Source organism: Falco peregrinus, chromosome 3 (genome assembly GCF_023634155.1).
Source record: "Falco peregrinus isolate bFalPer1 chromosome 3, bFalPer1.pri, whole genome shotgun sequence".
Lineage (NCBI taxonomy): Eukaryota > Metazoa > Chordata > Aves > Falconiformes > Falconidae > Falco > Falco peregrinus.
This window is the reverse complement of record NC_073723.1, coordinates 59,308,863-59,877,576: the sequence shown is the minus strand read 5'-3', so window position 1 is coordinate 59,877,576 and position 568,714 is coordinate 59,308,863. Positions and strand designations below refer to the sequence as shown.

Sequence of the window (568,714 nt, the reverse complement as noted above, 5' to 3'; positions counted from 1 at the left end):
CAGAAACCTCATGTAAAACATGTCAGATCTTTAATTCCTTCCATCGTATTTCCTGGAATTATAGATACTTTTGTGCAGCCACTTTGTTATACTGAGCACTAGACTTTATAAATCTATAGGCAGGGAGTCTTGTCATCTTCTGTTCAGATTGCTGAAACCTGCAGGGAGCAACAGAAGCTGTGCTTTTTGGGAAAACGACCCTCTCAGTATTGAGCTGCTTTTGTAGCATTTCTCTTGACCTTATATGTTTATTTTCATGTATTCCCTTCCAGACAGCAGTCAAGTTAAGAGATTCACAAACTCGGTATCTGAGATACCAGAGGTGCAAGGCCCCAGTGGGTCCTTGCATCATCATCAAGTTTAAAGAAATCGGCCTCGTGCCGTGCTTCCCTCTGGTAACGGGGTGAAAGAACATGAGGCTGCAAACTTCTGTATTTCCTCAGCACTTGAGATGCTGGGATGCCACCAAGTTTCAGCTCAGGAAATGCACAGACTCTTCCTTCTGTTTGCTAAAGCTAGCTTCAACGATCGGTGCCTTAGTCAGGTGACAGCTTGCTCATCACTGTGCTCCGAGGAGCTGGAGGAAGAAGCATGTTGAAATTAGGCCAACCTCCAAGGAATAAGGTTTTGCAGAACGCACTGACCAGGAACATTCCTCCACCAGGTGCAGCAGCTAAACAAGTCCCTTCTTGTGTGGGGTTTTGTTTTGTTGGTGTTCTGATTTTGTTTTAATTTAATAAAAAACCAAAAACCACAACATCCCCCCCAAAAAACCCAAACTCAAAACCACAAAAAGCCCTTGAGTGCTCCATGTTCACTACCAGGCAGGAAAGCAAACACAGTACTCTAGGAAACAAGTTTGGAATTCAAGACCACTCTTCAGGGCACCTGACCACAGAGAAAACATTTTCTTCAAGGCAAAATTGGCACATCTACCTCTAACTTGACTTGTGCCTTCAGCCTTTTCTCCTTTTCCTTATAATGCAAGGAAACCCTGAAGTATGCAAGATAAATTTAACCTCCGCTGCTTGGTTTGCAGTTTTTTGCCTGCTTATTTTTACTCCAATTAACCTGTACTGTTGTCTCCCAAGGTCACTTTTTTCCTTGCTCTGGAAAAAAAAATGTTTGAGAAAAAAAAATCAAACAGTCCTGCAGTCCCTGTTTTAATCTCTCTGCTCCAGCATATCTGATGCAACATGTTTTTCCTTGATTTAGGTAAAACTCCTAGTCATTGTTGCATCTTTCATTCTTTAAATAGTTTTCTCTGTATCTGCATTGTGTGTAGAACTAGAATTGTAGAAACTACTGCCATGTTATGGTTCTGAAGCTGCATATCATAGATACTAAATCCTCACTTCCCTGAAAAATCCCTTACTCTTAGAAATCAGATTACATAACTCCATCTGCCCTCATAAGAATTAGGTTAACATCTATTTTGCCTGCTGGCAGCCTAGAAAGCTTTATTCCCCACCCCCACCCCCCTTTCAAATATCTACATCTTAGGCTATTGGCTTGATTTTTTGGAAAGTTAAACATGCAACTAGGGAGCGCAGTAGAGGCAGAATGAGAATTCCGGATAAGGTAAGGGGACCACATACAAAGCTGACGTATAACTCCAGGATCTGCGTGACCTCTGATTTGGAGGTACAATAATAAACAGTCCTGAACAGATTATGATGTCCAGATACTAGTGGTTTTCAGTGTGCAGATGGTGATGCTGTCAGGAAATGTCAGCCTTCAGTCTCTAAACGTCTGTCACATTTCATTAGGGAGCACAGATGACTGTGTTTCCTCACCACTGAGGCCTGACAGCAGATAACAAATGAGTTCTGCTGGTAATTGCCCTGTTCCTTATTATTTTGTGATTCGTTCGTTTCACACAAGTGCCCATATCGCAAAAAAAAAAAAAAAATAATACTTCCATGTAGGAATTTCCACATTGTTGGTGACAACAAATGTGTCATCACTTAGGGAGATGCCAAATGCTCTGCAGAAGGACAAAGAAACCCAATTTCTTTTCAGTATGCCTTTCTAGAGGAACAACGCATCAGCCTAAGGGTTCAGTGTATATTTGTAGACACCTATAGGAGACAGACAGCCCTTTGCTTTGTGATTTTCCATTTGGGTATTACACTGTACTATGTCTCTCCTGCTGTCATTTACTCCACCTTGGACTGAGACTCCAACAGTTTCTTCAGGCTCAAGGAGAACAACAGATGATATAAAGGGACATGATCAAGCCATGGTTTTGCCCTAGCAGTACAAGAGCATAGCTAAAAATCCTACTCCCTCCCCAGTCTTTGGAAGCAACAGCTGAAGCAACAATGCCTGGTGACCCTAACCTCTAGTGTTACATGACCTTCCTGATCCAAGTAAAGGAGGACCTCACCAGCCCACCCACACCGAAACGAACAGGAAAAAAGGCCTTAAGTGGGCACTGAAGACCCTTGAAAACATCAGCCCCAACTCTGAGATGATGCTAGAGCTACAGGGCTGCTCTGAGAAGCTATTTTCCTACCAATTTTTCCTGTAGATCTTTATCTCACGTAACATAAATCACTTATAACATGTTTTTGCAGAAGACATTCTTTTGGGTGAAATGAAGCAGCAGTCTCTTTTGGGGAAATAAATTACTTACCAACAGAAACTTGCCTAAGCCAGAGCAGATGCTCACTGCTCGGTCTTTCTCGCCTGCTTTATGTGTGCTTTATGCATCAAAACCCCCAAACCCAAACAGCACAGTAATTCTGGGGTGAACACCATGACAGATGAAACCTAGTGCCTGTGCATGGTAGCACAAAGCCTGTGATATTAGGTGACATGAAGTCCACAACAGAACATACATGTCAGATTGTCAGCAGTATTTTCATAGCCCAGGAAAACTCCATACATAAGTCTTACACACTACTCCTTGTTTCTGGGTGATGATTAGGCTTTTGCCTGTATGTGTGTGAGAGAGAGAGGCTGATACTATGCTTTGTCTTTTCAAAAAGTCTTTCCTTTGCTGTTAATGGAAAAGCGTTAACTTACCTGGAAACAAAGAAAACTTGTTCTGGCTGCAGCTGAAAGAAATCAAGTGATGAGGGAGCAGCTGCACTTTTGTGTTTACGTTTGGTACATTGATAGCTTCAGAAATCATTAGCAACTTCAGAAAACAAAGATTTCCAAGGGTGTTTTCTGCAGCCTGTTAGAGCAGGAGTAGCTAATAAATATTCAATAGGCTTACTTTCAACAGGCAGCTTTCCTGTGTACTTATAAATGAACTTCTTATGATCTTACTCTCTATCATCCACAGTGGTCCTAAAATCTCATGTGAGCAGCTTCTGGTTTTATATATATTGTCAAATGCACCTTCTAGAGATAATGATGGACAGGCATTATTTTCTAGCAAGTGGGGTAAGGGATTCTTCTAAGTCATCTCTTTTCATAGACTAGCTCTACCTGTCCTCCTGCGAACAGCCTGCCAAGTCAGCCAATATGCATCACTCTATACCCATCACAGCAAATCAAGAAAAAAAGCCACAGGCCCCAGCTGAGGTTTAGAAATTGTACGTGCTTGTGTTTTAATTGTGTTAAAAGCACATGATGCTTCTGTAAGAACAGCACCTGGAGGAGCACTGGCTCTAGCTCATTCCCGGTTTGAAATCTGTGGTATATCTAATTTTAAAGCTGTTATTATTTTGAAAGAATTATGTAAATCAATCAATAATTTGAATAAGGTATATATGATTTTTTTCCTAGGAGCCAAGAAGATCTTAGTTACGTTTGCCTTTATTCCTGAACCTGGTTGCAGTTAATGAGTTTGAGCTCCTAAAAGTTCCTGGCAGGATTCTCTTCATCTTGAATGGAGACTGAATTTCATTGAATTACACTTCCAAAACTGGCTTCAAAGCTGCTGCTGCTTACACATTATACAAGTCGTGGTTCATATCTTGGCAACAAACCATACGCAGCAACGCACAACGAGCTCAGCTGAACCCGAGTTACCTGTTTATGTGAATATCTGAGGTCAGTGGTGAAGTTTTCTTTGCCTGACTTTCCAAGAAATCAAGGTTTACATGCTGAAATTAGCTGTCTGTGTTTGTGCCTCCTAACAGCTTTTGTATCTGTTGGCCCATAGAACAAAACCTGACAGAAGGGTCTCAGAATGCAACACCCCTTCCTGCATGGAGGTGGAGCATCAGGGGGAAAATAGTGGGGAAGGCTTGATTTTGAGGTGTGCTCTAAGGAAAAGACATTTCCCCTGAGCACGTCTGAGCTACACAAGCTTTTAGTCTCATATATAACTCCATTATTCTAGGTTTTATTATTTATTATGTAAAATACATCTTTTTAAGATATTTCAGTACAGCTGGGCTTTTGGAGTTGTGGGTGTTTTTTAAAAAAAGATTTAAAATTCTTTACATAAATTACCGGAGCACTCTTTATTTGAGCCCTATACAGCAATATATGACAGTTTATGCTAAGCCAAAGAAAATACTCTCTCCATGGATGCATTTGGCAAAGGACTGGAAATAACAAGATTTACACATTTTAAAAAAGGAGAGAACAAAGAGTTCCTAAAACATGGGGATTCATTCACTTCACACAATATTCTTCCTATAAACATGGTGAACTCCACTTTTGTCAAGCTTCATACCTTCACTTATGCTTAAAACTGTAAGACACATACACACAAAAATATCAGAAAAAGTAGCTGGAATCATACTCTGAATACAGGTACTTTAGTACTAAAACCCACAAACAAACTACATTTCCTTCCTTTTTTTACTCCTTTGCCATTATGCTCTTTAAGTAAAAGATGCATTTACAACCAAAGAACTTGTCATTTCTCCTTTGTCGCAGCTTACTCTTGAAGGAGTGCATTACCATTATAAGCTGCAGCAAACACAAGATCCGATTGCTCTTAACATTTAAGCCATATGATAAGAAACTCCACATATTCTAAATGAAATATTAGTATTATGTATTTATTCACTGGAGGGTTCTCTCAGTCCTTAAAACGTATAACATACAAGTTGCAGCTATGTAGTCTTCACTTGGAGCATAGACAAAAATCCCAGAACACAGAAAATTTAGAATCATAGAACAGTTTGGGTTGGAAGGGACTTTCAAAGATCACCTAGTCACACCCCCCTGCCATGGGCAGGGACCTTCCACTAGACCAGGTTGCCCAAAGCCCCATCCAGCCTGGCCTTGAACACTTCCAGGGATGGGGCATCCACAGCTTCTTTGGGCAACCTGGTCCAGTGCCTCACCACCCTCAGGGTAAAAAATTTTTTCCTAATATCTGATCTAAATCTACCCTCTTTCCATTTAATGCCATTAGCCTGTCCTATTGCTACATGTCCATGTAAAACGTCCTTCTTCAGCTTTCCTGTAGGTACCTCTTAGGCACTGGAAGGCTGCAATAAGTACTCTCTGGAGTCTTCTCTTCTCCAGACTGAACAACCCCAACTCTCTCAGCCTGTCTTCATAGGAGAGATGCTCCAGCCCTCTGATCATTTTCATGGCCCTCCTCTGGACCCACTCCAACAGGTCCATATGTTGGGGGCTCCAGAGCTGGATGTGGGGTCTCACAAGAGTGGAATAGAGGGGGAGAATCACATCCCTTGACCTGCTGGTCACGCTTGTTTTGATGCAGCCCAATATTCAGTTGGCTTTCTGGACTGCAAGCACAAATTGTTGAGCTTTTTCATCCACCAGCACCCCGAAGTCCTTCTCCTCAGGCCTGCTCCCAATCCCTTCACCCCCCAGCCTATATGGATAACTGGGGGTTGTCCTGACACAGGTACAGGACCTTGCACTTGGCCTTGTTAAGGTTCATGAAGTTCGCTTGGGCCCATGTTAAAATCCTTTCTGTTGCTTCTGTCACAGCACTCTCCAAACTAGCTTCATGCCAGTCCCTCTGCTGCCTTCTCCTTGTCCCTCCTCACCCAGGGTGGGTGTTCTCTCACCTCTTGCTTCTTCCTGGGCTGCTCTCTCTTCATTGGCTCTCAACCACTTCACTTCGGCCAACCCGCTGCCCCTGAAGCCAACCCACAGTTGTATATTATCAATGCTAATTAACCTGGCTTCATTCCTCTACACCTTTCAACTGCAAATACAAAATTAACAATTTATTGAAGATATGTTTTAACATTTCTGAACATTTTCATGAATATATCTTGCAATCTGAAACACTTGAAAAATGATCGATGATTCAAACGATGACAACATATCTTCCCATGATAATGCTTTCCTGCATTATTAGCCACCAATGTGACATTTACCAAAGTTATATCACTGTAGTCAATCTCCAGATTTTTAAATATTCCAATTCCCCTTCCCTGTGGTCTAAAAACATTCAGGTGAAGGAGAATTCTCCTATCCTGCTAATGAGCTGTAACTCTTAGGAATATCTGAATAGCTCCTAGGAGTATTTGATATTTCTGTGAATTGTGGCATCAGAGGAAAAACATGTCTTCTAAAGAAGTCTTTGATTCCTTTCTGCATAGACATGCCAGTAATACAGAAAGTTCTATTTTACCATGATATATAGCTTTGATTGTGTGTGGATGCTAGAAAACAAGGCTATTTCATTAATGTTTGCAGTCAAGCAGTCCAAAAAAGGTCAGTACCTCAGAGGGTTTTTTTTTGCAAAAGTTTTATATTTAGTTCTCCTTTTAAACATTGCTTTAACCTCAGAAAGCAGCACCTTTCCCTTTCCATCACAAAGCCCAGCAGCTCCTCAGCCACACAGGCAGCACCGCATTCCACCATGCTGTGCCATGCTGTGCTGCACCGCAGAACCCCCCCCCGAGCTGCCTTGTGCATCTTTGCATGGCTGGTAACTCTGCATGGGACCTTCAGGGAGCTCTGGTGGTGGTGTCCCCCTAGAAACAGGTAGGCTTCTCCAGAGGGTCTTTACTTCACTGAACATTTGCAGTAAAGCATACATACTGAACTCAGTGTATAGCAAAGGCTTGCTGTTTTCAAAATCAGCTTTCAAGTTATTTACTTCTTTTTGTATTTTTTGCCAGGTTTATAACTGCTAAAATGGTGCCTGGGAAGTATAACACAACAGGCAACTTCTTATAGGATTGTGTTAATGATTTTTCTTTGAGTATTTCTAATTTGATCAATGCAAACTGAGATTTTTTAACTTTATCATAGGTTTTCTTAGAGGATTTAATTGTCAGGCTTGCTTTCTACACTGAATTTAAGGCTTAATCAACAGTTACCTCAAATACAGTAAAAGGCTTTTGCAAGAGAAAGAGGAAGACCAATTACTTCTAAGAGAAAAAGCAATGGATGGACTAAAAATGCGGGGTGGGTGCGGGGTGAGGGTGGGAAGAGAGTAGAGAAACTGCAAGTTTACAAGTTATGGTGGAAGAGGCTGCTGGGAGGCGTTGTGGAGTCTCCATTCCTGGAGAACAGATGAAAGAAATGCCTGTCAAAAAGACCTGGGTGTAACTGCTCCAGTTCTAAAATGGGTTAGAAACTTTCCCAGCAACCTTTCAGACATTCCTGGTTTTTTGTTATGATTCTGTCATTGTTTAGTGTCATTGTATACATTATAATGTGAGGGTGACCAAGCACTGGCACAAGTTGTCCCGGGAGGCTGTGGGGTCTCATCTCCATCCTTGAAGATATTCAAAAGCCATCTGGACACAGTCCTGGGCAACTGGTTCTGGGTGTCCCTGCCTGAGCAGGGCACTGGCCCAGATGACCCCGGAGGTCCCTTCCAACTTCAGCCATTCTGTGATCCTGTGAAATTCGATTGTGCCAGTCTCTCCTCATTCATATGAGATGTGAATAAAATAAGGAATTAAAGAAATAAGGGACAGTCCTTGGAACAAGGGATACATTACAACAGGCAGAAGACTGTTAAAAGAGACCTTTGTGATAATGTTGCTGCATGAGAGGCCTCCGTGTGAGCTCAGCTCTTACTGCAGACTAAAATTTTCCTTGGGCTGCAGGTTTAAAGATAAAATGGATTTTAGGGGGGAAACTATCATGGAGAAGGTTTACTAAATACAAAAATACTTTGAGACCTATGAAACTGGAGCTGAAAAAATAAAACCTGGGAGAATATTCAAAAGCTCAGCTTTGCTTGTTTGTTTTCTACTCTTCCCTTGGTGTCTGCATGAAGGCAGGACCTCAAGGCGAGGGTGGGTTCTCTCCACAGCCTCTCCCCCCATGCATGGGCTAGGGGAAGGCCAGCCACCTCCTCTCCACACCCAGGGAAAGCAAAGCCCAGCTCATGGTCCAGAGAGGACCTTGGCTGCCACAATGGGTGCCCCCACCAGAGAGTCAGGAGACCTGTCATGGCTTGTGGTAGCAGGTAAGCATAAGCGCAGCCCCTGAGACCCCCTTAATTGTATATAAAGCACCCATAAGCAAGGAATCAATCAGACATAGCTAGTGGTTCTTTACTCTGCAATTTAGATTGTAAGTCACTGTTTAAGTCTTTTTTAAGCAGATGATGTGACAGGTCAGTTATCACAGTTGTTAACGTTTAGTGCTCTTATTTCAAAATCCAGTTGTCTGCTGCCACAGGTCTGTATTGTTTATCTTTGCTGATGTAGAGCAGAACATTTTCAAATCAATTAATTATAAGAAGAATATTTTCCTGTGCTCGGTACTAAGGAAATGTATTCTAACTCGATGCAAATGGCATAACATTATTAAAAAGAGATTTCCTGTTCCAGCCAAGGCTCTTGGGTTTCACTCAGTCTTACACTACAGTATTTTAAGCTGAAATACAGACTTTGTTTCAGGAAGCTAATATATTCACAATCACAGAAGCCAGAGGTTGAACTGAACAAGGAATAGCGCAGAATTCATTTTGCTGTGTGTTTTACTTGGCTGTACCAACTAAACACCTTCATTTGGTAAAGATGTGTCTGTGGTGCTTGAGTGCAGGGTGACTGGCAGCTTCCAGGTAAAGCACAGCACTGCATGATGTACTTGGAAATGTCTGATGCGGCACTGTCGTGTGATGCTCAGTGCTCATCCATAGCAAAAAATGGTGCTCCCAGCGAGACACCCATCCTGAGGGTACAAGTGGTCCATGGGGATTGCGGAGGTGAGAAGATGAGAGCAGAAGTGCAGGACTCAAACAAAACTGGAGTCACAACACAGAGCTGTCCTTCCCAGGTCACTGCCTCCACAACACAGAATGAAACCAGTCTTGTAGATGTGCACCACCGATGCCCCAAAGAGACAGGGCAGCCTTTCCCTCCGTGTCCAGCACTCCGCCTCTGACAAGGGATAGACACGAATGAGAGGGGTGCTACAGAGTGCTGGTGTTGAAAAGCTTCTGTCACAAGGCCTGAAATAAAGTTTCTGATTTTACATTCCTGCTAGGTAGGAAGAACTGAATGTTATTCAGTGCAATTTTTATCAAAATGCAGGAAAAATATTACTGAAATCCACAATTTATGCTAAATGTATTTAATAAAACCAGAGACTCAGCTTTCTGGAGGAGAAATCATTGATATTCCCTGCAGGAAAAAAAAATGACAAACCACCAAAAAACCAAAAAAACCTCAGCAGTTATAAGACATATCTAAAGCTCTGTGAAGTGTGGTTATCTTTCTTAATACTGTTTTGTTTCTGACCACTGTGAGCCATGTGTGAAGCCTTAGTAAGTATTTGCTTAGCATGACTATTAAAAGACGGTAGAGGATGGGAGTCTTTGCACAGAGTAAAAAATATTTTTTTCAAACTTACCACAAGATAGCACTAGAAGTAAAAACTCTGAGATTATTGGAGTTACACAGTTAGTAAAGGCATTTCTGAGATAGTAGTTAGTGAAAATGTAAAAATCAAAACATAGTAAATTTTTTGATTGAGAGGTTATGCTAACAAAGAAGAAAAATCACTCTTAATATGCGGGCTGAAAATAAACAAGAACTAAACCTAAGAAAGTCTAGCAAGTACAGATGCATTTACATGAATCACAGTGTGTTTAATTGCACAGTAGCATGGGCTTTGATGTAAACGATATCGTTTGTGTTAATGAAACTCATTTTAACACTAATGTTGAAGTAAGTTATCTGTGTGATAATATAACCTATTTGTCCTGCTGGTTAAAATTTTCCCTGTATTGGTCCCTCCCCCACCATGGGATAATTTATCTCAATTTACTGTCAACCTCTTAATGAAGTTAGCCATGATCCTCCAATATTAAATTACAGAGAGCACACAGGCTGATGGTTTGGAGCTCTAAGCTCTTTAGACGGGCAGTTCCTTCTTGGGGCAAACCTCTTTATCAAAGATTTGTTTCATCTGCCCTTTGAAACCAGTGAATTACTGTCAATTTGAAAGTTTTGCTAAGGTTATTCGCTGGCAAAGGAGGGGTAGTGGAATCAATCTCTGCTATTGCAGCGCTGTTTCTTGTGATACCTGTAACAGGCAACCTTTAAAGAAATTGGATTGTAGTCAGGTTTCAGACACAGCCAAATTATCTATTTTTTTTCAACATGACTGCAGTCTGGTTTATTTTAGAGCTGTTTAAAATGGGATAATTAGTGCACCAATTAAATAGATGGTGAAAGGCTGCTGCTGCCTGCTGCAGAGGACACTGCACTCTGATCTGCCCCAGAAGGAGCAGGGGGTGCAGGATGGATGCTCCCAAGAAGCGGGGAACAGCAGTGCCTGGTACAGTTGGCACACTTGATGGAAACAGATCTAACGGAGCTCCTGCTCTTCAGCCACCTTGGGATCCCTGAAGCTCTCTGCTCTAGCTTTGGCTGCCCACACAGCCTTGGCATTTTCTGAACCATTTCCCGGGATGAAAACAGTGCTATGAACAAGGGTGCAAGATCACTGCTGCTACCCCAAGCACCTTCTTGACCTGACAACTTGTTCATCACAGGTGGCTGATGTGTCATTTTCAGCGGCCCTCCCTTCAGTATTGTTCAGCTCAAATAGTAAAAATTAACTGTTTTCACAACATTTCAATGATTCTTCAGGCCGTATGAGGCAACAGTTGAAGTTTTGAAAGGGGTATAGCTTCCTTGAGCACAACACCCATATTAACTGATCCTTAATTAGATCGCTAAAATTAAAGTGTTGTGAACACCTTCTAACAGCTGTCAAAGGCTGGGTTTCCTGGGGACCCTGAAGCTTTTCCTTCCTCAGGCATTTTTCATCTGACTCATCAGAGAAAAGAAAGTTGATGGAGCAGTAGGGTAGGGTGGCAAAAGCACAGTGCTGCAGTTAGATCCACTCATGTGGCCATGCCTACATCTTGAGGAACTCCCAACAGAGGCAAGATAAGGAATGGGATAGCCTTTGGGACAAGGGTGTATGCAATCAGACATGAATACTGCTTCACTGCTCTCTGAGAAGCTTTCCTAAGAGAGCAAAACAACGATGCTCTTGGTCCGTGGTTAAACAGAGTTTTCCACCTTGCTCCAATAGTGCTAAAAAGCCCATTTCTTGTGGTCCCAGCCAAATGCTAATGAAAATTCCACCATTTAGCCCTCTTAAAAAAGGGAAGAACAATGCAAGTGTGGACTTCTTAAAGATGAGATAATGTGATTTTAGAAGAACATGCCAAAAGGTTTGAATGATATGCCCCAATTTCATTGTTAGAAAGAGCATGAGACAGCTGGGTTTCCACTACTTAATCATCATTTAGTTTAGCTTCTCCTCAGTTTACATGGGAATTTGATTAAAAATCTGACTGTCTAACAAGGAGATGTCCTGCAAGTCTTTCAGTACCTTTCCTACCTTCCTTTCCAAGGCTATTTTTTTTTTCCCCCAGAGCATTTCAGCCACCCCCCCAGATGAAGGTATTTATAACAGCAATTGTCTCTGATTCCTGCAAAGAGAATTTAACTGGTCCAGAAGGGAGAGGAGTGGTATGGTTGTCTCCTGCCCCTCTGACAGCTGCAGTCCAGCCTCCCACATATCTCCATCCCATCTTTGCCAGCCTGTTCCAACAGCCCCAAGGTGTTCCCCATGCCCTTGGCTGCGTTTCTGGGACCTGTAATTATCTCTTAAGGAAACCTTAGCATGGGCTGCAAAGCTAGAAGCCAGGTAGTAAAGGGCTTTTAACAGAAACCAGCAAGTTAGCGATCCTAACCACCAGCCAAAGGTTCATTTATTTTACACAGGAAAAAAAGAGATAAACTAACAGCAACAGAATAAGATGGTGTGTGCCCTTCATCCCTGCAGGAGTATCCCTCACTTTTGTCCTTCATCTGGTGTTATCTTAGAACAGAAACAAGTTGGAGCCTTGCTAGCATAGAAAGCCAGTGGGCAAAACACAGATTTTTTCAGTCATGTTTGGTGCACCTTTTCATCACTGTTAAAACAGAATTGCTGCATCACTTGACAAATAGAGAAGATACTTGCAAGTTCTCTCAATATAAAATGAAATCATTTTGAGGTTCGGGAACTACGTTCTATTGTCTTTTAGGGTAATGGAGGTGAAAAAATGAATTTGACATTTAGGGATACTGGTGACAATTACGTGCTCAGTTACTGAGACTGAGAAGCCACTTGCCTTTTTTACAGAAGAACTAATAGCTTAATTAATATTCATTTCAAGTCAGAGGTAGGTATCCTGGTGGAGGGTAGATCAGTAGTGCTTATCATAATTTATAATGATAAATTGTTGATCATACATGCCACTCCCTGATGTAGAACTGAGGATTTATAGCACAGAGAATACATGAGAATATTAAAGTCTTGCACAGTGAGCTGAGGAGGGGGCAGACCGAGGATACTTACTCAAATGTTAATTAAGAATTTTCCACATCAGCACACCTTTTCCACTTCTTGCCCATTGCATATTGAAATATCATAGGATACTTCAAATAATTATTTTTCTTTTGCATATTAATCACAATTCTGGATATTTATTTTTAATGTCTTCTGTAGATAAAAGATCATAAATCTTCCAGCTGAAAATGTTTTCCAAACAGAACATTAAATATTTAGATAATTTTGACACCATCAGGCTAACTCTTCTAAATGATCTTCTTTTCTAATCCTGACCTATGACTCACACTGAGGATGAGGGAGGGAGAAGTTTTGTGTTTTTTTCTTCTTCTTGAAAACCCAAGAAGCTAGGTTGGTAAAAGCACGTGGGAAGAGGGGAGAGGGCCTTCAGTGATAAAGATGAAGGAGACTGCCCTGCAGTTAGTGAGAGTTATGTGCCCAAGTGAGTGGTAAATACCAAGATAGAAAAGAATTGTCCTCAGGCAAAAAGTTGGCAGTAATGTAGTCAATAAACAGATCAATGTACTTGCACTACTTCTAGTAGAAGCTGAGTCCCTCCAGAAATGGCAAGAGAGACATTTGAGCAGTCATTTCATCTATGTAGCACATTTTGAAGGGTTCGAACCTGCATTTCTATGACTTTCACAAGGTGCCAGTGAAGTTGCTACACCATCCTGAGCAGTGAAATAACATCCTCCTAAACACAGGCGAGCAGAAGGACTTCTCAGAAGTTATCTAAGGGCTTATTGTTGGAGGGAAAAATTCTGGAGCCATGAGGTAGTGTAAACCAGAAAGTAAAATTTGTTCTGAAAGTGCAGTGCTAATGGGAACTGGCTTGAGAGTTTCAGTCTTACTGATGATGTATCAAAAAAACAGTATTTTCCTTGAATGATGGCATCTGGAAAAATCTCCCTCTTAAGGGGGTTCTCCAGTGTCCAGTAATATATGAGCTGCCACTGCAGACTCTCCCTGAACGGACTATGCAGTCAGCTACTTTCACAGATTTTGCAAGCGCTTAATTACTCTGAGATTGCTGGACTGTTGTCAAACCTGTATGAAAATGGACAAGAGACTCAGCAGACTCCATCTTCCCATTTCTGTTGATCTGAAAGCTCTCTAGCCATGCATTTAGAAAAGCCTTAATCTGAACATTTCTTTTAATGCAACCTCCTAATGTTTTCTGGTAATAGAATTTCTTCATCTCATGTTGGGCTCTGCTAGTAATGCCATTTACCAATGGGCATTTGAGAACCTGTATTTTGTCTAATTCACGACCTTTTAATGTTGTCTGAAAGGCACAAGGTTTTGGTCAGGCATCCTCTGAAAAATCAGGGCCTTGAGGGAAATCAAACAGTCACCATATTTGAAATCTCGGTTTATGCTCATATTACATTTTTTTTTAAAAGGGAGGAAAATGGTAAGGCTTGTCAAGCAGGAAAAACACGTGTAAGAGTGGCAGGATGTAGACTGTAGTAGTTGCATCAGGTACAACCCATATGTAGACTTTCTTTTTTTTTTTTCTTTGGCTGTACAGCACAGTCTAAGCATGGACAGGCTCCAGATGAGGTTTTTCTGGAGGCAATGACTGACTACAGCATTTCTGAGAAACAGGTCTGTTTCTAGGTGCTTGAATATCCAGACAGTGTCTACTACACACTTCTAATTTTAAAACATTAAGCTGTATCACATGGTAGGGTCTGAGAAGACTTCTGGTTCCAGCTCAGTTGTTCAAACACAAATATACATGATGGTTTCCAAGTCCTGATTGTCTCAGGCATCTCACACCCTCACATAGTATGGGTAAATATTACTCACGGGGGAAAAAAAATAATACTAAGATACAGTTAAATATTAACAACCATCTGTGCTCTACTGCTTTCAGGTCAAAGCAACAAGATTACCGTTTTACTCCTTGGCTTCAAGATGGACAGTGACTGCTGAAACACTGCATACGTGCTTTAAGTGTACATAAATCCACACCCAGCCCACAGACAAACATTTATCTGCAGAAATGATGCACCACATCCCTCTGGTGATAAATACGAGAGACCCAACCCAAGGGGGAAGGAGAGAAGACAAAGAGCCTAATAAAGTACTCATCCTGAATAATTTATTGATTAAAAATTAAAGGCAATATATGTATTTAATAAATTGAATTTATATTAATTATATCAAGGGAAATGAACAGGTCTTGCTAGGTCTCCTTGAGACTGCTGTGTTATTGCCAGAGTGATGCCAGGGCAATGCCAGGTGGTGGTGGGGTGATGCTGGACAATGCTGGGACAATGTTGGCCTGGTGCTGGGTCAGTGCCGTAGTGATGCTGGGTGGCACCGGGTTGGTGCCAGGCAATGCCAGCCAACACTGGGTGGAGCCAGGGTGATGCCAGGTTGGTGCCAGACAATGCTGGGGTGATGGCAAGGCAATGCTGGGCAGTGCAGGGAGATGCCAGACAGTGTTGGAGTGATGCTGGCGTGATGCCACATGGGTGCTGGGTGATGACATACAGTGCCAGGGTGATGCTGGGCTGTTGCTGGGCAATGCTGGGTGATGCCGTAGGCACCAGGGCGATGCTGGGCTGGTGCTGGGGTTATGTCAGGCAATGCCAGGTGGTGATGGGGCAGTGCCAGGCAATGCCAGGTGGTTCTGGGGTGATGCTGGGACAAGCCAGGCAGCGCTGGGGCAATGTCGATGTGATGCCAGGTGGTGCTGGGTCAGTATCGGCCAATGCCAGATGATGCTAGGTGGTTCTGGGGCGATACAGGGTCAGTACTGGGCAATGTCAGGAGATGCCAGGCTGATGTCAGGGTGATGCTGTATGTTGCTGGGGTGATGCCAGGTGGTACCAGGGCGGTGCCAGGTGATGCCAGACAACGACGGGGTGATGCCAGGGCAATGCCAGGACGATACCGTGGTGATGCCAGGTTGGGGGCGAGTGTTGTCGGGCAGATGCCATATGCTGCCAGGGCGATGCTGGGCGATGCCGGGCAGTGGCGGGGCGGCCGGCGGGGAGATAGCGCCACCTGGTGTCGCACTACCGCCACTGCAGCCGGACTGGCTCCGCGCACCTCCGCGCACGCGGCCGCGCCGTCCCGCAGAGCTGAGCCCCGCCCCTCCGCAGCTGCGGTGCGGCGGGCGGCGGCAGCGCGCTTTTGATGAGCGGAGTTTAGCGGCTGAGGCTGCGCACGGCATTGTCAGCTGCAGCTGTAAAAAACGAGGTTAAAGCACGAAGGGAGCCAAAGCGAACCCCGCAGCTCACTCAGAGCCAATGAAATTGCAATTATTTATTTACAGTGGTAAAATAACAATTTAACAAAACCATACAACTCATGAAGAAAAGATAATTTGGTTTCAAGCTTTGTTATTATTCTGTTTCTTTGAAGATCTAACCTTTACTTTCCTAAATACTCAATTCCCCCTGCCCAAGCTGCTGTCCTTGTTAGTGGTGTTATTGTTTGATGTAAGCAAACCAGCCACCCAGTGGGAAAAGGCTGTTTGTTTTGTACAGTTTGTTTGGTCTGGGTTTTGGTTTTGAGGGGGGTTTTTTTAGCGCTATGGAATTAATTTCTGTCCAGAAGTCAGATGTGCAGCTGTGGGGACACTGTACCACTGCAGTGGGGTTGTATCCCCTCCAGAGCTGAGGATGCTCCAGAGCTGCTGGCCTCTGGATACCCCTTTGTTTTGGGAAGATAATTAAAATGATTCAGCAGCCCTGTGGATGCTCGCTGCAGCATCTGCATTTTTCGAAAGAGCAAATGCAGTTTATGGCACATCTTTGATATACCCTGTTAAGTTCATCACCTTTGTTCCTTTGGAATTTATACTCAATATATGCCCAGGCTGTTTAAAATTACTCTCTCTGTTTTCCTTTTTCTGAATTTGTAAACCCATTTTACTTTCCAGTCTGTTATTTCCCATAGCAGCCTATTGCGGGTCATCTTTTTTTTCAGACCATGTGAACTACAGATGTGGGGGCTTCTCCTCCATGCAGAATGCCCATTATCCATCATCATCCTCCTGTCTTGGCTGTCGTTGGCCTCTGGATTTAAGGACCACCCCTTCCACATAGTCACCTTTGCTGATGCTTCTCCACATTACTAGAGGAATCATACATTTTGAGACAGGGTTGTATTTCACAGAGCAAGGATTAAGCCAAACATATAATTCACCCTTCCACATCTGCAGAAGGCCTCCTGGGCAGCTGCAGGTGCCAGCAGGGAAAACCGTAAACTCGCAAGGTTTCTGTCTTTCCCTCTGGTGGATCTGGTTACTATAATTGTTGTGGGTGCTGTGAAGTGCTCAAAAGGAGAAGATGGGGAGGGAGGGAGTATTCAGAGACAAGAAGTAAGAGCAGATCACCTCATGGAAAGAACAAAAAGTGGAGAACCCTTTTCAACAGTAACATATATCCACAGAGACCAAAAAACCCAAGCCAAGTGCATCCCCTCCAAGCTCATTCCCATCAGCTCCAGGTGAGAGACAGAAGAGCAGCAGACAAAAGCAAAAGATGGTCATTTCCAGATGAAGCCTGTGGCGGGGCAGAACTGCAAGCAGGGCATAGCAGCATGGGCAGACCCCTAGCAATAAAGAGTAAGGACAAAAGAAGGAGAGAATGGTGTGTCAGGCAATGTTCATAGTGAAGACCACCTGTTCCCTGATGGAGACGGTGCCACTGTGGGAGTTAAGGATCTCCCATTCACATAGGTCCTGCCAGAAACTACATTGTCCTCAGAAAGCTGCCTGTTCCGTAAATAAAACCAGCTGACAGGCAGGCCCAGGAAGCCCAGGTTCACCAGGGAAGTGCTCAATATTGTCATGTATTCACAGCTCTGCTGTGAATTTGCCCAGGACCCTGAAGGTGTCAGACCAGCTGATTTCTAGGGATGGATGAGCCATTTACAGTTTGGGGCAGGAGCACAGTAGTAATGTTCACCCGGTGCTTATGGGGCACTGTCACCTCATGCTGTGTCCATCCATCTCCCCTTCTCAGCATTGATACCTGACAGAAAACTTTCCCATGAACCTGGGGAATACCATGGTGCAGAAAGTCTTGTCCCTGAGTGCCCTCTAATGTCCCCAGTGACCCCTATCACTGTCTCTGAGCCCATCCCCAACTAATCTCTCCTAACACCTTTTCTAATCTAAACTAAATAGCTGCTGGCACACCCACTAATTCTGCTTGATAATTATCCAGCTGCTCTGCTCACACTGGCTGCTAACACATAGCTGTCCCCTTTCCACCTGTGAAAGAGCCTTACTGCCAGGGCAGAAGTCACACATCCCCAGGGCATGGTGATAATTAGTGGACTTCCAGATAACAGAGGTGGGACTTAGAGGCGTGATACGGAAGAAGTGCATCAGTCTGGTGCCTGACAAAAGGGAGATGTTAAGCTGTTGAGCCAAAGCCTGCACATGCGTGAAAGAAGACCACATGCATCCAAATCCAGATTTGTAGCATGTTTTAAACATTCAGTGCCCCTGCAAAGTTTGAGGGATTGGGTAGGGAACAAGATTTAGCCACCAGTCTCACCTAGGAGACTAAGTCAGGGAAATGAAGCACAACACAAATGTCATATTCCCACCTCCTCACCTACACGCCCCCCCTCCCTCCCCCCAATTTAGACATGTTTCAGTATTTCTTCTGTGACTGTTTCATATACCATTAATATTCCCAAATTATCCCAGAGATTAGAATGATTCAGATCTGAAGCACAGAGCCCACCAGAGTGAGCACAGCACCTCCTGCTGTATGTAGAAGTGATGAAATCTGGTTTTCTGCACTTTTTTTCCCTATATGGTTTCTTTCATGGACTCTTTCAGTGAGCCTGTTAACAAGATTTCTCTTCTGTCAGGCATCTTGCTCTATGTTTCAGAGCATCGGCCATACGCCTCTGCTAGCTCCCTCCCTGAAGCTGTCCAGCAATATTCAAAGGCTGTGGAAGAAGAAGGGAAGTACAACAGATACGTATGTGCCTTGATAGTACAAATCTAGTTTCATTTAAGAAAAAAGTTGTTTTTATTTTGATCCCTCATGAAATTTATAAAAAGGTGTAAGAGTAATGATTTATATTCCAACCAGGAGAATTTTTCTGTTCACATTATTCTTTTAAGTTTTTTACTTTTTTACCAATGGATTATTGGGATAAAAATGCCAGAATGCTAAATGTGTTTGGTTCATTTGAAAATAGCTTTTATATCTAAATATATGTGCATATTCCTCATCCTAAAAAACAATGTTGGTATTGTTTTGGTATAGAATTTTTAGGTATTTTAGATATGGTTGAGAAGTGGGTCCTTTTTTCCACCCCAAAACCCCCAAAGAACAAACCTTTTCATTATTGAAACTGCATGTCTGGTAACAGGCTTTAAGTCACTTCAATGTAAACCTGCTTCAGATTTGCAAGTGTTGAAAATAGCAACAGCAACAACAAATGTCAGATATTCCCTTTGCATGACTGGGTCAATTACATGCAAAAAATCTCATTAACACACAAGGTCTTCCATCTCACGCCCGCTCCTGTCTTAGGTCTTTTAATTGCCTGTGAAAAAGTAACTACACTGAGCAGCTGCAGTGTGGAAGGGAGAAATCAGAAATGACACAAATTCAGTGCTCCATGGCTACCGAGGTAAACAGGAGGCCAAGTCACCATGCGACGCTAATGAGTGCAATTATCGATAGAGACACAACTGCCTCACAACGCCCCTTTTTGCAGTTTGCAGGGCAGTGGGATCGTATAAGTCAGCTCAGTCTTGGAGGGAAAGACCTTCCCCCACTCCCAGCCGGATGCATCCAACGGTCCCTGCACGGCTGCATTCATTGCCAATTAGGATGACATTTGGCAAAGCAAACCCTTCCGGCAATGATCTATTTCCCATTTACCATACTGCAAGAGTTCTTAATAAAACTTACCCAAACAGATTAACATTAATCTTAGGCTGCCGTGGAAAACTTGTTGAATCATAAAATTAACATGTTAATGTGGATTGGCCAAGTGATTTTGTATAACAAATAATTCCATCCTTTGAAACGGATGTGTGGGGTCTTTCTCATTCTCTCTTTTTATATGAAAAAATATACCTCTTTCTCCACTCTAAGATAAAAATGTATCTTAAAAGGGAAAAAACAACTGGGTAGAAGCTTTCATCTTGAACAGGGCTGTTAAAACATGCTACAGATAATTTCAGAGGAGAGTGAGGATCACATAAAGGGAGGCAGCAAAGCTCCCCTTGGCACTGAAGTACACTGAGCTTTCTGCTGTTCGCAGCCTTCCCAAGGTCTGCGGGAGCAAAGAGCAACCTCAGCACCACTGAGAGAGAGATTTTGCTCTGTAGCTATGGGACAGGAATGTACTTGACAGTAGATGAGAGCAGGGGCCCGGGAAGCAGCTTGTGACATGAGGCACACAGCCCTGACACTGGCTGTGCACCCACATTTGCTTAGTGCCCGAGAAAAGCAGCTGCATTTTGGTCCCAAAATGAGCACATGTGAAATGGAGAAAGGGCAGTCTGAATGCCACACACATTTTTTTTGATTGTCTGCAGCCTGGTGTGGTCCTGCAGTAAACCCGATTTGAATTAAGTTCTTCAAGCTCACCAAGACTGGAGGCAATTCCCTTCCTGAGAACTTCTTTCCTTTGCACTTACACCCTGTCTTGGGAGGATTATAGCCCCAGCCCCATAGGCAACCTGGTCTGGAGCCAGTTTCAAGGACCAGACCAGTCTGGTAGATGTTCAGGCAAACAGTTGAACCTTCCAGTTCTCATTTTGACTGTCAACATAAAACTGTGTGGATCCATCTAACCACTAGAATGAACTGTGTAAATTAAGAAAGGTAATCTTCCATGAGGGTAAATGTTTTCAAATACCTCTTGCACAATCTGCCAATAAGGAGAAAACAGATGCTATAAATATTTGACAGCAGATGTGTAAGGACATTTACTTACACTTTTGTATGCACTTTCAGTTAATTTCAGGAGTGTCCTGAACATTTTGGGGGCTGGATTGGCCCACTGGCAGCAGTCTTCATGAGGGCCATTCCCTGGGAACCACTTCCAGATCCAGTTTTCTGGATCAGAAAATGCACAGCTATGAACACGCAACTACCGTGATACATTCAGCCCAGGGTGAATCATTTTTCACAGCAAGAAACCACTAAGGTTTGAGAAGATTATGGATCACAGAAAAAGGCCATTTTTATAATTAATTAGATTAGAACTAACAAATGTGAAACTTGTATTGAAAAATGTGGCGGTTTATGAGATGTGATCTGTGGTTGCTGCTAAAAGAAATGTTCAGAGACAGATTTCAAGAGCAATATGCACTTTTCAACCTCTTTCTGCCACGAGAAAAAGCCTAGGTTGTGGGTAAGAGCAGAAGTCACTCTGAATTATGTAAATAGGCACCGCAGAGACACAGTGTCAAAATGGGCTTTATGCAGAGAACCCCTAGAAAAAAATAGCCAGGGAAACTAATTTATCAGGTGACACCTAATGTCTTCTTTTATACTTACTGATGGCCAGACTGGGCCAGAATGCCCATGCCATGGAGTGCTGCACAGCAGCCCTGCCAGCCCTTTGGCTCCTCACTGCAGCACTGCTGAAACCCAGGCTGGCCGGGATGCTCCTCCGTCTGGGGAGAGCAGTGCCACGGAGGGAGCCGAGAGGTTTCCCAGCCTCAAGGCTGACCACCTGCCTCAGCTGCATCCCACTGGGGTGTCAGGATACAGCACCCCTGCCTCGCTGCATGGCACATGGGCAAGCAGGGCACTATGGTCTGGGTTAAGCACACCAGCTGTATAGCACAGGCATAGCCGAGCTGGCTCCAGATTCAGAACATCAGGACCACCACACAAATGGGTGAAATTTAAGGACAAGCCCATCCATGCTAACAGAATGTGCCCATAAATCCAGCAAGCAGAGGATGCTTCTTTGGTCAGGGTTTGCATGGTGTTCAGGGCCAGGTACTTAGCTGGTTTAAATCAGCACAACTGCTCTGGCATTCACAGCGTCATGTAGATTTACAACAACCAAACATACAGCCCATTATCTGCAAGTAACCGCATTCTGAGGTTGTATTTTCAGCTGAAGAAAAGCCCTAGTGGTTTATGTGACAATTAGAGGTTCCTTTAGGAGAGTGATAGCCACATGAAGCCTCATTTCCTTCTCACATAATGTACATTTTACATTGCACCTGCCTCTCAGACCCATAGCCCTGCCCAAGCTGTGACTACTGCCAACTTGTGCATTTTTTCCTCCCAGTTCTGACTCTGATATTCCCTCTTCTGCTATTGCTTTTCCCAGTTGTGGCCACGGTGCTGTGCAGTACTGTCCAACCCACTTTCCATCGCAGACTCACCCCAATGCTTTGGGAGAGACATCACGAGGTCCAAAAGGAGCATGCAGAGCTATACCTTGGGTACCAGCTGAAGTCACAGGGGCAGGCACACCACACAAGCATGGGCCCTGGATACTGAGATGACCTGAAGACTTCATGCTACTTTACAGGCTGGAAGTACCCAACATGAAAGATCTTAGCTCTACCTTACCTGTAAGCTAAACAGCTAGGCATGCTGCAGGCCACAGATTTGTTACACAACCTCTTTTTTATTAGAGCAGCAAATCTCACTGAATTACTTTCTGCTCCTAGCTGGAAAGTGAGAGAATCACACTTCAGAGCTCGGGGCTTGCATTCATTTTCCCCACAGTGTTTTCAGCATCACAATCTAGATATTGCATTTACTGTGCTATCCATCTCCTGACACACATACACACCTACCATGGTTTGCCCCTTTTGCACCACCTAGTAACCCCTGATATACTCCACCAGTTTATCAACCAAGAAAGCAAAAAAGAAAAAGATAAGGAGCATCACAAGAGTGTTTGATGTGTTTATACTAATTAAGCATAGCTTAATCTCTTGACTTTATTGTTGCAACATTTCTGTAATAAGTCAACACTGAATTATTCAAGATATTTTCCTTAAAAAGCAAGACAAGCTCTATACCCACCTGTGAAGGGTGGGAAAGCACTTGTGCAGACTTTCATTACCTTTGGTGAGGCAATGAGCTCCAGCTGGGACCACTCATCTCCCTACCACCCCCAGCTACAAAAAAGCAGGGTGCAGCCTTGCTAAAAGGCTTGGCAGTCCTTGTTTTTATCTCCGTTGTGTTGGTTTTCACAGCTTGGAGACTGCAAAGCAGAAGTTGCCAGAAAAAGGTACCGTTGTTGCTGGTAGTGGGCTTGGAGTGTCTGTGGTTGCAGGGGCTGTTCTGCCCTGTGGGGTTGGGTGGCTTTCTGAGGGGCACTTTTCCCTGTGACCTGGGTTGACTCCCCTTTTCTTCTAGTTATTCTCCTTACTTTCCTGCTGCTTTGTTAGGCTTTCCCCATTCTTTAGAGGCTGCTTTTCTAAGTAAACCCCGGAGCTAAGTTTAAAAAGAAAAAAAAATCCCAATTGATCTGATATTTGAGCGCCGTTGCTCTGGTTGTTTTTCTTCTGTCCAATGTCTTTTTACCTTCCTCTGTTGGTCTCATGCATTCCAAGCCTAACAGCCCTTTGAGAATGAGGGCTAAGTTGTTTGTGTGTTGCCAAACCAGTGACTTTCTATTAGATGTTTGCACTCAGGCGCTGTTCTAACATCTACAAATGATTATGATGTTATTTTATGTACTTTGTACATATGTATTTATGTACTTTGTGACTTATATACGTTATATATTTATATATAAATACATAAATTATGTGTATTAAAATATATAAATACAAATATACATTATGTATTTATGTACTTTGTGACTTACTACCTTTATTCCTTCAGTAACTAATAACTACTTGACCTGTGGTTAATTTAAGTAACATACAAAGTTGTTCCTTCTTGTTGCGGTTGTAAAACATCAGAAATATGGGCTGATCTGCATTACTCCAAACGCTAGACTGCAGAAATGAGACTTGTATCAGGCTTAAGCAAGGAGGAAATCTTCAGACTGAATTACAATGAATCAATCAAACAAGGAAAAATCACAGAAGGAAGCTGTCATGTAAATAACTGCTGCTTGTTCTGGAAATGTGTAATTAGGGTCTACTACAGTGAAGGGGTTTATTGTGTCACATACCATAAGGTTTCAAAAGCACACAGGAAACTCTTGTTACATACTAGAGAGCTGATTTTTTTATTATTGTTTTAGTGTTTCTGTGTTACTGGTGATTATAGAAACAAATGCTAAAATTCCAAAAAGCACAACTCTTTTTCAAGAAAACATTTATTTGAGATATCACTAGTCACGTATTAAAATGGAGGATTAGAAAGTAACGGGTTGCATTGCGGTTTTGGTTTGGTGTCTGGTGTTTATTTTTTTGTGTGGCTTTTTTTTTTTAGTGCTGAAAAGGACTTAAATAGCATCAAAACTGAGAACTAACATTTTCTCTGAGTTTTTCCTCTCAGTGCCTTGGTAAATACTTAATATTTGCTCTTTGGAAAGCAAAACTCAGCAGCTGTGAAGGGTTTGGGTTTTAGGGAGCTGTAGCGCTTTGTCACCTGTTTGCCTTTCAAGGTGTCTGTGTAATGACTTGAGGTAATACTGGTGGTGTACCAGACCTACTGGGGCAGCTTCAGCCCCTTCATCTCACATTAGTTGAGTGAGGAGAAATGACAGACCTGAGTGATGAGTGGGAAAGTAAGAGCGCAACCTGCTGCAGCCTGCTGTAGCTGCAGTAAAAGGTAGTGCCTTGCTAAACCTGCTAGATGTGTATTTAGGATGAAAGTTCTTCATACTGCAAGTTGTAAAGGTCCAGGCATCCTTTTCATAAAGCACATACTGAATTTGGGTAGGACTTTCTACCAAATGTCTTGATAAACTCTAGTGCAAACCTTTCTCTTTGCCTTCTGCCTTTTGTTACTCCAATCAATTCTTGCTGATATCTCTGGTCCCGAACAAATATTGTATGTTCCTGCTGCCTGTTTCTTGAAGTTTTAATCCACTTTGATTGTAATGCTTTCTGCACCAGAAATAAGAGTTGCTGACATTAAACAGAAGCAGAGGAAGCCCTGGAAGTGAAACACTTTCTTCCCCATGTACTGAAATGTTCTAGCAGGCTGGGAGAGGAAAAACTTGCAGTGGTAAAGAATGGCTCCAACCAAAATAACACTTGCTTGTGATTGTTTTTCAGTGTCTTCTCCTCTCAACTCAGGAGAAAGGCCTGTTTCAAAAACCAAATGGAACAATACGGCTTTTGAAGCTCTTGGTGGCAGTGAAGTGTCACAAATACTTCAGTGCAGAAATTGTGATTGGATTCTGCATGCCAAGTTGAGAGCAGAGTCTGAGGACAAGTAACTTGAATCTCACCCCATGCTGGCCTGAGGCTCCATCTGTTATTCTTATGCATTATTTACAGGGACTGCCTTTAAATATCACGCTGGGGATTTGTCTGTGGATTGTCTGTTGAGTTTGTGTTCAGATAAGGGGTTCAATAACTAAGGTAACCAAAAGCAGAGTATATGTTACACTGAAATCTCTTCAGCTTCTTTGTATGCAGTTGTAGCAACTCGCTGTAAACATTTCTGGATTAGTGTTCAAGCTGTTGAAATGTACTTGATAATTCACAGCTTGACCCTTTTGAGAGGTGGAACACTACCTTCCCTGCACCCCCAGCTTATCACTAGAGATGTGACTGAATACCTCTGTTTTAGAAAGAAAAAATAATGTCATATAATTCAGAGTACAGGCATGCTGTGACCAACTTTATGCTTCTTAAGGAAATGCCGAGGTGCTCATCATATGCCTCAAACTGCCTAGAGAGGGGAGGGGGGAAAGGTGTGGGAACTTTGCCTGCAAACTGGCCAGCAAGCAGTTACCTACCCTGCATTGCTGGCTGCAGCTCGGTGAACATCCACATTCCAGTTTTCCTTGTCCTGATAGCTCCTGTCAGCAACTACATGTAGGGAGCTGCTTAGTGTCTGGTGTGACGCTGGCTGCAAGTCTTTGCAGAAAATGGAGCTGAAGGAAGTGAAGGCTTCACCTGGTGTAAACAGAAGGGAAGAGCTTTTATAAAGATAGATGAATTAAAAAACCCCCGTGTTTACAGGAAGCTTGTAGAATGCTGTTTTCAAGGATAGCATTTTGATCTGACTACAATGAAGATTTCCAATTTGTCTTTACTAGAGAAGGAGGCTTCCTCCTCCTCTTCCCTCCCCAAAAGGGAATTTTCCTAGTGCTGCTGAACAAGGTCAGTCATTTGTGATTTATGCTTTGCATTTATCACTTGGCAGACTTGGCTCAAAATGCAGTTATTACTTAAATTACCCTGCCCAAAACTGGACAAGTCATTGCTTTTATTGAATGGTACTGTGGGACTTTTTAAATGGGTTTCTGAGTTGCTTTAGGTGTTGTTACACTTGTTTTATTTGTTACCCATAACTGGAGTTATGGGTGATGTGGTTCACAGCCTATGGCACTACGGTGGGCTTTCCTTCTGCACATTACAGTACTGCTGAACATACCTTATGGACGTTTCCAGCTCTCTTGGAGGTTAGCACAGGGAAATATATGATGTGGGCTCAGTCATGATTCTTTACTTATGTGGGAAAACAAACTATTTTGTGGATGTTGCCACAGCAGTAAACGGGACTGTGATCTAAACATTGTAGTGGTCAAGGTTGTGACCCTGGATCTCAGTGCCTTTGTGGGTATGCCCAAGGTGTCTGTTCATGGGCTCGTTTGGGCTTGTTCATGTGTTATTCTAACAGCAGGTTCCTGCTGTTCACTTCCAAGGGAACATAGCCTGGACGTGCAGGCTCTTCCCTGCATTCAGGTACGTTGCTGCTTCTGCTGCCATCAGATCAGAACAGTTGTAAGCCTCAACGTACTGAATAGGCAGGAGTGATGGGCTTTAAGGTCCAGGTAGCTTTCAACTGGCAAGACCACAGTTAATCTTTAGTTGTCTTTTTTGACTTACCCTTCCCCTTGTCTTTGCTGTTTCCTGTCCAGAGGGAAAGCAGCACTTTGTTTCCATGTTCAGGTGAATGCTTTCTTCGCTTATTACTTCAGAGAAGCTTTAAAAGCTTCAGGTTGCCAGCAGAGCTTACCCTCTTGGGACAGCTGAAGTGCTTGTTTCTTAGGCACATGTGGGCAGCCAAGCACAGCTGAATCTTGCCCAGTAGTGGGTGTCATTGGGCAGCACAGCAGAAACTCACACCATCACAAGGGTTGCTGGCTTAATCAGGCCTCTGTTAAACTGAGCTACTCTGTTGAAAATACCTTGCGTTTTCCCTGGAAAAGTCTTATTGAAAGAAAAGCTGTGTGGCAACCAGGATCTGGTCATCCCACATCCCTTTTGCCCTCAGCAGAATGCACAGCCTGATCTGCCCAGTCACGTACTCCTCTCAGGAAATCTGCTGCAGGAGAAAATAGGGTAAGGCAGCTGTCAGAGGGCTGGTGCAAGCACGGGGGTGACAAAGATGCAAAAATACCTTCCCCCTCAACACACTCTGGGGGGACAGAAAGCCAAGAGGTCTTTGCAGGAGCTGGGCAGCATGGCCCTGTGTGCAGCAAGCTGTGCTGACGGCGGGCACGTGGTATTGGGGTCAGCAGGGACAGGGGGCTCTGCTGATGTGCACCTCCTGCAGGAGTGGGAGCAGCTGCCTGGCTTGCAGAGAAGAGGCTGTCCTCACTGTCAGTATAGTGCCCTTAAGAAGGGAAACAACTTTTTATATGTGGACAGCAACAAACTGGGAAGAAGACAGTGCTTGTCTGGCAGTGCCCCAGGCAGCTGGCTGTGTCAGTGTCTGCCCTAGAGATGACACTGGGGGGGGCCATGCTAATCTGTGACCCCAGAGGAAATAGCCCGGCAGGCTGAGCCCAGAAAGTGAGTGCTGTCAAGTGTGGGTTTGCTTTGAGTACAGCTTTAATATAACAGGAGAAGGATCCATTCCCTGGTGACTCTCCTCCACAACTAAGAAGTAAAAAGGGAAGGGCTTGGTGTTGCAGGCCTTTAGAGAACGAGGCTTTCTGCAAAGTAATATTGCGTCTTCAAAGAATTGCAGTGATTTAAAAAGACAGCTTGGTGCATAAAGGTATTAAATGCCACATTTAATTCTGAAAATGATGTGATTTGGCTGAATATTTGTTGCTTCTCTGGTGTCATTGGGACTGGATTTCTTCCTGAGTGGTAGGAGCAGAACCACTAGAGCTGAGGCATGATGGTAGATATTTGGGTGTTCTCTTATAATGGGCATCTGGTGTATTGACAACACTTCAATGATGTTCTGCTTGGGGCTGTTTTGAGGGATCAAATCCATAGCAAATCACACTAACAGATATTGCTGAGCATGCCAGGATTATAGCTTGTCTTAAGGTAACTCTTAGACCTGTATGTGGAGTCTAGAAATAGCATGGCATGGCAAAAAAGAATATTTGAGCCAAACTACTATGTTCTAACAACCAGGGAGAATAGCATTTCTCATCTGCTTCTCCCCTGCTCAGTAACTGTGTCCCTTGTAGTTATTGCTCCATTCTGTTCTAATTGTGGACTGTGACAATGTCAGCTGAAAAGGGAGCTATAGGATAAAGCATGGTTTTGAACACCTGTAATAAAGCAGAATTAAATAGCTGGACCAGAAAGCGATACCCTTGCTCACAATTACTAGCATCTTTTTCTGTTAGCCTCATTAGAGAGAAAGGGACTACAGAGACCTGAGTTCTGTTTAATATGAATGAATCTATCAACACTGGTCTGGATTAAAAGCAGAATTAAGTTTTAATGGTGCATAAACACTTTAAGGATTTTCCATTTGTTTAAATTTCTTTCTTGAAGAAAAGGAGCTAAGTGCTTAATGAAAGTGTGGGGCTTGGTAACCCACAATGTGAAGGGAAGATAATTTAGGTGAGCCAATGGATTTTCAAATAGAAGAAACAGAGATGGATGACAAGAGAAATGAAACAAATAGCATGTAATTAATTCTCACAATTTTACCTAATGCTCTGTGATGTGGCTGTCACTAACACTGTCAGAAGCTATATGTGAAATGGGATTGAACAAATTTCCAGGCAGCAGTAATATCAGTGTGTTGGAAGAATGTTTTTTCTGAGATGGATGTCCCTGATTATATGCAGCTCAAGTATACATGAAAGAGGAGCTTAAAAATCTTAAGTTGCTGTATATTGACTTTCATCTTAGACTGCTGCTTTCACTCCAGTTAGCAATATATAACCCATATGACATACAAAGATGTATCTACTTCTATGTGACTGGCCTCCAGGGTGCTGTCTGTGATTATAAAAAAGGCCACAAACACATTTGATTATGCAGTTTTATGGTTTCATTTATTTATTTCATTGTTTTTTTCCCCTATTTAAAAGCACTCGTTTTCCCTGTTAACGCACCTGAGACTGATGTAGGCAATTGTGCTCTCTGGTAGGAGAATAAATCCTGCCATCTGGTTCACAAGAGTGGCAGGAGAAAGCCATAGGGATGTTCACTTCCTATTTTAAAGGACCTCCCCAGCAGGATACATACTAAAAATGAATAATAAGAATTAAAGTTGTGTTAACCTTTCCTTTGTTATACTATATCATTTGGGTTTAGCTAAAGTCTTTGAGGCAATGCTAAGTGGAATTATACTCAGACACTGCACTTGCAGTGAGGGCTACATAATGCTTTCTGTTTGAAGGTATTGTTCTCAGTTACCATTTTCCTAGTTCTTAATTATCCAAGTTAAGATCTTCCCTCCTAGATGTCCTACTCCCACAATGACTGTGGTTAATTTAAGAAATGGTAGAACCATGTTAGCTGAAGACAAAGCTAGGGGAAAGATGTGTAGGGTTTGTCTGTGTTATGCATTTTTGTTTGTGGTGGGGTTTTTTTTTTGGTTTTTTTAATAGAGGGACTCTCAGTTTCTTTAAGATGATTCTGTGCTTCTGGCTTGATACAGGGATTTGAAAGCTAACAGAAGTCAGCCCTTGCAAGAGGGCCAAGGGGGGTTTGCTTTTGCCTGGATTTGTTAAACACCTGAGGAAAAAGTCATGTTATGTCCTACGGTATGTGTTCATTTATGAACACATTCTGATTTTTCAGAATATTCTGTCTGCAGGCAGCAATAGTCTGTCTCTCCCCTTCCAGGCTTGCACACTCCTGACTGCATCCATCTTTAGGGTGCAGGGACAACCCTGTGGTTGAAGAGCTGCTGTGACAGTGTCTACAGAGTGGAGATTCGTTCGGTGTTTTTGGATTTTTCCCCTGCACTATATTTAACTAATGCTCAGCTGTGATGATGTTGCCAAAATCCAGCAGGTTGCAGAGGTGGTGTGAGCAGTAGGGAACAGAGCTGAAGTTCAGTAACAGTAGAATATAGCAGGCAGCAGAAAGAAAGAGGATCAGGGGTTGGCAGAAGGCAAGAGAGAAGGGGAGAAAACTGGGGCTTGAGTTGTTTCACAATGGAGTGGTTAAGGAGCTTGAGAGGGAATAGACTGGTGATGCACCTCTCCCATCTTGGCTTTAAGCAGTGAGTAGATGAGGTGAGGAGCAGGGAGTGTGGAGAAGAGGGAACTGTGCAGGGACTGGAGGCTGTGCACCCAAAGAAAGACTGAGGCACTGAAGGTAGCGTTGCAGATCGAACAGCAGGCAGATAGAAGATCTTGCCAATGGAAACAATGTATATGAAAATCCAGTCAGAAAACCAGTTCAGGTTATGGCATTACAGGTTTTTCCAGCTGGACCTTCACCAAGGGTTAACTAGTCCCTGTGACTGCAAACATAGTTGGACACTTGCATGTTGGCATGGAGAATTTCTTTGTTAATGTCTCAAGCAATATTGTGCTGTTATCAACCCCAGCTGTTGAGTCCCCAGCTGGCTCAGGTGGCTGTGTCCTGTTACTGGTTTATGGGTGAAATATTTGTGTAGAGAAGGTATGGCTCCTTTGGCATAAGCTAAAAGAATAAAAAAGTTAGACTCTGGGCCCAGACCTGCTTGAATGTCTGAATCTCTTAAGTATTTGTCTGGTAAGTAAAGAATATCCAGCCCCTAATCATGCAATATTCTGGGCTGTTTAGTAGATGTGTTTTAGAAAGTAGTGTAAGAATTTGATATGGAAGTAAATATAAATTGTTAGCCTAGGTTTTAATTACCCTACTTTGTTTATAGAAGCCAGTAAGTAGAACACAAATTGTGGAATCTGAATTTTGAAGTAAAACATGAAATTTCTAGAGAAAGGTTTTGTGTATTCTTCATCAGCTGATACTAATTACAAGATGGAGCAAACTACAAGACCTGTGTCTGCAAGTGGTGTTAACTGACTTCATGTGCTAAGTGAGAATATGTACCAGCAGACAACCTGGATTTGTAATAAGAAAATATTGTGGCCAGATCCAGACCTACTGATGGCTCAAGCACTTGAATCTAGACATTTATGAGAGAAGGCAGTGTTTTCTGGACACAGCTTACATGGAACTACCCAGAGCGAGTTATTGTGATTTAGCCTCATGGAAAATATCTGCTCAAGGTGGTTTTCTTCTTCACTTTACTAATTCAGATCACTATAGAAAAATCTTTCATTACAAATCTTAATTACTCTTTCTTATGTTATAGCTTGAATGACTTGTACAAGAGGTCTCCAATTCACTTGCTTTAATCCTTGTTTATGGAAGGTTGTCAGAAATTCTCACAAACTATTGCAAAACAGAAGTCTTCATCCAACAGACACTGGTATCTGAGAGAGACAGCATAGTTAGAGGCGAAGTATTCTGGCTGATGTGTTACTTGCAGGACTTTCAGCATCTCCCTTTAACAGATAAATATTCAGTAAACTGCAAATGTTAGCAGGCATGTCTGACTAGGAGATTTCTGGTCATCCAGAGAAGAAAGTGTAAAAAATGAGCACTTGTGTGATAGGAGTGTCACCTCTTGAGTTTTTTCACTGCAAAGTGGCAGGGAGATATGGCTGTCACAGTGACTCTGATAGTCTGACAAGGGAAGTTTGTAATTTTCAAGGCCAGCAGCAGGGTTTGAAATCTCTGTTCTAATCTTTGACCTAATACTTCCAATTTACCAAGCTCACAATAAGCTGCAGAGTTGTAAAAGGGGTTACTCTGAAGACACTGCATGGTGGTGCCAAATCCCCAGTGACTGCAGGGGTTGTGGGGGGCGGGGGAGGGGGAAGCAGAATTAAAACCCCTGACCAGGTCAAGACCACTCAGGGAACCAGGCTGTGGCCATTCAAAAACTACTAAAGGAATAATGAAAGGACTTGATCCATAGCCAGCAAGTGGGACAATTCTCAGTAGGAGCCCTTTGAGGATGAAAGAAAGATGCACCAAATGAAACCATACTGTGATGAGACACTAAAATCACATTACTGGTTACAGCAGTAAAAAAGATTAAACTGAAACTTTATCTAGATTCTGGGCCAGTTTCTGAGGTGATAAAAAGCAACTGAGCAAATAGCTAAATTGGAAGCCAAAGAGAACTTTTAACTCGCACCAAATCTTCAATAACCATAATCATTAAATGGAAATTCCTCCTGTTTTAGGAAGGTGGGAAACTTTTTATTGCATGAAAACTAAAGACAGGCAAGAACTGTTTGATAGTCCACATTTTTCAGTGACAGATCAATCCTGAGAGTTGCAAAGCGGCTGGAAATATTTCTTGGGGAAGCTACAGAAGTGCACAACTTGTAGCCACTGTGAGTTAGAAGGAAGATCTATCCAAATCGTTGGCAACCCTATTCTCAGTTCTTGTATTCTTGGTCAAAACTGGTTTGCAACTGTCTCCTGGGTATCACTTACCTAAAAACTGAAATTATGCTGTAGGAGGATAATGATGACTAAAACTTCCCCATATTCTCCCCACCACTGAGGGACATGCAGGGGCTGAACAACAGCTGGGGTGGAGGTAGGCATCATGTGAGATGGTGGGTCCTAATCTCCTGAAACTGCCTCACTCTGCTGTGTGGCTGGCAGCAATGCATGACTTGCTGGTGCAGTAGAGCATATTATTAACATCTGCCAGGTGGCTTCTTCCCTCCCCACAAGTAAGAGCTTAAAGGGAATTTTGTGGGCAACCATGGTGCTTGTTGCTACTGAAGGGAAGACAAATGGAGTTTTGCTTCTGTGGGGCTGAGATGTAAGTGTGTGGACTTGGGGACAAATTGACAACAGTGGTGCCAACTACATGATTTTTTTTTTTAAGTTTGTGGAGAGCACTGAGCTTGACAAATGGAGGCTTTGGAAAAAGGTGTCAAGCAAAAGCATATTGCAGTTGTACTGTGAAGAGTTAGCCAGTCCTTGGAGGGTGGGAGCGCAGGTTTACCCATGCCTGGCTAAGGGCCTGAATGGGAAGGCAGAGGCTTCCCAGAGGAGCAGGTCTGCCTAGCATGGCAAACAGTATTCCTCTTCCCCGCTCCTCATCTGTGGTCACCCTTGTCAGGGGTTACCCTTGGGGGCCTCTTGACAAGGACAGCATCCCAAGAGCTGTGTCATGAGGCTGCTGAGGTGCCACGAGCTGTGCTGGGCTTCATCTTGCTGTGGAAACACTGGCCAGTGCTCCAGCAGCAGTATAGTCTAGAGGAGCTGTAAAAATTGAGGGAGATGTAAGCCTGAATCTTGAGTCAACAAGGTGTTCCAGTGTCAAAGACAGTTAAAATGTAAGTATCCTTATAACACCTAGAACTGGTGCAAGGTAACTAGCTTCTGTGTTAAAGAGCTTTCTACTACCATTGACACAAAAATGTTTTGCTGTATCTAGTCAGCCCTTGCTGAAATGAAGGGTGAGTGTCAGTTGTGTCACTTGATAGCCACACGAGGCTTCCCAAACCCTGCCCTTGCCTGGGGATGCTCGGGGGGATAGAGCTTGAAAAGAAAATGGAGCTCTGGCTTGGCTGCTGCCTGCATCTGTGGTGAATACAAAACCTGGCCCTGACAATGGCCCTTCTCCAAAGCAGTAAGAAAAAACCCCACAACTCTGAAGGGATAAAAATATCTTTAGGTTCCCAGTAGTTCCAGGAGAACAGTTGCTTCACAGCATGTTACTCTTTCACATACTCATTTTCCTGAGAGTCTTGAATAGTTTTTAACTGTTTTGAAGAACAGTGTGAGGCAGGTAAATTGTCATGGGCTTTCCATAATGTTATGTAAATGTATGTGATGGGAAGACTTGTATGAAATATTATTTATATACTTGGAGACTGTTTGATAAGACGCTATTGTCATTTGCTCTGTGATTCTAGACACTCAAAAGGCCTTAATGTCATATGTTGAACACAAATAGAGATGCAGCAAAACAGGAGAATGATTCATAAGAATAGCGCTGTGCTTTCATTCTGCTGCTCTGCTCATGATTTGTAGGAAAGCTATAGCGAAAAGCAAACCTGCAGCTTATAAAGGCTTTTCAGGTCTTAAATTACAAAAACTTATGAATTGGCTCACCTGACTGCTGCTGAGCTTTAAGCTACCCAGTTTCTCTTAGATGGTCTAATCTGTGCCCAGTGGTACTTTATTTATCCCACTACAGTTTGGTCCCTGGAAAACAAACTTGCAGGCAGAGAGCAGTATGACTGTTCCAATGCTCAGGACTCCCAAAATGGAGGGACAGTTGGTGAAATGGCATATGCAGATGGTGTAAGAAGGGGAATTATGATAGAGTCTGTGTTTAAAAAAAAAAACCAAACCACACAAAACAAACAACAAAAAACCCCAAAACTACCAACAAAACAAAAAAAACCCCACACAAACAAAACCAATAAAAAAAACTCAACCCTTACAAAACCAACGTCCCCTTCACTTAAAGTGCCCAATCCAGCCTTCTGCCAGCTGGTTGTCTTGGCAGAAGAAGGTGCTGCATGAAAGCTCTGGAGTATACCTGTCTAGTGACATGGACTGGGTGTCTGTTCTGCTCCATGCACATGGGTGCATGAAGCAAGGGTAGATCTATCTGCAGGGTTACAGAGGCTCCTCCTGAGCTTTGGATCATGCTTTCAGAAAAAGGAAAGGCTCTTTTTCCTGCTACCTTACAGGTGTCTAAAACAGTCCCCTGTGTGGCTAGTGAAGAAGGGAATATGTAGGGATATCTTTATGTTCACAGATTCTGTGGTCAGAAGAGACTATTCTGGTTATCTAGCTGTTTGGGTTTTTTTACCCCCATATCATGGACTTTAGGTTCCCCCCCCCACCCCACTGGATTGAGTGACCTCTTAGATATTCAGTCTTAAAAGATTCCAGTCTCTGCTGAGTCTACACCTACCAGATAAGCTCTTTCGATGTCTAATTATCCTCACAGCTAGGAAAAGACACCTTATTTCAAGGCTGAATTTGTAAAGCTGTTTTTTCTGGGTTTTGTTTTCATTATACCCTTGTCTTTCAGCTGATTTTATTCTATAAATTTTTGCTGCTGGATTTAAATGACATGAAAAAGTCTGAAGCTTATAGGTACACTTTAAACTTTTGTCCAATTTTCAAAACTGTTGTGTATTACAATAACTTATTAAAAAAACAAAAGCTGAAAGGTAATACTTAAGAAGTCTAAGTAGTAAATCTGCTCTTACTGATTGAATCCCAAACTTCTAGATTAACGAATCTCCACTGTTTGCTTACAGCCTTCTTCTGTTGTTCTTAGTTGCTTCTTGTACATGTCTATCCACAATGTCTTTATCATTTCTTGAGTAGGTCTTCTAACTCCTTGTCTTTCACAGCCTGTGTTGTATTTTCACTCAAATTTTTCAACAGTCTCTTCTTGGAATGAACGGCTTAGCTGCAAGCCCTTTAAATGTGTCATGAACATTTGCCCTCAGAGGGTGCAGAACAGCTGTACTGGGTCAGACCAGAGGTTCATCTAGCCCAACAGTCTCTTTCCATGAGGGTCCAAAACAGTTGTTTTGGGGAAGATGACTGAAAAAATAAAAATCTCTCCTCCTTGGCTATTAGCCAAGCCAGCAGTGCAAGCTGGCATAGATGCCAAAGCAAGCAGGCCTTTAGGCAAACAAAACTTGAAAGTTATTTTTGCTGCTAGGTCCGGTGTGAGGTTATTTCATGGGTGGGCACATCCGGAACCACACAGTACTATGTAGTCTGGACTAAAGCTGCATGGTGATCAGTTTAGGCCTTGTGAACCTGCAATGTGTAAATTGAACAAGCTAAGTAACAAATTACATGAAAATGTTTTGGGTTTTTTAATAATTTTATTTAATTTTTTATTTAAATATTTTAAATGTAAATATTTCTTTAAATTTTTTAAAAAAGTTAAAGCTAAGCTAAGCACATAAATGAGTTCTTTTTTCACTTTAAAAGAAAAAATGCAAGGGGAAAATAGCATAGTTAGTAATGGCAAAATGGGAGAGAACAGGAAAACAAAAATGAGGTTTTCTAGAACTCCTGTACACTTGCATTTTTTGTGACTTCATTTGATTTCTAAATAGAGGAAGATGATGATGCAAGCAGGCAAAGCAATGTTTTCTGGCTACTGCTGTATTTGTACTTGTAGCTGCAGATTTTTTAGAGGTTTCAGCCATTTTGTCTTGAGTTTACTGGTATTAAAAATAAGTGATTACTCCAGCACATCTCTGTGCAATCCCTTTCTTACATTTAGGATAAGCAAGCTTTTCTCTAAGATAAACTGGACTTGCCACTCTACTGCATGGAGCAGTTGAAAAAGGGATGTGATTTTGTGGGAGAAAAACCCACTTTTTTTTTTTTATAAGCCTCCTGCCACCACTGAAGAGCTGTGCATAAAAACTTATTCATGCTTAGTATCCAAGGGCAACTGGATTTCAAATGGGCCTGTCGCACACATGCAGGTGGCAGGACTATTGAAATGAGTGCAAAGTGAAAATTCAGAAAGGGCAGGTGGGGGGGGGGGGTAAAATGCAAATCGCCTGCACCGTCTAAATTATGTGCTAGAGAACTCCGAGCGAATCCAGCCAGAAATGTGGAATGAATGATGATTAAACACAAAATGATTTTGAGCACCCCAAATATAGCCTGGAATCATCAGACTTCTTAAATCATTTCTGTATCATTGCCGATTAGATAGGTCTGAGCTACAAAACCAGGCTCTCCTCTTTCAAGGCAAACTGGACTTGAGGGTATTTGTTTTCCTGTGTTCTAGAGACAGAGGGCAAAAAAGTCATGTAGCTAAGAGCCAGATGCCAACACTAGCAGGGGTCTGAAATAAGAATGGGAACAGCTTTTGCTGAGCAGAAGCCATAATGCCATACTGCAGCACAGCACAACATAGTTTAGTACTTCAGCAAACTCATATTTATAGAAAGCATCAGCACACAGCTATGGTCACATGTCTGAAGGTTGCCTTTCACCCCCTTGTAAATATTTTTCAAACAAGACAGAGGGGTGGGAGATGGCAGAAAGCTCAGATGTTTAAATTTCTGCAGCACTGGAATTTCAGTACCTGCTACAGAGCATCTAGTCTTTACCTCCTAAACTGAAATACCAAAACTCATTCCTCTGAAGCTCTTGCCAGTTTTCACGCCCCGCTCCCACCCCCACAGCCTCACCACTACCATCAGCATTTGCTATGCCATTTTGCTTCATTGCTCACTTGCTAAATATAAGTATGAGACTTTTCTTTCTTCTGAAGGTCTGCTGTGCCATAAGCACTGAATTCTGACAACTCTGAAATCCACTGAAAGCTATGGATTACCTTCAAAGGGTCCATCTTAGGTGAAATGTTAGCTTCTGTGGCCAAGAAATCTCTGCAGACTTCCCATGCACAGTGTCATCTGGCAGTGGTGACCCTGCAAGTCCAACAGAGCCTTCCTTTCAGGTGCTGAGGCAAGCTTGTACTCCAGGCTTGGGTATTCTTGTTGTTCACTAATAGCCTGGATTGCTTTTGAGGCAGACCTAAAGTCCACTTAATGTCTCAGCTTTGCTGGAGACACAGGTAGTTTTATGTTCAGCTCATACCTAACACTATAGCAGTCAGTGGTGGTGTTACTTTTTCTGTCCACCTCTTGTCTGGGAAGTGGGAAACCTGGACCTGAGCCCCTTCTGTTCCTGGATCCATGGTTCTGAGCTGCAAAAAGATCATCCAGTTACAAGGCCAGAGACCTTCTTGTGCACCCAGAAGGAAGATGAGCTACACCAGCTTGAGCAGACCTCAACTGAATGAGCAGTGGGGCTACTACATGGAGGTGAAGGTGTTTTGCTTGGGAGAAAGAGGAACTGGAATTCTGTTGACTTTCAAGATCAGTTCATGCTTTATGGACATATAAATAAAAAGCCTGCATTGAGAGCAGGGACTGCAGGCAAAGTGGACTGTAGGATGGAAAGCTGAGCCTGAGAAGGGACCTCAGGATGTCTTTGGTTCAGTGTTCTGCTCTAAGCAAGGTCAGCTGTGTGATCAGATCAGGTTGCACTCAGTTTTCTGGTCTTGAAAACCTCCAGGCACAGCCTTCCTGATCAGCCCATTTCAGTGTACAGCTGCCCTCAGAGTGAAAAAGTTTCTCCTTGCATACAGTCTGTGCTTCTCACTTCTCTTTATGCTGTCTTCCCACTGTGCACTACTGTGATGAGCATGGCTCTAGTTACAGGGTAACCTCATAGGTACTGAGGGACCGCTGTTAGATGCCCTGGAGCTGTCTTACCTTCAGGTTGAACCAGCTTTGGTCCCTCAACCTCTTTTCACAGGGCAAGTGCTTTAGCCCTGACCATCCTGGTAGCCCTCTGAACTCGTTCCAGTTTACTGATGCCTTTCCTTTATAGGGTTCCCCGAACTGTGCACAATATTTTAAACACAACCTAGCTCCTTAGCAAAGAGGGCTAATTCCTTCTTTTGATCTGCTGACTGTGCTTCTAATTATGCAGCCCAGGACTGCTATATAACCTTCTGTGCTGCCAGGGCATGCTGCTGGCTCATGTTCAGCTTGCTATTCTCAATCACCTCCGGGGCCTTTCAGAAGATGTGCTCCACAGGTGGTGACTTGCCAACAGACCCCGAGGTACTCTTCAGAAACCCTTATGTCTTCGTTGCCCGAATGAAAAATTTACTTCCCCTAGGTGCTCTAAAGGAAGCTTTATAAATCTGACCATGTTTACCCTGTTGGTCCTTGTTCAAGACTAGTACTGGGACACCTGAAGATGTTAATTTTGTGAAGTATGTGCTGCCTGGATATTTGTTAACTATGCAGATCCCTGTTAGCATTTTCAGAAGTACCTGAAGACTTAATGGGAAAGAAAACTGTTAACCCCAATTCTATTCCTGTTATTGCATCAATATAATTTATGCAAGTATTCCAGCATAAACAGATGTGAGGGAATACATCAGGCCATACATGCACTCGCACAAAAATTTGCTTGGTTACTACTGCTGCTGATAGCAGTTGCTAGTATGGTGTCAGACTGTTTGTGCACAGGAAGGGACATAACCACATACCTTTCTGCTTTCACCCCAGACCATGCTTTGTACCCATCAGTAACTGGATGTAGCAGCACTACTACTCTTGTATCTGATGGCACCTCATGTTCTCTTTCTTTTGTTCTCCCTCACCTTTCAATGTCAGCTCCTTTCGTTTTCTTATTTCTCTGCCCCTTTCTTAGCTGTTCCTAGATGTGCCGCCTTCTTAAGATGAGCTGCCTCTGTGAGATAAATATACCATACTCCCATACTGCAGAGACAGATCACTTTCTCAATCTCTGCTTGCAGTTCTGAAATGCTGAGATTACAGGTTATTGCCAAATTGTCAGGACAGATCGGCAGTGAGGGCTTATCCAAAGGTCACCATTGGAAACAGGGTATTTCAGGACAGTGGATTTAGTGTACTCTGCAAAACAGTGGTTTGCTTTCTTGTTTGCTGTCAAATGCAAGGGCCTGATCCTGTAGCTCTGAGAATGACTTTACTGGCCTCGGTGGGACTGTTGTGTAACGGAGATTGCAGGATCAGATTCTCCAGGATGTTTGATAAATGATGCATGTCCATGGGGAAATTGGCTTCTTTAGCCTTTCATGAATGTATGCATTTTGAACAAGCAAAATTTTGCTTACAGTTTCCAAAGTAAAAAAGCAAATTTCCTGGCTACTTCTAAAAATATATCTCTTAATGTCATGATGCCAATCTGAAACAACTCATATAATAGCTTCTAATTTACAGTGAGGGATAGTTATTTTCTAGCTGCATCACAGTTAGCTGCAAATAATGAAGTAAAGCTGTATGGCACTTCAACAGAGGGAAATGTTCACATTAATACAAAAAGTAAATTGGCAAGACCATATTCGCAGTTAGTGGTCTGTCTGTTTTCCCTTTGCCTCTTCCCCCACCTTTAATTTCAAGGATGAAGCAGTACAGGCTACAGTGTGAAGGAAAACATAGGTTTGTCTTCATTCTTAGCTCAACTTCGAGGTGCAGGAGAAAAGTCCGTATCAGGTCTTTGGTAACCAAGCATCACAGTACTGGGATGGGAGGTTGCTGCATTTTGTAGCCAGCAAAAGATGTGTGAAACACCAAAGGGTGGACTAACTTGCTGGCATTGATGCATACAGAAGTCTTAAGAACAGTGCTGGAAGGCTGAGTGGCTTCCTCTTGCAAGCCTCCGAAAACAAGGTAAAAAGCTGTAAAAGCTGGATTTCAGTTACTTGTAGTGTAAGTGGCACTCAGCTAATGCAGAGGGGGTTTGCCTTCAGGCGTGGAGAAGCTATCCATCTTGCCAGCTTTTTTTTCTCCAGGTAGAGGAAAAACCTGTACCAAAGCCAAGGGTTCAGGACCAGCGAAGTGAGTGCTGCTGCAGTTGTGTGTTGTGTGGGACAGAGCTGGAGGCAGCTGGTCCGAAGTGTGGGTGTGGGCGGCCTGCCTTTCCCTGCGCCTTCCCGAATCTGGCCTGAGCACTGCCCTTTCCTTAGGGTACAGGCTGCTTCTGCCTGTGAAAACAAACTGTGGCACTAATAGAAGTATATTTTGGAGGGCTGAAGATCAGGAGTCAAATAATACTGAAAACACATTCTGAGTGTAATACTAGGTCCTTCAAAAGAAGGCTTCGTATTGCTGTTCTCTTGTATCTCAAAGTACTTTACATGTGGGAGGAGCTAAATCTGGTTTCAACTTCTAGGTCAACTTCTTGAAGGTTAGAAGTAGTAAAATGGAAGTTTAAGTGTCTGAGATAGTGTTCCCAGCAAGTCTATGCTATGTTCAGGCAGGCATGCTGAAAGTCTCTGGGTAGTTTGTGGGCTGTAGTCTGTGCCTTGAATTCATCTTCAGTGTGAGAGATCAGATGCCTTACTAAGCAGTCATCTACTAGATAGTCTAAAAAAACACTTTAGTTTTCTTGTTCAGCGTAGGAAACTGGAGCACAGAGCTGAAGGAAACTTCTGGGGCAGAGTATCCAAACATCTGCATGTAAAAAATGGCCACAAAAAGTTGCCTAGTCCAAAAGATCTACAAAACTCTTCAGGTGCTTCACCATAGGTGTCTTATACCCATGTCTAATCTGCCACAGGAACAAAGTAGGAGAGGGATCAAGATTGTGCCAAAGTCCTAATCCCCACAAGTGCAGACCATTTGCAGTGTGTGGGGAAACATACTTAGAGTCGGAGCAAGCACGATGTGCCTGAAGCTATCCTGAAGCCATGAACACTGTCCATGTATACTATTTTCCAGTTAGACCTTGGCTTGGTCCATGGCTAGACCTTCAGGAGGACAAACCCCCCTGCCCTGTTTGAGAAGCCTAACACACATCAAAGGATTAAATACACCCTTCTGGTCCCCAAAGGTGAGCCACACTCACACAACACAGGCACGTAAAGGGGTCGGGTGAGGTCTCCCTCCTTCTCTAGGCTATCCCAAATGGAAGACAGTCTTAAGGGTTTTCAAGAGTGAAGACTAATTGCCTTGGAAGTAAATTTCTCAATGTTCTTTGGAAATTTTAGTCTCTTTGCTTATTGAATTTCTCCCAAAACATGAACGGAGATGCTAGGGTTTATTAACATAGCTTATGAGAGATGTTGCACTAATTACTTCCACATTGTGTGTTAGGAGACATGGGATTAATAAACGTGGTTTATTATTAAAAAATAAAAAATTGTTGAGGAGGTAAGATAAGCACTGCAATATGCTTGCTTATCAAGCCTTTCGTCTTGCAGTCTTTTAAGTGCATCAGCATTTCTGGGTGCATAAGCTGTTTCTGTGATGTTAGTTTTCCCTGTGCCCTGCTTGAGCTGGATGACAGAAAATACCATTGTCAGATACTTAAATTTCTCAAAGTTTAAAAAAACCCCGTACAAATATTAATTAAAAAAAACCCCAAACAAATCCAGACATTCAAGCACATACACAACTCGTTATGTTAATCTCACATAAGTAGTTTTTCATAGCATGTCATCTCATGGTGGCAAGATGTCTCCCAAATAAATTGGACTGGATTGTATACTCCCTACTGTACAGAGAGACGCAGAGTTCTTAAAATCTTCTTTCCAGAAAGGCTTTGGTCAGAGCATTTAGGTACTGCTGGGTAATTTGGGTTGATGGGTTTGGGTGGGTTTTGGTAGTGGTTGTGCTTTTGTGTATGGTTCGGATTTTTGCTGATTATTTTAATTCTTTGCAGGGTGTGGTGGTGTTAATCTTGAAGTAACAAAAAATCCCGAGGTTTATAAAGGACTTGCAATAGAAGTAATGAGACAGTCTTAGCTCAAAGCAGGTGTCTTGTAAATTCTGTGTAATGAAAGGTTAGTGCTTTTTAAACTGATTTTGAAGATGGATGTGTTAGACTTTCTCTATGTACACCTGTGATATGTGCTCTTCTGGTAGATGGGGGTATATATTTGGACAGTTTTCTGCCATTTATTTTTAATTGGATACTTGTCAACAATGTGAATTGGCATTGCTATTGTTCAGCAACCCTGTGATTGCTCTGTCTACCCTAATTAATGAACAGCTTCCTTATAAGTAGATTAATAGAGGTAGTCCCATTAGCTAAAGTTATTTCTGTCACTGCGTTATAGTGCACCTAATTAAAGAATTGTAAAATGAAGCAGCATTTCAATTAGATATTACACAATATCTGATTCTTTTTTTCTCAGCTATTCTTTTAAATGGGTTTTTGAGAAGGCCCTGACCTCTCCCTGGCGTTCTTGAACACAGCACAGCTTTCTGTGAAATGTCACTGCACCTAACAGCAACAGCAAACATAACCAACTACTCACTGTATTGCTAGAGAAAACTGTGATGGAAAATTCTGTCTTTTGCTTAATGCAAAGAGAGAGGGTTCTCTTAAAAAAAAAAAAACACAAACAAACAAAAAACAAAAAAAAAGTGGACAGATACTGTGAGTTGCATGGTGTCAGTTAGAACTTGTTATAGTTATTTAGCCCAAATGCTAAGTGACTATGCAAAATGATAACATCATAAGGTAAAGTAGAAAACTGCCAGTAGCTTTCACGTAGGCAAGTGAGAAACAATAGCAGAAGAGATGGTTACATTTGCATATGTTGGCCTAGTACTGCGAAACCACTCACATGAAGCTAGTAGTGCTTTGTCCAGTTCTGGTCTCCACAGTATGGGAGACACAGAGACATACTGGAGAGAGTTCAGTGAGGGGATTGGAGGAAAGGCTGAGAGGGCTGGGGCTGCTCTGCCTGCAGAAGAGAAGGTTCAGGAAGATCTCATCAATTTCTGTGAATACCTGAAGGGAGAATGCAAAGAGGATGATGCCCAACTCTTTACAGTGATGCTCAGTGACAGGACCAGAAGTAATGGGCACAACCTGAAACACAGCATGTTCCCTTGGAACATCAGGAATGCTTTTCTGCTGTGAGGGTGACCAAACACGGGCAGAGGTTGCCCAGGGAGGTTGTGGAAATCACCTCCTTGGAGGTACTCAGAAGCCATTTGGATGTGGTCCTGGGCAACAGACTCCAGGAGTCCCTGCTTGAGCAGGTGGGGTTGGAGCAGGTGACCTCCAAAGATCCTTTCCAATCTCCCTGGGGTTATGTAGGAAACAATGCAAACCACACAAGAGTAGAGTGGACCTGTCCCTCTACTGAATATAAGGATCAGCCTATCTTTAAACACCAGTTTTTGCTTTTTTTTTAAAGAGCTCTTACTGATATTAGTTCTGTGAAATAGTTTAATGTGAATTACCTTCTAGATTTTTTTAATTTGAACTTCAGCATGCTAAAATGGCTGGATTTGTTATCATATTATCAAACTTGCCCATGAATGACATGGAGTGCCTTTCCTGTGATCATAAGGCAAGCATCCACCTTCATAAAGTATGCGTTCTTGCTCTGTATGACAAGGTTAGCATGTGCTCAAGCTTCCTTCAGTGTTGGCAGTTTGGGTTGAATTATACAAGACGGGGTGAAGCTACTGACACCATTGCCATCTTGAGTTCTTTGTTGTAGCTACAGACTTCTCAAGACTTTAGAGAGCACCTCCACAGGTGGAGGAGAGGCAGGGAGAAAAACTTACCTATTGTTTTCTGGTGGTGAAGACTTATGGGTTCACTCTGGAAAAATTCAGTCTAGGGTCTGAGCCAGCTGGCTCTGCACAAGGAGCATAGTTGGTTGGTACCCACCATCTCATTTCCCTCCCTCTTCTGAGTGAGGTATCAAATCACTTTGATGTGGGACTAGTGGAGATGTTTAAAAAAAGGACACATCTAGATGGCAGTGGGCATTGGACCCTCAAAACACTGTATTGGTTGAGTTTTAAGTTTCTGATCTGTTCCATCTGGAAATCTTGGGGTAGGTGTGTCCTGAATTTGAGCCACATCAGTTCCTTGAAACATCAACACAGAGAGGTAATGATGATCTTGAGCTTTGCTGTTCTCCATCTCTGGGTGGAAACCCTGATTCATAGACAAAAAGCTGCGTCTATTACAGAACCAACAAAAAGAAACCTCAAACACTAAGAAGCAAACATGTTTCTGGTGGTATAGAGATATTTTTCTAAAACCAGAACCTTATATCTTACAGTTTAGAGAAGTGCATGTTATAAGCCTGTTGTAGCTGTACTTCACAGACTCAGAGCATCATTGATTAACTATATTCTTTTGAACTCAAAAGGCCCTGCAGAGAGTTCTGCTCTACAGTGAACTCTAGCAGTTGTGGAAACTTCTCAGCTGTGATTATAGATGATATTTCAAGTAAAGTCAAAGATGATAATAAGAATTATTGTCGTTCTATGCTATGATTATGCTTTTTCAGTAGGAAGATATCAAGGAAGAATAAAAAGCATAAAATACTAATATATGGCATATAAGTTTTTACTTTTTAAAATTTATCTTTGCTATAGTAATTAAGTTGTTAACAGTAGCCATGCAGTAAGGGAACACATAGGTTCACAGTGTTGTTCCTAGAAACTAGAAGCTAAAACTAGAGCACAAAATTAGCATAACACTGCTCCATGATGCCAAATACCATGGCATAAGATTCAAAGATAAAGGTGTTCATTTACAATGCTGATGGTGTATAGAGCAGTGCAGAAAACTTAGTGTGATATGGGACTTGACCCAAGGCATGAAAACCTAATTGAATGGGAAACTGCTGCACTGAAATACCTGAACCAGTGTGTCTTAGGTAATTTTTTTCCTCCCTCAAGGCTGTTACTTGAATTGTGTGGTTGGATGAATACAGCATGAATATCAATCAAAGGGAAGTACTGGTCAAATTTTGAACACAAACTATCTTTCTAGTAGTATGCGATCCACCTGTATTTCTAGTAGTCTAGGAATATTTTTTCTATTTGAGTCAACATATACAACTACTATAATTCTGAGGATTAAGCACCAGAAGGCCAAAACATCAGCTTATCAATTTTAATCTCTCATTTTTAGTTACAACCCTGCTTATAATAAATCTTCTTATAATTTGAGCAAGCTGAATCAACCTGAGGTATTCAGACTTAGAGCAGACCTTGTTTTGAATGTCTATTTCCAGTTTGGAAAGTATAATTAAGGTAGTCATGCTTACATGAGAATTGAAACTCAACGCTTCCTATGCAGAGATCAAAGATACAGGAGGGGAAGTATAGATAGAGCAGAGACTGAAGATGGAGCTGGATCATTGCTACTGGGTGAAATGGGAGACATCTGAGAGGTGGCAGCTATACTAGGAGTCAGTCCTTCAGGTGCCATACAACCTGACCCCTCTCACACTGGTAGCAGTAGGAATGAGCAGCTTGGTATCTTATTTACTCTATTTTTCTGTCTCCAAGTATAGTGCACAAAACTGGAGACTCAGTCTTACTTTCACCGGTGTAGAGTAGAACAGACTAGAACCCCTTGCCTGTCATAAATGGAGCACACATACACAATTTCATCTGCAGTAGATGCTGGGTTTGATGAGAAGGACTCCTATTTATTTCTGGTGCAGTTGAAACTCTAGTCCTTGGAGGCTGTGGTCCTTGTTTTGCAGCTGGGTATTAGAAGATTTAACAATGGGAAATCAATCACTTTGTTCTTGATTGTCTTTCATCTTCTTGCATCGCTTGTCCAATTTATCATAGTCATACTAACTTTGTCCTTCAGCGTATTTTGCTACTTCTTCATCTTCGTGTCATTTATGTACCTCCTTTTTTCATAGTTCTTATGTGAACGCTATATCTCTTCTTTCCTCAAAGTCATCAGGGAAGATGCTGAAAAGAGACTAACTAGGGACAAACAGCTACTTTGCACTGGAAGTGCTTTTCCAAGTCTGGCAAAAATCATCGCTAATATGTTTTGTTGCAACTAGTTGTGTATTTCACTCATGCTTGTGCATATAGCCCCTCAAACTGGTGTTTTCACTTTGGTCAAGGTCAAACAATACAATGCCTCCTGCTTCCCCTCTACCTTGGTTCCTGTATAATAGTAATGGAGTCAGTCTCTCAAGCCAGAGCACTCAACCCAAAGTCCCTTGCACTTGCCCGTTCAACGATATGTCTAAATATCTTTCAAAGCTATTTAAACTATCAAAAGCAAAGAGTGTCTGTTAAATGTACCAGTATGAACAAGATCAGGTACAACCTGACTGGTAACTGAAGTTTAATATCTTGCAAGCCATTTACACCAGTATGAGGTTTGTCTTTGAACTCAAAGTAGGTTCCAGTAATTTCAAATGGTACTAATGGAATACATAGGCAGATTTTTTTTCTCTTGGTTGAATAATACCTCTTAGTCTTCCATTATTCTGTAAAGGACTAAAATGGCAAGTGGCTTTTAATATTAACGTCAAAAGTTACAGAAGTAGAATATGGTTAATTGTTTTACAGTTGCTGATTCCTTTGCTTAGTCTCTGCTTAATGTGCAGTGCCATTAGCTTTACAATTTCAAAAAGCTTACTTGGTAATTATTACAATCATTGCAAGGTCCTGTTATCTCCTTTCTGAATACATTTAAAAATTTATCTAAAATTTTTAAGCAAGTGATGTGCTATTTTTGTGGATGTCTAGGAATCTTATTTCTCTTGCATTTCTTTCCAGCCTTATCACGCTGTGCCAGGGGGGAACAGCAACCGCCTCTGATGCACTGTTTACCCAGAAGCAGCGATGCCTGTCATGGCTTTAGCATATGTTAACAAACTATCAATAACCAATAAACTGCAAGCTATGTAGCCAAGGATTTTAGAAATAGGCAACAACTTGGTGTTTCACATCTGTTGCTCAATTTAACAGACCTTAAATAGGTATCTGATCTTGGATAACAATAGTCTGTCTACAATGTCTCCTATGTCATCTGAAGCTGAACGCCAAGGTGTCCGTTGCTCCCCCAATCTTATCTATGCTGGAGCAATCATGCTATTTGAAGTATGACAATAAATTTGTGGCATGTCTACATTACAGCTTTACACTATAAAACAGTAAATGGGCCAAAGCTCTGCTGTTTGCAAGAAGGATGAACTATCCCATAAGACTAGATTTTTACACTCAGTAAAATAACAGAATAAAGTATTCTGTTTTGAAATCATTAAGCAGGAAAATTAAACTATAAAAAAGTGTGGTTATGGAAAATTAATCTTGGAAGTGGAGCTGAATAGTTAAACTGGTGGCATTAGGGGAGGGGAGAGGGATACTTCAGTCACAGCTGAAGAGTTAAGAGCTTTGGAGTTCATGAAACCTTCCTTTTTCAGCTGATTTTTGGAATCATATCCTCTGTGAGAGGACCTACTATTGGGGTATCAACAATATGAGTTTTAGAAACATTACTTCCTTCCAGTGTTGATGCCAAAAGGAGAAAACAGCATAAGCATCTCCAGGACTGCAATGGAGGCCATTAGATTTAACGTTTCATTTGTTGAGTAGATCAGACTGTATAGAACAAAGTTTACATTGGCTTTTCTTGATGGGACAACAGAAATTAGATTCCATTAGGACCCTAGTAAATCTTGGGTTCTATGATATCCCTGTAGTAATAACACTTCTGCCTTGCCTCTTGCTCATTTCTTCCTTGCTTCTGAAAATATAGAGAAAGTGTTGCCTAAGGAGAAAGTCTCTATACTTCTAGACCCTAGAAGCTTAGGACAGCTTAGGTCTGGATCTTGAGGATAGTACTTGATTTCTGGTAGTTAAGGATTTATGTTGCCTGTTAGGTTTGACTGTGATGTTGCCTAGTGATTTAATGTTTCACGCAATGTGCCGATAGCTCACTGATGCTGTAATCAGCATGGTACTGCAGTTTGTCAATATCTCACATAGGCACAAGCTACTCGGAACGGAATAAATCCCATTTTGCTCCAAATTTCAGTAAAAGAAAACTAAAACAGATGGGAAAGAAATCTTCATTATGCATAAAAGTTAGTGCATTGCAAACTCTTCCTAAACCTCTAACATCTTGCTTTTAAACACATAGGGGCATTGAAGCAGTACCTGAAAGGGTAGTTTTTTTAGAAGTGATTTGACCTCGGGTGGACCTCTGTACAGGCTCTTTACTGACATAAAGATAGTTTCACCTAGATCTAACCTAGTGGAAAGATAAAACTCACCTGTACCACACTAGAATGATTACTGTCTTCCAGTCTACAGTCCACTCTGAAAAGGCCTAAGTGTATATTGTTTGCTTGGTGACTATGTCTCCAGGAATTTACTGGTGAGCTGAAAGAATAGCAAAGAAAGAAAGACAGACCAGGCAGAAAAAATGGCCTCTAAGAAAGGACTTACTCTTCTCTATCTTCTCTCTAATCAAGATGAGATTGAGAGTGTTCTCCTCCCTGCAAGTGTTCAGTATACAAAGGGCTGTTTCAAAGAGGAGGAAAGTGCCATCCACATTGCTGGTGGGCAGGATGGGAGGAAACGGGCTGTAATTTCACTAAGAAAGTTGGATGTTAGAAATCCTCTCCACTGGTGAGAACAGTGATGTGCAGTAAGCAGCTGCTAGTGAACTTGTGAAGATTTTACCATCAAAGCTCTTCAGGTATGTATTGGACTGCAGTAGACTGGGCATAGTCTGTCACCTGGCCATGAGATCAGAATCTTTAAGTGAGCTTTTGAATTCTGCTTTTCTGTGATTCTGTGATTTCTGGGTCTCTGCTTACTGCAGGGGGTGTCCCTAGTAATGAGGCAGAAACCTATCCTTAAAATAGCACCCTGAAATTGCAATGTGCTGTGCTCTCCATGTCATGGGTAGAGAAGAAACTGGGTCCATCACAAGGCCAGATGCCAGCTTTTCCTGTGGCTCCTTTTCTCTGCCCTGCTCCCAGATACTTTCACTTTCATGGGAGAAGCAGCTGGGCGTATGTAAGAAACTGTATCCCAGTGCAGCTTGGTAAGGACAACTGGGAGGTTAGGAACTGGAGGGTACCTCGTTGCTCGGAGTAGTTTTCCATGCAGCCCCTGTGGTCCACAAGTGGTATGAAATTTGTGGTAAGGTTGTGGTAACCAATATCTCTGTTACAGGTTACATCAGCAAAAAATGTGAGTTTCTCCAGCTATATCAGTAGACAGCTTGTATTAAATTACATACTAGCCTAGTTCATGCTTGAGTGCAAACACCTTTTTCAGACTATAAATGTTATAGAAAAGTATCTCCATTTAGCTCTTTCAAGCTGTTAGTCCATGTTTTCCTGAACAAGACACAACCTGAAATAATTGTCTTCCAGAAATGGAATTTTCAGGTCTGTCTATTGAAGAGTGTAGTGGAAAAGCAGCGGCACGATTGTTCCAGGCTTCCTAAGTCACCATTCAGGGGGAGCTGTGCTCCATGGAGGAAAAAACACAAGATTTGTTATTAATTTTCTTGCTTTCTACAGACAATTTATTCCAGTGTTAAAGTGACTGAAAAGAATATATTTCATGCCTGTATGCCACTGAAATAGCTACCTCAGTACACTGGTGGGGATAATTATAGGAATGATGTCAGCTGGATATGAAGGGCTGAACAGCAGAACCCATAGCTGGCAGTATATTGAAATACTCTGAGATCCTGCAGGAAGTTGTTTTGCTGGTGATGCTTTCAGTCATCATTTTGACAAGGCCATATAAATGTTTTCAAACAGTACAAAACAAACTGTTTTAAGATGAGACCTGAGCAAGTGTTACCACCACTACTTAATGTGCTAGATATGTTGATGTACAGTATGTTTTAGTAAAATGGATTTTGTTATGGCCGTTGAAATTTTCTTCCTCAAGTTTTGTTAATGGGAGGTAGACTTTGAAAAGAATGAGACCTATTGTATCTGTAGTTGCCATACTCTTCTCCCTTTGCAGTTAATAAATCAGGCAGAGCTGTGAGGTAGCAGGCTTCCTGTTGGAGCGCATCATGTTGTCCTCCTATTCGTAAATTAGTTTTTCTCCTACATTGTCAAAGTGCATGGTAAAATTGAGTTACGATGTTATGACTGAAATAAAGCACTCTGAGACTGAAGTGGAGCTCTAGCTCTGTGCAGAGGTTTCCAGTGTGTGCCATTGCATGCCTCTGAGGATGCAGCCTGTTGAATGCGAGGTGTTACCGTTGAGCCTTGGCAGGACCTGTTTCTTTATCAGCTGTATAATATTTTCTGATCAGCTTTCTTTTTTCAGATGCTGGCAATGACTTCTTGTCTTCATGTTTCGAACTGATATTTTCCTGTAGTTTGACCTTCCCTATTGGAGCCAGTTTGTTTTTCATATGTTTGAATAACAAAATCTCAACCCCTTCTGTTAGAGAAGAATGAACAGACACTATTCCTTTGCTGTAAAAATAGATTTTTATTTGAAAATGGAAGCCTGGCAAGGAAATAATTTTAGAACTATGCATGACCTCATTTTGAAAGGCATTGACTTTGATTTCTCAGTTCAAAAATGCACATTAAAAAAAAGGTACAGAAGGATTGGTGGGGGTTGTTGTTGAATGAAGAGAGAAGCACTATATTCATGCTAGAAGACCTTTGCGGCTTGTGACCTTATAGCTACATTAAAATGGCATGCCATTCTATGGGAAGCTGTTGCTGTTGAATTCAGCAGAGAAAACTGAGAAGTAGAGAAGGTTTCTTGAGAGAGGACCTTCTGAACTATCTAGTGCTCACATAGTATATTGAGATTCTACCTTTGTAAATGTCTGTACAAGACTAACAATGCAGTGCTCTTATAGGAGCACAATCAAGGATGCTTTAAGTTCTCTAAGGCATTGTGTTGAGGGAAGTGGCTGACAGTCTCCAAAAGGATGGCAGAAAAGTACTTTTCTTGAGGATTAAGGTTTAGAAAGGGAAGGTCTTGTTCTTGCAGACCTTTATACTAGTTTCATACTGTACTACTTAAGAATTTGTTATATGACAAATTAAAACGGTGTATGAAATATGATTTGGTTAAGTGTGTGACGCTGGTCTGAGTGCTACTGGATAGGAGTTGAGCCCTGTGATGGGCATCATCAACTCTTTTGCTTCCATGATCAGCTTTTATAATGTGCCTTTGAGAATCAGTCCCAAGTAAAAGCTGGGACTAGGCCATAAAGTTCAAAGCATTCAAAACCTCTCTTGAAGCAATTGAAGCAGGCTGTGAGTTGGAGCTGGCTGTACTTTAGGCTTTCAGAGACACATTGGCATAGGGCCTCAGATTTGGAGGAAACCTGATTTTAATTTTTTTTTTGCTAGTCTCCTGGTACAAAGGCCTTTTTTTAGGCAGTGTGACAGGTGTTGCAGATACTCCTATGCTTGCTTCCAATGTAGCTCCACAGCTTAAGAACATCTAACCTATGGTCAACAGAATCAGTCTGATTGCTACACTTAGTCATTATTAATCAGTTTATGACAAAAGTAGTGATTCCATGTGATTTTTTTTGAGGGGGAAAAAACTAAGTATTTAAATGCAGTCAACCCATGTCTGTCATACCTAAAGACACAAAAAGGACAGTTTTGCATTAGAAGTCATTCTGTTTTGCAGTGCTGTTTCTCAGTTCATCTGTCTTCAGGAGCTACCTTTTATATCCCACCTAAAATATTCTTTCCTATGCATCCTGAGTCTAGTTAAACTACCTCTCGAGCTCAGTAAGATGCCAGATGCTCAATGTTGTTCCTGAATTATTCGTAAGTAGTTATATAGAAACTTCAGATATGTCACAAGCTGCAAAGGGAGGACAAGATAATACTAAAATGAGGGCTGGAGGAAGGTGAGATGGCAAGGAACACAATAGCTGCTGGTGGACTTTTCCTTCTACCCACCAGTCTTTTCCTATTCCTTCTCTATTTTGTTTCCTCCTTTTGTCTCTCTTATACTTCTGTTTGCAACAACATTGACCTGTTGTACAGGTCACCAAATAAAAGGCAGAGCTGGATGGCTTCATATCTGACATGGGCTGAACACAGAAATTGCTCTGCCTTTATTGCGTCTAACAGGGGTTGGAAACAAGTGCGGGGAAAGAATAATCTCAGTTCAGTTGCACAGTTCTCACTTCAATAATCCTTCAACCCCAAGTATTCCGGAGTGTTAATGACTGGGCTGCAGGAACTACAGAATGAAATACCATTAAAACCACTTATATTAACAATCTCCTTAAGTGAGGTGGGAGTGTGCATCACACATCAGCTCTATTGATCTAAGCCAGTCCCAAGCACTCTTTTGATTTGAGGTATTGACAATTTTAGTCTAACAGGGGTGGACTATATTACTGCTGGAAGTCAGCAGGGTACTGGTGATAATGCAGCCATAGAAGGAGTCTGATATTCACTGATGGGTCCACTATTGATTCAAAATCAAGTTAATAAGTACTGTGTTTTTCAGGCTTTGACAGAGCTTGAAGGCATACTGTAGTATATGAACCACTAGTGAAAAAGGGGAAGGGATAGGTCCTTCCCACTATAGAAGCAGGGTGCTTTGTTACAGCAGCAGCGTTAGGAATGGTTTGGATGTTTGGGATAGCATAGACAGAAATCATTAATTCTACAAATGTGTTATGGCAACAGTCAGAGTACCTGCTGAGGTTTGGGTTTTTTTTGTTTCCTTTTTGGACAACACTCTTGCTTCTTACCTTTTCCTCTTCTACTGACAGGCAAGTTCATTACAACAAAATAACCTCTGCCTTATTAACAGCAGAAGGTTTTTCTCACTGGTATTTTTGTGCAATTACTTTATGGCAATAACACTTGAGATAATAAGCTAGATTACCTCCTGATGAAAGCAAATGTGGTTACATTGGAAGTAAACATAGTTATGCATTCAAGAGATGAATAAGACAGTCACAGCTTTGCAAGAGACCCAAATAACCTTACAATACAGTTTAACTCTCTGCTGTTAAAATCAATAAGTAGAGCATAATAGTAATAATGTTTAATTGAAATAGAGCACTATTGCTGTTTTGCATGTTTAGAGTTGTGGCCTTTTGATGGGATGAACAATGGGAGAGCTAGGAGGATTTATGCGGAGTTTGGTTTGGGGATTTTTTTTGCAAACCTGCACAGTCTTACCTACTTAACATATCTGGCTACTTTGCAGTAGTTGAGGTCATAAAAAGATTCTACCTAGAAAACAAAAAGAACACTAATCGGATATAGGGGGAATAATATAAATGCCTGGGGGGAGTGTACCATGTGAAATGAAGATAATGAGAACCTCCTCCCAATAGTGGATAAGGAGTGATCATCTCTTACACATGCAGGAGATCCTTGCAGGTATTCATTAAAGGACAGTCAGTGGAGCTGCACCATCTTTCCTGAATGGAATATTGCCCCCTGAGCTGCTGTCTTACCAATGGATTCTTACCCTTTTGGAAAGATAGGCTATACTCTGCCTGTGAAAAAATCCACAACACTTTTTTTCAGTATTAGATTAACTGAGATGTTAATTTGGAGAAATACTTAAGTTTAGGAAAATAACAATAAAATAAAGCAGTAATCTCACCAACATCTAGGCAGCAAGCCTCTGCCTGCTAACCCATCTTGTTTTCACTGCCCTGTGCCAGTGTTACTCCCTCCTCATTTTTGTTGGCTGAGCTGTGCAAGTGAGCAATCCTTCCAAGTCAGACAGAACAATCTGGGTTGATTCAAGCTGTGAAGACTGGTCTTTGTGTGTTTTGATGGAAAGGGGTTTGAGGGAGGCAGAAATGCCCAGCACCGGGTGCTAGTGAGCAGCTGGGGTGGGCTGGCAGGAAGGAGATGCCACCTTCCCCTGGCACAGCTGGCAGTGGGAATGCATGTTTATCTCCTTCCTGCGTATCGGCTAGTGACAGATTCAGTTGCTTTCTTCTCTTCCTTCAAAATGAGGAAATTGTAATAACATTGGTTCAAATTTGTCTCCTCTCTCTGAATATCAATCAGAGAATAAATTACGCCTTTAATGCTCATGCATAAGTGTATAGATGCTGCATGAACCATGGTAGTACTTCAACCTCGGGTGCTAGCGTTCTACCAAACCCTCAGTTTCAGTTCTGGTTCTGCAAGCATCTTAACCTCTGACAGTTGTTTTGGTCACAAATCGCCTTTCTGATGGTGGCAGACGACTATGTATGTAAAGTCTCACTCTTTACTATAACACATCTATTTGTTTCAGAAGGTATCTTCTAAATTAACACCTAATATATTTCTGTAGATTAACACAGGGCATGCTTGGCTTTTCTGCCACATTTTTCCCCCTAAGAAAAATATAAATGGCTGTGGGCTGTGTTTTGTTGTACTTTGGGTTTTCTTAAGGACAAAAGCAGTGTGGTGTTGGTTTGCCTTTTTTCTTCCTTTTGACTTAATGCTGCTTAATACCAAGGAGCATTACACAGATCTGTTTTCATGTCCCATGACAGCATGGATCAGCTTTCTATTTTGAAGATCCTGATGACAGTAAGCTAAAAATCTACACATCTCAAGCTCAGTGTTGAAAACTGCATTTTACATATGAGCCTCCAATATATTGTCATGCTTACAGGTCTAGCAAGCCACACTGAACTGGTCTTCAGCAGCAGCTAGCTTTGAGGTTTTTTGTGATAATTCATCCATTAATAAATATATAGCATTCTTGGACACATACAGGAGTACTCCATATGTAAATCAATCAATCCATAAGCTTCTGGGCTGCAAGCAGATCCAACACACCAAAAAGAAAGCTCAAAGGAGAGGTTGCAATGATGGTTCTGTCATGTGGGATGCAAAGTGCTTTTAGGGGTTTCTTCATGCTGAACTAAGTCACTTATATTTGAACCTGATCCCAGTTTGCTCTAGGTCCCACATCTGACCTCTTCAGGTCAAGCATCAGGATTTATTGTGCTGTAGGGGATTCTTTAATTGATAAGAGATTGTACTGATACACTTAACAAAGTACCTACTAATAATAAAGAAATGAAAAAGCTTCCTAGCAGAACAGTAATATGCTAACGTGTGGGGTTTTTTTCCTGTAAACTTGTGAAAGAGAACTGTTTGCATATCAAAACAAATGAGACAGCTCAGCTGAAATTCGTTAGGAATGATGCATTCATAAGCTTGAGAAAAACTGAAACAGAGAAGTCAAAGGATGGAAAATTTTAGTCGTATTGGTGGCTGCTGCTATTCACAACTGTACGAAAATATCAGGGAACTTGGTCTACTTGCTTCATTCTCCTCTTTCTCATTCCCTGCAGGCATGTCTTGAGTACTTAGAGAGGTGGTGGTTGAGAATTCATGGAAGGAAAATAAATGTTTATGCAAAGTGAGGGATGCATACTTGTGCAGCCTTTACCTATGTGCAAGGGATGGGTGTGACAGTGTATAACTGTTTTATCTGCCAACAAATCTTTAAAAAGGTGTGGTTACCACAGCAACTGCCACATAGTTATGATTTACAGTATGGCGTTTCTTGCATGCTCCACAGCACAGAGTCTCTCTCCCTCTGGTTGGAATCTTTTGGGTTAACTGGTGCCTGTTTGGTGCTGCCCCCACTGCAGCTCTCACCTCTCCCTGCAAGGTAACCCACTGTTTTGGCTCACCGAGTGGAAGAGGTGGTACAGACTGATGGCTGCTTTCATACCTTGCTGCACCTTGGTTTGGCCAAAGTGTTGATGACCTTGGGGTTCAAGGGTTCCATCCATGGTGACCCCTGTGATGAATGCAGTGTAAAACAGCAGCCATGGGAGGTTTGACTTTTGATGTAAGAAGAAAGAGAAGCAAGTGCAGAAATCAAAAGAAAGATTAATTACTTACTATTGACTTAAAGCATCCTGTCGTCTTTGTGGCTTTTTCACCTTTTGGCTTTTCTTATTTGCAAGGATAATTTGTGCCTGTGCTGTTAAATGACATAAATATGAAGCTTCTTTGGTAAGGGTGGTGCAAAGGTGTGCTCTGATCTGTGTCATGCATATGCCTGTTGGGTAGCTGAAGTTTTGGCAGTATGTTACATAAGGGAGCTATTCTGTTGGATAACTAATTCATGAGACCCAGTGAAAGGCCGCTGCTGTAGCAAATAACTGCTATCCGTACTTCTACAGACAGATAAAAATCATGCACAAAAGAGGTCCTGAGGCACTTTCACTTCCTTGGTTTTCATAATGAATTTGAGCCACAGCTTTTGGTTTGGAGTCTTCCTTTCTGTTTTGTCCAAAAGCATTTTTGTCTTGCTAAGGAGAAAAGTAATCTTGATAATTGAGTTTTCAGAAAGGTGCATTTTAATGAAATCATGGAAATACTTTGAGGTAGTGAGATAGCAGGCTGGCTTCTTTATTGTTGTAGCTCAGTAAAACATGAACATTTGAAGGGAAAGATGAGGGCAAGCCTTCTGGAAGACAGGTCTACCTTGCCCAAAGCATAGAGGGGCACCCTTAAATAACTTTGGCTTACCTTGGTAAACAACTGGATTAAGTTACCTCAGACTTCGCTATAGCACTGAAAATGAATAATATTTTCTTTAAAAAAGACCTCGTATCTATTCTAAAATAGGCAAAACCTAAGCATAAAAGAATAAGAACCTCCCCCAAGAACAGAACTATGGGCAAAGAGTAGACAACTGCCTTATGTTGGATTCAGAAAGATATAAAAGCTCTTACAAATCTCTTATGCCAGTTAGTCCCTTCAGAGACTAAAAGTACAAAATGGTAATTATCACAGTTTTCTCTTGGCTTTCTACTTTAGCTTTTCGCATGAGCAAACAGAAGGGATATGTGCATTAATAAAGCTACATCAAAGGAAAACAACCCAGCTGGAAAATAAAGGACTTTCACAATGCCATGTGAAGGAACGTAGGGAAGTCAGCTTAACAGCACAGATCCTGTTTGACATAGAATTAGCCATCGCTGTTGTAACAGCTAGGGAATATTTGAATGCAGCATCAATGTAATATTGTTAACTACAGCATACATCTCCTGGACCTCCTTGTCTCATTACTGGTTTAAATTTCACATATAGCCCTAATAATTTGACAAGCAGCATGGTAGCAAGAGACTACTAATTTAGTTCATGTCTGTGAGGACATAAGAAGCTGGGGAGAAATGACACTAATTTTGTGGGGTTTGAAGTTAAAGGAATTCTGCCAGTTTTTGTCAAATCTGCTTGGAAAATGTTTAAGCTTTAAAGAGTATAGTTAGGAAACTGCTGGAGAAAACTCCCACTAAGTTAAAGGGGAGGAAAGCAATTGGCTTTTTACGCATTTTCCACTCCATAAATATACACTTTCATGTTCAAATACTACAAGATATTTATATAACACAATATTATTCATGCCTTATGCAACAGTTATTTTTCATTAACTGCAGGAAGAGAATACAAGGTGAAGGCAACTTTTCAGTACTTTTGGAAGAAAATAAATCTGATTAGGTGTTGTTTGCCTTATGTGAAATCAGTAGCTCCTCTTTCTGCATTTGTTCAACACAGCAAAGCAGTCTGTGAATATGCAGCACAAAAAGGAGTCACGAGCCCAAGTAAGAGGTGATGGTTAAGAACAGAATTAAACCAGTGTTTTCTGTTGACTGTTGTAGCTTGTGCAGCTGAGATGTGAACTGGTATGCAGATCATTTGACCTCAAGCATTGTCAGTGGAGTCCAACTAGATTTATGCTGGCAATAGTGGAATTAGTCTTGTTGACTGGTGTCATAGGCACATCCTTTTCCACAGGAATAGGTGATTTACATAAATTGATTGAGTCTTAGACAGTACCTCTTTAAAACAACCAACTAACTCCCCCCCCCCGGCCCCAAACTGGCAACTTGACTTGTGCTTTGTAGTTGGACTTTACAAAACATAATGGAGGGGTGAGGATTTAAAATCTAAAGTAAATAGGAATTTCTTCAGGACTAGGGGGGAAGAAAAGCTCATTAAAATAGCCTGTGGATTTTTGTAATGTTAACAGGCCACATACAATTTTTTTTTTGTACTAGTACACAGATAAAATGTAGTGAACCAGTTAGTGTACACTCCTGTGGCCATTTGGAAGAGGACCTGAACACTAATTGTATAAAGAAAATACCTCAACTTTTGTGTAAATTAGATGGCTTGTAAAGCTTGTCTTCATCTGCAAAGGGGAGATATAGGAAAATTTCAGATACACTGAAGCCTAGAGCTGCAAATCTTAAGGGCCACTAGACCTTGTTGTCACAAGGGAGGCTAACAATTTCTAACAGCCACATAACAAAACTCATCTCTGTGTCTTTAAAACAAACAAATAACCACACCAAAACCCAAACACCCATGCAAAAACAACCTACCCCAAATTTTTCAGCCTGGTTTTATTTTTCTTTGATATGTATCATGTCCATGGAGACTATGACTGTTTTTTCTCCAAAAGATTATCCTGACAATGCACACTACATTCATTTCAGTGGAAACACTTCTCCAAATAAATAGACAACCGGGGTAGTATTTCTTGTTTTGATTAGTGGCTTAATTTGTCCTTGAAATACTGATCACAGTGACTGAGAAAGAACATCTTGTATTGGCAGGAATTATTATATGTAGAAACCACACCTTTCTGAAGCATTATATTTTGATGTAAGTCTCACCCATTTGGTTTCTGTGAAAACTGAAACTGTTAACTTTGATTAATGCTGCATAATTTCTTGCTCAAGTCACCTGAGCTGGATGTAGAGGATACAATGCCAAACCCTTTTCCTGCACACCTTTGCTCTACAATAGCAGTATAGAGCAAAGAGCAATAGAAAGATGAACCTGGATTAATTTTGGAAATCACGTGTTTATAGTCAAGACCCTCTGAATGAAACTGATTTGTTGTATCACCTAGGTGCATTCATCCTGTCAAACTCCTGTTGGATGACTTGTACACTTATACACTTTTCCCATATTTAGGTAACATTGAATTTGGCCCTCTGAAGCAACAAAAATGCTGACACGCAATGCTAGAAAGTCTGGAAGATTTTTTCCGTATTCTGAAAGCTAGACATTTTTGTATTTTTCTTTTAAATTTCAACTCTAAATATTTTGGTTGGAAATCATGTTTCTGAGGAAACATTTCAGGATATACAGTATGGGGCCAATTTTTAATCTTACAGATATTAATTAGGTGCTGGGATCTAAATTTCACCAGGACTAAATCTCTGTTGGTTTGTCTCATTTCTACTGAACAATCTCATTGCTTTGGTCTGACCCTCAGCCGTTGCCTGTAGGCATAACTACAGAAGTCACCAGAGCTCTGACTTGCCTTGAGAAGCTGAGGTAGTTTGCGCATTTCAAAATCTGACAGCTGCTTGATGCAAAGTCAGTGTGTGGCAAGTCAGTTAATCATTCTGTGCCTCAATTCATCCCTCCATAAAATGCCATGCTTATCTCCCAGGGTATTAGGAAGCTCAGCAGATGTTTATTAAGCATTCCGAGAATCTCTTAACAAAGGAATGTAGCTTTTATGCAACATGGTGCACCTTTGCCTCATACTTGAGATCTTCATGGTACTTAAGAAATATGGAGAAAGACTTTTTACCAAGGCCTGTAGTGACAGTACAAGGGGCAATGATTTTAAAATGAAAGAGGGTAGATTTAGCTTGACAAAAGGAAGAACTTCTTTATGATGGTGGTGAGACCCTGGAACAGGTTCCCTACAGAAGCTGTGGATGCCCCGTCCCTGGAAGTGTTCAAGGCCAGGCTGCATGGGGCTTTGAGCAACCTGATCTAGTGAAGATGTTCGTGCCCATGGCAGGGGGCTTGGTCTTAGATGATCTTTGAAGTTCCCTTCCAACCCGAACTGTTCTGTGATTTAGTTTCAGGCCCCACTCTCCAAAACCATTCATACTACAGCAACTGAATTATGGACTGCCACCACTGGTTAGACATGCAGCCTACTGACATGGATTTCTCTTCTGGGTGCTACTGCATTTTAATCACAAGGCTTGTGATGAGGACAGAGGCACACTCAGCTCAGTTATAAGGAGGAGGCAGAGACTAGTGCAGCTCTGTCCTGCCTGTTTGCTCCTGCTGTAAGGATGTTATTCTGAACAATAACTAGAGTTTTCTAGAGAACTTTGCCTTGCTTTTCCAAGGCAACTCCTTATAATACAACTGCTTGTATAAAATGCTTTGTACCTGTATTGATTCAGCAGTCTTTTTGCTCAGTTTAGAGCTTTTCCCCAGCTGTACCTTGCAGATCTGTTTCACAGCCTGAAATTGTCTTGGTATTACTCCAGTGACTTCATTTGATGTGACGTTTTTTGTGCTCAGAGGACCTGAGACAGCTACGCATAGCTCTGAAAGACAGGAAGCAAGAAAGTGATATAATAGGCTGCTTGTTGTTAATATCAGTTGTCAAATGAGTTGGAGATGACATATCTGGCAGTCCTGGATTAATTTTTTTTCTTGCACATTTAGCTTGGAGGCAAAGAAGGATTCCTGTGTAATTGGAATTACAAGGTTTTGTAGCTCAGTTTTGATGTGGCATGTACTTGTACTTTCTTGTATTTGACAAATATGTGTTACAGAGAACCTGAGCCAGGTTCATATTCTTTGAAATCAGGTTAAATCAGGAGTAAATCAGTCCTGGCTTTCCTTTCTCCTAGAATACTTAATCTGCCATTTTGTACTGGGAGTTGGTAAATTTTTTTCCATCTCTGGGATGTCTTGCTGAAACATTTGCCTGTATCTAGCTATTTCAGTCCCAAACCCTATGCCTCCTTCTCAGAATCAGAATGTGTTGCTTTAGTATATACTTGATTTGTCAATTATTTCCTTCACAGCTGCTAGCAAAATATCTGCCAGGTCACCAAACATAAGTACTGAGTAACTGTGTTCCTTACCTTCTGCTGAAGTGTTAGTGCAGCTGTGGATTTCAGATGTGTAATCAGAGCCTGCAAGTTTGTGAGCACAGTTGTTAAGGGGAGAAATGTTGTTTGGGTGGGAACCTGCTTTAATAAAAATACTTCCCTATTTTTTCCTAATTAATACCAATATTTTGAATAAACAAAAACCATAAATTAATGCTGTTGTCTGTGTTTAGACAGCAAAATAATTAAATGGATTTCATTAAAAGGTGTATATTAAGTGTTTTCTATAGCTGGCTTTAGATGCTCAGTTTTCCTATGTGAGGGAAAGGACTATATTCTGTCACATTTCTATGAAGGAAAACCAGAACAAATTGTTTCATTAAGGAGATGTTCTTTTTAAAAGTATTATTAGAAATGCTGAATAAAATTTGAGTGATAAGAAATCTGTATAAATAAATAACTTCAAGAACACTTAACTTTTTTGGAGTATCCTATAAGGCTATTGCCTCTTGTGAAAATATGTGAACTGTTCCATTCATTTGATCAGTCTATGCTATATAGCATAAGATACTCTCGTAAGACTGGGTGGCCACCTTCAGAAATTATCTTCAGTTTGGGTGTAAGTTCATCACCCAACTCCAGGTGCTGGACTGTCTGCTCTGTGTGGGCTTGCTAGCTGGGACCTCTCCCTGCCTGAGCAGCATTAACTGTCTGTTCCTTACAGAAGTCACTAAAGAAGGATCATCTCTCTTACTGAGCAATCTGGTAGATCAGGATGCAATCCCAGGGCACACAAATCTCTGGCTCAGGTCTGTCTTTTGCCCAGATAAATTTCTTTCTACAATTTGCCTACTTAGTATCTCCTACCCAGTGTTTGCCCTTTCTGCATGTGTGCTTAAGTGTCTTTGTAATGGCAGATGGATCACTAGTGATCAATTGAGATATTAAAACATGCTTCCTCTTGTTCAATAAATATCCAAATGTGTTCATGTGAGGAACACTTCAATGAAAAACTGTGAGACCCTGTGAAGAAATAATTTGAAAGTCATCTGAATCAAACAGATATTTTTTTTTTTAAGCTCAGCACTGCCACACAGCCCACCTTGGTCTAGCCTCCCTTTGTCTCTTCCTTTCCTTTGCAGCACCAGTTGCTATCACCTCATCTTCACACAGCAGCTCCCAGGCTTTGCCTTCCTTACAACTGCAAAACTGTGAGCCTCTGTCATGTGGTCCCCCCTCTGCACGATACCAGACATCCACTTCTCAAACCTTTTTCGCTACAGTTTGGCTGTCTCAAATGCTTAAAAAAATTGCTGCTGTCTAGCTCTAGCCCTGCATGATCTGTCACCTGCTATTACTTGTTCAGCACAGAAGTATTATGTGGACTTAAACTTTTCCCTGTGCATATGCGGCATTGTTGTGTAGTAGGGCACAGCATATGTAGGGGGTGCAGGACACACCTGTATTAGCCTCAGGGAGTGACTAAGTTGGCAGGGATCTCTGGAAATAACCTCCTGCCCCTGCAGCCAGTGTTGCACCAGTCTGCCTTGGGGCAGTGCTGATGTTCTGAAAAGCCAGAGGTGCAAACTTTCGTTTCCTCAAGAAAAATATGACTCTTGTGCCTGGGACTTTGACTGCTTCACTTCAACTACTTGTCCACTGAATCAAAAAGGGCGTTATCTTTTCCTGCTTCAGCTGCGCTTTTTTTCACGGCTTGCTTTGGTTGTGTGCTTAGGGTGTGTGTATTACAACTGACCGTTCTAGATGTGGCCATAGGAGAAAAAACTGATTAATGGGTTCCAGAGGCAAAGGCTCAAAGTAGAGACCCATGTGGTCAGCATGTCTAAGATTTGGGCAGTTCTGAGTAAAATGTTCAAAGCAATAATAAGGTACTCCAAACTAGGCATTTACTGAGAAGTATTGCTAAGTACCTAAAGGCAATTTTTGGGTACCTAGGCCCACAGTGGGCTACTTTGATAAAAGCTGGGAAAGTTCTACCTTCTGGAATACCCAGAGGTGAATGGATTTCTTCAAGCTGTAACCTAAACTAAACCTGAATTTGGGACCGCTCTTACGTTATTTGAGATAAACTTAATCCATTTTCAGGCTTTGTATGGCCTTGACTTAAGGGCTCCTCACAGCAGTGATTAGTGCGTGAGCTGGAGCAGAATGGGAAACAGGCTCCTGGATCTTTGCTAATAAAATAAAACATCGGATCTGTTCCTCTGCGTGAATTACTTGTCCCTAATCTCTCCAACAAACTGTCTTTAAGTTTTTTTTCTGTCATTCACACTTCTTTTGAGTCACAGTGTTACAGGCAAGTTATCCAAAAATTAAAAACCACCACCATGTTGTGGAATGTAATGTGAATCTTTGAAATTTGGTTGGGCGTTTCAATTTTGAGATTAAACCTAGCAATCAAGCAGATGAGAGACTATCATAAGTGACATAAAAAGCACCATTTCTGTGTGTTTCTGAAACCTGAGAATGCATTTATCCTGTGGGAACTTTCATGTATTAGCTCTTGACTTCTGGTAAAGATGTAGAGGGTAGAAATATTTATCTCGGCTATCCGTCAATGCCTACTTAAGGTATTCAGAAGGATGGTTATAAATAACACCTTATCTCCTTGTTATGTATGTATCAAAGGTTTCTAAAAAGAGGATCTGTTCCAGGTGGTACATTCCCTTTAAGTGATTTTTTTTTTAAAGGAAGCTGAGTGTTGCTGATAGGTTGAGCTAAGGAAAGGGATCCTTCCTATAATTGTAAAAAAGCACTTTGCAAAGCTGCACTGAAATGACAAAAATTGCATAGGTGCTTACCTGCACAAGGTGGCCCTGTTGGGGCCAGTAGGAGCACCTTCCCTCTGGAGAAATTGGGCTAAGCTGGAGCAAGGCATATAGTAGTATAATGCCCCTGCATTTGTAAAATCCTCACACCGTCCTCTGGAAAGTGTGCATGGCTCATTTTAAAGACTGTGTTGTGAAAGTTTTGATATTTTTTTTTTCCCACTGTTCTTCCAGGAGCTGCCTTCTGGCCTAAAGGACTATTTGTGACATTTCATTTCTTGCTTCCAAGCTTTGTTTTCATTTTCCAAGAAAACTGCTACAGAAAATGAAGGGCTAGAACCAATGAAGGTGAAGTCTGGGGTGCTGAAGCAGGAACAAGATCAGCACCAAGTGTAGCTGAACTCGGGTGCTCAAACTTATAAGCAGAGATGATGAGATGAGTGAGGTTCTGAGAGCATACTGAAGAGTTATGCAAGGTCAATACACCACCTTACCATGGTTACAAATTTGTAGAGATTTGAAGTGGGTCTGAATCATACTCCAAGACACATCTGTGCTGATGTGAAGCACCTGCCTGAAAAGGCCTCCTAATGGCTTGCAGCTCATTCCTCTTTTGCATCCCCTCCAAAATGTTAGTGGAAAAAGTCCTTTCTCAGAATCTACTCAGAAGTTAGTGGTATTAACCATCCTTGGGTAGAAAACAGTAACTTGATTCAATCGTACAGTAAATAACTGTGGAATAAGCTGGAGAAACAAAACAAAACAAAAAACCAAAAGGCAGAATCTGGTCTTCTGCAAATTCAAAAGAAAGCTTCAGCCATGGGTCCACACTGGTATACTTATTTCTGTCCTCTCCATATCACTAAATAAATTATTTTTCTGTATGTTTCCTTAAGTTCATAGGCTCAGAGCAGCTTGGTAGGTTTAGGATGGGTAGTTCTAAACTGTTTGGGAGCAGGCGAACAGAATTCAAACTGTTTTCCTAGGGGTGGGGCTGGAAATTGAATCTGAAGCTTTTATTTCTTGAATGAGCATACAGAATTCTGTGCTATTTTATTAACGTGGCTGTGACAATCATAATTTGTTAAGCATTTTTTGGAATGTGGTTGATGGCAAGAAAAACTGATCCTGTTAGTATACAGTAGTACCAATCTGAGTATGTTTTATTGGATTAAATTGTCAGAGAGATGGCACAGAAATGTTGAGCCTTAATTAGATTTAGGTATGGCTGAGCACGGAGCTGCTTCAGTATTGTGGTTACCCTTTTGCATCTGTGCAGACATAAAACTTCAAAGCGTCTAAGAAAATTTACCTCCAACACCAACTGAGCAGGTGTCTTCAGAACTGCAGGGTTGGAGGCAGTGCCTGAAGCCACTTTGTTGGTTTTTTAGACCAAATCAAAAGCAATTTCTCCAAACTCTTTTCTCCTCTGTAGATAAAAAAAATATTCTTTTTTTCTGCTTGAATTAGTAAGATGTGTGGATGCTCTGCATGCATAAATGTTGGGCAGTTTTGTTAAATTTAAATGTTTCAATGCTGTTGCACATTATTTTAAAATTTCTGTTGCAATGTCTTCTCTGAACAGGTAGTCTGGAGAAGTCATGATTTAACATAAAAAAAATTGAGAGATAAGAAAACACACAGTTGTTATTAAGAAATTCCTTGGTTTGCAGTTATTTCAAGCTTGCCATTCCCATATCTTTGGGAAAAACAAGCTCCCAGTGTACAGAACACATTCTATTAATGCTTCTTCTGAAATGGGCTTGCTTTTGTACCAGCTACTACTGGGGCTTCACTGGTTCTGAGCTGGTCTTTGAAGAAAAAAAAATGTTGAATGAGGACGTGGGCCCAAGAACAGCAAAATAAAAGGTGAACTAAGGGCATGCAAAAGGAAAGGGATGGAAAACTGTTGGCTCAATTTTGGTGAAGAATTTTTGGAAGTTGCCCGTAATTGCTCGCTGCCTCCTTCAAGCGCTCACAGCAGTGCTTAGGTTAGGTGTTTGCTTCCCGGCTGTCCCATCTCTGTTCCTGTGCTTCAACATGCACAGCTTATTTCTTTCCAAAACAATTTGGAAATCTTGGCAGTTTTGGTTTTCCTTTACATATAATTGCTCTTTCAAGCTGGGTTAACCAAAAAGAACTCAAATCAACGATGATACAATTTAAGGGGCTTTGTCTAATATTGTGAGCTGGTGACAAGGTTCCTGGCCCTAAGTTTTTGGACAATTATTGTCCAAAGACATACTGTGGCCTCTCAGACATGTTTATCCCATCTAGCAGTGCCAGTCCATGAAACATGAGCTTTCATGGTCTTCCCTCAATTACACACTTTAAAATCTAGCACCTTCAGAGGGCTTGTGAGTAAATAACTGAAGTGCATTAACCTTTGTAAATCTGTTTTGGAAATTAAGTGAAACTACTGAAATGTTTCTGACACCTTCTAGAGCTCATCAGTTTGGTGACAATGTTGCTACAGTACTTATCAAGTCAAGTTTTTCATGTCATTAGTGTCTTAGTCTTTTAAAACTCACCTTATTCCACAATAGAGGCCAGGATCCTGAATGGGCTTTTGGGTAGTACCTGAGACACTGGCAAAATTCCTAAGCATTTCTGAGCATACAAAATGCAGTAATATCCATAGATGGCATTAGCTCCATTCTGTTGTGACACCAGGCAGTATCTGGTGTCTTATTTAAGTACACTGGAGGAAAAAGATCATTACTTCCATTTGCTTCCATCTGTTCATTGTAAACTCCAAATGGAAGATCTTTTCATGCACAAAATCTCTTCTGCCAGGCATCAGTCAGTGAGGATTTAGTACAAATAAATAAATGCTAATAATGCTAACACATTCTGCAATGGTCTTGGATTTGCTTTGCAGATTTGTAGCTGACAATCTTTTGTAGATCTTGAAATATTGTTTTTTTTACATTAAAATGTCTTACTATTTTTCTACCTGTGAGTGCTTTGTTTCCTTTACTGTTGACTTAACTACACGTTTTCAGAATAAGAATAAAAGTGGAATTGAAATAATGTTCTCGGGCATGCCACCACTGCAAACCATACATCTAAGCAAGATCTTCTCTTTTGGTTAAATGTGAGTTTTCTGTGCTGCCCCATTGGTGGGAAAAGCGTTCTTCAAATAAAAACATACACAGCTCTGTTATCGCAACAATTTAATTTGGCAGCTGGCTGTCAGGGCTAGCTTAATTTTCAGCTGCTACATAAGATAGACTTTTTTAGCATTTCTTAAGGATGCATTAAAAACTCAGTAAGCTTTTTAAGCAGGGAAAACATTCTTAAACAGTATCTTGAGTTGAATCCAATGTCCTTGGCTGGAAAGAGAGGAAGAGAGATCTCTCAAGTTGTCACTAAAATGAGAGCTTGTCTGTTTTTGATGAATGAACAGCAAGGATGAGAAGGAAGCGCAGAAAGCTGAAAGGAACCCCTGAGGTTACTGAGACATTGCAGACTCAGTACAAGGCTTGTATTGGCTCAGACTTTACTCCCTGGCACCAAAGATCATCCATTCCAGTAGCACTTTGTTTCTCACAGCAGGATGAGGAAGTGGACCAACTTTTTCTGCAGTGCATGCATGGGTCAAGGCCACCAGTAAACCTGGGGCCTGCTTTCACAGGGCAACACAGGGGTGGATTGGGCTAAAAAGGAAGGCAAGTACATGACTGAAGCTCTTGGGTTTCAGTGTCTGTCTCTGCATGTGTAACAACCCTACATCTTGATAACATCTGCATCTGTGGTCTTGCTCAAATCCAGGTTTGTCTTAAAAACTACCACAAGGTTGTGCACACAGACTGCTACTATTTCACTCAGCCTGCGAGGCAGAGGCTCTCTACAGCTGCACATCGACTCTGCACATGTGTTCTCTGTACTTCTGCTATGGAGTTTCTTAAGATTGTTTGGTGAAATGGGACACACAGGGCTGTGTTTTAAGACAAACCCATTAATAATCTACCAACCGGTTTATTAAAGCCTAAACAAAACACTGGGTGCCATTTAGACTTAGAGTAGTGTGGGTTGGAAGTGACCTTTAAAGGTCAGCTGGTCCAACCCCACCCTTAATGAGCAGGGACATCTTCAATTAGATCAGGTTGCTCAGAGCCCTGTCCAACCTGACCTTTAATGTTTTCAGGGATGGGGAATCTACCACATCTTTGGGCAACCTGTTCCAGTGCTTCATAACCATCATCGTAAAGACTTTCTTCCTTACATCATGTGGTCTGAATTTACCCTTTTTTAGTTTAAAACAATTATCCCTTGCTCCTGTCACAACAGACCTCACTAAAAAAGTATGTCCCCATCTTTCTTATAAGCCCTCTTTTAAGTATTGAAAGGCTGTGATATGGTGTTCCCAGAGCCCTCTCTTCTTCGGGCTGAACAACCACAACTCCCTCAGCCTGTCTTCATAGGAGAGGTGCTCCAGCCCTCTGGTCATTTTAGTGACACTTCTCCAGACCTGCGTCAACAAATCTGTGCCTTTCCTGTGGTGAGATTTCTCTGATCCCATGTTAACTATGCACATTTTTCATTGTTTTCATGGTTAATTTAGACATATGGGACTAAAGTGACCTCCTATCTACTATAATCAAATTTGTTTCAAACTCCCATACAGACACTTAATACTGGTCTTATTTGGAAAGTGGAACTTGCCTTTAGTGATTGTAAAATGTTGCCTGTTTTAGTGATGTTGAACACTGAGCATATCACTGAGGGGTGGGAAAATAATTCCACTGTGGCTAAACTTCTGTGTTTCTGAAAATGGAATTCTACTTATCTGAAGACAACTAGAAAAGGGAAACCTGTAGTTGGGGGGCGGAGAGAGGCAGGAAGGCAGAAAACCAGCTGCTTGGGTAGCTGATGTGTTAAAAATAGCCTCAGCTAAGACAGGTTAGGGTATAAGGATACAGCCATGTATCATGAAAGGCAGAGGAAGTGTCATAAGGTGTCATATGTGTTCACAGTTTATTAGCTGATTTATTCTTGGTGCTTATTGGGGATTTCCTCAAGAAAAGGCTTTGTTTCAAGGTGTGATCATGTAGCAGTAACCAGTACAATAATAAGCCCATTGAGCAATCATAAATTATGTGTGTGAAGGGAAGGGAGCTTCTCTAAGAGGCGATTTCTTAAACAAAATACCAAAATAAGAGACAACTGATTGAATTTAGCTGACTTATGTCACCATAGCAACCACACATGATGGATCCACACTGGAAATATGTTTTTTTCAGGTATTAAAATTCTGTTTCTTTAGGGAGAAAAAAACATGGCAGATCCAGTAGAACCTTGCATTTGAAGGAAGAACTAGGTTTTTTTTAAATGTTGTGATGGGGAGAAAAATGTGGATGCTTTGTGCACTGCATTGGCAGAATTTCCTATGTGGCTGTATGTTATTTTTAGCAGGAGTGTAGGGAAAGCAAAACAATTGCACACTGTCTAACCAGAAAAAAAACAAAAGGTCTTGAAAGTTATTGCTATTTTATTTATTTATTTTTAACCTTTTACACTTAAGGTTCATGGACATAAAACAGGGATCAATTAGGTTGAATTATTTCTGCTGACTTACTGTCTTTTCTTCTGTTGAGCCAAAAAGCTACAGCTAAGCTGTTCTTTTTATGATGTGATAAATAAATGAAATAAAAATTTTGCTGATATTTAAAAGGTGCTAACTGCTATAGTGAACTGTGGAAGTATCAACAGTCAGAAAATGATTGTCTACTAATCAAGTGAAAGTGTTTTACCCAATTTGACATCTTCAGCTGAGGAAACTGCCCCCAAAATCAGGTAATAATACGCTGTGTCCTGAGATCAGTATGAGACTTTCACATGCCCGTTTATTGTCTATTTTTGTATGAAAAATGCAGTCTCCCTGCTGGCAGCAAACTGTGGCTTCTTACAGTATTTTAGTAAGTTTGGTCAAGACTAGGAAAAAATATTTTAATACACAGTAATAACCACTCTTAATCAGCTGTATTTGTCTTCTAGAGAGCAAGCCTTTAACAATTGCTTTTGGAAAGAAGAATTAATCCTTTATAGCTAGAAGATATATTTGTATGTATGTTGTACTATAGTCAGAGAGGAAAAATGTTCTTTTTTTCTTTTCTAAGCTGGTTGTCACTAAGCTTTCTGAGCAGCATTTATGAAGAACAAAGTGAGAGAATAGCTGTATAGCGAAGGCAGGGAAAAAGCTGTTCAGAAGACCAGAGTGGAGCTTGCAGGTGTGCTGCAGGCTCCCTTGGGGATGCACAAACTTATTGCTAGCACTGAGGAAGACAGAGCGGTGCTGCGGGCAGGGGGAAAGCATGACTCTGCTACTGTAACACTAAACCTTTCACTAACAAGCTTTGCCTCACAGCAATGTCATGCTGATGTTCTCCTTCAGCAGTAAGTTTGGTGATCCTGGAGGTGCAGGGGGAAGCTCTGCTTTATGGCACACAGTGCAGCCAATGTCTGTGTGACCGTGGGCATGGTGTTAAGCAGATCAGCCAAGACAGCTGCTGATTCTCATTTGGAATTAGAAGTGCTCTGCCCTTTTGGGAAATGGACCATCATAGAGACAGCTAGGGGTCAAGTCCAGGCATGTCTGAAAATGCTGTCTATTTCCTTTAGCATCTTCATTAATAAAACATTAATACTAGTAAGAGGCTTCGTCAGTGGGTCAGAGAGAAAAGGCAATCCCTGAAGCTTTGTATCTTCTTTCAAAATGCTGCCTCCGAGTGATGGATTAGCTGCTGAACAGCTCTGTCAGTGCTACCTAGCAGTGAGCTGATGATACTACTTTCCCACAATTAACTGAAGTGTTGCAGCAAGGCTGACCTGGCTAATTAACATGAAATAGCATTCAAATTACCTAAAGTATATTAGCGCTCTATTGGTTTTAATTTGCTGACAGAAGAATCACTGAAAACACAGATCTTGGTCTTAAAGATAGTTTAAAGAACATGATTATTCTGGAGTTGTGAGTTGCAGCTACCTTTGGCCAGCTGCAGCTCTGGTAGCCATACTGAGTTGAAGCTGGCCTATTTTTGCTTCCCTGAAGGTGTGACGTCAAGTGTTATTAATAGCCAAATTGTCTGACATCTTATAAAAGCTGTGTATTTCCTTGGATTTCTTTCTCTTGTACCGGTTTTCTACAGAGGAGGCTATGGGATAGTTCTTGGGGGTGCAAATGTGGAGAAAACAGCAGATGGGAGGGGAGGAGAAAGTGATGTATCAATATAGCCCCTAACACTTGTGACTTTAAGCTTTTCACTGTTCCTGGAATAGTGTAACAGGCTTTTTTTGGTTGTTGTTGAGGTTTGAGGACTGCAGTGACTATGCTGTGTGCTAGATATGATGGCTCGCATTATTTTCGATAACTGGAGATACGCGTGGGGAGGAATATTCCTTTCCCTCATCTAATTGCTACATGCATGTACCTCTAACTACATAGTGCTAATCACCAGGATGTTTCTTCCATGCAAAACATGGTATCAAGAAGATTATTTTGTGCTAATTGCTTAAATGATGTTAGTCATTGTTGATAGTACACTGGCACCTATGACACGACGTGAGAGACTCCCTGTGAGCAAATCCTCATGTGCAATTTCTCACTCTCATCCATTTGTGTGGATTCTGCTGTGAATTTCTGACAACTTGTGTTTTCACTCACAAAACAAAAAACACAGGGGACATTATCATTTAATAAATGCATTACATAAGATGTGTGAATCAAAAAGAAATTTTAGCAAGAGTGATGTTGCTAAATGGGAAGAGGTAGCTGTTTTGCAAGAGAAGATGGGGAGGGGGATTACTTTGGACTGTAGCTTTTCCATTGCATCCTTAAAGTCTTCTAGCTACTTTCCAAACTGCTGCACCAAAATGATCAATCCAGTTAATTGCTAACTGCCTATAAATCCCTAATGTTTAACTGGATCGATACTTTCCCATTTACTATCTGTTTTCACATTGTACCGAACACTATGATACCAATCTGTAAAGAACCTCTAAAAAGAGCAAATGCCAGTAGGAGAAAACAACATTGTAATATGTGAGTGCTCTGTGACACAGCTTTGCTAATTGCTGTACGTCATTCTTGGAAAAAACCAGAAGCTATTGGTCTCTTTGGGCTTTCCAGTGGTCCCTCAGCCATCCCCTATTCATTCTTAATCTACAGTAGCAGAGATTTTGCCCACTGACTCTTTTCCCGTGTCTGTAAAAACCACAAACATTTTTTTTCTCTTGTCTTGCTTGCTTCCTTGCTTTTCAGTAATGGCCTTTACCCCAGATATAAAAACATAAGTGGACATGGGAGAATTACTTTTTTCTACAAGTATCTTCAATAATATCTTAGGTCAATATTAATATATTACAGGGTGATACTGCATTAATATTGAATTTTGTAATATACCTTAACACTGGTTCCAGTGAATCTCATCTTTAATTTCCAGGAGACTTGAGTCATGTTGCTAAGAAATACTTATTTTTAAGTAGCAGAGCTGATACTTTTTTGCAGTATTTCTTTCTAATCATCAATTGGGCAAATAATTTTAAATCTTTAAAACCCCCCAAAAACAACAAAACAACAAACCCATAACATTATCTCATGCATAAATGAAGCTGGCCTAGAAGGCTTCAAAAATATTTTTCATTAGTGAAATAATTTTCATGTGTCCACACAATTGATTTGATGCCTTTCCTTCTTCAAGGGAAATAGTTTAATCTGCTGTCTATTTCTCATTTGGTGTTGGGGTTATGGCTTTTTTTGCTTTTGTTCTTTTATAAAATTCATCATGCAGAGTAATAAAGATGCCCAGAAGAAAAGCTTTTGTCTCTGCTTTTTCTTCCTTATTTTGGCTGGACTAATCACTGCATGTATAAGGGTGATATATGTTTGCTGTCAGGCTTTGAATAATGAAATAATCTAGAAAAGAGTGTTTTCTTAAAATATAGCTTTTGTAACAGCAACAGAAAGGTCTATCCTGAACAGTAAACAGCACTTAGGTCGTTAGCACAATGATAGTGACCATGGCAATGTATAATCAACACATTTGAGCTCCAAAGTTGGATTTTTCAAAGTTGGCTGCTGATCACTTACCTTTGAAATGTCCCCTTGAGATGCCCAGATGTCCTAGCTGGGTGGCTGTGAGTGTGAGGAGTGTGCAGGAGCCTCGCAGGCACAGGGGTTTCTCTTCTCTGCCTTACAGCAAACACTGAAAAGGCTTTGACTGCTATGTGATTTTACTCCCCACCCCTCACCCCCAACCTTTTGGCTTCATGACCTTACACCTACCTTGTAGAAAATCAGAATGGAAGGACAGATTATGCAGTGGCAGTGTATGAATGTTGTTTTATTTGTACCTGTTGCAGCTATTGCTTAACACCTACAAAGCATGTTGCTGTTAGGGAAGCAAGAACCACAACTCTCTGGATGTTCTTTTGAACATTCCTCATCGGGGATTCTGGACACAAGGTTTTTTTCCAAGCACTGCTGCACTATAACTGATGCAAGATATCTCGTATTGTGGTGCTCACTATGGTGCTCAACACCATGCATTTATAAGACTCACAAAAGGCTGGTTAGCAAACACATAGCAAAGCTTTCCTGCTCGTTGCAAGGGCTGCCTGCCCTCTGCCTGCTCTGTGTGTGCATTAGGCTGCAAAGCTTTGCTGGGCAGCACCCCAGGCCCTCCTTGTGGCTCCATCTAAAGGAGCGCTGGATTCAGGAGGCCAGGGATGGCACAGAGCCCTGGTAGCTGCCATCAGTTCTGTGGTGGGAAGGTCCTGCTAGCCTGCAACACATCTGTCCAGCACAAGCGAAGCATGTAATCTTAACTCTTGTCTCAAGAGCCTCAAAATGGTACTCAGCATCCCTGCTACACTCTCCATTTTGTGACAGGCTTCTTTTACTAGTCTGCAAGTGCACCGCAGCCAATTTTAGCCAGGCTTTATGATGGGTGGTGAGAAGCCACCATCTGTGATGGTTCCTGCTTGGTTCAGGTGGGCCCAAGGTGGGCTGCTCTTTGTGCCTTCATCAGAGGGCTCTGCATGTAGATGCTCTTAGCAGTGCAGCTGTGAGACCAGGCAGCAACTGCCCAGCTTAAGCAGTTACCTCTGCAGATGTCTTTTTCTTGGCTACAGCAAGTTGCTTGAAAGGAGCAAAGGCCATGAACTTTGTTGCCAAAACAAGAGACAAAAAAAAGAAAATCTGCCATTTTTTTTGCTCTCCAATGCTATGGTTAGAGTGATTGGATAGAAATTATTTTGGAAACCTCACTGCAGTGCAGTTTAGCTGCATCAGTGGAAAGGCACTGGTTCTCCATGAAGGAGTAAGCATCTGTGGAAACAACCCCTGGAAAGGTGGCTGCTTCCTGCCACCACAGGACCTCACACCAGCTGCACCAGGCTGCAAATAACCCACTGAGTTGGTTAAAGGGAGGTGTGCACCTTGCATCTCCCCTCCTTAAGCAATACTAACAGTACCTAAAATGTAGTTTCCACATTCCCAGGGATTAGGCAGTAAAATGAGAGCTGCTTTTGGGTAGTGACACAGCATTTCTGACCTCTTCAAGAATGTTTTTTGTGAAATGTTAAATTTCCAAGTCTCTTTCTCTGCATGTCATATTTCTCCACCCACTCTCCCTTGCTTAGAGGTGTTTAAAAATACTTGGAATGGAAACATATATGAAAAATATTTAATCACAGAAAAAGCCCTGTGTGGAGTGTTCTCTTTAGCAAAAAGTCTATATAATCTGCATGTGAGCAACTCATCCAAAAATGTTTTATAACCCTAAGAACAACATTGACAGCCTTCTGTGGACCAACACAGCATAATCTTTGCCACTTACACAATCTCTTGGAGTACAGAGACAGACATCACTGTGCCTGATGCTAAGTTCTGGTAGATGTAGGTTTTAATGGCAATCAGCATGCAGCTGTTTTCACAATTGTTTAAAAATCATATTCAGTATCTAAAAAAACTGGAGCTGGAATTGGTGTGATGCAATTTAGAATTCATAGCAACAGTGGTATACTAATTATAATTTTGCCACAAGCAATTGTCAGAGTCATAAAACTGCCAGCCTCTTTGGTGGTGGGCAGCTTTCTATTTCACAGACATCTGGCAGAATCAGCAGAGGACGATTAGCTTGCCAGACTACCGGCTGTGTGCAAGAACAAAAAAAAAAAAAATAAAATCCCAGTGTTGAGGTGGGCTGGAGAAACCAGTGAATTCTGCAACAGAGATGGTGGGCTTAAGCATTGCAAAATGGAATATCATTTGGCATTTAATATATGACTGAAAATGTGTCATGTTGTTCTTACAAAGCTTACTGTTGCTCTCAAGCTATTCTGTATGCTTCAGAACACAGAGTTCTCATATTTTTATACCTAAAAAATACCTGAGGTGCTTTTGTAGCAGGGAGGTAAGCTAGTTTTGCCTTGAGTTTCACTTATCGGAGGGCATGCTGTTGAACTGTTTTAGGACAAGACTGAAGGCCAATACATAACTTCCAATTTCATGCATCCCAGAGATGGAGGGATATCTCTGATAAGTCATACTTACCTGAAGTCAGTTGAACGTTTTCCAATGACACATTGCCACTGTGAAATGCCATTTTGAAACAGGCATAATGTGAGACCATTGTTCTTTCATTGCAGAGCTTGCCAGCCCGATTTCAGTATGTCATTTCAATAACATGGCAAATTTTAGTTCAACTTTATATAAAATCACAAAATGGTTTGGGTTAGAAGGGACCTTAAAGATCACCTAGTTCCAACCCCCAGCCATGGGCAGGGACACCTTCCACTAGACCAGGTTGCTCCAAGCCCCATCCAGCCTGGCCTTGAACACTTCCAGGGATGGGGCATCTACAGCTTCTCTGGGCAACCTGGTCCAGTGCCTCACCATCCTCACAGTAAAGAATTTCTTCCTAACATCTGATCTAAATCCCATCCTCTTTCAGTTTAAAGCCATTACACCTCTAAGGTAGATAAATCTCAGCTATATTTGCAGTGGCTAATTACCACATGCTTAATATTAAGTACCGTAACAAAATAGCAACTACATTCAATTACCAGTTAAAAAATAATTGTCGCACATGGATAATTAGTCTAAATAAAAAGTTTTATTTCTTCTATAGTTACAGAAATGAAAATAATTGGATATTTTAATGACACTAATGGCTATAGATAACCCAGATAATATATGCTAAGTCTGTGAACATTGCAACAAACATTGTGTGTGCCAGAAGAAAAGTTGGGGCACTCTTCCATCTCTCCTTCCCTTCCCCCACTCCATCTTTTGTGTTCATTCCTAGATAAAAAGTAAAGAAGGAATGAGGCTTTCTGTGTTGGCATTGTGAATTGCAGCACAGCTACAAAAAAACTCTTGTCCTTTAGACGACTGCTCCAAGTAGCAGGCGGAAGTAGCGTTTGCTTTGAGCTAGGAATGGGCAGCGAGAGCAGAAAATAATGACAGAGGGCACAGATACTCTGCTGAAGGCAGTGCTTGTCCTGCCCATATGCCCTCTAACAGTCAACAAATTATTTGGTGTGGAAAAAACTGGCTACTCTTTCTGCATCATTTTCTCTGTATAAGAGAAGATGTAAAGAATAACGTAGTGTGGGGGAAGGGAGGAAAGATCTTTGCAAAGCAGTTTCCAGCATTCTGTCATTGAGGAGGGAAAGGGAAAATGTTTTGGGAAAGCACTACTGTAGCTGAATAGGTACATTCAGAAGGACTGGAGCCTCTCTGTAAGATATGCCTCTTTTCCTTCCAGCCTTGCTCATCTTTAGTGTATGTTGGCTTCTAGCAAGTCATCTTCTATGGTGCGTGAATATAATCGCAAGGTCTTTCTGCCCCTTGTGAAAAGACTGATCCAAAGTTTGTGACCAAGAAGCATACTGAAAAAGGAAGGATTTGCAGGGGGCGGCAGTACTTTTTCCTTAGACTCACTGATAGAGCTGGAGCAGAGGAAATAGGAGAGATTTTGTATCAGAATAACTTTATCAGGTTCTTAAGGAATGGTGTTTGCAAGCTTGCCTTGTTTTTTCCAGCTACTGTTACCTGCTTTTCCCTGAAAACCTTGATTCTCTGTTATTCTTAGGCCATCAAGCTGCAGATCTACTGCTACATTTAAAACTATCACATCATCTAGAGGAAAAAACCCACTCGCATTTGCTTTTGAATTTCAATTAATGCTTGACCATCATCTGTTTCTCTTTCATGTCTCTTGCCTTTTGTGGAGCAAGTTTTGAAGAGTCATTGCTGCTGCAGAGATTAAACCCAGCTAGGCAGAATGTCAGCAGTGCATTAGGTCCTTACCATGCTTCTGGGCCAAATGTCTTACTATGTCACCTTGTGTCTTTAACCAGCCATGTCTTCTGAGATGGTTTTTAATCACGTGTGAAGAGATATATTATTGCATGCTTGTCTTAGGTAAGTTAATAACATTAATCATTAAAATACTGTATTAAATAATTTTTAAAAGGTTATCTGTAAAATTTCCTCCACAGGTTCTTTGCTAGGAATGGCAAGAGAGATTTCAGTTTGAATAGGATGTCAAAACCTTAATCATTACATGACTTCAGATACGTCTTTATCTCCAAAGATGGCAAGGCACTTGCCCTTCAGGAGCAGGGAGAAAGGCAATTCCCTGACATTTCCTTTTATTTCGTAAATACTATTGAAGGAGGCAAATGATGGCCTCTTTCAGCTGTGAAGTCCTTAGCCTTGGCCTTTGCATTAGAAATGTTGGAAGCACTGGCATGGCTTTATTTACATACATGAACAACAAAGCATCTAAAATATATGCTTGCTGTTTTCGTAGTGAAATTATTGATGTTAACTGACAGGAGACCACAGGAATTTTAGAAGGGCACTGCCAAGGTGGGAGGCTGAGTGAGCTAGGTAGACTGATCTAGGGAAAATATATTTGGGACCACTCAGGACTTCCTGAGAGGTTTGATTGTAACCATTCAGAAAAATAACTAGACACAATCAGAGAAAAATTGAAGATACTGCCATGCACAAGACCCATTAATAACAATGTTGAAGATATTATATAAAAACATATAACTCTTTCTTATTTGAAGTGCATTTCTGTAACTGTTATGAAGGGAAGTGCCATCTTTGAGTTAATGACTTCCTGGGGAAATGAGTAGCTTCTCTGTGAAACTTAGAGCCATGAGTAGCTGGATTCAATCAAGAAGTAAAAGCATACAATTTGGCCCTTTATAGATAGCTGTCGTGACACCTTATGTAACTTAGTTGTTATCTAGAAATTTGAAGTAAGTTTCATAAAGAGGGCAGGGAAGTAATGGAAGCCATGCAAAGCTTATAGCCTTTCTCCTAGTGGCAAAACTTTCATGTATACACCAAAAATTTGAGATTAAACAACCCCTGACTCCTGTGGAAAAATTTTCTGGTCCTCTGTTTCTGCTCTACAGGGGCACAATGAGGTGCTTTTGGGGAGGTTCATGGTGTTTCACTTCAATCCTGCCTACCCATTTCTGCAGTTTTCATGGTTTACTGCCCCACTGTCTGCATGGATTGAGTCATTTGTGTGAGTTAAAAGTTTTATAGAGGATATATTTTTGTGAGACTGTTTCCTGGTTTTCGCTGGTTTGAGGACACAAGGGAAGTAATCCTAACTTTGGGTCAATGAATGTGGGGGTAGGTGTTTAATTATGGACTTAAATGCCATGAGGCACCGGGACAAAGAATCTACTTTCTTTCAATGAAGAAATACTGTGTAAAATTTGGACCTCTGTAGAGAACTACAGTGACATCTGCAGAAGAGTGCTCAATCCAAGGACAGATATCTACAAAATACTTAGCTTTGTCTTTCTACAGATTCTTTTTTTAAAAAAATGCAGATGCACTGTAAAAATGATCCGTTTTTTTGGGGTTTTTTTATATTCATACTTTGTATAGAATATTTAAGTGCATAAGCAAGTCCTTCCTTGGTGTTATGGTATTATGTTGCCCTGTTTCAGCATGGATGTGTTACAGATGAAAATGAACACGGCAAATGATTTCTCTAGCATATTTGTTTTTCAAAGTTGAGAAGAAACTCCTAACCTGGAAAGAGTCTATTTCCAGTAAAATTTTCCCAGAACTAGGGGAACTGATTAAACTGACTTATGAGTAATGGACCTTGCCCACTGCTGGACATCACAATTCATGCTAGTGATAAAGAAAATAATTTTTTGACCATTCATTTTTCTTGAGAATATAATTTAAAATATTTTTTCCATCTTTTGTTGTTGGTGTCTTAAATCAGTCATTTTTCAACATACATTCTCATGAAAACCTTGAAAAATCCAGGGGTTCTGGGGAGAGAGTCAGGTTTGTAACTCAGCAATTTTCCTTCACTGATTTTTTTTTTTATAACTCTTTCACTTCATGTTCTTTTAAACTAAACCCCTGGAAAATGTCTTAGAACTAGACTTTTTGCAGGTTGCTTACTTTCTTTAGCTTTTTTTTTATTTAATTCACTTCATGTAAAGAAAAATTGTATTCAAGAGAACATTAATGTTAATAAAGTTTTAGAGCTGAAATGTAAGTATATATGCAAGGTGGGGAACAATTTTCGGAGTTCTGTACTGCCAAAACAATATTTTAATTCCATTTCTCTCTGAAACATGAAGGCTGCAGTTTCAGTGCAAGTTGTATGCCTGTCTCCCAGCGCTTCCTAGCTGTGCAACGGATGTTTCCTTGTCCTGCAAGCACTGCCTTTCTCAAACATCTCCTGCCTGGAGACTTTTAGATTCCTTCTCCTCTACTTGATAATGCCCACTCTTGTCTGGAAAAGGCACAAGTCTTGGAAGACATTATGTAGGTCTTTGGCATCCTTGTGAACTTTGCTTTCTTCAGCTGGCCTACAAATGCAGGGAGCAAATGATTTGCAGTGCTACTTAATGGAGCTGTGTAAACTTTCAAAATTGTGCAAGTTAGTAAGAAAAGTGAGGGGGGTTTTCTGTAAATGAAATAAAAGTATTCTTTTTTTGCTTATTTTATAATCATGTGATCAAATTTGAAAACATTTTAATACAGTCAAGCGCTTGTTACTTATGTTGTTTTCAGCTACTAACTTGTTCATTAAACAAGAATTTCAGATATCTAAAATATTTGGAATGGGAGATAAGCATATGTTTAAGCTCACTATCTGAGCTCTTACGGTAGGAGCTTTACTTAGTTTTTTCCAATGGTGGTTGTAAACAAAAATTATTAACTCTAAAACAGATTTTCAATTAATTCTGAAAGACCATAAATACTACTAAGGATATCTGCCACCATTGTCTTGAAAGGATGTTACGGCATCGAGAATTGTAAAAAACACTTAATTAAAGATGTTACCATATATTTGTATTTTTTTTGCATGTGCTCATTGTGAACAGACACTTTTTTTTGGTATTGTGGCAGAAGCAAAGAATAGTGGCAGCAACTAAACCATGCAGCGAAGGAAATGCTGCCCAAAGTGCTGTCTGTAAACTTGCATCCATTATGTGTCCAGTCCTACTGCACATGGGATTACCCAGCCTGGCTAAGTTTAAAGTACAGTAATCCTCTTTCGTGCAGTAACACGTGTAGATTCTTTATAACAGCTTAGATGGTAATTAGCGGAGGATATCGGATGCATTGACTGGACACAAATATAGCACAGAGGAGGGAAAGGCCTAGGCAGCAGTTCTTAAACTAGGGGTCACTAATGCAATAAGAGTTGTAACAATTATGGGGGTGGGGATGAGCCAGCATATTTTCAAGGAGGGGTGAGTGTTACTAGCATTTGGGATTGCACACATAGCAGTGGAGCCTTAATGTGAAACAGGTAAAGACTGTCTTGGCTGTGAGAAGTTTGTTTAGATATGTGTTTTCTCCAGCATTTTGTAAATGTAGATGTAAATCCTTTGGGGCTGATGCTGCAGCTGTCTGTGTCAGCGTTTATTGTTCTACTTTTGAAGTACTAGGAGAATCGTAGCTATTGAATCAGCCTTATTAACTTCGTGTGTTTTGATATGCCTTATGAGATTGAGCCTGGGGTATGAAGTGAGTTGAGCTAACGCCATCTGACCTTGTTTTACATGCAGAGACATTACCACTGCAGTTAACTGAAAGAAAATGAAAGATTATACAAATTTTAATATTCCACAGATTGATGTAGTCACCAAATGAATCTTAGTGCAAATACATTGATTCTTTCTGCTTACAAGTTTTCTGCATTTTAGCTATAATGATAAATATAATAATGTAATATTTATATATATGGTAATAAATAAATAAATATATATAAAATGTATTAAAAATAAAAAAGGGTAATAATGAAATATCACTTCATACTTCTGGTCTCACTGCCAGCTAGCAAAACTAAGTAAACACAGAAGAATTTGCAGGTTTAGTTTAAGGGAGTAATGAATATCTTTTAAACTTTCTTACTTGGGAGACACACTATTTTTGTAAGAACAAGAGTCATATAAGATCCTAGAAGTATAAGCAGAATTCACATCCTTATGTGACTTAGAACCTATGAGTTCAGTTACTAGTTTATGTATCAGCTGTTGCATGCTCACTTTCGTGTCAGAAGAGCAAGGAGCTGGAGTACATAGCCCTTGGTGAGAGCTGGTTTTGAACAGTGGCTTGGATTAAAAAAAAATACTGCTCAAAATTTTTCTGATTTGGCATTTTTTATTTTTATTAAGCAACAATAAGGGCTTTATTTTGTCTTTTTTGACTGGTGGTGATCTTAAAGGTTTGTTTACAAGAATGGGCTTTCACAACTGTTGGTTTTTTTTAATTAAATGCTTTAATAAATTATTTATTAAATGTACAAAAAAATTTCTATTCCTTCTCTGCCTTGCCCACAAGATACTAACCAAGCAACAAAAAATATTTTTATAGTCTGTATATTGAATATTTTACAATTTAAAAGTCAACCTGGTTTTCATCAACACTTTACAATGAATTTTGCACATCTTTATTTTGTTCAGTCCTTCAGTTAGTTTCTCCCTTCCTTTCAAAGCACTGAATAAACAATCCTTCTGCTTGAAGGCTGCTCATTGATGAACTTTGAAGTCTCATGTATTTTATGTTTTTATGACATTATCTTCCCTTGTGGTGTTAGTGGTTTCCCTTGCTTTCGGCCCTGGAAAAGCACACCAAGAAATATTTCAACAAATTTAAAACTGAAAGCAAATGGAGATGACTAAATCCATGCAAATGCTTGCTTTCTGGTTCAGCTACCAAGACTAAAATGTTATGTGTAGTCAGAAAAGCACACATTGAAACTTTTATGTCAAAATGGCAAGTCATGTGCTGCCAGCAAAGGCTGATGGCAGCGAGTCTGTGACTGGGCACTCCCTCAGATGGGGAAGTGCCAGACTTCCACTTGTCCTTTCCCACAGGAGATTTGATTGTCAGTGCTGTGCAAGCTGGGTTTTTGGGTTGGGGCATGGGCCACAGTGGCAGGGCAGCAGCTTCCCCTTGTAGGTGCTGAGCTGACTTTCAGCCCCAGTGGTGCAGGCTGACCTGCTTTCAGGTAGATGTGAAGGTGTCTCCAGCTCCCAGATATTGGCTGCAGGAGGCTTGTGAGCAGCTGTTTCTTGTGTAAAGCAAATGTAAACACTATGCAAGCCACCCACACAATAGTGCAGAATAGCATCTTGGGCTGGACTTTTTTCCTGTTAAAGCTATCTTGCACAATAAATGTGCAATATTACTTCATTTTGCAAGGAAAGACAAAAAACCTGTAGCTCTTGTCAAAAGATGCATCCAAGCCTGGATCTACTTCTATTTTTTTTTTTTTTTTTTGGTTTTCAATCTGCCCCAAATTATTCTGTGTTTTTAAGACCCAGTTCCACAGATGGTTTCAAAACATCTGAAGTGGCAATTTTAGGTCATGAACTAGTTGTGGAATATTTTGACCTACTTCTGTAGATGAACCCAAAAAATGGAAAAGAAAACAAATGTTGTGTTCAATAAATCTTATCTATTTTGGAAGACATCATTTCTGTTTAAAATCTATCTGTGAACTTTGTCAAATCTGTACTGAATACTAACGGGGAGAAAAGCACAGAAAAACTTGCTTTTTCTTAAACATTCCAGCACAAAATATTTGAATGCAAGGTGTAACTATTATGCTGATATCTCCTCTATGTTATGTTACTACTTTGCATTTGTATCTGTGCCACTACTCGCCCTGTACATAGTGCCTGTAACTTCCTTGGGATTTATTCTATGGACCAGAAGGCACAATAGTCTGTTGCAATGACAAAACATACTAGTATTATCTCATCCCTAATTAAATTCATAACACCCTTAATATTACTTCTTGATGCTCAAGAAACTTAATAGGTCAACAAAAATGTTCACTTCCATCGCAACTGCCACGGTTCTCCTGAGTTTGCTTCTTCACTTGCTTTAATCAATCAGACATTCTATTTTCTCTCACTACCTTGTTTTAAATTGATTTTCTTAATTAATGCATTCAAGCTAGTAAGCAAATAGAGGGGAATAGGGCAAACTTTGGGGTAGTAATTTCTTTTGTTGCTGTGTTATTCTATTGTTTTCTGTTCCATGTTAACTCTGGTTCATATAATCTTTTTTCTTACTCCATATGACTCACAGGCTAAACAGAGCAGATGGGGGAGTGATTTCAGACAGTGACCTCATTTCTACACATACTACTTCTCAGAAAGAGATGGCAATCAACCTGTGTCTTACTAAAAGCAAAAAAAATTGGGATTTTTTTTCTCCTTTTACTGCATTATAGACATGAATAATTTTGAAAAGGTAAAATGTTAAAGGGGAGAAGTATGAGCTTCCAACACCACCAGTGTGTTCCATTCTGAACTGGTGTAAAAAGCACTGTCAAAACTTTGGTCCAGCTACCTTGAAATCTCCCCTCACGGTACACTTTTAGTTCTTCGCTGTGTGTAGTATCCGAAAGACTATTGGTGAAATCATTTTAAATTTAAGGACAATAAATTTCTGTACAAAAGAGTTTCTATTCATCTGTGTGTCTGAAGTTAATCAGATACTGGATTGGTTGAAATGTTTGGGTCTTAGCTGCAGATACTATTGCTTCAGATAGACATATTAATGATTTCAAATCACTATCAAAAAGTATGACTTTTTGATAAATAATAAATGATTAAAAAAATAATCAGTGTCTGCAATGAATAACTGTGTATTTTTTTCCTGTAGCCATTATAGTGATGACTAGTCCAGGAGAAAACACAGCTGGATGAAACCTGTATAAAGATAAAAATTTCCATAACGCTGGGAACATCTGACGCTTTTTGTTTTCTGTAAATGCTGCCCAACATGTACATACAGACCAATGATCAGTCTTGAAATCAAAATGTGAAATATCAAACTGTGAGAAAGACAAGAATATAATTTCTGTAGCACTTTGGATTTGATATTTACCTTTGCTCCAGTAGTATTTGTATCATTAAGCAGACAGCACTCCAATCTTATTTTGATGATAAACTGACTGTCAGGAGTATGTCCTTAAAGCTTAAACACTTTTGTATTTTCTTCAAATCTCTGACCCAGTGAGTCAATTTCTTATAGAATAACCTTCCTTTTCAAAAGAGGAATATTAATATATTCAGAGGAAATCTTCAGTGTTTAGAGTGAGGATATCCTGAAGCTCAAGGAAGTGAATAAGTTTCTATGTAACTAAGCATCTCTAAAATATTAATACATATGTAACACTAGTCTTTTGAGTTTTGGAAAAGGTATGATGACATAAATTTGAAGTGTTGTCAATATAAATAAGCTGTAACAGAAAGGAGCTAATTACTTTAATTTATTTAAAGTTCATTTCTCTCTGTACAGTTACTTAAGGATACAAAGATTGGTGAATATTATAGTTAATTAGCTTAAAGGCAGGTGGCATGGTAAAACCAGTGATTTGCTGCATTGTAATCACAAATATTTATACAAACATTTTTCAAATCACATTGACTTATTTTTTAGATAAAATTATGCAAGTTTTATAACTACAGAAAGGATGACATCAGCAATAGTAAATTACCTTGTGTGAATCTGTAAGGTATAATTATCAGAAGGAATAATTACTGTGAGATGCTGACAGAAGAGTGGAGAGTTCTGGATTTCTGGTGAAATATCTGCCTAATTCAGTGACACAAACACATGCTATGTCTTGTCAGTTGACATTGCCTCTTTTAAGGGTAACTTACGTCAGTATTGGAGCTTTGTTATTACAGGTGATCTCTGTCAGACTTCAATCATAAGAGGGGGGGATATCTGAGGAGGTAGATATTTCTGAGGCTGCTCTGTTTGTTTTAATAAAAACTGACTTGCTAATTTTAGTGAGAAATTAGCATTCTTTTGGTTTTTCCTTTTACTGTTAAAGGTATTTCAGTACATTTAATACCCTTGTATTGTTCTCTGTAGGAAGAATTTGTAGGCAGATGGTAAGACTGACCTGGCAAACAGATGTGTTTATGGACTGACAAACTGTGCTCCACTTCTAACCAGTGCTGGGGGAAATCATGGCCAAACTGAAGCCGAGAATCAAATCCACTTGTTGAATTTATTTTCTTGTACTTGACCCCAAATAGCAGAGAAGACTGGTGATTTGTGGCTTTTTATTCTGTCCTGCCCTTCAAAGGCTGCAAGCAGCCTACAAACCAGTGCCCCAGATCAGGGGAGTGTGATGCTAAGCCCTGCCCGGGTTGACCAGTGTTGACTGAAGCTGTGTGGCCAGGGGCTCTCTGAACTTGCCAGTCATCCTCAGCACATGTTTTTCCTAATACCTGCTGAGGTTTGACTTGTACTGGACATTGAATTTCTTATTTCCTTTGTGAGGCTTTCATGTTCTTGCCCGTAATTCGAGAAAATGAGAGGAAAAATTAAGGTGACTATTATTTCAACATTATACAAGAAAGGAAAAAGGTGGTGATACATGATTTTATATACTTCTTAGAATACATGTGATATGTTGGGTTTTGTGAGCAGCAAGAAATATTTTCTTTTGCAAGAGATGAACTTCTGTTCAAGGGGTACTGGAAAATTGATGAGTGACAAGCACTGTAGCTGTATACATAGTTTGGCAAGTAACTTTGCAAACATACATCAGGCAAACAGATTTTTCCATTACTTGAGAATTGTTTGAACTCCTTTAAATGGTTGAAAGCTATTTGTTGCAGTGGGGGAGGGTGAAAAGCACTTTTATAAGGTAGTTAGGAAAAAAAGTCCCATTAAATGTGTTATGTAAATACTGTGAAATCAAATTAGAGCAAAGAATACTGAAGAACAGGGGGTGAGAGGAATATTAAGAATTTCCTTTTCTTACAATGCAGGTAAAATGCTTCATCAAGGATCTTTTCACCCAGCAAAACTCACCCTGATTAGTTTAATTATGCAAAGATTAGTCTTTACTTCATTTCTCTAAATCACAATAATGATGGTACTGTCAGATTACAGAAGAGGTAACAAGCATCTTATAGGGAGTCCTTTCTAAACCTTTGCTGTGAGCTCAGAATAGAAATCTATTATTCAGTGTAACATTTTCCTCAGAAATTAATGTTTCAATAAATTAAATGGAGATACCACTCACCTTCTAACATACAGATACTTCTCCCATGGATCAATATGCTGTTTGATGTTAAAAATGATATACATTTTGTAAACAGAAAAGACTATTTTATGAACGCCATAGAGTCAAAACCAGCTCTTGTGCAAGCACTGACTGGCTGATGTACTTCATGCTTTGCCTGACATGAAGGTTGTGCACGTGACTGTGTCTATTGGCATAAGCGTGGGGCAGAGTAGACAGTTCAGGTCAATGTTTGTATAGAGTCACATAACAGATTACTAGCGACTGATTACAGAAGGGTTTATTCACCAGTGCAGATTCATATATTGAAACACCTGCAATCTTTCACCATGAAGCCCAAGGAGTAAGCTGGCTGAATGTGGAAGATGCTGAGGCTGACCACCGGGAAATGCAAAACTGTGTGCCTGAGCCTCGTGCTGCGATGTGCTGGGGCTGGCAGGTGTGGATATCATCAAAAGGTGGGGAACTGTTGCCTGGACTGCCTCTCTTACTCCTCTGGTCAGCTTCAGCTCCTGCAGAAATGTAATCTCATCTCTGATGCCTTTCCACTGATTTTCTCTACTGCAGTATGGTTCTCAATGGCTCTTTATGCTAAATGGCTGTTATGGGCATCAAGGGCTTTCAGACACATTTGCTGCTTACCGATGAGATGGGTCTGAGGTGGGGCATCTCCCCTCACTCACTGCCTCTTTACAAGTTAAAAAAAGATACTCATAAGGGAACCAAGTGTTTGCTGGCTAATGGAAGGCTGAGTGGAGCTCCTGGTTGTTTTCTCCTCCTGGGTCTGATTACGAGGCCTTGCCTAGGGACACACGGCAGGGGAGGTGGCCATTATGTGTGTGTGCCACCTAATCGCACACCTGCCTCCATTCAAGCACTTGTACTTATTCAACATTTGTACTATTTACTGTTTGTACTATTTAGCAAGTTTTTGTACTTGCTTATGCCAACAATGGAAGGTCAAATCCTCCCTTTGGAAAGCTCTGGGGGCAATGGGGCAGCCTGCTCCCCACCTGCTCTGCACTCGCCTTACGGGCCCGGTTTTCCCGGTTTTGTAAAACCACTTTCTGATCTACTGGTTAGACTTGTATAAATATATGTACATGCATACTGGTAATGACCAGATATTCCTTAAGGTTAAGCATTAAAAATAATCCTACAAGACAAAAGAAAGCCCTGTGATGGATAAAAATGACACTAGAGAAAAATTCCATTTTATAGTTCCCAGGGCTTAAAATATGAGGGTTGTCTGAAATATTGAGTGTAATGAAGGGAATAATTTTTTTTCTGAGTACTGAAATGTTTTCACAATTTCCAGCTACAAGGCATGGACTCACAGCACTTTTGACTAGAAAAATAGCCTTTTGTATCACAGTGTCCCTCCTTTGGGCGTAAGGGATTAATAAGCTTTTTGTGAGTAATAAGTCTCTTTCATGCAGTAACGTGTGGATTCATAACCAGTTATGTTATAATTAGAGTCATTTAGATTCATTGACTGTATACAATTACGGTTTTTCCCTTGTCTGATTTCACCGACCTGTGCTTTAGATTGTACCTTACGATTCACCTCCTACATTAAGCATCATTATAATTCCCACTGACTACTGATGTATTTTCCATGGTATTTAAGAGATTTCTCAGGGGAATACTGCAAATCCTGTAAGTAAAAAAAAAAAAAAAAAAAAATACCACAGTGCAATAAATAGCCATTTTTAATGGTATCCATTATTTCCGTAAGATGTAATGTCTCAGGAGGCCTGAGTCCAGCAGAAGCTCTGATTAGCCCTAAGTCCTTTATAAATCTGCCTCCACTTGTTGCGTGTCACTCCTCCCCTTGCAGGCATTTGAGATTGTTCCTCACTTCGCACAGCAGCTTCACGCAAAGGCTTTTTCCATTTGGTTTTATCCTGAAGTCCTGGGAGAGTTTCCTGATTGATGGCAGCATGTCCAGCCGGTGGACATTAGTAGGTTGAGTTATTGACACTAGTGCATTAGCTTTCAGAAAAGATTAGGTTAACACTTATCTTTGGTTGTGATTATATTTATTTTTATTGCAGTAGGTTCTTCTAACCTTGTGTTATTTGTACTGTTAATCTCAGATTCGATAGAATCTACTTTTGTGTCCTGTTACTGCTTGAGCACGCCAAGTAGGAGCTATGACAAATATTGCTCTAGAAAACTCCTAAGTAGTACCTAACTCTTGTTAGCCTAGTTAGGGGGAATAAACACTCAAATTGCATGGGGATTGTCATAAGTCATTTATGAGAGGATAGTGTTTGAAAGTGCTCAATGCTAGAGAACATTGAGGCAATAAAGATACAAAATTCAACTCCAGTTTTTGGTACCATGTAAAGAACACCGTACTAGTATTATATCTAAGTTTTATGTCACAAATGTATTGGTGGATACAGAATAACAGGAGAGCTCCAGTCAGAACTAGAGAAAACGACAGAACTGAGGATGTTAACTCATCATTCAGTGGTGTTCTATGACTCATTTTCCACTCCATGACACTTAATCACAATGAAATGCCATCAAGGTGTACACTGAAAAAAAGTGAGATGATAGCTGAATTTCAGCAGATTTTCAGGTAGCTTTTAGTGGAAGCAAAATTTAAATATCAAATGAAAATTAAAAGAAAAATCTGAGTTTCTTTAGAGAGACTGCTAAAGCTGTACATCAAATCAAACAATGCTTTTAGACTTCAAAGTTTGTCTCCTACAAAATACTTCTGCACAGCTGATAAATTTCTTGACTGTCAAGTGCAAACTCTGTCTTGTTTCTGGATTCCTTCTCAAAACATCACTCGGTGTTCACAGTGGATCTTCAGAATGGGGGATCTACAGTGCACAGAAGTGATGTGAATGTTTAATCTCCCTGTAATCATCAGCCAACACACAGTCAAATTTATTCATAAAAGGCAGAAGCTTATTACTGCACACTGATGTATAACTCCCGTAGACTGTACGGCCAAAAAAAAAAAGAGTGCAAGAGGAAAATGCTGATGAGATGAGGATGGTATGACAAAGGAGAAGAACACTTTTCCTGTTCCTTGGAGAAAAAATAAATTCTGATTACAAAGGAGTTTTCTTGGCACACAAGACAAAGTTCCTGCAATTTCATAGACAGGAAGATAATTCACATATTTATCATTGCTTGCATAACCACTACTAGAAATTATCACAGAATTAGCCCAGACACATAACTTATTTCATTTCTAAAGCAACTGCTAATGGATTGGATAGCAAGTGTATCAGTAGTGCTTCTAAAGCTATTTGGAAGAGTGGAGAAGAGGGAATCTCCTTTCTGCTTCCTTGAGAAATAATAGCAAATGAAAGGTGTCAGGGGAACAATTTAAGCTTTTTAAGAACTGTATTAGTATTGCAATGGTATTTCTATGCTTCAAGGAGTTTTGATCTTATTGACTTGCACTGCACTTCCAGGATTCTTTCTTTCATATGTTTAATCCTTTAGGTAGATGTGTAACTTGGCAAATAAGAAGGGACAGTTTAAATTAATATTCTGACAGGTGCACTTGTATTAAATAAAATACTTGGTAGCTAACGTAGGTGCCAGAGGATAAACTGGAAAGGGATAGTAAAGAATCCAGGTAGAAGTCTTACAAATGTTTAAGATCATGCTTGTTTCCACACATGAGCAATGTCACTGCTGATAGTAGGAAGATTTTTCAGTGACTAAGGCAGTATGTGTTTGCAAAACTGGGACCATAACTACTTTCAGTGGTGTCAGGTAAAGGTAAAGGAAACAAATTTCCCTTCAGAAAACTTGAAAAGGAAGCATGTTATGAGAAGAAATCTGAAAACAAATCCATGTAGATTAATTTTATTTATTGTTTAGTGTTAGAAACCACCATGTTGCTTATAAAATGCTAAGTCCCTTGATTGCTTAAAAAAATAAAGCAAGCTAAATGAGTAAGTTTACAGAACTCCGAACTTTGAATTATTTACTATACACAGATAGAAAATCCCCAGGAGGGACTGGAACAGTTGTTGTCTAAAGATTCAGTTCACTCAGCTAATAAAAGCTTCTGGTGATTTGGTAGATATTTGGAGGAAAACAGATCTGGTGACAAGCTTGAAGACACTTCTCTAGCTTCAGGCTGCAAGAAATGTGACACATATATTTATAAAGGAGGGAGGGAAAGAGAGACTGTTTAAACCATAGTCCCCCATTCCCCACTCTCAAAAAAAAAAAAAAGTAGAAAAACTAATGCTTCATTTTCAGCATCTCTCAACTTGAAATATAGTGAAACACATAATGTCCCTGTCACTACAGCAGGCTTTCTCATAAATACTGGTGACATGCTGAATCCTTTAAGAAAAGGAATGGAAGTCATTAGAGTTCTCATTAATGGCATAGCTTTTGGGTAAGAGTCCTAATGACTGCTGAAGCATGAAAAGACACCCTGGCAACTGCTGATCTGCCAAAAGATTTCTTCCTCCCCTGCTATTTCCATTGGGTCTTTTCTTTACAAACAGAGAGGAGCTTGAAATGTAAGTTGTGAACATGATGTGAAAGATGTAAGACCTAAGTGTGTATATTAAGCAAAGGCCTCATGAAAGCAGAAGCTTCTTTGCTGATACCTTTCCATTCTTATTCAGTAACATGATGCTTTTTGTCTTAATTATATGTGTGGGCCTACAGAAACTGTGAAGCATGAAAACCAGGATGCTTTAAAAATGGGGTTTACGATCTTTGATTTAAGTAAATTTTTTTAATGTCTGTGACAGATGGTGAAAACTGAGATAACATTGTAACTGTGTGAGGCAGAAGTAAATGTAGATCTGAAATGACTGAAAGTGCTTTCAAAGATTAATTACAGTAGAGGGATATGCATGCCATAGCTGGCACAGTCTCTCTATATCATACGTAAGTATATTTTATTATATAAGTTCAAAAATAGCTTTTGTGCAGTGACTCAGATGTCTTTTTATTTTTGATATGCATTAACTTTCATGAATTCCTTTGATGTAAACCAAACTCCCCATTCTCTGCGTCATCAGTATGACTTCTTTGTATATTTTGTTGTAAAATGTAACAAAAAGAATATGCTGCCCCAGCCACACTTTGTCAAACTGGATCATTCTTTATGTGCTTGTTTATAAACAATATCCATGCCACAGCAGGATGAAACACTAGTACATTTTAACGAGAAACAGGGACACCATTCTCCCACCTTCTGCATCAGAAAAGCAGGTAGGTTGCCTGGGAGAAGACTGTGGATACAAAATATTCTATGTTAATGAAGGGTATGAATTTGTAATAAATCAGATGTTCCAGGTTTACTATTTAGTCATGTTCTGTCTCCTGTGTGTAATGTAACTTACTCTTTAAGAAGGAGGGACTGACAGATAATTTTGCATTTATAATAAGGTAATAGCATGGACATCAGAAGTAATTTTAGAATAGACTCAGGGAAAGCAAAAGAGGTATCGTTGGTTACCAACTAATAGCTCCCTCTTTGGAATAAAACATTTTGAAGATACCAGGTATGGAAACACAAAGAACAGTTTGAAGCAGTAAGAGGGCATAAAGTCTTTGGGACTAGCCAGAATGCTAAGTTTGGAAAGTAAATCCCTTCCTCATGGTTTCTGTATTTTCTTTTGCCCCTCCATGGTTAGCTTTTTGTTTCCCTCGCCTCTAAAAACGGGCAGAAGGTGGCATTATCTAAATTAAAGTGAGAGTACCTTGTAGAGATGAAGATGAACTGCTGCTTCTTGGCCAGGGCTCCTTTGCCTTGTCAACAGCATTAGTCAGCTGGAGAATAAGTCTGACATTTCTGGGCCTCTGCTCTTGAATGAGGAAGGGGAAAAGGAGATTGTTCTACTCTATCAGTTGTAGGTCTCATGCATGAGAGAAAATGGGTCCATTCTTCGTACAAGTACAACTTGGTGCATGAATACAAGTGGCCTAGTTGTACAGTTTTTAAGACATGTAAACATCTTCTGTTGCCTCAGATTCTGCTCAGTCAGACTGTTCTGATTGGGATTCAGAGAAGGTAAGGTCAGCGCCCTTACAAAGGGAAGCCAGAACATGAGAAAGCTGCACCTTTTTTTTAAATTCTGCTATTGTTGCTAAAATGCAAGACACAGTCAGTGATACTTTTGGAGCAGGATGAGGAAAAATAGAAGAATTACAGAGGTTGTAGAAAGACTTTCCCTGTCACTTTTCAGCGTAGCACTCGAATGCTTGCGTGGAAAATGTCTTCTGGTTTTTTTATGTATGATACTTCTCAAGTTACTTTGCTTCCTAAAAGAGAAAAAACTATTTGTACCTTGATGCATCAGGAATTAGCACGATCTCCTCTTCTTCCATTTGGGAAATTACTGATTTTGATGAACATATGATTGAAGTTGCTAGTAAAATTATTGCACTGAATTGATCTGTTTCGTGCAAAATTCCATTACATGTTTTACTGCTAATCGGTTTTATTTACCTCAAAGTTGAAGAATGCATGCAATTGCCTGCACTCTTTTTTTTCTCTTCATCTTTTCTTTGCTTGCTGTTTCAGTGCAGAAAGAATCAAATGTTTCCTGCTTTTGCAGACTGATGATTAAAGACCTTTACCTTGGCTATTTAGGCATGCAGTTATTTTACCGTAAACATGGTTGCCAAATGAGCATACAGGCAGCACATTAACTATACCTATTTTGTTGTTCAATCAAAAGTGTTGTTCTTAGAATTTAGTATTCCTCTAACATGTTGTACAGTATACGTCCTAAGGATGGATTGTTACCCAGTGCAAGTTAACTCCTACCAGAATCACAGGATATTTGAGACTGAAAGGCACCTTCAAAGGACATCTAGTCTGACAGCCCTGCTCAAAGTGACCTAGAGCAGGTTGCTCAGGACCATGTCCACTTGAATTTTGCTTATCTCCAGAGACAGAGAGCCTTTGACAGTGGCTACAAAAATGGCAGGTCTTCTGGTCTGGAAGACTGCTAGATGTAACGTTGAAAGATTGGTCTGAAAAACAATGGGGGAAAACTTGAAATGTTGCCTTAAATCATTGCTCATCAGGAGTCAAACTTAAGAAAAATAAATAGAACGGGCTGGACTAGACAGAACAGACAATTCTGATATTTCAGAATCATTTTACTGAACAGCAATGATGGAAGTGAGTCATTTTTCTCACTATGACTCAAAGACACTTCATATAAAATCAAGGTCTGTAATCTCTCTGCCTAGTGTAAATTATATTTGAATGGTAATAGGAAGACAAATGCTATTTATAAAGATGAGTGAAATCAGTTAGTATGCTGATTGGATAGTAAAAAAAATTCGAAGATGGAGATAAATCTCTGCAAATTTACACAGCTTAGAAGAAATATCTTTCAGTTTAGTGTTTTGAAATACTGTGTACCTATAGTACAAGCTACAGATACTGTAGGCCTCTTTACCATCTGCCTTGTACCTCCAAGAGAATTGCACATCTGGAAGATGCATGCTAGCCTGTTACTAAACTAGAAAAATAGTTTTTACTTATTTTCTGTTGGGTGAGTTAATTCAGCTAAACTCCTTGCACATAGGTGTGCCCGTTGATTTACATTGCAGGAATTTTGAAGCAGACAAAAATATCATGCAGTGGAATTGTCTTTTCCCAGTAAAGTGAAAAATTTAAAATACTGCATAGACCTACAGTAGTACCTTCATTTCTTCTTACTGCTGTGCTGGTAGTAACACATGCCATTACTCTGAGGTCATTTCTAAGACTGCGACTGGATTCTTGCACTTTGATTTTGATGTTGCATTTAGACCTTTTCAGTATGAGTTTAAAGGATTTGTGACTGGGTTCAGTGTCTCATTTGCTCATTACTGTCACTGCTGTTTTGTCCCAAAGTAAAGGGGTAAGAAGGACAGGCATATTTATTATGAATTGAGGGAACATGGTGAGCAGAGAGGACTATCTGCCTATTGCTCTAAGCCTTTGGTTGGGTTTTTGCTACAACACTCTCCTCCCAGATGCTTCAGGTTTTCCCAAAACACTCATGGCTTTAGCTGTCTGAAGCTTTCCATCTTAGCAAGCTCTTTAAGAAGAGAATTTTTTCTCTAATCCCTTGCTTTGTTCCCTGCCTTTTCTTTCCTTTTGTTTGAAAGGATCTTTTTTTTCTTCAGAGTACAGGAACCCAGTGATGAGATCCAAAATGTAGCAAGCTCGTCCCAGATTCTGCTTCCTTACTAGAATGAATGGGAAGAAAACTTCCAGGAAGAAAATATGGTGCAATTTTCTTGGTCTTATTTTTCCCACACTGAGGTGACCCATGGGGGATGGTATGACCACGTCCAAATCACCTTTTATGTATGAGTAACACCATCCATGTTCATCAGTTTGGGATATTGTCCAGAGCAGGTGAATTGGTATTAATCTTCAAATGTTGTATATTAAATTTGAAAATTTACAACCTTAAGGTAGTTAACAAAGTATCAAAATCTGTTCTTGAACATCTATATATGAAATGATGAAAAAATACAAATGAAATCCAGTTGTGCTCATCACTTCTTCCTTACCCCTTTGGCATAAAAGCTCTACCAGATCTGAAGATTTTGCCCCTAGCTGTGAACATCTGGGGATCAGGGGGAAACAATTGTGTTACTTTCACGAAGCACTCCTCCTCTCCAGTAATATCTTTCAGGAACTTTTTTCTTCTCCTATATGTGAATAATCATATTCACCTACATAAATGCTGAAACAATGCTTTGTCCTTTTGCTGTACTTCATTACAGGGTGAAAAAGACTGTGCATGATTCAGTTTCTAAGGGTTATCAACTTAAATATTGAGGGGTAGGAGTCAGGATTCCACTTTACAAGCCAATATGATCATTACTTTCAGAAAAAATGTGATGCAAGAGCTAAACCTTTAAAAGTCAATTATTTAAGTCTGGTTTTATCTATTTTTTTTGTCATTGCTAGTCATTCATCCATACTATCTCATGTTTTGGAAGGTTGGTAGGATTTTTTTTTGAGTATTTTTGGGTGTTTTTTTTTTTTGTTTGGGATTTTTCTTTAGCTTTTCTGCACAGATTTGATAGAGGCGCTGTTACAGTGCAGTCTTAAAATACACCAGGTCTTGACGCTTCTCATAAAGAGGATTCTGTAGTCCCTGTATAGTTGTTCCTAAAGGACTGCTTGTAGCTGAATTCTATTGCTCTCTAGCTTAAGGTGGGACTAAATCTGTAATAAAGTGTAAATTTTGCCAGTGAAGATTTATACAAATGTTTTTTTAATTTAGAATGAATTGATTTACACGCTTGTACTCTGGCAATAACCATTCCATTTCAGATGATACAATTCAATTAAAGGTCATTGGATGTTACATTTTAAAAAGCTGTGAGTTTTTAAATCATGTATATGCTATACCAATTTTTGATAAAATCCAATGATAGGTATACCTTAATTTGATGCAGAGAAGAACTTGGTCAAAGTTGTGAAAGAAAATTAGGTTTGGCATTTAAAATGCTTCTTTTTTTATTTAAGTCTGTGCTTTTCTGGAGACTGAATATTATGCAGTATGATAATTTTTAACAAAGAGAAATTTTTTTTCTCCTGTAATATCCAGAATGACTTGCTATGTTAGACTCAGGAGTGGAAAATTATACTGCTTTTACTATATGGAATAATTTACCACTAGAATCACCATATATTGCAAAAAGGTCTGCTCTGCCAAGATGGCATCAGTAAACTCCTGTTCAAATTCCTGGAAAATCTCACAGGAGCCTAGGAAGCTTGCAAGGATGCCTAGCACATAGTCATAAAATACAGCAACAGTGAAGTGAGAATGCAATGTCCAAACTGCAGAGGTACCATATTCTGTTTGACCCTACAATTTTGGTCCAGTTCCTGTTGTTCCAAGTACTTTGTGTCTATGTGATTACTTCATTTCCCAGTTCTTATCAGCAAGGATTAAATAACTGCCATCTAAGTACTGTTAGTACTGAGTCTGTGGTGAGCATTAATAGAGAAGTGTATCAGATTGATGGGCAAGTGCTCCCAACCGAACTGCAGCTAATCTGTTGATTTTCCCCAGCAGGGAGAAATAGAACTTGCCGAGCCTGTAGCATCACCATGCTACGAAGTCATGACTCTGCAAGGGCAGGTCCAGTCCTTCTACCATCCCTTTTACAGTGTCGCTGCATTGACAAAATGGACAGCACCCTGGTTCCCTGGGCTACAGAAACAGGTCAGATGTGGGGTGCAGTCAGAATGGCGGGTTCCCTGACCTGCGCCAGCCTGAGCTGTGTTGATCAGAGCAGAAGAGCCCTGACTGCATTGTTTATTTTTCCTAATAATCCCTTTTTCCCTTTTCACATGTAATCAACCCAAGCTCATTTTCCTCATTTTCCTCGTTCCTCCACTAGCTCTGTGTTTGCTGATTTTATGCCCTTATTTGTCAATTCCGGCTTAGTGAGAACCCCTGCTAAGCCAGCACCCCTTTTCTCTGTATTTTAATGTTATTCACCCAAGGAGAGTTTCTGGTACTTCCCTTTCACTTTGGTAGTTTATCCTATTATTTGCTATTGTCTAAATAGTTTTAGAGCACTTTAGGTTTTGTCAACAACTTATCTTCTTCGATTTTGTACAGTGTCCAGCAGACTCTCACATTTTTTTCCTTGGTAGTTTAAATTCAGGCCAGAGCTCCCCATCTGCCTGTATACCTAAACTGAGTGATCACATTTTGCTTACAGATAATTACTTGCATACAATCCCATAATTAGGGTTAAACATAACAAGACCTCGTCTTATCGTCTGCCTGTTTGCCCATGCTTGTATATTGTACCCTATTGGGGATACTGTGATAGTGACCGCAGACTGCCAGCCCAGGCAGGTGAAGAAAATATTGATCCCAGAACTGAAGAAGGGTTCTTGCAGGTGTTCTGTCACTGGAAGACAGTAATATTTCTCCTTTGGCCTGATCTGGAAATGACATATACATGAGATACCTTCCAGTATATGGCCCATGGTTGTGTTCATTGCCATCTTCGCCCTCTCTTCATACACACACTTGCAGAGCAAATGTACACACTTGACTGCTAAAGATTACAGAACTATAAATCAGAGTAATTAGTAACAGAGGGAACTAGTTAACTGCTGCAATGGCAGAGAGGTCTGTTGCATTTCATGAATCTTATAAACCTAGGATAGTGCGAGATTATCTTCCTTTCAGCTCTTTGTGCATCATGTAGGAATGTTGGAATTACAGCAGTGAATCAAACCAAGGACCCACCCAGTTCACCACTTTGTGTAGCTAACAGTTTCAAACAAAGAAACGTGCTGAATGGGATGAATATGTCAAGTGTCTTAAGATCTCCTTAAGCCTTATACTCAAAGATCTGTTTTCAGCCTATGGATGACCTCTTCTGCATGCTGCCGTCTGCTAGACTCCTTTCTGCTTCTTCACATCCTTCAGGAATGGAGATCACTAGAGATGAAAGCAGTATCCTGGAAACCAGTTAGTGCATTACCAGACCATTTTCTTCCTTTCTCTCAGCTTGCATCTATGAACAGCACTTGGTGGTTTGGAATGTCAGTCAGTCTTTCCATGGTACATGTGGCAGACCTTTAACTAAGATTTCTTCTAAATAACGTCTTCAAAATTTGTCATAATCTTCATGTTTATCTTTGGACTTGTACTTAGTTTATCTGTGTCCTGAAGTTGTTTTGGTATCTATTTTTCAGAACAGTTTTATCATGGATGTATGTGTTAACTGATCCACAGAAAAAGTTTTTCCCCTCTACAAGCTGGAAGACCTAGGAGATAAAATTAAACCTGACTGGAAAAACTGATGCATTATTGTTTGGATGCCTTTGAGAAGCTGTGAAGTCAAAAAATTTTCCCCTGCTGTGGCCTGTCCTATTTCTAGTCATTATTCTTCAATGCTCTAAGCACTGATTATCACTACTTTGTCTCTACAAAATGGATGCATTTGAGAGAGGCGAGGTGAGGATATCTTCACAGTGCACTGGCAGAGTGTTTTGCTGCTGCCTGCCGTGGCAGAAGTAAGTGCAGTGGCACCATCTAACCCACTGCTTTGGTTCTCACTGGAGTCATGCTTTTCACATGTGCCAGGTGATCAGCAATGGATCCTTAGGACAGGAAGACAGCACTTTCTATGAAATAAGATGTTCTCCAGGGCTACAGCAATAGGCAAAGGCTTTTGTTCCTGGGGACTTGGTTTGTAAAAAAAACACTTTTGTGCAACTCCTGAGAATTTAAAGAAAAAAGAAGTTGCAACAAAACCCTATCTTTCATTAGCACAGTGAAGAGTTGTTTGTACAAACATTTGATCTTAGCACTAGCATTGACAAAGAGGATTAAAAAGTAAACCAAGCTGCTTCAGCAGGTATCTCCATATGTGACAGGCAAAGAAGTTGATATCCTTATTAGAAGAGCAGTAAGCACCCCAAAGGATACAATGAGTGAAAAGGCAAACTGGACTCATTTGTTAAAAAAAAAAAAACCACCAAAAAACCACCAAAAAAACAACAAAAAAAAACTTTCTGAAGGGAACAGTTTTTCTCTTTACGTAAATTCCCTGTGTGACTAGGAAGCTGGCAGACTAACTTTTCATTATATATAAAGAAAGTAATACTCCTGCATTGACAAGGTTTAGACATTGTGCTATGACCAGATGTGGAATTTCATGTTGGGATAGCCACAAACAGCCTGACACTAGCACAGCTTTAGCTTATAAAAATAAAAAATTAAAAAAATGCATGGACTGAAGGGTAATTAATCCTAAAAGAGAGCTAATTAATTTAAGACTTAATTAAAAATTAACATGCTTTAAGACCTACTGAGAAAATTACTGTAAACCGTGATTCAGCTTAATATGGGCATAGCTATAATCACAGTCTCACTCGATACAAACAGATTTCAGATTGAAGTAGGTGGAAGTCTTTCCCCTGGGGTGGTAGTGAATTAATGTTTTAGCAGACTTTTACCTCACATCCTAAACCTGTAGTTTTCCTTCACCTAAGTACCACTAATATAACTGGGTATTCATTCTCTCTCAGTAGTCATATATTTACCCTCATCCTGTGCATCACCCAAATTGTCAGTCTCATTAATATTTCAAACACAGGGAGAGACAGACTGATTCTCTTTAGCTTACTAATTAGAGCGTCACTTTGGGGTGTGGGAGAATTCAGGGGCAGGCATGACTCTTGACAGCTTTTTTGTAATGTTGAACAGATCCAGCGGAGTGTACTGAGAAAAGACAGGGCTCTCTCCCACATGTGTAACCTAACCACTGAACTGCTCTAGAATGGAGTTTCTTCCTCTGTCTATTTTTATAGTTAAAAATAACAAAAAAAAATGCCCCTGAAATGTTTTGATGGTGCCTTAATAGGAGAGGGATTTAAAAAAACCCTCCTAATCTTTGAGAATTCCGGGAAGATCTCTCTAACTAAAGTTGTCTGTATTTTCTTGCACATTTTATCAGGAACAGGAACTTGGCTCTTCTCTAAAGAGAAAGAATGACAAAGCAGTTTAATTCTTCAGGATCTACAGAGATCTCTACATATCTCAAGGAATTTAATTTAAAAAAATAACATTTAGAGATTATTGGGGAAATTAAGTCTAAAGCCACACCAATGCAACAAACAATCATTACACAGGCAGTCTTGTGCTTTTCAATAGCAGCTAGCTTTGAGTCGTTGCTTTTTTTCCTTAGCAAATAGTAAATTCACAATTACATGCAGTTCCAAAGAAATTGTGTGGGCAATACCTTCTGCCAATGTAGAAAAGAGAGTATTCAAAAATGTTAAAATGTTCTAATATCTGAACACTTGAGATACTTCTGACATTTTTTAAAAGAAGTAGTTCATCTCATGTTGAAATAGCCTTTTCTTTTTCAAATAAGTAACTGAAAAAGAGTGGGAGTTAAGAAAAAAGGTTAAGTAACCTTGAGACAAAACCAAACACTTGTCTTCCAACTCTAAACTTTACCTTGACCTGAATTATTATTTCTTCCTTGTATGGTTTTTATTTTCCCTGAAACCTCTTCTTCTCCTCTTCTCTGACCCCTCTCCCAATTCAACTGAACAAGAAAAGTCTCTTGGCAATCAAGCAGATTGCTTTACTATGGATACAAAATGAAGAAATCAGATGAATAACTCCAGGAGCATTTTCCAAGTTCAGTCAGTTGTGAGTTCTGTTCATGGGGGAAATGAATGATTTGGAGGGTGTAGGACTGGAGCAGAAAAAAATATCTTATTCCAGCTTTAAACTCCCTTCACGCAAAGTTTGTCTTAAGACTGCTTAAAATAACTCCTTTTCCCTTCGCTTTTCCTTATCTGACTCTGAAAGTCTGTGCCACACCAAACCCTGAAGGGAAAGTAGGGAAGGTGTTCCTTCATATGACTCCTCAGGGTGTCCTCTGCCTGTTGCCGGAATACACTAATGGCTTCTGAAAATGTTATTCTAGTTGAATGCTCCAGCACTAATTTAAAATTATGTTAAATTGAACCTGAAATATGCTTCCAGTTCTGCTATCCCCTCTCCTCGCTCTCCTTCTCCTTGGCTTCAGCATTTCTCTGCACTTTATGTTCCTTCTGTGTGTTGGATTGTGCCCGAGACCTAGCAAGTGGATACAAAGGTCTTCCAAAATGTTTCAGTGCTGGAACATATCATTGGCTTCCAAACCATTTTCTTTATAGTTCCCATAATTCTTCACAAAGTGAACTTTAAAGGAATAATAAGGAACATACTAAATAAATGGTGCTAATATGTTTGTTGTATGATTGATTTTTTTCATGAATGTATAGTGAGTTATTATAGTTATTTAGATATTGTGTCATATTTTAAAAATTAATTTGCTTGCTTTCATAGGTCTTGCTTTTATGCCATGTGAGTTGTATATTAATACCATTATATGTACAGGCAGTACATATATGATTATATATCTTTCTGTCTAAGTATTTACTGAGTGGATTAAATTTGTGTCCTAAGCATTTACATATTTATGCAGTCAGTAAATTAAACTACAGGAAAATAAATAACTAATCTGAGCTATCCCACAAGTCTGATAGATAATTAATGCAAAGAACAACTTGAATTCAGTCTTTTTGATCAAAGAATGAAACACTGCCACCAAGCAATTTATCACATGGTGACGCATAAAGAAGGAATTACAGGAAATAACAATCTATTGCCAATAGAATACCATAAACAGAAAGCAACTTAACTTTATTGATTCTTCCCTCATTGCCGCTGGAATTTTATTAGTAATACATGACTTTGGTGTTTGGAGATATACAGATATATATATGTGTGTGTGTGCGCCTTGTCAGCTGAGTTACTGAAGCGCTGGCATCTGTATCTACTATCTGTTTAGCTAACAAGGAAAATTAATTAGCAAAGAAAACGTAGCAGCAGTACCTTCATCTCTAATTAGCAGTCAGAATAAGTACCTGGTGTTTCTGGCAGGTTTCTGACTGACCTGCACCACAGCCTGATGGGTCTGTTCACTGTCAGGAGCTAGATTAAGGACAACATAGGTATGAGCGTCTGTGTTCCATACACTATGACTGCATTGCACAACCAGGGAGAATTGGTTTGGCGATAAATCTTGCAACACCTATAAAACCATTTAAAATTAGTTGGATTATCTTACAAATGTATTCCATAAAGATGAAATACCAGATTTTAAAGCCTTTGTGATCTGTCTAGAAGAACCACTTCCAAGGTATGATTATCATAAAAACATGGGGGGTAGAACTCAGCCTACAGCACAGAGAAAGTATGGTTTGTAAGATAATACAGCAAGATAACTGTTGTCATGTGAGTTGGGCCTGATGAACTTTATCCTAGAAGACCCCAAAGCACTTTCAGAACCATTAAGGTGAAAAGTAGACATGGTACAGAAGATTAAATATGTACGTATACACATGAGAAACTTTGCCTCTTTATTCTTTTTTTTTTTTTTTTTGAGTAGGGAATCTAGTAAATTATTGGTCAGGCATCTAAATTCAGTCCCGTGAAAAAACAACTAGAATGGATAACAGTATCAAATACTTGTAAGAATCTAGAAGACAAGAAAAAGATGAGTAGCAGCCAACTGGATTCATTTGGGCAAGTCAGATCAAACCAATATGAGTTTCTTTGATAACAGGCACTTTTCTGTTCTGTATCTTAGCTCTAGCAAGACTCCTAACAAAATCTCCTATGATATTCTCTTAGGGAAGGTAAAGAAATACAATTTGCAGTGAAGAACCGATTGGATAACAGCACCCGAGGAATAGATACCAGTGGGTTCACTGTCAAACTGAAAGGAAGTATCTAGCTGAATTCAGTAGGCACATCACAAGTGAGGTCTTTTATGTTCAGTGCTTTTACTAACAATGTGAAGAATAAAAAGAAAAGCATTTAATTTACCAACATCCTAAATCTGGGAAGTTAGAGCACATTTTATAATTCAAAATCGTATTTGTAAATTGAACAATAATCGTTGACTTTAAAAAGAAAACCCTCAATGAAAGAGGTAGGGGTAATCAGGTTCACAAGAACAGATGTCAAATGACTGGATAGGTAGTTGCTTTGAGGAGAGGCTCTGGGAATTACTGTGGATCACAAGCAAACGAACCTTGTAATACCATGCAGGTACACAGGAGGTCATTGTATTGGAATACTTTGCTAGACCAGTGGAATAATTCTTTAGTAATATTTCTCACTAGGGAGACCTCACCCTGTCTGATGTTTCAAGAATCAACTCAAGAAGATGTAGACTGATTGGAGTGCACTATGAAAAGTAACAATTGTTTGTCTAGAGATCTAGAAGGCATTATTTATGAGAAAAGAGAAAGAGCTGCAGCTGTTTTAGCAAAAGGAAGAACAATCTGAAGGGAATGTAACAGCAGGCTTCCAACATAAAACAGCTGTTGCAAAGAAAAAGGAATAATCTATTACACATGTCCAAAATTGGTAGACTGGATGTAATAGGCTTACATTGCAAGAAAGATCCATGTTAAATGTGAGGAAAACTTTTTACTTGCTAAAAGAGGCAGTAAAAGACTGTCCAGTAAGCCTGCAGGGTCTCCATCACCAAAGGTTTGTCAAAGCAAGTAATGAGGGAATTAGGGTTGGCTGACCCTTTCTCAGGGACTGAGGATGAACTAAATGGCCTCTCAAAGGCTCTTCCATCTTTATAAAGTCCATGTATTTCTTTTTTTTATAACCCTTTGAGGATTCTTAATTTTGTTTTTTCAAAGCAAGGAGCACATTCATCGTGTAAATTAACATTTCCAGTTTAGAGTTTTGTTTTAGGGATGGAGATTTTAGCTGAGGTTCTGACAGTGTCTGGTATCTGTTGTTATAACAAGTTTATGATGATTTGACATCTTCTCTTCTTTTCATATCAACTATAGGAGGTATTGGAGCATTAATTATGGCACTTGCACTGATGAGTGGGACCTTAGAATTGTCTGCAGACCTAGACATCTAAATTTCATTAGTAATCTATGAATGACATATTCTCCATGGGAGACTTGAATATTTTTTTAAATATTTGATTAAATAGAGTTCTGTGCTAAATTATTAATAAAAAATATTTGTCTTCCAGAAAATTTTATATGTATCTAGATCCATATTTAGAATTAAAACTACAGAAGATGTAGCATGTCTTGGTTCTCTCATTGTTTTTTGCAAAAGCAGTCCTATATCGCAGCCCCAGCAACACAAGATGGTAAGAGCACGTCTGCATTTTAGGTATGCTCAGTGTCAGTCAAGCCAAGGGGGTCTATTTGTAGCTGTATTAAAATTAGTCTCCTGTAACCGAAATAGCCCCTGAATAAAGATCACTGTTGGAAAAAATTTAATAAATATGAATTAATCATTACTTATAAGCTGATGTAAAACCAATCAGACTTGAGACCAAGGTTCAGCTGTTCATATATTGTTGTACTCTAAATTAGGCTCTCTTTCTTTTAAAAATCTTGCTGCTCCATTTATTTATTTTTGTGATTCTTTTGTGGCTTTCATATAACAGATGATACCTGGAGAAAATTTTCAGGCTGTATACAAGAAGATCCTGATTTAGTGTTCTTAGGGTGCAGCAGCTAGTACGGACTTTCTTATGTAATTAAACAGAAGCAGAAGGGTAATTACTTGACTTTATCTTATTAAAATAAAGTTCTTCAGAATATTACAGCTGGCAATAAGTGTCCACTTCTTATTGTTTAGTGTTTATGTACCATTGAAGATAATGTCCTAAAGACTGCAATCAAGATTCCTGATTATTTTGGGGTCTATCTGCCAGAAAAGGAAGAAAGGGGGGTGGGAGAGAGAGGGGAAGAACTATTATATCTCAGAGGTAGTCATAAAAACATCTCACCCAGCAATTTCAAGTAGTAGATACAATTTTGCTTTTCTATTATAGCATAAAGTGTTCTAGCTATACAAAAGCAGCTTTCAGGTGCTCTTGTGCAATGACAGATAATTACTGCTATTGGATCACAGGGCCAAGTTGATATCCAAGGATTCTGAGAGTGCTTGAATTTACAGCTACCAGTGCTGTCTGACTCATGGAAAATGGTTAAAGGGAGATAAATATATACTCAGAGCATTTTGACTGGCAGGTGCTTCTTGTACAATCCTCTCTGTGCTCCCTGTATTTTCTTCAGCCAGTTTGATTGCCACTTGGCTTCCTTTCTCCCAAATCCCTGGCTAATCACTTCTATATAGGCCTTTTGCCACTTTTATCACCATAACATCCAAGCAGCTGCCAGTAGCGCATTAGGCTATGTAGTAAGATGTCACATATGTCTTATGGTTTCTTTCATCCATTTTCCAGGGGAAAAAAGAACCTGTGTGGACAACAGGGTGTTGCAGTAGGGGATTATCTGTTTTTCCTTTTAATATGTATCCTATAATCTTTGGGAAATCTTGGTAGAAAAGAACATGCCTTGCATTTGAGGTGGAAGTGGGAATGATCACATACGCTGATGAATTGGTAAAGTTCTGTAAGTAAAGTAAAGAAGTTTCATAAGGACTGATGGCCTCTCTTCCTCCCCAGAAGTGGCAAAGATTATTAAGGCTGAAATATTGTCCACCAGAATGAAACAGAATGTCTTTCCAGACAAGGATGACTGGAGTTTTCCTTTCTGGCTTTCTGTGAATCAGAGTAAATCCATTAACCTTTTGTGAGAAACCTGGACGGTTGGTGAGAACAGCTATCATTCCATGAAAATGTTACAAGTAATTATGCACCCCAATGTATTTCCCTGGGCGCCTTGGAGCTCTTGAGTGAGCAAAGCAGGATTCCTACCACTGGCTGCAGTTCCAGACCACATCCTGTAGCTCATGACTGCCTTCTACATTTGGAGATTTCCCACCTGTGCAAAAGAGCCCTCTCATGGCTTTCTTCATTTATCTGAGTCTGTGACTACTTTCAGGAATGATGAGATTTAACTGGTGGAAGAGGATGTGGATCTATCCACTACTATCACCTAAGGAGAGAGAGCACAGAAGACTTGCAGCAGTCCAAGGACTGAAGGTAGTAGCTTACTTGTGATTAATGCCCTGCAAAGTTTCCACAGTGATCACTAGCTGACAACCTACTACTTGAAATAAAAAACAATAAAAATAGATACCTTTTATCGCTGTGGATTAGCACCTGTCATAATTAAGCTTATAGCCTAACACCATAGCAGACACTGAAATTGCTTTCATTACACTTATTTCTGTCATCCATAGTGAGTCAAGCTTACATGTTAGGTATGGTAACCTTCTCTCATAGCTTTGTGGAATTTAATTTTAATTTTAGACACAAGGAAATTTGCCTAATGAAGAATAATACCAAAGTCTGTTTTTTAAAGGCTATCACGTCTTGTTTAAAAGGGAAGAGCTACCACTTGAGCCATCATTCATAAGTGATAAAGCTACACAGTCACTGATATGCTGTTATTTCATTTTTTAAATAGGAAATGACACTTCTGCAGTGCAGGTAAAGCTTCAACAATATTTGGTAGCTTTAACAGACTTCTGAGAAGAGTAATCGCATAATTTCCCTTTTCCATACATCATTCCAACTAAGCAAATGTGAGAGTCTTTTCTACCTGTGACTCTTTTAGGGACTTATTTTACCCATGAGGATTTCTGGGAGAAACCTTCTCATCAGTGAAAAACAGTTATGAGTTATTAACATAGCCTAATTCACTTTCAACTAGTTTTGCATTCATCTTTAGGATTACTGTTAATGACTGGAAATAGGGAATAGCAAAGTGTGAAATGTACTAGGTGGCGATACAAAGCTGCTGTTTCTACAAACAGCTTAGCTGAATATGAAGTGTTTCTCTGCCATTTAATATCTCACATAAATATATGTAGTCTTTAATAGAAGAGGCTCTCAAGACACAGCAGCCAACAAAGATTTAAGTTTGTCCTTATCTACAAGAGCTGATTAAAGCTGCCACATTTAATTCATAATTCCTAACAAAGATGGTTGACCTACAGTTCACATGTATTAAACTTGTTTTCCATCTGTTTCAGTTTCTCAAGTTAATATGATCAAATGTGTGGTAGATCCTAGTTTCTTGTAATAGAAAGTTTAAGACACCCTGATGAAAACAGAGTATTGTGACAGATTTGGGTCATGCAAACATAAAAGGGGTAATATATGTCACAGGGCTGACTTCTCCAAAAGATCAAATACGTTATTTTGCTATCTAAGACTAAAGTAACTACACACACACACACAAATAAAAGAGGATTCAAGACACCGGGAGAGAAAATACTCTTCTTCAAAAACTAAGTGCAACAGCAACAAGGTTACTCTGCAGAAATCCTAACCCCAGAAAGATAGCAAGAATGCTGAAACAAAACTCATTTAGAAGAAAAGTACAGGTGAAAAACTAATGATGATGCTTGAACAAATCAGGGAAACAGTAATTCTCTATCAAAAAGTATTTCTTCATGTCCAGAAGTAAGGTATTTGTAATACCCTTTTTAAAAATTATTGTTGTTAAAAAATGCTTAAAACAAACGCGAGCCTAAGTGAGGGTGCTTTTATGTCTGGCAAGGTACAGAATGATATTTTGTACTTTTGTCTAGATTTTATTTCACATTGCATTAAATCTTGGTCTGTGTCAACATCTAATAGCAGATATTTTCAACTTTTTCATGCACATGCTAGCTTCATTGTGTCAATCGAGTTTTCTTGGTTTGCCAAAAATTGGAAGTTTCAATATTGTAGTTGTCTCATGTTTTCAGTGCAGGTTTGCACCATAAAATTAGAGGCTGCTTTAAGTCTTTGGGTTTGGACCTTTTTAATATTGTTGAGCACAATTGCTCTTCTGTGGTCATTCATGGTGAACTGAAAATAGGCTATATCAGTGGTCATCATAGGTAATTCTATTCTTACATGTGCAATACCTTAGGGAGGGTTTTGTTTAAAATAGCAGTGCCATTTCTCGGCTTCACTAAGGTAGCTAACACATTTACACAGTGATTTTTACACTTACAGGATGCAAATACTGTTCCACAATTCAATGTAACTAGATAAAATTCAATATACAACAACATTAACTTGGGAGGTAGAGGGTTTTTTTTACAAAAAACTAAAGAAATCAAACTATTTCCTTATGCACATTACTAAAAGAAACAGGTTTTTTGAAGTAGCAATGTTTTTTGAGAAATTAATCTTCAGTTTCCTTTTTCACATCTCAGTTATAATGACACAGAAATAAATCTGATGAAATTAACTCATTAAGCGTGTTAACACCTTTGCTTCCATATGTCAAATTGAAGGTCTTCTTGCCCTTGCCTTTATTAGTCAGGAGGTTCTTTATTATACTTCGCAACTACGAAATGTTGTTCTTATTTTTATTTCTTCAAAGCTTTGTAGATGTTGTCAGTTATCCACATGTATTTAACAAAACATAGATTGATTTTTTGTCTTGTTTTCAAAAAAAATTCTCTTTGTTAGTCAGCGAGTCAATATTTTGTGTTGGCAAAGACTACTTCTGCATTTCCCACTCATCTATTGTTGGCAAGTTTTTAGGTGTTCAAGGATACAAGAAAGACTTGATCAGCTGGGCTTGTATTTCTAACTTACCAATCTGCACCTACCCCTTGTATTCAGCTAAATGTTACCAAAACCCATATACACTTAAACCAACTTTATGTTTTCCCTGGGTTATCCAGTCAGGTGTCAGACTTTTCCAAATATTTAAGAGCTTTAAAAGAAGGACATGTAAAATACTTGGGTGATACAGTTTGTCGAGTCAAAGTGTAAAACACTGTCATATTGGAGGTCTTAACCCAGAGGCTTTCATTGAATAGAGCTTCAGTGTTTATGGCATAGCATCCTCTTATAAGAACAGTTTAAGCAGAAAAGGTAATACTGAGAAAATGTTTATTTCCAAGCCTTTAATTTTCCTGTTTGTGCTTTTAGCCCAGTCTCTTGTTGGCTGTGAACCTTTGCTTCTGCCTTCACTCTTCCTCTTGTTGCCTTTTGAACTCTTCCCATCAGCCTAGATTATATAATTTAATCCGCGTACCCTTTTCTTAAACCTACTGCTGTTTCCACCTATTGACACATGGCCTTAAATTCCAAGAGGTTATTGACAGTCGTTACTTCAAATGCCTCTCTCCTAAACCCACTCTGGATACCTTTACCTTTTGCACCTTTCCTTCACATCTCTGGAATTTCTTTCCTTCTATGCAGAAGAATGCACAAATCATCAGTTCTGTCATCCTCTTCGGCCTGCCTCTCATCTGCTGCTCATGTAAGTGAGTATTGTAATGAAATTCTATCATTTTCTGGACTTTTCAGCCTCCACTACACATGGGATTCTCTTCTGAAGTTCTTGTTATAAAGTGCCAGGAAGATGTATGCTGTCATCTTTACACAAAACTTTGTCACAAGCTGCCCTTATCTAGGGAAACCACACGGCTTGAAGATTCTGGCAGTTGATGGGGTTATGCAAAGATTTGCACGGCTTTCAGTTTATAAAGGTTTTCCAGAAGTACCACCTAGTCAGGGCTTTCCAAAATTGGGGTAAAAGAGAGGGTTTCTTTTGTAAAATGTTTTGCCTGAGATGCAGTGAAAAACCAGAAGTCTGTGTGAAAATTGATGGAAGCAATAGAGCTTCAAGTGGTAGTTTTTCTGGCTTTGCCCTAGCTTCCCAGCTTTTTTCCTGATTAGAAAATACACTGCATGAGTCACTAGAAACGTTAATGGCTGCAGGATTTACCCTACAGGGAAGATACTCTTAGTCTTTTATAGTGCTATGACTTGGACTCTACAGAGAGGACATTTTTGTTGCATTCAATATAATTGCTATAATATCACATCTTTAAAATGTCTTTTTATTTTGAATTTTTAATATTTTACCAATATTTAAAATCTGCTAACAAAGTTACCTTTGTTAAATCAGCTGTTTAAGCTTAGTAGAGTGAATTTTTAATATTTCTTTGAATTACTCTTCCTAGAATATACCTCCCAAGAAAAACTGTGTTCAGTTCACGGGTTTCCATTTTTCATATTTGTTTTCCCTAACTTTTTTACCTTTTAATACATCACTTTACTTTGAACTCATGAGGTTTCAGTTCTCATGTATTGGTTCTCAGATTAATTTCCCCTCAAAATACAACATGACTTAACTTTGAACAGTGAGAGTCTCCACTAAACCGCTTAGTCATTCAGAGCATCTAATCTTGGCCAGAACTCTGCAATATCACATTTAAAAAGAAGAATGAATGATGTGGCTCGTAAATGGCATGTTTTACTAAGAATAAGGAAGAGGAATAGATCCCTGCAAAGATTAAGGAATGGCCATTCCAAGCCTCAAAGCTATTTTATAGGTGAACTCTAATTCTGTTCCTGACCCTAAAATTTGTCAGAAGTGTCTTGGATAATATGAAGAAAATTGCAGATGAATTTAAGCACTTTTCCTTTGCTGGAAAATAGAAAGAATGCATGTTGCTAGGTATGTCTTTCATCTCTAACAAAAGGCTAAGATACTACTCAGCTTTTCTGTAGATATTTTGCTTTAGAAAATTCAATAATGTCTCTAACTTCACTTTTGAGAAAAAGCTCATATTATAGCTAATTTTACCATTAGAAAAGTGTTCAAACTAGAAAAGAAATTATAGCCCAACAAACAATGCTTACTATTTACAGTGTTCAGGAGATGTGCTTTAAGATAACAGCTATAGCAATTTGGATAAGGAACTTCAATGGAATTTGAGTCAGCTCCATGGTTTGATATTTAAGTAATACCTGACAGTGTTGGCATACAAAAGAGAAGAAAATACTAAGTCTACCCATGTAATCTGAAGGAATTTGTGATTGTGTCTAGTCAGGTATAAAAAAATAAGGTTGTTGTCCAATAGTAGTTAGAAAACCTGTGCAGCTCCTATTTACTTTCATGGGATTCTCAGCACTGGTGTCCAAAGGTTTTCTCCCCACAGAAGAAATCCCAACTGTGATTCTAGATACCAGGTTCCTTTTGAAAAATACTGAAACAGTTTAGGAGAAATCCTAGCAGCTTGTGCTTAGATCTTGTAAATTAGTCTGGCATGAATGGACACAAATGTTTGCAATCGTAAGTACTGTGATGTTTTCATAATCTAGCTTAAAATTGCAATGGGCAGAACAAAATTCCTGGCTGCAAAACTCGTAACCTTAAGCATCACGGATCCAAACTATATTGAGATTGATTGTATATATGGAATTGAAAATAACAAGGGAAATGTCACTGAATTTGAAGAACCATTGACAGTAGGATTCTCTGTGATACTCAAAGGAAATCCATGGGAACTTGCTCATAACTATAACTCACCTGCCACATTCCAGAGGTAAAACTGATTTAAGTTAGCTGCTGGTTTTAAGTCAAGACATTTTAGGACAGGGGTCCTCAAACTTTTTAACCAGGGGGACGGCACACGGATGAAGTGGCAGGCAGTCATCTGCGGCTGCTTGGTTTCCCCCCACAACCCCTGGTGGGGGGGAGTGGGGGTGTTCTGTACATACCGGGGGCCGGATTGAGGACCCTGGGGTCTGTACCCGGCCCGCGGGCCATAGTTTGAGGACCCCTGTTTTAGGAAATGCATTGAGCAACATACTTTCCACAGAAATTGGATACTAGCTGAAACGTGGCTTTTAGCCACATTTATGTGGGTTCTCATCAGAAAACATCTCAAAATTTTATCTGGAGAACGTATTAATTAGGCTATTTCTAATTAGTTCCCTCTACTTTTCACTGTTTTGCCTGTTGCCAGATTTTAGAAACAGTTCTCTATGAAAAGACACGTGCAAACAATTTGGGTATACAAGACAAATAGTAATGACAAAAATTAAGCGTGTAAGTCAAGGTCCATATCTAAGGCAGGCAGCCTTGCCCCTGTTGCTGCAGCTGCTCCTGCTGCTGCCTTCATCAGAGCCAGCAGCACCAACTGCTGTCAGAGGTGGCAGGAGTCAGTGAAAGAGGATCTGCCGTTCTGAGAACTGATATCCAAAGAGTATGTGACTTTCTGCAGGGCATTTTTTTTCAAATCTGGGCATCTCTCACAGCTGCCAGACAGTGCTTTGTGTGAATAAGGTTCTTATGGTACCTTTAGAGATACAGAAACAGGCAGAACTATGTGACAGTTTAAAACAGAAACCACTGAGTAATTAAGTACGTAATTAGTTTTAAATACACATATAGCTTTGATTATTTTTTTTAAACTGAGTAATGTAATCACATGTGTGTTTGCAATAATGTGATGCTTTAAAATAGAAAGAGATTATGTATGACTGCTGCTTTTGAACATTGGCATGGTATTTGTATTTGCCTCTTAAAATTGAAAGTCTCTAAGATTTAACAGGTGTTAGTGGTCAAACATATAATTAAACTTAGTGATGTATGGAACAATACCATCAAGCAGGAGAAGAAACTTTAAACCAGGGACAAATTATACAATATACACTGGACCAATTCAAGTCTAATTTTACCTGTTTACAAACTGAGTAACCATGATAGAAAAGGTGAGAAGGTTTTGTACTTCTCAATAAGTAGTTTGCTTGCAACTAAGCATTTAAAAACAAATTGAAAAAAATGAACTTTCTGAACCAGTTATGACAGTACCTCACTAAATCAACTTTTGAACTATGCCATTTAATGTTTGTGTTAATGACATGAAAGAAAACACAAAAAGTCATTAGTAAAGGAGGGGGAAATCATGATAAGGACAGATCACTAATACAAAGCATTACAAGTAACTTGATTCATAGGTACAGTAAACCACTGTGTGCTTCAATAGGGGACAGATGGTTTTACACTTAAAGCCAAGGTGAAGACAATCAGATATGACAGGAGACTCTACCCCTGGGAGCAATGAGTTTAAATAAGGTATTATGATCATGCTGATAGCTAATGGTAATTCCAAAGAGAAACTTGGAGTAATGTTGTCCTTCAGGACATAACTATTATGCTACTGATGGGAACACTACTGAAATATATGCTTTGTAATTTAGGTGTCCATATTTCAAGAAGGATCTTGAGCAACTAAGTTTCAAAAAGAGCACAGGAATCGTTAAGACATGGAAACTATGCCTTACAGGCAGAGATTCAATGCTCTCAATCAATTTAGCTTATCAAACAGAAGATTAAGGAGTAATATTATCAATCTGTAAGTGCTGCAAATCAGATAATGGATAATTCTGTCTAGAACATGAAGATACCAAATATCTGGAAGTGAACTTGAACATAACGATGTAGAAATTTGTGCCATAACACTAACATCAAACTAATGTGCCAATTTGCATGGGATAGGTGATATTTACTGGGACTTCTAACTGAACAGTAGTTCTAAAATCAACATGAGGAGATTTTTCTGGAAGCTGTGCCTTAAGTTCAGCTCCAAGCATTAATTAATGAACACAAACAAAGGAACTTCTGTGAATCAGGAATTTGGAGAAGATGAAAGACGTTCTCTTACCTGGCCTTACAATCAGTGAAAACTATCTTCATTGTTAGTGAGTTGAATCACCTAAACAAAATAATAAAATAGAGGGTGAGCTGGAAAAAAAGGTGAAATGTGAATTGAAAAAATGCCTTCTTAAAAGAAAATTAAATTTCCTTTCTGATAAATATAGCACAGTAGTTGAATTCTGATTCTTCAGAGGAATGATTCATCAGTGTACTTCAATTTCTGTGGGGGGTTTTGATAAAATTTTACCAAGAAGTGTTTCATGTCTTTCTATTTGGATAGAAAAATAGACAGAACTTCTGGATAGAAATTCTTCCTTGTTTTAGTGAAAATTGGTTACTGAAAGTTAAATGAAATTACCAAATCACTCTATATGTTTGAAATAAAATTTCTCTCCCCTACTTATAAATCATTAGAGAAAAAAATCAGTTAGACTGTCTTTCACTGTTGTTTTGTGAAAGCCTATTTGTTTAGATTAATTTTATTTGCAATCGAGCTGCCTTCTTTAAACTAGTGTATTTTAGAATGGAAGTATTCTTAATATAGATATAAACCAGTATGTCATAAACTATTTTAGACATATGGAATTTAACTCTTGATTTCTTCTGTTCTCTGCTATTCCTTCTCTATTTATAAAACTCCTTCTCAATTTATAAAATGGTAAGTGAAGTTATGCAGATGGGTTGACCTTTAAAATGGAAATTCTGTAGCAATTAGTTTCATGCTTGTGTGCATTACTATGCTGTTTGATTTAGTTTCAGCTAACTGCCAACAATTAAAAAATACTTGTTGAAAACCCCCTCTTTTTATGTACATTATTATAAAAAGTCCCAAGAAATAGTTTTCTCACTAATTCTGGAAAGCAAAATCAGTTCTGTGTCCATATAGTCAAAAGATTCCTCTATGGGAATTCCTAGATATTGATCGTGTAGTGGTACAGGAAAAAGGTTTAAAATATAGAATTTGTCTCCCTGATACGTGAAAGACCGTATATGCCCACAGGAGCAGTTCTGTGTTGAAAATATCTGGAAATCTAAGAATTAAAATAGGTATTATTGAGCTCAGAAACATCCTGGGCCTTCATTTTCAATATTTGCGATGGACTTCCTAGCAAAGAACTGACAGAGGAAATAAAAACTTTCAGAGAGGATCTGAGATTAGATTTTTAAAACTGCATGTGTAATTTAAGTGTCTGGAAATCTCTTGTCCATAGAGATTAACTGCAGGGACTTCAAACACTAATTCTTTAGCCTTCTGCCTTATTCAGAAAGTTGTAACAAGGTATTTCCTAATTTAACCCCTCTCAGAAGAGCAGGGGAATACTCCAACTGGCCTAATTAACTTGTATTGTAAAGGTCAGCTCCTGGAAAATCCCATGGCACTGAAGTAGAATTAATACTAAATTTCTAATCTATAGAAGCATACTCAAGAATTTCAAATACTGTTTATAAATTAATATTAATGAATAAATTATTTCATTTAAAAATCTATTTGTAGCTAGAAGCAGGCCAAAATATGTGCAAATAGGACACAAATTTTGTATTTTGCTATCAGCCTATGGTAGGACAAGTCTTAGCTTCTACTGAAGCAAAACGGAAACAACAGCCTGAACTTCTGTGAGAGCATTCCAGGCTAACTCGTCCATAACAGATCTCATATGAAGTAGTTTATATAACAAAGCAACAAAGAAAGACATTACTGAGTAAAACAAATAGAAGAAGAAATAGGTAGCTCTCAGCTAATAATATAAAGTTAATACCCATGAGATCAGTGTTGAGTAAGAACTGATTTCTTCATTTTACTTTTCTTCACATAATGACCAACAGCATTTTGCTGTTGGTCATAATAATGTTCATTATATAGGATACGATCCAATATAGCTACTGCCATTACACTCTTATAAATTTCTAGTCGAAGGTAGCTTTAATCCTACATCTGAATATGAGGATCTAGAAGCTCTGTAGAAAACTAAATATATTCATTAGTGACATAACTAGTATAAGGTTATCTCTAAAGCTTGCATTGCACTTAAGTGCGTAATTTGAATTTGCCCCAAGTATTTTGATTTACTTAATTCCTATATGAAGACCTAGAAAGCAGATTTAGCATATAAATGTTACAGCAGAAGGTGAAGGCAATTCCTTTTGCCACTGCCACCTGAAGACTTTACAGCTGACATATCACAGCCATTTCACCTATGAGCTTACTGGCATATGTCCTCTTCCATACGTGTCTATATTTTTATTGTCTCAAGTACCCTCTTTTGCATGGATGCAGAAGAAGTCAGCTTTTTATTTATCTGCAGAGAATAATTTTTTTTCAGAGCACGCTCTGTCTGTGCTCTCTCCCAGAACACAGTGGTGGTGTTCACTTCTCCAGGAATAAGGCTAGCTCAGTATGAAACTAGCCCTGTCGTACTTTACTTACATCATGAAATGATGCCCTATAAGGATACTGATTAAAATTTGGATAAACTGAAGAAAAAAGTATTATTATTTATTGCAAAGACCCCTAACCTAGCAAACTTTGTTGATTTAAATGTTTGTTTGTTTGTACTCATATCACAGAGTTTTAGATGTTAATGGATGTTGAAATCAGAAAATGGTGAAGGTTGTCTTTTTTGAGCTTTCTTACCACCTGAAAAAAATAAAGAGTAAAAATTCAGGAATTTTCAATCCAGGTGAGATACAAGGGAATGCTGTAGGAATAGGAAAGGAAATGTATTTTAAGGAATAATCTATAATTGGGTTTTCAACATTTTTACTAAAAGTACAGCTGTTTCAAAAGCCAACATTGTGTCAAAGTATATTTAAAATAACTTCAGTGTGCCAGGAAACTTCAGCTTTTTATTCCTTGCTATGAAGTATGTCTGCTCCAATCTTTTTCTTCAGTGTTCTCTAACTAGGTAAAGACCACCTGGAAAACTTGTTTTGGTTCACTAAGCAAGCCATCCAGGTCCCAGATAGATTGATGGATTCATTGAACTCACAGTCAGATATTATAAAAACTGCTTTCTTCTTAGAATACTTTACCCTAAACATATTTTTTTTTCAGTAACCCATGTCCCATCTAGACTCATATTTCATGCTATAGTTAATGCTATCCATATTGAAAATACATAAGCTCATAACCCGTACACTGGGGAAATCTGCACTTACAAAATTACCTGTTGGTGGCAAAATCAACTCCTCTTGTAGGCAGAAAGGTCGTACACAGAATACCATGATGTTGTGTATGTCAGAGAAATAAGGTGAAGGAATTGTACACTCTGAAAAATAAGGATAGCATGAAAAGAGGTAAATCTAGATTTGTTTCTAATTTTTTTTTTTTTTGGTGCAGATAACATTCCTAATTATAAGCAGATGAAGTGAGTGAATATGCATGTATGCTGGCATTTTATTAACTTCATTGTGCCAGAAAATTCCACCTCTCCATCTCTTGCCATAAAGCATGTCAGCTCCTGGCACTTATCACATGCTGATGCTGCTGCAGTGGTGGGTAGACAAGGGGTGTATATAAACTAAAGCATCTGAATAACAAAATTTGGGGGTTTTTAGAGCCAGGAACCTTTTTCTACCCATCTACTATGGCATGCCTGTATTCCTTTTATGTTAGACATTCTTTCTAAGTAGTTCTTCCATTATTCCTATATTTATTAGGTAGCAATTCCTCTTTTACCTACATTCTTTCAAATCTACTCCTGTTGTTCAAATCCCCAAATAGTCTATAAAAAGCTAAACATAAATTAAAATACGTTCTGCTACCAGCTTGAGATATATTAGTAAGACATTTTGATCCAGTAAGTTTACAAGCTAATACATGTTTGGTATGATTGTTCCCATTTATTGCATATTTATTTTCCAGTTCCGTTTTTAGTACCACGTAAATTTTAATTTTGTTTATTAACTATTAGCAACCTTCCCGGGCAATGAATATTTTGGACTATATCCTCGTATGTTTTGCACCAATTCATGATTTTTCAATGTGAAAAAGCACTTCTAAAATGTGTGTGTATGCAGACATACGAACAGAAATAGTTGATGTGTACTGGGCAGTTATATCACTAGGGATCAGTTTTGTAGCTTCCCCGTGTTCTTTCATTGCTAGCTATCTTTATTTCTGGTTTTAATGTGCTTTTTGTAACTAGTGTGCAGTTAAACTTTTATTTTCTTTCATTACACAGTTCATTTTTCCCATCTAGTCACTTCTGAATATTCTAATAGTAAAACTGAGAACGGTAACCACATTTGATTGTTGTGGAAATGCAGTGCACAGAGGCAATTGTACATTTTGGCTTTCCCCTACAGAACAGCAAGGTTCTAATTTACTCTGCCATTTGGTTGTGGGTTGTTTGGTTGTTTTTGTTGTGGGGTTTTTTTTGGTTTTCAAATTTAGCAAGAATGTTAATGATGCTTTGCAATGGTATTTTTGTATTTAATTGACAAAGTTAGAAGAATCTTCCCTATGAGATACCATTAGCCTAAACATTTCTGCAAAGTCATAAAACTTACTTTCTGTGCTTGATTAAAAAAAAAAAAAAAAAAGAAAAGAAAAAAGAAAAAGAAATACACCAAAACCACAGAGGAAATAACATGCCTTTTTGTAGCTATTTACAGAATCAGAGAACACTGTTAGCTTCTGAATGATTTAAACTGTTGGGTTTAACCTTCTGGTTTTGCCTATACCTGGTGAGTAAGTTTCACCCACCTATCTTGAATAGAGAGGTCCCAATAAACTACGTAAATGAGCTTTGATGACTCTTCTAAATTATCCCTGATTGCCCTTGCTTCTATTTGCATGGATCTACTACATTTGCTTTCAGACACAGTATACTAGGGTATATACTACTGGCTAAATGGCAAAACTGTTCCACGGAAAATGCTTTTTTGATGTTAGCAGTGTGAATTTCTCAAAATATAAGCTAATCATAAGTCTATGTCTTTGCTACATAAACACAAAGGCACTTTTAACATACACTATTCCTCTGTGTTTATTGAATATAATGTAAATGAATTATTGAATAATTTTTTCCTGTTTAGTTTCACACTTTACAGAGACCATTATAATTAGCACTCTCTGTTCAGTAGGACAAGGAATTGCAGAAATATCACACAGGATAAATTGTTAAAAAATTTTATAATAGGACTCCCACTTTTATTCTCCATGTCCCTGTTAATTATAAAAGAATGATGTGCAAGGTCACTGGTGTAAGGAACCATGTCTTTCACAGGAGTGAAAAAATAAATGTCTGCGAGGAATCATATTCATTACATTGTTTATTGTTTCTCTTTCTCCCTGTATCTCCCTTTCTTAATTTCAGTTGTGGCTCTTTTTTTTTTTTTTTTTCTGAAAGGAATACTTTTGACATGCACAAATTCAAGCATTATTATCTGCATTCTGATCATGCACAACTATTCTCTGTCTTTGCTGCTCCAGCATATGCAGTGGAATGAAGGACCCAGGGTTTGACAGAGACTGAGATTTGGGTGAGAGCTAGCTGGGAGAACTGAAAATGAAAAAGATTAGAACATAGCCTGAAGTAGAAGGCGGGCACTGGAAGAATTGGTGTGAGTTATAGCATTACCTTTTCTGAGGACACAAATTCTTTATAAAACAGCTAAATAGGTCAAGAGTTTTAAACTTAATATCAAAGTGCTCTGTTTCAGAGAAAGGTATGGGCTTTGGTGAGGAACTTCATGTGTCTGTATAGAATTTTAGGGCTTTACATGCTTTAGTACTGAGGGTTTACAAAGTCATCTGCAGTCTAAGAGAACAGAGTATGAGATATTTTGCAAGATTTCAAAGCAGAAACCATATTTTTCTCCTCTTTTGGTACCACCTTACTGTTAGAAAGGCCAGTTTAAGGCTTTCTTTGGCCCTGACAGTGTTCATATGTGTATGGAGGAGCAGACCTTGCAGTCTTGACATGGCAGTAGATCAGTTTTTGCCTGTAAAAAGAACAGCAATTCTTCCTTTCTGGTCAATTCAGCACCTTCTGATAGCTCCCTGGAGCAAACAGACTCATGTCGGGTCAAACTGGCATCTTGGTGCCATGGAGGTGGCAGCTCCAGTCACCTTCTGAATTCTTCTGGAGTGAGATGTTCTGCACTGCAGCTGAATCCAGCCCTGGCCATAGACATGAGGCTGCAGAGGCTGAAAAGTACAAATTTATGGATGAGTTGCTTAGGTGAGGAGAGGAAGTAAATTTAATGTTAAGTTAGCCATGAAACCAGTGAGCTAGGACTCTGGAGTATTGGACATTGTCTAAAGCTGTGGTGAAAAGACTGCGCTATGACACAGCCTCTTGATACAAGGATACATATTCTTGTCTAAAAGAAAATAGAGCTAAGAAAGCATCAATAAAACTGGCTAGGGAATGGCAAGTTGATGAACTGCATTTTGAACAGTGGTACAAGGAGCTTCTCAGAGGGCAATATTTAAAACTGCAAGTACTAAATTGAGATTGTACGCTCCAGGACTGAGGTCAAACCCCTCATTCTATAAATGTTTATGTGCATGTTCTACCTTATCCTTACGAGTAACCTTGCTGGTTGTCACTGCACTGAGAACCTACATCTGGAACATGCTGAGCACCAGGTGCTCAGAGCTTTAAACTCTCAGAGAAGTAATGGGATCTCATGGGTTGTATTCCTCCTGTACCAACCTAGGGGTGAGACTTGTACTTGCTTCCATGTATTAAGAAAACATTCCTTTATCACACAGGACAATACTTCTACCATTTTACTAAGGGTGTGGAGAAAGCACATCAGCTTAAGACAGCATGGTTACTTTTAAAATCTTACACAACTTTTCTCCTTGCCCTACTACCTCCTGCCTAACAGTCCTGCTCTTGAGCACACCACCATGTACAGTTATCACCTTCACCATCACGCATATTACACATTACTGAAATATTTGAAGATGTAAAAAGCTCCCTTCCAAAATATGTGAACCCCTGTGGGAAAACCTTTCTAGAGAACGATAAATTTGGTCATATATATTACTTTCTGTTTGCTTTACACTTAATTAATGTGATGCCTGTAAGAACGTATACAAGCATTAATTCTGATTAACTTCTATTGCACTTCTAGCATGTCCTTAACTTTTAAAATGAATTGGCCTTGTTCTTGTGTTTAGATCAGGTTTATAAAGTGTAGCTGTCCACGACTCTTGCTGCAACCTTTTCAGACACATGGATGATGTAAAATTTTCAGAGGAATCAGCTGGTTGAACTTTTACCCAGTTGCTTACTCAGATCAAACTCCTGTTCAATATAGAGAAAATTCTGAGATGCAAAAGGTTTTGACACCTTTCCATACAATGCATTTTGTAAATGCATTTTCTAAGTGAATTCTGGATGTTTTTACCTATATTTAGAAGCTGGAATGGATGCCTTGAACCCAGTTAACAAATTATTGACGATAATATTCACAACACATCTGATAAGAAAAGGTTCTTCTATTACCTGAAGGAATGAGTTGGCCTTAAGCCCGCAGTCCTTCCACTTTGGTATACAGCTAGTTGCAGAGCTAGGTTTTTGTCACCTCAGCTAGCTTCAACCTCATTCTTTCCTTGCGCTCTCCTACTTGTTTGTGTGCATCTTCTGCCTGTTGTAGTTTTGTTCTCACTTTATTAGCTCTCTGAAAGATACTCCTTTGTTCTGTATTTGCAAAGCACTTGGCACACCAGAACTGATCATCCTACCCATGGTTCCTAGCCATTAAAACAATGTGAATGTTAAACAGTCTCTTTTCTTGAAAGCCAGCTACTATATTGAGGTGCACTTTCTATGTGCAGAGAGCTGCTTTGATTACATGGGATGCAGAGGGACAAAATATCCAATGTATAGTCTATATTATGCTCACAGAAATGTTAGAAAATAAGCAGGCACAGCACCACAAGCAATTGAGAATGTATTTCACAGGATTTATGCTACCTATAAGTGACACTTGTTATCTTATCTTATGGTGTGTAATTCCAGGAGGATGAGAATGTATGTCCTTTTACTGTCTGCTGACAACAGGAGATAATTCATCATCCAGTAAAGCTCTTTCCATCCTAGGTCTTGGCCTAACTCCAGATTGTCCTAAGTCCAGAATACACTGGCTTTAGCTAGATCAGCTTGTAATTGGCCTTTGGCTAACACCTCTATGAGCCCAGTCTGATACTGAATTGTAACTATTCAAAGCTGTTCTATTTGATGCTGGTTAGGTTAGTTTGTTTTCATGGAAAAGGAGGAGAACCATTCATTTTCTGAGCATGCTTCAGGCCAGGATGACTTTTTTTAAAAAGCAAATCAAATTATTAAGCCTTTTAAAGGGGAAAAAATGGTGATAAATAGGAGACCACCTTACCAGCTCCTTTGACCTTAAATTGTATGAATTTCATCCGTGACAGAAACTCTGTCTACTTGAAATACGCACCACTTGCTTCTGCCAGTGAAGGTGAGTATATGGTTGCTGGTATTGGGTTCAAAGTCTCCATGAGATTTCGAACAGCTCATCTGTGATGAACAGTTTAAAGATGGCCTGCTGTTGGTTCCTATAGTCTGCTGCTTTCTATTAAAGAATACTGGATGCTAACCAGACTGTAGGGAGAAAAAAAAATACATTATTAGGAAGGAGTAACACCATGCCCACCTGTCACAAAGGTATTGATAATAGCATTTAACCATCTCTAGAATTTACTCCTTACTTTATTTTAAGGTTGCAGATTTGTCCATTTAAATATGCAGGAAAATAAATAAATAAATAAATCTTTATGTTTGCATAGGCCTGTTTAGCTTCTTTGGCAGAACAAGAGTATAATCTCAAGTGCCTTCTCCAAAAGAGTATTTAAAGATGAAGAAATAGGACTTTCACAGTTTCCCTTGAGAATTTGTTCCAGAGATTAATAGAAACCCAGTACAGATGAAGTAACAGGTCAGACTGGAAACTGTAAGGCATTTTATTTCACTTCTTTTCACATAAACCTTCCTTTCTTCCTTTCCCAGGCCTGTTTTCCATGGTATTTATGTAGAATATGAAATATGATACAATTAAAACAATAGCACTTTTTAACGTAAGAATTCCTTCTCCAAAGCTATAACTATTATTAGTTTTAAAGACAAAAGCATGTATTACCACTTGTTATTCCTGTTAACCCTGTAGAAACAATGTATCAGTAACAGATAGACCCAGTTTATAGTCGCTTAAAGAGCAACATTATTAAGTACTGTCAAATGCATACTCTTGAGACTTTCTGTTCTTCAGTGATGCAGAAAGAACAAAACCTGGTTGTCAACCCCAGCTTCAGTTTTCAAGGATGGCAGTTTAAAAACCTCTTTGAATAAATAAATGAAGTGTTGAGAAGAAATTAACACAGTACCCTACCATGCTATTGGTGGTAATATCTTTTGACTTTTTACTTGCGCTTAAAATATTCTCTCCTCTTTTGATGCCTGGTCATCCTTCTGGATCCTGAATCCATATGGCTTCTGGATCCTCTTGATTACAGCAGTACATTTAATTATACAGGATGTGATTCCTTTATGAACAAGTTCAAAATGGCACTTTTTCTTGCCTTCAGCTTCCCTGTGTGGCAGTCAATTATACCCGCTTTATGGCCTCTCTGTGTCGCTGAAGCAGCACAGAGAAGCAATATAGTAGAAGGTCTTCTCCAGGGTATAACTGATCTGCTGACTAAGCTGTACTGTGACACTTTTCCTAAGTCGAGGAATCTGACTGCTTGCCATTGGCCCAACTCTTTTCCCTACACCATGGTATTGGACACCATGCAATTTGCTAGTCTTGCTTTTGCCAAGGGTTTCTGCCTTCAGCGACACTGCATTGTGCATGCATGGTGATTTATTCACAGTAGTTTGCTGTCCTTTACTGAATGACATTTTAATGTTAAAATAAAATTTAATGGATATTAAAAAAGGAGCAAATTGGAGGGGTGTGGGGGGGTGGGTGTATTTTTATTTACAAGCTTATAGGAATGAAATGTTACCAGGTCGGATCAAAGTTTTTGGTGTTGGAGCTCTGTTGTGCAGGAATGATTTATATATGAGTGCTGTCAGATATACTTTATTGTGGCCTCCAAACAACTTTATAAAATATGCTGAACTGCACAGCACTTTACAGGCACTTGCAGATTTCCAAGACACTGCTAGCTCAGCTGATGACTAATTACAGATTAATTTGCTGATTATTAGAAATCAAAAATTTCTGGATAGCAGGTAGCTAGAATGATGGAATGGAAGAAGCTCATAAAGATTTCCTCTTATAGGAGTTATAAACCTTGTATGTTCCCACACATATAAAAAGTCGGGGGGGTTTTGTGAGTTCTGAAAGCTGCTTCAGCTGTTTGGAAGGAAGTGCGCAATAGCCGAAGTACACTAACTGAACTGACATTTGATGGCTGCTAGGAATGGGAAAGGATGCTGTCAATACTGTTCATGGGGACGAGGGCAGTGCCATTCAACAACTTCTGTCTTTCTGATGAGGACAAAACTGTCTCTGAGGAGAATTTATTCAAGCACATTGAATAAACTGTCCTCCCTGCTTTTGAGGGGTGAACACCACCACTCCAAATACCTGGCACAAACTGCCATAGAGAATGCAGAAGAGAGTCACGTTGTCAATACACGCTTTTTTGCACACCCATTAACAGACAACTCTTGAAAGAGGTGTGCATGATTTTTTCATAACTCCTGTAACAACAGGAACAATATAAGCATACTTTCACAAGAAAGGATTCTCTGGAATAGTGCAGCTATAATTTAGTTGATGAAAAGCAAGTCTGGGGATTTCAAGAGACCTGAGAAGCCCTCACTTCTTAAATTACTAATATAACCCAGAACTTTTAGCATGGACTTTCATAGCAGGACCCTGTTGTGTGAACAACTGTAGAATTGTACCACTATCTGGGAACTTTTTTCTACTTGCAACAGAAGCATGTTGGAATATCTTTTCGTACATTTTTTAAAATATCATTAAGTAGTTTCTTCCTGTGTTTTCTTTCATTTGTCTTTATTTTAATTACAGACCCTTGATGAAAGATGATGCTTAAGTTATAGTTTCACTGTACTGCTATACCTATGTCACTTTTGGGTACTTTACAGATCATGGATGGAAAATAGGAAATTATATTTTCTACAATCTGATGAGATATTTAGTTGTCCTGCTCTGCTGCTACCTTCATTGTAAAACTCCTGTTGACTTCCAAGGCAGTAGAAACAAGCCTGAAATATCCATTTATGCTACCTTCATTGATGTTATCAGGTCTTCATTGTGACTTAAAAGAATTCCTTTCCCATACCTGACTGACACCTTTATTGGTGTAAGTCTTAATTATTGGTCTTTCTGGAGTCTGGCTGTTAGAAGTTCCCTTTAAAAGCTCTCCTCAGAAACACCCAAACTGTGAGATATCAGTATATCTTCCAGGCACAAAGTGGAAAATAATTGAGCATGTTGTAAAAATGTGGGTTTAAGCTTGAAAATTAGGACTTTTTGACAGTTGTGTAGCGCTTACTACTTGATTTATTGGCATTCACATGAAAAGAAGGTGAAAAGATGGTGAAAAATGATTAACAAACCAAATTGTTGCCTTCTTTCAGCATAACATAAAAAAAAAAAACCAAAACAAAACAAAACTCAGAAAAATGAACAATTCCATCTCTAAAGTTTTTGATGTCTTTCTTCTTGCTATCTACACACACACACACCCCCACACACACACACCACCACCCCCTAGCCCCCCCCATCCCCACCCCCCACCCCCATATAAATGGCAAGATTATTGCACAGGATTAAATCTGGACAAATGTAGCTGTCACTCTTTTATATCCAGCCATTTAAGCAGAGGGAGGGAGTTGAGCTGTCACATCAGAAAGCCCCGTTGAACATTCCTAGGATTTCTCTCCAGGACACTGGTGCTTTGCAGGAAAGCCTTAACTTTAAAAATCATTTGGTAGCTGAAACAGACCAAGCTAGGTGCAAACGATAACCCTACTGTTAAAATGTAAAACCTCTGAGAATATAGGAGTCCAGCTCCTGTTTCTGCTTCTATTTATACTGAACTTTTCACCTGCAAAATGGAAGGAATAAGTTTGCTTTTTCCCATCAGGCTTCATGCTGTATATGATTAAATTATTAATTATTTATGAAGAAGGTTGTTTTCAACAGTCTTTTCTCTTCAACAATGTTTGAATTGATAGCATTACTAGGAAAATGAAGCCATGGCCACAGTTTGGATCTCAGTTGACTATTGTAGGGGTTTTGATGTGCAGTTGATATGAGTAGAAAAGAAGTATCTTCTGCTGTTATCTGTTGTAAGAAAGGAATAATCCTAGCTCACATGGTAGAGAATGGTGATTTCTGTACAAACTAGTCATGGTAGTTTTCAGCTGGCTCTGATTGCTTTGTGCTTTTTGTGCTGCCTGTTCAGGAATTAATGTAGATAAAAAAATATCATTTTTATCTAAAAATACATTGTTTAAAATCCTAAATGAAAGACATTTTTTTACATGATTACCAGTCTTCTCATTCATATAAGGTTCTTATAAAGCTTTCCCCGTTTCCCTACTTTTTTGTTAAAAAGAGCAAAAGTACTGCAATGGTTCTATTGCACTCCACTTTAGACTTATATGTTCATACTTAAAAAACATGATATCTTAAGTTACTATACTCCTTCTTAATTAAGAAATTGAATGTACCTCCTTGACACAGACGTTGACAAACTGATTTGCACTTTGCCATTCTCTGAGGGCTTTGCTGTGTCTCAGTATCTGTAAAGATATTCTCATTCTACTGAGGGAATTTCATGGGTTTACTCCTTGGTCTTTATGCTTATGCAGAACACTGTTGTTGATACCACCGAAATACATCCTGATACCTGACAACCACAGCGACTTGCTTGTTTCTAATACCAAAGAAAGATTTGGGGGGTGGGAGGTAAGATGTTATTCTCAAATCTTCTACTTTACATCTTCCAAAACAGACACCCCGCTGAAAAGCCTCTCAAGACAACTTCTGACTTTGTTCCCGATAGTGGTTGAAAGTCACAGGTTTTGTGGAATTATGTGTTTGATAGCCTAAGGGTCACATGAATGATACCTTTAACAGAGTATTTGTTTTACTTCTAATTCATAAAAGAATACGTATCAATTTTAAACCCATGCTAATCTTGAAGATATCTTTTCTCTGTATTAAGTAGTTGTGCTGAACTGATACTGTATTTGGATTACTTGCTACTTTCTTCCAGCTTTTCTGGATGAGTAACCAGTGGCTCACCAGGTCTTCTTACCATTCATTTTCAACTGACCAGTCGATAGTCAATGTGGTTGCACGAGGTGAGATGATGCCTGCTTACCTTTTCCTTGGAGGGCATCTCTCATTTAGGAGTCACTCATTGCAAACAACTGCTCTTCTCCATGCCCTATTAACTCCTCCATATTATCCATTAGGCCAGGTAAAGGAATTTGCTGCAGTGTTTTTTATAGCAAATAATTAGGTAGCATAAAACGAGGCAACCCACACAATTCATCCACCTAGGACATTACTGCCTTCTGTGCAATGCAATAAAATACAACAAACAGACCTACAATGGGCGTGGTGGATACTAACCCTTCTCAGCAGAAGACATTTATAGTATTATTAAAGTAAAAATATCTTAAAATTTTCTGGGTGGTTATCTGCTTCAGGATACTCAGACAGGGAGGAGAAAGCAGATTTTTAGGTTAAATGGCTCTGCCATTAAGAAAATTAGGGGTAGAAGCCACCAAAGCTATTATTTTGCCCATGTTGAAGATACCCTTAACAGCCACCCTCAAAATGCCTTCTTGCCTTGAAGCAATAGCTGATGCCACAAGAGAATGAGAAGAGCACAACATGTGATCTTCACCTTTGTAAATCTGACCTAGATGTGGCAAAGTTAAAAATAAACTGGGAAATTGCTAGCATCTCCTGTGTAGAAGACACATTTTGAGTTTGTTAGTGAAACTTTACTGTACATCCTGAGCAGGCCTCATCCTTCCCAGCTTTCGGTGTGCCTTGGTAATGCGTGTGCCCACCCAGTTGGAAAACTCAGTGCATTCCAACAGAAACTGCTCTTTATGTGTGTGAGTTGTTGTGACAGTAGGTGGAGGAAATGAGACGGGGGAACTGGGAGGATATCATTGCTGTGCTCTCCATGTTTCAGTTGTTCTGCTAATGCCCAGTCTATAGAGGAAAATGAAAATAAAACTTAACAAAAATGTGGTACTCTGACAGTATTGATATAGACAGTGAAAAGTAAGTATAGAGGCATGAAAGGTCACAGTAGGAAAACGGATGGAGAGCAATAGGTTTGTAACACAATGCAGAGTTCACCAAAGGATTTAGATATGAAAGGTGATGAGGTGATCTACAAAGTTTCAGGCAAATACTATCAAAGCAGCACTGCTCCAGATTTTCAGCATCTCTGTGATGAATTTAGATGCCTCTTCCCCAGAAGTTAATGGAAGACATGTATCTTAAAAGCTCAACCATTGCTTAGTCTTTTGCCTGTGTCAACAAAGCACAGACAGAAAATTGTATGATCAATTAATTGAACTCCCAGGGAAAAAGAAATCATGGTACGTACGCTGGCCATCCAGATCTTCACACCTGTAAGCCTTGGTCGTGGAAAGGTGATTCACCAACACGCGAGGACCACCAGCTGCTCTGGAGGCTCTAAGGCTTCGTAGCAAGACCTGACGGAGCGGTTCTGACCTTCTCCCCAGTAGAGGGCAGTGACACACAAAAACTAACCGTATTGGAAACTTGCAAATTCGTAACGTGGTTAATATCAGCACGTGGAAGAAGTTCATGTAAGCATGCATATAGTTTAATTACGGAGTAATGACAGTCGATATGATGACCTCTTTCACCATCAACCAAAGCAAAGAGAACTTCCTCCAAGAAGAAAAAGATCAGACTACGAGTATAAATCATAGTAAGGACATTTGTATTTGGGGTAATTTGGTAAACTCCAGATGGCTGAAGATATTAATACTGAACTATCTCACCTCCCTAGGCCATTGAAAATTTTTCCTTTCTGTTTTGACTTTTCTGACCTGAAATCTATTTTGGAACATTTTTCTTCCACTTCCAGGCTTTGCTTTCTTTGTTTCTTGTTCACCTACATTTGTTCACTGTCCTTACTGAAGCCCTCTGGTTCACAGCCTCTTCTCAGTTTTGTTCACGCATGCCATCTCTCTCACAGCCCGGGGAAGAATCTTTGCTCCCATCTTGGAAATCTCCCCTCCAAGCTGCACGTCTTCTGAAACCCTGTGAGTACTAGGACTACCAGTACAGACAAGTGTTATGCCTAAAATCAAAATAATTAGTGGCCCAAGAAGACCATCGACATCATCGTGTAAAGCAGCATGAATTTCTTACTACTCCAAGATGCAGATTCCTCTAGATCAGTTTAGGAGAGACTTTATAACAAGATTTCCCTTTCCTACCTCTTGGCCCAGTCAGACTAAAGTTAGGCAAACAAGGAGCATCCAGAAAACTGATTACATGTTTTAGATTCACAACAGGGAGTATGAGTAAAAGGAAGAAAATCTCCATGCTGGCTTTTTTGAGGTCAGATAATTTTATGCAAACATGTGTCCCCTTTCCTTCTTACTCTTCCGTCTTTAAATGAAATTGGGTCTACTTCATTTTCTGGAAGTTTGTATGAAGCCTAAAAGTATGTTATCTGTTTTCGTTACTATCTAGTTCTACTAAATAATGTAATCTACCCATTTGGTATGAACATTTTCCTAGAACTATCACACATAACAGGACTAAATCTGCCTTATAACTTCACAGGCCTATGGAGTGCAGTTTAAATCTTCACATAATTACATATGGAAGATTACATAAATTCTACTATGAGGTCTTCACAGACCATCGTATTTTACACAATAGATCATGCCAGGTTGAAACTAGCTTGAAAATACAGTTCATGTTGACAAGTAAAAAAAAAAAAATCTTGCTAACATATAAACTAATATACTGCGTAGGATAGCATTGTACATATAAACACCAAAAAAACCCCAATGAACCCTGTACTGCTACGATTATTTGCCTGAGTTAGCTCAGATTCAACATTTGTGTTTCAGTTAAAGATCAAAAAAGATATGTGTACCTTTATTTTATATATAAAAAACCCAAACAAATTATGTGGCTTTGGGGTGCAATTTTTTTTTTAATGATGTCGTACCTACTTGATTTATACAACTTAGTAACAACAAATTTGGTCTTTTTGATTTTATTGCAGGGCTTCTGGGAAGTCTCAAAGTATTTTATTGTGAATTATTTTTAAAATAGATTTATCAATTTTTCCCCAGTCAATTAGTTGATTGCTTGCTAATTAACATAATTATCAATCATCAGAATTTCCTAGCCTACCTAGCCTGTAGATGTGACCTACATTTATAATTAAAACTGTCAATAACTCTTCTTCCTGTCCCCCTTGTTTTACATTGTCCACTAGAAAGAAACAAAAAATAAGTAGAAACAGTATACCTGACATCCTCACCAAAACATTTTTCATCCTTGCCATTAAATAGACCTTTTTCTACTACTAAGATTAACTTTTAGTCCGTATGTATTACTTTGTTCGTATGAAGAATAAAGTACCAGGGACATTTCTCACAAACTTTTTCTGGTTTGCGACACGAAAATACATCTTGGGCCACGACCCACTAGTAAATTTAGGACTATAAGAACAATATGCTCATTCTATTTTAGCTGTTTCATCAATTGTATGTCAAATTCTCATTTACATGCATATATGTGGCTATACAGCCAAAAGATTGATGTAATATTTACAGTGCAGCACATAATTGATTTGAACGTTATTACCGCTGTTCAAATACCTTTTGGTAAGTCATACCAACCGTGGTTGGAATTTGAGCATACCTGGCTGGACACGGGAGGATGGGGGTGCGGGCACAGTGGCCTGGGGCACTGTAGCCATTCACCGCGCTGTCGCTGTCAGTGGTCGCGAACATATGTGGCTGCCGCCGTACCTACAGCTCCTGCCACCGCCCAACCCGCACCCCGCCCGGCCACCCCCGCACCCCCGTCCGCCGCCGGCACCCCCCGCGCACGGATCCGCATGCCCTTCCCGCGGCGGCCGTGGCCGGTGCCGGTGGGCACGGCTTGGCCTGCCCGCCCCCCCCGGGGAGGCGCCGCAGCCCCGTCCCCCGCCGGGCAACCCCGCGGCCCGGGGGCGCTCCCCGGGGCGGCACGCTTTGGGCAGAAACCCGGGGCTGGGGCGGCGGTGGGGGTTTCAGCTGCTTCCCGCAAGGCTGGGGCAGCGCGGGGTGCAGCAGGGTCCCCGGGGCCAGAGGCCCTGGAGGGGGGGGGTCTTTCCCGAAGGCCCGTCCTTGGGAGCGGGAGGAGAAGGGCGGGCGTGCGGGGCTGGCGCGGAGGGGCAGCACGCCGGCGGCTTGCGGTGCCCGGCCCCCGTAGTAGCGAGCGGCTCCTCCGGTGGTTGGGCTGGGGAGCGTTGGGCTCCTCCTCCTCTGCCCCCCCCCCCCCCCCCCCCCCCATCCATGCACAGCCAGGCGTGTGACTGACGAGTCTCCCCCGTCTCTCTTTTTTTTTTTTTTTTTTCTTTCTCCATGGGTACACACACCGAGATACGCACATGACAGTACTTCGGTGCATGAGCCTGTGCATCGCCAGAAGGGCTGTGCTTCCACTCCGGGCACGCACACGCACACACGCATGCTGCTGCTGCTGCTGCTGCTGCTGGAAGTCTTTCTACACAGGGATTAGCAGTCGCCTGTCTCTCTCTATTTCTGTCTCTTTCTTCTCCTTTCCTTTCCCCTTCTCTCCCTCAAATGCTTGACTGACGGACGGCGGGCATAAAAAGGTAAATGCTTGTGTGCTGTTTGCTGACAATACCGGTGGGTGATGGTGTTTTGGCAGCGTGCTGCGCCGTACGCCCTCCGCTTGCCAGGCAGCCAGCCTGCCCTCCTGCCGCGCCGGCGGCTGCCGCTGCTGCCGCTCCCCGTGGCTTCCCGGGACTCCTCGTCTTGGGGATCGGGATTTGCCGCGAGAGGTTTGGCTTCCCCAGCCCCCCCGCCCCGGGTCTGCGAGACAGAGATGTTCCCGCTATTGTGCTCCTCGCAGTTGCCACCGCGGGTTGCGAGCGTGTGGGAGTGCTTAGCGAAGGTTTCGCGGGATGAAGGTTGCTATTAATTGCTGTGTGCTCGGAAGAGAGAGCTCTTGGCTTCGGCAGGGAGCCTGCCTTATAATCAGGGCTGGAGCGCGGCAACGGGAGGGCTAACACCCCCCACCTGCACCCCTCCCCGTCGTTTGCTGCATCATTCAAATGAGTAATTTCTAGCTGGCCTTGCGTTGCGGGGCTGCGATCCCCGCTCCGCGGGTGTCTCGGCAGCCGCCGAGGATTGCGATCCTCCGCCGCCGCCCCCGGGGGGGGGGCCCTGCCGCGGGCACCGAGCGAGCGGGGCGGGGGCAGCCGCCGCCCCGGGCCCGGCCCCGCACCCGCCGGCTGCCCGCACCGACCCGCGTCCCGCCGACGCCCTCCGCGGGCTCCACAACTAGTTGTCGCCCGTTGTTCGAGCCGAGTTTGTCCCGTGTCCCTCCTCGCAGGACAAGAGGCGCGGGGTGAATATTGCCCTCCCCCGCGCACGACGCCCTGTGGTGCGGAGCGCTGTGCAGCCGAAGGGAGGTCCCGCCGAGCGGCCTGCGTCCCGCGGGACTCGCCCGGACCCCGATCCCGACTGTCCTTCCCCGGAGGCGCGGCTGCGGGGGGAGGCGTTTCAGGCCGGCAGGGGAAGGGAGGAAGGCGGCGGTGTGGAGCCTGTGCTGCCCGGCCGCTCGGCAACGAAGCTCCCCCGCCGCCGCCGGAGGGGGGGGATCGGGGGGGCGGCGGGCCCCGGCCAGGCGCAGCCCCCCCCTCCTCGGGGCGGCCCCGGGCCCGGCGCGACACGGGTGCGGGCGCTTAGCGGCGAAGAGCTGCGGGGCAGCCCCCGGAGCGGAGAGGAGCGGGGGTTACGGCGTATCCCGGGAGGCGCAGGCCTCCCCGCGCCGCGCCGCTGCGCCTCGCTTTCCGAGCGGGGGCCTGCGGGCGGCGGGAGCGGCGCGGAGCCGGGAGCGGCGCGGAGCCGGGAGCGGGGCGGCCTGTGCCGCTGTCCACCCGCCGCCGCCGGGGAACCGAGGCGTTCGGAGGGGTCCGTTATGTAATTAGGGCTTGTCCTCCGTCTTGTCGCCGCCGTTACTAAACCCGGCTGAGGATGCCAGCGAGGGGACTGGCGCACTGTGCTTGCTTCTGGCGGAGGTCGACGGTTTTATTTGATCCTGGAGGAAAATTATCGAGTAATTAATATTCAACAGGGAGCTCTCCGTTTTTGCGCATGATTGATTTTGGATGGTCTTACTTCATTCACGTTGTTTTCTGCAGCTGCCAGGGATACGTAAATACGCTGTTAAAGATGGGAAGACAGAAAAGGAGGAAATAGTAAGAGAAGCAAAACCAGTGGGAAACGTAGTGGACAGCACATGAAGTTAGTTATTTAAAAAGAAAAAAAAAAAGTCGTTGTTTAACTTGTAACCTACTTATAAATATAAGGGGTAGGTGTGCTTGTAGGCATGGTGTACGCTCAGGCGGTTGCCTTGGGTTGTGTTTCAATGTTAATTCACCTTTAAAGAGGCAACACTAAATTCTGCTGGTGTGTGGGTCCAGTGTACGCACTTACGGTATTTCCGCCTCACTTGGAAGGTGTTGCAAATTTGATGGGTGTCTGCTGATCCAAAGGATCATAAAGTCTTAATGATATATATTTATAGATAAATTTACTGCTGATAGTAACCATTACAGGAAAATTAGGAATTGTTAATGGCAATAACACAGTTCCTTCTGTACAGCTTCTCTGTCTGATACTGTGTATTGCAGAACTATTACAATTAGCATAAATTAATGAAAGCGTATGGGAGCAAAATATGCTGTTTATTGGAAAAGTAATCAAGTAGTTTCAAAATAAAGGGTACAATAGTGTTCCATTATATATATCTACTCTCAAAATAAAGTATTATTTTTATTTTTTCTTTCCTTCACTAGAACTGTGTAGTTAAATATACATGTTTAATTCAAGGCTCATTCTGTTCTGTCTCTTGTGGATTTAACTTGCAAGCATATCAATATAATCTGTTTGTGTTAGGCTTTGCAATGTTGTCCTTCCTGTAAAGGTGGTGCATCTCAGTGCAGCCCTGGCTAGTGATATTGCCACCTGGAAATAGAAAAAGAACTGCATGAATAATTAATGAAATAGTATAACAAATAAAAGCAATCCTGCACCAAGGAACAGTAGTAAGCAGCCTCCATGCAATTTTTTGTTGTTGTTGTTGTAATTTTCACTCTGGTCTCAGGCCATCCAGTAACTCAAATTTTCACCCAGATTGTAATAGACAGGTGCGATACCCTCAGACTGGTATTGCCATTTTAAGAAGACAGAGCTCAAGGCACTTTAACATGAGACAGTTTATTCAGCCCTTAATCTCTGTAACCAAACTTATTTTTTACAGCCGCTGTTGTATTATCTCTCAAGATTTAAGAAGGCTATTTTTGTTAGGGGCGCATAATTAATACTTGTCCTCCTCTTATGCCAAATTTTGCACTTGTGCATAAATCTCATCCAAAGAAACTTGAAAAGGGGATCTCCATGGTAACGAGAGAGAAAGGATTTTCTCCCTCACCATAGGTCAAGACAAGACGCCTACCCATTCCTTAACTTGTAGCAGCATTCCTTGGCACCTTCCTCTTTGTGGTTATTTTGTCTACTGGAGTGTGCTTTTACTGTTGTCTCATGCTTCCAGAGAGCTGCTCTTGAGAGTGATGCTACACTAGCTGAGCACAGACTCTGTGTTTCTTCCCGCTCTCATTCTCCCTTCCACTCACATATTTCAGTGTTTCTATACCTACATGATTTCAATATGGGGTTTCAGGAAATAAGTTGTTTTCCCCATCAGGTTTTTGATTTGAAGACCTGTCTTGTTTCTAAGTGTGTAAGACCTGACAGAGCCCTACTCCTTAGTCTGTTTCAGGCAGAAGGGTGGTCATCTCCTTTCTCTCTTTCTCTCTTTCACTTTTATTTGTCTATACTCTTTTTGGACTGAGTTTTCCCATGATGTCCTAGAGATTTTGTAGCAGTAAAAACAGGCTACCTTGTCTCATGAGGGAGCAGCGGTTAATTTTATTTTTTGAGTCACTATGTAATATGTGATAGTAGGATTGCAGTTTGGAGATGTTCAAGATAAAAAGAGTTTATGCCCTGACTCTGTCATCACAGAGCAGTAATATAGAGCACTGCTTATTGTGGTAATTCTAGGGGCTGTTTTTGGTTTTTTTCCCTCTCTTCTGTGAAGGACTATCTGCCTAGACTGTGTCTCTGACCAAGCTAAGATGAGGTGAATGTGTTTTATTCCAGATGATCCTGTAATCAGATACTTGAAACTTCCACAGAGGAATATAGCGGATTTTCTGTTCTCCTTTTCCTTTCTGTATTCAGTTTTTGTAGCTAGGATCTCATGAGAGGATATCAAATGGCTTTTTAAATCGCTCCCTTAGGCTGCTGGTGCACCAGGTCTCTCTGGGCATATTTCCAGTTCTTTTGCCTTTCCCTGTGACATAACTTGGGATAATTTAAAAACATCTGCTAGAGCAACCATTTTAATATAAGACAGCAGTCATCATTTGTCACTGAGCAATATGTCATTTGTGACGCTGTAATTGGAAGACAGATGCTAATGCTGACTTTGGCCTTCTTAACTTGTCTTGTTGGCAGATTGTCTATAGAAACACTTTGCGGTGCTTTGAAATCACACAGTGCATTTCTACCTTTCTGTATCTCTATGTTTCTGAAAGAATTGCCTGTGTCATTTGAAAATCTGCTCAGGAAACAATAATGATAGCAGAGAGTACATTCATAATCTGGCTTGCCAAGTAAGCTTGACTTTATGTGTATCTTCAGCATCTGCTGGATGAGAATTATTTTTGAATAGCTGCCTCTGAAACTTTTCCTTTAACCTTCGTATATGAGAGGCTTGATCTTTTTCCACATGATGCCCTGTCCTTGTATTGGTAACATTTCAGTGAGCATCCCTCATCCCAGTTCTTTCCCTCCATTTGAAAATTTTACCGTCACCTTTAATTAGCTGAAGAAATTCTTCATCTTCTGATTTCTCATACTAAGGAAACTATGGATTTCAGAAATGGGCGTTTTACTGTGTGAAGGAAGCGTACACTTCTAGATACCTAGATTCAGGTCTCAAACCTCAGTTGTTGTGGTTCAGATGACAGAAGTGTGCGGCATCAACTTATAACCAAAGATCTCATATCTAGAGGGTGCTTTTTTAAGCTTTGTGGGCGAATTTTGAATGTAGGTTGCAGTAGCTTGAATTGACTTGCAGCAGCTTACAGGTTTCAGCTGCTTAATAGCCTGATGTGCTGATGTAGTGCCTGTGCTGAATCCAGTCAAAGATTCCTTGAGTTTTTCTTTCTTTTGGGGAAAGGGAAGATAAGGGGATGAGTATCGCCCAAAATTCTAAGAATTATGCTTGAAAGTCCCTTTCATGTTCTGGGCATAAATCTTTGCTGAAGGTACTTCAAGGGGCATGCTGATAGGACGGTAGCCAAGTTACTTTTTCAAATGAAAAGAGAGCTTTTTTTTTTTTCCCAGCCAGCTTCCTGAGTGACTTCTGTTGCTAATTCTGTGCTTGTACACACTTTCTTCCCATGTGTCTCTTAGTTTTGCAGATGGAGCAGGATAACGTATCTGCCTGATCTGAGGTCAGTAACAGTGAGAGACAGTGATTAGAGTCTCATCTTCAGCATGGTAACTTCAGTTTTAGCAGTGTGCATCGGACATTGAAAGTCAATATTGAGAATTAGTGTCTCACTACTGTCCTGTGTTTTGCTTTTGTCTTGTCATCAGAAAAAAGGAAAAAAGAAGAAAAAATTTAAAGGGAAATGGAGATGAAATCCAGGTTTCTGGGATTTTGGTAGTGGTCTCAACAGTATCTACTCATGAATAACTGAACAGGCGTTGTGCAGTTGCTTTTGTCTAGCAGAAGTATTTAGCATCAGCGTGTTTCATGGACACATGGTGTCTCACAGATATCAGAAGTACACAAGAATCTTCATCCTCTTTCCGTCCTGCAGAATTTTTGGGTCCTTACAGTATAACATTCACATAGGACAAGCTTCATTTTGTTGGTTGTAGGAGAATGCAGCTTCTGGGTTTGTGGTGCTGGAACTGCATTGGTGCAAATGTTTCACAAGGATAATAAAGGAGATTCCCTGTTCCCTTCAGTCTGTGTCTTCCGTCTGTCTGCTCATTGGACATAACGCTCAGGCGTGGTTTGGTCCTTTAAAGTTGTCAACAGCTCTGCATCTGGTTTCCATCCATAATGTTGTGGAGTTTTGTTTTTCTTTTTTTCTTTTTTCTTTTTTTTGTGACCATCTTTTAGAATGTCACTAAATTCGTTATCAGACCCCATTTTGTAAAAATATATCATAGGAGATTATAGACCTAGCTGTTCCTTCTGACAGACTTCTTTGCTGAGAGCTGCTTATTGTCAAGCTTATATACATTTTTAAAAATAATATTTATGAATATCCATATGTAGCTTTTTAGTGGCAAGGGGGTGGCAAAGTAGGATAAATAGGGGGAAGATCACCACAGCAAGGAATTAAAGAGGTAGAATTAGGAGAATTTGTTATTTTGTACAAGAGAAGTATTGCAAGCATCGTCGTGTCAAAACAATTTAGATTGAAAATCGATATTGATTCTGTAATTCTGTTTATGGAAGAACTTTGCAACCATAAAATGTAATATTTGGGAAGATTATTCAAAGGATTTTCTGAAGAAAATCATCCCAAATGCCTAGATGGTGTGTGTCATTTAATAGCAACAGGGAAAGAGTTGTAGCAATTACTAGATTAGTGGTACTTTGAAAAGTATGCTACTTATATCACTGTATTAAATGAAAGGGCCTAGAAGAAGAGATACAATATCTATTTGAGAAGCACTGTGATATTTAGTGAAAAAGATGGATTTCTTAAAAAAAAATAATACGGATGTCTACGTGATAAAGTAAACTCAAGAAGAATTACAAAGAATTACTGAAGACAAAACCTTTTTCTCACACATTTGGATCTTACTTTTCCTTGGAAGAAAAGCCAATGCAGGATGTTTTCTTAAAAAAAAAAAAAAAAGCTACTGATACTGCATTCAGGAGAGGCTCCTGAATGATATTCAAACCAGTTGGCTGTCCTCTTAGCTCAGAAAAAAATATTTACATTTTTAATTCCTGAAAGATTACAAACTTACTCATATGAAAACCATGGTTACCTCTTCCACTTTCTTTTTGGTTTGGGTCGTTTGGGGTTTTTTTATTAGTTCATAAAAATTACTTCAAAGATGATATTCTTTGTAGAGCTGTTTCAATACCCGTGTAATGTCATTTACAGAATCAAAGTGGCATGGTAGTTGAAGAGTATTCATTTCACTTCGAGTAGAAGTGTGAGTTGATTTTTGTATGGAAAAATTATCTTTTTTTTTTCCCCCAACATGCACATCTATGTGGTGTTTCTTATCATACTGTGATGGTGTGTGATCTGACTGCTAGAATACTTGTATGTTTTTCCCCTCTATAGCATGATATAAATTTACCTGCTGGGAATCTTCATGCTGTATTTTGCAGAGAGTGTTGTATAGCAGAATTCTATATGAGCAAAGGTATTTATGCATGAAAAGGATCATTTGTTTGACGTGTCATATGCTAATAATTTCTCAGTCAAGGGGCAAACCAACAGCGTGAAGCCTGTGAGACCACTTGCACATCACAAATATTCTAATGAGTTCAATAAAAAGGACATTTACTATTCTATACATATGGTTACCTTCTTGCACACTGTTTGTCTTCAAATAAAATGTATTTTCTGAAAATGGGATAACTTTAGAAATCAGGATCAGACAGACAGAAAAAAAAGGAATAATAATTTGCACATTTCTAAAACCAGATTTTAGTAATTATCAGTGGTAGATTTAGACAAAAGATGAGGAAATGCCATTCCCATTTTTACAAATTCATGTGAAAAATGCCTTGCACAGTTAGCAACGTTAGCAGTATTCAAGTACTTTGGTCATTTACAAAGCAGATGTTATGCAGGGTACTTCTAAAATCAGTGCAGCGTGCTGCAAAACAATTAATCTTTTATGTTAAATTACTTTCCAGAGGACATTGCTGACAGAACCAAGTCAAAATATGAGAGTATACTAAAGTTCTTGACCTGATCCTTTGCTCTTTATGCTGACTGGCATTTTGGATGTGAACTGCTGGAGCAGGTTGCCTGGCCTGTAAAAAGCCTTAAGAGGTTTTTAATGTTGAGCACCAATTGGTCAGGGCCATATGAGAGGTTTTTCTCATAAGAAGAATTGCTGAAATGCAGTAGCAATATTTTCATGTGTTACACTTGTAGAGTCTTTCTGAAGACAAAAAATACTTGCAAAGAGACTACTCGAGGATCACAGCATTTCTACAGGACCTGGGAGAAATTAATTACATCACATTTCTTTATTCTAAATTTCTGGTGCCTCCATGACAACACAGAGTAGAGCATGGTGAGAGAAAGATGGAGGTTCACCTTGGTCCCCATTTCAGTTTCTTTTGGAGCTAAAAGGAAAATTTTACATAGAATGAGAAGAAAATTGAAGACTTCCATTCTGTGTGTCCAATAATCAATTTTCTGGCAGACTTCGCACATCTATAGACACTGTAACCTGCTTTTTGCTATTCAGCTTATCTGTAACTTGCTTCCTGAACTGCTATAGGACCAAAAATAATTAGACCATTTTCCCAAGGACTTACAGTCTCTAAGAACAGAGAAACTAATATGTAGGAAAGCCCACAAATGGACATTGGATCTCTTAAAAGCTTTAGTATTATTAATCTGTAGTGATGTCAAACTAAAGTTCATTTTCATGTTTAATACAGTACATCATTTAGAACAAATCCCACCAATGTTCTGTGTGCAGCTCCCAGTTATCTCTGTGTGACATACGTCCTTGATGCAAGAAACAATGCTTGAACCTGAGATTATTACAAAAAAGCCCAGTATTTTATTTTACTTTATTTATTTACAATTTACAACTCAATTTACAATTGAGTTTACCAATTAATAAATTGGATCTGGAATTTTACTTTGTTCGACTGTGATTCTTCTTTGTTTTTATACAAAACTGGGATCATTAATTAATTATTTGTGGTATAATTAATTAATTATTTGATGGGTCTGCCAGAACTAGTTTAGCCTTTCTGGCTTCCTTCACCCTACAGGGGCTCAGCATACAGTGCCCTTGCAGCTGATTTAGACGTCGGTTTAAACAACTGCTGAACAAAGCACTATCCTGGTTTTGAGCATTTGGGTTTAGTTTGATTTGGGGTTTCTACTGCTTTGTATCAAAAAATGAACGTACTGTTGACTCCAATACTGTGTGTACATAACAGCCTTGTGTTATTGTAGAATATAAATTATTTCAGATGTATCTGTTGATTTTCTCTCAACATTTGGTCTAACCAAAACCTGCTGCTGTACTCGTCTTTCCTTCCATATCTAGTTCATGGCAGCTGCTGGTGATGTTAGCAATTTGCTTGATAAACATGGAGTACCTCTTCAGGCTTAGATGTGCTTTGAATTTAGGTTTAAGTCAGGACTGATCTTCTGATGGGGGATTTTTTTTTCCTCAAAAACAGGGAGAATAAAAGTCAGAGAGTGAGTCCCCTTTAAACTGCCTTATTCTTGATGTTCATCTCTCCCTACTCTTCTGTGTTGTAGAGGAGGCCTGAGAGAAGCTGAGATTAGCTGTTCAGGCACATGCATGCTTTAAAGAGGTTTTCTTGTTTTTCTGGTGGAAGCAATGAGGACCTTGAGGAGGAACCATGAATTCCCTTTCTGGAAGGTTTTGAAGGCAGCAAACACACACTTCACTTGCACCTCACGGCTCAGTGTCACTTTAGTTATTGCCATCAGGTGACCTTGAGAACATGAATTTATAGACCAGCTAGGTCAAATGGGTAACAAACTTTACAAACCCGATGTCAGACCTATGGCGCACACTTGCTTAGCTGCATACATGTGGTAGACCCAGTTAGTCACAAGTCCACTTCTCAAGAATAAGTCACTCAGTGGGTGTAATATTAGACAGTTTTTCTACATAGTCACGGTGACTGTACCAAATTTTTGGATACCAGCAGCACGGTTACCCTGCACTCATATTTTTTATTATAGTAAACACCCCTTACTTATGGTAAAGGAAAAAGTATTTTAACAGTTTGATCTAGGCAGATGTGTGCCCTCCACAGATTGTAAAGAGCCAATATGTTATTTAGTATACCATGATGTATGGCTGAATAAATAAATAAAAGATGACTATAATAGAGATGTACCATAAAATCTAATTTGATAAAGCTTCTTCCACCACTAGCAGAACTCAGCAATTTATTACTGCAGTTTGGTATCATGGATATGATTCATTCTATTTTAGTGGATGCAAATAAATTGCTTTACATTTGTGTAGTAAGTTATTACTCAAAGGTGAATACATACTTCGTATGATACTGAGACACTTGAAATTTTACAGAATAAGATGTATTCAGAATAAGATGTATTTATTTATATGTATTTTTTCTTGGGAAAAAAGTAAATCAGCACACACTATTTAAACAATCATCAGATAGCATTCCTCAGATTCACAGAATTATCAGGGTTGGAAGGAACCTCTAGAGATCATCTAGCCTAACCCTCTGCTAAAGCAGGGTCACCTACAGCAGGTTGCACAGGATCGTGTCCAGGCAGGTTTTGAATGTCTCCAGAGAAGGAGACTCCACAGCCTCTCTGGGCAGCCTGTGCCACTGCTCTGTCACCCTCAGGGTAAAGAAGTCCTTCCTCATATTCAGATGGAGCTGCCTGTGCTGCAGTTTGTGCCCGTTGCCCCTTGTCCTGTCGCTGGGCACCACTGTAAAGAGCCTGGCCCCATCCTCTTGACACTTAACCCTGAGCTATTTGTGTGCATTGATAAGATCCCCTCTCGGTCTTCCCTCCTCCAGGCGGAACAGGCCCAGCTCTCCCAGCCTGTCCTCACAAGGGAGAAGCTCCAGTCCCCTCATCATCCCCTTGGCAGCCCTCCGCTGGGCGCTCCCCAGCGGTTCCCTGTCTCTCCTGAACTGGGGAGCCCAGCACTGGACACAGCGCTCCAGGTGCGGCCTCAGCAGGGCAGAGCAGAGGGGCAGGATCACCTCCCTCCACCTGCCGGCCACGTTCCTCCCGATGCCCCCCAGGCCCCCATGGCACCCCCTTTGCTGAACTGCATTCGGTCCCCCCCGCCCAGCTCTCCAGCCTGCCCAGGCCTCGCTGAACGGCAGCGCAGCCGCTGGGGTACCAGCCGCTCCTGCCAGGGCTGTGTCACCGCCAGCCTTGCTGAGGGCTCTGCCCCTTCACCCAGGGCGCTGGGGAGCCCGTTGGACAGGGCTGGGCCCAGCGCTGAGCCCTGGGGAACCCGCCAGCTACAGGCCTCCAGCTGGGCTCTGCGCTGCTGGTCACAGCCCCTGAGCTCTGCCATCAGCCAGCTCTCGATCCGCCTCACTGTCCCCTCATCCAGCCCGCACGGCCTGAGCTGACCTCCGGGGCTGTTATGGGAGACAGTGTCAGAAGCCTTGCTGCGGTCAAGGTGGGCAACGTCCACCGCTCTGCCCTCATCTACCCAGCCAGTCGTTCCATCATGGAAAGCCATCAGGTTGGTCAGGCATGATTTCCCCTTGGTGAATCCATGTCGACTACTCCTGATGACTTTCTTTACCTCCACATGTTTCCAGATGACCTCCAGTTCAACAGCTAAGAGAACAGTTCTTGATCCAATTGAATTTCAATGGCAAATCATCCTGTAGCATAAACAGGGCCCTTCTGACAGTAGATACTGAAACTTGTGTGCTTAGTCACTTTCCAGTTTGTTTATCTCTAATATGAATTTGTCTAAGGTAAGCTGCCTGCTGTGTCTGTGGGAGAAAAAGTTAAGCCATAGTATTAGAAAGAAAATGTTTAAATATGTTGATCAGTGTCTCCGCTGCACATCTTATCTGTTTAAAATAGATAAATAAAGAAAAAAATTAATTTTGCTTCCCCCTTTGAATTTGCGGATTAGTCATGGATTGTTGCCCACAATTTTATGGAACCTAATAATGTAGTCCTTTCTTAATAGATTTCATTATTATCTTTACAATACGCTGGCTAAAGTAAGTAAATTAATTATTTGGAGTCTCTCTGGATCTATTTGTGTATGTGCTGGAAAATTAAGTGTGGCAAAGGTAATATTAACAGTTATTTTGTTAAGCATTTTTTTAGAGTTTACATGGAGATATTTTAAGAAGTAGGATGAATTTTGTTGTATTTATTGCTAGGTCAAATGCTTTTTGAAAGTAGGGTGAAATTAGTCATGCATTACTGAGTAACTGTTATAAGTAATTCTGCTTGTGCCTAATAAATAAATGTGAAATTAAAGCAAAGACATACTGAAGAAAATACTCTATTAAAAAATACTTAAACCCATATATTTTATCAAAATAGACCAGATTTCGTGCCCTTCTGTGCACTGACTGGATAGCATTAACAGGAAGCAGAAATGTATTTGCAGTAGAGTTTATCTCAGTAGATGCAAAATGCAGAAGACTGGTTTTGTGGCTGGTGAGTTTACAGGGAGGTAAGTGGGATGAAAGCAGGAATGGATCTGACTTAATGCTGGCTTCAAGTATGTATAAATGTAAATACGTATATCCAAATGAAAACCTGGTTTTGTTATGAAATCACCATTTTTCATCTTTAATATTTAGAGATTTTTAAATTTTACCTCACCTCAGACTTTTTTTGAAGACAAGAGTGGTACAAGTTTATCATTTGGATAGTGGAATATAAAACTGGAGGGGAAAACTCAAAAAAAGCCCCAACAAACCAACAAAAAATCTGATGTCACCAGTTACAACATTTTCCATAGCCAATTAGGGAATGAATTTAAATTTTAGGACTTAAGGGTTAATACATATGATGTTAAGCCTCAGAGTAGTCTGTGGGTAAAGCAAGAGCATAATGTGTGGAAGAAATGTCTTTGCGCAATAAATATCAGAACTGGCAAATCATTTGTGTAGTACTGGCCACGGTAATAGATGAGATGTGTTCATTGTCTCTTCCTCATTGGCTATTACAATATTGCCACCCCTGATGTGGTAAAAACATGGTCACTTTATTTGCTAGGATGTTGTCAAGGTAATGAATGTGAGAGGATTCTGTGTTTAGCAAGAGGAAATGATTTCATACAAAAAATACTGTTTTGAACAACAGAAAATCACATCAACCTGGAGTACTACAGATAATTTCAGAGTTTTCTTTGCCACCTTAGTTACAAGTGAACATAGTTTGAATGATTTTTATCATAAAATAATGAAGATGTATAACCAAGGACAAAGATTAAACAATTTAAAGTTATGATTTTGGAGTTTAAAATATTTAGACTTCTATTTATGGTATCAGTTCCAAATTAATTTCCTATTTCAGAGGTGATAAATAGACCTTTCCTACACTTTCAGACCATATCTGATAATATAAGTGAAAGTAATGCAGTAATTTGGAACAGTAACATAAAAAAATTACAGTGCTAAACAAATCATAACACTCTTCATAATCCCTAAGTAATTATCTGGCAGATGAATTCAAAACAGATTAAACTATGCTCATCATTCTAAAATTACAATTAATTATCCATTCTATTTTGTCAACAGTCTGAATTTCAATTGATTTATATAAACTTTTCCAAGTATCCTGTAAGGTCAAACAGTATTATAAGTTTGTTAGTGGTAGGGTGGTATCTTTTGTGCCTGTCAGAGTTCAAGGAGCATCTGGACGATGCTCTTACTCATATGATTTAGTTTTAGGTAGTCCTGCAAGGATCAGGGAGTTGGACTCTATGATCCTTATGGGTCCTGTCCAGCTTGAGATATTCAATGATCCAATGATTTTACATCAGATAAAATCAGAACACCCTTTGAAATAAATAGCAGAAGTCTTTTGTGACATAAATGGGTCCAGATTTCAGTATCTTCAGCAAGGTGTATAAAAAGAAACATGTCCATAAGCCAGCATAGCCTGCTGGAGCCTCTTAACACATGCACAATTTTTTGTAGTTGCTAAAAAGAATGTCTTATGGTTTAGCACAGCTAGGATAATCCATAGGAGCCTGATCTGTTACTCACTGAAACCTGTGGCTCATGCTGTCTATCACTGCCTTAAGCAGACATTGGATTGTGTCAATACACAAGCAGAAAGATTGAACCTCTTTTTTTTTTTTTTTTTTTTTAATGAGACCTGCTGGGTTATTGGCACTTCAAAATATTATCACCTAAAAGGCAGACTTTATACTGCTACCTGGTCTCCTTTGTATTTGGTTAATATTTGTGGGTTTTTTAACACTGTATGTGCACAAAAAAGATACTTTTGAAGCAACAAAAACAGTTAACATAGGTTCAAAAGTGTGTGTGTGCCCATGAATAACTGAAATCCCACTTCAGGCTTAACTTTGTACATTACAGACAGATATTCCAGGTTTCTTTCAAAGAAAAACTTAATCTCCACTCAGTAAACCTGCACACAGCATATGTATTATCTTTGTCTCATGTTAGATATGTTTAGTGCTTATCAGAGGTTGTAGTGCGTAAGACCATCTAAGCTGACTTGAATTTTACCCATAGAGAGTGGAAACTGGCTGTTAACCTAAATGCTGCAAGATTAAGATACTGTTTCTCCCACTAAGGATTTATACTCATTAAGACTGTCAAATTCATTTGTGTGTCAATTACAGTTCCAGAGGTGAAAATTTGGACTGCCTTTCAAGACAAGTTTTTATAATTAGAGTAATTAATGTTTGATTAGTATTCCATTAGTAATATATGATAATTGTACACTGACGGGCTGTCACTTTCACCACATCACAGATGCATTTTTATGTTGTTAAACCTTTGTCAGCTTTGGTTCCCATCAACAGTCAGATTTATGCAGATGCATGCAGTAATATTTCAGAAATACATTTTGTCCATAAGCCTGTTAAATGGTGCTACACATCTGCTTTGTGGGTCAATGCCTGTCTCTTCCTTTGTTTAACATTTCAGCATCAACTTTGACATTCACTAGGTTGCACTTGCAGGGAGTAACTTTATTATTTATGAAATACAATGCGTGGGAAAAATTCTGATTTACTAATGGTGAATAAATACAAACCAGGAAAAACAGTAACTTCAGAGAACTATGATGGAAAACGTACATCTGTCATGGTTTAACCCCAGCCAGCGACTAAGCACCACGCAGCGACTCTCTGACTCCCCCCACAGTGGACTGGGGGAGAGGATCTGAAGAGTAAAAGCAAGAAAACTCGTGGGTTGAGATAAATACAGTTTAATAGGTAAAGCAAAAGCTGCACACGCAAGCGAGGAAGAACAAGGAATTCATTCATCACTTCCAGTCGGCAGCCAGGTGTTCAGCCATGTCCAGAAAAGCAGGCTCCATCTCATGCGATGGTTACTTGGGAAGACAAAAACCATGATGCTGAATGTCCCCCCTTTCCTTCTTCTTCCCTCAGCTTATAATACTCAGCATGATGTCCCATGGTTTGGAATACCTCTTTGGCTAGTTCAGGTCAGTTGTCCTGGCTGTGTTCCCACCCAGTTTCCAGTGCTCCTCCAGCCCTCTCACTGGCAGGGCCTGAGAAACTGCGAAGTCCTTGATTTACTATAAACATTACCCAGCAACAACTAAAAACATCAGTGTCCTACCAACATTACTCTCACACCAAATCCAAAGCCCAGCACTGCACTAGCTACTAAGAAGAAAATTAACTCTGTCCCAGTTGAAACTAGGACAACATCTTTGACTTCTGGAGGTTAAAAACATTTCCTTAGAATAACAGGTGTTGTAGAGATGTGTGCAATTAATACTCAGAATCCCTGAGCTAATATGTGGGACTGCCTGGATGCACATCTGACCAAGCTCTCCTTCCCCCAGCCCCCCTTTGCATTGTTTTCTATTCACAGTAGCTCAGAAGACTGTTTTCTGTGTATTGTAACCTTTACATATGGCTGAAACCATGTCTCACAGAACACGAATGAAGTTTTCTTTCACAGTTGAAGAAAGGGAACTTAATTAATGCTGGCATACATGTTTATGTGGGCCATGTGTTAATTACCCATGTCTGCAAAGGAAAAAAGATGTGTGCCAGTTGTGTGTGTGCATGCTATAGTGTATACAGGAACAATACCAGTATTTGAATGTTTAATTTATTCTTCACTGAATTAAGTTATTTTTCCAATATATTTAATCTTGAAATTTTTTTATGGTATTAAATATTGTGGTTTTAAACAAAACGCGATTCCTTTTCTGTTTAATAGTATCATATAGGTATCCCAAGAAGTGAAGAACTGTAGTGCAAAGCAGTCTTCCTGTTGGAATGGTTGTAGAGGACTGTTACCCCTTCTGTGTCCAGCTGCATATCTGAGAGATGAGCTTTGCAATTAGCTTTTGTAAAAATTAGCTGACAGCAGAGGAGGGTTTTGAGGCTTCAGTTTTCTGGGCTCCATGCCAAGTTCTAGAATAAAACATACTTCAGTGACTGCATCTCGCCCTGCCCCTGTCTCATCTGTCTCCCCTAGCCTGACTACTTTGTCTCCTTGTCTTGACTCATGTTCCTTCTGTGTGCACCACACTTTCTCCCCTTTTTCTGCATTATGGTGAATGCTACCTCTGCCTTCTCCTCCACACTTTCTGTAAAGCATAGATGGAGGATAGAAGGTACCAGAAACAGAGTGTATTCTTATCTCATTTTTAGCATTTATGCCATTGTGCCCCACTGAACAGCAGTAAGCAATGACGAAAGTCTCTTGCTCACTTGCAGATTGCGATGCGTTTGGTGGTTGATGCTGGGGGAGCATGCTCTGCGGGACTGGGGCACAAAGAGGAATTTTCTTACAGCTTCTAACATAATCCTCTTGGATGAGATGAAATGGCAATTTTCTAAGGCTGCCTTCTGATGATTTTCATAGCTTTCAAGCCAGAATAACCTATTTTTGAGAATAGGAGCTGTAGCTTTTCAGTGGGATATTTTTAAGAATTTAACTTAAGCAAAACTTTTTTTAAAACTCGTATGTTCAGAAAGTATTTCAGCTGCTCTTCTCACAAAGTTTAAGAGCTGTGAACAACTCGGGCATTTTCACAGTTGGTAATTCAGATTATTTCACATTTTTTATTTGAACAAGATTAATTGAATGTTTAAATCAGATCCAAGATCTAGGCTGTCTGTGGCAGTAGCTGGGACTGAAAAGATGTGGGTAATCACCATTTAAGGTGGATTTGCTGTTGATAGGAGACATTGTTTTACCGGGAACCCCTTGGTAGGGTATCAAGGATGATGGCATGACTCAGTGGTGTGCAGGGTGTTTCTGCCACTTATGTGGAGCTGGTTTCGGGGACATTCTACAGAGTCCATCATTCAGGAGTGAATGGTGCTAACTACTCATAGGAAACTTGAATCCAGAGATACTGCTGAAAAAGTGCTTTGACATATATGGCAGGAGGAGGAACATGGCCAGGGAGAGCAAATGGTTTTGGATTATTGTTAACAGGACTTACCAGGACTTTTGGTACAAATGCTTTTTATGGTGGTGAACCAAGAGACTGAAACCCTAACACAAAAGCAGTTAATTAGGATTGTTCTGGGAGACGATAAATTAGCTGTTTTGAAAAGGGCTCTTAGTCAGAAAGGTGAAGATGACCTGAGAAATCAACTGATGTGTTCAGTTGCATATCCCGGTACGTATTCCTGACAACAGAGGAGTTGATGCTTTAGACATGACATGTACAAGTTGTACTCCATGAGATACCAGGAGGAAACTATACTAGGTGTTTTCACACCATTAAGAATAAACTGAGCTTGTGACAAGAAGCATTTGTAATTCGAGAGAGGGTTCAGTGGATGGATACTGTTTTTAAAAGAAAGGTGATAAATGTTACTAAATACTGCTGTTTCTTGGTGGAATTGGATTGGAGAGACTGTGATAGTGCCTAAAATGGTCAAGAAGCAACTGAAGTGTTTCCAGGTGCTGTGAGATACGCTGGACTTGAATATGGTGAAAACATTCATCACAGGGTGATATTGCAGCTTCTAGTTTTTAGGTTTTGATGCAGAAAGATAATCTTTTTGTATTAACTCCCACTAGAACTGTAGTGCTTGTAAAACAGTGCTGTCTTAAGGTTGTAGCAGTAACTTCATCTCCTGATATATTTCCACATTTTCCCAGTTTAAAATGTCTTTTATAACATTTAGTTAATTTTCAGTATTTTTGTCCTAATAAATATGTACTTGCAATCTGCTTGAAATGGTCTTAAAGAATTTAAAGTTCTCCTTTTTCTTTAATCATTGTTAGTAGTTGGACAGAAGCATTCATTAACTTGATTTGATCAGATCTTTGCTCCTCAATACAATGAAATCAAATGTAATATAGAACCAGCTTCTTTATATAGGGTGAGTAATGCTATACAAAGATTTTGTTCACCCAAACAGAATGTACATTTACTTTTTTTTATTAACTTCTCTTTTTCCATTGGATTCATTGTTCAAAAATTATGTACGTTGCTCACGTTTTAGAGGCATCTTGATAGAGAGTACAGTTTATTCTGTTGCTAATAATAAACTCGCTTCTCCTTCCCATCTGAAATATAAAAATGTTATTAATCTTCAGTATCACCATATTTCTCAAATCGTGTTCACAATTAAAACACTATTGTCATGGTGACACCTTGACATATACAAAATACAGTCTTTGTATTTTAGTGTCTGGGCTATTAGCGTTATCTATAAGATAATATTTCCTGTGTTCTCAGTTGAATATAGCTCTGGAACCTTGCATGTTGTGTATGGGAAACTGTGCTTATGGGTATTTTGAATACTTATCTCTTTATTTTGCATTAGTACCACATCTTAGAGGTAATAGCTTCAGAAAGAATGCTTCTGCTTAGCTGACAATTTGGGAGGTATTGCTGTCCCTCAGAGAGAAGATTAAATTATGTCTTATTGTTTAGGCTTTACTTGCATTTTTATTTTCTGCAGTGCAGAAGAAGAGATGGGCATTTTGCTCCTGTGACAGACAACCCATTAAACACACCTGATATGATTGAAATGGATGTTCTAAAGAAGAACCAGTTCCTGTCCAGTTAATTACAGCTTCGTAATGTGTCATTTATTTGTGGCTTACTTGTTTTCTACAGAGCTCAGGGGTTACCTCTTAGTTTGTCTGGTTTTATTAACTGTGGGTGTGGCACACTGCAACAGAAGATCAGTATTCTTTGTTTTCCTTGATGTTAAAAATGTTGCATTAATAACCTCATATTTTAAGAGTATTATTTGGCTATGAATTGATTTTGAAGAGATTAAACTACTTTTTTGCTGAGAATAAATGGATTTTAAGCTTCAGCAGTTAATATAAAATTAATGTATTTTGACAGACCCTAACATGGGTTTCAAACAGACCCAAATCAAGTACCTCTGTGATCATTTAGGTGGTTCCTTTGTGCATTGAAACTATTGTTCTTTCATAATGACATCTCGTTAAGGACCATAAACACTGATCATTTTATATAAAAATAAACTTTGAATGTTTAGTAATCCTGTGTCACTTGTGTAGTTACGGTAGACTTCTGCAAAAATATTGGGTGAAAATTCCTGCATATTAAACAACTGCATAGAAATTATGACCTATTTTCAGATCCTTTTTAGACAAGTGATAAGACAGGAAAAAATGCATTTGGAACTAGTGTAGGCAAATGGTTTATTACAGTTTATTATTACAGTAGCTGTATAATGATAAGGCTTGGGGAAAAATTGGTATACAAAAACCTCAGAGATTTGCTGAAATTCAATGGATCCCAACTTGTCACCCAAACTGCCATTTGAAGTGATTATATCTTGCATTTGTTCCTGTAGACCTTTTTACAGGAATGCTTCAAGAAGAATTGCTTGGGGTTTAAATCTGCTGTGTGCAGAATCACAGCAAGAAAATACTTTTTTTTCCTACAACTGTATGTTTTCAAACATGTGACAGTTTCTTTTATAAAGCATTTGACTGTTGCAAATAATTGTGTTGTTGATGTGGTTTGCATCTGATGACTTTTTAGACTTGGTAACATAGATTTATGTTGTCAGCTGTGACCTAGATTAAAGTACACCAGAACAATATCACTTTCATTGCAGGCCACTGTGGCCAGAGGATCTTGCATTGGAAGCATTGTATTTGGTAGCCAGAAGTTCATTAGTTCTCCTTTCTTTCACTCCCAGTGTGAAGATTTTGATGTCTTACTCCTGAGGCATAGTCCCAAAAGGTTTCCTCATCAGAGGTGGCAAGAGGAGCCCAGTTTATCTTGTGAATTAGTGAATGAAAGGTCAGAATGGGAGCTAGTCTCAGGTACACTGCTCATTTGGGAAGGGAGAGCTGGGCTCAGGCTGCATGCAGATACACAAATAGGTAATGATTTTAAAATAAGGACAATAGTATGTGACTCAAAATGCACATGCACTAAGTAACTTGGTGCCTTTTATCTGATTGTAGTGACTCTAAATTCACTCATTATTAGACTATATGAAATTTTATAATGAACAAAATGAAGTATGCAAATTTTGTAACCAGTTTATGTTGCAGATTTGTGTATTTGTACATTAAAAAAAGTTACAAAATCTGCATACAGATAGACACATGCTGTCTCAGTATCTGTAGACCTGTGTTACTTTGGGTTTACAGTGGATCATAAAATAAATTGAGTTTTCATGCAACTGCATATATTTCTGTGGTGGTGCTCAGGGATAACATAGCTAATAAGTCCATCTCCATTTTAAAGTAGGAGGAGACAAAAAAAGAGGCAATATTCTGCTTTCTTTTATACCTTGTAATTCTGTAAGTTTTTTTCTGTTTTTAGTTAATATTCATACCATTGCAGTACCACCTCTGAAGACTGATTGATATTGGTGCCTTCTTGTAGAAAACCATTATTCCTCTTGCCCTTTATTATCACTACCCTGTAAAATTAAAACTGAGTAAAAAAACCAAAATCCAACAAAATATGTGATAAGTATACATGTATATACTTGGACAACAGACAGAGTTGTGCTTTACATAATTATATATTTAATAATCAAGGTACATGATGATTTTTTTTTTATTATTTTCAAACTACACTCCCTGAATGTTATCTTCTTGGCTTATTTAGGGTAGTGTTTAGAATGTATTTTATCTTTCTAAAACCTTGCTAGCCACAATAGAATATGCTGTACAGATGTTTTCACATATGTAATTGACACCTTTCGGGGTGGTCATGGGCTCTCCATGGAGGCTAGCAAGACAACCATCTGAATATTGTCTTTCTCTCTGCTGCTCAGGTGTCCTACAGGTAAGAGATGTAAGGAAAGTTGTGGAGCTCTTTGTTTAGTATAAGACTCAGGTCATCAATGACCTCCATGCAGGCTAGGACTTAGAGGTGTAAGAACAAACTTACTTCCCCATCTCACTTCGACAGGAGCCGGTCTTCTGTTACACAAAACACCACAGATTTTTTGTCTGATTAGGGTTCACAAAGGTTAACTAAGTTCACCTAAGATTCTTCTGTATTTCATGCTATTCTGTCTGTGTTGCTTAGTGAATACTAGGTGGTGTCTTCTAGGGGGACACATTTTCTTGATAAATTTTGTGTATAGCAATAGCCTGCAGCAGTCTTGTAAAGACCCGATTATTAGAAAGTTGGTGAAGTTTGGCTTCCTGCCCCATGTAACTAGCAGAATTTGGCTTAATATGTTTTTGTGCTAAAGAAACTGCTCCCTAAAGGTCTTTATGAGCTGCTGAACCAGAAATCTCCACTCCCTTTTGGATAATAACCACATATGACTTCATGAAGTAACAGAGACATGCATCAAAATGTATGGACATGAGAAGTTTCTGTTGACTGAAGGACCATCTACTTCAATATTTACTTAAAGCAAAGTTAAACCATGTTGCTCAATAAAACAGAGACGAGACAGTGAATGTAAAGCTCCACCACCACCACCACCACTTGTGCCAAAAGCTTCATTTTCTACATCGTCTGGTTCTGAATCTGGACAGTACAAACAAAAAATTTCATAAACCATATTAAAGGCGTAACTCCTTGGGAATGCTAACTTTCTCATAGGCAGATTCTAAATTTGGGGACAGCTATTTTGGTCTGTTGTAGCCATGTTAGAGCTGTCTGAAAGACTGTTATGAACAGTGGTAAATTTTGCCTGGAGTTTGTTAATGAACTCCTGAAATCTTAGTGAACCAACCAGGAACTTAGACTTGAATATGTATGTTTGCTCAGACTGTATATAGCATGGGTTCAAGGAAACCTATTTGTCATGATTTAACCCCGGCTGGTAATTAAGTACCACACAGCCGCTCACTCACTCCCTCCTCACCCCACAGGGACGCGGAGGAGAGTTGGAGTGTAAGACTTGAGGGTTGAGATAAGAAGAATTTAATAATTGAAATAGAATAAAACTGAAAGAACAATGTAACAATGATGACAATAACAGTTAATAATGAAAAAGGGGAAGGAAAGGATAAAATCGAGAGGGAAAGGAAGAAAGAAACCTGTGGAGCACAATGCCACTGCTCACCGCCCGCCGACTGGTGCCCAGCCAGTCCTCGGACAATGATCTGCCCATCCCGGCCACCCCCCCACGTATATGTACACCAGCCATGACGTCCCATGGTACAGAATACCACTTTGGCTAGTTTGGGGCAGCTGTCCTGGCTGTGTCCCCTCCCCACTCCTTGTGCCCCTCCAGCCTTTTTTCTAGCAAGGCCTGAGGAACTGGAAAGTCTCCCATCAAACCCAAAACACAGCACTGCACTAGCTCCTAAGAAGATAATTAACTCCATCCCAGCTGAAACCAGGATGCTATTATTGTCCTCTGAGAAGCTAAACAAGATGAAGTCATGTGCAGATCTGATCTCATTAGTTAACATTGTTCCTGATCTCAATACTGTTGACCTCTGAAGAGGTCTAAAAAAATATAAAATGAATTTTCATGTGAATTTGCAAGCCATGCTTATGCTAGAATTTTACTTTCTTGGTAATACTCCTAGTTATGATTACAAATGGAAAAGAATATTTATTAAAACAGAGCAAACGGCTCAACATTTTATAACATATCAAGCTTTGGTGGCTACAGTTGTAGAGGCAACTACTTCACAACAGTGTAATAGGCTTTTTCTTTTGGTTTTGTTTGGTTTTGAAGAGGGAAATATCTAGAATTGTATTCTAGGTTGTTTTTTTTAAAGTGTGATATTTCATGTTATAATGTTTTATACTCCAGATATATTAAGTAATTTGTGACTGACCATAGTAACTTCACTGAAGGGTTTGATCATGCAGATCTACAAGGGTTTTTTTTAAGTAACTAGTTTAGTAACTGTCTAATTGAATGTATAGGTAAGGGAAGCAAAGTAAGAAAAATACAATTTTCATTACCCCAGTGAAACATGTGCTTTGAGAACTCTACTTACCAATGTATCTTTAAAGAAAAGAAAAATCCAAAGGAACTGTGTCTAAAGCATATCATATTGTAATAGAAGGTCCTAACTTTTATTTCCTGATTCCCTTTTCCTGCTTAGGTTTATTACTTGACCACTCTTATTTATTTTTTCTTTTCTGAATAAATTCAAACTATAAATCAATCTAATGTTTGGTTTTTTAGTGGCTGTCTTTGAGAAGGAAGGTGCAAGTTTTGTTTGCTTGTTTTTTTTGTTTTGTTTGCTTATTTTACAGATCTGTGGTCTTATATTCCCTATATTTTGTGAATATTTTCATAAAGAGTGCTTTGACAAATAGCAATAAATAAATTATATTCATTGTAAAGGAAACAGTACAGCCTTGAAAAGTTGCTTTAGCAATAATTTCTTTTGTAGAGGAGGAAAGAATATGACAATTTATAAGGTGTATGGTCTCCTCTTTGTCCCTATCATTAATTCTAATTAAGAGATGTTTCTTACATGTATCATATGGGACAGTAATAATTAGCATTTTATTCACGTGCCCTTAGAAGTATTAATAGTTTATGGATACGCTGCTGCACTGTATAAAACCACTTCAAGGTCTTGGATCTGTGGGTTTTTTTAAGGTACCAAAGAGATATTGGGGAAACAATTGTAATATGGATAAATGAAGTTGGGAGGTCAAGTATACCCTCCTTATTTAAGGTGAAAAAACATTTTATTGGATGCTGGAGTGCATTTATATTTTTTATTACTATTATTATTATAGAGTTAATCATATCAATAACTATTTTTAATTGCCTGAACCATAGCACCTGCTAATAACAATTTTTTCTAGGTACTACATCTGTAGCCTTTTGCATACCTAAATTTTCTGTTTGCCCATGGCAATAAAATGCAGTATCTTCATTAAATGTACTGACAGCTCCTTAAAGAGAACATGTCTAATTAATCATGCTATACGCTTGCAAGAAGGAGTAGCATAGGTAAAAAGATGCTGTTAGATCAAAATCCTTTGGGGAAGGATGATAAAAGAAACTGTGTTGGTTGCTGAAGAGAGACCTACCTGTATACTCCAGAGACAGTGTGGATAGAGACTCCTGTAGTGTTATGAGCAAAGATAAAACTCACTTGCAGAAATTCAAGGTGGAGATTGGGAAACAAATACTTTTATCAATATTACAGTCTTAAATGCTTTGCTCTATAATTGGTGAGTTGTGATTACTACAGATATTAATTCTATTTTTTTAAAAAAAACTTGTAAAAACCACCTTGAATTGAGTGTTCACAAGCTGATCCATTTGACTTAAATAGAAGCATGAATGAAAGTGTATTAGTAATATGTTTCAGTCTTCAGTTTCAAAATAGCAAATTTGGAAGAACTAGGAAAAGCACACGAGGAAGTTGCTGTACAGAAAAATTCAGCATGCTATGTGGGAGAGGAACATCGTTACTTTTGCCATGGAAAAATTTATCTAAAACTAGTGGCACAAGAAAAAATGTGTTAGAGGTGTTCCTTGATGTAACTGGCTGAGATGATCATCCTCCGGAAATCATTTGGAATTAGGGTGTCTGCTCTATTCCTTCTTGGCTAATCAATAAAGAAAACCATTAAAGGATAGAATGAAAACTGCTAAAAGCAAGGGCTAGTTAGATATCATAGATATTTTAACAAACAGCTCTTCAGCCAAAGGTACAGAAGGAAAAAAGGAGTGAGAAATAGTGAAGGAGGACTAAATAGAAATTTCATTACAGAGGTTTAGGTGTAGACCGAAGGGTTTATTAACATTCTGTTTCTTTTATCAATAAGGATGATACAGCTGGCTATGAGAGCAAAGGTGAGGCATAACAGCGATAAAAATGTTAGTGACTACAAGATGTATGTCAAAGTCTATCAGTTAGAGTGATATCTTACAAGAGTTGTGGAACGGCTGCTGATACTTTTCCCCTTTTTATATATATATGTGTATAGACTTTTTTATACTTCAGTAATATGAGTAACTGCAAGACCTTTATTTTGACTTAACAGTCTGTAACTACTTAGATAAAAATATTGCTGGAGAGAACAATTAAAAATGTGGAGGTAAATAAAAAGTTGCATGGAATTTTATATGGACTTGGCAAAGGCAGATGTTGTCAGATAAACTCTACCTTTAAAAAATAATCAGTAAATAGTGTTTAATGCAAGAAAATATGGCAGATATAATCAATATGAACTTTAATAAAGAGCTTATGGTGCCAAATAAGAAATTACTTATTGTAACATGAATAGTGAGGAACTGTGAGATGGACAAGATATTGGGTGAGGGAGAGACTACTGGCTGTGGTTAAAGGAGGAGTACTGGCTAGGGGGAAATTTGTGTTTGTCAAAGGTAAGTCTTCAGATCTGTTGTGTTACAGTATTGTGTTGTTGACCCTGCCATAAAGTGTAGGCATATGCTAAGGAATGAGTCAATGGTCTGGAGACACCTACAGTTCAGAGGAGGACTGGATTTGCAGAAGCAGGAAGAAGTTTAGCTTTACTAAGTGCAAGAGATCAGTGTCCAAGCATGCAAGTGCCTGGGGACTAATTCAGATGATTTCTATTTACAGTTGGGAATTCATTGTTTGACAGAGAAATCTGTGTTGCTAGCTTAGTACAGAATGAATGCGAAAGCTTATAATCATGGTTCAAATACAGATGAAGACCCCCTGAAACACAGAATGTGCAGGAACAGTGATTTCCTTAGAGGCAGGTCAAGTATGGTGTTTGCCTGAGAAGCCAGCATGCAGAGGTGGTGGGTGCTGTTAGCCTGCACTGAAGGTCGGCCATTACCACAGCCCTGCTTACCCCGTGTGCATCGGAGCTGCCTGACCTGGAGCTGCCTGACCTCAGAGTGCAGCAGCCCAGAAGCGCGAAGGGGTGAGGCTGGGGTCCAGTCTCAGCCTGACATGTAGCTGCTGCTGAAGGGAGGGAGGGCACTTTAGGAGGAAAGTAGGGTTTATCCTCAAGAGGCATGAGGGAGGCAGGGAGGCTCCAGTACCACCTGTGAAGTTTAACCTTCTGCTGCCTCTGTCCCCAAAGGCTTTACTCCATGTGCTCAGTTCTTCTTTCTTCCCAAGGAAATCCTTACATTCCCACTAGTAATGCTTCCCCCAGAGATCACCAAACCCTGCAGCTTTCCTGCAGTCTTGCTCGTAATCTTCATTTCCCTGAAATCCTACAATCCCTTTTACTCTCACCACTTGTGCTGGTGAAATCTCTGTGACCCCAGCCACTTCCTCATGACTGTGAAGCTGAGTTTTACCTACATGGTGAGAATGGTTTGTTTGACATGGAAGGGGGAAAAGCATAAATTCTTTTGCAAAACATTAGGGGTTAGATTTTATCTGAAATACTGCGTAGAACTCTGCCCATTGGAGAAGGAAAGTTCACATGGCAGAAAGGCCACATGAAAATTTGAGGGAGAGAATATTTTGTGTGGCTGAAAAAGTCACACTGTTTTTAAGGCTGGAAGGTGTCAAAATGTCTCTATTTGTGTAAGGGACTGACTGAACACCAGGGAAGGAACAACTATTTGAGTCAAAGGATAGTGTTGGTATACACGCACATGACCCGCCCATGGATAGTTAAGGGCTGGAAACCAGAGAAAATTGTATTACTTCCAGCAACAGTCCAAGAATGGTTTTCAGATGAAATTTGCGAAGTTTATCTAAGGGCTTATGTGATGTGTTATGTGTGATAATGAGGGAGAAATCTTTGTGACCCCGGAGGCCTCCTCCAATCTAATAAAGACTTTTTATAATGCATTCATATAGCAGATATTAATGATTATGCAGAGTTAGTTCTCAGTCTCAGGAGCATCCTTAAGAGTGGAATTTATTTCTTTTTCTGTTTAACAGAGCTTTTTCAGAAATGTCATGTGGTTTCAAAGGTTTTTCTTTACTTTCTGAATTGCCCTTTTGCAGTTTTCCTGAATACACTCATGTACTGTTGTGATTAACTTTAGAAAATTGATCTTCCAGATGTCTGTGAAGTATATCATGAAAAATTAACATGCCTGAATTGTTGTAACAGGGCAGAAATGAAAGAAGATAATGCTGGAGAGGAAGCAGAACTAATTGAATGAGGGAAGAACAACAGAAAGATCAGTGTCACAGAGAAATCTAATGACATAGAAAAAGCACCTGGACTTTCAGTGCTTAGGTGAATGAAGCTTCTGAATATTCTCACCGATGTTATCTGTAGGCTTCATTCTTTGGTGATAAAAGTACACAGGTTTCATGTGTGTCCTACCGTCAATTTTAGGATCAAATATGTTGCAAATTTTTGTCTACTTTGATTTCAGTAGGAGTCTTCCTTTTGTTTTTCAGTGGAATTTGGTTTTGGGACTGTGATGTGAGAAACCATTTTATTCTAAAGCATACACAACAGACTAATTTAAGCCAATTTAGTTCAGTGTCCATAGGTATGATGTTTTAAATCCATATGTAAACTTTTTCACTGCAATATCTGTTTATAAAGCCTGAATTCTGTTACAGCTCTAAATTCACCAACTCGGAAATATTTTATCCAACATTTTATCCCTGAGTACCAAGTTACAGACAGTGAACTGCAGGATCTGCAGTGAAATAGCAACAGTTAAACTAGGTTGTGCCAATAGCTATGACAAGCTTGATTTGGGTTTCCAAGTACTAAACTATGATATTCATACACTAAATGTATCTTTTATAAGTAAATGTATAAATACAGTAGACTTTCAGAAGCATATTAAGTTTAATTAGTTAACCAAAAGAGTACTTTTCTCTTTGGTGTTTGTGTAGATTAATTTCCTATTGAATTCACTTATTCCAAACTGCTGTTATTGAAGTTTTCTATTTCTAAGGGCCAAATGTTGTGGTCTTTAGGGAAAATGCTCATTCACTTCACTGGGAGTTTTGGTTGCGTGAATGCCATGGGGTTTGCCCCTAAAAGCCATTGAATCTATACCTACATCAAGCTTTAACAAATATTTCTGCATTCTATTAAAGAGCTGCCTCTCTACAGTTTGAATTTAGTCTCTCTCCAGACTATGGTGTTTGTCTATCAAAATGTATTTTCATTGTGAACATTCCTTGCTATGTTTTATTTGCTTTATTGTAATTCAGTTTTAATTTAGCATTGTAGAGCAACATATGAATAAATTTCACTTAGTCCCAGTATTTTAGCTCCTGTAGTTGGTCGTGGTGAATACTTATGCTAGCATACAGGAGCAGGTACAGTTTATAGTGATGCTTTCTGCAATATACCTTCAAGCTTCCTGACTCAGGAAAATGTCAGAGGGAAAAGCATCATGAGAACTGATGTTTTTCTTGACAAAAGATTTTCTGTTGTGAATTGTTAAGATTGTTTCAAATTTGTTAATGTCCATGGCACAAAAAATACAAAGGATCAGTTAGTCCTACCTATGAGCTCTTTAACATTTAGATCATGGAGAACAATCCATGCATATATTCTGTGGCCTATCACAATCTCTATGACAGTTTTCCAAACACAAGGTGAAGACAGTTTCACAGGTTTTTTTCAGGAAAATAAAACCAGAAAAGATTACTTTAAAAGCAAGAGCTCAAAACCTCTCCAGGCTGTATTCCATCTTTAAAGAATCTCTTCTGCTTAGGAGCTGCAATATGGTATTGTATCATTGCACCTCTAGCTACATATAGACTTTCTGAGCCATGCACACAGATGCACCTTGATAAATAATACTTCTCTTCTTGGGGAGATATTAGCAAGGGTACCTTAGTTCAGTCCTGCACCTAGAGCTGATAAGCAGTCCCATACCCCTCCAAGGTCATAATCCAGAGGCAGGTTATCACAGAAATGCATTACTGATATTTTTTTTTTCCTTAAGAAGCAATTTTTCACTTGCTTTCTTTAATAAGAAAGAAGGGTATTGCGTGCTGGGGCTTGAGAAGTATGTACAATTTAAGATGCTGGCATTTTGGCAGCTGACTTTTCAGATCAGATCAGTCACCTGAAAAATCTTGGTTGATTCATCTGTGAACCCAAACACCTGACATAAATCTGTTCCTGTGAGCTTTCTTACTTTCTGCTTTTGAGCAGTTTCATTTTTATCACCACCACCACTTGTCTTGTTTGAATGAAGACACTGCTTATCACTCCAAGGGTAAGGGATGGAAAAGTGGGTAATGGTCATCAGCCGTTCAGTCTTTTAGAAGGAGGAGCTGGGATTTTTTTGGAATGGAAATCTGTTCTGAAAAGCTAACATTTCCTTCATTTGACAATCTTAATGTGCTTTCTCTTGGGTCTCCATCTTCCATGCCACATATGTTTCCCTGTGGTTTAAACTGTGTGCTTTAGCCTTAAAGCCTGCACACATCTTGCCTCTATTCCATTGATCTTGATGGGAAAAAATGCTTTACTGTCCTTCAAATCACTGGTCATTACACTTGTCACTAGCATTCCTTGATGAATAGATGGATATGGCTTTAGTTGCATGGGGTGTTACCTGCTTATGTACAGAGTGTAGTCCAGTCCACTGACTGAAGCAGACTTTTTTAAGAGAAGTGTTTGAGTTAGTTGAATGCAATGAAATGAAAAAACATATATGTAAGATGTAGTCCTCTTTTTACTTCTATTTCTTTTTCCAAGCATTTAGAGCATAAACTATGTATTTCCCTCATGACAATATCAGTTTCAGTAACTTTCTGAAAAATACAAATAAAATGGCAGTTCCTTTGGGAGCCCTTAGATTAGTGCAAATTCATGGAGCTGTGGAAATAAGAATGTACTGGTACATGAAATTCATCAAGCCAAAACATATATCCCTCCAAGATTCAAAAGGTATTCCAATGAAGTATATGATTTGAGGGGCAGTAGTATTCTTGATTCATATCTTATACATGTGTTACTAATATTTATGCTGTCATGTTCATACTCATAACTTAACAATTGACTTTTTTGTGTCAAATATAAGAAATCTTTAGTCATTTCATCTGTGTCACGTTAAAAAGGGTGTGGGTGTGGGTGTGTGTCCTCAAACCCTTTATATTTGATCTGTGAGTCAGTCTCCTAAGAAAGACGAGACCCTTATGTCTGACCAGCCTGTCCGCTACCTGCGTTTGACAGCCCACGGTGTCAGGGGGTGACTTGACTGACCCATTCAGGGACCCCAGCTGACAGCGTCACTGAGTCAAACCCCTTATCACAAATACTCTTACTTCCAGAGACTTATACAAAATGAACTTTCAGCCAAAGATTTTTAGTATACAAAATGCAAGTTCATGGCAGAATAAGCTTCAAAGATTGGCATCGATAATACACTGACTGCAAAACAAGCTGAAAACACACCTGGTAACAGCTGGCATGAGTTAGTCATAGAATAAAGTTCATACCCAGTAGGTGTCCCTATGGGGGAGAAAACAGGTTCAGCCCCTCGACTGATCCCAGAAGTTATGATGGAGTCTCCCCTAACTTCTTCCCTCCTTTGCTTACTATTTATATTTATAGCACATTGCATATTCAGTGTCATACACAGGATTGGTTACATGTTTCTGGCTTTTAATGCAAATTAGCACGCATCCTCAGATAGTGCTGCCGAAGTTTTTCACTAAGTACACATGGTCCTCAAGCAGGGTTTTGCTCTCTTTTAGGGGGGGCTATTTGAGTTGGAGTTTGCCATCTCCCACTACCACAATTATCTTTGTCCTGTTTTCAACTATTTTTCTGTTGATGTCAGTGGATTGCAACACCTTGTCAGCATCTCCTCTCATAGCCAGAACCTTCTTCACTTGAAGTGTTCTTTGTGCATAACTTAGATAATGATGTTCTTTTCACCATCCATTCTTTGTTTCTCATCCTTTCCGAGGCTGACTCCCTTGATTAGAAACCCATTCATTTAGTGTTTAACTATATGTTAAACACTAAATCAGAGTTTGCTAATTCTGGAGTTTAGATGAAAATTTCCCCCTCTTGGATTTATGTCAGTCCAAGTCCAGTCCATTTTCTTTACATTTAGGTGGAGCTTGAGTGACTCTAGTCACACATATTTTTGTTACTGATTGGTGTCACATACCCAGTGAGATGCAGTGGTACCTTGGAGGTGGTAACGTTGGGGTGGAGGTGTGTGTTAGTATCGCAACGAGATTATTTCATCTGGGGAGAGTAATTTTGCCACAATTCTTGGCTCAACAGTGAACATCATCTCATGTATTCTTCCTTTGACAACCGCTATGCAGCTTATCAGCTGTGTGGTGCCGCCAAGTTCCCCCTGCGGGGAGCACAGCAGAGCCCGGCCGCGGGGTCCCCACTCCGCTCCCCCCTCCCTTACTCCTGTCAGCAGGTGCCGAGGTGGCAGGGTGCCTTGCTCAGGGAGCCGTGGTAAGGCAGATTCCGTGCATGCCAAACATCCCGAAAGCGATAGCTGCACTTTACCCCAAAAAGCTTTCCATAATGCTATGCTTCTACTAGGTCTCAGTTTTCTCTAATTCCTCCCCAAAGTAATTTTCCCACAGTCTGGTATAGAGCTCACATCTGGCTGTAGTGGAGAGAGACATGTTGTGTGTTGTGTGTTTGACTGACCTTAGGAGTGGTGTTAAACACAAAGACTTCTGAGAAACCGGTCAGAGTCCCTGAGGGGCTGAAACATTCACTCTTTTTGTACATTTCTTAGATACCTTTCCAAACCTTTTCAAACCCGTGCCAAACATGGCTTCTTTCCTTGGAAAAATCTTCCAACACATTTGATGGCACAGGGTTTGGACACCTTGCCAGAAATGTCAGGTTAATAATCTCTCACTTAAAAAGCTCATATCCAGAGTTCCTTTTGTTTTGTGTATGTATTCATGCAGGGATGTTAGCTGTATATGAACATACAAGTGTGCAAGTGTCCTATTAACACAGGATATAAACCTTCAGTTGTTTCTGTGCTGTGAGTTTAGAGGTTAGACAGGTCTAACTTAACAATACCGCTAGGACTTTTTATAAGCAATCCTGAATATATGAATTAAGTCAGATTATATGACTACATTAATCTTCCTATGGTATCATAGCATTTTCAGTTTATCTTGACAATCTATGTTCTTAACTTTCTTATTTCAGAATAGCATGCAGGGGTTTATATTTTAATGTTTGTTTGTTCCAGAAGAATCTAGCCTGTACAGCATGTGCTCGGCAAGTATAATTTATAGATACTTTTCTTGATCCACAGGTAGCAAAATTGTAGAGCTTGCTTATATGCTGTGGACTTGATTATAAAAAATATAACAGATACCTCCTTTTGCTTGAGGTTTTTATGCCCTACTGAAAATTTCACCCACCCCTGGGATTTCAGAATAGACTTTGCTTGCACTGTTAAAGTAATGCCTGCTTTTTCTCTTCTCATATTCATGTCTGTTTTAGTTACCACTGTCATTTTAAGCACTACCACTGAGGTAATTGTTTGACTTATAATTCCTCGTGAACGTGGTAGTCGGTACCGTAACTTTCCATTTTAACAGAAGTTGCTATTGCCCATTGACGAAGCAAAGACACAGACACCGATGCTACCTCTGTCTTTAGTAGCTGTGAGCTCCCTTTCTGCCTCAGGGCTCTTATTTCCTCATTTTTGTCACCTCAGTGAACAGCATAAGTCAGTCAGAATAAGCCTTTTTGGTTAATATGCAACATAAGAAGCCAGCTCATTTGAATTTGGGGGATATTTTGCATTGTGTGTTTAATTTTCTGCTTAAAATAGCTTTCTGCTTAAAAACAACTGGAGGGAATCAGATTAGGAAGTGGGGTGTGTGTATGTGTGTGTGTGTGTGTGTGTGTGTAATAACTCTGAACTGAGACCAAAAGCAGAAAATTTTCTGTTGGAAATGAACATTTTTCCACAGCTGTGAGACAGTGCAGTGAAATAACTGTCCTGACAGAACACAAATTCTATAAGGTTTTGGTGTGTGATGCATCCTTCTGACTCATGTTAGTCCAGTGCACACCACGACTGCTGACGTGATGCAAAAGTGTTTCTCATCTTCTTGTTCTGCCTGCTGAATGTTTTTGGAGAGCAGCTAAGTGCTTTTAACTTGTGTTTTAGAATTGGATTCCTGTCTGAGTGTGCATGTTTGATAAATAATATACTCTGCACATCCTGAAAGCATGTGCTAACTGAAACTCCATAAGGGCTGCAGTCATTTCATATGCAAAGTATGTAGGAAGAGAGTGTGGCCTGGTGAGTTGAGTCCTTTGTAGTCTTAGACATTAAATACCGACACTGAGATGTTTCTGTTTTGCCCATGAAAATTAATAGCAGCTAGATATCCCGATCCCTTATATGACTTTGAAGAACTGTTTTCACCATCTCTTTAAATAAAAAAAGTTTCTTGTCAAGTGAAGCCACAAAGCACAATATTACTTTGGTGTTTCTATTTTGCACTGATTGTGAAATGTAAGCTAATATAAGCAGTAAAGGGTTGCTGGTATACAAAACTTTATTTTTATATGTTCAGTATTTTATTAAAATTTGTATAAAACTTCAAGAGGTAGTTGCAGAGCAATGAAGGATCCCACGGACTTTTTGGTCAGTTTGATTAAATTTGAAATGTCCCATTTATTACAATTTAAAGCATGAAAGGCATTGCAATATACTAAAAATTGTGGTTTCCTCCTTTATAAATATGCATTATATTTTTATGTAGTTGTAAATAAAAATGTTAATCTGACAGAAGATAACTTTTAAACCAGATTGGTATCTGAATATTATCCTCTAAGTAATATTTTCTCCCAGTTAACTTGGGTTTTGGCTACTGAAAGATGATATCTCAGTAAGTCCTGGTGCATCCAGCATTTAAAGTAAGAAGCAACTTAGCTGAAGGATTATTTCCTCTGTGAGATTCTACTATTGTGTTGATTGTGTAGGTTTTCTAAACTGAATATATGACAAATGATAAAGGCAAATAGTAGTTCAGATCATCTTTGAAAAGAGACTGTTCTGGTAGCAGTCTGAAGTATCATGTTTTTGGGAGGCCTGTCCTATACACTGAGAGCTTTTATTTCCTACTGATAGTAGTGAGAACCAAGAATTTTCAAGACCTGCCATGAGATGCCTAGCACAATGTCACATCTCAAATGAACACAGACCTACTCAACCAGTAGATCAGAGACCTTCATAACCAAAAGAGTCTATATTAATCTATAGATGCACTGGGTCAAATTAATTCTTTGCGTATTTGTTTTAAATCAAAGGTCAAATGATTCTGCTCACTGCTTTCACAGACTTGTTTGTTTGTTTTTCAAACAAGGGTGTGTTAATAATAGCCTTAGAAAATTTTAAAATACTTTTGTTAGTCTGAAGAAGTTTTAAAGTAGGTTGTTCACCAACATCTGGAAAAGTTGTTCTGCTAATTTCTCCCTAACGCATACGGTAGCAATAAGATTAATTATAGAACTACGGGTAAGGGGAAAAAAAAAGGCAAGACAGACGATTAAAATGTTTACTTTTCACTCTTACTCTTAGCCTCAAAAATGCATGGATTAAAAAAAAAAAAGTTTGCTCTTTTTCACGTCTCCTGCATGTCACTGCCATGTAATTTTTATTTACCCATTATTAAGGTTAGAGGACAAAGAAGTTAAATCAGGTCTTGATTTCAAGCATGTTTTGATTTGTTGGCCAGTTATTTGGTTTCTAATTGAGTTGAGAATCAGCCAAGGAAAATGTGGGAATCTTAATTTTAAGCAGAAGAGTTTAGAGTTCATTGCTAAAGGCTGATGATAGCCGAGTATCTTCCCTCTGTGGGTAGAGACAGAGGGGAAATGTAACACAAACGGACATATTGGTTACACAGATACTTCAAATAAAAAAAGTCAATGTGAAGATCAGGACCTAGATATAATGTCTTTCTAGGGTATGCTAGACCCTGCAGCAAAACACAGACAAGCTTTGGATTAGTAAGATCTCAGCCTGAGCTCTCTGTACTGTTTGTCTCCCTTTAGCCTGGGCTTTTATCAAATTTTCCATTCATTATGTCAAATGGAACTTGTTAAATCCTATCTTCTGTCTGGCAAAACATACCTTAAGCTGTGTTCAGAATAAAAGAGAAACCACGACAGATAGCGAACAATCTTTGAAAACCGATAAAGTCTTGATACATAGCAAAACTCTACCAAATGCATCTTCCGAGACACCACCTTTTAACAGATGTGCTAATGCTGCACAGTCTTGTATGTCTTCATGTTCAGGCCACAGATTATGAGTAGTATACCTGTCTATGACATGAAGTTAGAGAGACTTTGTTCATGTGCTATGTAAATGTAAAATAATTTGCATGAATAACCGAACATGAATTAAATTCAGAAAACCTTAGGGCTATATTCTCATTTCAATGAAAGGCAGTTTATCCTTAGTGAGAGGCTTATGCATAGCTATCTGCTCAATGAGAGGAGAACACACTCAAAACTTCTTAAACAGGAGAGCTACAAATAATCTGTTTAGAGGGCTTGTAGTCAAAAGAGCTGGAATTAAAAAAGTAAATATTTAGTCCTCATTTGCATAAGAAAATTAACTGAAATGGAAGTCTCAAAGGAAACTTCAAAGGGCTTTGTCACCTCTATTACATGCTATCTGATCAAATTGTACATGAAGGCAAACAACCTGGTTTTTTTTTATTTAAATCTTGCAAAGCATATTTTATAAAATTGATTTTTTTAAAGAATCTTGTTAGTAAAGAAAATTGTTGCAAGTGGCATTTTTTTCTTAGTGAAATCGATCATGATTACATTGTAAACAGATCTTTGCCAAATGTTGATCATTGTTCTTTTAAATGCAAATTGGTATTTGTATCTTATTTTATTTAGACTCTTCCTCTTAGTGAATCTATTTGTTCTCAAATAACAAATTTATTTCACAAGGTTTCATACATAAAACCTAATATATCTGACTTTGAAATTATTTTATTGTCACAGCGCTCTCCAAACTGTCAAACTGCAGCAAGGTCTTTTACCATCTCATACCAGCATACTTTTCATACAGTCCTTCTGCTGCCTTCTCCTCACCTCATCCAGAACATATGTTCTCTGCACTTGCTCTTTCTCTCCTTCTTCCTCGGCTGCTCTCTCTTCATTGGCTCTCAACCACTTCACTTAACCAGCCACAGCTGCACCTTATCTACTTCGGCCAACCCGCTGCCCCTGAAGCCAACCCACAGTTGTATATTATCAATGCCAATTAACCCAGCTTCGTTCCTCTACACTTCCCCCCTTTTTTTCTTTTTTTTTTTTAACATTTCACACCTTATGTTTTTAACAATCATTACAACCTTTTTTCAAATAAATTTTTCATACAGTCCTCTATAACTCCTCTAGAATTCCCCCCCCCCTTTTTTTTTTCTCCTTTTCCTTTTTAACATTTCATACTTTATGTTTTTACCAACCATCATATCCTTTTTACAAATAAACTTTTCATACAGTCTGGACAACTTGTCCCTGAACTCTTTTTTTCTTCATACCTCATGGTTTTACCAACCATCACAAACTTTTTACAAATAAACTTTTCATAAAGTTTGGACAACTTGACCCTGAATTGCTTCTTCACTTTTATCTTGGGCTTTTCAGCTTCTACAGGTTGATCACCTTTCTTCTTATCTGCTTTCTTAGCATCTGGGATTTTGTTTTCTTCAAAGGGGAGGTGTTAAAACTTATAGTGCCTTGTCCTTTCACCTCTTGGATCACACTGGACAGTAACCTGGGTGAGCTTTCAGCAGCAGATCTAGAATACAGCACTAAAGAAAAAAAAAAAGAGGAAAAAAAAGGGGGGGGAGTGTAGAGGAACGAAGCTGGGTTAATTAGCATTGATGATATACAACTGTGGGTTGGCTTCAGGGGCAGCGGGTTGGCCGAAGTAGATAAGGTGCAGCTGTGGCTGGTTAAGTGAAGTGGTTGAGAGCCAATGAAGAGAGAGCAGCCGAGGAAGAAGCAGAGAGAGAAAGAAGCAAGAGTAGAGACAACATATGTCCTGGATGAGGAGAAGACAGCAGAGGGACTGGCATGAAGAGTATGCTGGTATGAGATGGTAAAAGACCTTGTTGCAGCTTGACAGTTTGGAGAGTGCTGCGACAATTGGTGCCCTGTGTGAGGCCCTTCAGATTATGAGACTGAGTGTAATAAGCAATATTTTATTGGTTATGAAAACATCAGGTTGGTAAGAGAGCATGATCCTTTTGACAGATGCATGCTCTAGAAGTTAGGTTGTGGTTTCCCTTGTTCTGGATGGGCTAGGTGTAATGATATTCCTTATCCACAAAAAGTCTTGGTGTGCCACTTATACTGACAAGGCAGGTGTTTGTTGTAACTGGGCAGTTGTGCATCATATGGCAAGGGATGTCAAATCTTACTATGTGTTGAAGGACACTTTATACTAATTAAGTTGGCATGTTTACATTACCTTCTGATGCCTTGCTCTGAAATCAACCTCAAAAAACACACATGGATGAGATCTCACTCAGTTTCAGGTACAGATTTACTGGGGGAATGTTCTGGTTAACTTATATTGAGTTTTGGAATAGACTGTTAATCATAGAGTCATAGATTCCTTTGAGTTGGAAAGGACCTTAAAGGCCATCTAGTTCCAACCCCCCGGCCATGGGCAGGGACACCTTCTGTTGGATCAGGTTGATCGAAGCCCCATCCGGCCTGGCCTTGAACACTTCCAGGGATGGGGTGTCCACAGCTTCTCTGGGCAGCTTGGTCCAGGGTCTCGCGACCTTCACAGTAAAGAATTTCTTCCTAATAGCTAACATAAATCTACCCTCTTGCAGCTTAAAACCATTCCCCTTTGTCCTATCGCTACATGCCCTTGTGAGAAGTCCCTCTGCAGCTTTCTTGCTCCTTTCCCATCAGAATATATAAAGAATCAACAGAGTTGTATGTACTTACTATCAGCATGGTTCCTTCTTTGGTTGAGACTTCATCAAATTATCTCCTATATAGGGCAAATCCAAAGGTGGTCCACACCAAATTTCCCTGTATTTGCATAGCTGTAGCTACAGTCACAGCATGCCTCTTTGATTCTCAGAAAAATACTGGGTTTTGGTTATGTCTGTGTTCATAGTGGAGTTTTAGAACAGGAGGAGGAAGAATGCTAGGTCAAGATAATAGTGGAGGTAGTAGAGGAGAACAGGTTTACAATATAAGAGCATGTGCCAAAAATAACTGCTGGCAGTAGAGGAGAAAATGTATTTTGAAATGTCATGTAGAAGCATCAGTACTTTTAACAGCTGGTTATTGCTTGTGCCCACATGCAGTGTTTAAAATAACTGCAGTGTGTGTGCTGAATTTTTTTACACGTTAGGTTGATCAGGAGAGTGATTTGATGACTTTGGCTGTTTGCAGTTTAAACCAGTCTCTGTAGGTCTCATCCTTTACATATTCAGCTGTGTAAGATGACGTTGCATGAATTTTCCAGTAACAATTAAATACAGTCCACTTATTGTTGCATGAAATGTACAGTGTTAAAGATACAGATTTTAATATTTTCTATTTTTTTACTGTTTATTGATTAGTAATAGTTAAATGGATGTAACTACTTCTATAATTTTACCTGACAAAGGAAATTTATTGTTTTCTATCTCAAGATCATAGGCAAAAAACTTACTTCTTATCAGTTCAGATAGAGCTCATGTTGATTTCAGAAGAAATGGGAAGAACGCTCAAACTTGAGGAAATCCTCCAGGTTCATACAAGGAAAAATACTGCTGCCTTCAGATAATCCTTACTTCAGTTACTCTAAAAGGTTGTTGCTGAGAATAATTATTTTAATAGTCTTATTCCCTTTTGAATCAAATTTAGGATAGTTTGTGAAGTTACACGGGCTTTTTCTGCTTATTTAGGCAGCAGACACTCAATTTAAATATGTATGTAAATGCAGTCATGCGGTTTGAAATACCACATGCCTTTAACAGGAATTTACATATTTCAAACTTTTTAATATTTTTTTTTCAGTTTTGTTTGGAGAGGGAGGTGCTAGTATAAAAATAGCAGCAAAAAATTAAGAAGTGAAGCAAATCACTTCTGGCTATAAAATAGGCTCAAGGATTTTGGGTACTTGTTTGAAAGGTGCAAGCAACAGTCTCTAGAGAGCAAAATCATCCATGCTGAGATTGCCTCTGAGCTGTAGTGGATGCTTCTGCCAGATTAATGTGTGCATGTTGTCATTAGCTCTTGAAGTACAAAGCAGTAAGGCGCATGGCTGCACAGGGTAGAGCTTTGAAGAGCTTCAGCCCCAGGTCTAGACCATCTGCATCAACACTGTAGAAAAGATTCATTTTTAAATGCTGAAATATATTGAAGCCCCGATGGAAACGAGACCATGTGGGGCATCCCACTGACTTCAGTTTTGCTTCTTGGAGAACATTTGCAAGTTTGTAGAAGTGAGCCGAGGTGCCATATCTGAAATGATTCCTGTGCAGCAATGATTTGTTTGTGTCAGTCAAAGCAGAGACTTCCTTGCAAATTGAGACAATCCCCTCTCCTCTTGTGTTTTATACCAACATAAGTTAGTCATAAGGGAGAAAATGTGTTCTTTTAATAGATGTTTTTGTAAGGGCTCTCAAACAAAAAAGTCACTGAAGGCTGATCCCATGCAATTGCAGTAGACCGTAAAGCACCCCTAAAATAATTTCTGGTTCAGTTCTCAGATAGACATGCATGAAACTAGCTGATACCTGTGGCACAGATCAGGAGTGACTGAGTGTCTATTTTGAACTTGTTTTTAAACAGTTCCACAACACCTATTTAGAATTCCCTTTTCCCTTCCTTACAGTTTTAGCTTTTTCACAAATTTCAGTTAGTAATAAAGCTAAGCTTCCAGCTCTACTCTCACTGTAAGCATGACTCTCTGCAGGTTTTCTTGGCTAGGACACAATGAGCTTTACCTTAGTTTGCTGTCTCCAAGTCTTAAGGTAGATGCTTTCTGTATCAGCTGTAGCTGCCAAAATACATTATTACTTTTCTTTGATGCACTCTGTTCTGTCAGGCAGGAACAAACATGCTCAAAATGGAAGACAGCTTTTCTGGAAAAGGTAACTTTTTTTTTTTTTTTTTTTTTTTTAAATCCGCATTGATATAATATGCGGGATATGTCAGGGGACTGAAAAGTAACAGAACTAGTGCAAAATGTGCGTATTCAAACAGTAATTATTTTTGAGATGTTGATAATGCAGATAAAATCATGGGAGGTAACCAGATTTCTCTGCAAAGAGACTTGGACAAATGGGTACCACATTGATTTGCACAGAATATTGGGCAGCAGCAGAGCAGGACTGGCACGTGGTATACATGGCCATGCTGTGAGAAAAACATCATCTCACTGTGTCTTCATTGAACCTCCCAAGGTCATGCTGCTTTCATGTAGGGTCATACCAAAGGCATTATCTGTGCATAGTTGTTGCAGTTCTGAATTTGGCTTAAAACAAGGAATGGAGTCAAAGCTCAAGGTGAGATGACCTGTTAATTTTTATCTGAGGATACAGACCTGCCATGTTGTACATACTTGAAGTACTTTGGGAATGCTCACTGTAGAAATATATATGCCTTTCTACCCAGTAAACCATTTAAAATCCAGAAGATGAATGGCAACTGAAGTCAGAACATGAATAGGAAAGATGGAGGACATAACAAGCTGTAGAGCAAATACTTGTATCGAAGAAGTGGTTTGAAGGAACTGAAAGATAGTAAGTGATAGATTTCTTTAGCCAGCAAAACTGACTCCCGGAGGCACTTGGACTGCATTGATTTTGTCCAGATTCAGAAACAGGTCACACCTGCTTCTACCATCCTGCTCTCGGCCAAGTCAGTGGTCTTAATGTTACACATGCTAATGGGTCACCTGTATTAAAGGGACAAGAGGGCATTTTTCTGAAAAAGGCCAGACTCTTTCAGCACCTGAAAAAAGTTTTTACAGCTTCTCCATTGCTCAATACTTGGGGTCAGAAAGCATAAATGTTTATTTTCATACTGTCTTGTAATTTAAATATGTGGCTTAAGCAGTTGGTGTCTTATCAAGCTTTCTGGTTCAGGGAGGATGGATGATTGCTGTCTAGTGTCTGGAAACAGTGAGATGCCCTGTGGTTAACAGATGGCTTTTTGACATCAGAAAGTAGTGGGATGCAGCTGGGAACTTTGAGCATTTGGGGAAAGACCCCTAGATTCAAGTGGACCAGACCCTTTTTCTCTTTTATTTGCCAAAGTGTGTCTGTGTCAGGTAAAGAGCAGAAGCAATTTGGTTGATACCAGGCTGGTGGCTGAACCACATCACCTATTTCCATGAGAGAGCTGACCTGCTGCAATGTTGCTTTGTGCCAGAGAGCTCTGAGGTTACTGGTTTTGTGCTTCAGTAACACAGTGAATCAGAGAGGAGCTGCCTTGGGCTACTGGCTTGCAAAAAAGAAACTCATATTTGAGTTAACGTGTCACCTAATGGTTCTGTATTTATTTTGTGGCAGTTTTTCCCAGTGCATCTCTAATGCATTTCTTCTGGAGGTATGGTTACAGATCTGTTACACTTGCTCAGTGTTTAAGATTAGTTTTCAGTCAGTGGTTTTGAAGTTAGTCTCTTATAATTTAGGTCAGTGAAGGGAGTGTATATAGATTGAACTAACAGCTTTCTCAGCTTCAGTTGAGACTACAAACAGGATTTTCTAATGTTTGTTTAAATATTTTGGAGGAAGGGAGTGGAAGAAGAGCAGTAAAATATTCAATGTATGTGTTGTCTTAAGTGAAGCAATATAGATGGTATAGTATGTGAGTAATTTTATAATCTTTTGGAACAAAAATGTGTATTTACTGTTTGAATGTTTTGAAGTATTTGCTACTTAAATCACCTGTAGAAGGAAGCTCCTAGTAGAAATATAAAAAGAAAGGCTTCCGTAACATGAAATTACCATGAAACATGTGTTTTTAGTCTTCAGGTTCTTGTTTAATTTTGTAAATCAAGAATATATTTTAAATCATAATCAAATGTCTTTAGTCATAAATGCAAGGAACTTTTCAGGTTTTCCTGTGTAATAAGTGCTTATAGAGACAGTTGATGTTTGTGAGGAACTAAGGTACTGGAAAAGTAAATGTCTTTTTTGTCTAGTGAGATGTATCTGTAACCATATAAGGTCTATAGACTTGATGAATGCTTAAACATCTTAGAAATGGTGAGTCCTCAGTTCTCTTTTAACTGAAATCAGTGATCTGCTACATAGAAATGCCTTTTTAGCTTAAAAAAATGGCATCTACCTTTTGGTACATGTGTGAGGAAAATAAATGGTCTGCTGCTTAACGAAGAAATCATTGCTAGCACCATACCTGACTGTTTCCTTAAAATTAATTTCCTAATTACTGAATTATGTCTCTCTCGGAAACCTGCAAGAAGGGTTTTTTTTGTCAAATACTCAGCAAATTCAAGTTCTATCAGAATTAAGAAATAATAGGTTATTTTCTGAAGTAGATTTTTGGTGAAGGTGCTCATGCTACAGTTGCATCGCACCTAAACCAAGATACTGGCTTCTCGACTGTTTGGGTGGTCTCCATGGTGGAGGCAAATAGTGAGAAACCAGAGTGGAGGGATTAGAAGGGATGGGATAGGTAGTAAAAATGGGACATGAATGAGCACACAAACGCCAGGGTCTCTGGTCAACATAAGTGAATGAGTATATTGTAGGCTATCACATAAAGCTCTATCTTATTTCCACAATTAGTACTGAAAAGAAATCCACTGCAGAAAGGGTAAAATGAGTGAAACTAGTAAAAAAAAAAATAAATCAAGAAATTCTTTGATAAAAAAGTGATAAGAGAGAAAAGTAGCATTTTCCTAAAATTTCCAACCATTATCAAGCACAGATGGCTGTTTCCAAATGGTTTGCCTCTAAAATATTGCCTACTTCTATGCTAGCTGAATTTTTCAAATATTGTCCAAGTTCAGAGCAGATTGCAGTGATCCAAATGGAAGGTAAGAAAAGATGGCTAGCCTCTGTAATGTCTATTTCTAGAAAAAAACTGGCAACATGTCAGCTGTGCATAGATGGAAATAAATGTTACTTATCCTTTACTGACACCTGGTCATGCAGAAGCAATTGAGCAGCTCCAGATCCAATTCTCTAGCTAGTTGAACTGACATAACTCTGCAAGATTAACTTTTTTTTTCCTTCCACAAAATCAGTGTGGGTTTTTTTAACCAGTGTTACTTCAGTCTTATGAAAACTGGTATTGCATAAATTGCACCCAAGAGGTCCTCATCCAACCTTATCTCCATTAGGACTGTAAAAATACTGCATCTGAATCTATGTTTATGTGTGTATTGTACTGATACTCTTGTCATCTGCAACCTAATTTGGAAAACCTCTCTAGGTCTGCTTTGCAAATAGTTAGGTACATATGGTTCTCCTCCCTCATGTCTTAGTCATATGTGCACATGTGCTGTGTGGTGATAATACCAAATGATTAATATCTTTTGTTTTTCAGTTCGAGTGACAGTTGGTTTTTCTTTATTTTCTTTGATGTGCACAGATTAACCAGTTCTGTGACATTAAGGAGTGTGTTAAAGTCTTGGACAAAGCCCAGCAGGGCACTAGGACTTTTAAGCTGAAGCAATAGGGACTGGTGTGAAGAGGTTGGGAATGAAGATCATCAAGAACCTGGGGAACAGGGCACGACAATTATGAAGGGTTTGCTTCTGCAGAGAAGATAGTAGTGGCTGAGGCACCAATTGGCAGGACTAGTAGTGCTCAAGTCATGATTTCTAGCAGAAAAGCCCTGACCTCTAGAAGCTATCTGCACAAGGGAACATGTACCAAATGAGAAAGACACCCAAGGAAGTAAAAGCATGACTGGGGTGGGTGAATGGATTTTCAGAGCTGTATTTCATCTCTGACTCTGCCAAAGTGATGGTGTCATAACAGTGAAGTGAACTTTTAGGTAGCTGGTTGCTTGACTCGAGAATGTGTTGCAGTTTACAGAAGCACCAAGTACTCTCAGCTGCTTTGGAACATAAGGGTGCATGCAGCAGTAATTAGTTTTGGCGTTTCCAAACGTTTGAATGAGTGACTTTGCTGTCTTTGCATTTTAACAAAGGGATATTTGAGTGTATAATACCTATTAAAAAAACCACCATAGCAGTCTATTATAGCTAGTGGATTCAATGTAAGCTGGAGCTTCTTGTACGTGCCATTGCTGTGAAAATCTGTGAGCACTTAATATAGCTTGCACAACCTAAATTGCCAAGTGATACAAAAGAAGATGAGGCCCGTCATGATGATAGGATCCTAGACTGAGGTAGCAGAGTGATAAAAGAAAGATCTTTTTAGACCTACTGAATATAAAAGACCGCAAGGCAATAAATATCAACTCACAAAGACAACTCTCGAACCTGCCAGACAGAGAAATGGACACTTATTTTTCTGGTTGAAATATGTACAAAATGCTGCTGCAGGACTGAAGAGAGATGTTTAGATTACATTTGCAATATGAAAAACAGTTTGCAGGCCGAAACTAGGGATGTGTGTTTTGGGGGCAGGAGTTTATCAGTTAATGGTGAACAGGAGGAGTAGACTGACTGATTAGAAGACAAGAAAGTACATGCCCCAGGGAGAACAAGCATGGCTAACAATTCCATACAGACACTCCTCAGGAAGGGGCTGTGGATGTTTTTTGATTATTTTGTGTGTGTGTGTGTGTAGGAATAGAGGAGGTGGTAATAAGAGGTTGTAATGTTATAAAATAACGAACTTCACATTTCTAAGTCACGGCTGCCCACAGGTAAATTTATTTAGTTAGGTCTTTAAATTTACTTGTTAGTATTTGTAATGCTGCTCTTGTCTTACATTTTATTAAGCCAAATAGCTCTTTTGCATAATATTATGTGATATATTTGCATTTTTTGATATTCTCTGTTTCTTCTATAGCCTTTTCACCACGTATCTTATATGGTCTGTTTTCAATTAAAAGCAGGTTTTCAGAAAAGCATGAGAACACTTAACAAGTGAACTCAGGCACACTGGAGGATGGAAGAATAAAATCTGGCTCTTGAAATTTTGTGAATGTGATATAAGTAAGTAAATGTAATAGGCTGATAGGAAAAATTATGCTGAAAAAGATGTATTGCATTGGTGATTATAAACCTGGCTGCATGTGTGGTTCCCTTGCAGATCCTCAGAGAGCCACTTCTTCTTCTAACCCAGCAATTACTATGTGAACTGAGAAATGTGACTTAGTGTGAGGTGCCTAAATAGCTGTAAGCATAAATACTAAGTATTCATGTTTTATATATAAGTGTAAGCTCTATGTTGTCAGTTGTAAATAGAAAATAATAATTTTTTAAAAAGTCCTCTGAAGCAGTTTTATACCAGGACTAATGAGGGACAGTGAAGACAAATTCAGAGCCAGATTGTAAAATGGGTCTGTTAATTGCCTGAAGCTGTTGCTGTGGCTAACATTGTGCTTCTTAGAGACTTTGGGTGCTCTGACAATATGTCTGCCATTCTCAAGTAAACCAGAAGTACCTGCTCTGTATTGCTGTGGTAAAACATACCATGGAACACGTCATTGTGTCTGAACTGTCTGTGGAGCAGGAGACCTGTGTGTGAGACATGGTCTGCTTTTGCTTTCCTTCTTTGTTATGTAGTCCTACCCATCACAACCTAAATGAGCGGGCAGCTCCCGGTCATTGGGGTTTTTCATGTGGTTTGCTCCGGAGAAAGGACTTTGATAACCGTCTTCAGCAGTTAAAACTCATGTGTCAGGTTATATTCAAATGAAGATATTTAAATAGCTATTACACAGGACACTTCTGTTCCCATTATTTCTTGCAAGACAGGAGGAAGAGAAAATGTCTTCCTTTCCTTCTGTCTCTATGCAGCCACAAGACCTTTTCTCCTTTTCTGAAATCTGAGATTTTAAAGGCCAATGTTTATAGAAAGAGACAAGTACTATTATGGAAATAGTTCTTCCCTGTATTTCTATCACTGTGTGAGATTTCTTTTTTATATTCCTCTGAAGTGATTACACTTGGAGGGAAGGCAAGGGAGGCTGCTTGTGATGGAGCTTCGGAGATTTATGTTTCACTTGGGAAAACTGCTGTGGAGTCCCTATGCTTTGGGTGATGCTGCTGGGTTTTTTCAATTAAAAATATCTAAGAAAATAGTTCCTGAGTTTAGATCACCTCAGAAGTGGCTTTCTGATTAGCTTCTGAGCCAATTACAGTATCCTGAGAAGTACACAGCAGGACTAATCAAACTGTGTGTATAGTCTGCATTCAGGTGTACAAAAAAAAAAAAAAAAGAGAGAGAAAATGCAGTTTAGGTAGCTATTTTAGTAAATCTTTTCTTATAACTTTTGTATTCTTTGTTAAAAAAACAGTCAACACATTGGTAGGAGACATGATTTTGTACCATATATTTGGTTTTTATTTGAGGAAGTAGGATGTACCATGGGGACATTGGAAGGGCACTCAGGCAGAACTGAATACCTGAGCCTGACAGCACCCATGGTTCAGACTGAAATTCAAACAAGGAGGAATGTTCACAGTTCTTATTTTCTTAACAGAAGTCTATTTCCATTGGAAAAGGAAAATTCTCACAGATACCTTTGCAGTATGCCTTCTCCCATTCCCCGTGAAGCTGCTTATGGAATAACAGAAGCTAGCAGTCAATGGCAGTAGCCTGCAACCCATTGCTCAGTAGTCACAATTTCTGTAATCTGCTGTCTCTGTGCCAGTGGCCTGGGATACTGAGTACGTGTTGAACTGCAATTTGTATGTCCTGCTTCAATTAATAATTCAAGTCTATGTTTAGGTAACATTTTAGGTTTCTTTGAGGATTCCTATTATGGTTGCCAGTGTTAAAAACTGTTACATAATGTAATTTCTTTGGGCTGATAAACACACATTGCTCAGTTTACAAAATCATAGAATCATACAATCACCTCAGTTGGAAAAAAACTTTAAGATCATGGAGTACAGCAGTTAACCTAGCACTGCCAAGTCCACTACTAAATCATGTCCCTAAGCATCACATCTACATGTCTTTTCAATGACTCCAGGGGTGGTGACTCAACCACCTCCCTGGGCACCCTGTTGCAGAGAATGGTTAAGTTCCCCCCTGAGCCTCCTTTCCTCCAAGCTAACTAACCTCAGTTCCCTCAGCCGCTTCTCATAAGACTTGTTCTCCAGACCCTTCACTGGCTTTGTTGCCGGTCTCTGGACACTCCTCGGCACTGCTACATCCTTGCAGTGAGGGCCCCAAAACTGAACCCAGTATTCATGGTGTGGCCTCACCAGTGCCCAGTACAGGGGGACAATCACTGCCCTTGTCCTGCTGGCCACACTGCTTCTGATACAAGCCGGGATGCTGTTGGCCTTCTTGGCCAATACAAGCACTTCATACAACTGGCCCCGGCCCATCGTTCCAGATCCCTCTGCAGAACCTGCCTGCCCTCCAGCAGATCAACACTCCCTCCCAGCTTGGTGCCATCTGCAGACTTACTGAGGGTGCACTCAATCCCCTCATCCAGATCATTGATAAAGATATTAAACAGAACTGTCCCCGATAGCAAGCCCTTTGGAACACCACTTGTGACCATCAAAGACTCTCATAGCTCTTAAACTGGTGGCCTCAACAGCAGAGGTACAAAGGGGGGCCTGAAAAAATTGTAGTGTTCCAGTGACACTTTCACTATCATATCTAAGGACATTATCACAGGCCCTGCATCTAACCCTGAATTCTTTGTTGCAAATGAGGTTTAGAATTGGCCAATGGAATATTTGGGAGTTCTACAGAAAGTATCTGCTTCAGAAAGTATAGCTGAAGGCCAAGATGAGCTGCTCTGAGAAGGCCCTTCAGTGTGGGCCAGGAAGCGAGACTCGCAGTGGCTGATGTGAACTGGCCTGTGTCTGTACTGTAAAGATGTTGGAGCATATTATCTTTTCTTCTATGCTCAGGTTCTCTCACCAAGGGAACTGCTTGGAATGCTCATGAGTATGAGTCTGTGTGCAAGTTAAAATGTATGCAATGTTGACACTGAGAGGCTGAGGGCTGTGCAGTGAAACAGAAAGGCAAATAATTTGATGATGTAGATAGGAATTGCCATGTGTGTTGGAGCCAGCAACTCGAAGGCTTTCCCAGGTAGGGTACTCCACAGTATCCCTGGAAACCCTGGCAGGATAGTGCTTGCCATGGCAGAAAGTCCTGGATTCTCCACTTTCAGGACATTCAAACCCAAGGTGCTGGAAAGGCTTGGCTTCTGAGTTATGTGTCCCCAACAGAGTGGATGTAGCATTCTGAAAGCAAGATGTACCAAGCAGAGTACAGTAGACTGCTACTTAAACTTTATAGGAAGTTCATGAAACCTGACAGATTATTTTATACTAAAGTCACCTAAAAATCAGCTATTTCCAATAGAAGGCAGTTACAGCAGAAAATTCTTAGCCAGTTACAATATAAAGACTACTAGTCGTCTTAATTAAGGCTGGATGATATGGAAATTAAGCTTCTCTGAAAATTAAAGATAGAATGTTTAAAGATAGAAATGATGACAATGCTCTGTCCACAGGAATGAAAATGTGTATTTGATCTAAACTCATTTTTTTTTCTATTATGTTATAAAATAATGACACTCAGTCACAGTTCTTTGGAAGTTACAGATGAGATTTTTATGCCATATATATTATGATTTATATAAATTATAGTCAATTACAAGAACCTCCTTCAAATCTGTCAAACTTAATTTTCTGCTCTGTGGAGCACGGTGATTGAGACAGTGAAGCTGAATGATGTTTTATACTGTGCATACTCCCAGCTGCCAAAAGCCTATGGCATTAGCTGAGTCCACACTAAACCCACAGACAACTGGTCAAGAAGACAGGCTATGTAATTCTCTCAACAGTGCTTCCAAGGGAACTTTCAGCATCATTTTATCATTTTGAAATGTGTCCGCAATCGCAAAGCAGTGGAATTCTTGATGAGCAGGTTGACAGAGCCATACCTAGCTATTTCAGATATTGGTTTGGATGCTGCTAAGTGGTTTAAGGGTCATATTTTCTTTGGACCTCTGTTAATATCAGAAATATAATTAGGGTCAATGTGATATCAGCTGTAGTCCAGTTATATCCAAAAGGGAGTATATAGCATACTTTCTTTTAAATTAAATGGTTAGTCAGTATTCAGAGGCTTGTAGGTTGTTCTGTTGGGAAGGAAAAGTGATGAGAGAGCTGCCTATAATATTGGGTGCATCTTTATTTGTTTGCAAAACAACTCTTCATAAAATTATATCTTTCTAAATAAAAAAGAATAGTAATAATAAAGGGAACAGTCACTTGTTCTTTATTCTCAAAATTCTCCTTAGTGCCAAGATTATGCTTCAGATGGACTCTCTGAGCTTTTTTCTATGCTTGTATTACAAGTATTCCTCTGATATTTCATTGTTTTCCATTGTCTTTTCTGGCTACATCTGTGATGCTTTTGTCTTTGTCTCTTTGCCTGTACAGTAGTTCCAGCAATTTCAAACCTGCTTTTTAGCCACTGGGAAAACCCTTTCCTTGCGTCATACAACAGCACCAGAGCAAGATCTGCATGAGTTAGAGTGGTAATTTCTTCTGCTTCTAAGGGATCTTAACTTCATGTTACACTTACAGGGAATTAAGGATTCCCATTATGTCTCCAAAGCCACAGATTTTGTACTCAGTACCTCTGATAAGAAACTACTCATACTGCTTGCTTTTAATGTATGCCAGGCTCTTTTGAAAATCAGGATAAACGTGCCAAAGATATTAATGGTATCAGATCAGACATTATATTAATATGTCCATGGTAATTAATAAAATTCATCTTCTGATTTTGGGTTTTTTTCCTCTCCGAAACTTCCCATTTACGCATAAGATCTAAGACTGTAAGTCTCCTTGGGAGGCTGAATTTGCATATTCTATGAAATTTTTTTTTAATCTTTGAGTATTGATGTAAGGAATATGCAGTTTTTATGCAGGGGCTGTGGGAGGGAGCTAGGCTGTGTAACAGGACTTCTTATATCTTAACTGGAGCAGCGGGACATGAAGCTTTGGAGCTTGTCTTCTAGTTAAGGTGGTATCAGTGTCATGTTTTTTCATGTTGCTGGTACTGAAATGTAAGACTGTTATCACTGCATGATTTTCCCAGTTGGTCATTTACTTCTTTTTTTTCCAGAGCAAAGATACCCTGGTTTTCTTTGAAGATAATTTAGGACCTTGCAAACACTAACATGAAGTATTCAATACCATGCTCTACTTTTTGATGAGACACTGGGTTGTTGTCATCCAAAGCCATTGGCAAGTGGCTATGCCAAAAAGCTAAATTGTTATTGTCCAAAGATAAATTTAACATTTTGTTCTTCATTTCCTTGGATTTTTTTAAAAAAGATCCCCTCATACACCTCTCAAATAATTTTCAGATGACAGCAGAAAGGAAGAGTGGACACAGAGGTGTGGCTTGGTTATGATTTTTTTTTTTTAATTAAAAAAAAACCAAACAAAGCTATTGAAACCTGCAGTGTTCAGGGATGGAAATTTTCAGGTCCACAATATGCTCTTTTCCTTTAACTAACTAAAGTTATCACAAAATAACTGCTTTAACTAAGTATAAAGGACGGTAGGACAGCATACTTCAGCAACCTGGATCTATAGATGTCTATGCAGTTTTGAAAAATACAGGAATCTTTGGCATATATGTAACAAAAAATTCTCTCTATATATGACATGTCTGTTGAAAAGTAGCCATACATGTCATATTTCACACTCACTGCATTTTCTAATCATAATAGAACAGACAGGTAATATATTTCATTTTGTTTTAATGCAATCAGAAAGTAACAATATCTTTCTCATTGCACAGCTAGCAGTGAAAGAATTAAGTTGTATGTAGTTGATGCAACTCCTAGTGACAGAGCTACAAAAGAAATACATGAATAAAACATCATTATAAATATGCTAGCATCAAAGCTACCTTTGTATCATGTAGAGATTTTTCTATTGTAGAGATTTTTCTATTGTAAAATCAACTGTATAAAAATAATCTTTTAAAATCTTTTTCAAAAGCTGAACTTTATTCAAATGACCATTTTTTGTGTTGTATTTTCAAACCCTGTGTACATCTATTCAAGACCAAAACTCAAAATTTTGGATTATGCTTAGAGAAAAATGGTATTTCTTTTTAAAAAAAAAAAATAATACATTGTGTCCGTCCACAATTATTTGTGAATTCTTTTTTAAAGTAGAGTGTATTCCTTGGCTGTATAGGGTGAAGAGACTGGCTCCACAAATTTGTTGAGCAGATATATTTTCCTGTATCTTCAGCAGTGGGTGGAGGTGAGCTTTCCCGGTGTCATCTGAAAGAAAACAATATAGTGTATGTAGGAGTTCAGATCTTATAATCTCATTTCAATTCTGCCCCAGTCTCTGCTGTGTAGCTTTGGACTTGTTGCATAATTTCTCTGTGCTTTTCATTTCCATTTTCACTCGTATGCCTACATTAGATTGTAGTATAGGATTTTAGGTATAGGTGCCTTCACGGAGCATCATTCAGGAGGAGTAATTTCACTAGGTGAATGTGCAGAGACTATTTTACAAGGTACTAGAAACTGGACTAAATAGAATGTAGGACCCATTCTAATGTGATGAAGCCAACCATACTGAGTACACGTCAAACCAAGATCATCTGTGGGTTGTTTTCCTATTGCTATCTATCTTCATTTAAGTTAGATTTGTACTTATGTAAAGTTATATATACTATATATTCCATATTCCCACATGCATATATTGTTTCCTTTACATACATATGTTAATTTCCTTTTATTTTTTGCAGATAATTTATTTCAATACTAACTCTGGATGCAACTGTTTTCCATACCATTCCTTCAAGTTACTTCTACTTCTAAATAAGTTTCTGGATATCTGTTGCTGCAGTTGGGAAATTACAGATTTTGGAGTATGAAAATGGAGATATTCTAATGGAGAACGGTAGCCTAGTTTAGTCAACGCAGTACGTTACTTAGCATGTCTTTACTTTGGATATGCCAGAGTGGTAGAGTGTGCACAGCTAGTCCCCATACCTGTTCTGAGTCAGCTGAAAAAAGTAATTATCCAGTGTTCTCAGGAAAGAATCATAGAATTATAGATTCATTTAGGTTGGAAAAGACCTTTAAGGTCATGGACTCCAACCGTTAACCTAGCACTTCCAAGTCCACTACTAAACCATGTCCTAAGCACTGCATCTGCATGTCTTTTCAATAACTCCAGGGATGGTCACTCAACCAGCTCCCTGGGCAGCCTGTTCCAATGCTTGACAACCCTTTTGGTGAAGAAATTTTTCCTAATATGCCAATCTAAACCTCCCCTGGCACAATTTGAGGCCGTTTTCTCTTGTCCTTTCACTTGTTTCTTGGGAGAAGAGGCTGACACCCACCTTTCTCCAACCTCCTTTCAGGCAGTTGTAGAGAGCGATAATGTCTCCCCTGAGCATCCTTTTCTCCAGGCTAAACAGCCCCAATTCTCTCAGCCGCTCCTCATAAGACTTGTGTTCCAGACCCTTCACCAGCCCTGTTGCCCATCTCTGGACATGCTCGAGCACCTCTACGTGCCTCTTGTAGTGAGGGGCCAAAACTGAACCCAGTCTTTGAGGTGTGGCCTCACCAGTGCCGAGTGCAGGGGGACAATCACTGCCCTAGTCCTGCTGGCCACACTTTTGGATACAAGCCAGGATGCTGTTGCCCTCCTTGCCCCCTGGGCACACTGCTGGCTCATATTCAACTCCCTGTTGACTAACATCCTCGGATGTGACTCCATTCACCACCACCAGCTGGGCTCAGCCAGCCAGCCAGCTTTTAACTCAGCGTAGAATACACCTGCCCAAGCCATGAGCAGCCAGTTTCTCCAGGAGGATGCTGTGGGAGGTGGTGTCAAAGGCTTTGCTAAGGTCCAGGTAGACACATCCACAGCCTTTCCCTCATCCACTAAGTGGGTCAACTTGTCATAGAAGATCAAGCTAGTCAAGCAGGACCTGCCCTTCATAACCCCACGCTGACTGGGCCTGATCCCTCAGTTGTCCTGTATGTGCCACATGATGGCACTCAGGATGACCTGCTCTATAACCTCCCCTGGCAGTGAGGTCAGGCCAACAGCCCTGTAGATCCTCAGATCCTCCTTCCTACCCTTTCTGTAGGTGGGTGTCACAATTTCTGAGTTCCAGAAAACTAGGACCTTCCCAGCTAGCCAGGACTGCTGATAAATGATGGGAGGTGGCTCAGTGAGCACTTCTGCCAGCTCCCTCAGTACCATTGGGTGGGTCCCATCTGGCCCTTTTGACTTGTGTGTGTCTCAGTGGTGTAGCCAGTCACTGAGCATTTCCCCTTCGATTATGGGGGCTTCATTATGCTCCCCATCCCTGTCTTCCAGGTCAGGGGGCTGGGTACCTGGAGAACAACTGGTCTTACTATTAAAGAATGAAGCAAAGAAGGGATTAAGTACCTCAGCCTTTTCCTCAAGCACTATTAAAAGCAAAATATAACACAGACACTCCCACACCCCCAGTGGTAAATGGTTTTATAACAGAATTCAACATGTTCATGTGTTGCTAACTAATTTATTCAGGGTAGGCCCACCACTAAAGGAGACAAGTTTTTATATGGGGGCTGGAGTCTCATTTGCATTACTATTCATTCACATTTCTGTTTGGCAGTAGAGAAATGCAGTGTATAAGTGTGCTGACTTTGGTCATGTGTGAGGAAAGCCCTGTGTAAATGAGGACAGGGTCCTGGTGATTTGGTCTGGTGCAATGTTTGTATCACAGGTATAACCCTGTATCTCCTTTGGGATGATGAGCATGAGCTTGCTGTTGTTTGGTTTAATAGATGCTCTGTGGCAAAGTTGAATTAAGTCTCCATGTTGCCAGAGTTTTAAACAGGTACTTTCTTTTTTTTTCCTGGCATTCAGCTCTGTGACCTGTTTTCTTTTTGTGTGTGCTTTTTTGCGGGTTTGTGACTTGCTACCACACATCCTTCATTATTTATAAATTGTCTCTGTCCCTTGTGAAAAAAAAACCCCAACATACAATGCTTTGAATGAAATCTGAGATAGTGATGAAAATTATGTTACCAAGTTTTATGTCTCTAACTAAAATGATACTAACCTCATTTTAATTAAAAGGAATAATTTCCAAACTGAGAGTTTATGTCAATGTAAATGGTAATGGGTGAGCTGTGAATAGCATATCAAAGACTGTAATGGTTATACTGTCAGGGTCAATGCAGCCTCAGCCAAAGCATTATCATATTAGATTGTTCTAAAATGTCATTAAAGTGCAGTGCAATTTTCTCTTTCCCCATTTTGTCACTGCTGTGGCAGAGATGTGTCTGAGTAGAACCTTTTTTAACAATTTGCTAATCCAGCTTCCTTTATTGTTTCCATAATTCAGTGCTTGAAACATCTTAATCACCTGTGTCTTTAATGGTGGGGTCCATATGCTGCAGGAAACACACTGTTCCAAGGCTGGAGTGGAAAGGCTTGAAGTACACATAACCCAGCAGCCAGGCACTGTTCTCTGGCCATCTGCACAGGTCAAAGGCACTCAGCCTACCTGACTCTCACAGCAGAATGGTGGGCACTTGTCTGAGAGTGACGGCTGCAGCTCCAGCTGGAGAGTCTGCACCATCTACCCCAGCAGTGGCTGATGCCTCCACCCAGATGGAGCTGCTGAAGGCAGAGGCTGCAGTGCAGACCTCAGGCTGTGGGAAGTGCCTAGACCTTTCTCCTGAGGCAGGGACAGGCAGCAGACCTGCCTGCAAACGGTGTGTCCAGTGGAGAACCTCCTGCAGCAGGAGGCTGAGGTGCAGGAGACAGTGAGAAGGCTGTGTAACATCAGGGAGGCTGAGAGAGTGTTAGGTGGTTCCCAGTAAAGTCTGCAGTGGACACAGCCCACAGCCAAACAGCCAGAAACTCACCCACTGGCACACACAGAAGGAAGGGCGGCCAGTAATGCAGAAGAATAGAAGCTCACCATGGCAAGGACCTGCAGGAGGAAAAGACTTTTCCTGAAGCCTGAGGTGCCCTCACAGAACAGCTTCACTGCTCTGCAAGGGGAAAGAGAAATGCTGGAGCCAAGTCAGGCAGCCTGATCTGTTCCCTGTATAACCGCCAGCACAACTAAGAAAAGGTGATAGGTGACAGCAGTAGGTGACTCTCTTCTGAGAGGTACAGAGTCACCCATTTGCAGACCTGATGTTCTCTCTAGGGAGGTGTGCTGCTTACCAGGGGCTTTTATTGGGGATGTCACCAAGAGACTACAAAGCCTCATGCAGTCCACTGACTGTTATCTGCTGCTGCTGTTTCAAGTGGGCACCACTGATACAGGCAGGAGCAGTCTGAGGAGTATCAAGAAGGATTATAGAGCCCTGGGAGTGACAGCGAGGGACTCTGGAGTGCAGGTAGTTTTTTCATTACTCTTCCTGGTCAAAGGAAAAAGGGGTTGAAAGGGCCAGTTGACTGGCAAATCACCAAATGGTTACAGAACTGGTGCCACATTCAGGGGTTTAGCTACTTAGACCATGGAATTCAATTTGAGAAACCTGGTCTGCTTGAGGGTGATGGGGTCCATCTGTCAGAGAGTGGGAAGAGCATCTTGGGTCATAGGCTTGCCAAGCTGGTAAAGAGGATTTTAAACTAAAATTGCCAGGGAAGGGGGAACCTCAATCCATGCCACTCTTACCAGTTTGATGCCAGTGCCAGCAATAGATGCCCAGAGCCTGGAGAAGGATTACAAGTCAGCAGGAAAGCACCTGAAGAGCAGTACAAAGGAATCCCAGCCCCTCCAGCCCCTAAGTCATCTTCATCTGGGTCCCAATTTAAATGCCTTTATGCAAACACACATAGCATGGGTAATAAACAAGCAGAGTTAGAGACATGTGCTTGCCTGCAGGGCTGTGATCTTATTGGCATCATGGAGATGTGGTAGGATGGCTCCTGTGACTGGAGTGTTGGAATAGAAGATACAGGCTGTTTAGAAAGGACAGGCAGGGGAGACAAGGAAGGGGGTATTGCCTTCTATTTCAATGACCAGCTCCTCCTGTGGATGGATGAGGAGCTGACTAAGAGTTATGGTTCAGGACTAAAAGGAGGGCAGGGGCAGGTGACATTATAGTAGGGGTCTGCTACAGGCCACCTGACCAGGAAGACTGAGAGGATGAGGCCCTCTATAGACAGCTAGGAGCAGCCTCACATTTACAAGCCCTGGCTCTCATGGGGGACTTCAACCATGCTGATAGCAGACAACACAGCAGGGCATAAACAATCCAGGTGGTTCCTGAAATGTGTTAATAATAACTTCCTTCTCCAAGTGATAGAGGAGCAAATGAGGAGAGGTGCTATGCTGGACCTTTTTCTCACCAGCAAGGGGGGACTGGTGGGGAATGTGAAGCTCAAGGGCAGCCTTGGCTGCAGTGACCATGAAAGAGTAAAGTTCAAGATCCTTAGGGCAGTGAGGAGGGTGCATAGCAAGCTTGCTACCCTGGACTTCAGGAGAGCAGACTTTGGCGTCTTCATGGATCTGCTTGGTAGAATACCATGGGATAAAGCCCCAGAGGGAAGAGGGTCCCAAGAAAGCTGTTTGATATTCAAGAGTGACCTTCTTCCAGCTCAGAGGCAATGCATCCCAACGAAGAGGAAGTCAGGCAGAAATGCCAGGAGGCTTGCATGGATGAACAAGGATTTCCTGGACAAACTCAAACACAAAAGGAAGCCTACAGAGGGTGGAAGCAAGGATGGGTAACCTGGGAGGAATACAGCGAAACTGACTGAGCAGCCACGGATCAGGTTAGGAAAGCTAAAATCCTGATAAGATTAAATATGGCCAGGTACATCAGGGGCAATTAAAAAGCTTCTATTGGTATGTCAGTGATAAAAGGAAGACTAGGGAAAACATGGGCCTTCTCTGGAAGGAAGCAGGAGATCTGGTTACCCAGGACATGGAAAAGGCTGACTTCTTTGCTTCAGTCTTCACCAGCAAGTGCTCCAGCCACACCGCCCACATCGCAGAAGGCAAAGGCAGGGACTGGGAGAATGAAGAACCGACTACCATAGGACAAGATCAGGTGTGAGACCATCTAAGGAACCTGAAGGTGCAGAATTCCATGGGACCTGATGAGATGCATCTGTAGGTCCCGAGGAAACTCAGGCAGATGAAGTGGCTAAGCCACTATCCATTATATTTGAGAAGTTGTGGCAGTCCAGTGAAGTTCCCACTGACTGGAAAAGGGGAAACATAGCCCCCACTTTTAAGAACGAAAAGAACAGGAAGACCCAGGGGACTATAGGCCAGTCAGTCTCACCTCTGTGCCCAGCAAGATCATGGAGCAGATCCTCCTGGAAAATATGCTAAGGCACACGAAAAATAAGGAAGCGTTTGCTAACAGCCAGCGTGGCTTCCCTAAGGGCAAATTGTGCCTGACAAGTTTTGTGACCTTCTACAACGGGGTTACAGCATTGGTAGATAAGGGAAGAGCAACTGACGTAGTCTACCTGGACTTGTGCAAAGCTTTTGACACTGTCCCATATGACATCCTTGTCTCTAAACTGGAGAGACATGGATTTGATGGATGGATCCATTGGGGGATAAGGAATTGGCTGAATGGTTGCACTCAAAGATTTAGTCAGCCACTCTATGTCCAGGTGGAGACCAGTGGTGAGTGACATTCATCAGGGCTTGGTGCTGGGACCAGCGCTGTTTAACATCTTTGTTGTCAACACAGATGGTGGATTGAGTGCACTCTCAGCAAGTTTGCTGATGACACCAAGTTGTGTGGTACAGTCATGTGGTGATTTGACACTGGCTGGATGCTAGATGCCCACCAAAGCTGCTTCATCACTGTCCTCCTCAAATGGACAGGGGAGAGAAAATATAACAAAAAGCTCATAAGTTGAGATAAGAACAGGGAGGTCACTCACCGGTTGCTGTCATGGGCAAAACAGACTCAACTTGGGGAAATCAGTTTACTTTATTACCAATTAAATCAGAATAAGATAATGAGAAATAAACCCAAAACTTCAAAACACCTTCCCCCCCACCCCTCCCTTCTTCCCAGGCTTAACTTCACTCCTGATTTCTCTACCTCCTCCCCACAGTGGGAATGGGGGTTGTGATCAGTTCATCACCCGTTGTTTCTGCTGCTCCTTCCTCTGCACTGGGAGGACTCCTCACACTCTTCCCCCGCTCTGGCATGTGGTCCTCCAGGGGCTGCAGGTGCATGTCTGCTGCACCACGGGCTGAGGGGCACAGCCTGCCTCACTGTGGGCTTCACCACAGGCTGCAGGGGAATCTCTGCTCTGGCGCCTGGAGCCCCCCTGCCCCTCCTGCACTGACCTGGGGGCTGCGGGGATGTTGCTCTCACTTAGTCTCACTCGTCTCTCCCATGGCAATTTGTTGCACAGCTTCCCCTGCCCCACCGCCCCCCCCCCTTCTTAAATACGTTATCCCAGAGGTGCTACCACTGTTGCTGATGAGCTTGGCCTTGGCCAGCGGCGGGTCTGTCTTGGAGCCGGCTGGCACTGGCTCCATCAGACATGGGGGAAGCTTCTGGCATTTTCTCACAGAAGCCACCACAGTAGCTCCCCACCCTACCAAATCCTTGCCACACAAACCCATTAGAGGTTAACATGCTGGAGGGAAGAGATGCCATCCAGAGGGACCTGGACAGGCTCGAGAGGTGAGCCTATGCAAACCTCATGAAGTTCAACAAGGCCAAGTGTAAGGTCCTGCACCTGGGTTGGGTCAGTTAGCACAAATAAGCACGGCAGAGAATGCATTGAGAGCAGCCCTGAGGAGAAGGACTGTGGATGTTGCTGGACGAGAAGCTCAACATAGGCATATGAGCTTGCAGTCCAGATAGCCAACCATATCCTGGGCTGCATCAAAGCCATAACCAGCAGGTCAAGAGAAGTGATTCTCCCCCTCTACTCTGCTCTTGTAAGACTGCACTTGGAGTACTGCATTCAGGAGCCCCCAGCATAAGAAGGACATGGAGCTGTTGGAGTGAGTCCAGAGAAGGGCCACAAAGATGTTTGGAGGGCTGGAGCGCCTCTTCTATGAAGACAGGCTGAGAGAATTGGGGTTGTTCCAACTGGAGGAGAGAGAGCTCCAGGAAGACCTTATAGCAGCCTCCCTGTACCTAAAGCTGGAAAAGGGACTTCTTACAAGGGCCTGTAGTGACAGAACAAGGGGGTATGGCTTTAAACAGAAAGAGGATAGATTTAGGTTAGATATTAGGAAGAAATTCTTACCGTGAGGGTGGCGAGACACTGGACCAGGTTGCCCAGAGAAGCTGTGGATGCCCCATCCCTGGAAGTGTTCAAGGCCAGGCTGGATGGGGCTTTGAGCAACTTGGTTTCATTAAAAGTAAATTTAAAATGATCAAAGTCTTTGGGGTGGTTGTTTTTTTTATAGGTGGGTTTATTTCAGCATGATGATTGCAGATGAATTGCAAGTAGGAGTTTCTGTGAATAAGATGACATTTGATTTGCCTGGACTTTAAGCAGTACCTTCTTGTCGGCACCTGCTTCATTATGAGTAAAGTTATAACTGTCACAGCTGCTGTAGATTTAGTTCTTGTTTTATTATTAATGCATTCTTAAATGAGGTTTTTTTTTCTAGTGGATTGGTGGCTGTGAGGTGATGATAAATATGTAAGTGAATGTGCTTTTCTGAGGAAAAAGCCTCAAATGCTGCTGTATTTTGACCATGGTCTTGTAGGAAGTTACCAGTGATGAGCTGGTAGTTTGTCCTCCCTGTGGAGTGGCAAGTTAGAGGGTTTTGCCTTTGAAGTTTTGAGGGACAACTTTCAACTGCAGTGTTGACTTCAGTGCTTCTATGCAGCCTCTGTATAGCTGTTTTCAGAGCCTTGGAGAAGGAGGCTACTTTGAGGGAGAAGCAGGACCTTGAGGTCCATGTAATCCTCTGCACTCAGGTGGGGAGAATCATCAGGGACCGGAATAGTAATTTTAAACTAATGTAGTTACTCTTGGCATTATCTACAAGTTTTATTGCAAAATATTTTTCCATCATCTCTCTGACTATTAACGTGTACAGCTAAACATATGACTGTGATGGTTTTGAAAAATTATATCCTAGGTTTCTTTTGCTGACCCCTGTAGTTTGCTTTGCTCTATATATGGATGGAAGCTTAGAAAGAATGTGCAGAACCTATTGGTTAAAAATGAATTGTGAAAAAATGTGTCAGCATAAGAATTTGGAACGCTGTGGTTCTGCTTTTGGTCCCTGATGCCTTTTTTCTTTTCCTTCTTTTCCTGTCTTTTGAGGGACAGGGTGAAATATAATTAACAAGACTGAACAAGTACTTGTAATTAAAAGCTTCAGCTGTGAAACATACTTTACCAGTTCAATTTGTTGTTAGAGTTCAATTCCAGAGTTGAAGTGTCTGGGATTACTCCTGCAAATTAGTATTACAGCCAGCAGTGGAAAAAGCATTTATGATGGATAGTTCTTGTAGTTCTCAGTAAAACTGAGACCAAGTCGGTAATTTATGCCATGTATTTGACATAGAAATCACAATTAATAGAATGCTGATACATATTTTGGTTTTGAGGGTTAGTGGAAATTATGTCTCTCTATTGCTGTTGTCCTGGTATTAATGATTCTGGGTATTGGTATCTCCAGTGGAGCCAGATAAAGAGGCAGCATTTGGCTTGAATGTTCTTGACTCAACCTTGTAATGCAAAGTCAAAATAACAGAGTCTTTGTTATTTGCTTTGATGCTTTTACATAGAAATACTTTGACCTTACCTAGATTTTGCATCTACATTCAACAACATCCATTCATTTTCATAGAGCATTTTAAGTCTGTCGAATCCATATTTTCTTCCAAAGAAAGACTTGGAAAAAATTCAAGCATCATTGTGTAGTTCCCTTGTAGTTAGCAAACTTTTACTAAAGCCATTTTCATTATTTCCCTATTGAATGATCACGCGCTTCCATAATTGTATAATAATCATAATAAGGATAATAAGAAGTGAAGGAAAATGTAAATACCCATAAAATTCAAGCATGCACATGCAAGTAGGCAAATCTGTTTTCCTAAGAAAACCTTTTGGGAATTGTTGACTTCAGGAGGGGATCCAAGTATATGAGTTTTGTACTTCATCTCATTTCAAAAGGCTTTTTTCTTTTTCCAACTCTTCCAGGTATTAATTCCTGAGGAAATGTTTAGGCCTGATACTTTAAAAAAAATAAAAACACTTTTAGTGCAGTTTCTCATTATAGGGAAATACTGGGGTTTTTTTCATCTGTTTACAACTTAATTACATGTCACATATGAACTTAAATATAGGGTTATTTCCTATCCTTAAGTCAGAAGATGTATCTGGAAATAGCTGCAAAAACAGAAGCCTAGGCCTCCTTTTTCTTTGAGCATCCTTGTAGCTAATAATTATGTGATTCTCTCCTTCATTTACTTCAAGAAACTTCTACAGGTTCTGTTCTGAGAAACCTGCTGGCATCAGTGGTGAGAGCTGCCCACTCATACACGTAAGCTCAGTTTCTAGAAGAAAGGACTGTGGGCAAAAAACAGCTTAGAAGTTGCAGCCTGTGAAAAGTAAACCTGAATAATGGACTGATTTGGAAAAAAGTAGCAAGTTGAAAGGCTTAGGTTTGGAAGGTTTTTTCCTAATAAAAAACATTGGGATTTGTGTAGGGGTAGTTTTACCAGGTATTTAGGTACTATTAATCAATTAATTTAATTAAAAAAAAAAAAGCATGCATAACTCCTTGTAAAAATTTGCTACAAGTTGTTTTCTTCTTTAACTAAGTTATTTTGATTCTATAGATAAATACATCTGGGCTGGGATTTTTATTTCATTTCTATAGATTGTATTCCCATATAACTCATTGCACAATTTAAGTCTATGCCAGCAGGTCTAAATGTCATGTAAATACTATTCACCTGTTTGAAAACAATGTCAGGGGTCTTGCACCTACCATCCATCCCCTTTTTCTTGGTTCCATAAAAATAGATCTAAAGTCTTGGACAGTCCTATGCTGTTTCATTCTCTTCAAACAACAAACAAAAACCCCTAGTTATTGATGTACAGATGGCATAGAAATCTCTGATAACAACTTTTAAGAATACATCAAGGACAATTACTTCTAAGCCTTTATGAAAATAAGAGAAAGCAATATTCGCTACCTCGTTTTGCTGGATAATAATTAGAAGATTTAGAGATGCCAGCCAGGTGGTTTTAGCTGTGACATCTGGAAATATAGCTTCTTGCTTAATTTTACTCTCTGCTAATCAAGTGTTTCTGAACCTCTTTGTAAATTGCAGGGTTTTTTTTTCAGAGTAAACCTATGCTGCCACATTTACCCTTCTTTTTGTTCCCATTCTCCTTCAAACAAACAAACAAAGCCCTGGCCATGCAGGAGAAAAAACTTTTGTAGAAGCTGTTTTTTTCTTTATGAAGTTTTACTTTGTGTTTGAAGTGAGCAACATAAGCCTCACCACCTTTTTCTCCAAGCAGGAGAAGGACCTGCCTTCAAAAGAGCAGTAAGAACACAACTAACTTCATTTACCCTTTAAATTAAAACCAGAAATTCCCAAAACTATTACTTTCCAAAGAGAAAATACCTATTCTGAGGCAGATATTAGTCATGACACAGCATACCAATAGGAAGTGTCAATAAACTACGATGTGATGGCAGTATGATGTTCGTTCAATTATATGGATTAAAGTCAGTTTGTGTGAGTTGAATATGGTCATTCACAAAGAGACTGTAATAAAACAGGGAATAGGACTGCATTGCAAAACTCCATACTACAAACATCCCAAGTGAGTTCCAGTCTGAGTCTGCACCAGAACATCACAAACATTCATGCATTCAGCCTTGAGTCACATTTGAATTATATCACATTTTAGTGCTGCTTTGGTTTGTCTGTGAAACATTGATGAGACTGCTGAGGCAGTTCCTTGCTTATAGGCATCTACCAGTTTTTCAGATTGTTTATCAGGATCTCTTTCCAGACCGTGCCTGATTTATGCTGGCACACCTGTAAACCTCCTCCTCTTCATTGCATGTGCAATGACAATTTCCCTCAAAGCCCAGCATGAGAGACACCACCTGCTTTTGCCCTGCACAGTTGTTCCCTTCACAGATAGATCATTCTGGGCATCTGAGGTGCAGCACTCATGCACAAACCAACACTATGCTCCATGTATACCACAGGCACCAGCCACTTCATTGCAGTGCAGCATGATCAAAGAGGTGCGATAGCTGATTACCTTGATACTGAACTACAGCCACCAGAGTCTGTGAGATAAATCAGTTTGAACGAAGCTCGGTAAGAGGAGTCCATCTAAAGACAAGTTTTATCTTGCTGCTGAAACAGGTATTGAGGCTCTTTTGTTTAGCCCAGTGGATTGCCATTTATTGGTTGCACTGGGACACCTTGCTGGAGCAATGCTTTTGACCTTGCCTTGATGTTCACACCACTCACTTCCAGCCATTCCCTGCCAGCCAGGACCACTGCTGACTGCTCCCACTAGCTGCCTTCTCTGCCAGTTATTCTTGCTTGCTCTGTCTGCTGCTTTGCTCCGTCAGCCAGTCTGCCGTATCCCGTTTATCTCCCATCTGTTCATTTCCACTCTTGCTGTTCTCTTCTCCCCAGCCACATTTCTTTGAAAACCCTATAGGGTTTCAGTTCTTTTAGAAAGGATACAGTAATATTGATCAATCCACCTGGAGCCTTCCTTCCCACCCCCCACCCCCCAAGAAGAAAGGGTCAACCCCTTCTCTTTATTCTTTTAGTCCAAACCTTTTTCCACCAAGGGTGTAAGCCACAGAGTTCCTGTAGGGTGACTTATCCAATCTAAGAGTGAACAGGTTAGCTGTTTATGCTTTTCAGATACATTTTTCCCAATTTTACCACTTAGCTATGATATAACAGGTATCTTGCCAAGAGTTGCAAGGATTGCCTAATGGAATTTGATCAGCTGAAGCTTTTGATCAATTCCAGGCAGTTTCCTTTACTGTCCAACTAAGGTCAGCACAACCCCTGCCTCATGGGACTTCCCATGGACGTTTCCAGGAAGAGACTGCTAGGGTGTCTCAAGATATCAGTAGGAGAACATAAAGTTACTTTGTATCATATGTAGAAGCTTGATCATGCATCCCAGCAGGATGACTGATTGGATTTTTGTTATATAAGAGTGTGACAACAGTTGATGTACACTCATTTTGTGACAAATTGTAGCCATCAGGTCCTGTTTTGTGGAATCTCTGGCAGTCAAACCTTTGCTGAATCTCTGTCCTGAATTTGTGCAAATGAGCATGTCTGTTTTACTACAGTGTGTTGTACACATTTGTAAGAGAGCTGCATCTTTTGGACAGTTTCTCTGTTTTCCTGAGTGCCTTTTGAATTGTAATCATGGCCTCTAACATGCTTGTAATCCCTCCAAGTTTAGTGTGATCTCTGAATTTAATAAAACACATTCCCTGTTCCATTATCTAACTCACTAATAAAAAAAAATAAGATAGCACCATAGTGGACATTGGCTCTTGCGAACTTTACCCAAGTGATCCTTGCATTTGCCAGTGATTAGATCTTTTTGTCAACAGCTGTAAGCCTGTTTTAGTGTGGTTTGCTTTAGACCATGTCTTCCCAGTTTGTGAGGATATCATGTAGTAAACTGTGGCTTATTTGTACATGCCATTTTTTAGCCTGTAAAAATCCTTCATTTCAAAGCATGTTGTTTCACTATTTTGGAGTAAAGTCTGTGGTACCGTTTTTTCTGGACTCTGAGGATTTAGCACTGCACTTGTTTCCTTTTACTCCCAAGCTGATATGTGCACTCATTCTGGCTCACAGCTGTAGAAACGAGGGTCTCATATGGCACAATGGAGTGCTTCCACCTGTTTGTGTCTTTGATTTGTTTTTAAAATGTAAATTATTGCTGTGTTTAGGAGAGCTGTTCAGTGCATCTTAGCAATTAAGGTTGACACCACTGTATACAAGTGCCAGAACTGTTCTTTTTAATATACAGTAAATTATCTCAGTGTCAGATATAATGGATAGTTATGGTGTACCTGTCAGTGGCATACTTCTCATTTTGAGTCTAAGTGAGAATGAGAAGTAGTGAGGGAATGGTTGATTAATATATTTTTCTTTCCTTTTGAATAGCGATTTTATTTTAAATTACTTAGCTGATCTTTTTTTTATTCACCTTTTCACCTGAAACTAAAAGTATTTTTAAATTTTTCTGTTAGCCTTTGTGTCTGGTGGGGCTTGGGGTCCAAACATGAGCTGCCTATACAGCCCTTTGTGAGTGCTCCTGCTACTGGGGAAACCCTGGGAAGAAATTTTGCTTAGAAGACACAATGCTTCCAGTCAGTCTGCAGCTCTTACTGCCTCCCCTGAAGTGCAGTAGTGTTTTCCTTCATATTTAGTCAGCTTCAATAGCTAAACACAGATATTGGAGCAGTATTGCTTTTGCTCAGTTAGGATGGTTTATTTGACATGGTAATTTGAAAGGAATATTTCTGCAGTCTGTCAAGTACAGAGGCTTCAGTACTCCATAGCCATCTGTGGAAAACACGGAGGGCAGCCCCTCTCCCAGACACCACAGCACATCAGTGGGGCAGCTGGGAGATACAGTGTGGTTCTTGGCAAAGGAGTTGATATGTGTATCATAACGGCAATGAGATTAAACTTGATTCAAATTTAATGCAAGCATGAAGAGCTGCTCTCAGGAAACATGAGATTCACAAATGCATCATGGGGAATGACTAGCTATGCAGCTGGAATAACAGGGTCTATTTGGACCTCAAGCTGAATGGAAATCTGGCAGTGATGCAGTTTAAAAAAAGGCCAGTGTTACTCTTCTGTGAAATGTGGGGAGGTAATTGGTCTACACAACTAAATAAATGTCACTCAGGTCTCAGATGTACTACTGTGTCTAGCTGGGGATACTGCACTTTAAGCAGTGGTTGAAGTAAGTGTTTTGGATGGTAGGAACATTTGTTAGAGATCTATGAATGTATCTATGGGGAAATGTTTTATTTAAAATTTAATTTTTAAAAAATTAATTAACTGGGGAGGGCAGTCAACATCTGTCATTGCATAAGGTATTGCTAGAAAGAGGGCAGGCTATCTCTGCAATCTTCCTTACTGAAGGTTTTAAAAATCAGATTAGAAAAAACATTTTCAGAGATGGTCTATATATGCGTTCTTCGTCAGAGCAAAAGATTCAGCCAGACGTCTTAATATCCCTTTTCTGATTTTGTTTGTCATCCTTTTGCAGAAAAATGTCTTTAATTTTGTTAGGACTCTATTTTGTAAGGGGTTCCTAAGAAGAAAATATTCCCACCCTGTCCTAAAAGTCCCCCTATTACCTGATAGCATTTAACTTAAACAGTTTTACTAGTTTAAATCTGGTATTTATGCCTTTCTGGAAACAGACTGATGAGCTGCAGATTTAGGGAAAAGACATAACATCCTTAAAACAAACTCTGCTATTTTTCTTCAGCAGAATAAGCAGGACATTAGGTTAGCTAAAAATATGCTGCACTTCAGAGAGCTTCCAAGGCTGTTGGGCATGTGAATGTTGAGGACTCTCAATAACATGGTACTAGAGATGTTTATAATTACCTCTGAATGAGAAGCAAAGCTTCCATTTTATAGCATCTGTTTTAACTATGTTTGGCAGTTGGGAGTAAGGGGAACACTAAACCAGAATGGGTTCAGTAGCCAGAGCTGCTCATTATTCACCATTTCTTCAAGTTGCTTCAAAATAGGAGAAGGGATGACATCTGCATGGAGTCTGAGAGAAGACACAAAAAAGCTAGTTTAAATCTCATACAATATTCCTGTAGAAATTTGGTGTCTATCATAGATAATCAGAACTACTGCATCATTCACTGTGCAAATAGTTGTATTAGAAATACTCTGCATTGCATTGTGGTTTTGACCATTATCTGACATGAGAGGGAAACTGGCTCACAGTCTAGCGCATATTCTCTCAGCTGAAGAATGAGGCTTTTTTTCCAGTGCTGCTTCATAAAGCAAAATACGGTGGTCAGCTATAGAGTCAAAGAGGTAAAAGGAAAAATAATCACATTCTGTACCACACGCAAACATCTTTGATTGCTTTGTGTCTGTCTTATTCAGAGCAATATGTTCCTTTCTCTACAAGACATGGAAGAAATCAAACAAAATACCAGCTCTATCCAGATGATTAAGTTTGGGGATAGAATAGGAGGTGTTCAGTGTTCAGTTTTCTTCTTAGGAATAGCAGAATTCTGTCTGTATAGCACAATAGTATTGGATCCTCCATTTGGTTTGTTTTGTTCTGCTTTGATGGGTCAGAAGGGGGAATAGAGGAGCCCAGGTAGCCAGGTGTATGTGGAGATGTCAGTAATTTATTTGCCAGTACTTTTGACAAAACATGTACAATTGTTTTCCTCCTTCTCTTTGATAAACTCCAAAGTGTTCTGGGCACATGGACTTATTAATAAACCAGACAAAATACATGCAGTTGACAAAACAGAAAAACATTTTCTTACAGGAATCACCATTATGATGCAGTTGATACTAAGATGCACTTTTCTGGAAGAACGTTGATGAAGTCCTTGAAGGGTTCACTGCACACTGTAATGGTTTTGGTGCAAACTGATACCAACACTCACAAAACTTACTCTGTTTTTTTAGTCTAGAGGATCACCATATATAACTTGGAAGTTTTTTAATACATACATGTCATTTGTTGCAATTCAACATAGCTTTTTTTCAGAATACTTCGAACAAAGTATCTTCAGTAAAGCTGAAATAGGAAGGCTTAAAGAATAACTTGTGTTTGCCAATTTACGACAGCTTGGGTGAAACGGTGGTATTAGCTGTAGAGAGGTCTTGCTCTCTGCAGGTTGTCACCTGGATGGTGCAATATCAGTATCATAAAATAATCCTGTTCTTGCTCTCTCTCTTCTTCAGATCACCTACTTGAGGTGAGTAATTTGAAAATTTTAGAACTCTCAAAGAACACATCACTTCCCATCCACTTATTCTCTGAAGAAATGGATTAAGTTGTTTCACTAAACCTTGAGAGAAGTTGGTGATAAAATGGAACTGGACAAAATTACAGGTAGGGGCATGGGTGCACAAATTGGGGAGGTTGAAAAACAAAACAAAACAAAAAAGGTAAAAGTTGTTAAGAACAGGACTGCAGAGTGCCTGTTCAATATCCTTCACTAGACTTGGACTCATTATCCAAGTCAATAATCCATCCTTTCTGACAAGTAGCTGTGAAACCCACAGTCAAGTGCTTGCAAGTTAGGAATGCTGGGCATACAGCTGAACCATATGGGATTAAGTTAGCATCTTTACACATTATGATGCATCTGGTTAATTATATGCTTAAAGAGGCCCTCCTCCCTCCTTACGTCTCAGCGTATGAGATGGATTTGCTTTAGGTCTGTATATAGAGGGGGCAACTCAGTGATTAAAGTAGAGGACTCAAAGAGGACTGTGTTTTTGACATGGCTAATTGGGTTTCAGCTTTGCCTTGTCCCGGAATTCTTCCAAGATGCTGAGAAAATCAGGTAGATATAAAAATTCTCAAGCATAACTCCTCACTCTGTGTTGCTTATTTTCCGAGGGCTTCACATCAGAAAAGGGTTAATTTACTTAAGTTTGTAACAATTATAGCTGTAGCTGGGGCCAGTTTAATAGGAACTGTGGTCTGAAGGTGCAAAGTGCAATAAAACATTAAGTAATCTGAAAGATCAGGAATAGGCTTCTCAAATTTGGTTGCCCAAAAGGAGCTGACACTTTTGATCATTCTTGTCTTAATATTTGTGCTTCTGCTCTCAATGTGTCAGATACATGAAAGAAAATGTGCTCAGGCAGTTTTAAACAATGGAGGTAGACAAAAAGTGTCATTTGGGTATATATATGCTCTTAAAGGTATGTTTACTTGAACTATGTTTACATCGGTTGTATTATAATTAAATTGGTCTTGGGTGGTGACAGAAGAATAAAGTGTTTTTAATGATGGCTTACGGAGAACAGGAATCTTGTTTGGGGGTTTTGGGGGCAGCAGGTCCTTTTTTTTTCCCCTCCAGGAATGTCAGGAAAAAGGGGAAGAATATAATGGTATTGCATAGGCTAGAGATCTCTGGGAAACTGAAGGACACTGTGGGCAGCTGAGGTCTGAGCATTGTTGTTAGACTCCAAAGCCAGGGACAAGGTGCACAGTTGTTCAAAAGACAATGGAAAGGCACAGAATGGGAACACGTCTGATGTAAATTACTGATGCTTTTGGGGAAATTGCATGGCAGTCATGAGCACTAGCCTCTTCGTATTGACGGTTGTGTGGTTTTGTTTGTTAGTGCTTTGCTCCCCATTCTGCCAGCTCACAGAGTGCTTGAAGAGGAAAGAAACTACACAACTAACAAAACATGTTGGTTTGGTGAAATGCCACTTTATATTTTATTTAACTGCCTTGAATAGCTATTTTGTACTAAGAGCAGTAAGTGAAATAGAGCAAAGAAAGTGTGGACAGATCTTGGGTTCTCCCTCTGGTAAAACAAACGGAAATAGGTACTCATCTCTACCTAATTCTTTGAAAGCTCAATATTACACCTCCTGGGCACTGTGTTTGCAAGGATGAGCTGCATGCCAGGATTCCCAGGATAAAGTGCTTTTTGTTGTTGACCAGTAGCAAATGTCTCCAAATAAATAATAGGCTAGTGCATTTATAATCATATATTTGAATTAGCTACATCTTGCTTATTTAAAATATTTATTAATTGCATTTCAAATACTTCTTCTGACTTGCTAACTTGTTTTTAATTAAATCCTTGTTAAGTTGATTGACTTAATTGAAATAAATGCAACACCCTGATGAGAACTGGCTTATTTTGAATCTAGTTAACCTTCAAACGAAGGGTTTTTTTCTGCAGTGTAATTACAATTGAGATTAGCTTATTATGCACATAATGGGTGACCTTTCATCTTGTCCAAGGTAAATAAATATGCAGAGGTATTTGCTGCCTGAGCAGAAATATGCAAGTTTTAACATAAGATACTAACTTACGGTTTGGTGGTGTGTTTTTTTTTCTTTTGGGGTGCTCTCATGTTCAGATGGACATGCTATTTTTAATTGTAAAGTCCTGAAAGACATGAGTCAGGTGAGAGGCCTGTGTGTCAGGTGCTATGCAGAAACTCAAAAAGAATAAATGGATTCAGCTACTAAATCAGGCATCATTTCTGACTGTATCTCGTGTTTCTGAGGCTGCCTCTGGATGTCCTTGTGCTATGTCTTGAATAAAAATGAAGCTTCAAAATTGTAGTTTCTCTCCCTTTGTCCTTCCATCACGCTTATCAATTCTCTTTAAAAAAGAACGATGAAAAGCCCTAGTGATTGCAGAATCATTCCCATCAAGGCTTCTCTTTGTTTTTCAAGGCCCCGTTCATTGGGAATACTTCTGTTAATTGTATTGTTATATATCCTTATACTTATTTAAATGCTGACATGGGATACAGTACCGCTGTGTTTTAGTGAATGTGATAATGACTTGAAGCATAGCATGTATGTAGGGGGCATAATGATGAAAAATACAATTATACTTTAATTGACAGTATCTGTATAATATAAAGCATATAGGTAGCATCACAATCTACCAGACATAGATAGCATCAAAATGTAAAGAATCTTACCTTTATGTCAAGATACCCTTCCTTAGTAAGTCATAAGTTGCATTCCTCTATATGTCACACAATGGTTCTGTGCATTGTTTTCATCAGCTATAATATAGAGAATAGACATTCTTATTTACTGTTGCAAAGTAACTCAATTTAAAACTTCCATGTAAATATCTTGGTACCATTTTTCCTGTCATGATGATAGCATAATAGTAAATACTGAAAGTAGATGCCAAAGGGGTCTCCTTCACTGAGTTTCATTAATACCAGTATCATCAAGAGCTGTTTGTCATCAACATCAGAGGAAAGGACAGGCTGATGCTTTTCATCATTATACTTATATACTCCTTATAATCAAGTCCTTTTGTTCCACTAAAAATCCTGCATTAGTATATTGTGGTCTGCAGAAGAGTACCAGTGTAAATTCTATAATGCCTCTTTCCAGTACACCTGAAAGACCTTCCTCAAAATGCAGAATAATAACCTGCAATATGTGCATTATTTTCTCAAGACTAACAGAACAGTTTAATAGTCAAATCAAGGCCCTTTTAGATGGAATATTTATGTTTTACATTATGTAGCTATACCGAGCCTTTTCTCTGGTAGGTTGGATGTTGTATGAACCACTGTGCTTACTAGATCTTCCTGTTCAGAAGAATACTGTTTGTGCATATTTAAGGTTCAGGATACATTCATTTGTAATGGTAATTGCATACTGATTTAGGCCATATCCTGGGGAAGTGAGTTTTCATTCATTAGATCCAGGTGCAGACTATCAGCAAGGGAAGGGAAATGAAACTGGATTCCATGTAAAACATCTTTGCTTGGGCTTTTCCTCAAATCCAAAAGCAAGAGTTGCAGGAAGTAATATTTTCCTTTTGTATTTAAGAGCGTAGTAGTGGTCCCACACAGACTAGAATTCATTGCTATTGTCACCTGTTTCTGCTAATCAGTTTTTCAGTGTGAGCTGATATTAAATTGTTAAGATGCCATTCGAAGTCAGATGAAAAAGATCTTAGGTGCTGATTAGCTTATGGAATGACTAAGTCCATAAGTGTTAGTTTGTCTACAAGAAGGTTTTAATGATATGAAAGTCAAAACTATGATTTCACAAAGCAAGAAATCATGCATTTTTTGCTTCAGTTGTCTGTGGCAAATATTTTCAATCATCTGATGCTGTTCAATAATCTGACCCTGAGCCTTCCCAATGAATCATTGATGTCTTCCTCTTTTACTTACCTCATTGCCTTACCAAGATTTTTCCAAATAAATTGCAAACAAGCATTTAAAATGGCAAAATAAAGACCTTTCTTTTGTTTAATATGCATCATGATGTTGTTAACCTAACAGTGATACAAGTCAGTAATTATGCGTGTCCAGTAAGATACCACTGCAGAATTCAGAAGAGTAAATAAAAATAAATACAAATCCTTAATAACAGGAGAGAGGGCAGAGGCATCTGAAAAACCAGCTGAGAACAGTGTGCTGTCCCATCTTAAGACAAACAGCTGTCATGAAAAAATGCCAAGTTCTGACTCTGAACTTGCTTATCTTGGAGATTTTTTTGGATTTATTAACTTTGTATTGACTCCAGGTTGTACACATGAAAGATGTTGTATGTAAATATGACAGTTGAGGCACCAGGAACCCAAGCACGTGTGGCACAGTCTGGCTCTGTTGGCTCAGACATGAACACATGTTAGTGAAGTTCCTCATCTTAAATTTAATCCTTTAAGATATAGATGCCCTTTGTTATAGATGCCATTAGATTGATAGATTTATTTATTAACCAAATTCATCCTTTGCTGTTAGCCTTTGCTACAGCCCTTGCTGTTTGAATGGCTGGGAGGAGACAGCTGATAATTGACAGCTGATAATTGAAATCTGTAAACTGCTGCTGGTTTCCTGACCTGATCTTGACGGACAGGCAGATGGCAAAAGTAGGCTTACCACATGGATTGACTACTTATATCTAGCTTATAATGATTTAAACATCCTGTTATTTTTACCTCATGCTTGCCATAGCCACGCCTTTTCTCATCTGAGTTTTTTAATGTTTTCAGGGGGGGGTTATTTAAAGATTTTTGTCTCTTTCAGAAGATGGAAAAGTCTGCAGTTGTTCAGGGCCTCTGAGTTCTACTGCGTAGTGCCCAGCCACCGGTAGTGACTGAAAATTATTGTCACTTGGGAAGTCTACCCTGTGATTTGGTAGGGGATCATCACAGTCAGCGCTAGGTAACACCTGCCCCAACACTTGCAGGAGGCACCTGTGCCACCCCTTGCCAGCACCTTTAGGGGAGGTCAGTACTAAGGGGTATGGCAATGGAAGGTTGCTTCTGGGTTAGGGATGAGATGTGTTTTACAGTTGGTTTGAAAAACCTCCCACTGCTTCTGGCTGGGCAGTAATTTGTTTTGGGGACCTGTACAGGATCTGAGTTTCTGTGGCTGTCAGTCTAATGCTGTAAATTAATATTAAGTACAATTTCAAAAGTCAATGATATAATTTAATAAAATACTTTTTAATATTGTAAGTGTTAAGTGGTAATAAATTATATTGTTAAAAAAAGAGGGGAAAAAAGACTCTTAAAGTCTAAAATGTAAAGTAGAAATGTAAAGGCTGAAACTACTATGAAATTTTGCATATTTTATGTCACTCAGTTCTCAGAGGAATATATATGACTACTGTTGTACCAATACAGATATATTATTATTTTAATTCCCCTGATGTAGGCAATCAATTAAAATATTATGCCTGACAGTTTGCCCTTGGTCTCTCTAAAGAGCTCTTATTTAAGTTTTCTTGCTTCTTAATAACTTCGTTCTACTTGGTTGAAGCTTTGAAGAGATGGAATTTCTTTTCTCTGACAAAGAGTAAGATCAAAGTCACGCTAGCTTGAGGTGTTGATATTTTCTTAATTGAAGCAAGTTTTCTTCTCCTTTTTAGAAGTCCCATGCAGAAATTAAAGTAGAGCTTTTTTTCCTATTCCGTGTTGTTCTTTCTCACCCAGATGATCAAGCCTTATTTGTTTGCAAGGCTTTAGACTCTGTGGTTTTGGAATGCAGTCTCATCTTTTTCTTCTGTAAGATCTTCTATCAGGAGCCTCTGGGGAGCAAGCAGAACCTTCTTTCTTTCGGTCATTCTAGAAGTTGTGCTGTTGTAGTTTTGCTTCAGAAAAGGAAGTTTCTTCTACTTAGGTATATTCAGGTGGAGAATGTTGCTGGAGAATATTATAATGTATTTTTCTGATACATTTATTCTCACAAGAGTTAACCCGCTCATAATTTATGTAGGTTGTAGGTCTAATAGGCTAAAAATTAACCTATGATATTCCTGTTCTGTGAGAATCTTCTCTTTTTTCTTTTCTTTTTTTTCAACTTTAAGTGGCAATATCTGCCGATATTTTTTATATCTAAGGTATAATAAGTGCCAGTTGGTAGCCACAGGCAGAATGTGTATTTGTTCTGAAGTCATGTCAAATTGCAAATGTTATGATTTTGATACACTTCAAGTACTTTGCTTAAAAGACTCTATGCACAATAAGGTTTGTCCATGGCTGTTTCTTTGATGAATGCACTGAAACACAGAGTTGTGATTTACCAAAAGCTGCTGTAGTCAAGCAACGGCCTTTAAAACAAAGGGTAGGTTCTGTCCTAGAGTTTCTGTGTGGCATTGGGCAGGTGAATTAACACTTCTGTGTCTGAAGTCTACTGCTTTAAAAGGGGAACCAGAGTCTTTGTTATTGTCTCATTCGCTGAGAATGTATAATCTTGACTAACACTTATTTTCATGCAGCCTGCAATACAGTTGTCCCCCATCTTCTGAGTATGTAGGCCAATGAAGTTTTTAATTTACAAAGTGCAAATAATACCTATTATGGCCTTGTCAAATGTTGACTGCTCGAAATGCTACCAAATCCTTAATCTCAATGCCTTACAATACCCACAAGATAGGGGAGAGACTATTTATCTTGCCTCCAAGGCAATATACTGTGTGTGCATTTCCAATTATATGGATGCCTAAGTTGCCTTGGGAGGGGAAAATTCCCATTTTATTCACCTGTAGCTTATTTTATTCACTGTGAACTTCATTTCCTACTTGTCTGTTAACACAGTGGCAATAAGGTGTCTATTAAAAAGTTGATGATGCATTTTGTGGGTGCTGACCTGGCTCCCTTTTCTCTGAAAGTACCCAAACGATTATTTTATCATTTTTTTGTGGAGAAAAATTGTAACTATTTGAACTGAATTATTCTGCATTGAACCATTGAACCTGTTTTTCCCATTCAGTTTTATGCTCCTTGGGGGAGAGGTTCTTTATTGCCCAGGTCATTATTGCTAAAACACTGCGTACAGAAATGAGAGGAGCTGCAACAGGTCTATGTGTCCATTATTGAAAACATCCCTATATTTCTGAAGAGCCTGGAATACTTCATTTGGGTGTGACTTACCAGTAATGCCAAAGGCTTAAAACAGTAAAGATCACAACAAATAACTTTGACATTTTATCTAGACTCTATTAAGCATTCTTTTAGGTCAGCTTTTAAGCATATTTCTTTTTAGTTCACCAGATATTCATTAAACATTTAAATATTAGGATGTCTCAAGATCAAGACTGTTACATAAAGCCATAAACAAAAATTTGTCATTGGAGCTATTTGGGTATTTGTGGGAAATAAATAAGCTTTTCCTCTGTCTTTCCAGTGCCTGATTTACTCTTGTTTTCCTTGTGACAACTTTAAGGTCCTTTCTTCTATTAATTTAAAGAACATGTGTATGCAAGTGCCATTAATGTCAAAAGACCTTAGCTATATTTTCCCTTTGTGAATAAGATACAAACACTCTTTGCTGCTGCTGCCTTTGATAGCTTCTGTGAGCCAAAACCGGTTTGCAGTGGTAAAAATCAAACACAATCACAAGAAACTCTAAGGAAAGTTACTATGATAATTCACTTTTAAGTGAATGCTGTTAGGCAGAAGCATTCTGTGCAAGTGTGTTGAGAGAAGGAACTGAAACATCAATGTTTGGTCACGTAAACCTAGTAGGGTATAAGTACAATAAGAATCAATTCAGTATTGGCAGGAAAGTGGATTAGATCGGTTTTGGCTTTGGTTTGGTGAAGAAGTAAAATAATAAATTGTTAATAAAATTTAATAAATGAAAAATAAAATTGATAATAAAGCAGTCAGCAAATGTATGGATTTAAATAATTTTCCCTCAGAATTGCAGATGATAGCCTCAAAAGGCTCTGTTAATGTTGATTTCCATTAAGATGAAAAAAATGAGGACTGAAAGATCTTATTGCTTATACTGATTTTCTTTTTAAAAAATACATCAGTTCAAACATATCTGTGTGAAATTCTGGACCCAGTGAATTGATGACAAAATTCTAATTGATGAAATTCAACCCTTTTCTCATTCTCTTGTTTGCTCTCTAGTGTTCTGAAGTGAACATTTTATTTGCCCAGTGATGTACACAGGTCACTCTTTCAAAGGAGAAACCTATTATTCAGAGAAAAATATCGAATCAAACTGACACTGTCTTCACTGACTTTGAGAAGTATCTATGTGTGCATGCTCCTTATGTGAGGAAAGTGCCAACCATACAGATCAAGGCCTTTTTGTTCAAGCATTTCTGAGCAGCTTAGGTATGTTTTGAAACCTAACTATTGTTTTGAAACGATTGTTTGTTAACTCTGCATGATCTCTGCCTTTCAGTCTACAATTTGATCTCACAGTTGCACTTCTTTCATAATTCTGAATTATAATAAAACAAAATGGGGCCAAATTGTAATTTTTTTCTGTGGGCCACATGACAGTGTCTAGTGCAGTTTAAGTGGGAAGAGAATCAAGAAAACTCTAGGTGGGCAGTTACTATTGGTCCAGGTGTGGGTTCACTGGGGCTTGGGGTCTTTTTTGTTTGTTTCTGCATCATGTGTTTTTAAAGACAATTCAAATAGTTTGAGTTTCCTAAATTTTTCACTAAGAAGTAAGTTTTGCAGAACTCAAATAATTTTTTTACTTCCTTGCTATAGCTCTTCAAGGTTTTTAGCTTTCTTGTTTAGAGCACTGTGGGGCATACTCTCTGGCAGGGGGGTCCCAGGTGTTGCACAGCTGAGGTGCCAAAAGAACTCCATAAGAAAATTCTCTGGTTTTAGTTTAATCTAAATTCAATCATGTAGCGGTATTTCAGGGGTGGTTTTTTTTTTTAATTTATTTTTACAGTGAGACTTTATAGTTAAGCTGTATTTAATTTGTTACACAGTGCTACGGTAGTTGGAGACTGTAGGAAAATATACCCCCTGTTGCATGGGCCTGTTGTTATATGACACACTTCTCTAGCATTGATTTCCTAACATAATATAAAGTAGGTAAGGATGAAAGGAGAAACTATTGGACTTATTCTTAGGACAACTTTCTGGTAGCAGAATTTTAAAATGTAATGTTTTTGGCAGAAAGCCTTATTTCTGGCTTTTTGCTGTGATGATTAGTGAGACTGATGAAAAGTTTTCCAGTTTATCTTCCCCATCACAATAGATTATTTACTCTCACCAGAGTGTGCAAACAGAATCTGGAAAAAATAGCAGAGACTAGGCTACACTTTACTAGCGATGTTGCTCCAGCACATCTGGTTTAATTTGCTTTTAAAACTTCTGGTATCATTTTCTGCAGCTTAACGATGGAGATTGTTTTGGCTTTAAAATCTAGGGGTATTTTGGGCTACATAGGGGAATACCTAAATTCAGTTGCTAGTTATGTAAGTTAATGGTGTGGTTTTGTATTAAGCTGCTTGACTGTATTTGCAAGATAATGCTTGAATGCAGGCATCACCCAGCATTGTAAGACTAATTTCTTAGGTAAAAAACATGGTACTCTGTGTGTATAATATAGCATATATATTATAACATACACATTGCTCTCTGAATTATTAGTCACGCTGGGATTGTGCAGTGGTCATAGTTTCTTACCTTATCTTACATATTCTTTGATTACTTTTGGCTTTCTTTTGTAGCGCAGCAATTTTTTTGTGAATTACCATTGTGCATTGAATTACACAGAACATAGATTACAACTCTGAATACGTTAAGTCAGAACTACTTTCTGTCATTTATCTTCCTTTCTTATGTTTACTAAAAGGCACTGGAAATAGGATTCCTCGGGAATGAGATTTGATGAAACTTGTACTTTCTGAGTTCAAAAGTTGAAAATAAATGCTAAAACATTCAACTACCAGTAAAATAGGAATATCATTTAATTTATTACTATAATTCTTTACTTATTACTTATTTTCATAGTGAGAGATGAGAAGTTGTAGAAAAGTTCAATGTTTCTTTTGATTATACATTAGAAATACATTTTAGTTCACTAATTTTATGACATTGTGTGTCTTTGTGGAGAAATACTAGTGGTTTTCCCAGAACAGAGTGAGCCTGAGATTGTCCCTTAATGCTGGGACAAGTTATTGCACAGCTGGAACAGTGTCAGAAGGTCAGGACTAAGGAGCAACAGCTATCGGGACACATTTATCTAGGTCATTTGCTATCATTCATTTGTCTGTTTGCAGCTATGCACCAGTGAAGTTATAATAGAAATAATGCTCTTTGGAATACTACTTCAATTAGGTTATGTTTATTCAAGCAGATGATTACATTATCAAAATCACATTTAGAAAAGTTTAAAAGTACACAGGAAAATAGAGAGCTGTAGGGACGAGGTATTTAAGTACAATATACATTAAAAATCTGCAATAATTTGACTATTCATGTTAAACCTGATAATTAAATTATTAAATGATACCCAAATAAACATCTTTTTTTATTGTGAAAATCAACTTCTACTATATTTTTCCCTGGGAAAAAGAGAAGATTTTGAGAGATGGAAATTTTGTGCTGCTTTGTTGTGCAGGTTGTACCACTTCAGGGCCACCACACTATCTTTACCTATCTGTTTTCTGATAGCTGTTGGGAGAGAAAGAAATGGCTCAGGATTTCACACTCAGTATGTAGCAGTGATGCAGCAGTAAACGTCAGAGGCAACTAATGCTTCTTTCTGCAATCATACTGCTGTGAAATAACAGTTTGCCAGGTTTCATTTATGTTTCTCAGAACCAATGCTAGCTCTAATGCCTCAGATTGTGGGGCTTTCCCCAGCAGTCCCTTACTCTCCCACAAGCATGAGGTTAAGCTTAGCCCCAAACCACGCTTGTAATGAAGTTTTGAAATTCAAAACTCACATCCCATTTTAAGCTCTTGCTTCAACACGCTCATCTCTTTCCACCAAAGAAAAAAATGCTTTAGCAAATGCTAAGGGCATCCAAAGCCAAATAGTTCTGGGTGTTTGGACAGGAATATCACTATTAGCTGGTGTTACACTATTACTGATAACTTCACTGCATTTCAAATTGGCTTTTGGCTGATAACACCTTTCAGGTGGTTTTGCCTGCAGAGTCTGGTTTGTGTGATTGAGAAATGCTTCCCAATAAGGCAGATTTCTGTGGAGGAGGTAAGTGCAGGGTGTGTGAGAATCTGACTTCACTAAAACATAATTTTCAGCAATGCATGGTCCACGTTAAGACATACATGGAAGAAACTAACTCATTAGAGAAAAAGACCTTTGACTTCTTTTTACATCCCTCTTCTCCCCTCTTTCCTTTGCCCTGGTACTGTGCAAAAATCTATTTGTAGAAATCTATAGGGTTTTACCCAAGCAACCAGAGGAATTGCAGAGTAGATTGCTATTTTTAGTTTGCAGAACAATGAGCAGTTAAGATTACATTTTTTGACCATATACCAGAAGTTCATGACCTTGAAAGACCTGGAAGAACAAACCAAGCAAAGCATGACTGGTGTTTCTATATGCCTGCATCATGAATTTGCCTTTTCAGGAAGACAGGTGTTGCAATTGAGAAGCTCATACACAACAGGTACCATTCTCTTCAGTGCTGTGCTGAACATAAAAGATGCTATACTGGGTGGGACCAGAGGTCCTGCTCATCTTTCTCTTACTGTGACCAGTAGTGAATATTTACAAAAAAGTCTAAGAAATGAGGCACACCAGGAATGACTATTAGTGGTTAAGGAGCTTACTTCTGTATTTAGTAATGATCAGGGAGCTCATTCTCCATGAACTTCTCAGTCTCTTTTTTAATTCTTTATACCTTTGACTTCCTTAATATCTTAAGAGAGTGAGTTCCTTGATTTACATGCACAATCTGTGACAATTTTTTTCCTTTGTTTTATTTTAAACCTTCTGGCTGGTAATTTCATAAGACAGCACCAAATTTTTGAATTACAGGAGGGGATAATGACTCTTAAGCCACCTTTTATGAATTTCTAGTGGTATGTAGAGCTTGAAGCAGTACTCAAAAATAGTTTATGTCTTCTGAATACTATAGGTTTACAAATTGCTTCATGTATGCGTAAAAACAGTATATCCTAGTACTTTTTATCAAAAAAAAAAAAAAAAGCTTGCTATTACAAAGAATACATATTCCATAAGACCATTCCAAAGAAAATTCTTAGAATCTCAAACGTATTTCCACCTTTGCTGGTGATTTCATGTTTTATCTTAGATAAACTATTTTATTTTTCTGTGTCAGTGTTTCTTAGCTCATCCATTGCATATCTTGCCTTTATCAACTTTCAAAAGAAGCATTTTATTATATCTATTGACACAGAGTATATAAAAATAATATTTTCATTCACTCTAAGGTGTTTGCCAACAGAACAGTAAAGACGACTTCCAAGAAAATATGTGAAGCAATTAAACCACTCTTTCTACCAAGCAAAGTTGTTGGGAAGGTTCTGCAATGCTGTATGGCAGCACGTGTGACACCCTTCTCTTACAGTCAGGAGAGAGATATATAGCTTAGAAATTTGTCTTAATTATATCAGACTTCATAATTTGCTGATATCACTTGTAGTTCTTGTCTATTTGCATCTTTCAGGAAAATTTCACCTTGAGTCTGCAAGCTGACAATATGCAAATCCTGCATGTTCTGTATAATCACAGCTCCCTGTTGCCTTCTCAGGTCCCTGTTCTGTTCCTTATTTCACATGTTGAAACAGTTGAATTGGTCATTTTTCAGTCCTGTGATCCACAGGCCTCAAAGGTGTGTCTACTAAGGAGCTTTGATAGGTGACCAGGACATGTATATTCATATATACTATATAGCTCTGTCTGCATGTGACATTTAAAATGATATTCAGACAGTAACTTAAATTTTTTGAAGAGGTCTTCCCAGTAAAAAGCTGTTGAGAACATTTTCAGGTTGTAAAACTCATTATAGAAGAGCATCTCACCTGCCTTTTGGCTGACTGGGGAGAGTAATTTCTCTTCCTTAACTCAGCAGCGATCAGCCCCTGACTGTCACTGTGGGGAAGAGAACCACGACTGTTTACCTGCTATTATCTGCTGTAAGCAACTGGAGGGAGCTGGAGTGAAAGCATGTTGGCTGCACTCCGCTGTGTGTTGGGAGGAGGAGTGACTGAGAGAGCAGATGAATTCTGTGCAGCACTGAAGAAGGGAAATACAGCCAGCTCATCCCAGTTAACCAGAGTGGGCAGGTGGGGAAGAACTGATGCAGATGTAAAAGAGTTCTTGATCAATGCCTCTTTTAGGGAAGCTGCGGGTTGCTTCTTACCTGGAACAGGTTGTGAATTAATTGCTCATATTTGTGTTTATTTAGTGGCTTGTTGGACCTTAGTGGTTACTGAGAGCTTCAAATGCATCCAACCATTTGAGTTGGAGAGTAAAAATGTGTTTGGGAATATGCAGTGTTAGAGGAGGTCTGGAACCAGTTGATACTAGTTTTAGAAGAGAGTAGACACAGTCCATACTAAGCTGGGATCACAGCACTTGCAGGCTTGTTACTATCTTGAGAGACTCCAAAGCAGATCCTTCACATTTTCAGGGCCAAAAAGGGACCATGTCAGAATAAGTGAAAGAAAAACATAGTGTGTGAAAGAAAGAAAGAAGAAATGAAAGAAAAAGAATATTCTCCAGAATGCATATTTCATTTTAAAATCTGTATTTAATTAGAAGAGAGAGTTATGTTAGCAATAAAGAGTTCATCCATTTCCTTACTAGGTGTTAACTTTAGCTAAATATTACTAGAACATGCATTCTTTATTTAAATACTGGGAAGTTTCTTTAAATTGTAGTGTAAGGTGACATATAAGTAGAGCTGTTCAGGGCATCCATCCACTATTGTCCTTAGACTGAAATGACACATTTGGTGTTAGGAGACAGCTATCCAGCACTCTGTCTATTGAAACAATTTCTAAGCAGTAGTATACTCTCATGAGATTTTAAAGGAGATCACAATAGAAAGCTTAAAATGTATATTTGTGGTAGAATGAAATTTTACAGTAACAAATACATACATAACCTATTACCTAAAAAGCTTCTTTGTGGTTGGAGACCTCTGTAATTTTTTTGGTTTGTTTTGGAAGTGAGATTGACATATTTTAGTTATAACAGAACCCAAAGCAATCAAAGCTAGAGGACTGATGGTAAAGCGTGTAGGTCCATCAGTTTTACACAAGCATTATCCCTTTTCTACCCATATTCATAGTGACCCAAGTTTCAGACTGGATGTCAGGCTTATACCTCAGTTCATGTTTTTTCTTTAACATGGTTCAGTGTATTGGTATGATTTAAATATATTGGGGGGCTTAATAAAATAGTAACATTCATTTTTCTCAGTGTGGGAGTGTGAATTAATGGTTAAAGACAGAGACAATGAGCCACGATTCCCTGGTTCTATTCTGGGCTCTGAGCTGACTCACTGCATAATCTTACTCAAGTCATTTAAATTCAGGTGAAATGAGCTCCACTAAGCTGATGAGACAATGCATGTTTCAGCCTTTCTTCCTCAGTGCATTTTTCTATACAATTCTGCCTCTCGGTCATCAACATAAATTTATTAATATGTTGTGGTATAGGATCATTGTAAAATGTGTTTTAAGAACTTGTTTATTAATTTCTAAATCCTTTATTGAAAGCTACTTTTTTCCTGATTGAAGCAGGCAAGTAAATGTTACCCTATTCTGTGGAAATATGTTTTCTAAAATGACCCTCTTCTACATTCAGATGAAATGACCTTTCAAAAAAGCTATGACACCCATAATAGTTAATTGCCCATCAGTAGTGTTGATACCTGGAGGTATTATTGTCTCATGCTCAGATCTCTCCAGTGAACTAAATGATCCTTTGTGATCCAAGTCCCATGTCGGGCCATTGAACATTTGCTCTCCGCTGTAAAGAGTACCTCCATCACTGATGTGTGAAAACTCAAGAGATCTTTCCTTTCTTTTTAATTCCAGTATGTGGAGAGAAAATCAAAATACTGACTGCTATTGCCAAGCAGATTTGTTTTCCAGCAAATTGTAGTGGAACTTGACATATAACAAAGCATGCTTTCCCTTCCATTTCCTTCCAGAAACTGCATCCTGTATTACTGTGCTCTGCCTTTTTGGTTGCCTTGTATGTTCCAACAAATATTATTTTCTTGAGTTAGCATTCAAAATATAAAAATTGATGTATTCAGAATTCATCCAGTATCTGTGAAGTTGCTCTGGTCTTTTTGATGGGCATGTTGGTTGAGCTGTGAGTTACTTGTATCCATATAGTCCTTCCACTGTCATAATCCACAGCTGACTGAGGAGGATAAGAAATTATGGCTCAGAATGACTTCACATGACTACACATCCCAGCAGTGTGAATGGCAGCACCAAGCAGTGGTGATTCATTCCCTCAGCACTGAAATTGCCAGTGTTCAGAGGAAAAGGATTACTTTGGAACAAAGAAATGCTTTATCCAACAGAGAGTACAGACATTATAGAGTTATTAATCAGGGCAGTCATCCTGAAAGTAGATTTAACTGCAGGATTTCATGTAGAGGGAAACTAGAATTACAGTAGGAAGCGATTGAGGACTCAAAGTAGTAGATAGAATTGCGTATTTTAAGGGCTTCTTAAATTACACCTGGGGAAAGGTTCACTCTGTGCATGCTAATGAAATGGTTTCTGTCTGCATTGTTCAGTGTTTTCTTTGGATGGCATCTACCCAGCATGGTAATTGCATTTGGTTGCAAAATAGGAAGACAACCAGTTTAATTTGCTCTGTTTTCCACTTCAGTATCACTGCAGGCTGTTTCTTTGCTAAATCTCATATGCAAAGCCAAGTCAGCCTCATCATTAATGAGATGGGAGACCTCAAAGGAAAACCCAATGTGTCAGGTAACTATACTGGTGATTTTTGGCTACTAGAAATCCTTCTTAGGAATCACTACTGAAGCATGAGCTTGGAATTAAGGGTTTTGTAGTACTGGAGCAGCTATTGTCCTTATGAAACAAAGCTGAGGTGCTATTCTCCTATGGCCATTGCAGAGCAATTCAGATGATTTGGAGCTCCCCAGCTCAGCCTCATTTTTTTTTGGAAAGTGCCTGAAGTAGAGCAGATCAAATTCCTACCTTGTCTTCTGGATATTGCTGTGGTTCAGCTGAGGATAAAGTAAGTTTGCACAGATTCAGATGATCATGTAGGTTAAAAGGGGCTTCTGGACCTCAAGGACAACTTCAAAGCTATATCAGGTAGCTCAAGGCCATGTCCCAATGAGTTTTGAATATCTCCAAAGGTAGAGGTTCCATGATCTCTCTGAGTAGCTCACTCCAGGGTTTGGCCACTTTCACTGTGAAAGAGGTAGGTATTGTCTGTTGCTCTGTAAATGTTCCATGTAGAAGGGAGTTGCTTTGCCTTTCCCCAAATAAATTATATTTTGATACTGTCTCCTGGCTGCAGATGAAGCAATGTGTAAGTGCTAAGGCTTTAGTGACCTCCAGGTTAACAGTACCTCCACTAAAGTTGTTGGGAGTCTAGGTAGTCATCATTTATCTCTCTGAAGATTCTCAGATGTCCAGAACATTAACTGAGTCAGATAAAGCTTGTGTTCAGTGGAGCCCTGTCATCAGTGGGTCTGTAAGTTTAATGAAGTCTTTTCTTCCCAGAATGGAAGAGGTGACTGTGTGTACTGAAAACAGATCAAAGTTACAATAGAACAGGGGCAAGCAGAAATGACAGAAATACTGAAATGAATTATTGGAAGCTTAGACTTCTTGGAAATGCAATTAAAAATTTCAGAGGTGTACATTTAGGAAATAGACCCTGAAACTCGTTAGTATTTATCACAGTTTATGACATTGCAGATTACACCAACCAGCATTTCTGGTAATTCTTGAAAGGCATGAGGTTTCACAAGTTACTTCATAACTGTAAAAAGTGTTGTGAAACATAGTCATTTTGATTTGGTAGTGCTTTTAGCACCCATTCTGCACAAGTCCATGTCTTTGCACAAAGTAGGAAATAACAGATAATCGTGGTTATTTTTTACACAACATGGAGGACACTGTTGTGTGGTTTTACTAGAGGCTACCTCATCAGGAAGAGGAAATCAATGAGGTCTTCTACAGACAACTGGAAGTAGCCTCATGATCACAGGCTCTGATTCTCGTGGGGGACTTCAACCACCTTGATATCTACTGGAGAGAAAACACAGCTAGGCACACACAGTCCAGGAGATTCCTGCAGGTTATTGATGACACAGGTGGAGAAGCCAATGACATAAGGTGTGCTGCTGGTCCTTGTACAATCAAGGAATATCTGGTTGGGGATGTGAAGGTTGGGGGCAGCTTTGGCTGCAGTGCCCATGAGATGGTGGAGTTCAGGATCCTGTGTGTAGGAAGTAGAGCAATAAGTAGGATTACAACCCTGGACTTAAGGAGAGCTAACTTTGGCCTCTCCAAGGACCCGCTTGGAAGAATCCCACGGGTTAGAGCTCTATTCTAGTAAGGGGGTCCAAGAGAGGTAGTTAATTATCCAAGCATCACTTTCTCCAAGCTCAAGATTGGTGATCCCTATGAGTAAGAAATCAAGTAAAGGAAGAGGAGACCTGCACGGATGGGTAAGGAGCTTCTGGCAAAACTCAAACAGAAGAAAGAAGTTTACAGAATGTGGAAAAAGGGACAGGCCACTTGAGAGGAATATAGGAATGTTGTCACATTATGCAGGGATGTGTCGAGGAAGGCTAAGGCCCATTTGCAAGTAAATCTGGCAGGGAACGTCAAGGACAACAAGAATAGCTTCTTCAAGTACATCAGTAGCAAAACAAAGGCTACGCAAAATGTGGGCCTGCTGCTGAATGAGGTGGGTGCCCTGGTGACCAAGGATACAGAGAAGGCTGAGTTACTGAATGCCGCCTTTGCGTCAGTCTTTACTGCTAAGGCTGGCTCTCGGGAATTGCAGACCCTGGAGGCAAAAGAGAAATTCTGAAGAAAGTAATTGTAGGAGAATCAGGTTAGAAATCATTTAGACAAACCTCACACCCACAAATCCATGGACCTTAATGGGATGCACCTATGAGTGCTGAGGAAGCTGGTACATGTTATTTCTAAGCCACTCTCCATCACCTTTGAAGGATCATGGAGAGCAGAAGTGGTGCCCAAGGACCAGAGGAAAGCCAATGTCACTCCAGTCTTCAAAGAGAGTGAGAAGGAAGACCCAGAAAACTACAAACTGGTCAGCCTCACCTCAATCCCTGGAAAGTGATGGAACATCTCTTCATGGAGGTCATTTGGAAGCATGTGAAGGAAAAAGAATGTCATCAGGAGTAGTCGACATGGATTCACCAAGGGGAAATCATGCCTGACCAACCTGATGGCCTTCCATGATGGAACGACTGGCTGGGTAGATGAGGGCAGAGCGGTGGACGTTGCCCACCTTGACCGCAGCAAGGCTTCTGACACTGTCTCCCATAACAGCCCCGGAGGTCAGCTCAGGCCGTGCGGGCTGGATGAGGGGACAGTGAGGCGGATCGAGAGCTGGCTGATGGCAGAGCTCAGGGGCTGTGACCAGCAGCGCAGAGCCCAGCTGGAGGCCTGTAGCTGGCGGGTTCCCCAGGGCTCAGCGCTGGGCCCAGCCCTGTCCAACGGGCTCCCCAGCGCCCTGGGTGAAGGGGCAGAGCCCTCAGCAAGGCTGGCGGTGACACAGCCCTGGCAGGAGCGGCTGGTACCCCAGCGGCTGCGCTGCCGTTCAGCGAGGCCTGGGCAGGCTGGAGAGCTGGGCGGGGGGGACCGAATGCAGTTCAGCAAAGGGGGTGCCATGGGGGCCTGGGGGGCATCGGGAGGAACGTGGCCGGCAGGTGGAGGGAGGTGATCCTGCCCCTCTGCTCTGCCCTGCTGAGGCCGCACCTGGAGCGCTGTGTCCAGTGCTGGGCTCCCCAGTTCAGGAGAGACAGGGAACCACTGGGGAGCGCCCAGCAGAGGCCTGCGGGGATGATGAGGGGACTGGAGCTTCTCCCTTGTGAGGACAGGCTGGAAGAGCTGGGCCTGTTCCGCCTGGAGGAGACCGAGAGGGGATCTTATCAATGCACATAAATATCTTAAAGTTGAGTGTCAAGAGGACAGGGCCAGGCTCTTTTCAGCGGTGCCCAGCGACAGGACAAGGGGCAACGGGCACAAACTGCAGCACAGGCAGCTCCATCTGAATATGAGGAAGAACTTCTTTACCCTGAGGGTGACAGAGCAGTGGCACAGGCTGCCCAGAGAGGCTGTGGAGTCTCCTTCTCTGGAGACATTCAAAACCCGCCTGGACACGATCCTGTGCAACCTGCTGTAGGTGACCCTGCTTTAGCTTTAGGGGTTGGACTGGGTGATCTGCAGGGGTCCCTTCCAACCCTGACCATTCTGTGATTCTGTGAACATCACAAAATTTCATTAGCCAGAGTCTTTAAGGACTTGCTCAGAATTTTTAGGGGGCTGGATATTGCATTAATTTCCTCTTTCTGCTTCTTTAGATATTGAAGCTTGGGTAGTTCTAACCTTGCATAAATGAGCGTGATTCCTGCCAAGTATCTGAAAGATGTGCATGTTTAAGGGAAAACTTGCTCCAAATGTGTCATGGTATTAATTTTTATTTAAAGACACAAATATTTCTGTCCCTAGTAACCAAGTATTATACTTGGGAGCTCAGTTTCATTTAGCACTGTAAAAGCATGTGTCAAAGAGTCTGCAAATTCTTGGTCTACTGGTTTCAGCAGGTCAGGAGCCAATATGTTATTAACAACCATGGCATTTGTTGCTCAGGGAGAGGTTTCTGTGTGGTCTTAATGGAATGGTCTGTGATCAGTCCATGTTATCATGGAGTTCATCCTTTCTCCCAGTGATTTAAGAGAATATTAAAATGGGTATCTATTTTTCATCTGGTTTTGTAGGGGAAATTGGCATCTTGCTAGTGTTACATTTAGGGAAACAAAGACTTAGGATATAAGAAATAACTACAGTTCTAGAATATGCAGTTTCAAGTACTCTTTCCTTCCCAGTGAATGTTAAACTGGAGTTGAATCTGTAGATGTCTTAGCTGCAAGCATCATAAACCATTTTCTGCAAGATTTAAAAGGCAAGTTTTACTAATTTCAGCACCAAATGATCACTTAACCTGACTTCCAGATCAGCATTTTTCTACTAAACTCTTTTACCACTAACGCAGCTCATTCAGAATAGCTGTCTGTTTAAAAAGTGTTCCAGGCTGGATACTCATAATACTGAGACTAAAGACAGCTTTTCGACTTTTTGTTACCTCCCTTCTGTGATTATGGAATATGTCCTGTATCATCAGCTTCTTGGAAGATACATAAGATTTTAGTAATTGTGCCGTATTCTTCTGCTACGTTTGTGTGCACTATGAAAGGAGTTAAGTACTGAGCAATTCCTTCTGGAATCAGCTGCTGTACAACTTCACTGTTAAGACTAAAGTTGTTGCTCATCTCCTTGTTTTTATTGAGTCTTATTCCTAAGAGTCTGCAGCATATTCCCTCTCCATAAATAATGATCGATTTAACTTACTGCATAATGGAGAGATGGGAACACCTTCCCAATCTTCCCACTGGAGCCTTTTATACTTCTAAACCTGCAGAAAGGAAACTGTCTTTAGTCTTCAGAAGACATATTAATGCCCAGTTGTACAAAGGGAAAGACAGCCTAAATCTTTGCCTCATGGCTCAGTTTTTCAGCAGCTTTAAACAGTCCGATCCTTAGGTGGCAACTTGTTATTGCACAATAATTATGGCCTGGCTTACAGGAGGATCTAGGAAATAATTTACATGGAGGGTATTGTTACTGCTTTAACTGAGGAAGAATAAACAGTTAACCACCGACATTTTTGCACTTGTGTTTTCATCTTCACATCCTTGGAAATTAGTTTGTCCATCTATAAATATGTGCACTTGCTTCTGTGTGTGTGTATTGCTCTTGCCAGTCCTATGCTTCCTTCATGATGCTTCTTAGCTCCTGGTAAAAGCAACCAAAAAAAAGTGACATTTCATTTGATTTGCTGAAGTTTTATTCACAGAAGTTTCAAATTCATTTTGTTGATATGCTTTGGGCAGTTTCACGTCCAGAGAGAGGTAAGCAGAGAGCTAAAACATTTATGGATGCTCCAGTTCATTCAGTATGGAAGTTACGTAGACCACATTCCAAACAGCACATTTGTAAATAATGCTGGTTTGCCATATTTCCTGTAAAATGTCAGGTTCTTCATAACTGGTATGATTGAAACAGCCTATCTGATAATGATGCAGCTGCCTTACTATTATTTAACGGTCCTTTTACTGGACAACCAAAATGTATACTCGTGTTTTCAGTGAAAATGTTTTATGTTCACGATCAGGGACATTTTTATCATGTCCCTCACAGACAACTTTATTGCTTTTTGTATAAAGATACTGTGTATTTTTTACAATTTATCATTGTTTATAAGGAAGAAAATAACATCCAGCTTGTAATAATGGAGATGCTTCTAAGTGAAGTCCACTGATACTGGAAGACAGCAGTGGTTTGCTGAGAGATGGGTGATGGTGTTGTCCAACTTATTCTCTCAGACAGTGGATTCACATTAAACACATTCATGCACACACATTGCACATTCATGACTTTCATTGTATTGTATTTGCAAATAGGCAAATATAGCTGGGGATGTTAAGTAGAGACAAACATGTCAGGGACAATGGCCCTACATTTCATTTTGTGACAAAAGTGGGGGAAGTGAAGCAGAGAGAGTGCTAGTGTTCCCTTGGGGAAAGAAAGGCCTTGAAGCTTTTTTTTTTTTTTTTTTTTAATGACATTGGCGTGAAAGTTAGCATGAAACACTGATATTTCGAACAAACATACTTTCGGGTTTCCCCCTTTTCTGAGGTAGAGAGGAGAGTTAGGAAAAATCTTCCCATCGGGTTTTTCTCTTATATTCCCATATGAATATAAATTGTTATGTTTTCCTAACTTTTTAACATTTTTTATTAAGTTCCCATTCATGTTTACATTATTTCACACTTATTTCCTCTTATACGAGCTATAATTACTCCTCCATTATCAAAGTGTATTACTTTGCTGGATGCCATTGCTTGATGTTTATATCAACCTGTCTTTTCCTTTCTTTCATTGCTCCAATGAGTGTTAACAATTTCTAAAAATCTGTCAAGAATCTTACATGCCTAAATTGTATATTTGTTCTAAGGCATGTTGAATATGTCAACAGCAGAGGAAAAAAGAGATTTTAAAAAGGCAATTGGTCACTGAAGTGAGAGAGGGAGAAATATATCCTCTGTTTACCTGCTGTTGCTGCGGAGTGTGAGGTATTAGATAGAGGATATGAATTTTATTTGTTGTGTCATTCTTTGAACAAGTAGTTATTGCAGAAACAACTATCTACCTTTAGACGCAACTGCAGTTAATTAAATGCTTCACAGTACCTGCTGGCTTTAGAACATTGAATGGCTGGTGAATCATAGTTATCTAATTTCACTGTTATTTTCTAAACCCAATTCTGTCTTATTTTGCTGTGTGTATAGAACTCAGCATCTGGGCCTCTTCACTGATTCCATGTGATTCTTTCCATATTCAGAAACCTTGCTTTCCCTTTTCTTTCAGGAGCTTTTAAGAGTGACAGGTTATGCAATTAGTTTGTTGTGGTTTAACCCCAGCCAGCAACTGAGCACAACACTGCCACTTGCTCACTCTCCGCCTGCAGCGGGATGGGGGGGAGAATGGAAGAGTAAAAGTGAGAAAACTTGTGGGTTGAGATAAAGACAATTTGATGGGACAGAAAAGGAAGAAAATCATAATAATGATAATAATCATGATGATGATTATGATAGTAATAAAAGGATTAGAATACACAAAGCAAGTGATGCACAATACAACTATTCACCACTCACCAACCAATGCCCAGCGAGTTCCTGAGCAGCAGACTGCAGCCAGATTTCCCTTCAGTTTATGTACTGAGCATGACGTCACATGGTATGGAATATCCCTTTGGTTAGTTCAGGTCAACTGTCCTGGCTGCGTCCCCTCCCAGTTTCTTGTGTCCCTCCAGCCTTCTTACTGGCCAGGCATGAGAAGCTGAAAAGCCCTTGACTTGGTTCTCAACACTGCTCAGCAACAACCAAAAATATCAGTGTGTTATCAACATTATTCTTATACTAAATCCAAAATCTAGCACTATACCAGCTACTAGGAAGAAAACTTAACTCTATCCCAGCTGAAACCTAGGCATATTTGCATGTCCAAAGACTAATATCTGCTCACTTCATTCTTAAATCCCAAAAGTGTTCCGGATTTTCTTCATAGCTGTGGATGTTTATCTTTGTTATTAGTAACTTGTTTCAATAAAAGTGCCTTTTTAGCAAGTTGCTTGTTGGCAAAATGCTCATATTGGTGATGTTTGACCAGTGCTGCTCTCAGAGAAGTTTGGGAGGTTCTTACAAACAACTGAAAACCACATGCAGCATGTTCTCTCACTTTCATGACCTTCTCTACCAATACTTGGCTGACTGGGTGGATCACTGTGCACTGACAGTTGTCTGCTCTGGCTTGGTCCTGGAAATCTCTGACCATCTCTGTGGCCCAGTAAGCAGAACTGGTTGTTATTTGGCAGCATGCTCCAGCAAATGCTATATGTAGTAGAAGCAGTTGAGCAGAGATGGCAGATTCTTATTTCAGTCAGGGTTACTGTGCGTGATTTGTTTTTACCTGTGTCTCCTACTTTGTTAAGTATTCTGGAACATATTAGTTTATTTTAGAGAAATAATTCTAGATTAGAGATAGAGATATATATTTGTTAAAGGGGGATTTTAATAGTTTAAAATTAAATTTCATCAGTCAAAACTCTTTTCTCCTCTTCAGCTACCTTTATATTTATTTGGGTTTTGTTTTTTTTTTCCTTGGCAGCCTAAGACTTCACAAGGGTCACATTGTTCAGGATTTCAAAGAGCCATCGTTTATCTTTGTGGATACAAGTAAACGGACAATGGTGTCCCGACCATCTGCTCAAGCTGCTTGAGAACAGTCTTCTGTGCAAATGGCATGAAAGGTAATTTAACCTCAGAAGGTGCCCACAGAGCTTCAGTTCTGTTTACCATTGTCTCTTTGCCAGTCTAAAAATAAATCATGCTGAACAACAACAACAACAAAAATCTCTTCTTCTTTCCTAATTTAAAGAACAGATAATCAAAGGAGCTATTTCAGCTAATTTCACTAGCAAGGTGTTGTTTTTAATTTCTAGTATTTTTCTAAGAAGCAAAGAGATTTTCTGGGATAAACGGTATCTGTCTTATACTTGTCTTTGTTGCTGTAGGAGGCTGTTGTTTTTCAGAGTACAAAAATGGATATAATCATAGAGTGGTACTCGGTGCTGAGTGATACACACTCTCAGTATATCGAATGCAATTCTGCCATGACTCCTTTCTTATTTTGCTTTGCCAGCCCATGTGTTTTAATGGGGAAGGTACCTGTATTAGTAAGCAAGAAGTTTTTTTCACGGGGGGATATTCTGTCCTGAAAATGAGTGCTTTCTCCAGCTGTTATCTTTCAAAGCCTCATTTGGTAGTAGTTCAACCCTCTGTTCCCAGTGAAATGGTTACAAGGCTTTTAAAGGCTTTTTACAATTTCACTGCCAGTAAAAATGTCAGAACAGCAGTTCTAAAATGTGTGTGTATATATACACACACACATAAAATAGCCAAAAAAGAGAAAAAGAGTTCCTTTCTTAATTTAAATACATATTTCAAGATAGAAAAGAATGACCTGACACTCATGTTATTGTCACTGGTTTTACAGTTCCCATTGGCAGTGGTGGTTAATCTTGTGACTAGCAAGAGCAGACTTCAGGTGTTGCCCCACAGCTTTAACCTCTGTATTATCTTCTGACATCTACCGTGTTAATTTCTTCAGTTCCCATCACTACAAGTAAAGCACTTTCTGGCTCCTTCATGTTCTCTAAACTGTTTATTCCATTTCTCCTGCTTTGTGATAGTTCAGTCCAAGATTTGAGACTGTTTTCTTGCAAAGATCAAAGGTCAGATCAGATGTCGTAGAGCATATTCTCTGGGATGCTGTGGCTGTGCAGTCATCTTGCATGCTACTGTGGGAAGAGAAGTAGAAAATGTGTTTTCCTGGCCACTTTGTCAAATAGCTTGTTCTGAGGGCACATGGGAATATCAGCAGCAGAAAGAAGGTAAATATAATCTGTATTCAAGAAATGAACTTGGATTAAATTAAAGTGAAGATAGTGTGTCCATGAGAAAAAAAAAAAAGAAAAAAAAAGTATATCTGAGCTCGTTTTGTTGCTCGAGTTAGCTACATTGATTTAGCTAACATAACAAAATGTGTCTCACTATAATACATTCTGGACATAAAAATGGTTCAAGTTCTTAGATTTAATTGCAGAAGAGTATCCAGTGTCCATGGTGGCATAGCTTTTGCTCCAACTTAACAACGTAATCCTGATTCATATGTTTCTTGGACATTTTCACTTAGATTTTTGGGGTTTTTTTAAGCAGAAGAGGTGGAACATGACAGATTTGAAAATGTTTTATATAGCTTTCAACAAGAAGCAATTTATAGCAACTTGAAGTTACATAACTTCTAACTCCACTTTTCTTGTGGAATGATTTAGATGGTTCTGGTGCTTTCACAATAATTCAAAGGAATATGCAATCAGTCAATCCATTTTATCTATTTTAAGCATTTCCAAGGAACCATCACTGTAGTTTCTAGGTTCTAAATCTGAATACAAGTGACAATTTTCCATAAACATGCATTTTTCAGAATATCAGAAAGGAAAATGGCCTTATTCATTTATGAAATGAAGACTTCCTCAAATTAAAGGGATCCCACAGTGTTGCTCATTGTATTTCCTACATAATTAGTATCAATTTGTGCAGGTACTTTAGGGAAAACTGCATTTTTCATAGGAAGGTTATGGGTTTGGTCTGCAGCAATAGCCTTCTTGTAGATTTGTAAGACCCTGCAATTATCAGGAAGATAATGTGGTATTACCTTTTAGTAATTGCATTGGCCTAGATATAGGACAAATGAACGCACAAAAGTTTTCACAGAGAAACATTTAGGATAATCTGAGAGGGCATCTAGGAATTCATCCAGATGGCTCCAGAATACTTATAGCCAGAGGTAGCTTGAATAATATCATAAAATAGTTTATTCAAATAATTTCAGGATATTGTTCAAATGAATCATTGGGCTTTTAGTCAATTGAATAATTCATGAACATTCATTTAAAGGAATTTAATCAAGACATCTGCTGAATATTTTCACAATTAATTCAGTTTTTTCTTTAGTGCTATCAAAGCAGTGCCTTGACCTCAGCTTGCAACTCTGTGTAGTTTGGACATTCGAGTTTTGCATCATTTGAGCTCACAAAGAAGCCAGGGAAAATAAGGTTGACAGTATAGGGTAGAATTAAGTGCCTGTCTGGGATATGAAGATTACCCAGATGAGAAAAACAGACTAAGCTGAAAAAAGCACGAGGAGAAGTAAAAAGGAAGAGCTAGAAATTTGGAGTGGATGGGAAAAAAAACAGCAGATAGAAAAGCCTGTGTCTCAGGAATAGTCTGCTTTTGACTACAGTAGCGTATTTATTTAAAATCTTTAAATGTTCATTACTTGTTCATGGGGTTTCCACATCTGTAGACTGGTTTTCAATGTTTTTACCCCACTTTTTCAATCCACATGAAAGTTTTACTAGAAAGGATAGGATGAGTATTAATATAAGATACTGGAATTAGCTGGAGCTTTTTTAAGGGCAAGGACTGCCACTGTAATTCAAAGCAACAGTCTCAACAACGGATGGAAACCTCTGCTGGTCTTGAACTAAAAGAAAGACTTCTGGAAGATTCCTTCAGTATTCCCTGAACTACCCAAGTCATGAAGATTTGAGAGCTCAGTTTAACTTCTGTCTCTCGAGAGGTACACAGTAGTTCTGTATGTTATTGTTGCCATTTTACTGACATACCATTATTAGATTCACACAAAGCAGGAGTTAGAGATTAGGTGGGATTAGATTTCTACTTTCTATCTCCTGCACCTCATGGACTGTGTCTGGACTTTATTAGTTGTTGCTCTTTGAATAGTAGTCTTTCCTGAGATGAAGTGGCCAGGGAAGAAAAAGGAGCAAAGAATATTGTTACTCTCTCACATGGAACTTTGTCTTCAATGTGCATTTGATTGAAAGCCTGACACAAAATGTGGAGAAGCTGGTTTTCAGTATACGGTAATACCATTTCAAGTAGTGTCCTCACCCATGTCACAGAGCTCTGCCATTTGTTTCATGAGCTGTAATTATCTGCTGTCATCTGTCATGATCTTAGGCTGTGGCTGGTTTTCAGTTTGTGGGGAGGACACTTTAGTGCAAGCATATGTAGGTGTCTAAATTCTAACATATAGTCAATGGACTATATGTCTTCGTGGTAGTCAGGCCAAAGGACTGATTCAAATACCTGGCTCCTATAAGTTCAAACCATTGACACCTGCGTATGCCTATAGGACCATTTGAAAAGCAGCAGTGTACATGAGACATCCACATGGAATCGATAAATATGACACAGGAGGTGTTGGAGACCTCGGCTAGAGGCCAGGAAAGAATGTTCCAGGCTATCTCTGAGGACAAATGAATTGGGCCTTAGGTGTCTAGGTAATAGCAAACTTAAGCATCTTTCTTGCATGTAGACAACAGACACTGAGGGTGTTAATCTGTAGTTGAACTCCATCACATGTAACTGTCTTTATTTTCTGCAAATAGCCTCACTGACTTGAGAATCACACAGAGAAATAAAAAAAAAGGAAAGTCATCCAGATTTTGTCTTGCTTGCTTACTGTGGTACTTTGTAGGAGTATGACATTACTATATTATACCTAAGAGAAGCTTTCAAGGGCAGGACCATGAAAATCTGGCCTGAAGTAGCTGAAACAGCTGCCAGTGCAAACTTGCTGGCAAACTGAAGTGCAGAGGCAAGAGCTCAGGTTAATGGTTGCAAGTTGAAACAAGAGGTTTAGACTGAATGTATGGAAAACATTTTCAGTCTGAGGACAGCTAGGTGCTGCATTGGGTTGCCCAGAGATATCGCACTGGCTCCATTCTTTGAAGTGTTCAGGACTTGACTGGACAAAGCCCTGAGCAGCCATGTCTGGTCTCACAGCTGACCCTGCTTGGAGCAGAAGCTTGGACAAGAAACTGCCCAATATCCCTTCTTACCTGAATTTTCCTATAATCTTAAGTCTATTATTTGAAGAAGTGAAGCCAGTAGGTTCTCTGTTGAAGCCCAATTAGACAAAGTCAGAACTATTTCCCCTTAACTGAAGGTACAAGGACAGTAATTTTCCTTTTCTGGCAGGAATGGATACGGCCACAGAATTAATTGAATTAACCCTGTTGTAGTACAATATAAAACAAAGCTTTGGAATTAAAATTATTTGTGAAATCTTGTTGTTATAATCAGCATTAAAAATTGTGAAGACACGTGGTAAAAAAACAGCAGAAGGATTTAGGATGGGAAGTTATTTATTCTGTTTTGTTTTTTTATAATATGCCCTTTTTGCTGTGAAAGATGGGAATGTTTTTGTAGAACTTAGATCCTACTTCCTGATAAGTGAAACAAGGCAAACACACGGAAAGGAGAAAAAAAAAATGTAACAGTTTGACTTGCAACTAGAAATCTAGTATTTCCTCAAAATTAGGAAAGCCCAGGAAAAAGAAATCTCAAGTAGTTCTAGATATTTTTTTTTCTCTTCTCTCTCCATCTCGGTGGAGTAAAAACTTCCCAATATATTTAAGGAAACATTGAAAAAGCTTTTCTTACCTCCCTAATTAAAGCCATACTTTATTTCTTTAATCACAAGATACATATTACAGACAACCTGGCATATACTGCTAGCTTTGCCTGCGCAAAAATAATTACTTAAACTTTGAATTATGATACATTTGTATGGGGTGAGAGCTGCATTACAGAAAAAGATTCTGAATTACTTTTTGTCTTTGCCACTATTATAAAACAGCTGGTAAAAATGAAAAGGAAAGTCGAAAACCTCAAATTTTTTACTGGTGAGTAAAAACAAGGGATGTTTCAAAAGTATGCAAAACACTACACAAATAGAGAACCTGTATTATAGTTGTGTTTCAGATAAAAATCATATTTTAAAGGAATTGAAAATGTATGTATTGAAAATAAATACAATAGTAAAGCATAGTTATTGTAGAACAATAATAAAATCAACAGTGAATTTGATGGATTTTGAATGAATTTGAAAAGCGGCGTTTGAGCAGGCTCTGAAACACAGGAGCCGTGATCTTGCTTTGCATACTTAAGCAGAAAGGTGGCTAGGAGTGTTTGAATTTTGATTGCTCCTATCTGTATCGCAGGCCATGTACCACTGAGCTGCTGACCTACTTCCTAAAAAAGCTAGACATGTGGAGTATGGTTAGGTAGGATGCTAGAACTTGTGTTGCTTCAAGAACAGCCACAATTTAGTGTGCTTGCAATGCCACAGTTCTTTTCCTACAACTTAGAAAGAATAAAATTCTGGTGGACTGTGACCAGGAAAGGTATCACATAACTACCAAAAGAACTTTTCTTAGTTATATCAAAATCTTAAAGGATGTCTGCAAGAACTTAACTATGTTCAGTCATTCATTCAGGACAATACAGGTCAGTTGGTATTAATCAGAATGAGTTTTCTAGTGTCATTGGCCATGGCTCAAAATTATTTTTGTACTTTTTCACACTGTTGATGGTCTTTTAACCGTTGTAACACTGTCTTATACTAGTTTATGAGAAGCATGCCATTATAATTCATAAACATTTGATTACAGTAGTACTATTATTTAATATATTTCAAGATTTTTCCCTTTAGTAGTAAATAAAGCAAGTTGTGTAACACTGGTGATCACTAAAACTTTACAAAAGATGTATTTCATTTTGCTGTTTTAATATCCAACTCCCATGTGCTCTGCTATTTTCAAGCTACCACCTCTGAAGTTTGTTCTGTTTGGATCTTGAACTGATCAAATAGGTTGTCAATAGCATAGACTTGTATAAGCGTACACATAGTTAAATTGGTTCTGGAGAGTGCACACATGCAGAAAACATTTCATGCATTTATAAATAGTTTCATAAAGAAAATAATTTTTTTTTAACATTTTCATCTTGTTTAGTGAATTGGGGTGATATATTTAATCATTTCTAATTTTTAAAAGTGTTCAGTTATACACAATCATTAGTTCTAGCTGGAGGTTTTATTTATGTGAACACATCTAACTATAAAATATATATAGATGTGCTTGATTCCTATTTGTTCCTCTACTGCATCTTTCACCTACTGTTTGATATTTCTTTCCTCTAATGCATTTTGACATTTACTTGAAATGTTCTTCAATAGAGACATTGCTGACATTTCTCAGATATTTAAAACCACGTTACCTTTCAATCCTATATGGCCAATGTTCATAGAAAATAACCTAAAGTAGAGATTTGTATGTTTAAAAAGAATTGGTGGTAGTTTGGGGGGGTGGGTATTGTTTCTGTGGTTTTTTTACTGAGGATAGACTAACATTGGTCAGCTGTGACTGTGCTGCCTAAAGAAGACATCACCCTAATGAGAGTGGTATTATAAGTGTGTATTTTGAATTCCTATTCAAGAAGTTTGATGTTTGTAATTAAACAATAATTTTGTTAGTACTTGCATAGAGTTTTATTGGGCAAAGTGTCTTAGATATAACATTTGGATTGTGGTTTGTTCCATCATGCTGAGGTTGTAGGTGTGTTATATATCTTAGCCACAGAACAGAGCTATTTTTTGTATAACGTACCTGGGCAACTGCAGCTGTTAACATTTATCCTCTTGGTTGGAAAGGACATAGCAAAGCTTGTAAACTTATTTTATTATTATTTATTTAGTGCTGTGATAGTTAAATCAATTTCAGAAATATCATTTGCATCTCTCTAAATTATGGCCAGTAGTTTCCAAAGGAGAGGGGTTAATTCTCATGCATGATTAGCTTTTGGGGGTTCCATAGTGAAGTCTTACTGCAGACAAATCAGAGTCGGAAAGGGACGTGGTGCTTTCATGCTTCTTTAGAAATAAGACACATTTCTTTTACAGTGTTTACTTGCAAACTTGCAAGTGGAAATGGATGTGAAGTCTTTCACTTCAAAACCTATTAATTTGACAGGTGTTAATTCTTGGGGAAAAACCAGCTTTTTAATATGCTTTTGGTGTGCTTCCATTTCAGCATTTTAAATCAAGTCATTAAATATTTCTGATGGTTCTAAATTTTTAGAAGAAAAATAGGTCAGCAAAGTCAGTAAATCATTTTGTCTTTAGGAGTAGTGATGTCTTGAAAGATAGTAAAGTGATGAGATTTATTCTCGCTGCATGTGAAAAAATTACATTTGTAATGTGATGGATCACCTCTGGAATTAATACTACCTTTGAATCAGTGATCAGTGCATAACACAATGAAATTACTAAAAGTAATTTATGTATTGGAATGTTGTAATTATAGTAATTCATAGTTTTAATCTTGAAGTAACATTTAGACTACAAAAAATACTACATCACTGAAACAATCATGGAAAGACAGAATATATATGGGAGTGTATGAGCAAGATGTACAAGGGATTTCAGGGCATTATGCAATAAATGCGTTGATATCAAATAAGGTTGGTATAGTTTAAACTTACTTATGTTTTTTTAGTTTAGAAAGTTTGAATTAAATTATTTAGTGATTTTACCATGCTGACAGAATATTATCTGTTTCATTAACTGCATCCATTGCAAATGGAATATCTCTTTTCTAGGCAGTTTTAGTGCAATGGTTAACCACTAAAAAGTCAAAGAAACAAATCCTTCCTCATATTCTAAAATAAAGGGGTTGATTGACAACTTTGAAGTGCATGAGTAGGAATTTATAGAGATGTTTTTTCCTGCGATGGGCTGGTTTTTTGAGCTTAGAGAACTTCAGTCCTAAGAAACGCAGTATATGGCTTATTAAAGAGAGTAATGGTCAATGGATAATGCTGTACTCCTTTTTATTTCTTTTTTTTTTTTTTCCTTACAGTACAAATATACTACAGAATTGACTTCTCTAAAGCATCTCAGAATAACAGTACTTAGGATTTAAGTCTGGTTAGGGTGGTTAGGGTTGTCATGCTATAGGGTAATCTTGTTTGTGTGGTTCTTCCAGAAAAACTGTTTGCAATGGTATGAACACCATGTTTCTGGACTTCAGCACCCTACTCCTGATAAAAGGTACAATAGAGATAAAACAGAGGTGGATCTTCCTCTCGCCTTTTTTCATATTTAGTATGTATGCTGTCTCTCACAAAGCTGACTGTGAATGATGACTATTAAAAGGAATTATTTTTTTTCCCGTTCCCTAGGGTTGGGGGTTTTTTTACTAGCTAAAGCTTCCTGTTTTTTCCTAATGGGGAGATTATTTTTGCTAAAGCAGAGGGGCTGCTTTTCTCTCAAATGAGTTGCTCTGCATTGGAATCTGTTCCTGAAACTCAACCAGATTTCAGAAAGAGTGAGAAAAGCATAATGACAGATGTCCTCTTTTTCCTCATACTATCATCAAAATTATCACTCCAAAGTATTTTATTTTAGCATTTGCTAAACTAATATCCTCAACATAAGTCACTACCTGGAAATTATATTTTTATAGATGCATATACTGCAGGCTATTTGTTTCAGATATGAATTCAATTTTACAAAATAGTCACAATAAAATGAAGATGAACTCATGTAGCTACTAACACCACAGAAGAATGTGGAAGGCTCATATCTGAGGCAGAATTAAACAATGCAGTTAGTAAGTTAAAATAATAAAAATCTAATGTTACTATGGGACTGTCTCTGTTAAAGGTACTTAATAAACTACGCCGCATTTATTTTACACTTTTACTGTTCTTGCATTCAGCACCTTTTTTGTAGTTCTGAAACGAAGTCACCCCAGCTTCCTCAGTCACCTGTATTAATGGAACATAATGTATCTAGGTATTTGAGTGTTGAAACTGAAGGGAATATAATGAGCTAATAGTAATTGAAAAGAGATTAACAGCCTTGTGTTATGTTCAGTAGTACTTAAGTAGACTTTTTCTCCCTTTTTATTCATTTATTCCAAACAACCTTTCTTCTGAGACTGACCTCTGGTGGAAGATTTAGCTTGTTTAACAAATGAGTGTCATCAGGGCTACTTTAATTGTGTAAGCTCTCTTCATAGGCAATGAAATGAATTTGAAATTTGCCTGTACTTTGGGAATAGAGCTCTGGCTTTTTTGAAACACACTGAAGGTTTCTGGGAGAAAGGCATGCCTAACCATACTAAAAACAGTGAGGTACAAAAAACTTGAAGGCTGGAAGGCAAGGTGGAATTTGGTAGTTTCATTGCCACCAATCACACAGGAACTCTTCTGAACAAGTAGGTTAAGAAGAAATTAACCTTATTTTTATTAAATTATTAAAATATGATTTGCCTCTGTTCTTTGGGATACATTGAAATTCATACTTCCACCCAAAATATGTCACTCAAAGAAAAAGTATTTTCTAGTTAAATGCCTTTTGACCAGAAAATACCAAGTCAACAAAACGTTCTGAGCAGTTCTATTCTCAATTCAATAAGTACCTAAATTTTGTTGGCACAGCTTTGTTTTGTCTTTAAGTCTATCTCTAGTATTTACTTAATTGGATGCAGTAGTTTTATGTGTTTTATGATACATTACAAATATTTCAGAAGTGAAGATGACTCAGAGCTGTGAACAATTTGCAGTCCATTTACAGTTGTGGTGTATTATTAAAAATTCTGATAAAGTAATATAACCTAATAAAACTCTTACAATTTGAAATAAGTTTAAAAATATTTAGACAGTTTGTAATAAAAAAAGCTGAATAACATTGGATGGCTGACCTGGATACTTTACAGTAGCTGAGGTCTTGAGTTTAGCTGAGCACGTTGTCTTAAAATGTTTATGCCCTGGATTTGTAACATATTCATGAATGGAGCAATTATGGAAAATACTTGGCCAATTGTCCCTACTATTGAAAACATCTTCCTTTTATTTAAAAGCTGGTTTTGCCTCATCTTGGCTGCTAATGACTCCTATTACTAAATTTCTATTGTTCTGTGGCACCAGAAACTGACCAGTTTATCCCTTAACTTTTCTTCTGAGAGAGCTTTTGGTTTCAAGGATAGTGGTTGATCATTTGCTCATTCTTAGGATTCTTTGCTCATTCTCAGGTTTTCAGCATCTCTATGTAGCTTTGCCACAGTAAGGTGGGAAGGGAGTCTGGGAGGAGGAAAGAGGGCAGTTCCTTGGAATGCAATAAAATTATGAAAATCACATGAGAAAAAAAAGTGTTCTTTGTGCCATATAAGAATATGAATTGTAATCCCTAGAAATAACCTGTCCTCTATGTAATGCATGATGATGGAAAATTATTTTCATCTTTTTCTGATGACTGGATATCTTACTCTTCAGAGGAAGTATTACCAACTAAAGTGGCTATTGTCATCTTTTTACATCAGGAAATACTATTTTGGCCATGAAGTAATAAACTGTGGATGTCTTGAACTATGCAAAGTTCAGGCTGAATGCTTTATTATTGGTGTCAGTGAGATAGCTTAAAACTGTATTTTATTAATCACAGTTTCTGGTATTTCATGAAAATATTAGTTAAACATAAAATGCATAATATATAGCGCACATGTGTAATTTCCAAGGTATTATTATGTGACATACACATTTCTTAATTTTAATAATTTAAACTAAGTAATTTTCTCCTCCACTGGATTCTGCGGTGGTATTGCTTAGGGTCTGATTCCAACAGAAGCACTTTCACTGACCTATTAGCACATGTTTAAATAAATTTTAAGTATAATGTATTTAAATTTACACATTGTATATTACTTTGATTAATTGTGGTTTTCCCTTTTAAAAAAAAACCAAACACTTAAGAAACAAATATGTTTTCATTACTTCAGGATTTATTTGGATTTTTTGGTAATAATAACATTGTCGAAAAGGAAAAAAATCCTTTCCTTGACTAAGAAAATTAATCTAAGAAAATCTTTAATTATTGATTGACTTTTCTTCAACCACCTTTATGTGTAAAGGATAAATGTCAGAAAGCAGTGTTTTCTTTTCTGCTGTAACTTGCATCTTTTCATCCAACCAATGGTGCAGTGCTTTATATTAGAAATTTGTATAGTCTTAGCCCTAGCTGTGTAATTTCAACTGTGGCTGCAGTTGAGTATCAAAGAGAGGCAGTATTAGTCTGAATAAGTGAGAATGATGAAAATCTGAACACACAGATCAAAATGTGAACATGAAATATGCTTCTTTTTGGTGTTCAATATCTGATAAAACTGAGCCCCAGAGGATATGATGTTCTCTGATCATATGAAACTTGTCTGCTTGTCCTCAGGTTGGCAGCTGTAAGTTCTGTGGATACGAACAGAAACAAAAAAAAAAAGGAAAATTAGTGTAATTTTAGTATTTGCAATATGATTTTGCTGATGGCCAGTGAGATACTTGTTTTGTCTGTGAAGTTAATCGTATAGTAAATGTTTACTATTGCCTTTACATTCTTCTATTGTTTTCTATATTCTGCTAAAAGAAGCAGGAAAATTTTTGTTTCATCTTCGTTGTTAGGCTTCCCTTTAACACAACATCACCTGAGATCTATACCATATTCTTACTGGAAAAAAACTATTTTTGACTGTTTCATAGCTGAATTCATGTCTGGATTAGCCGCAAATGAGGTCATTAGATTTAGTGTACTAAAATTTGCAGTTCTGTTTTGATATTGACTCCCTTTTCAGTGGCCTTACTCACCCTACTAGTACCACCCAACATTTCAGTTGCAACCTGGCATCCCCAAAAAAAGAGGGACTGTGTAATGAGTATTTCCACTGTGGCCCACTTCACTGCCTGTAGCATTGCCTTTGAGCAAGTAATGCAGTAGGAAAGCAGTAAGCATAAATAACAAGATACAGAGAACATATGCAAAATTAAAATCTAGACTACCTGTACTACCTCTGTATTTTTGGGAGTCTTCAGATTTATTCCTGCATGCCATTATAATTCCATCTCAAGAATCTGAAGCTGAGTTTTGGAATGAATATTAATTATGATTAGTATGCCTCAGACGTTTCTTGAGAATGTGCATACTCGTAACTCTTCCTTTATACATTAGAGTGACTTACTGCTTTGTCAGATTGCAGTTCTAGAAAACTGAATTGTGTTTGAGCATCTGTTGCAGTTAATCTCAGATTATTTCTACACATTTTCCTAGCTTTAGGATATTCAAATATAACATCCACTAGAAATTAGCAATGCTAAACAAATTAATCTCACAGAAGAAAAAGCGTCCAAAGAAAAATGTGGAAAGAGAAAGTATAAAATGCCTGAGTGGATCATGACAGCATAAATCGATCCTACAGAATCATTGTGGGAAGTTCTTGCTTATCATGTCTAACCAAATTATGCCCTTTATCTGAGTTTATGCAGGTGCACATCATACACTCAGCCTGTTCTTAAACAGTAAACAGTGACAGCCTGGAGTGCTGACTGATTTTATTCTTTATTTTCAGGAATAACAGGGTGCAAAATAGCCATATGAAATGGGAAATCTGGGCAATTTGTCATTAAAGAGAACTGCTTCATTGAAGTCACTGACTGCATTGGCCAGAAATAATTTTATATTTCTTGTATAACTGAATCTGTAGAAGGGCAGTTTAAACTCCCAGATCATAAGTATTTTTTTAGTCATACAGTTCTGCAAAACTTCCTGTAAAGCTGGCAGTTTCTAAATAAGCTTTGTCTAAATTAAACATATGGTAGAATCTTCCAATGTAAACTATAGGGAAATTGGAGAAATAGAAAGTCTTTAGGTCCAAAAATTGTATCTTTCTCCCCACATCTGTTTATGTATCAAGCATACTGTGGTGGTTTAACCCTGGCTGGGTGCCAGGTGCCCACCAAAGCCACTCTTGTCACTCCACTTCTCGGCTGGACAGGGGAGAGAAAGACACAAGAAAAGGCACGTGGGTCAAGATAAGGACAGGAAGAGATCACTCACCAGTTACCATCATGGGCAAAAGAGACTTGGGGAAAATTAGTTTAATTTATGACCATTCAAATCAGAAAAACACCTTCCCCCCAGCCCTTCTTTCTTCCCAGGCTTAACTTCACTCATGATGGAATAGGGGGATGGGGAATGGAGGTTGTGGTCAGTTCATCACACGTTGTTTCTGCCATTCCTTCCTCCTCACTTCTCCTCTGCTCCAGCGTGGGTCCCTCCCCACAGGGCGCAGCCCCTTAGGCACAGCTGGCTCCAGTGTGGGTCCCCCGCAAGGTCACAGGTGCTGCCAGGACCCAGCTCCAGTGTGGGCTTCGCACGGGATCACAGCCACATTTGGGCACCCACCTGCTCCAGCATGGGGTCCCCATGGGCTGCAGGTGGGGATCTACTCCACCATGGACCTCCATGGGCTGCAGGTGGGGATCTGCTCCACCATGGACCCCCACGGGCTGAGGGGCACAGCCTGCCCCACCGTGGGCTTCACCACGGGCTGTAGGGGAATCTCTGCTCCGGCGCCTGGAGCCCCCTTGCCCCTCCTGCACTGACCTGGGGGCTGCAGGGATGTTGCTCTCACTTAGTCTCACTCCTCTCTCTCTCTCTGGCACCGATTCCCCCTCCTGCCCAGATATGCTGCCACAGAGGTGCTACCTTCACTGCTGATGGGCTTGGCCTTGGCCAGCGGCGGGTCTGTCTTGGAGCCGGCTGGCACTGGCTCCATCAGCCATGGGGGAGGCTTCTGGCATCTTCTCACAGAAGCCACCCCTGTAGCCCCCCCACTACCAAAATCTTGCCATGCAAACCCACTACATGTACGCAAAACCTGCCTTAATGTTTGTGCAAAACCGTAGCTTTCTGTGTTGTTGAAATCTTCATGCTGATTCACGGACATCTTTCTGATGGGTGGAGAATGTGAGGCTCTATGGAAGTTAGAAGAGTATTATGAGTATTATATACAAAGAATCTTCCAGATCAGCCTGGTTTTTAACCATTAAAGTTTTGAGTGGACAGTGTGATGACAAATATGAGCCAATTTAGTGATTCTGTGGCTCTGAGCCACCAAACGTCAGCCAAATCCCATGCGACACCTTAGAGGAGCACGAAGGCTCCTCTGCACTCTGCTTGTGGGTACACGCTCATTTGGCACAATATACAAGTTCCCAGATGTGATTCACCAGCCCCAGGAGCACAGGAGGAAGGAGAACAGGAGCCGTTTTGTTGTCCCCGATTTATGCTGGGGTTTTATTCCCCTGGCCAGAGTAACCCCTAATTACCGGATAACGGAATTCAAGAGGGTTTTGCTGTTAGAGCAGCACATAGCAGGCTCAGCAGTCCCAAGAAGGCACGGTTATGTATGACGAGTTGTGCAATACCTTCTCCATTAATGAATTAGAACAACCTAGGCCACTCTAGCTTCTTCAGCAAAAGTCTCCTGAGTATTAACAGCTCCTATTTACCTGCCAATGGATAAATCAAGTTATGCGTAAACATGTATCACAGAACCCTACCGTGTGTCCCGTGGTACACACATCTTCTGTTCAATGCATCATTTGTGTACTTAATACTATCACTTTTAATCAGGTCTTATGGGAAGGTGAAATAAAAATATAGGATGCCTTTTATTAGCATAATTTACATACATAAAAGAATAGAACGAGCAGGTTTTCGCAAGGAAAAGGAAATAACTGACAGCCATTTCTCTCATTTTCTGAATTCTCTGGCCTTAATAAAAGAAAGATGAATTCATCATGGATGATTTCTAAGTGCCAAGTTTGGAGTCAGCATGAGCTTCATCAGTAGCTGATGTTCTTGCTAGCTGCCATTCATATTTGATTGCAAATATCACAAGTAAAAACCTGATAATTTATTGTTCTAATTGATTATTTTTTTCATTGATAAAAATAGTTCTGAGATAAATTTCTACCATAAAAGAATTAGGTTTGTTATGGCACCAACATCTTGATTTAACATGAGGATAAAGCTGCACACCAGCTTGGGAGAATGTGTTTGTTTACCTTTTCCACCTTTATTACCTTGGTGGTATATCAAGCATAGCTGAGACCTCAGATAAAAGCTTTCTAGACTTACTCTTGCAGGTGCCTTTTCCATTTCCTGTCAAGTCTCTTATTCATGTCAGTTTCCAAATGGCACCAGGAGCTGGTACCACTGCAGATCCCATGGAGCAGTTCCTGTGAGCAACAAAGGGCCTGCTCTTCTGCTTCAGCTGAGTGCACTCCTGAACACTAATGCTTCCAACTTGAAGAAAGCTCTCTTTTATGTTTGACTATGCAGCATTATATAATCTGCATTAGATAGGTTTTAGTCTTCTCACTGCTGCTGTATTCAGTGCACATTAATCTCACCCCAGAAGAGCACTCCTGTCTTCATTTTCTTTTCCAGTCTTTCCAGCTTGATGGTTGCGATTTTGATTACAGCTTATACCTCATTTAACCTGGCTGTCCTGAATATCTTCCAGCAAGCATTGGCTTATTTTTTTATGATATTTTTGTCCTTAATCGTGATGTTACTCTTTGCTAGGCAGAATTGTCCTTCAGATTCATGTTTTCACTCTTTGACTTTCATCTGTGATGTCTGAAGATCTGTGAGGAGGAAACGAAACTCCCCTCCTTCCTATCATATGTCTGTGATACTCTGCACCAGTACACCAGTGACTCTTTCATTTTAAGTGTAAAACTTTACTTTGATTGTTTTCTGTATATAAACTTTTAACTAAAGGAGTTAAGGGAGGAGGTGTGAGGAGGAGAAGTGACTGTGGGTGTTGGAGGAGGGAAGGGAAAGGAGTAATTCAGGAATAAGATGTGGCTGAGTGTGTTTTAACAGAGTGCAGATATTTCTAGAAAGACATCATCACTGCCAACATTTGTGGGTAATCCGAAGGTAAGAATAGCTACGTGGTGGCCTCAGCTGGGAAGGATCAGTGCATGAACTTTATCTCCAGAGCCAGGTGATGTTTTTCAAGCAGTAGCTAGCATCTGAGCCAAGGAGGGATTTTTGCAGTGCGTGTCAAGGGAAATCTGGTTTATACCTGTTTTATGAGAAGCACTAGTTTGTAATAATATTTATCATCATTTTGGCAACTGCTTGGTAGTAATTCTATCAGTTTGCTTGTTTTGGGAAGCCCAGCTCAGCAAAGTAATAAATATAATGGACAGTGGTGTGACATAGGCTAGCAGGATAATAGGAAGGTGTCTCTTTGAATTCCTTTCATATTGACGGTGCCTCATTTCCAATCTTATGCAAATAATCAGAAAAAATTAGTAATGGCAGTCATTTTTCATAATGGAATGAAGCTTGTAAATGTATTAGAGAACTATAGGCCCTTGTATTCCTGCCAGGACAGGGTCCCTACTTTGTCACACAGTCACACCTAGCTCTTAATTTTTCTTTTTCAATGATACTTGTTATACTTTTATACAGTTTTGAAAATACAGGGGCAATTACTTTGCAATGACTAGTTGTTTACAGTGAAGACAGAATAGTAGCTCTTGATTCCTAAACAGAAAACTTCAGTTTGGATGAAGAGCATGAACTTGAAATAGTCTGCTTGTATTTAGAGCAATAGTAAGAAGACTAAAAATTATTAGATAGAAAAGTGTAAAAATCAGGAATTTTCTTATATTCTGTAGTTCTCTAAGGCAGCAAAATAAGTGAATTCTAGCACTCTCTAAGGAAAATAATTTACCCTTTTAAAAACATCACAGACCATCTTCTTATTTGCAGTAGGTTTTCAACTGTTCTGATGTAAAGGTAGTGCCACTATTGTAGGTTAGCAGTGTGCTACATCCCTTTAAGCTGCACAAGCCTTTTTAACACTGTCAGAGATGGTGTATTTGTGTTTGCCTGATTGGGAGTAAGAGTTCATCTCTCTTCAGTGTATTTTGCTTTGAAGAACTACGTTAAAAAATGCCAAAACAAAAAAAAAAACACCTGGGTATTGACTGATACACGCATTGGTAGCTAGACTTAACCTTCACGTCCTAAATACAGAATGATGTGAAGAAATGAATTAGGTAGTTCATAGGCCTCCTCCTGATCAGTTGTCTGTTTGTAACCAGAATTTGCTCCTTACACACATACCCTACCAAGGACTTATGCTGCCAGATAAAAAGGAAACTACATAAAATGCAAAGAATACTGAAACTCCCAACTGCAGTAGACATTTGATCTGTGTTGCTATTCCACATGCGAATAAAAGAGATTAATAGCAGTAGGGTAAAATTCACCCTGTCTCCCAGTGCAGTGATGGAAAGTATACCCAGTATTTCCTCTAAAATGAAAAAGAGTCCATAAAGTGTTTTGTTGGAATATGGTTTAGTATGTTTTTATCATCCACATTTCTTGAGTGACTACGTAATTTAACATACTTTTTCATTTAAGAGATAAGAAAGCCTCACAATTTGCATTTGAAAAAATATATACAGCAAAGCTAATAAAAGCAAAACCAAACAATAATGTGGACATAAAAACTCAAGTAGCCAGCTTTACAGCTGTCTCCTCACTATCCACCCATTAAGTACTGGTACACAAGCATTCAGCTGGCAGTGCTCACGTACTCATCCACAGCAGAGAGGTGATCTGGAAGGGCTATGAATGGCTTCATGCTTGCCCATGTGCATACTCACCAGAGCAGCGGAGCTAGCACTGCAGCTGTCAGCAGCAAATTTCTGTCCTCCTTGTGCACAAAGGAATGGTGGCTTGTTTTGCTGGTGTTGAAGCTATGCTGTTGTCCCTTGCTAATACAGGCTATGTCCCTGGGATACAGTCTAGTGTGGAGTAGTCAGCAGGTGAATGTGAGAAGTGCTGAGATATGTACATCAGAACTGACAAGAACAGCTTTAGTGGGACCAGGGTGATGGACATTTGAGAAATGTGCGAGTTGTATTGATAACATGACTTATCCATGTTTCATCCATTAGCACATACTCATTTAGATGATCCATTTTTAAAGTAAAACCTCACGTCTTATGTAAATTTGCTATTAGATTTCAAGAACCTATTGGAAAGGTTCCAAATTCTGCTTTTCTGTATCTAGCCAATTGTGCCTTGACAAATCCAAACAGCTTGGTGTGTTTTAGCATGCCCTGTCAGAAAAGCAAACAAACCCAGGACAGAGGAAAATAAGGTGATTTCATCCTGTTACTAGGATATGGCAGCACACTAAGGCATGGACTTAACATGGCTCAGTGAAACGGAGGCTCACTTATAGTAGCCCTTTTTTTAGCAGGCTTTCGTAGGGTGTGAGGCTGGACTGGGTGAATGGTTCTCATGTCTTCTTAAATTTCATGTAGATATCCTTCTTTTCAGCCAAGTACCTTTATTCAGACAAAATAGTTTCCTTCCCTCAGACACTAAACTTAGGGCTCAGAGAATAGGAAAGACCAAAGTATCTTCAGTGTGCAAAGCCACTGCGATGGTAGGGAATTAATTAGTTACGACAAGCCTAGATGGTCCCAGCAGGCAACTGGGGTCCTGTGCTGCAGAAGATGGCTGAGGAAGTACTAAAAAATGAGAAAGTAGGAATGAATTTCTGTTGTTTCATACTCATTGAGGAGCTGGCCAGAGATTAAATGATGCAATAAAACTGCAGAAGTTGGCATGACAGTGTTGCATAAATGTGAGCTGAGACTGGGATGGTTCTATCTGGTTCCTGGGTGGGGGTTCTCCCCTTTGGTAGTTGTATTTTTGTTTTTTATTACAATATGTGATACCTTGAAGGAAGAACCTGGATGACTACACCTGTGTGTTTTATGTGCTGAGACATTTTATAATGTTCTGAAAGAAATTCAGGCATGAAGTGGTTTGGTTTTGTGGTGGTTTTTTTAAGTCTTAAAAAAATCAAGTATTTCAAAAGATGTGTATAGGTATCAGAAACAACTGAATGAAGATAACAGAGAGAATAAAAGAGTTCTTATTTTAACCAATGATTATATTTTAGCAATTTTCTTTTGTTACAGTCTTTGAATATAAAGTAAGCATAGACAAATACAAATGACTGTACAATGACAATCAAAGGCTATGTTGTGACTTTGAGTGTGAAAGTATCTTTGTGTTGTACATCCTTTTATTATGTTTATAAATATGCATGCAACTATTTTGATGCATAGAATTAAGAGACTCAAACCTGCTGAATTAACTGTTCTTAATGTGTCTTATGTAGCAGGCTGGTAAAGTAATAAAGACAAAGTTTTAGCTCAGTGGCAAACGATGAGGAGTTGAGTAAGAACATGCTAAAGTTTTATCTATCTAAGCAATATGAAATACAGACAAATTAGCTGAATGTTAGTGCTCAAATCATCACTTAACTAAACTGTGGTTACAGAGGTACCTTGACTATAAATACCTTGGCTATAAATGCAGACCATATATAATAGGTATTGTTGGACAACACTTGTAGTATTGAAGCTATTCAGTACGAGGGCTAACATTTATCTTACTGATGGTTCTCCTTCTTAGTTTCTTCTGAAACGAGCAAAGTTGTTCTGTACGGACTCAGATTTTTAGAAGTCAGTAGAGTAATAAATATTATAGGACGACTTCCTTCCTTCCTTCCTCCTTCAGGAAACTAAAACAAATAATATACGTTTTCCCCTCAAACTCTTTGATTAGTTTCACCCCAGAATGAAACTTGTGCTCCACAGCATAAGAACTTCCTGCAGAAGCATTGAGGAAACCCTTAATTATCAGATAGTAGGAAAGTCAGTAACATTCCTGGTGGCCATAAAGATGAAATCTTTTGAAATGGGTTACATAACTTGCCATGAGTGCAGAAACGGCTTGGTATACATGTTTAATGGTTTCACCTGTGGTGATGCTTGAGGGCAACCTCCAGGCCTTAATGCTGAACTCTAATTAGTGTAGACAAGATCACAGCACTGGATTTCAAGTGAATGCAAGATAACCTGCAGACAAATTACCACTGAAGTAACATGACAGGTCTTGACAGTATGTTCAAATCATTTAAAAAAAAAAAAAAATGCATCCATCAACTCCAACGTTTTCTAATATTTTGGCTACCAAAAAATTTTGTGCCCAGTAGGTAGCTACATTTCTGGGTAAGTATAGAAGTGGCCCTGTAGCTGGAGGGTTTATGGTAATTCCATAAGCAGCAAAGTGTCTCTGCAAAGGAGAGATAAACAGCTAGTAATCCTCATAATTCCCCACTGATAGCCTATCCATCTCTGCTATAAATTAGAAAGCCCAGAGATTAGGAAGGCTAGGCAGGGTGTAGCTCACAGCATTAATCACAGTATTAGGACAGCAGTGTGCTCGAATTCTGTGTCCAAAGGGCTGGTATTTCTCTCTAGGTTAAAGTGACATAATGTAGTTTGGAATAAATATTGATCAGACCACTGCAGAGATGGTTTTACAGAAGACACTGTTATACATTTATTAAAACTAAGCTATCAACTGCATACTTGGGAATGCATTAATTTTCACTATGAGGGTTGTAGCCATGATTTTGTAAGCTCTTCAAGTTTCCAATTTACTATTTTCATTAATATGTGTTTAGCATCATTTAGATGGAATTAGGGTCAGTTTGTCCTCGAAACTCTTGAGAGGAGATTGTGCAAATACTTCTGATCTTTTGGAATCTGCATGTGGCCATACAAGCTGCACTGGTAATATAGTCATTGTCTATGTGCAAATTCCTATTTAAACATAAGATGTGAATGGGCATCTTTAAAAATTAGAAGTTAGCTATTAGTTCTAAGAAGTGTGTGGTTGAACTAAATACATTTCACCAGATATTTTCTTGATAATAACATTTCATTGTGATACTAGTTAGACAGAGGATTAAGGACTGTGGCTTGGCCTCCATAATAGTATGGCATATATTCCAAATCCTATACAAATTTTGATTTTAAATACTTAAATACAAAAGTGAATATGTTAGTCCTCTGCTTTTTATCAGATGATACATTTTGTGTGTTTGGATCTCTGCTGCCCCATTTCAAAGTCCTTTTCAATATATTCACAATAATTGTACTCTAGAAATGTAATCGATGTGTGTATTATTGTCACTTCAGTCTTTCAGGGGTCTAGTTCGATAAACTGTCATTTCAGAAACCATTCTGAGTATTTTCCATTTTCCAATTGACAGTGCATCAATGAACTTTTTATCCTTACGTGCTCAGTAGCAGTGTACAAGGCTTTTGAGACAGCAAAAGTGTTTCCATCATCTTGTATATTCTTGCCTTGAAGTGACGATAGGGCTTCTGGTTTTGCAGTCATGAGAAAGGCTAAATGGGAATTTCTGGAGATAGGAGTTTACTAACTACAATATGGAAAATCTCTGCTCAGCAATGTGAGAAAAACACTTTAGCACATGTTCATAGGCAGAAAAAGAACAATATATCTGAAAGGTTCAGAATTATAGGGAAAAAAGAGGGTTTTTTTTTAGTGTTTCAGGTATTGTGAAAGGATACGAATTGCCATCTGACTGTTAAAACCTAATCAGAGACAGGAACAGGCATCGGCAAAAGCACCATTTTATCATCAGCACCGACAGGAACAGGCATTGGCAAAAGAAGCACCATTTTATCATCAGCACAAAGTAATTTAGACTCAGCAGATACTGATTCAACTGAAGCTGAAGATTCATGTAACTGCAAATAAATGTCTGCAAGATGACAGCATAAGACACAAGGCAGTCCCAGAGAGATGTTCATGAACAAGCAGTCAGAGCAAATACACCCTATAGGGTAAATATAAAGTTCACAGCTGGGAACTGTGGAAGACAAAGCAAAACATGAAGGCACAAAGTGCAGAAACTTCCAGCAAAAAATAATACATGTATGTATGACATCAGTGGAAAGATGTTTTGCAACACAGAGCCAAACGAAGACATAAGCACTGGATGACAGCAAAGAAATACATCTTCAGCAACACAGAGAATGTCTTTGTATGCAGCTAGCTCCTGAAACTTTCATACAAAACTTTAAAATGCCAGCATGTTAGTAATAATGGTCTGATCTATCCTTCCATTGGACAAATGTTTGAGAAGAGCAATGGAGATTTTCAGGAAACTTTTTTTATTATATCAATGGAGTCTCTGAGAGCATATCAGTCACCACAGTTTGTGTCTGAACTACAGCCAGCGAGTTTCTGGTGGGAAGGTAAATAGGGACTCTTGCGTTCGTAGTAGTTGTTAAGGCTGAAAAAAGAGGGCCATCCTAACTGAATGCGAAAGAAGCTAAACCAAAGGCTGGTGTTGATACTTTGAGCTGTTAAAAAAACTGGCAGAAACCATTAGGCAATAATCAAAATTCTATAAATAGTTTTAGAATGTGATGTGCTTCAGTCTTCTATTGTTTTCTAGCACACCCAGGACAAAATTGTGTGCCTCTTGGTATGGTATCAGGAAGTAAAATTCTCACCCCTTTTACTTCCTCGGGCAAACTCAGCAGGTGTGGGAATACACTTTGGAAAAGCTGTTCAGATCCCTCTTTCCCTTCCAAAAACATTTAGTATCACATATGGCCATTTCAATGCAGATAAATAAACATAGTATTTAGACCTATGGATCTGAGGCAGAAGAATTATATTCCGGTTGTACTGTATGGCTGCAGCAATACTCTTGTGTATTGTGTGTGTATTGAGTGAATGTGTGAATTATTTGTAGCTCCATTATATTCCAAATTATTCAGCATTGCATAGTCAAAGCAATGCTGCCATTGGTTCTGTAGTGTCCTCAGTTCTGAGTATTTTTACAAATGATATCAAAAGTCTTGTTCAATATATTCTTGAGATGAGAAACACTAATGTAGCAATGACCTACAATTTTGTGGTTGCTTTTATTTGCTCTGATTTGATATTACATAAGAATTCTGTAGTTAGAAAGAATGCACGTTTTTGGGGGGGAGTATCTGACACTTTTAACTGTTAAACAGTCGTTTTCTTTCTGTAATCTCTTGCCCTGTTCACTCTCTAATTTTCCACGCTCTACATAAAATAAAAAAGGGTATTGTAGACATCATGCTCTTTGCCTGTGCAGCTATATTGCATTGATTAGGCAGCCACAGACTGTCCTGAGCAAGAAAGTGTCACTGGGAAAACCTGTGTTGTCATGTAGTTGTAAAGAGTATTATAATGATCAACAGAGGGCACAGTAAGCTTACAGAAGCAACAGTAAGGTGTCTCTTACCTCTTCAGACCTTGTTTTACTAAATTCTCTGAAGTTATTTTGGGGACTTCTCATAATTTATTAGTCTCAGTAAGCTCCATGTTTGCTTTTGATTTATTTCTGATCCCTAAATTTGGGCACTTTATTGCAGTGTAGCAGTGATGGATATATGCATTTCTTTTTTGCTCATGACAATATTGCCAGCTCACTAGTATGTTATAGGTGCCTGCCTGAGGAACTAGTTGGCAATGATTCAGAGCTCTTTTTCTTGCTATTCTGTACCAAAAAAATACCTTAGTATCTGAAGCTAAATTAATTCTCTCTTTTGATTAGCCCTAAGAAAGTAGGAGAAGGAGAGACTAAAACTTTCTGGAGTAGAGTTGCAAACACTGGCTGAGTAGATGCTTACACTTTCATGGCTGGAAACAGAACTGGTGAGACACAACTTCTGTGCAGTTTGGTGCCTGAGCTAAGAAGTCCTACCAGAACAGCCATGCTGCTTCCATTGTCTTCAACCATTGCACGCACAGTGCTGTGCCGTGTGGATTTTTAGCCAAGGTAACTGCCCCATTGTCTGATACAGACACCTTCAGTTCGAGTTATAAATACCAACTTAATTTTCTCATAGCAGTGGTTAAATTGGAAGGGGTCATTTCTCCTGAGCTTGAGTCATGTTGAAGATACCCAAATGTGGATACCAGTCTTGTAAACCTAAGAATTAAAATTCTTGTGATAGTTCAAATGAAGATACAAACTAATCATAAACTTTAAATTAAAAAAAAAAAAAAAAGTGACCTTTTCTTTAACTGACCCTATGAAAGCACAGCTGGAGAACACAGAGTTGACATTTACATTTATGCCAAGCTGGAATACTATACCAGGTACTCGGCTAGACATTTGGTCTGAATTCTTCAGTGTAATAGGGCTGCAGACTTCACTGTAACATAGCTGCCGTCAGGGGAGAGGAGGAAGTGTCACTAGGTAAATGGTTAGCACTCGTGTGCCAGGAATAGATACACTGAGCACGCAAAAGGTTTTAGAACATTTCAAAATCTGCAAACATTCATTTATGTGGCGTTATATGTCAGAATGTAGGTGCTAAAATGATATATATACACTGGGAAAGGTTATGTTACTTCTAAGGGGATATGATAGTGCCTGGCAGGGCCTGTGAAATGCCTGTGAAAAGGAATTATGTGTATTCCTAAGGGTGACTGCATTAGTCTGGTGCTCAAAGTCACCAACAAGCTTAAAGGTAGCCTATGTATAGTTCTCAGCTCTATCTGAAAAAGATGCAATGATTTTCACTGAAATGTTTAGCCTCTTCTCCTTTCAATTCCTGTCAGCTGTTTGCTATATTGAATTTTGCACAATAAAAAGGATTTTTTTCAGGTACTGGAAAACTCTTCTTACAGTTGAAAGTATTTTAATGCAGAAAAAAAAAAAGAAGATAAATGAACATTTGAATAACACTTGGTGGTATTTTGGTTTAATTTGGGAAATGTCTGATATTGTGTACATTAAAACACCTTGAGACTGATTTCAGCTGAGACTTTATGTGTGATGTTATGAGATCAGGGTGGGGGGGCCCTTTGGTTTTGCTTCCTGGAAAAGCATCTTGGTTTTTCTACTTCAGACCTTCATTTAGAGGTGAGAAACTGACACTATTACATTGTCTATTATTTTGTATATGCTAAATTCCTTACAAATATACCATCTGCAAGTACATCTTAAAGGTGTTTGGAAAGAAAACAAAATATAGTAAAAGATGGTCTGAAATAAAGATGACCTTTCTGTGTCAGACAGAAAGGGTGCTTTAAGTCATAAATATTCTAGTTCAGTTTTGCATATTCTAGACTTCATTGGAGTTCCATTCAGAAAGGCCAATTTTACATGCTGTTAAGACTCGGCATATGTCAGTCAGTGCTGGATTCTCAGGGCATAATTCTGCTCAGGGTTGATAGGTGGTTACCAGAGAACTCAGAAAACTGCACATGTGAATCCAGAAGCAGAATTTGCCTTTAGTTGCAAGGCTTGCTTTTAGTCAGTGTCATAGGAGATAGCATTGTACCTCAGGCACAAAAATGTGACTGTTTAATGCTGGAGACAGATCTCATGCTTAAGCCCAGAATCTGAAGTATAACTCTTGTTTGTTTTTATTTTAGCAGGGAAAAAGAGCAATAATCCCAACTGGCAGTCCAAAAATAACCAGATTGGAGGGTGGAAGGAAAAAGAAGGAAAAGGGAAGAGAAAAATGGAGAGGTAAATTGTGATTCTGTAGCCACAATTCCCTTGCAAGGAGGAGCAGGGAGGAAGCATTTTGTCAGGAGTGTGTGGAAATACAGTGTTTCAGTGGTGTATGGTGACTCTGCAAACAAAGAGGAGAGACACCACTGCTGTGCCACAGCATTTGAAATGATTGATGAGATATGCGTAAAGAAAGGGGAGCATACCATTTCCAGTTCCCTTCTGGAGATGTTAATATCTTGTGGTCAGTTGTCTCATAAATTTCCTTCAATACCTCCTGAATATGGTACTATTACTGCTTCTAGTAATTCACTATAATGTTATTTCTCCCCATTTCTTTGCTAACTCCTGGTGTCACAGAAATAGTTCTAGTCTAGGTGGTTCAAGCATCAGGAAAGACTGGTTCTTTCCAAAGAAAGAGAGTAGTGCAGCAGCAGATTTGTGTTTGTCATTCCTCCGTGCTTGATTAACAGATTATTGGGTGTTGTGGATTCTGTGGGATAATAGCATGTTTAGGCCCTGATATGCTGATATTGTGCATTTTCTTCACGTTTATGCAAATTATAAACCTCAGCCAGAATGGAAGGAGTGTTGCGAGTCCTCAGATGGATCCTCTCATTTTTTTCTGATTCAGAAATGAGCTGTGATATATTATTTGGGGACTGGAAATGTGAAGGGCAAAAAGTAGAAAATATGAGACTCTAAAAGTGCTCTGAATCCATTTTTGATGTCTATTGCTTTTTTTCCTCAGGAAAATAAATTAAAATGTTTACTTCTTGAATATTTTAAAAATTCAATATATTCTTCCTGGAAAGTATTGCTGCTAGGTATTACATAGGCTGCCTTTTTAAAGGTTTGAACCATAAATACAATGCTGTGGGATATTTTACCTGTAATGCATAGTATTTCTTTAAATTATATTACTTTAATTTTATAGCTTTGTTTTATAATATAAGTTTTAAACTCGGACTTCCTCTTCTAAATTTTGTGTTAGTGATTGCAGTAAAAGGCCCTAGTTTCCACTGGCCATTTTTCTCCCCTGTTGTAAAAGAATAGATGGCAACATGTCATAATACTTCTTAATGCTGCCTCTTGTTTTACTGCAGAAGCACATGCAGAGCCCTGTGTCTGGGCTGGGATAAACCCATGCAACAGCACAGACTGGGAGGCCAAGGGGCTAGAAAGTAGCTTTGTAGCTGCTTGAAGTAGATATTGGTGGACAACAAGGTGTGCATGATTTTGCAGTGTGCCCTTGCAGCAAAGACAGGCAATCATATCCCAGGTAATGTTTGCAAGCACAGCCAGCAGGTCCTTCCCCTCTATTTGGCATTTGTGAGACCACATTAGGAGAACTACAATGAGTTTGGTGCTCCTCAGTAAAAGAAATACTTGGACATGCTGGGCTGAGTCCAGCAGAGAGCTACCAAGGTGGTCATGGGGCTGGAGTACATCTGAGGTTGTGCAAGGTGAGGTGGAGAGAACTGGGTTTGTTTAGGTTTGAAAAGAGATGGCTTATGGGAGGTCTTATTGCTGTCTTCAGGTACCTTGGGGCTTGCTGAGGAAACAGGGCCAGACCCTTCTCAGAGGTCTATAGCAAAAGGACCAGAAACCACAGAGAAAATGGAACACAGGAAATTCTGTATAAGTAGGGGTGGACGGAAATTATCAGAGGTAAAATCACTGGAGCAAATGTCCTGAGAATTTGTGGTACCTCCATCCTTGGAGGTACGCAGAACTTGGCTGGACTTGCTTTTAGATGGGTGCTTGGACAAGACGAGCTCTAGAGATTGCTGCTAACTTAAATGGTTTTGTGCATACTAGTGAAAGGGCAAGAGGCAGATAAATCGGATTTCCAACAGAGCTATGTAGCACAGGAGGCATCTCCTTAGTTAGAATTGTTTGAATGGCTGTGTGTTTGATTTTGTTGGTTGTTTGGGTTTTTTTCTGAAACACTTCTGGGTCTTACTTTTACCTTAAGTAACTTGAGAATGTTTCTGTAGTTTCTCATTTTAAGATAAGTTTTGATTATTTGTATGTTTGTCAGTTTTGTAATCATAACAGTAAATCTTTCTTACAATAACTCTAGCAACTGATAAGGACCTTAATGATCCAAAGCCCTGTTTCTTTGTAAGCTTTGATCATTGAAACAGATAACAAAATCAATTTCTGAATTTTTGGGTTTGACTTGGATACAGTCTGAAGATAGTAAAGATGTTTTACACTTATCTGTGTCTCAGTTTCTGCTTCAGGTGAGTTCTGCAATGTGTTTGAGCCTCTCCTTTCAGGAAGGGCTCTGGGCGTCTCTCTTGAGCTTAGTTCAGGACTGTTCATTCCTCCTGTAGTAGTCTCCTGGTATCCTTCTTTTCCCAGGAGCCCTCAGAGCAAGGTGTGAGCTATTTGAGCTATTTTGATGGAGGCAGCTCATCCATTGATCCATTGACGCAGGAGCCATACGGCGCTGTTATGCCCCAGCAGATCAGACGTCGTCCGTATGTGTATAGGTAACATGCCAAGAAATAAGTCGTCACTGCTGAACCAGCTTATCCCACTGTAGCCTGTTCCCTTTGAAAGCAGCATGTGGCAGGCAGGGCACCAGGAATGAATGGCAGGGATTAGCCTAGCAGTGGCCCTCCTCTCAAGGGGATGAGTGCGGGAACCCAAGTGCACATGTTGCGAAGTGCCCACAGGCTGGATTTAGTGTAGTGTCTATGTCCACGCTTACTAAGCCCCAAGCTTCTTAGGGCGACGATTGCAGCTGTGTGCATAGACACAGTCTATGTGTGCAGAAGACACAGTCACTTCACTGATGATGGCCTGTATAGGCTTTTGGTGTACCTGGCGTAACTGTGTGACACAGCTGAGGGCAGCAGTCAGGCACTGCTCTCTACACTGTTTCACTATTTTCTGCTCTTTTCCATTAAATAGCAATGGAAAGTGCTTGCTTGTGCTCCTGCTCCTGCTCCCACTAAAGTCTGTTGGTGGTGCTGGAAAAAGAGATAGATCATTCACCATGTTAGTATAACTTAGATTATCCTGAGAGGGGAAGAAAGAGAATTGAAAAAGTGAACTGAAAAGAGGGAACAACATGCAAAAATAAATTCTTTTTGTTTGATTTTGTAGTCAGCACCTCATTCTTTCTTGGATAAATTGGAATTAGAATTTTTAAATAGTAATTTAAAATGAAGTTTATATTAATCTCATATATAATCAGTCCTTAAAAGTATGTTAACTAGTAATACACTCAGAGAGACGCTAATGAATCGCCAGCTTCCTGAAATGTATATACCTCCTATGCACTACCCAGACTGCTGTAAAAGAATTGTGTCATCAGTTTGGCCAGCTGAGAAGGCATATGGCAAACTTTTATGATGCCTGTTATCTGTAATGATAGCTGTTTGTGTAGCTGTGCTGTTCACTGAATGAAAGCAGAACAGTAGTGCAGCAGTTGCTACTAAGTGGAGCAAACTGCAAAAGGATAAAAATAAAAATAAAAATTGAAGACCAGCATTTTAGAAATGTGAGAAAAAGAAAAGCAGTGCAGTCACCCAGGGGAGTTTCTATAGCAGCAGTAATCTGAAACACCCAGGCATCTTGCCAAGAGCTCCAGTAGGTTGTTAATCAAAACTTCCAAGTCTCCTGCCAATGCAAAACTCTCTCAGCATCAGAAGGAAAAATGGTCATATAATGATGTGATACTTAACTTCCATAAAGAAATTATTAATTGTTTTGGTGAGGAGCATTCTTGTCCTAAGCAGATATTTTTTTCTTTTTCACCCTATAAAAATATCCTTCCCATTGCACTTTCAACTGAAGTAATGTATTTTTATACATAAATGCATTTAATTTTAAATAAACATACAGGATACTTACTGATACCCTAGAGAATATATTCTCTTTCATTGGCTGCAATTAGGTGTTCCAGTAGTAATATGCAAATCTTATAATTCTTCCTAGGAAGGGGGTAAGGTAGTTTTGAGAAGATTAAACAGGTGTCTGCATAAAGCAGGCACTTTAATTGCAACTTAAAATTCTGTATAAACGCTCCAGTTATCTATATAGTTAACAATAATATACAGCTTTGCTTTAGACATAGAATTAACTGAAAAATAACATCAGCCATTTCCTGTTTATAGGGGTAGTTGGTTTCTTGATATTATCGTACAGTAGGCATTTTTTTCAGCTGATGCTGACAAATCCCATTATCCAGGGAATGTTTTTATTGCGTAATCTTAGCATGGTGAAGGCAGCAGTGATTTCAGTCTTTTCCATCTCAATTTTCTGGGTGATGGATTTTTCAGTTTATTCAGAGTGGGAAGAAAAGGCAGCAGGACATAAAAAGGAAGTTACTCTTTGGCATGGTTTTCCCTTCCCGCTGCTCGGCTGGCAAGCCCTCAGTGATCCCAGTGTGGATGCCAGCAAGAGGCAGGAGGGAGGGCAGGAGGCAGCAGCTGTAACCACTGGCCATTCATACTGAGAGCGTTCCCCAGCACCTCACTCTTAGTTCTGCTGACGGTGGGGTGGGGTCGGCATTAATTTACATGATCTGGCATGTTTTGAGGGGAAATTCACTGTTAAGGAAATGGCTGAGAGTACACAGTGATGCCAGTGAGCTTGGAGAGCTGTGTTTTTATAGGAGCTGTGCTGCCATAGAAACGAGAGACTATACCTAAGTGTTGGCTTTCTATGCAAATAGCCATAATTGCTTTTGGCCTGCCTATATCTTGGGGGAGAGAGAGATTTATGGGGGTTTGGAGAGGAGAAGTTCTCTCCCTGTGACCCTATTTCCCCAAGATACCATATGCCAACAGGATTATTTTAAGGGAACTACTAAGAATGTTAACGAAAGAGAGTATCCTGTGTTTTTTGTAGAATAACCCATGTCAGTTGATTTGGGGAAAAGCTTTCAGCAGTATAGTTTTCAGATGGAGCAGAGGAATTCGGTGTGGCTGTGTATTGCTTTATAAGTCTCAAATTTCATGTTATAGTTATTATTTACCCCCTATATTTCTGCTTACCAGAATTCCAGATATTGGCAGTAGAGTGGTTAATACCAGAAAGATCCCTGTGTGACATGATAAATCAGTCTGTTACAGGCCAGAAGGCATACTTAATGGCCTTAAGCAAAATTGATGCAAAGTAATAAACCAAAAAAGCTGGCATGTGTAAACTGAAATACTTTAAATCCAGTAGGGACACTCTTTAACTCAGTAGTAGTTTGACTTTAGTTTCGTTTGCTACATTTACACTATAGCCGTGTAAGAAGTGTACGGCTTGTCTTGGATCACTGACGCGTTTAGAGTGCTGAAAGAACCTACATACTTTAATGCAAACACAGGAGGAATAAAACTGAGGCCAACAACTTCAGATTTTCTTGAAAATTAAGCTTTACCCAAGGGTCAGTAAATTAATTTCACCGTTTTGCCTATCCAACAACTCTGCTGAAAGGCACAGCTATATTCAGTGTCTGTCAATGTAGGTAGGTGCAAGGTGACATTAATCTAGTTAGGTAAAGTGACAGCTTTGATCATGAGTTTCAGTGCAGGCTGGAGACCCTGAGTAAATAGAATAGCGAGTGATCTTGAAAAGCCTGTGGTGGAATGTGTTTGGCTATGAATGAGTGCAGTGCTCTTAGTAATTGCAAACAGGATTAATTGCCCCATTTGGTTTGGACATTTTAGCTGTCCGAAAACTGGGCTTCTAGTCTGAGCTACTGTCTGGGTGCCTTTTCTAGCCACTGGAAAAGGAGTGATATGTCTTGTCTTAATGTGGCTAGGGGAAATTACTTGTGCTGAGTATCACACTAGAGTATCACTTGCTGAGTATGCTTTTATGACCTGCAGTCCATCACAGGCTCCCCTACAAGTAGTGTGTGTCTTCATGTCTTGCGTTCTTCCTTCAATAAAGATGATCAAAAGATCACTTTCTGAAGAAAAAGGAAAGAACTGGATTGCAATTTTGTGTTCAGGATAGACTGCAAATGGTAATTTTAAACCCAAATCCATCAGTCATTTATGTAACAATTTAAATCATGCTTGTGATACTGGCAGTCCACTTCTACAGCAGGAATTGTTGATCTGCTTCCTGCAAATATTTTGCCCTTTCTGAATTATAGTAAAATTAATTTACTGTCTAGTTCTTTTTCAAATGCTTGTGTCATACAAGCTGCTTTGTTAAAAATGGTGCAACCAAAGATTTTTGAAGGGATTTGAAAGATAGAAACTCTGTAAAAGAATTCAGCCTTCTAGGTGATGCTGGGTTGATTGATCTATGAAGACCATTTCTTCACGGTGGTCTTCTTTGTTTCCACTTCTTTGTGGAAACAGAAAAAAATAATTGGTACGGAAGTTCAAAGTTTTTCAGGTCCTCTTCAGTGGTGTTTTTCTAGAAATCCAATTACAAAAATTTCCTTTGTGGCAATGGATTTTTAATGACAAAAGTGCTTCATATTGGACTTGTTTTAATAAAATGCAGTAACCCCTGTGAACTTTAAATGTGATTTAAATTGCTGCTTCTTTTTTTTTTTTTTCCTTAATCTGGCAGAAATTGATGGTTTGATTTTCAATTTTAAACAGCTGTCCCTTTTATGAGGTGTGAAGTGAGTTACAAATGTAAATTTCATCTAGGGAAAGTGCGTGAGTTTTCTACTGCAATTGGTCCTCTGGCATTGTGCCGCCAAATGGGGATAAATAAGGACATACAGGCTGAAGGAGGAACGGACCTTTGATATCAAACATGATTTGGTTTTAATGTCACAATTATTGTGGACCCTTGAATGATTGGATTTTAAGGGCAGTCTTACACGCATTGTGCCAGTGTTAGGAAGGAGGAGTGTGGGAAGGGCTGGAACATCACTGGGGATCAGTCACTTATCTCACAGGTGTTCCCAGCTCTTCCGTGAGGCTGGTAGAAACAAATATGTCACCATGATCTTTGGCTATAGGAAAAACAAGTTTTGTTCTGAGACCCACATTTAGAGTCATCACTGATTCATATAATTGTTTTACACATTTCAGCTGGGCTCCTATTCCCATAATTTGTACTAACAAGAAAATGAGTCTGTTTGACTCGCATTTAATATACCATTTCTTTTTTTCACGTTCAGCCCACATGGTGCTATGTCTGAATAAAAGCAGATTGGCTTCCTTTTTTATTCAGACACTCTGGCTAACCCTTGTATACATAAAAGAACTACATCAAAGTTACCACCCACTGAACATACACATTTTTTTCATGAATCAGGTCCAACTCCTGTTTAAAGGAAGCTGTTTAAAGGATTGGGTAGCTTTTTTGTATGTTACGCAGATTCCTTCCCACTTTACAGATTCGGCAACAGCTATTGTTGGGAGCTAAGAAGCCATTTTCCTACTAATTCAAGTGAAATATTAGTCCTGCTCCATAATAGCTTAGTGAGTGTTTACTGAATACTGAGGTAGTAAAGAACCACTAGAGATCTTGAGTGGAATATAAATAGATTACCTTTTATTGGGTCTCAATGAGAGGAAGCTGAGAAATATGCCAGCTGTTTAATTATTAACATTCCGTATAAATCAATAGCAAAATAGGCTTTGATGGTGATCTTCAAAAGGGTTTTAATCACTGCTCCCCTCAGATACAGAAAGTTAGCCTGGGCATGGAGGGGGTTAGCCTGTGTTACTCTTAACTGTACTGGAAGGTTACTGCTGTGATGTTGCTCTGACATTAATAGCAATATTTAAGATAGCACCACTCATTTAAACATATTGGCATTTGGGGCGTCGCATTGTTACCACATGTTACACCTGGATAATCCCCGAAGTGCAGCTGGCAGACTAATAAACAGTATTCACTTAAATCCCATTGAAACTAATTAAATTGTATGATAAAAGTGCAGATTTGGGGCCCATGTGCATGGCACAGAGTGAAGTCAAACAAGTTCATGGTTCTGCTTTAGAGTGGTGCTTCCCTGCCACCTGCCAGGATAAAGATGAGCACACGGGGTCTTGGGGATACCTATAGAGCCTGATTCCTTCACAATCCACTTTCACAGTTTGGATTTGCACACTTTGTTTGGCATTTTATTTGTTATTGCAGAAAGGTATGGTATGTAAGCCCCTGGGGAGTGTATTCCCTCGTTTGTATACAGAAATTATTCTAAGTGTGGTGGGGTTGGGAGAAGGTGTGGGATGTGAAGCGGGGTGGGGCAGGGGGAGAACAGTTTAATGCAGGAACAAGTGGCATTGAGAGAAGATATAATTTTATAGTAGAAAGTACAGAGTAAGGGTTGCCAAACTTTCTGGCTCTTGAAGCCATGCTGCAGTGTGTGCGAGCCACAGCTTCCTGATGGACTCCCTATAGCTATCCAAAATAGGATCTTCCGCTATTCATGCTCTAAGTCCTCACTCCCTCATTCCATATTTCTGCTTTTTAAACTAAATCCATGTCCGCCCACCTTCCGGCTGCTCTAACACTGTATTGCCTGCTCTGCTTCTTATCCCTAACATACAAGCTGTACTCATACCAGGTTGAGAATGCTCTAGAAATGCCTCCACCTCTAAGCATTTCTCTTACAACCTGTGCAACCAGTTGCACAGCTCCTTCACCTCAGCATCTCAGATCTGCAAGATGGACTTAGGGCTGCAGCTAGAGCTGTGCTTCCAGTTTGTGCTGTAGTATCTCTGCAGTCATAGCTAGTCTCTGGCTCTGAGGTCTTGTATGCTAGCCCAAGGTGCTCAGCCTGGTCTGTGGTGTGCCATGCGGGCTCCCAGGATGGAGGGAGGCGCGCTGCTTGTGCTCTGACCCTGCTGTCAAAAGAGCTGTGGTAGAAAGGCACTCCTTGCAAGCTGTGCCCCAGCACTATGCTCCCCACTTTCTCATGTTGCCCAGTGCGACTAGTTGGGTGATGGTCTGCTCTAAGAATGCCGCTTTGTATACGGAGTCTTTTGGGGGAAAACAAGGCAGAGGAAGGGTGGGGAGGGTAGCAGCTGACATCTGTGAACCACAGCTAGTAATCCAGCCGGTGGATGGATTTCCTTTCAGTGTCACCAAATGACTTGGAGGTGGGCTCGCTGCTGATGTCATTAGGCCATCTGGTTTGTCTCATGGGTCATGTAAAGACATCAGCCACTGGGTTTTCTGATTTGTGTGTGTGTGTGTGTGATGATGCAACCTAAACTGAACCAGTATATATAACTGTTCGTGTAGTCAATTATACTATCTTAGCAGCTCTGACAGATACTATTTAAGCTATAGCTTATGTTGTTATTTTCTAATCCATCTGTTTCAAGGAGTTAGATGGGAAATACTTGAGTAGTTTGAGAATCTGATCTGCAAAACCCTTATTTTTAAGTTCACGTGCTTTATACCGTACATGCAATTTGCTTAGCAAGATTGCTTTTCCTTTGGTTATTTTCTGGTATATATTGCTGGTCATAGGAAAATATATTAGTTTTATTTTGGTAAACAAACCTCTAACAACCACACTAAAATGTCAGAGTTCATTCTTTTCTTCCTTCCCTTACCTGCCCATACACATGCTTTGCTCTTGCTGTTGCAGGGCCTCCTTCGATTCAGCAAACAAGTGGACGTCTTCCACTGCTCATGCCAGCATGTATTGCTTGGTGCGGGGTTAATAGTTCACACTTACTGCTATTTTACTGCCTATTGCAAAGTCAACGTGAGCCTGTGCAGACTCTGTCTCTGCAGCTTCAGAATTTGAGCTCTATTTCCTGCTTCCAAATGTGTGTCTGTCTCTTGAAAGAGTAAAGTACTTCTGCCAGGATGACAAGATTTCATACACTGAGCCATCCCAGACCATTTTACTGTAATCTCACAGTAATAAATCTTCCAAAGAAACATTCTCCTCTAGATGTTCTGCTAATGTACATGGTGTTTGCTAAGGAAAATGGTTTAGTGCTGTGAATCATTTTATTAGAGTTGTATCATTTTTCCACAAGAGAAACTCAGAGAATTATTCATTGATACGAAATAGCATGAAATGAAATCCAGTTTCTTGGGGTTTTTTCTTATCATTATCTTAAATTTCACTCTTTTAAAAAGATACTTTTCAGTTTTTCTGTTCATTAAGTCATACTTGGAAGTGACTTATCTTTTCCATTTTGTGCCCTTTGCTTTTTCCTTTTAGGCATTTTTACTACAGATAACAGCATAATTTAGTTCAACTTATTATAGGATGTTGTTATACTGATAGTTACACAACATTTTTTAAATCCCACATTGGGTCACTAAATTGACAAAGCTCAACAACAAGTCATTTGGGAAGACATATTACTGGTGTCTTCGTGAAACCTCCCAAACTGATGAAGTGAGTTCACAGGTAGATTTGCTTTTTCCCTTGTATTTCCTAAATCAGTAATTTGGAGCAGAGTAGCATAGTGACTCGTCCCACAGATGGTTTTTCATTTTGTACCATTTGACCAGACTAGCTCATTTTACTGAAAGGCTTGATAAATAGTATCCAATGCACTAATTAGTCAAATCAATGAGAGTTGGAGCAGTTCTAGCTGTAAGGGATTGGTTTAGCAAGTATATCTTACCCCGAGGATGTCCAAGCAGATCCTGAACTATGTAAAACAAATGGTCAAAAGCAGTGCATGGAACAGTACATGTTGTTGTTTTTCAATAAACGATTGTTAATGGAACTGTATTTCAGAATGGTATTTAAATTGGCCATCACCTTTTATAGAAAAGAACGATTTTTCATATCCTCAAATATTTAGCAGTCTGTGAGTCAGTCAATCATCATCTGAATCATTTTGTTTCATTTTGTATCCTGGAACTGCAAAACTTTAGGAAAATTGCACAATTTTAGAATAAAAATGCAAAAACAAATCTTAGAGAAAGTGCTTCTCTGTGGAAAGTTACTCCTCAGTTTGTGCCCTGTTACATAAACTTTTTGCCTTAAGGCTGATCTGTTCCTTTTTTCAGCACACCTGAAAGATTGCTTTCATGCGTTATATCTTCTGAGGTGCTTGCTGATATTCAGGATACCATACTGCTTAGTGAAGGGGGGGGGGGGGGGGGGGGGCGGTTCTGGTTAAATTAGTAATGATTCACCAGATTTCTTTGTTCCTTTTTTTCCAATCCATGTCTTTTTCTGGCATCTGTAGGAGTATGAAAAAGGTGTCCCTTTCCTTGGCAATCATCAGCATTGTACTGGCATTACTAAATTTCCACCGGTTTTTGTAACTGGAGTTCTGGCATGCTGTTATGGCTGTTAAAACTGGATTGATTCATATGCTTTTCTTTAGGGCTTTTCACAGGCTTGTGAAATGGCTTACCTCTTAGCATAGCCTATTTATCCTTTCTTTGGCTGGTGCTAAACCAGTTGTATCTTGATTAATCCAATATCGATATCTAAATCTGAAGTCTGAAAATAAAAGTGGAGATTTTATTTAACTTGAGCTAAGAGCTAAGTGTCTAGTCAAAGGTAGTTGCTTAAGGTATCTTTGTAGGCAGCAGTGAGAAAAGGACAATGGCAAAGTAGGATTCTTCTCATTTTAAAGTACTTTCATAATTTACAGGATATAGAGATGCCTGTTTCTCTCCATTTTCTATTAAGGGAGCCCAGCTTAGACAGAATGCCAAGTTCCAAGATCAGTGATACCAATATAACCTGTATTTCCATATTTCTTTTGGGTGTGCTAGACTGAATTGTACAATATGTACCTGGGCATCATTGTCTGACCAAGACTGGCATATTTTCTTGCTTCTATAGAAGAAGTAACCCGGTACATCTAGAACAATTGATTAATGGATGCAGTTTCAAAAGCAGCCTGGTAAAGACATTGCACTGTAAATCTACTCTTGTAAATCATATCCATCTGCAGCCTTTTTCTACCCTATTGATAAATGCTGTTGTTTGTAGTGAGAGGTGTAACATGGATTGTTTAAACTTCTGGAATCTGGTTGCAGTTTTTACTGTTTACTCTGTAATGCCTAGTACATTTTTGGTACTGTGAAATATTAGTAGCATCTGTTGGATGCAGGAGAATAGGGCTACCAGCACTGTAAGGTGGTCAAAGATGCTTTTTCATTCTGTGCTGTGGAAACAAGTGCTTGCTGTCCCCTCGGTTATAACAGGTTGCTCCTCTCTCTCTCTGCTACTGAATGAAATGTTCATGGCCACACTCTGCACATGGCTGGCACACACTTATTTTTAGGCAGGTGATTTGCCCCATTGAAATGGTTAGATCTCTGGAAGTTTAAAACTAACATTGCATGTAGAGCCATTTGACAGACTGGTACACAAATTAAAACTGCCCAGCTGTGAATACGCAAAACTGTGGATAGGAAACCCTTGCAAAATGGCTTGTTTAGCTTCTGCATGCACTTCTGGTAGCTGTGGCCTACATGTTACTGACCTGTGCAAAAGAGCTGCATGGAGGCATGTCTAGCTTACTGAGCAAAGAACCGGTATTTAATATGCTGTATGGTAGGTGCTGCCTTACTGTTGCTGGTTAGATGCAAAGAAAGATATTTTCAGTACACTAGAGGCAAAGTAGCCTGAGAATGTTGGCTGTCCCTTACCATAGCTGGAAATATGGTAAAAATTATCACTGCTTGCATCTTTTAGTCAGTAATTTTATTTTCAATGAACGTAATTATTTCATTTCATTTACTATCATTGAAATATTCAGAAAACATTCTCTGGTTCTCTCATGTGAAAATTCACATCCTTTTACACAGTAGCTAAACATAAATTTTTTTGCAAAGAGTATTTTAAATGTCTCGCTTTGACTTCTTTATTTGTCCGGGCTATAAGAATCATATTTGCATAATTATCATCAACTGTGTTTCTATGTTTCCTTCAATATTTGACATATAACAAATATGACCTATGAACAGTATTTATATACATAAATATTAATAAATAATAAATGAATAAATATACTTCGTATTCCCACTTAAAAGCAAAATTTAATGTTGATTTTATTATTTTCTTTTTATTTTTCCTTTAAGTTGCAATAGATTGTATCACATTTCTTAAAATACTTGACCAAAGCATTTAAACCTTTTTCTTTTTTTTTTTTGTAATATTTAGTCTACATACCTCCTTTTATGCTTAGGTGTGGAAGCATGATGTATATTTCTCTGATCTGAATACATTAACTTCTTCGACATAATTGGTAATCGCACAAATATCTTAGAAGCTTAGACAGTTTTATTCATTTATAGATGTAACAGATGACTTTAGGTGAATAGGTCTGAATAAAAGGATTTTGGAAATGCTTTATCAACTTAGTCCACTAAGAAAATTTGCACACAAATACAACCACAAAAAGATGCACATAAACAGAGAGTCGCATATATCTACGTATGTGCATATATGCACAAATCTAAAGCATGTAAAAATAGTTTGAAATAGAAGAAAAAAATAGTTCAAAATCAGAAAACAGCACATTTACACTGGCTTTACGAACGGAGGGAGAACTTAAATACCAGGAATATATGTCATATGCCACTTGCTAACTGTATTTTTAGAAAAAAACAAATGGAGAACAAACCCCCTAATTCCATCGTGTCAGAATATATTGATATCCAGTTGTGTGATAAATGTCTTTCACTTCTCGAGTACTTGCCACTAGAGTTTACCAAGTGGTTTTAGCAGTGACTTGTCCTATGTGTACTAGCCACTAGAGGGGGAATGAGACACATGTTTTGTCATGAAATTTTGCCGATATTTGGTTGCAGAAGTCGAGATTCTAGAAAATTTTCTTCACTTGTAGTCTGTGTAGAGCATGGCCTTATAGCTACTCATCTGCAGTATCATAACTTTGTGTCCTCCAGGTCTAATCCTCATCTCAAATTCATAGAATCACAGAACAAATTACGTAGATAAGGACCCCTGGAGGTCATCTGGTCCAAATACTCCGGCCCTTAATGTGAGGCCAGCTTCAAAAAAACCCCAAAAAACTTCCAAGCTTCAGTAGGCTGCTCAGGCCTTTGTTCAAGCAGGTTTTAAGGGTCTGCAAGAATGGAGATTCTGCAGCCTTTCTGGCCAAACCTGATCCAGGATTTGACCACCAATGTTTGCAGTTCATATTTTTTTCCTAAAGTTTAGTTGGATTATCTTTTGTCACATCTCATATCTGTTGCCTTGCAACCTTTCATTAAGCACCACTGAGGAGAGGCTGTCTCTGTCTTCTCTACACCTTCCCATTGATTAGTTGTATACTACTGTAATATCCATCCTTAACCTTCTTTTCTTAAGACTGAGGAAACCAGTTCCTGCAGAGTCTCCTTGTACGTCATCTGCTCCAGGGCCTTGGTCATCTTGGTAGCTCTCTGCTGGACTTGATCCTGTATATTAATGTCCTTCTGGGAAACCCAAAACCAGACAGTTCTCACAGTGTGGTCTTACAATTGCCAAGTAGAGAGGAAGAACCACTTTCCTTAACCTGCTTGCTATACTTGTTACCATAGGCAAGTAAGCAAATTTTTGTATCTCTCTACTACTCCACGTCTCTATTTCTTGCTTCTACTTTCTGTTTGATCCTTAGTCTTCTCCAAAACTTTGAGCCCACCCTGGCTTTCACTGTTGGCTTTTTTCATGCTTCTGTCCTCCATATTATCTTCTCTCTGCCTATGTCCAGATTCCCCTTCCCGCTTTCTTCCTGCACCGTTCTCCATGTGAAGAACAGTCATCATTGTATGTAAATGCTTCACGTATAAATAGATTCATGTTAGACATTGTCAAGGAATAAGAGGCCTATTTCAGATGTATGAAAAATCAGGTCTGAGTTTTTCAGAGTTGTTGGCATCCTACTACAGTTTTTCTCTTCAAAATAAAAGCTTCCATTGATTGCCATCAGTGGTAGCTGCAAGCACCCTGCTATGTGAAATGCAGAATGAATACAGCTGTAGAGACTGTATTTCACCATATTTTGCATGAAATTGTTTACCAGTTCTCTGGCACAGTTCTTGCTGCTTTGTTCTCAATGAGGTGCACAGGGTTCTGTCAGAGGAATGGGATTTATTCTTTCAAATCATATACACAGAATAGATTTATATGGATATATAAACAGATTTATGTAGTTTATATGGAAGCATTCAAAAAGATTGCTGAAATGAATGGAATGTTTCTATGAGGCTGAGATGTACTAGAATGTTATCACAGTATTTTCAATTTTTTCTGTACAGAACTCCACCCATTTCCCTGGCCACAAGGTGAAATGGCGTTTTTTCCCTACCTTCCATACTGTGTAGCCAAGTGGAACATCTATTTCCAGGCAGGCAGAGATATGCTTAGGGCATGGCTTAGAGCTAATGCAGGACTTCTCTGGATAAGACGCATAAAGGCATATAGAATGCTGTTATTTGAACATCGTCTCTAAACATAATTGCAAAAATTGCTAACACTACAAATTACCATTCAGTCACATTCCATTAGAGGAGTTCAGTAATTCTGCCATAGTTTTAAGGATCTTTTGAGATGACCAGATGAATCTTTTCCTCTGATGGTCTGCAGCACTGAGTCCTGAGTTAGACTCTTCCAGTACAAACACTAGGTGAATTTAGTCCTATAGTCTCAAGAAAAGAACAGATGAGGTAGGCAAGCAAGTGAAATTCTCTGTTTAAGTGGTTTAAAAATCCTTTTTAAAAGTGAAAATAAAATACCTGATTGCAGTGGTGCAACACAAAATTAAAATGTATCACACACCATCTATTCCCAGTCACTGTTATGAGACAGGACTCCAAGTGAACTATGTGAACCTGTGATATGAGCAGTGTGGAAATTTGTGTAATTTACTCCAGGTTCTTAAGATGGGAGAGAAGTGAGGAAAAGAATAGTAGAAGACATTGAAAAAATTAAGAATTATCGGTCTGCTTTACAGGCTGAGCCAGGAATTCCCTTCTAGGTCATGGTAGGATTCAGAGTTGTCATTTAGCTTTCCTTCTTATTTGGGAAACAGGATTATTCATGTCTTTGTGAGGGTTGAAGAGTAGTTGTTGACACTTAGATACTAAAACTGAGACTTCCTGCATATACAACAGATATATTAGTGCTGTAGTCTGCAATCCAGAGCTCTGGACAGTATTACAAATTAAAAAGTAGGTACAGGAGTGGAATTAGGTGGTATCTTTGTTCAAGTACATAAAACTTTGCAATGTGCAGAACTGAGTAAATGTACTTTTCAGCAAAGACAGCTATAAGAGCCACTCGAGAAATGGGCCCATGTGAACCTCATGAGGTTCAGTACAGCCAAGTGCAAGGTCCTGCACCTGGGTCGGGGCAACCCCTGGTATCAATACTGGCTGGGGGATGAAGGAATTGAGAGCAGCTCCGCAGAGAAGGACTTGAGGGTACTGGAGGATGAAAAGCTGGAGATGAGCTAGCAATGTGTACTCACAGCCCAGAAATCCTGGGCTACATCAAAAGTAGTGTGGCCATCAGGTTGAGGGGGGTGATTCTACTCCTCTACTCCATACTGGTGAAACTACCTGGAGCACTGCGTCCAGCTCTGGGGCCCTCAACACTGGAAAGACGTGGAACTGTTGGAGCAGGTCCAGAGGAGGGCCACAAAAATGATCAGAGAAATGGAGCATCTCTCCTATGAGGACAGGCTGAGAGAGTTGGATTTGTTCAGCCTGGAGAAGAGAAGGCTTTGGGGAGATGTTATTGTGGCTTTTCAGTACTTAAAGGGGGCTTGTATGAAAGATGGGGACAGGCTTCTTAGTGAACTCTGTTGTAACAGGAGCAAAAGGTAATGGTTTTAAACTAAAAGAGGGTAAATTCAGACCAAATGTAAGGAAGAAATTATTTACAATGATGGTGGTGAGGCGCTGGAAGAGATTGCCCAAAGAGGTGGTAGATTCCCCATCCCTGGAAACATTCCAGGTCAGGTTGGACAGGGCTCTGAGCAACCTGATCTAGTTGAAGATGTTCCTGCTCATTGCAGGTGGGGTTGGACTAGCTGACCTTTAAAGGTCTCTTCCAATCCAAACTGTTCTATGATTGTATGTTACTGTTGTTATCGTGAAATAGGCATCTAGTTAACTCAATCACCTATATAAGCAGTCCGAGCTCTTCACCTGTGCCTACATTTACTTCTCAATATGTGCTATATCAATTTGTACTATGCAGTCCACAAGCTCAGCAAAACTACAGGTCTGAGCTGTAAAGATTTTATTCTTTTACATAAATAGGTCTATGTTGACAAGCTGCTAGTTTCTTTGCTTTTATAAGATCTAAAAATATAAACATGATTTGTTATTTAAAAAAAAATAAATGTGCATGTAGTAATGTCTCTTCTTATAATATACTCAAGGTTATAGTTTAGGAAAGCATTCACACACCCTAGTTGAAAATGTAAGAAAGGTGGTTAAGGACATGCTGTAGAAGAATCTTTCTTAGGGCCATGTGTGCTTTTGCATCATGAAAGAATTACGGCTCAATACTTCTGTTTTTTCAAAACTAGGGATTGTCATCCCATTTTATAGAGGGCAAAAGTGGAGTAGAGAAATAAGTAATTTGCACAATCATATAAAATAAGACCTTCACAAAAAATAGGCTGTTACCCCAGATTATGTCAATTCCATTTGTCTCGTCTAACAACTAAATACATTTCCTCTGAAACTTGTATATTTTGGGTTTTTTAATAAATCTTTTAAAATATTTTTGGTGATAAAATCCTAAATTTCAATTTACTCTTTTTTTGTCTCTGGTAAATGTTATTATTATGTGCTTATGTTCTGTTTTGCATATAATAGTACGCCAAATAATATTTCAGAGATAGGCAAGGAGTACTATTGGCCATTGCCAGGCTGAATTTGTATAGACCCTCATGCGAAACATGCAGCGATTCAGAGGGAAAGCTCCATGGGGATTCAGGTTTATGGTGTAATACTTTAAAAATTATTCTAGAGAGAAACCCAGAGAAATCTTGGACAAGCATACTGTTCTGGGTGGCAGTCCTGTATCCTAGAGATCCTTCATTTTACATTATCTCTGCTGTTTACATAGAACTTCTGAATTAAATATAGTGCATCTTTTAGCATATGTTGATGACAGTGTAACATTTTTCACCCAGAACCCCCTACCCTGGTTTGTCACTTATAACTATCAAATATTTTAGGTGAAAACCTCAGTTGTTATAAATCAAGATAGACTTGTAGAAATATGTCTCATGGATGCCTTGAATTTCATCTGGTGAATGTTTTTCATGTGCTGATTTCATATATTTCACTAAGTTCTTGTATCGCTACAACAGTGATGTCATCAGAACAGAAACTGCTTCTCAGAGTGGTATTTCTTACTATGAAGCTGTCCAGATTTATGCTGATTGCTGCTGTAGGTAATAAAAATACCAAAGACTTACAGTGAATATAACATTAAGGTTGAATAAGGAAGTCGTATCAATTTTGGCAAACCTCGTTTCTGGCAAGCTGTGATTATGTTTTCTGTCTGCCATGCCAAGTCTTGTGTTCGGTAATGTCCTATTGCCTAAGGAAAAGATGAGCCAAGGCCATTCATACCGAGCAACAAATATTGAAACGTTGTACAGGTAGGGTGGCTGTGGTGGCTTGAAGGTGAGAAGCTATAATTCATAGTAGAAATGCTCCTTCATTTCCCCAATATGGGAAGACATTCCAGCTGTGACCCAGCACCCTGCTGGTTGAGACCAAGGAGTGCCTCTTTCCTTCTGCCCTGCTTCCAAAGTCCTGCTTTCTGTGGAAAGGAATCCTCTTGGGTGATCAGGCCAGATGGGAGCCACCACTCCTGGTAATAGTAAATGTAACCAGAAACACGGAATGGGGCAAATTTTGAGTTCAGTCATGATTAGAGCTTTGCTTCCTTACTTCCACTCTGAGTCACTCAACCAAAAACGTGGGTCTATGACTGATGCCTTTGGTGGCACCAATTCCCTTTTGTTACCGTATTGAACCTTCATATACAGTTCAGGGCTGTTTATTCTGCTTAGTTTAATGTATGCCATCTTGTAAGTTTCCTGAAATAGCCTTGGAAAAGACATTAAAATTTAGAGTGACTTTTTTGCAATGTGGAATGTAATGGCTGTTAAAAGCTGACTGACAGGGTGCTTTCCTGCCTGTTGTTAATTGGAAATAGAAATTTAATTTAGCAGAGTTCATGAGTGTTGCTACACTAAGCAGCTCTCAATCAGTAGTAAAGTAGGTAGGAACTGTCATGCCCATTAGCAACAGAAGCTGCGATCTGATGGTATAAATTTGCCTTCAGCTTATTCTCCTTGAACCAGTCTAGCCCCCATCAGATTCATGTGCTGTTGAACACCTAATAACACAGTTACTTTTAAAGAGTTTCAGAGTTCCACTCAGGCTTCCATGTTTTAGCAGATAATCTCTTCCCTGTTTCAAATTGAACTGAGTTTCATTATGCAGTTTAGGTTTAGCTGTGTCACTAAAATGCTGGTCTTTCTAAGGGTGAAGAAGGTTTACTGGATCATTTAAAATTCTGATGTTCTAAAGCATAAAGTTTTCCCAGTTACTGCATCTTCTGTAAAAAGTCAGATATATCCTTAAGGATGGCATTAAAATCTTCTTTCCACATCATGAGCATTTAACTCATCATAATTTGTCCTGATATCTGATGGTCCTAAATGAGAAACACTCTTTTTCTTTTAACGAATGTTCAGAAGAAATTCCATAAGGGAGAGATTTATTTCCTGAGTGAGCGTATCAACATGCAATAATACACTGAAGAACTTGCAAATGCTTTTATAATAATTTGTAGAACGTAAAATAGGCAATTTGTCTCCCAGATATTGTTAAGTCAAATGGAATTAGATCCTTTAGGCTACAGCTCCATGGTGATTGTAAAGATAAAGTTGGACAAGATTTTAAAAGGGGATTGAACCTTGTGGGTTGTTTCAGTTTTTGAATGGCCAACTTGAGTTAAAGGCTCCGCTGTCAAATGTTTTATCAAGAGATTCTAGGCTAGATGCTTGGCATTTTAGCATGCATCCTTTCTTTATTTTGGAAATTTTAGTTCATTTCTGTAGTATTATGCACTGATGCAAAACTTTAACATTTGGAATTAAATGGTGCTTATTTTAGCATCTTAATTTCTTTCTATAGAAGTGCTTTCAAGTACTTACATTCTGTGCTAACATTAAGCAACAGCTTGTTCTGTTTGTTCTGTGGCAATGTGGAATTAAAAAGCATTTGCAAGCAGCTACCCCAGTAGATTAAAAGCAAATGATCCAGTTTTCTGATGCAATTTGAATCGTGTTGAAAAACTGAACTCTTAGTACCTATTGTAAAAGCATTGAATTCAATTTAAAAGGCAACAAACGGAAATGGTGTGTTTTCTTCTTTATTCAGGTGAGCCCAGCTCTTGCTTCTGAACAGTGCTAAAAAAAAAAAAAAAAAGACCTGAAACTCCAACTAACTGATTCAGTAAAGCAGAAAAGTCTCATTAGTGACCTGAGCTTCTATGGCAGCTCATGCAGGCATTTGATCATTCAACTGTAGTGATTCAATCATTCCACACAGCTAATTTAGTGTGCTTCTTCATTCACGTCACAGGAGATTAAGTGAAAGTCTTGACCACTGTTTGCCTGCATAGGCAGACTGAACTAATCTGTATTCCTGCTTGCAAAGAATAAGGTCCTGGCTTGTGATCAACCTTGTTAGCAACCACAGGGAAATTCTCAATGTAATTTGAAAGTCAGAAATTTTGGGATCAGAAAGAGAGGAGATTATAAGAAACATTGCATAGCTTCCTGTTAAGCAAGAGGAAGATATTAGTCCAACCAAAAATCTCCTAGTTCAAGAAGCTTTGTATTAAATAGGAATATATATCATCACAGTTAATTTTTACAGGACAAGATGTACAACAGGGGCACAATTTTTTTTCAGTGAAGAAGATGAGTCAGCTTTAAAGATTAATTTAGTTAGGAGAAGAAAGAAATTGATAAGGAAGCTAGGTAACAGCAAGCAATTAAATGTAAAGTACCTAACAGTGCAGGTTTCGATATGGTCGTACAGCTGCCAAATGGCTTTACTGGAAAAGTTTCATGTTACTACTATTAATACTTCAGAAAAAAAGATACTTCTGTATTGCTTTCTCACACTTTTGTAAATTTTCTAGAGCTGCTGTAAATGCCTGTTGTGCAACTGATATATTGCAGACAGCCATCTTGCGAAGTTTTAGGACAGCTTTTATGGTGACAGTTCAGGTGATATACTCTGTCATGCAATATTATGTTACTACTATGATACTTAATGGTTGTTAACTGAGGATGGACTGACAGTCTATGCAGATGTGATAGTATAAATTTCAAGACCCACTAAAAACCACAGTGGAAAACAAAACTACTGTAACAGAGAAAATGCAGATGAAGAAAATAAATGGTCCTTTGTACATATTTAGCAAGTCTTTGCATTTTCCCTCTTTTCTACTCTTCCTTCCAGCCTCAGTCCCATGTTTAATGCTTTTTTTGTCCTTAAAATTTTTTTTCCTATGATTCTAGCAGAAATATGGCCACAGAGTCTGTAGACTTTTCCATACAATCACTTCCAAAGATTTTGTAGAACAGTCATAACAAATTGTCCCTCATTTCTTCTTTCCTGACTGTAAGAAGCAAAAGATGAGATAAGCAAACAAAAATAACATCAATACTGGCACAGAGTTCTCCCAGAAACCTTTGTGACCTGATTGTTGTCAATGTCCTTTCTTTCACTTCTAAAGCATTTTGTTTAAGATCACACTGCATCACGATTATTTTTCAGACCAAGAGCTATGTTTGTGATTCTTGGCAATCTGGAGGTAATTTGTTTGAATGATAGTTGCAGTCATATTTTATGTCTAGAAATTGCTTATATTTGGATCACTGCTATTCTAGAATTCATTGCCTAGAGTAACAAAAATGGAACAAACCTCACTTGATAAGGTGTTCTGTATTAAAACCGTGTCACTGATCTCAGGAAGAAAGGTTATTGTTCTTAATAAAGGACCTTGCAAGTGGTCTGGGAAGTATTTCAATAAGCACACAGCAAAAAGCTATTAATATTCTTTTGTCTTTCTTGACAGGGAAATTTTACATCGCAGCAAGTGCGATGTTCTTCTTGAGCCTCTTTTACGATGTGACTTCACTGTGATATTTGCCACTTTTGAGTATTATGGAAAGTTTGGTCATTTGTTCAGATGTTCTACCTAGGCTCTGGCCTCTGACAGATTGAAGGGTAATGAGAGAACAAAATCTGGCCCGAGCATACTGAATGACCTCATCTTGTAGAGAGAGGGGAAAATAAATATAATACAATCTCATTTCTGTGGTCGTTTAGCCATTTCTCCTGTGATTGAAGCCTAGAAAAAGCCATTTCAGTAATTTATTGATGAAGCAGATTAGCAGAACATTTTAATGTGTACATGTGCTGTAACAGCTTTGGATAGTAAATGGATTTTGCAAGACTACATTTATCAAATGTGGAAACTTGGACAGATGTGGTATACACCAAAACCTTTAAAGCTGGAAGCACCGAAACAGAGGGGGATTGCAAAACAGATGTTTTATCTCAAACTGCTAGTAGCCTTCTAAAGGTGAATAAAATTCTCTGACATGAAGCCACAAGTCTAATATTAGATTACTCAGTCTTTCAGATGGTGAAGATGATTTGACATTATTTATGGAGCAGCTGGATCCTGAATTATTGGATATAAATGTTAACAAAAGACTCTATTCATACTAAAAAATCTGCATCCTGTCACAATAGGAGTTCCATCCAAAATTCTAAATGAATGGATAGAAAACAATTATTTCAAAGTTGCTGAGCTGCAGAATAAGATAGAATCTTGCTGAGGTGAACAAATGATAAAGATCCTCCTCAGAAAATTCAGATGAAATTTTCTTTCCCAATGAGTTTCTTTTCCATGAGTTCAATCATCCAACAAAATGCTGGTTTACACCAGTGAAAATGATTTAAAGTAGATTGAAGGTATTTCTTCTTCCTACAGAAAGCATGTCATTGTTTCAAATCAAAGCTTTTTATTTTCACTTCTCTTTTGAGGGGTCTGTGCCTATGAGGAAAAGGTACATACGCATCAGTGTCTAATAGGCTTTCCCAGTCCAGCCTGGAAAGTAGGACTCAGCTGCGGCATCATGGCTAGTCCCCTAGAAATCTGATGGTTGTAGTGATATGGTTGTGTGTTGTGAAGGTGCTACTGAAGGATATTCTTATCAGTCATTCAAAATAGTAGCACTGAAGGTGGGGGGATGTCCTAAATTGGAAGAAGGGTCTTCTTCAAACCAGTCTTCATTTCAGAGCCTGGACTCTGGAAGGCTGATCCGATACCAAGGTTGTGCTCTTGACCTGAATCACATGCCTGGCTTTCTCTGCTGGCATGTGATTTTTTTTTCTTTCTTCCTAATTTACTCACCAAAATTCAGTGACCCAGGTTAGGTGCTATGAAAACCAAATCAAAACCTTGAAGTTGCAGCAAAAAGTTTAAAACTACAATATTTAGTCCATGGAATTGGGAACAGAAGGGTTTTTTCAGTCCCAGATCCTGACACTCCTTTCAAAGGACTTTATAGTAAAATTGTCCCTAATAAAAGTATCCATCCTTTGTCAAGGAATGTATGTGACCCTGTTATTTAAATGGTCTTCAATGAGATGGTGAATGTTGGTAGAACCCTACAGTGTTCTACTGGTCTTAGAAAACTAATACATTGATTCAGTGATTGCTTTTTTTGCTCAAGTCTAAAGTCATTCTTGGGCAGATTTTCCAGCATGTGTACGGACAGCGTGGTGTCATTTTATTAGTTTGTGACTGACTGTGATAGTCTCAGCCCCAGGCTGAGAAGAAATTGCAATCACAGTTTCAGAAAAATCAAGCATAATCTTCATTGTCAATTCCATAATGAGAGAAAACTATTTGATAAAGTGGCTGCATTCAACAAATTGTGAAAATCTCGTTCTTTGGACTTCCTAAAAGACATAAAGGAGGCTATAAACACAGGTAGGTTAAATCTGCATTTCAGATAACTTAAGGATGGAATGTGTAACTAGCTGGGTACCCTAGCAGCCTCCAAAAGATTGACCAAAGTTCTTGAAAATGTTCTGCCTAAAAAAAACAGCAAGTAATAATAATAACAATAATAATAATAATATTTTTTTAAAGTTCTGAAATGGTAGATGGCTACAAACATTGACAATGTGCATCATATTAAGGCTTGCATCAAATCATTAATTCACTGCACCTGGAAATGGCTCAGGCCAAGTATACTTATATCAGTATCCTGTTTCCAACAATGACCAAACGCAGAAGCCTAGGGAGATACGTAAAAACTGTGAAAGCTCACAATGAAACTTTCCATAATATTCCCTTGGCTTCTAATCATTTGCTTTGGACAGGGTTCCTGGACAAGAACTGCATTTGACAGAAGTGGTGTCTTTATATTCAGTGGAAGGATACATTTTCAACTATGGACATTTTCAGTTTCCTGTTTGAACCATGTAAACTGTTAACATCCACAAGATGGCAAGAATGTACACAGATTAATGAGATGTTACATGAAGAATTGCCTCCTGTTTGTTTGAAACCTGTGCTCTGGTAGCTTCATTTGATGGCCTTCTCGCTCTGTATTACAAACTGAGGAACTGAACCCTTTTCACACTCTCTGTTCCATAATTTCAAAAGTCACTTTTCCAGCCTGACAAATTCCAACCGATTTTGCTGCTTTTTTTTCTGTAGAAACATTTCCAAAACACTGATCATGCTCACTGCCCTTTTCTAGTTCTACTGAATCACTTTGAGATGGTGGAGCAAAACTGCATGCTGTATACCAGATGCAGGTGGACTACTTATTCAATTAGTGACCTAAGGAAGTTCTTATTCCTTATTCCATTCCAGGTAATTCCCAACATTGCTGGTCACTCAGCTGACATTTTTCTGAAAGGGCAATAGCCATAGTATCTAGCTTCTAATACCTAGAGGCCATCTTGTTATGTGTAAATTAGGAATGTTTTTTCACCACTGGTCTTACTTTCCTTATATACACACTGAATTTCTACAGTCGCACTACTGCTTAACCTGGTAAGATCTTTCTGCAGTTTTTTGCAGTTTGTCCACATTTATTACCTGGTAGAATGTAGTAACATCATCAGACTTTAAGTGAGTTCATTACACACCTTTTTTTCTTTATCATTTATGAAAATGCTTAACAGCATTTTTTCCCAGATAAGAGATTTGATTTTATGGGAAGTTTCTTTCCAATGTGAGAACTTTCCTTTTCATGTTTTTTAATCAATACTGTATCTGGGCAAGTGTCTTCTTTTTTTGTGCTACTGCTTTTTTCTTCTGTGAAGAAAATTTTCAAAATAATTTTGGAAATCCAAGTAGAAGTTCAGTAGATGAATGGATCATCCTTATCCACATGGTCATAAACCCCTTCAAAGAACACATGCTGCATAATGAAGCATGACTTCCCTTTGCAATGCTGTGTAGGCTGTTCCCCAGTACTTTATATTTTATCTTTACATCCACCGCTTCTGTTCTTACAGATCTGTAAAATTCTCATGGGATCTTCAAAAGCTGATGTCACATGCACCGTATTTCAGGCATGGTACCAAGGCCATGCCCTTTGCTTTATATTTCCTTGTTCCTACATCTCTCAAAGTATTTCAAAGTGAAAACAGTCATTTTTTATGTTTCTAATGCTTCTAGAGTACTCATCTGCCTTCCTGAAAACATGTAAAAATTTGCCTTTCACAAATGCTAGCATAATAGTCTGTGAACTCCGCAAGCTGCATGTTACCCGGGTTTCCAGTATGAGACACCACACCAATTTCACTGTTAAAACTTGTCAACAATGGCTTCTAACCTGTAATTATATAAAAATCGAGCTATTTACGAATCAGGTTTGCATCTACATGAGTTTGTGTGCAAAATTAGGCGTGCCTAAGCCAGTGCTGCTAGGGCAGAGAGGACTACATTATATTCCTTCATGCACTCCTTCTCCTGTGTTGACTGAGTTCTTACAGACCATGTTTAAGTAAAGTGAGTTGTGGTGTGGTTGTTTGGCATGTGCAAGGCTGATGGTGATAGGCAAGACAGAGGAAACCTAACAGCTCACTCAAGTGTGCATCCAGTTTGCATGACCAATGGTTGTGGTGGGAGAGGGAATCTAAAGCGACTATGTATATTGGACTTTGCTGCAGAAGAATAAACATTGAGCACTGTTGTGCCTATATTACTGCATAGGGCAAAGATGTACCAACAGCAGTGATAACAGCTGTAATAAAACCTCATCTTTTCATAAGCATCTGCCAAAATTAAAAATAGTTTCGTAGTCATAGCAGCAAAAACTACTGCTGGTGAAAGGGGGAATGTAATTTCAGTTCTCTTGCCAGTAGGTGGAGGATCGGGGCACCATGATCCTTTGATGTTGCTGTTATGTCAAACAAATTATATGAGTACACTTTGGTCAGGTTATTTCTGTAGTTAGTAAAATCTTATCTACCATAGTAGATCAAAGGGAAACATGTTTGTGCCATTACTGAAGATTCATCTTTCTTTGGGTAATGATTATGCAGTTACTATATATTGCATTATTTTCTGTCAGCCAAACATGCGCTGGCACAGTCATAACTGTTCAGCTTGCTGTGGTTTTACTGAAGGGCTGATCTTTAGTGGGAACATTTTCATTTTCCTTGGTAATATTTACTGCTTTATTCTTTGAAATATTACTAACTAAAAGGAAACTTAGTGAGCTAATTAGCTGATAGCAAGTTTATTTGCTGTCCATTTAAATTAAGTATGCCTTATCAGTTTATAGTCTTGAGACACACTTTTGCAAGATAAGTGCCTGTGTTTAAATTATAGAAGGCCTTCTCAGGGTCACTTAGGGTATGTAAACACGGACAAGTGTACTCCTTATTACTGCAACATTAATGTCTGTCTTTTTCTTCCTTTATCAAACCCAAACATGCACTCAGAGGTACACATTTGCTAAGCACAATGATGGGTTTGCAGTAATGTTTTTTCCCCTCCCATCTGTACTGTGTTATATTTGTTGCCATAAGCAACAGTCTTTTTGAATTGCTGTATTTATAAAGCTTTAAAATATGATAGATTGGAGCGTATAATCTTAGCAATGGGCAATTTTTTCTCCATTTTCTCCACAAAAAGGACGGCCTGTGAAAGGATATGCTCCTTCACCTGGATTTACAGTAGTCTTTGTTCCCTCCAGAAGCCTGGAGTTTGTTTGCCTTTTCAAGGACAATCTCTTTAGAAGTGGTAAAGGAGAAGGCTGTGTGTCAAAACTGAATAAATGTGTCAACTATAATAATTTGTTGTAGAGGTCTTTCTGGTTCTGTATCCTCAACATCCATGTTGGAATGTGGGAACCTTGGCTTTCTTTTCTCAGATTTTATCAAGGCAAGACCTCTTTCCGTTTAAGTTTTAGGAAATTATGAATATTTCCCTGAAGTGCTAATGCTGAGTGTGAATGAGCATTCGGTTTCATTAGTTCATTTATAAAGGAGTCCAAGAATGGCTGCATTTTCACTGATGGTTGTGTCAGCTTTTATTTCATAAACAGGCAATTCAACTATGACATAAGAAGAACTAAATTTCTGACAGCATTTAGGGGGCTCTTATGAAATTTCTTTGCTTTTCATACACGTTCAGATGTGGTCCATAAAGTGCCATAACAACAGTAGTTTTTAAAGGCTGTTTAACCAACTGTGTTTCTCTAGAGGACAATTAACTAGAAAGTAGCAGCTGTCTCTTGGCTGGAGATACAATTCAGGAGAAAATAAACATCACAAAATAGTCAGAAAAAAACAATTTTACTGATTTTATAATGTTTAGAGAATATGATTATCATGAAATATCTCCAGAAGCTCTATTTATGAAATTATGATATATTTATATCTGTACCCTTTCACGACTTGTTCCAGATGTATTATTTCTATATGAGCAGTACATGCCGATATGAATTTTTAAATTTAAGATTCATAATTACATCTTTAATATAATTATATTAAAAATACTTTTTGAAACATTAACATATATATGTCATTTTCTTTAAAAGGGACACTGGGCCTGAATACATGAATAACTGCATGAAAGAGCTTTTTACTTTCTCATGAAAAGATAATTTTAATTGAATTAAGCACATTGGTTTCAATCCAAAGTGCAACAGAATCTAAGTGTTAAAAAGTTGTTAAAAGACTGTGAATCATCCCTTCATAAATGATAAACTACCATTTTTACTTTGGTAGACTGTAAGTTTGTTCAGCCTTTATAAAATATTACACCTATTCAATGCGATAAAAAAATAGCACAGTATTTCAAAGGAGCTTTTCAAAAGACTGTAAAAGGCAATGATTTTAGGTATTTTTATTTCTCGGATTCTGTGCCTAAAAGAAGAACTTTAGGTGAAAGATCATGTCATCTGTAATTGCTTCTTGTTTTATTTTGCAAGTAGCTAATCCTTTTTCTGACATAGCAGCTTTTCTCTGTAATATAGAAGACTGTAGTTTGGATGATCCTTAGTAGAATCAAGTCAAATATGCTTATGAAACTTGGTTGCTCCCCAGCTTTGTTCTCTTAAAAAGGCCCATTTTAAAAAGAAAAGAAGAAGAAAATCAACAATGAAGAAATAATGGAAAGGAGTTCAAGCTAAACTGCATTTGGTGGTGTAGGATTAGGGAGTGGCTACAGGTGCCATTGAGTTGGCAAGTCAAACAGGAAGGGACTCGCAAGCAGATGAGGGGAAGCTGCAGGTGGAAAAGCTCTTCAGCTACTTTGCTGCTACTGGACTAGTAGGTTTCATTGTGCTCTTACCTAGGGAGTACTCTGTTAAATACTGAGGATAGAAAGACTTTAAAGTCTTTATTCTAACATTCCCCCAATGCATTTCATTGCTGGAGGGCTAGGGGGAAGAGATACCTGGTTTTCATTGGTTTGAGCTTGCAGGAAGAACTGCAAATGGGTGCATCTGAGTAAGCAGTTCCTGCCCCAGGCAGCTTCCTACTGTGCAAGGCCTTCCTAGAAATACAGTTTCGGGTATGTGAGTGTTTACTAAATTCTTTTCCCCCATGCCTTCCCTAGATGGTATCTACTGGTGGTTTGGTGTCTGAGGAAATTAAGATTTTGTTGTCTTCTTATGTTATTGGTGAGCAGAGTGTGTAGGTATACAGAGAAAGAGCCTTCTGCAATGTATGTGGTACGTCCCAAAGAATGCACAACTTGGAATAAATCCTCCTATTCCCTTCCCTGCTGCTCACATCTGACTCTATTAAAAAATATGCTTTAGTCCATGAGCCCAAGCAAAGCATTTTCTATTATCCTGCTGGGTTCTTCTGAGCAGGCTATTGTCTGTTATCACTGGGAATTTTGAAGTTCTTAGCATTTTTCAGGGCCCCTTCCACTAAAACTGATCCAGCTGGTCCAATGTCATTATAGTTATTTCTCAACTGCAAAAATATGCTCACCTGCTTAAGTACTAACATAAATAAATTTTAATAACATGGAGCTCAGAGCATTGCACGTTTTGCTGGATCTTGTGTTACCATGACCAAACTGCTTATTGTATACAAACTAGCTGACAAATAGCTACGTTGTGCTGCACTCTATAGCACCAATTGCAGTCTAGACAAAATCAGTAGCAAGTTTCTCACAAGTTTTAGAAGTTTTTCACTTAAGCAGTTCTAAAAATACTATCTTACTCTAAACTGAGGTTATTTTCTGTTGATCCTTGTTGATAAGCAAGGCTCTTATCTCCTGGGCTAAAATGCATTGTCTTTGCTTGATTGAATTCCTAGTATCATGTTCCATGCTTCCTTCTTTTCCTTCCACCCTTTCTCCTGAAGCTCTGTTTTAAGCCAGTTATCTTTATTGCTGTTTCATCTCCCATCATCACTACCCTTTCAGTCTCTAGGAAGACATCTGTAACAGCACAAAGCTTTGTGTCTCAGGGACTAGGTTAAATGTTCTCTGCACCAATATTGACATATTGGACCGTGTATAAAGTGGTAAAACAAACAATGGAGGAGAATATTCTATGAAGGGGACTCAGGTTGGAGGTTTTTTTGTGTGTGTGACAAGGAAATACTTATATGTGAGAGCAAATGGCTGTATGGGCAGTTGCAGTATTTGAAACAGCTCACAACCTTGCTTTGGGCAACACTGTTCCACTTGTGTATGCACTTTATGACTCTTTTCGGCTATATATTCCTTTAGAAATGCTAAAACCTATTCATCCACCCTCTTGTCAGATAACAATGTGAGAGAGTTGCTCTGTCAATAAGTGTTTTTAAAAGGCAAAATAGAGTTACTTTTCAATTGGGAAGATAAAGTGAGGGAGATGGAACTTGGAAATGTGGCATTTGAACTATAGATTGGAATGTTCCTGAAGGTGAGTGATGGTCAGCATAATGCCCTTTAAATATCTGATATTACACTGTAAAATAGGACAGAGTAAAAAAGCACTCATGATTTTTCCACAGCAGTGTTTCCCTGCCTTTCCAAGAGTAAGTACAGCTAGGAATAAGATGGTAGTTAGGTGTTAATGTTTGTTCAGAATTTAGGTCATGTGAATAACATTTTTGCAAACCTATGCAGATGGCTGGGATACTGTAATAGGAAGAAGGTTAAGAAAGATTCCACCCCTTTTCCTAAGAAAAGAAAAAGAACTTGCATTTCTTCCTAGAGAGGTAACATATAATGAGACATATCATCTGGTAGGGTTTTTTTTAAGCTACCAAGACAGTGGGGAGGAGAGATCATAAGATACTATCTTCTTTAGGCAGTCAGGTAGAGCAGCTTTCTAACAGTGATCTCAGTTGAAATCAAGTGGAACGCGAATATTTAATCTCTTTTTGATACCTCTGAACATCTTATCTTACTAGTCTTACATCTGACTTCCTCGATTTTTGAATGTTTGGCCTCTAGGCTTTGTGCTGAGACAATGAAGACTCTGTAAAAACAAACCTCTTCCATTAAACCATAATCTGTTCTGCTAGTAAAGTTAAGATTATGAAGTTCTACATCATCTTCTCTGTGGCAAAGAGAGTTTCTTCTAGTCCGTGCTCTGTTCAGGCTTTGTTTGTTACACTCCTTGTGGGCTTTAAAAGTCACGGGGGGATGCCCTTTCTTAGAACTACCTAAGTATTGTTCTGTGTATACTGAAAAAACACCGAACAGACTCTGAAGTATTGATTTGGTCTAATGATACAGTTTTTCTTGACCTTTTTGAGTTAAATTTATTTTAGTCAGAAACACACATATAGCATTTTCTATGCAAAAACCTATTTAACTGACCAAGGACAGTCCCTTGGTTGTGCAAAACAAAATTAAACCAAAATATCTGACAAATAGTCCTACCAATCTCATTCAGCCCTGGCTGAATTCTATTTCTTATCCATCTCTGCATCTTGCAGTCAAAGTAAGCTCTGTTGAGGGACCTCAGCTGCACTTGGTATTGAAGCATTTCCTGCTTCAGTAGCATTCACCCCTGGTTTAGCTGGCTTTCTTTTCTTGTAGGCCTATACTGTGAATTGGGGTTTTGTTTCATTAATGCATTGCTATTAAAAATGGACTTCTAATACCCTTATGGTGCTGCTATTTAATGCAGAAGTCACTGCAGTATGTGGGAAATCCAATCAATATTCAAAGACCTGTTGTTTTAGGCATTGCATAAATAAAGACAGTCCTACCATGGAGAACTGTTAAAGAAATGCAATTGTTAAAAGAATCCTTAAAGAGCTGCAATCCATTCCCCCATTCCCAAACCCAGCACATATCTGCCTCACATGACAAAATAGAGTGTATCTTACAAACACATAGATGCACCAGCCAGTTCTGTACAGCTCTCTGGATAGTTAAAGGAAGGTAAAATGAATCAGTAATTGTTTTGTAACAAGATTACAGTAAAATTAGAATTTCTGGCCTCCTCATGCGTGGCTGTCTGGTACTCATGGAAAGTGAGTCATTGTCAAATTAAACTACATATCTTCTTTGCAAATTGTGAAAACACAAGCAACTTGGGAAAGGTGGGAAAATTATTAATCATCCTGCACTGCAGAAACTTGTTCCCTCTGCTGCTGATGGAATGCAAACTTCAGTCAAGTCTGAAAAGCTTACTAACCTGAGACTAAAGAAAATGAGAAAAATAGGACTGTTTTATTGTAGGCTGTCACATCACTGCCACTGTATGGCTTTGCACAGGCAAAACTGCATTGTAGTTTTTCCAAGTATACAGATTTTAAGTTCAGAGGCATTGTGAATTCATGTACATGCATGCAACTAACCTAAAATACTTAAAAGGCCATTAAAATGGAGTGAAAAGGAATCCTTTATAGAATTAAAATGTCTGTGGTTTGGAGAAATACAGGTTGTGCAGGTGCTATGTGGGATATAGAGGACACAACAACCCTCTAATTGACATCAAATTTCAGAGGATTGTTTTTTTACTGGGTGGCTAAAAAAAGAAAAACTGCTAGTATTTTGGTCCTTTTGAAAATTCAAACAAATGCTCTTTTGCATAATACATGTTTACAAAAAAAAACCAAACCAAAACCCAACACAAAACAGATGTATCTTGATATTTGAGTTGGGGTATTTATAATTTCTTCTGTATCTTATAACATGACTGATTTCATCTGAAAACTGTTTTATCCTGGTCCATATGCTTGTGTGCAATAATTAAAGATAGAAGAGTTAAAAGATAAGGCTGGACGAGGGCACAACAGAAATTCTGATACCTTCCTTTTTGCATCAGAGACCTGAAGCACAAATGCACAGGGTATCTCTGTCAAGTTTGTTGCAAAACAGGTACACTTGCTTCCCATTCTAGTAAACAACTTGTGACGCAAGCAACAGCCCTATAAACACCACCCTCCTTGTTATTGTTTATCAGTCCCTCAGATTTTCATTACAGTCTTAATAGCCTCCACTTCAGTATTGCCAGTGAAATTGTCAGTTGTGGCACTTCATCTGTCTGTATGGAATGACACATTAATGAATTGGTTTCAAAACAGGTGTGATACCAGTTCAGTATTCTACATGCAAAATCCTTTATCCACCAGGATTTCTCGGTTCTGAAATTTATCATCTCAAGGTGCTGAGTGTTTTCCAATAGTTTTCTGAAACAGGTTGAAACTTTTCAACTGTATCTTTTTTTGCCTTCAAAATGGAGGAAAGTATTGGGGGGAAATGTAACTATAGAAAAAGAGATTTCATTTTTCATAGTGAGCAAAGAAGACGTAGGAAAGATAACTCATATTGATGGGATAGCTTGGCTGTAGGTCAGTAGTTCAGTCTGATGCATTACCTAGCTCGACCTTTGGGAACTGACCTACCACAAGGCACATGGTAGCAGTTCTGTGACTTGAATCTTCTTTGGCTTTCATGCCTTTGATGTCTATTGCAGATATGGTATAAGGGTATATTGACTGCTGGTCAGATCCAGTGGACTGCTGGTCAGATCTAGTGGAGAAACTGCTACAGAAAAATTTTCCTGAGAATTATTCTTGAGAAAAAAATACTTCCCAGATAAAAAATAAAATCATCTTGTTGGGACCTAATTGTGGATAATAGGTTTTTAAGGAAAGGAAGTTTGGTTATTGTTGCAATGAGCTCTGGTAAATCACATGGGTTACTCTATAATATTTTTTTTTTGCTTGGGCAGCCTTAATATATCATGCTTGTTGATACTGGGATACAGGAAAGATAGTGCACAATAGTAATTGAGTAATGTGTAGGAAGACTCTTGCCTGAGTTTAATAAGCAGGATATTGGAAAATATGGTATCTATGTTTCTTGTCCTGATGTGTCTGTTTTTAATGTTTTGGCAGGGGTTGTAATCAGCAGAACAGTAGATACATGTTACAGTCAGACTTTTAAACACTTGTTTAGAGGTTGGACTAGATTTTTCATCTTGTACTTGAAAATTTCAACTGAAAAACCTGCCTTTACAGAAAGTCATTCAGCCAATTAACATGGCTAATTTTTATTAGCCTAATAACGAGGGGAAAAATCAAATGAAATCAAATCATGGTGAAGTCATTTAGTGAAAATCTGTTTTACCAAGTTTCATGCAATTGTAATAGCTATTTCTTGACAAAAATGATCTACAATGAATGGAAATTATACACAGTGATATCATGATACTATGTCTTATACAAGTAGTGCATTAAAAATCTTTAGCTGTGACTCATTCTGATTGCAAATGCAAAATCATGCTCAAAACTTCAGTGCTACAGGCTGCTCAGAAAAATGCTAGGAAACTATTTAAAAACCCATCCAATTGTAATTGTTTCTTAGACAGAAAGCCAGCACTCATTGTAGTTGCATGCAAAATCAGGATTTTTTTCCCTTAAAATTGTTTTGTTTTCCTGCTAACATTAATATTAAAAGAACAAGTGGTGTGTCATTTTTTGGGAAACCTTACACATTTATAATGCTGCCACAACGTTTTTAAGTACCAAATGAGGTAGTTCAATTGCTTTGGGCCAAAAGTCTAATTCACAAGGTATTAATATAATTCATTTAGCATTCAATGTAGTGATTTGAATTTTCACAAGTGTTTGTTTCATCAAGTCTTTACACTTGACTTATCACTTTGTTTTTAATTTCTGATAAGAGGAACTTCAGTGGAGAAATCTAAATGAGTTTAAATGAAGGTTCCTCCCATCTGAAGACTTTGAAAATCACAGGCTAAGTTTTATGGATGGACAGTCTCACCACTTAAGTTGTGTCTATAATGTGCTGTAGTTTTGAGTGCCAGCATATTTAAGTAAAAGCTAGCATTCAGTGACACCTTCTGCATGACAGTCAGCTGCTAAATGCCGAGACAGTCATGGTTTGTTGAGAAGTCCAGAATACAAAATGTATTTACCAAAAGCAAGCAAATGTGTGCATTTGATGTTCATATTACAGGTGGCTGCTGCAACAGGAAGTTATTCAGAAGCTGAAGCACTTCAGCGTTGTATTGTTCTGGTATGTTGTATCCACTAACCTAGAATGAAAGCATCTCTGGTCTGATGTCATCTTCTGTAGTCTAGCAGACAGAAGCCAATGTTACCAGTCAACAGTTCAGACTGCAAAAGAACATATTCAGCCAACATTATATGGAGACCATGCCACAGGCACTTACTGCATGTTTTGCCAGTGCATTTATCAATCACTTCCTCAAGAGCTCATGTTAAAAATCTCTGAATTATCCATCTCTGAATATGTTATCAAATAAAGATTACTACATTTTAAATAGCAAGATTTTAGAGAAACATGGTTAACAAAAGGAGGAGCAAAGAAGTTCCGAATAGGATAAGATATTCTTCTAGAGGGTTAAGGAGTATGTTTGCGTGGGTTGGGAAGATTAAAACATAAAATACCCTATACTCATTCAGAGAAATTTTTAAAAGGAATTTGCTTGTATCAAGACTTGATTTCTCTGTCACAGTAATTGGTTAACTATGTAAAAAATGGAACAAGGCAAGAGCCAGCTGAAGAAACTTGATAATGTTTGAGGATGGTTTTCCATCCTATGGTTGTCATCTGCCATTAGTGCAAAATTTACCAAGTGATCAGTCAAAACTCAGATGAATATTCTTAGGGTACTGTCTGTTCTGTTACAAAGTCTTCATTAGGACTGTGGGTCATGCACCACGTAACATCCAGCATGTCATTACAAGCTTAAACAATCAATTTTTTTTGTAGCATGTCATGAAGATTCATCTGTTGGAGGTCTGAATTCTATGGGACCTCTATGAGAATTGCTAGACCAGAGACACTAAAAACCAGCTGTTCCTGTGCAACCTTGGTAGAAAAAGCTGCCCCAACTCATTTTATTCTTTGTGTAGGGACACAGAAATGCACAAGGGGCATGGTTAAGTAATTTGTATGTCACTTTGTGGTCAAGTTTTAGTACATGTAGGTGGTTGTGTTCAGCTAACAAAACACAAGATCTGTTGACTGTGGACTTTCTCCAGATTGAAAAAAAAAAAATAAAAATAAAAAAAGTCTTTCACTAGGACATACACAATTGCAATCTATTTACAAAACTTGCAATAACTGCAAAAATGTGGCAACTTGAATAAAATGGAGGTGTAAAGTGTGAAGAAATTAAGGATGTGCGTTTTGCCATGTGCCTTTATCTTCTGGAAGGATTGTGAAATGCAAACAAAAAAATGCCTCAAAGCTTTTAGAAGTTACCTTCAGCTGCATTTCCTTATGCTCAAAATATGATCATGTAGCATCTGGAAAGCCTGACACAGTTTTCTTCAGTGGGACTTAGATACACCAGATCAGGAATGGCCCCTGGAGTCATAACTTTAGCTCTGGTGAAAGAAAACATTTTCTTGCCCTCATCTTTTCAGCAGAAACCTGAAATCTGAGCATAATGCAGGTTGTGATGTATTCTGAATCTGCAGGTGGTATGTGGGAGGGAAAGCCACAACCACTAACAAAATACCCATCCCCCATTAGCAGCCTGAGGCTAGAGTGAGCCTCTGTTCCTCCAGTGTGGCTTGATAGAGGGCAAAATGTACTTGGAGGACTTGTATGTTCTTGGCTTACTAAATATAACTTGATTGTCATCATCACATGGGGTGTATGTAGCTTTTTTCAGTAAAAATGTGCGAGTACCAACAATGCACAGTGGTAAGCTGGGCATTTGGACTCGGTGCCACAGGCAGTATCTGTATCTGTTCAGAAACTACCAGAGCACAAGAAGGTGGGATCAGTGCGCCGAAGCAGTTGGTGCTGAAGACCTAGTTCTCCCACTAAGGGGTTTCAACATATTAAATAATTTTTCCTACATTCCATGACCATGAAGTTAAAACTGACCTACAGCTCACGTTAAGGTTCTCCAGGGAAAGAGGGTGCTCATAATGCCTTCCTGAATAATAAAACACCAATTCCTGCATACTTGCCCCTTATTATGGTAAACAATATAAAATAAAGAGTACTAACAAGGCTCATCCTAGTTTGCCTTAGCATTAGATCTTAAGGAGAATTTAATAAATAATAAAACTGATGCAAATATCCCAAACTAATGAAAGGAAAACTCAGTAGGACATGATCACAAAAATGAAATATAAAGAGTTAACGAAGTGTCAGAACAAATTAATTGAAAATTACAAGTGATCTCCGATTGACTTTTTGTGCATTATTAGACAAATTTAACAGTGGTATTGCAAAATGGTTTTGGCTTCTTTATCTCTTAAGATATGCATCCATCAGATTTTTCAGCATTCTCTATATTTAAAGCAACATTAAAAAACAACTTATAAATTGTACCACTAAATCATCTCTGCAGGCTGTTTTACATATACTGACAGGCTGAAGAAAATAATCAAAAAATCAAGAAACAAAACCCACATCTTCATAAAGTGGTATTAAAACTTTCTTTAGTATTATACGGAATACTTTTGATATCATAGAAATAATAGTATTTAAGACTGATTATTATTACTTATGATGATGAATATATTAATTTGATTTTTCATCTTTTTTCATTATTTTGCTATACCTTTGAATATCTAGCTGTATGTTTAATCTCTTATTATTATTCATTGTATAATTTTACCATTGAAAGTCATGGCAGAAATATTTTGGAAGGGTTTTATTTTCACTTGCAGAATACTTTAGCCTTTTTTTCTTTGGTAGTTCGCTTTCAAGTTTTTGACTTTTGGCATAAATGATGTGAAATTTCTTTTTCCTGTCATCCTTTGCAGGTGTTTTTCTTGAACTCAACTTTATTCTTAGAGCAGCAGATACCTCTTTCTCTCTTCTGCATGTTTCATACAACTAGACCCTTTTTCCTGCTTTTTTTTACCATCACTAGGTACTCTGTTCCATTTGCTTCATCCATTTATGCATGCTTTTGGACTTGGAAGAAGTGATAAATACTGTCTTCCCTTTATCACTCAGCTCTCAAGTCATTCTGACAGCAGAAACTGCTGTTCCACTGAGAGCAGGTTCATTAGGTCATCAGAAAATGCTAGCAGGAGCACCTTTCCACCTCCAACGTTAACTGCACTAAATGCTGCAGGATCAAATGTTCCAATTCATTAATTGGTCTAAGACAACATCCACCAGAGCTTATAATAACACATAGAAGTATTCTGTCACAGTGGATATTGAAGTTCTTACCTCTCACTTGCAATTCAATGAAACTGTCATTTTTCCTTGCAGTTCTGCTTCTTTTCCACCATATGTTCTTCTTAATATAAGCAGTTGGGCAACGCTTTTAGTGTAATTCATTCACCTCATCTCTTGCTTCCATCACTTGCCATGAAGCAGGCTTTCTGCACCTCCAGCCTACTGTTTGCTGCCTGTGACTGCTTTCCAGTTCTGTTTCTCCTGATGAAGGAAGTTGCTTCTTTCTTCACCATTTTGCGGTTTGTTTTTTTTTTTTTTACATTTTCTTACATGCATTTTGTTATATTTTGTTACATACATTTTGTTACATTGCAACAAATTGTTACAATTTGTTACACATTGCGGCTGTAGTTGAATGTTATGTGATTAATTAGCAGTTATCACTGCTTTACATTTCCTAAGTACTGCACAAACTATCTAATCAAGCAATTAATAAACTAATTAAGCAAAACCAACATGCAGTTACAGAAGTTGTATTCTCTCTTTGTCCTTGCACAATTCTCTTTCATACTGATACACTGTGAAGTCTACAATCAGAAAATAATGTATAAAAAGTTTTGATTAGGTGGTTTCTTCAATTTTCTCCCAGTAAAATATAATTGAAAACCAGTGCTTGTGTAATTAAATATAATAAAACTGATGCATCGTGTAGGATTTTTAAAAATCTTTTCACTTCAATCTGTGTTCCCATTCAAATCAACACCCATATTGGCAGCCAGTGTGAGCAGAGGTAGGCCAGCAGCAAACACGTGTGACTAAAGCACCACGTTCATGACTCCATAAAATTGTATTGACATCTTGCTTATTAGCACAAAATAAAGAGAAAAATCTCTGCTGGGGTCAACCTGACAGTATTGTCTGTTATTCTGTTTAAAAAACAAAACAACTCGAACAAACAAACATACACACGCGCACACACACACACGATTTATAGTTGTATTTTTTTATTTGCTTGTTTGTGCACCAGGAACTTATATATGACCACTTGCAGTAATTTATGTCAGTGACATATAAGGTTATTTTGTAGACTTATGAATCAGCTTTATTAACAAGGTAGTTTGAACTTTCCTAGGTCTTTTCTTCTCATCTTGCTGCAGCGGAAAAACACATGGCTTACCCTGGTTTAAAAAGAAATAAAATTTAAAAAAGGGTAATTTCTCAGCTAACAAAAGGAATGTTTATTTGTGCAGGAAATAACACACGATCCCTACTGTGTCTTGACTAATGAAAACAGCTGAGTTTGGTAGGAATTCATGCAAGAGTAAACTTTCATCATTTAACATCCAGTGCAATATCCAGAACCGTGTTTGGCAAGTTTGAAGGCTTGAGTTTAAACACAGCCAATAGATGATGACTGAACAAAAAAAAAAAAAAATGCATACTATATGGGAAAACTATTATCTAGCCAGATGTTTTAATCATGAATATTTACAGGGATAGCCTCTGTCATATATCCACAGTGAAGAGACAGGATGTCGTTTCACCAGGAAATGTTAAAGAGACGTAAATGTGCTCTTAAGTATTTTGAAAGATGGACTGATTTATATTATTAGAAAAGTAACCTTTATGAAAAAAATTGACTAGATTATCGAAGTATCCCCATTTGCAGATTCCTAATTCTGCTGCATAAGTAGAGTTCTTTACTACACAATACGTTTTCAACCAACTGTGTAATTGAGAACTTCTCTGTGCAGCAGCTGCATGCAGTTCTTTAACATGTTCAGTATCAAAAACTGCTCAAATGCCTTGTGATTGCTATTTAGTCTGAAAACAGAATTTCAGCATTTCAAAGCAAAGGGAATTTCAATTACTACAGGAGTAGGACTTTGTAAAATAAAAACATGAGCTGGGCATGTTTAAAATTCACATGAGATTCTGGAAGATGTACTTTGAAACTGTCTACTTTTCACTGTGTACCATGAAAAATTATATACCTAGTTTTTGTTTTCTGTCTTTTACTGCCTGTCATGTTATTTTGAGGAAGAGAGGGATAAAAACTTAGAGTGGTTTAAAAGCACAATATTTTTGCCTTGTATACATGTTCCCGGAAGTCAGGCTGAACTGGTACGATGCAAAGGCTTTGTGAGGAATATGGAGACCAGTGTACTTTCTATTTGTAATTTGTATATTATGTAATTCTATAATAATTTGGAATGGACTGTTATACGTTTGTGGAAATGTCATTTGAGGTAAATGGGGTTTTAAAAATTGGCAGAGTTGTGTTAGAAGCACTTCTATGATGCACAGCTATTTTTGCAGAATCACAGAATGGTTGGTGATGGAAGGGACATGTGGATATTGTCTAGTCCAGGGGTCCTCACACTTTTTAAACAGGGGGCCGGCACACGGATGCAGTGGCAGGCAGCCATCTGCGGCTGCTTGGTTCCCCCCCCAACCCCCCGCGCCGGGGGTGGGTGGGGTGTCTGTAAATACCGGGGGCCGGATTGAGGACCCTGGGGGGCTGTATCTGGCCGGTGGGCCGTAGTTTGTAGTTTGAGGACCCCTGGTCTAGTCCAACACTCTGCTAAAGCAGGGTCACCTACAGCAGGTTGCACAGGATCGTGTCCAGGCAGGTTTTGAATGTCTCCAGAGAAGGAGACTCCACAGCGTCTCTGGGCAGCCTGTGCCACTGCTCTGTCACCCTCAAGGTAAAGAAGTTCTTCCTCATATTCAGATGGAGCTGCCTGTGCTGCAGTTTGTGCCCGTTGCCCCTTGTCCTGTCACTGGGCACCGCTGAAAAGAGCCTGGCCCCGTCCTCTTGACACTCACACGTGGGATATTTGTGTGCATTGATAAGATCCCCTCTCCGTCTTTTCCAGGCTCAGCTCTCTCAGCCTTCCTTCTCATTAAGAGAGATGCTCCAGTCCCCTCATCATCCCCTTCACAGCCCTCCACTGGGCGCTCCCCAGCGGTTCCCTGTCTCTCCTGAACTGGGGAGCCCAGCACTGGACACAGCGCTCCAGGTGCGGCCTCAGCAGGGCAGAGCAGAGGGGCAGGATCACCTCCCTCCACCTGCCGGCCACGTTCCTCCCGATGCCCCCCAGGCCCCCATGGCACCCCCTTTGCTGAACTGCATTCGGTCCCCCCCGCCCAGCTCTCCAGCCTGTCCCAGCATAAATTTTAGTCATGAATTGCATAGAATGTATAACAGTTTGTGAAAGCAACAGATTGTAATTGTTTTTTTATAACATTTCACCAGACTCTGCAGGTACAATTGCAAAGACTTCCGCCACATATGTGGTATGAATAAATATATCTCTATATATGTATCAAATGGTAAAGGGAAATGGACTGGCCAGTCTCTGCACAGTGCTTCACACTGAAAATATTTTGTATAAATCATGGACTAAAATTTTTCTTTCTTGTTTCCTTCCTTAGGAGTAGTGGACAGGCTGACTGACCATGGCTGTTAATTTCATGAGGCTGTTTTATGTATTTTCATCCATTGCTCATGCCATTAACATAGCTGAAACTGGGATGATACTGCATGCATGCATGCTGGGTGCCTAGTTGCTAGGTCTGGACACCTCTCATACTTCGCTGACCTATTTTGCACAGCAGCTGCAATGCTGTTTGCGTTAGCTGCTTAGCCCCTCCTCTGCGGCCAGTGTGTGAGAGTTTCACCTCACTGGAAGTGCTTGTCTACCAGGCACAGGTGAGGCAGGTTAAGGATTTATAAGCAGGAGTAATGCAGCAGCAGTGGTTAAGAGTGAGCATGACTATAGGTGTTGTCTGTGGCCTTCATTTTCATTTGTTGCACTCGGATTTTTTGCTTTCTGTCATCCCTTTCAGACATTGTTAGTTTTGTGTTTTGTAACTATTCTTGATTAAAATACATAGACTTCGGAGGGGGGGGGAATACAGAAGATTGTGGGTTTATGATTATTATTTTTTTAATTTTCCTCTGCTTTAGTTTTCTACCTGCTTTTGAGCCAAGTCCTTCATGCACATACCATGAAAAATCTCACAGTGGGGTAGTTTTGGGTAAGAAGCTCTGGAAACTTCTCCTTATTGCAAAACAGGTTTGGAAATATTAAGGCTTTATATAATTGATTCTTTCACTTACAATGAAGAGCAAATTAAAACCATTTACCTCCAACTTGAAGAGATTGCAGAACTTCCTACTGGTGCTGATGCAGGAATATTTCATAAAGAATATTTTATTCCTCCTGTGGATTGATGTTGAGGGAAAGCCTGCGCTTGGGATTTTTCCTTTTTGTCATGTGCAGACTTAGAAATCAGTTTCAAAAGCAATTAATATTTATGAGGTTGCACTGAGAATAATACAAGTGCTGTGAGACACTGAAATGTCTGCCATTCACATGCTGCTATATAGTGGTATAAATACATATTCAAGTTTGAATGAATTAAATTGTATTTAATCGTTTCTCTGTGAGCTTATAAACAGATAACAGTGCACATCAGCACTACTGTACATTGTTGGCAAGTGACATGTGCTGTCAGCATAATTTTAGACAGATTTCATTTCTTGCATAATACTTATCTGAAGTTATCACTGATACGGGATTTTAAACTTTTCTTCATTGGTGTGCTAGCTGCAGAAATCAGAAGGTTTTCTCAAGGTATGAATTGTTTCCACATTGGATGCAGGAGCAAAGGAATGCCAGTAGTGATTGTCTAGTCACTTCCTGAAGCAGAACAATTAAAAATCACACTTTGCAGAGCCCTTTAGTCAGCATTGATTTTAATTAATGATCATTAAATAGCTTCAGGTTGGCTTCTTTTCAGTTTAAAGTATAGTCAAAAGACTGTGTGTGTATAATTGGTGGCAAATACAATAAAGCTAAAAGTGCTCGTCTTCTCTGACCACCTTCCCCAGCAGGATGATGGAAGATACAAGCAGCTTATTATTGGTAACTCCGTGCTCCAGTTGTCTTGGGGAAAATAAGCAGTTTGCTCTGACTATGGACAAAATCTTAATGTATTATTATTACTGTAGATCAGGAGTGGAGCTGTAGACATTGAAGTATTGCATTAATATTTGCTGTGCTTGGATTAGCTGAATTGGCAGCATATTTAAGTAGAGACTTGGGCTTTCTTATTTACTTAATTGTATTTGTAATTTACTGTCTCTCAGTACTTAGCATAATTTTTAATTGTCTGAGGGGACTGTTGATTTTACAAATGAGGTGGAATAAGTGTGTAATAGCGCGGTTTTGGCTTTATAGGAAGAAGGTTGAGTTTTGTGCTCATTGCTAAGCTTTATGATATTCCCATTACTACTGCACTAGTATGGTTCTAATTAAATTTTTAGAAGTTCATTTGGCAGTTTGTTACTAGGGAGTCCTCATTTCTGTAATTATTACTATTTGGCTATAATTTGGGTAGCAAATATGTGAGGTTCCTGCCTAGTGCTTAAAAAGTGAAAAACTGTTGGTGCTAGTGGCTTAATATGCACTAAATCATGTTCTGAAAGAGGTCGCTTCTGAACATCTGAGGTTATCTGCCATTTGCCACCCTGGGTACCCTCATTGAAAGGGTGCACTATATATAAAGCCACTCTAAGACATTCCTGTAATGGAACAAATTTGGGCTGTTAAAATAGGTCCGTATCCTGACACTGCTTACAGAGAAATGGATAGTCATCCACTTTCACTACAAATTACTTTTACTTCATAAAAAATTGATTCATCTCTTTTACAGTATATATTTGATAATTAAAAATGGTGTATGACAGCAGAACCCCAGGAATATGGAGATATATCAAGTAGAAGAGAAATGGAGTGGCTTACTGTGTAATCAAATATTTGAAGACCTGCCCTTCATTTCTGCACTGAAATTTAGCTTAATGATAATGTTCATACTAATTACAGAATTGCAGAATAATTTAAGTTGAAAGGAATTAAAGGTGGTCATCTAGCTGAAGCCCCTGCTTAAGCAGGGCTAATGTCAAAATTACATCAAGTTGCTGAGTGTCTTGTTCATCTGAGTGTTCAATATCTTCCAGGATGGAGATGCCACACCCTCCCTGGGCACTTGTTCCAGGTTATTCCCTTTTTCCTGTTCTCCACCACACTTTTTTCTAGGTGTATTTCTGACCAGATCTAGCTAGAACTACATAGCAGTTGTGAAGTTAGTATTTTCCACCTAAAAGTGGGTTTTAAAGACTCTGCTTTTTTTCAATGATCTGCCATACAATACCTAGGTGATTTGAGTCACTGTTGTGTGCTAAAACTGAACCAGAAACTGGGGAGGTTAATGTAGGTCTGATTCCTGCTGTAGCAGTGATTACAGGCTATGAAGCAGTTTCAAGTCAAGTCTGTTGAGTGAAAAGTCAATTCATAATGTCCACATTTTTCATGAAAAAGCAACAGTCTGAAATTAAACAGAAGGGATCAGATGCCCTACAGTTTGTACTTCTATATTTCAATGTCATTCACAGTGGTGTAAACACATCAGTCTAAAAAAGCTTTTGAATCCTGTCCACTTTCTATTCAATTGCTCTCTTTTTCCTGTATGCTGGGTGGGGATATCAGTGTGCACAGCTTGTTGCGTGTACTACAAGAAGATCATTAAAATGGCTGCAATGTCAAGGCCAACAGTCCTTTGTCCCACATTCTATTTCATGCATCAAAGACCAAAAGAAAGAATACAAGAATGTGGCAAGCATATGCTCTTAGCCTCCAGCTGTCTTGAACCTTGGGTCTTTCTGAGCTCAATGTTTCTGAACATTTATAGTTAGCTAAAATCAGGGAATTTCATTTTCCTGCACCTGTCTAGACTCCCCTTGAAGGCATGATTTGATGCCCATAACCTCCTGTGGCAGCAAGTTCCACAGTGCAACTGCATGTTTCAGAAAGAGCCAAGTCCCTTTGTTCATTTGTTCTGCTTTCTTCCTTTTTATGAATGTGATTCTTAACCAGTTTCATTTGACACCCTCTAGTTCTTGCATTGGGCAGAATAAGGCAGTGAAAAAAATAGCTTTACTAACCCTCTCCATGCCTGTCATGTTTTCATAATCTTCCATGGTTCAATTCTTTCTTTCATAGGCCAAGTAGTCTTACCCTGTTCATTTGTCTGTCATGCAATAGTCATTCTGTACCTGCCATCATCATCTTGGTCTTCGGTGAACTTTTTCTGGTTGTGTGTCTCTGATTCAATAAAAAGTAAGGAAAGTGGGCAGAGAAGGCTCGCATGCATGGATATGCACAAATAAGTACCAAAAGCAAAAGGGATGAAGAATTAAACAAATTTGAAAGCCATTAAAACAACATTGATTTATTTTGGTCTGTTGACTTGGATAGTACCATGTGTAGTACAGAGCTTGAAGCACACTAATCCATGACCATCTCTGAAAACTGTATCATATATATTTATATGTTTGCAGAAAGTTCCTCTCAAATTTTATTTCCTCTTTTACATTTTAGGCCGTGGCTTACAGTGTGCTTAACACTTGTTTGATGCAGGTGATACCTGTACATTGCATGGCCTCGGTGTCCCTGTCATCACTAAATACATCTGACAAGTTCAGATTCCTCTTGTCCAAGCAAATGCTTCCAACTAAGAGAAACCCGTTCGAGCCCACCTTCAGCAAGTTTATAAAGCAAATCCTCAAACATGGGAGTTTCAATGTGTTCAGAGAAGTCCTTACAACTGAAGACTCTGCATTAAGGCCTTCCCAATTTGATCCTTTAGAGATTTATCTTTGAAAGCTTCCTAAGGGGATCTTATATGAGAAAATCAATCCAGTTTACTTGTTTCAATTAAATATACTCTGTCAATTTTATACTCTCAAGGAAAATCTGAAATGGTTATGAGTTAGTCAATATTGTAGTCAAATTAAAGCCTCCCTCAAAAGAAAACCTGTCAGCTGGAAATCTATGCATTTCTGAAATTATTTAAGATTAATTTCCAGTTCTATACCTCTCTTTCGATCCCACTGCCAAACTGATGCTTTTACCATCACATTTTACTGCTTTAAACATTTTTTTCTCCCCCTTCTGACTCAAAAACCTGCACAAACCAGAAAGAAATATTTAAAGAATGCCTGTACAGAAAGAACTGAAAATTAGCTTTAGTTTTGGGAAGAAATACAATGAAGATGGTTATATACCTCAGGGGAGAGGCAGGCCCTCAAAGCCAGCTATACAAAAGTGCTGTCGTTGGAGTACTAGTGGAAATCTGTTTCTATTCTGATAGTTTCAGAGGCTCTGAAATAGTATAAGAATTTTGTTCATCTTGGAAACAGGTCTCATAGCAAATAAAAAGACAGTTACAAAAGGCAAACTGCAGCCTTTATCAATTTGACTGCTTTTGAGGTTAAGGAATTCCCAGAAATAAACTTGTCTTGTGCTTAGAGGCTGTTCCTGTCCTCTTCTGTCCTCTTAGTTGTTATTTGGAAGCTAATTTCAGTCCCGTTTGATGCTTTACTAAGATGTGCCTCCCATTTCCAAAGCAGTTAATTAAAGAAAGTTTTCTAGCCTATGGGAAGTGGGGCATCAGACTCACTGATCAGGTTGGTCTCCTCTGGCTTTATAAATATGAGTTTGTAATATTTACAGGTTATTTTTGCTCTGAAAATTTTTACTTGTTTTTTCTGACAACTAGTGCCCAATCATTAACTGTGGTCTGTGTAAAGGTGTTACTCTGAATGAGCATCAAGAGAGTAAAATAACGTCAGTATTTTCAACATATTGAACGAGTCGTTGTACTGATTGTACTTCAGTATCATCTAAAGCTAGTATCTAAGAACTCTTAGACATACATTTTTTTTTTTTATCTCTTTTAATAAGCTTTTCAGTAAATTTTGATTGGAGCTGTTAACTGCATTTACAAGAAAAAATGTTTGTGCTTATTCTGGCTTGTACTTACAAATTGTTCACATGAAAAAAAAAAAAACAGAATAAAATAGACTAGACCTTTAAGTGATGAGAAACAAAACTTGAAATAGTGAGATGACTCATAGAGCTCAAATATAGAACACAGAGGAAAGCCACTTATTTCTGTTAGTCTTAGTAAGTAGTACTGGAGGACTAAAAGAGAAAAACATATGTGTCATTTTCCTTACCAGAGAAAGAAAATGGCTTGGAAATATGAATTTTCAGTTTATATAATTTTTTAAAAAAAATTGTATATTTAAGTGTGCAGTGATTTGCAATTTTGTCCACTACCCACTGAATGCTGGTGGGGATGCACTGTGTGTACAGCTGGGTGGGTGGTCAAGTTTTCTCATCATTCTCCTCTGCTGTTCCAGACAGAGGCAGCAAGGACTCCACGGTGCTTATGTAGTGTAAGAAAAGGTTGTAGAAGGATGAGACTCAGGGAGAGGCAAACTTGCAGAGGGACAGTAAATTTACTGAGGCAATCACATGTAATTAGCCTTTGTATCTTTCTGTAAAAGAACCAACAAACTTCATGTGTTGTGCAGGGAGAGTAAAGCATGTGAGATGGCACCACAATTGCAGCTTTATACAATCTAAGTATTGTATATTTTTGTGCTTTTTTCTTGCAAGGAGGACAGTGTGGTACCATGTGAAAACTTTGTCATAGACTATTGATATAAAGCCTCTTACTATTGCTGTGATTTTCGTGAATACATATCTGCTTGCCATGTTAATAATTTTATCTTGTTTCAGGCTAGTAGTTTTTAACTGCTACACTTTCATTGTGTTTCAGAACAGTCAAGCACCAAATATTGGAACTGACATCTGAATTGAAGTGTGCAAAAATCTCTTCACTCTAACTATTGAACCAAACTAAAATGGAAAACTGACTAAAGGAGGTGAGTCCTTTCTTCTTACTCTCTGATCATTCTCCGTGATCTGTCTCTGCATTACTTTTATTCATTTTTCTGCAGATTTACTTGTAAAAGGCAGGAAGCCAAGTGACTGCAAAATCTGAACTGCTTTAATGGAAATGAAGGTAGCCTGATAGCTTGCAATTTTGGCTTAGAAAATGATGTATATGATAACTCATCTTTGTACTTATCTAGGTCTGCAGAGTGCAGACAGTGTTATTATCAGGTGTCTTTGAATGCGGTGGTGAATGATTTTCATGAGTCTGACATGAACATAAAATTGAAGCACGTAAATTTAAATGTCCAGTAGGGCCCCAGAGGGGGCTAGGATGTGTCATAGCTGTGGAGCGAGTGTAGAAGGTATGAGAGGAAAGAATGGATTTGGCCTAGAGGAATATAATGAAAGAGAGAGATCAGAGCCAAAAATTAAGTACAAAGAACAGTATGGGGGAGTGGTTGCAGCAACTCGGAAGCAGCATTGAAGTGGCCTGGAGAAGCTCTGATAGAGACAGAACTTCCTTTTCCACAGTTTACACAGCAGCCTTTTTTTTTTTTTTTTTTTTAATTATTTATTTATTTACACTAAAAGTTGGAAAAAAAACAGGTTCTTACTGACCTGGTAGACATACTGAAGATAAGCTGACCTCTAGCAACTCTAGGCTCTTGAACACACATTAAATAGCAGTGAAACGTCTACATGTAGTGAACTATGGGTATTTCACAAAGCTGATCATACCAAGACAAGTTAAAATCCATACTTCCCTATGTGATTTTTTCATTACCACATAACAGACTTAAACATACATGCACTAGGAACAAGGAGAGTATTTTTAATTTATATTTCTTTTTAACATGGTGGTCATGCTGCTTATCATTTGATATGATTTTAAAAGTAACTCTTAGAACTATGCTATATTCAACTGTTTACAGTTCAGTAACAAGCAATTTAATATTAAATTAACCTATTAATTATAGAATTGGTTATGGGTATATCACCATCAGTTAGGTATGATACTGTACTTCAAATTGTATATTTCCCTGAATGGACGGTAAGTTTAAGATACTGAATGAAATGTTTTACATCTCTGGAATACTCTTTGTATCACTCCAGAGTGATCTTTACTCATTGTTTTCCCTTTATTTAAAAAATGTCAATGGATACTCACTTAAAAAATTTAGGTTTTTTCAACTCAATTTTTATCAAATTACCCAGCAGTAACAATTGCTTTGTATTTTAGTAAACTTAATGTAAAAGGAGAAGATATCAATGCTGCTGGAACATTTCCATAGCCATAAAACTGTATCCAGGGTGATTTATTAGACATAATGTATATATGATGCTGTATGTTGCATATGTAGCATATATATATATATATACTTACACATTACAAGTATATATTTCTAAGGTACTTATACATGAGAAAGAGTAATGCATTTTCTTTGCGGAATAGAACTTGGACCTAGCGTGTATTTTCTGACAGTATAAACTAACTAGGTCAGTTCATCTACCTTTACCTCTGTTTGGCCTTCTGTAAAAGTCTACAATGTCATTTAGATGTTTATATAATGATTGCAGTGATGTGTTTTTTCCCAAATATTGGCTGGAATTTTATCTTAGGAATTTTTTTTTACAGTAACACATTTACTTATCACATATATATTTATATCAATTGCTATGCGTTTTCTTACACAACAAGATCAGTTGTTTTACCCAAAGCACAGGGAACTGTCTCCAGCATTCCCAGTGTTCAGTTTCTTACAGCTGTGCTCAGCTTTGGCTGTTAATGCACCTCAATTTGGGCATCTATCTTTTTGAAGGGTCAAAAGGTTAAGAATGATGCAGTAATAACATTATTAAGGCTGTGCAGTCACCTCTGTGAAAATTAGGAAATGTCAAAATGCATGTTGTCAGTTCACGTGTATCATGACAGATGCTTTCCAACAACAATCTCATTTACCATTTTCTGCCTCTAGTTTTACTTGAAGTTCACCTGAGTGGTTTCCTTTTTTAAATACTAGGACATAAGCTTATGATTTAGTTTTATTATTAAATTTGATCCTTCTTATGATGTTTTATAAATTCCACCTATTCAGTTGATCCATCCAGTTTTGGATAGGATATTTAAGATTTTGGATAGGGTTTTTGTAGATATATGTACAGACACACACACTCCTCCTAATATAGCAACCCTCTGCTTACTCACAAGAAGCAAAGTCAACACCACTTGAAGGGTAGAACAGAGACTGTTTTTACTGAGTGTTGGGAGAATCGGTGTAATGGGGAATTCCTTCAATATGGAGGATTGTGTTGGGGAATGCAGTAGGGAGTGATTTTTATTGTAAATACACCGTTAGAACTACACAAAAATTATTGTTCATTGTAGAATAATATGAATGGACAAAATGCCAAAACTAATGAGGATATAGATGCTTCTCAGAAGAAATGCCAGTTTCTGTGAGGCTTCCTGTCAGTTTAGTGCCTTTCTGTAAAGGGGACTTTCGCTTGGGGCAAAAGGATATGAGGTAGGGGCATAAAAAATATCTTAAAGGAGTAAAAAACCACCATTATGTCATTGAAGAAGTTATTTTGACTAGTGATACATTTATTAGAAACAGCAGGATGAGGTCCATTTATTTTCATAAGGTATATATCATCAATGTATGTTACTCTATTGTGAATTTTGTTCAAGGGAAATGCAGATGGAACTTAAACATGCCATTAAATCAAGACACATTTATCAGTAGAAAGATGACTAGGCTGTGAAGAAGTTGGATAAGGAGGACCTATGTGGAATGTGTTAGGGACACAGAAGAAATTGAACTATAACGAGACCAAACAAAAGGAATATAATTAATCCTCTACAGGGAGAATATAGGGAAGAAATTTAAGTCTTAAGGTCTTCCTGTCTTATTGGGAGATAGGGTAGAGGATGCTTTGTATGATTTTTTTGAGACTGAGAGCAGTCTCAGACTCTTAAAAATGTTGTTCCTTAGGGAAAAGGACACAAGACATGGAGAACAAATTACCACTTAAAAGATATGATGATCTTTGATGCAGTACAAGAGGAAGTGTAAGGTATTTTACTATTAATGCTGGTGTGAAGGTAACAGCTGTAATGAGAAAAATTAGAAGTATTGCCTGAGGTAAAGTACAATGAGAAGGCACAAAAGCTTAGATGAGGCAAAGGTAGTGTAATCAAATATAAAGAAAAAACAGCTTGTTGTGGTTGACCCCAGCTGGCAACTAAGTACCACACAGCCATTCACTCACTTCACCCCCCTGCAGCAGCATGGGGAGCAGAACTGGGGGAAAAGGCATAACTGGTGGATTGAGTTAAGAACAATATAATAATTGAAATAAATAATAATAGTAATTGTAATGAAAAGGGGAGAGAGACAGGGATAAAACCCAAAAGGAAAAAAAAAACCCACAAGTGATGCACAATACGGTTGCTCACCACCCACTGGTCAATGCCCAGCCAGCGATCAGCCCACCCCGGCCAACCTCCCCGCAGTTTATATACTGAGCATGACGTGCCATGGTATGGAATATCCCTTTGGTTAGTTCAGGTCAGCTGTCCTGGCTGTGTCCCCTCCCAATACCTTGTGCCCCTCCAGCTCTCTCAGCGCAGACACTAAGAAAGAGTCCTTGACTTAATATAAACATTACCCAGCAACAAGTAAAACTAACAGCGTGTTGTTAACATTATTCTTGCACCAAATCCAAAACACAGCACTGCACCAGCTACTGAGAAGAAAATTAACTATCCCAGCCAAAACCAGGACACAGCTTTCAGGTGCTAACTGAAAACTGATCATTACTTGCTTGGGTTTTTTTAAAGAAAAATTTAGACAAGACTTTATTACAGCTTGAATGGTAATTCCCTCATTGGATATACAAAGCCTATGAATCAGAGAAAAGAGACTTAAATGACAATGCGATAGCTAGGAGAATTGTCTTGTCTATTAGATAAACCAGGAAATTTCAAAAGAAAACACATTTCAGATATTCGACTTCCTTCTCTACTTAAGGGTAGACCAAACATCAAAATGTAAGATAGAGATAACTCTTTTTAAGCAATAGTATGTGGGCAACAAGAGGCACCTGATGAGATGTAAAGAGCCAATATTTTTGCATCCAGTGGCAAGTCGGAAGTACAGGGAATATTCCAAAATGTTTGGGAATGAGCCAGATACTGAAATGACTCCTGGCCACTCCTTAAATTTGAGTGCCATAGTGACAACAATAATGTCATAACTCTGAAAAATCATGATCCTTGTAAGCACAAGGGAAAATGGAGTTATAGTATATAGGTGGAGAAAATAAAAATGCAGATAGAGAGGTGCTGAGATATAGAATAAAATATTGTATCAAACAATTTATTTTACTGATAAATAAGGAAATGACCATTAATAACTAGAAAGTATAGAGGCTTATCTCTGTGTAATACAGAACTGTGATGAATTTGCTTACATAGTTAAATATTTACCTGGTAAATAAAAGGAACAAAATAAAGAGGAAGGCTGGTATTCAATATAGCTAAGGCCATCGTTTTTTCTGTATCAGTCTGAACAAAATTTCACTTCATCACATCTGGCAGAAATAGGAAACAATTCCTCACAGCTATAATAATTTTTGTATCATTATTTATTTCAGAAATGTACCTTTGATCTCCTGCCTTTTAACAGTTGGTGTCATCTAGATATTTATTGACTAAATTCTAGAAGGTCTGGCCCTTCTTCCCATGCCATTTAGATTGAGGGGTTTTGTTTGTTTGGGGTTTCTTTTTGTTGGATATTTTTGGTTTGGGTTTTTTGGAAGTTGGGAAATTGGTAGAGGAAGTTGTCCCAGAATGCCAGAAAGAAGGCTGTGTTTTTTACAGCTAACCTTAGCTTCAGTAAAACTAAAGAGAGCAATTTTGTAACCTTCTGACCAATTATTTTATTTCACTGCCTTTAAAGCATCACTACATTACACCTGCAGTATTTAATCAGAGAGTACTAAAGAAACATGCCTATCTATGTTTTTATATAAGTTATGTCAAGGTACCAAAACAGACTCTTTAATTTTAAATATTTTTATTAATTATTTAATTTTCATTTAATTTTATTAAAATAAGAAAGTAAACAAGTAAACTCAGAGGAATAGGCTCAGGAAAACAGAGAAAGTAACTTCAAGGCAGTTGCCTGCTTCCAGCTCACCTCCCATTGCCTTGATAAGTATGAGATTGTATAATATAGGTAAGGAAGAGAGGCTAAATTTTTAAACATGTACTCCTTTGTTATTTATTACACCTTTTCTTCCTATTTTATATTAATCCTATCCAATTCTAAATGGTACTTTAATTTTAAAATGCCTTTCCTTGTGACTTCCTTACCTTACAGTCAAAGTCACTGCCAAAATAGACCTGCTTGTGCATGCATGACTGTTGAGTGTCAGACTTGAGGCCAAGGGACATAGTATCAGAGACAGGTAACACTCTTCTTTAGGCAACTACTTCCACCTTCAAACATGGCCCTTTGAATTCCCCCAGCATGGCTATTTTTTGTAAGTGCACACTATTGGAAGTGGATGCCTGTAGGAAGCTTGCACAGTGGGTGAAAAGTAATAACACTATTAACTCTGAGAAAGGGAATGTTTCTGTATTCCCATCATTCTCTTCCAGTAAAAAAATTTAAATTGAACACAGTGGGAAATCCTGTTTACTCCCATGGTACAAAATCATATCCCTGAAATAATTTGCCTATCTTAGAAACAAACAGATCTCTGGAACTGGCACTAGTTTTAGCCTGCTGATGCAGGGAGGGTCTTCTTCCTTAGGTTTGCATTGCACATCATCAGCAAACATAGGCACAGTCATAAATATAGGTACTATCTCACTATGTCCTGATGGCTTCATGGAATCAGGCGCTCCACATTTATTCTTGCGCTGGAAAGAGTATAGGAAGCACATCTGTCCTTATATGGTCTGTCTTTATATTTTTATATGATTATAACAACTAAAGCAACAACATCATAAAAATTCTGATTCCGATAATCTTTTTAGTTCAGTATTACAGGGATGGAACTCTCAATGTGCAAAATAAAAAGATAAATTTGTCCTCACTGAATAGTGAAAGTCTTGCTGAGTTACATTAGCAACCTCTTCTGACTTACTGGGTAATACAAAATTATGTTCTTCTGAAAGCCATATTTTATATGAAACTCCCTGTACCATACAGTTATTATTTTAAACTGTTTCTGAAATCTGTTTTATTCCTATTGTATAGTTTCTACTTATTATTTGGGATTTTTGCCCTTTCCTGCTGGCTCTTTTAGCTTCTTTCTGCATGCTGCAGGCATGGTTTAAAAAGCTGGATGATGATTTGGGGAAAGGGCATCATAGCAGTGGGTCACAGTAGGTACGTGGCAAACAATTCTGGTATTCAGGACTTGAATGCTCAAAACAGACCACAGTCATGGCTGGATGCAGTGACTAGGTTCTCAAGACCAAAGGAAAAAAACAAGGAAGATGGTTTAACAAAGTGTCTTTCATCAAGAACAAGATGTATAGTCATGTGTATTATTGAAGCTCTCTGAATTGCCTTTGCTTTGCTGAATTTATCTGAGCACATTGATGAAATTTAAACAAACTAGAGATTTCCTGCAAACACTTATCTCACTGGTTTTATTTTAAAAGTGGGAAGAAATATTTCAGTGTTACAAAATCAGCACAATGAAATAATTGGCACCTAGGTTTTATGAGCTGGCTAGGAATTTCTTTCAGCTAAAACTCAGATCTTGCAAATCCTGAAAATCAGGACAGTTGCAAGGAGTAAAATAGAATACAAAATCATCAAAAGTAAAGTTTGGAAAAATTTCAAAAAATTGGTGAAGTGATAGATACCAATGAGGGTGAGTTGCGTAAAAGTTTTAGGTGAGTTTTGTATGTAAAATATCGTTCTGTATGTCCTATATCAATCTCTGTAGACAAATATAGGCCTATAAACAAATACTATACTTAAGAATTATGCAGTACAAGAATAAGGGAGTACAAAATGGGGATGTGATCCCCTCAATCAAAATTCTGAAAAGGTTTTTGAGGGTATGGTACAGTACCAGCTGTAACAGGATTCTGCATGTGGCAAGTTAATGCACTACTCAAGTTTACAGATACAAAAGGGTCACCTTTCTGTTCCAAATATGGCCACTACAGGACATATTTTATTAAGGTACTCATGTTTTAAAAAGTTGTTAAAAACTGGAGAAACTCTGGGAGAAGCCACAAGATTGGTTCAAATTAGACTAAAAATAATGGCTGGTTTGGCTCAGTGTTCAAGGGGGGGAGCCAGAAAACAATTTTCTCCCTGTGGAAGGCAACAGAATGCTGAACTTCTGAGACTCACAAGTGATGATAAAAACGATCCTGTACCTGGAAGTTAAACCTAGAAATGGAAGCAAAGTGCTTATTTTTAAGCCGAAGTAAATACACATTGGAACAATTTACCAAACAGTGTTGTGGATTCTTGTAACTTAAAAGGTTTCATTTGGAATTAAGGCTAGGATTGCTGGAGCAATTTAGAGAATTAGATGCTCAAACACCCTTGAAATGTACTCATTAATTCACCAAGATCTCTTGGGCTCCTCTAGAAATGCAGCAAAGGTAAAAGCAGTATGCTGCTTTTGATTCACAAATGGGGCTTGATCGAAGGCACTGTGGAATAGGATGAGATGGTCTCTGCTGTGTTACGCAGCAGGTTAGACTGTATTGTCCCAGTAGCCTCTTTTGTTCACAGAGTCAGTGTGTGTGTGTGTTTGTACGTGAGAATAGTTTAAAAATGTTCTTACCTAATAAGAGCTGCTTGAGATTGCTGTTGGAAGTACTCACCCCAGCTGTTTTATACGACAACAGTGATTCAGAGTAGTAGGATGCTATTTCACCTCCATTCTTCTGCTGCTGGTAGGGGAAAGACTGAAAGACCAGGCTTGTGTACCTACATGGCATGAAGCAGCTGAGCAACAGCTTTGGATCTGTTAGGTTTTCAGCAGCTGATTTGGTTGCCAAAGCAGAAATGGTCAGTCAGTTGTGATCTGAGTGTGTTGACCAGAGGAGGTCCTGAAATGTGACTAGAAAGGTACAACTATGCATTTCTTGGGTTTCTGTAATAGTGTCAATATAAAAAGTTCACTTCAGACCATTGCTTCTCACCAGGAAAACTCAGTGAGTATGGTTGGCTTCATTTTTACCTCCATAAGAGTTGCATTGAATTAGAGGCTACATAGACATATTAAACATCCAGTCATGCGCCGGTACAGGCAGTAATTTTGCTGTCACTGGGCACTGCGGCCATTACTGTAGGAATGATCTGTTTTCTTTCGTTTTTACACTTCACTGCCTAGGGTCTGCATGGCTAAAAGCCACCTGTCCTGTAAACTAGATCTGTAGTCAGTACAAGTAACATTTGCAAGACAATTTCCTAGTATTACTTTTCAGAGATATGCATCTGAAATAAGATGGTAATGGAGAACAAAATAAAGCTCACCTATGGGTGAGGAAGATCACTGTATCCCTTGAATCAGAGTTGGATTCTGTCCTAAGTTTTGTTTATTCACAAAGCTGAGTTTTGTGAGGCTCTAGAAATCCAAATTCTGCCTGATAAACACTTTATAAGTATAAAGCTGTAACGTAAAACATTGAGGCTTTAGGGGGGGTTCTTAAGCTTTATATTATTTTTTTCCAAGAATGTACAAATTAACATCATGGAAACAATTAATGTAGAAAAATAATAGTCTGCTTTGTGGTTATTAACAGTTAATGAAATTATAACTTCAGTGTCCCACTCAACAGTTCTTTAAAATTACTTCTTGTTGTATAAGAAAACAGGCTTATGTCAGCCCACTGTTGAAAACCTGGGGTATAAATTGTTACAATTTGCATAAAAGTGAATTGTGTTGAATATAAAGCAAAAAGATAAATAAGTGCTTATGTAGTGGTTGATATATCATAAATACTTTGGTAATCTGTTTACCCAAGACGTCAGTGTGACAAGGTTATAATATTAGGTTGTTGGGGCTGTATCAGTATATAAAAGCTATTTGTCATCTTTATGAACTATATATCATTATCAGAATAAGCATTATACTGATGAGATTGCTGCATTTATCATCATTATCATGTAGATCTTCCATGTGGTCTATCAAGTCCAACCAGGAGATGAAGCAATATGTATTTCAGACAAATTATTAATGACAACTGCTGTGTGCTTTCTTTACGCAGCTTATAAAAGTTCAAACTGAAAAGCAGCTATTGTGATGTCCAGTGCCGGAAAAAAAATTAGATGCAAGCCCATTCTAAAATGTATTACTTTTCAAGATCAAAACATTCCAGCCAGGTACTTCAGTTGAAGGTGCACAATGTCCAAGCAGTTGATTGTTTCATGTTAGTGACTGAGAAAATGTGCAGATGTTAACAGTTTGGGATTTGGGGCTTCTGTAAGTGAGCAAGTAATAACATAAGTAAGCCAAAAAGTAATATATCTCCTTGTTAACCTCAATAGTTTTATAATGCAGCTATTCAAATAATAACCTGTAGTTTGCTCCCATGCCTCTGAGAAGTGTCATGCTTTGCTGTAAGACTGCTGTAATTTTAGGTTCAGACCACTGCATGAAGATGCCCTCTGGTCTGAAGGGTGCACACCTTCCTGATGGACAGACCTTGTTAAAATAAGATTTTGAACACAGTAAAAATTGAGTTGTGCTGCTTTATGATAGACCAGGTTCACTTCTTGGTTTGGCCAAATGAGTCTGAGGAATGTTTGCACAGAGTAAGTCATGTAATTACTGCATTGCACTTCTTTACGTTACATTATATATGTATGTTTATGCATATATGTACAACTAGTTCCTCAAAGTAGTTTGTAAAAATAACGAATATATTTTTTCTTTCTTTCTATCCAATTTGAAAATGTAACTCAGAAAGTGTGTTCAAGGAGATGAGGCAACATTGCTGTCCCAGGAGATACAAATTGGACTGATTAGGTCAAAACATATTTTCTTTCGTATGTGATGTGGAATCTGTCCAAAAGCAAAATAATAGTAGGCAGGACTGAAGGCAGTCAGCATGACATCAAGAAAGAAATTACACCACTGGTTTGAAATATGACTTTAAGTAACTACAGAACTTCTTAGATTAAAGATCAGAAGCAATCCAATAAGGGAGATACATCTAAGCAACTTTGTAGGAGATGCAGCTATTTTGATTCTCGAGAAATAAGCAAGCTATGATATTAAAACCAGCATCTCCATGCACATGCTATTGAACCACTGTAGGATCATTCTTTATTCAGTGGAAATTTGTAACAAGGATGACCTTTGTCCTGCAGCAAGATTTCTGATCTGGCTTTGACTCTTTGATACTTGGTGATGCCAGTCAGATTTCTTAAAGTATCATGACAAGAGTTAGTGTCTTAGAGCAACAATAAGCAAAGAAGCATGTGCTGTGGGAAAAGCATGACAGAGCCAGATATAACATGGCATAATTTTAGAAATCCCCTTATTTGACAGAGCATCTGTTTATAGGGTTAGACAAGTTAATACCTTGAGACTATTTGGGTAATGGATTGATCTCTTGTTGAGATATCAATAGCCTGAGTGTTTAAGAAAACACTTCCTGTATCCAGATATCCTTCTACTACACAAATTTATTCATCCTGCACTGCCAGGCTATTGTAGCCTTCAACAACGTGGGGGGGGGGGGTTATTTTCAATTACTAATCCTTACTGCACATGATATTATGGTAAGATTGTGTGTTTGTAGCATGTCTTCTCTGAGTAATTGTTTAGCTGTCAGGGAACAAGAAAAAAAAAATCAATAATACCAATCATTTTTAGCTCTTACATTCTAAATCAAATGTTCCTTCTATTAAGTAGCTTTCATATGTACATCTCTGTATGGTTATTTTATTTCTATTGTATTTATTTTCTCAGTGGTTTCTTCATATTTAAACAAATTAATTATACATTGTTTAGGTTGGAAAAGACCTTTAAGATCATCAAGTCCAACCGTTAACCCAGGACTGCCAAGTCCATCACTAAACCATGTCCCTAAGTACCACACCTATGTGTCTTTTAAATACCTCCAGGGATGGTGACTCCACCACCTCCCTGGGCAGCCTGTTCCAATGCTTGACAACCCTCTCAGTGAAGAAATTTTTCATGATCCAATGTAAAACTCCCCTGGCACAATGTGAGGCAGTTCCCTTAGCTGCTCCTCCTAAGACTTGTACTCCAGACCTTTCACCAGCTTTGTTGCTCTTTGGACACACTCCAGCACTTCAATGTCTTTCTTTTAGTGAGGCGCCCAAAACTGAACACAGTATTCTCAGTGCAGCCTCACCAGTGTGGAGTACAGGGGGATGATCACTGCCCTAGTCCTGCTGGCCACGCTATTTCTGATACAAGCCAGGATGCTGCTGGCCTTCTTGGCCCCCTGGGCACGCTGCTGGCTCATGTTCAGCCGGCTGTCAACCAGCACCCCCAGGGCCCTTTTCTGCCAGGCAGCTTTCCAGCCACTCAGCGTTGTTGTGACCCAAGTGCAAGACCCGGCACTTAGCCTCATATGATTGGCCTCAGCCCATCAGTCCAGCCTGTCCAGATCCCTCTGCAGAGCCTTCCTATGCTCCAGCAGATCAGCACTCCCCCCCAGCTTGGTGTCACTTGCAGACTTATTGAGGGTGCACTCAAGCCCCTCATCCAGATCGTTGATAAAGATACTAAACAGAACTGTCCCCAATATTGACCTGTGGGGAACACCAATGTGACCAGCCACCAACTGGATTCACCACCATTCCTTGGGCTCACCCATCCAGCCAGAATTTTACCCAGTGAAGGGTACACCCATCCAAGCCATGGGCAGCCAGTTTCTCCAGGAGGATGCTGTGGCAGATGGTGTCAAGGGCTTTACTAAGGTCCAGGTAGACACCATCCACAGCCTTTCCTTCGTCCACTAAGTGGGTTATCTTGTCACAGAGGGAGATCAGGTTTGTCAAGCAGGACCTGCCTTTCATAACCCCATAGTGACTGGGCCTGATCGTCTGGTTGCCCTGTGTGTGCCACGTGATGGCACTCAGGATGACCTGCTCCATAACCTTCCCCAACACAAGATCAGGCTGACAGGCCTGCAGTTCCTGGGATCCTCCTTCCTGCTCTTCTTGTAGATGGGTGTCACATTTGCTAACCTCCAGTCACCTGGGACCTCCCCAGCTAGCCAGGACTGCTGATAAATGATGGAAGGTGGCTCAGTGAGCACTTCTGCCAGCTGCCTCAGCACTGTTGGATGGTGTAGCCAGTTACTGACCATTTCCCATTGGATTATGGGGGCTTCATTCTGCTCCCTGTCTTTCAGCTCAGGGGGCTGGGTACCTGGAAGGCAACTGGTCTTAGTATTAAAGACTGAAGCAAAGAGGCATTAAGTACCTCAGCCTTTTCCTTATCCTTTGTCACTACGTTTCCCCCCCCATCCAATAATAGATTGAGATTCTCCTTAGCCTGCCTTTTGTTGCTAACGCATTTGTAGAAATGTTTTTAATTATCTTTTATAGCAGTAGCCAGATTAAATTCTAGCTGGGCTTTGGCCCTTCTAATTTTCTCCCTGCATAACCTCATGACATCCTTGTAGTCCTCCTGAGTTGCCTGTCCCTTCTTCCAAAGGTCATAAACTCTTTTTTTCCCCCTGAGTTCCAGCCAAAGCTCTCCTTTTTAGCCATTCTGGTCTTTTCCCCTGCTGACCCCTCTTTCAGAACATGGGGATGGCCTGCTCCTGCACCTTTAAGATTTTCTTGTTGAAGAATGTCCAGCCTTCTTGGAATCCTTTGTCCTTCAGGAGTGTCCCCCAAGGTACTCTGTCAATGAGGCTCCTAAACAGGCCAAAGTCTACCCTCTAGGAATCTAAGGTAGCAATTCTGCTGATCCCATTCCTTACTTCTCTTAGAATCAAAAATTCTATCATTTCATTATTGCTATGCCCAAGATGGCCTCCAACCACTGTATCACCCACAACTCCTTCTCTGTTTGCAAACAGGTCCAGCGGGGTGCCTTCCCTAGTTGGCTCCTTCACCATGACAGGAAGGTATCTTCCACACACTCCAGGAACCAGTTGGATTGTTTCCTCTCCACTGTATTTCCAACAGGTATCTAGTAAATTGAAATCCCCCACAAGAGCAAGGGCAGGTGATCATGAGACTTCTCCCAGATGCTCAGTTACCCATAAACACTCAACCCTATCATCACCATCATTAAGCTCTAGATAATCAAAGCACTCCCTAACATACAGGGCTATATCACCACCTTTTGTTCTTTGCCTATCCCTTCTGAAGAGTTTATGGCCATCCATTGCAGCACTCCAGATGTGCAAGTCATCCCACCATGTTTCCACAATGGCAACTATTGTCATAGTTTTTCTGCTGTGCAATGGCTTCCAGCTCCTCTTGTCTGTTGCCTGTGCTGCAGGAATTGGTTTTGATGCCTTTCAGTTGGGCTATTGATCCCACCACCTTTTTGGTGGGACAAGTCCTAAATCCTACATGACCATTCTCAAGGTCCTTCTGTGATTTCTAACACATCAATAAACCTTGTGTCTTTGCTGCCACATGGATGTCCATCCCCTACCTCCACTGAGACAGCAGACTGAAGGACTCACTAGCGCACTGTCCCTCAAACATTGATATGCCACCTTCAGGCTTATCTCTAGCGAGCCTGGTTTGATCCCTTTCCCCCTTCTAATCTAGTATAAAGCTCTTTCAGTGAGCTCTACTAACTACTGTGCAAACATCCTTTTCCCCCTTTGAGACAGGTGCACCCCATCTGTTGCCAGTGGGCCTGGTGTTGTGTAAACTAACCCATGAACAAAAAAACCAAAATGCTGCCAGTGGCACCAGGCTCAGAGCCAGGTATTGATCTGCTGGCTCTTCCTGCTTCTTCCCTCATCGTTCCCTGCAGCTATAAGGATAGGGAAGACCACTGCTTGTGTTCCTGATCCCTTAACCCGTTGTCCCAAGGCCCTCAAGTCTGTCTTGATTGCTCTCAGACTTCTTGTGGCAACTTCATCACTGCCTACCTGAAAAATCAATAATGGATAATAATCTGAGGGTTGTACCAAGGCAGGAAACTTTCTTTTCAGATCCTTAACCCAGGCCTCAGTGAGGCAACAGACTTCCTTAAGAAGTGGGTCTGGTCTGCATATTTGGCCTTCTGTTCCCTTCAGAAGGGAGTCTCCTCTGACAGTGGCCTATCTTTTTTTCTTTAAGGAAGCAGTTTTGATGTAGGGCATTGACCGACAACCTCAATGACACCTCCAAGCTGGATGAACCATCATCCTCATTATGGTTCAGTTGCACTTGCAGAGCCTCATACTTGTTACGTAAGGGCATCTGGGATGATGTGGTAGTCACGGAGGAGATGCACCAGGCAGGAACTTGTCACCGTTGTCCCCTATCCCTTGAGTCACTGTGTTTGGCCATGTAGGGAGAGAATAGGAAATCTTCTGTATCATGTGTCCTGTCTGCCTGTTGGGCCTGTTCCAGGGAAGGTGGGGTGCAATTCCAGTCATCTCTCTCTCTCACATTCCCTGGTACTCCTCAGTTTACTCACCTCCTCCAGAGCTCTGCCACTGAGCGGAGGAGCTCCTCCACCTGGGCACACCTCCCACGAGTGTGCTCACTGCTCCCATCCCCTGCTGCCATAACAGCAGGGCACAGCCAGCAGCCTGGCACCTGGGTGGCAGCATGTTCCCACTGGAGCTCTGTCTGGGCACCTGCGTCCGTCATGGTGGGCACAGAGCTTAGAGAAGCCATGGGTTTCTGCTGGGTGGATACCATTGCTCCCTGGACAAGCTGGCAGGACTTCAGCAACCCTCCTGCACGCCCTTCCGCACAAACTGCTGTGCAAACTGCCATGCCATGCCCTGTTTGCCCACCCTGTGGGCCGTGCTGCTGGTCATTAGCACTCCCCAAGGGCTTCTTTTATACATGTGAGAGGGCTGTGGCACAAGCTGGGGGCTCTCGGCAGCGCTCTCGGCTCCCCTGAGGTTCCCTCAGTCCATGAAACACCCCTGTGCAACCAAGGCTGGAGCACTGGGCTGCTGGCACCTGAGCCACTTGCTTCCATGACTGACCAAGTGCAGTGAACCGAAAGAAAACCTTTTTCTTCCTCTTTCTAAAATATTAGATTGATTACTTTCTGGAAACACATACCTAGCATAAATTGAATTATCTGGTTTCAGCTTAGATTAGGTACTTGATTTGTAATTAAAGTCCAAATGGTAAAACAAATTGAGAATGACAAATGCAGTTCATTGAATCAGTAGATCAGTATTTTCCTGTATTACAGCTGTTCTGTCTCCAATACAGTTGCATTAGATTTACTAATTATATGCAAAATATCATTAAGTTGTGGTTCTTCCTTACAATTTTGATACTTCATCAGGGATCCTTCTTGGTTAGGATGATTGAAAAGGTTTGGTGGAATAATTTGTATCATTACAGGTACTGATCGTTTTTACTGCTACCCAATCTATCAGGCTGTGTTCATTTCATGTGTATTTGAGAAGAGAAAACCTATTTATTTTCTGTGAGGAAATCTTGTATAAATTTGATGCTTTCTTTTTACAGAGATGTGATATAGGGTTCTTTTTTAACTTTACAAAATGAGATGTCTTTTGTAGAGAAGTTGGACCTCTGTGCAAAAGCAGGAAAAAATTCTGACTTTGAAATATTACTAGTTTTGGTTATCCTTCTAAATGCATATTAACTCATGGTCTTAGTCATAACTACAGCAGTACTAAACCAAGACAAAATGTATGAGACCTGAATGCTATGTTGTCTTCTTTCAGGGAAACAGAATGCGAATTTGTGGTGTATCTTTCAAACTTGAATTATTTATATATTGAACATTACTCTGGCAAATCCTGATTAAATTTAATTGAATTCTCTTAATCTCTTCAACAGTTTGCCCTGCAGGTTTTGTAATCCTCCTGACCCCCAAAAAATCTATGAAACCTGGGACTTTCATATTCCAGTCTGAGTAAATATTATTTAGATCACAAAATATCTCTAGCTATATTGATATATAGTTCTTTATTAATAAAAATAAAAAATACCTCTTTATAGCTAGGAAAAGAAGGCATTATTTTTGTGCAGAACCTACTTAATCTGTTAATTATACTTTTCTGTTCTGGTTGTCATGATAGTACCTGATATCCTGACACATGTTAAGCAGTTAGTTTTCTCCATATTCCTCTAGTGAGAGGAGTGATCTGAGGGTCCTGGAAGTGGGGAGATCTCCAAGAGGAGATGTAGTGTTTATGGCTATTTTAGAGAGCAGGTAGGTGTCTCAGGAATGCAGTTTTGTTGTGGATGACAGAGCTGGTGTTTAAGCGATCAGTGTCTCTTTGCTGAGGAAAACCAGGGAAGATGGGAGTCCGCAGTGCTTGAAAAACCTCTGGGAAATTGACTTGTATTTGCACTGGTTACTCTCCAGAGAACAGGGAAAACTTAGTGGGCTACTAACAGCCTTTGATTATTCCCACTGATGCTATCAATTCCAGGTGATTGACAAGATCCAGCTAATAAAGGGTTTCTGCTATCGCTGATTTCTGTTGGCACACTTGTCTCCCATGCTATTACTGTGGGCTCGCAGTCGACAAAGTCTTTTATTTGATAAAGCCAAAGAGAGCTTTTTCTACGGTGAGTGGGATTCTCTGGGAAATAAATCTATTGCTGAGCACCATTAATTCTCACCTGCCATCATCAGTTAACCTACAAATAGCTTGTGTCAATACTAATGTTGTAATTCTTGTTTTCAACTTTGGTAGCTGAACTTCTGCTTGGGGGTATAATGTAAAGGCTGCCAGAGGTGTGTAATCACTGGGAGGGTTGTTAGCTCAGAAACTATTATCCTGTGGTCAGCCAAGGATCATCTATTTATCTAAGCATGAATGAGTGTTAAATTGGGCTAGAAAAATCAGCAATGTAATTGATGTATGTTATTTCTTAGCATAGTGTTATTTATTTCACAATTTAAATTATGTACAACTGCCCAGAGATTGTAGTTGATGGGAATATAATAATCACATCCATATATAAACATTAATCACATCTATAAATAGACATTTTTCTTCAATGCATATAATGTGTAGCTTTTCCTATAAATGAATTATTTTTTTGTTAAAACATGATGGTACTACCTATTGCACCAATTCTGAAATGACCATTTAATATCAGTCACAATTTTTTTTTTTTTGCCATGTTATGGATTGTCTTTAATAAGTTTCATATTTTACTTTTGATTGTCAATTCTCATTCTCAAATGCTTCCCACAAATGGCATTAGTGAGGGTGCTATGGATAAGTACATCTCACCTGAGCTGACCAGTCCAAAATTATTAACTTACTCCGAGACAGTTGTCCAAGATCTGTATTTAGGCTGTGGAAATGGCACCAACAAAGAATGGTTTTGACCAAATCCCTAAACGATAAGGACAGATTACTCCCCATCCCGCCTCCAGATGTGCCTCTCTCTACAGCTCTAGAAGGACCACTGGCAAAGAGCTGAGACTAAGTGGCTGATTTTTTTAAAAATGCATCCCACTGGAAGTCTTTTGAACTGAAACTTATTTAATAACAGACTTTTGCAGAGCAGCTGAAAGGAGAACATTTGGTTAAGCCCAGAATTTATTTCTGGTTGTGTGTGGCTTTCCAGCGTGAGTTGCAATATATAATTTTATCATCCATGTATTATTGAATGAATAAAGAAATAAACAGCACAAGTAACCATTTGAAAGTGGTCCTGCTTAGTCAGAGAAATTTGTCCTTCATTCCCTTTGGTTGTTCTCAAAACAAAAGTTTAAAAAAGCAATCAGACCTGCAGCATCTATATTTTACAGACTGGTTGTTCTATAGATTAGAAATTTTATTCAGAATTTTTTTCAACAGTCATTCATATTTCTCAAAATCTTTTTTAGTTCATGTGAAGTATTAGAAGGCTTGTACTGTAGTATCTGATGTACATTTTTGAACACTGGTTTATGACATTAAATGCCAACATCTATAAAGTATTCTTCAAATGTCTTCTTTCTCCTCCATGTGGTTTAAGCAACAGGACTTCTCTTCCAATGAGCAATCTCCCCAGTTTCTTCTGCTTTTGAGAACTGTGAAGTGTTTGGTAGGCATTTTATTTGTATACTTTCCCCTTGGCCTGAAAGTCTCTAAAATATTTACCTGTTCTACATTCTTTCTCCTTTCGGTCCTCCTGCCTTTTCAGGAGTTTAGGAGTATGGGATAAGTGCTGCTCATCACCCCAGCCCGTGCTGTTTGCAGGAGAGCCTCCTTAAACTCCTTGTGTCTAGCAGCAAATGCTTTCTTCTACTTGCTTCTCCCTTTATCCCAGCAGGGATGATTCTTCCCCTAGAAAAGGATTGTCTGCGTTATGAAATTCATCCTGTAGCCAGGCCTAACAGCAAGAAAGCTGCCTTGCCTGAATTATAGGGACAGGAGAAATGGGTTTCCAGATCAGAGCATTTGCTGCCATCGCTTCAGCCTGTTACATAATTCAGGATTGCCTTTTTATGCAAGAAAGCAGATTTTAAATGGAAACCTATGTGTCCTGTTTAGCAAGAGAAACTCTAGCTATAATACAGAAACAGCTGGACTTCAGGGGTGAAAAAAAGACTCCCAGGTATTTTTAAAATATTATTCATAAAATACAACTTACTCTATAGAAGTGAAAGTCCAGCAGTTTTCAGAAGTTCAATGAAATGTTTCTTAACCCAGAATATTGATAGGCCTAGTAACCTACTGGCTGTAATCATTCCACTTTTAATTATTAAAATGAAATAATTTTACCTTTTACATTACCTATATGTAATCTCAGAATGAAAAAATGTCATATACATTTTTCATAATTGTGTGACTGTGAATTTGCAGACCAATTTCTTTTCCAGTAGGAAATATTACTATCAAATACATGATGTATGATTTGTTCTGAAAATGGCGTAACTTGACAGAATGTATTATTCAAATTATAGTTGAAGTGGGCTGTAAGTGGTTCATAGCCCTTGGGATGGATTTGCAGGGTGCTGGGAAGGAGGATGTGGTGGTCTGTGAAGTTCAGTCTGCTTCCACCTAGCAGATTCATTTTTTTCTGGACTTTCATACTAGAAAAACATAGTCTGCATGTGCTCTTGCATATGCAAGTATTATCAGCAATGAGTTTGCTTGTTTACAGAGAAAACAAATAAAGCATAACCCTTTAGTATGTATGGAAGTTAGATTGCAACTAAAAGCCTGATTTTTGCCACAGCAGCCCCCTGCACGGGAGTTCATAATGATAAACATAGCACACAGTCCACTATACTTTCCCTTTATTGGAACTTCCACGTGCAATTTAATGTCAATTTAAAGGCCATGTGTCTGTGGAGACTGATTGTTGTTGTTGGGTGGTATAGGTTTTTTTCGTTCTACTTTGCAAGTATTGTACCATTGTCATGGAGAAATTTACCTCTGTCCTGGAAAATACGTTCCATAAAGTTAGGATTTCACTGTTAGTATTTTTAAACTGGGATTTTTTATATCAGTGATTTTTCTGTTCCCATTATAGAGCAAAACCTATGTGATAACATACTAAATCTGTCATGTATCGTTACTCAATAGAAGAACTTACAATTTGGTCCTAAAACCAGGACACCTCAGCAGTTTCTGTCCACACCTTATAGCCACTATAATACTTAACCAACCATCCCAAAATAATCATTTGTGCATAGGTAAAGGCATACTACTTTTTCATTTTTAACTTGGTATTTTATTTTGTTTGTTATCTATTTTCTAAGAACAGCTCAAACACAGATTATTTTTTTAAACTCCTAACTGGCAGAAAGGCAAGGAAAAAGGATTCACAGATATTATATAAATGTGTAACTTCAATGTATACAGGTATATTATGTATAGTGTCCTACTTAGGCTGCAGTGCCTAATCCTTTCTAATCCATTCTCTCCTTCCTACTTTCCATATTATCGCAGTTTAGATAACAAATGTCACACTTCTGCAACGTGCAACCAGGCAACATGCCTGATACTATATTTAGCCCTTTTACAAGTCCTAGAGTTAAATGCATACTTATGGAATGTGTTCATAAAAAAAAACCCAAAACAAATAAAAAACACACACACAAAAAAAAAAACCCAAACCAAAACCCAAGTGAAAATAAATACTGGATAACTACAGTGAATAAACTGAATGACTAAAATTCACACAGAGTCTTTGCATATTGACTTTCTGTCAGATAGAGATTGAATATATGACCATTATTGTTTGGCCATTTCATTTCCACTGAAGATAAGAATCTACTTTTAACTGTTTCATGAAATTAATGATACTCTTTTATGGTCTTTAAAGAATTAATTGGACAGCTTGATAACATTAAGGCATGTAACAACTGTAAACGTAAATTCTAAGTAAATTGATATTGTTGTTTTTCCTTTCTTCAAAAGACACAAATACTTTAAATGTTATTTTATAATAACTATCTTAATTTTGGGGACATGTTTTGTAGCCTTTGTATGAAGAATACATTCTTGATTGAATGCATACGGTCTTGATACATTGCAAGTTTCTGAGAAAATCCCTCAATTAAAGTACCAGCTGTAATTCCTTGAGTTCTATCACTGTTCACTGACTTCTATTTTGCTTCTTAAATCAGTTTTTCTACACTGGTTCTACCTAAAGGGACTGTTAAAATTCAAAGTCACTGAATCATGCAGAGCAAGAATGTTTGTGCATGCGTCATGCAAGTTAATAAGCAAGAAAGTTTATATGAGCAAAGATTGTCTTGTTTTATACAGATGTAATCAGAGAGCTTTTTTAAAGCACAGCTACTTTGTTTCCACTTCACAGTAGAACTTATGTTGTGATTAATCAAATATGAAAGTATTAGATAATAACTTCTAAGATGGGTAATTATTAATTCATAATGTTACTCTGCAATCCAAATTACTCTGCATAGGAAAACATAATCTGGAACACACAGCCAGTGAAAATAGAGTTGAGGGAGTGATACCACACTACCATAGACTGAGATCTAAGAAAGCTCTGGAGAGGTAGGAAAGCTAAAAAAGGAGAAAAGAAAACCTGCCTCATTAACAATTTGTTTTACAAACGTTTGTCATCAGTAGGCACTCAAATTCCAATTTGTGATAAATTCCTTGTTTAACAAGTTTGATATGTGGATAGTACTAGCATATAGACAGAGCAAATTGTTTGGAGTCAGTAGGTATGTAAGGATTAAATAACATTAATTTAAATGTTCATGTTCATACAACTTTGGTGGCAATTATTCAATAGAGTTCTTATTCCTTAATAACTCATCTTTGCAAACAGAAAACAGATTGGGAGAGCCCATTTGCTTAAGATCAGAGTTTATAGGATACCAATATCTGGAATAATGAGAAAATCCCCCCAGATCTTCATGTAAAAGGAGAATGGCAGGATCACAGCAAATGTAATGTGGTCTGAACATTGATTGACACAGGCCCTTGTCAGGAGCGTTTGTTAAAATAGTCGGTCTCCATGGTTTAATACTTCCATTGCCACTGAATGAAGCCAATTTGTTCTTAAGTAGCAATCCCTCTTCCTTAGGCATTAAAAAGCCCTGTGCTGACATTCTGCTAAGGCATGAATGCCATTCCATATAAGTACTTATTTTTTTTTTCTGTACTTGGATGGCTTAAAATCAAAGTAAGTGAAGGCCATGAAATTTAGTGTCTTTGATATGTATCGAGAGGAAAATAAATGTGTCAGAAAGAAGGAACTAAATGTGTCAGAAACCCTGGGCATTTTAGAAATCTTAATGTTTTCACATTGTTTCTTCAAAAGGATCCTTGTGACAGTAGGATGCATGAATCCCACGGTACAAATATTCAGTTTGTTTCTGACTGAGAGCTATCAGTTTCTTCACTGAATGAATTATCAAGCATTCGAACAGGCTGCCCAGGGAAGTGGTTGAGTCACCATCCCTGGAAGTATTTAAAAGACGTGTAGATGTGGCACTTAGGGGCATGGTTTAGTGGTGGACTTTGCAATGTTAAGTGATCTTAAAGGTATTTTCAACCTAAATGATTCTATGATTCTATAATTTTGGAAACTGTGTTCCAAAAAGTAACTCCTCTCATATCGGTGGGAATGTATATTAACAGTGTAGGGGGATCAATGCCTCAGAGCAGAACCTTTCTTCTGTCTTTATTAACATATCATTTTCTTTATCTGTATAATGCAAACAGGTGTTACATGTTTAAGCCCCTTAATATATATGGGGCCAAAATATATCAGTTACTAATACAAAATTTTTAAAAGGCAAACAAAACTCTTGTGTTTCATCCATCAGGATCATAGTAGTCTCCTTCCAGTGCATGGCAATTTTGTCTCATTTCTCATTCAGACTCTGGTTTTGACCAGTTCTTCCTGGTCATCTTATTTGCTGCTGCCATAACTACAGTTAAGTGTGTCTAACTTTTCTGTGCCTTTTATGCATGCTTCAATAAATGTTCATTTACACAGATTTAAGGAGTTTCTTGTATTAACTTACACTATGTTTAATACTGAAGTTTACAAGAGGAGCTGCTGTTAGATGATGTATCTATGTAATGTTTGGTTAGCTATGTTTCATCCAAGCACCTTATCCTTCACATCCCTCTTCAAAAGTTACCTCTATCATAAAATAGATATATAACTTCTATCACATAACACTTAGATTTTTGCTAGGTTATCACTGATAGTCAGCAAAGCATTGTCAGTATATGCACTAAATCTTGTATTAAGAGATGATCTTATTTTTTTCCTTATTACATTGTCATATGCTCTCATTAAATCTGTAGGTTTTGAGGACATGTGCTCTCTTTTCCTTCTGTGCTTTATCATACTTGGATCCAGAAGTGACTGAACTTACTTGTTAGTAATGCCAATATTTGCCCAGGTTGTGTTTTCACCTTTCCTGGAGCACCTTGTTCAGTTGCTTAAGGCTAATAGTTTTGACAGTATGGGGAAGGACTGGGGCGGTGCTCTAAGAATCCTGCATGATTGCATAACTACAAAATATTTTTTTTACTTCTGTCCCTTTTAGTGCTAGTATACTGTCACCATTTCCTTCAGTTTAAGCGTTCACTAATTTCGGGTGCAATCTCACTCCTGTTCAAATAGCACAGATCCTTTGACTACTCATTTGATTTAAGTCTTAGGAGTGGGGCTTTGAGTAGGGAGTTGAGACAGTGTAGGTCCAGTGAACATGTGGAAAGGCAGGGAGTCAGATGAATTGATTCCCCTGAGGGCTCCGTTGGCAGCAACTGCTACAAATGTGGAAAAAAAGGTTCTATATGCAAACAGTTACTTACTCCCCTTCTCTGGAGTATCGCTTGAGATGCAGAATTTTGGAAAAGTGCTAGAGGGACCAATTCAGTGGTCATTCTCACTTATACAAACGATTTTTTGAGACACCTTTAATTGTTCTGGATCAAGATTGGAGGCTGTGGAAACCTCAAAGGAAAATTTTTGGCTGAATCCCTCAAACGCACTCTGTTTTTTGTAAGGCTGGCTGGCTTACGGAAGGGCAGTGAAAACTGTTCAGTATCTGTCCATTGGAACCTAAGTTAGATGTTCCTTGTGATATTATTTATGAAAAAAAGGCCACCTGGTCTTTACAGGTTTAATCTCATCTCCCTTCACACTGCCTTTTCTTTAGTGTAATAGGATTTAAATTATGTATTGCACACACACACAAAAATATATTAACATCAGACAGTATAGTTACCATTGCCCTCCTTGTCCATGCAGTTGTTCTGTTGACTTGGCACTAATGACATAAATTTAAACTGCAATGAGAAATACTTTGAGAAATACTCATGAAGACCTTTGAAATTTTATGAGTGTTTTTGTGCTTGCTCTTGAGATGCTTAGCCAATACAGAGGTCAGAAATGGTAGCAAAAAAGAAAAGGTTTAATTAAAAAAAAAAAAAAAAAGTTGGTTTAAGTGGTTTGGTTTCAAAACACAGAACTGAAAACCACTTTGAGATAATTTTCAGTTGGTTTGGAATGAAAGACAAAAAAGTTTGAAATAAAATACAAATTCTGTGAAAATTTAAAAATACTCTGATGGCTAATTTTTTACTGCTGTTGCTCCTGCTTTTTACCTACATATCTTCTTTCTACCCCTAAATAATAAAAAATACAAAGACAGTAAAATAGCAAGGGGCAAAAGAAATATTACTAAATATGAGAGCCTCACAGCTGGTAGTCGTAAGTTATGGTATGAGGAGCCCTACTGGAGCCAGGCTGGGTGCAGGGGATGTATCCTACCTCCATGTCATCCTTCCTATCTGAAATTCTGTACCGTGTTAGCAAACCTACACAGGTCCTGTTTTGTGGTGACTGATCTCTGTCTGCCTCCATCCACACCTGCGGGTATGTCTTTTGTCCTGGCGTGTCTGACCCACCTGAAAACTAGTATTGCGTGGGGCTGAAGTTCAACTCTTGTGGAGACGGAGCGCCTTAGCTAGTAAAATGCTTTAAATTTTCGTACTGTGCTGAAGAATCTTTTCCCACAGGTTTATAAAACATTAATTTGTATTTTTCATTTCACTTTTTTTTCTTTATTTTAAATCAATAAGTAATCTAGGACTAGCACTTGTTTTACTAGCTGTTAGCTGCTCTGCTCTTGTTGGTCTGAATGAGCTCTGGGAAAGTCAGCTTGCCTTTCCTCAGCAAGTAACATGGAAGTGAAACATTTGGAGGATGACTGAGGGAAATACCACATAAAGGCTCTCCTAAGTTCTCTTACAGAGCACTGAGGTTGTGCCCTGATGAAAAGGAGGATTGTGCTCCCCACCTGCAGTGCGGGAGTGCACAAGACAGAGAGAAAGCCTGCTCAGATCCAAAGTCTCCTCCTGAGGCCCAAAGCTTTCTGGAAAGCATGTGTGCTGTCCCAGCATCAAAAATACCTACTTGTGTCTGTGACACAGTGCCATTACTTCTCCTGAAAGCATATGAAGTGTGACCAGAGAACACGTATTTTGATAGTATCTTGTTTCTGCTGCTTGTGAAGGAGTTTAGGGATGTTTTTGGCTTTCTCCATTCATGACAGCTCTTGCTGTTGAACATTGGAGCCATCCAATACAGGGTCACACGCTGTGGTGTAAACATTTCCTGAGGCATTTTGTTTTGGGCCAGGGTACATTTCTACTAATCAGTAGTGCAGGTGGTGTGACAGAGGTTCTGTCCGTAGCTGTAAGTTTTAATAAAGAACTCATCTCTTTTTATTTCCCTTGGTTCTCATTATGAAACTGAACTGGGTTTCTTTCCATCAAGCTCTATGAACATGAAGCTGTAGGCAAATTCCCTTTAGCTGAGAAAAATACTGGTATCATCTGATGATGACCTGCACTTCATCCCTCCCCTGTTCTTAAACTGTTTCACATCTTCCCCTGTTATGATATTGAACTTACCAGTTTGAGGGGTGTCAGTCTAGTAAATACTAGACTTTTCCTCAGTCACTTTTCCTTGAATATATGCCCCATATCACCTTTTTGATACATATATTTCATTTCTTTACTCTTCATGCTAGGTCTGGTTTTCCCTTTTTATTCCTTAAGATACCACATATAAGAAATTAATATAAAATACTTTATGCTTATGGCTTTTTTTCTCTTCAGGTAGTGCATCATAATCCTTCCACAGTGTTTATTTTTTGTCATTTTGAAATCCAGAGTTTAGTGTCCTACTTAGGGTCTGGTGCTTGGAGGTGGGAAAAATCCCGATTTTTTCACCCATGTAACAGTTCTAGATCTGCAAGTCTCTTCCAGAAAGCTTGTAACAACATATATGCTTGTGACTGTTATATGCTTCTGTTATGGACAGAAGTGCATGAGCTTATTATTTCTAAGTGTTTTTTAATATGCCCGAATTACATTTATACACAGGATATGTTTTGCATATCAGACCAAAAATATCAATATTGTCAAGCTTGAAATCTTTGCTAGGAACTCTTTTCTGAAAATAGATACTTTATAGACCAGTTAGTCAAACTTATGTAAAGAACTGGAAATCTTATGTTGTCCTCACTGTACTGTAGTTTTCAGTAGGACACACCCAAAGTTCAGACCAATAATCTTGGACTATTTTTTTAATAGCAAGCTATTTTAATAGGAAGCTTCTGGGTGTGCTATTTTAGCAGTGTCTTCATTATAAAATTAAAAGTATCAATGAACAAATGAGCAAAGATTTGATAAGATAATTGTGATGAAACAAGACTGCCAGAATTGTGTCTTCTGCTTTGCCTGTGGGCTTTTCCATCAGCAGTTGAACAACAATTCTGAAAAGTGACAAAATCAAACCTTAGCAAAATAAATTGAGATAAATTGTGTAGTATTAGCTTGTTTTCCATCCCTGATAATTTGCTGCCTGATAGAAATCAATCAACCAGTCTTTCGTCTTCCGAGATTTTTTAAACCTATGATACTTGCATCTTCACAGTCAATAGACAACTCCAAGGAGGTTTAGGAAAGAACTAAGAGAAATAAACTTATTTTCAGCAGGTTATTTACTATATGAAAGACTATACTCTCCCTAAAAAGATCTGAAGCCCTGAGAACCACTGAAAACTGCAGGTCTAAAGCTGAGGAGGAAAAACAGAAAATTAAAAAGATGCTAATTGTATAGTTATTTTTGTTTGCCTCACTATATGATTATTAACTTTTTTTTCCAGTGCCTTGCTTCTAATGGAACACCATATCTGAATCATTGTTCACATTCTGGAAAATCCTGCTGCTTCATGGCAAAATTGCACAGGCCAATATTTGGACCCTTGCCAAGCTGCTTCTGCTTGGGGGTGAAATGGATTATGAGAGTCAACTATCTCTTTAATGATCTTCTGCTTATTAACAAAGATGATAGAGAAAGCATATTTTTCTGAATGCAGGAAGAAAAAACAGCAGGCATTTTCCTTGCCTGAAAGGCCATTGCTGCCTTTTCAGCCTGTGTACCATGGGTTTATTTTTTAACCTCTGTACAATGACACATATTTGCACTTCTCTAGCTTCCTGCTGCCTGACCCTCAGCTTTTGCTTGCTGGTGGATTCTGAAGGTATGATTTCATAATATAAGGTGTTCTATAATGCAGTAGTTAAAGGAATTTCTGCCTACTTCATTATGCAGACCCAGTTGTTTCCTTGCAACAAAATGTTGACTTCACTGTGACACAGCCTGCAAGGAATAGGGTGGGTACCATCGTCAGGTCTTTAAGCTGAATTTGACACCGAACAGTTCAATCTGATGGAACTGTGGCTTGACATTGCTAAGGACGTAACGACAGCTGTATCTTACCAGGTTAAAAGTCCATTTAGCCACATATGCTTCATCTTGTCTTCAGCCATGAGGAACAGCAGCTAACATGGGAAAAATATAGGACAAGGGCAAAGCATACAGTGAGAGATGCTGCTCCAAAATCTTCTCCCAGCCTCTAACAATTCAAGGGTTAAGGTGAGCCCAAAATTTCATACTTCTGTTTGCTAGCCTATGATAAACCTCTCTTCTGCAGATGTGCCTGGTTACCTGTTGAAGCAGTATGGGCTTTTAGTATCTTCAGCATTATCCAAGAGTACTTCAGTTTTCTACCTATTATCAGTTACTATAATCTGATGCTCCATATTATTCAAAAGAGACACTAATCAGTCATTATCTGTTGATCCTTTTTATGCTATTTCAGATTTGATAGACCTCCATTACATCCAAGCTGCAAGCAGTTTAGCAGCATTGCCTGTATCATCAATATCCCCAAAAAAACCCTCAGCCCCCAGGAACCTAGCAGATTGTGTTGGTGCCTCAGCAGTCAACATCTGTTGACTTCACATCTGCAGTTCCATACCAGACCTTTAATAAGGCATCCATTTAGTATCTAGGTAGGAGAACTATCATGCAAGCATAGACTCCTAGAATGGTTTGAGTTGGAAGGACCTTTAAAGATCTAGTCCAACTCCCTCCCTGCCATGGGCAGGGACATCTTTCACTAGATCAAAGCCCTGCCCAACCTGACTGTGAACACTTCCAAGGATGGGGCATCCACAGCTTCTCTGGGCAACCTGTTCCACAGGCTCACCACCCTCATAATGAAAAATTTCTTCCTTATGTCCAATTTAAGTCTACCCTCTGGCAGTTTAAAACTGTTGCCCCTTGTCCTGTCACTACAGGCCTACCTGAACAACCCCAAATCTCAGCCGTTCTTCATAGGGGAGGTCAAATCTGACTGCTTCATTATGGAGAATCTCATATCATGGAGAGACTGTCATTAGCTATAGATGGTCCTTAACATACGTAAGCATTTTTCAACACATGGCAATTAAAAGTATATCCTAACATAAAACTTCAACCGTCCTCACAGCTCCTTCTTGCTTTTTTCTGGGACTAAGCTGATACCATTATCTCATAAGTGTTCTGGGAGTGTTGTTTCATGTTAATATTTCTCCTGAAGCTCCGGTTTTATTTAAGTATGGGACATTACTTGTGTGAAGAAGTGCCTCAGGGTTTCTTTCTTATATTCTCCTTTGTCTTTAGTTTAAGTTGCTTTTTTCACATTTGGCTCACAGTGAGTGCTACACCACATATGCTTTCTCTTGCCTGAAAAATTTCTGGCAACTAAATAAGAGCATTTCTTACTTTTCTTGTGCTATAAAAAAGACATTTATATGCCTTCTTTCAGAAAAAAAATTGAGTTCTTGCATGAGCCTTGTTGACCTTGACACTATCATCTGCTTCCCTTACAAAATAGTTGATTAAAATGAGACCAGAAAACTACAATCCAAATGGTGCTTACCTTTCTTTAATTCACTCATTTGATCAATGAGCTCAATAAATTCATATTTCTGAGCTTGTCCCTTTTTTCTCAGAGGTAAGGATTTAAAATTTATTATTTGTTTTGATGAAAGGCTTGTAATATATAAATTGAAAAGAGAACAAATTATTCCTTTCCAGTAACAAATACCCATAAAATGTAACCTAAGAGAAAACAGAAAAAAATTATATAATTGAAACTGGGAAACACTGAGATGTTGTAAAGCATCCTTTGTGAAATGTTAAATTTGCTCAAAGGAGATTCTTTAATTCAGGGATAAGAGGTTGAGCCTCTACTCTGTGCCATTGCTGGTGAATAGTAGGTAGGTATTTGACTGCAACAAAACCCTGGGTTAATATTAAGCTATTGCAATTTGTCTTTAATTCCTATAGAAACTGCAAATTGGTGTGAGCTTGCAGTCTGATTTAAATGAAATTTGACTTGTCTTTTACTGTGCTTTATAAGGGTACCTTAAGTTATGGTGAAGGGTCAAAATAGACTATAAAACATCCTTAGTTTCTGGAGGTGAAGCACAGTTATTGATTCCATCTGTAATGCAACAAAAAGAAGCTTTCTGATGCATCAGCTGATGATCCAACTTGTCTTTCCTTACACAAGCAAGAGACATGTAACTCTAGGTTAAAATCAGGTGTTTATGAAGGCAGTCACAGCTGTGGGTGAACTAATCAAGTTCCATGTCCCACCCATTTTCCTCATGCTCCCTACTTTTTCAAGACACTCAAGTTGGTTCACTAAATAACTACTCTATTGATTTGAAAAAAGAAGCTGACACTTGAAAAGGCTTTGAAAGCATTTACGTAGCTTATTTTTTCCCTTTGGAGGAAGCTCCAAGTCTTCCATTTACTCTTTTAATCTGTCATTCCATTGCACCCAAGGGCAAAGTGTCATTTCTGTGTGCTTTGGTAATTTTGTACAGCGCATAGAGAACAAATATCAAGTGACTGAAGCCAAAGTGGATTTCATGCAGGCAGCTATGTTTCCTTTTCTCCCCATACATTTTTAATAGAGATTTTCTTGATTGTAAGCTAGTAAGTAGACTTCTGCCCTGGATTTTATAGATGTGTTTATAACAGCAGTTGATACAAACCATAGGTCAAAAAGTGTTCTCAGAATACGCTGTTTTTTCACCAGCTTACAGACACCGGATTGATAAATATGTGGATGCAGTGAAGGAACTGCCTAGCAAGTAAAAGGGATCTTCCATGCCACTTTTACAAAGTACGATCTCAGATAATGATATCTGTAGTCAGTTCCCAGTATTGTTTTAGAGCCTTGTACTGCCTAGTATAATGATAGAGAATATCAAAAAGATCTTAGAAGTCACTCTTATGAATTACTGGGTTTAGATTTAACCAGATAAGACAGTACAATATTTTGGTTATTTTAGAGGCTTAAAACAGAGTTCTGAACCTGAGCTGAACAAAGTTTATTAACTCATGTCACATTCCTGATAAGCAAGATGCTATGCTGTTTGACTATAAACTACAAAACATTTTTAATTAAATAACAGATTTGAGCATAATAACTATTTTGGTAGGATACCATGCCATCAAAGCTAGGTCTTGGGAGATTTATGATGCTAAAATTATAGTTTGTTTATTGAACTGGCATTTCATGATCCCTGGTAGTATTAAAATGATGAATGAAATAAAGAAGTTCATTTAAGAGAAGGAAATTGCAATAATTAAAAGTACAAATCACATATAGCTTACTACAGAAAAAATGTAAACAGGTTTTATGAGACAGTCTAGTATCGTTTAGAATAAGTAGTCCCTATTAAGTAGCTCCAGACTGCCTTTTTCTGGCTTGAACAAATGACAACCATTTATTGATCCAGTGTCATATTCTGATAAACTAAATGGCTCTGTGGTATGTTCTATGCATCTAAATTTGAAATCAGGAGAGAAATTATATGTTATCTTTTGTAATTCTTTATCCAATCTACATAACTGAGTGTATCCTTACAAAGAATCCTTGTATTTAGGCAGAGTCAGAAAGTATCTGTGAGCAAATCAAATTCTGGAGATGTATTTTTAGCAGCTGGTAACATTTAGGGTAAGTTAGTTTAAGACTGGGTTTGTTTTACTGTGAAGGACTAGAGCAGTTTTACAATTTAGAACAGAATTTAGTTTCTGTTGTTAGAAGTCTGGACTATCTTTTTAAGATAATCTACCGGTATCTCGTGTTAAAAAAAACCCCAAAACATAAAATTGCATAGTTATGGCCAAATTTCTTTTCATTAGCTGATTATTAATCCAAACATTTATGCAAAGATTGGCAGCAAATGCAATTCAAGCAAACTGGAGCAACGGTAACTTATAGTACAGCCAAGATTTCAGCATCTTGGTGCCTAGAAGCTTCCTTCTAGTTACATTTGATGGGGGAGACATGTGATGAACATGATCTTTAATTAGTAGTATTCTTAAGCCATCTTTGCAGCATTCAGCACTATTTTACCCTTGTAGGATTCTTTGCATCTGACGTAATATCATGCTTTGGCATACACTATGATAGAAAGGTTTGCCCACCTGCTTTTCCAGCTATAACCTTTTAAGTTTTTTGAGCTACCATCTTATTTTTCTGCAGCAGTCTTTTCACACTCATATTCTCAAATAAACATTTCTACTCTTAAGGTTGATTGTTTTTTCACTCTATTCCACCGTATTTTTAGATGTCCTGGTTGGAGATGTTTGCCTAGAAGCAGCTTTCACTTAACCTTTCATTTTGTGTTTCCAGTATTGGCCATTTTAATTCTGACCAGAAGAAGTTAATTAGAGTAGGGTTTTATAAATACTAAAATGACCTGTGCTGGCCTTTTCCATTGTAGGAAATGTTGCCAATAAGGCAATAATTCTGCTGCATACCAAGCATGAGCTATTGAGAGATTGCTGATCATTTGTTCCAGTGAGCAAAGAAAAAACACTAATGTTTTCAAGTTACTTTTTGAGATGCAAAATCCAGAAAGCATAGACATTCAAAGTGGATGTTTTGAAATAAAAGGTCTCTGAGAATGTGGTGGCATGGTGTGACAGAATGGAGAACAGATTAAAAAGTGTTATAGAAGGGGATTTAAAAACCTTCTTGTGTAAATATACCTATCCCTGGGGGGGAGATCAGCATCAGTCATCTAATCTGGATTAAAAGATCTGTCTTGGAACTGACCAACCTCTGATTCCATTGTAAGAAAAAAAAGCTGTGGCCAAGCTACAGCTATTTCTCAGAACTACATCCTTTGGAAATTAAAGGCTGCACAGATCATGACTGTTTTCCAATAGCTTCTTAATGCAATATATTGTTTACAGATCTTCTAGCAAGTTGCAGCTCAGTTTTTTCTTCTGACGATTTGTTATTTTTATCAGAAATTCAAAATATTTTTGAAGTCCCAGTTCCATAGCTTATATTACACAAGTCTACAAATAAAAAAAAATAAAATAAGCTTCTAGGTTTTTAGAGTTTATACTGACATCATTGCACACCTTTTAATTTTATGATACAATACTAACATACTTGAGAAGTTCTACCTGACTTCTTCACCAGCGTACAGGTTTTGATAACCAAACAAAATACAAAGATACTCTGCTACTCACCAGAAGTAGAAATGGAGGCATAGAACAGGCATAATGAGAACATTCACAGAACTTCTGTTACTTTGTTTCAAGACCTTAAAAAATATTTTAATGCTTTGAAGATGTGCATTTTAATGCTTTGAAGATGTGCATTCATGGCCTATATCTGGAAAACCAGCATTTAACGTCAAAGTTTAGTTCAAATAAAACAGAAGACAATGAAATTCTATTAGTTTAGCAATGTTTAAGTGATAAATACAGTACACATGAGATGTGTTGGCCCTGCTGCCATCAACACAAATAGCTAACTGTATAAAAGATGGATCTGTATACTCCATTTTAGAGTTGGCAGTGTCTAAATAAAGAAGAAGAAAGAAGAGACATAAATTAGTATTGATTCAAGCAGAAGATACAATGGCTCATCTTAAAATATGGTTGACGGGCTAGAAACAGTCATTGGGAGATAGCAAAGGATGAAAACCTGTACAGACTGCAGGATGCTATTTTGCAGAGATGAAGCAGAAGTGTCAGTGTCAAAAGGCACCCCCACACATGAAATGTCTAGCTTCTGCACTTAAAAAAGTCCAGACTGCAAATTTATGGAATTAGATATTAATTTTGATTAAGTGGAACTGCTGTAATAACTGTTCGCTGGATTGCTAATGGGAGGACTTGACAGAGGGTTGTGAGTTGTATTGTTAAAAATGCATTTTGTGGTGCTCTGTACATTGATCTCTAGGGTTTGGGTCTCTTTCCTGTGAAGCTTTGCAGATTTTCACATTCTTTGCTTTACAGCCGGAGTTTGATGTGTGAATTCACAGCAGATTTAGTGGGAAAGAGGAAACATAAAATGGCTCTTTCTGTCAGCTCCTCACAGCACCCCAGGCGAATTTAGTAGCCTACCACATGGTGCAGGAATGCTTTCACCTCCAAAGGGAAACCCAGCGTTGGCTTAAAAGCTTGTGACAGCGAGGAGAGGGCAGAGAGCCCGCTCTTGGAGACTTGGGAGCCGGCTTTTCTTTCCACACCAGCACTGGGGTTTAACAAAGCAATTTCATGACTGGCAGAGAAAACCTGATGGCATACTCTCTCCTCGATGATAGAGCAGCTTGAGCAGGATATGTGGAGGAGTTTATTTTAAGTAACTAAATAAAAACTTCAGAAAAATTACAAATATTAACCAACAGCTTAACCAGCTGCCTCCTTCTCGAGAATGCTTTCATGTGTTTCCAGTTTAAACACAGCATGTCTCTGTGAAGTGAAACCATATGGCACGCTGCTTTCGAGATACGGCACTGTTGACATTGTCACCTACTTTGGCCTGGCCAGTGAGAGCCAGTGAGCGCCAGTGAGCCCCTTTTCTGCCCTGCATTCCCTTCTCCTCCTCCTGGGCTGTGGAAGTGTCAGATGGGTGTGGGGGTGAGGCTGAGCGCTGCTTTGTCCTCCCCATTCCCTGCTGTCAGGTATTTGTTCCCTTATGCCTTAAACAGCTTGTGAGAAATAGTCATTATTGCTGGTGGGGGCCACCCTCCTCATCTTATAGCTGACATGTTTGTTGGAAATGTTCTTGATGGTCTGTAGGGGGCTTAACGGCATGACCTTCCTCTCCACATGAGAGTAAAACCATGTCCAGAGCACCTGCCTGTCCAGTTCTTAGAGCACCTCAGAGGACTGCCACTGGAGCTTGGTATGGGTAAAGGCAAATGTATGCCTTGTTTAAAGATGATGTAAAGTTGTCAAATACTGCCACACTTTCCAGCCAGCATCTTGTGCAGGTAAAGAGATATTGTGTCCACCTCCTGCATGGGACCTAGGAAGCTAATGGGGCTTTTAAGGCAGGCCAAATTAGGACCAGTTCTTGGGGTAAAAGATGATCCTTTACTTTTTAGTTGTATGACTAAGGATCAACAGTGTCTAGTAGCTTTAAGTGGGAGACATTATTTCCTTCCTTCTCTTCCCCTTTTCACTATTATTTGGATCAAATTGTACATACTGGCTTCAGCACAAGTATGTTTAAGAGGTTTCAGTTAATTAAGTTACAGGAGGCGTTTCCAGATGAGTCTAAGAAATTTTAGAAATTGAAGTCACATTGAGCTCATATTCTAATATCTTTTGTCTGATGTTAAAATGTATACTCTGTCATGACATATTAGACAATGAATTGTCTTCTTATATGAAAACAAGAATGTATTAGAAATCTCACCAGAAAAGGAGGAGGGAAGGATGATTTCAAATGCATTTACTGTTTTACTACCATTTTTCCCCATGCCACGAAAGCTCTTATGAAGAATTACTATATCTGTTTGCAAGTTTGTTTATGGAATACGGCTATACCTGCAAAACATATATAGCACTGATTCAGATCAGTTATGATCAGATTTTAAAATCTTAATATAATGAGGCCAGGTGGTTGTTCCAAATTGCTCCCAGTCAATATTTTGTGATTTTAATTTGGGAATGCCACAGGGATTCATCCTACTCTTGTATTATTTCTGATCTATCACAGTGTTTGCTGGTGGGTGGCTGTCATTTGTGACATGTTTATTTTATATGGGTCTGCTGATGTTATGCAACTGCTTGGCAGTTACATTATCAGAGGAGAAGTGATAAAAGACTTGCGAGGAATATTTATTATGACCCTTTATTTATCATAAAAATGTTTCTGTAGCTTTTCTTCCTTAACCTGTAACAATTTTGTGGAATCGTATCATATTTTGTATCCTAGAATGCAGGTGTGTTTTTGCCTATAGCGCTTTGTTCACATACTAGAGTAATTGAGATTTGAAGTTAACATTTGTCAACAGCCAGTTTTTACAGTGCAGTATATTGTTACACTTCTAAATGGGTGTGGCTGTAAAATCTTAATATTGCAATGATAAAAAATGTTTAATTTGTAATGTTGAGCTTGCATACACAAAACCCAAAAATTTGTGATAGAAAGCTAACTGATGAAATTCTCTTCATGAATGGTACTTGGCTGTGGGTACTTAAAGCGAGATCAGCATTTCAGAGAACAATAGACAGCTGTGGTAAAAATACCTGAACACTCAGATACTCAAAAGCTGTTCCTGGAATAATGCAGTGAATGTCTAGTGCAGTGAATGGGTTTTACCACACCACTGAGCTGCTGAATTCTAGAACTCTAGACATGGAGATAACTTTCATCCCTATATTTGTTAATAAACCTTACACATATCAGAAATACGAAATGTAAATTAAGTAGTGCAACTGTGAATACTTGAAACAATTCAAGCATGTATACCTCTGCTCTGGCTAGAACATCTATGTAATCCATTGTTGGGCATTCACCTATTTGCACATGGACCAGATGTTTGAACCTATGTGGCTGATACACTTATTATCTAGACATATAGCTACCGTTTCTATACACAGTATGCATATCTTTCCAAAGGATAACTTAGAATATGACATATGACAGCATCTAGTTTTTTGTCTTTCAGTAATGACTTCATATTGCTATCTCAGAACTATCAATATACTGTCTTCATTTTTCGTGCTTCAGTAATTTCACATGCAATATGAAGTTTGTTCAGCTGTGCTGAATCTCTAACGTACATTAATGCACACTGAGAAGGCACAGTGACTGGCACAGAAATGAATAATTAAAATAATGACTGGTTGTTCTTGTTTGTTCTGATAGCTGCCCAGGAAACGGCTACTTCCTACATAGCTGTCATCTATATTAATTCCTGAGGTGGAACATAGTTGATTTAATACTGAATCCTGTGCTTCACCTGGCAATACTGTCGACTGCTACACATACCTGTTGTGTAAGCATATGCCAATGTACTACTGCTCCTGCTGCCACCAGGCTCTGGCAGTTCCTAGGGCAGCATCAAAAGTGCAGTGGCAAAACGGGCAGGCTGGAATTCCCCTGTGCTGTGAATCAGGAACATTTTCATCCACTCTTTCTACTATTTCTTGCCATCAGCTTTAGTTCAGGAACCAAAACCAATGCCCTTCAAAAGCTAAGGCAAAATACATCCTTTTTAGATGAGAATCAGTAACGTTGTTAACTTACCTGTGTGAAATAAGGAAGCTGTTGATAAAGTGGACCAGCCGAGAATTACGTTTGTATGTATAGGCAAAAGTTTTATTTTGAAAAGTAGAGGGGTAAGGCAAAATGGCAAAGGAAAAGGAGAGGCTGGCCACTAAACTGGAAATGTACTGAAATCTGAGGTGCTGAGCAAGTATTCACTTGCCACATGAGAAAGACCTCGAATAAGTCTCTCACGCTTAAGAACTAAAAGGTATTTCAGTGCAATTACATAAACTATGTTTAGCCATGACTGATGAGTCAATATTGGAAGATGTGGTAGTGAAAATCAATGTGATAAAATAGCACTTCTAATTTTCTTGCCAGATTTTAATGTTTTTGACCATCATCTATTTTTCTATGGATTTGATGGGATGATTTTCCAAAATCCTTTCCTTCTTCCTGTTCCTTTTGGGGTCCATGGAGAATATGGTTTTATCATTTGCATAAAAAGAAATAGGCATTTTTCATCTCTACTTTTATCTGATATGAAACTTTAAGCTTTTACAAGTCTTCCAAGTTTCTCAGATCTTTTTTTAGCCCATGTGAACTCGAAACCACTTTTTTGGTGATCTGAAGATAAGCAAAGTTTGGTAGATGAAGACACACAGGTTTCACCATGTCTTTCTTCTGCTTGTATTATTTATTTTTATATTAAATGTTTTGATTTATTTGCTGTTTTGGAAGGATTTTTTCATAGAACTTTTAACAGGAGGGAAAGAGGTGGCATTGGAGGGTTTCGGCTGACGTACTGTTTCTGCTTCTAGGCCATGTGCATCAGGAAAGTTTAGGACCTGTGAGATAAAGTTTAGGAGAGAGCAACTGGAATTATACAAGTCTAAGAAAATTATTAGTGAGAGGAAAGGCTTCATTAACAATGGTTGCTTAAAGAAAAAAAAAAAAGAAAATTAAGAGCAGATACCATAACCTTTACTTAACCAGGAGATTACTACAAAGAGGAAGGGAATTTATTTTTCCATTCTGTGAAGGTTAGGACAAAAGCTAATAGGGTTGCTTTTCAGAAAGCAGGATTCAAAAAGTATATAGGTATGTTCAGTTTTGGTAGGAGGGTTGATAAAATGACTGTATGCAGTTTATCCATGGATGGGCTTTTTTTCTATGATCATGAGGAAGGAAGGGACAAAGCAGAATCCTAATGACAGCATGTAAGAAAGAACTAGCTATGGGAAAAGCAGTTAGTTCTCTGGGAAGAGGTTTATTTGAAACCCGTATATTCACCAAGCAGGAAAGCTTTGTGAGGACCTGTAGATTTAATTTTGAAGATTTGGCACTGTAAATTTATAGATTAAAAAATAATTCCTAAGTGAAAAATAAAGTTTATGGAATTGTTTGGGATTCCTTGTTCCTTATGGTGATGTGTTTTTTAGTAAGTTTTGCAGTTCAGCAATATGCCAATCCTGAATCTCTAGTTAGCTTGGAGGGCAATTCATATTTGACGTATGTGCCTGAGCTGTCAGTTTGCAGCAAAAGAGCAGGGCAGGTCATGTTTCCACTGTTAATTTAGATTTGACGTCTCATTTATACCTCGGAAAGGCTGTTAGAAAATATTAGAATACAAATAATGCTGGCACAGCAGGGTTTTCAAAAAGAGATTGTGTTGACTTTCTTCTCACAAAGTTAGGAAATAAATGCTCCCAATATTAGAAATCTCTGTGATAATTATAGAAAGATTCTACACTAGATATGGCATTCTCCAGTCATTGGTTTTCTCCCTAGGGAGAAAGAGGCAAGACCTACAAGTGCTAACAGTAATGAAACTGCTTCCAGTAAGAGTAATCATGTTCTAATTTAGATAAAATTTCTGTGCACACTCAGTTATGAAACATTTCAGTTTTATTGTCTGTGTATTTATAGCACAGAACTGTTATAAGCATTTCTGAACGCTGTGCATTAAGAAATTGTGGCATTTAGTGTAACTTGCTTTTAGTGCCCATAGAATTTTATAGAAATTTTTATTTGAACCTGTAATATATAAAATTAAGTCATTACTGATACAGAAGAATCTCATCTCTATCTGTAAAAATGGGTAACTTTTCAGTCTGTGCTGGGTGTTTGTGTACTTATTTTACAGAAGAAAAAAAAAATCTGATGTTTTTTCCATCCTTTTGGAGGACCAAAGGACACTCCATGAGACTCTCTGTATGGTTTCCTCCAGTGAATTTGGATGTTACATTACTGTTTCATGGTAGCTGACATTCTGGATCTCCTGTAAGAAAGCTAAAAAGGGCAAGGGCAAGTATTTGCATAATTTTGTACCCTTTCAGAAAACCCTAGAATCTGAAGGCATGTGCAGAATTAATTTCCCATGCACCATTTTGAATCTTATAGATTCATCTCAAGCCTGCATAGGATGTTGAAAGCAAGTCACAGAGGGGGGCACAGGAGTAAATGGTGGTAGTAGGAAGTCTCCAATCCCCTGAATTCAACTGCTAGAATTTGTCCTTAATTTCCGTTGCATCATGATAGTTATGAATGCATAATACAGCAAAGTGGCGCTATTAAAAAAAAAAAAAAATCCTACCATTACAGCTGTTACAGGTTGCACTTTTGTACATTCTGAACATGCAGAGTTTTTTAAATACCAAAAACATTTTGAAAAATAGTAAAGGTAGAGGTCTTTTCAATGTATTTGAGCAGGAAAAAGCATCAGTTCTTTTACTACAAAAAAACCCTGAAAAAAATATAGAACATCTTCCAACTTAGTTTTGCCCACTCGAAGTAGAAATGTATGATATAACTGGTAACTCCTAGGCATAACACAAGATTTTTCTAGGCAGCTAAGCAAGCAAGGTAGTCACAGTGGACCTATCATCATTTAAATGTGTAATAAAGTCAGCAGTGTCAACTCCAATGTTCAAAAACATCCATCAGGCTGCAGAAATCCTTGACTTATGTATCTTTTAATTCATCTGCTGGTTTCTAAGTTTTTAAATCTCCCTTGGAACTTGTTTTCACACTGCTGAGGATTAGCAACTTACTTTATTTTTAACGCAAACCGAGTTTCTCACATTCTTTGTTACATACCATAAAATATAATTGTACTGCTAATGCAAACTGGAGGGGGGTTTTGGGTGTGCTGAGGTGATACTGCTTGAGGAAGCTATATATATGACTACTAAATTAAATGTGATCCTGTAGTAAAGTTAGTTTATAGTTCACCCCAAGATGTCTTGGAGCTAATAGCTTGATTCACAAAAGGGGATTACAAATGCAATAGCAGTAAATGTAGGATGATGTTTCTCTTAAAAAGGTAAAATAATTAATTCCCCTTTATAGAGATATTTTAAAGCTTTTCAAGAGAGAAAGTCCTTCATAAAATTGATAGACTAAATATATTTTCCTTCTAAACTAAAAAAACACTAGAAATCATAGTAGAAATCCATACAAACCAATATATCCCAAATTTGTCCAGCAGAAAACATTGAAACATGGCATTGGGGAGTCACAGGGGAGTAATTCACTACTGAAAAAGAAGAAAAAAGCTTAAAATTTAGAAATTGCTTAGGGAGAAATTTCTTCACTCCAAGCCACATCTATGTAGATAGCAGATACAATATTTTTATAGACAGAGAAGTACATATATAGTACATTTCTGCAGGCAGAAGTGGGGGGTTTGATATGTCATCAAACAACAATATGAACCTTTCATATCACAGGACGAAAATGGTTATTGATGAAAAGGAAAATTGAAAAAAATTAGACTCCTGAATTAAAATCAGAAGAAGGGTCTGAAAAACAGAGCTGCTTTCTCTTACAATTGCAAAAAGTAGTTTTTTTTGGGTTTTTTTCTTGGTTTTTTTTCCAGTTTCTCCATTCTCTTTGAAGGCATTAGTCCAGAGTTATGATCTCTCTAATTCTCTGGCTAAACAAGCAAACAAATAATTACACTGTTGGGAGATTTTACAGATATTGGATCCCATTTTCCTCTTCTGTTTACTTTATATCAAAGTTGTTCCTGTCAGTCTTGCAAGCTGCTTCTGACTTAACCACCTGCAACTGGGAGAACAGGCCGTCATGTCTGATGATACTCTTAAGGCACACAAAGTTAATAGAGAAAGAGGCCTGGGGAATTTTACTCAAGAGCTGACATGATTGATCACTTTGACGTGTATTTACTTTCTTTAAACTACCCTCAGAAAATGACAACTCAAAGTCCAATTTAATTCTCTCAATCCTTGTGGTTCCTTTTACCTAAATATCCCTGTTGAGTCTTGTAGGACATGCTCTTAAACATATTTATTGCTGATTATAGATAGAATCAGCATGATACTGACATAAAATTGACTATTAGTAAATTTAGTTCCATATAAAAATTTTAAACTACTTCAGTATCACAAGACTTAAAGTCACATAACAAAACATTATGCTGATATAAAGTTTATAGTTTAGATGTCTGAAGAAACTGCAGATGATTTGACAATTGTCATGTTTCTGTATTCAGGTGGAAACAAAATGTGAAGACTTTTCATCTGTCATTATTCTAATACTATGAAAACTCTACACTGGTATTTTCAGGTGTAGCTTTACCCTCAAAATAGCAGTAAAAGTAGCTGTGTGGTGGCCTGTGTCACAGTGTCTCAAGTCTTTATTTTGCAAGTAAAACAAAAGTGAGTGTTACAACTCACTTTATTTCCTGTGAGTCGTGGCATTTATTTTATTACGAGTTATTATCATCAAATGGCTCATTTAGGTAATGCAACCCTGCTGTTTATCCTTTTTCTGGTGAGATCCTTTCTAGAAGATGGGAGAAGCTTTTATTGCTATGGAAAAGGTTCTATCTTTTTCTTTAAGTGTTTTTGATTATTTAAGAAGATTAGAAATGTATCATCAGTGGAATTATAATCTGATTTACTTTTAAACTGAAAAAACGTATTTTGAGTCTCCCCTTCTTGAAAGTATTTCATAGTTACAAAAGGAAAAATCAAAGCATACTGCTTTATGGAGAAGAAGCAGTAATCTGTGTGCTGCTGATTCAGGCTTGCACCTTCAGATTTCCATCATTTAATATTTTCAGTTGCTCACATTTATTTCATACAGCCAGAGCATGTGATTTTATCTGAACCAAAACAACTGTGAAAGAGACACAGACAGTCCCTGTTATTATCCCTGTTATTATGTACAAAGATACATTTGATAGGAAGCCCAGAAACCATAAATTTCAGTTCCAGCTCTCCTCCTAATTGCTGTTAATATTTCTGTTTCCTTCACATTACACATGGTTCATATTTCCAACTTTGACAGCATCTTTCAGCGGTTCATTTTCACAAAAAAAATACTGGACAGCTCCTTCAAGGTCACTTTAAGTAGAGCTGGGAACAGACTTCAGACTTCTGTTGCATTGGCATCAAGACTCATCTGCTTTGCCAGTCTTTCAATAGTATTATGCAAAATAAATTTTATATTGCAAATCATTTGCACTTAGAAGTGGATTTGGATGGTGTGATAATGTTCATTTTTATGTTTTCAGCTAAGAAAAACTATTCCTTTGAAAACAGTTTTGAATTCATCTAAATGTGTATACTCAGAGCCTGTTATGGGATATTTTGCCCATTTTTTTATAAGCAGGACATCTGCCGATGTAAGCTACAAAAATGTTAACGTTTGAGTTAATAAGCTTGTCTTTCAGCTCATTCTGAAAGATGTAACCTAAGTTCTTTAAGGACATGGGATGTCTCAAGCTATTTCTAGTCATGCGTAAAGCCATTCCTTCACAGGTCCAGTGTGAATCCTTCACAGCTCAGCGGGTTTAAAGTGCCATTTCCATCTAAGAGGTATTTGGCATCTCTGTGTGATGAGATTTTGGTGAATTTGTGTTCCAGTTCACTATCCAAAGAGCTTTGTTAGCTCTTCGGTGCAGCAACATCCCTTAGCATTTGCTGGATTCATGGCCCAGCACAACAGGATCCTGATTCCCCTATGAAGAGCTCCCTACTAGTATCCCCTGGTGGCATATTGAACTGACTGTGCATTTGCAAGGAGTGGCAAAGTGATTATTACTACACTTATCTCTGAAATGAGGTAGAGAATTAGAAGATAAATAAAAGAAATCTGGCTTGACCTTCTTTAAAGCCTTCATAATTTTTTACCCCAACTCTTGATTTTGGGGTCTGACTTACACTTTAATAACTGCCTTGGCCATTCTCTTCTGTTAAAAAAGCACACACAGAAAGTGATCAAGTTCAAAGTTGATGTCATTGATAACATAGGCATTTGTTACACCACAGTTAGCCAGATTTAGTTCAATTTCATATCATTCCTTTTTTTGTATTGCATTAGACCCTAACCCATCTTTCAAATTACCTTTGGCAATTAACTGAAGTGGCTATTTCAGGGGCCCACCTGCCCTCTGTTTCTCATGGAATCAATACAGACACACATTGGTTTTGTGTATTAGGCAACTAAATTTACATGGGTTTAATTCAAGCGGTAGGGCTCGACAGTCACTACTAGAATCAAACCCAAGAAGGTGACTTTCCCATAATCACACAAGAAAAATACAAGGAAGAGAGTCAAAGCTCAAATACCCTGAGGCCCAGGCTATTGCTCATTGCAAAATATTTTTTCCCCTTTCACGAGAGCCCTTCACCACCACAAACAGAAAGCTGTAAAACAAGAGAGGAGCAAGACTGACACTATACAGTGAGAAGGGTCATCAACATGATTAGGGGGTTACAACATGGGGAGCCTGAGAACTGGGTTTCTTCAGTGCAGCTCAGAAAAGGCTGGGAATATATCACTATCTTCAACTCTGCCAGTTGACATATTCGTGTTTGATATTAGGGAAAATAATTTACAAGGTAGGGTGATCAAGCACTGGAGATCTCGCAGAGTGGCAACTCCGTCCTTGGGGATACTCAGAAATTGACTGGATGTGGCCCTGAGCAACCTGATCTTACTTTGAAGTTAGCTTTAACTTTGAAGTTGCCCTTGCTTTGACCAAAGAATTGGACCAGATGACTTTCAGAGGTCCCTGCCAGCCTGGATTATTTTATGACTGTCCCCTGAAGCAGTCGGACTTGGCAGAGCATAGCTGATCAGCAACCAAACAGGAGCTGCTGTTGTACAGCACATTCCTGCCTTGCCTGCCCTGGGCCACTGCCTCATGCTGGGCTCTCAAGATTTTCTGCTCAGTGTGGATAGGAAAAGCACACATCAGCTGAGCCACAGCACCCTCCTGCTGCTCTGTGATGTGATATGATCAGCTCTGTGGTACGGGCATTGTTATTTGGTTCCCTGTGCGACAGAGAACTGAATATGAAGAGTCAATGCCCATGAATTCAACATAGGAACTTTGGTTGTTCTGTTTGAAAGTACTTTGACAAATTCTTTTAAAACACCTAACAAAAATAGCTCAGTCTGGACCCAGCAGGTGTTTAGGCACTTTTTAAATGCATATATTGATAAAAAATGAGTAATTTGTGTTAATCTGTGTTAGGTTATTACACATCTGTTTTGTACCACATTATGGAGATATTAACCAGGAATATTCAACATGTCTATGAGGAAAGCTTCACTGGCTTCACATATGACACAGCAACATACTTATGTCAATACAGATAAGGGCTTAAGAAAATTGGTGAAAAGGAGTATGCTTCCAGTGTTCAGGCATGGACACCTGGTGTCAAACGATTGCATTGAGAAGCCAGATTTTATCTTGTGGGCTGCCATAGACTGAGTATAAACAGCTACAGAATTTGGCCAGTCTTCAGGAAAAAATGACTGCAAGTTGTAGGTAAAACTTCTTATATAAACAGTTACGTGAAGTTCTGACTTCTTTTTATATTATCCTGCCAAATTTTGCAACAGATGTGTTACTGTCTGCTTGCTAGTCCAGCTCCCATTGTGTTTGCATTGTGTTTGCTGGAAAAAAGGGAGATAAGGATGGGACAGCTAACATGAAAGCCTCAAATTTTGCTTATTTTACTGTTTAGAACAGAGAATATAAAGGTTGCACTTCAAAGGCTAGATAAATTTTGTTTAATGTTATTCAGCCACAGCTGAATTACGTCAGTAGCTTGTTTTCCAAGATGCTTTGTTGCATTTAATGTGAACAGGCTGCAGAAAATACATAAAGACATTAAGATAAACAACCCTTCTTTCTCCCTGAGCACACCTGTCAGCAGAAAAATGATTTAAGGCCTTTGCCCGGAAAAGCAAGGCCTGTGTGCTTGACACATCACAGGGTACCTCTGCTTTCTAAAGCAGTGCAGTCTTTGATTTCCACTCCAAACACCTTGCAGTGTCAAACAAGCAGATTTGGATTTGAGCTCCATTGCAAATACTTTGTCTGATCCAAAGTGCTGAAACCAACAGGGACAGATATAAATGCATGCACATATATAGATACAGAATTGCACTGACTACACTTCTTAATGTTTTGCAATTATGACAAAATGGAATTTTGTTCTTTCTAGTCCTATGATTATAATCAACTTTTTTTTCTTTTAATGTACTGTTTATTTAGGTTCCTTATAATCAGAGAATAAAGGAGTCTCCTAGACTTCATAGCAGAAAATAAACTGTTCTAGATGCCCTGAAACCTACTGAAGAAGGGGTGAAATTTGGTGTAAGAATTATGTGTCCCATGTGGTATAGAGCACAATATGTTTAAGGGAATTTAAAAGAGGTGCATGTGCAAAAGTAGTCAGTACCTAGGGATATTATCAGTTTATGCCTCATTTACTTGATGTTTTTCTTCCATAGATTTTTTTAATTGATTTCACAGAAAAGAGATAAACCTGAAAAATGTAATGTGTGGTACAGTGCACCATCTTTTCTATGAAAGCATATAATTGCAAAGAGAAGTTTGCTTCCTTGTATTCATTTTCCAGATTTTCCTTTATTAATTATAATTTGCTTGTAAAATAATAAGGATTTGAAGGGGAGATTGTACAGGTCACCAGTCTGTAGAGGAAAATCAGGAAAGCTGAAACTGAATCATTAACACTGCGTTATGTTTACTGCAATTTGTATGAAAGAAGAATTTTCTAATGATGACCTGATTCTGGCAGCATAGCAGCTTTCCACCACTTTTTGCAAGTGGAGATCAAAATCAGACAAAACCAAAACCAAAGGATACAGATTCCTTAGCTTTCCCTGTTTAAAATACTGGAAACTGTTTTCTCTCTCAGGCATGAACCAAACAGAGGTTGGACTGAAGTTTAGGGAACTGAGCATTTATTGCCTTTTTAGATGCTGTAAGTTAACCTGCCTGGCTTGAAGCCATTCCTCCGACAGGGCATAGCTCAGGTCTCACTCCTAGTTTGTACCTGCCAGCCTCACAAATATGTCTCAGAAACTGCAGATGCTTAAGGCATCCAAAATGGCACAAGCTGTCTATGTTGAGGTACCTGAATCCTGCCTCTTACTGTACCACTCAGAGGGTCTTGTTGCTAAGGCACCAAACTGAGTTTTCACTGCAGGCTTTCTGCTTGACTACCAGCAAATTTCTTCCCATATATTGGTGAGTTTGCTCCAGTTCCATGAAATAACCTAATAATTTCCTTGTTCCTGCTGTTCATCTGTCTTGACTAGATCAACTGGAAGGTTCCTGTGGAATAATTTGGGCTAGCAAGCACCACAACTTAGCTGTGATTCCAAGTGGGTGTCACTGGTGCCTAAGTAGTCCAAATGTAGTAAATTAGTGTAAAGCTGATAAACCGTTTGGGAAAGGAAGTTTTTGTTCCGATATTTGTAGGTGAAGCTCTTGGGACTTAAACTGGCCTAAACTATAAATGTCAATACACCCTATGTAGGAGTTGTGTGTGCTAATTAATATTAATGGTGTTAGGAACAGTAAATCAATTTCTTTTATATGGAAAGTGGTTTCATATTGCTGAGTACTAGACAAGCAGTCTTGTACTTAAATAATACATGAATTTCTAGGAAAAGGAAGTTTTATTTAAATAAAGAAAATGTTCAATGGTCTTAGTAAGTCTAGGTATTTTGACCCATCCTATCCTCTCTGAAAGCACTTTTATGTATTTGTATGACACTGTTTGTGTCAGCTCAACAGTGCTACTTCCATTTTGGAAGGGGATAAAAAGGGACATATATTTTTGTCAGCTTTGCAAAATTGTCAAGACAGTTTACCAAACTGTGTGCAAATCTTTTTCCTGCATTCTACTATGATGATTGAAGAAAGTGTTGTTTCCTGTCAGTGTCTCAGCCTACTTCTTTGTAACACGAGCCTTAAAAATTGTCACTTAACTTGTAGGTGTTTTGAGGAAATACGTGCAGAAGTAAAGCATGTGAAGATCTTCAGATGAAAATGCTATATTTGTCTTAATTCTTGTCAGTGCTCTAATTAGTAATTGGTCTGAGCTGTGACCTTGAGGTCAAAAAATACTAATTATCAGTCTTTGAAAGATGCTAATTAACCCAGCCAACCATTAAATTGTTAAGATTATATTTGATACTATTTCATTACTATAAAATATAAGCCCAGCCCTTTTTAATGTATGAAATGCCATGTAAATTAGCAATTACTTCTAAATAATATTTCAGATTTAAAAACTTTTTCTTGCTAATATAGACATTCTAATATCCTTTGAAAAATGTTTATTATATAAGAATTTGTTTAAAAATCCAAATTCAGCCGAATATTTAGGCATTTCCTTAATTCCATCTTCTTATTTCGAATTAATGTTTGCTTGTTTACTAAGTAGAAACCAGTGTTCAATTCCTGCCCAGAACTGACTGACCGATTAGTTAAAAGAATTGGTGTTGGAGCTTTTCCCTGTGGAAGGGAAATACAGCTATGGTGTTGTCCTCTGTAGATTTCTTTGAAAGACCTGGTGTTGGGGATGTCTCGGGCAGTATTTGAGTGAAGGGGAAGAGACTGAACTTGAGACAAGAGCATCATTACGTGACCATGCAGCGTGGGACAGCCTAGAGGTACTGCAGATCAGGTGTATGCTCAACACAGACTAAAGACCATTTAAGGCTTTGAAGACAGATCCTAACCACAATTCATCCCACAGAAAGATGGATTAAAACGTATCTTCTTCCCACCTCTAAAAGGGTAGCACAGTCCATTCCTGTGCCATATAATGGGGCAGTACAGAACCCTCCTGGTTTAGGTGTATGTAACAGGAGCCAGAAACTGCTGGGAGCATTTGTCGTTACAAATAATAACATGCTATAGCTTCCCAAAAGAATCTGTGTTCCTGTAAGGCTTTCTGGTACAAATCCCAAACGTTTGGTTTGCACCTGTCTTGTGTTTGGGCCTGTCTCGCTCTGTAAGGGCGCCTGCGCTGATGGCATGCTGCGCTCCCTACAGCACACCGCGTGCCTTGCCTGCCACAGGTATTGGCAGCTCACAGAGCTGGTGGGACAGAATCTCTGGGTTGGTTTTTTTTCCAAAGACCACGGCAACTTAGCAGTTTAATTATAGAAATAACGTTTCTTCGCTCATTCTTCAAGGGGAGGTGGAGAAAAAAAATCCTTCTAAAAAAGGTGAAAATACCTAATTGTAGTCCCTTTCCTAGTAAGGGTATAATTTACTAAATAAACTATATTCAGAAGTACTTAAGTTGTATATTTCCCTTCCACAGAAGACTGTCCTATTAATTTTAAATTGCTGGAGGAAGTGGTTCATTGTTTGGACAGATTGCCAAGAAGCTTTTCTGTCATGGGCTGTGAGAAGGAAGCCTTCCCCTTAAATCTCCAGGAGTTAGCCACATGATTTGGTTAACCCTTCCCACTGCAGCTGGGAGTCACCAAGCAACCAGCTTCAGCTAAAGTAGACCTGTTTGTCCAAGAAAACCTTCTTTCTGAACACCTTCCTTCTGGTAAGCTTCATCCTAAAATAAAAGAGGTCTCTGAACAGGTTAAGCTTCCTAATTTTATCATTAAAGAAACAAATCTAGCAGCTTTTCTTTTAATGTTCACTGTGGTCCCTGTATTAGAAATCAAAGAAGTTAGGACATGGGGCCTTGTGCTTTGTGGTTCTCAGCTCAGTGCAAGGCTCATTACACCAGGTCCTGTGTATGGGTGGAGACAAGCAAAGGAAAGTGTGGATGAAGATGCTTTAGCTGAGCAGGACCTGCTGCCACAGCTCTCAGGCAGGCAGGCAGTGTCTGTGATCTGGACTGTGTAATTGTGGCTGCCACCCCATGACCAGGAGAGAAGCATCTGCCTTCCCCAACTTTCCACAGAGCTGACAGACAAACTTAACTAGTCCTTTGATAATTAAGGGGTGAAAACATCAAATCCCTAGACATAGGCATTAGCATCTTTTCTGGTGTCAAGCAAGTCAGTAGTGTGACAGCAATGTGACAAGCTATGAAAATGTCTTTAGCATGCAGTGCAGTAGGATGGTACATGGGGGTGCTGGACTGAAGGTTAATGCCCGAATGGTGGAATGTAGTGTTCAGTAGAGTGTTTCATCCTAAGCAGTATATTGTAGGTATCCTTGGATGATAAGCAGTTCCTGAGCTGTCCAGATTACCATCAACTATCAATATCCCAATAATGCAGCATCCATAGATACAGTTTTCATCTTTCTAGGGCAGGCAAATTTGCATTTTTAATTCAGAGGAATCTCATTACCCTTATCCCAAAGACTGAGAAATATTAAAACAAGATGAACAAGGAAAGCCTTCAGCCCTTTTCACAGTAAATGTTATTTTTACATTTCAAAATGGATTTAATTGAATGGATGAAATTCAGCTCCAGAAGCCCAGCTATGTAGCTGAAAGAAAGCGGGGTGATTCTACATGTGATCATCTTTTTCTTTTTTTTTTTTTTTTTTTTTTCTGTTAGCTAAAACTTGTCAAAAGAATAATTTTGTTATGACAGTAGCTTTTTCAAATTAAATATCTTCTATATCTGCCTAGGCAAGAACAGCATATTGGAAAGTTGCAAATGAAATGAGATAAGACATCATTTAGCAGAAGGAGACAAGCTTGGCAGTAGTGTATGAATGGGATACTGATGTTGTACTTGGCATCATAAGCGGGACTAGGAAAGGTGGGATTTTTGGAAGTCCACTAAACCCTGTCAGGAGGGGGGCTGCAAGCAGCTGGTTCACATACCTGAAGACAGCGAAGATGCATGTTGCAGATCTGTTGATTAGAAGAAACGTTCACCCTTTCAGGTGTTATCACATATAGCGATGCAAATGGTAAAGATAATGATGTGGGCCTTCCCACCACACTGGAGGCTTTTCTCGTGCACCGCAATAAATGTTGTGCCTTTTCAAGGATTGTTCTTCTATTTTTAAGGTGGGCAATAACTAGCCTGATATCTAGTAAGGCAGCAGCACAGAACTTCTTAGGAATTTGATCAAGTTATTACTTCTAATAGTAACTGACTATGGAAAAGAATTGTGTGTTTTTTCTAGTGGCCACTGGTCTTTCATTATTTTTTTTCTCTTTTTCTGAGAAAAGCAATGGGACTCCACATTCTTACTGTACATAACAGGATAATATTAGAATTGAAAGCATAACATTGCTTACAGCTGTACGGTAGTTTATAAATTACAGTATGTCATTCTTACTTTCTGGACTCTGTTCCATCTTCAAAAAGTAGAATTTGGAAATGGCTTGTTGCCTTTTTCAAAGATTATATTTCATTGATGTAGAATAATGTGCAATGTCATTCTGATATGAAGAAAATAGTTCTCTAAAGAAACCAGTGTAAACATTTCATCATTCATGTTCCTTGCTGTCCTTCATCTTTTTCATAAAATGATACATTTCAGATTCCAGGTCTGTCAGCTCTACTAGGTGTCTAAAATTGAAGCTGGACTACTGCTGCCTTCAGCGTTTCCTTCAAATGTGTACTTTCAGTGATATTGGAACAAGCCAATTTGTTTAGACCTTCCATTCATTTTCTCCTAAATTATATTTAGACCAAACCCCACAGAAACAGCTTTTAATGAGCTTTCTCTTTCAACCTCCATAGATCTTGGCTGAGGCCAAAGTCCTGCTATGTGTTATTTTCAGTGCCTGCATCTACTGACAAAGGGTCTCTGGAGTGCAAAGCCTGGTACAACCAGAATTTGCTGTGCAGCCTCCTTCACCCATCTCGCCCCAAACCATTTTTTGTAGAGTGCAGACCTAGACCCATTTAGATACAAATATGTTGAGTATTTTGTGAGGATTCTGCTTGTTCCTGTGGAATTGCTGAAGTAATTATCATATTTATATAAATCAATCTTGACTAAGGTGTTTGAATACTGCACAATTGGAAATCATAGCTAATTCAGCCTCACATACCTGGAACTTTTGGTCTATCTTCTGTAGTAGTACTGTCAAAGAGTAATTCAAGGGGGTTTCTTACCTTTTTTGGCTTGGGAAAAGTGAAAGTGCATTTTGACTAGGACAGGTGCACAAAGGGTTTTAACAATTCAGAGCTGAAAAAGACCTTCTGTGCTTGACAACTTTCCTGGTTCCCATCCACTCTGTCAGCTGGTCTAATAAAAAAATAGAATCTCTGCCTGCATAAACATACATTTAAAAATCTACTGTATCTCTTCTTTGTTTCTTGCAGAGAGTTTTGGTCGGGGATGTTTTGCTGCTTTTTTTGCAAATTAGATTCAAATCATATTTAATGTGAGACCCTACCTGGAGAGCTGCATCCAGCCCTGGGGCCCCCAGCACAAGACAAACATAGAACCGTGCTGTGGTTCTATGAGTAAGGTAGCACTCAGCATAGAGAGACTGCAGACTTACTTTAAATTTTGTGCATTATAACCTGGGGTTTCAGTTAAGATCCAGGCTAAGGGAGACTGAGAAGGAAATCAGATTATTGCCTGAGAGCTGCTGTTGGCTTCTGTACTTATTTTTCTTCCAACAGTAACATAAGACCTAGTCAGACCAGACTGATCATCAGTACAGGAACCTTTGATGTGCAGGTGCAACAGACACCATGCATTCTGGAATAACATTTCCTTTAAATCTTGCATTGTACAGCCATGGATTGACTCATCAGCAGTGGGCCAAGGATCACAGTAAGTTTTAATCAAACAATTTCCTCTTTTGTAAGTCAAAATAAGCCTGATTGTGGTAAAAAAAATATATATATCTGATAAATAATCTTTTGCTTGACTGATCTATACAATCACTACATTTTTCCAAACAGTAATTATCAGGTTAGTGTTGCTTAGACGTCAGGTAGTTTCCTCCTTGAAATAAAGGAAATTGTGTACTTTTTCTAAATATTTTCTAAATAATCTCTACATATGTCAAAATAAAGCATCAATATCTTTCAGGTAGCATGATGTAATCAACATCACTTTCTTTTTGCCCCAGGTGTTTTAGTTTTGTATGCCAAATTCTTGACTTATAAATTAATGATGAATACAGTACTGAAATTTATCCATAAAACTTCTCAGAATAAAAATTTACTGTGGATAAATTAGTAACACTTCTCACAACATCACAAATCTTGAAAACATCAACAAAGATTTTGCTCATTTGAAGTAGGATTTTAAGATTTATCTCAGCATCACTGTAGGAGAGGCCAAGGATCACAAAACACAACTACTGGTGGTGAAACCAAGAAACTATGGAAGAAAATAGTACTTTTATAGCACATAAACAAAATAAACAAATATAAACATGTCCAACTGAGTGTGAGAGATGAGTGTTACTTTGACTTTCATTCTACTTTATTAAAGAATAGAAAAACAAACCCAAGTCCCTTCAGTGCCAAATTCTTTGACATTGTGGAAACAGTACTCTAAGGAAGATGGTGTCTAACACGAGGAGCATGCTCTTGCCTTAGACACATCAGTCTTTCTCTAAATCCTTGTAATTTTACTAGAAAATTAATATTACTTTCTGGGATTATATTTCAGTTACACTATGTATAGCTTCTGCCAGCAGCTAATTCACTTTTTAATATTTTTTCTCTATCCAGGAGTTTCAATACCTGTTGATTTTAGTCATTCAGCACAGACCTCAGTAGAGAGAATAAATTAAATGACCCTTTGATGGAAAGGACTACATTAGTTGTGGCTTTCAACTTACTTTGAAAGACAAGGTGTAATGAAGTTAATTTCATATTCAAGTGTAAGCTTAAGAGTTTTTTAAGTACTTTTTGATGTTGTCTACCTACATGCCCTAATTCTTGATCCATTTTTTCTCTGACATTCAAATGAAATTCTGAGCTTATGGTACCGACTGATGGGGTGACATCATAACATACCATTTATCATAAAGGAGTGAACATAGATATTGTGAACTGTGCACCTTAAGCCTGTCTGTTTTCCCTCAAATTTTTATTTCATTTTTCAGAATCACTTATTGAGTATCTCAATTTGTTTCTGTCCAAGTGAAAGTACTTTTTTAATGAGGTACGTAAAGAAGCCAGTTGAGTCACCATGAATGTTCTTGAGCTGAACTCTCAAATTATTGTTTTGACAAGAGAAAGGATACAATTAATTTTTTAAAGCCTTCAATATAACATAGCTTATTACCTTTATTCTTTTTGTTTCTGTATTGGGTGTCCATGCCCAGGCACTGGCTGACGGGCTGCTGGGGTGGCTTCTGTGAGGAGAGGTTGGGGCTGCCCTGTGATGGACATAGTTCGTCCCAGCCAGCTCCAACCAACCCATCACAGGGCACAGCTGAGCCCAGCAGTGACACTGGTGGTGCCTCTATAATAACATATTTAAGAAAGGGTAAAAAACCTGCACAGCAGGTGTGAAAGAGAGGAGTGAGAAAAATGTGAAAGAAACAGCCCTGCAGACACCAAGGTCAGAGAAGGAAGGGGAGGAGGTGCTCCAGGTGCTGGAGCAGAGATTCCCCTGCTGCCCACAGAGAAGACCACGGTGTCACAGGTTGTCCTTCAGCAACGTATGGAGGACCACAGTGGAGAAGATATCCACACTGCAGCCTGTGGAGGACCCCACACTGGAGCAGGTGGACATGCCCTGGGGGAAGCTGCAGCCTGTGGTGAGCCCATACTGGAGCAGGCTCCTGGCAGGAGCTGTGGCCAGTGGATAGGAGCACACAGAGGAGCAGGTCTTCTCCCAGGACCTGCCACCCCTGGGGGACCCACGCTGGGGCAGTTCTTGTAGAACTGCAGCCTGTGGGAAGGACCCACGTTGGAGCAGTTCATGAGGGTCTGTATCCTTGTGGAGGGACCCTATACTGGAGCTGGTGGACAGTGTGAGCAGGACAGAGCAGCAGAGACAAAATATTATGGACTAGCCATAACCTCCATTCCCCATCCCCCTGCACCACTGGTGAGCAGGCAGAAGAGTTGGGAATGAAGGAGTGAAGTTGAGCCTGGGAAGAAGAGTAAGGGGGAAGTTTTGTTATTATTTCTCACTATTCTACTCTATTTTTAATTGACTATAAATTTAATTTCCCAAGTCATCTGTTTTGCCCACAGTGGTAGCTGGTGAGTGATCTCCCTGCCTTTATCTCAAGCCTTTTAATCTTATTTTCTTCCCCTTTCTGGGGGAGGTGGGGAATGAGAGAGTGTCTGGGTGGATGCTTGGCAGTCAGCCAAGGTCAAACCCACCAGTTTCCTACTTCTTCTGCAAAGCATTTGGATTGTATTCTACTAGCTGAAAGCATGCACTACCTAACATAGCAGACTGAAGATTGTATTAGCATTGGGAAATTTATGTGTGACTTCCATCCATGAAAATTATGCGTATGCCGCTCTATTCCCATGGCACTCATAAGGAAGAAAGCACACTGTGGAAAGATGTGTCAGACTTTTGCACTGGGATATGAAACACTGTCACCCATCTAAAATTAGACCAGTGTTGCCTTTTCTGATGTTTCTGAAATTTCATTGAATCTATATGTTCTTCAGCTGAGGAACATTGAGAAGACAGTTCTAAATGTACTGCCACTTTTAATTAAAACATCACTAGTGTGGGCTATTAAAATAGTGTCTGAACATAATAACCTTTTTAACCTCAAATCGCACTTGAAAGTCTTTCAGGATTGAGAAATACAGACTGTGTATTTGGTTAGCAAGGCAGGGCTCTGCTCACCATGGAAGTCTTCTATATACAGCCAGTTTCTTTTCAAGCTGGTATATTCTTTGAATTATGTTCAGGTTGGCTGCAGTCAGCTTTTTGTACAATGCCAGCTCTGTATCCCAGTTCTGGAGCTATGATCTGGGAGCTTAAGGGAGTCTAAGTCAGGCAACAGCAGCATGACTTTGTTTTAATTTTTGTTTTGTGCACCCAAAGCTTCTTTCTTTGTCAGTGGTGATTTTTTTCCCCTTCTGTGTTGTACCTTCATTGAGTTTTTTCTAGCTGTAGAAACTTCCTTAGTATGTTCTTTGATATCGAAGAGCTGTCACTAAAATGAAGCGTGGTCTTGCTGTTGCTAGGCTAGGGAGTCCATTGAACTCGGGGTTTGAGTCCTTGCAGCAAAGGAAGCTTAATCTTGAAAAAACTGCGTGTGACATGTATTTGTCACAAAATTAATTGCTGTAATTGCTTCCTCCTACTCGCTCTGGTTCATAATTTCTGCATCGGCTTACTGCAGTCATCATCATGTAGTAATGTAAGGCAACTGGATGTCTGCAACACAGAGAGGGTAAAGCATAAAGGTGATGTAAAGCCACATTTGTTTCTCCTTACTTTGGCTGTATCAATGATTTTGTCTATTAACTTGCACCAAAATGTTCAATGGTAATTTGTACTACTAAACAGCAGAAGTTTCACAACATTGTAATTACAGGATCTTGCTTGGAAGGTTTGTATGCTGTGATTCTAGAAGGACGTAATTACAACTCCGGTGTATATAGTGGAAGTGAATTCCTAAGGATATTTCATACTAGGATAAGTGTATGGCAAATAATACTCAGAGCTGATAATACCCCCACATTTGGGACCAGTTTTAAGTCATATAAAATGCTCTGGTTTAAATACAAATAGCCAAGACATTTTCTCCACTGAGTGACTCTGCTGTGTTCTGCAGCTCCAGTAATTCATAGAGGCTGGTAGGGAAGGGAATCTAAACCAACAGAGCATTCAGTGCAATATTCCTGTTTTAGAATATAGGACATATGGTATCTACTGTAATTACCTACAGTATATTGAATAAAATACTACTTTTTCCTGAAACTGAAACTACCAAATTGCAACAAACAATGTGTAGGAGATATCTCAAAGAGAAAACCTAGAGATAGGGTTAGATTCCATTTCATGAACATTTAAGTGAGTGTTGAGGAAAAAAAATAAAGGGTATGGTGATGAGGTATGAGGAGTTTATTAATTAGAAAGAAGTTGCAAGTACTTTGAGGAGAAACAAATGGACCTAAGTCTATGTCTCAATCTAGATAAAATACAAGATTTTCATTGAAAAAATGAAAATGGATCAAGTTGAAAGGCAGCCAAAAATATGGACCTTCAGGGAGGTCAGAACACTTGGAAAGCAGTTTTGTGCCATGAGAGTTACATTAGAGGACATGAGATGCATTCTGAACTTGCTGCTCAGTTTGTCAGGGAAAAAAAGTTCAGTGCAACTTTGTGAGGCATGTCAGATCCCTGAGTAGGGTGTTAACACTCCTGTTTTTAAATACCTCCAGTGAGAGCATGTTTAGAATTTTGTATCCTACCCTCAGCAACTGCAGGCTAGACAGCTGCTGATAAATTCAATGTTCAAAAACCTCCATCAAAACAATGTATACTAGGACACTTTGAGATCTTGCTATTTATATTTTGTTTAAGTTATGAGTAAACAAATAATCAGTCACTGAGCTTTTGCAGCCTCCCAAATTAATGGGAGTTACTAGGAGGACTCATCTTCATTTCAACAAGCTTTAGATAAGGATCAAAGAGATTGAAACATCAGTAAATTCAATCACTAAATCATCAGAATTGATTCTTAGCCAATAAACAAGACTTTCAAGACAAGAAGGTTACTGTGAAATTATAAATAATATTGCTAACATGTAGTCTGTATTTACAACAATTTACTACTCAAACCTTACACCTATGAGTTATTTATGTTGATAAACCCCAAATTGCCGTTATGTTACTTCTTTCAACTTCTGAATAGAAGTCACATCACTTTATATTTTGTCAGTAAAAGGAGATGAAATGTAAGGAGTAACATGGGAATGTTTTTTATATATTACTATCGGTGCTTATGAGCAGTGTGTAGCTGTGTACATACATGTGTATGCTTTTATCAAAACCTACAGCAGTTTTTCTTGTATTTACAGTGGTAACTAAACTGGTTTTCAACTTTATTTGAGAGTTTGGCATCTGATGATATTAAGCTTACTAATTTGGTGAAACATTAAAGTTGCTTAATACACCTATAAATATATGGTATATGAAATAGGCAAAATAATACTTTCACTGGGTAATTCCTGCCATGCCTCTGTGACAGTAAAATTAGTGAATTAAATGTGTTATGAATCTCAGGTTCATTGTACAATGTATAAGATGCATTAACAGCAGCTACCTCCAAATCGCCACTGAGTATCCTTTAGTATGGGAATTTAATTTAAAAAAAAAACACCTAAATAAGTATTTGTAGCATTAATGACATGGAGGGATGATAACATCACTGAGAAATATATGCATACAACAGAAGAGTCAAAATACAGAATGTAGTCGCTTTCTTTCAACTTGCACCTCACTGCAAACTGCTTACAACAGCCCATTTATTGTCCTAACTCCTCATTCAGTTAGCCTTTCTTTGACTGCCATCCCTTGCCTGAACTGTTTATTCTCCAGCCTTTGTCTTTGCTTTCTGTCTTCTTCAATCCATCCTCTTCTTTCCTATGAACTGGGAAATGGGATATAAGGAACAAGAAAGTACGATGTTTCACTTCTTACCAGAAGTAACTGAGAGACCACTAATGGGAAGAACAAGTTTTTCTTCCCTAAAATGGAAAGAAAAGCTTCAGAGTGACTACACACTACATCTTTTAATTTTCTTTTGGTATACCATTATATGGGATTCCCACTTCAACACTTGACATCTCTAAAGGTTGTGCTGAAGTATATTCTATTACTTTCTACTTACAGAAGAAAGTATTAAATTAGTTATAATAATATGTATATTGATGCTGTGACATGCATTAAATTCCTTTCTGAATGTCTTCTGGAAAACCTTTTCTAGTATTTATAGGAGATACAGATAAAGTATATATTCTGGAGCAAAGCCGTGATTTGTGGGTTTTCCCTCTAAAGAACTCACATTTGACAGATCTCCAGTTTTGGTTCTCTTTTGCCTGAAGTTATCAGCAATTTAACCACCGTGTGTATGTGTGTGTGTGTGTGTTTTCACAGAATGCAAACTTGAAAGAGCTACATTTGGGTCTGAGCCACTGAGTTAACTGACTTATGAATATAGGCAGCATTGGAGAAGCCCTGCCAAAGCCCCTGCTTCCTTCCTGTGCTGCATGTGCCAGGGTATATGGTGTGCTGTGTGATATACATGTGTCTTAGTGCTCTGTTAAGCTGAGCAGCTGCATCTTTTTTTTTTCTTTGTAGTGAAGTCTAGAACTTGATTGTCCTTTTGGCCACAGAGAATAAATCAGAGAAAGACACTGGGAAACCCAATACGCTCACATGGTTTATTCTAAATCCTCAACGGGAAAATTTCAGCTGGCCTTCAGCCAGCAGTGCAAGAGTCCAAAGTGAGAGTGTCACTCAAGTCGGCGGATAGGATTTTTGTGTGGGGTGAAGGAGCAAGAGAGACAATGCTTAGGTCCAAATTGCTTCAAAAAACCAAAGTAACCTCTGAAAGAATGAGAGAGGCTTCAGGTAAATCAGCTCCCTGAAGTACATTTACTGAAGTATTTTTTGAAGGTTACAGTATTTTTTTTCTGAGGACTTCATTATTAAAACTACTGAAATGTATTGGAAGGCCACCCAATTGTTGTAAATCTCTGTTCAGGAATGAAGACATGTGGAAACTAATTTTGACTTGTTTACAGAGAAACTTCCCTATGCAGAATTGCCAATGACACCCAACTTACCAGCCTGTCAACCTCTGAAAGCAAGAGGAAAGGGTGTTGTCATTTGCAGATGAGATACCGTCAGCAACATAGGCCAGTGTAGCCTTTCCATAAGTACAGTAAAGTACATAGCAGAAATTACTTCTGTCCATTAATGTAGTTTCAATTTTACTTTTAAAGTGATTTTAAAATGTTCTTCTGCCCAGTGCTTTTGATGGGCCCAGTGGTCTAATTTCCCCAAGGCTTCCTTTCAACCATACAGCTTGAGATATGACTACTGTTTACTGTGATTAAAAAACATCAAAGCATTGATTGTCTATTTCAAATTCCTTTACCAAGCTAATTTGAATCGTTAACTACCCCACTGAAGTCATAACGCAAATTGTTTCTTTAGCCTTCTTTTCTATTTTTCCTGCTTCTTTAAGTAATGTTCCATTCTCTTCATTAATTTTTAAGACTCTTTCAATTTAGTAAATACGTGATGTGAAATTTAACTGTCATACTTCTTAAAAACTAAAAAAAAAAATTAAAAATTAAAACAAAATTAAAAAACTTTAACACCTGAAAAGGAACCAGAAATTTCAGCAAGATTGTAAAATAATAAATGCAATAAATAGTTTTCCTTACAGACCCTTAAACAGGTGGATAAGTGTCATTATTGCATTTGTAAAAGGTCAATAAATTGAGACATGGTCTTCACAGAGGATGAACTCAGGGTCACATAGCAACCTGGCAGCTCAGCCCCAGCTGAAACACAGTCAATCTCCTTTCTCTGGAATGAGCTGGCAGATAATGCCAGTATATTTTCCTCTCTGTCCTTCAGGGCATTTCCAGTCAAGGAAGGTCAATAGAGGGACAGGAATTTTGATAGTGTACTGCTATCAAAAATATGCATAATCTTATATTTTGTTTCATTTTTTTTCCCATAACTCTTTTCTTGGGAGCAGAATGTGGAAAATGAAGGTGAAACCATTTGTGGCAACCTGCTGGATTGATGTTTCTATCTTTACTATGCACTGTAATGCTGAACTTGATTTAGATCTTCTCTCCAAAGAGCCTATTTAATTAAATTAATGAAGAATATGTATATGGATACCTACTTTTGCTCTCTCTCTTCTTTTTAGTTTAGTACTAGTGTGTTTTCTTGCTAATGAAACAAAGTAACTTTAAGACAGATAGTCAGCTAGTTCATACAGTAATTTCAATTCCACCAGCTCAATCAGATTTAAAATAATATTCTTAAAAACGGGCCCGGCATTTGAAATACTGGGTCTGAGGAATCACATAGGAAATCCACGGTATCCAAAAATAACAATCTAAAATCTACAGTAGAAGTGCTTTGTATAAGCAGCTGCTTTTTCAACTACTATGACCAGATCCACAAGGAGTACAGAAAAACTAGCTTTGCCACAACCCGCCTTTTAAGTTTAAAACCAGTCTATTGTGTAGACACAGGAAAGCATCTCTGATCTACAAGATATTGCACATAAATGTTTTATTCAGAAGCTTAGATACTGTAGGAATAAGATCATTAAAAATGCATTAGTGTATATACCTGTGGGGAACGGACTCAAAATAGAGAGGTAAAAGGAAGCAAAGTGCTTCTGCACCTAAGAGAGAAAGGAGAGAATGCAAATGCAATGAACCTTTAACAAGAAGGAAAGAAAGATACGTAATGGTCAAATGGAAATTAACAGAATACAGCAACCATCAGAATACAAATCTCAAAACAAGTGACAGGACTATTTGCTATTAGAGTTTTAAACTGTGCTTCAGTTGTTTGGCACATACTATATATGTTGCTTCTGCTGCTAGCCACATACTGTTTAAGTATGTAATATAAAGAGAGCATGTGTGTGTGTTTATACATATTTGCCGTACCATACTGCACTTTGGATTATAAATGAAGCACAATTACAACAGAAAAAACAGTTCTTCTAGTCCAAAATGGAAAAATGGGACATTGGTTTCTCATTCTTTAATATATCCACTTACTTTCAGATGATTCAAGCTATAATATTTATAATGTGTAATATAATTAAAGATTGCTTTCCCTCTCCTTGCTGCAAAAGATACAAATAATGGATTTTTTTGAAAAGGTGAATATCCATAAGATATGATTTGAAATACTGTTTTCAGTGTAGTCAGTGACCTGTTAAAATATAGGTCTAGCTGTATGCAATCCCCCTTCACTAAATGGTTTTGTCTCCTCAGAAGAATGTTTGGTAACTATATAGGCATTGCCATCTGTCTGGAGCTCAAGGGCCTTCACAGTTTTAAGGATAGCAAATAAGTGCAAGGGATGTGTCTAAGGAGCAAATCGATGGGAAGAGTTTGGAAGGGCCACTTAAACTGCAGAAGCCAAACCAAGAAAAAAATTAACAACCTTCAGGTTAAAAATGGAAGAAGTCAGTGCCTAATGCATGTGGAAATCATACCTTCAAATACCTTTTCCCAGAAGATAGTGTGTTACAGCCATCTGGACAGCAAAGACCTGCATGTACAGTCACTTCTACATGGCCCTGTGTTCCACTAAATGCAGTTCATAACTTTCAGTGCATCTCTTAAAGGATTCTCAGGACTCAGAAGATAATGTAATACCTAATGCCATTTAGTCTTTTGGCTAATATGTGTACTCAGTATAAAACCAAGGAAGCATAAATCTAGTTATGCACTGTCTTACACACATGTAACAGGCTGGAAAATAGCCTAGTTGCTGCCCCAGAAATGTTCTTGTTGCATTTTGGTGTGTTCTTTTTTTTCAAAAGGACATTGATGCCACATAGATTGCATTGGAGGGAGCAGAAACCAATGGGGAATGTTTAATCTTATACTTAGAATGCAATAGAATAGGATAGGATAAATAGAATACTTGTACAACCTAAGCAGTGAAACGATGCTCCTATTTATTTATTTATGAACTTCTAACAGTTATTTAAGAGTATGTGCCATATAACATCAATCAGTTAAACTCTGTGAAGTTCCTAAGCTTTGAATTGTTGTTCCAATACCAAAATAAGACATTTAAAAGACATGAAGCAGCTGAACTGAGCTTCAGGCACATCTGTTTCTTTAATTTTACATCAAGAAGCTAAGATCTCTTGTTTTCTTCTTTCTATCGCTTACATGTGTATATACAGACACAGAACTGCATGTCCTTAAAGGCTGTGCCACCCTTCATATAAGGGCTTTTAAAGTCCTCCTCAAGTTGGCTTACTGTGATGCTTTGTCATTCAGCCCTTGGTTGCAGGCCCTACTTGATATCCACCACAGCAGACTATCCACAATACTGTTCACGATTTACCATTCACTGTTGTGTCTTTAGAAATCACTTATATGCTTCAGTGACAAAGAGATGCTCCATCAGCAATTTCAGTTTTCTGCTTCCATTGTCTGGCCACTCATTTTGTTGTTTTCTAGTATCTGCAAGTAGAGCAGCTCTTGGTAGAGAGAAAAGTGAGTTACAGGGGTATTTTGTACTACAAGATGCAGAGAAACCTGGAGCATAATTGGCAAAAATTAAGAAACACTGTATAGATTAATCTGATATTTCTTATGAAGTGTGATATGTACCAAGAAGGAGAGACTGAGTGACTTGAGTTAGCAGAGAACAGCAGCAGCGTATGTCTTACACCTCTTGAAAAGACTCTATTTTTAAATAAATATTTGTTTATTAGGCAGGAATATCAGTGGCTGTTCTGAAATAAGAGTTCTCTAGGCCTTCTGTGTGTGGTTGGCAGGTATTGGGCTGTCCTGTATTATAGCTGTCATCTACTGTTTTGATTATGAGCAAAACTGATTTTACCCATAATAATGTTAAACAATTGCTGGCCAAATACTGGGTACGGAGAATTTCATTGTATCATTTGTGAGGGACTATCTAAATAGAGATCATATTACACAAGAATATATATATTCATTATTAGAAAAACACATGGAAAACTGAACTGAAAATATTCTTCACTGTAATTCTTTGAGAGATTTTTCATCATTTATGCATCCCTTTTGCAATCATAGTAAAAGGTAGAACTTCATCACATTCTGAAGGCTCTCATCACGGTATGCAAAAGTCTCAATTAGAATTACTTATCTAAATACTAATGTATTTCCAAGCTGAAGTGTTGACGGTGCTTTTTTCTTTTTCTTTTTTATTTTCTTTTTTTTTAACTAATTGCTGGTGATATTTATGCTGGTGAAATCCATCACTTGGTGTTACTTTCCCACACACTGAAATTATTCATCCATCCATCAAAAGGTTTGTGTGGGTGATAATGATGCACACAATAACATCAAGCTGCAGTAGCTCACCTTCAGCAATGCTCTTTCCATAGCCTCTGACTAGCTCCTGGTTTACAACTATTCATCACAGGCACTGAATATCATTTTCCAAAACTGTGCAGAACATTTTCTAGGCAGGGGGTCTTCACAAGGAAACTCCACTGGGTAGATGGAGCTGCTACACAAATAAGAAGCTGTGCTGTTTCTCAGCTTTCTCCTGACACTCTTACTGCCTGCTCTGAGTCTGTGCTCAGTGCCACTTACATGCAGCATTACCAAAAAAAAATCCCAACCACAGTTAAAGGAGCAGAAGGTGTGCAGAACCCACACTTCACAGAGCTCTATCAGGGCACAGGGTCTTCCAGTTGTGGCATTAATGAAACCAATTTTTAGTGTTAAATGTTTTGGTTTGGGCACTTTATTGTCATAATGACATCAAGAAATTAGATTAAAGTTCTGGCTTTCTTTTCTTGCTCTGCAAGACACTTCCTGCATGACAGTGGGCAAATCTCCCAGTCTGTCAAAGTTTCTTTCAGGGCACTTCTGTTATGAAGTTAATTTCATTTCTGTTTGTAAGGACTGATACTATCCATACAAGTATCAGCATAGGCAATAAGGTATTGCAGAACTTAAAGGATGTAAATAGCAAGGGCTGAGATGTGCTGCTTGGACTATGGAGGAGATGAACAACTAGAAAACTGCAAGATGAATACAAAGGAGTGGCTTCTGGCTTGTGGGTTTGGGAGATTTTTGCCTTTTTTCCCCCTTGTTTTTAAGGCTAGAGGAGACTATTAAACTCCAGAACATGTAATTCACATTACGTAACTGCAGCACATATAGGTAATTAATTTTAAGGAAAACCCAAAATCTAGGATATCCAGGTAAGAAAGCTAGGACTGTGCTTTTTTTCTTTTCTTCTTGAATGTCTAAACATCCTTGTCACCCAGACAAAAGCTTACAGCAAATAATCCCTTTTATTTTTACTTAAAAATGCACCTTTCTGTAGTGCATTACTTCCATAGAGACTTTTCACTAGAAAGCACTATTTAAACCAGCTTCTTTAATATACAAGGGAGAGGCCTTAGACATCCTTTGGAAAAAGTGAATTGAACATAAAGGATTTAAATATTACATGCTGCCTAAATTGTCTATTTCGGCTGGTAGAGAAATTGCCAAGGCATTATTATGACTAAATGTAATTCATCTAAGTTAACTTTAAATTTTATATTCCAGGGAAGAGCAAAACCTGGAAAGCATCTGCTGTGATCAAAGCTGACGGCATGATCATTTTAATACTGAAAACTGAAGCAGCTAGAGCAAGCACTGCAGGTGAACAAAAATACTGCAGGCGAACAAAGGTGCTGCAGCTTCTTCAAAGGATGATAAGTTTTAACTAGAGCAATTATTTGGTATGCCATTTAATGCATGAAGTAGGATACTTTTTCTTGCTTAACACTTTAATTGAGAAGGCTAAAGTTTAAAATTACCTTTGGAGGAATTCATTAATAAGACAAAAAGGCATTTAATGTAAAACCAATTCTTGAATCACTGCTTTGAGGACAGTAAGCAAAATCCATAGGAGAGATTACACAATATATTGTAGGACTGACACATAGTTAAAAAGTCTTAATGCAAACAAATATATTTGAATCGATTTTCAGTAGGTGAAACAGAGAAGTACCAAAGCATCTGTCATTGACAGGCTTCAGGAATGAGCTGTAAAATCAACTGACAACCTGGTCTAGTGGAAGGTGTCCCTGCCCATGGCAAGGGGGTTGGAACTAGATGATCTTTAAGGTCCCTTCCAACCTGAACCATTCTATAATTCTATAATTCTATGAATGCAGCACCCAGCAGCAGACTGTGCAGACTTTTGATTCAGTGGGAAAGAAGGGATGACACTGTAAGGTTGTTTTCCACCTCAGAATGCCCTGTCTGAATGTGGGTGCTGTAAAACCAGTGTCTACCAGTGTTGTAAAGCCAGATCAGTGAGGATACTTGGGCCCAGCCCAGCCACTCTTTCAGCTTTTAAATTGCACTTCACATATTCGAGGTGTTTTACCAGCACTTGACTCTGATCCTCATACAACCCCTTGGCTGTTAGTGCCTCATTGATACAGAACACTGAAATAGAGGAAAAAAATTAGATGCCAGTTTTTCATAATATCCACCTCCAGTTTCCTTAGATACCAGACTCTGTCACAGTTTACGCATCAAAATCAAGTAGTGAAAATAGATACTTCTGAAAATATGTGATCATGTCTATTCCCTGAAGACAAGATACATGAGAAATGTGGATCCATGGATTTCCCTCTCAAGTCATTGTGAACTGCCAGAATCAGTGCCTGCTTTGTGCTCATCTGTCCTCCTTTGCCTTTTTCTTGGTATTTTTTCTCATCTCACTGATGTGTTGATCTTCAGCACTGACCTAGAGATGATTTCAGAGAATTTCCATGTTGGAATAGCAAGGGATTTCTTGTAAAGATGCCCCTTCTCATAACAATTTCTTCAAAGCGACTTGTCACCTTATTTGTCTGCTGATGAGAACTGACAATTTGGTCCTCTTAATCATTTAATGTCACATCAAATATCTGTAATTAAGGGAAAAGAAACCCTTACAAATGACGCATGTTTGAGGCTTTTTCTCCCTTGTGTGACTTAAAATCTAATTTGTTAGTGCATACACTGTGTTTTCTGGTAGACTGTTCTCTTTCTCATTTTAAGGCTAAGAAGTACAATAATAATGTACGTTTATAGTGCAATTAAATCTCTTTCTTATTCATTTTTTTGCCCTGCCTCTTATTTTTCCCCTCTCTTTCCAAATTAAAAATCTGTTCATAAATCACTTTCTATGTTTCTGTATATTTAGTATGGATTTTTTACTTTCATTTCTCAAACTCTGTGAAAAAATCCATGTGACTTTAAAGAACTCTCATGAATTTTAATTAAGGAAATGCCAATATTTTTAATGTCTGAGGCAACATACTATTATTTCCTTTCATATTGAGTTAATATATTGCAAAATATGATGTTAAGTAACTTCAAACATTTTTGGGGATTTTTTTTTCTCCCTTTCATAAAAAAGGCAGATGCACTATCTGAAGAAAAAAAAAAAACAAAACCAAAAAACTAGTCTCAGTATGTGTTTCTTAACAGATCTCAACCTTTCTAAGAATTTTGTATTGCTACCTATTTATCAGTTTATTTTACAGTACCCAGGCACCTTAATAAGTCAAGCCTCCATTGTACAAGCTACAGTAAATATATACAGACTTCACAAATGCCTCTATTGCAAAGACTTTACAATTCAGAAAATAAAAGTAATAAATCAGCCTAGAAGCCATATTAGAAACATTATAGAAAATTGCAGCATTTTGCATAAATTAACAATGTGCTTAATTCAAAACCAAATGATAATAGGGAATGCATAAGCATAACTTGTTTCCATCATTAGTTTACTTGACAAACTTTTCTGTTAGCTTTAGAAATCGGTACCATTTTTCTTTCAGAGATTTAATGAGATTTTTCTTTATGCATCTGTCATTTCCACAAACCACTCTGGGACTTTTTTTTGCATAAAAAAGCAGATCTTACTTGGTCTTCTTCATTGACCTTTATTTCTAATTTTTTTCCTTGCCACAGTAAAGTTTGTGAGAAAATTGGTTTTGACCCTATGGTAGATAAACTTTGCCTCATATGTTTTCCAAATGGTAATGACTCCATGAAGTTTTAGTGTTAAAAGAAAATAGCGTTATAGAACAGAAGCAGCAAAAAATTTCTTTTTATTTTGGAGATTTATTCCAAACTGAACTTTCTTAGGAAGGCTTTTTGTTTCTTGGATATATGTAACATGCTGGGTGTGACCTTATGATACTGTACCTCGTGAAGTATTTGGATGTGAGGAGAAAATAACCTTGTCTGGCTAGAATTTAGAAAGGAACTAATTTAGGCTGAATGGCAGCTTCCTCTTATTTCTCTTTTCAAAAAGATATTAGTTGGTGAGAAAGAGAATTTTAACACGAAGCCTATGCAAAAGAAGGGTGGAGTCCTCAACAGACATAAATAGTCTTACTACATCAATATTTAGTTTTAGAGATTTAATTTATCTAATAATGTATTCTAAATATTGAAGCTAGAATTTAAGTACAAATTTACCCGAGAAAACACATTTTGATGTCTCACATTTTTGCTGTTATTAATAACGATCCACAAATTCTGATTTCCATACTAAAGTAAGAACTCCCAGGTTGAAAAGACTATCTGTGAAGTTTAGTACTACATCAGCCTCAGATGTGTATGGTATCCTGCCAGTCCTGCAGAGAATACTTGAGATTTAAATGAGTCATGTGGATGATTTGACAAGGAAATGCCAAGCGTGTCTTCAGAAGCACATTATTTCCTTTTGTTCTGATATGGTATCTACTCATTTATCAAATACAAGAGTGAACTCTTTTTACTGTTCATAGATTTGGAAATACCTCTTCTAAATTCCATAAATAGAAACAGTGGATCTATTTGTCATAGAAGAAAGTGGGAGTGTAATTAAGAGTATATGATAGCATGTCATAGGAGGAAAAACCTAGGCTGAACATCAGGAGAATCTTTCTGATGCCAAAATTCAGTAGACAGGTAGTAATCTAGTGTACCAAGAGGCTGAAATGCCTTTCTTTTTATTTCTGTCCAAGAAAAGAGGAAATACATGGCAAGGAGAAACCTGAATCAAAATAGAAGCTTGTTCAGAATAGGAGATGTTGACCTGAATGTTTAAGAGGTAGGTCTGTTGCCTGAGAGCATCACCTAGTCTTGCTTTGTGATCAAGGAATGGTGAGAGTTTAGAAAGCAATTCCATGTCTCAGCTAACTGTCTTAGAAGGGGATAGATCGCTCCCTGGAGGAGCTGCACACTCTCAGTAGGGTCTTACAGAAGCCACCCTGACAGACCTATCTTCTTTTTTATTATTTCTGAGTTTGCAAAGCAGAAGATATACAGAAATTAACCTGTATTACCTGCAAAAGTAAATATGCATCAATGTTGCTGAAAAAAAAACCCTGTTCAGCACTTGTGTGATTTCAGAGTCAAGCTGCTTAGATCCATTTTGAGTATCATTAATATGGTTGGGAAGGGACAGTTTTGTGAGATACTTGGTTAAGCAACTCTCCTGAGCAGTCTACCCTACAGTCTGCCCTACACACACTGTGTAAACTACTGGGCTTTTTATTAAACTCCTGCTGCAATTTACAGCCCAGAATCAATTTTGGTTTGCCTGAAAGCTTCAGGCTGTTAGCTGTGATGGTTTCAGGATATGCTTCATACGTGGTTTGCCCACCCATGAAGTGTTGATTAGCCTGTTGGAAAGAAGTAGAGCAAACAGCTGAGGATGGTAACTGTTCTCGGCCATCTGAGTTTAATTCACCTACAGTGGTGAGACAATACATAAAGGCTTTTAAATTGATTACATCCTTTTGTGACACCTAGCCCAGCATGCGTATTAAAGCAACCACACTGAAGAGCTACAAAGCTGAAGACTGTGAGTTTGTGAATTTTGCTTTTGTAATTGTACAGGTAGATGGAAAGTCTTCGGGCACTGATCTGTCTCTGGGTACACAATGCAGAGTCATACGCTGCTTATGCTAGGAAGACTTTCATCTGCGTAGACTTCTGACCTACAGCTGAGGCTATCAGTAAAATGCACAGCTGTCTTACTCCAAGCAAGCAGCACTGCAAGTTTAATGCAAATATGAAAATGTCCTGTGCTATTGAATACATATGTAAGATTGGAGAGTGAGAAAAGGAGGTACTGAGAAAGGGAAGTTACTCTTTATTTTTCTGCCCCCTAATCTGGGAATACAAATTAATTTCATTTCACTGCTGCAGAACTTGTATATTCAAACATCTTGACTGATTTTCTATTTGCTCTGGGCTGCATGTCTTCCTTACACATAACTAGTGCACAGAAGTTCAAAGTAACTTTGATTTGGTTTGAGTGTTCTGAACAGAGGAAAAATCTAACTGTCACTAAACCCTGTGGAGAGAAGTTTCTCAGAGCAATTTCTGCATTTTCAGGATATTTAAGATGAAAGAGACATATCGCTACTTTATAGAAATAATGAAGCTATCCATCTAAAGTCAATTTTCTACTTCCCATGTCTTGTTACTTATTCTTCTGTGTAAGAAACAGTTGATTTAAAATAATTGACTGTGTAAGCTAAGAACTTCTAATTATGGTTTGCAGTTTTTTGTTGTTATTGTCAGTTTTGATGCTTGCATACTTTTTTAAAATATACTGCAGTCTTTTGGCTTTCATGTGTCTCTGTGGACATTGGTGTGTCTTTACAGTGTACACACAACAGTCACAGGCAGTTCAAGCTAAAAAGACATTTGGCTGTGCCCAGATTCTTGACCCACAGTCAAGGCAGTTTCATAAACATTAGCATTTGTAATCCCCTTTGCAAGTCCATTCTGACTCTTGGCTTTGAAACCCAAAACTTATGGTCCTCTTCCCTTTCCTGGAAAGTTTCTCATTTTCCTTATACCCTTTTCTGTTATTGTTCTCCTCCTAGTTGGGCTTAATCCCTTCACAATAAGATAGAGCTCAAATAGTTAATCTCTACATAACAGTACTCAGATCCTACCCCGGCTATACCTGTGGCTGTTCCATTCCTAAAAGAATTTGCCTATTTGGTCCATGGTGTCAATAGAATGGGAAGGAGATTGCTGGCCAGGTGAAAGCTTGATTCAGAAGGTTATGATTTATGAGGATTCAGTCACGCTTTGTTGCAGGGAGCTGTCAAGGAGGCTTCTTGGTAAGAAGAGGGGATGTCTGTGTTTGAAAAGTAAGTGTACATACTCCATGTGCAATAGGAATAATTTTTGCAAAAAAATGTGACTTCTCTTTGAGTCATGCATATTGGCAAGAATGAGAGACATACTATGTGAATGATGTGGTTTATTTTCCCAATGAACAGATGGCATCTGCATCTTTTAATAACAAATTCTGCCCTCTACCTCTTTGATAAAACAACTGAGGTTCTGTGCAAAGCTTTTCAATTTGTGACTGTTCATTGTTTTGAGATAAAATCTTTTTTAGTTGCTCTAGTATATTCACTCTTTTTTGCAAATACGGAGGAAAGCAGAAAGAAAGGAGCATGTTGCAAAGCACCTTCCTTAAAATAATTGATTTTTGAGTGGCAGCACAGATTAGAGCAGAAGTTTTTTGTCCACTTGTCATGTCGTTGTCATTTCCTTGTCATTTCATAGGCTCTAAGCCTCAAGAAGCCATTTACATCTGACAAAAGAGCAAAATAGCAACTATAAACCTAAAATTCAAAAGTTCATAGACTGCATTTGAAACAGAAATCAGCAGGATCTGTGGATACTCATTTCCAGCCTGTATGTATTGGGAGCGGATTTTTTATTTCAGTTTTGTCTGGTTTACTGGGCAGATTTCACAGGATTGTGGGACTGGATAAGTGGATGGTCCACTGTAAAACTGATAAACCATCAGGAAGGTAGGTGTACTTAACTGTATGTAGCTTTAAGCCCCCAATTCTGATGAGAAAATTAAAAATACAGTAATATAAGGTCGTTTAAGATGAGTGCTTGGGGTCCGATTGATAACGGATGATAGGAAAGTAGTATCAAGGATCATACTAAAACAACACAATGTCCTGAGATTTTTCTGTATTGATTATCATTATGAATACAGCATTTTAAAGGATTTGGGGGGAAGGTATCAAATCAAGTCTTTTTCTATTGCAAACAATCACAATTCTGTTTTAAATGTATCACACACCATTTCAGAAATTCTTTTGATACATGTGAGCTAAAGTGTAGAATACTGGACTTCTGAAACTCTGCTCATAAAGTACTCATAGCTTCTATCTCTATTGAATGTTTCTGAAAGAAAATAGAAATATGGCAAATATTGTACAGCAGTTTACTTTTTAAAGCCCCTAAGTATGGCTATCCTGTCAGTGAGTGATTCATTTTATGGTTATCTTTCACTGGAGGTCACTGTTGTAATGATATTGTAGACTGGGTTAATTGTTTAAGCATAGTTCTCAGTTTCAGTGAATAGAGAACAAGAAGGAATGTGTGCATTATCCTTCCTAGTGAAAATCAGGTCAGAATGTGTCCAACCACGCACAATAGCCTTCTCACTAAGCTGTGTCAGTTTTCTGTGAAAAAGTTTCTCAGGAAAAAATAATTATCTGAGTACTTTTTTTCCTGGGTTTTTTGTTTGCTTGTTTTGTTGGTTATGATTTTGGGGGTTCTTTTATGTCAGGTTTAATACAAACTGAGAATTTAATGAAAACTGTACTTTAAGTAAGGATTTCAAATGTTGGTTTCTTAGGTCTGACTTTTCCTGATTGCTTAAAGATTCAAATAAATGATTAAAAATGCTTTAAATCCTGTCCCAAAGTAACTTTGCAAAGGCACGCTCAAAGCATAGTGACCTTCAAAGGTGGATCTGCATAGCATTAGTTACGGTCAGAGAGATCAGATGTTTTGTTCTCATTATGCATACGGGGTTGTTTGAGCCCCTTGAGCATTGTAGTTCTGTTGGGGTTTTATTGTATTTAAGAAGTAAAGAATTTCTGTTTAGGAAGGTAGGATATGAGGCTCAAAGGGAAGTCCTGACTCATACAGTTCTTTTCTATTGCAAATAATTATACTAATAAAAAAAAACCACAAAAACCAACCAAAAAAAAAAAAAAAAAAAAAAAAACCACCAGCAGCAAGATTTTAGTGATGGATGAATGGATGAGAATGGTCATGAGAAAAAGATATTTTGCTTTATTTTGGGTTTGGTTTGGCTTCTTCCAGGAAGGCATGCCTACTTCATATTTTGTCTAGATTTGATTAGCTTTCTAAATCACTGTAGAACAAAAAAGTTTTCCAGTAAACATGAACAGCCATCCTTGCTAATGCCTATTTATCCAGCTCTTCAGATGTTAGCACTGTTCAGGAGTTCAATGGGGAAAAAAACAAACAAACAAACACACCCTAGCATTATTAAATTAGTAGAAAACAGTTGTGGTCTAAAAGCTGTATCATTTCATATATTTAACAAAGACTCTGTGATTTTAGCCTGGGTTTCTATATTCAGATCCACGGTCTACTGCAAATTATCATTGCACGTCTTAGTCCATAGATACAGAGCAAGGAAATGACCTCTGTTGTTTGCTGCTATGGAAATAATAAGTTTCTGCTGTTTCATCATTTTAGTAAAGTTCTTGCACTTCATTCTTGTGCCTGTTGCAGTGTGTTCATTTAACTGTATGATTTAAAATGGAGAGCATTTGGCTAATTAGCAGGCAGCTGTTCACTTAAGTAAATGACTCATAGAATGATATTTATGGTGCATAACTATTTTTCAAGCCTGGAGAAACTTGGGAAAAAAAGACACTAAAGCAGATACTTGTGCTTCTACATCCATGAAAAATGCTGTGAAAACTGACTGCTGCTTTCATTTCCTGACATCTTTCTCAAACTGGTAAACCCAGCTTTTTACTAATATCTTTCAAAATTAATGCGATAGCACTGTAAAGAAAATATCCAAAAATAACTTTATTTCTGGTGTTTTTGTGAACTGCATGTCTAAACTGATTGATTAGACATCACATGAAAAGGCCTTAAAGTTTATGGTATGCATAGACTCAATTATCACTTAGAGTACATGAATTTGCAATTTGGCTAAAGCCTATTTTGGTTTTTTTATATTACAAAACAATTATGTATGAAATAGTTCAACTACAATATGGAAAATATTGATCCCCATAAAAAACATACAGATTCCACTTCAAAATAGCATTACTACAGCAAAATACCGACAGTGTTTCCTTTGGTCTGCTTTGGGAGTTTATCATGTAGACTTCAGCATTTGGAATTGAATGCTTAGGTCATTCCCTATGAAGACTACCTGTACCCTTGATGCTCCCCATGAGCTGGTTATCTCAGAACTGAAGACATCATCTGGGTGTTTTGGGAGTGGGTTGGGGTTCTCCTCCCCTTTTACCTACACTTGAATTTGTCTGGCATTTGCCTGCAGTGTCTCCCACTGTCAAGTACTCTTCCACAGTTCCTCTTGTCTCTCCTCTGCCTGCTTTAGTACATTCTCTTCTAGGTGTTCAGGTCACTCAGCCATAGCTCAGGTACAGTATAAAATCTGTTATAAACAAAGAGAAAATATAAAATAGAACATTTTTTTTGTTCTCCCCCGCTGTCTTTCTCTTTTAAAACTGGCTAGTGCTGGCTGCTGAGTTAAGATTTGTGATACTGTACTGAGTTCTGAGTACAAAGTTCTGGAGCATTGCTGGGTGGATTAGGAGGGGGATAGTTTCTTTTCATTCTTCTTTTGTGGTACTCCTGCACCCTGCTTTCCAATTCTTCTGAGACTGTTTTATAAAAACTGTTAGTTAGAATACACAGGGGTTGGTTATTTTGAAAGGACTGTTTTCTTTCTCATATAAATGGGGGAATCTGGCTTTCTAAAAATGGCATATATACATTCTACCATAAAATCTGTTTTCAGGGTTTTTTTGTTGTTTTCACTGGGACAAAGAGAAAGGGCATTTTCTTTATACAACCAGAGTGCAGTCTAAAATCTTAGAAATACTCTTTAACAAGGAGAATCGAACTGTTGCAGAATAGGTACTCTCTTAAATAACGATTGCATCTTCAAAGAGGAAGCAAGGTGAGTCAGTGTTTTGTGACTGTGGATTAATGGACAGCAGGATTCATCTGTAGTTCATTTCATTACAACAAAAATTGTTCTAAGCTAGATTTGCTGCTGATTGTATAGTCCGTAGTAGTCATAAAGGAACTGTAACCAGTCTGTCCAGCGCTGTATAAATTGGAACTGCTTTACCATGCTTTGTCATTGCACTCTTTGTGACTAATCGGGAAAAATATATTTCAATGCAGTCTGAAAACAGGAGGTACCAAGATGGAATGGAAAGGCATGTAAAGCCTAGATTTATGCAGCAGAATTGGACGTTTGTTACTCTTTTATCACCCATTTTATTACCTATTTTATACATTCACAATCACAGCTCACTGTGTTACATGCAATTACCTTGGCATATAAAATTACTATCCTAATTTCATAAATACAAAGGAAGAATACAGCAAAAGACTGGAGAAGCACATGTTACTGTCAAGATAAAACACTGAGGTAAACTACCGGCCTTCAGAAGCAGAATGACCTCCCCAGCTTGAGAGATTTAAGATTTCACTTTTCAGCACTCTTCACCTCACAAAAGCTTTGGAACGATTCCCTAAGTGAGACTTTACAGATGTTATAATGGTTACTGTGTGATATATTTGAAATATAAAATGTGATCTGTATAGAGCAAGATTTCAGCAACTTTAAAAAAGATAATTAAAAAAGATCAATTTAAGATCATGGAAACCTCCTTTAAAATGCAAGATTTAACTTGTTCAGTACATGGTTGCTTCCTTATTCCTCTGAATGTCAATTGACTTGGAATATTGCCACAAATTAATCAGTAGTTGCACCGAAAAATAAAAAATAAATTCTATGGGAAATATGGTTATATGAGTTACAATAGCCAACTGTAATTTTTTATCCTTAGCAGACAGAAGAATGTTCTGCTAGGTGGCTAGTCTGTAATGCTGTCCAGAATGACAGAGCATTCAAAACTTCTGTGGAAAATGTATCTAGGCAGTAGTGATTTAAATGGAGGATAGAAAAGACTTCATGGTAGTACTCAAACTGTAGCATAAATAACAAAGTGTCTCCACAGTGTAATGGTAATATATGTTCATGCCAACCTCTATTTATGCATATTGCATGAGTTAATATCTCATCCCAACTTATATTATTTTTATGATATTTAATGTTGTAAATGTTGTGACTCAGTCCCCCAGTGTCTTTGTAGTAGTAACCAATCTGTAACAGGAGTAACAGCAAATATAGTGGGCTGGAAGATGAAAAAAAGAGTGAGAATTAAATTATTCATGTATTGATGAACTGAAAGCACCTATTCAGCAATTAAACCTAGAATTTTTTGAAAAAAAGTATTTGGAAAAAAAAAACACAAAAAAAGGCATAAATTCTGGTGTTATACACAGAATTGATGAGAATGAGATGGAGGAGAAGAAAAGAGCCCTGGTATTCAGAATTTGACTATGTCTAAGGTAAATAAATATCACATGAAACGTGAATAGGATCCAAAGTGAAAAGGAGGTAATGACCAGACTAAATACACAGAGGTCTTGTGAGAAGCTTACTAGCTTGCTTTCTTCTTTGTCATGCTTCAGTATTTCTTATAAAAACTAAACAAAAGCCAAATCCTAAATCTGTTTTTTTAATTCTGCAATTTCATAACTCTCATCTTTTGTAGAAAAATTCCATGGTTTTACTAATTTCCAGGTAAATTGCTTAATTGAGAAGCAATACAGTGAAAGCTGAGCTGACTCCTGTGAGACAAACATAATATCCTTGCTTTCAAGCAACACAATCTTCCAGCACTAGGATTTAGAGGACTAGCTCTTCTAGGTGCAGTGACACTGAGGGGTTTATTTATTTATAGGCTAAGATTAATTAAACACTTGAGTAGTTGTTGATACACTGGGTTTGCTAAGTATACCATTGCTGGTCTAAGGCGGGCAGAAGGCAACCATTTTTACCAATCTGCCATCCAAAGTAACAAAGATCAGCAGCAACATACAAACCACAGGGTGTTATTTCAGTGCACAGACATCCTTGACTATGATTCCAAATAAAATGAACTGAAAGTTTTCCTTAATGAATGTGCATCAAATCTACACCAGGCCATCTCAAAATAGCGAGAAGGCTGCTGAGAAGCAGGTACCACTCCTCTCCAAATTCTAGGTAGGAGCTGTAACACTTCAAGGCAGTCTGTGGAGGAGACATATCAAGTTTCTGCTCATAGGTGGTAGGATTTCTCATAGGACAAGTTTTCTAAAAAACAGCTTCGATGGTGCTGATCACCAACAGGAATTGCTTCTGTTATACGGCCCATTTGTGCTACGCATAGCTGGAGAACACATACACAGGGTTAAGGGTTTGGCAATTTTAAATTCTTTTTTAATTGGTATATTGCCACAAATTCCAACAACAGAGGCTTTGCTGTTGTGGTTATTTGCAATGAAAAGCAGGTGCAGTTCCACTTCTCTGAAAGAGCGTCTCTCTGGAGAGCCCCCAGCTACACATGGAGGAGAACCCGCTGTGTTGCCAGAAACCGGTGGGGCTGGGGCTGTTGATTCGTGTTTCCTTTCAGTACCTCTGCCACATGTGGCTACTTGGAAAGTCTGCAATAACCTGAAATGGCTCTTCCCCAAGGAAAATTTCAGAAGTGGCAATACTGCCCTTTACTGCCTGCTTGGATAAATTGAGAGAAACATGACAGGAAGAGTTTCATCTGCTTTTCCCTGATGGACCTACAAAGGAATTCTAAGGAGTAAATGATTTAACAATTTCATGCTGTTGCCCAAAGTTCCAGCAAAACTGCATGATTTACTGCAGCCTTAGTACATGAGTGATATTTCTACTTGGTAAATCTCCATAAACATATTTTTGGTGAATTGTTAAAGTGATGCAGGGATACGTGTGTCTCATCCCCATGGCTTGAATGGTAACTGAGCTGATTATTTTTTCCTCTTCGACTCTGTTCCATGTTCTTCAAATGGAAAAATGGCTTCCATTGTTTTCTATACCATCCTTCATGTTTGTGATAGGAAAAAGCTGGTGATTTCTGTGAAACTTAGCTGCAGCATTGTGTGCTTCTGCAGGTCCTTTCCAACTTAAATGATTCTGTGAGTCTATAATAAAACTGTTTTCCTGCTTTTAAAGTAAGTAGTCACAGTTTTGCAATCTATTGCTGAATAAACCTCAGTTTCTTCTAGTTTTAAATAATTTATCTTTTTTTCCCTTTGTACATCTACAGTAACTAAAATGTCAGCCTGGGAAAATAAATTATTTTGCAGACTGTCAGCAGAGCACACTGCTTCTCCCAGTTATGCATACAGGACTGTAGAGGAGAATTCTTACAACAAGCATTAGACCTTATGAAGTGTATAATTCCTTTTTGTTCAAGAGCAAACAGTGGGAAGCCAGGACTAAAAGAGTCTTGAACCCAGGCTTTGGGGAGGGTGAGAAATGAGTTGCTGACCTTTCTGTTGAATAGGCTGGATTCACACTGGGCCAGGATCTATCAGCCTAAAAGGTCACTAGTATTTTCAGCTAAATAGGGACCTTAGGACATAGCTACACTTGGATTCTGTTTTTCACATTCTGTGAATGTATGTTATCATATGTTTAAGGATTACCAGTACTGCTTGGCAAAAAAAACCCCAAAAAAACCCAAACCTAACCTTTATGTGGAATGGAGTATAAACCTATGTGTACATATTTGTGTGTCATGCAAAGGCTGTATACAGGAAAGTGTTTCTTTTGATGGCTGGTCTGCAAGTTAACTCTAAACACAATAAATGGATGCATTTAGGACATCATTAGGATGTTGTTTTGTCATGGGCATTCAGGTCTTCCAGAATTTTGTGACTGCTATCTGTTTCAGTGATCACAAATTCATAGTTGTAGGCTTAAGCTGAGATCCTCGAAGTTTTTATATCTGCTAAGTCTCTATTTTAGAAATTAAAATCCCTTGGGGTGTTTGGGGGGGAAGAACATTTAAAATAACATTTGTTCCAGTGCAAGGTAGTTGCCTAATTCTGTTTGTTGTTTGGGAGCACACTTCCAAGACACAGCAGGGAAGAGCTGCACTAGTCCCTGCACCTTCACCAAAAAAAAACCCATTCCTAGAATGTTCGGTTTGTACAGACAGATTAAATTTTAGATACCTATCGCATACTGACTGGGAGTCTACATGTCTACATGAATAACATCTGACATGATTAGAATGTGTTTTGAGTGTGTACAGCATCTATATACATGCAACTTTTGTCCATTTGGCAACAGCTGAAGCATTTCTGAAGGTACCAAGTCCCAGGCATGTGTAACAAAACCCGTTGCTTGTACTCCTTAAGCAGTATCTGCTTGTATAGCACATAATGCAGCCTCATTCTTGTGTAGCATGTTATCTGACAGAAATGAGAACAAATCCCATTTGAGTTTGCTTTTGGGCCAAATAAGCCTGTTGGTAATTTTCTAACTGAATTTTGAAATGCTGGCTTTTAGCCTACAAAAGAGCAAAATTCAAGGACCTAATACAACATATTTCTAAATCAATCAGAAAACTCATCGCTGTATTAAACTGTTTTTAAGCCAGGCCTTTTAAAACAGAGATGTTGTCTTAAAAAATGTTTTTTCATATAGTGATTTCATATTGTTAAAACAAACTTACAAATTCATTTAGGACACACCTAACTCCATATGGCATGCAGAAAACCCCTAATATTTTGAGAATTTAGATATTATAAGAAAACAATTTATGCACTTATTCAACTGTGGTGGTTTGACCCTGGCTGGATGCCAGGTGCCCACCAGAGCCACTCTGTCACTCCCCTCCTCAGCTGGATGGGGAGAGAAAATAAAAGGAAAGGCTCGTGGGTCAAGATAAGGACAGGGAGCGATCACTCACCAGTTACTGTCACGGGCAGAACAGAGTTGGGAAAATTAATTTAATTTATTACCAGTCAAATCAGAGTAGGATAATGAAAAGTAAGACCAAATCTTAAAACACGTTCCCCCCACCCCTCTCTTATTTCCAGGCTCGACTTCACCCCCGATTTCTGTCCCACCCCGCCCAGCAGCGCAGGGGGACGGGAGCGGGGGCTGCGGTCAGTCCATCACACGCTGTCTCTGCCGCTCCTGCCTCGCAGGGGGAGGCTCCTCACACTGCCCTGCTCCAGCCTGGGGTCCCTCCCGCGGGAGACAGTCCTCCATCAGCTGCTCCGGTGTCAGCCCTGCCCACGGGCTGCAGTTCTCCACAGCCTGCCCCAGCCTGGGTCCCCGCGGGGTCACAGGCGCTGCCAGGACCCTGCCCCAGCCTGGGCTCCTCTCCCCGCGGGGTCACAGGCGCTGCCAGGACCCTGCCCCAGCCTGGGCTCCTCTCCCCGCGGGGTCACAGGCCCTGCCAGGACCCTGCCCCAGCCTGGGCTTCCCACGGGGTCACAGCCTCCTTTGGGCACCCACCTGCTCCGGCGTGGGGTCCTCTGCGGGCTGCGGGTGGGGATCTGCTCCACCGTGGACCCCCACGGGCTGTGGGTGGGGATCTGATCCACCATGGACCCCCACGGGCTGCAGGTGGGGATCGGCTCCACCATGGACCCCCACGGGCTGCGGGTGGGGATCTGATCCACCATGGACCCCCACGGGCTGCGGGTGGGGATCTGCTCCACCACGGACCCCCACGGGCTGCAGGTGGGGATCTGCTCCACCACGGACCACCACGGGCTGAGGGGCACAGCCTGCCCCACCGTGGGCTTCACCACGGGCTGCAGGGGAATCTCTGCTCCGGCGCCTGGAGCCCCCCTGCCCCTCCTGCACTGACCTGGGGGCTACGGGGATGTTGCTCTCACTTAGTCTCACTCCTCTCTCCCACGGCAATTTGTTGCACAGCTTTTTTCCCCCTTCTTAAATATGTTATCCCAGAGGCGCTACCACCATTGCCTTGGGCTCAGCCTTGGCCAGCAGCAGGTCCATCTTGGAGCCAGCTGGCACTGGCTCTGTCAGATGTAGCGGAAGCTTCTAGCAGCCACCCCTGTAGCTCCCCTGCTGCCAGATCCTTGCCACACAAACCCTTTACATCAACCATCATATTTCATCTTAACTTTAGTAAGTTAGTTTTATCACTGTACCTATATTTATGACATACTATAGACACATACTGCAATCATTCAAATATCCCCATATTTTTCTCAGAAAAGAATTAATAGACAAACTAAGATTCAGAAATTGTGTCCTCCATCAGAAATTTAATCTTGTCAAATTAGCAACCATTACCCCTGGGAGGCGTTTTGCACAGTCAGTCTCACTGGAAGTATTGAATAAAGCCGCAAACTCACTTCAGAAGAAATCAGCAGCAAAGTAACCTTATCTGTCACTAAAATTAAATCAGTAGTGTACCTTGTTTATTTTTATTTACACCGGCAGAAAGCAAGTGGCAGAGTGTCAGGTGATATCACTGTAGGAAAAACTCCAAGAACACATCCTTAAAGTCTACTTTAAATATGAGTTGTTTCAGCTTCTTTGGCTGTGACTCCATTGTTGAATTTTCAGGTACTGCTCTGGCTGGCTATACTTTTGTCTCAGCATATGTCAACATTTAATATGTCAGAAAGGTTAACAATTGTTTCTAAAGGGAGAATGTCAACTTCCCATATAGCTGGGGTGTTCAGTGGTCTGGAACATGGTAGCTGGTAAATCTTTCTTAACATCCACTTTTTTTTTCCCACAGTAATATTACTATTACCTGAGAATTTCTGTTTTCCTTTTAAGAAAAAGGTGGGGTTTTTTCCATGTGAAATTTCATTTTAATCAGAAGTCTCATAGGAGTGAACACTAGAAATAGCCCAAGTGCTACTGAGGGTAAAACACAACTTAGGCAACTGAAGTGAAATACAATTTATATGAATCCATAATGCAAACAGAGTTTAAGAGGTACTATGAGGTGACTCCCCATGCTCTCAACTCAGAAGAGCAAGTTGAATGCAAACCCTAGTCAAGCCCAGTATGATCACTTTAAACCCAGAAACATGCTTACCCACCTGAGAAAGGCAGGAAAAGAAAGCAGACAATTCTCCCCAGCCCAATCTAGTTGTGTCTTCTTCATAAGGTTAAAATTCACACCTATGAGGCCACAATTTTGGCAAATAAAAATTTTTCCTAGTCCCTGAAACATAGCTGGTAGGTTGGGAGGCATGTAAATAGTCCCACATCAGTGAAAATGCCAAACCTCAATAGAATAAAACTTAGTCTTGATGGAATAAACACAAATACTTGTTCTGTTCTTTCTCATGCCTTGTACCCAGAAGGAACTTTTACCCCATTCTGGGGGGAAGAGGACAACCATCAGCTCATTAAAACATGGGCACATCACAAAGAAGACAGCAGTAGCCAGCTGTGTTGCCTCAGTCTGGCCAGGACACCATTTGTTTTCCTCAGTGCTCTACTCCTTGTCTCTTCAGCAAGCCGAATTTCTTTCAGTTAGCTGCAAAACAGTCCAATGCATGGATAATCATTTGGCCTTTTAAAATGAACTCTGGCCAGTTTTGCTGCAGTTATCTTTCCTTGTGGCACTTTTTCCTGTATAGAGGTGTGTTCATTTGCACAGATAATATGTATTCAATTTTTGCTTCTGTTTATGTCTTAGTAAATTAACTGGTGTCAAATTCAAAGTAGGTATTATTTTCTTCAAGAGACTTTTTTCTGTAAACAATTCTGCATGTTTCTTTAAGCCAGAGCGGTTAAGATCAAAATGGTGTCTGCTTTGATGACTCCTCTGCCGCTCCTCACAGGACATGCCTTCCAGCCCTTGCGCCAGCTCTGTTGCCCTCCTCTGGACACATTCAGGGACCTTCACATCCTTCTGAAATTGTGGGGCCCAGAACCGCACGCCGTACTCGAGGCGAGGCTGTACCAGTGCTGAACACAGCAGGATGATCACCTCTTGTGACCGGCTGGTTGTGCTGTTTGATGCCCCCCAGGACGCAGTTTGCCCCCTGGGCTGCCCGGGCACCCTGTGACTCACAGCAGCCTGGTGCCGACCAGCACCCCCAGAGCCCTTTCTGCGGGGCTGCTCTCCAGCCACTCCTCCCCCAGTTTATACTGGTGCCCCATGTTACTCCATCCTGGGTGCAGAACCCAGCATTTGGATTTGTTGCTAGACTTCATCCCATTAATCATTGCCCAATGCTCCCATCTATCCAGATCCCTCTGCAAGGCCTCTTGCTCCTCAAGAGAGTCAGCAGCACCTCCCAGTTTGGTATTGTCAGCAAACTTGCTAATGGTGCATTCAGCTCCTGCATCCAGATCGTTGATAAAGATATTGAACAGAACTGGCCCTAGAACTGAACCCTGAGGAGCTCCACTGGTGATGGGTTGCCAGCCAGATGTAGCCCCATTCACCACAACCCTTTGAGCTCAGCCTGTCAGCCAGTTCATCGCCCAGCGCACTGCAGACCCACTCATTTCACAGCTGGACAACTTGTGCAGAAGGATACTGTGAGGGACAGTATTGAAAGCCTTACTAAAATCCAGAAAAACTACATCCACTGCCTGCCCTTCATCCACAAGATGGGTGACCTTGTCAGAGAAGGGTATCTTTCCCTCTGTGAATTCACGTTGACTGTGCCTGATGATTGCTTGTCCTTTAAATGCCTTTCAGTAGTACCCAGGATAATCTTCTCCACAATTTTTCCAGGAACTGAGGTTAGACCAACAAGTTTGTAGGTTCCTGGCTCTTCCTTCATGACTTTCTTATAAACTGGAATAATGTTGGCTAGCTTCCGGTCAGCAGGGACCTCCCCAAGCTCTAAAGGCATTTGGTAGATAATTGAGGGGATCCTGCTGCAACATACACTAATATTGGTAGATGAAAAATTAGATATGAGCCAGCAATATGCACTTCCAGCCCAGAAAACCATTTTTATCCTTGGCTGCATCAAAAGAAGTGTGACCAGCAAGTCATGAGAGGTGATTCTTCCCCTCTACGCTTTCCTGAGGACCCCACCTGGAATACAGCATGCAGTTCTGGGGTCCCCAGCACAAGAAAGACATCGACCTGTTAGAGTGGGTCCAGAGAAGGGCCACAGAAATTATCAAAGGGCTGGAAGACCTCTGCTATGAAGAAAGGCTGAGAGAGCTGGGGTTGTTCAGCCTGGACAAGAGAAAGCTCTGGTGAGATCTTATTGTGGCCTTTCAAGTACTTAAAAGAGGCTTATAAGAAAGGTGTAGAGAGACTTTTTACCAAGGCCTGTAGTGATGGGACAAGGGAAATGGTTTTAAACTGAAAGAGGGTGGATTAAATTGGATATAAGAAAGAAATTTTTCACAATGAGGGTGGTGAGATCCTGGAACATGTTGCCTAGAGAGATTGTTGATACCCTAACATTGGAAATGTTCAGGGCCAGGCTGGATGGGGCTTTGAGCAAGCTGGTCTAGTGGAAGGTGTTCCTGCTTATGGCAGGGGGGTTGGAGCTAGATGATCTTTGAAAGTCCCTTCCGACCCAGACCATTCTGTGATTCTATAATTCTGTGATCTTACAGAGTTTTGAAAGAGTATTAAAAATAGCTCTGGTGACCTGGTAAATTCAGATTGTGTGAGCATATTTTGTCCTCCTAAATTCTTCCAGTGGATTTTTTTTATCTTCCTCAAATAACAATAAATAAATACTTGGTTTTAGAATTGTTGCATATTCTTGTCTTCAAAAACAGGGGGAAAAGCTGTGTATTTTGAACTTTTAAATTTTTTCTTATATTTTTGTGATTTTTTGTCTATTTTTCATTCCTCCTTTCCAGCTCACCAGCTTCAGAACTATAGAGCTTCCCTGGGGTCAGCTTAGACATCTCTTAAAGAAAGATTTGGTGGATATTTTTGTTCTAATTCTTTATCTGCCACCTCTTAATTTTGTTAAAATTATTACTGAATAGGGTTAATTTTATTCCAGGGGTCTCTTTTAAAGGCATTTCATAGGTAACCATTTTTAAGTTAGTCTTATTTAGCCTTACCTTTGTGCATGCATCTACCATGTATGTCACAGAGGGTAAATATGTAGTTTCAAGCCACAGTTAAAGGTACAGTTAGCTCAGAAATACATATATTCATGAAATTCATGGCCCAGGATGCCACAGAAAGTATTACAAAAGACTAATGGAATGGACACCGAGTCTCCATTCATTCTTATACAACCTGTATTATGTACAAAGGAAAGACTTTAATATCCAATTTTACTATTCGTAATGGGCTGGACACAGCCTGGCTTTGAAGAGGACTTTAACTTTATTCCTTGTGTCTGGCCTAAAAAATAGTTGGGGGAAAAAAAAAAAAAAGTTGTGGTTATTCACTGAAATTTAATTTTACAATGTTTCTAAACGTGTGATTCCTATCAACCATATATCTTGGAGGAAAAAACTAGGTTTTATATCACATTCTGGCTTTGCATAAAACTCCAGATGATATGCTCGGAAGTTATGCCAAGAGAGAAAATAGATTATTTTCAAATAAAATGCATCTTTGATATAAATCTACCATTTATAAAGCAGAGAGAGATTAAATGCTCTAGCCCAAGCATCTTGACCATTCCTGAACCCTTAACAAAAATTCCAAATATGCAAAGGACACCTCTCTTTTTGCTTTTTCAATGCACTGAACAGTGCTAAAAGCATTACTCAAATTACTCCTGTGTGGCATTTTTCTAAGCGGTCACTTGTTGTGCAAAGAAATACAAATTTAGATTATGAGATGTTTATCTGCTTGCACATATTTGTGCTTAAATTATTTATGAAGTGTCTTCTGCAAAGACAGGAAAATTGCACTCTTGGAATCAACGCAGTGCTGTTTTGTAGTTCCTTAAGGTGTTTTGCATCTCTTAGTCTTAATGGGTGTCTCTCTCCAACTCCACTCAGAAGTTTTTCAAAACCCTTTTTAATCATGCAATGTATCATCAAGCCAAACACTTGATAGAGTGTCTGACCCTTTGAAGTTGACAGCAAAATGTCCTTGTACTTCAAGAGACAAAACATCAGAATGAATCTGGTGGGTTTTCAAGTAAAACTTGAGTTACATGAGCAAAACAGTGTGGATCTAAGCTGTCTCACTTATCTTGCTATGATGACTGGTTCACCTGGAAACTTCTGAGTTATGAGGAGCTGACCATAAGGGCAGATTTTGATCCTTTACAGGCCCCATCATCAGGAAGGGCTAGTTTCAAGTGAAAATTCCGCCTGCATTTCCATCTAAACAGATTTGACCTTTTCTTAGTGCAAGTCTAAACTGAGATCCTTGCCAATTTAATTCTTACATTCTATAAGTAAATAATTTCTTTAGCCTCAGGGAGTATAGAATACTAACATCTGTTGGATTTATAACAGCAACTGACTTCTCAGGATACTTCATTAGCATTTTCCACCTGTCTTATTGTCCTGGTTTTAGCTGAGATAGAATTAATTTTCTTCTTAGTAGCTGGTGCAGTGCTGTGTTTTGGATTTGGTGTGAGAACAGTGTTGATAATATACTGATGTTTTTAGTCATTACTGGGTAATTTTTATGATAAGTCAATGACTTTTTAGCTTCTCAGGCCTCTCCAGAGAAAGGGTTGGAGGGGCACAAGAAACTGGGAGGGGACACAGCCAGGACAGCTGACCTGAACTGGCCAAAGGGATATTCCATACCATGGGACGTCATGCAGGGTATATAAACTGGGGGGCTGGCCGGGGCGGGCTGATCACTGCTCGGGGCCTGGCTGGGCATCGGTCAGTGGGTGGTGAGTGGTTGCATTGTGCATCACTTGGTTTCTTTCTTCCCTTCCCTTTGGATTTCATTCCTCTCCGCTTCTTCCTTCTTTTCATTATAACCGGTTTTGTTGTTGTTGTTGTTATTGGTTTTATTTTATTTTATTTCAATTATTACATTGTTCTCATCTCACCCCTCAAGTTTTACATTCCTTTCTGACTCTCCTCCCCATCCCTCTGGTGGGGAGTGAGCGAGCAGCTGCATGACACTTAGTTACCATCTGGAGTTAAACCCAACCTTACCAAAACTGCAGACCTTGCAGGAGTGCAATGAATAGTTGCAAACAGTAGCAATACAGAGGAATACTGAGGGTTCATGCCAGAAATGCAGTTTTTTTGCTCGAGTACATTTTTTTCCAGATTCAAGCAAAGGGCCCCTTTCTGCCAAAACTGAAGTATTCATCTTTTGAAGACAATAGTCTTCCTCTAAGCACATCTGTAGTGGGAACTGGAGATGATGTAGTAGAGAAATCTGTACAGTAGATAGGCAGCAATTGTGCCATAGTGAAATAGTGGAATTGCAAAAGTAGCAGGGTGGATCAGGCCACTTTTAGAGTTATGACTTTAATAGAAATAGTAAAGCAGCTCATTTTGGAGCTGTCTGCTTCCTTGCAGCATGAAGACAATTTAGCTGAAGGCTCATTGGACTTGCAGCAGGCAGTCTCAATGGAGATCCAAACTCTTAAGTTTTGTGACATTGTGACAAAAATAATGTAAATCAATGTTCTGCACTATAGCAGTGCTTTAATTTCTAATCCTTAACAGATTGCAGTGTTTTCCTTTTATATCTTACTACAGTACAGCAAAAGCTCATTTGGGGACTAATTCAACTGCAAGCATTGAGCCAAAAGTACTAATTTTGTGCTCTGAACAGTTCATATATACTTGTCATTCACTTTCAAGCAAATGGCTTGGTCAGTTATGTCTCTAATTTAAAGAGATTAAGACAGTTTAGCAGCTGATAGGAAACTAGGAAACTAGAAAATGATGGCAAGATTCCCCTCTGCACAAAGTATGTCAGCACTGAAATATGCTGGAGCAGTAATATACCTGGCCCAGGCAGTGCAGGCATATCAAAACTTCTGTGGTTAAAATTTTACTTTGGTGTGGTTGCTCTGGTACTTAAAATATCTGTTCTCTCTGTCCTGTGCATTTTTCCGCATCCAAAAAATGCCATTAGTGTTAGGTGAGCTTCCAAGTAGATCCTGTCAGTGCAAGCATGAGGGTTAGATCAGCCTTTGGAAGAAGTGAAAACCATGTAAATTCTCCAAAAAAATCTCCACACCATCTTAACTCCACACTTACACTTTTTGTCAATTTAGTCAACATAGTCTGGTCTCTGAGCATGCAGGTTTGCAACCTATGGCTTTTCAAGTTCCTGAGGAAGAGGAATATTACAATTACACTTCTACTGCATCTTTAAGAATAGTCTTGCTGCTTCAAAAATTCTTTTAATAGAACACTGAACGGTAGCAAGATAGGAATCACACACTGAAATAGCAATTTTTAATCTTTCCAACTGTGATTATTTTCCTGATTGCACATTAAAATGTATCTGATTCACTTGCACATAGATTTAATTATGATTTAATTCTTTGATGAGGATAGGAACTTGTCTCACACTTTTAAGAATATGTTTCGCAATGCAGAGTCCTGTTGCAGCAGTATTTCAGCATGAAGTTATTTGAGAGTTTGGCCAAAGTATTTTTTCACTAAAAGGTTTGCATTTCTGTTAGAAAATGTTAGTAATTTGATACTGCTATTGAAATTGTCCAGGGAGGGAAAGACTAATTTCCTAGTAATGTGTTTGCACTTAGTTTTGTATTCAGACACAGGACTATATTTTCCAGTTTGTTAGAAGTAAAAGTGTAGTTATCTGATATAAAATAGAGTGCATAAAATCTAAAGTTTATCTGTCATTACCTGTATATTGTGAATTATAACTGTACCTTTATTACTAATTACATAATGAAAAATCCATATCCATTACATGAATTGTTGAAAACCTTGTCTTTAAACAAATACATTTCAATATGTAGGTAAATTTACAAATGTTTTCTGTTTTCTGGTAAATTCATATTCTGGATTGATGTCACCTGCTTCCAATGGTACATACATTCAGCTGCATGTGAAAACAGTAGCAAACATCTAGTACTCACTTAAAGCAAGATGAAAGTGAATTACAATGTTATTACATGACAAGGACTGTGGTATTGAGATGAAAATAAGTAGTGTCCATAAATTTCAGTACTTGTTTAATGATAGTTTCTTGGTGTTCTATAATCCATTATTTGCTGTCAGTGAGGAGATCAGATACTCAAAGTTACTTCATTTATTGTTATAAGAACTATTCTGGACAAACATGAAATGCAAAATGGTCCTCAGGCACTTGCAATGCCACTGAAGCAAAAGCACACCTGAGCAGTAACATGCTGCAACAACACAGGTGCCTGAGTTTCCCACTTAAAAGTTTTTCACACATCCACACCCATGTTACATTATTTTTTTAGTCAGCACTTGGCTTGACTAGTAGTGGGATCCACAAGTGAAGCATCTTCTGAAGGTCCTGGTTTGCTAGGTAGACTGAAAGTGTGCTTGGAATAGGCTGGGCTAAAACTGAAAAAGAAAGATTATGCCTGGAGAAAAGGTAATGATGATGTTTTGGGTAATGATACAAGTTTTTACCTAGTAGCCTTATTAGAGTGCTCATCTAGGAGGTATGTCACCTGGGTTCTGGACTTTTGTCAGCACCACTGTGTGTGCTGAGTACCCAAGCATTCCCCCTGCTGAGCTTACAGGGTCACTGTGCAATCAAGAATGCAAATTTTGAGGAAGGGAACAGAAAAGAAGCAGTTTGGGGGACCAGCTAGGATATTGGTTGAGGAGGGACAATATAGGTTCTGGGGTTTGCATCCTGATTTTTTTTTTCAGTGGTTACAATGAAAGAATTCTGTTTGAATACTTGTAAATGAAGTTTAGGTTTGAGTATCTAAATGACAGTTATCCAAATACCATTAGATGCCTAAATAGTCTCTGAAGACAATCATAAAACCAGTTTATTAGGTGTTAGAAGTGACATGAGCAAGCATTTGCTAAGAACAAAAATACTGGCCCAGGTGAGCACTGTCAGGAGTTGTGCTGTACAGATTCAGTGATGTTGCTTCCTAGACAAATGTGGCGGTAGCATATTGTGGCAACAGTCCAGGTGGACTCTGACATGCTTGAACTGTTCAGCCTGTTCAAATCTACCAAATGATGTACCTTCCAGTAAAGACAACAAAGGCTGCATGATAGGAATAGGGTTTGTGTATGTGTAGAATAAGACTTGGGAAATTACTTCTTATTCCTGTTGTTTTCTTGTGTATGCATATCCTTGTGGAGCTTATCAGTGTAAAGAGTGTGTGTGTGTGTCTGTGTGTGAAATCATTAAGTTTCTCATGGAGAATTATCTAGTCTACCCTAAGTCTCCCTTAGATACGTCCTTTATGGGACAAAATTTCTAAGTGAAATCTTAAACTGGGACAGAACTGCCCAAAAGCTGTGAGATATGATGGATACAGCCTCTGAAAGCAGACCACAGGCTGGTTTGGAAATTGTCTCAAGAGGAGTTGGAAAAGATCTGCCCATGACTCTTTTTGGAAATTGTTCTTTCAGGGTGCTGAGCTTTCTGTCTTAGCTTAGTGTTATCATTCTTCATGATGAGAGAGCATCCTCAGGTCTCAGAGGGAGCTGCTTTGCTGTAAGAGAAGAGGTTTTCTTACAAAATGTTCCCTTTCCACTTACAGGCTTTTTTCAGCAAGTTGCTGACTTGGGCTTTTCACAACTGTGCTATGATGAAAAACAAAAAACTTTCTGGCTAATACCCCAGGAGATGCTAAGTAACTGGAATTCTTTGTCATTCCTTGCTTGACTAATGCCTATATTTCTTAGCTTTTCGCTCTTGAATGCAAAGATATGTTTAAGAAAAGGAAGCTTGAAAGCAGTAAAAAAAAATTTAAAAAAGAAAATCAATTTTATTCATTAAATCCATATGTTTCAGGACCTTGTTTATGGCCTTGCTAGGCTGAATACAATACAGATTTCTTTCTCTCATGCTTGGAAAGGAAATCTTTGCCTGGACTCAGGAGAATAGTTAATGCGTTTTGTGACTTTATTCAAAAATGAACCAGAAAACAAAATTCTTTCCTCTGTAATGGAGTAAAATCTAACCTATTAAGTTACCATTTCTTTTACAATTCCAAATTTAATTTGGACTTTTTGCTTAATGTAACACTAGAGAAAGTGATTCGGGTTTTTTGCATTGAAAGCTCTCTTTCTTTTTCCTGTATTCTCTTTGAAGTAGTGTGAGTAACACTTTAAAATGTGTCAAAAGTTATTCTAACTCGGGAATGGGCACTGACCCAGAAACCCAGTGATCATTTACAAATTCAAACAGAATAGCACTTTCTTTTCATGTGAAATCCTAGCTCCATTCAACTTCTTAGCACAGATTTTCTTCATTTTGATGTGCTTTTAAAGCACTTACTGCTTTTCCATTGGGAAGAGCATAATCTATTATTTATCTATACCTTCAAGCAACCTCTTTGCAGGCTTCTTTCAAATAGGAAGCAGCCGGCACTATTTCAGTGGGAGAGTAAGTTCTATGGACCATAAAACTTCATTAAGTTTTTAAGTAACATCTCTGTATTTGTCATGACTTACTCATCATGCTTGGTTTTAATTTAATTTGTTTTGCATAATAAAACTTCTCTGCACCTTTTTAGGAAAGTACACATGCAAATGCTTTTGGGTTTTGATTAAATTACCTGTTACTTTCCCTATAGTAGTGGAAAGATGTGTGTGCTGTCTTGTGACTTGAAACATGAGGAATTCCTTTTCTCTCATAGGTCTTTAAAAATTGAAAACACCAACTAGTGCTGTAGTTTATCCATAACAGTGTGGCAGAATTGCATTTATCGTTTCAGTCTGTTAGCAAGTGTTGATCCTCAGAGGAAAAAATAGGTTGGTACCATTGATCTGATAGGGCAGGGACTTATGCCACCCGGACAGAAAGGAGGTACGGTTGGTCTCCAGAAAAGAATCTAAGAGATGGCTACAGTTATGCTTGGTTAAGTCTGCTGGAAAAAAAGCACTTTTGGAAAAAGACAAACCAAAGTGTCAAATACCTCAGTTAACTCATGATATTACATTGCTCAAGTGAGGATATTTTAATATAGAAAGCCCTGTCCTTCATATAATACATTATATCTGCTGCAGCAATATGTAAAAGAAAGAGTGCTTGCTCTGTGTTGCAGCTTTACTCCAGCTGTTTACATACTTCCAAGATTCGGAGCATGATCAGGTAGCAGCTGTTTCTTATTTTCTGTTCCTGAAGAAATGGCCTTGCTTCATTTTGCTCCCTAAAATTGCTACAATCTAGGATCCAAAATGGTCAGTATTCAGTCTCAATCCAACAGCCACTGTCTCATAGTTCATCAATCTCCTTTGTTACCACAAGGCTGATGAGTATGTCAGAAGCATTAGCGTTACTGCATAGAAGTATCTGATATATCACTTGAAATTATGATGGGTTTAGACTGTTTTGTAAACTATGTATTCCTACAACTCTCCGTACTTCTGTTGATGCAGCCTAGGACACATTTGCCTGCTGGTTCTTGTTCAGCTTGCTGTGCATCAGAACTCCAGGGCCTTTTCCACAGAGCTGCTTACCCCACAGTCAGACCCCAGGCCATGCTGCTGTGTGCAGTTATTCAGGATGCAGTAGTTCACATTTATCTTTGTTAAACCTCCTTAAACTGTTAAAACTTCTTGTCCCAATCTTCCAGCCAGCTGACACATGTGTGGTGGCTCTTTTTTCTGGTTTATCTCTCCTTCCACTTTGGTGTCACCCACAAACTTGGTGAGGATGCAGTCATTCTTGCCACCCAGATAATTTCTGAAGATATTGAATAGTATTGGACCCAGCATCCACCCTGACAAACCACCCAGTGGTGACCAGCTGACAGTTGAACTTTTAAGCTGTTAGTCACCACCTTTTGACTCCAGCAGGCTAGCTGGTTTTCCACCCATCTTGTGGTCTGTCTGTTCAGTTCATTTCTTACCTGCTTGTCCAATACAATATGTACATGAGGCATCATGCAGGATATACACAAATAGGTATGTGCATATACATATGCCTATAAAGAGGGATAATGTATGTCCCTGTAGAAATTTCTGTTTAACAATACTGTGTTATCAGTGCAGTTCATTGGCAGAGGCAATAGGAACATGAATAAAAAAAATGTCTAGTAAGAAAATTCTGAAGATATTTAAATTCCAGGTCATTATTGCCTTAAAACTACCCTAAAGATTCTTCATAAAAGTATTAAGATAGTAATTTTATTCCATTAGTATTTAGAACACTGTGCTTCCTTTCTTTTAGGAGCCTGGTGTTACAATTTCCTTTTAAAAACCCCAAATTACAATAAGTTTAAACAGTTTAATAGTCTTTCTGAAATGTGTCTATTTGTCTTACAGATGCTTTAATTAACAGCCATGCTACTAAAAGTGTTTCTGTCTCTGTGACAGATCCTGGTGGATTCATCATATTGGACAAAATGAACCATTGTTAAAGCACAGAGTAATGCCAAACCAAGGTTTTTTTCTGTGCAATGCCATTCTAACTGAGCTTTCATTTTATGAATGTCATGCAGCCCATTGCATTATTTTGTATGAAGCATGAGCATTCTGCTTCTTAATTTACTATATGACTTTAAGTCAGTCATTTTTCTGATTGTGGTTCTCAGATTTTTGCCCGGTCAAATGCATTGTTTTTTGTTTGCCAAGATGAATGAAGAGCAAGACAAGGGACCAACGTGCTAGGGTATCACAGATGCTCAGCAACAAAAATCTCTCAGCAAAGATGTCAAACAAGAAGATACCTACTGCTATTACCTCAAAAGAGGTAATATTTTCTCGTTCAGATACTGCTAATAAGAGCAGCTGTGTGTTCACAATTTCTTTCAGTCTTCAGAGCACTGACAGTAAGAAAAGCAGTAACTTCAGAACCACGAAGCTGGAGAGAATTGACTCTGTTGGCCTATGCATATAAGACAGGAGGAGGTCTGGCATTAACATACCACCCGCCACTCTTAATTTAATACACTTAATCTTGAGTCTTAACTCAAAAGGATTTGTAACCACTGTATATTATGGCGAAATTGCCTCAAACAGGGAAGTTACTTTCAACTCCGTTCTTTGGTTGGCCAAGAGGTTTAGAATGCATAATCACAGAACCATTAACCCAGGACTGCCAAGTCCATCACTAAACCATATCCCTAAGCACCGCATCTATGCATTTTTTTAAACATCTCCAGGGATGGTGATTCTACCACCTCCCCGGGCAGCCTCTTCCAATGTTTGGGCAGCCTGTTCCAATGCTTGGCCACCCTTTCAGTGAAGAAATTTTTTCCTAATATCCAAGCTAAACCTCCCCTGCTGCACCCTGAGGCTATTCCCTCTTGTCCTGTCACTTGTTACTTGGGAGAAGAGACTGACCCCACCTGCCTACAGCATCCTCTCAGGTAGTCGTAGAGAGTGACAAGGTCATCCCTGAGCCTTCTCTCCAGGCTAAACAACTTCAGTTCCCTCAGCTGTTGCTCATAAGACTTGTGCTCCAGACCCTTCACCAGCTTTGTTGCCCTTCTCTGGTCATGGTCCAGCACCGCTACATTCCTCTTGCAGTGAGGGGCCCAACACTGAACGCAGTATTCAAGGTGCGGCCTCACCAGTGCTGAGTACAGGGGGACGATCACCTCCCTTGTCCTGCTGGCCACACTGCCTCTTATACAAATAATACATAATATTAATGTAGATTCTGTAGATGTTGGAAATTCATCTGCTTTAGAAGCTGTAAATGAATGCTTCAAAAGAAGCTTCGAAACTAATGCTCTCCTAGTTAAAACAAAAATTCACAGCTCAAGTAATTGGTCAAAGTCCACTCCTGCTTTTCAGTAAATGATTTGGAAGGAGGTAAAAATTCATCATTTAATACTTTGTTAAGCTTTCATTCAGGTTTCAGTGGAGGTTATTTTCAAAATTTGTGCTTAATTTGTTGAGATTTGGCATTTATGAAAGTAAGGCAAAATACATTTTACTACGTGGCTGCTAGAAATCTCTTACAGATAAGTTGTCACAAAGAAATAACAGTTTCTATAACCTGATTTTCTTCTCTCAGAAACAAAATGCTGAGGCCCTCAATTCATGTAATAGATCTGATCAGAGCATACATTGACAATGATATCTGGCAGGTTTGTACTCACCGAGGCTGCATTCTCGTGTTTCCACAGTGGATCTGCTGCCAGAGTAGCATAAAAGGCTTTCAAGCAGATGGGCATTGAGCTTTGCATGAGCATGTCCATTTATGTTAAATTTAAAGTCTTTTATTACCTGCCCTGGTTTACTTCTGTTAAGCAGTGGTTTACAATCCAATTGTTCTGAGTTGTGAGAAAAAATTTGGTGGCTTACATGATTTCAGTGGCAAGATTCCATCATGTTCCCTGTGTGGTTTCCACCTTTTTTTTCAATTCCAAATGATTTTGTTTTATTGTTGGGATTAACCCTTAGAATAATGATTGTCTCAGAATCAGTTAACCAAGTACCTATCATAACAAGTTGCAGATGTATTATTCTCATTTTGCTAAAATGGTAAGAAACTGTTGAAATCTTCCTGAGAAAGATCTTATAAGATGAAAACTTTTTTTTTTCAAAAATGCACACACACACACATACGTGATAGGGGAACAAATAGAAAAATTGTAAATCAACTGAATCTTCCAGACCAACCACTTCCACAAGCTGTATCAGCACTGACCCTTCTGATGTTCAACCAGGGTCCATCTGCCAGACTCTGGTCTTGTCCAAAGACTGGCTACAGGAAAGTGAATCTATTCAGAGGCTGTTATACTATTATTTTTTTTACTGAATAACTTCACTGTGTGATACCAGATATCTGCACTAGGCTTTATTCTATTTGATCTCTTTTGTTGAGGTTTTCTTTTCTGGAGGAATAGCAGTGCCGTAAAAATCTGCCTTCCTCTCTAAGGACAGGAAAGATTCCCATGGGACAGGTTCCCTATCTAAAGGAAGAAAATAAAGTAGATCCCCAACATGACTTAATTTTTTATTTCTTGAAAGATAATCCTCTTTAGGAGTAGATTATTTTGGTATCTAAACCACAAAATTCATTGACTGTTCACAGTTCTTGTTTTATCCTCCCAGTTAAGCTGCCTATTTAGGTAAATGTGTTTGAACGACTTAGGCCAGATTGAAATCAGACTGAGATACCTCATGTGCTTCTGACCTGCCATCTAGAAATGTCCTCTTTCAAGCCCCTTTCTTCCTAACCTCCTCAGCAGAACCAGACTGAATTAATAAAAAAATCTGTTTTTCTGGTTTTGTGGACTTTCTAAGGAGAGATACTGTAAACATTTAAAATCACTTTCTTAAATAATTCTCTGAGTAACTCTTGCTTTTACTGTTGTTTGTGAATAGCTCATGGTATGTTTTTTGCCAAATAAGGATGCCAACATTTGCTGCAGATTTAAATTTGAACTCAGATACAGATTTCTTCTAATAAAGGACAGTAGAGTCTAAAAAAAGATAATCAGTATCTTTTCTTAAACTATTATGTATTTTTGACCTGCAAGAGGAATGGAAAATTAAGAATTTTCTCCTCATCCATTCTAAACTAATGCCAATAAATACTATGTAGATTCAAGTATTTTTAAATCATTTACAATAAAATAATGAAGATGCATGAAAAGAATGTATATAAGAAACAGCTTATAGTGACAAGAAAGAAATCCTTATTTCTAACATTCAGGATTAGAATTGCTGCTCTAACTAAATCCCAGGCTGCATGAGAGAGAGCTCTTGGAAAACAGAACCATTGACAGAGAAAGAGGAAATTTTTCTTTCCATTCAGAACTCGGATCATTTCTATACCCTTCGCAACAAAATCTTGTATTGTTTTTTTTCTAGCAGCTGCCATCTGTGTTTTGGACTTTATTAAATAAATTTGTTTCCCTGAACAAAACAAAACATCATTCAGGCTACAGAAATGAGTAGACAGGTGGTCTTCATAAAAGATATTTTTCCCATTGTGTTCTATACCACCATTTAGTCTAATTATCCCTATCATCTCACCCCTCATTGTGATATTTTTTTCCCAGAGGAAATCAATAATGGCATTTCTTTGTGAGAACAAAGAATTAATGTGGAAATCATGCAAAAAAGGCAATACTGCCCATTGGTAGCCTCACAAAAATGCTTTGGCAACAAAATAAGACATAAAAGGGCATTTAAAAACTAGTAAATTTGGGGGGAAAAACTACCTAAATTATTTTCAGGTTCTGTGCCTGTCCTTGAGTTTCTCTGCCAGTTCACATTAGCTTTTTATGACAACTCGTGTTAAAAGTCTGAATGCAAGAGGAATGCTCATTTAGTTGTGGGGGAAAACAAGCAATGCTGCGTGTGGGGCTGTGGGAACAGTGCTGTACATAAGGAAATGAGAAACAAAAATGGTATTTCTAACTACCATAAAAAGAGGGAGATTATTATGTCATAATTTAACTTAGCTTTTGCTACTTCTTGATTTCCACTTCTTTCCTCCCCACCCCAACCCATGCCAAGACTACCACAATAATGCATTTAGCATTATCAGTGCCTGGCCAGATTAGAAGTGATCAGCTCCAACACTGTAATTCTATTAAATATATCCATTACTATGCAGCCCCAAATAAAGTTTTACAGCCCACTCCCTTGCATGAAATGGTGAGAACACCAAGAGCAACCACTGAGTTTAATTGTTATTGAATATTGCATTTGGCTTTTAAAGAAAAGAGAAAAGAAAGCTTGAGCCAAATTCTTAAGACATGTGGTAGCTTTCAGTTGCCTTTATGTAAAAATGAGCTGAGGTTTCAGGTGCTTATGTCCCTCAAACACTATATAAAATACACCAATTTCAATGCATAGTCCCATATGCTCACATTCTAAAAATGTGCTTTCTAAAAGCATTCATACTTACTTTTTTTTTGGTGACTGTTAAAAAAAAATTCCATCAATTAAATGTGTGTAAACAGTCAAAACTTAAAGTATCTAAGCATTATTAGAATGAGCTAGAATAAATAAGTGTGTAAAAGTATAGCATATATCCAAGTCTGCTTGGATATTTTCACCACTAGTAATTAGAACAATCTCTCAACCCAGTGCCTCAGTGGAGTGGCTAAGAAATGAGAATGACATTTCTAACAGAGCGTAGGGTGTTATTATGTGGGAAATGCTGAGAAACAAGCCAGGATTAAAAAGAGAACAATTGCAACGGGAGTTCAATTCCCTTTTTAGTGAATTGATCAGCTTTACAATCTATTCAGTCATATAAATGTAGGAAGAGAGCACTGCACAGCCCTTTTTGTTACAGGATAGCCATCTTCGTTGTAGTACAGAAGCAGTTACTGGTGCTTTTGTTAAAAAAACATGGTCCTATTGCAAAGAAGGGCAGGGGCAGACTGAAATCCTGCTATTAGATAATTTCAGGTTCTTGTGATACATAATTAGAAAACCTACAGGTACTATATAAACTTTCCTTCTTCACAGAATATTACAGAGGTTGAATACAATAAAATTCTGCTTCCAGCATAGCCTGAATTAGTCCACTGTTTAGGTACAGTTGCCAGTATAACTGAATTCAAACTCAATTGAATCTGCACAATGGATCAGAGAATCTGGCTGCAAGGATTGTTGCATTAGATATGGAGAAGCTGGTGAGGGGGGTTCTCAATACACAGCATGAAAAATTTATGAGGTGGTGTCACAGCAGGGTTTTGCCCCTTTATTTCATTTAGTCTTCATCTCTCAAAAAATGGCAAATATGGGAGTATTTGGATATTTGTGGAGTTGAAAGCTGTGTTCTGGGAAACATGTAGGGTTAAATTAATGAACTGCACAAAGAAAGAGCAAGCTAGAGAGAAAACAGGACCAGATCTTGCATGTATACTTTCTATCAATGATCAAAGTTACCCAATAAAAGAACAGACTGTATTGCCCTCTAGAAATACCTCTGAAGTGTGCCATGGCTGAAAGCATATTGACTAAGAAAGATGAAGATCAAGAACAAGCACACTTCCCTTTCCCTCCCCGTTCCCCCCCAAAATTAAGTTAGTATTTTGGTAGTAACAAGTGAAAAAAATGTGAAACAGCCCTGCAGACACCCAGATCAGTGAAGAAGCAGTGGGGGGCAGGGTGCTCCAGGCATCACAGCAGTGATTCCCCTGCAGCTCATCGTGAAAGACTATGGTGATGCAGATTGCCTTCTGCAGCCCATGGAGAACCACAGTGGAGCAAATACCTACACTCCAGCCTGTGGAGGACTCCACGCTGAAGCAGGTGGACATGGGAAGCTGCAGCCCACGAAGAGCCCGTCCCACTGGAGCAGGCTCCTGGCAGGAGCTGCAGGCCATGGAAAGCAGCCCACACAGGAGGAAGTTTTCTGGAGGAGTCTATTCTTGAAGGACTGTACCCTGTGGAAAGGACCCATGCTGGAGCAGTTCTTGTAGAACTGCAGCCCATGGGAAGGACCCACACTGGAACAGGGGAAGAGTGTGAGGGAAAAGGAAGGAGTGACAGAGAAAACTGTTACAAACTGACCACAACCCTGCTCCCCTTTCCTCTGAGCCTTGGAAGAAGGCAGGTGGAAAGAAGGTGGGTTTAGTTCTGGTTTTGTTTCTCACTGTCCTACTCTGTTATTAATTGGCAACAAATTACATTAATTTCCTCAGGTTAGGTCTGTTTTTCCTGTGATATTAACTGGTGAGTGTCCTATCCTATTGAGGAGGAGAAGTGAGAGAGCAGCTTGGTGGGTGCCTGCCAGTCAGCCAAGGTCAACCCATCACAATTACTCATTGTCCTCTCCACTGTGTGATGGGTAGCACACTAGTGCCTTTCCATCACTTGTAGGCATTTCGTTTTATCCTTACATTGCTAAGGCTTAATGGACTCATTGAAGTATTTACAGAATTATCCGTGCTGACTGGCTTCCAAATACTTCCCAGAAGCTGTTACACAGTAATATACTAAACACTCTGACTGTGTCAATCAAAATAGGGATCATGCATCATTTCTGAAGTTCTTCATATGGCATCTTTTCAAGGAACTGATAGCCAAATAATTCTTTCTCCTAGTCATACAGCATAGCCTACCTGAGATGTATTTTTATGTGTATACATAGCTCATTTTTGAAATGTTATAGCATCCAACAAGTTGTGTATGTGAGAAAGTTCTGCCACGTATGTAGAACATACATATTTTCATGACCTGATTTTTCAGAGCTAGAATCGCGTAGCTTTGTGTATTCAAAACATTTGCATTGTATCTGCAAACATAAGTAAGCCCTGGGGTTGAGGAACTGTGGAAATGTAGTTGTTAAAACTTAAGTCTCACCATCATTTTTTTAAGTCTTCAGTCTGGGCAAATACAAGAGTAGATAAGTGTCTGGCAAATTTTATATCCTTGTTTTAAAGTACAAAGGAGCTGATGTACATAATTTTCAAACATCACCACTGTTTTTTGGGGTTTTTTTTAATATGAGGAAAACAACATATTTTCACTAGCTTTGTTTGCAGAAATAGTGGGATTCTTTTGGCTGAAATTTTCAAAGAATATTCAGAAAATTGAAAGCTCCCAATAATGGAAAATGTCAGCCCATAGGCACAGAGGTATGTAAAGGTTATAAGCAACTGGAAAGGAAGTGTTTTAAGTTATTTGGCAGTCTTTGTAATAAGTGGTACCACTCATCTCATATATAGGTGGTACATAGAGTTTTAGTACCACCTGTTTGATACAATGGCATACTCATACAAGTCAGCTGTACTTCATACTACATTTTTGCCAGTATTTCCAAGCACGTTCTTTAGCTGTGTGCAAGCCAGGGAAGGTTGTACCCACATCTAATTCCCTCAAGTTCAATGAATCTCTCAGCTCAATGCTTGCCTGGTCATACGATGCTAGGACTAGGGCAGGGGTCCTTAAACTACATCCCATGGGCCGGATATGGCCCCCCAGGGTCCTCAATCCGGCCCCCGGTATTTACAGACACCCCCTACCCCCTGCCGGGGGTTGGGGGGGAAACCAAGCAGCCACAGATGACTGCCTGCCACTTTATCCATGTGCCGGCCCCCTGTTTAAAAAGTTTGAGGACCCCTGGACTAGGGCAATAAATGGATGAATGGGAAGCATAAAAATAGTCCTCTGCTTACAGAAGCCTTTCACAAAAAGTGAGCTTAAAATCTAAAAGTTTTTCTGAACTTGTAATTTTAAAATATACTTAAATATACAGCAGACTTACATTCACTTCTCTTCTAAGACTAACAAATATTTGTTGCAGAAAAACGTTTCTTCCTCACTGCCATATTGATATCACCATGCTGAAAAATGCTGCATTTAAGCACCCACCTTGCAAATTTATTTTACTTTGTAAGGACATTTGAGTATAGACAGGGAGTGAAGGGAAAGTGGCAGCTCTGGCAAGATTTTGAACACTGTGGGAACCTGCTAGGTGCTGAAGTTGACAGTGTGGAACTGGATTTTGGCTGTGTAATCTGCTGTTCATCTTTGTAATACCAGAAGAATATTATTAATGTATATTGTCACAATAAAAAACTTGAAACAGTCTGATAGTGGTTTAGAAAAAAATTCAAAAGAACAATTTGTCAATTTATCTGGAGATTTGGATGCATGTTTGTAGAAACATTTGCATATTTGGCTCGTAGCATATTATATATCATGTAGTTTCCCTCATATTACCTACAATATATAGCTGTGGGACCGGACAAAAATGACATGATGTAAAGCCTGAGCCTGAATATGTGTCTTTACCTCTGTAAAAACAGGATTTCTTCATGAATGTCACCACTGTGCAAATGAAGCACAGCTGAGAGCACATTGCCTCAAACTCTTCCCACAAGCAGTCTGCAAGTAACTGAAAAATTCAGCAACCTGCTGTTATCATCTGTCACAGTTCAGTTCTCCTTCCTTTTTTATTTATTCCTCAGTTGCAGCTGATAATGTATCAAGTTCTTTTCTTGTGGCACTGCTGGTGCTGATGGCAACCCATAGTTTGTTCTGTGGCAGCTGTGAATCCTGCCCTTGTCTTCTTTACTGCATTTAAATTCTGATTTATGTGTGAGTGCTGAAGGTTTTCTAAAAAGAAATTACTCTCTTCTTGGAAAGGGAGCTTGTTGGTGACTGTACTTACAGGAGAAAGTAAAAAGGGAAGCTTAATGTATCCAAAGACCAGACATGAGTGTTGCTGATTTGAGTATAAAACCTGAAGGATAGCAGGGGTTGCAAGAGTTTTCTCGGGACCTCACACAAATTTGGCCAAAATGAGGAGAACCTGAACCTGCAGCATGAGGTGGTAAAAGAGGTTTTGAGCCTGCTGTCCCCTTCAGTTTTAATCATGGAATTCACTGAAATGCTAGGGGGGTGGAGGGGGGTGGTAGAAAAAAAACCCAACCAAACAGAAGTTTGAATGCTGAGTATTTGTATTGATTTGGCCCTTTTTTTTTTTTTTTTTTATAAAACACTGATCTCGTTATAAGCATTATAAATATGCTTGTGGAAGTGGCATTTTTCAGTAGGATGAAAACATAAGTCATTGTGGGTGTTGCAGTAATTTACATGCAAACATAGTTTTCTACAGTATTATAAGATGATGAATAGATTTATTTTTAGCCTAATCATGTAACAGTGATAGAAATATTTTAGTAATACAAGTGTTCTGCAGTAAAAACGTTTTTTTGCCTTACTTCATAAGAAGGATGGGGTTTTTTTCCTTTTTTTACATAGACAAAACATTTTTTCAATGAATTTCTTCCCAAAAGTGCATTAAATGTAGTCTCCAGAAGTGGTAAAGGGTGAAAGCAATTTTTTTTCCCCCTTCTTATTTTACATCTGACTTACTATATTGTAAATTCATTCTTATCTCACATTCCAACTATTGAAATGCAATAGTAAATTACAGGCAATAGCTTATTTCACTGAACAAGTAGTCGTAATCCAACAGTATATATCTTTTAAGAGGTGGGGTTTTTTTTTCCTTGCAGTGCAAGGTATGGGAATTTTAAAGTAGCCTTTCAAAAGACCAACTGCCAATCCCTATTAGCCTCCTACTAATGGGGATGTTCCCCTGTGTCAAGATGTGATTCACAACAGGCCATATGGAGTTCCTCATGGTTGCATTGTACTGCTGCTGTTTGAAAGTTGCTATGTCAAGGTTAGAAGGAGGACAGATGGGCAGTGAGGAATGCAATGAACAGTGTGTGAGAAACTGTGAATCATCATTTTCGGTCTACATCCTATCTGTAAGTACCTAGGAGTCTCTTTGATATCTCTTAAGCCAGTGAAGGAATCTGGGATTCTATAGAAAATTCTGGATTCAGGACAGAAATTAGTTGAGCAGTAAGTCCTTATTAAAACAAAGATTCTTCCATAAACATGGACTAACATAACTTTAATGAATAATGAATAGCAATAAGAGAATGCAGAGTTCATGTTTCATTTCATTCTTTTTATACATAGATTATGGTGGTCTTGAATGAAGGATGAAGTTGCAAGTTTCACCTTTATTCTGGCTACTGAAAACTGTCCAGGAGAAAAAGACTATTTACATTTCAGAATGCAAAATTCTCAGAAGGACTGTCTAGTATTTAGAAGACCAGTACTTCCAAATCAGTTGAGTAAATGAATATTCATGAAGAAGATGAGTAAGAACACATGTGAACGTGTTTATGTTGTCATGAATATGGCAAGCAGATTTTTTATAGATAATGCAATGCATAAGCCACAAATATCTCTGCCTCATGGGAATACAGTATATGTATATGCTCTTAGATTAGTAATTGTTAAGATGTTGGATGTTCAAGAATATTTTCATAGTTCTTTGAAATTGCAATATCTGTAAAACTTCCAGTGTTTTACAATATGTTTTGCATTGTCAAAACACCGCAGATCCTTGTGAAATTCAGTGTCATCAGTGAAATTCTTTTATAAACTTACAACTTCATCCAGTACACCTGAAGACTGGTATAAATGAACCTTAAAGAAACTGGCAGTATAATTCATGTTCATTACAAGGTCTGGTTTCAGCAGTGAAGCTGCATGGAAGTACCTTTGTTCTAAATGATAAAGTTATGATTGAGAACACCATACTCGGGGTAGCTAAGAGCTGTTAGGAAAATATCTGTGTACAAAGAGTTTTTAGAAGTGTCATGCTATGACCTATTTAAACATACTTATTTTTGTGTATCCAGTCTGGAGTGATCTTCATTCCGATATTTCCTTGTACAAGCAGTGACTAACTTTCATGTGTAAGAACAAAAAAGGGGCGTAAAGACTTGCCAGAACATTTAGGTTCCTATAATTAATGTTAAATCCTGAATGTTTATTTTCTGATTTTTAAATAATAAAGAGAATGTTTCCAGATTATATTTTAAAAGTGTTTTTTTTTATTTTGACTAATTTGTATTATATAAAATTACTAACAGTCGTCAGCATTGAATGAAAATTTTAGCAAATAACGTAATCAGTCTTGCAGAACACTGTACATGGCATTTTTTTGCTGAAGAGCAAGCCTATATAGTGAGGTGCAGTTTCTTTTTCAAGTCTTGCCTGAAATTGTATACTTAAAGTTTATAAGGGAAGAGACATAGTTAGAGTACTCCTTTATTAAAAGTTTAAATAGCTAATTGTTATTTTCAATTTTACGGAACATTTAATTTTTAAGAATACTTTGATAACTGACATGAAGACTAACTGGCTTTAAGAAGACATTTCTTTATATTAATTGAAAAAATGTCTAATTAAAGTACGTTGGGTAATAATGTTTTTGGCCTCTAAGATAGACCACAACAGTAGTACGCCAGAAATAAACATTGCATATGTTTGCATTTACATTGCAACTAACAGGATTCTTTCCTCTGAGACTCCTCTGGCTCCTTGTTAATATTTAAAGAGCTCATGATCAAATCATTCCTGTATGCTGCCAATGCAAAATAAAATTCAATTAATATGCCAAAAAATGGAAGGCAAACACTAAAAGAATATTTTAAGTGCTGTATTCAACTGTGAGTTTGGCATGAACATTTTGTCCTCTATTTCACAAATATTTAATATTATGAATTTTTATTTGCAAATAGATTCATTTGCATAGGATTATTCAAGTTAGCATAATTAATCATATGTTTGCAGAATGATGGATGTATACATTAACAAATATTTAACTTACTATTTCATTTTTTTTCCCATTTTGTGTTTTGCTTCTTGTTTGAAGTGGAACAAATGCGCAGGTACATGATTGCCACTTTTATATCCGTAGCTTATTAGTTGGAAACCTTCCTAGATCTCAGAGTTGTAATATGGGTTATGTACTGAGATATAAATAACTAGGTCAGCTTCAAAAGGAGGAACATTTTATATAACCGTATTTTTAGTTACGTTCAGGGTTGATAAAAGTTAGCTACTTAGTCAACTGCAATAGAGGATACTATATTCTGGTTTTCTTAGTTTTGACAATATACTGAAAAATTGAACACTCAATTTCTGCTGGAATAATATTCCATAATGAAGATACATGAAAATGTACTAAATGGCTTGATCATTTTGCACTGCAGACTATACCAGAATCTGCTTCTGGAGAGACCAAAGTTAGGTTGTATGTTGTGCTATTCACCCTCTGGGTTTTTTGTGGCTCAAACTTAATGTTTTTCTGAAGAAAATGAAATTTGAAATACCCAATTCCACCAGACTTGAAGTTTTCCCTTCCAAATGATACAGACCATTTTTTCACAAAAGGTTCTGGGCAGTGTATGCCTTTCACTAAATTGCTCTTGCCTGGGGAGGTCACAGAGAGCAGGCTTTGCACAAATTGCTGCCGTACAGCCTGCATGGGCTGTAACAGAACAAAAATCCCCAGTAGTGTCATCTGTTGGATGGATTTTGCAGAACTGTCAGTCACGTTTGCTTGACAGAAGGGAAGGGTATTCTGTTTCACACCTCGGTTCATGGTCTCAGAGGTGTAAGCACAGATCACATGAAGGGTTTCTCCATGGAGGTACCACCAAACCTAGCAGATGCAGAAGACAGCAGCAGGCTTTTCCGTGGAAGCTGCCTGAGAACTAGCCCTTCTTCCCTAAGTCCAGGAGGTTACTTGTAGCAGAAATATTTTTTCCAGTGACACAAAACTAGACTAGATATGCATGAACCATGCGCTCCGCTAATCTAGTCTAATGGCAGAAAGCCTAAACTATCCATATGCTCTCTGTGGTCTGGCATTGCAGAGGCATGCTGACAATTTGGCGATGGTGACTGTTCCTGTGGGCGTCACTGAGACGTTCCTGTTTCACTTCATCTCTTCAGTATCATATGATGTTCTGAGAATCTGTGTACATTCTGTTTCTTCATGCTTCACAGAGAATGCCGTTACATAGCCTGAACCCCAAGAAGTTGAGGAATACATACCATGAGATGTAACTGACTGGGAGGTGAAACAGAAAAGGTTTTCTCTGGCTGGTAGTTTAATACCGCCTGCCAATTTCTTTGCTTACTATTGTCTTCTCTGCCTCTAAGACAGCCAGGCTCTCTTAGCCGTGGAGCATTTCATATTTGTCTCGCTCATCTTCATGTTTCTTATCGTACTTCATTACATCTTCTTTTTTAACCAGAACATTACTTTTTAGAACTGTAATGCTGCCTATAGGTCCCCAAGTATGTACTTCTGAGGGCAAATCACCTTAAAGCGAACGGAAGTTAGCTGTGTGCTGAAGTTATCCATGAAAGCAAAGGGAAGAATAATGTCCCTCACATCATAAAAGGAAAAATTTTTGCCTGTGGAGTTCATTTAGGACTGCAGCTAGCTTGAGAAGAAGTCATATTGTTAAGTGTTTAAGAAAAAATATTCAGTTAATGACAATTAGAAACTCATTTTCCAATTACTCTAGCTTCACAAAGGTCATCTAGTTGGTCATTAGAAGAGCTTTGAAACATGGGGCCTGGGTTAAGTTCATCACTGAATGTTCCTGCAGTGTTATTTCATTTCAGGTAAATTTCATCCATGACATCTTGGTTTTAGCCATACTATTCGCAACCAATGGCATGAACATTGGCAGCTTCAGGAGAGAAATGTAACTTTGTTATTCAGTGTATTTTTAAAAAAAACTACTTTGCATTGTTGCCCCCATCCTGTTTTCTAACCACAACTAGTGCTGAGGGAAAACAACACTGGGGACATCGGGCCATGGGAAAATGGTAACCACAAAGCCTGGTAACAACAGAGGTTTATTGGCCATGTGAGGAGTAGGCAGGAGCCTGGGATTATCTACCCTAAGATTTCCACAAGTTGCCTATTGAGAATGAGTGCAGCCCCACCTGACTAACGAGAGCAGAACACTGCAACAAAGCTGTCCCCTTGATAAGGGGGTGGCATATCCTCCAGGAGGAGGACCAGGGTTGTGCTGTGAAATACAGGCATCACCCAGGACACAATCACTTGAGTCTGATCGCAGCAAGAGAATATTGCAACCTTCAGAGCTTCTCACTTTGACTATGGTTTAAAATGTGTGGAACAAGGACTGATAAATTTTGACAGTTTGTTTTGCCAGATGCCATGGATTGTTTTAGCTACTTATGAGAATATGGGTCAGCTGGAATTGAAGGTATAAAGGACTGTTTTGGTTTGTTACCTGCATGACTGTTAGGACAACCAGGCTTGCTATAATTAAGCTTTTTTCAGGTTAATAGAAGTGTTTCTATTAGTACCATTTTGAATTTGGAGCATCCATTAGAAAATCTTTACTGCTGAATTCAAAACTCAAAAACTTCCTGCTACAGCACATTCTAGTTTCTTGAGCTTCTGCCTATAAAAAAAAAAAAAGAACCATCAAGAAAAGGAGACAGGCATAATGTTTTTTACAATTGTCATAATTAAACTCAAATTCTCTATTTATCATTCTGTCTAGTTACTTCCACAAGAATTCCCTATGTGTCCAAGTTAGACATAAAACAGCAGAACAAATTCATATTAAATTGACTGCTTCATCTTCTGGACTGGTAGGTAGTGGAATCCTCATATGTCACCATCATTATGTTTAAGAAAGATTAAGTCTTATACACTTCATTTCAACTACTTGTCCCAATCCAGACTTTGAAATAGTGTTAAGATACCTGGAAAATTTAATTTTTTTTCCTCAAAGTTTTTTTAACCTGCTTGGAAATTGTGTAAAAAAAGGGATGCCCTTTTACTTGGATATTAATAGATTTTTAAGCCTTTCAAAAGTCTAGAAGACAAAACCATTAAAGGTGCTGGTACTGATATATTCATTATCATAACATAAAGCAAGTAGCTGTGTGAGTGAAGCATGGCTGCCTTGACTGGGAAATGTGACTTTCTATAGCATTGTGTGTGTCAACTGGCTGATAGTTAATTGAATCATGGTAGTGGTTTTGTTACTCCATATGTATGTTTAGTCTTCTCCCTAGTAATTTTTTTTTTTTGGCAGCAGCAGTCAGGCTGTTTTCTTCAACTCAAGTAATCAGACAGAAACAAAAAGTTACAAGAAGTGAACTTGTAAATGTTCAGACCTGGTGTGAGTTCCTTTTCTTTTATGAGACCTGTAAGAGTGCAATCATCTTTACAGGTGCTATGGTTGCCTCAGTCAGATTGGAGTTCAAAATTTTATGAGAAAATGGCAGAAAATATAGCTGGGTATTCAGTCAAAATAGTCACACAGCCCTTCAAAACTAAAGGGAAAAAACTGTGCCAGAGATGTGAGAATTAAGAGGACAAGTCAACCTAAGCACAAGGAGGAGACTTCCCAGGTCTGCTGTAAGAATGAGCAGTACAACAGGAGATGCTTAGTCAGCCCAGGGGATTCAAACTGCAGAACCAAATAAATTAGCTGGCCACATCTGAGCCTGATGGCAGTTCCTGCATCAGGCAGGCCTTGAGGCCTGATTGTGGGCAACCTGAGGAGGGATCAGTTTGTGGGCTTCTTGGCTTTCCCAGCCTCCCAAGCAGTCTACTTGGACATCAGTGCTTTCTGAGGGAAAAAGAGAGAGCTTGGAGGGTACACGATGGTCTCTGTGCCCTTTGCTCTTACTCTTTGATCTTCAGATGCCACCATTTCCAACACTGTGAATCTTGGAAAGGTCCTGTCTCTGATGGTGTCCCTGGTGTCTTGTATCACTGGAGCCCAAGTCCAAAAAGAACAGATTCATCTCTAAGAAAATTCAGGCTTCTTCTACAGTTCTTCCCACTGCCAAGAAATAGGTGGGATTTGCCTCTCTTACTGAAAGTTTCAGGGGTTGTACAAATCTTGTATTTCAACCCCTGCCATTTTAAATTTGAAGTAGGAAGGCAGGGCAGGAGGTAGGGTGGCAGGTGGAAGAATAGACAGAAGTGCACAGATAGGGGGATTGTATAAACCTTATTGCAGGAATTTATTACAGAAAACTTGCAGGAAACCTGCAAGTAATGCTTAACATTATTTTGATTGCTGTCCGCCATCTCTCCCGTAGACTTCAAAGATACACTGTAATTGTCTGAAATCACACACTTAATGGCTGTATTAAAGCCATAAAAACTTCCCTTTAAATCACAGTTTTATGGAACTAAACCAACGTTAACAGCCTTAGCAGGCTTGGCATTTTTTTCCTATTCACTTAGGGTAGGAGAGATCACAGACCTTTTCATGATGTTTCCAAGGTTATATTCTGAACTTTCTCTATCTATGTCATTGACTTGCCAGCTCTTTCCATTTAGGAAAAAAGAGGAATGACTGTTCAAAAATATGCAAGGCCTTTCTGAACACAGCTTTACCAGCAGCCAATAAAGTACTTGTTCTAAAAAAAAAAAGAAAAAGAAAAAATAAGACTAGGATAGTCACTTTTTAACATTCTGTATATTCACTCATGTAAAGAATAACAGCATTTGACAGATCTGCTTGCATGCTCTTATTTGGTGTGTTTTCAGTGAGTTTGTGAAGTATACGTGTTTTGTTTTGTTTTTTCTTCTGTTTCACACTGCTCTATGAAAATCTGTTATGGAAAAGGGGAAAAAAATTGACAGGCCTTCCTCTCATCTTAACCACATTTGTTCTTAAACCTGAAATAAAATGGAAGGAGGAGACTGTATAAAACAAGTATATATCTCAATATTGCTGGAGCCCACCTTACTGCGTACAGCCATTCTGGGATGGAAACAAAAGAATTCAAAGTGCAAGTGCCCAAAACTCTCTGTGGCTGTAAGTGTCACAGATCCCAGGACTCTGCCCACCTGCAATGCAAGATTCAACCCACATCTTCATTCACTTATGTTCTGCAGCTGTTTTACCTTCACTAATTCAGATAATAAGGAGGGATTTTATAACACCTTGCAGAACTGAACTCTTGTCTAAATATTCATTGGCTAGCAGTTCTTTAAATAGGTACAGAATATCAATGCATAAATTTTTATAACTGGAATTAAAGGAATACAATTAGTTTACTGGTATCCTTTAAGCAACTGTCACCTGTAAGTTACAAAAAGTGATTAATCTTTTTTAAAAAATATTTATTTTTAAATAAGTTTCATGCTCAAGTAATTTCAAAATGGATAGTTACTAAAACCAGTATCCTTCATTTATCTGCTGGAAAGTATTACTACAGAAATCATACATTTCTGAAAGCAACCACCCATGTTGTCCAAAATTTGTTCCTTGGATATTCTCTGCAGAGCCTTAAATAGTACACTGTGAAAATATGCTGGATAATATAGTTGCAGTACTGCAGGTTTTATAACAACGATGCATCCCATTTCTTTGGTAGTGCTCACACATGTTGCTATTTTGGCAGGGGTTAGCCTGACGGTCAGAGTCAATAATGATCGCTAGGTCTGGCTTTACCGTGAACTTTCCAAGAAAGAGGATAAACGGTAAATTTTAGATCAGCTGCTATTTTATGGACTACTGTAATTTTGTTTTCTTTTCTCCGTGAAGTACAGACTTAATATTGGTGAACAGTAACGGCTGAAAATTTTAATGAAAAATAAAATTAGTTTACTTGAACATTTGGTATGATTCTGAGTTACGTCTGTGAAAATGCAGGTTGACATGACTAGTCTCAAGAGAAATGCTTTAATTTACCTAATTATTGGTAAAATGTGAATCTGTCTTTCTGTATGAGCATGAATTAAAGTATTTGAAAATTGTTGATTTAAATTAACACTCTAAATCTAAACAAAACGAAAACATCTGTTGTATGAACTCAAAACAGCTGTGAATAAGCATCTTGTATGTTATATGTTGTACTGCATTCATAGGCCAAACTAGGAGCTTTGTGGGAAAAAGCAGGGAAAGACCCAAGGCCTGCTGTGACAAGTTTACTGAATACTTTCAGTCAAGTTCTTTGCAGACAGAGGAATTCACAAGAACAAATCTGTATTTACTGATACGGCACAACCACATTATTGCGTATCTGATAGGAAATGTATTTTATAAAGTAGCCAAAGGCTGGACAGGAGGCAGCTTCAGGAGTTACTTACTAAAAGTCTGAAAATCTGTATTTAGATGTGATTGAAGAAACCCAGTCAATCTGGTTTATGGCAGAGAAGGGCATGAAATGGTTCTGTGTTATAGAAGCATGTGGGAACATGGCTTATGGTTACAGCTGCTGAAAAGGTCTATTCAAAAGGCTGAATAGCTATTAACTGGAAGTGGATACCATACACATTTTGATGCAGCTATGTATCAGTGACTAATTACCAGAATAATTTGCTTGGAAATATGGCAGATTCTGTTACTTCATATCTTTACAATCAGAATTACTATCTTTCTAAAAGGTGTACTCTATGTCAACAAAAAATTGTGGCTCTGCAGTAGCAGTTATGGATGGCCCTTATAACCCCCATATTATGTATGAGGACAAACAGTGTAGCGGCTGTGGCTCCTCCTGAGCTTACACAGTAATACTGATGTTTAACATATGATGAACCTCATGTTTTGAAAGGAAAAAATGTTATTTATGTTGAATAGCTAAGAAGTAATAAAATGAAAAGGCTGTGTACTTTTCATTCAGGTTTAAGGGACTATGACTTTTTAGTACTAAAATTAAAGTAGGTTATGTGAATCCCCTCACCCATCACCCTGAAATGAAATTAAATTAGGAGGAGGAAGTAACAAAGAATTATCAGGATGTTTTGCATATATCATCAGTTTGATATATATAATAGCCTGCTCATGCTGTTTCTCTTGTAAAAGAACTCTTTTCCTGAAGTATTTTCAATGCTATGGAAATAATTAATGCACACTTTCATATTACTCTGCAGGCAATTTTTACAGACTATTAGAGCTTAATTTAATTTAAAATAATTTAAAATGCATTAATTAAGTGATTTTTTAAAATACTCATGATGATGCTTTGCAGTAGAACCTAGAAATGAAGCATTTCACCTTAAAGGGTATGTTATTCCAGTGTATGTACACTTAATCATTTGCCATTATTTGTAAAATAAATTTCAGGAGTGCATTTCATTTATGGTAGTTCTATGTGATAAAACAATGAGTTACCAATATCATTCTCTTCTAAAATGTATTATTAATGGGTTTGAAACTGTACGTGCTAAACATTATGGAAAATACGTATTTGTTATTATTAAATTAGAAAGTGTTATATGCAGAGATTAAGTTCATTCCATTCACTTTCATGATATTCATGCTGGTTTTAGTCAGGAGTAATTCCGCTGAGATCTATGAAGTTATATTAATTGGGGCATTGCTAGGAATAGTAACACACAAAAAAAACCAAAAGAGAATTAAGCTCATACTTCCTTTTCTTTCTTTTCATTTAGTGTTTTCTCTTCCACTCTTTCCCTTCCTCACTTTGATTTTCCTGTTTCAGTGAATACTCCTTAATACAGCAAAGTTCAAGTGAAATGGAAATATTCTTCACTATATTTTACTTGCTTTTGACTTCCTGACTCTAAATATAAAGAAAAGTTTTAATCGTGTACTTCATTATTGTGTTTCTTGTCAGCAATGTGTGATGTTCTGTCAAGGCTAGTATAAAATAACAGCCTGGTGCTTTGGTTTTCCCTCTGAGCCCCCAGGAGTGAAACGTGTAGTATAGATGCCTACTGTGCTGATGGAGTCAGGCATCCTTCAACAGTAACATGTTCATTTGCTGTTTGGTATATCTCAGCACAGTGATTTATGATGAGCTGCTGTACAGGGTGCATACGGTGAAGAAGAAATCTTCAGACCTGAGTTTCTTACAAATACGTATGTGAAGTACATCACCCTAACGTGAGGGTACCACCACCACCGTATTCCTGCCAGTTTCAAAGCCTCAGAGTGAATCCTGTGTCACCTCACCAAATTGATAAAAGATCAGTCACGAACTGTGGAAGTAAAGATCAGTAACCCAAGTACAAATCACTGCTTAATTCCATGACACCACAAAGCTGACCTGTGCAATTCAAGCCATCAGCATTTTCATTCGTTTTTCCTTTTCAGCTATCCAACATCAGACTATTATTCACCACAAGTAATTTCATCAAATAATATTTTCAGTTATTTTTGTCTCTTCCCGATTTAAGTTATTCTGAAAGCTATTTCTGAAATGTTTAAGACATGTTTACTCTTCTGAAAATTTTATTTCTATGAATAATTTTTAGCATGTTTGCAGGCCTTCATTAGAAGTGTTCTGTATTCAGTAATTAAGCTTTGTTTTGATTTTACCTGCATATTAATAGAACTATTTTCTGATTCTTAATTGGAGACTCATAATTCCTACAGATTCTTGTCATATGCTACTTGTCTACCTACCTCACCATACATGAAAAAAGTTTAAAATAAACTTTGCAAAAGTATTTTCTAATCTTTAAATTTACTTGTTTCTAGGTATGTGCAGACCATTGACTATATTTACTAAAAATGCACAGGGAAAAAAGAAGAAAGACACGAGAACAGTGGAAACAAATCAGATGTGCACAAATAACAGTAGAAAGATCTGAGATACATTTTTTTCTTATTTTTTGTTTTCAATCAGAATCATATCCAAATAATATCAAAGTTACTGGTATGGGGGGTGTCATAAAAGCTTTTAAATTATTGCTGTTGTAAATTTATAGGTTAAAGGTAGCTAGTGCTTCTGTGGTTTAGGTGGAATTGAATGAGGCCTCCAAGCAGAAGTTGAGATGTTGTGCCTTCTATTCGAGGGCAGAACACCCTCCCAGAGGGGTTGCAGCCACTGTCCTGTGCCATGTTCAGAGAAGAGCATTTTGCCCTCAGACTTTCTCTTCTGCACTTACCTTTGCTGTCACATTGTATTCTATAAGGTACTTGATAAACTTACGTGGCTTTTTGAAAGTATCAGTCATTTTTTCAGACATTCTTCAAAAATCAAGGTTTATTTCCTAGTTTGCCATAGCTCACTAATGTTTTTCACAGAATTCTGTGAAAAATAGTCTACTTGCAAAATGGTTGCCATTTCAATTTCTTCATAATTAGAGCTGCATGAAAAATATTTGTAGCAAATATTTTCCTCTGATAAGAAAATTTTTCTGTTTCTTATTTTTTATGCCGGTAGAGGTGAAATGAGATGAGTTGATCTGAGTAAGTGGCTGAAGACTTCCATCAAATCTAACCAGAAATTATTTCCATTCCATCTATGTGACAACAAATATCAATCAGTTACTATAGCCGTCAAAGATAAGATGGCTAAAGTTCTTCAGCTGTATTTATATACCACAGCATATATGAGGGTTTGGTTCAGTTTTTCATTGGGGTTTTGGCTGTTAAAAACTTAAACTCAGGTAGTTCAATGTTACAGCCCTATTTTAGGGAGCAGTTACAATAAGCCTCTTATTTTCTACCTTTTACTCAGATATTTCATATTCAATGCCAAACCAAGCTTAGATTTGCTGGTTTTTCTTTTTAGATTGAGTGAGAAGAAACAGGTTAAAATGAATAAGATTTTTGATCAAAGCATAACTGTTTTCTTCCAATCCAATGAACTTTCCACCTTGCTTGCTGAGCTTTTTTGTGTCATACCTTCACAGAGGGCTTTTGATTCTTCCAAGAGTCAGTTTTCTCCCATACAGAAGTCCATTGGCCTTGGAGATAAGCAGAATGTTCTTTCCACTCTTTGCTTCATCTCTTTTCCTACTTCCTCACTGTAGAAACATGGCTTAGGCAAGTGGGACCTGGAACATATCCATGGCCAGGCATGATCATAGTGATGACATTTGTTGATAAAGTCAAAGCTCCATAATACCAGTATGACTATGAGGTGGATTTTCTAGGAAGTTCTTACTGGTAGTTACAACATGGGACATTTTCATTGAGGCTTTGCAGGGTTTTTTCCTTTCTGGTGGGCTAGTCGGGGTAGTATACGAGCTGTCCAGCTGTGAAGATCAGTAAGCCCTGTAGTGTCATTCTGCTAAAACTAATGTCTTCATAGCTCTTACTATTGGTCTTCAGCGTTCCTGTAAGGTTTCTGTGAAGTTTCTCCATTAAGACACTTGGAAATTTCTTTCTCTGTTTTCATTAGTTTCTGGGGCTGACAACAGATTTTCAGGGGTGATACCATTGAAATGGAGCTACTAGTTGAAAGCCAAGATGGGAAACCATCTGCAAGAATAGACTCTGATGCTGATATGTTTTTGTAGCATTCACTTTTGCTTGGACTTAAAAGATCACAGTGTACTTGGAAGAACATTTTTCAAGGAAATCAGTCTCTGTTTCTGCTAAATGAGGTCAAGGTCTGTGAGTGAATAAGACCAGAGCAGTAGAAAGAGTCTCATAAGAGACTGTGTTTCATTACATTAAAATGAGCTGGGTGTTTTTTGGTGGAGAAAGAAACATTTAGCATTATGTTTAGCTTAATATCTAAATAGCAAGGACTAAAAAGCTTAGAGCCAGTCTGAGTCATGAGAATTGCTTGTCAATCATGTATCACGGTCACTGCCATCACAGAAATAAATGTATTCTTTGGTGCGGCGTGCTTTGAGTGGACTGCAGTGCATAGGACTATGAAGAGCTAGTTGACTGGCTTGACATATTGTCATTTCAAGACATGTGTAGAAAAGCCTTTGAGGTCATGAAAAACTGTAGCTCAGGCAATAATTTCACTGTGATTCCTGTTGCAAAAGTGCCATGCTACAGAACTGCAGAGAACTTTAAAAGCTGGTAGAAAATTACTTAGTGAGTCATGCAGCTGAAGACTGTGTAATGTTGGTGCAAGGTCTGACTTAGATTAGCAGCTTCCATCAGATCACTGACAATCACTAGACACTGCAGTGGATCCTTTGCTTCGTCACATTAGTAAGTGTCCTTGCAATGAGGACCAAGTGCTGCTTTTAGCACACGTCCATTTTCACTGTGTGAACACATTGCAGAGCATTAATTTACTTGACTTTCACAGGGACAGTAGGTTTTATCTGCTGATAATCTCATTCCTACTATAAAAATAAGCCTTTGACATTCATAGCTGACTGTCTTGCAGGAATCCATGTACATATCTGACATTTCCATATGTGCTTTAGTCATTTAATATTGTATGGTTTATGCCATTGTGGTAGCCCCTCTATTTTTATGAGATGTCAGTTCTGTAGGAACATGTAGCCTGTCCCTCATACTTGCTTCCTTTTGTAAACCTGAGATAATACAAGCAGTCTAAATCATTGATTATCTGTACAAACAACCTAGAAAAGTATGTTTTAGCCTTGCTCCAAATTCTGGAGTATCTTCCTTTTCATGCTTTTTTGCTGTTCCCCTACCCCAAACAGCGTTCTGGAAACTCATTTTTAAGTACTGCTAAAAAAAAAGTTAAGGTCATTAAGTTCATCATCCTACTGAGAAGTCATAGAAGGACAAAATGAAACATCTAAACTTGTAAATGAGGTATATGCTTCAATACTGCCTACATGACATTTACCAAATGATTCAATTTAATGCATTATCTTACATACACATTATGCAGACATAATCTTCTGGTTGCATTATTTCTGGAAGAAGAAATTGTTGTTTAGCAGTTCTGACTTTTCAGCGGAATTCACAACAGGCTCTCCAACTGATATGCTGTACCTTATCAAGTCAGAGAGACTCTTTGTCCTATACTGCAGAAAAGGCATGAGCAGTCTAATTACACAGAATATTATTAGTCACCAGACAGATCAGGATTTTTTAACAGTTGCCTGTTAATTGTGTGTGCAAATGACAGGAGTGGAAGAGCAGATGTTCACAGTTTAGTATTTCTATTTGTAGGGCCAAGATTTTTGCATGCAATCCTGCATATTGCCCAGTTGCACTCCTAACAGGATTGAAAAACTCAGACTGTGTGTGTCAAAATTTTGCTGACATATTGCTGCTAGAACTCTTGCAGACCTTGTAATGTATTTAGATATGACTCAGAGATTAATTATGTGTTAGGTTCCTTTAGTGACTACAGTTCTAGTGACACTTCTAGTGAAGAAACAACTTGTTATTAGCCACAGAGATGAAGAAAAGAAATTCAAACCCAGACCTTCAAGGAACCTACTACCCTGGTACTGACCACCACAGTTGCCCACCAAAAGCACATGGACTAAAACAATCGTCAAATGTAAATGTCATCACAAGTGTGTCCAAACTAAAAATTGTTGGGTGCAGACAGAAATTTTAAAAAAATATCTATATTTATGACATTGTTAGTAGGATGCTTCTCTCCTTGTTTTTTCAGTATGCATATCATTCACAAGGGACTCCTCACAGATCAGCTAGAGTTTAATTACTTTTTTTCCCCAGTTACTGCCACTTATTGATCTGCCCATGAAGCTGGAATGAGTTTATGTTACTGGCCAAAATGTTTTTCTTTATGACTCCCTGCCCACTGTTTAAAATTAAATTATACTGTAAGTATGACTTGCCTGGTGTGAGTGCTGGCCTGGAAGCAAAGGCCAAACATTCTCTTGAGACTGTTACCCAAGGCACAGTATCTTTAATATTAGCTGCCAAAATGGATTAGAAAGATAATTTGAGACCTCCTTTTCTTCTGTACACCTTTAATAAAATATGCGCATAGATGCATTTTAGAATATATATCCTTTTCTTGATGTCTAGATTTTCATTAATGTGATGTAACATAACAGGGAGGCCACACAGAATGGCTGTAAAATATCAAGACCTTTAGGATAAAGCAGTATGCTGTTTGAGTAGCATATAGAAGTTTGATTCTCAGCATAAAAGTTATCGTCCATGTTTCTGTAAAACTCTAAGAATCAGGGAAGGGAATTTCCCTGGGAACATTCCATAGCGTGTGAGTAAATAAGCAATGCCTTAGTTTCTGAACAAAGATATAAGACTTAAGATGCTGTGGTCCTAATGGCACTTAATCAGGTGTCTCTGTTGGCATTAGGGTTAGAGTTGGCTGTCAGGGTGTCTGTGGGTAACCACACGTAACGTAGTTGCGTTGCTTTCCTTCTGTATATTGCCAATACAAATTGGAAGAGAATGCTTGTCTGTTCCTCATATATATCTTACTTCCATGTTTTTATAGTTAACCTATACATCTTGACATAGGTATCACTGCCATTCTGTCAGTTATCTTCACAGTTATTGACCTTACACTTTACATTATGCATTATGCATTATATTGTGCATGTGGCAGTTTGCCTTGATCTGAATCTTGAACTGCTATAACATTATCAGATTATTGGAAAAAAAGAGAAAAATATGAACTGTTCCTATAAAAATACATTTCAATTATGAAGCTTTGTAAGTTGCTAATGGCCATAAATAATTTTTATTATATCAGTCATTCTTAGTTATTAATTATCCATTTTGTACTACCTACTACACTCTTGTATTACCTGCTTACTGTCTATATACCTATGTATGCATTATTTTAGTGAAAGCATTTGTTACCTGATTGTTTTTCACAGCTTCCTGTAAAAATGTAAGAAATATTAATCTGCAGTCCTTTGAGATAAAATTGGAGGGGCTGTGTGGCATATCAGTAAACCTTTTAAAGAAAGAAATTTTCACATATATCTAAGGAAAAGAATATATTTCTTGAAGATGTGTTTTATGAATAAATTTAGAACATATGTAGACAATATAGTTAAATAGAATTTGTAAAAGTGGGGGTAATTAATGCATTCAGCTTTTGTTATTTTGCATGCATTTTCACTTTAATTACATAAGAATTAATTACACAATTTTCTAGCTACTAAGTTATTCCAACAAATTGTTGTGCATTAGGGACACCACGTTAGCAGCAAGGATGAATATATTCATATCCTTCTTACCCAGGGCATCCTCAAGAAAACAAAAGCAAATGTAACATGAATGTTGAAATTAATAAGCATTCTTTAGCCTTACAATACTGTATCTATTTAATACCTCATTTATTCCTATGCCATCAGTGGTTTTCGTCTGCTGTACGTAGAATTGCTATGTCCACGGTTTATCAATATGCAATGTGTTCATCTGTTGTCTTGCCTTATTTCATGAGTAATTAAATGTTCCTAGTTTGGCCAAAAAATACAATACAATAAAAATTTAATTGGCCTCCTCTCAGCTATTCATGATATGATCAGATAGCCCTGTCTCCAGCTGTTAATTGCACTAAACATTATTTGATAGGTTCAGCCAACACAATTATGGAAAATTATGCATATTTTTTGAAAAATAATGATGGAATCAGAGGCTGTAGGGTGGGTTTTTTTCTAGACATATATTAACATATTAAAGCAGGATTGAGGTGTAAGTGATTTAGGAATTGTGTTGGGTTTTTTTCTCTGCAGAAGAATTGTCTACTAAATATTTAAGAAAAGCACTACTCCTTTCTTCAGTGCAGAGTATGCTATACTATGCTATACTTATTCTTTCCTTCTTGGAAGTTGAGCTATGGTACAGTGTTTGTTGTTTTCTAATTCATTACACTTTCAAGCCTGTAGCAGCAGTAATATAGTTAGGGTAAGAAGAAACCATGTTCTGGTTAATACTCATGGGTTTTTATCACACTTGACACATGATAAAATAAATGTCTTCAATGCTGTTACAGCAGAAAAAAACTCTCATAATGCATACACCAGTCTAAGAGTCGGGAATAAACATTTTTTAATCTGAATTTCAATTTCTCCCAGGTTTTGGAGCCTTTACCATCAGGCCTTTTTGTTGCTTCCTTTTGGTTTTGGTTTAGTTTTTCTATCACTCTCTGGTCTTTGCTACTTCTGGTTTTTTCTCCTCTCAAATCTGCTGCTCCTGCAAAGCTTTATCCTCCTTTGTTTGTAACGCTATGATTTTTTGCTTTCACAAGCATCTTTTCTTTGTTATTCTCTGTATCTCTTAATCTGATTCCTCTTGGGCAGATCATCCTATCTATTTTCTGCTTTTTTCTGCAGTAGTTCCTCATGGAATATTTAGTGACAGCTCAGACTCAAAATGGGTGTAGAACTAAATGTTATCTTTTCTTTAAACATTTCCACCATCCTACTTGTCATCCAAGCTTATATAGGAGTGCTTAGCCAATCTTCCTCCACAATTTATGGAAAGCCTATCCCTTTCTCTATATACAGTCAAATGTCACTTTTCATAAGGTTTTTCACTTTTTGAGACTCCTTGCACATCCTGCTTTGCATTCATATTACCAGTCCATCCAAAACACAGCTGGTAACACTGTTGCGCTCATCGGTCAAAGCATACTTGGATCTTTTAAGCTCATCTTTGTCTTCAAGATGTTCCACACTATTGCATCCCAGCCTATAAATCAGATCAAGTGTTTCCTCATCCCAGCTATTCTGCTCTATCAATATAATAAGACTACATATTCTTAATAGTTCCATGACATCCCCTGTGCCTGTCATGACTTCATACAGTAAAATATCAGTCCTTTCAGTTCTCTGGCTACACATACTCTTTTTCCACAGGAGACAAAAATGAAAAGTTCAGAGCCATTCAGATTAAGAAAAAATGAAAATAAATCACTGGTTCTGGACATGTCCCACTTTACTGCACTTCTTCATGTGTTTCTCATAACTTTGGGGCAAGGTTTTACTATTTTTATCTTATAGAGCACACTATTGTTAACTCTAAGATAATATATCAAACATGTTGAGGAGTGTTGCATGGTTATAAATGGATTTAAATAAAAATTAACTGGCTGAAGCCTTGTTTTCACAAGCCCTCAACTGTGAAAGATATTCATAGATACCAGATATTGGAGTATTTTTATTTGGTCATTATATCCTTCAGTGATATTCTTCTTGATGGGATATTCTTGGTCAAGTCACATTTTCAAAGATCTAAGTAACATCTACTACTACACCCCTTTGGACTTTTCTCTATTAAACAGTCTAGCAGATCATATTTTTAAAGGAGTTCAGAGAGATGTAAAATGCTTTTTAGAAGTGCTAAGGATTGTCACTACAGTGTAATTGACAAGTTCAGCCTCTGAATATATTATTTTTGTGCTTCTAAAAGTGCCTTGGGCCATCCTCCTCTTCAGGTAAGCCAGTGAGCTCCTCCATTTGGAATATTTCCAGTGCTTTTTGTGGTATTTTGAAAAATCTTTTTTTCGAATTCAGGGTCTCCTGAGAATGAACATCTTCTGCATTGCAGGGATGCAGTGAGGGGGGAATGAAATGCAGGATATCCAGACTGGCTTTGAAGCATATTGAAAAAACACTCCTCTTCAGCTCACCACAGTTCCAAAAGAATATACAAAATATGTTCTGATGAAAGGCAGAGCATGCTTTTCCAGACTGACATTCACTCAATGTTATTTAGAAAGCTTCATTGTTGACAATTTGCCAGTAGGTACAATGTCTACAACCTGTTAAAACGTGAACTTTATCTGAGAGGACACTGGAGGAACATAGTAGAAAACTGTTTGCTATGCAAGTTTATCTATACTCCAAGAAAGATCTCAAGGGTGATATTTCCAAAAGTATTATGTGATTAGCCATGCCACAAGGGAATAAAGTAGCTGAGTGACTCCAATTTCAGTTGTGTGTGGTAGAAGAGGGCATCCTCTAAGGAGTCCTCTGTCCATCAGAAGCTGACACAGCACCATGAGAATGTTTTGCCACCTCTGAAACCCCATAATTTCCGTGTCAGTAGGTCAGAGGTTACAGTAGCAGTTGCATGCAGACTTTTGCTAGTGGTGAGAGCTAAAATGAGGACATCTGGCCTCAAACAGAGTGGTTATTATGTCACTTGTGATGAAGATTTCAATTTTCAACTTGTAATCAACAGTCTATAACATTGAGTCACTTCAGGGCTAAATCACTGTAATCAAGTATTAAGTGTTGAAATCCCATAGACTTATAGCAGTGTGCAATATTTTGGCTATACCGATTATACTAATGGTAGAAGGAATACATAGGGATATTTAAACACTGCTTAGTACTCTGAAATTTTTTGGAAAATTAAACTAAGCCATGCATTATCAGAATAATTTATTAATTTTTTGTGAATAAGAGTGAGTAAAGATTAAATACAACCAGCCCAAGTATATAGGTTATTAAACAGTTAGTTTGGCTTCATTTTGACAGTGTAATGTATTATTGTTTCATTCTCTAATTTGAAAAGAGCTTACAGAAATATGTTTATGTATTGTCTTGAGATGCTTACAGTCTAGGCAGACAACATGGAGATCAAGTAGAACTGCACTTGAATCACAAATAGATGTGCAATGAAGACCAAGAAAAGTTTCCCATTAATTGCACAACAGTATCTGGCCCAAAGCTACCTAGAAAGTGCTCCCTCAAAGACATGACCTTTTTAATGTGTTTATTTGGCCCTGAAAACAGGCAGATGAGTAATTAAGGACTCCTGGGAGGCCCATGTCCACAAATGTTTTCAGGACTGAGGTTTTAGACTGTAGGTCATGATACTTACCTTGCTGTGGATTTGTGAACAATAGTGAATTTCATATCAGAAAAAATTTCTTGCATTTGTTTCCTAGCTGGTGGAATAAGATAATTGTTCTTGTGTATTGTTTAGGTATCTCCTATCACTACGCTGGACATGGGAAAGATTAAGTGATTAAAAAGAATCAGAAAAATTTTTTTCCAATGATTTTTCCAATAAGAAACAATGAATCCTAAATGTGCACATGTTGGTTTTTTTCTTAGCTTTAATATCTTATGGCTTCTGTTGTATTTCATTCTTTTAGGCCTTTCTCTGAGATCTGCCCATTGCATAGCCATACGTATTAGATGACTTTGGGACTCGCTTTACGTCAGTGATGAAGGGATTATCCAGCAGCCGTAGTCATCATCATGGGGTTGCCTGTGACCCTCCATGTGACAGTCTGCCACACCACCCGGACAGGAAGCCATATTTGTTAAACCCGGTGGACCCCCATCCTGCAGACCACCCTTACTACACTCAAAGGAACTCTTTTCAGGCAGAGTGTATGGTGCCCTACAGCGACCAGATCGCCAGCAGCACGTTTCCCCGGAGGCATTACAGTTCCCACCACGAACTCAAGGACGAGTGTGCTCTGGTTCCCCACGGAACTGCCAACAAGACCAACCGCATTCCTGCCAACCTTTTGGACCAGTTTGAGCGGCAGCTGCCTCTGAATCGGGATGGCTACCACACTTTGCAGTACAAGCGGACTGCCATGGAGCACCGCAGTGACAGCCCAGGGAGGATCCGGCATCTGGTCCATTCTGTTCAAAAGCTCTTTACCAAGTCCCATTCACTGGAGGGACCATCCAAGGGGAGCGTCAATGGTGGCAAAGCAAGCCCGGAGGAGTCACAGACAATGAGGTATGGGAAGCGCAGCAAGAGTAAAGAAAGGCGATCGGAAGGTAAGCCCAGATCCAATGCATCAGGATGGTGGAGTTCAGATGACAACTTGGACAATGATGTTTGCATCTATCATGGTCCCAGTGGGGTCATGACCATGGGAAGATGTCCTGATCGTTCTTCTTCCCAATACTTTATGGAAGCCTATAACACTATTAGCGAACATACTGTGAAGTCATCCAGAAGCAATAATGATGTCAAATGCTCTACCTGTGCAAACCTGCCCATGAATTTGGACTCCCAGTTAATGAAGAAAAGCTCTTGGTCCTCTACATTAACCGTGAGCAGAGCCCGTGAAGTTTACCAGAAAGCATCAGTTAACATGGACCAGACAGTGGTGAAGGCAGAGACGTGTCAACAGGAACGGTCATGTCAGTACCTCCAGGTACAGTGCAGAGAACTGATTGCTGTTAACTGTGCTCTGCCTTGTCTCAGGTGTTTGTGGGGGATGGAGGTTTGCTCTGGTATTTCAACTTTCCCGAGAGGTCACTGATCACCAAACAAGGGGTAAAGCTGCTGAAATTAAAAATAAATAAATTTATAAATAAATTTGCTTTTTTTTTTTTTTTTTTGGGGGGGGTGGTGGTTTTTTGGGTGTTGGGTATTTTTTGGTTTGTTTTTTTTTGCCAGCATTTGTTATTTCAAAGAAACAGTTCATGTTGGAACAGGCTTAATTTTTTTCATGTGGGCAAAATAAGACCTTTCTGTGTACTTTTTTGAATGTATAAGGCAGTCACAGTAGGGGTACAGGGAATTTGATGTTGTAGTGCTTGCAGTAAGCATTACAATGTCAATTAACTGAATGTTACCAGGATACAAATTCTTTGATTTCTGTAATTTCAAGATTCGCCTTCATTTACTGCTTATTTTATTATGAAAGCTTTTGAGACCCTTTTGAGAAACTTTGGGGTACCTAAATACTTTCTCCAGCAGGAAAACAGCCTACTTTCCTTTTTGCCATAGAATATACATTCTCATAAAACAGTTATTGTAACATGTCCAGATTTGTTTATCTAGCTATTCCTCTTTCTCATGGCTTTGAGACAAAAATAAAAATCAAAAGGTTGAAATTATTGCTTGTTCTGATTATACATTTTAGGAGTACATCACCTACTCCCTCACAAGCTGTTTGCAGTTAATACAGCGTCACTATTTTTCACCAGTATTGTATCTTTAAATGTCAAGAATCAGATGTCTGCTCTTGGAGCTATCATACTGCCGGTGAATGTGGCAGGAACATGGATCAGAAAATATTAAAACTGTTTCATTCTTAGAAGAGCTTTGGGTAGCTTTTATGCACTTTAAACGAAGCACTTATGGCACATCTAAGTGTGTGTGTACGATGGAACAACGTTGCACAGAGAAGAGAGAAGACCATGAGGAAAAAAGAGGTTTGCTAAGATGATTTGGTTTTATTTTAATGTAGTGGGACTCTTGTCTATTTGTATAGAAACTGTAGTGAGTTTTCTCATATGGGCACTTTAATGAGACAGTCAGCTTCCACATTCTGTTGTTTAAGTCAGTATGCAGAGAAAGCGTAGGACTGAGGCATCCGCATTTAAAAATTGATCTTAAAAGGTTTTATTGAATGGCATGCAAAATAATTTTGAATGCCAGCCTCTGGGATTCTATGTTTTAAATGTAAAGAAATGGATCTGTGTATTTTCTATTAATTGTTGTGAGAGTGGGTTGAGGGGGCAATATGAATGCTCAGTGTGTGTTTACAGCTGTGCGTATGGACTGGAGAGGAAGAGGGGTTTCAAAATAGCCTCAGGTTGCAACCTTTTGAGGGTGTTTTTTTTTATTAAGCCCCTTTTGTCTGAATTTTGTGAGTGAGAAGAAATCATAACTTCAGGCTTGATTGTCGTGGTTACTTTGGACCCTGAGACTTCTTTTGTCGATGTTTTTGTTTACTCCTTCAATCTTACTCTCAGGTTTAGATAAAATTGCTCACTATTCAGTTTGTGACCAGATGGCCAGAAAAGAGAAAAAAACTGTGCCAGCATCAGCTTTAAATGAACACCTCCATAGGGACTTTTAGATAATGTTTAACTGACAGGAATAGACTCTTGAAGTGGAATTAGAGGACATTATCTGTGTCTGTATGAAAATATGTCCAAAAATTGTCAAGGGCAGGAATTAGAATAACTGAATTCTCACAATAATTAAGTTCTCACCGTGGTTCTCATTCTCACTGGTAGTTCTGTTTTGGTTTTCATTTAATTTTGTTTCATTTTTTCTAATTGTATACTTGCTTGTAAAAGCCATGGAAATATAACTGGTTAGAAATTGTTTTAAAGAAAAAGGAAAATCTTAAGCAGGTTTCAATTAACATTGAAAATAATATTCAGAGTAGATTTGAGGAAGCAGGTCAGGATTATTCTTCTCTCTTAGCAGCTTGGAAGGATGACAAATAGATACAAGTATTAAAAAGTCAGTCTATTTTGAATGCATCCCATTGCCTTTCTCTTCACTGTTAGCACTTATCTCTTTAGACTACAAGCCCTTTGGGGCTAGGACTTTGTTCCCTTTTGTGTTTCCACAGTGCCCAGCACAATGGGCACAAACCTAATTGAGGCCTTTTGGCTGTCCTGCAGTATAAAGATATATTAACAGCAGCAGAGCATTACTCCACTAATGGGCTGCAGAGGTATTCTGTGTATCTGTCATTTTCCTGCTGACCTTATCATTGTACCAAAAGGCTGGTGTGGTATGTTAGAACAATTAGAAATGCACTAGATGAGATGTAAACTGCAAAATCATGACAATACTGGACAACTCTGCTCGTTTCATTTCATTATGATGACACTTTGTTGTTTTATTCAACTCATTAAATGTTAAATAGATGCTTTTATCAACAAACTTGTAATTCAAGCTGTTGTTTATGGTCCAGGTCATAAACTCTCTGATCCTTTAAAGAGGCAACTATTTTGTTCATGCAAACTCCTCTTGTCGTAGTATCTGAATTCATTGATGGAGTGACTTTTTTTCAACTCAGGGTACTCAGGATCATTTTCTTTGTTCTGATAGATCTGAGTATATCAGAGATCACAGATGACATTGATTTCACATTTACTTGTAAGGGCTTTTTTTCACAAAAGTATCTGGATACATTCTCAGTGTAAAGACATGGAAATAACAAACAATTATCTCACTTGGTGTGATATTTTCCACATAACCATTCTGTGGAAGGAATTGGCAGTAGTTTGTGTTACAGATGGGCTTATTTCTCATAATTTGGAATTTGGATCCAATGCAGAGTCCTCCTGCATTGCACAGTCTTTCTTTGCCCCAGCAGGCTCCACTTCCAACCTGGGTGCTGAAGTGCAGTGTCCACCCTTGGAGGCCTAGGAGAGACTTGGCTCACACTGTGCATCTTCAGAAAGAGATATTGGCTCCCAGAGTAGTCTAAAGACCGTCAAGCAAACCTTTTCCTCTCACCTGCGTTTTGGGAATGGAGTTGTATTTTTCTCTTTTCTCTATTTCTCCTTTCAAGAATGAGGGACTGGGAGGCAGAAAGTTAAATTCCTTTTTTTTTATCTTCTTGCTTCAGGAAAATGCTTTTATTTGATCCAGTTTACAAGTTGGACTGATTTGAAGGAAGGAGAGAAGGAACTGTTCATCTTTTCTCAAAACTCTTCTCCAAGTTGGTTTCCCTCCCTTGAGAGAATAATTTATAAAGCAGTGGACAGCCTTTACTTCCCTGGTAACTTCTCCTCTCAAAAAATTAAAATTAAGAAAACTATAGAAGATGAAATGTAAGCAGCAGCCTTTTTCTGCAAACAGTAGGGTCTAAATACACGGGTAGAAATTTTTTACACTCTTGTTTTCTATGAATTCATGATTGTTGAAGCTAATAGGGTTTCAAATACACTGCAGAGTCTGTCTCCAATTATAGTTTTGCCATTCAATGTTCCCTCTAATTACCGTCCCCGTTGTCCTTGGTCCCTTCATTAAAAGATGGAGAAAAATATAAAAGATGAAATTTTTCATATTATTCCTCTTTTATTCTTCTGTGGGTCAGTCATATGTTTCCTCTTGATCCCATTTGATGAGACTGAAGTTAATTGTGTCAGATACTTGGGGCTGAGAATGGAAATCTTACTTCTCAAAACTGAAGTGCAGGAGGTGGGAACGATGGTGCAGTCATTTGAGTTCCTACATTTGCATTGCTTGTCTTTTGGTGGGAGACTGTAAGAAATACCATAAAAAATATAAGACAAGTTTCTGGGTATAATAAGCATTTTCTGGTGGTGAAGGACTCTGGTTGGTACTGTGCTCAGTTTCCTGTGTGAAGGTTGTCATGTGAACTATTATATAAAGTGTAGTGTTAAGAAACTCATAGTTTTCTATGACCTGTTTTCCAGACTCGGGACAAGGAGCTTCCAGTTTCTTAAGAGATATTGCTCAGTCCCAGTCTCTTTCTGTTGCCTGTGCCCATGAATGTCCAGGCAAACAGAGGGCATTGCCCTAGGTCAGGGTGCTAATAAGGACCAGTATCTGTCATATGATTTGTTAGTGTGCTATGTTAAATTACAAAGCGTTTATCCTTACAACACAACAATTCATGTTAGATCTCTTATACTGGGTTCATCTATGCAAGTCTATCTGCATTTTCAGTTAATCTCTACTTGTGGTGTTTGCATTTCCATCGCAACTACTACATTGAAATTAATCTTTTAGTATGTCCTTGTATATATATATAAAAGTTGGGGTTTAATATCCATTAATATTGATCTTCCATTTTCCATATATCTGAAGATCTGTCTGTTTCTCTCTTATTCCATTATAGATTGAAAATCAATGAAGCATATATTATTTCCCCTCAGTTTTCCAGTCAGTACTACAATGTGTTTGAGGTATAGGTTTCAAACTTTTTTTACTAAGCTCACATAAAACATACTTCTCAGTAAAGCTAGTGAAACAATTCAAATGACTGTGAAATAAAATGTCAAATGTTGTAATGTATTCTAGGCCACCTTCCAGGTAATGGAATAATCATGAGAACATTTGGAAATTCTTAAATGTTCATGAATTTTAAAATAAAATAACTTCTAACAATAACAAAACGAAAAAATAATTCACAGAAATCTGATTTATTTCAGTTTTTAAATTGTGAGATGGGTAATATGAATAATGAATAAAGTTAGATATTTTTTTGCACTGGCACTTGGAAAATATAAATAAAGCACAAAATGGCTTATTTACAAATAAATTCATAACAATTCTATTGAACATATAGCTTGGTTATTTAGCCTACCTGCTAACCTACCCAAGATATCTTTGCCATATTAAGACAAATTTGTGGGAGAGTATTTCAGTATAGCTGTCCTTCTCATCTTTGCAGTTCTTTAATTTACCTTAAAAAAAAAAATGTCAGCTGAGTTTGCGAGAATGATCTTGCCACATATTTCACCTTAACAGCTGCTGTCTGCTGTGTTCTCATTCATTTAATTAAAAGCTGGACTGACCTTTGGTGTCTGAGTAATGCAGTAATGGGGGCCACCTAAGTACTAAGAGAGCTGTTCTACAGCAATGTCAGTACTTCACATTTTATCTGTCCATGTTCCTTAGGTGATACTTTTCTATCCTTCAGTTTTATCACCATTCTGTAACTTCTTAGTGTTGAATATACTGGCACTGATCTTATTTTTTCTAGATTAACTTGTATTGCTGTTAGTTCATGCTGATAACATCCTACATTCTAACAGCGCATCCATTAATAAACACAGTTTTAGCAGCTGGTTGCCCATTGTGTGTCTTAGCATACCATATATAGGAACTAGCAACATACATGGGTGGCACGATGTTATGTATACTGTTATGTCAGAAATGTTTATGAAAAATATGGCTGCACACAATACCTGGCATTTGGTATCTATTTCAGTTCCTTCATGGATACAATTTGACTCAGTCCTGGTTCTGACTCCTTTCTGTAGCCTTAAATATCTGGAGTGTTCTAATCTTATTATTTACATTAATTCTACTTAAAAAAAAAAATCAAGGCAAATCAAGTCCAGCAAAGAGGATCATTTAAATCTGCATCTGAGCTTGAAATCCTAAACTTTTATTGTGGAGCTACGCAAAGCAGGTGGGGAAAAAAATACTAATCAATGATGTTTTCCTCAGCTAATGCAAATAAGGAATATTTCCCCTACATCCAGTTATTGCTTTTTTTTGTTTCAATAATAGAATTTATAGTACAGGTCTTGAGTGGGGAAATACGACAGTGCCAGAAGAGTGGTTTGAGCTGGGGCGGCTGGCCACAGTTTCTGTTCTGCCTCACAAATGCTCTTGTGCTGTGCTTATTGCACAGCTGATCTTCTGTCACTAGTGAATTAAGTAACAAGAAGATGAATCTATTGTGTATCATTTGTCCTTTCATCCTCTTACCCTGAGCCTGTGCAATGGACTGTCTTGTTTGGACTTTGGATGGGTAAGTATTTCCCTCACCAAAGGCTAAACAATGTGCCATGCAGTTGGATAAGGCACTGTTACAGTTCTGATGGCCAGGGCTTCCAGAGACAGACTTTGAATTGTCTCTGAGTCTTTTATGCAAGTAGGTTTTTGTCTAATTTTTGTTACTGACATAACCCCAGCCTGCTAATCAGTTAGGAAATCTTTCAGATTTCCTGGTCTCTAGCAGTTCAGTTCCCAGAAGATGAGAGTCAAGACCATAAATTTGATTTGATACCCAATGGTACACTGCTGTAGAGCAGAGGTGACAGTTTGGAGTCACTGAGAAGACACATGATGATGTTCTGAAACCAAGAAGGTTTTCTTAGAGTCAAAGGAAAGCTTCTTACACAGGTATATTTCATTGCTGTAATCCAAAAGAAAGCATTGTGGAAGTTACAATAAAGTCTGTCCACTGTTCACTAAAATGTGACAGAAGCTAACGGCCAGCTGGAGATGGCAGTTCAGCTGCCTGCGAGAGCACATTAGCAAAGCACCAGATTATCCAGTTACAGTCAGCCAAGAGAAACAGCATAAGGGCTGTTTCTCAAAATGCTATCCTCACCACATCTGTTTTCTTCCAAGGATACAGATTCTGCCACATGTTCTCCATCCACAAGCCAGTTTCCTGCTGGCTGCTCGATAGCAGACTTGTGGCCATGTGTAGTGAAAGAAAGGTAAAATGACATCTCATTTAACAGTATTGGCATTTGATGCAAACTAGTCACTGTATGCAGGTGCTGGAGCGGTTAGGAAGAGACCTGCCTCACCAGAAGAAGGTATCTAGAAGTGAAAGAACATGTATTCATTGCTAGTCATTGAAAGTGTCCTTTGGTATTTATGTTAACAGTCATTCTGTTATCTTTACTTGGGCAAGGAGTCGTATCTTATTATAGCCAAGCATACTGAAAGCTTCAAGGATATTGAGAAAGATGAGAATGAATGTCTGCCCTCTGCTACAGAGAGACTATCATCCATGAGTATCACCGAAGCAGTTTTAGCTTGAGGTCCTGGCTAAGAGTCCTGCTGTATGACCTTCAGCTACATTTCCTTCAGCTAACAGATGTGGTAGTTGCTGTCTGGCTTCCTTTCTGCAGAATGTGTTTGTGGGTGGCAAACTTGCAAGTCCTTTGGCTGGAATTACTGTATCTACGTGGCCCATTTCATGGTTGATTGGATTTTTATGCACAAAGCAGAAGGAAAAAATTTATCAGGAATCAAGACGTGGTTGTTTTATGTAGGAGACACACATTCCTCTTCATGATACAGAATGTGAAGCAGATTGACAAACTAGTGGTCAAGGTACCTTCTGGTGAATGAAAACTATAAACTGGAGTGATGCTTGAAGACTTTTGTCTGATGACTTACTTTATGAGGATTCGTGTTTCAGAAGACTTTCCAAACTACTGTTATGTGAATGAAGATTGCAATTCACACCGCTTGTTCAGGTTTGATGCAAGGTGTAGGCACTTGGGATTGAGGAAGTAATGTTTTATCTTGGACAGGGTCTTCGTCTTGACTTTTAATGCTCTTCATGTAAAAATTATGGAGATAAGTCAGCTAAATTAAATGAATTTGTAGTAGAACCTGACTGCTGAAATAGTGTAAGCTAAAGCAGGTGGGGCTGAGCATGTTGTTTGTCCTAAATAGAAGCAACCTTCCTATCTGCCTTTTTGAAAACATTTGAGGCTTATATATTGTTCTTTAAGCTTTCTAAGGCATCAGGGTTTTTTGCATACTTCAATGATTCTTAACGCATGCACATTGATAGAATGAAATGCTACTCATCTTTATTGGTCTTATTAATTCAATATTCATGAGTGCTAGGAATAGGCTTAATAAGGGGAAGATGGCAATTGAAACTTCCTTAACAGCACAACAGAAGAGGCATAATACTGGCTAAGAAAACCAAATTGCATGGGTTTGAAAATCTGCACTGAGCAGTCATTAAGCATTGTTCTTCAGTTGTGTGATTTCACTTCATTAAGTATTTGCATACTAATAGAAAGCTAAAGTTACGAGTCTACTGCTGTGAGCGATGGTTAGCCACTCCTTCCAGTCCTTGTGTTTACTTCTATAGTCATCCACATTGCTTTGGCAAAGCACAGGGAGAAGCTTTAATGATTTCAGCTGCAATAAACCAAATCAAACTAGAAATCAATAATGAACTTAATTTGCTATAGAGACAGTCTGTTTGCTATTTCATCTGGTAAGGTAAGTTAATAACAATTTGGGGGGAAAAAAAAAGGAAGGAAATTGGTTATTCTCATTTTATTGTTTAGAAATTGAATAACAACTGTGTTCTTTAGCTTTGTCCTTACATTCTGGGTTTATTTCACATACCACTATGTGTGAGCTTTTGAAATTAATGCTTGAAAACCGAGGGGGCAGTAAACCTGTTTGCTTAGTTTCTTTATTTGGGGACCTAGACTATCTATTAGAAAAATGCAGTTCCTTTATATCAAAAAATGCATTAAAGGAATTGACCAGTCAGTCCAGTCTGGCTAATGACAAAGTGTGAACACCTCCAGAGCAACATACATTTAGTTAATGATCAGGACAGGTAATCTATACACTAAATCAAGCTGAATCCAGGCAAGATGCTGGCTGGTGGCATTATGTTATCTGTATAGTCTGTTCTGTTTACAAAAGAATCTTGTATTTGCCATTTAATCAGAAGAAAGGACCTATAGTCAGGCTTAGCTTTCATACTTGTAAAAAACATTTTATTTCTAGGTGTATGCTGAAGTCTTAAGTTGCAGTATGTTGCCTGGCTCAGAGGCCTTTGCTGAATATTTTCTATGTATTTTCAAGTAATAATGGTATTCTGTTTCACTGTGCTTTTTCTATAAGTGTGCTTCTGATATTTAGGTTTGTAAAGAAACAATTGTACATGAACATAAAGATCATTTGCAGGATGAAATGTTTCCAGGATCTCTATTACTTCAACAGTGTGAAGAATAATAGTTCTATTTTAATAAAAACAATTATGTTCATTGTTAGATCTCAGTTTAGTTCTTCCCCCTTTTTCATGAGTAAAAACAATCATGCAAGTGATGTTCCTGCTTGATATTCTGATACTGAAAAAAATCATATTGCCAAGGTAATTAGATAATACTATTTTCTTAAAAGCATGAAACAGCTTTATCTCAGGTGTGTCAATCTTAATGCTATTAATTCTCTAATGCAGCAGATACCATGCATATGCACTTGCATGCAGTGTAGTATGCGACCTTGCAAGACGTAACATTGGCCATTCAAACAAAGGAAGAGCCTGTGGGAAAATTTGTGCAGACCTCCTGACTGAAAAAAATAAAAGAGCTGGAGGTTCACATAGACACTTTTCCCGGCATTTTTCCAGATCAACAGAAGAAACACACTACAGAACGTTTAGTACATAGTTTAGTATGTATAGAAACAGAATGTATAGAAACATGCAATAATGTGTTCCATTTTATTTTCACAATGTGTAGTTTTGAGAGGGCTATTTCTTTTACTTTTTTCGCTGATATGAAACACTTTACTGTGACAGTAAATTGCATCTTCTGCATGAGCTGTTACAGCCATTCCTTTCAGGCACCAAAGAAAGCACTCTGAAAATGAGGTCACTTCTTTTAGTAGGTATTGCTTGAGGTATTTGACTATAGGCACAAAAGTACTATTTTTCTGCCTGTGTTTTCTAAACAGCAAAATAGGTACAATGAATGGAAATGCTGAGCTTTAAGGGCTGTTTCTCCTGCTCAAGTAATACACAGTGCTCTGAGATCCTTTCATAAAAAGTATTACAACCATTAATAGCCAAAGCAAAAATCTACTTCTAAAGCATTTCTTTACCCTGCAAGTGTTCTCCAACAGTTACATGATGTCTGTTTTCTCCTACTCCAACTTCTGAAATTAAGGTTTTCAACTCTTGAAAAACTGAAATAAGATAAAGGGGATCTGGACCTAAATGTCTTTCCCTAATACCCACTCAAATACCAAAACCTTACTGAAAAAAAAAAAAAAAACCAAACAAAAAACCACTCAGCCTTAAATGTCTGCAAGAAAACTGGCAAACTATTTAACTAAAATAGCTTTTTAATCAAATATCCATTATATTCTTCTACTGCAGCTTTGTCTAGGCAGGCAAGATAGTTTGTACAAACACTCTGACTTCCTTAATGTGTTAACTGAAATTAGAAGCATACTTGGATTATTTTAGGCTGTTCTCTAAATCTGGTTGTTTTTCCTAACCATAGCCATCCTTTTCTCTTTGGCACATACAGGTAAACCTTAAACCCATGACATGGTAATGGAACTTGGGTTGCATTTGTATCATCCCCTTGGGTTTTGCACATACAGGTGGCTGCCAGTACACAAATGAGCCGGTGGGTTTGTGGCACTCCCTGGGACTGCTGTGCCCCTGGTCTCTATGTGACAGCTCAACTTTCATTTTCTGCAACCAGAGTTTTTAAAAGGTGAAAGAGCTACTGAAAGGGTAGCGTGCTGTTTTTTAGTGGCTGCTCACTTTGGTGAGTGAGCGGAGCTCAGACTGGAAACTTCCTCCTGATCACATCATACAAACTGTGGGGCCAGAGCAATGCATTCAAAGCTCATCGTGGTACATACACAGTGTTTACATGTGCGAATAGGAAGCTTTGTGGTAAATTCATTGCAACCAGCTTGGCCTATTGTATCTAAATCATTTTAAGAAGCTTTGGGTTTAAAAGTATTGTACTTATGTCTGGGGTTATTGATAACAGAACTCAAGAATTCCAGAGTTATGGTGCCCACAGCAACTATATCTCATCATTGTAATTGCACCTATAAACTATAAAGTTAAATTTTACAGTATGTCTATTATTTAATAAAACTGTAAGTGTTCAGCTTGCCTGAATTATGGGTGCTGTATGAGCATTGTAACTTTACTCCCCTGACTTTTCCTTAGTTAAAGACACCAAGCTTAGCATTATACTACCATATTTTATTTAGTTCATTAAATATTAAATCACTAGTTTATTTTAATGAGAAAAAACACAGATCTTTAACTAAAGTATAATGTATGAAATATTAAACAGATTAAAGTGCATGTCCTCTGAGAATTCACAGATTCTTTACATACTCTGACTTATATATCTAATATCTGTCTGAAAACAGATCAGAAATACACTACTACAGGTTTTAAACTTCTGACTGAAGCCCAAGCATGTCACCAAAATATGAGCAGAGCTTGATTTTACTAAGCCTGTTCTTCTTTTTTGTACATGAGTTGTTTAAAAAGTCAAGGTTTTATAGCTGACAAGCATGAGCTGTAGTTTCCAAAATGTCTGTGAGAGGTGGTATGAATATAGATTGTATTTTTTGTGTTTGATAATGCTATAGGCCTAGAACCAATGCAGGAATAAGATCTGAAAAAAAATATTATTCTCTGTCTGTCATGTCTGGAAGAAGAGTGTAAAATGCTCCATAGTTTTGTATGTCAAAAATCAAATTTGAAACCACTACCAACTTTTACTTTCATTTGCATTTTAGAAATGTTTACACACAAGGAAAGCATCAACTTTCCAGATCTGGGGTCTAGGCATAAACTTAGTAGCCACAGAATTGAAACATTGCTATTGCTTTTGCTTTCTTTTTTTTTTTTTCCCTTTTTTAACATGGAAACATATCAGAACCATGTATTCCATTCTCTTCCTCCAGTGGATTCTGTTAGTACTTCGTACTCTCAGTCTGTAAAACTTCAGTTCTCAGTCAGAGTCTTATGATTCTTTAGGATGTTTTAATTGGTTTTAAATGTATTTATTTAATTACTTCCTATAGATGTGCAATTCTGCGTGACATTTTTCAGTAAGAAAACTGGACTTTGAAATATATTCTTGCCTTAAGGAACTTAGTTCTTGAAGCCCATGCAAATATCAAAAAGAAAAAAAAAGAAAAAAAAGAAAAATAAAAAAATTAAAAATAATTCTAAAAAAAGAAATCAATGATAAAATTTGTGTGCTGCTGGAAGGTAAGATTTTAAATGTTTCACAGAAGTAGAGTTACCAGAGTCATTAACTGAAGGATATTTAAAGAACACGTGGAAATTAACTTTAAAAAGGCACAAGGGAAATAATTGGTTAAATAAAATGGGGGGCAACTGAGAAGGAAGTTTGAGCCCTGAGAAGGAAGACTGAGTCATAAGAAGAAATGTTGATAAAGATACAAATTAGAGTACACTTTCAGGATTAAATCTTAAGTCCTCTGAGGAAAATATCAGTGCTCCAAGTGAGTTTGTCAAGGCCAGGCTTGACCAAAAGAGATCTGGGACAAAAAAAAAAGAGCTTAGACTGAGCCCAAGAGGAAAGACGGACTTGTTTGAGCCTGGAAGTTCAAGGAAAGCCCTAAATCATGATGACAGTAGTGGGAAAAGGGTCAATAAAGGAAGGAAGTTGGCACGGTCTTGGTTTTGAAATCAGCAGGAAACAAAGTAATGGCATGACTTGTGAATAGTTTGGTTAATTAATTATAAATAGTAATAAGCCCATGAATACTTAGGACCATGAAATATCTCTGTTCCTTTGTATAGCAAAGTAGGATTTGGATTGCAGTTTATAGCAACATAGATTGACAAACTGCCATAAAAATTTAACCTACATTGAAATTAACATTTGAAAGGCCTTACAGCCTCTGATGTTTATAATGTTTGTAGTGGGAATCAATAGCTAAGCTGTTAGCAAACAGTCCAACATTTCCGTTTTGGTTGTCTAAACAAGCTAGCATGTCAATGCTCTGGCTGAAGTTTGGGAAGCAATGGATACATAAGATACTTAGCAGAAGTTAGATGTTGTTGAAGAACAAACTTTCCATAGAAAAGAGACAGTCAGTGATTATCCTGGTAGATGCTCATATTTGTAAGCTGCGGGATAAATTTTAGCAACCCAAAATTGAAACTTCTTGTTTAATATGACTTATGTTTCTGAGCATTGTAGTTATAGCTTGCTTTATAGAGTTGATTCACTAAGAATAATCAGAAAAGTAGCAAACTAAAAATTCACACATACATTTATTTAAATCTAACACAAAATATGTCTAACTAAAAAGCCCTTTGGTGGTTTCACTTTTACTATAAAAATGGGGCTTCTGCAAAATAACTTCAGGACAACTTCTTCAAGGACTCTGCTGCACTGTACGTTGTTTCTACCGTTACAGGAAAGAGAACAGTGTTGGTTTACAATGGTCAGAAGCCCCAGGAACAAAGGGAAAGGATGGGTGGGCAAGAGCACCATGCTCTTGTACTATCCTCTGCTATGTTCCAAAATGCCATGGCTGCACGTTCTGAGTGTTCCAGATTTCCAGTGCAAAGAAGGGACAGCACTTCCTTCAGATCAAGAGAAATAATGCACATCAATAAGAAGAAAAAGAAGGGAATAAAGAGTTGTATGGCTCAGGCACTCAGGCTAACGTAATTCAAAAGGAGGATCCCTGCAAGCTGGCAGGTGTTCAGTCACACTAATTATGCTATAGAAGCGATAGCAGTAGAATTTCACACTTGCAAACCTACTCTTGTGATGATTAGTACCTAGCTCCACTAATCTGAAATGTATCTTCAACCAAAGTCATCCTGGTGACTGTAGCTATGCACACTGTCTTAAAAGATTATGATATAGGGATTTGTATTTCATGTTTTGTGCCTCCCCAGAGGTGCTCAGTATGTTGAGCTGAACCAAAACCACACTGATCTGGTTTGTAAGCACTTTGAATAGAAACCACCAAAAAGCCAGATTTATCCAGCCCAGTGTTAGATCTAACTGAGGTTCCTATGTCAGCATGTTTGCTAGAAACTTCCCAGATAAGTAGTGGAAAATACCAAACAGCCCCAGGGGTTCTTGCGCCTACGCAGGGGGTGAAGCAGGCCGCTGCTGCAAACAGCAACCCACAGTCAAATTGGATTGAGGATGGGCTCTTGGCCACGAGAGTTTTAGTTACGGCTCTGTTGTGACTTAGCATGGTCAAGTATTGCTGTGCAATTACCTCAGGGTATGCTAATAAGGGAATTGGTTTTATCACTTCAGGTTCCTCAAGATGAATGGACTGGATACACTCCACGAGGGAAAGATGATGAGATTCCCTGCCGACGAATGCGTAGTGGCAGTTACATCAAAGCCATGGGGGATGATGACAGTGGAGACTCAGATACGAGTCCAAAGCCATCTCCAAAGATTGCTGCACGGAGAGAGAGCTATCTCAAGGCCACCCAGCCATCCCTTACAGAGCTCACCACCCTCAAGTAAGTCCATGTTTTACTACATCATACAGAGCGCTCCATTAAGACATGCAGTTTCTGTTCCTATTGGGTTCTACCTTCTAGGCACCAGTTAAGGAAAGTATTTAAACAAGTGTGTTTGGTCATAATTATTTTGCGTTGGGTTTTTTTCTGAACAACAGTAGATTTGGGAATGTATTTCCATGTTATTCTGGAAAGGGACCCCTACTGCCTGTGCTTTGAATTTGCCAAGTATTCCAACCTGTTAGTGTTGAGTATTCTGTTCTTTATAGGTCTGTTCTTTAAATACTTTCCTGAATTACAGCTTTGGCCTGCAAAAGCTTTGCATAATTGTATATTTATGTATACTCAACATGTGAAACTAGCCCTAAGCTAGTCTTTGCAACTCATCAGAGAGCATCTGACATTTAATTAAAAAGAACAATAACCATCTGAAAATAGACAAATCCAGGGTTTCCCTGTTCACTCAGAATTGCACTGTATTTTGTGGAGAAATATAACCAAAACTGAATTATTTTTTAATCATTTATGAAAGCTTTAGTCATGAGGAATGATGAATTTATGATTTTTTACATGTCACTTTATGGTTTTCTTTTATCTGTGCCTTTTAAAAGAACCACCCAGATTCTCATGAAAATTACACAAATGGACAATTTTGGTATTAGTGTTTTATTTTAAATTATTCCAAAATGGAGAGGGCCCCTAAAGCAAGAAAATAAATTCTATCCAGGAAAGAAAATAGTGTAGATTAAAATCAACAATTGTTTCTGTCTGTCTTCTGCAAAATTTGTAGCTATAATAGTGAATCATAGTTCAATGAACCAAAAATAACCTAATTTTAGTATAACTTGCCTAAGGCTGTAGCTTTAAAATGGAAAAAGAAGAGCTGCATCTCTTCTACCATCTGTGATTAGAGACAAAAGACTCCTCCTGCATTTTCCTCATTAATTTCCTCTCCTTCCTTGTTCTCCTCTACCCCATTTTTTTTTCCCAGAGACCTTATCTGAGAAATAGATTTTAGAGAAAAGCTTTTGATCCTTGTTAAGAATGTCATGCTCTTGACATCAGTGATGAATAGACCAGAAGGAAAAAAACATGCTTATTGCAGCTCCCCAGAGAAACCTGCCTGACTTTGTCTCTGGGGAAGTCAGGAATTGCTTCTGCTCTGTCTTTCCATTAGTGTCCAAAGGAGAAAGCAGTCTCTTTCTGCAGGGATTTTCATAAGCTAGCTGGTACTTACTCAAGGGATCCAGTGATTCCTCTCATCATCCAGCAGGCTTTACCACATCCTTGTCTGAGCCAAAACCCTCCTCTGAGATCAGTTATTGCAATCTCTGCGAGGTGAACATAAATGTTACATACCACCACAAACTCCATAAAGCCGTGCTTTATGCATGGACACACTAACAGGCACAGAATTTATTCTTTTTGAGACTTTAGAAACATATGTTACATAGTTTTGTAATATATGTAATGTGGAGCACAGTGCATCACAGTAAGTGTCTTTGCTCTTGGTCATTTCTGTTCTCTGTAGATATGTGATTTGCAAAAGAAAATGGAATTATTAAAAATAAAAAGTCCTGCATGTCACTGTTCACCCACAGAGGATGTTAGATCAGAGGGGCTAGGCAGCAGAAGCTTTTAGGTTTAGCTTTCAAATTATTGCAATTCAGCAAAATGCTTGGTCAAATATGTCTTTTCACATGTTTTTAAAACCTTTCCTATTCAGGAAAGCTTTTAGGAGTATGCTTAATTTTAAGCTGCACTCTAAAATTCATGTAAGCTTAGGAGCTATGCAGAAGTAGGATGTAAATCACTGGGTAGAAGGAAGGGGGAAATGGGAAATGGTAGTAAAACAAAAAAGATGACAAAATATGAAATGGCTTCTCTTTTTCAATGACTTTTCAGCATAAACTGGCTGAATTATTTCTTTTAATCTATGATGATACTTTATAGAAATGTGTCTTCCTGGAAAAGCTTTCCACTTTCAGAGACAAATTCTATAATACATAATTACACATTGCTTTTATTCCTTTCTGCTGAACATGATAACTGGGGCGGGGCAGGCAGGCAGGTGAGAACTAGCCAAGTGTTTCCTGGGAATTGAAGTCTTCTGTTATGATAGGTCTTTTTTGCAGACTTCCTCATACTTTCTTAGTAGCGTGACTTGACCTTGACCATGACATTGCTTGTTCATCCCAGGGCTACCCTGATTACTCAAAGAGTTGTGATAGAGTTTTGCTGACGTGTTGGTCAGAGACTAAATTAGGGCCCCTGACTCACTGCATGTAGGTCATCAAGCAATTGTGTAATGTGTGATAACAAGTTACTTCCTTGGCTTATTGTTGACTTGAGTTCAATTTGCACCTGAATAGAGCATTGTGGAAATGAGCCAAAAGCCCCTCTAGTCAGCAGGCAGCCTTTTACTGACACTAGTGGACTTTCTAGCTGACCTAGCAGAACTTTATTAACACCTTAACGCTGAATGGTATTCCACTCCTCTAATTATGTTTTTTCTGTTAGTGAAGAACAAGGCACCTTGTGAAACTGGTGCTCCTACAGTGGTAATTGTCAGGGACCTTCTGCACTTCTGCTACTCTCTTTCTCTGTTTTCTCTGTATGCAGTCTCTAGCTGGCTTCGCTTTCATCTTTGGCAGATCAAACAACTTAAGAACATGTTCCCTTTTGTTTTCACTGTTGGTTTTGAAGGGATTTTTCATCTTGTGGGACTTTTCCTCTCTGAGTACTTGAAGTCTAATATTGGTCTCATGACCCACGCTGTTCCTCCCACCTACCTACCTACGATTGCTCATGCACCTAGTCTTCTAAGAAAGGATTTTCATTATTACCAATGTTTCTTTTTATATAAGGAATAACTTTTGAACTGCACAACTGTGTCATGTCTCGTTTACATAATACAAATTTATTTTCCTGGGTTTGCTGAGGTTTTTTTCTTGCTATACCTTACAATCTCCCTCCTACAATATTTCTCCCATGCCATGGTATCCATGTGGTTACAGCACGTGTCAAATGCTGTGGTACCATTCTGAATAAAGCACAGCTTGCTGTGATCTTGAAATGCACACCTCCGCTGCAGCACTCTCATTATCCTACCGGGAAGTAAGCAGCTTTTTCTCTCTGTCTTGTTGGCAGTATCCTCTTGGTGTTTAATCTTTCAGCCTAGATAAACTGATCAGCTGGAAAAAAAGTGACATTTTCTTGCCCATTCCTGAAAAGTGGCAAAAGTTTCTCTTGCCCTTGTAAGCACATGGAAAACGGACTGGTTAGCTAACTTCTAAAGAAGGTGCAGATGACAGATAACTCTACTACAGCTGAGCTCAGATCAGGATATGTTTCTTCACTACCTATATGTACCTTGGTTATGCTTAGCCTGGTTTTCATTGGAAAAAAAGTATGCAATTACAACGTCCACATGCCAACCTGTCATCTCCACCTCCCAGTAACTTTTGAATCCATTGGCCAGCTTTAACCGAGTTCGCTAGAGAGACTGCAGTCTGGAAGGCACAAAGTTCCAGTAAACCTTATGACGATCTGTAGCTGAGTAAGGCAAAGAAAGATCTGCATCCATCCCTTATGATCTCTTGAGTGAGCAAAATAGCTAGTGAGCTAAAAGATGAGGAATTTGGGAGGGACTGGAAACTCTGGTTGAGGACAAGACGTCTAAGAGAGGGATCCTGTTACCATAGTTTTCCTACTTTTGCTGGCCCTCTTCCTCTACTCTACTGTACAAACACTCACCACTTAAAACATAGCTTCACATTCTGCTTCCTAACTCAATATTGCTGCTACTGTAGCGACTTCAGCCACTTGAGTCTTCTGCACAGCTGCTTTTTTTTTTCTTCTCCAAAATATTACAGTACTTAATGGTAATGTATTTGTGGACATTTTGCATGGGTTTTTTGGGTTATATACAGTTGCAGAATTGTTCCTTTGAATTAATATTTGATCATGCAAACTTTTTTCTGAGATGAATTGTACTCTGATCACCAGTATATTGACAGTTTCAATGATCTTGATACTTTGGACATGCATTTGTAGAACCTGCGTAAAAAGGAGAGAAGGAAGAATAGAAATCAGTTTTTTCTTAACAAATTTTTATTTTCAAGATATTCTAATAGAAACATCGTGTTTTTCCAGTCATCTATGACGTGGAGAAACACAGTTATAAACACCTCAAACATTTTTTAATGGGCACCAAATTACACCACTGATGATGAAAGGAATGTGTGAGCATATAAGCAAAAAACATTAGGCATTTCTCCTTTTTATCCCATGGTAAAGAATTTGTCTGTGTAACTTCCACCATAGCTGCATCTATTCCTGTGATTTACTGCATAGATAAGTGATACTTAGAATAGAATAAACCAACCACTTCCTAACTTTAAAGTTTATCAGACACCTTTCAAAAATTATATCTCAAAATATGTGCATGTTATTTGTGTACATCCAGGCTTATTTTCTGTGTGCTAATACAAATAGCATAAGTACTTTATACTTATATGTTTATGGGACTCTGAAGATAAAATTGTCTTGAAAGCCTCTGCACTATTTTTCTCAACATCCTATAAAACCACAGTAAATAATCAAGCTCAATTAAGAGGCAGAATCTGGTAGCAAACAAAAACAGTGGAAAAAGCAGGAAGAAATGGGTAGATCTGATTTATACGTCCTGAATTCTAACTGTTCATCACCTGTCTGAGAAAGGATCAGATCAGTTCCTGGAGAACAAGCATTCAAACTAGGGTCAACCTAGATTACAAATCAAATCTTGTTAGAGTTGCAGGACCAGCTCTGCTAGGACTACTTGTAAAAAAAAAAATCTAGCCACCCCATTGTTACATAGTATAAGGTGTTTCAGATAGAAAATCCCTTTACACTTGTAAAAATAATACTCTCAAATAATTTTGTCTGATGGCAATTTGTGGTAATCAGGAGGAAAGGGGATATGCACACATGGGCACATCCATATAGACTGATGGGATGATAAAGTGCATCATATGCACAGAGTGAATTAACGGTGAAATTGAATAATGCCTTTCAAACGTGGACTAACATGTATGAAAGGATGAGCAAAGGTCCAAAAGGTTTTTACACTAAAGACACAGCATGTTGCATGGCAAGGATGTTTTTAAATCTTATGAGCAAAGCTGGAGGTCATTATAGCTTTGGTTTTCCTATAGTGATGCAACACATGCATTTCCGTATGTAGAAATCTTCATGGCTTCTCAAACTGAAATATACAGTCTCTCAGAAAATCATGGATCAATATAAACTCTGGAGATGGTTCTCCCACTTTTTCAGCTTTTCACAAATGCTGTTCTTGGGAAGTGTCTGCACTGAGGGAAACGATAAGGGATGTAAGGATAATTGTAGCCTGACACATTGGCTAGGTTGTTGTGGCACTTGAGCAAACTGAATCTGATGTCCTTACACTGCATTTCACGATACAGTATGGTGTGAAATACGATATGAAAACCATCTTGGTCTTAGGAATGAGGTCCTGTTTACCTTAGGCTATTTCTATATTACTATAACATGTTTCAAATTATCCCCAGAAAAAGGTGTTATATAAACAAAAGCATACTGCTTTTTTAAATGGAGGTGTTGTCCTCATTCTGCTAAAATTAATAAAAATGTCTCATTAACTTCACTGGCCCAGATCAGGGGTAGGGGGAAGGAAGAGGGACCATACAACGTGATGCAATACCTCATCTTCCTTATAGGGAGTATTTTTAGACACATGCAGGGAAGCTTGTTAATTTTCTTTCTTGTTGAGTGACTTTCAGTTAGGGAACAATGACTTTCCTTATTAGTACAAAAGGAATAAGTCTAATTAATCTTTTATTAGTGTTTTACAGTATGTTTCTCTTACATTTTCATCAGGTGTTTAGCTAGTGAAAGAATTATTTCTGTTTTCCTTGAGGTGTGTTTGCTTGAAGAGGGGGTTTTTTTGGCTTTCATATGAAAGAGAATGGAGCATCTCCATGAGGTTTGGACGTGCAGCCAGAGGAATAGTATTCTAGAAGTATTGTTGGCCTGGGTAGTAACTTTCCCAGTCTGCAGTTACTGATGCATGATATTATTACTTAGCTTTTTGTTCATATTATCGCAATTCCTTCTCTTTTTTCTTTGAAAGCTAGGGAGAAGCTTCAAACAGGTTTCTCACTTTTCAGGCTCATGTGTCAGGTATGATTAAGTTTAGTGAATAGTTTGTAAGTCAGAAGAAAATTTGAAAGGCAAGGCAATAAAAAATATATTTATTTTGAGGTAGTAAGTGAGTATACCTCTGAAGCCAATGGTTTCCTTAGGGCAGCTGACATCTATTTTGTGTACGTGATATTTAAGGAGCAGAGGATATAGATTTATTGAAGGAACTTTGACCTTGGAGCTTTTAATGAACAATTGCAACTTTCCACTGATGATAGATACATATAGCATCATCAGTCAGTTAATGCTTAATATCACTGATGGGCATGTGAGAAAGCTTGCGCCCCATGGCAGCATTTCTTCTGGGCTTTGTGTCCCCACACACAAAGATATGTACACCTTTACAGCACAGAAATGAACCTGCTCATCTCACTGTACAATCCTCTGTGGAGACAGGGCATTCCTACAGTTCGCTGTATAGCATGTAAGTAGGATGGGCACTCCTCCTGTGATGATCCTCACCAGTTTATCTTGCAATGAAACTGGGATGCCCTAGCTATTACAGTCTCACTGCTAGCAGACGTTGCTTATCCCCTCGTGAAACTTACCTTTCTGTCAGTCTACACCTAGCTCCATATGTCCCTGTGCCCTGTTATGTCAGTAATGTCACATTTGTATAAACAAAGTTATTTCCTGTTTCTCTAAGAGAAGAAGTCAGAATTTGGTTGTAATCTGTGACTTACACTACAGTTGTTGCCTGGCTTGTACTTTTACCTTTATTTGTTGAAATCTGAGGACATCAATTAAAATTAACTTACCCAAGAATAAACATCAGCCAAAAACAAAAAAAATACTTTAAATTTGCTAGTCAAAGTGTGATCTTTTGGCAATACTGGAGCAGATATTTCTGTTAAAGAAAAGCTGCAACTTCATTTAGATGATTGGCTTACTTGCAGAAATGGAAGTCCTTGTCCTGTATCTAGTCACGTGGCCCAGCTTTAAGCTTTATGTTACACATAGCTACAGATGGAAGTGTAAATTGTTAGCTTCTCTCAGTTAAATCCTGTAAACATTTATACATTTTAGAGAAAATTATTTTGGTGAGTGTAAGTCCACCCCATTGTCTGTTTTAAAAAGCAAGGTCTATCACTATACTTTATGGTTCAAATGGTCACTTCTAGGGCTTGCTTTAAGAAACACAATTATAATTACTGAACCAAGATGTGGTTTTCAGCCATCTCTTTCAGGGTATAGCTTTTACACAGCCAACCTGCGTATTTGCATGCAAAACTGGACTTGTTTATTTTTAGCCCTGCTTCTGCCCACCTATTTAAAATGCTGCCTCAGAAAGGAAGTTAATAATGTCCAGTGGGGACAGGAGAAGAAATGCTGCCTTAGAGTGCAAGGACATACACAAGCTATATGTTAGGAAAATTTTCCTAATGGTAATGATAGTTAGGCGCAGGAGTGCATTGCCAAGAGAAATCGCTTCACTGGACATTTTCAAGAAAAGGGTAGAAAATGTCTGCCAGGACAAATTTAGGTATTGCTGATCCTGCTTTAGGGTTGGAGGAGGGACAAAATGACCTCATGAAGACCCCTCCAGACCTCTCTTTTATGATTCTTTGTCTTTCTCAGGCTATGGAATATACCCACTGCCACTGTTCTTACTTCCTTAACTTTATTTTTAAATATAAAAATAAAATTCTCATCAGGACCAAATTATTCCTGAAGGCCTGCTGTTGAATAGTAAGTATAGATATCCCACCCACAGCAGTGCCACATGTATTTTAAATGTTATTTCATTGCTAGCGTTTTGAAATTATGTTCCAACTGCTGCCAGCCATACCATGCTTGACTCTCGGTATGTGATCCTGTACTGTCTGGTTTAGCCTGCTAAGGGGAGCTCAGCTGATGTATTAAGTCTGCCATGCAGAAAATTCACAGGCATAGAATGAGATGTGCATTTGCACAAAATTCAGTCTGGAGTACTTAATGTCCAACATAACAAGACAAGCAAGCAGGCAACAATAATTAAGTTAATTATTCATAATAATTTTCTGTTCTGATCAGCCAGAAGTGCAATATTCTTTCACTGTGAAATGCTGGGGCCCCTTTAGATTAAAAATAGAAAAAGATAAAATAATGTATTTTGCTTTAGTTTCAATGTGAAATTACAAGACAATCAGTGTTGCAGACATGCTTTGGGATCTTCTGTTAATTTGCACCATGTTAGGGTGAGAGAAAGAGACATGAAAGTAATTGTGCTGCCCTCACAAATAAAAGTTACTGTTAATATCTAAGTCATGTTGATGCCCAGTCATTTGTTTCTTTTATTTTTTTGTGTTTGTATTACTGCTAAGATAGAGTAATTTTCAACTTATTTTGGTAATTCTTTGCTGACTTGGGTGCAGTATGGGATGAAGGTTAGGGGCAGGGTGCAGCAAAGAAAGCGTATGGCCCCTGGCAGCTAAGGTGCTGAAGTAGGGCAGCATCAAATACACTGTGCTCCCAGTGACACACGTGAATGAAGGTTCACCTGAAGAGGCTTGACTTTTTAAAAACTCCTCTCCTCCTAATGAAGTTATAAATCTTTTCAGGAGAGGAGAAATTAGGGAAAATTCTTAAAGACTTTTTTACATTGTGCCTGATTTCTTATTCATCATACACCACAAAGATAGAGAACTATCATACGATCACGGCTTGTGTTATATGCTGGTGTGAAAAACATATTCTTGTTGAAAGCACCTCTGCAGCAGCTGAGGTTCTGATTTTCTGTAAGAGATTGCTGCGGTTGCATCTATAGTGGAGTTGCACAGCAATTTCCCATTCCCTTCCAAAGGGCTGTGCTACCTGACCAGGCTACACTCCAGCTGCCCAGCAGCTTTGCCTGCAGCAAACCCAGCGACCACAGAAAGCTGTTTTTGTCAGCCCCGAATGCCAGCAGCCACATCAAAGCACCCAAATCCTTCTCTTTATTTAAATGACATTGGAGTGGCAGCCATGCTTGGGTTGCATCTGTGCAGCTCTGCACTGTGACAGTGATGTATCATGCTGAAGGCAAGCTCAGGAGCTTTCAGGACTAGTATATAAATCTCACCAGTTTTACATCTGACAATTGCTATTGCAAATCTGTTCTAAGCCTTCATTACTCTACACTTGAAAGGAAACCTTGAAAAACATCTTTAGAAGGTAGACCTCCTTGGACTAGTTCTAAAACTGTTCACAGTTATTACTTCATCACACCAAAATAGGCATAATATAGACATTCATTAAAACTCTGTCTTGTAATAATCAATATTTGTTACTGTCTGCATAACAAAGATTGGAGAATGTACTAGAATGGAAAAAAGGTTTTTACTTCATTTATTACTTTTACTCTCTTTTTTTCAAAACTTAAAACTGCTACTTTGCTTTTATCATATTTAGAGAAATAATTTGTTTCTGAACGTTGCATAAATCTCAAAACCAAGGATACATGCATAATGCAGTAAGCTTACAACCACTTTGGGTGAAATGGTGTCAATGACGATATCAACTGAGTCATGACTTCATCTCATAAAATTTATGTTTGTAGCAGTGATAGAAATTATATTTATAAAAGCTGGAATTTTTTATTTCAGGGGAGGTGGGGGGGACGACACACGACACAATTTCTGACTCTGAAAAGGTCTTTTTTCCTTATTCTAGTGGGATGTAGCCAACATGTCATTCAACCATCCTTGTGAAGTTGCAGTCAAAGATGTTGAAAATCTCAGAAACATTGGCACTGTCTAGTCAATAGGGTCCAATCTAAATGTCTAGCCATGGATTTCAGACTGGTGCAGGATCTGTTGGACTCATCTCAGTCATGTGGCTGTAAGAGCTGTGAGACAACAGGGATTTGGCAGAGATGTGTTGCTCAGACTTGTTTGAAATGCTGGTGAGTCAGGCTGTGCCACTGCAGTTGTTCAGTCATTTACTGTTGGGTAGATTGTCATTTCTGGCAGAGCAGTAACTCTCTGTCTATTACTTCCCCCCCCCCCCCCCCCCCCCCCCCCACTTTGAGATCATTTGATTTGGGGCACAAGTTAACTGCTGTTTACCCATAATGAACGAATTTGCATTGAGAGGGAGTGAATGATGCCTTATTCAGGTAAGATGTTAGACTGACTGGCTGGAACAAATGTTAGCACTGTGTCACTATTTCTGTTGTCCCTTTCTCTTCTCTCTCTTTTTCTCTTTTTTAAGTGATTCCTTAATATTTCTAAGTAATAATAATCAGTACTTAGCTAAGCATCCTTTTTTCCATTAGAAAAGCCAAGATTTGCATAAAGAATACCACATCTAGAGTCTTCGTCCCTTCACACAGTGACAGAATGACCTTCTGGCTATCAACTACTTCCATATTTCCACCTCCCCACTGCTTATTTTATTTTCTTTTTAAATGAATTTCACACCTTTGAAAATAATAACCGTGTAGCACTCTCTTCAGCTTTCATTTATTGTAGCCCTGATCCTAATACACTCTCCTGCTAAGATTTTCATCAGCGGTGATTTAATTACTAACCTTTTTCACTAGTCCTGTTACTAATATCATCCTTGTGAGTCTTTCACAGTTCTTTTATCCCACAGTTTCTAGTCCTGAGTAGAGCTGGTCCATTGCTAGCACTCATGGATCCTTCTCTTTGCATCCTTTTCTCACCGGGGAGGCATGCAGCTTGTGTTGGAAAATGGCTGTGCCTGCCTTCATTTTGGTGCTCCATTGCTGCCCACATATACGTCGTAGTAGTTAGATGCACTCAGCCATGCTTCAAGCTGTCTTTGGAGTGCTTTCCTGGGCAACTGGGTTTGCTCACTGCTCCAGTTCTCCAGGCAGAAGCTGCCACAGCGGCTCGCAACCACAGCATGGCAGCCCAGGTGCTCTTGCCACCAACCAGCGGTCAGGCAGCCCTTGTGCATGGATTGCTCTGCAAACACACGTGAACACCAAGGAGGCTTTTTCCTATCAGCTTTAATTGTCCCTTCTCCAGAGAAGTTAATCTATTCCGTTACATCTCTGTGATGACTGCGGTATCTGGCCAAGTGTTTTGCCTCTGGCAGAAGGTTGACAAGCCCTCGTTTTCTATTGAAATTGCGTGTTATGACTATATTCCCTTCCCCTGTTCTCAGAATCAGTGTGTCCATATAATGGTAGCTTGTTATTTAATGTAACTAGCTCCCTTAAGGGCAACAGCCCAAAGAATAATAAAATAAATCATTTGAAGTTCATGCAAACAGTGAATCACCTGAACAGCTGTCTCTAAAAACAGAGCTGTAGTTTGCTGTTGATGTTGTAGAGATTCTTCATCTTTCGAATATGTTTTCAGATTATGTGTTGTATGTACCACCTTTAAATGATGTACATAATAGACAATAAAAAATTATATATAGAGGAAGAACCTTTATTTTGAAGAAATATTTTTAAAGAAGAGGGTGAAATAAAATTGGCATGTAAAATAATACTTAAAACAGTGATTTTAGGACTTCCTGATGCTTATTTGCAAGTCTGTTTTACAATATTTTCAATTATAAATTTTTTTTTTAATCTAATCCCATCTCATAAATAGAATATTTGTATTTCTAGAAAGAAAAAATAGAAATAGTCTTTTTTGTAGCCAAAATCAGGTAAAATCTTGCTTCTGAGTTTAATCTTACAGGTTTTGTTGTACTATCTTATATTTCACAATTACTCCCTAGGTGTTTCTTTCATTAACAGCACTGAAGTCAGCCACAGTGGGAAGTTTAGATCTGATCCAGGTTAGACCTGAGATGAATGGAAATCCCCTGCCCTGCTCCCTGGGCTACCCACTGCTCCCAGTACAGGCCTGAGATACCCTTCTGGGAGGGCGTCTCGCTCCATGGGGAGGTATGCGCTGTAACTCAAAATCAACACTGGGCTTTTTTCCCTAAGGTATGAGACTTCATTTGAATAAGGCACAGAAAAATAGTTGTCGGCTGTTTCTCTGAAAGTCCTTGGGAATACTGTGCAACTGGGATCTGGGTCCTCAGTACTGGATTCTGCAGTGGGTTGTTTACAAGTCTCAAGCGTAACGTTTAAAATCTGAGCTATGGAAGTTTTTTCTCCCCCCTGACAAAGTAGACACGAAGTTTTAAATGCCAGCCTCCTACCCAACACAATGGGATGATAACCTCTGCCATGAATTAATCAAGCTGCTTGTTAAAAACATTTTCTTGCCACTGTTCTCTCAAGTTCTTTTGAATTCAGGCAAATCTAACAGCTTTCTCTTTCATAAAATGATACACTAAGGTTAATTATAGTTCAGGAGCACTCTAAGGTATGATTTGGCTGCTCGGTGTTTCTCAGGTCTAAAAAGAGCATGAAGGGTGCACCTGGAACTAGTGCCTGGCTTGCCTTGTTCCCACAGGGAAAGGGAGGATCAGTTCAGCAATTAAAATGAAGGACAGAAATTGCAAAACTCCCAAGTGTGGTGCCCATTTTTCTGCCAGAGGGGAGCAGGGTGGTGGGAGACTCTGGCCCCTACATCTACATGCTGCACCCCCACGGCAGGTAGGATGTGGCCTTGGGAGCAGAGGCCAGGGAAGGAGTGCCAGGCGCCCCACCACTGCTGCTCCCTGCCTGGCCTCTTCCCAGCAGTGGGTATCAATGAGCCTCCAGCTCTGGGTAGAAAGGGATAATAAGACTCACCTCCTGCACATCGGAATGTCACAAGCATTGTTTCATTACAGTTAGTGCAGCAATTAAGTAGCCTTCTAAAGAGGCAGCAGAAATGCTAGTACAGTCATTGTTAGTCATTGCCCCCTTGCTCTTCACTCCTTTCTGCACTCCTGAAGCAAGGTTGGTGGCAGCATTTCCTTGTGCTCATGGAGATGCCTGGGAAGAGCCGCACCGCACTGCGTGAGCAGCGAGGCACAGCATGGGGAAGAAGTTAAGTCGTCCTTGTACTTCCCTGTACTGTACAGTACAGTATCCTGTACTGCATTCTGCAGCTGCAGAGGCTGGAGAGACCTCATGTAGGGACAGAAGGGTCAATTCTTCTCAACCGTGCTTCCCACGTGCATCCTGCTTCCAGGATGCTCTCCTCGCTTTTTCCACCTGCTGTACGTATTTGCTCTCCCCATGAAGTATGAAAGCCCAAAGGAGGAGCATGTGATTCCTAGGAGTAGCAATAACTCATGTTGCATTTTGCTGAGTCTGTTGAAACGCATAGGTACGATCTCATAAGTTGACACATCTCCCTCTCTCTTACCACCATGCAGCCCACACCCATTCCTAACATGTGTCCTAGAGGTGGTTCAGATACTTTCACAGGGGGTAAATGATAGATAGGCATCCTTCCCCTCAGCTAGTCCTACCTCTCCTCTTCCCTCTACGTCCTGCCTATGTACACTAACGCACAGCTTCCCACTCACTTCTCTATAAATTTTCTTTGTATTTCTTACCCTTCACACTATAGCAGAAGGGAATCTTAAAATGTTTTGGTTGTTGGTTGGTTTGGGTTTTTTACTGCCCATAGGGAAGGCCTTCATAGCTAGGGAAAAATCTTTTAATATATCTCAGAGCCTGAGCTGCCATGGTGTGTGCTACACAGAGAAGCAAGCACACCACACACGTTGAAGATCACAGCCTGGTTTGAGTGGAGGGGGTTCCCACTGTACGCTCTGTGCAAGCCTGTTCCTGGAAAACGTGAATTTTCTTGGTTAAAAGCCATTTGGAAGGCTTGGAGAAACATTTGTCTCCTGTTACTGTCTCCTGATTTCTCTTCTCTGGAGGGGGCAGACAGCCGCACGGCTGGCAGCCTAATCACCCGCTAAGAGCACGGTGCTGCTGGGGACAGCAAAACCCACAAGAACAAGTGGAGGAGTGTTTTTCTACCTATGTTCCAAGCTCTTAGTGCACTCACAACAGATATTATCCATGAGCTTTCTACAATCTTTTTATGAAGGATATTGATCCATTTCCTTCTGCTGAGTTTAAGTTTGGTTTTTTCCTGTTTGACAGAGCAGGACTGGGCCTGTTAATTTATGCAGAATTTGCCTAAGCTGAGGGAAAAAACATAACTCAGACTTTCCCGTCAATAGACCTTCAGCAAAACTCTTAAGATTTGACCTGCTAAACATCTAGCAGTTACCTATCTAATTAATTACTTGCTTATCTTCAGATACAAACAGCTTTCTAATTTTATTCAGCGTTTTCCTGTTACTGAGTATCTGTTAGTTAGTTACTGTTAGTGAGTAGTGAGTGAATTGCTGTACACACAAAAACCTGCCTTCACATATCCAAATTGCTTTCTTCCTGCTATAGATGGATATTTAGCATAGTTACTGTAGTGAAAGGAGCAAGACTGGTAATACAGCCATAGAGAGTGTATTATTGTGTTGGGCTTCTCTTTGGTTTCTACTTTCAAATAGCTTTATTCTTAACGAATATGGAAGTTAATGTGTTTAGTAAGTTGTGAGTTTCTGTACAGAAGGAAAACTCTTTTTCCAGACCCAGTGCTGACCTGCCCTTTCTAATCACCAAGAAAAATACTTTCACTCATGAAAAACACATAAAAAAGCTTTAAATCCTACCATTTTTGTAATGATGTGCTGAATGTTATGAAAGCAAATTACCCGATGAATCCTAATTAATTGCAAATCAGGTCCACAAACGCTGTAAAAATCAGAATATATTCTAAGATATAATAGATGTGCACCATCTTTTTTATGTTTTGTTTCTTGAGTCCTTGAACTCTGTGTTTGTGTGCTTTCTTCACCAACTGTGAAAACTCGAGGATTTTTTCCTTTAACTGGAAAGATTTTGCAAGCCTCCTAAGATGAGCTTTAAGGAAAACGTAAAGCATTGCAGAAGCCTAATGAACAGCAATCATTGGCAGCACTAGATTGTTCCTCCCTCTAGTGGCTGGCTGGCTCCAGTTGGACTATATGGAGCTCTTTATTAATAAACATCTCGAGGAATTACCCCATTAGTTTAGCTACTGGGAACTTACTTTTTCCACACTAGCATCCTCCAGCTCCCTGCCTGCTTGGTAATCCATGGTGCCTCTGTGTACATATCCGTCACTGTGTTACATGACCAGGCTTTCAGTTTTTCAAGTCCACATCTGTACAGTTTTCTCAAGCTTTCCCGGTCCCTTCTGTACATTATATTACATGTTTCACAGTAGCAGTCACATAAAGAAGGCCACCCTGCCTCTGTTGCATTCTGTGATTCCACACGGTATATTACACCAAATCCAGGTAATTATCATAGCTGATCTCTGATGTATGCTAAACAGAAAAAGTTATGAATTCGAGGTGGCTTAGTTTGTCTAGTCATGGTGAAATACTGGGAACTGTGTTTGGACAGTGAGCAGGACATTCGTGCTTCCCCCGTCTGCCTGGATGTGTCGGTGCATGCCCATACGCCAGTGGGTAGCTCAGGCATGTTCATGTCATTGAAAGAGACAGAACACATCCCTTTGTGAGGAGTTCAAGAAAATGTAAAGGTGTTGCAGAGCTGGAATGTCTGGCTTAATTTTCCCTAGCAGCGTCCCCAATCTACTTAGTCAGAAGGACAAAGTGTGGTGGGTTGACAATTGGCCCTTACCTGGCACATCCGTATCTTATTGTCAGGACCCTGCGCAGACCTTCGAAGGCAGCCCTACACATCCCACCTGCAGGCAAAGACATGCTGGTGTTCAAACGTCGTCAGACAGGTCTCTGCCCTGTTGCTCCTGACAATAACATATGGATTAATATCTTATCATAATGTGTCTGTTTTCTTAATCAAGGTGACTAAAAAACTGAGCAGTAAAAATAGCCGCTATAAGTACAACAGCCTTTTAAGGAAGGGGTCATCTAAGGAAGAGGATGCTTACTCACGCAACGTGATTAAATTGTGTTACTTCATGAGTAAAATTGCAGCCCACTCATAAGAGTTGTGAGACTTGAGAACATAACATAGGTTTCACTACACTTTGCTTAAAATTGACATTTTAGGCATTAAACTTCTCCATAGCTCACTGAAGTTTTATGATGCTGGAGATCTTTTGAAAGAGTTCTGTCTTACCTCAGCAAAACCATTGGCTTGAGATGATACCATAAATCATCATCCACAGCCAATAATAGTTTTAATAGAAAAATGCATTTCTTCTAAAGTACTTTTTGACCATCACACCAAACATTCTTTACTCTTTATTAACCAGCTGTTCCGCTTCATGTACAATATCTGTCTCTGGGGCTGAAGTTTATTATTTCAATCATTCTGTCACCTTTGCCTCCAGAAATATAATAAAAAACATGGTGCCACTAATCTCTTCCATCGAAAAACCTCAGTCATGTCTGCTAACTTTAATTCAGCATCACAAAGCCACTTGAGAGATGCTGTAGGGAAGTATTAACATACCTGTTTTCTGGTTGTGAGAATTTGTATGACTTCTCCTCCAGGTCACACAGCAAATTTCTGTCAACACTGAAATCCGAACCCATGAGTCACAGTCTGTTGCCTGTGGTTTTAAATGCCAGGTAGAAGTTATTTATCCAGAAAAATTTACAGTTTCTTTTTCCTTTTTTTTCCCCCTCTGCTATGGTGTTTTAAACAAAAGCACAGATATCCAGGTGTTTTCATCTTCTGAGCAGGACAGAAGGCCATCTTCAGCTTGACCACGTATCCTACTATTGTGTTCTGAAACGGAAAGGGAGGTTTCTTAACTCATTCATAAGTAGTAGGTTGTTTTGTGATTTATATGGGATAGAGAGCACACTACTAGTCAGTCCTCTGTAAGGAACTAGCTTTGTTCCTTTCCCTGTGCAAACACAGATATTTGGGCATTTTTTCTACTTGCCATCTGAACTTGCTGGATTTTTTTTTTGCTTTAATTTTTCATTTGAAAAGAGCAGTGTACCAATTCAGTAAACCGCATATTTTAATTCTAAGTATGATAATTAAATTCAAGTAAATATTTGGAAATACTTAAAGCCAGCTGACTTTTGCAGGGGTTAAGGCTTTGTTGTAGTTTAACCCCAACTGGTAACCAAGCACCACGCAGCCACTTGCTCACTCCCCCTCACCCAGAGGGATGGGAAGGAGAATCGGAAAGGAATGTAAAACTCAGGGGCTGAGATAACAACAATTTAATAGGTAAAGCTAAAAGCTGCGCATGTGAGCAAAGCAAAGCAAGGAATTCATTCACCACTTCCCATGGGCAGGCAGGTGCTCAGCCATCCCCAGGAAAGCTGGGCTGCATCACATGTAACAGTTACTCGGGAGGACAAATGCCATAATGCCAAATATCCCCACCTTCCTTCTTCTTCCCCCAGCTTATATACTCAAGATGATGTCATATGGTATGGAATGTCTCTGGCTAGTTTGAGTCACCTGTCCTGGCTGTGTCCCCCTGCAGTTTCCCATGCCCCTCCAGCCCTCTCGCTGGCAGGGCCCAAGAAACCAAAAAGTCCTTGATTTAGTATAAACATCACCCAGCAATAACTAAAAACACCAGTGTGCTATCAACGTTGTTCTCACATCATAACCAAAACACAGCACTGCACTAACTACAAAGAAGAAAATTAACTTTATCCCAGCTGAAACCAGGACAGGCTTTCTTCCTTTGAAATGAGGTGTACAACCCCTTTGAAAATTCTCAACCCTGAAGAACATCCACTCTTCAGAAATATTTTTTATGTTCTCATTGTCTTCATCTGAATCATTGCACTTGACACTAACAGCATGATGAATGGCATGATAACTTGTTGTCCATTTCTTTATTCCCAGACCCAAATAAATGTTTCAGGGTGTATGTGTTTCATGTGATCAAAAGATAACTACTTTAAACAATTGGGGAAAAAAAGTTCCTTTTCAGTTCCCAGCAGGATTTTGCATTATTTTGCAGGTTTCTTGAGACATTTTTTTCCTTTGTTCTTTCATACTCCAAAATACAGATAGCTCTGCTTTATCAGGATTCATTCTGTACAAGTTTGGCCCAACAATAGCCTATAACACAGAAGGCATCTGTTTTTTAAAAAAGAAGAAAAAAATCTAATAATGTGTCTTAAGCATAATTTTATATCTTTTGAGCAAACTTGTATTTATCAGAAAAGTTTTATTAATAGAAATCAACTGCAGGCTCCCACCTTGAGGTATGCTTTGGGCCTGTTTATAAAAGCATTGACATGCCAACTTGTCCAGACCACTATCTATATTTTTTTATTATTTATTTATTTATTTATTTATCTGTTTAATATATACACCTGAAATAACAGGTTATCACTTCATGTTGTATCTCTATACAGCAGACAAGTCTTTTTGTAATCACTGCAAAACAAAACCAGAAAGACTTCGGAATGGAGAGATAGAATTATAAGATACACATGGATAACTGAGTTTTTAGAATGAACTGGGTTTGTTTTGTTGGATTTCTTTTGATGTAAACGCACTTGAAGGAAAAGTGGTAGCAGCTCCTTTTTTCTGAGGAATAGCTCTGGTAAAGTTACATGGAAGGAAAGTCTCCCTGCTCCTGGGGTATCACTTTTGCTGTGCAAGATCAGTGATAAAAGGGAAAATCCCCCAGAGCAGCACACTGTTGCCCAGAGAATCAGTAGAGAATTTGCTAGAAACCCTACTGCACATCATTATTTTTTAATTTACTTATATTCTAGACAGTACTTTAAATAAAAATATGGAATACAAGTTATTATTTCCAGCTTTGGTATGACAGAAGAAGATGCAGGGGTTTATCTTAGTGGTAACTCCCAGTTGAACAGTTTCCCCCAGAGCCTTTGCTTTTTTATCAGGAAGAGACAGCTGCAAGTCATATCTGAGCTCCAAGCTATACTTATCCAGACACAGCTCAAGAAACTGCCTGTAGAGTTATCCAGTAGGTCACTGCTCTGTCTTATCAACCCCCTCTCAACCCCTGCACTTTCAGGAGTAGCTGGATTCTCACAGGTGTCTGCAGAGAAGCAAAATGTAGTAAGAAAGAAGTACTTGTTTAGAAAAAAAGAAAAAGCAGTCTTCTCTTCAGGCATTTTAAACCGCTTAGCGTCCTTCAAGTACAAACCAGCTAAAACAGAGGATACTGAAATAGCCGCTTAGTAAGAGTATGCATATGATTTTTCAAAATGAACCCATCAAGAGGCATGAGGAGAGAAAATCCACAGTCACCACCAGTGCATATTACAGTCCAGGTCAACAATTTGCTGGTGGTATCAGGAAATAAAGCGTGCCCACAATGGGTGACGTATCATTGTAATTGCCAGGTAGCATGCTTTGCCCTGTGTTGAATCTTGCTTTCTCAGTCATTCATTTGGAGGTAGCGCTGTTAATCAGAGATGTAAGAAGGTGAGCTCAGTCCCTTAGCTCAGTTGGCTTTGGGATTTTTCCCTTCTCCATAAAACTGAGTTAACATAGTTACTAGCCTCGCCTCCTTGTTGCTTTAAAATGTACTTCCTTTCCAGAGTTTCTCCAGTAGTTTGGTTTGTGTTGCACAACTGTACAGATGGTGTTGAATCTGCTTTTTCCATTTGTTTTTAGTAGGTAACTGAAACTTTTGAAATGGCAGAAGACTGAATAGGAGGTGAAAAAATGCTGCATATGTAAAATGCATTTATGGAAAATGCAGGTGGCTGCGTATTTATGCGAAGGTGTAATGAAGCTGACTTGCAAAACTAAGATGTGTTCCTCACCAGGAGATGTTTATACAGATCTAGCCCGGATATTTGAAATGTCTTTTGGAACTAGGTGGTACAGAAGCAGGCACGTGGCTGGGCCTGCAGGCTTATGTCCATGCAGTGTGTGGGTGACCATCACCTAGTTTCAGGTCCATGTGGAGTTGAGGACACTGAACACTGAAAACTCATTGCAATTTGTCAGGAAAAATTGCTATTAAATAAACACAGCAGTAACATTCAAGAGGAAATAGGTTTTTTAGTATTTACCTAGAAAACATTATTCATAGGTAAATACTGCCCAATATTGTAACTTGGAGCAGCACAGGAGGACTTTCAGCTTCAGGAATTTTGCCCAGAAGATGCCTTTTAGCAGAGCTGGAGCACTATCCTCCCACTCCCTGGAGCAAGCCAGGGCTGCTGCATAAATCGCGGTGCTAAGCAGGGAGGGCTGGCTGTGCAGCCAGCTCAGCACACAGCCAGGTGACATTCCTGAAAAGTAACTGCTTTCCTCCTGCGGTTTGGCAGAGAGATGTAATTCTTGGGTTTTCCCACTGACAGAAGTAATCAAACTTTTAAAGTAGGAATCGGGGAGACCTGAAAATTAAATTAAGCAGGTGAGGGCCAAGCTTGTGGAGACTGATTTTTTTTGTAGAATAACACAAGGACTGCAATGGGATATCTTGATCCCAGATATCCTGGGGTTAAAATAAAGAAATAAATTTTTAAAAAGCTGTCTGTAAGTATTCAGAGTAGGAATAAACTTAATATTAATACAAAGACGTTCAAACTTCTCCATTTGACGAATGCATGAGGAAGTGCAGATCCACAGGTGTGCAAGAGGATGGTTTGAGTATGTTACCGGACAGCTGAGAGGAGGAAAATGACAGTGTGATTTGACTCACTTGTGATAATAGCAGCACTCATGGAAGTGGCAGTGAAGCGGTCTGTGTCCAGCACCAAAAGCTATGCCTGAGCAGTCCTGGAGGCATCTCCTTCCCTCCTTCTCGGGGGGCTCACCCTCAAACACGTGCTCACAGGTGGCTGGCTGGCAGACCGAAATGCTTGAATTACTAAAATAAGTCTTTCATCTGAGCTGACTGTGGATGACTTTTGAGCCTTACTCGTGGGGAGAGGTGGCACTGAAGTAGCCAAGAACATGAAGTGATGTGGGATCAGGTGGGCAAGCCTGGCCTCACCAAGGAGAGCTGAAGGAGTGTCTTCTGCAGGAAGGAAGGTTTGACTTTTGTGCCAGCGAAGAGAGAATTCATCAAAGCAGTGGTGAAAGGCTTTAACAGGTAGAGCAGCAAAGGATTCATCCTTATGCCAGCAGGGGCCAAAGGGCTGCAGGCAGGGCTGCAGGCACGACTGACCTGCTCAGGCCCTCAGGCACTGTTCGTTCTTTGCACTATACCTGTTAGGAGGCAAGAGCTTTTCCAGCTTAGTTAAATCTATCTCTCTGCTGGTGAGCAGCACGTGGTCCTGAGATTATTAGTGCCAGCCCAAAGGAGACTCGTGCTGAAAAGGCAAGAGCCTTGCATCTCGTGTTTGGTCTAGGCTCAGACATTTTTTCCATAAGCAAGGATCTCCAAAAACCTGTTTGAGCATATACTTAGTACGATTGGCAATAGGGGCGACATTAAGGCCCATAGCTTTCCTCAGAGGGTCTTCTGAGAGGAAAGACACACTTCTCAAGCTGGGTGTTCTTGACAATGTTATATCTTAGCCTGCTAAGTGTAACGGGAAAGGATGGCTTTATCTTCTAGTGTAAACAAAAATGTCTGCTTTTACACAGAAACGACTTGCCCTGGTATGACTGGGTTGATCTGGTTCATCTGGATTGAACCGTTTCTACATTTCAGCATCTGTTTTCATTCTCCAGGGTGGAACAGAAGAGCACGTACAATTATTCCTCATGCATGCACACACCCACATGGGAATCAGCACCACTATGTAGACCAGATTTCTGATTAAAGATAATTGTATAATGTCTGTCTGCACCATCTTCCATCTGCTTCTCTTACCAACTCGATTGTATATGGCATCATGTGCCCCTTCCATGCTGTGCTCTGTTCTTTTACCGTGTCTAGAATGCAGGGAGAAGATACAGCATGTCTATGGCAAGGGAAATGTTCCTTCAGTTCATTAGCCTATTTTTTTTATCGATTGTACACAGCATCTGAGAGGATCTTTAAGATAAAGAGGAAGCTTTGTTATAATGTCTATCTGAATTTTTGTGCAGTCGTCAGCTTTGATAACATTTTAACAACTAAAGATTGCTCTTGAAACAGGGTCACACAATCTCAACACTTCCACATCCCAAAGAAAAAGAAAAAAAAAAAAAAACAACCCAAAGCTTCCTTGTCCTTCGGGATGAAAGCAGGTTTGTAATAAAATCACAAATGAATGGTTTCATGTCTGATGCTGAAGCTAGCAGTAGCCAGATGTGGAGAGTTTTAAAAGGGACTGGGCTTTTTAGAAGGATTTGCTACTAAAAAACATTGATCCAGTTCCTGCTGCCCTCTATCAAACAAACAGGAGCTCTCTGACAGGACACCATGGGCTTATTCAAAAAACCCACAACAGCTAGAGGTAGACAGATAAACACGTTAGAGACCTGCATGACACCAAACTGTGGACTTCTGAATTCGTTTATTTTAAAGTGCTTTCCTGTGTAGCCCTAACAGAATCTGAAAAATCAGGCAAAGACACAAATACACTTTACTGCAATTTCTGCCACTCCTCACCAAGTGGAAAACCCTGTCACACAGGCATGTCCCAGGCAGTTTTGTGGTGTGCTGGTCCATGCAGTGAAAGGGATTGGTAGTCTGGTAGTAGAAACTTTTGTAAAGCAAAAGGGAGCAAATGCCAATTTTGTGCTGATAACGTTGAATTGCCCTTCAGCAGATGAGATTTTTCTAGTTGTCTCCAAGTTTTAGACTTTTCTTTCTCACGCTTGACTCTTTAGCAACATACTAAGGACATAAAGAGAGGTTGAGGGGGTGTTCGTTTTGGGGTTTGGGCTTTTTTTTTTTTTTTTTTTTTTTTTTTTGCTTCAAGGACGTCCCCATGAGGAGGTTCACTTCATTATAAACAAAAACAGAAAAGGGGATCTTCAAAACTCAGAAAAATCCCTGGTGAGGGGGAAGAATGCTGAAAACTCTATGGGCTGCCCTTGTCTCTGTTGGTAGCATGACAGCTTTGTGTTTGCTGCACTGAAAAAGCAGCGGAACATGGGTGACAACATGATCAAATTACCCTAGCCTGGTGACCCGTATCATGAGCAGGTTCAGACAGATGCACTTGAATGACTTTGTTCTGTACATGTTCCTTTCTGATGTCCTTCAGTGTTTGCCCTGTGTCAGACTGTGCTGGATTATTCTACCTTCTAGCAACACTAAAATGCAAATAAAATTAAGCACAGCAATGTATGTTGGATGTGCCCATCAGCCACGCCGTAGGTGGGGCATTCAGCCAGGGATAATTAAGCCCCGGGGAGCTGAGCTGTCCATTGTAGGCTACAAAACTGAGAGCTGGGATACTTAGCAATAGAGGTTTATTTTTTCTTGGGTTTGGGTTGCACATGCTGTGTTGTTGGGGGCCTTCTGCTTATTTGAAGGCAAATTTTAGCACATTCCTCTACTGGTTTACAGAAGTATTCAGGACATGTTTCTGGATTTTCACTTTGTTCTGCTTTGTCATTTTTTGTTGCCAGAGCACAGTACCCGTCTGGCACAATGCTGCGCTTTGTGCTAGGAATCTGAATGCTGAACTTGGAGAAGGCAATACAGTCTTAGGGCTACTTTTCATTGTAGCACTTTTTTATATTGTGTCTGGCCTAAAGGGGAAAAAAACCAGCCATCGTCAGTCTTGGCTTTCCCTCTTTTCATTCAGAAATGAAATGTAATAAATGAAAGTGTTTTTCATAAAGAGCACATATACAACAGATTGCATTGTGCTTTCCTAAAATAAAAGGAAATACTTGAAACTAAACTTGCCCGTTCTTGTAAATCCCCGTTGTCTACCTTCTCTTGGCATTTCAAAGACACTTTGAAGGCAAAGGAACTCTTCCAGAAATACATTCAAAGCTATTTCACTTTTAATCTCCTAACACTGTATTTTAAACCCTTTAATATATATTTGAGTGAACTAAATTATGGCCAGCATAAAAGTCAGAAAGGACGAGGCAGTATGTAAAGATTGTGTATAGCTTTCCTTCCCTCTTCATTCATGCTGGACCACCATCTCAGGCAGGCTAGGCTAACGCTCTTTCCTGCCTCTGCCTCAGGCTTCCAGGGAAGCCAGAGCCAAGCAGCCAAATCCAGCTCCTGGCACGCTTACCTGCACTGACCAGCTCCTCACTCTGCAAATAGCCAATTAAGCAAATGAGGGACAAAATGTTTCCATCTGAATTAAAGCCGTGTAAATACGAACACATCTGTAACAGTGGGTTAGAAGTGTTTTTTAACACGCTTGTTGCAACAGTGGTAGGGGTGATTAAATGTGCACATTTAAAATATTTTCATTTCTATATTTGAATGAAAAAAGGAGGATCGGCCTCAGCATGCCTGAAATGTGTACAGATCAGAAATCAAATGGCAATATGCAAAGGTGGCTTAAAGATGTCCTTTACACAGCTACACGATCTTCCGTTTTAGATGCTTCACTAAAACACATTTTCTCTTTAAATGGACACTGCTCTGCCCCTCAGAGCCCCTCATGGGTTTTCAGTAGCATTTTGCCTTCACAGGCACCCTGTGGATCAGAGGTACTTCTTTACCCAGGGGAGCCTTTTATTTCTCCGCCGAGACTCAGCAGACTCCATTTCCACCCACCTCAGCTCAGGGCTGGCTCCTTTTCTGGTCAATCCCCTTGGGACACCTGCAACAGCATCCAGAAGAGTGGCAGAAACCCAAAGCCCTCATCTTCTCCTGGTGCCTCTTGCCGTGGTTCTTAAGAAGCACGTTTAGCAGTGCTATTCCTCCCACTCCTTGCACTGCCAAAGCATGTTGCTGTTATGGCTGTGCTCCCATCCTCTGGGGTGAGGCCTGGGGCAAGGGCAACACTATGGGGGAAAAGGACAGTGCAGCCAGTTTGGGGACTTGCCGCTTGCAAGTGCAGCATGCTGCCTTTGGGGACAGCCCAGCCTCAAAGCACGCCTGGTTCCCCATGCATGCGGCAAGCTCCACGGACGCTGCTTCAGCCAACCTCATCACATCGTGTATCCACAAGGGGCTAGAAGCCTGCCAGGCAAAATGTCTCTTCTACCACAGCAGTAAGGACGAGCTGTGTAAAAGCCTCTCTGAAAGGGCTCTGGCACTGAGTTCAGAACTGCCCTTCAGCCCTTGTCCCATGTCACAGCAGCAGGCACTGCAGCACAGAAATGATGTGGCATGCTTGAGGATCTTGTTCAAGACCTTTAATAATTCACATCCTCCTCCTGCCAATTAGTATATCCAATGCAGTGACTGCAGCTAACAGCCCATTTTCTATGGGGCAAAGAGCTGTCCCGAAGTCTCAGTCCCATGTCTGTCATACTTAATTGTGGAAATTATGATGGCGTAAACAGAAGTTTAGGTAATACAGGATAAATAGAAGATGGAGTTGAAGCTGTAAGGAGGAAAATACCATCTTCATTTACAGGTTGCCGGTAACAGCAACTTTGAGAAAATAAATTAGACATTGAGATCTTCCCTGCCATACATAGTCAGATTTATTCCTAAATGGAATTTCCAGTGGCATTTCAGCTGTTCATTAAAGTGTACTGCAGAACATAGTGACAATTTATTACACAGCTACAAAAGCAGTGATAATCATTACAAATGCAAACCTTCAGATGTTTCTTTGATTATGCTTTAAATCCTTTTTCTTTCCCCCCATCCCCCCCCCCCCATCACTACATCTAGTGAAACAGTGATTGTAACAATCAGTGAGCAAGGAACCACCTCCTCCAACAGCTGCCAGTATCCTAGCCTGGTTTATACAACAGATGGGAGGTATGCACAGGCTAAGATAAGTGGCCACCTGTAAAATGTGGTTCTATATATGTGCCAGACTGGCCAGTTGTATAGTCAGGAACAAAAAGAAAAAGGAAGCAGCTGTGCTGACCACCCACATCTGAAACAGCAGGGAAACATTTACTCTCATGGATGGATGCCCTTGTTTCAAGCAGAGTTGGGAAAACATTATGCGACACTAATGCATACAGAAAATTAATTTCTATACCTTTTGTGGTGGCTTTCCACGACACTTGGAGCATCTGACCTGGTCTGTACTCTGGCTGTCACAGCAGAATCGTACTGCTATGGGTATCTGCATCTTGTTATACTGGTTCCAGTCTTTAAAGGGCACCTGCCTCAGCACTTGCAAATTTCTGTCTGGCAGTACCTGTGTGATGAATTTTGTGATGTGCTGCAGTCTTCTTGTGAGCTCAGCTAATCAGTGAACAGCGACAAGCCCCAGGTGACGTATTTGACTAACTGGCAGCTAATCAAGCATATTTGAATTTTGCATGTCACATATTGGCAGCAAACTGTTCACAACATTCATAAAATACATTTTGAATTAATTTAAGAAATACTTTTCAGGCAATGCTGATCCGTTTACAGATCTGCAGCATGGTGAAGTAGCTTTCATGCATTTGAAAAATTATGTCTGTTGAATTATTCATTCTGTTTTATCTTTTTTTTATTTCTTTGGGGTTTTATCCAATAATAGACAAAAAGGTTTTTTTCCAAGAGTTCCACGGTTAGTGTTAGTTACCAAAATGTTGTAGCTAACCATCAGTAACAGTCATTTTCTCATTACTTTCTCTTCCTTTTTTTGAGTTGTTTGGAACACGGCTAATTATGATGTCTAAAACCCTTCTTTTGTCATGTGGAATTAATGGCGTAAGGAGTCAAAGCATATGAATATGGCTGCTGTGAGTATTGCACCATATGCGTAGTGAAAATGGCAAGCAAAGGCTTTATCTTGATCTTGTGACAGGAATATTGAATAATTAACATAAGTTTATGTATTTTTATTAGGCAGGTAATTAGCAGCCAGAGAATACAGTATTGTAGAGATGGCCTAGATTTTATTACGGTATTGTACCATTCAGAAACAGACCCAGTTTCTGAACTACTTAGGTGTGCAATTACACAATGGAATTGTCCTCCTAAAATACATTGACAGTTACCAGAATTGTGCATGCCACTGGGAAATTGCTCATACTAATTACCATCATTAGCTACTTGAATACAAAATATCTGCAAACGCTTGAGGAATTAGACATAAAATGGATTCTCTTCTTTCAGGTCAGCTGTGTATGTCTTTCTAAAGACTGGGGGACCAAGATTAAGCCTGTAATTAGGTTACAGATTATTCTTTCATATAACTGCAAACATCCATGTGAGATTTACATTTTTAAATGGAAAATTTAGTTAATATTTTAATTTGATTGCTTTTTAATACTTGGAGAATATTAAAGATATTTCAATAAACATATTGAAGAACCACCCTTTCAGTACTTTATCCACTGATTAATTGTTCCACAGGAAATGTCCCCAAAATAATTGCATAAGAGGCACGACATGGATCACTTCTTGTGAGTCACATCTTTAAAGGATGTGAGAAGACAGCACCTAGCCTGCATTTTCAGAGGATAAAACATCTTGTAGGTGAAGGATTGTTTCTACATGTTGTAACCTTTGCTATCTGACTCTTAAGCACATAGAGCAGGAGTAATACAATTTGTGCACATTACCTGGGGGCAGTTCATTGTTTGTTTGTCTGTCACTCATGTTGGAAAGATGGGGAAAGTTATCAATTCAGAAACATAACTGTGGATTCTAAACCTGGAGTTTGACATCAGGTCATGTAAAGCTACTTCTCTAGCTTACACTTTCTCAACTTGCAACTTATGCCAGGAATAAAATAAAATTTAAAGCACATCAAACCTTAGCAGGTGCCCCAAATTCTTGGAATGATTTCCTAGGTTAAGACACACTACGAGTTTATTGTGCATGTTGTGTATGATCTGCCGATTCTATCAGCCCAGACACCCTTGAAAGCTCCTGGAGAAGCAGCCCTGTTATACAGGTACATACATGAGTGTCAAGAGTCACAGCATCAGCAGGTCTGTTCAACACCAGGTTTCCTCAGGGAAACAACCCTCTAGGGGAACAGAGACCCTACCATTCCTACCAGCTGCATTTCAAGATGCTAATGTGTTTAGGGTCATTCATCGAACCTTACTATTGAGCCTCTCCTTCCTTTACGCCCCTTCCCAGCTGGCTGTGGTGGTTCCTGCATTCAGCTCTGTAAGGACACAAGGCTTTCTTCCTTGTACTCACCACAGTGGCTCCACTTGCTTTTTTAAAACCAACATGTGAAGTCATTTCAATGTTGTCACTTCAAAAGTCTCACATAGTGGGGGGGGTTGCTGGAGCTGGTTGCTGCCACTGTCAGTAGTCTAAAATTTTTCCATGCTGCTGTCAAGAAATAAAATTGGAGTTATTCTGCCGTTCTGCTTAGGCACAGTTTACAAACACCCCCCACCAAAAAAAAAAAAAAATCCTTTCTTTCCTTCTTTCTTCCACCCACCAAATAAAAGGATGGGGTAATCTGAATAAAAGCACTTGCATTATTCTTATTTTATAACTATACAAGGAGTATATAATGACTTGTTCAAGTCTTCCTGTTCCAGTGAAAAACACCTGGTTATTCTCACTCCTGGTAAGGCCATTTGGACCTGATGAAATATCTTTTTTATTTCTTTTTCTTTCCCCTCCTCAAACCTCCCAGGATATCCAGTGAACACTCCCCAAAGCTTCAGATCCGGAGCCACAGTTACCTGAGGGCGGTGAGCGAAGTGTCCATCAACAGGAGCCTGGACAGCCTGGACCCCGCAGGGCTGCTGACGTCCCCCAAGTTCCGCTCCCGCAATGAGAGCTACATGAGAGCCATGAGCACCATCAGTCAGGTGGGTGACACGTACCTGCAGCAGCCTGGAGAGCAGCCGCCACACTGGACACCAAACCCTTGCTATAGGAGAAACTGGATTTTGCTTCAAGTGAAATTAGATCACACCACAGATTTTTATAACATTCTTAATAAAGCAAGGGCGTTCACACACAGTCTTGTTTGTGAGAGTGTAACACTTCGTAATGCCATAACCTCCCCTTTGCAAATGGATGAGTGGCACAACATGCAATTTCTTTGAAGGAGCAGTCTCATTTTTTATTTTTCTTTTCTGAAAGCAGGTGCTCATCAACAATGTCTTTAAACAGGGTTCTCTTAAGCATCTTTGTGCTTAGTATCTCAAATCAATTTTTTTCAGAGTGACTCCAAAGAAAAAGTTCACATGCTGAGTGAGATGCTGAAGGAAAATTACGTCCGTAGTATTTTGTATTTCACAATTTTATTTGTATTTTATTAGAAATTTTAGAGCTTTCTTTATGCTATTGTATGCATTCTTAACCCTGTGCGCCTCTGAACTTTTTATCTGTATAGTACAAATGTTGCAGTATATATATATATATATGGTGCAAAGGTCTGTCTATATTGTTGCCCTGAAATCCTGTAAGACCCCTTCATGCTTATTCTAAACTCAAAGAAAGGTGAAGGCCACCATGACACATTCAGTTTATGACTTTTAGAGTCATAAAATAGCCTGTTCTTGCATACAACATGCTTGTACAGTTGAATTTGTCAGGAACAGATCTGAAAGAAATGCAAAAGTGCCTGCACTCCACAGGGCAGTGGGCCAGTAGCTCATCTGCTAAATCCTATAGCTCCTTGGTATGATTTTTGGCTTGCTTGCTTAAGTGGATCATTTGGATAAATCACTTGGATAAAAGAACTTTCTTGCACTAGTCCAGAAGTACAGCAGCAGGATTAATGGCGCCGTATACTAGCCCCTTATTATTGGCATGTCAAGTCATTGCAATGTCAGAAAAATGCACATGACATCATTGATGACAGGGCTTCAGCAATGGCCATAACATACGTGCCATTCAGAACAGCGCTGTAGTTTGAATCTCTGCAGTGTTCTGTATCTGGGCACTGGAGCTTCAGAGTATTCACCTGTGCATTTTATAGTGAGGCACTTTGCACAGAGTATGGGCTGATGCCCTAGAAAGAGGGTCAGTATGTATCTAGGAGGAAACAGCACTGAAATTCGGGTCTCAGAGGCAATTATACGAACATTAGTTAACTTATTTAGCTGGACACCTAACACTTACGCAAAGCTGTCTGCCACAGAGTAAGCATCTTTTGCCACTGTGAAGAATTTATGGGCTTCTTTTTTTAAAAAAAAAAGCATAGATTCAGAGATGTTTATTTGGGGATATGGCTATTCACCACCATAGTAAGATTGTTCTTTATGATGTATTATCTACTACTCTTACATGCTCTTTTAGTTTCCCTTTGAAAAAATATGTTCTTAACTTTGAGGTTTCTCTTTTCAGTTATATGTACAAATACTCAGCATAACATTTTTCTTGGTAAAAGTAATCCTGGAAAAAGATTACTAATGTTTTTTTCTACCACCCTAACAGTCTTACCTTCTCCTGCTGCCTTGGCCTTTTGCATACCTGAAAACTAACAGAGTCTTCAAGAGATGGTTTCCATGTGCATGTTTTCCGTAGTGATAATTATTGTGCTTTAATGCCAAGCTCAGGGCTTGATTCTCAGTTTAGAAAGATGAGCATCCGTTACTAATTAAGACGAGGTAGATGGTTTCCGAGTTTGTAAGACCTGCAGCATGGCCACATGCTTTTCGTTGTTCTTTAACCTGCATGAGTGCAAGTCTCTGTCACCACCTAGTGACTGCTCCACAAAGGGTCTAAGGATTCCCTTGCATCTCCGTCTCAGCCAGAGGTGTAGTTATACAAACACTTTTCCCCTGCTACAAAGCTGGTTCCCTTACCAGCCTCCCCCTCCGAAGTGCTTGTGCCACTTCTACCCTCGAGCTTCCCAGCCCCTCAGGTTTATCACTGTGGTTGCATGTGGGTGGCCTTGATTGCACACTGGCATTAAGCTGACCTTTTCTGGTTTTTTACCTCACCCCGCAGGGAAAGTGTGATTTTTGTTTTTCAGTGTACTGGTCATAACGGCCAAAGGTTCAACCTCTGCTGTGGGCCCAAGGGGACAGCAGCCAGGTGCTGCTATAAGCACTTGCAGCTTCCCACCGGTCTTGGCAGGAACCAGGAGCCTAAACTGCCGAATCTCTGCCTAACGCCTCTCTCTCCCCTTTCTGTACATGATTTTTTACCCCTGACAATTGTTGCTTTGTAAAATGGGTTGTGTTTATGTGCCATTCACCTGTTCTTCACGTGTGAAAGGCTGGTCTAACAGATGTTGGCCATCGTGCTACTGTAGCCGGTGTTTGTACCAGGTAGGCTGGTGCAGGGATATACTGACCCTGCCCCGTCCTTGTCTGCAGGTGAGTGAGATGGAAGTGAACGGTCAGTTCGAATCCGTCTGCGAGTCAGTGTTCAGTGAACTGGAGTCTCAGGCCGTGGAGGCGCTGGATCTGCCCATGCCGGGCTGCTTCCGCATGCGGAGCCACAGCTATGTCAGAGCCATTGAGAAGGGCTGTTCCCAGGACGACGAGTGCATATCGCTGCGGTCCTCATCTCCCCCACGTACAACCACCACGGTGAGGACCATCCAGAGCAGTACTGGTGAGTAACAAAAAGAGGAACCCAGAGGGGTTGTGGAAAGGGAAGGTACCTTTCTGTGCAACTCCATCAGAGCAATGACGAACAATTCTCTGTCAGACACCAAGCCATAAGAGAGTCCAGGGATCTGGACAAACTAATCAGCCTAAAACTATGCACAGATCAAGGCTGATGCAGTTGTGGTGTCTCCTACATCCAAGCTAATTTATTCTGGGTTAAAAGCACATAGAAGAGAAGTCCAAGGTCATGCTTCCTTTCACTCTCCTCCCCAAATGAGCAATCACAATTTAGCAAGGCTGAACAAGAGGCTCTGGGTTAGCAGCTCTGCTCTGGAGGGTCCCTCTGCTGAGTTTTTCTACAAAGATGAAAAATGGTCTCTGCCTTTCCTAAAAGTTACAAGTTATTAGATGTGTTGTTTAATGGCTCAGAGAGACTGTTACAGCTCTCTAGGCCATCTCAGAGGTGGGAATGAAGAAGGAAATAAGTGGTCTGCAGGTCAAAATATGCATGTTCACATCCTGCTGTTGTTCTTTCTGCAGTTCAGACTATTCAAATCTTGCAAGAGAAAGAGATTTTAGTCTAAATGTGAGACTTGCAAACCTTCCCTTTAATGTTTGAGATTGCTTTTCTTCTGGAAATAACCATGATGAATTCCAGATTCTGTCACTAAAATTAGTGCTTAAGGGTAAAAAAATGCAAGTCAGGAAAAAAAATCCAAATCTCCTTCTCTCACTCAGAAAAGCAAGAGCCAGGAACCATTACATGTGTGTGCTCTTCCCTGTGGAAGGATGAAAGGGTCTCGTTTGATTTTTCTGCATTCATTCCACTGCTTTACACAAGCTTAATTTACTATACATCTACTCTTCACATTCATGACTAATATTGACTAATATAAGTATTTCACTGTGCCTACTACCTCTTTTCCTGGTTCTTTAATTTCTGTTTTCTGTACTCTTCTGCCTTTTTGTGTGTTACCTCACACAGGTGCAGTTGTTTATACCTTGTAGGTTCCTTATCTCTCACTCAAGTCTTTTTTAAAGCTGCTTGTCAATTGGTTTATGTCATCAAAATACACTTTCAATCCTTTTACCAAAAATGTTGAGCTTAATTCATTTTTCTAAAAGTAACAAGTTTAAATACTGTTGGAAATACACTGGCAGTACATCACAAACATCAAAGCATTTTTAAAAAATGCTGCAGAGCAGTTCTTGTCTAAGTCACTAATCCTTGAAAAATAGTATTTACGTGACAACATTTCTGCTATAAAAGTAGTTCTTGCATGCATGCAGGGTTTGCACCACACTGCAAAGACAGGATTTACATAAGGTGTGTGTTACTTCACTGTACAGTATTAGCTTGTGTCAAATGTATTCTGAAGCAAAAGTTGAAGGATGGGGGTTTTCAGGGATCTTTCAGCGTGCATTCACCATTATTAGATCAATTTGGGTATCCCAGAGTGGGTTTTCAGTTCTTTGAGAATGGCTTTGCTAACACTTTTCCCTTATAAAAATAACTGTAATTATTAATACAGAAGAGAATAACCATTTTTAAATTATATAAGATGTTGTTTCTGTCACTCAGATAAATGGTGCCTGTGTCTGGAGATGATGGTGTATAAATGGAGAAGGCTGGCTGTACGTATCGGCCAAAAGCACTGTAAAACCCAAAAGATGAAAATCGTTACTGTAAACTGTCTCTTGTTTATGTTCCTTTTTTGTAGTACACCCACAAACAGAGGCTCTTCTCTGGGTAGCTGACTTTATTAAAAAATCATATGAACAAAACTATGTTATTGAAAAGTGTAAACCACTGGGTTTATCTTGGGTTACTGCTTCTGTAGTTGGCACCTTAAACTGCAGAGAGGGGAATGATTTGCAGCCCTCTTTTCAGACATCCATAAAAGCATTTAAAGACTGCTGTAGCTATCTATTTTCTGCTGTGGGAATTCTAATGAGCTATCTCTCTCATTTTTTAATTCGTGGGTTCCCAGGGGCCCATCCCTTGCACTGGTAGCATTTCAGACAACTTGTCTCTTTTACTATCTGACTTACATACCACTATCTTTTTAATGGGGATTCGAGCTGAATTAATTCCATTCAAAAGCATTTATATTGACTACCTTGCTGTTGCCTGTGGCTGGCTCACAGAAGAGAAACCTGAAAGGTATCATTGGTGGTTTCTATTAATATCTGCTTCAATAAAATGGGAAATAGCACAACAGCTAGGCAGATGTGAAGAAAGGAGAATGGTATCTCAGACTTATCTCCACTGAGGTGCTGTTTCAAATGCTTTTGTGGGAAATTTAAGGGCAGTTATGATCTAAACTACAGATTTAACATCCCCAAATGAGAAGGCTGTCCTCCTGCCCCAAAACTACCTGTCTGTTCAACCAAACAAAATTTCTTTCATCAACATCAGCAATTCCTTCAGGGACCTGGCTTTTCATTCACTAATTCAAAAATCTGTGATCTGATCGTATACTGATACTGGGAACTCCGTTGACTGCTGGAAGCCAAGGAAAATGCCAGCTTGATGATGACGGAAAAGACAAGAGAACTGCCTGTCCACTGGTTTCAAAATTATTCCTCCAGAGAAATGACCCACAGCTTTCCAGGACATCTAGATAAAAATATTAAGCAAGCGCTATGGACAAAAATCACACTTACCTCTGCCTGTTAGCCTATGCTACAGTGGTTGTAACCTCAGGTTTTTAATTTCCTTTTGCCACATAGTGTTGGAGGTTTATTTCTGAAATTAGGAATGCATGTCTATTGGCAGAGCTTTTCAGTTCCTGAGGATGTGCTCAATCTAACTATAAATCCAGTCCTAATCTGCTGGCTGTGGCACAGAGCCCAGCTATGGGTGACTGCCCAGCTGGTGGCCTCTGCAGCCTGTGCTGGTCTTAGTGCTATCGCAGCAACGTCACGGGGTGAGTGCATCTGGCTGAAACTGAGCCTGAGTGTAAAAATGGGGGTGTAGGCACAAACCGGTTGTCATCAACAGGATGAAGTGTTACACTGTGAGTGCAGAAAGACATCCTAACCTCACCAAAGTGAAGTTTCTGCATGTATCTGGGAGGGGGGCACTTTGTTCATAAGGTGATTTTGTACGCGAAATGATGTTTTATCCTGGTTTTGAAATTAAGAAGAGGAAATACAAAGTTACCACTGTAACAGAAATAAATGCCATGTCACAATTCCATCATGCCTTGAAAGCTGAGTAGTTGAAAAGGTCCATTCACTCTCGTATTTGCTCGCTTGGCATTAGTCATACCCACAGAGGCAGCTGTACCCTGCACCGGCTGGGACCATCCCTGGGAGAGGGGCTGTGCAGGCTGAGAGCTACAGCAGCTCTGAAGTGTTGGCATATGTTATACTCCATAGCCTGCACTAAAAATTACCTCCCGTGTCATTTGGTGTCTTCAGAGGAATTTAATGACCTGTGAGTTATGACATAATTTGATCCCAGGTTATTTGCGGGTGCAACCATTGTAGCTGAAACTCTGCAGCCAGCAGATTCAGCCACTAAATAGATATCCTTTAAACAACTCTAAAAGTCTGTAAATCATTTCAGTGAGCTTAAAAAATACAGTCATTAAGAAGCAATGACATTTTAAAATAGTCTAAAAAACACCTTTCTCTCATATTTCTTCTGTCTGTGTTTCTAAACCGTGCTTGTGCAGCTGTTCCTTTGCTGCAAACAAACTTTATGACGTGAGGGTTTAAGCATTAACACATGCAGGTACAAATATATAACTGAGATTGGACATGTTTAATTTGAAAGTGACATCTCTGTAGCAGAGCTCAAGCAGTAACATCAGGAAAAACTACACTAGATTGCAATATGTATTTTCTCTGTATGTGTCCTCTGTAGTCAGGTGAACGGAAATTTCAAAGCTATCTGCAGCAATGCCATCTGGTGATTCTCAGTAATATTACACTTCTGCTTAAAAGCAGAAAAAACAAAAATCCCAAGGAAATCGTGCTGTGTAGCTGGCAGGTTAAAGAAGGACTGAGAGTTATCACAGTATATGCTAATTATGGAGCTTCAGCTGAGCAAGCTGTTTTCCTTCCTTTCCTTGGAACATCTGATCAAGAGGGGTCAGGTACTTTGTTGAAAATCTCTAAAGGGCTGCCTAGCCAATTTTTTATTTTTTTTTTTTTAAAAAGGAAAGAAAGAAAGAGAAAGAAAAACGCAAACAACTTTAAAAATAGACTTGTGCCAGGCAGTATGCAAAAATAAAATAAAATCCTGTGGAGAAGGAAGCTATAACTGACTGAATGCCAGCTGTGTCCAAGCTCTTTTGGACTCCTCAGATCTGTCCTTTCAGAGATCGTTCTGTCCAAAAAGAAACAAGGAATTAGGATTTCAAATTTGATTTCTGGTTGAAGCTAGGGCTGGTTTCTGGATCTGTACCAAAATTAAGATATTTCCGCAGAAGGTCTGAGAAATATAACTAAGTTAAGGCCTTCATGCAGATGTTAAATCTTAACACAGATTTGAAGAGTGTAGAAATGTTTGACAAAGAATTTACATGGTTCATTTCCTCTCTTTCCTTGAGTAATCCTGAAATGCAGTCTGCCTTTGGATCTGCTATCAAATTGCTGAAACCAGCACTCAAAAATATTTTCCTTTACTAATGAGGAGCTGACCTTGGAGAAGAACACTGTTTCCAATTTCAGAGGCATCTGACTGTAGCTAGAACAAGTTCTGTCTTGTCTATCCCACAAGTCAGCTTTACAAATGTTAAGCTCCACAACACACCAAAAAAAACCCCCATGTATTTAAAGCCGGTGGAAGTTTTTAATGAGAGAAACTCAGAACTGAGCTCTCGCTGGACCACTTCTAACTGACTTTAAGCATGATGCAAGGCGCTTATGGAAATTGCTCTAATAATAAGTGCCTGAGAAGGAGCGGGACTGAGCCATGGGAAAGAGCCATGGAAAGGCTGCCCAAACATTTGGCAGGTTGCAGCAGGTCAGTTTACATGTGGTGTAGTTTTATGCCAATCGAGAACTGGAGGTGAAAGAAGTTTGATAAATTCCATTTTACTTTTTAGACGTAAAGTTTGTATGTCCTGAAGACACATGGAGCTTTGTGGCCTGAAGAACAGGGATTATTGGAATAAATATTGCACAGGCCTCTACTTTAAGAATACTTGGTAGTTACAGGTGGTTCAGAGTTGTACTGATGTCAGGTAGTGGACCATATTACATTGATTTTTCATCGTCCTCCCTTCTTCTGCCTCTTTTCTCTGTGTGATTATGAACATTGAATTTAAACTGTTTGTTCCTATCTGAGACACTGCTCAAATCTGGAGAGAGACAACCTGGGGCATTCAGCCTGGAGCTTGGTGATTTTGGTTTCTTTATGACAAGTCCACTTTCCCTCACAGCTCCTCAGGAAAGTGTTCAGTCCTTGCAATTTCAGGAAAAGCTCAAGGCAACTTGCTGAGCATAATGAAACAGCAAAAAAAGCTCAGAACTTCCTAAAGAGAAAGTGTGAGAGGACTTTGTTTTGTAGTGTATAGCCTGTTTATTTTTTCCACCACTGAAAACATAAAGCTTGGAGGAGTTAAAAGTGGTGTCCACAGTTATAAATATGTTTCAAATGCAGGAAATGAAAGACTTGTAATACCTTTCAGTATTCAGTCTTTGCTTACTATTCTTACTCTTCGTTTGCTTGATAGGCTTCTAAACATTTGGGCTAAAGCTCTTAATGAGGTAAGAATATGAGAAAGATTCTAATTATTCAGAACTTTGATCTTAAAATGTCTTGAAGGAATTTGTTCTTACTTTGTGAACATTTCCAGAAACACAGGACAGCTCCGCTGTTTTGTTCAGATGGCAGTTGTGTGGTTGACTTTTCCAGTTGTCCAAATAACTTGGGCATCTCCAAGGCTGAAATCGGGCACATCACACTCCAACCCTACTATCAATGTCCATGTGTCGCTCATGCTGGGGAGTGCCACACTAGGCACAGACTCAAAATACGGTCTCACCAGCATGACACTTCCCTCAGACTTCCAGCTGTGCTTTGGGCATGCAGTCGGCAGCCCCCAGTGCAAGGGTACACTGCTGACTGCTGCTCAGCGTGCTGCTCTGCAGGACCCTATGGGCCTTTCCTGATGCTGAGAATAGGGATGGCCATCAGACATGTAGATTTGACAGTCTCAAATGAAAAAGGAAACCCCATGATTTTTCAGAAGAAGGAGATCTTTAAAAGAAATCTATACCATCCTATGAAAAAAACTTGTAAGTAGATTGCTCATCTAGTGGCAGCACAAATAAAGAGGATGTAGTGATTAGTTACATAAAATGTAAAGTTTCATTATTTGTTAGTCTTAATTTCTTTACAGAGATGAAAAATTGTGTGGAAGCCCTTTGCATATGTCTGTATGGAATGTGCCTAAATACATTCTGTCATTAATGCATTTCCTTTGATTATACAGCGCACGCTAAAATGATGATCATTTCAGGTGGTCAGACATCTATAGTTCTCCCTAAAGCAGTGCAGATTGTGTTTGAATTTGAGCTATGCTTTTGCTTCAGACTAGGCATGTGTGTTATCAAATGCTCCACTACATGGAGATTGTTGCAGGAGCGTCCAGGGCCCCAGTTAGATGGAGACTGCCTGGTGCACCAATGCAGTGAGACAACCTTGCTCCCATGGTTGTGCACCATGCTCCTGCTGGTGTGCAATTTCTCTGTATAGGGTACCCCTGGTGGAGCCTGCAGCCGTACCTGTCTGAGCATATTAAAGCACCTGAGTGTCCAGCACCTAGCTGAGACAAAATACCACTTGATTTACCATAAAAAATGTACAGGAGGAGGATACTACAAGCAAAATAGTAATTTGAAGGTTGCTATGTTGACTGAGCACTGCACGCCTCAAGTCTCATTAACTGAGAATTAATTGCTTTCTAAGCCTATAAACAAAAGATAAAACTTCAGTGATTTTGCCACAATCCAAGAAGCGGTGGCTTAATCAACCATCTCTTCTGCCCATTGCCACAAGGCAAATCCACCCTTTGCCATCAATCCTAGGCTGGCTGACAGGTCTACCTCTTGCAGAGGCAGCAGTTTAGTTCTGGTCTGCTGTCCTAACAATTAGCTCCGGTACAGGGCAAGGCTGATATGACTTCAGCAGCTCTGACTCAGCAGCCTTGTGCATCTGCATGTTTGGGGACAATGTTTTCTGACTTGCAGGCAGGAGTAGGAACCAACCTTCTTTGAAGTAGGCCTAGAATCACATCACAAAGAAGCAGGTTTCCCATAGCAGTGCCAGCTTCTAATTGCAAACTAATGGGTAGAATGTGAAGCAGAATATAAAATAAAAACACGGTTCATTTCTACTTGCATATTGTGGGAGGACAGTATAACTTTAATCCAAAATGTTGTTCTCAGGGACTGGTCATTGCTCTAAAACAGCAGAATTTTGAGCATTAGGGATACATTGTGCCCTAGCTGAGATGCCTGTAGCAAACGAAGGGCAAATAATTCAATTTTCACTTCATGGAGAAATACAGTAAAGACTTAAATCTTTTCTTTGCTCTGGCTTATTTCCAATGCATTGTTTTTATGATGGTGGTGACATAAATAAGCTGAATCAGTAAGCTGAAGACATGCTCCAATTTATATAATGTGATCACATTTTCAGTAATAATTCCTGCCATTTTCCTAAAATAGGCTAATGTGGTGGCTTTTAACTACAGTTTTCTTCTGGGAAGCAAGACTTAGGCCTCTTTCCTGAAGGGTCTATGCTTAATTAATACATCCAGTGTGTAAAAATAATGCAGGTTTTTCTTTTTAGTGTGTGCTACTGTCCAGCCTCCAGCAATGTGCTGCCACTCACCTGCAGTAAGTTCCATGTCACTCCTTTAAGACAAGCCTGAATATTTTGGTTGTCCTCAGATATAATAATTACAAAACTCTCTGGAACCATAGCATATTCCAAGAATTACAGAGAAGATGATGAGGTTTTTGGGGATGATGAGCTTTTTAAAGTGATTGAGTGATCTTGGATTTTCAAAAAACTAAGTAAGAATTTGTAATAAGTGGGTTTAACGAGTACAGCTCTGCAGGGCCCCTGTTGTACTACAGCAATTTGTTTAGAGCCGTTATATTTCATCACATCAGTAATTCCCGTTTCAGAGCTCAGATATGATGTACTAGGTACTGGATCCAGTAAATAATTACATGTTTTCATGCTTCCTAAATATGTGTTTATGCAACAGTCTAACAGTAATTGGCTCTTTGAAGCTATGGTGGACTATGGGGTGTGTATATTATGAACTACTTATTATGAACCACTTTTGGAAACAGAGACTGCTTTTTTTCTTTAGTAATGGCATAGATAAACCCAAAGGAAATATGGCAGCAAAGAAATCTGTAAATTAAAAAAAAAAAACCACAGAAACTCTGAAGTATACACAAAGATGTGATTTACTCTTTTTATTTCTTGCTATTACACCAATCTTAGCGCACTGCATCTTACAGTGATCCATAACAAAGCACAATGCAACTGGGATCTGGAACCACCTAATGTTATTTTGCAAAGAGGGACAGTCTAGTGGCTGCCATCACAGTCTAATATTCCCTTTTATCAAAGTCATACTGTAGGCAGATGCTGGTAATCTGTTCTAATGCCACAACCTTTGTCTGGCCTCTCAAGGGGGAAATGGATATGTTGGTCTTTGGAAATTGTTTTCCCTTACTGAATTTGGCTTTGGTCAGATGGGAGAGCGCTAAATTGCATTCCACTTAAAATGCAGTAAGCCATCTGAGCAGAACAATCCCTAGTTGCTTTGATCAGGGATTTGAGCTAAGCTATCAGAGGAGAGAAAAAAAAAAAACAAAACAATAAATGATATCACAAATCCCTCTGCTGTGACAGAGCTCTTGCTTGTTCTGTTGAGAAAGACACCTATTTTTTGTCTTTGCACAGTCAAGACGATGGTGGCTCGATAACCATTCTTTTTGCTGTAATGATTTTTCAAGTTAATTCTGTCTTTAGCTAAAGTAAAATGTAAATCTGTATCCCTCTGGGAAGGTTGAGATGGAAGTCAGAACATTGTAATAGTATAACAAAATAAATGCTGTCAGACTCTTTGTTTAAACAAAGCGGGCTATTTCTGTTCCAAAATTCCTTGCTTTCAATTTCTTTTAACCCTCTTCTCCTGAACTTTGCTAACAGTCAAGTAAAATGATGTACATCTGTGGCAAAAAAAAGCCAGGGTCTTAGCAGACCAAAAATATACAAGCTATGAATAAAACCCAACCTGTCCATGAACTACTAGCCCCAATCTGACTCCCTCAGGAAGTCCTGAGAAAGTCTGTCACTTTCCATTTTGCAGGAAGGGTACTTTACACCCAAGTGACAGAATTAGCTGTTGCCTGGTGCTGTAGCCTTACAGTCGTCTTATCTCACACAGTTCCCTGAATTCTTATGTGACATTTTAACATTTGCCTCTTTAAAAAAAAGGGGGAAGCAAGGGAAGAAGGTAATCAGAGAGATGGAGGTGGGGTGAGGGAAAGTATTGCATCTGTGTTGGAAGTGCTGATAACATGGTTTGCAAGGCTGCATGCTCTGATCTAGGTGAAGTCAGTTACTGTCTTATTACATACTTCCAAGGGAGCTGGCTCTGTCCTTATACATATTGCTTTATGCCGCCTCTTTCCCTCTTTGGGATGTTGCTATAGGGAAGTTAGATCGTGTTAGAAGTTATATTAATGCACAGCTAAGACCAAAATGTTTATTCTTTTTTCAGAAAAAGGGAGACAAATAAGGGCAAGAAGTCACTAGTTAAGATTTCTAATACCAACATTCACCCTTCCTAAATTTGCCTCTAGGACTCGATCCACAGCCAAAAAGATGCATCACATTCGCCCAAAAGTGTACAGTGTCATTTTACATAAATGCGTGGTTGTGTTTAAGCTCACATCAGCCACTTGCGGGGCTAGTGCTTGAACAGGCACTCCTTGTCTACACAGACTCCGCAGCCTGCGGCACATCGTCTGTTCTGCTGTTGCATACTTCCACAGATTATGCATGGTATTATGAACAAGAACACCCTCCCATAATCTGATTTACCTTCCCAGTCGTTCCTCTTTCTGGACTTCAAATCCATGCTGGAATCCTGAAAGCCTTTTTCTGTTTCTGTCAATGCTTGCTGAGCATTGTATATAGCTTCCTTATGAAGAGTATGTACGACTTAGTAGAGAAGACTCACGCCAAGTATAAAGATTGGTCTTATGTCCTGTGAGCTTGGGTGGGATGGTTGCATAATAGCTGTAGGGTGAAGGGGTACCGAGCCTGAAAGCATATGGGTGGGGTTATTTTATTTAATAAAATATATAATAGCCCACCCTATAGGTGACAGGCACCAATGCAGAAAACATGTATCTGTAAACAAGTAGGAGTTAAAGAAGTTTTCACTCTTAATATTATACTTTTTTTTCCAGGCTCAACATACCTCCTTTCACTGAAAGGCAAAGAGTTCGATGGTTAAGAAAAAAAGGTGAGAAGTGACAAAAGGAGAGGGAGACAGACAAGGAAGAAACTGATTTTGAGTAGCAAAGCAGGTCCAGAATAGTTTTATAAAACAGAAATGTGTCCTGCACTTATTTCAACAAAACACAGAATCAGTAACACCTTTCCTGGTGTGAATAGTTGATGGTGAGAAATATATGCATAGAGCTTTTAACATGAGTTTTTCCAAAACGCTTTGTCTTTATTCCTTCATCACATATGACTTGGGCGTGTAGACTAGATGGACAAGGTGTGATATCTGGCTTGTTTTATTGATGCTGTTTGATCCCCCAGTGTAGCCAGGTTTTGATACTTACTTTACAACACGTTTTCTTGTTGTTATAGGCCTCCAGTTCCCCTGCAGGCAGGAGATATAGAGGGATATGAGATGGTCATCAAATTAATGGCATCCAGAATCCCTTTATTGCCTTCAAAAGGCTGTCAAAACTAGTGAATGGAAAATAATGAACATGACAGATAGAAGTAAGCACTGGATAGAAAGCTTGAATAGATGTGGGAATTCGTGGGACCACAGCAGCAGTGTTGGAATTCCATCAAGTGAAGGGTAACAATTTCCTCCATCTGTTTTGCAGATACATTTTTTAATATTTTAAGTACAATATTGCAGATCAGAGCAGTCTGTTAAGCTGCAAAAGTGAGACAGATCTTTCTTTTCCTGCAAACTTTGCTCGTTGAAGGTCTAATTGTAAAAGGTGCTGAGTGTCCTCAGATTCCAGCATTGTAGAATCAGCTCATAATTTCCATATGCCTGGTGTCACAGAAACATCTGGCTCCTCTCTTTCACTGCAGGTGCCTTTACAACCAGAAGAGTCTGGGTCAGGAGCATTAATCTGTTGGAATCCAGTTTATGATATTTTTTAGAAGATACAAATGTAAGCGTTTCTAGTCCTTTTTCTGTCAAAAGCTCAAATTGTGCAACCAAATCCTAGGGAATAATACATAAATGGCTTGCAAAACATGATTTCTGAGGAATCTTTTCAAATGTTGGGGTTTTTTTTCCATTATGCTGCTAGAAAACATGAGATCCTGGGAAATGTCATACTACACTTGCCCTATGCTGTAGTAGCAGACAAATCTCCAACACAAGAAAAACTGATTATTACCCAATGTCAAGATTGTTTCTGTCACATTCATAAATGGAAAATACAGAAGAGATGGCTCTATCTATCTTTCTTTCCACCCCTACAATTATCAAGGAGATCATGTTCAGCAGAACGAGGTGGAGCAATGCTGAGTGCCTTGCATCTGTTGTCCATAATATCATATAGTGAATTGACCACTGCCACCATATTCCTTATACATGTGCTAAACAATGACAAAAAAAAGACCACCCACTGAAAAATTAGCATGACTCCATTAAAGAGTTTATTTATTTGCACTGCAACCATGTGCACTTCCCGCAAACCATCTGTGTTTTCTTCTCAACACATAAAGTTTGGTATACGCGTGTCCTTTGCACCACCTTTGCACCACTGGAAAAAAACTAATTATGTCATATGATGATGACGATAAGAGGAAGCCTTCCTCAGTTTTCAGACGGTCTTCGCTCCGACATGCATGGAGAGGAGTCAGGGACTCCTTTAGTGTGGCATTCTGGCCAATGCCTATGCAGAATCATAAGGAAGAAAGTCTTTTTATCCCAAGCCAGAACCTGTGTAATTGGGAAATGTTGCCAATTACTATCACTAATCTCCAAAAATAAACAGTGTGGTTATCAAACAACATCAATGTAATTCTGAACATGTGACATTAATCATGGGTGCAGGATTAGGCGTATCAACCTGGTCCAGGCTTCCTGTTTCAAAAAACACTATCCTTTTTCTCACTTACATGATGTTACCTTCCTTGGGGCTTGAGACATTGTCAGTTTCTCATACAGAAAAGCAATGGTTGCATTGGCATCATCTGGCATTGTATTTTACATCTAATTTTTTTCTCCTGAAAAATCTTATTATTGTTACTGGAGCATGACATCATGCTTCTTAGGAGAGAGAAAGAAGCCCAGAGAAATTATTAATTCAAGCTGTCAGCAATATCTAGCTCATCCATACTGTTACATTTCACTTGTAAAATAAAACTGGTGCGTGTTTGCTTTTTGACAATGTAACAAGAAGAGGTGGGTACCTTTCTACAGGGGCAGTTTGTATAGGTTTTGCAAAATCCAAATTAGTATACATCTCCCTTAAAGTGCAGTAAGTTACAAAGTCACGGTTTTTCATCAAATAGGGGAAAGTGTTGCATTTCTCAAATTACTTTAAGTGAAAAGAAGTTCACATCTAGAAGTTGTAATGTCATTAAATAATTTTGTACAACAAGGCCTGCAACCATTTCACGTGCTACCAATGCACGTGTAATCTGCCGGTCAGCTTTCCACTATTCACTGTAGCTGCTTTGCTGATTCTTATCAGCTGCTCTGCTTAAAATGTGTTTTTGTAAAAACTTTTAATTTCATGCACTTTGATTCATCTTCACTCTCACTGCAGATTTCCGATTCTGTCTGTCTCCACTGAATCCATATTTTAATACTTGCTGAAGTTGAAGTCAACTGGCATGTCTTCTTCTAGGCTTGTATTTACACTGTGATTTCTCTGGCTCAGTCCCTGGTAATTCCCCACAATACTCAAGCCTGAGATGTTTGCCGTGTTTGGCAGAAGTGGTTAGTTAATGAAGATTTTTTTGGGGACAAGCTGAAGCTAATGGGGTAGCTCATTTACTCAATAAAAACTGCTGCTTAGTAAACTAAATCTCATGTAAACTCAGTAATACTGATTCGTAAACTAACCTGATGACCTCATGACACTCATGTCAGTCACCATTTTTCCTAGGCAATTTATTCTGATTTTTACAGGTAATGGCTCTCCAATCAGTCTATAACTCTGCTTTGGAGAAAAACGATGATGTATCCATACTTATTTTTATCTCATAGATTTTTGTCTTCCACCTTTCCCTGCCTATGAAAAATGTAGATATCTTTTAGTTTGTCAGCCAGCAACACCTCCAGCAGTCAGACCACAGACTTTTCAATTGGCATTTTCACAACAGTTGAGGAATTATTATCCAGTAGTCCATAACCATATATTCTGAGACAAACTCTAAAGATGTGCTGCAATCTGCCTCCATCTTAAAGATGTAAATTAAAATACCTAAACATTATATGGTATAAAAGTATTTGCTGCATCTGGGGTTGGTGATATGTCCAGAATAAATAAAGGCAATTCTAGGGAAGAACACCCAGTGTCCCAGATGCCCTTTGCCCATCAGTTACAACATATATATATATAGCTAGAGCTGCTGTTGTCTCCAGGACCTCAATCACATTTCCATCTCTACAGCCACCTCTTGAATACAGCTGATTTCACTGGAATACTATCTGTTAAAGCCATATTTTATACTTGCTAAAAGCATTATTGCATAAAGTTACCAGTCGGCAGCTCTCCCCACTGTTCACATACATATTAATCACTCATGGCTCTAGCAGTCATTTTCTTTAAATTTTGCCTTTATGTAAAATTTCTGGTTTTTCCCAGTTGCACCCTTCTGGTTAGCATGAAGGAGAACTCTGCATTCACAGTCAAGTGTGTTGTTGGACAAACTGGGCAGCTCCAGCAGGCAAGTGTCACTTCTGGCTGAAAAAAAGGGAATGGGGGCTACATGGGAGGCTGCAGGAAGCGAAGAGGAGATGACAGTGTTACCGCTCTGACAACTTGAGAGATTTTTCTGGGCCCCTACTAGTAAATCAGATTTCCTTTTTCCTTCTTTTCCTTTTGATGTTTTAATAGCGATTATTTTAGCAGCTAGAATTAGAGTAAGGCCATCTCAGCAGTCTGGATATGGGTGGCTTGTAGTAATACTGCAGCTAAGATCACCTACCCTGTCCTGAACTATAAAACCATTATGTTTGCAACATCTATAATAAAAGAAATGAGGAGAATTAGCAGAGCAGATTGCATTTAAGGAAAGACCAGTGCTAATCTGGAGGCATACTAAACATAGTGCTTTTTTTCTTACTCTTCTTAACAGTATATAATTATCTTTCAGACAAGCTGTTCCTTTTCATAGCTTCTTGCTTTTGTTTCCTTTTCCTTTGATTCCATTTCATGTTGCTAATTTGAATAATTATGTAAGTTTCTGATTTTTGGAAAGTAGATGCACTGAGAAGTTTTCTACTTGCTTAACTGTGCTCACAATTCCTCTGTTACCTAACTCAGCTGTTAGCCCACCAGCCAGAAATGCCAACCTATCGCAATTTCATTTTTGCTATTTCACTGCATTCAGTAGTATTGAGGGCAATCCTCCCTTCTCATTAGGCTACATAGCCTATTCCCTCTTTGTGTTCATAAGTCATTTGTATCTTCTCAGAAGTATTATTTCATCTTATTAGTACCATCTCCACTTGAATTAGGTGGCGATGAGAAAGCCTTGAGCTCCTTGCATAAACAGAAGCTCGTGATCAGAGAAGTCCTGTTGTGTTGGTAAAAACACAAGGTTTTAATTCACAACAATGTGATTGCTGGTGCAGCAGGGCAGAGTTCAGGTCATGCTAGCAATGAACCATCACAAAGAAGTTGCCTTGCAAGAATAGCACTTGAGATTTAGAGGCTTTTTGGATTGCAACTTGACAGGGACGAATGCATGTGTGAAATTCAATGATTTTACTTCTTGAAATGAAAACTTCTGTTAAACAGAAGCTAGTGGGTTATTGGAGAAGTGCTGGTAAGACAATCCCAATACATCCTTCCACTGTAACCTTTAGGAAGAAAAATTACCAGGTTTATAGATCTTGATCAGCCCCATCTCCATTTTTCTTAACTTTTTTATGGATCTTCATTTTGCATGGACTAGATCAAAAAAGCAGATTATGCAAGAGTGTTCCTTCTGGCCACTTGAGGAATTTAACATTAGAATAATAGCTAATTCCTCATCCTGCATATAATTATGGCAAATTCTGCTGAGAGGATCAATTTTCTCTGTTTTCCTTTTATCTAATCATATTCAGCAGGAAGCTTTGCCAGTAATCTGACTGGCTCAATTCCACTTCATGATTGTTCGTTTATAAAAATCTATTTTTGAACAAGTTTTTCCAAATACAGTACAATTACAGTATATTGTGTTCTTTCAACTTATAGATTAAAAAATGTAAAATTTATGGGCAAAAGTAAGGCCTATATTTCATTCAGATGCATGGACTGCGTGGCACAGGGTCAAGTTTTTTAATAACTGCATATGCATGTGCTGATTTATCTCATCTGATGCCTTCAGGGAGCCCTCATCTCATTAATGGGTCAGAATTGGCCAAAAGAATCCACTCCAGCACAAGATACAAGCCTGTTAACTGGGTTCAAAATAAAACCAATTCCCTTTACAAAAATTAGCATGATAACAGCAGTAGTATGAATTAAACCTAGTTCTGATATTGTAAAAGTTAGGAGCTAATGCCTTTTTTCTTTTTAGGTAGCCTAAATGAAATGTTACAGATTCTTATTGAACACTGAAGGCAACACTGTTTCCATAGCCAAAGTGAATTTTGCCGAGAAATAAATACGTGCTAGATTATCCAATTTGGATATCAGAAATAAATCCATTATTTCCTGTCTTTTGAAGCTGAGCAGTTGAAGGTATCTGTGAAATCACAACAAAATCATGCAGGTGTGCTTAGTGCTAGTTCCTTTATAGCCTGAGTGCTTGACAGGCTGTGATGTGTGACTGTGTCACCCTGTAACTAACGGCAGCCAAGGTGCAGACCCGAATTTCACAGCTGCAGCAAGTGCTGAGGACAGACAGTCCAAGGAGTGAAGTTCATCTCAGTGTGAACTGCAGCACAGCGTGAACCTTGCCAGCACGCTCTTTGTCTTTCACTTTTCTGGAAATCGTGCAGCTACCATGGCCCCATCGTTCCTGTCGTTTGCGAAAATGAAAACTGTTCTCACAACATTTAGAAAAATAGACATTCTTGGAAAGTAACATGTAGGAAGCACTGCTGAAAGTGTAACAGAGGGCACTATCTGCTGCACCTCCTGCTTCCAAGGAGACTGGCATCAGATCCTGAAAACAAGGAATGTGAAATTACATTTTTTATTTGGAAGGCTAAGAAAATACTTCAACAGGTGTTTTACTTGAAAGGTGCCTATTCTATTGCAGAGGCTTGCAAATTTATTACTAAACAATGCTTATTTTCTTGAAAGCTGCTGTTGTGCCTCAGTTTTGTTAATTTTTAATTTGTCAGCCTAATTCAATCTTGAGAGATTTTTAAATGAATCTTTCTGTTTACATTACTTGCATCAATAAGTTCCATTGCTTCTACTGCTAATTTAGGGTACAAATTGGTTCCAGGCAGCTGCAGTATGAGTTCACATTTTCTTGAAGGATACCTGCTTGTGCTTTTGACAAAAGACCATTTCAAACTGAAAATGAATAAATGAGAACATTCTTGGAGGTAACTGCAAAAGTGGGTCATAGCTTTCCCACAGCCCAGTGATGAAAACTGAGATGTGGAAGCTTCCTCCTCCAGTGTGATTGCTCTTCATTAGCATCAGCAGGAAACCCCAGCAAGCAGTGCTGCTGGCCTTTCACATTGACCCAGATGAAGAACACTTTTGTAAGACCTGAGAACAACTGATTTTATTTATGCATATATGTTCATATTAGAACAAAGAGAATCACATAAAGCAAATACCTAGTAATTTCTTCCAGATACCTTCACTTAATGTGTGGATGCCTGATTCCCTTAAAGTCATTTTGTAGCAAGCATTGCCTCCTAGTAAAGAGACTAAAGCAGAATGTGAACACTTACTATCTTCCATGATTATCTTTAAAACAGAAAGATATGCATAACATGTTCAACAAGATGGTTTTATTTCCAAAGCTAAAGCTTTCTCACATGCTGAGGGGGAAAAAACCCTCAAGCACCACACCATGGTGATGTCCTTAAAAAAAAAATAAAAACTATGTTGATATTTTCACATGAAACCTTGGAAGATAGATGTTCAGCCCCAGGGCCAAGTGTTTGCCTAAGCAAACTCTCCTGGGGAGCTGCAAGAGTAAATGTCAGGAAGACAGTCACCTGATAGGATACCCATAAACTGCTGATGACTCTGAGATGGATGAGAAGCCAGAAAGGCACTGTGGTAAGCCTGAAACTAATAGGAGGCAAGAAGACTTAGGTAGCAATCCACAGGAGGAAAAGTGTTAAACTGGGATCTCTAAGAGGACCCACCATGATTAGAGAGAGATTCAGCTGGGACAGGACATCAAGTCTGTTGATGTTTTGAGGTAGATTACATTCGCTCTATTCCTTATAGTGAGTTTCCCAGAAAGACTCAGAAAAACCTTTTAAACTTGAAAAGGTAAGTTTTACTAGACTTTAACCTGGAGTAGTTGAGTTTTAAAATACAGAAAACTCAAAGTGACTCAACAACACAGCATAGAAATAAAAAAGGCTGATGAACATTTTAATGAAGAAGCTGGGCGTGAGGAACTGCTAAGGAGCCTGACGCCAGAGGCAGAGGGCAATGGATTGTTGGAGGGAAGACTGTGACTTGGATGTCCAGGGAGTGTCTGGACTGGGAGAAGATGCCAGAGGAATGACTGCTGGAAGAGGACAGTGAGCTTGGATTGCATGGGATGGCTGGAGAAAGAGAAAGAAATGGGAGCAAGCTGGGTGAAAGGGCAGAGAAAGGTGCAAGCTGGGTGAGGAGAAGTGGAAATGTGTATTTCTGCATGCCACATTCCCCTTCAGAGACCAGGCTTGGTTCCTCAGGTTTTCTTTTCTTCTTCATCTGTAAATGCCCACAGGCATGTGTGTCTCCCCTCCAGTCCACCTGGAGCATGGCAGCCCCTGTTAACTGTCACCCCTGGTGCTTCAGCCAGCAGCAAGATGGATTTCAGTCTTCTTTAATGTTGCTCATATTTTCCAATATAATGCTTCACAGTGGAAATTTCTCCTTTACTTTGTTTTCTCATTGCTTTTTTGTAAGCACAGGAAATTATAGATCCAGAATTACTTTAAAAGGTCATGCTTAAAGTCATCAAGTGAATCATTCATAGAGTAGAAAACTCTGGACTTAAACTTACCTCCACAGGCTTATTTTGGCTCCATTGTGCACCTACTGTATGTCATAATCCTTAATTGCAAGGTTTACTGTATTTTCCTGAAGGTCTCTGCCTGCCTTCTGTGGGGAACAGATTGGATTCTGCTCAGGAGATAATCCAGGGTTGTCTAGGAATATGAAATAAGGGAAGCTGTTGTCCTCTGAGTCCAAGATTAATTTGTTGCAGAAGAAAGTGTGGACCAAATGAGACCAGGGAACTGCACCTCTAAAAAGGATGGGCTTATAGTTAAACCCATGGAAAGCTGACCTGGAGACCTGGATTCTTCCCGCTTCCAACAAAAAGTTCCTGTGTGATGTTAAACAAGTAATTTCTTGCCAGTGTCATAGGACCATAGAATCACAGAATGGGTTGGGTTGGAAGAGATCTTTAAAGACCAGGTAGTCCCAAACCCCCCTGCCATGGGCAGAGACACGTCTGCCTGCTTTGAACTCATTTCATGAGTCTCTGGCTGGAGATGCAGACTTAATTGGTGGAAGTGCTGAGGTAGAACTGAAGTCACAGGGATCTCTCCCCTGCATGCAGGAGGTGATGCAATCTGTAAAATTACCAGCATCTTAGACTGCAGACTCAGAATTGTAGGTAATCTTAAATTTAATTGTTCTGCTTCTCATTTCCCCACCTCTGAAATGGGAGTAATTAACCTCTCTTTTCCTCAGAAGGTGATCCTAAACATTTTTTTTTTTTCTGAAAGAAAATGTTAGCCACCAAGGAAAATAGGAATTCTGTCTTTTGGGTGCAGTGTCAGCTATTTTTGGCAGACCTATGATGGGACTGCACATTGAGCAAGAAAGAAAACCCAGTGTAGGGGAGAGCTGCTGATCAGATGAGCACTGCTTTTTCTGTGTACTGAATTAGTAACCATTTTGTGAAGAAATGGCCAGTGGGGCTAATTTAAGGCTTATAAGGGCTGTAAATCTTTACATTTTGAGTACAGGGCATATATTGTTCTTCCAGCATCCTCTAGGAAGTCTTATGTGTTATGTGCTGATTGGTAGTTACATTGACTATATAGAAAAATATATAATATACAGCTTATAACTAAACTTCTGCCTTCTGATTTCTCCTCAACTTAAGTTTAGTTTCAATTGTAGCCTGTGCCCCTGTGTGCATATTCCTCTGGGTCCTCCAATATACGGGTTTTGTAACCATTTGAGTTCATAATGAGACTCTCATTCCAACTATCACATGTTCTTCTATAGCCAGAGGATGCAAATGGAGCTAAGCACTGCTGGGAATCCTACTGTACCTGGCTAGGTCTGAGGGAGGTCCCTCCAGTTTTTTCAAAATTCTTTGTAGGTATATATAGAGCACTATTGTATGCTGTCCATACAATACTTAAAGGATCTACAGATCTGATGAGTCATCTTAATAAATTTACAAATATAAAAAAGCTATTATTAAAAATAAATTTGCAGAGACTGAAAAACGGTGGAGCCAAGTGATCACACAGGTTGTTACCATTTTGCCTTTGGGTTGTAAGAGTTATCACACACAAACACATTGTAAACAAAGCTAGGAATCAAGTATTTCCGAAAAGGTAGATGGAGCAATAATTAATGTTTGAAAGGAAGACATACTATGCTGTTTCAAATACGTTTGCCATTTCAAAGAGTTTCCAGCTTTATCTTTAATACAACCCCAGAATGTTCCCTCTTTAAATTTGGCTTTACCCCCAGAAATAATTTCCCTTCTTGAAACTGAAAACAGCAGTGACAGCTCTTCTGCATGTTGAGATGTCATACTTAAAACCTGATATTTCATATCCCTGCAGGCTCAGAAACTGGAGCTTTATATCGCTGCAGAGGGTTGATCTCCAGCTGCCTAATTGTCCTGTGCAGCTGCTTCTTTCAAATCCTGTAAGGACCTGATGTATCAAAGTTGAAATTATCAATTTCTGGCATGAAAAGCTTTCATAAGTTTTATACATATATATTTGGGTTTATGATTTCAAAGCTTAAGCTATATAGAGTTGGGCACATAACAACTGTACAAGAAACCATTCCTTGAAAACTGAAACTCTGAAATATTTTTAGTTATTCTCATAATACATCTTCATTCAGGAAAGATCCAGCTACAGAAGACCTGGGCCAGTAAATCCTACACCCTCTGACATTCATGCTGTGCTTTTGGTAGTATAATGTAACACAATATGGTGTTGGCTACAAAATAAGTTTCTTGCACAGCTGCCCTTTGCAGTCAGTTACTTGATTTCAATAATAATGGAAAATACCCCATCCAAAGTACTGTTTCATAACACAATGTAAACAATATAATTTGATCTCAGCAGCATTAAGAAGGTCGATTAAACAGAAAGTCAAGGAATCAGCCACCTGTTAAATCCCTTCACTGCCCCTTCATCATTGAGAAAGCTCACCCTGTGCTTAGGCTCACCCAGGGTTTTTTAGAGAAGGTGAAATCCCAGAAGGTCACCCCAGGGGACTGCCAGGAGCAGAGGGAGACAGGGAGCCCTCCCAGAGAGGCACCCCAATCCAATCCCACAGCAGGACCTGCTAGAGCCAACCAACTGCTGACAACAAAGTCAGTGCTACTGCACTTAATACCTGCCAAAGTTGCTGTGTTTGACAGATCTGACAACACTAATCATATGTTTGGTGTTAAAAGCTTGGGATTTGACATAATGATAGACCTACATATCTTAACTGAAGGTTTTAAAGCTACTTTGAAATGACAAAAGATGACATCTTCATGGATGACAAAAAGGCTGAGATACTCTAATGCCGCCTTTGCTTCATTCTTTAATAGTAAGACCAGTTGCACTCCAGGTACCCAGCCCCCTGAGCTGGAAGACAAGGATGGGGAGCAGAATGAAGCCCCCATAATCCAAGGGGAAATGGTCAGCAACTGGCTACACCACTGAGATACACAAGTCGATGGGGCTGGATGGGATCCACCCCAGGGTACTGAGGGAGCTGGTGGAAGTGCTCACTGAGCCACCTCCCATCATTTATCAGCAGTCCTGGCTAACTGGCAGGTTAGCTGGAGCTGACTGGAGGTTAACAAATGTGATGCACATGTTAAAGAAGGACCAGAAGGATGATCTGGGGAACTACAGGCCTGTCAGTCTGATGGTGCTGGGGAAGGTTATGGAGCAGGTCATCTTGAGTGCCATCATGTGGCACATACAGGGCAACCAGGTGATCAGGCCCAGTCAGCGTGGAATTACAAAAGGCAGGTCCTGCTTGACAAACCTGATCTCCCTCTGTGACAAGATGACCCCCTTAGTGGATGAGGGAAAGGCTGTGGATGTGTCTGCCTGGACCCTAGGAAAGCCTTTGACACCATCTCCCACAGCATCCTCCTGGAGAAACTGGCTGCTCATGGCTTGGACAGGTGTACTACTCTAAGCTGTGTTAAAAGCTGGCTGGCTGGCCGAGCCCAACGAGTGGTGGTGAATGAGGTTACGTCCAGTTGGCGACCAGTCACAAGTGGTGTTCTCCAGGGCTCAGTATTGAGGCCAGTCCTGTTTAATATCTTTATCTATGATCTGGACGAGGAGATCGAGTGCACCCTCAGTAAGTTTGCAGGTGACACTAAGGTGGGTGGGAGTGTTGACCTGCCGGAGGGCAGGCAGGCTCTGCAGAGGGATCTGGACAGGCTGGACCGATGGGCCGAGGCCAGTTGTATGAGGTGCAGCCAGGCCCAGTGCCGGGCCCTGCCCTTGGGTCACACCAGCCCCACGCAGCGCTACAGGCTGGGGCAGAGCGGCTGGGAAGTGCCTGGTGGGAAAGGGCCTGGGGGTGCTGGTCAACGGCCAGCTGGACATGAGCCAGCAGTGTGCCCAGGGGGCCAAGAAGGCCAACAGAATCCTGGCTTGTATCAGAAATAGTGTGGCCAGCAGGACAAGGGAGGTGATTGTCCCCCTGTACGGGGCACTTGTGAGGCCGCATCTCAAATACTGTGGGCAGTTTTGGGTGCCTCAATTCAAGAAAGACCTGAGGTGCTGAAGCGTGTACAAAGAGCAACAAAGCTGGTGAAGGGTCTGGAGCACAAGGTTTATGAGGAGCAGCTGAGGGAACTGGGGTTGTTTAGCCTGGAGAAAAGGAGGTACAAGGGGGACCTTATTGCTCTCTACCTGACAGAAGGCTGTAGCCGGGTGGGGGTCGGTCTCTTCTCCCAAGTAGCAATCCACAGGACAAGAAGAAATGGCCTCAACTTGTGCCAGGGGAGATTTAGATTGCATCATGAAAAATTTCTTCACCAAAAATGTCAAGCGTTGAAACAGGCTGCCCAGGGAGGTAGTGGAGTCACCATCCCTGGAGGTATTTAGAAGATGTGTAGATGTGGTACTTAGGGATATGGTTTAGTGGTGGGATTGGCAGTGCTAGGTTAATGGTTGGAGTAGATGGGCTTACAGGTCTTTTCCAAATTAAATGATTCTATGATTCTATGATTTTATGACAGCCAAATGGTATCATATGTTTTCCTTTTTTTTTCTGTGGAAATTGAATACCTAGACCAATGCCTATCATTAAACTATTTTTCTTCAGATAACTGTCATATTAGCCATGAATGCAATTAATAAAAGATTCATTTTCTGCAGGAAAAGAAAACACACTTCAAAAGTATCATAGTGTTGTACTTTTGATGTCACATTGGTTTATTTTAGAATTATTCCAGATTTTAATCAGTCAGGACAGAATGTGTAGCACCATGCAAGTAAGTGTGTCAGTGTGCAAAATCTAGTAGTTTTACAGACACTTTTACAATTCTGTCATTTTGATCTTATCTTCACATTATACAGTACACAGATGGATCCTCAGGTCATAAAAAGCATTGACACTTCTCCATAGAAAATAACAGCGTGCAAAGGTACACCTTTGCATACACCTTGCCGTAGGTTATCCATATTGTATCCCTGATTCACTAAATTGCTCCTGAAGGTTTTTTAGAAAGGGTTATAAAATGATTTTGAGTTTGTTTTTGAAAGAATAAATCAATTCCTAGTCCTACAACCTGAACAAATGAATTTATACCAAAAATCACATTGGAGCTTAAGCCTTCATATTGATTTAGGAATGCCTGGAAGTGTGAAGTGAGTTGGAATTTCTGTGTTTCAGTCATAAACATAAATGTAAAACTTGAGGTTTGACTGTCACGTCTGAAAGGAAACATGCCAGTGTCCACTAGGTAACGTTGAATGATAAGCAGGTACATGTTGGTGTGAAGTTTTGCTGAGATTAAGAATAAAAATGTTAAAGACCCACATTTTCCAAAACATTTCACTCCCATGTTCATCAGTGGTGTCAGTACAGGAAATCCACTGTAGAAGTAACCAGGTGACGTTCGTGAAGTGAAAAAGAGAATCAGACCATTACCTGATGTATAGCAACACACACTTTAAGACAATATAGCTAAACTAGTTTACAAGCAACTGATAAATTGCTGTAACTTGTAAGCTTTGTCATTTGTCTTGTTCCGCTGACTGTCTGGAGAAATAATCAGCCAATTATGCTTGTCATGTGTTATCTTACTCTGATGGATTACTTTTGCTGGCATTAATTTTAATACTTTAAGGACAATTTTTTTTTTTCTGAAGTTAGTTAAGCCATTATACCATTGATGTTCTCCATGAATTCTCCAAGTGGCAGGGGTTAATTTTTTTAAATACACTTTGGTAATCAAATAGGGATTTGTAGTTTCTTTATTTATTTATCACTAGGTGTTTTGGAATCCACTTAACTACAATATTTTACTAGATCCCAACTCCTGTTCTTTGTCTATACAACCACTCTTCCATAAACTGAAAATCTTAGACTCTAGCCATACATACATCAGAAGATAGTTGCACCTGTAATAGTTTTAACTCTCAGAATGGGCCTCTTCAGTGGGAAATATGTGGAAAAAAAGTCATACGGTGATTTCTGAAATTTTGTTTCCTTGCCACTGAAGAAAAAAAGATTAATTTTTCTTCATCAGACTGCTATTATTTCCTGAAAAAATCAGTATTGTGCATTCATGGTTCCAAATACCCCATTTCTTTACTTTTATGATATATCTTCATTATTTAATTTACACTTTTAAAACTAATTATGATAATATTCAAAGTTGACATTGTATTTTTCATCCTTGAAACAATCCATAAATGAGAAAAGCAAAGATTATTAGCCTCATATCACTGATAAGAAAGCTGAAATAAAAAGGGAATTGGAGCCTGAAATCTGATCTGGACATTCTGATTCCAGTCTCGTAACTGCTGATAACAATAAGCTTCTCATCTGAATACTAAAGTTTTCTTCTCCTCATAGTAATAACATATATGCAGTCAGTTTACCTTGCCTTCTATTTTAACTTCTGATCATTTAATCTCATTTCAATTAAGAATTAAGATGAAAGAAAAATAGTATTAATTATAACTATTAGCTCTTACCTCAGTAATTTGTTTTTCAATAAACAAACATTAAAGCAGTGATTTAGAAGTGATTACGCTGATTTTAAAAATTCAGAAACTGAAAAAGGACACGTATTTCATAATTTAAAAGCTGTGTGTTTCTAATCAATACACTGCTAACAAAGTTTGGCAAAGTGATTGCTTAATTAATCTTTGGCAGGCTAGAGTTGCTTGTTATCACCTGGGTGAGGACTAAAGAGAGCAAGCATGCTCCCTGTGACCGCTAGACTTCTAATCCTCCTTAGAGAGAGGAATGGAGGACATGAGATTACTTTTTTGTATTCATTGATGTATCTGCATGAAAAATTTTTAGCGTCTTCCTAGGTGTCTTGCTTGTAACCTTGGTGGTTTACCTCACTTTTTTCTGCTCATCAAATTTAGACTGGTTCCTTTTGACAGCCTTCAACACTTAGAATCTAAATCTTCATGCAAACAGTCAGGTTACCCAAGAGTGTTATATCTATCTGGAGTTTCTGGACTTTCATGTGAGATGAGAAGCACTTAGAGTTGATAAGTTAACTTTATTTCCTAAAAATTTATTAAATCCTTGAGTTTCTTATTTTTTGCAACACAAATGTTTGCACTCATGAGAAAATTCAGCTGACTTAATTTTTGCAAATCAAGGATATAAATGGTGAAAACAGCTGTAAGGAAATTAATATTTGGCTAGCTTGCTTGGAGTACAGTGAATTTTTCAGTGAGAGTAGAGTTTCTCTCTGCTAGAACCATTAATTTTGCTGATTTACTGTAAACAGTTGAAATGGCATAAGAGAGCCTAATTTCCTGCCTTTCTTTTAGAAATAGTACTGCCTGATTCCCACGTGCAGCCCACTTCAGCTTGGAGTGTTTATCAGTACTATTTATTGTTCTTGTTACACCTGGGTGGCAGTCTTGGAGCCTCGACACACGTGCTACTGCAGTTCACTGCAGAGAGAGACCTGCTGGTCTGCAGGGCACCCCTAAACCTCCAACAAGATCCAAAGCTGCTTAGGCTGAGAGACCATCAAGATTCCTTCCCTCAAACTCTCGAAATTGGGGAGTTTGCATTCTGGTTTGTGACTCACAAGGTATAGGTTATAGTCTTACGTCCCCCTCATGCCAGGGGAGATTGAGATTGGGTATTAGGAAAAGTTTCTTCACTGAAAGGGTGGCCAAACATTGGAACAGGCTGCCCAGGGAGGTGGTGCCATCACCATCCCTGGAGGTGTTTTAAAACGGATAGATGCAGTGCTTAGGGGCATGGTTTGGTGATGGGCTTGGCAGTGCTGGATTAATGGTTGGACTTGATGAACTTAAAGGTCTTTTCCAACCTAAATGATTCTGTGATTCTGTGATTTTATCTGAATGAAGTAAGTGCAAAACAGTTTTGATTTTGTATGAGGATGAGAGTTTCACAGAACTTCAGAAGAAACTTTAAGCCTCTTGTAGTCACAGGATTAAATAACACTGTGAAACATTAACTCAGGATGCCAGAGAGCTGTGCTGTTCAGCTCAGGTGTATTTACCCGCCACCCCCAGGGCAGCTGCTGTGAGTCAGAAGCTGACCCAGAGCCACAGCTCTGCCCACTGGCCCGGGAGAAGGGAGGACAACACGGCTGTGTAGGACCAACCAATGCAGAGGGGCTGTGGATGGGTGATTCCCATGCCCAGGCACAGTGGAAAGCAGCTCCCAACAAGGGCAAAAGGAATAAAATGCCCCTAGAAGTCAGGAGGACAACCAGAATCTGTCCTGCTGGCAGCAGACCCTGCCCTCTGTAAAAAGCAAACATGGAGAAATTCCTTGGTCTTGTCTGTGCTCTGTGCTTGGTCTTTCAGAGAGGGAGTGAGGCAAGCTGGCTGGGCTTGGATGGAAAAGACGAGATGGTCTGATCAGCAGGTTGTGCTGTTGTATCATTGGAAGCTGTACCTCAACTTGCTACAAATTCTGTATGGCAATGTGCATGATTGTCAGCAAATAAAAATACTTTTTTGAACTCTTAGGCTAATATTCATCATGTCCTGCAATTAATGCAGTTTATGTCATTTAGGATCTTACATTCAGCCTAATGAGACTCACATTATAGTCATCACCAGTTGTCATGACTCGATTATTTAAATAAAAACGCTAGTCTGATGAAGTAACTCTAGTCTCAGCCTCTACCTCTGACTTAAGGTGGCATCATCTAAAAACATTTAATCTTGCAAAATGAAACTTTGAGCAGCTGGTAGCACACTTGTAAATATCCAGGTGCCAGTGCTAAGGGGCTTGTTATTACTGTGGAGTGGGAATTTTTCTTTTGCTAGCTTGTTTGAGTAGCCCAGGAGGACATATTTTTTAATTGTTCTAGACAGCTACATTAAATTGTCTGTTTTACAACCCCAATAGAAAATGTCATTTTACTTGTTTCCTGTTAACTCTCCCAGACATGTTGTGCCTTGACCAAACAAAAACTTGGCATGCTATTGTTTTGCTGGACAACTAGAAACTGTTTACTTATTTTGTTGATCCAGTTCCAGCCAAGCAGTGATGTGGAATATGAAAAACTCAGACTGTTGTGGTGAAAGAAGGAAGAATCAGGTTTTCTGTAATATTTAGTTTCCAGTGCCTGGAAAATGGATATGAATAATTTCTAAAAGAAAAGCTTTAAAGAGCATATGTGATTTTGAGGATTACCATGTGCAAGAGGGTTATTGTTTGAGAGACAAAGGGAGTGAGAGATTACAGCACATTATAGGGTAGTTGCTTTACATCAAAGGTGCAGTAGGGTTACACACTTTGTATAATATGAGGCATTGGCCAGGGAGCCAGACAGTCAGGATTTAGTATGAGCTTTCAAGCTCTTTTAACTTTTCTGATTTCAGCTCTATGCACCAATGTTTGAAATAATGTGCAAAGATGTTTGCATTCAGAAGTGTATTAACAGCAACAATAATCAGCTTACAGATTCATGTTCTGTGATATGCTGAAGAAAATAGAAAAAAAAAAAACCAAAACTCCAGACATTTAGGTCAAATATAAAAAAAACTGTGGGCTGTTTGGAGAGAGCACCTAGCTGAATGATAGCATGATTCTTTGGAAGAACTCTCTATTAAACAGCCCAGCAAAACAGCCACTTCTCTTTGGAAAAATGCAGATTTCAAGCATTTAGTTTCCTTCACCTTGTATTGCAGATTTGTTTTCATCATCTGATTACAACAAAAATCTGGGGGGAAAAATTATTGCGTGTTTTATTATGGATTCTTGTGTTATATATATTTAACATAAAGATTTTATATTTTCTTCTAAATTTTACATTGAAAAAATTGACAATCAGCATTAGTATAGCAAAAGATAGGTAAAGTCTAGCCTAAAGGATCGGCGGTTAATTCTCTTGTGTCTCATTTTGCTTCCTCTGTCTGCAGATATAGCTTTAAATTCACTTGTAGGTCAGATGTGAGCCTTGAAGCTGTGACAGCATTCCTGTAAATAAGTTTGCAGCTGAATGACAGTTCCACATTGTCTGTCCCAAGAGCAGAACACAGTAATTCATTAACTCTGAACTATCATCCAGCCACTTGACATATCCCTATATGTATCCTGACCTTCTCAGGACTGGGTTGGTAAGATCCTGTATTCATCAAATAAAGCATCCAGATGCATTGCAGTAAGCCTACTGTTCATGTAATTAAATAAGTGCAGGGAGCATGTTAATGAGTCTTTGGCACCGTGTGCGGCTCGGCAGCAGAAGCAGTTTGGCGCTCCGCTTTTCCCGATGCGGTGATGTCCGCCTGCGGCCGTGGGTGCCTCGGGTGGGTGCCTGGTGGGTGCACACCCTCCTTCCTGCCCAAAGCCTGAAACGCCATCGGCCGAGGAAAGAGGGTTTGTAGTATAAACATCTTCTGGCAGGGTTTCCAGGGGCTGTGGCTGAGGCAGTAACAATGGCAGGCAAACACCAGAGGGAGGTATTGTTCTACTGGAGAGCTGGGAAAGGAGAGCCTCGGGATACGGTACTTGTAACAGGGTGACTGAGGTTTCTAACCAAAGAAAAAAGTTCGGATGACGTGACACTACAAAAATACAAATGGTAAAACCATTCATTCTCGTGATGTTTGAAAGAGTTTGCGCTCTTCACCGTTTTTCAGTGCTGACTCCAATGTACTGATCCTTTGCACCAAGCAGTTGCTGCATACTACCCGCTTACCATCCAGTAACTTTTAAGATGTTTGCAATACTAGAGGTTTGCAGTTCAGTGTCCAGAGCTTGATGAGCAGGAAATAAGAAATAACCTTTTTCACTTGTTTATTAAATGAGCCTTTTCTCCTCGTCCATCCACACGTGCCCTCCCTCTGCCAGTGTGTCCGAGTCTGAACTGGTGAAGTCCTCAGACCCTCAGAGTCCTGGTCCCCAGATATGCTGCATGCTGGAGAGGGACCAGGATACAACCATCTCCCCAGGTGCTCCAGTTTTCCGAGGAAGCAGATCTGGGTACACAGATAGGAAAGAAGTGAGTGGGTTATCTACTTACTGGAAATGAGCTGCCCTTTCAGCAGCTATACCTGTACTTTGTGCCTGCTGAAAGTCTGTCCTTCTGCTCACAGTCTCAGCTGGCCTGGACCAGGAAAAATGAATCCCCTGGGCTCTTCATATAAAGGATCTTGCAACTGCCTTATTTGCCGTAACTGATTCAAAGAAAACACAGCAACAGCCCCCAGGCGAATCTACGCCAGTACCTTTTAGAAAAACATTTCAATGAACAAACTGACCCAACTCCATTACAGTTCACACAATGCTGGGGCAGGTGGGAAGCTTCTCCAGTTCACCACTGAACTTCCAAGACAATGGACTAAAGTGGAGACTCACCTGCTGCTTTTTCCCCAAGTGTAATTAATGCTTCTGCACTGACTGCTTTCAGTTTCTGTTATTGATGAGATGCTTAACTTTCTGCATATGAGCTGATCAGCTCATTACACAATTCAACTGTCTTTTCAGCAGAAGACTTCAAAGTTTTCTTCTGTTCTGGGAAAGAGTATTCTGTAAAAATCACCCCTTCATTGATGAATATGAAAGTAAATCCAGGTTCAGCCCGATGTTAAATTGTATACCCCTGGCTTTCACAATGCTGCCATGGTGAAGGATTCTGCAAAAAAAAACTTTTTTTTTTTTTTTACCAGTTTTATTGCAGGTGTGTAAGATCTAATGGAGATGAGCCTATTCTCTTCATAGATGTGTCAGCTTTACAGAGCTCACCAGCACAAAAAGAGGATCTTGGCATTGTTTTGATGGTGAACATAGAAGACGCTTCATGCATGCAGGTGGATGACTTGCATTATAGAGATCTTTTAAAAGATCTGGGCATTATTAGAAGTGAATTTTTAATTGTTGATTCATTAAATCAGAACCATACAATAATTATCCAGGCAGTAAATATTTTTCTTCAAGTTAAAAAAGAACCCTGAGAGAACTAAAATCAAATTCTCATCTTAATTACATTAATATGAATGTAGAGAAGGAGAAATGTATTTAGGTATTTAATGATGTGGATAGGTGCCTGGTAAAATTCACAGAAACCCCTATGCAGACCAGATGTTTAAGTAGGTTTGGGTTTGTAAATCTGTTTAAATATCAGTATCAGTATCTCTGTTCTGGTTCCTTGGTTGCAAAGTAATACATTGCTCCTCATTTTGAAGATAAAAATCAGTGTACAAATTTGAATCTTCCTGCACTATGGAGAGAAGTAAAGGTTATATATAAAGGCTAACTTCAGCTTAGGAAAATAAATCTTCCTGAGCTGCTCTCATAGTCAGTAGAAAGGTAGGGGCTGCTCCATGCCCCTAAAGTTGGGCTGCAGTGATAGCACACTGTCTTCAGCAGTGATACTGTCATGGAGTATCTCTGTCCCTATTTCACAGTGTCTTGCTCCCTCCAACTCTGTTAATACAGCTATTTCTGGAGCTGTGCTGTGAATCTGGATTGTAAAAAAAAAAAAAAAAAAAAGGAAGAAACTAAATGTAAAAGCAGTGACATGTATCATGCACCTGATCTGCTTGACAGCACCATCCAACTGATGTGTGATGTGTTTTGGTACAGGCAGGAATGTAATGTTGCAGAAGTGGCATGAAGTGGCTAAGGTATCTGCATTGGTCCTGCTGCTGAAGACAACTACGATCAAACCCCATCCTTAATACATGCTCTGAAAGGAGCTGAGATGATCCTTTGTGAACAGTCCATTCATTCAGGATGTCTTCATTATAGACTTTTAAACATTTCCTTGCAACATTTCTATGTGAGGCTAAAATATTTCTATGTGACCTGCCCGCAGCTCCCGAGTAGTGCGGGTGTTTCTTCTGCATCAGTATTATAGTCCTGAGGTGAAGGGAAATGTTCTTTGTAAAGTAGCTTTTGATCCTGCTGGCTGGCCTGAAGAACATTGGATTGCTGGGGAAAGGGGAGAATCTACACAGGAGCCTGTGGGTCTAGCAGCCATCCTCCATTAAGTACAGATAGCCAAAACAAGCTGGTTTATAGACCTGAAGCAATACCCTAAACATAAAAACATAGTGAACATCTCTTAAGAACAAAGTGCAATCAGAAACACAGGAGCTGGGGCATTGATTTGTTTGAGCTGTACCTATCAGTATGTGACAGAAACAACAGGAACTCACACAGGTACATCAAAACTGCTAGATATAGCACAGAAAACCTCAGGGTATGACACTGGGGGTGGGTGGTGGGAATATGGAATGACTATTTTTGGTTTAAGCATGTGCTGATATCAGCCTAGATTTGAAAAACAGAAATCTTTGTCTCTTTTATTCTTACAGAGCTGAAGGAAGTCAGACTCCCTTTATTCTTTGTTAGCAAAGATTCAAAGATTGATGTTTACTCCATCACCACGGTCCTTTCCTAGCAATAGCAACCATCTAATCCAAAACTGACTAGCACCTCAAGTCAAAAAGGAATAGCAGTACCATACTGTTGGACAAGGCAGACATGAAGGAAAGTCACATGCTTATGAATGTTAAATTCATTCATCAGATAAGCATGCCTGTGGAAAGGACACTAAATGATTGGAGCTATCATATTTGTGTAAAACCAGAGCACTACAAAGAGTTAAAATCTGCAATGCCAAGCATGACTTACATTCAAAAGTAATAAAAGTGATGTTACTCAAAGCTCAGAAGGCTTTGCCAGGCAGCGTGTAGGGACAGCAGACAAGGCATTTGTAACATGAAGAATCATTTCTTACTAGATCTTTCAGGATTTGTGTCTGTGAGAAGAAATCCCACATCTCAGGGATAAAAACAAAGAAAAAATGGACAGCTTGCCCTTGGGAAAATACATGAGAAATGCTCATATAGTTCTTCTTTAATACCACATTTTTAGAAACCTGTGCTTTTGAATGCCTACTTTGAGCAGCATCCTTTGGAGCTCTTTCATGAGGACACATAACCTAAAATAAAATTAATCTTAGTCACAGCGGTGTGTGCCTTCATATGCCAGACTGCAAACAGGGAGAAGCACCGGACAGTAGTCCCAGTGACAACACAGGGACTGATTTCCAAATGTGAAACTCCTGAGTCACTCTTGCAGCCATCTTTTGCATTTTCTCCATTTCTATCTTAAGTTTTTACACCAAGGTATTGAGACACTTCATTTGATGTTTGTGATCTTGTGAAACCGTAGCCCTTCCACCTCATCTGAAATACAGTGTCTGCTACACCATATTTTCCCTGTCTCAGCTATGTTCAAACCCATTTACCAAGTTAGTGTAACATCTTACTCCAAAGGCTTTACGTAATAAAAAACTCAACAGTCCTTTGAGTCCTCTGAACAGTTTATTCCTCTAATTTTAGTAAAGGATATTTGTTTAGAACTTTTACTGGAGCCTGATGTCATTTTATCACTGGCAGCCCACCAGGATTAGTCAGCAAAGTGTTCACTCAATACCTACCGATGCTGAGCTGTTAGCATGTTCTCATCTCCCTTTCGACAACACCTTAGTTTCATTTATGCAGATGAATTTGCTTAAAAAAAGTTGCGTGGGCATCAGCCCAGGATTTGCCTGAGGCTACTAACTGAAACCATGTTCAGGTTAGCCAGGAGCAGCCCCAGAGGCAGTTCTGCTTTGCCTCTACTGTGTCCAGTCTAATCTGTTACTCACTGAAGCCTGGATCCATGCTGGGTCTTTTTGGGAACCCAAAATATGTCTAGCTTCTTTTGCCAAACTGGGGAAGTGAAGGTCTAAGCATTCCATCCTGAATCCGGTCTTACTTCCACTCTCTGGGATCATTAGGGAGCTTATTTCTCACCCTAGCTTTGGTGTGGGCTAGAGGAAAGACAAAATGTAAGCAGAATACACTTTTGTAAAAAAGTTTGAGGGACCTTTTCACAGTAATGTATGGGATAGTGCAGTTACAATCTCTGTTTCAGTCAATTTTCCTTCATCCCTAAAATGACATGCAAAACACCCACGCTCTAGAACATAGCATGATTCATATTGAAGTCTACCCCTGGCCAAGCCTGTACTTGATAGTTCTTGTGCTTTGCAGAGGATTATTTCAGGGGGCAGTGGGAGAGAACAACTGAAGACTGAAGCTATTTGTATATACGCAGATGTGTATTCCTGCACTAGATTTCCCTGCCTGACCTCAGTCAGGAAGACTAGATGAAACACAGCACTAGCTGCTGAGCCAGTGAGGCTCTTTGAACTGATAACCATGGCATGTTCTGTGATGTGGTTTGCCTGGAAACCTATTTGTTTCTTTTGAAAATTCGAAATACCAAAACGACATCAGTTGTAGTGTGCACTGAAAAGCCTAGGCTGAGATGGCAGACTGTTTTATTCCATAAGTGATTGCAGATGTTTGGGTGAAGGCTGCAAAACACGAGGCTTTTCAAACGTGTACATGTGGGGAAGGAAACTAGGGACATATATAAATATGAACATACTTTTTATATGTTACAGCCAGTCAGCTGTTCCCATTTCAGATTGGCAATTATTAAATTTGAGCAAAAATTAAGTGGAAACTATGATAACTGCCATACATCTGGTTTACTGAGTGTTTTACCTCCCTTTGTTTGATGCCAGTTACATACTAGACACAGAACTGTCAGCAGTCTGAAGAAGAGGCTTAGGAGATAGGCTGATGGTTTTTATTACCACCAGATTGCAAAAGCATATAGCTTGAGCTGGTTTTCCAGCAGGCTGAGTCCCACCTCTATGTTCCAGAAGCCTGCTATGCTAAGTAAGGTCTGGCTGGTACCAATTTAGAGTGCTCTGTATGTATGTGATGCCCTTTAAGTGATTTATCCCAGAGTCACAGGCATGAGATACAGGATAAGAAGAAGAGCTACTAGCTGAAGAATTATTGGCATTAGATCTCCCTCCTGATCTCCAAATTTGGGCTGTTTAGCACTGAATTCCAGAAAGAAGGTCCCAGTAGTTCTTGCTGACACCGCATTAAGAAGGTGAGTAACAAGTCATCATGGGCCTTCAGTTTCAAAAAGCCAATGGCAGGCAAAATCTGTCACAGCAAAACAGTTTTTGTGTCATCTCTTTGGGCCAAATTCCAGCTTATTAACATGTTGCCATATGATAATTTTGGCAAATCCTTCAGCTTACTTGTCACAGCTTAATCCTATATGCAGCTGTGGACAGTGAGTAAAGAGGGCTTTGCTGCTGTATGCTTCCTGTTGTTCTGCAGCATTATCTCTAGTTATATTAGTTTTAAGTTACTATAAACCTGAGTGATATTTCTACACATGTGTGTTTATTATTGATGACAAATTATGAATGAAGCTTCAAGTATTTATGTAGCAAAAAATGTCATCATTCAGTTCTCTTAAAAATTGAAGCACCAACTACCTTTTCAAAGTTGTCCTTTTAAAGAAACTTTGCATCTTTAGCAGCATGCAGTAGGAAGATGGAAAAGATAATTTCTTTCCCAATCAGTGCTGTTCTTTTCTGTTTGACAGGCATTTTATTTTAAAGTGTTTCCACATCTGCAAATGTCTCCTTTCTGCTTACACCTCTGTCTTTGCATCAGTCAATGTTATCAGCAGTGAGGCAAACAATTATGGGTAGATAAAAGCAACAAGGCAATCACACATGTGGTATATTGATATGAGTGCGCCAAAAAAACTGAAATTGCACACAGATAGGGAAGAAAATGCACCATTTTTATGAAATGTGTAAAACTATTTAGATGTTTTGTTGTTAGTATATGAGTTCAAGAAGCAACCACACAAATAAATGAAATAAAATCCTTTAAGGGATTGCAAAGGATACCACATCAGACTAGGGAAATTGCTAAACTACAAGTCACTTGAGCTGGGAGAGTGGCTGGGAGAGAGAACATTACTTTGTTCTTGTCTTGAGCAGCCTGCCTTAGCCACTGTCCAAGACAGCTGTAACGAGATGGATGTTTGGCTGCTCTTGCAGTGTTACAGTGAGCACAACAGCTTCTTAAAATTGATAGAAAGCCTAATTGTCAGCATGGGTTTACGCCAGCTAAGAGTTCCACTGATGTGTGTTGCCTTGTTTTCAAGTAATTGCACACAACTGAGACAGTGTCTCAAGTGGGAAAAAAACAGGTTTCAGGTGCATAGGTTCAAAAAGAACTCTACAAAATTTGATTGTGTGTGCTAGAATGCAAAATATAGCCAATCATTTCAGAACTCATTGCTCATATTCTGTGGTTTGTTCTTTTCTCAATACACCCAACTTCTTAATGAGTTTGTGTTTAAAGTATCTTCTCATGTGTAGCAATGCCTGATAGGTTCAGTAAAACTTAGCAGCTGGGGGAGAAAAAAAGAGCATTCAAAATCTTTGCAGGTTCTGTCCCTGTGAAAAGCAGCAGGCAGCATCACAGATTGAAACTGGTGCCCCAGTAGCATCAGGGACTAAAGGTTTCATCAAGAGCAAGTTGAAGTCAGTATGATAATGGCTGGAGACAGAACCTGACCCAAATATCAGGGCTTCAGCTGTGTTCAGCAAAGCTGGACATGGTGAAAACAATGCACCTGGTACAACAATCGCATCCCACAGTGTTAAACTATGACCTGGGAAAAAGAACTAATGCAGAGCCACCCAGTGCATCTGGCAGGGGACCCCACCTGAAAGAAGCACTACTGCCATGCAAGTAACATTAATACAAAGCAGCAAGTACCTGATAGCAATATGGAAGCATTATTGAGAGACTAGAACTGCTTGGTTGAGTTAACTTTATGGGACCGTCCAAACTCCTGAGCCAGTACTCCTAGCGTCTTGCAAGGCTGCATCTCAGTAGTGACGGTAAGCTTCAAAAGGAACAGGAGGCAGTGTTGCAAAAGCTGTTGAGCTGCAAAGAAGGTGAAGTGAATTTTTGGTTATATCATGCAAAAAGGTATGATTTAGTTTCATTAGAAATAGAATGTTGCATGTTTGTGTGCTTCAAATGCTTGTGTGGTGGGACTTTCAAATCCTGGCTGGTTCTGGGGTAAGATGCAAGCCTGAATTGCATTCAAGCAGAATTTACCTGCAGTGATGGTGGTAGCGTGTCATGCTGATAAGCACTAAAGGCATGCTGGTGCCAGAGGAAATTCTGTATATGCTGGCTGTTTTGGTCTGAGAGCTAAGGAACACAGCTGTCTGCATATTCCCCTTTCTTGGGCACTGCCATAAATCAAGAAGGCTGGTTTTCACATCACTCTGCACTAAGAATTGTTGGCAATTATTTTATAACAGCTCGTTCTTTAGTAAATACTACCTTGATGACACCATTTAAGGTATAGGTCTGGAAGCCATATTCCTATTCGAATCTCCCAGTCACAATTGGTAAAAGCACATTAAAATCTGGGGGAGGGCTTGCTTGGCCAAGGTGCTGTGCAGACATGGTAGTTCAGCTGTAGAACCAATGGGTCTGTTTAATTCACCAGTACACTACAGGGTTTTTTATGAGGCTTTGCAAGATGTTATCCAGAGGACCTCATGGGGTTTTTGGGGTTGTTTTTTTTCACCGCCTTGAATGAGAAGATAATTTCAGATTGAGGCATCTGTAGCATATGTTTTCTGCAGAGCTGGTGATAATAGAAACATTTCAGTGAGGTCCCTATACGAGTTACGTCACTTGTTTTTGACTCTGCAATCGGAGAGGATCTAGCGAGGAAGCCTGCTGTCACTGCTGGAGAAAGGATATAGGTCCTGGCGGCAAGCCCAGGCCTGCTCAGCAGATCAAAGGCTCTTCCCTTGGCTCCCAGAGCAGCCGGAAAAGCAGCTGCCCAGTACCCTTTCAGCATCCTTTGCTCCTTTTCCCTGTGCCAGCAAATAACAACTTCTTTTTGCTCCCCACCTCAGCAATAGTCTCATTTTTTTCCCTCAGTATCCTGCCAAGCAAGGTCCTTTTAGGGAGAGCGCTTGTGTTTACTACCTGCAGATCCCAAAGCCAGCCAGTGGAAACACGCTGGGGATGCTGTGGTTCTTACACTCTCCTCCCAGAGACACTCCCAGCTGCTGACTTTAACCTGGAAGAGGAGGCAAAGCTGAAAAGAACAAGCCATGGTTGTAAACCACATGCCGTTTTCCAAGCCAGCCTAATGGAAGATTTCAATTTGGAAAAGTACTTTTTGTGCCAAAACAGAAAAAAAGCCATGCTTTGAAAGCCTTCCCACTCACCTCCCAGAAAAATAAATAGTGTGGCTTTTTTGTGGGCTTCTTGGTGGTGGTTTTTCCTTTTTAAATACATGACTGCCTTCCTCCAGAGCTGCTGTGTGTTGGTGCTGCTCCTTGCTGTCCCTGTTAACTGGTTCCTGCCGGGAGGTTTGTCCGCTATGAAAGGAGAGTCAAGCAGACGTGTCGGAGAACTGCAGACTCTGCAAGAAGAATATTATATCTGCTATTACAGTGTCATTTCTTCTGAAGTTACACGATGGGCTGGTTGATGGGAGTCTTTGAAAATAACTGCATTGCACTTCAAAGGCACACACAGCCCTTGGGTACCAAATTACTGCTAAAAAGGGGGCAAACACCTGACCCTTTGCTGCCCCACAGGCAGTGAGTGTCTGCATCCCTAGCAGCTCTTCTCCTCCCTGGTGTTGTAAGCCAATCAGATCACTAGTGATAGGTGAATTAACTGTCCTGCCTGGGTTTGCTAAAGGTCTTAATATTTCTGTAATTGCTTTTGTTAGCACTGTGATGCACTCCAGCTTGCAGTCACAGCTGCAGCTGTGGATACAAGGTTTTACTTGCTCAATAAGGAGTCCCTGAGCATGGGTTTGCTGACTAATGATCTGTCATAATTAAAATTACTATGGGAGCAATGTTTTGAAAGATCTTTTTTCCCAATGTGAGCTTCTATGGGCTATTAAAGCTGTGAGCCTTTCGTGAGCTCCTCTGGGGAGCAGAAGCTCTTCTCCCTGTGTTCACACACAGCTAATAAGGCCTTCATATGGGTTTGCCTACTACAAATTGCCAGTAATTAATAATATTCTACATAGAAGCATCAGAAACAGTTAAAGCATGCAACTGCAGACTGGCCTGGTGCCTAGCCCAGCTGCTTGGTAGGTCCTTATTTGTAGGCAAGTTATTCTATGCCTCAGTTTCTCCTTCAGTAAAATGAAGAGAATATGAGAGTTAGTGATGCTTGTAAAATGTTTAACATGTATGGGTGGGTGGTGGAAACCACTGGAAATGACAGGTGCAGAAGCAGTAAAGGAAGAGAGTTTATTTTCCATAGCTTTGCTTGTTATACCTGATGCTTTTGTAATGGAATCTAATTTTCTAACTCATCTTTTGCACAAATATCCTGTATGAGACAGCAGTGGTGATGTAGAGGGAAATTAGAATAAGTGGAGAGAGTGAAATGCAGAATCATTATCATCAGAAATACATATCATTGTTTATTATCATAAAGTACTTCTAACAAGGCACAATTACGCCTGTAATTTTTTTTCTTGTTGTCCTTAATTGTTCTTCTCCATGTGATTCCTACCACTGGTTCTTTATTATGTGGATTGTGAAACTCCTCAGGGGTCCCAGCAAGGTACCAGTATGTGGAAAGGCAGGGGAGCCCCCTGAGTACATGGAGTCATTTCGTTCCATCTCCGTTATCTGTCTTCTCTGCCTTTATTGGTATCTTCCCACTTGCCTCTTCCTTCCTCCCTGTGAGTCTGGTTTTGTCTTTACTAAGACTGAAACAAATTATTTTGACAAAATTAATATAAAAAAGGAGGGCAAAACACTCTCTTGTGTTTTGTTTGGTAGTGAAATGTGCAGCATTATAAAGCATCAAAACCCTAATGGTTCTGTAGGAAAATTCAGGTAACAAGTAAAGCAAATGGATACCCAAAGCAAACGCGTGAATTCACCAGATGGGATTCAATCCAAGACCAGGCCATGCCTTTATCCCAGGAGAGATATGTGGTGGTCATGGTCCTGATCTTCAACAGATTTTAGAATTCTGGAAAATTAATCATTACAAGAAATTTTTAAAGGATTTCAAGGAGGGAGTGAAGAAAGTAATTTGTCTTAAGAGGCCAGCTCAGCGCTTTCCTGATCTTTCTACTGTCCCAGTAAATCATTTATTGGGGCAAGCTTTCAGAAAACTCCCACACAAACTGTGCTAGGCAGAGTGTACCAAAAGTAATATCAGTCTGTGTTTATGCTGTCTGGTCCTAAAAAAAGAGGTTGTAATACCAGGGTGGTACAGGCCCCTGCTTAATAGTGTGAGGCCTTGAAAGCTTTCCTTTTCTAAAAAAGTATTTAGTGAATTGTCCAGGACTACGAGGCTGTTCATTTCTCATTTAACCTTACTTTTATGTATTTTATTTCTGTGATACCAAATACAAAATTCCAAGTATTACCACAGTGTAAGATCATAAAATGCCACATCTTCTCTTTTTTGAATGAGTAAAATTAAATATTGGAATTTTTTTTTTCCTGTAAATTTTTCTGGTTGACTTTGCTAGCTTAGAGCAGAGGTGTGGTTTGAAAGGTTCAGATTTTAAAATATTAAGGGGGAAAAAAAGATATAAAGGAGGATTTGTGTAAGTTCTATTCTCCCTGCCCATAAGAAACTCCCAGAAAATTTGAGATCACCATATATGATTTCTGGGAGGGTACATTTTAACTTGTTGTTCATGAGTTATGAGGTCTAAAATATCCCAGACCATTCACTGTCATTTGTATGCAGCATCAACCCCAAACCTGGAAGTATGATGAGTACCGAATAATAATGAGATGTAAAAAAAGAATTTATTTCTACTTATATTCTGATTTTCAAACCATTTCAGTTCAATTGATTTATTACAGGAATATTAACCTAATTCGAGGACCAGAGCTTTGAGAAAGGTATTTTAACAAAATATCTTATGATAAAATGTCAAGATTTGTCAATACTTGCTACAAATGGGACTACTAGGAAATCTCAGTAATTTTTTTTACTGCTTTCTACAAGGCCGTGAACATTTTTCCACCATATGTGTCAGCACACAGTGAAAAAGAATAGTGTAAGAGGCATAGGGAATAACTTTGCATCATTTTTCAGGAAGAAAAGCAAAAACAGGTGTTGAAAAGTTTTCTATAGATGAAAAGTATATACACAGAGAAAACAGCTATACATGCCAGTGGAATATACCTTGTATTTATTTGCACATAGCCTGAACTTATGGATTTTAATAAAGCTCCTGCATCCAACAAGTATAATCAGCCATTTCACTGCAAGATCCAAATGGCAGCAAATGGTGATATTTGCTAATGTTCATTAAGATGTGAACCTCAGGTGACAGATGCAATTCCTCCTAACACGGAATTTTACACCAGAAGCGGGAATACATCTTTGTATCCTCATGGATGAAGAAGTGTGTGTCCTGACTGCCGTTACAAAACTTACTACTTGAATAGGAAATGAGTTTCTGACAATGCACAAGCAAAGGCAGCTCAGGAGTTCAGAGATGACGGTTCATTAAGGATCAGGTTCTTCCGCAGCTGCCCATGTCACAGTGCTTCTGTCACAAGCAGCGTTGATGACAGTGTGCTACAGGTGTTTCAGACTTCCCATTGTTGACACCTTGCAGCATAATTATGAATCAGCTACTTCTGAATAAAATTCTACCTTTTTTTTTTTTAAAAAAAAAAAAGGAATAGCTGATTTTAACCTGGTTTTCTAAACCTTGATTCTCCCACTGCCTGCAGGCCAGCAGAGGCCAATAACCCATGCCCCCCTGAATAACTTTTTAACTCACTGATCAATTCCAGCCAAATTAATAAGGAAAAGATCTCAGGATTGCTTACATTCTGCTGGGATTTGTCAAAATCAGTGGTGGGCTATGAAAGCACAATTGGGGCTTGCATCCCCGCTGGCAAAGCCAGCTGCTCCAGCCCCGGCAGCCCTGAAGGGTGAGGGTGGGGGCGGGGGTGCCACTCGCCCTGCCTGGCCCTGCTGAGCTGGTGGCACCAGGGGCCTGGAGCAAGGGACACGGAGATACCGAGAAGAGGTGAAGCAACAGGGCATTTGGCAAAAGGGGGATGAAGATATGGAGACAGGAGAGGCTGAAGTGAGAAAGAAGTTATCCAGGGGGAAAGCAGGCATCATCTACGCTGTTTCTCATGGAAAAATTGTCCTTGCCATCGCCAGCCTTCAAACTTGGAGGTGGTAATTGTGGCCTCAGAGTAAGAAGTTTGTGGTTTTTTCATTCAGATGAGCTCCCTCCGCCTACCCACATCATCTGTGGGGCAACTATAGTGTTTTAAGCTCTCCCAAGCATACAATTTTAGGGCTAATTTTCTGGAAGAGCTAATTGAAATCAAGTGACAAGGGCCTATATTAAATGCTATCTAACATGTAACTTCACAAGTGTAAAATATGATATTAAATATCCCCCACATACCTACCCATCCTCCAGTTCATCCAGAGAATTTGATTCCACTCAGCCCAAACAGTATTTACCCAGTACAGAGACCTGCTCCTTGCGCCCTTACCCATCACTGCTCCTGCCATTGCTGCTCCAGGGCTACATCTGCCTCTTTTACCTCCGTGTCTCACAAAGTCAGTGTTAGCTCTTTGCCAGCACTAAAGCAAATGTGTCTGCAAAAGTGGTTCCACATGGCAGCTATTTTGAACAAGCTGCTGTGAGGGAATTTCTGCTAAAAACAGAAGAGGGAAAAAACATGAGCTGGTATCTCGAAATACTTTCCTCACTGCAGCGATCAGCTGAGGAGGAAGGTCAGGAGGGAGCAACGTAACACTGCTTGCAGATAACGTGGGGGTAAGGGGAAGAGGACAGAAGACACTGAAATGTGTTCATAAAGGATCGAAGGAAACACCTCTGGAAGCACAAAGAGGAGAAGCTAATATGCCTTTAAAGTACATTTAATGTGGGATTGCTGACATGTCATCACAAGCACCACCATAGAGCTATTACATGGGTCACTGCAGGGACAGGGTTACAGTGCCCTTCTATAATCTTGTTGGATTTATTTTATATTTAACTTTGCTGTTGAATTCCATCCTGTATAATGTTCGGTTTAGGAATAAACACTACAGTGTTCCATTTATTTATTTCTGACCTGGGGATAGGGACTTTTAACCCCAGCTCCCCTATATACATTTTATCTGAAAAGTAACGCAAAGTCTCTTTAAACAGCATTTTTCACTCTTTCCAGGTATTTTTCATGGAAAGTTCAAAGAGCAGTTTTCATTTCTCAGATACTGAGAATGTTTTTGCAGGTATTTTGAAGTTGTTAATCTCTCTACCCTTTACAAAAGTTTCCATTAACAAAGAGCAGTAATGGTGAGTTGTGATGAAAGTTGCTCAGCCATACAGCATAAACATTGAATATGCCGAGGTACAGTTGAAGTGAGCTGTTCATAAACAAGTGCTAAAACCTGACCTAGATCCATAAGAGGTGTTATAGAATGCTGCTGCATAACAAAAAATATCAAAAAAACTTTTTGCAAGCTTTGTGAATAGAAAAAGGAGTGGCTAAATTCATTATTGGTTATAAACACTTTAGCTCAGGCTTCTTCTTAATATAGCTTCACTGGCACAATCATAGCCTTCTACATTCCAAAATACAGAAACATCCTCGTTCTTCCTTACCACAAAAATGTGTGCTTGAGAGCAAGCAAAAATGAAAGGAAAAAGTGGCAGTACCTCCAACATGTTGCTGATGTCTGAAAATCTATGACAAAAAAGCAGCACACGTTAAACTGCAAGTTCTCGTAGTTGGATTTTGGCATAGAGGTGGAGGGAGGGTGCTGAGACAGGGTGGGAGTCTAAACCGTGTATGCTCCAAGCATCTACATGGAAGCTGGTGAGCCCCAGCTTGCCAGTGGCTTGCTAGGGATGCTGCCACTGAAGGAAGAGGCAGCATCAGCAGGCCAATAGCCTACTGATTTGTTGAGGCACCTGGACAGCAGTATTCACAAGTCCCATCCATTGTATCCCCTTTGGTGGCAGTAGGAAGAATATCCCAAAAATAGCTGTGCCTGAGTTCTGCCTCTTCTGCCCGAGTCCCGAGTCCCTCATGCATGAGGTTGCAACACTGAGCTGTGCAGGTTGTTGTTGGAAAGATTGTGTTGTCAGTACGTGTGCCCTGGCTGAGACACACACACACCACACTTGTCAAGCACAGAAGCAATTCCAAGCGCTTCATGTATTTGACAGCAGTGGCCTTAACAACTCCTTGCGCTGACTCAGAGTTTACATAGTTTCTCAAAAATATTCTCTTATGAGCTATAAAATGAGTAAAAGTGGTGGGCATTTCTTTCTGCTTATTGCTTATTGATAAATACATCAAAGACTGTGAACAAAATGCATATAGTGGTTGGGGCAGAAGCCATGACTTTTGCAGAAGTCCTTGGCGTCTTCTGGAACAAGAGGTAGCTTGCTGGTTTTCTTTTTTTTTTTTTTTAATGGATCAGACCCATGAAGGCAAGGATTTATTTACAAAGCTATCTGAACAAATAGCTCCAAAGACAAAAGGTAATTGCCTAATGCTCACCACTGTGATAGCAACAGAAATTTAATTATTAATGGAAAGACTTCATCTCCACCATTTCTGCAGACTATTATGCCTTGTGGGATAGGCAACATGCTTTATGAGGGACTTCTTTTAAAAAACAATTGTAAACCATATGCACATTCAGCTCAAGGTTTTTACCTCAGAAGCAATTATGTCCATAGCTACACACTGCCTGTTAGCTAAATGTCATTCATGGTCTTCCCTGAAATATTAGAAGCATAATACCAGATTAACCAAGTTCCTGAAAAGTATTTTGAGGGTTACTTTAAAGCAAATAAGATTGCAGGACATGGCTCGGGCAGAGAGAGAAGACACTGGAAACCTAAAGGGTTTAAGCAATCCCCTCTTTACATTTACTGCAGGGTTGTCTGTGTGTTGTTATGCACAGGGCTTTTGTGTGTGATTAAGTGTGACATGTAAACACAGAGAGAGTGAAAAATTTAGATAGGTTTGGGGAAATTATTTCAAATGGTGCCCACACATTTGGGATCTTTAAGGTCAAGGTAGCAAGTGCTCAGGCTAAGGTCCAAATTCCCAATGAAACACACACACAGATCACAATATTCAGAAAATCAGCATCTTATTTGACAGAAAATAAAAAACAGGAGCATGAATGTACAAGCATACGTATTGTGTTATAGGGTTCCTTAAAAAAAGTTGCTGGTAAAAGGGGATTTCTAATACAAAGACAGAACCATATCTTTAGTCAGTCCTTTGGCAATTTAGCTACTCCCTGTTTCATCAGATAGGGGCGATATCCCCAGGAATCCTTCTGACAAGGGGTTTCCCCAGAGCCAGGGACATTATCCAATTGCAATTTTAAGAAACTTAGAGCAAGGATGACTGAGTGAAGACAGAAGTTTCTGAGAGTGTTAGGAAAAGAGAAATAGAGTATGAGGGAGCAGTGTGTAAGAAAGACAGCTTCTCTTTCTCATACGAGAAAAACTGGGAATATTATACCTGTCCTTAGGTTTTGTGGTGAGTTGGAGCCTAGTGTCGGATCTGGACCTGCTTGCTTTCCTTCCTTTCTTCTTTTCTTCTGCTTCTCTCTCCTGTCATGTGCAGACTCCATATTTAGATTAAAAACTTGCATCCATTCTTATGGAAGATTGTTAGATTTACATCCATTAACAAAAAGGGAGTCTTACCTGAACGGCTCTGTTTGGGGCAGTAGCAGCAGAGAATAAAAGACCGCTGTTAACGTGGGCTGAGCCAGGGGAATGGTGGATGGCTCCTTCTCCAGGGAAGACCAGGGAGATGTCAGAGAGACATTGCCTTGGGAATCCACCCAGAGCAGGCACATCAAGAGCTACAGCTCTTACCAAAGGAGACCATATTATCACACCTAGAAGGAGAGCTGTGTGATGATGCATCTCTGTCCCATGCCCCTCACAGGTAGTGCCATACTGGAGGTGGCCCAGGAGAGTGTGCGATTGATTCAGAACCATCTGAGACTGGCTACGATAAGTCCATTTACTCTTCTTTATTGCTGACAGCTCCCTCCCAGCTCACCCTTAGGCATAGCTGGGCAAACCTTACTGTTAAACCCTTGCAGCTTCAGGTCTGACCTTCTGCTCCAGCCAGCATGGCCTTGAGTTGGTGGGGTGGCACAAGCTGGCAGCTCTGCCTTACAGCATAGCACAGTCCCATATTCAATCACTCTACGTACAGGGCAACACTTTTTGGTGGCTTTGCCATGCTTAAATTAAATGTTGATTTAAGTGATGCTATATGGAATTGCCATTTTCCTAGAGCTCTAGCATTCTCTGAACAGGCTGCCTGGTGGATTGAAAAATCTGTATTGGAGTTGTCCTCAGTTAAGACAGGTGTGTTATCTGTCATGGGCTGCCTGCTGCCTTACCACAGTGACAAGCTATCCCCTGGGAGGCTGTCACTCCCTACGGATGTGTGCTTTTGAACAGGCTGTGCAGTTTTACTACAAAAATCATGGTGCATACTTACTACACGATATCTGTGTGCACAAAGCCAGACCTGGATCTCTATTTCTTTTCAGTTATACCTGTGCAGTTCTGTTAACATTGGTGGATTTATCCAGGTGTACGTCAAGCCAGAATCAAAGTCTCTGCTCTGTCAGTGAAATAGAAGCCAGGAGCTGAGCTGGTGTGCTAAACAAAACACTTGTGATTACTAGGAGAAATGATTTGGCAGGATTTGAAGACCCAGACATACAGAAAACGTTTGCTTTGAAATTCCTGAGACTTGACTGTCCCTTTGGTTTTTTGGAATGCTTTGATTTAGTCATGCGGGATGGGAGCAGGCTGTAACCTTGCAGGGGCACTGGGAATAGTACCTCTTGTGCAGCTTACAGAAGATGTGAAGGGAATTAAGTGTCAGCAAGCTTCAGGGAGACAGCAGATGTATACGTGGTTAGAAGTTTGGCTGGCTTATAAAATTTATTTCCACTACAGGATCAAAAGCAATTAAGTGTATACAATATCTAATCCTTGGATGTGTAATGTATAACAGGACATAGCGGTCTAAGTGAGGGAACAACAAATTCATTGCATGCAAATAGCTAAACAGTTTAACTTTTAACTACTTGAGAGCAGGAGAAAAGAGGGCTCCTACAGTTTCCATGAGTGCAAATTATACATGCCCATAAGGAAACCAGGATTTGGTGCACCTAAAATAAGCCATTTTATGAATAATTTTTAGAAGTAAACATTCCAAGCCAACTCTGCTTGCTTTTGGGTGCAACTTACAGGACAACCCTTGCATCAGCAGCATGAACTGTTGACACAAATCTACTTGCTGTACTTAAGTGTCTGTCAGATTTACTCTTGTGGTCATCAGTTAAGGGTAGCTTGCTTACATCTCTGCCTCTACTTATGTTATTAGCTCAAGTGTGAATGTAGTTTGTACCCCCCAAAAAAATCTTGGAGCTTCAGAAAAATAGCAGTGGAGTTGGATGCTGTTCCCATGTTGCTGGGGGGGGGGGTCTGCTAAACTCCTGCCCTACACATCCAGAACCATGCGTACGTTGTTGATGCACACACTGTACATTGTTAATGGGGCTTGCACAGAGGAGAGAGAAAAAAACACCTGGTTGAAATTTCCTCATAACTTCAGTAATCCAGTTCTCTTCTGTGGCTTTTATATATCGTTAATAAGTAAGTGCTTTATTTATTTTTCATTGTTATGTTGGCATTTTGTTCCTAGGATGACAATAAAAGTAAGATGAGGGAAAAACACTGATTGGAAGCTTTAAAACTGAATGTAACAAAAGGAAGGAAAATTGAATAATGCCATAGAAATGTGCTCATGTTCCAACTTCTTAATAACCCAACTACAGAGAAATGTTCTGAGTAGAATTCTAAAAATATGTTTTCCCACTGAAAAATCAGCTGATTCTTTCTGATTTGCTAGTGGGCTGCAAAACTTCTAGAGCCATATTAAGATAGCCCAAATTCCACCTTAGTCCCCAAGACTAGTCACACGTATAAAACTCACAGAAGGTCTCTGATGACCGAATCGGAGGGCACAAGAAATGTACTGAGCAGGGAACTAGCATAAGCCAGGCTATATCTGAAAGTTAGGTTTTCTTTGTATGGGACCTATTATCTGAGATCACTCATTTGATGTAATCTGGGAGATCTTCACTGAAGTAAGTTTCGTTGGATGGAAAAAAGCATAGGTAGGCTATAATCATTGTTGATTTCTTGATTCTAGGTGTGCTAGTGAGGCATCCCATACTTTTGAATCTCCCTTGCTTGTGGGTTTTTTTTTTGAACAGGCTTCCTAGGGAAGTAGTTGATGCCCTATCCCTGTCAGTGTTTAAGAAGCATTTGGACAATGCCCTTAATAATATGCTTTAACTTTTGGTAGCCATGAAGTGGTCAGACAGTTGGACTAGATGATCATTGTAGGATTCTATTCTATTCTATTCTATTCTATTCTATTTACTTAACATTGCAGTTTACCCTTAAGCGCATGTTGAACCCTTGGGAGAATAAAACATGTACTTTTAAAAGGTTTTAAACTGTGTTAGGAGGAGTTATGACAAGCTTCTTGCTGGGAGGATTTTCAGAAATTAAAAAATATTTTTCTTAATTGAAAATGAACAGTTTATTTTTGTTGAGTTGGGTTGCCTTAGCTATGTCTCTGAGAATACTGTGAGCCCTCTGACAACAGGTCAACTGCAAACAGCACAGCCAAAACTTGTTCACAGCAGACAGGGAAATTGCATTTCATACATAATTCACAATGTGCTACAGTGAATCCATAAGGTCAATATCTGTTGTTAACTCGGAGGAAATCAGAGAGGAAAGAAAGGAGCATTTCTTCTCTCTGATCTTTGAAAGAGCTGTCTACAAACTGCTGATTTCCATTGCACAGCGCTAGACAAACAGCAAAGTGGAGCCCTTCTGCACGTTTACAACCACTGTATCCGAGACAGATAAACTCTGAGGCTAGAATAGTATCTCTTTGTGTTCAGATTTTCATCTCAGAGCTTGACAAAAATGGAGAAAAGGGACTAAATACAAATAGGTGCAACTGTGTGCAGCAATGTGCTGGAGTTGTTTAGCATTGGGATTCCTCTTGCCTAATTGGCCATCCAAAATTAGACATCTGGGCCTGCCATTCAGTACAGGGAGGGGGGCAGACACTGCCAAAAGGCAGTTCATCCCATCCAAATATAGCTGTTGTAAGGAGAGTGGGATAAATTACTTGCCCAGAGTGCATGTGTTTTCTAGGCATTTATAGCCATTGGTACAGGCTTTTCCAGATTTTTCCTCTTTTTGTTTTCTGGCAATATTTGCTGAGTGGATTGTGAGTGTGCTTTGCATTTGTTTCAGATTTCCTTTCACAGCAAGGAACTGAAATTATACAGGTTGAAATTACCCAGCATACAAGAGTCAGGTTGTAACTGGGATTTCCAGAAAAACAGTACCACATCACGGCATAACCAGCATGCTGGAAAACTTCAGGCATTTTGTGCATACGTTATGCGCTGAGTAGGCGCTTACATGGGGATTTTATCCTTCTGGACAAAGAGTGTGACATTTGCTGCATTGTTATAGAAAGCAGAACAGCACGTGCACAAGAAGCTAGTGATAGAAGGATGCATTGAACTACCAGGCAGAAAAACTACTGTCCTGAGAGTCTGTAAGGAAGGAGGAATTTGACTGTAATCACACCGGCTTGCAGGAAACAGCGAGACTCAGGAAGAGCATCTGAAAGGCTGCAATGTGAGGCAGGGCTGAGGAGGGGGTGGAAGGATTGGAGAGAGGCCACGGCAGAAAACACAGGGAGTGTTTGTCTTAGAGAGAGAGAGAGATGGACACCCTGAGGTAAAGGGCTTCTTTTTCGTACAGGCAGCATGTTCTTGTTTGCCTAGATGCTTTCTTGAATGGAAAACCATTCAGGAACAGTCAGGACAAAGTCAGAACTATGTGTGTGTCTGTGTGTCAGTGAGGGAGAAGGGAGTAGTATTTCTGTGAGCAGTGCTCACACGGCCACATGAGGGCTAACAAAAACTGAAAAGGCAGCTATTCTCTCCCTGGATGTAATTTGCAAACCATCATTAATTAAATAATGCTGTCCTTTTCTTTCCAGACTAGCTTAAGCTGTAATGGAGCGTAATCTGTTGAATAATAAATATCCTTGTGTTTCACGGAATGTTCTTTTTCTACATAATGATGCATGTCAAGAAGAAATCTATGGTTCTCCTTGAACATCTCCAAAGTTGTTTAGATTTGGCTTTTTAACAAGCTCTAAATGTAATTACTACAAAGGAGTATCACAAGGCAATGTTTCCCAAACTGTGTGAGCTGCCAGGCCCTGTAGGTGGCTTGCAGATGGTCTGGAGACCATATTAAAATAATAGAATCATAAACCGGAGAGTTAAAACATGGGTGATAAGAGTGCCAAGCAGGCTGAAAATGTGTGGCTGGAATTTCATTTACAAACGTAAGGGATGGGCCCAAAGGCTGCTCACCGATGGAAGAACCTATGAGTTTTCACCAACTTCTCTGGTGTTCTGCATGGGTCAGTCTTTGCATCCAACAAAACCCTTTTGTATGCAAACGGCTGGGAAGGCAACCTGTGGGCTGTCTGCTTTATGCCATTGTGTAGGGCAAGGATTTGAATGCGTTTGAGCAAAACCAGTGTCCCATCAATGGTGGGCAAGTGGAGCCAGTGAGCCACTGAGGCTGCTTCTGACCCGCATTGCCACATGCCATATATCAGCTTCCACATCAAAAAGACAAGCAGGTTGCGTGTGATCTATTACCTGTATACTTGAACAGACAGTAGAGTGGACTCACCTGCCTGCTTTGCCTGCAGTTCTGGAAGCGCAAGAAAGCTGTAAATCTGATAGGTGCTGCCCATTAGGCTGGGGTTACAGCTGCTTGGTAGCACTGGAACGGGTGCCGCTGGCATACTGGTGATCTGACTGTTTCTGAACATACACATTTAAATGGTCACACAATAAACATCCTGCAAAAAACAAATATCCTCAAATGCTGCTTCTTATTCCAAATTCAAACCTGTTATGTTTTCGTGAATTCCAAAAGGAAATATTTAGTCCATGCAAATTACCTTTTTAACCTATAAATGGCTAATAAAATATTTATAATCTTTATATTCTATTCAATAGTACATAAAAAATGACATGGATATGTGTCTTTCTTTTCTCCAAGCCTGTGTACTAAATGAACACAAAATGGCTACTTTCCATTATGCTCTGGCCTCCTTAGTGACTGGCGCGTTCGGTTTACAACACAAAACAGGTCTGTATCTGCATTGTGCAAACTACAGCTCTCTGCTGAGCATCCAGACAAAACCCCCAAATCTGCATAACTTCAAATGCTGGGATAGAAAATCTAGGGGTTTCATTTTATTTTCTAAGAGAAGCTAACTTGCAAAGAATTTCTGTTCTTTTTTACCCTGTGCTAGACACAGATGATTAGTCTGAAAGGTAAAGAAAATTCTCTTCAATTAAATGAATCTATTCATACTTAGATGAGCTATTCTTCTGCTTTGGCAACCTGTGGAAATGGTAATCTAATCATGCCACAGAACTAGTATCCAATACGCTGAAAGCTTGTAATTCACAGCTCAAGGGGAATGTGGAAGATAGTTGAGAATGCAGTAATTATAGGGCTGGTGCTAGAATGAGCAGTGAAATAACGTGTATTATTTTGCTCATAAGCAGAAATTTTTTTTTAGCCCATAGCAAGCAGGTTGCACGAGTAACCGAGCTGCAGGGTTTTTGTCTTTGACACAAAGCCGTAGGACATCTGGTGCTATTAACTGTAATTCCCTCTGTGTCCCAGTAACACCTTTATACAAATATATGCACATGCATGTACGCTTACCTTAAAGCTGAAGAAAACTGTTTCCAGAAAACACATTTCCGAATATCTCTTTATATGCTGTTCTGTGAAGCGAAGAACTGGCAGTGAACTAAGCTGCCAAACCAGTTAATGCTGGGCACACCAACCTCTTAGCTTTAATCTGTGGTGTCAAATAAAATAATTTATCTGTAGGAAAGGCTCACTTGGACACCTTCACCCTTACCTAGAAGGGCCCATGACACTGGCTGAGCCCTTGATGTTCTGCTCTCTTCCCATAGCATTTCACTTTTGAGGTTTCAGCCTTTTATTTACTGCAAGTTCTATGTGTTTTCATGTAGTTTTGGGATGGTTTATGGTTTGTGTCAGAATGGTTAGTGCTACGAGATACTTTGGGATTTAATATGATTGCATGGAAGCTGTGGATAGACCAAATAATCCCTCCCAGTGTCATATGCCAAGGTATGTCAAATGCTACCCAAAAGGAGCATCCTGTAAGAAACCAAAGACACTAAAGCACACCTTGAAATTTGTTGCATCGTATAAAATGGGAACGAAAGCAAAACTCAAAGGCAGAGGTCAAGATTAACATAATTCTGTATGTGCATGCATGGGTAGTTGTATTTGTGTGTTCAGACAAGTACATGCACACAGGTATTTATTGTACTCATAGACTCCTCTTTCTTACTCAACATACATTCCCAGTGCCTTGCTTACCTGTCACCCAAAAGCATGTTATACAACGTAGAGTAAAATTTTCTGAATGTATTTCCAAGAATAATAATGTCCATATTGTTTTTATTGGAAAATTGCATGTGCACAGTCACAGTTCATCTTGCCTCTGCCTCATCTGGCAAAGTGCAAAAAAACATTGTGCAGACAGGAACATGTGTTAATGATGTAACTGATGTTAAAATTGTCACGTAGGATGAATTTCACACATGGCAGGCTGTGGAAGGTCATGGAAAGCTCAGTTCTTGACCAAGTGGCATGCAGAACCCTGAAGAATGTGAAATGTAGCCTTTTAAATACAGTTTTTCTTTTGACAACATGTAATTTATGGGGGAGGAGGAAGTACCATTGACTCAGTTTTCCTTAGTGAGGCTAATACAATGATCTAGGAGGTCTTACTTTTAACTTGTAGCAGTGGAAGTGATGAAAACAAAGCTCTGGAACATTTCAGAGCAGCTTAGGATGCTTTTAAAACTGAAAGCTCTTTGACTGTAATACTAACTTAAATTAGAGTGAATAGTGCCTTCCAGCCTGAAGTACTCTAACACACTCAACAGAGCTGAAGTCCATTCTGTTGTGTGAACATGGCAAGGTTTGAAGTTACTGTCTTCTCCTTTCTGTCATGACAGGTCTTGCACTTTTTCCTTTATCATTATAGGGTTGTTCATAAATACATTTATTTTCCCTTTTAAGAGTCTAAATTCCACTGCTTGTGCTTAAAAATAGACACAAAGAGTCCCTCACAGACATACATAAAGAACAATAAGGGTATGCTTTTTCAAACTCACGATTTAGATTTTTATATTAAAAAAAAAAAAAGTTCCTGTATTTTTTTCTTGAATGATAGACAAATATTAGAAAAGAAGATAAATGGTGGGGGGGATCCTCTAGACCAGTGGCTTTTTGCTTGGCTCTAGGGGGTTAAAAAGAAATTGTTCACAAGAGGAAAATAGGGAGGAAAAATACAAAGCAATCTTGTCCTGTTGAGATGACACTTTTCTCTTGATAAACAGGTCAAATCAGCAGGTTCCCAATCTCAAAGAAAACTGCTGTGGTGGCCTACTTGGCTGTTAATACATAGCACATTCAAGACATATAGAAAAGTCAACTGAATGGGATAACAAGGAAAATATGACTCATCCACAGTCCTAAGTGCCAAGTTCAGGAGAACTGTTAAGAAAGTTCCTTTTCATTTTATAAGTACATTTCACTTCTGGTGTACATGGATTAAACAGTAATTTTATATGGAAAACAATGACATTGTGGATGTAATAAGCTGCCTTTCAAATTATTGAAATCTAACTGTTCGTGCTTTTTGTAACCATTCTGAAGGCAGGGAAGTCTGTGCCCTGAGAAATCTTAGACAGAGGCAAGTTCACACACACATTTTGTTGCTCTTTTCTTCACCCAATTCAGCCAATACCTTGAATATTGCCCTTTTTAGTCTTTAAAGGCTGAAGAGAATCAGACGTGCCAGCAATTTGACAGACTTGGAAGAATACAAAGGTGACAGGAGGAGACTGCTGGCTCAGCGTGCTGCCCTCCTCTCTGCAGCAAAGTCTCCCTAAATCCAGAAATTGTCCAGAAGTACCGTGGTCATTCCAAAATAACTCTTCATCTGGGTACGCTTAACCCCAAATAAAAAGTGGGGGTGCATAAATGTATGGAGTAATTATGCATAAAAATGCATAATTACTCCAAAGTAATAACTTTTCTGGAAAACGTCCAACTAGCCTCAAACTGTCCTCTCAGCTAGGCGCAGTGCAGCCGTGGATGCTGCTGCTGTGACCTACAGCTACACACAGTCTGTATATCTTCTTAGATCCCCGTGATAAAAAGTAAATTATATTAATATTGTTGGTAAAAAGAGCTGACTGATTTACTCACTGGAACTGATTTTAATCTTGAATTTATAATTTTTGCCAGTTCCCAAGTTGTTTATGAACAGTCCTCATTATTACAGATGTATTTGTTTATCATTTGATAACAGACAATTTATGAAAAGCAGACCCTGGCCTGTGGATTATTCATCATCTGTCCATTTTAATTATTTGCTTTTTGTGCTGGGTGATTGGCATTTGACAGTGATACTGTTCAGACTCTGTAATTTGATGAGAATAACAAATAATGAAAAACCACATGTTCTCAGCAATGTTAACCAGGCAGATAAAGGTGCTGGTATTAAGACAGACATTCTTTAAACATCCGTGCAAACAGAAATTGAGGTCATGTAAAGGTTTTCAAGCAAAGCAGAGCTGAACTGAACAGCCTGAGCTGAACCCGGTTGCATGTTGCTCTCCTGAGCATCCTTGTTTTCATCAAATGTTCACAGCTATCTGTATTAGTGTATTTATTTATTTATTTTTAAATATTTTATGACCAATGTGGACAAGAGGATCCAGACCTGACTCTAACCCTTTCTTTCACATCCTGTAAGCCTGTGGGAGTGTCTTCAGTCAGAAGTTTGGGTTACCTTCTGGTTCACCGTGAGCCAGCAAAGTCTCAGACAGATTTTTGTTCCAAAAGAAACACCATGTTTGTAGGAGAAGTAGGTGTGTGTGACAAAGGGGTCATATTAGAGGAGTGACTAAGAAGAGGAAGTTTCAGGCTGGGGCAGAAAATGGTAGGAAGAGAACTCAAAAATTGGAGCATTGGTTAAGCATTTATCTTTCCTGCATCTCATAGACTTAGAGGTGTGGAAGATTTGCTATATGCATGTGAAATTGTACGGACTTGTAGGATTCACTTTCCTGGCATTTGCAAAGATTTTGTATTGGCCTTGTGATATTCAGAAAGAATTCCTGTAGTCTAGAGATTCAAAAGGTCTTACTTTCAAGTGTCAAAATTCGTTTGGGTGAGTTTTCTTTCTCTTCTTATGTATTAAATAGATGGCCTGGGTCTACCTTTTAACTCAGCCAGCAGAAAATGTCTGGGTTTAGCTTTTAACTAAGCCAGTATAAAATGCATCATTCATTTTTAATAATTATGTAAATGTGAGAAACGCTAATATTATTTTGCTGTCTAGGGGTTAGAGAAAAGGGAGGTTTATCTCAGGCTGAGAGCATAAGCACTAATTCCAAAATCTCTGGCTAAATAAAATTCTAAGTGGAAAATAAATAATATGTGAATTGGGGAGAGAAAAGTTTATTCAAATTGGTTTTTTCTGTGACAATGCTTCTTGTCCTTGTGGAAATTATGTAAAATAAACCTCTGATTTTAGCCACTGGAATGATTATGTGAATTCAGCCATCAGAGTTTCAGGATCATGTTGGCAAGTTTTAAAATTTCCACCTGTACTAAACTGATTTTTTTTAAATAAAAGAGAAACAAACAAAAAAAAAAGAAGGAAATAAAAGCTGTTGGACTATCATCAGACACGCAGCTGATGTCTCCAAGGAAGTTACAGGAGTTTGTATCTGACAGCTCCTACAAACTTTGAAACTGAATTTCTTCAAGGCCTCTTTTACAGGCATTTTTTTAATGAATGGAGAAATATGTGGAAAGAAATGAGAATAACTCACTTAAAAGTAACACAAGACTGGTCCGTCCTCTTTCATGTGTGCCAGGGCTACCATCTTCCTTTGTCTAAATGTCTTCTGGGAACTGGTGATGTCCTCTTGCTAGTTCGGGTCTCCCAACAAGAAGTGATTCTTGTGTCCAGATTTGTTTAAATGCTTTTATCTGTAAACTGTGGTGACCGTGAGTGAGGTGTCAATATTTTTTGTACTCAGGACAGGCAGGCTGATCATTAGGAATTTCTCACACCAAACCAGTATTTTCAGCTGATCTGTTGCATTATTAACTAGGACTCTTGTCATAGACACAAGCAAATAGATAAAAAGATTAGGTCACTCACAGTGACCTCCAACCTGTCACTGAGCAAGGCTGAAAATTGTTAATTTGAATGTAAATGGGAAATCAGGGTTTGATGTAGATTTTCATTCCTTTCAAGACAGAATATGTTTCATACACATTTTCCATATGCCTTCGTCACCAAGCAATTCATTTTTTTTCTACATTTTGAAAAAAGTTAACGTCTTCAAGCTTGAGTCAGTTTTGCTATTTTACCTGAAATTAGATCAAAGATAATTATAATTTCTTGTGTAAACCCTTTGTCTACATTTCCTTCTCATTTGAGAAGGGATTGGATTTTCCCCCACGGCGCTAGAGGATCTGCCCTGACAGGTGACTTTTAACAGGTCATCTGATAACCTTATCAGGGAGGCAGAACTTTTGAGCTGGGTCATAATTCTCTCTCAGGTGACAAGTCACTCTTCAGCCTGGAGCATGGATTTAGTCATAATTTTCATTCTTCCCTTCCTTCTTCCTGCTGCAAGCAGTTCTTGCATTTGCTTTTGGTTTGGTTTTGGTTTGGTTTTGGTTTGGTTTTGGTTTGGTTTTGGTTTTTTTAGGAAACACACAAGAACAACTTGTTTGTTTTAGATATTCCTGCTTGGGCTAGGAACACCCCAAAAGCATTAAGCACACTGAAAAATGCAGTACTGGCTGCTTAAAAACAAGTCAGTACTTCACACTGAACAGATGTTCTTGCTCAATACCCACATGATACTTTCCTTCCTGAATGCTGGTTTTCTAAATTTATGTTTATTAGTAATTATCTATAAGAATAATATAATGTGGTGTTTTACCTGCATAGCTCTTCTGAGTTACAGTGAACTACATTGAAGCTGGTAGAAAGATTATATATGTCAATTCTTGTGGTGCTTCATAGCAATTTATAGTAGCTAAAAAGTTGTTCATGTTGTTTTTATCAATCACATTCTTCTTCTAGTTTGTATTGGCTTTTATTTTCTTGTCTTTGGCATTTGACTTTCTTCCCAACATATATCTGATTGAAACACAGCAGCCCTTCATCATTGCTGTCATTTGAATAACTTTTAACTCTTAGCCAAACTATTTAATATAATCTTAGATATCAAGTAGCATAAAATAAGATTCTCAAAACAAATTGAAAGGTAGACTTTTGAGATTATATGAAAGCAGTAAAGCCTTCATGTCACTGGGGACTGAGCAGAAAAGCTAAAGTACATACTTTCTTTCAAGACTTTAAGGATATCCGAGTCCTTTGCTGGATCAGGTGACAAAGTGCTTTCTGCTGTGAGGAATCACAGCCTGTACTCATCAGCATCATGAGGTAGTTTGCTTAATAAAGTAGGTGGCTACTGTACCAAAAACAGTAAATTCCATCTCACAAAGGTTGTATTAAACACATTTGAATAGTCTATGTCAAAGCTGAAAAACTTCTGAACAGCCTTAGGTTTGAATAACATGCAAAACTGGTGTACCTACATTTCTGTATTTGCTGTGTATACCAGTCCCCTAATGACTGGAGGAATATAACTGTCTCATAGTGCAGAACTTTCCCAGTGTGGGTCAGCTTTGAAAAGTTTGTTAGTAACAATGCTTCTCACTGTGCTCTGTGTTTTATTGTAGCTTTTAAAAATTTCCAGATATAAAAGTAACCAAACCATGCAGGCACAAACGAACTCAAATAGAACAACCCTGAGAACTGATTTCGACCCAGAAAGTTAAAGAGGGCTCTTAAACTTCAAAATTGTTATTGGGTTAAATTGTACCTGTACAGTTTTCAGTGGATTCAAATGAATGCAACTGATAACAATGTACAGCTTGTTTGCACAGCATGGCATAAAAGGAAATCAGTTTAAAATCATTGAACTGATACAGTCAATTGGAACAAACTCTTTGAGGGAATCGCTCTTATTTCCACTGCATTTCCATTTAAGTTTAAAAAAAGACCTTATCAGTCATATCCACTTCTAAATGTGTCCACATTAGGAGTGAGTTTCTAGCAATTTAAACTAATTTATTTCTAAGCCAATCTAGAAGCATCACTAATAAAATTCTGTGAGACCAGCTTGATACCAGTGTGTGCAATGATACAGAATTCTGCTTACCTTACCTTAAGTTTAAGTGTTCAGAAAACCACTGGGAGTAAAAACCAGCAGAAGCTTGTTTTCTTGCTAACAGCAGCAGCAAAGAAAAAAGGTACATTTCCAGATTGAGGAAGAGGGAACAACTTTTACAGTCTCTTTTATTTTTCTTACAAAGAAATCACACTTTGAAATGTCAATAACTCATCCAAATATTGCCTTTTGAAAGATAGTTGCAGTGAAGAGCTTAAAAAGACAATCCTTGCAGTAACGTCAAGAACAGTGATGTCCAACTACATTAATATCTAGCTAACTTAAACGTCACATGGTCAGATTACTCAGAGATAATTGGCTTGCTTAAGTCTCCTCTAAGTTCACAGGTTAGTTTCTGGGATTCACATATTTACAAGAGGAGAGTCCTAATTATTCTCTAGTCCACCACCTATGTGACAAAAGCTGTACAATTTCAACATGCAATTTCTCCACCAAATTTATGACAAGCTTCTCCTAAAATGACTGACTGCTAAACTTGCTTTATCATCACTCAGCTGCATTGCCACCACAGGAGAATGAGAGATTGGCAGCAAAGGCTCAGGAAGAACAAAAGGCAGCGCTTCTTAACAAACTGTGAAGAATGGTATGACCCACAGTACTTGCTTCAGGAGAGCTTTAGTAACATGTGGGCTTAGTTCTGACCACACATCCACCCTAATGTATCTCCACATTTTATAGGGTTTAAGTCTCCTATGTATTGGCTGCTCAGATATTAAACAGTCCATCTGAACTGAAGGGAAAACTTGCAAGAGTATATTAATATGTCCAGCACCAGCAGTTACAAATATTATATGATAATTTCAAGGAACAACACCTACAGTAACACACCCAAACAGAGTGTCAAGTGTGGGCTCCACTGTGGCACACTCACTTTTGGCATGTTGAAAGAACTACTGTTATAGTCTGGAAATTAGGTTGTGTATTCACAGTTCAGGTCAGGTTTTCAAGAATCCAGATCCAATTCAGAAATGTAAATAGGAGACAGGTTTACAAGCAATGAGCTCCAAGAACTTGCAACGTGCATTTATAGCTAAAGTCTTTACAGTCAACCATTCCTCAGTAGGCAAAAAAATAAGGGATTAGTTTTTCAGACTGTGCTTGGATTTGAAACTTATTAAATACATCTTCCTATCTAAGGTATCTAAATATTTGCTGGGAGTTCAACCCCCTGTGTTTCTGAAAATCCAGGCTTTGTTTCTTGCACTGTGTTTTTACTTAAATAGCTGCTTACATATATGTGTCTGTATTTGGTTAGCACAACTCCACATTAAAAAAATAATTCCCATTTTGTTTTATTAACAGTATTGCCAGAGGGAAAAAGATGCAAATTTTTGAATTTGAGAGTGCTGCAGTAACACATAACAAAGTGTAATATCAAAGTGCCAGTGAAGTTGCTTCCTGGAAAATATATGGGAAAAGGATCTGATTTCATCAAGCTGCATATTATTACATTTATTTACTGTTACATACTCTTAGTCTAAGTGGGATAAAACTACCATATTTCACAAGGTTTCCTCTGTTTTCCATAAATGCCTTTTATAAGATTAATGTGTTGATATTCAGAAAGCTTATTAATTTCATACCATGGTGATTTTATGACATGTAAGTTCTGAAACATAAAATATTTTTAAATCTACTTTTTTTTAACCTAAAATTATACTGTGTCTCCTGTTTTCCATGACTGCTCCAAAATGGGGGGGGGGGGGGGGGGGGGGGGGGGAGTATGAAATGTTTGGTGAAGTATTTAAGTGCAGAAAGTATTTGAATGGTTCGCTAGGCTTAGTTTAAGCTATAGATCAAGAAGTGTTCCCCTGATTTGCTCAGAAAAAAAATACTGTACAGATCAAAAGAGATGGTAAATAATTCACATGCTAACTAAAAAAGGCCACAGTGCTGTATTGTTTTTCTCTCTTTTGTTTCACTCTTCTTCAACATGCTTCATTGAATGTAGAGGTTGATGTTCGGTATCAGATACCTTCTACCATGACTGTTTTAAAGCAGTTTGAATCTTCAAAGCTCTTGGAAAGCATCTGTCCAGGACAGACTCACATCCTCATCCCTGCAGTTCTTGTTGTTGTTTTTCCAGGTGCTTTGTTGGTAGCCAGAGTTTAAGGACAAGGCCAAAATAGTTTCACTTCTGACTTCCATCTCAGCCTGACTGAATTTCAGTTTGAGCAACTGTTCATATGTCTGTGGGTATATAGCTTCGTCACTTCCCATGGGCCAATGTCTGGGATCGAACCCCTCCATAAAGCATCACCTCCACAGGTGCGGTGCAGTTTGATCTCATGGAGACAGCTGCTGGCAAAGGAATGGCGGAAAGAAATAGTACTGCTGTCCCCTCCAGCTGCTTGCTCCAGGCAGAAAGGCAAGGCAGTTCATAGGCATTAGCTGTAGTTAAATCTAGGGACTGCACATGGTCATAATCTTACCTATTTATCTGTGTCTTCAGAAGAGATAAAGCCGAGCCCTAATTTTTTGACAACAGTAAAGATCACAGCTTTTAGGAGTAAAGTATTATAAGCCATCCTAGCAACAATCTGTTTTGGGTAATGACTTTCAGTTTATGTGAATTTTCTAGAGTTTCAGTTGCTTATAGGCTTCTTGGCTTTGAGGCCACATGAGTTGAACTGCTTAAGTTGTGTGCTGTTAATGTACTGGTAGTTTTTATGTATAGAGAAGTAAAGCTACGGCTATATAGTACAGGGAGTGCAGTGTGTCTCATAGGAAGTCTACAATGCACTGAATTTTGTTCATGCATCCATAATTTGTGGTGATATCCTAGTGATAAACTGCATTTAGCCAACACCTTTGGCTGTCTCAGCTGCTCTCTGTACACTAATTCAGCTTCCCTGGGATAGCAATTAAACTTCTGACTGGCATCAGCAGCTTCCAGCAGCAGACATTCAAAGAAAAAAAATTCTGCTGAACAAATATTCACCTGTCATCCACTGACTATGCACATGCAGATTTTCTAACTCGATCCGTTTGAGATGAAGGGTGAGCCATATGCAGTCTCACGCCTCTCCTAGGTTTCAAGAGGTCCTTTACTGTATCCAGCTAGGAAGCTGAAGGCACCTTACTTGCAAAGAAAAATTTCCAGCCTTATGAAAAGGTTACCAGCACTGGCTTTTAGACCTCAGAGTACATGGGATATTAAATCTGTGGTGCTATTTTGTGCAGTAAAGATAGTTTAGATACTTTGTATGGATTTCTGCAGGATTTTAGTTATCAGTTATGCCTGTTTCCTAACCCAGTGTAACCTGGGCTTTCGTCAGATAACATATCTGACTTGGCAGTGGTGGGAGTATGGAAAAAGCATGGCCTTGGCAGAACTCCTGATGGTGTGGTACATAGATTTTTAGTAGTTCTCATATGGGATAATGACATCCATAGCTCACACTGGTAGTATTCCCTTGGGCAGTTTAAATTCTTATAAAAATCTTTATTTCAGTTTGGTAATAGTAAATCTCTACATCCTCAGAAGCCATCTGCTACATGAAAGCAGTTTTTTATTAAGAAAATGCATAGTCTCTTTTCATATCAATGTTTTGCACGTAAAAACAACAATACAGGATCTGAAACCCAATTTCCAAGCGTTTCCCCCCAGACCTCAACAAATTAAGGAAATAAGTGCATGGTAAAGAGAATAACAGCTCTATGTAAGTCTAACAAGCCAAATCAAGCACGGCACCTCTGTATGGGGTGCTCTGGGGCTGCAGTTGTGAGATGTGCCTACATCCGTGTTTTGTGTTGCAGTTGTGTGAAATGCAAGGGCACTGCTGTTAACACATCTGTTTAACAGACAGTGAATCAGACTAAGGTCCGTCTGTGCAGGGTAGAAGAACTGCCTTGTACCTGCATACTTAGTTGTACACAAGTTGTGCCTTTTGCTGCTCCTTTCAAACTGTGGAATTATTCCTCTTTCTCAAGAGAAACACCATTACGTTAATTAACTTTAAATTTGCACTTTCATTTACTCTTGTATTTGTTAACCAAGTTTATATGAGACTGCCAAATTAGAAAGATATTGCTCACATACCTCATCACTTGAACTGTTCAAAGTACTGCATGAATTTGATCTCTTCACAAATATTACTCTGCCTTGGGGTTCTCCTGAGCACCCATTCACTGAACGAAAAATTTGTGTTTGCATGCTGATGTTTGTTCCCAAGGGCTCATCTCCCTAGTGAGCATGTTTAAACAACTGAAGTGATCTTACAATGAAACATTCAAATTCAAGCCTTTATTATTATGCAATCTGGGATTATGTTTTTTTATCATTAGACTTCCCTCTGAACTGGGTGGTTGACACTCCCTGTTCCAAATTCCTGTCCCATGAGCTAGTTGTTTGGAAATACTGGCTAGGAGGACAAACACCATGACTTTTTTTTTGTTAATCTGGAGAAAGTGCTTTTCCATAGGTATTTGGGATTAAACTGTAACCTGAAGGCAGGCCACAGAAACAGGATAAAGATCAAAAGGAAAAGGAGAGCATTACTTGGTGGATTGATACAGCTGGAAACAGTGGGCCTGATTCAAGGTGCTTTGGGAGTCAGAAGATTCTTGCACATGACTTAACTAGTTTCTGGATTAAACCTTGTATATGCCGCAGGAGAGGAATATATACCCGCTCCAGCAGCATTTGTGCTCTGAAAAATAATATGGAAAGCTAGTCTATACTGTGACAAACTGAGGGTTCATATACACATTTGCTATTCAGAAAAAGACATTTCTGATTAACTCCAAACTCCATGTCTAAACAATATTAATGAAAAATGAGACTACTTTGACTTGACTCTCCAGTCAGATCAGTTTCCATAAAGAACTTTGTTCCTTGATCCATGTCCAAGAATGTATTTATCAGAGAATTTATACAGCCCTTTAAATTCACTTCCTGATGGGTATTAAACTAACTTTCATGTGCAAAACCCCTTGAAAGTTCCCTCTGTGTGAAGTGAGGATTTCTCCATCTCTTTTATGCATCCCATGATCCTGTAGTCTTCTCTTTCAGAGTCCTGCTACCGGGCAGACCAACTCTGCTGCAGGAGAGATGGATGGATGAGCTTCCCCTTTGCCCGCAGGGACAGAGCACGTTGATGTGCTCTTCCCACACCAACTGAATGCTCAGGCTCTCTTGGCTACACAGGGAAAGTGCCAGCATTTTGTCATTTTTCTTGGGAAGAACACATTTTGTTTCTCAAGCAGCTTAACATTTAAAATACCATAGCCACTTGAATAGCTGGCAGATCCTTCAGGTTGCTGTGTCACAAGTTGCCAGGTTCTTGAAAGCACCCAGATAAAAACTGATGCACCGAATCCCTTTCGTTGTTGTGCTTCAGCCATTTGGAGGGCTCAGCCAGCTACAACATTTCGAGTGCAGCTGCCTCTGACAGCGGCAGCAGCCTGAGCATTGTTTTGTTGTCGTTTCTGCAGAGGAGCGGCAGGAGCTTACATCATTTCCAGTAATGAAGTGCCTGGGGTTCTTTTATGACTTGCACACTCTGCTTCTCCAGAGTTGTACAGTATGTGCTGCGTGACTCCAGGAAACTGAGGATTTGTTTTGACTTGCTAAAAGAACGTTTGCTGTTTCTCTTTACAATTTCACCATATGAGTTGTCAGTTCTCTCCCCCTCTTAAGAATAACTTCAGATTTAATTAGCTGAGTGCAAACATCTTTCATTGCAGTGTGGATTAGACTCCTCATTGAGTACATTTACGAACAGAATGAAAGACATCTTAATCAGGCATTTCTGTATTTGTACTGCTGTGTCCAGAGTGCATGGTAGCTGTCGATAGGGAGTTGCTATTGACTCCCTTTCTGGTGGGGGATGACTAGAGATGTGGGGCCCAGTCTTGTTAAGGCTTGTTTTTTGGTTTTGATGCTCTCTCTCTTACCTAAGAGTACTTTTTGAATGTGTTTCATTATCATTTCCCTATCTGCTATGTAAGAAAAATGATATGTGCCTTGCTGGGATGTCCTGAAGATGCTGGCGTATCCCCAGGAGTTCCACAATGACCTTGCCCAGCATATTTTAAATAGTGCAATTTATTCTTTGCTGAATTGCAACGTAGCATTGCACACCAAGCTCTATTAGACGAGTTTGGCACCAGCTTCTCAAAGCGTTACCTGGATATGTATGTGTGTATGTGCTTTGAATTCTTCAGTGGTGAATTTCAGTTTACATTTCCACCACTCAGAGAACATTCTGCAGACCACAAACCACGTGGGTCATCACCCAAGCAGCAGCATCCACAACTCTCCGTAAGCCCAAGCAAACGCTTGTGCTGCAGCAACAGCAACTGATTTACCTGAATGTGCCCAGTCACAACAAATGCTTTTTGGCAGCATCTGAACAGCACAAAAATCACAATCCTCTTTTGTAAAACTGTCACCTTTTCTCTCAGTTTCAGATATCAGCCTTGTCATAAGCACTTTATTAAACACCTTTAACCCCTACCAACTATTCACTTCCCCAGAGTTAAAATTTGACAAGTTCATTTTTAGCCATCTCCTCTCTCAAAAATGCTGTGGTTTCTGTTTGATTCTTCAGAAGTGAATCATAGTTTCAAAACCCTCACTGCTTTAGTGAAACGCTCTTTTTCCATTAGCATTCAATGTGTTTAACATGGGTCCAGACATGTTATCAGAAACTTACGCTACAGTCCTTTAAAAAAATCCCGTGTGATTTCATGCCCTGGAAACACCTTTTACGTTATAACTATTCCTACAGCTATCTGGAGATAGAAGGCATATGGATCTGAGCTAGTCAAATTAATACCATAATGGCTTCTGGCTCAACAAGCACGTACAGTGCAAACACAGAGCAGAACAGCTGTAGTAGAGTTACCTTTTATGTGGGTGGCATAGACGTCTGCCAATTAAAATGATCTGATGAATCATTTCTTGCCATATGATTACTGTTAATAAGAATTTATGTTAACATGTTTGTGTCTGAACTTTGCACAGGTTCATGCCTGCATTTATTTTCTTTAAAAAAATAGAGCATATCATGATTGTTTTTTGTTCTTAATGGACTTTCTTTCCTCATTTGAAAGCATTCCAGAACTCCAGTAATGCAGAGCTGCCAGCTATCCCTTAAAGGAAGATGGTTTTATCTCCATGTAGTGCTTTCTGCATGTAATCCTCTGTACATAGTTTTCAACTCAGGAACCTCAAGCTAAACTTCTAAATCCATATAGCACCACTTACACAGAGAGCATGGCCTTCAAAATATGAAAAGAGGAGTCCTCATAAACTTTTATTAAAGCCTGTGTTGCTGCAAACATTTATGTTTACACTTTCCTTTAAGTAGTGCCACTGACTGACAGGCTTTTAGCCATTGACTTCATTGTGTGTAACTCCCTGTGTGGAAAATCAAGCATTTTTTTTTTTCCCCAGAACTGTTATATTTATAAGAAGACATTTAGGTATGGCAAAATGTTGTTTTAAATATATCCTTAGCAGCTTACAAAGCATTTCAAAGTATTTGAGAAGTCTGTGCAACAAATGAGATGGTTTATAGCAAGAAATGCACATACCCAAGAATGTTGTTAAGAGTGTTAAGAGACTTTGACCTAGGACGGTTTGGGAATCTCTCTCTGATCAGAAAAATGCAGTTTAAAATTCTACATAAGCTGGGCAAATACAGCAGACAGGGGAGAGAGAGAGAAAACAATTGCAATAAAATTGCATGAAGTAGCTAGGATTAGTGGTTGAGAGACTCATCACTCTTGTGAATCTGTTTGGAAGCCATGAGCAGAACAAACGTTTTGGTGGAAGGACTTATTCCTATGGGACTCAGAACAGTTAGTAGAAAATATGCTGGAGAAAACAATCCTAAAAAGGCTAAGAAGGAACTTGGCAAATAGATAATTTCCCTCCCTCTACTAGCAATTCTGCTACTCGCATTAGTAGGAACAGAGGACACTGATAAGCAAGTACTTCCGTGGGCCTTATGTTGGAACTTTTGGGAGCTCTTTGGCTAACAGCATCCCCTTTACATCTGCTCTGTCCATGTTCACTGATGCTTTGAAACCATATTTGCATCCATTTTCCCTGCAGCATCAATAAATCAAGAACTCTCATACATTTTTTCTAGTGTCATCCTGCATTACCACCTATAAGAAGACACCACCTCCAGTCCCACCAAGAACTACCACCAAACCGTTTATTTCCATCACAGCACAGAGCAGCACAGAGTCTGCCCAAGATGCATATATGGATGGGCATGGACAGAGGGGAGATATCATCAGTCAGTCTGGACTTAGCAACTCCACAGAAAGCTTGGACAGTATGAAGGCACTAACAGCTGCTATTGAAGCTGCCAATGCACAAATCCATGGCCCTGCAAGTCAGCATGTAGGGAACAATACTGCCACCGTCACCACCACCACAACCATTGCCACCGTTGCAGTAGAAGACAGAAAGAAGGACCACTTCAAGAAAAACAGATGCTTATCTATTGGAATACAGGTACAGTACAGGGCATGGATTATATGTCTGCTGTTGTTTTGGATTTCTGTATCTGTTTTACTGCTCATTATGCGGTGTATTTTTCTTCTTTTCCTGATGAGTACCTGTATAGAAATTGCAGCAGCGTAATCATTCTGCATGGTACTAATGATGCTTTTCTAATTTATCATAAAACGTCAGATGCAAGGATTTGTTTAAGTCTCCTTGCCACTTGTTATTCAGCTCTGTTAAATTACACACATGAGCACTAATCTATGAATCATAACGCAGCAGGGGTCAGAAAGGCATGAATTAAATCATTGAAAGGGAATGTGTAAAACAATGATTTACATTACACTATCACCCCAAAAATATTTTCGTCCAGCCTCACTGAATTAATTGTCGCTGCTTATTCATGCATTTCATAATGACTGGTAGCAGCTTGAATGAGGCAGCATTGTTCCTATCTCAGCCTCAAGAGCAGAGGATAAGTTCCTTCTGATTTGCCCTTGTTAAAGAAAATAACTTTTTGTTACCTCTAGTGGAACGAAACAAGAAAACTAACCCCGCCAAAGTTCACTCCTATTTACAGAAAGGAGAAAGAGGAAATAAACTAGACCAATGTAATCTGCTTTCTTAATTAATCTTTTCCATAACCCTCCCCTCCTCACACCACACCCCCAAAAAAATAAAAGAATGTGCATAAGACTCCAACTATCTGCTTGCAGGATTCGCTTTTGCAACCAAGTACTTGAACTTAGAGTCAACTAAGAATCAACACAGGTTTTGATGGGAGATGAGTCCCAAGCAAACAGAATAGCAATCCACAGCTTATCAGCCTTCACAAGAAGACATGATTATTTTTTTTCTTGCAGATGAAGGTTGTAAGCATAGCACTATATGCCTGGGCAGGCTTATCTGATTAGCAAAGACTAAGAATTCACCATGAAATCTCTGCATCGGCTTGATGAGATGAGAGGAGGTGTGTACAAGTATGCCATCCCAGGGGCAGATCCTGGAGAAGCTGTGACTTTTCTCTTACTTCTTCTTGGAAGGGCAGTAATTACTATTGCCTGTGGGTTCAGTTCACAGCTTTGTTGTAGCCCTTTTTCTGCATCACAGCCATTTGTTTGGGTATAATCTGAAAAAAGGGTTGATGTTCAGTGTTAAACACAGGAGCAAGGGCCAGGTGGGACAAGGGTAGAGGAAAGCTCTTCTATTACTTATTCCCATTCCCAGCCAAGCCTAAGGTGCCATTTTATTGTTGTAATCCCTTATTTCGCTGAGCAAAGCAACAAAGACTCCTTAGCAGGCAAACACCCTGCAAAATAATGGGTAGAAAGAAATAATTTCCATGTTTGCAGAAGCCAAAATGAACCATGGTAATTGAATCATAGCTCTTGAGAGACTATCTCCTTGATGTCTTTTCTTAAGGTAGCATTTCTGCAAGTAACAAATGCTGCTTTTGAGAGTATAGGGTCCTCGGTTTCCTGAGATCTGAGGAAAAGAATGCCCCAAATGTTGTTCAAGCCTTTGACAGCCTTCCTCTAAAACTTTGAAATTTACAGATGAAATTTACAACATAAACATATGAGAAAGCTGCCTGGGGATGGTATGTGAGGGGCTTGCCAGGGCAGCTTTTGTGTACAAACCTATGAAGATGCCTAAAGCTGGGATTACACAAAGCAAAACCTTCAGCAGTGATACAGCCCTACAGGATTCCTACCCGTGCGCTGTGCTAACCTCCCAGTTGTGCCCCATCAATGAGATTTTTAGAGTCAGACAGGCTTCACAGATAAAAGAAAACTAATTTGCTAGTTCACTGTCTGGTCCATTTTGCAGCATCACTGCACAAACAGTTGTGCTGGTACAGCTGAAGAGGTAGCGTGGGAGTGGAAATACTGTAAAATAGCTGTTGCTGCCAGAAATTACTTCTCTTAGAAACAACTGCCCAAAAATAGGTAGGTAAACTGTCAGCCCTCTGACTGGCAGTATGGGAATCAGTCTCTCTCCATTGACTGTAAAGGGAGCCTAGTTTAGGCTTAGACTGAACTCAGACAGGTATACACCTTAATTATAGTTTGGCCCATCTCTGTAGAGAAGGGCAAGTTACATTAGCCAGAGGCATATTCTCGGTTTGCTTCTGCCTCTAACAAATAAACCTAATGTGCACTTGTGATAAACCTCTGTGCATGTCCTCTGCACCCCTCAGTCACTCTTAAGACACCTCAAGCCTTTGCTGTGAATCTATTTAGCAAACAAGCTAAGTAAAGCAAAGAAAAACTCACATCAAAAGGTTGCTTCTCTCTGTCAGTTATGGGACTTAAGATGTAGTTATGTCCCCAAAAGCTTCAGTATCAGGTGAGTACCTCACTTCACTGAACAGCTCTGTAACTCCCATCCCTCCTGGAGCACTTTTCCTGCATAGGCTGTTCAACTAGCTCTCAATAACAAGCTTATTTACTGGTGCAACAGATGCTAACTACAGACGGAGATTTTGTATACCCTGGATCAGAGTGGATCTACAGGTCACTTCGTTACACTGTTGTGGTCCAAAAATTCTGTGTGATGGAAATTTTTTTTCATGTATGCCAAAGAATATCATAAAAGAATTGGGAATTAACAACTACATTGATTTGATGTAGAAGTCTGTGATTTTGCTCAGAGACACACGTGTGGGTAAATTTTAACTTTTTACTATTGGTATAAATCTCCTCACAGAGATGGAGAGGTGGTATAAAGGTCCTGCATGTGCTCCTGGAGACCACCTGTTTGCATGATGAAGCAGCAAAGAAAATGCACACAAGACCTGCATCTGCTTTCTTTAAATCTTATCTGTACAGTGCTCTGATTCCAGACACTAACATTTAAACAAAATAAACACATAATTTTGACATGAGTTCACATATACATGCACATACACCCTAACAGGTGAAATCAAACAAACGGTGGAGCACACTAAGTGAAGTTACAACTGCTTACAGATTTGCTCTGGCAAATATGAGCATCCAGCCTCCATAAAATACTGGATAAAATCCATCTGCATTCTTACCAGAAATGCTTTATATATTAACAAGAATCATGAATATTCACTAATAACATCAGAAATGTCCACACCACAGATAGACTGACTAGATGAAGATACTTATGGTACAAACTGTATGTACAGACACTTAGTAGTTATCATGCATAGAAATTGTAAGTAGCTGGGTGATATCTCTGCTAAAATACATTCTAAGTAACTGGTTAATTTTTTCTAAGGTTGATGGTGCTGAAGAATCCACCAAATCAGGTGAAAACAAAGCAACCAGTAAGTTCCAGTCCATAGGAGTTCAAGTGGAGGAGGAAAAGTGGTGAGTAAAAGTTAATGCTGTTTTCCTAAAGTAAATAATTATGCTGCAACTAATTTTTAAGAGCCCTAGTTCCTGCACGCATGACCATATAAACCTGCTTCCTGGATGAACTGTTAGATCACCCAACTGAAAATCTGACTCTTATAAATACTGTAGCTGTTACTTCTCAGAGGGGATTTTTCAGCACTGGTGGGAGAACTAGAAGTGTGCCACTTATTTTGAAGGTCAATATACTTTTAACAAACGCTTTTCCACCAAAAAATCTTCCTAAACAGTGAAGGGTGATGCAGCTGGGGTATTAGTCTCCAGATGGCTGCAGCAACATAGAGTTGATGGGGAAGTTTACCTTGGTTTTCAGCAGAATAATACCGGCCACGTGGAGCAGTGCAGTGACGGAGACAAACTGATTGCTTTTGCTCAGGTATCTTACCCAGACATCTCTGCATTACAACTGCTCCCTTGCAAAAATTGTTGAGATTAGAGAGGAAGCCTGCAAAACTAGTTTCTCTCCAATCTGCAGTGTAACCTGATTCAGTAAACAAATATGCTCCAATAAAAATGAAAAAAAAAAAAAAAGTTGTCTTTAAGAACTATGTTTCTTTTTGATTACAAATTGCAGTTATGCTGCAGGGTAGCATAACTGTGCATAGCACTTTCCAGACACATAAAGTTTCTGAGTGCTTGACCACAACTGCAGATTCTTAATTCCTGCCCAAAACTGGACTCAGCGACTGAAGAAAAGCTGGACTCTCCCCTCGCCTCTGAGCATGCAGGCCTGCCCAGTGCTGTGTTGGCTGCAAGCACCCACCCAACTCTTTGTTCATTTTTTGCAAGATGCATGGGCACTGCATAACTTTTGGATCCTGGAGCCGCTTTGTTGATAACTCATTCACTGTACGGTATGTAGGAGCAGCCTCAGGGCAGTATCGCTTGTCGGTGAGGGAAGAGCCGCCCTTGCTATCTCTCCAGAGAAAACCTGGGTGCAGCAAATCTGAGCTGACAAAATCAGGGCCCTCTGCCCTCCTCTGGCCCACTGATTGCAGTAGTGAGTAAAGAGATGACCATTTTCACACTGTATTTTTCCTACGCCTCCCAAAAATACTCAAAAATAACATGTTATCTATATAATTTTCAATTCAACAAAATCTCCCCATAAAGTAGCAGAGTATTTTCCTGTGGTTTTAAAAGGCTAAAGTGATTTCAGCAAAAAGAAATGTGATTTTGCAATGATCTGCTAGGCTGTTACCAAGTTCCTCATTAACCTGCTAAAACATCTCTTGCTGGCAGACATTTCTTTATGTGTTAGACCTTAGCCCCATTTACCCACAACTCTTCCAGCACTAGATAAATGACCACATTAAAATAGATGCTGAAGGACCATTTCCCTTCAGCCTAAGCACAAAGGAAATAACTACCCTAAAAGCCCAACCCTCCCCTCAAAAAAAAACCAAAAAAACCCAAAAAAACCACCAGAAAAACAAAACAAAAAAACAAACAAAAACCCACAGAAAAAAAAAAAAAAGAAAGAAAGAAATGGTTGTTTGTAAATACCTTACTTCCAAAGTCCTCTTTCTGTTGCACTTTTTATTGCTCCAGAGAGAAAGGTAAGATTTGCCAGTGGGGTTCTGCCCTGAGAAAGCAGTATTTCTGCATTGCCCACTGACAGCTGTGTTTGGGAGTTTCCTTGCTGACAAAGTTGAGGTTGCTGCTGTTTGGAGCAGAGGGGCAAGCAGCAATCTATCATGGACTTTCAGAAGTGGACTGGCTGATAAAGGACAGCCCCTAATCCTTAGAAAATGAGTGTGCTCAAGACACAAAGAGCTTATCATTGTAGTTTGGCACTCATATTCCTTCCTTTTTTTTTTTTTTTTAAACACAGTAGAGCACAATGTATTGACTATCTGTTACAGGAATAGAATTGTAAATACAGTGCATTCTTCCCTGCTCCTGCACCATAACATCTGCAGAGACTAAGAAAAGCCCTTTTGACTTGAATCTTTGTCAAATGAATGTTTTTCAGGCTTCAGAAATATTAAAGAAGTATAAAATAAGAAAAGAAAAATGACACAGCAAAGAGAAAAAATACAGTAAAGTGATCATTTCCTTGCCAGTCTATTCAGTGCAGTTACAACACTAGAAAGTTCTTTGCTTAATGCACCAAAAGCCTATCATACAAAATTTGTTTCACTCCCCTTCTTTGCTTCCTGTTCTTTCCTCCCCCTTTCCCTCATCTCATGACTGTTATTCTCACACTAAGGCATCTTACCTCCTCATGTCCTTTTAAATATTTCTGCTTCTGTGCTTGGACCAAGTAAGCAAAAGATTTTGCCTCGTTTCTTGATCCAAGTAGCTCAATGCCAGACCATCTTCCTCTATCTCTTCCATCTTCCATCTCAACTCAGACCTTTCATTAGCCCTTCACTCCCTCTAACCTGGGCTTCCTGCCAAGACAAATGACTCTGACTCCCCCTCCTCCTCCCTTGTACTGCTCAAAGGATAAATGTGCCTACCACTACCTGACTGTATCACAACTGGATCCATCACTGTTATTCTTATCCTCAGTTCTTTATGCTGCCTGCTCTCCATAATCTTTTTTGTACCCATTCCCTAAGTGCAGCTCTACAGTTTCTAGAATTTACAGTACCTCTGTCCAGTCCTCATGGAAAAAAAATAGTATGCATTTCTTTCAACCTCACAATCTTCCTGCTGTAACTCTCTTATCTCTCACATGATCGCCCCCGTGATGCCAACAAACCCCAAGTCAAAATGTTCCTCCCCTTTCCTCGCACATAACCCACTCCTTCCAAGGCAATTTTGAAATGTGTATCTAATGAAGCTGATCTGTGCAGACTCAGGGCACTTCCTTTTCTGTCCATTTCTGATTGTCCCTTATCTCTACCTGCAACTTCCTGGCTGCAAAGGACCAACTTCCATTCCTCTCTTACAGAAGATAATTGAGTCCTTGGAAGTCAATCAGTTCTACTGAACCAGAATAGAAGTCATCATGTATTGTGCCAGGTCACTTAGCACACATCCTTATTGAACAAGGGGCTGTCAGTCCCATGGCTCTGTAATCACTTTTAATGTCTCTTGCATTTTACCTTGCCTGCCCCAAGATCTCCTCCCCTTACATCCTCACCCCACAATTGTCTCGCTCATTGCTCTAGCCATACCATCAGCTGGTAATTGTACTTGGTTTGCCATCACAAGAATTTATGAATGCTAAAACAATGGTAGTTTCTGAAGAACACTGCCGTGGGAGGTTAAGACCATAGACAAATGGTCCTTCTCCATTTCCTCTGGTTTCTGTGATGCCAGGGAAGGTGCTCCCACCTCTTGGTGTGGTATAAAGTGTGGTTTACCACACCATACCTCTTGGTGTGGTATAAAGTGAAATGATTTGAAATGGTAGTGGGGTAACATAAAACAAAATATAAAAATAACTCTGGCTTTTGTTACTATATAAAGCCATATTTTTCTCTTTTTTTCATTTAGGTTTTTGGGTTTGGTCACTTACTGTCCTGACAAAAAATACTCAGGTTTAAGGGTCTTCCCTGCACAGCAGACCAGTCCTTTGCTCTAACTCAAACTTCTCAACATTCCAGTCTTTTGGACAAGACATTCAAATCTGTATTTTGGCTAAGCTGAGCTGGGACTGATATTTCCTTGCCTTTTGAAGGCAGCATTTTCTGGCTGACTGTGCTCTCCACAGTGGAAACCATTCCACTGAGGAATTCTGAAGGTGGTAGATGTCCCATCCTTGGAAACATTCAGGGTCAGGCTGGACAGGGCTCTGAGCAACCTGTTCTAGCAGATGTCCCTGCGCATTGCAGAGGGGTTGGACTAGATGACCTTTAAAGGTCCCTTCCAACCCAAACCATTCCATGATTCCACAACTCTAACGCAGCTGCAAGTGACCGAGCTGGTATGCAGAAGAGTGGCTGTCTCAAAGGCAAGGCTTAAAAATGTTTCCTGTTTAAAGCTAAGGGCCCTGACCTGGTCTTGTGTGTTAGGTCTCAACAAAGCGTTGCCTCTTCTGTTCCAGCCGTTCCTCCCAGTGCTGCCCAGAAAGCATCACAAGGCAAAGGTCAGAACAGATTCATATGAGGATGAGAGACCTCAGGAATGCTTTGGTCCTCTGTGTCCTGCAGACTCTGGTGGTGAGAGACTAGCCAGCACAGGGTGTGTATTCGCCGAGGATTGTCTCTGCAGCACAACATCCTCCCTGCGCTGCTGTGCTACTTGCACACTGGCGTGGGCAGAGTACACACCCCATGAATATCTGGGGTACAGCAGGGCAGTGGAGGACAGGGAGGAAAAGCCCAAGTTCATGGGGCCTGATGGGCTTCATCCCAGCATACTGAGGAAGCTAGCAGATACTATGGCAGGACCCCTCTTGATCATCTACTAAAGGTCCTCGAGTCTAGGAAAGTCTCTGCTGCCTGGAAGCTAGCTAATGTTATTCCAGTTTACAAGAGCATGAGAAAAGGCCCAGGAACCTACAGACCTGTTGGTCTAATCTCAGTTCCTCGAAAAATTGTGGAGATTATCCTGGGTACTACTGAAAGGCATTTAAGGGACAAGCAATCATCAGGCACAGTCAACATGAATTCACAAAGTCCTGTCTAACTGATACCCTTCTCTGACAAGGTCACCCATCTTGTGGATGAAGGGCAGGCAGTGGATGTAGTTTTTCTGGATTTTAGTAAGGTTTTACTGTCCCTCACAGTATCCTTCTGCACAAGTTGTCCAGCTGTGAAATGAGTGGGTCTGCAGTGCGCTGGGCGATGAACTGGCTGACAGGCTGAGCTCAAAGGGTTGTGGTGAATGGGGCTACATCTGGCTGGCAACCCATCACCAGTGGAGCTCCTCAGGGTTCAGTTCTAGGGCCAGTTCTGTTCAATATCTTTATCAACGATCTGGATGCAGGAGCTGAATGCACCATTAGCAAGTTTGCTGACAATACCAAACTGGGAGGTGCTGCTGACTCTCTTGAGGGGCAAGAGGCCTTGCAGAGGGATCTGGATAGATGGGAGCATTGGGCAATGATTAATGGGATGAAGTCTAGCAACAAATCCAAATGCTGGGTTCTGCACCCAGGATGGAGTAACATGGGGCACCAGTATAAACTGGGGGAGGAGTGGCTGGAGAGCAGCCCCGCAGAAAGGGCTCTGGGGGTGCTGGTCGGCACCAGGCTGCTGTGAGTCACAGGGTGCCCGGGCAGCCCAGGGGGCAAACTGCGTCCTGGGGGGCATCAAACAGCACAACCAGCCGGTCACAAGAGGTGATCATCCTGCTGTGTTCAGCACTGGTACAGCCTCGCCTCGAGTACGGCGTGCGGTTCTGGGCCCCACAATTTCAGAAGGATGTGAAGGTCCCTGAATGTGTCCAGAGGAGGGCAACAGAGCTGGCGCAAGGGCTGGAAGGCATGTCCTGTGAGGAGCGGCTGAGGACTTTGGGCTTGTCTAGCTTGGAGAAGAGGAGGCTGAGGGGTGACCTCATGGCTCTCTACAGCTTCCTGAGGTGGGGAAGTGGAGAGGGAGGTGCTGAGCTCTTCTCCCTGGGATCCAGTGACAGGATGCGTGGGAGTGGTTCAAAGCTGCACCAGGGAATGTTCAGACTGGACATTAGGAAGTATTTCTTTACTGATAGAGTGGTCATACACTGGAACAGGCTTCCTGGAGAGGTGGTCGATGCCCCAAGTCTGTCAGTGTTTAAGAGGCATTTGGACAATGCCCTTAACAACAGGCTTTCATTTGTTCAGCCTGGTCAGGCAGTTGAACTAGACAATCATTACAGGTACCTTCCCACTAAAACAGTCTATTCTAATATTGCCATGAAGGATTACAGTTGCCCTGCTAAGACTCTTGGTGATGAAAAAAGACTATGTGAATGAGAGAAGAGGGAGGGATAGAGAAAAGCACACAAGACCATGTAGCTTGAAGATGTATGGCTGAAGATCCTGCTATTAGAAGATGTGGTACATACCTGGTAACTCCTGCAGTTTGTTTTGTTCTGCTGACAGTCACTGCAACCTTAGCAGAGAAGTCCATAACCAAGAAAGAGTAGAGCCAACAGGTAAAGTGAGACAGGCTGAATTTAATCTAAGTGCCTGTGAGACTCACTGTGCATCAGTTGATTTGAAACCTAGCTCTTTTCTGGGGTTTGGGGTTTCTGAGGGGAAAGAAAGAAGTTATCTGACTTCAAATGCAAACATGTTTTTCAAAAGAAAGCAAAAGACTTCGAAGCTAACAAGTGACCCTGTTGTTGCTGTTCAAAACACATCATGCTGTTGTTCTCCATACTGGTTTATCCAGTCTGAGGTTTCATGGCTTTCTGCACCTTAGGCCAGATACCTGCTGCAGTTCTCTGAAGCTGTAATTATTACACCTTGTGCCTGCAGGGCACAAATGAGTACAAAAGGTCCAAGACTGAAAACAGAGGAAGAAGCAAATCTCTGTTTTTAACGATTACTAGCAATTTATGAAAACGTGGCAGTTTTAGGTAGACCTGTGAATGTTTTGTACATGTAGAAATAGTGAAAACTTAGGCATTAGCTTCAGCAGCAGTCCTGCAGTATAGAGTTTTAACAGAGCAAAACAAAAAAAGACGCATGTGGGACACAAATGGTGTTTTGTAAGAGTAAAACATCCTGGAAGTGAGTGAGGAAGGTATGTCAGAGACTAAAATTACCATCTATTAGGCATTTTACATAGATGTGCTGGAGGCAGGCAGATAGTGGGTGCCTTCCTGCATTTCATTCAACATACATTTCCTTGAAAGTATTTTTTAATTTTCAACTGATGCTATATTCTATTGCCAAGTTGTTTTTCTTTTGAAGACATATAGGTTACACTATCTGGTGCCAAGAATCTGTCGAGCAAGCCTGTAGCATACTATATAGATAAAACAAAGGGGGAGAAAAAAAGTAGGTTATTCTATTTCATTTGTTGAGCAGAGTGGTTTTGGTGGTACTACCTCATACTGAAACCAGTAAGAGTACACTCCTGAAAGCTTTGAAATGTAGTGCCTCCAGCAATACATCCTTTTGGCAAGTAGACCCTGATGTTTTTACATTTGGGATCTGGTGTACACTGAAAAGCCAGGGTGTTAACTGAAAATACAAATGGTCACCTGGAACAGAAGGATATCAGAGTCTAGGGCACTGGGGAAAGCAGAAGGCAGCTGTAACATGGAGGTAGGGGCATGGAGAAGAACGAGCCTGGATTAAGGCATTTGCTTTTCTCTCCAGGTGGAGGTGTGGAAGAGTACAATGCATACTAATGCCTTGGCTCTCAATGGACCCTGACTAAATGACTGAAAAGAAATCCTGTGTGAGCATGTGTCTGTGTGGGCACACATGTTTTTGTGTCTGTGTGTTTGTGTATATGCATGCACACACTTCAGTGCAGATAAGGGATTTATCAGGTTGGTGGCCAATTTAAAGCAATTTAAAAAAAAAACTAGGGTAGATTGGACCAAAAGATTTTCATTGTAATGTCAGTCTAAAGCTAAAATCTTTCTAACCACTAATAGCAGTCTAACAGCTTTTCTCTGCCAGGGGCCAGTAGCAGACACTTAGGAAAATTATAAAGGAGTGTGTGTAAAGGAAAAGTATAAAGGGTGTATATAAAGCACTACCTCTCCCAGTAGACATTCCCAGTTTAGCAGTCTGTTGTTCAGGGACTTCCTAAGCCAGATATGACATCTGTGCAATAGCTCTTCCTGGACCTATCTCCTGTGAATTTGATCAGGTTCTCTTTGAACCTATTTTTACCTTTGGTTTTCCCAGGATCCTGTGGCAATTTAATTACACATTGTGTGAAGAAATACTTCCTTTCACTAGATGTAAATCTTTAGACCTCTCAGCCTTGCAACTGGCTGCCTTCCTCCCCACAGTTCTTGCACTCTGAGAAATGGTGAAACATCACCCAGTGAGGACTTCACAGGTCTCCTATGCCCCTCCTCAGCCATCTGTTTTCTAAACCAAGAAATGTCTTTCCTCCTATGGAAGTCAATGATCCTTGTCCTCCCTTTTGAATTTTTTCTGATGTATCAGACTGTAGCAAAATGCTTTGCTCTGCTTGTCAAAGAATAAATACTACTGAGCTGAAGAGTTCTGCTCTCTCCATATTTTTCAGTTTGTTGGTGCGTATCATGCAAAACTACAGTGGCATAACTGTGACTTCTGCATCATTTAACAACACCTGTTTCAAAAGAACTGCAAGTGGCTGACACTACATTAACACATTTGTACCCTAAGCCATTATAAAAAAATATGTACACAATATATTATTGAAGTTTTCCAGAGACTAGTGTGGCTGAGAAGTTAATTTGAGCTTTCTTCTACAGAGGAAATGGCGCTTTTTTTTTTTTTTTTCAATTGGAGAACCCTTCTCAACTCCTGTTTTGCTTTTGCTCTACTCCTCTCAAAGCCTCAGATCAACAGCCACTAATTTCCTCTATCAACAGGACCTGGTACAGCCCTCCTTAAAGTCTGCTGCACTCCTCCTGAGGTACCTAGATGCATCAGGTATACCGGACATGAAATTCTCCCTCGGCATCCTTCCATTTGCTACCTCCCCAACTGCAGGCTAAATACACTTGACAAAGTTTTGCTGTCAGTTACACTTGTCTAATCAGCTGTTGCTTCAGTGGAAGGTCAAATATAAATGAAAGGGAGAGAAATAGTGCCCAAAATCCAGATCCACTATCTCCTCGGCATTTTCATTGCTGCTTGAGCTCAAACTAAAGATAGAACCAGTAAGGGCAAAACAGCCAAAATATCACAGGGAAATGGGTCCTAGCAATGGTTTCAAGTGTAAAGTGAGTTTATGAACAAATTAGCAGTGAACTACCAGCTGCATGAGTGCACAGGCATCCTGGATTAGTAAGAAGAAGAGATGAGAATCTGTCCCTATTCAGTTTAAAACTATGTTAATTCCGAAGCCTAAATATTACTAATTTAGGTAACGTCTACATTAATTACTTTATGGTTCTACCTTCTTTATCATCATGGAGCAAGACAGGTGTTTGCTTTGCTTGTTTTCCGGTGTTCCTCAGTGCATCAGTTTCTAGAGTTACCCTGACTCTGTAACTATTTGCCTGCAGATTTTCCACTCATTCCCTACACAACTTATTGCTTGTCATATCTGCTCTCACTACCACCCCCTGCAACAGCATTAGGTGTCTCTTACTCCTTATACTTCCCTCTGCTCCTTCTCCAGCAGCCTTTTCACCTCGGATGCCTTGGACTGCAGAATTTGGAGTGCTGTTTATTTAAAGAAAACCCACTCAAACCCAAAGCCCCAAACTTCCTTTCTCCCCTGTTTTCACTTTTACCCCCAGGGTTTGCTCTCTGCCCTCAGAGGCTCCAACACAAGGAAACTATGCAATGCAAGAGGAAGCTACCTACAGGGTAGCAGCCATCACGGTGAGGGTAACATAGACAACAACTGAGAGTTCTAGCTTTGGTGAAAAAGAGAAGACCATTTTGAAACTGAAGGTTGAATGTGAAAAACAAAATGTCTGAACACTGGGAATGAGCACTAAAATTGTGAGAGAGAGCAGTGGTATTAGCAGGCACATAATTATAAAGAGTAATTATGAAGAAGCAATACAAAATACTTATCTGGGTTGAAAATACTTACCTTCTTTATAAATGGAATGTATAACATTACATAGATAGTGGACTCATTAATATTACTATCTTCTTAATCTCATGTGTATGATTTTTAAATGTGGCTGATGAGTTTAGGTGTGTAATTGCAGGGGGGTGACGTTCAAAAACTGAAAGATAAGCCACTTAAAATTGAGCCCCTTTAACATTTCATTAATTGGTAACCTAAAATCCTGAGCTATTGACACTATTAGCTGTCTCTTGGCCTAGCCTCTGGCTTTGTTAAACCACACAACAGTTAGAGGTACTTGCCTCAATAAACAGTAAGCTTGCATGGAAAAAAGAGAGATTTTTGTTTTTTAGCTTGCAATGAGAAAAGAAATTTATGCTGATCGTTTCAGCATATGCAAAAAGCACATGAGTGTAGACTGAGAACCATGACTGCCAGTCTTAGAAAGACTGGCAGAATCTTAGTAAGTCCTTTCTTACCTAGAAAAAGCTTTCTAAACATTTTATGTTTGTGTTCTCCAAAGCTTTCGCAGGTTTACACGTTCTAATAGCGTAACAACAGCCGTGCAAGCAGACCTGGATTTCCATGAGAATTTTGAAATAATCGACCCTCAAGAGGACAATACGTGTTCTGGACAAATATCACGACAATTTTCCCGAGATGCAAGCACCTCTACTGTTAGCATACAAGGGTCAGGAAACCATTACCACGCATGTGCAGTGGATGATGACTTTGATACTGATTTTGATCCATCAATTTTACCTCCTCCTGACCCCTGGATTGACTCTATCACTGAAGATCCTCTGGAAGCTGTTCAAAGGTCAGTGTGCCCACGAGATGGCCACTGGTTTCTGAAGCTACTTCAGGCAGAAAGGGATCGTATGGAGGGCTGGTGCCAACAAATGGAGAGAGAAGAACGGGAAAACAACTTACCTGAGGACAGTAAGTAACTGCATACAATAATATTGCAACTACAAAGAAGTATTTAATATAGGTCAAATTTACTCCAGTGAGTTCTGTATCATAACCTTTCTTATTTAGCTAATGAAGCTATGGTTGTGATTCTCAAAAGGACTGTATGTATGTATATAATAATCCTTATTAAAGTTGACAGAGAATGCAAATGCTCAGCACTTTTGAAACTCCAGAGGTATTAGCTTTTGGGATTGCATAGTTCAATGGATAATTAGGAGAGTGTGGTTAGGGATCTTGTAGTATTAATGTTTCTTAACTCTTCCATTTGAAATCACTTCTCATAACCTTAGAACATAATTAAACAGATTCTAGTTGCTTTTCATTAAATTCATATTTTAGTTGCCCTTTTAGATGGTGATTGGCATCAGAGTATTCAGGCACTTCTTCCAACTGAGACTTCAGTTGTGTTTCCAAGTTGTTCTCCCTCTCTTCCCCTCTCCAGCCTCCCTTCATCTTCCTTGCAGTTCTCATTCCTCTTTGATCTTCCCAGTAAAACAAGTTTTCCATATTCTGTGATAAAAAACACATACATGCAAACTCCACCTCAGTTGTCACTGCTGCCAGAAGTATTACCCCACCTGTAAGGCAAGGGGAATGTCTAGTAAGCCTTCATTAGTAAGAAGGGCTGGGTAGCTCACATCTCATTCATTCACTCTAATTAGGGAAGAATTGCTGAGCATGTGACTCCCTGTCAAGAATTTTTTCTACTAGTAAAAATGGAAGTTTTTTCCACTTACTTCCATTACAAGGAGCAGTACTATTGATAGCTGTCAACTTTTGGACATAGGTAAGCCTGTAAAGTTAAGAGCACGCCCCTTGTGAATTAAGCTTTTTCAAATTCTAGCAAGGAGTTTCTAGAAAACGCTAAGGAGCAGCTGCATATAGGGAGTTCAACATTGTAGCATTGAGGCACACCTAAGTATATTTTCCTGGATGTACAAATAACCCTTTTCCAACCCCCAAATTAGCGCCTACCAAAGCAAGGACTACTACTTCAGCTCTAGGTTTGCTTCTTTCAAATTTCTAACCCTTCCTTTCAAGAAGGAAGGTGCTAGAATTCCTTTGAGATGTGTAGATTCTGATTTATGGAAAGAAAGGACTTAACACTGGCAAAAAAAAATAAAATTAATTCTTAGAAGTGCATAAGCTGTTTCTGCTGGAACTTTCCATTCAACCCAATGGGAGAAATACCCATAGAGAAGTTTGATCTAGATAGTTAAAGTTAGACACTATTGTAAGCAACTGCAAAGTGACTTCTAATGGAAAGTATGAGATAACCTTAAGGTATGTTAAGATTTTCTATTTCTACAAAGTTTATTTTATATAATAGGCTAACATTTTTTTCTGAGGGAAAAATAGAGAAGGATTAGCCTTTAAAGCCAATTCAGGTTCCCCAAGTTTTAGAGTATTTGAACTGCATTTTTAATTTACATCATCAATACATTCAAAAACCTCTTTGAACAATACAAAGGTTTTCTGTTGTTAGTATGTAATAAAGAAGCCCCACAAACTAAGAGATTTTGATTGAAAAAGAAGTGTGCACACAGAACAAATAGTAAATATGCAACATTTTTTGTAAGTCCAAGCCACAAAACCCACTTGCTTTCTTTTTGTTGCAACAGCTTAGATTGTACATAAGGAAGACATTTTCTATGATGAAGGTGGTGAGATCCTGGAACAGGTTGCCCAGAGAAGTTGTGGACGTCCACTCCTGGAAGTGGCAAAGGCCAGGATGGGCAGAGCTTTGAGCAACATGGTCTAGTGAAAGATATCTCTGCCCATGGCAAGAGGGTTGGACCAGATGATCTTTAAAGGTCCCTTCTGACCCAAACCATTCTGTGATTCTATGATTCTGTGAACTGATAATAGAAAAACATAGAACTATTTTATTTGTGCACCAAAGTATGTATTTGCCTTGGGAAAAGAACATGAAGTGAAATTTGACAAGGCTGATGCATGCAGAACATGCATATCCGTGTACAGAACTTTGTCTCAGTGTCTTGATGTCTTTGATATATGATAGTTTTAAAGGGCTCTTCATTGAGCAATCAGTGAGAGAAGTCAGTTGTGGGGAAAATAAAGGAGTGGTTAGGCTGGCTGTTCCCAGTGCCTCCTTACAGCGCAAATGGCATGTGTTTGGTGGATAATCCCTCCTCTTCATCTTTCTGACCAGCACTTCTCATGATTGCTGGAAACAGGAGGAGGAAAGGGGTCACCTGGGTTTTGTGGTCACTGGTGAGGTACTGATTTCAGTGTGACACCATCAGCCACTCTGGCACGTGGCAGCTGCCTCCCGCAGAGGCAGCACACAGCTTTCTGCTGCAGCTCAGCATGCCACACTCTACCTGGTGCCAAGGAAAAGCATATGGCCGGGGCCAGTCTGCCCACTCAGCAGCGCCAGAAACAAAAGCGTGGCTGTTACAAACCCTGCCCCGAAATATGTCTTTTTCATACATCTATAAACTTTGGGGGGAGGAAGGAAAGGAGCAGAAGAGGTGTGTTTGCTTTGGTTTTCCTAATGAAATATAACCAGAGCAGGGAATGCATCCTTTGTTTTCAACCTGACATCCCCAGCGTGTGTTTGGCCAGATAACAAAATAACGAGAACGTGTGATGAGCGAGGTTTTCTCGATGCCATGGCAGCTGACACAGGGCTCGTCCCCCCGGCGCTCCGCGTAAAACGATCCACGCTTCCTCCAGACAATGCGGCCCTTGTGCGAAACAGCTGTCTCGGGGAGACGGCTCACTGCTGTTTGACAGTAGCTTGTATGTTACATAGATACGTTGGGTATTATCTAGCTGGGAATGAATCTACCAGATGGGATTGAATGTTTCTAGCTGGGAAATGGAGTCTGCTGCTGTGTATAAAAACAAGCTGTGGTTCAGTGGCTGCACGATGAAATGCCAATATAGAGAGAAATGTGGCTCCCCTTCCGCCATGAATTATTTATTGTATAGTATATTCTGGTTTTATCTGAAATAATTTTCTGATAAAGCTGTGGCATGCATAACAGGCAGATGAATACCACTCACACTTAAGCTGGGATACCTGGTATGGTTTCCTGTTACAGAGACATTGGCTACAAACTCCAGGGTGCTCATAAAAAAAATAGATGTTAGACATATGAGGCTAAACACCTTGTGAGAATTGATTGACACTTTGGAGCAGGCCTCAGGTGAAATCAATTGTTTACTTTTTTTTGTTTGTTTTCTCTCAACCCTCTGCTCTCTCCTCCTACCTCTCCCCTGCAAAACTTCATACAGCCAGAGCCTCACCGCAGACGCTGGTGCCTTTTGGCTCAGGACTCTGGAGCAACCATTTACACACAGGATTAGCAGGCCTGGCTCCCCACGCAGGGCTGCTAGCGAGCAGCCTCTGCCCACTTTTTTTCCCAGCAGCGATGAGCATGGGAACATACACCTACAGCCTTGGCCTGGCTTTTGCTGGATTTTTTGCTGTTGCTTTTATTTCACAGGGGGCGTTAACCTTTCTGGAAGAACCAGAGGGCTTCATTTTGCCCCTCCCCTTCAGAAATGGGTCTCTCTGACAGGGCATTGTAATGTGGCTTCCATGCAAAGATAACCATCAGAAGCGAACAGTGGGCCTGATTCACCACAAGTCAGGTGTAATGTGGATTTAGTGGTGAGACAAGTCAGGCCAATCAAGTGAAAACTAAAACAGAAAACCAAGGTTGTGACAAGACAAGTCATTATAACTGTCTTGTGTGTATATTATACTCCTCTGGGCTAGTCTGCGAACAAAGGCTGACCTCAAATCTTCAGTAACCTCGCTGCTTAGGACCAGAACCTCTGCAAATTCAGCCAGTTCTGGCAAATTATGTAATGCTTGCACACTTTTTGCTGTTTTGGTTTGGTTTGATTGTTTAAAAGGAAAACTTAAGAGTGAAGGCTAGACACAAGAGAATAAAGTTAAGGAAAAAATAGATTTTTTGTAATAGTTGTGCATGGCAGAAGGAGACCCATGAGTTCACTCTTGGCCATGAACAAGGAAACCCATTTGCCAGACCTCTGCAGGACTCCCCCAAGCTGTCCTGGTCCCTGCTGCTCCAAGAAGCGAGGCAGCTTCAACCTGCAGCAGGCTGATGCAGCCTTGCAGAGGGACAGTCACCAGCCTGACGTGTAGCCGAGTCCTGCTGGAATCTCCCTGGCTACATGCCTCTGGCTGTATGCCCGATTTAGCCTTTTCTTGTCCTGGTTTTCCTTTCTCTCCAGAAGGGACTTCTCCGTACACATGGGTTTCTCCAAGGAAAGCCAGCTCCTGGCTGGAAGCCCTGCCAATGTCCAAAGTCTAGCAAGTTAAAAAGAAAAATCCGCAAGCAATGAAACAATCTAGTGAGGGAAAAAACATGAAGTGTGCTAATAAAAGCCAAGTAAGTCAGAGAACACATGGAAACTGCTTTACTCCCAGTGAACAGCGTTTACTCATGCAGACAGCCCTATTAATTTCAGTGAGATCACTCCTATAAGTACATATGACTCAAAGCAAGGAACTTCTCCTTCAATAGTTTGCACATTTGGCTGTTTTCTCCTTAATAGCCGAGCTTAAAACCTGAGCAGTAGCTTTAACTCTGAATTTCCTGGCTTTTGTCATGCTTGGCATTATTTAAATGTAGGTCTGTCAACATGAATAGGCTAAAATGCTGGTCCATCCTGGCTTGGAAATGGATTGTGACGGCTCTATGGCCAGATTGCTTCATATGCATAGTGCCAGCCAACATCTGCAACACAAATGTCAGGCTGTGTCCCTGTAATTTCAGCTATTGTTCCTGCCACTTGCTCCTGGGGCAATGAGCAAGTCCCTGGTTTTCTGTTCCCTAGCTTGCACACTGTCTACATCTACCAGCCAGGTGTTTTCACACTAAGGGCATTTGATAGTCACAGTCCTAAAGTGCCTCCTTTGTCACTTGTGAGATTTTGGGGGCTATCAGCGTTTAAATGCAGAGATCAGCTGATGTTTTAAGGCCACATAATGCTGCCACTCCTCAAAACACCAGTAGCTTCTATGTGATGACTTTTCACATCACTTCAGGTGTTTTTTGTTTTTATTTTCTTGTATTTTGTTATCCTTGTTACACACACAGTCTCCTTCCAAGGTAGAGCAGATCACAATATAACCATCTTTTTGCTTGTGTTTGCAGTTTTTTTGTTCTTTCTTTTTCCATGAAGACTTGGAGGGAGGAGATACACAGAGCTCTACAATCCCAGAGTAGGTCCTATGCAGTTCTGAGAACCAAGAGAATCAAGAACTTACTGCTTGAACAGCATGTAGTCTAAGTCTATATTTAAGAACTTTTTAAAAGGAGAACAGGTTGGGGGTTTAGAGACACAAGGAAATTCACTGGCATGCATCTATCCTCGAACAACACTCTGCAACCCCTAGTCAAGAACAATAATAGTGATGAGGCACCCCACAATAGCTGGATTTTATCAAAATACCTATACTGAAACAGTTCTTCCAGAATAGACATAACTGTCTATTTCTGAAAAGTTGTCACAGGAGACAACTGGATTTACAAGGAAGAGAGGTCAAAGCAAGGAGGGGGGGGTGGGGGGTGGGGGTGGGGGGAAGGAGGAAAATTTCAAACTATAAAAAACAAAACACTGCAGTACACACACTTCTCTCCCTAGGGAAGCGGTGACAGCAAAGCATATGATGGATGTTAATAACGTTGCTTAATGCATTACTGGAAGGCATTCAGACAGTGCTAAGTGTGCTGTATAACCCTGTATGGAATAGTAAGCAGACATGAATAACATTATATAGGTGCTTAAATCCATTATGATTGCATCTTGATGGGTTGGGTTTTTTGTGGTTTCTTGTTTTTATATATATTTTTTTTTATCCTACTAGCTGAACACATCAATTTGAATGTTTATGTTTTTCTCCTGTACCACATCTCCCTTGCTCTTAAAGATTGCTCTGCTTCTTTTCTGATGTGTTTTGAGTATTATCTTTGCAATTCAATTTATTTTCTTGGTATCTGGCTTCAAACCTCACAGGATTTCCTCCTAAGAAAGTACTGATCTATTTTTACATTTTGGGTTTTTTACTACACCTTGGCTTTTCTCTTTGGCACTGGAAGTTTTGACTGAGTAAGCGAAATGAGCACTTGAAACACTAAAAGCAACGTGTGTTTGGAAACAAAACTCAGGCTATTGATAAGGCTTTGTGCCTTCTGGAGAGATTCCTTTCAGTCCTTTGCATGCTTTGTCTTTTTTTTTTTTTTTTTTTTCCTCGCTAACTTCCGTGACAGAGTTGGTTGTTGACGGGTTGCACATTAACAGACCGCTTGCTTTTGAGGGGCGAGGAATCAGTGACACTTGACTAGATACAGCCGCAGCTACAGCAGAAGTGGCAACAATAGAGAACAGCATCAGCATGCATCCCACCGTCAGCTGGGATGATGGTTTTTAGGCAAATAGCCAGTCGCTAGGCAGCCAAGGACAAGGACTTCCTTTTCCCTCTGCTGAGGTCTCTGAATATTAAGCTCTTCTTCCCTCAAAGAAAGGGGCACATTTCCATCCATCACCAACAAGGTGTATTTACATTTCTTCGTACTTGGGATGTGATTTCCAACTCAGATGGTGCAGCTTTCCACAAAGAGCCCTCCTTTTTTTTTTTTTTTTTTTTTGTCCCGAGAAGTCGAGAAACTGTTTTTCCTCCCCTTCTCAAGTCTTCGGAAGCATCAGAGTAGCCAAGCTCCAGATGAGGCAGCTGTTCCCAAATATACTCAGTGGGAAGAGTTTTCATAACAATGGGAACCACATGAAAGCTCCCGGAGTAGCTCCTCCTACTATTGAAAAGTCCTTTCAGTTGAGTGGTTTGCATATTGGGTTGCATAAATGACTAGACACACCAAGGGGTCCATTTTCAGCACTGTGCGCATAGAATTAGACACGCAAGCCTTGCTAACAATAATGAGAGTTGTGTGCAAAACTCCCTGCGCAATATGTTGAAAATATTCTGCTTAGTGAATCTTCCAGCTCACGGCTATTTCCTGGCAGTCCTGAGCTGAGTTCTGGGAACAAAATGAAAGTCTGGGCTCTGTGTGTGTTCACAGAGCTCTCTCCTATAGTTTCTGAAAAAAATGTGAAAAGACCCTCTCTTCCCTCCTCTTCCCCCCCCCCCCCCCCCTTTGTACATCTGAAGTATAAATTAACTCCACATCCCACTTTTTCTTCAGCAGCCTTAAGGAGGGAGCTTTAAGGCTGCTGAAGGAAAAGCCACTTGCCTTGAAGGAGCAGAGCACAGATTTCATACTACTGTGCGTCTGGTTTCAGTTCATCATGAGTGTTTGTGCCAGTCAGCTTAGCGGTGGCTACAGAAGTAAATCCCTTAGAGAGGCCTTTCTCTTACCAAGCACCGCATGATGGCATTCTGGTCGCAAGCTGCTGACATGCACTGCAGCCAGTCACGGGACTGTGAGACCTTAAAAATGTTGTCAGAAGGGGTTATAGCAAAGTTGCATTTATTTATTTATGTATTTATCTGTTTTTTTCTTACTTACCAGTATTTTCCCAGTGCAGCTCTGCTAACTTTGTGTTAGGTTTTATACAAAAAGTGACCGTGCCCCAGGGATGGTACAGAGGATGGCAGCTAGTATCTCCTCTAGGTTCTGCCAACAGCTCACTCATCTTGAGGAGGCCACTTCCTGTCTCTGTTTTTCATGTTCCTCCCTCACCTGCCTCATGTATCCAGACAGTAAATTTGTCATGGAAGAGTCACTGTTTATTTGATGGCTAGAACAATGCAAATATCTATAAGTAGAAATAGCAGCAAAAATTGTGACACAGTGGCTGATATTAATGTTTTTCATTAATGAAGTGGTAATTTTAAAATTAATTTAGATTAGTTTTTAAATCAACATTTAACCAGAGAATTGGGGGATAATAAGTTGCTTCAGCGGAGAGGAAAAATTAATGATGGAGCCAGATACATCTGTGAAGCCAACCCATTTATTTAAAGACAGTGCATATAGCATTGTTGTTGTTGTTGTTTTTCCTGAGTATTGAAAGTCTCCTGAGTATTGAAACAACCCGGTAGCCACTTTGTTGCTCACAGCATCGATTTTTTTTCAATAAGCAGGCCCCAAAATCACACTCGTTTTCCTGGATTGACTGTCCCACTGCCAGTTGAGGCCATGTCTGTCTTTCTGCTCTGTTTCTGCGCGCTTGCTTCTTTATTCACATACACACATGTGCACGCACATGCTCCCACTGGACCAGAATTCGGCAAAGCCCCAGGGAAATGCAGGTCTCTGAATACACCAGCCTGTGTCTTGGGTGGTGTATCCCCGACTACCCCTTGCAGCAGTAAAACCCCACTGTTTCAGTGAGGTTGAATGCAACCAAAACAGTACGAGTGCCTGTTTTGTTCAGAGGCATTTACTACGGGCTGTCTTCTGGTTCACTGCAGTCCTTCACAGCACTCAGTCCAAAAAGACCATAAGCACCCAGCTGTCTGTACAAAGGAGTCCCCAGACAGCGCAGGAGCTGGGCTAGGACTGACACCTCCCTCCAGGTCACCAGCAAGGAGGAAAGGCCAGGGTGTGATTGCTCCCTGAAGAATGCCTGTGTATCTGGATTCAAAGGCAGAAGCTATCTCAGATTGTGCTCATGGAAAATACCCAGAGGGTCCAAATGAGATTCATTGGCGTGGATTAAAATCACCATTCCCTTTCCCAGGCTCTGTTTAAGCAACACTCAGCTAAACCTGAAAATAAGGTGCCGAGTTGCTAAGCGAGGTGGCAGAAATGCTGGTAGGTAGGGTGTTTTCCAAACAGTGTAGAAGGCATCTCAGGGTTTGAAAGATGCATGTCCTTGTGCACGGAGCTGGGTTTGTAGTCAAAGCCTAAGCCTGGGTCACAGTGATGATGAGAGGTGTCACCTCTGGTATGCTTTCTGTACAGGTTGTAAAGGCTTTTGATTAGCCATGTTTATATTGCCATGGAAGTGCTTTTTGCTCATTACAACTGGTCTCACTGGGGGATGAGGGTAAGATGAAGCAACAGATTAGTATTTTTGCATAGTGTAGATCTGGTCTTAGATTTATCAGCCTCTCTCTAATCCATGACTGAAAGATAGCATGCTTTATGAAAGCCAGAGCTGACTGCTGTGCACCTTTCTCCCCTCTTTTATAGGCTTTTGGTTGCCCGCAACAAAGTATCGTGTCTTACGTTTGTTTTTCTCTCAGTTCTAGGAAAAATTCGAACTGCAGTGGGCAGTGCCCAGCTTCTCATGGCCCAGAAATTTTACCAGTTCAGAGAACTTTGCGAGGAAAACCTGGTATGTAACTTTTCTGCTAGACACTGTGGTGTGCCTTTTACTAAGCCTGTGAATAATAACACCTAAACTAGATGGCTTTTTTGACTAACATGGTAGTTTTTCCAGTAGAGGCCTTGATATGAATTTAGGAGTAACTCTGTGAAACTTGGCAGAGTCAGCATGAGTTTCACAACAGCTTGAGAGCCTGAAAATAACCACAGGCAAAACGCTTTGAGTGAAATACCGCTGAGGCTTTGCTACTGACTTCAGAGGAGTAAGGATCTGTCCCTTGACCTCTGAGTTCAGTTTGCACAGGCACAGGGATGTTTGGGTAAAAGACCTTAAGGTCTTTCAGGGTGGACCAGAAGTCTCATTAGTGGGGCTTTCCCATGTAATCCCAATGCTGCCGGTATTAAGACAGAAATACCAGGCAATCAAGACACTGAAAGTCTGTGCTTCATGTTACACAACCTCAATAGTGAAAGAGAGAAAAATAATTTTCAAGTGCTAAAAGGGCAAAGAGGAAAAGAGCCAATACGTTATCATTATTATTACTGTATGTAATTGGTCTATGCTACCATGATTAGTATTATTATTTGCTATTTTTATGCTGTTAGTAATAGTAGAATCAGAACAAGATTTCAGTTAATAAATGAAAATACATTTCACATCACGTATCTAAAGCAGTATTCTCAAAAATGCCAGCACTTACAAAAAAGTTCAGACTTTTTAATTAACAATCCATCTTTGCAGAGTAGATACAATACATTTAATTGCCAATGTTGGCATAAATTCCTAGAAGTCCCAAAAGCTCAGAGCATTATGCTCTGTCAACACAGAACAGGGAAAGGAAATCAAACCCTGTGATACTCACCAGAGTGGGGTGATCAGTTTCCACTCCAGTTAATGCACCTCTGGAAATCAAGCCCCAAACCAGAATCTGCCTCAGTGGACAAATGCAACAGAAATTGGCTCTGCCTGAATAAGCCTTCCTACTCTTGACATAAAAATTGAAACAGCATTCTTGTTGCACGTCTTTGTAAATAAAGGCCTGCAACTGGGCAACCTGCTAGTGTCGAGCACTGAAAAAACAGGAATTCAAGTGTAATCTCTGGTCTCCTTAGGAATCTAAAAATATATGCTATATTGTTTTCAGTAACTGCTCCTTTGGTGGTATAACCATCCTGTCAAAATGATCTGTCAAGTGATCTGTGAAAACAACAAATACTTAGAAATTTTGTAAGGCAAGCAACTGACTCCTGGGTTTATTGCTTCTGGTGAGGGAGAAAACTTAAAACTTGAGCCATGTAAAACAACATGCAAGGTTTTAATAATTTTTTATCTATGAATTATTAATAATATATCAATGTAATCTCATGAGGCCACAGCACCCATGAAACCTTGCTGACTCAGATTGGTGTAGGTACTCCTCAGCATTTATGGAAAAACATACTTGAAGTGAGTGTATGCAACATCTCATTTTATTTGAAGAGTTTCAGTTGGAAAACAACTTATAGAGACACACCATACAGAAAGCTTTCCCTCATGCAAACTTTGCCAGCGGAGCAGGGACCATTTCATGTATGTCCACTGCATGCAGAAAATGTTCAGAGCTGGCTTGCACTAAAGGGACCGAAGACAGCACAGGACCTCTCAGCGTCTGGCTCATGCTGCACTGGAGGTGCTAATGGTCCAGGTGTGCTCTTCTGAGAAATACTCTCAAGCTAATGAACTGGACTGAGTTTTCACACACAAAGCAATGCTCCCCACCTGGGTCCCAGTCTCACTCTTCCCAAAAATCCATCTGTAAAAATGGGACTACTGTGTTTCTGCATGTTCTCTTCTGAGCTTTTCACCCTGCAGAGGTTATTCTTGTCAAAAAAATACGAAAAAATTGGCCTGAGGTGTGTAACAGGCAATTTTACTTGAAATGGTGTATTTTTGTAGACCTTAGGTTCTCACAATATGGAAAAAGCATTCACGCATTGTCATATCACTGTTTGCACAGGCAGCAAATGTACGTTTGCACATGTATCAGTCTTTTACAAGTGTGAACATGGCAGGGAATCCTTCCTCATGGAAGTGAAGAGGAGGCTGGTGATTAATTTCAGCGCAGTTAGGATATCACCAGTTGTGCCCTGAAACATTCCCAGGCAGATCCTGCCACAGGGGATCTGCCATGTGCCTTTGCCCTGTGGTCCGGGGTGGGGCAGCTGCTGCCTTCCGTGTGTGGGGACTTGCAGGGGCACAGCAGCTCAACACCAAGCCATACTCAGCAGAAAAAGACCCGCCAGCAAGTAGTGCTCCGCTTCTCTCTGCACCTCACTGATTGCTTGGGTCTGCTGAAACTGCTTTGTTAGCAAGATTTGTAACCATTTGTACAAATGCTTTACATTAAGAGGTACTAAAGCCAACATGTTTTTTTCTTCTGTTCCACAGAATCCTAATGCACATCCACGGCCGACCTCCCAGGATTTAGCAGGGTTTTGGGATATGCTGCAGTTGTCCATAGAAAATATTAGTATGAAATTTGATGAACTTCATCAGTTAAAGGCCAATAATTGGAAACAGATGGATCCTCATGACAAGAAGGTAGAACATTGTAGATTTTGTATGCTTCATTTAAAACCCTGCACAAATACTGGACAGATTAAATAGGCCTCTGTGTTACAGCGTTGACGTTAAAAATGTGAAATGAAGCTTATATCAAATTAATTTCATTGTAATAACAATGTTTACATAATAATCATCTGGGATATTATCTGTAATATGTTTCAGGCATATTTTTAAACCAAATCTGTCTTTGTGAAACGGATAATGGGAATGTGGTACCTTGTTAAGCTTTACATTTAATCATATTAGACGATCAATCGTTGGAAGGAACTGCCTTATATATTGATTCTTTAAATTAAATAAATCACATTTACGGTTCATATTATTGCATATAGCAAGAGTTCTAGGTTGTGTTACTGAAAAAACTAGGGAAGCACTGTAATAATTGCTGACTTTGGTAACCAGATTACAAACAGAGCAATATCAAAAATATGCCTTCCAAAATGTTACATGAAAGAACTACTTTTTTTTTTTGTCCATTTGTTTGTTTTTTATTTATTTTGGGTTTTTTTAAATGGGTGATTTCATAAACAGGTTCACTTTGCTGGTAGTGTTGTTTACCCAAGGTAGCATAATCATCTGGAGCTTTGGTCTTTTCTTTTAAATGTAGTCTTCTTCTGTCACCATGAAAAACTACCACATCTCCAAGTGTGAGCCACATTTCACTTTCCATTCTCATTTGGCACCATTGCCTTATTTTTCTCCTCACTATCCGCATCAAGACAAACAGCACTTGGGTGAGCCAAAATACACAAATGTTTCAGAAAATCCTTAAAAGACAGACCCATTCCTAGAGGAATCAACGGTCTAATGTTGCGCTCCAATAGGTATGTAATTTGATGGCTGAATTTCCACTGTGGCTGGTCTGATAGCAATGAATACAGCCAACAGGTAGGGTAACCAGAAGGAGGGGGAATGTGACTTACAGGGACAGTGGCTCAGACAGGAGTCTGGGCTGCCCCAACTTACGGTCAGCTGGCTGCTGATGACCAAAGCGGTGTTTTCTTCTGGACAAATAACCATAATAATATCAAACCCCATTAATCTTGCAGCAGGAAGCTTGCAAAGGCAGTGCTGGTAGCACTCTCCCTCCTCCTCCGATCAAGACTAAATACTCATTCCTGACTTAGGAGTGCCATGTTCACACCATTTGTGCACACCTAGTGTGTTTTGTAGGGGAATGAATGGGAATGTGTTTTCCTAGCCCAAGGTACTGAAGGCAAGTCATTTTCTTATCTTCTTTTTTTTTTCAGTATCTGTCAGAAAAGGAAGTTAAAACTGTCAAACATGCATGCACACAAATGCTGGTATATGGTCTTTCATTAGCTTTTACAGTAAAGCGGGTAGGCCGAGTGTTTGCAATTGCATCAATAAGAAATGACAGCTTTCTTTACAAAAAAATGTGCCTTTTCTTTGCTTCTGAAAAACATTTCAAAGAGTTTCCAACAAAAAGAAGACTATAACGGGTTAAAGGAACTTAAGTAGTGCTGAAGAAAGGGACCTACAGTAGGAAGGTAAAGATTGTAAAGAATTACACTGACTGTGTTCCTGTTTCAACAGTATTTGTCTATGATTTTAGATGGAACAGATGATCTCCTTTCTTAAAAAGGGTAAAAAAAAAAAAAAAAGAAGAAAAAACTTTCTGTGGAATTGATATTTGCAGTTGCCTTTGACCTTTGCCACTGGGCCCTTTGTAAGCAGCATAGATTAATCCTTGGATGGAGAGAAAAAGCGAAGTATGAATAAGTGTAACTAAGCACCTTTATATTTCGAGCCATGGAAGCTGTTGTGAGCAGCATGAAAGAAAACGAAAGGGCAGAATGGGACCTTTGTAGTGTGATAAAATCCCTTCGCTCAGAGACCGTGTTCACAGTTGGAAGGGGATGTAACTTAAAAGACAATCTAATTAACTTGACAAAGTCTTTGTGGCCGCCTGAAATTCAGACCTGAATACACTTTTCTTTTTCGGGAGAGATCCCTCTCTGAGGGGGTTTTTTGTTGGTTTTGTGTGTGTGTGTGTGTGTGTGTGTGTGTGTGTGTGTACATGCACCAGGATATACATAAAAGTCCTCCTTGTTGATCGCGTATCTGGAGCTAGCTGCCACTGTCATGATTAATGCATGTTCTCTTAATGAGTTTTAAGTTTTCCCTACCAGTTTTTTTCTATTTCTAGCTGATTTAGCTTGTCATTCCTATTTAACAGGAGGCTAGAGTTTACGAGCTTGCACAGTGAGACCGAAAGTGTGGGATTTTTGAGCAGTCATTAAGCCACTACAAAATATATACATAAATATATGGTGGTTTTAAAAAATATTTATTCTGACGCACCAGCTGCAGGCAGCTAGTTCCCATCTGCATCTGGGAATGCCAAAGCCACGGTATCTCCGTGTTGCACGAGTGTCTAGCATTATACACGTATAGAAGAGGGTGGCCCAGGAGTCGGAGGTCTCAAAAGTTCCTCTGCCAAGAGCGACATTCGCTCCCCAGCTGCACACGACTGCGCTGGCAGCAGGAGGCTGCGTCCGAGATGCTCTCCTTTCTAGTCCCTGACACCAGGAGGAGACGCCTGGATCGCCCCCACCCCAGGGAGCCGCACTAAGCGGTTAGCAGTGGGGGCTTCAGCCCTGGCAGCGCCGGGCATTTAACGCACCGTCCCTGCGGAGAAGTAGCACTGCGGCCGGCCCTCCCCTCCCCTTTGCCCTTGCTCTGTGTTTATGAACCCTTGAGCACAAAAGCCAGTTCACTGAAGACAGAAAGGCAGATAAGAGCTAACAAACCTTAGGTAAAATGTGTGTTCTAACTACTGACGTATCCTAGTTTTTCCCATCTTTCCCTGAGAAGCTGTATAATGCCATTAACCTTCTGCTTTGATCAGGAGAGAAGGGTCCCTCCTCCAGTGCCAAAGAAGCCATCGAAAGGTCAGGTGCCACTCATACGAGAACGCTCTCTGGAAAGCTCGCAGCGTCAAGAGGCCCGGAAACGGCTGATGGCTGCCAAGCGCGCTGCATCGGTCCGCCAGAACTCAGCTACCGAGAGCGCCGAAAGCATTGAGATATACATCCCCGAAGCCCAGACCAGGCTATGAAGGGATCCAACCGGGAGGACACTCTCTGGCAAGACAAGCCTCATGTATAATCTGCCCCTCTAGGCTCCTGCTCAAGGTCACCATGGAGTATTTGTACCTCCTCCTCCTCTCTCTCTCGCTTTCTCTCCCCTCCTCTCCCTGCCCCCTCTCTCTGTACGCAGCCGCCCCGATGCTCCCAGTGAACTTCACTGCCGTGGCGTAGTTGTCGGTCCTCCGAGAGATGTCCTCTAATCACCCTTCCTTTCTGAAGGTTCGCCCATGTCATCATGATGCTTTGTCACATGTACTGATGCTACTACCACTTTGCCTCATGTAAACGAGTACGATCCATTTTTTTTTTCTGTTTGAAACAAATAAATGCAGCGCTCAGACTTCCACGCACCCACACACCTGTACAGTAGATGCTCCGTTTAACTTACTCATGATCTTTAGTTAACCTAAAGCTAGTCTGTTACTCGGTGTACAGCAATATCAAACTGTAGGGGACTTTGGAAATTTCAGTCATGCAGGGTGATCCTTTCAGACTCTGCCGTCTTCCTCACAAAAGATGAAAGGAGCTATGACTCAGATTCCCTTCTTTTTATTACTGTTTTTTTTTAAAGCAGATGGCGCACTTTATTCTAAACCTCCGAATCACACCTTCTCACCTGAATTTAAGGAGTCACACAAGGGGAGGGGGCTGGGGTGGGAGTGGGGAGGGGGGGAGAAATAAAACACAGCTCTGGGAGGTGAAAAAGTGGAAGTATATCCCACAGGTGAGATGGCAAGGGATATAAAAGATCCTGTGAAAGATACCTGCACACTCACAGCTGCACAAACTGCCTCATTTTTATTTCATCAATCACTACTTAAACATTTCAATCAGCAGAAGATTGTAAATTCGATCTTCCAGGGAAATAATCTATTTTGAAAGGCAATAAAAGAGCGAAAAGGAAGGAGATAAGAAGCTATGACAGTTGAAGAGATAATATAAAAGAAGGATTTTCTTGTCCAAGTGTTAAGAATTTTTAAAATTGTACTGTATTGTCAATTCCTCTTGTATTGTATTGTATGGATTATATTGGTTTAAAAAAAAAAAAAGAAAAAAGAAAAAAAAGCTTGGTTTTGTTGATGTCTTAATCTCGGTGGGACCATCTGATCTCATACGTCCACGTAGCCACACACGGACACCTGTAGGCAAAATGCTGTACATGGAGCTGCTGATGCTTTTCCAGGCCAGGCTTACTGTGCTCTATCCACAGCCAGTTGTATGCTACAGTTCAGACTGTTTATCACCAAACAGTCTGTATCTAGGAGTAAGTTTCTAATTCAGCCTCTTCTTAATAGTACAGAATACCCATTTGAACAAGAACAATAAAGTATTTTTCACAAGTTATGGGATCAATATGAACTTAATTTTTTTCACAACAAGCCTTCCTACCCTGGCTTCTGCCATTGTTTTGCAATCATGAAAAATATGCATCCCAAGTAGCTTACTAATAGTGGGGGGAAATGGCAGACAATAGAGCTGGAGAGGAGCCTGAGAGGTCAGACCCTGCGTGTCTGTCCCCCCCAGCCACCCCCTGGCTGAGGCAGGAGCTTGTCCTCCAGCTCGTCTGATGAGGAACGATGCTGACCACACTGCTACCGGAATCTCTTGTGCCAACATTAGGAAAGCTGTGTCAGGCATGTTGCTGGAAGCAAGTTGCGTGCGTGCGTGCATGTGTGTGTGTCTGTGTGTGCACCCACACACACGCGTGCCTAGCCGGCATGTGCTGTTGAAAGCAGAATTAGTGTAAGCTGGTTTGGATGCTGGGGCTGGTCCGGGGCAGAGGAGCACTCTGTGGGCCCCCAGTGTGTGCGCAGCCCTGTGGTGATGCTTTCTGGACCTTTCCACTGGTCCCTGCGTACTCTTCAACCCGGCTGCCAGGGCAGGGGAACACGGGAGAGGAAGGCAGGCTGCTTTCTGCTCCTGATGGGAACAGGCACAGGGACGACCCTGCCATGGAGGAGCACAGGGTGCAGACATTGCTGCACACCAACGCTGGCTCTCTATGCCCATAGCTGTTAAACCTGTATGGATGGTCCAACCCGTGAAAAATCCCACTGCACGGGTGTAATTCTGCAGCTTGCACTTAAAAAGCATTTAAAATCATCATCAAAAAATTAAGGTCTTGCTAAAACTATTCATCGAGATCATGCCAGACAGCTTCTTTTCCTAAGACATCATAGCCAGGTGCTAATTTAATTTTATTCAAGAAAATAGGAGAGGTAATAGGTTCTGGCACCAAGTATTTTCATGAGAGCATACTAAAACCACTAGAGAATTTGCTACCTCTCAAAGCCATTGATATCTGAGCTATGTCTTTATAAACAGGGCACAAATATTTACTGCTGTGGTTTACAAGATAAGGGCTAATAATTTAATACATAAAGACTTTTAACTGAGAAATCAGAAATCCAGTGTAACCCTAGAGTGCTTTGTGTTACAGGAGCTTTGAAAGGTTTGACCCTCTAAGCATTTGAATACCAGCGTATTTGCTAGTTTTGAAACACTGCGTTTAACTTTTAGCAGCAATGAAACATCACGGTGTTCGCAGTATGTACTAGTGCCAACTGCCACTTTTGAGCATATATAGTCATAGGAAATATTAATTATTCGGAACTCATTTGTACTGAAATATTCAAAGCAGTATCCAGGTGAGAGTCCACATTCACAACTGTGTCGCAGACTTACTTAGTTTTGTGAACGTTTTATGAAAGATGAGTTAAGATTTGGTTGACAAGTGGCTACAGAAATTTATATCCAGCAAGTTCCCCCTTAAAAAAGCAGAAAAGCAAAAGACTATCTAGTCTTGTACATTACAAATTATTGTATTTGTATATCATAGAATATTTTTCATATCTATTTTAAATGAATTTATTCTTAGCTGAATGCCTGTTAGATCATTTGGCGCTGGAGAAGGTATTATAATGTTTGCTTAGTTTTTTAGCAAAATATTAAAGATACAGCCAAGACCAGAAAATATAAAATAGAATAATTCCGCCCCTAGAATGCCACTAGTTAACCACTTGACTCATTTACCAACACTAATGCTAGTATATTTGCTCTATCATCTGTTTTAGTATAATTTGTAACTATTTGTTTTTAGTCTAACCTGCCCAGTGTATAAAATGCCTATATTCTGTTTTACTTCAGGATGAAACTATCACTTTTTTTTTTCTTGGGGGAAATTTTAGAAAAGGTTGGTTTTGTCTCCTGCTTCAAAATTAAAGAAAAAACACAACCAAAAAAAGAAGTATTTATTCTATTTTTTGCAGATGTTTCCATAAAATTCTCATAATCCTTTTGTAAAGAAAGATGAAGAAATGGATTAAAGATTTTTAATATTTGAAAAGGTAAATAGAAATAATTTATTTGTAATATATTTCAGTTTATTTATTGGTGTTCCCTTAATGCTTTGATGTGCACTATCACTTTAATTTAAACTGTATCTTTGTGAATTTATTGGGTTTTTTGGTTTGGGGTTTTTTTTAAGGAAAATGGTCAAATTTTAAGTAACTGGAATGTAAATCACTGGCCTACCTGCATTCCCAAGTGTGATTTTAAAAATGTTTTTGATTAGAAACAAAAGACACAAATTTGAAAGCCTTTAGACAGAGAGTGCTTTTATGGCTTAACGATTTGGGTTTCCATAGGATTATCTATCGGGTTTGTGTGTGGACAGGAAAATGTAAATAGATGAATGTTTCCCATAATGTAAAAAGAGCAAATTAATAAAATAATTAATGCACTGCTTGTAAAGCTGTGGGTTTTCAATGCAAATTCATTCTCCCGTAACTGCCAAGGCAGTTTTCATTTGATGTGGTCAAGGATAAAAGCAGGACAAGCAGAATGTTTCTCTTAAGCACTCATTGCTTAAGACCAATCCTGCAAAGCCTCATACGAAGCGTCCCACTGAGTACCCTGGAAGTGCTCATCTGCACAGAGTTACTCACAGGCGTAAATGTTGCCATGATCAAGGCCTTGAGCCTTAGCAAAATCTTCAAAGGCGCTTCTGCACGGAGCCCAGCCAAACCCCGCTGAAGATGTCTGGAGTTACACTGGTGACTTCAAAAGAAGCGGCAAGAAACCCCCAGCCTGTTTCTTTTTCCCCTCACTGGTTCCCTTCATCTTGTGCTTATCTCTGGTGATGGCTGAAACATGGGAGGTGAAAGAGATCCCTGGCAGAGATAGCTGACTTTCCCTTCCCTGGAATCCTGCTTCTGGATGGGGTTTTTCCCGGTACATGAAATAAAGACAGTCACCAAATCCCATAGAAATATGTCCCGGATGATGTTGGTCATGGCTATACCAGCATTTAAACAGGTTCTGATTCAGTCTATAGAGGCTAATAGTTATATTAATGGCGTGCCAGTGCTGCACCACATATCGTCTGCCTGTGCTTAGACCTTCAGCACAGGAAGATCAGGAAGATTTGTGCCAGGGATCCACAGGCAGGGAAACTTCTGCTTAAAAGTTTATTACCACTGAGATGAAGGGATTTCTCTTCATGTGCTGGAATATCTGCTCTCATTGGTCTGATAAACTGATGCACCAGGGATGGAAAAAAATATGCTTTATTATTTAAAAACCTTTCTGAGGTGGCTGGTATCTTTTTGTAACAACAATAGATCAGAGAGCGTAAAATAGCAAATATGTTTCAAGCTGTTCTCCAGAAGAAGAATGAAGAAGTCCAAACCACGGCTCATAGCCCTGCCTTTCATGCAAGCTTAAGGTAAATTTTATCCCTATTTATACTCAGTGTTGCCTTCCAGATCAAGTCATGAGCTTTCCCCACAAGCATAGCTTGTCTGTTTGTTTGCCAGAGTCTGTTCTCTCCTGCTAGACGTTTATTTTTGCAGCACGCAACAGGCAAATAATATATTTTGACTGTAAGACTGGAGCATCTCACCTGTCAGATCTGTTGAGAGTTGGTGTTGACTGAACTGACATTTTTGACAGCAATTAATAATAAAAATATTGGCTGCTCTGCTGCCATTGGCATTTGTCATTGGAGTTTTAGGTTTAGACATGATTTGGAGTGCAGTCAACAAGTGAAGTTCTCCCTTCCCACTATGTGCCACATAATGGGGCCAGATCAGCCCCACCAGACTGTGATAGACAGCTGGGCTTGCACTGAGCAAACCTGGGACCAGCACCCACAGCTGAAACATACTTGCTCCCTTTCCCTTTAGTCTGATGCTATGCCAGTGATCTAAAAAAAAATCACTGTCCCGCCACAGCAAGGTCATTCACAGCCATTTTCCCTTCCCTGTGCTTTTGGATGTGGCAGTGAGGTTTTTACAGCCCCTCTCCTGTGCTGCTGCTTGGCTGCTGTTATGGCAAGAGAAGGTAGCTGCTATCACTTGGTTCATCAGGATACATTTGGATGCCAGCTGCAAAACATGACGTGACCAGCCCTTCCAGCCAGCGGTCAGGCTTTCCCACGCTTGGGTCCCACCAGCGGGCATAACCCCTTTCAGTAGCGTGGGCGAATACAGCAGGTCCTCTATTGCTCTGTGAGTCACACACCCAATCCGCAGTGAGACAAAGGGATGAGGAAAGGAACAGGGCTTCCTGGTAATTGTGTTTTTCATGGTTCTCTTCACTGAACCAGTAACAACATAATCATAGAAATTAGAGACAGAAAAGCTCTGCTGGGGCATTGTGTTAACACTCTGCCAGTTCCAGATTGCAATCTACCGAGTTGTGGCAGGTAAGTCATCACCTCCCTGGCTGTGTTCCACCCAGGGAAAAAAAAAAAAAAAAAAAAAAAAGAACATATGAGAGGAGAAAAAAAAGAGATATATATTAAAAAACAAGCTGAGCTGTGACATTGCCACCACCTATTATAGGTGACTTCTGGTGCAGAGGCCTTCATCATATTAACTCTGCACTGAACAACCTCCATGCCAGGGTGCAGGGCTTTTCCTTATTTTTAGTCAAACAGAATGGAAGCAATCAGGTATTTTTTCCAGCAATATTCAAAGAGGAGAAATACTGGAGTGTTGCAGAGCCCCTGGAGAAGGCAGCCGCTGCACAGCCCCTGAGCCACACAGACAATGCTCTGTCACATGTTTTGAAGCTGTCAAAGGTTCAGGGAAAGGAGTTAAAGAAAAGCACTAGGACAGAGTGTGACGGATGTTTTATGGGTATCAAATGTCTCACCAAGGTAAGATAAGTCACTTGTGTGAACAACCGTGTGCTGAGGCAAACATCTTAGTTTAGAGATGGTAACTAGGGAGCCGAGATGTTGAATAGCAAAAAGTAACTCCTTCCAGTGTAACTAACTTATTTCCCCAGTGGGAATGTCCAGCCTACCACTTATCCGTGGCTTTTTAGCAGAGAATTATCAAAGTCATGTCCTTAAAATAGTATGGCTTATTTTTTCCTATTGTACTGGCTATCGGTGCTCAGAATAGTCATCTAGAGCCACTTCGAAAGCATGTGTTCAGCACTGGATTGCTGCAGTCCTTGAACCAGAACTGTGATAATCCCTGTTTTTGCTGTGCATGCTCCACAACTGAGACGTTGATGTATTGCATGAGCTGGGCTATGTTATTTGTCATCTTATAGCATGTTCTTTTTTCTCTTTTTTTTTTGGAATAAGCAATGGTAATTTCAGTTTTTCTCACTGTGCTCCAGTTTTCTTGCCAGTCTTGGGAAGAAAACTTTCCTACCATCTGAAAAAATGCTGAAACTTCTTTAATTTGTAGCTAGTTCTGGCAAATCATGGCTATGCTAGGCCTAAGATGGGGGAAATGGATATAACTGTTGCACTTCAACACGTGTCGTTCCTCATCTCTCCACTCAATAACTGACAACAAAAGGGAAAAAATTGGTACCAGTCAGGCAGCTCACAGACGATGCACAAAAACTGCAACAGCATTTTGCCATGCTGTGGTACCAAGGTGAAATAAGCACTGGGAGCACCGGCCATGGTACTAAGAGCCAAAATAGGGAGTGCCATGAGTGGCCCTAGGAAAGGAGGAAAGCAGGAGGAAGGAGAGGGACTTGGCAGAAGAGCCTGGATACCAGCAAGTTCATCTGTGACCAAAGCATTTACTGTCACACTGTAGTGACAGCTGAAGGGGGAAATTCCTTCCCATCTTGGAGCGATCTTTCATTAGATACTTTCTAAATAATCTGACATCCCTCTCCAGTGCATCAGTGCCACCATAACCACGGTTTCCACTGTGCTATTTGCAAGCGTCACATGTGCCAGGGCAGCATGCTCTCAAGGAGCCCCTGGGCCCCCAGCTGAGGGCAGGGGAGATGCAAGTCCCTGGGCAACACCAGGACTTGCACGGGGCAGGGCTTTGTCACATGCTGCTGAAACATTGCCAAGTCTAGGGGAACATGGCATGGATATAACACAAGCAACGCAACCTAAAAGTAATCCAGGTCAGTTCATGGCTGTTACTTCCGTGAAGTAAGCTGTCATGGTGAGAAAGAAGAGTTTGTAAGAGTAAATCTTGTTTTCATCTCGCTAGCAACTGTTTTAATCCAGCATAAACACCAGTGCTGGGTTTTTAGTGGAGTTAACAGCTGGATTTGCAGTGTTGGGAGAGAGACTGCACCCCAGGCAAGTTGACAGCTGTGAAATTTAGTGGAAGCACAAACACAAAACTTCAGCATCTTCAACGGAAACATATCCGTTTGTCAATCTCCGAGTGAACTCAGGAGAGCTATGCCTAAAACACCTGAATTTTAAGTCATGATCTTGTGCAAGAGGATCCTATGACCTTGCTCACTGCCCTGACTCACCACATAGAAAATACTGCTGTGATTTTAAAAAATGTAAAAACCAGTGCTTACATCAATAAAGTTGTACGAGTACATATAATAAATAACATCTTTCATAAATAGCGTGTATCAATCTGAAAGACTCTTTGAAGTACTCTTTTGTATTACTAACCTAATACTTCAACTGACAACTAGAGGTTTCCTTTTGTTTACATCTTTCCTGGCAATAGCATCGTGACAACAGCAGCCTGTCTGCAAGAATGTACATGGACCTGGGAACCCAGCCATACGTTAGCAAACTGCAGTGTACTCCACGTGTTTCTCGTCCTTTGCTTAATAGCCTTGTGCTTGTATACAGAAGTGGTAAAAAGCTACTTGTGTGCAGTACTGCATTCACTGCAATGATTTGTGTTGATCAGCTTCTCCTAGGCAATGCTGAGGTTTCAGGTAGGAAGCAGCCCACCCTCTGTATTTGCCCCCTCTGAGCTAAAAAAATTTCTTAGTAGAAGGCAGGAAAAAAAATCAGGAAACCAAGCCAAAACAAAGAAAACCCGCTGAAACATGCAGAGTTTATCATCAAAGTGTAATCCAAGCAGATTTTGTTTGTCAACAGTTGCATAAGCCAATATAGTGATACTCTAAAATGATTTTTAACTGGAAATGTTTTCATGACAAATAGCACATGTGAGTTTAATGC

The 568,714-nt window shown here is 39.4% G+C and overlaps 1 protein-coding gene and 1 long non-coding RNA gene across 3 annotated transcripts; one reads left to right on the top strand and one right to left on the bottom strand.

Moving 5' to 3' along the window:
• Positions 1–131,111: 131,111 nt before the first annotated feature.
• DLGAP1 (DLG associated protein 1) lies at positions 131,112–561,315 on the top strand. 2 transcript variants are annotated; one of them, XM_027785332.2, is made up of 13 exons: positions 131,112–131,350; positions 223,126–223,267; positions 296,448–296,553; positions 417,987–419,012; positions 433,117–433,331; positions 461,934–462,111; positions 464,575–464,815; positions 530,957–531,330; positions 534,571–534,662; positions 544,815–545,233; positions 554,481–554,572; positions 556,991–557,143; positions 560,040–561,315. In XM_027785332.2, the coding sequence occupies exons 4-13, from the start codon at positions 418,059–418,061 to the stop codon at positions 560,247–560,249; spliced, it is 2,928 nt and encodes a 975-aa protein (XP_027641133.2). In that variant the 5' UTR covers positions 131,112–131,350; positions 223,126–223,267; positions 296,448–296,553; positions 417,987–418,058; the 3' UTR covers positions 560,250–561,315. The 2 variants fall into 2 exon arrangements, with proteins under 2 accessions (XP_027641133.2, XP_055656526.1); XM_055800551.1 differs by lacking the exons at positions 131,112–131,350; positions 223,126–223,267 and adding an exon at positions 248,636–248,734.
• LOC114011890 (uncharacterized) lies at positions 500,720–502,648 on the bottom strand. Its single transcript, XR_003554018.2, has 3 exons — positions 502,493–502,648; positions 502,248–502,341; positions 500,720–501,179 (listed from the first exon to the last, which is right to left on the bottom strand). It is a non-coding gene; the product is annotated as an uncharacterized LOC114011890 (long non-coding RNA).
• Positions 561,316–568,714: the final 7,399 nt, after the last annotated feature.

Bases quoted from the DNA above. Each gene is read 5' to 3' on its own strand.
- DLGAP1 (XM_027785332.2), top strand. From the start codon at position 418,059: ATGAAGGGATTATCCAGCAGCCGTAGTCATCATCATGGGGTTGCCTGT. The intron at 462,112-464,574 runs GTGGGTGACACG...CCTTGTCTGCAG, and splicing joins CCATGAGCACCATCAGTCAG to GTGAGTGAGATGGAAGTGAA. The intron at 464,816-530,956 runs GTGAGTAACAAA...CATTTTTTCTAG, and splicing joins GACCATCCAGAGCAGTACTG to TGTCATCCTGCATTACCACC.